Below are 576,716 nucleotides of genomic sequence, written 5' to 3'. Positions count from 1 at the left end.
TTTATAACTGAATTTACTTTGAAGCCTATTTGGCCTGAATGCTATAAACTTAATGGAGATCAGTGGGGTTTGTCTAGTGACAAGATGTATACGGTGGTAGTGGTGAATTGCTACTTGTCCTCAATTTCACGACCATGATTACAGCTGCAGTGACTTCCATCATTTTATTGATGGGCTCCAAAAACTGTTGCTTAGTTATTCTCATTCCTATTGACAAAGTTTCTTTCAATTCCTATGGTTCTGTCTGTGATAAGTGATTTTTTCATTCTTGGAAAACTGTGACCTTTTTGGTGCCCACAGCATGCGGCAGCACAGAGAAGATTTTGCAGGCACCTCAGTTGCCTGTATATGTGATGTGGCCAATTTTCTTTCAGTGTCTTACAGCCTTGATTGAATTTGCCTAGTAAAGTGGGGAAAGGATTTCTCCTCTGAGAGTTCATAAACTTAAAAAAACAAAACAAAACAGCTTTTATTGAGGTATAATTGACATATAAAATTAGATATTTAAAGTATACATTATGGTGAGTTAACACACATATATTTTGTGAAAGGATTCACACTCGCATGACTGACCTTCCTACATATTGTGCCCCAGCCCCAGCTAATGATTGTTCTGACCTTTAGATCAGAACATCTTCACCTGGATAGCATATCAAAGGGGCAGTGAGAGGCCTTCGCCTCTGCCAGTTTCCCTGGTAACTGATGAGCAAACCTGACTCCAATTAATTCTCCCTATAACTGCTAACCTCCCACGCCTCCCGGGATGTGAAGCCTCCCGCCATGTCTTGCTCACCGTTTGCTGCACAGAGTAGGGTGTTGCTCCAGAACCTCACTTCAGACAGGTAAGCGCCCCCGTCCATTAAACCATTGATGTCTCTGTTGCTGACTCAGGGCTCTTTCTTCAGTCTTGAAGCTGGGCACGTACGGGGCTTGCAGGCCTGCGGGGTGCAGCCAAACAACTGTCAGAACAGCCAGGAGACGGAGGAAACTCCCGTGAGCTCCAAGATGTCGGGAAATAAGGATGGGAGTGGAAAGTTGTGGGAGCCGTCCACTAACATGTGAAAGTTATGGGTGTAATCCTGGGGTGGCGGTCCACTAAAGTGGAGCCCAAAAGTTGTGGGAGTAATCCTGAAAGCTGTGGGAGAAATCCCCGGGTGGCCGTCCACTCATATCTGGGGCCCTGTGGTGGCTGTTCTTGATGAATGGGGGCCTCCAAGAGAGTACGGGGAACTCATAGACACCCCTAAGGCTGTTGCCGAAATATTGGCCACTGTTACAATGGGGGAAAAGAAGCTACACAATAAGGCAGTAGCCGCAGCTGCGGACTGGTTGTTGCTTTTTGTATTAAGAAAGGCCACAGAGGCTGAGCTAACAGCTGAGGCGAGGTTAACTTGAATGCTGATTCCTGTTCCTCTGAAAGTGAGGCATGTGACTGTGAGTGGATGATATGTGTTATTGTCTATTACTGTTATTTGTTTAAACTGAATTTGCTATTTAGAAACTGAGAAAAATATTTCCTGAAAATGGCCAAAATTGGTATCTTTTGACATTATAAAACTGTTTTTGCATATGCCCTTAGAGGAAGTTAGCTTTCTAAAAGGAATTGTTATCTCTCTTCTTGTGCCTTTAAGATGTAAATGATCGATCTGGGCTCTCAGGAACTTTAATCCCTAAGAGTGAAGAGGAAAAAAAGGCCTTAAACTTTAGGAGGAAAACTGTGTCTATATAGACATATGCATGTCTATGTGTAATTTATAAATATGAGGTGTGTCTATATAGACATATGCATGTCTATGTGTAATTTATAAATATGAGGTGTCTCTACCTCCAAATGGCATTGTCAAGATTGGTTTGTGGATGAGCTCTGTTTAACTTGGCTTAAAAGAAATTATGTGCTTATATGAATTCTCAGAAATATAAAAGAATGAATTTCAGGTTAATGTGATTTGGGAAATATTTAGTACTGAATCAATATCTGGTATTGTAGCTACTTAAGCTCCTTGGTTTGATTAATATAGACATGTGTTTAGAGTCATCAATATTAAGTATAATACTTTTGTTGTACCTAGGTTTACTAGAAATCAAATTAGACATTATTATATCTGTTGCAAATTTGTCGCAGGGAAAATAACTTGACATGATGAAACTAAGTAAATGTAAATGAGATAAGACCTTTTAGGTAAACTCTATAGGAATAATTATGTTTTGGGAATGTCTGTCTAAAATAGTCTCTCCAGATTTTGGTAACTTGAAACTAAACTAAGTTAAATGAAGAGAATTCATTGATTATCTGGGTCATTTCAAATAGGATAAAATATTGGAACATTAATTGCTGGGCAGGTCTAAGTTTACCCACCTTTGTCTTCTTAGGAGAGGAAGACTAAAGCATAAATTCCAATCAAGAAATGCTGATATGACAAACAGTTCACAATAATTTGCTTCTTGGTTTTTGCCAGAGATTAAGGTTTTTAAGCCTTAAGATTATAATCGGTCATAATTCTGGTTATTGTAACCAAGTTTCTTTATCAATTACATTGTGATCAGGTGTCTAACCATGACTGTTTAAGTTATTGTGCTCTGATGCTTTTGCAAAAGTGCTTCACCTTCAAGAAGATTCATAGGAAGGACCTTTAGACAAATACAGGTGTCTGATAAATTTCAGATCATACACTAGCCATTCAGTATGAAGATAGTTGTACGATTTTGTAAATGTCCTTTATAAAGTTGAAGAAATTTCCCTGTATTCCTAGTTTGAGAGTTTTTACCATGAATAGATGTTGGATATTTTTCAAATGATTTTCTGCATCATTTGAGATGATATATTTTTATTTATCCTGTTGATGTGGCATACATTGATATTTCAAATGTTAAACCAACCTGAGGATCTGATATTAATTGTCCTTGGTTGTGATGTATAACTCTTTTATACATTGTTGGATTCAATTTGCTATTATTTTTGGGGGATATTTCATTGATGGTAATAAGATATATTAGGTCTGCAGCTTTCCTGTAATGTTGGATTCAATTTGCTATTATTTTAGGGAATATTTCATTGATGGTAATAAGATATATAAGTCTGTAGCTTTCCTCTCTTGTATTTTTTTCTGTTTTAGTATTAAGATAATTCTGGTGTTATTGAATTATTTAGGAAATATTCTCTCTGCTTCTATTTTCTGGAAGAGATTGTAGATAATTAGCATCATTTCTTAAATATTTGGGAAAATGACCAGTAAAACCATTAGACTGCATTATGTTTTTAGAATTTTGTTAATTATTAATACAGTGTTCCAGTAGATAGAGCCATTCAGATTATCTACTACTCCTGTGTGAGTCTTCGTAGTTTGTGTCTTTCAAGTTACTGGTTTATTTCATCAAAGTGCTCAAATTTGTGGGCATATAGTTTTCATAGCATTTCTTTATTATCCTTCCCTTCGAATATTCATGGGATCAGTAGTGATGTCCCTCTTTCATTTCAGAAAGAGGAAATATTGGTAATATGTGTCTTTTCTCCATTTCTTGGTTAGCCTTGGTTATTTAGTTTTAATAATATTTTTGAAAGACCAGTTTTTGGTTTCATTAATATTCAACATTGTTTTCTCAATCTTTATTGATTTCTGCTGAAATTGCTTCTTTTCTTCAGCTTTCTTTTTGCTTAAATTTTCTTTCTCTAGTTTCTTAAGATGGAAGCTTAGGACACTTAGTTAATATTTCCCTTCTATTCTAATGTATGCTTTATAAACTTCCCTCTAAACATTGCTTTCACTGCATCTAATTTTGATAGACTATATTTCTAAATTTGTTTACCTCAAAGTATTTGTAAATTTCTCTTGAGACTTTTTCTTTGGTTCATATGCTATTTAGAAGTGTTCTTTCTGCAAATATTTAGGAATTTTCTATCTTTCTTCCTGGTTTTGATTTCAGTTTAATTACCTTATAGTCTGAGAACATATATAGTATTTCTATTATTTTAAATTTATTAAAGTGTGTTTTGACCTAAAAATGTGATATCTTTTGCTAACTATTCTATATAAACTTGAGAAGAATGTGCATTCTCTTGTGGGGTGAAGTATTCCACAAATGTCAATTAGATCAAGTTGAATGCTATTCATGTCAAATATATCCTTACTGATTTTCTGCTTTCTAGATAATTACTGACAGACGGGTGTTGAGGTCTCCACTTATAATAGTGGATTTGTTTATTTCTCCATTAAGTTTTATTAGTTTTGCCTCATGTATTTTGACTCTCTGTTGTTAGCTGCATATATATATATATATATAATATTTTCTTAGATAATTGATCCCTTTGTCATTATGTAATGCTCCTTTTTATTTAATTTTAACAATAAAGTCTGTGTTAGCTACATTGACTATTTTTAGAATAAAGACTGATATTTTCTTTCAGTATTATTAGCATTTTAAATACATTAAATTAATGTAAGCAAGCTAGGCTAATTATATTATTCATTATTTCAACATCATTTTTTTCTCCAAAGAATTTTATGACTCAATATCATAGTTATTTCACTCCCATCTTTACTTAAATTCCAGTTGTAGGCATCCTCAAAAAAAAAAAATACTGGATGTTTCTCATTTTCCATGCCTTTCTAAAATAAGTTTTTATAGAAATAAAACCTCTAAATACGCAGCTTTCTAACAATGCATATTCTAACAGTTAGAACATAGCCTTAGAAGTGGGCTAATATTCCAATTTACATTAATTTCCCTAATTAGGGAGTCCAGAGACCCCTAATATCTCAACAGTTAGTATGAAAAAGGCTGACAATGGATAGGTAACAAGACACACTGATTATTTGTGAGTACTGATGTGTGATGCCTCCAGCTATCTTATTCTTGCACAAGATTACTTTGACAACTCGGGGTGTTTTTTAATTCCATATGAATTTTAGGATTTTTTACTATTTCTGTGAAATATGACATTGGAATTTTGATAGATGACTTTGGGTAGTATGAACATTTTAATAGTATTCCATTCTATGAACACAGAATATACTTCCATTAATTTACATCTTCAATTTTTTTCATCAATGTTGTATAGTTTTCAGTGTATAGATTTTTCACCTCCTTGGTTAAATTTATTCCTAAGTGTTTTATTCTTTTTAATGTTATTGCAAGTGAGATTGTTCTCTTAAATTTTGGGGGGGATCATCCATCGGTAGTATATAAAAATGCAACTGATTTTTCTATGTTGATTTTGATCCTACAACTTTAATACATTTATTTTAAGTTTTCTAGTGGAGTCTTTAGTATTTTCTATGTATAAGATATTGTCATCTGCAAACAGACAATTTTATTTCTTCTTTATTTGGATGTCTTTTATTTTTCTTGCATAATTGCTCTGGCTAGAGCTTCCAGTGCTATATTGGATTTTATTTCAAATCATAGTTATTCATACAGTTTAATTATATGCCCTGTCCACCCTTTCATATCCACTCCGCACTAAGCTCAACCCTGCTTTGACTGATGAGCAAACTCCATGGTCTGAATTATCCAGATTTCTGTTTCTCTCCGCTTTCAATTCTGTTGGCCTTCTCAGAAAAATTTTAAAAGTACTTAGTTTTTTAAAAACATTCTATATATATTTCAACTTGAAGAAGTTAGTTAAATATGTTTGAGCATTTAACGTGTTCCTGAAATATGCTTTAAATAAATTTAAGTTATGCAGTTGGCAATTTGGGGGGTTAACTTGTATCCTATTGCAGATGTGAGTTGACTTCTCATTATTTATTCATTCAAAATATTATTGACCATGTACTGTGTGCCAGGTGAGGTTCTAGTCAAGAGTATAAAAGTATCCCTCAATAATATAAAATATAATTGTATGAGGTTCTCTTTTTATGAAACACCAAAAAACATTAATATTTCAGAAGTGAAGCCTCAAGTCAATGGCTATAAGATAGCTGGCATCACAGAACTAGTTAAACAATAAACAGTAGTGGGAAACTTTCCCAAAGACAAGCTAAATATCCATTCTACTAGTGATATCTGAATTTCTCTGAAGAATAAATTTATGTCAGTTTATAATTCTGTACTTCCAGTTCCCTGAAGAAATGACTTTTTTTAATTTTAACAGTATTATTACCTCTGCTTTATTTTTGGAGTGGAGAAACTTTAAATATATTGTCTTAGAGGACATTAGTATCTTTTGTAAGACATAGATTGAAGGCTTCTTTTTCCTTTTCTGACATGTCTCATATATTGGCCAAGTAATTATTTGTATAGTTTAGTTTCAAAGATTTGTTTTCTTTATCTGTGAATTTTACCCTTTCTTTTAAATTAAACTATAAATTGCATCACTTCTCCCACACCCAGGGGATATCAAGAGCTTAGAGATGAATTTAAAGTTAAATATAATAGGATTCATTAGCTACTCTTGTTTACTTATGTTTTTAATCTTTTAAATAAAATTTGTTTTATTGCTTATGATTATTTGCAAGTGTTAAGGAACACTTGACAGCTTTTCTTGTGTAAATATATTTATTGTCACGTATCAAGTTTGAAAAAAAACATGGATTGGTATTAGAATAAATGATATTTATAAAATTATTAATTCTGTGCATCTAGGATACCAGTTCTAGTATTTGAAAAATTGGGACAAAATCAACATAAACGAGAAAAATATAGTTGAGGCTTAGGGACCTGCTAATAGTTAAAAATAAGATGCTGAAATCTCTGTTCACTTTTTACTCCTAATAGTGGTATCTTCTGCTATATTCACTTACTCTACATTAGGGTATAGAGTAAGCTTTTAATACCTTTCATAGAAATACCACATACAAAAAAAAAAAACGGTGAACAGAGTTTAACCATTCTAGCTTAAGAATAAAAGTGAAAGTTAACTACAAGTTGTTACATGTTTAAATAAAGTTTCCAATTTTTCCTCCAAAGAGGCAAAAGTCTGAGACATTTATTAGACTTCTTCATATTAAACTAACAACATAAATAGGAATGATTGATATCTGCTTTTCCTACCAAAGAGCTGTGGACCTAAATTATGACATTGCATCTGTTATAAGGAAATTTCCAAGGGATTTTGAGATTCAAGACAGTCTAAAGAGCAGTAAAATATTTCATAAATGTACTGAAGTAGGTTCCATACTGCCACTAAACCAATGAAAACATTCAAGAACACAAGACTTTATGCTCACATAATTTTAAAGTTGAAATAGATCTTATAAATCACAGTCGAGTTGTAATGTACATGTCATTTTGGTCCCTTCTTCCCTCTACAAAGAACAGTCTAATCTTGCACAATCCTTTTATGAAACTATTCTTATATTTTCTGGATGCTAACTGAAGCATATGGCCACCACTTCTTTCCCTTCTTCAGGGGAAGACATATGAATCAGATCTGATTAACCAATACTGTGCCTATCCCTTGGCTAATTGGAATATATATATATTCTAAGATATTATAGATCATTATAAAATATATACATTCCAATATATTTTATAAATATATATACACATATACACACATTCCAATATATTATATGTTTATAAAACATTAAAATGTGTTTATATATGTATGTGTATATATGTGTGTATATATATATATATGTGTGTGTGTATATATATATATATATATGAAATCAATGGTAGAGAAGTCCTTTGGTATACATAGGTTAATGATAACTTCCTGGTATTGTAAAATTTTGGAAATGTTTGTAGTTTATCTGCAGTATGAGATAATAAGGTGGACACCAAATGAATCAAGTGATTAGGTAGACCAACCTGATGATAATACCTAAGTCTTTGGATCAGTTTGTTTCACATTGGGTCGTCTTAGTTATACAAACAATACATTTGTTTTGCCCAAGCCAATTGGACTTCAAGTTCACTAACTTTTGGTTAAATAAACAAATTTTTCTTCTGATTATTTTAAGCAGTAGAGTCCCTACACTTTTTCTGTTCTAAAAATATGTTACCCAGGACTCGTTCACCATTCATTTATTTCATTCTTACAGGACAGGAGTCTTTCAGGTAACTTGGCAAAGTCCCATCTAAGTTTGGATATTGGGTGCTTAAACATTATTTGTTCATTTTAAAATAAAGTGACATCTAAGTCAATTTTTATTTCTGCCTAGGACCTGGGAAGAATTTTCTGGTTAGAGGGAATAATGAGGGTAAGTGTTCTGAAACAGGATGTTTGACTAAGAGCTAGGTGGCCCATGACGCTTTTGTGGAGGAAGGAAGGAGAGGGTGGTAAAAGTTGAGGCAAGTTTTGAGGGCCCTGAATTTGGTTCTTACTCTATGTGAGCTGGGAATCCAACCCAGGTTTTTGATCAGAGTCCTAACATATTCTGACTTATATTTTGAAAGGACCACCCTGATAGTTTCAGCAAATATAAAGTGTGGAAAATAATACCATTAATAACTAAAACATGTGCTTACTATGTGCCAGGTACTATCTAAGTGGTTCTATTTGTTAGTTCACATAATCCTCACAATATAACTATCAAGTAGATGGCTTGCCATTATCTCATTTTACAGATGAGGAAACTAAGGCATAGAGAGGTTAAATAACTTCCCTAGAGTTGCACAGCTAATAGCTGGTAGGCAATATAGCTGCCAAGCCATGTCTTACCAACTATAATATGTTGTTGAGCATATAATATTTATTGAACAGTCTGTAGGGTTGTTCGGGGGAATGCCTGAGATAACCCACATACAAGACTGGAAGAAAGTTTTGGCACATAGAACTCAAGAAATGTTAGCTATTATCTCCTTTGTTCCATCTGGTCATTCTCACTTTATCTTCTGTATGTAAGCCATATAGTACTTACTGCAGTTGCTTTAGTATTTATGCTTTCCCTCATTCTTAGGTCTTTGCAAACAATATTCCATCTTTAACTTCCTTTTTACCTAGGTAAATTTTAGTATTCCTTGGTAAATGTTCTAAGATATGAAACTCCCAAACCTAATCAAAGAACATATAATTCTGTACATGTCAACTTAGGTCCATATACTTGGTTTATCATAATATTTATCACAGTTTATTTAAATATCTTTTAAAATTGTATGAATTCTGCACTAGTGGTAAGTTACCCTTTGAAACAAAAGCAGTGCCTGTAAGTCATTTTGAATATTTTAGACATCTAATGAGAATGGAATTTGATCAGTTCTTCTTGAAATAACAAATGAGTTTGTGATAAAATTACTTACCTATTAAGAAGTTAGTATTAGGAACTTCCCTAGCAGTCAGTGGTTAGGACTCCATGCTTCCATTGCAGAGGACCTGGGTTCGAGCCCTGGTCGGGGAACTAAGATCCCACAAGCTGCACGGTGTGGCCAAAAAAAAAAAAGTATTAAGTTCAGATTTACTTGTCTATACATTTATTTATTTACATATGTGGTTTCCCTAAAAATTAAAATGAGAAATTGTGCAAAAATATTAAAGTATGAGACAACATTTTTAAAACATCAAAATTAACAATTTTTCTTCAGTTTCCCATAAACTAAATTAGACTAAGAAAATCAGCATGATGCAACAAATATATAACTCAATTTTAAGTCAATCATTTGAGATTTACATTATCACACTACCACTTATCTTCAGAAGTCACTTAATTATCCTATGCTGAGGTTTTATTCAAGTGAACCTATCTCTTTTGAACATGACCTATATCAGCTACTTCATAATATTTGTAAAAATCAAATAGTGCAATGTGATTTAAAGTGCCTTGAGCATTTAGGCAAATGTAAATTCTCATTTAGACTAAAGAGCTGATGCATATTTGCATGTCTCACCATTCAATTATTGTTGCCATTATAACCAAAGAGACAAACATATATACATACAATATGCAAATTGAAAAAATATGAAATACATCACATTTATGTACAAGAAACATTTTTATTTCCTCTAGAGTGATAATTTATGAAAGCAGGGATTATCACTAGCATTAACTTACTTTAAGTTAGACCTCCTTATTTACATTTTCATTTTATACTATTTGCCCCAGTTTAACACTCATCAATTTAATATGTGTCTTCCTGGCTGTACTGTAAGGTCTATTTGGGAGGTCAGTGCTATTTAACATAGTATCCTAGCACTAAACAGAGGGCCTGGCTCATAGCAGATCCTTCATAAATGCATTGAGTAAGTGTACAAATGAAAATATATACCATTGTTACGACATGAACTGTGGCCCCCTCAAATTCATATTTTGCAGTCCTAACCCTTAATGTGACTGTATTTGGCGATAGGACCTTTATGTAGGTAATAAAGATTAAAACAGGTCATAAGGGTGGGGCGTAATCCAATAGGGCATGTATCCTTATAGGAAGAGAAAGAGATACCAGGTCTCTCTCCCTCTGCCTCTCCTTCCTCTCTGTGAATGCACAGAGAAAAAAATCATGTGACAACACAGTGAGGTGGCAATATACAAACCAGGAAGAGAGGGCTCACCAGAAGACAACTCTGATCTTGATCTTGGACTTCTAGCCTCCAGAACAGTGAGAAAATAGATAAATAAATATCTGTTGTTCAAGCCACGCAGTCTGTGGTATTTTTTATGAAGAATAATACAGCCATCATCAACATATAATACATATCTTTTTTAACCCTTAGGAATCATATTATTCCTAGTGTATAAGGTTAAGGACATCATAATTTTTTAAATTAAAAAATATATACATATATATAGATATGTATTAGGTATGTTCACATTTGCCTAGAATGTATAAACAAAATTGCTATAAAAACAATATGAATGACAATAACACTTCTCCAAATACTTTGAATACTCATTAAACCGTTCTCAAAAAAGTCCTAAAAATTCCTAAGCAGTACTATTTAATAAGAACTTTGGTTACTTGAATCTGGTGTAATAGACAATGACCCAGGCTATAAAGAAAAACAAAAACAATAGTTAATCTTTTTATTTTGTGTTGCTTGTAACTTCTAGTTTTATTTTCTTTCTGAACTGCAATGGACCATAAACTAAAAGGGAGTAATATTTTCTAAAAATGGACTGCAATATGATATAGCAAGTTTATGCTAAAATCCCAAGAGACCTACAGATAAAGGTAACGATTTTCATATAATAAAATGGAATTTATATGAAACAATCACCAAACCTATTGTATTTTTAAAAAATGTATTTCACATTTGAATAACAAAACCCTCAGTAACCATGACAGTTAAAAAGCAAAATGTTGCTCTCGAACAATGAAGTAATTCTCAGAATGAGTTTAGGCCCAGAGCATGTGAGTAAAGTTTATTGCTCTGGGGATACAAAAAGAATATTATTTTATTCCACTTCTATAGAAAGGCCATTTTCTCTTGAAATATTTGCCATGGCTGTTAGAGCTAGAAAATCTTAGTTATTTGTATTTTTTCCCTAAAAGAAAAAAAAAATCGACAGCCCCCCTTTTTTTTTTTTTTTTTTTGCGTTACGCGGGCATCTCACTGCTGTGGCCCCTCCCGCTGCGGAGCACAGGCTCTGGACGTGCAGGTTCAGCAGCCATGGCTCACGGGCCCAGCCTCTCCGCGGCACGCGCTACCCTCCCAGACCAGGGCACGAACCGGTGTCTCCTGCATCGGCAGGCGGACCCCCAGCCACTGCGCCACCAGGGAAGCCCTCATGGCCCATTTTATGTTTACTAAGTAGATCACCAAAAATCGACTTTAAACTTTTATGGCCATTGGATGTAAGGGTATATATTTCACCTGGATGATTTTCACTCTAGTGCTGCTAAGCCTGGTGCCTCTTGAAATGAAACCAAGTTTAGAATGTGTGTGTGCCTGTGTGTGGGTGTTTAAGATCCTTTCTATTCAATAAAGAAATCTCTTCATTATGTAACCATAAAATCCTTATTGGTTATAGAAATGATATTCTTCAATTTTGAGTGAGTCACGTTTAACCAATAAAGTGTCTTTCTATTTTACATACGTTATGATTCTGCTACCTACCATATACCATCTGAACCAGTTTACACGTCTCAAATCTCTACCAAAAATGCACAGGGTAGGAGTTATCCTCATTGCACATACAAGGCCACTGGGGTAATATACTCAGGCTGGAAACCTGTTTAGCTGTTGAACTGAGATTAGACCTATGTGTATACCATATCATAGTAATATCACAAGATGGTAAACATTAATATGTTACCTCACATTTCAAGTTGAAGATTTATCATCATGATCAGTAGGTAAACCTGCAATTTCGGGCTTCCCTGGTGGCGCAGTGGTTGAGAGTCCGCTTGCCGATGCAAGGCACACGGTTCGTGCCCCGGTCTGGGAAGATCCCACATGCCGCGGAGCGGCTGGGCCCGTGAGCCATGGCCGCTGAGCCTGCGCGTGCGGAGCCTGTGCTCCGCGACGGGAGAGGCCACAACAGTGAGAGGCCCGCGTGCCGCAAAAGAAAAAACAAAACCCTACATTTTCTTCAAAATTAAATAAATTATTTTATATATTTTAAAAATAAGCACAAACGTCTCAAACTACTCCTATTCTACATGCACATTTTGATTTTTTTTTCCTGTCTTGAATTTCCTTCTTCTTATGGCAAATACAAGGGTAAGTGCTCTACCTCCTTTTAATTTTCATATGTATTCTTTGTTATTTTACTACATATACCCATGCATGTTTGTGTGCATTTATCATTTATAATTGAGTATAAATTCAGTAAAAAAAATTTCACATTTATAGGACATTAGTCAAAAAAATGAGTTGTGTAAAATATAATAAGCTGGTTGTATTGCTAAGCAGAACTAAGATTTTTCTTTCACTTGAACTATTCCCCCAGGCTGCTTTGACATTATTAAACACTACTTAGATCCTGGAAAGATGTGAGGTATTTAAATATTGTAACAGATGAGAACATATTTTGGGAACTTAGTTTGTATTAATAATTTCTTCCATTTAAAAATCTATGTTATTTTGCTCCTCTGGTTTCTTAATAGATTGCCTGGAATTTAGAAAAGGCTTTGCTTTTGTAATGATGCTTCAAAATGAAAAACTTCCTTGTTAACAGTGCAATCACACCATGTGGGCATGCCTTTTTGCCATTTTCATTTCCTGTCTATAGGGTAACCACATTTGAATATAGGCATTTTGAAGGATTTATTTAATGTCTCTATGGTTTTTAAAAAAACATACTTTAAAAGTCCAGTTGGAAATATAATTGCATTGATCCATAACTTTCTATGTCTGACTTATAAATTATAGCATCCTTGAAAATACATTAAAAACCTAACATCCCCAAATATTTTTATCAATTTAAAATATTTTAGTCTAGAGGTATTATAGCAGTGCAAATCATAGTTATCTAAAATAGCTGTTTCCACCAGAAGCTGAACTTGTTCCTAATGCCATAAGAGTATTAGGCGTCTTAGATATCTGTTCCCTAGATGACAACCTGTGACATCCAGTGAATCATTTTGATGTCTTTAATTTCGAATTTAAATTTGGATTTTTATTTTTTCCTCCTGATGATGGCTATGTATTTCCTGGACATCATCCAGGAGAGGCTACAGAATATTAGTCTCTAGCTTCTTTGTCATCTGGCACAGAACCAACTTAGCCCAGTGGTTTTTTTTGTTTGTTTTTTGTTTTTTTTTATAAGATAGAAGTTTTACTATCTAAGAACATTCAGAAAATGAAAGACTTCAATAATACTGAAACCTCATTCTACAACAAAAGCCTTTCATTAAGCAAATATTCATTGATGCCTACTCTACCAAAAAGCCTGGGCTCTAGAGAGAAAATAATGAAAATAAACATTCACGAACCCTGCTTCCATTGAGTTTATGATATACTGAGAAAAATAGACATTAATCAATTAATAAAAAATGTATCAAAACTTAAGTGCTTTGAAATGATTTACTAACTTCTAAACTTTAGTATAATTGGAGAGATTAAGAGCATATAATAAATAGCAAACCACAGATTGACTAAATAGTGAAGATATTTCTTCTACAAATATGTATTTTCTTCTTTTAAAGAAAGCTGATCTGATTTTACTAAGTTCACACACCATGAAATTCTGTATCTATGTAATATATAGCCAAATTTTTTTTTTCATGAAACCACCTTATTTTTGACATGGACATGTGCTTTTGTGTGTGTGCACACATGTGCATTCTTAGATCCACATAATTTTGAAGACAATACTTTGTGTTGGTTACTTTAATTTTATGATTTTATCCAACTTGTTTTAAAAGTCCCTAGTTTGTTAGTAGTAATATTCATAAAAAATGTGCTTTAGAGAATCACCTAATGAAATTATAGAGAAATCTTAAAGTTTCTTACTTTGAATGTTCAATTTTTGAATGGTTAGCAACTTGCATAAGTAATAAAGTGATTCATATTGATTAGCAAGAGAATTGCCAAGGAAGAAGTCATCTTAAGTAAATGTCTTAGAAAAGGCATAAAGCAATTGTTTTGCCTCTCCTCTCATTTGGTCATTTTATCAAAGTGAATGCACTTACCATGGTAAAAGACATCTGTTTGCACAATCTGACAACTATGGTGCTCAATTCATATCATTGTCAACAATAGTTTTACACAAAAAACGTTTATTTTGTTATGGGGCTAATAATACAAACTAATATAGGTTGTATCAGTTTTTTGTGACAGCTGAAATTAAAGACAACAAATGTAGTGACTTAAAAAACACAAATTTACTACAGTTCAGGAGGTCAGCAATCTGAAATAGGTCTCAATCAGGTTGGGCTAAAATCAGGTCGGTGTCAGGGCTGCATTCCTTCTGCAGGTTCTAACAGAGACTCCAATTCCTGTCCCCTTTCAGCTTGCAGTCCACTCACATGCTCTAATGGCAGCATTCCTCAATCCAATCAGCTTCCTCCAACTGGTTGCACTCGCATTGAATCATTGTGACTCTAACTCTTCCATCTACCACCTTCTTCCACTTTTAAGGACCATTGTGATTACACTGGGTCCACCTGGGTAACTCAAGGTAATTTCCCTATTTTAAGGTCTGCTGATAAGCAGCCTTGATTTACTCTGCCTTAATTCCCCTTTGCCATATAGCCTAACATATTCACAGATCCAGAGGATTAAGAGGTGGACATCTTTGAGGATATTTATTGTTCCTACCAAATAGAGTAGCTGTTAAATCCTGAATGAATTATTCATATTAATTCAGTGTATTGATCAATTAATTGTTTATTGGTCTAATTATGTGTCTAGTTATATGATAGATAATAAAGCAAATTAAGAGTTTGATAACCTACCTATTGATATTTAGGTGTGTTCCACATGGTAAAAGAAATTGAGAGTTCTGATTTTGTAGGATTTGTGGCCCAAATAAAGCCATTTTCAAAATGCACACATAAAATCCATAGCACATTTTTAGAGGACTTTTCAAGATTTTCAAGTTATTTTAACATTCTTCTGTTGATCTAGTTCTTGAAAAATGTAAAATGGACTAGCAAGAGAAAGTATCACTATCTCATATTATAGATAAGGAAAAGAAGCAAAGTTTAAAGAACTGACAGTATTATAGAGGTAAGATTTAATCTTCCAGACCTTCAACAAAACTCATTCTGTTAAAACCTAGGTCTGGTAAATACTTGGCTGGTCTTACTGTCACTTTAATCTCTTAGAAGTCAGAGAGAATGATGAGAGGAATTGCTATTCTGTACTTAATTCCAACCAATAAGAAGTAACTGACTGGCACAGAAGTTGAAGTGACAGAAAATCTGGAAGAGATTCAGTTTGAACTCTTAGAATTTATTATTGTCAAGGCTGGTTACTTGAGTCTAGTCAAATATACACCCTTCAAAACGGAAAGTTTTTTTTTTTAATTATAAGAAAACGATAAAAACATTGAAGTTTTAGCATTTACAGGGTAATATAATATAGGATTCATTAACAGGAAACATAATAATGGATTGCTTTCAGAAATAAATTCTGAAGATACAGTTACAAATGATCTAAAAGAGGAGAAATTAGTAAGGGTATCTGAAGAGTTCAGTTATTGAAATTAAATCTATAAAATAGAGAATAAGACAATGTAATTATAACAAATTAACATGAACTTGTAAAGATAGATTTTTAAAGCAAAATTAGTATGAAATGATCCTTGTGAGAAAATATTAAGTGGTCATAAAATGATCTTTTATATTTACTATGAAACAAAAAATACTGAAAAGAAAGCCCAGGTTACTTTAAGATAATGGTTTATTGCTAATGTATGAGTAAAAACTTCAGTTTTTTAGCATTTTCTGGCCAGATGGATGGCCACCCAGACAATAAAAGGCAGACTCTACATTGGTAAAAGTAATATGAAGCCTAAGATAGAAGAGAAGTTTTTAAAAAGGATATTTTTAGAGAACACTTAGTTGCTCTATAAAAATGCAAATCTATTGGCCTGGATGACATCCATTCAAAAATGGTGAGAAAGAAATTGAAGATGAAATCTCTGAATAGCTGTCACTTTTCTTGGAAATATTAAGAAGATAAAGAGAAGGGCTGGGAGACAGGATAAAATGATGCCACAACTTTCAAACAGAAATAAGGTGACTTTTCCTAAATTATAGAATGTGATGTAGGTTAGTGTAACATACTAAAGTATTAATTATTTAAATTTGAATTTTTAATCATTTAGAAAACCACATTTCTTTGAAAGACAAACTTTGAATTAGTGAAAGAAAATAAAGATGAACTACATATTCTTTAGGAGTAATCCATTCAAAATAAAATAATGCAGAAGTGTGGGGAAAGAGATGGTAATAAATATACCATGAAAAAATCTAACACAAAACACATTGGTGTACCAACATGACTACTGGGTAAAACAGAGTATAAGTCAGAATGTATTCCATGGGAAAAAGTGGTATAAAAAGCACAATTCAAATACATGTCTTTAATTTTTTATTCTATATGCCTCTAGTTGAACTGTGCTACTTACCATTTATTCATGTTTAGTTATTTAAAATAAAGGAAAAAGAATCACAGTAAAATATTTAATAAAATACAACGATTAATTCTGTATTATTCTGGCAAGAGAAAAGGCAAACAAATAATTACAAAATTGCAAATAATGGAATGTGCCATATTAATATAAGAATGTCATTTGAAATCAGTGGAGATATTGTGATTATTCAAAAAATAGTGTTTGAAATACTGGTTATGTATTTAGAAAAAAGTACTTAGCTACTTCTCAAATACCACACTAAAATCACATTCTAGATTTGTTAAGATGTTAATGTACATTGAATGAATAAATATTAGTTGCAAAATAAAATACACATGAATATTTTTATTAAGTTAGAATAGGGGAGATTTTTCAAAAATGACAGTAAAAGTAGAAGTAGCAATTGTATCTATAGAAAATAAGTTTTGCTGTGTTCCCATGATTAATTGTCTGGGCAACCTCAGAGGTGCTCCCGCTTTCGGCTTTTATGTATACCTGGGGTGTTTTGCACTCCAGAGGGTACCTTTGGTCTCATGTCCCTTCTCTGTGCTATGGGCATCTAAGAGGTCAGGAGACGGGCAAGGAAAAATTCAAGACTATAGCCAAGGGGTGGGATAGGGGGATTACAAGGAAGAGGAGAGGCTCCCCCTCACATCCACCTGCACAGGTGGCAACTGCCCAGAGCTTTCCAGAGGACAGTCTCAGAGACCTCTGGGACAACATTAAATACACCAAAATTCTAATGATAGGGGTCCCAGAAGAAGAGAAAGAGAAAGGGACTGAGAAAATATTTGAAGAGATTATAGTTGAAAACTTCCCTAATACGGGAAAGAAAATAGTCAATCAAGTCCAGGAAGCACAGAGGGTCCCATACAGGATAAATCCAAGGAGAAACACTCTAAGACACATATTAATCAAACTATCAAAAATTAAATACAAAGAAAAAATATTAAAAGCAGCAAGGGAAAAGCAACAAATAACATACAAGGGAATCCCCATAAGGTTAACAGCTGATCTTTCAGCAGAAACTGCAAGCCAGAAGGGAGTGGCAGGACATATTTAAAGTGATGAAAAGGAAAAACATACAACCAAGATTACTCTACCCAGCAAAGAGCTCATTCAGATTGATGGAGAAACTAAAACCTTTACAGACAAGCAAAAGCTAAGAGAATTCGGCACCACCAAACCAGCTTTCAACAAATGCTAAAGGAACTTCTCTGGGCAGGAAACGCAAGAGAAGGAAAAGACATACAATAACAAACCCCAAACAATTAAGAAAATGGGAATAGGAACATACATATCAATAATTACCTTAAATGTAAATGGATTAAATGCTCCAACCAAAAGACATAGACTGGTTGAATGGATACAAAAACAAGACCTGTATATATTTTGTCTACAAGAGACCCACTTCAGACCTCAGGACACATACAGACTGAAAGTGAGGGAATGGAAAAAGATACTCCATGCAAATGGAAATCAAAAGAAAGCTGGAGTAGCAATTCTCATATCAGACAAAATAGACTTTAAAAGTCTATTACAAGAGACAAAGAAGAACACTACATAATGATCAAGGGATCAATCTAAGAAGAAGATGTAACAGTTGTAAATATTTATGAACCCAACATAGGAGCACTTCAATACATAAGCAAATGCTAAGAGCCATAAAAGGGGAAATTGACAGTAACACAATAATACGGGACCTTAACACCCCACTTTCACCAATGAACAGTCATCCAAAATGAAAATAATGAGGAAACAAGCTTTAAATGATACATTAAACAAGATGGACTTAATTGATATTTATAGGACATTCCATCCAAAAACAACACAATACATTTTCTTTTCAAGTGCTCATGGAATATTCTCCAGGATAAATCATATCTTGGGTCACAAATCAAGCCTTGATAAATTTAAGAAAATTGAGATATCAAGTATCTCTTCTGACCACAATGCTATGAGACTAGATATCAATTACAGGAAAAATACCGTAACAAATACAAACACATGGAGGCTAAACAATACATTACTAAATAATCAAGGGATCACTGAAGAAATCAAAGAGGAAATCAAAAAATACCTAGAAACAAATGATAGTGAAAACACAATGACCGAAATCCTATGGGATGCAGCAAAAGCAGTTCTAAGAAGGAAGTTTATAGCAGTACAATCCTACCTCAAGAAACAAGAAAATTTCAAATAAACAACCTAACCTTACACCTAAAGCAATTAGAGAAAGAAGAATAAAAAATCCTCAAAGTTAGCAGAAGGAAAGAAATCATAAAGATCAGATCAGAAATAAATGAAAAAGAAATGAAGGAAACAATAGCAAAGATCAGTAAAACTAAAAGCTGGTTCTTTGAGAAGATAAACAAAATTGATAAACCATTAGCCAGACTCATCAAGAAAAAAAGGGAGAAGACTCAAATCAATAGAATTAGAAATGAAAAAGGAGAAGTAACAACTGACAATGCAAAAATACAAAGGATCATGAGAGATTACTACAAGAAACTATGTCCCAATAAAATGGACAACCTGGAAGAAGTGGACACATTTTAAGAAAAGCACAACCTTTTGAGACTGAGCCAGGAAGAAATAGAAAATATAAACAGACCAATCACAAGCACTGAAATTGAGACTGTGATTAAAAATCTTTCAACAAACAAAAGCCCAGCACCAGATGGCTTCACAAGGGAATTCTATCCAACATTTAGAGAAGAGCTAACACCTATCCTCAAACTCTTCCAAAATATAGCAGAGGGAGGAACACTCCCAAACTCATTCTACAAGGCCACCATCACCTTGATACCAAAACCAGACAATGATGTCACAAAGAAAACTGCAGGCCAATATCACTGATGAACATAGATGCAAAAATCCTCAGCAAGATACTAGCAAACAGAATCCGACAGCACATTTAAAGGGTCATACACCATGATCAAATGGGGTTTATCCCAGGAATGCAAAGATTCTTCAATATACACAAATCAATCAATGTGATACACCATATTAACAAACTGACGGATAAAAATCATATGATCATCTAAATAGATGCAGGAAAAACTTTTGACAAAATTAAACACTGATTTATATAGTGCAGGAGTGTTCCTTTTTCTCCACACCCTCTCCAGCATTATTATTTGTAGACATTTTGATCATGGCCATTTTGACTGGTGTGTAGTGATACCTCATTGTAGCTTTGATTTGCATTTCTCTAAGAATTAGCAATGTTGAACACCTTTGCATGTGCCTTTTGGCCATCTATACATCTTCTCTGAGAAATGTCTTTTTAGATTTTCTAAAAAGAAATGTCTTTTTAGATCATTTTTTGATTTGTTTGTTTTTTTGATATTGAGCTTCATGAGCTGTTTGTATATTTTGGAGATTCATCTCTCACTGGTTGTTTAATTTGCAAATATTTTCTCCCATTCTGTGGGTTGTCTTTTCATTCTGTCTCTAGTTTCCTTTGCTCTGCAAAAGCTTTTAAGTTTAATTAGTTCCCATTTGTTTATTTTTGTTTTTAATTTCTATTATTCTAGGAGATGGTTTCAAAGATATTGCTGTGATTTATGTCAAAGAGTGTTCTGTCTGCCTATGTTTTCCTCTAGGTGTTTTATAGTATTCTGTTTTATATTTAGGTCTTTAATCCATTGGGGGTTTATTTTTGTGTATGATGTAAGAGAACGTTCTAATTTCATTCTTTTTTTTTTTTTTTGCGGTAGGCGGGCCTCTCACTGTTGTGGCCTCTCCAATTGCGGGGCACAGGCTACGGACGTGCAGGCTCAGCAGCCATGGCTCACAGGCCTAGCTGCTCCGCGGCACATGGGATCTTCCCAGACCGGGGCACGAACCCATGTCCCCTGCATCGGCAGGCAGACTCTCAACCACTGCACCACCAGGGAAGCCCCTAATTTCATTCTTTTACATATAGCTTTCCAGTTTTCCCAGCACCACTTATTGAAGAGACTGTCTTTTCTCCATTGTATATTCTTGCCTCCTTTTTCATAGGCTAATTGTACATAGGTGTGTGGGTTTATTTCCGGGCTGCCTATTCTGTTTCATTGATCTATATATCTGTTTTTGTTCCAGTACCATACTGTCTTGATTACTGTAGCTTTGTAGTATAGTCTGAAGTCAGGGAACCTGATTCCTCCAGCTCCGTTTTTCTTTCTCAGGATTGCTTTGGCTATTTGGGGTCTTTTATGTTTCCATACAAACTTAAAAATTTTTTGTTCAAGTTCTGTGTAAAATGCCATTGGTAATTTGATAGGGATTGCATTGAATCTGTAGATTGCCTGGGGTAGTACAGTCACTTTGACGATGTTGATTCTTCCAATCCAAGAACACAGTATATCTTTCTGTCTGTTTGTGTCCTCTTTGATTTCTTTCATCAGCATCTTATAGGTTTTGGTGTACAGTTTTTTGCCTCCTTAGTTTTATTCTTAGGTATTTTATTATTTTTTATGCAATCATAGATGGGATTTTTTCCTTTATTTCTCTTTCTGATCTTTCATTGTTAGTTTATAGAAATGCAACAGATTTCTGTGTATTAATTTCTTTTTTTAATTTATTTTTGGCTGTGTTGGGTCTTCGTTACTGTGCATGGGCTTTCTCTGTTTGTGGCAAGCAGGGGCTACTCTTTGTTGCAGTGCCTGGGCTTCTCATTTTGGTGGCTTCTCTTCATTGCAGGGCTCTAGGCACGTGGCCTTCAGTTGTTGTGGTGCACAGGCTTAGTTGTTTCATGGCATGTGGGATCTTCCTCCTGGACCAAGGCTTGAACCCATGTCCCCTGCATTGGCAGGCAGATTCTTAACTACTGCACCACCAGGGAAGTCCTGTGTATTAATTTTTTATCCTGCAACTGTACTGAATTCATTTAGTTCTAGTAGTTTTCTGTTAGGGTCTTTAGGATTTTCTATGTATAGTATCTGTCACCTGCAAACAGTGACACCTTTGCTTCTTCTTTTCCCATTTGGATTCCTTTTAGTTCTTTTTCTTCTCTGATTGCTGTGCCTAGGACTTCCAAAACTGTGTTGAATAAAAGTGGTGAGAGTGGACATCCTTGTCTTGTGCTTGATCTTAGAGGAAATACTTTCAGCCAATCACCATTGAGTATGATGTTAGCTGTGGGTTTGTCATACATGGCCTTTATTATGTTGAGACAAGTTCCCTCTATGACCACTTTCTGGAGAGTTTTTTATCATAAATGGATGCTGAATTTTGTCAAAAGCTTTTTCTGCATCTATTGAGATGATCATAGGTTTTTATTCTTCAGTTTGTTGATGTGGCATATCACAATGATTGATTTGTGGATATTGTAAAAAATCCTTGCATCCCTGGGATAAATTCCAGTTGATCATGGTGTATCATCCCTTTAAAGTATTGTTAGATTTGATTTGCTAGTAATTGGTTGAGATATTTTTGCATCTATGTTCATCAGTGGTATTGGCCTGTAATTTTCTTTTTTTGTGGTATCATTTTCAGGTTTTGGTATCAGAGTGGTGATGATGGCCTCATAGAATAAGTTTCAAAGTGTTCCTACCTCTACAATTTTTTGGAATAGTTTCAGAAGGACAGGTGTTAACTCTTCTCTAAATGTCTGGTAGAATTCACATGTGAAGCCATCTGGTCCTGGACTTTTGTCCAGCACTGGAGACTATAGGCTGTTGGGTGGGGCCAAGTCTTGGTGCCAAGGACCCAAGCAAGATGTCTGCTTCAGCCAGATTTCAAGTAGATGGACACTCCCCGATATTTCCACCACCAATTTTTATAACCCCAGAGAGAGACAACATAGCTGGCCCCTGCCTCCGCAGGAGACCCCCTAAGACCAGCAAGTAAGTCCGGCCCAGGTTCATATGAAGTCACTGCTTTTGCCCTGGGTCCCAGTGTGCATGAGACCTTTTGTGCACCCTCCAAGAGTGGAATCTCTGTTTCCCCCATTTCTGTGGGGCTCATGCAATCAAGCCCCACTGGCCTTCAAAGCCAAATGCTCTGAGGGATCCTCCTCCTGATGCCAGAACCCCCCAAGGCTAGGGGCCTGACATGGGGCTCAGAACTCTCCCTCCTGTGGGAGAACTTGTGTGATATAATTATTCTCCAGTTTGTGGGTCACTCCACAAATTGGAGAGTATTTGGTTTTGGTTATATCGTGAGTGCACCCCTGCTACCTTCTGGCTGGGTTTCTTCTTTATGTCTTTAGTTGTAGAATATTTCTTGATAGGTTCCAGTCTTTTTTATCAATGGTTGTTCAGCAGTTAGTTGTGATTTTGGTGTTCTTGTGAGAGGAGGTGAGCTCAGGGTCCTTCTACTCTGCCACCTTGTCTCCCATCAGATATTTACTTTAAAACATGAGATTTTTCAACCTGCTCTTTTGCTTAATGTTTACATCATCTTTTACTTTCCTTAATATGTTAACTTTTAAAAATAACAACAAAGCTTAAGATTGAAAATAACTATTTTCTGCCTTTCCTAACACCAAAAATCCCTCTTCCCAGGCACAAGCACTTTTATCTCCTCAACTATTGTAGTAGTTAATTCCATTTATCTAGCAGCATCATTATATATCCCTTAATTACATTTCATTTTTATATAGTATTGTTCAACTTCCCATATTGTACATAAAGCTATGTAACTCAGATACCTCCCCTGTATACACATTCTCTCTCTCTCTCACAGTTTATATTCCATAACTTTCTTCCCAATTATGACAATATAAATATTTTGTGAAGCTGCACCAGAAAGTAAACTGCCTTCATTTTTTTTTTTTTAAAATTTAAATTGAAACCTTCATTGATACAACTGTATGTTACATGCAGCTATCAGAAATAATACAAAGACATCTCATATAAACTTTGCCCAGTTTTCCCCAATGGTAACATTTCGCAAATCTATAGTATCTTACCATAAACTGTAAATTGATCTGGGTATAATCCACCCAGCTTATTCAGGTTTCCCCAGTGTGTAATTCTTAGTGTATAGTTCTTGAGCCAGTCAGCTCACTTCTTGCTTGCTCCCTATCCTGTGATAAAATAAATCAGTTAGTACTTGTTCACATGCTTTATAACTTGTAACATTTTAATAAAGGTCTTGTTTGTGTGTTTTGGTCTGATGAATTGACACCATTCTTGATCCTTTACAATTAATGTAGGATGTTACAAGGAGTAGAGAGATATGTGTACATTCAATTCTGTGTAACCAGAAGTTACCTGCTATTTTTGTAGAATCCGCATTGTACATTGAGAATTATAAATCATCTTTTGTTATAAAATATAGACTTTCATGCCCTATTTCATGTATCTTGATCTTGGTTACTGCATGGTGCCACTACCTGCTAGGTAACATTTAAGTTTCAGTTTTAATATCAAGATTCCAAAGATATTTCCAGTACTTGAAGTTAAGGGTATCTGGTTTGTTTTGTTTTTTATTTACTTATTTTAAGTCATTTGAGAAAAAGCTTAGAACAAGAAGCAGCCAATATGATATTCTACAATTGCTAGCAAGTCACACTTCAGATTGACAGATTTAAGGAAAAGCATGTTTTCATAATGCTAAGATCTATTTGAAAAATGTGTGGACAAGGCAAAACTCTAGAGACAGTAAAAAGATCAGCGGTTACCAGGGGATGGGATGAGAGGGGAGGAATGAGTCCGCAGAGCACAGAGGATTTTTAGAGCAGTGAAAATACTCTGTATGATATTATAATGATGGATACGTTTGTCCAAACCCATAGAATGTACAACACTAAGAGGAATCACTTGGTAAACTATGGATTCTGGGTGATTTTGATGTATCAATGTAACTTCATCAATTGTAACAAATGTACCACTCTGATGGGGAATGTTGATAGTGGGGGAGACTGTGCATGTGGGGGAGCATGGAGCATAAGGGAAATCTCTGTAACTTCCTCTTAATTTTACTGTGAACCTAAAACTACTCTAAAAATATTCTTTTAAATGTATGGACAGTGAACCAAAAGGGCAGATTAATAATATGTCCCTAGTTTTCTTCCTGCTCAAACTTCTAAAAATAACAAAAAGGATATAGAATTAAAGATTAAATCCATAACAGTATTAGATATCCAGAACAGATGATATTAGAAGGCCAGACATTTGGAAAATTTCTGAAATATTAAAAAATGATTAAATTGAAGAGTTAGAGGAAGCCAGAGACCAAACCTAGCCCAGAAGAGAATTTCCATTGAGTTAGAGCATAGGGAGCCAATTATGAGAGTGCTGAAAACCTAAAGTAATGATCAACAGGAGATCAACAGGTCAACCTCTCCCTTTGCTATTTTGAGCAGCCAAATCATACAAAATCCTGGCTGGCTTAGAGAACATGAGGAGTGATAGAATCCTGCCTCCTCTGAACTTTAGGAGACAAATTGCTGAGACTACATGCCTGGCAACACATCCTGTTTCTCTTCTGTGGGAGTCACATGCTATAATATGAATCGCATTCCAGATACACACCAACCAAATACGATTCTGAACAACCAACACACCAGTGTAAAGATTTAGCATCTAGAATATTAAAGTAACTTTTATGAATCTTTTAGAAAACTAAAAAAAGGAAGAAGAAAGGATTAACATAGGCAAAAGTCTGGAAAAGGTGTTTCAAAAAAGAGAAAGCCAGAATGACCATAGATATAAGATGTTTCACTTTATTAGTTATCAGAAATATAAAGTAATATCTATCATCTGTAAGTTGAAGAAAATTTAAAAGTTTGACAGTCTTAAGCATAAGAATGGATTTGCAGAAAAGAGGAATTTCATATACAAATGGTGAGAAAGTAAACTGTTACAATCACTCTTTTTTTAAAAGAGAATTTAATTTTTATTAGACCAGTAAATAAATAAATGCTGAATTTCTTTAATACAGGCTGCCCTCCCACAAAATTCTATAAATTAGATTTTCATTTTCTTGTTTTCATTCTGATTATGAAGTCAGATTAAATCTATTGAGTGAGACCCTGTTTTACCTGTATAAATCAAACTAGAAATTTGATTCCTCGGGAACTTGATATAATTTAGTGACAGTACCATATCAGCTCAAGTATTAAGGAATGAAACATCAGAACATACTGGCAGCATTTATGAGAAACACCCATGCTTTTTACAATCACTCTTGAGAGCTATGCAACACCTAATAAACCAGTAGATGTACATACGGTGCAATATAGCAATTCTATTAAGGACATGCCCTAGAGGAACTCTTACACCTGTGAACATGAATACAAGCTTCAGGATGTCCTCTGTAGGATTGTTTTTTCATAGCAAACCTATTGAGAACAACTTTTTTTTTCTTTTCTCTGCGGTACGTGGGCCTCTCACTGTTGTGGCCTCTCCCATTGTGGAGCACAGGCTCCGGACGCGCAAGGCTCAGTGACCATGGCTCACGGGCCTAGCTGCTCCACGGCATGTGGGATCTTCCCGGACCAGGGCACGAACCCGTGTTCCCTGCATCGGCAGGCGGACTTTCAACCACTGCGCCATCAGGGAAGCCCGAGAACAACTTTTAATTATTAATTACATGTAGTAATGATCAACATACAGATACTGAAAACATAGTGATGAGTTGAAAAAGCAAGTTACACTTGGCTCTGTAGAATAACTTTTAAAAACATATAAAAATATGCAATATTATCAATGCTCACATATATGAAAATGTATAAACCCTTGAGCAGGAATGATGGTGATATCTAGGAAAAGAAGGGCAATGGTATTAGGATAGGATAAAAATAGTATTTCAACTATTTCTATGACATTTATTTCTTTAAAATTCCTTTTCTGAAAAAAATGTGGCAAATACTAACATTTATCCAATAAGCATGGTGGCTACATGGGTGTTTAAAATTATTTTCTGTTCTCTATATTTGATATATTTCCTAGTAAAATTACATTAGAAATTTAAAAGATGTCCACACAGAAACCTTCACAAGGACATTTATAGCAGCTTTATGCATAATTGCCAGAACTTGGAAGCAACCAAGATATCCTTCAGTAGGTGAGTGCATAGTAAATTGTGGTATATCCAGACAATGGAAATTTGTTTGGTGTTAAAAAAAAAAAAAAGTGCTATCATGGCACAAAAAGATATGGAGGAAAGTTAAATGCTTATTACCAAGTGAAAGACCCCAGTCTAGAAAATCTACATACTGTATGATTCTAATTGTATGACGCTCTGGAAAAGGCAGAAGTATAAAGACAGTAGAAAGATCAGTGGTTATCAGGGGTTGGTGTGGGGTCAGAAGGAAGAATAAGCTGAACACAGAAGATTTTTAGGGCAGTGAAAATACTCTGTGTGGTATTATAATGATGGATACATTTCACTATATGTTTGTCCAAACCCATAGAATGTACACCAGCGAGAGTGAACCTTAAGGTAAACTATTTCTACGGTGATTATGATGTGTCAGTGTTACTTCATCAGTTGTAGCAAATGTACAACTCTGGTGGGGAATGTTGATAATGGGGAAGGCTATGCATGTGTGGCAGTAAAGGGTGACATATGCATAGCCCCCCTCTTTTTTTTTTTTGCTGTGAACCTAAAGCTGCTCTAAAAAAAAACATTTTAAAAAACACCCCTCCCCATCATATTAAAAACACTGTGACATTAAAAACAAAATTTTCAAAATTGCTCTTGAAAAAGAGCAAAGATGAAAGTCATAAATGAGGACACTGGGAGCACTATGACAAATCATGTTGGATATAGCCAAAGAGACGTGCAGAAGAAAATGTATTGCCTTAAAAGGACTCTTTATAAAATGAGAAATTATATTTGTAAGTGAAATAAACATTTAGCTCTAAAAGTTAGAATTACGCATAATAATGGAAATCCAAACTTAATACAAAGGAAACAGCTTCCTGAATCAGGCTACCTTGATTTTGAGTTCAGTTTCTTCCACCCACCAGCTGTAAAACATTGGGAAAGTTACTTAACTCACTTTTCCTCAGTTTCCCCATCTTTTAAATGGAATTATAATAGTATCTTCATAGAACTAATTTCAGAATTAAATGTGTTTATCTTGTGAAAGCACTTAAAACATTGGCGCATAGAGCCAGTGCTATACAAGGACAATGTAATGCTATGTAAGTTTGATTAATAAAAATTTTAAAAAGGATTTAATAGAGAAGAAAATAGAAGTTAACTAAGTGAAATCAAAATACATACTGAGTTGACTGAATAAATAAAACCAAATGCTGAAATTTGATAAGATAATGAACGTTTGGCAAGTTCAATTGAAAACAAAAAAGATAGCTAAGAAAGATAAAATTAAGGAGGCTGATATAACTTTAATATTGAAAGAATGAGACAAGGAGTGGCTATAGATATATATTGGCAGCTCAATGAACATTTGGTGGATTCTCTTATTATGGTTTTTTGAAACAAAGCAAATGCAGAACTAATCAGGTAGTACACTATCAGGTAGTACACTATTTGCCTTTTAAAACTTTAGTGATGATTGGGTGAAATAAATTTAAAATTTTTCTATGCAACTAAAGAAAAATTAATGGGAAAACATAATAAAAAGACATCTTATTTAATATAATTTTAAGGGTCTCATTTCCTCATCACCGAACAAGACACCCAACTTGTTCAGAGCTGTGATCCCCGTTCCATGTGTTCTGTAGCAAGTTTCTTTTTGCAAAAATTATGGCCTTGAAAATGCAATGGAACAAAGTTAGGATCTCTCCCAAAATGAATAATTGTTTCTGTTCATATCATGAAGCATAGGAGTGGTACAGTTTTTGATGCATATGAGAGTCAATTTCAGTGTATGCACTGAGCAGGCAAATTGAGTTTTTAGAGATAATTCCATCTGAGGAAACAATAAAATCAATTCCTGCGTTACATTCCACATGGCCCAGCAGAGAAAGAGCCATTTGCTGATGGTCACATGCAATGAACATAAGTAGTGTTTGGGATATTGACTTTCAGAATTCATTTATAAAGACACACTAATTTGAAAAGTTATTAGACTACTAAAACAAGAGCCATTGGTTTATGGCTAATAGTAGAAAATGAAATGATGGGAGTAGACATATGAAATTACATAAGGAAAAATAACTAAAAGTAAGAAGATCGAGAACAAACTTGGAATCGACCAAGTTTAAACAGAAGATATAGGAAATAAATATGGTGATGGAGACTGAGTGAAATTGAGTCCTATCAAAGAGGGAGGGAAGATTGGTATTTGGAAAGAGACCATAAGTAGTGGGTGGGGTGAAGAGATTCATATAATTGAATAACTATTATGTTACAGACACTGCGATAAGGAAGAGAAAATCAAGAGGGGGATTACCAGTAATGTCAAAGGCAACAGAGAAGTCTAATAGGGGAAATGAAAGGGCCTTAAGGGCATTTAAGAGGTGTGTTTATTCATAACGAGAATAATATCATCCACCAACACTTACACTAAGTGTTGTTTTATATACTGCCATCTTGTCCTCCAGAGATTCAGTCTTACTTGGAGACTGGAATGACTTTGATGAGTAAATATAATAATAGGATATGACTTTGATGAGTAAATATAATAATAGGAACTGTGGAAACTTGGACACAGAAAATCAGGAGACTATTTCTCACAGATTAGAAAGATTTATGAGTGTACTTGATTTGTCCTACTATGCCCCTCATCCATAATGATCACCGTTTATGTCCATTTTGGTCACCTAAATATATTTGGTATTTGTTCTCTCATTTCCACACTGAATCTGTCATCACTTCTTACCTGTATTACTACAGTGGCCTCCAAACCCCAGTATGTCTGCTTCAGTTTTACCTCATTGTCATCTAATCTTCAAGAACTGCCAGAATGTTCTTTCCATAATAAGGCTGAATGTAAAATACCCTTAATTAAAACCATAGACTTCAAACTAATTACCGTAATACAAAAAAGCCTTTAATTACCTTGTCTTCATCTATGAAATCAAGAAAATCTGAGCAGCTATCATAACACTTGTTGCACTCTTCTGACTTTTCTATCTACTTTAGTTAGATAGTTAGATGTTGTTCTGTTCTAGCTCCTTTGGGTTTAAAACAGTGCCTGGCATATATAACCATGCATTTAAAAAATTCCCCAAACTGTATATTTCATCCCTATAGCTCGTTTATTTTGTAACTGGAAGTTTGTACATCTTAATAGTTTTTGATGGATTGAATATATAGGTACATAAAAACTAGTAGGAATGTTACTTTTGTCTACCTGTCCATACACTATTTAAATAAAATTATAAAATTTATTGAGCAAACACTGAAAAAGTTAAATGCTTTATAAAATTTCCATTGTACATCATTTTTCATAGCCTATATCCCTCCACAAAATTTTGAATGATAAGTATACACATTACTTATTTTTTACTTAATACTTACAGCAGAAAAATAAATGGAAGGCAGTATCCCTTTTAAATCATATTCCTCCTGGAACATGGGCTTTAGAGACACACATTCTTATCCAGATTTTAGTCAGCGGATTAATTTAGCTGAAGCCTCCCAGAGGACTCTGGTGTGCAACTCTGTCCCTGGAGAGAATTTTGGAACCACAATAGCAACTCTAAGTAAAAAGAAGGTACTTTCTCAGATCTTTATATCCACAGTGCCACAACTTCCAAATAATTAAGGAACAGGGCAACTCTGAACTGTTTATCCTAGAATGTACATGCACTGCTTTCTCTTCATCCTCTAAAGTCACAGTGTTCTTTAAGATTTCTAAGCAGATAGTTTGGAAGGCAAAAGATCACACTCAGCCCCATCTGCTTCCCTCTTTCCCATTCAAATAAAGACAAATTAATTCTATTTACTATGTTACATCAATAGTTATTTAGCCAGACATAAATAAATTATAGAAAAATAAAAGATTTAGGTAATTTCCACTGATTATATCAGTAGCTGCAGACCTAAGATAAGCAACTGTATTAGTTCTTATAACTTTCCCAGTTAACTTTCTTAGACAGATGTCTCATAGTAGGGTTTGGTATATTACCAGAAACTAGCCATTTCTGGGTATGATCACTCAGAATGCTTATGGAATTTCTCCTAAGATTTTTAAGAGTTAAGAAATAAAACCACAAATATATACAAATGCAATAAATTAAATACAATTTTTAAATGTATAATGTATACATAATGTTGCAACCACTATGGAAAAATTTTAGTAGTTCAAAAATTAGAATTGCCATATACCTAGCAATCTCACTTCTGGGTATACATTCAAAAGAATTGAAAGCAGGGTCTAGAAGAGATATTTGTACATCCATATTCATAGTAGCTTTATTTACAATAGCCAGAAGGTAGAAGCAAACCAATGTCCATCATCAGGTAAACAGATAAAAGAATGTGGTATACACATATAATGGAATATTATTCAGCTTTAAAAAGGAAGGTAATCCTATCACATTCTGCAACATGGATGAACACTGAGGACATTATGCTAAGTTAAATAAACCAACCACAAAAAGACAAATGCTGTATGATTCCACTTATATGACATATCTATAGTAGTCAAATTCGTAGAAATGGCAAGCAGAATGTTGATACCCAGAGACTTAAGGGAAGGAGGAAATGGGGAGATGTTGTTTAATCGGTATAGAGTTCAGTTTTGCAAGATGTGTCTGGAGATCTGTTACACAGCAGTGTGAATATACTTATTACTGAACTGCATGCTTAAAAATGTTTAAGAATGTAAATTTTACATTATGTACTTTTTACTATATTAGTGAAAAAATTAGATACCAAAATGAGATTTCTTGAGTTGGTATAAAGCTCTTTGTATCTCACTAAAATGGCAGTTCCTTCTTTTAGGTAATTTTTATATTTACACTAAATAAGCAGTACGTAACTTTCTATTTTAAATAGTTTTTTTTTCCTAACATATTAAATATATTTTATTTAATTCTTTGCTTCTGAAGTAAAAATATTTGTAAAATATCTCTACTTATTTTTCTACCCTTTCTGTGTAATGTGAAGAGCGGTTATTTTTGCCAAAGCAATTTTGCAGAAGAATTCATTGCCTTTTTAGACATAAGTTTGTTCTTAGTTAATTATTTCTACCCCTTTAGCATAACTCATAAGAAAACGAGCTTCATCATGTCAGGTGTTTACCTAGTGAAGCTCATTTCCCTCACTCTTCCCTAACTGCAGCAGAGATAATTCAGCACCAGGAGTTTGAAATTTGTACTGCACGGAAAAGATAGAGGAAAAAATCTCCCTCTTATGAAAGAAGGTATCACTACAAATTACAAAAGCAAGAGGCCTATAGAACTTGATTTGGTTTGGATTTACAACAGCTGCTGTAGTTAACAATAACAAGTCCTTGACCCAAGGCTAAATGGGAGATTAAGTAATATAAACCCCTAGGATTTTATGATTTATTTCTAAGATTTTTTAGATACGTAGATTTAATTTTAAGATTACGAACAAGTATTATTCATATCGTGCAATCTCTCTTTTAGACTACTCACTTGATATCCTCTTCTCCTCAATTAGTTTGTCAAGTCATAAATGGGAAGCACTGTAGACTCCAGGAAGTAGGAATGTTTGGATAAGTGAATGGATATCTGTAGAAGATGGTACTTCCTTTTCTTCTTGCCTTAAATTTCAAAGACCTTTTAAATTACATTTCTCAATAGAATGTTATATATGATTAAGCTATTTTCCCTCAACAAGAATTTTCTCTTCCTGCCTTCTTCATTCCTTTTCTCATTAACAGAATATGAAAAGACAGTGTAGAAATAGATGCTTTTGTTCCTGAGAAAGTTGTACATATCACTGAAGATCCATACAGATAGAATTAATGCCAGACTTAGATGGAGACAAGGCCTTTGAATTTGGACTACTCTTAGGGAACCAAAGGGAGTAGGAAGCTTTATTAGTATTAAATATGGTCATTAACAAGTTAGTACTTATTAAAGCAGCATGGCCCTGTTAGGAAACAGTTGAAATTTTATAATCAAATGTAATTGAAATTTAGCTGCAATTTTATGAAAAAATACCTATAGAGTTATGGTGTTGGCTTTGAACATTTAATTAGAAACCTGATTTGTACTTTAATGGGGAAATTCCACAAAAGTTAACATCTTTTTTCATAGGTCCAAGCAGGCAGTGGAAAGGTTGGGTTAGTAGAGGGTGACCTGAGATAAAAATAAGTGCTAGAGCAGGGAGAGGAGAAAAAATGATCACAAAATAATGAAATTGTATAATTTTTCAATGAGTGTCTCCAAATTCTTGTCACCATTTTTTTCAATGTCCAAACAAAAATTATCTCAGAATCTATATATGTTAACTTCTTTGTTCCTCAGAACAAGGGCATTAGCTTTAATTATTCTCTAAAGCTTACCTCTCAAGCTTAACTTAATATAAAAATATGGTTTTTATGGCTCTCAGTGATAATCACAGGTACCATTCACAGGTATTTCCCAACTGTATGTCTCTCCCCAAGGAAATCAGTCTTCCTTTATGGTTTGGGAAAACATTTTTTTTCTTTACAGTTGCGAGTCTGCTTTTCGTTTCCTTCTTTCATCAAGTTCAGGGTCTCAACCATGGTCTTTATTCCACTACTAGTGAAAAAAAAATGTATTTTCAAAATATAATAATCATTTTAGAATTGCATGCTGCCCTCAGTGGTGACAGAGCTTATTACATGATTAAACATATTAATTAACAAACATTTAAGTATGTATGGTAGGATTATTCCCCAAGTTCAGGATTTGACAAAGGTTAATGAGTAGATCCTAGCCTTATATTTACAAGACTAAAATGGTTCATAGGTGTATAGATGTGGCCTCTCTTGTCAAAGCAAATTTAAGCTTCCACTATAGAATATACAAAATTTATAAATATACATAGGCATAATTATTCTCATTGCTATCCCTGAGAAGCAGGATAAAAATATTTCACAGATTATTCCAAAGAAGTGAACATGTTAAAAAAATATTTAGGAAAGTAGTAAGTTCAAAAGAGCATAATATAATCACTCATAAAGCATGATCTCTAAATCAACAGGTTCTGTGATGATTTGATTAAAAATTCATTGAAGTCATCTGAAAAATAACAAAATTATTTAAAAACCAAAGAAACAGAAAGCTTAGACTTTTGGGAAAGACAACATGTGTTCGAAATTTCTGTACCTATGTCTTATTGAAATGGGTAACAATGATTACTCTTTTTTCAACATCATGTGAAGTGATTCAGTTTGCTTCTCTTTATTTATTGCAAAAACTTTGTCAGGTACTTTTTTAAATGTGAGAAAGAGACTTAGTCTCCAGTGTGCGGCTTTGAGCTTATTCATTCTTGCAGGGACCTACTTCAGGGAAGTCTGGGTTTGACCAGAAGCCACTAGTCCCAAGGTCAGGAGTAGCAGCAGCAGGAACAGGGGCAATAATAGGTAGGCTCTGGACTTAGACCATGCCTGGAGACATTTGGACTTAGTCTCTGATGCAAAGACACCTCTCTTCTGCTCTATTGGTTTTTGTTCCCTGAGTCCTTTGACTTAAACTGCACTCATTCCCACTTGACTCCCCTTTCTGGAGTGCTCATTCCAATGTTCATGCTCTTCCTGTTCAATTACTTGTTTTTCCCAGTCCTGGGAACACTACAAACAGCTTGTTTGGCGTAAATATAAAAAATACCTAAAAGAAAGAACTGCCATCTTAGTGAGATACAAAGAGATCTACACCAATTCAAGAAATCTCATTTTGTTGAAAGGATAAAGGAAACCACTCTAGTGGTTAGGGAATTGAGAATGAAATACTAGGGACTCAAGTTTTAAAAGACGGTTGGAAAAACAGAAACCCTGGAAGAAATGAAGATAGTACGTGTTTCTATTATTCTATCTCTAGATTGAGATTCGATCTCAATATTACAAGAGAATGGTGTATGAATTCACTGGAATTAAATATTCTGTAAGACAAAAGTGATTTTTTTAAAAAGGCATTTGAAATGTGGTTATAAAAATCCAAGGTCATGGTTAATTATTGAAAGGGTGAGCGAATCTGAGGTAAGCTAAAACACTGAATGCCATTTTAAGAATACTTCCTCTAGCTGAGTCTTAATTTTATTTAAAACTCAGGAAGGAAAACAGGAACTAATACAAAGTGGTGATTCTTTGAAGAAAACCAATTAAAAATAAACATTAAAATAAAATTAGAAATAAACCTATAAAACTCTAACAGGTTTACATAATGTGCTAGCATATTGATAAATAACTGACTTCCCATCTTCCTTCTTCAGGTGATAACAACCCTTTTGTACTTTTTTTTAAAAATATTTTATAAAGTAATTTGACTCATAGTGATGTCTGTGATGAATATAAGAGCTAATGAAGAGAAGGGGTATATGAACTCCCTTGCTTAAATCTAGCTTAATTGAAAACAATTAATAGTCAAAACAAGAAAATTAAGTAAAAATGACTGTGAGATGAGAGCATGAGGATTGTTGAAAGGGCAGAGGGAGAAGAAGAAGGATCAATAGTTGCAGAAATGTTCAAGCTATATTCATATTAATCTATAGAGCTGCACTTCTGAGATCACTATTTGTAAAATAGTGCTATGTGTGAATAATTCCAGTTCCTTAACTTGAGCTACTCTTGTTGGACACAATTTTGGACATACTTTTTACAAAATTGAGGATAAATTTTAATTTTTTAAAAGTTTCATGTCTGTTTTTACAAATACCTTCTAAAATGCATACCCCATTAAGAAATGTGAACAGTTGGGGATTGTACTCTCTTCATTCCCCTCCTCACGTAGGTGCATTTTCCCAAGGCAGCAACTCACATCAACTACTATTACAATGTATTTCATAAAATAAGACTCACTTGGGGTAGTTTTTCTCTTTCACTCAGAAAGCACTGACAGGTGCTCACCATGTGCCGGATACTAAGAATGCAGAGATGAAAGAGCAAGATCTAAAGGCATATGAGACTGTGACTATATGAATTGCAATAAAGTGGTTGTAAACCGATATAATCGTAGCGTCAGTATGGACCTCTGATTTACCTTCCTCTGGAAAATGGTTATGAGTATTATTGTTTCAAATTCAACTCTCCATTCTTTTAAGGGATCAAATTTTAATTGGGTAATGTACTAAAAATCAAATATATAACAATATGGTCTATGGGTTTTTCAGTACCCTTGTAGAAAAGCTGTGAAGCTGTGCTGAGACTGCTGATAACTGATTCTAAGAGCAGTATGTAGGCTGTGACTAGGATTCTTAGGAATCTCTTTAGATAGATAGATGATAGATGTTAGATACATAATAGACACAAATCTTATGTGTGGGAAATTTTTTCACCTACCTATTGCTTATAAGAGACACATTTAAAACATTAAAAACAGAAAATATTGAGTATAAAATTATGGAAAAGTTTATACAAAGCAAATATTAATCAATAAAACCTAGTGGCTACATCAGTATCAGAAGAAATAGACTTTAGGAAAAACTAAATGTGAAAAATCAATCAACATATAACAAGATCTTAGTAATTAGAGAAATGCAAACTAAAACCACAGTGAAATTTGTACTCAACATCACCCCTCGCACACACACATCACCCAACATTAAGGTAGCAAAGTAATAAAGTCTGATAACACCACATATTTGTGAAGATGCAGAGCAGCCGAGTTGTAGCAGGAAAAGAAATTGATACCATACCACTTCAGAAAATAACTGGGAATTCTTAAGTAAAGTAGAAAATGAACATACCCATGTCTCATCAATTCTATTTATTCTAGAGAACTCCTTGTACTTGTGCAATACTAGACATGTAAATACCATATCCTGTGTTGTTCATAATAGCACCAGCTCTTAAACCCCCAAATACCCAAATGTCCATTTGACAGAGTAGATAAATACACTGTAACTTTTTTTTGCTTGTACTATACGGGATATCCTGCAGCAGTGAAAATAAAGGTGAGGTACAGGTATCCCTCTGGAGGAGCAGGAATTTAATTATTAATATAAAAGCAAACTGTCAAAAATACAAAGTTACTCCCTACAGGTATGTTAAAAAAATTAAATACTGTATATGTGAAAGTATAATAAAATTTTGAGTAAAGGAAAGGAATAATAAACAAAAAGTTTATATTGGTTACTTTTGGAGAGGAGGGAGGATGGGGGTGAAAATGGAAACTAACACACGGTAACTATGGTAAATTGATATAATAATATTTACAATGTTCACTTTCCCATGTGAAATGTTGAATAGAAATACATTAGTTTTCTTATTCTTAAATCATTCATATATGTATAGGCTCCTTTATATGTTCAATATATTCCATAATAAATATTCTACAAAGAGTTAATAAATATATAGATGCTGAATAACTAAAAGAGAGTCTGACCAGTTAGAGTGTTGTTGGAAGGATGTGTTTCAAACTCTGTCCTCAAGAAAGTTAACACTATTTCTCCAGACTAGGCTCTGGGAAGAAAATTATGACTTAAAATCCTTTCCTAATTTGTATATCCTGGCTTTGATAGTATGTCTCTCGCATACAAATGTCTATTCTTAATACAGTATTGAAATCAATTTTACTCTTGTAGAATGTTGGTGGTGATGCCTCTTTTTCCTACCGCCAGACCACTGTCTCCATGCTGACTATCATGTATCCAGTCTTGAAAAGTCCCAGTGAAATCTGACAGATTAAAACCAACATTAACAAAAGCAAAGTAATAGCAAAGTTGAAAATAGTTATAACTTTTCAATATCTGTGACAGAAATAAACATGTTAAAAATATGTAGTTTTATAAAATCTCCTTAGAAAAATAAATTGCTTTTGGCAATTCAAACAAGCAATGATCTTGCAAAATAAAATTTTATAGTGACATTTGAAAGGGGTTCTCCACATAGAACTTCTCTTTTACAAGTGGCTAATTGTAGTTTTGGATGGACAGTTTGGCATTTAAAATTGAAGGTAAAATAGTTCATGAAAACAATTACACCCACAATTTTTTTTAATGTACAGTTTTACTCTAGTAAGTGATTTAGAGGATATAAAGAGCTTATAAACAACAAATATATATAAAAATTCTAATAAAGCAAGATTCCTGTGGGCGCAAGAGTATTGTGGGCCTCCCATGTCTGTCATACATAGCTACTGCTAAAAAAATGCAAGGACACAGTGAGATGTTTTTCTCTTTTTTCCACTTTGATGTTATACTTAAATATACAGTGATTTCTTAATCTCTACCGCAATTTTCAAATTTAACTATATTGATACAAAATAAGTTACTATGTTGAGAAACTAGATGTAACTTTTTATTGACCTGGTAGCCAAACTTCAATACTTAAATTGAAGAAAATGGACAATTTTGAGGATTTTTAGATGGAATAGTTCCTTAAGAATGCTATCATATATTCATTCATCTCCATATAACTCTGGGAACTAACATTGTTCCCTTCCTTCTGGTAAGTACTTAATAAAGATTTATTAGATTACTTTAAATTGAAAAATTAAATCATTTACACGCTTTCCCATGATACGGTTATTTTACATAAATTCACTTTACTCTGACTAGAACATCAATACAAACATAAAATTAAAATCATAATTTACTTAATTCAAATAAGTGAAGAGTTGGAGGAGAGGGGTTCAGAGAACGGAAACCCATTACTGTTTTGGCATGAACCAAAATACCTGTTTCCTTTAACATTTACTTGTTAAGAACTTACTGCATTAGGTGTCAAGAAAATTACAGAGATAGATAATATAAAGTCCTTGGCCTTAATGCGTTTACTATTTAGAGAGAGAGATAAAATGAGAATAAGTAAATACATGTAAATATATATAAAATACGTACAATGAACTGTATCAACATCTCCACACTTTAAATCATGGTGAAACTAAGCTAAATTCTTTTTCTTGGGCTTCCATTCACTGAGGCTTTTGCAGAGGTGGTTCCATCTGTTTATGAGGGCCTCATCCTCTTACACAATCACCTGGTAAACAGCTCCCCATCCAATCAAAGTCCTCTGGAGAAGACTCCATTTACTTCCTAGATAGTCTTATATGCTCTGCATGTTCCCACTGCACTTTGCATATCCTTCCCTTATTGCAGTTGTTTCTATTCCTGTATGATGATTGCAAACATGGATTGAGTGTGTATACTTTTTATATCATCCAACAATTAATGGGCATTTAAAAACAATGTGAATAACTTAGTCAATTGTATAAAGACCTAAATTTCTAATAAAATAACCTCTGCTGGATTTTAAATTAAGAAATAAAATTAAGTCACAGAAATAAAATTAAATACCTGTTTGGATAAAGGGGATTTCTGCAAGTTTAAGAGTTGAGGCAGATTTGACCTTACAGAATTTAATAAAAAGCAGCCTATAATAACAGACAAAATCCTTGGATTCAAAAGAAAAACTGGATTCAAGGTTAAAATTCACACATTACTCCCTGTCTGATCCTGGACAATGTTTTAATCTAAGTGTTCATTTCCTAAACGGTAAAAAGGAATAGATTTCTGACCTACTTATGATAGGCTTATTGTGATAAAAGAGAAATATAGTGCAGTCACTGGGCAAATAAAGAGAATTATACAAATGCAGAGTATTAATAAATTATGAAAATGGGAATTTAATATAGTATGGATATATCAAACAAAGAAATGGCCTGGTGTCTCAGATTTCTTAAGAAAAAATTTGGAAAATATAAATGGAATGCATGAAGATAGGGAAGAATGGATGCATTTTTAACTACATAGCAGTAAAATGGAATTTTCCTAAGCATTAAATTTGGAGTTACAATGAATGTTTTATAAGTCATTTTGTGAAATTTTTGCTTTGCATAAATATTAGAAAAACATTTCTAGGTGTATCAACTATTTTTAAAACCAGAAAATCCTCTCCCAGTAGCTAGCACCCAGCACCTAGTGGAAAACATAGATCTCTTACATAACTATAATTCTTATTTGTTAAAAGTCACTTGGGTTCTTCAGAATAGCAAGTTGCCTCAATAGATAATAGTCTTACCAAGGAACAACCAGGCCTCCATAAATATTTATTTTTTAAAACTTAGTTATTATACGTTGTACACAACACTGCCGTGGCCTCTCCCGTTGCGGAGCACAGGCTCCAGACGCGCAGGCTCAGCGGCCATGGCTCACGGGCCCAGCCGCTCCGCGGCATGTGGGATCCTCCCAGACCGGGGCACGAACCCGTGTCCCCTGCATCGGCAGGTGGACTCTCAACCACTGCGCCACCAGGGAAGCCCATGTACACAAACTTTTAATAAACACCTTCACTGCAACCAATTTGAAATAATTTAGGACCACATATAAGTGAATAAAGATATAAAAGAATCAGGAACATAATGGAATATCCACATATTGTAAGTAAGTATGACACTAAAATTTAGCTAGCAGTCATCAAAATCTTTTATTTACTGTTTAGTCTCTAGAATCTGATATTTTACAAATGTTTTTATTTTGAAGTCAGAAAACATAAATTGATTATTTAAAAATAAAATTTGATTTTAATGATAAATGAATCAAATACCAATGGTAATATTTGTCATAGGAACACATTTTAACATGCTGTCTAGCTGACAACAATAAGTATAACTTGTTATCTACAAATTATTTTAGTAATTTTGCCTTTCCCTTTTGCAACCAAAGTGAAAAGATTAGTTATGCTTACTTTTGGCAGGGTTAGGGAGATGAAATAAGTACGATTTAAGCATCAAATTATCATTAAAAATTCCATGTACCTATGTACCATTAACAAATTATACCAACTAAATTGATGATGCACTATGATATCTACCTGGCACCTAATACACATATTCAGAAGACCTGGGCTTGAGTTTCTGCTGAACCAATATTGTGATTTGGGGTAAAAGCTTTGATGTTTCTAGACCAGAAATTTCTCACCTAAAAGGGAGGTAAAATACACACCTTAAAGAGTTATATTAAAACAGGTAATGCATGCGTGCGTGCACACATGCACACATACACACACACAACCCCCAAGACGAAATTAACTTAGAGCGTGTTTTAGTAACTTAGAAAAATGCTTTTGTTATTAAGAATTTTTAAAACTATTTCTGGTTGATGCTTTTTAAGACAGTGATGCCATATTTGATGCCTTAAAGTTATCCCGAACTTTTCCAGGCATCATCTGGAAAAATGAATAGAATTGCTTTAGAAGTTATTTTCTTGACTGCTTTTCCTGGTTATGCATTATCAGCTTTTATTTCTATATTCACATTCAGCATCTCCCCACTGTGTTTTGTTCAATTAATCATTAATTAGGATTTACTGTGTGCCAGGAAATATTCTAGGTCCTGGAGAATATTGAGAAAGTGAAAGACAAAGAAAACAGGGCTTCCCTGGTGGCGCAGTGGTTGAGAGTCCGCCTGCCGATGCAGGGGACACGGCTGCGTGCCCTGGTCCGGGAAGATCCCACATGCCACGGAGCGGCTGGGCCCGTGAGCCATGGCCGCTGAGCCTGCGCGTCCGGAGCCTGTGCTCCGCAACGGGAAATGCCACAAGAGTGAGAGGCCCGCGTACCGCAAAAAAAAAAAAAAAAAAAGAAAACATAATGCCTAACCTCCTAAAAATTATAGAACCGTGAACCGTGAGGGAGACAACCATTAATTACGGAAACAAACAAATGTTGAATTGCAACTATAATCACTATATGGCTATAACTATTAAATAAAATCTTATTTCTAATGACTCTTACCTGGTTAGAAAGATTAGAGAATTCCAGAGGATAGACTATTAGAGCTGAGATTTAAATGATGTACAGCAATCACATAGGTGAAAAGGAATGGATGGTAAAGAGTATTCCAAATAGAAAGAACAGCACATGCAGGCTTCCTCAGCCTGGGAAAGCTGTGTGTTTGATGAACTGAAAGATCACTGTGGCAGGGGTGTGACAAGCAAAGGGAAGAATACTACAAAGGGAGAATGTTTTATTCTATTACAGTCCTTTATACTATTCCAACTCAATACCTCTAATTTCTAGGCCACTAAGTTCTGCCTGTCATTCACTTTTCATCCTTGCTTGGCTTCGTTTCCTGGCACAGTGGTTCAATCATGTTTGATTTATGCCATATTCCAGTCACAGCCCAATATTAGACCTTCTATATTGGGTGCCTTCTCTAAATTTTGGATCAAGAAGGGAAAAAAGTTTCTTCTCCCATCCACTATCCCAACACATGCCAGTGCACATACTCCCTGTAGGATTTCCTTAGCCTTACATCATGATAGTACCAGTACGTTTTTACCAGACAAACTCATTTCTTAAAATGCAGTAACGTTTATCTGCCTGTCTCTTAAAGGAACAGATGACAAAGATGGCAAACTTGTCTCTCCAAGAAAAGAATGCACACTTTTTCTTACACTCACATCAGGTGATCAAAGAGCACCCTTTGTCTCTATATAGACATGGTCTACACACCTATCTGAAAAGGTCTTATGTCCTACAGACTTCTATTTTTAGTAAATTTGATTAGATCCTAGGAACCCACTAGTTCTCAGTGAAGGCCAGTAGGTATCCGTTATCCATGGAAGTAATGTTCTCTTTCTCACTATAGGAATAGACTAAGAGAGGATAGTTTTACACTTGTATACTTGCATATTAACTTCATCTGCTGGAAGAGTATGACAATGATTCTAAGAGTTCTAGTAGGTTTGTGAGGTCTTGCTAATTGGAAAACAGCCAACTGTGTCATCCTTGACGATTTTCCATTGAAGTCCATTCTCTGTTTTCCTGGTTATGACTCGGCATACTTTTAAGTTACACTTTATTTAACTTCAAACCCGGACAGGAATGGCATTCCAAATTAGATCTGTACCTGGAACAGAATTTATTTTAGACAAAATGGTAAAGTACAAAAAGTTCTTCTTCGGTGACCCTATAATCCAACATCTGCAGAATTTAGATTTTTGATGGTAATCTCTTTCTTTCTCAGAAGCCCTAGCATGGATTCTGTTCCTTATTAAAACTCTTCTCATGAGGTGACTTTTGAATTCCATCATTTTTTCTAGATTTATTGGTTGAGTATCTTCTGTAAGGAAAAGCTTTCTCTTGATTAATTTGTTTCAGAATGGTCTTACTGATTCTTATTTTAGTCAATGAGTTATAATTTTTCACTAGTATTATTTCGATGCTCAGATTGCACCAAATTTGGCCAGGGGAGTCCCTTTAAATTGCTTCTGTGTTCGTTGACATGCCTTCATTAATCTCTAAGTGCTACCTTGCTTTCTGTCACTACAAAGATATTCCAGGCATATCTTTTACTTTTCCTGCCCTTGGTCTAAAATCATTTGGTTCTCATAATAATTGATTTAGGCAATAGTCACTAATGAATGTTAAACCTAGTGCTGAATGTTTGAAGAGTAATCAAATATTTACGTAGTCTCAAAGTTCCTCCCACAGCATCCTACCACAAGATGCTTTTAATTACAATGAGAAAAATAATCATTTTACAATGAAGAAAACTAGCAAACACCACCTTGATCAAGTGATCAAAGGTGGACCATCACCAGTAAGTGATAAAACAAAATCATATTCCTCCTGATATGATGCACATAAAAGGAAACAGCACTGGGGATGTGGTACTTTTCAAAAATATATGTAAGCATAATCTAAACATCAAACCCTGCCTAAGGGATACTCTGCAGAAGTATCCCTACTCTTTGAGAAGTCAGTCTCATGACACACAAAAAAAGAGAAACTGTTGTAGATTAAAGAGGCTAAAAAGACATGACAACTGAATTTAATTCATAGTCTGGGATTTTCTTTTCTATAAAAATATTATTGAGACATTTATCAAACTGTCAAATCTCATTAAATACTGAAGATGATATATTATCTTCAATGTTAATTTTGATTATGATAACTGGTCTGAATTTATCTTAAAGTGTGTCTTGGTTTTAGAAAATATACAACAAAGCATTTAGGAATAAATAGGCACTTTGCCTGCAACTTCCTTTCAAATGATTCAGAAAAAAAAACTATCTTAAGAGTAAATATAAAACTATGAACATTTGAGAAATCTGGGTAAAGAGATACAGAAATTCTTTGTACTACTCTTGTAACTTTTTGTAAGTCTGAAGTTGAATATTGTGCTACTATAATCAAAGAAAAATACAAAGGAAACTAATGTCAACATCTTGAAATTTACAAAGTCTCAAAATTCCTCCCACAGCATACTACCATCTTGAAAGAGTGTGATTGCTACTTGGAATGACATGTACTGTGGTGCCGGGCATCCCAGAAGTGATCTTTGTTTTTCCCTTCCTTTAAATAAGTAAAAATCCCCAAAGGTAGCTAATCATTAATTTATTTAATATTAAAAAATTCTATTGATCATAGTAACTCATTTAAATTTTATGTTTTAATTGGAACAATATTGAAATATCAGAGAGATTTTAAAAAAGAGAAGTTTCACGAACTCAGAAAAAATAATTGGACTAGGTGACGAATTAAAAATGAAGAAAACAGGAAATCACTGCCTCCTAACTGATTCTAGCATCTTACTGACATTAGCAGAAAGAAGAACTCAGAAGGACTTTTTCTATTAATTATTCACAGCCCAAGACTGCAAAGCTTTAAAAAAGGAACTTAAGATCAACTTAAATCAGGTCATATTTCTCATTAGGCTTTCTTCCTCCACTAATGCTGGGGTGTATTTGTTTTTCTACTTACCTTCTATCTCTACATTTGTTGGGACCTAAGGGTCCCTGATGATTTTCTCCAGAGTAATCTGGCAAAAAAAAAAAAAAAAAAAAAAAAAATTGCTGAACTTTAACAAATGATTTACTACATTTTTTTAACATAGAAAAATATCTAACTCATTTATGTATTTTCCTTTGTTTTTGAATATTTCTATAAGCATTGCCAGTCATGAAATAAACACACCCTAGTATTTTGTACTTTGATATATAATTAGAGGATTTTTCCACATACCATTTGGTATAGCAAAATATGAGAGGTTTTTTTTAATTCTTAGAAAATTTATGGAATTAAAAAAAAATCAGCCAATATGGTTCCAAAGTAATTATATAATAGCACATCTATTACTAAAATTAAATTTGAAAATATTATATACTACCTATAATGGCCCAAAATAGGCTTATTTCCTCTGGTGGCTATGTGAGCGATAAATATTAATATATTCTCTGTTTATTTAACTAGTTACTGTTCCTTGGCTATTTTTCTCCTGTACAAATTTAAATATTAACTAATTCTAATCTCTTTAGAATACAACTGATAAGTATGTTCTGAAGTTATACTACCATGACTTTTCCTAAGATTTATGTAAATTGAAACCACTTTCCAGCACCTTGGCTCCATTTATTTTTGCGGTACGCGGGCCTCTCGCTGCTGTGGCCTCTCCCGTTGCGGAGCACAGGCTCCGGACGCGCAGGCTCAGCAGCCATGGCTCACGGGCCCAGCCGCTCCGCGGCATGTGGGATCCTCCCGGACTGGGGCACGAACCCGTGTCCCCTGCATCGGCAGGCAGACTCTCAACCACTGCACCACCAGGGAAGCCCTAGCTTTATACATTTTTTTAAAATTTTGTTTTAATTTTTAAACAGATGTCAGTTTGGGATATAATTAAAAACACACTACATCCTTATGGAATTTAGTGTTCAAATTCAAATATGTTCCTATGCATTTTGTATTCTACCCTACAAATTCAATGGAATGAAATTTTGGTCAGGTGCTTTTAAGTTATTTCCTAGTTCCCTTCTAATTTGGCCAAGTTGGGCCAAACTGTTTCATAGTACACCCCATGAGGAAATGCTCTGTTTTTCCCAGTATTCTTTGTCTTCACCATACTGTTTGGCACAATTTCATCTCCCTTCCGTCTTCATAATCACACTTTTTTTTTTTTTAGGTTTTAGTTGTCTGGGGATCCTATAGTTATCCAGCCAACCTATAAGAATTGTTTTATAGTGTCAATCAAGCCAATGTTAGCTTATGACACAGAACATACTCTTGCCTCCTCAGTTAGATTAGGGCTTACTGATAGAACTGCTCTGTAAATAATAGCAAAAGATGGATCATGGAACTCTAGCTGGACAGAGAAGGACATAAGCTAGAATGGGCAGAGTAAAAAATATAAATCAGTGGAGTCGATATTGGCTGTTTCCAAAAGGTCTACATATTGTTAAAGTAAGGATATTAAAGAGAGTAAGTTACAGGGAAAGAGACTGGAAAATGAAGTTGGAAAATTGGGACTTCAGAAGTGGTACAGCAAGTTCTAGTAGCAGTATTTTTCAGGGTTCGGCCATGGGAGAAGGTAACTGACAGTGGTAAACAAGCTTTTGAAAAATGCAGTAGTCATATACAACAAGTTTAAGATGTTCTACAGGTCATGGGAATCTAATGTTCTTGAGTCTTAAGAGCAAGCAACACTGAAAGAATAACTGGGAGTCAGGAAAAAGATGATTGGCTTGTTGAGGTTTTATGATATTTCAGCATAATAAGAGTTTCTTCCAACTTCCCCAGATGGTGTGATTAAGATGCGAGGGGCTGCTTCCCAAGTCTGCTGTTCCAAGGTGTAGGGAGGAAGCTGCTGCCTCAGTTTTGCTGCAGAAGTTCCTTCTTGCTCTGACCTATGTCTACTAGTTGGGCTAAAGCAGGTACCCAGGATGTACTTCCTTGCCTGGAATTAAGCATAGGGCTTACAGTGGATTCCCGCTGTTGTACTCTGCTCACTCCCTTTGTTTGAATCTCTAGGATCTAATCCACAAGAAGTTGCTATATATAGATACTTTTCTGTTTTCTTTGTCCAGCTGATGTTGGAAACCACAGAAATAAATGACCATGTTACAGTTTGCTCTTTAAAATATAACTTTATACAGTAGAGATCTCACACAGTTTAAATTTGTGAGAATAATTGAGAAAGGCTTGGCCTTCAAACACTTAACATGACTTTTATAGGTGTATTTCCACCATTCATCTAAATGCCGTAAGGGAAACCGTTGCTGCTTTATGGTTGGTTCAGCTTTTAACAGCTTTGGATTTTGTTTTGGAAATGAGTGCTAGGGAAATCACTTGTTACCTACTGCATATGTAACAATATTGATTTTCACAGTGGAGACACAATAGGTAAAAACAGTGCTTGTTGGTCTAGCTGCTTCCAGAGCATTATTATAAATTCCTTCTCTCATTAGCTTGAATTAATGCTTGGTATCCACACGTGACATTTCCTGGAAATTTAAATGTTTTCTTCTTATTAGATGTAGTCAGATACCACAAAATCATTTACTAATAAAATTAAGTAGATAGATTTTTCCACTAGCTGAGGATAAGATTAAGGAGCAATTGTTCAATAACAGGAAATAGAACTAACGTGAGTCATCACCTTTTTATTTTTATTTTCCTAAATAGAACAAGTCCCTGGTAGACACTAGATTGAGAGGGAGCTTAATATAATTATGTACCTGTGAAATTATTACCAGCTTTGACAGAAATGCCTCTGAGAAATTTAATAACTCAATGTCAAGGGATCTTATATGCCTTTTATAAGCAGAGAAAAATCCAGGAAAGAAAATCTGTGCACATTAATATCTTTGCATTTGATATAAATATGCGCAACAAACATATAATAGATGCTTATTGTTACTAGTATTAGGGAAATACAAATCAAAACCATAGTGAGATACCATTTCATACCCATTCGGTTAGCTATTATTGAGATAATAGAAAATAACAAGTGATGGTGAGGATGTGGAGAAAGTGGAACCCTTGTGCAACTCCTGGTGGGAATGTCAAATGGTGCAGCCCCTGTGGAAAACAGTATGGTGGTTTCTCAAAGAATTAAAAATACAGTTACCATATGGTACAGCAATTCCACTTCTGGGTTTATGCAAAAAAAAAAAACCTGAAAGCAGGGACTCTAATAGACATTTGTACATCCATGCTCATAGCAGTTTTTTTTTTTTTTTTTTTTTTTTCGGTACGCGGGCCTCTCACTGCTGTGGCCTCTCCTTTTGCGGAGCACAGGCTCCAGACGCGCAGGCCCAGCGACCATGGCTGATGGGACCAGCCACTCTGCGGCATGTGGGATCTTCCCGGACCGGGGCACGAACCCGTGTCCCCTGCATCGGCAGGCGGACTCTCAACCACTGCGCCACCAGGGAAGCCCAGCAGTATTTTTCACAATAGGCAGAAGACAGACTTAACCTGAGTATTGATCACTGGATGAAGGGATAAACAAATGTGGTCTATCTACACAGTGCAGTGTTATTCAGACTTAAAAAGGAAGGAAATTCTTTCACATGCTACAACATGGACGAATCTTCAAGACACTGTGCTAAGTGAAATAAGTCAGTTCCAAAAAGACAAATACTATATGATTCCTCTTAAATCAGGTACCTAGAGTAGGCCACTTCATAGAGACAGAAACTAAATTGTGGTTATCAGAGGTTGGGGGAGTGAAAACTGGGGAGTTATTGTTTAATAAGTACAGAGTTTCAGTCTGGGATGATGAAAACGTTCTGGAGATGGATAGTGGTGATGATTGCACAACAGTGTGAACTTAATTGTACTGAATTGTACACTTAAAAATAGTTAAAATGGTAAACTTTGTGATGTATATTTTATCACAATTAAAAAAAAGAATGGCAAAAAAATAAAATAAAATTACTAACATATTAATGTTTCTCCTAAAGCCATGATAGGATACACACACACACACACGTGTGTGTGTGTATATATATGTACATACATATGTACAGAGAATATGAATAAAGCATAGATTTTAAAAGAACTATTTGTGGAAATTTAAAGAACATGATTGGTTAAGACAGTGAAATCAAAGAGCAATTGACTGTCTCCCAAAAAGTTACATCTATTTCCTGGGTGAAGTTTGTATGGACCAGAGTTTGGACATGACCGTTAAAGTTTCAGAAGTGTGACTGTCTCAGCTCTTTGAGAGTTGATGCAGTTTTCAAAGATGGACGTGACTTAACCAATGCAAGATACTGATGTGGATGACTAGAACAACATTTAAAAAATAGCACAAAATATGGACAGTAATCCTTATAAGAATATGGTCAAAAATGTTCTACCTAACATAGTGAAGTTGTATGGATAACAGTTTATAATACAAAATCACAATTTATATGGTTAAATTAACAAATTTAACTGTTACCAGAACCAGGATATCTGTGTATGTATGATGAATGTATATTCTTCCTATGGTTTGTAATCTCCCATGGGAAGCCAATTCACAATCTAAATGTAGATTGAGGACTGAGAAATCAGAACAATGGGAGTGTTAGATAAACTACACATGCCCAGGATAACACAGCTGATTGACTCCCTCTCTCTAGAGAGGTGGCCTTACTAGTAGGAGGTAAGTCTACTGAGAAAGGCCCCCTCCCTTCTGGACCTTTGTGGTAGTCATTGTCAACACTGGTTTTGAAGATCTCTCATTTCTACAGGCCTGAGACTCACCACCCCTCCTCTTGAGGGACATAGTCTCTCTTTTGATAGACATTGATTATGGTTGGAGTTTAATCTTAAGAACGTTGAAGTTATTTTAGCCTCTTATTGACTTTCTGTATATTAAACCAAGGTTTTTCAGACTCAGTACTACTGACATATGGGGCTGGATTATTCTTTGTTGTGAGAGATTCTGTGCATTGTGGGATGTTTAGCAGCCTCCCTGGACCCTACTAGATGCCTGTAGCACCCCCTCCCCACTTGTGACATCAAAACTGCCTCTCGACATTGTCAGATGTCCCATGGTGGGGCCAATGCATCTCTGGTTGAGGACTGCTTATTTAGTCTAATGTATTATATGTTTGTTTCTAAGTTTAGAAAGCAAAAAGAAACCCAATTTCCAATTTTTTTTGACTTACAGTTATCTTATAGTTGCCATATACTAACAGCACATGTGTGAAAGCCTTTTCTAAACTCTGTGGTTTTGTTTTAGCACAAAAGTTGCTCTATACTTCTATGAAAGAGAAATTTGTGGCATCTAGTTGTTAAGATGACTTCTTTAAAAAGCCATTTCCTACACTGATTACCAGAAAGACACTTTAAAATAAGCTATTAATTTCCCCTTAATGTTTTTTTTCTCTTGTCCCTACTCCCCCCTCCAGCTACTGGCCCATTCCTCTACCAGCTCTTAATGTAAAATTGCTTCAGGCACTTTTCCTTATTTGCTGTCTTCAGTTTCTTTCCTCCCAGTTTCTGGCCAGGCTTTTGCTCATATTATTTCACTAAAAATGCTCTAAATCATCAGTCATCTCCAATGTCAGTTTTTCTATTCTCAACTCACTTGACTCGTCAGCAGTGTAGAACACACATAAATTCTCTCATTCATAAAACAATCTCTTTGTTTTCCTGGATACTTACTTGGTTTTCCTTCCTCACAGCCCTCTTCTTACTTTCCTTTGCCTCTTCCTCCAAATTCCCCAGACCGCTTTTCCTGCACGCAAAGTCTCAGTCCACGGACATCTCTCTCTCTTTTTTTAATCCACGCTCCTTTGTTAATTATCCCTTTTATTATCCTCACATCAAAATAAAATTGACTCTCAAACATATATATTTAGCCACACATCTCTTCTAAACTTCAAACATGGAATTTAAATGCTTAATGCATTTAAATGCTTAACTTCACTTGGATATCTAAAATATATTTCAAACTTCACCTAGCCAAAGTTAAATTCCTGAAGAGCTCCCCACCACACACCAACCATCCTCTGTCTCTCTCTCTCTTCAAATCAGTAGATAAGAACTCTAGGCATCCACTGACTCAGGAGGAAAAAAAAAGGGAATTAATTTTGATTCTTCTCTTTTTCTCACACCTCACTTCTAAGGTGTTGGCAGATTCTGTCATTTTTAATTCCAAAATATATTAAGGTTATATCCATTTACCAAAATCTGCACTGCTCTCAGTTTGCTGCAATTTACCCTAATCTCTTCTGGAATATTGGAATAGCTTCCCATTATGTTTCTTTGCTTTAGCCTCTGAGTCTGTGCAGTCTAGTTTCAACACAGAAGTCAGAGTGATCCTGTTAAGTATAGATCACAGCATTTTACTCATTTAAAAAATAATTTTTTCCTTGGACCTGTAAGACCTAAAAGATTTGACCTCCAATTAACCTTCTGACCTAAGCCCTCAAACACTCATTCTCCCCGAGTTCTCTCAAGCAAAAACACTTCCTCACTGTTTCTCAAACTCCCTGAACATGCCTCTGCTTCAGGCTTGTGGCATTTTGCTGTTCTCTCTACCTTGAATGAAATTTCCCTGATAAATTGGTATATTTACAGGGCCCGTTCTCTCATTTCCTTGAGGTCAATCCTTAAATATCATCTTTTCAATGAATCCTATCAGGCCACTTTATCTGAAATTTCAACAGCCTCCTACCCACTCACCAGCACATCATACCTCTTCTCTGCTTTGTTTTACTTCTTTGCACTATTTAACATACAAAATGTTATACATATTAATCATGTTTATTGACTGTATTCTTCACTAGAATATAAAATCCACGAGGTCAGGAATTTTGTATCTCTTGTTTACTGCTAGGAAAACTGTACTTAAGATAATAATCTTTGGCACATAGTTGACCCTTGGACAACACAAGCTTTGAACTGTGCAGGTCCACTTACACATAGATTTTTTCATTAGTAAATACTACAGTACTGCATGATCTGCATGTGGTTGGTTGAATGCAGGGATATGGAACCGGTTATACAGAGGGCCAACTATAATTTATGCTCAGATTTTTGACTATGCAAAGGGTTGGTGCCCCTAATCCTTGAGTTGTCATGGGTCAACTGTATATGATTTAATGAGTGAACAGATGGAGACTACATTAATGATTGAATGACTAAATGAATTTTCAAACTTAGTGTTAGAAAATTGTTCCAGTCTTATTTTTAATTCTCTTAGTACCTGTAGTTACTTTCATGTTACATATCTTTTCCTATTTTTTTTCTAGCCTAGAATTTCCAGATATATTTTATTTTGTAGGTCTTTTGAAATATTTTGTTTGTGCATCACCTTGTATGACCGGAAGCTTGTTGATATTTGTGTTAGTTTGCAGAGAAGCAGACACCAAAACCAGGTTAGCAGTGCAAGAGATTATAAAGCCTGTGTAGGGAAATGGGAGGAAGTCAGGAGTCTGGGAGAACCATCAGACCATGATGCAGTTTTAATCCCAAGTGAAGGAGAAAATGAGAGGAAGGTTGGGTGGAAGTATCTTAGACTGCAATGCAATTCTAAGGAAAGTACTGCAAGATTATCAGAGTTCTTGAGCCAAAGTCACCCCTCAGAGGAGTGCCACCTCCCTCAGGAAGAGGCCTTAGGATCCCTGGTCACACTGGGGCATTGGTTAGGAGCAGCTCCTGTAAAGTGTAGCTTCAGACTGAACACAGTTAGGGATTTCAAAGAGCAGCAATTCAGCCATTGGGAATTACACTCCTGGCAGGCATTCAGAAATCATTAAGGCACGTTTTCATGACCACAATGTATTGGTTTTCTATTACAGTGTATTTTGCTTTTTAAACATCAATAGATTTCTTCAAATTTCCTTAAATTTATTTTGTTGTTATTTTCCTATGTATTTGAGTTAACATCTTAGAATTGAAGGGGAAGAGTTGTCACATCACATTACTGTAGGTCTCTGAAAGGCTCCTCTTTTGAATAAAAAATAAGCTAAGACAGGTTGCTCAACTGCCACCCCAAACAGCTCTACACTGCTTTCCTGGCTCTTTGCCCCTTCTCCGTATCCTGTCGAGTCTCGAGGTCCCAGTTAGAACTCTGTGTCTGCTGTGTGCTGGTGGATGTCTAGCCTGCGCAGTGTAGCCTCCACTTTCTGACCACAAAACCCCACTGCCATCTGGATGACTCAGCTCCTGTACTGTCCCTTTTCCCAGCTCACACTGGCATGGCACTGCCAGTAGCTGCTGAAGCCACCAAGTTACTCCCCAGTTCATTGCTGCTTTCTGTCTAGGGACAGCAATTTAACCTTTGAGCCTATTGTGAGAGTCTTTCCTCAGTCCCTACCATGGGAGGCAGTGTGATGTCGTGGAACCAGCACTGACTTTGAAGCCAGATGAGCTTCTATTCTACTGTGTCTTAGCAAATGCTTTAACCTCTCTATTCAACTTCCTCACATGGAGATTCAGACTAAAATCTTCAGTACTTACCTCACAGCGTTGCTGAGAGGATCAAATGAGATAATCTAGGAGAAAGAACTTTATAAACAAAGCTAAATATTCTTAATATGTGCATAACATTATGTTAAGGGATCTGACCCATGGAAAATTATAATATGATCTCTTATGATGTTTATTATATAATCTCATTGGGGAACAGAGCAATGCACATGAAATAACAGAAGGTTGATAAGGAAGAGCCTGTTCGCTGTCTATCCAAAGCCATCTCCTTGCTTTCCTGCTAACAGCGGCCCTATATTTACTAGTACACACAGACATCTCTTGATCTCAGAGAGCAATGCTAGCCCAAGGAGAATATGTTTCAGATTTATACGTTTTTTGGTCAAGATCTGACTCCAGCTTTAATTGCTGCATTTCTAACTCAACAACATACTAGGGTTTATCAAAGGTTCAGGAATAAAAAGTAGAAAAAAAAAATCATCATACGATATTTACATATACTGATAACCCCACTGTCTTTAGATATTGGAAATATTCATTAATGTATTAGGGTTCCCCAGAGAAACAGAACCAACAGTTTGTTGTTATGGAAATTTATTATAGTCATTGGCTCATGGGATTATGGAGGCCCACAATCTGCTGCCTGCAAGCTGGAGGATCAGGAAAGCCAGTGGTGTAATTTAGTCCAAGTCCAAAGGCCCAGGAGTGGGGGTGAAGGGGGGTGGGTATTGGTTTAAGTCCTGGTTCGATTAGAAAGACCCAAGAACCATGGGTGCTGATTTCCAAGGGCAGAAGAAGATGAACGCCCCAGCTCAAGCAGACAGCAGATTTGACCTTTTTCTACTATTTGTTCTATTTAGGCCCTCAAAGGATTGGGCGACGCCCACTCGTATTGATGAGGGTGATCTTCTTTATTCAGTCTTTAAATTCAAATTATAATCTCTTCTGTAAACACCCTCACAGACACACTCAGAAATAATGTTTTATCAGTTATCTGGGCATCCCTTAGCCCAGCCAAGTTGACATATAAAATTAACCATCACCATCAACAATATCACTTTAACTAATTTTTCAGGAAAATGCATCAGAGTCACTATACAGTAAAAATTGATGATTTGCTAGATTTTCTGGGTCAGGATCATATCCATCTATATACACTAGAAAACCAAGTTCACATGTTGTTGTCTACCTTTTAATAAATTCATTGAAGGCTGTATTTTTTTCTCTGTTTACTGTTTCCTCTGTTTACTAATATTTGGATGCAACTACTCTCAGTTTTTATCTTTTTCACATAATGTAATGTTCTTTTATTTCCTTTATAGTAAAATAACTATTTAAACATATGTATTACAATTTCCAAATTAAGTTTTTTTAATGGAGGTAGGAGAGTTAACAATTTTGTTTGTAACTTTTATTTTACTGCATTATTATCAGATAATATGGATACTATGATTGCTACTTTATAGAAAGTAATATATTGTTGTGGCATATTACACTGGCAATTTATGTGAAAATTCCATGCATTTTTGGAGACAATATTGTTTCCAATGTTCATTGGACATGCAGTTTAAAATACGTGAGGTGGATATGAATCTCAGGCTGTAAAAGTCAAGTGTGCAAGAAATGTCATTTTATTTATTAACTGTGACAGCTGGATTTTGGATTTAAGCTCCTGTTCTGTCAGGCTAGAGTAGAAATATCAATCTCTATTTTGGTGTTTTTCTCCCCCATTTCTAGGTCTTGGGAACTTAGCTACTACCAAGACATTGGCAGTATAGAGTGGGGACGATGGTCCTTTGTTCACTGGTTGTTAATATAAACAGAGGGGGTGCCTATCATTCATTTCAGGACTGTGCTCCCCACCCCCTTTCATGTCACACATAGGAAGTAAGAATGTGAGGTGATGATGCTCCAGTGTAGCCATTTCTCTGGCAACATGTTGGTTCAGTCTCCTCTACCTCAAGACCCAAAGATGTGTCCTACTTCTCCTCCATTCCTGCATCCCTTCATCCTGTGTAATACTCCGAACTGTCTGCGTGAAGAAATTTACCATCTGCTAGAGCAGGGGATGGAGGAGAATAAGAACATATAAGGGAAAAAATGTAAAGATTAACACCTCACAATATTATGTCACATAACCCCTACTAAGTTCATATTCCTGCCAAAAAAAAATTTACATGTTTTCCAGATGCAGCTAACCACCAAAATATCTTATGCAATGTATCAGCCTTCTTATACTCTCCATCAAAGATAAGACACAAAATTGGCCTCATAGAAATTTGACTAAGATGAAATCTAAAAAGAGTTTTGGGGGAAGGAAAAGTTACTTGGTTTAAAGACAGCTAGATGGAGTCAATTACTGTAGTAAACATAGTCTGATTACCTCCTCATTGTTCTAACCCCTATTTAGATAGTCTTTAGTCCTCACAGTTCAGATGGCTGCCCCTGAACAAATGTGGCCATGCTAGGTGATAGATCAGTAGAATGGTCACTAGACTGTATTGGTGACCAGCCGTCACACTCCATCTTGTGTTTGCAGCTGGCATGTGAAAAGAAATGGAAGCCTATGAACTATTGTGGGTCCATAAGCACTTCACTCCTTGTTGCTCTCTGATTCGACAAGACTCTTTAAATGTGGCCTAACCTGTGCATTTACAATCTGTAGATTTTTTCCCAGTGGTTTTAGTCCATCATGACATTTTCATTTTTCACAGAAGCATGGCAAAAAGAGAACATGTGATTTTCAAAATTCCTAATGGGGAAGAACTGTTTCATTCTGTTGAAGGCAATCCACTTTCCAGAGTTGCTGTAAAGTTGGGTTTCTTTTTCTAAGAGCCAGTTTCTCTTTTTGGACCTAAGAATGGCATATGGGAGACATACGAGGGGAGTGAGTGGTGACTGGTTGGCATTTTGGAGTTCCTTCAATTTCAGATCTGATTCTCGAAGCCATTTGGCTCCCCTGAAGTCTGCAAAGTTTTGGTCAGGATTTCTAATTCCTGAAACAAATCTCTGTCTGTCTCAGCCATTGCTGCTGCAATACCTCCATCTGTTCCTAGCTTCTCTTGTTAATGGAGTTAAGAAATCAACCCAACTTTATTCCTTTCTTTACTCAGTCACTGAGAAAAATCTGTGTGGGTTGTGCTTGTTTAGGTTAAGCTCAAAGCAGAGCTTGCCAAAGCCTGTTCTGAATCGTTCAGATCCAGGCATCATGAGTCAAAAGCTCCTCAGATAAGTGTCCTTGCCACTCCAGAAAAGCATTTAGTTCTTTTGGAAATCATTGAGAAACCGACCTTAAAATTCACCTTCTACATCAGTGTCTTTCCAGATATTCTGCCAGGAATGAAAAAAACTAGCTTAGCTACTCCAGCAGGGCTGTGATTTTTTTTTCCCCCTCTTCTTTTCATTTTTGCCAAATCCTGCTTCACCTGCTCAGGAGGTTTAAAATATTTACTAGTATTCATTCACAGTCATCCTCATAACAATCCCCTAGGTTCATCGAAAGTAGCAGTGACTTAAAGATTTGACCTCGGAGCTGGGTTTTTTAAATTTTCTTTTTCTCTTCTCCAGTAATCTCTTTTATTATTATTATTATTTTTTAGTAGGAGAATTCATCTCATTCACATTTGATGCAACCATTAATTAAATTGATTTTATTCATATTATCCTCTTGTATGTTTACTTATTTTATATATTTTTCTTTTCCCTTCTATTAGCTTGTTTGGTCAATGTGTTAGTCATCCCCTTTTGCTTTCTTTTCTTTCTTTTCCTCTTTTTTTTTTTAAGTTGGAAGTTCTACTGTACTTTCCCATTCCTCCACTGATACCATCTTAAAAGATGAAAACTTTGAAGTATTTTTACTTTCCCATTCTCACTGCACACTAACAAATACCAGTGAAGCATTTAAATATCCCTTATGAATCATTTTTATCTCTTCAATTACACTTTCTCTTCCATGCTAACATAATCCACTTAAAGTAAACTATAAATAGTTATAAATTTTGTTTCCTTTCCTTTGTGTCAGTTTAGTCAGATTCATTCTCAAGTCTCTTTCTCAGAAAGGAAATGAGAGAAATATATTTTTAGAATCTTCATATTTACCCACAGAACTTTTTTTCATCTGGATGGAAGAATAATAGCTTAGCTGGGTATGAGATCCCTGCATTGCTATAGTATTCTCTCTAATCTATAGATTTTTCCCCATCTCATCACTTAACTTTCAATTTAGAAATAAAGTATCTAATGCTGGTCTGATTCTTTTATTTAAGTAACATGTTATGAAATCCTAAATGGTTGTGAAAAAAAGAAACCCACTCTTTTTGTTCTTCGAATTTATGAATTACACCATTATATACATATATCATATCCAGGTATGAGCATATATACCTTTAAGTTGGTGAACATTTACTTTCTATTAATTTAAATCTTTTTTTGAGTGCAGAAAAATTTCTTCTAGTATAATATATTTTATTCTTTATTTAATTAGCAACTTGATTAGCATGACTTACTTATCTCAATGTGTTATTTCCTTTTTTGAAACTACTGTTACTGTTGTCCTAGATCTGTTTTTAAATGCACATATGTTTGCCCTTGCACTATATTTTAAGTAATTTTATTTTGTCTTCTAGTTCGCTAATTCAAGTTAACTATAACCTTCCTCCATGTCGGCCAAAATGCTAAATACTAAATTTTTATAGATCATAAATAGTTCGAGCTCCAGAAAGTCTTTGCTTGTGTGTGTACATTATTGCAGTCTCTTAAATTCTCATATTATATCTGGTCAAGGTATCATTGTCTAATGATAGCAGTTTATTTCTTATTAACCAGCTCTTCTGTGTGGTCAGTTTGATCTTTCTGTCTGTGGCTGATGAATCCCAAAGATGAATTTTGTTTTCCTTAATTCCGCCTCCCTGGGACCAGATTTTGCTGCTAAAAGTACCTTATGTCTGAGCAGTTTGGGAAACACAGCGTCTGTGCCTATATAGGTCAACAGTGCTCCAGATGGTAAGATGTGGTCCACCATCTAAGCATTTGTACTTCTTCACTAAAAATGCTTCAAAGTCTATATATCAGGCAGCATCCAATCAGTAAAACAGAATTCATACTGGCTATTTCAAAATAAGGGATTTAATGCATCAAAGTTATTGACTGGTAATAGAAGGCTGAAAGACCCACAAGACAGTGGGATAGTTCAGGGTGGGGACTTTGGAGATGGAGCTGCTATGGCTGGGATGGCTGAGTAGGGGTTTTTCTTACAGCAGAACATGGGGAGCTAAATGGTACTGAATCCTTAGATGTCTGTTACTAATGTGAAAAGGAATTGCAAATAAGAATAGAGTAACTCTCCTCTTCTTCAAACTTCTAATATCTGACCAGTGCCTTACAATGGCTAAACACACCTGAAAGCAAGCTGGCAAGGGAGTCTATAGTTAGCAATTTGCCAGTTTCAATACTTTAAGCCAGTGTAGAAAAGTAGGCTTGGTACTAAGAGATAAGAAATTAATTGTGTGTACTTATCTTTCCCACTCTTCATCTAAGATAACCAAGGAAGTAAAAAGGATTTTTTGGTGTCTTACTCTTAGACAAATATGAAGAATGGTGATAAGTCCTTTTCTAACATGCATATCTGGAAGCTCTTTTAATTTGTAAGAATGGTTTGTACTGGAGTTTATGAAAAATCTCAAGATAACTGACAACTGCTATTTGCTTTTGCTGTTTGCTGATCACTTACATGTCATTTTTATAGTTTGTATAGTTCAGCAATAGTTCTAATACTATATTTTAAAATTATTTTATATATGAATTATTAGTGTAAACCAATATCTGGTTCTCCTCAGGGGGAATGGATGAATGAATAGATGAACAGATTAAAAAAAATACATGCTAGAGCAACTTAAGTGCATTTTTCAGGTAGCTAAAATTCTAGGGAAATTTAAAAACTAAAAGGGCATCGCAGCCTAAAAAGACTTCTTAACAATCTGAGTATTTAAACTTGACCTCTTTTAAAACCTATTTTAGTATAATTCAGCTTAAAATATTAGTCTAAAATTTGATCAGAAACTGCTGATTAAAAAGAACTACTTTAATCATTTGTATTAAGCAAACCACTTTAATCATTGTATTAAGCAAACAATACATATTCATTGAAGTTACCTATTTTGTGAATATAAAGGCAACACCTACTTTCACAAAAAATTAACCATTATAATGTGCTAAGATAAAGATTTTTAAAATTCCCTATTTCACAACCCTGAGCTAAACATTGCTTTCAATTCGGCAAACATGTCTATACATTTCCGTATGCAAACTTGTATGTGTATTGCAATATTTATATTATGTATCGATGATATATGAACTCCTGATATACATGTATCAAATATTTATTTCATCCTGTTTATATGCCATGGCTTTCTGTACCTGTTAAGGGATATAGATTATTTTCTAATGTCTGTACAGTGCTCTATTGTGTATATTTTATCATGATTTTAATAAGTATTCCCATATTCAGATAATCACTTTGCGGTGTTTAGCAATATTATATGCAATGCTGTGATGAACAAATCTACACACAATTTTTAAGTTCTTGTTCAATTATATACTTATAATAATTTCTAGAAGTAAAACTAGAAAATCAGGCCATCATCAAAAAATCTACAAACAATAAATGCTGGAGGGGGTGTGGAGAAAAGGGAACCCTCTTACACTGTTGGGAATGTAAACTGATACAGCCACTATGGAGAACAGTACGGAGGTTCCTTAAAAAACTAAAAATAGAACTACCATATGACCCAGTAATCCCACTACTAGGCATATACCCTGAGAAAACCATAATTCATAAAGACTGATGTACTACAGTATTCATTGCAGCACTATTTACAATAGCCAGGACATGGAAGCAACCTAAGTGTCCATCAACAGATGAATGGATAAAGAAGATGTGGCACGTGTATACAATGGAATATTACTAAAAAGAAGTATTATTAAAAAGAAATGAAATTGAGTTATCTGTAGTGAGGTGGATAGACTTAGAGTCTGTCACACAGAGTGACGTCAGAAAGAAAAACGAATACTGTATGTTAACACATATATATAGAATCTAAAAAAAAAAAAAAGTTCCGAAGAACCTAGTGGCAGGACAGGAATAAACACTCAGACGCAGAGAATGAACTTGAGGACACGGGGAGGGGGAAGGGTAAACTGAGGCGAGGTGAGAGAGTGGCATTGACATATATCCACTACCAAATGTAAAATAGATAGCTAGTGGGAAGCAGCCGCATAGCATAGGGAGATCAGCTCAGTGCTTTGTGACCACCTAGAGGGGTGGGATAGGGAGGGTAGGAGGGAGGCACGCAAGAGGGAGGGGATATGGGGATATAAGTATACATATAGCTGATTCAGTTTGTTATACAGCAGCAACTAACACAGCAATGTAAAGCAATTATACTCCAATAAAGATGGTTTTTTTAAAAAAAAAAAATCAGGTATATATACAACTATTGATAGCTTCAGAAAATGGTATATGGAATGCTCATTTCACTCAACCCTCAATAACATTCACTATGGTTAATTCTTAAGACCAGGTTTCCTCAATCTGGACACTATTGATATTTTAGACCAGATAATTCTTTATTATAACTTGGAGAAAAGCATGCAAATATTTTAAACTTGTCTGTGGTAACTTTTATCAGTTTTTCTTACTTTTCTATGGTTATCTTTTCATATACATATATAAATACACACATATATAGCTCAAAATTATAAAAATATCATGTATTTTATAATATTTATCGGTTTTACTTGTTTCAGTAGCACTGACATATTTGGATTTTTCTTTTTGGTAAGGACAATATTTAAGTATCCCAATAAACTTTACTGACACACCAAAACTCTAGTCAATTGAACCAGTATTTATTGAAGAAGTATTATTCTCAATCATGATTGAAAATGGAAATACAATCACATTCCATATATTTAGGACTATATTTTAACTACATACTTGTATTCATTAAATTGTTTGCCTATTCTGGCAGAACTACTGAAGCTTTTCATTTATTAAAAATTTAACACTTTACTGATAGATTTATATGTTTTATTATCTATTTTGAGATTTTGCATACTGGAAGATAATTTATTCAACTCGTATTGGTTTAACCCCCATTCTTATAGAGAAAAGAGGATTATTTCCATTTTCCATATCTGTGGGTGTATACGGTTTTTGTTTTGTTTTTTTTGCGGTACGCGGGCCTCTCACTGTTGTGGCCTCTCCCGTTGCAGAGCACAGGCTCCGGATGCGCAGGCTCAGCGGCCATGGCTCACCGGCCCAGCCGCCCTGGGGCATGTGGGATCTTCCTGGACTGGGGCACGAACCCGCATCCCCTGTATCGGTAGGCGGACTCTCAGCCACTGTGCCACCAGGGAAGCCCAGTTTTGATTACATTATATGTTGATGTTGGAAAGAGTTTACTTATTGTTACAGAAAGATAATTGCGAAATATCAAGAGTTTAAATAGTATTTTATTTTGCTGTGTATTCAAGAAAGAACACTATTAATATAGCAGTCTGAAAAAAGAAAACAAAAGTAGAAAGACAATAAATTTTCTTCACACTAGTCTAATAATTTTGGTGAAAGGTCAGAAACAAGAATATCATCTACCCAAGGGAAAAAGTACCTGGATAAACCAAAAGAGGAAGACAAGAAGAGAAGTCTGGTTTAAATGTAATTTTGGAGGAAGAATTTTGGAGACAGTTTTCAGAATTTATAAAGTAATTGAATAGCTTAGGGACCGAAGATAGTAGTACTGAAATTTAATTATCACAAATTAAGAAATTATAAAATAATGATGATATGGATGCAAAATAATTCATAATTTGATATGCTTAGTACCCTGTCATCAGGCATTTGCAGATTTGAGAATGTATATTTTGCCAGGAATCACTGATTTATTTAATTAGAATCGATGCCCTCCTCATGAGGGAAAATGTTTATAATCACACAACTTTTTCAGTTTCTAAGTAGTCAAATTGATGAATGATAAAAAGCTGTCAGCATGAATACTTTTTAAAGTTTTAAAACTTTTAAAAGATACAGATACTTCTATCTATATTCTAATTGCACCGAAACATATATGTATATATATAATTTTAAATAATTATGATATATTGTTAATAGAGAAAAACTGAACTTGATTAACATGACTAGCATACTCATTATTCCCACATATTTACATATCTTAAGCACTTATTTTCCAGAACTGTTTCTTCTTCAGGAAAATCTATACACTAAAAATACAAACTATAATCTCAAAATTTACTTGTTCTATATTTAACTTTTTTTTTTTTTTTTTTTTGCGGTACATGGGCCTCTCACTGTTGTGGCCTCTCCTGTCGCGGAGCACAGGCTCCAGACGCGTAGGCCCAGCAGCCATGGCTCACGGGCCCAGCCGCTCTGCAGCATGTGGGGTCTTCCCGGACCGGGACACGAACCCGTGTCTCCTGCATCGGCAGGCGGACTCTCAACCACTGCGCCACCAGGGAAGCCCTAGATTTAACTTTTTATGTATATATCTGTACCAGCATATTTGCCTTTTACTTTCACCAAAATATATCTATATTTGTATCTATGATGCTTGTATATCAATTAACAAAACCTATATATTTTTTAACATCTTTATTGGAGTATAATTGCTTTACGATAGTGTGTTAGTTTCTGTTTACAACAAACTGAATCAGCTATACATATACATATATCCCCATATCTCCTCCCTTTGGCGTCTTCCTCCCACCCTCCCTACCCCACCCTTCTAGGTGGTCACGAAGCACTGAGCTGATCTCCCTGTGCTATGCGGCTGCTTCCCACTAGCTATCTATTTTACATTTGGTAGTATATATAAGTCCCTGCCACTCTCTCACTTTGTCCCAGCTTACCCTTCCCCCTCACCGTGTCCTCAAGTCCATTCTCTACATCTGCATCTTTATCAGAACATATATTTTGATAATGTGAAAAATGTTCCTCAATATTAAATTTAGGACTGTGGCTCTCTTTTGAGGATTCTTCTCTTTATCTTTGGTTTTGAGCATATTATATGCCTAAGGGTGTGTGTGTGTGTGTGTGTGTGTGTGTGTGTGTGTGTGTGTGTGTGTGTGTGTGTATGTGTGTGTGTATGTGTGTATGTGCGAGTATGTGTGTATGTTTTGATCTTTATTCTGCTAGATATGCTCTGAGTTTCCTAAATCTGAGATTTGGTAACTGTCATTAACTATAGAAAGTCCTCAACCATTATTACTTCAATTATTTCTTCTGCTCCATTAAATCTTTCTTTTCCTGCTAATATTCCATTTACACATGAGACCTTTTTATATTGTCCCACATTTCTCAAAAATGCTGTTTCATTATTTTTTATTCTTTTTAGACTTTGCATTTCATTTTGGGAAGCTTTTATTGACCTACCTTCAAGTTCACTCTTAATGTTCCTTGGCTGTGTTGAATCTACATGAGCTCACCAGATAGTCTTTCTTTCCGTTACTTTGTTTTTCACTTCTAGCATTTCCTTTTTATATTCTTTTAGTGTTTCTGTCTCCCGCTTATATTACCCATCTGTTCTCCTGTGTTGTCTACTGTTTCCATTAGATCCCTTAACATATTAATCATAGTTATTTTAAATGACCTGTCTGATAATTCTAGCATTTGTGTCATATCTAATTCTGGTTCCAATGATTGTTTTGTCTCTTCAGAGTGTGTTTTTCCTTGTCTTCTGACATGCTTTACAACTTTTTTGTTGCAAGCCAGACATGTATTGGGTAATATATACTGAATTAAATAGACCTTAGTGTGAAGATTGATATTAATCTGGCTAGGAATTGGGCTGTGTGTAATGTTTGTTGTAGCTATAGGTTTCAGAGACTTCTACTTCCTTTTGTGTCCTTGCTTGTCTGTGCTTGACTTTAAACCCCCCTATTGATACCCCTTAGAGAGATTCTGTGTCTTGCAGCTCTGTCATCTAAAATGCACTGCTATTGTATTAGTTCCCTGTTGGTATGGTGGTAAAGTGTAGGAAAGGGTGAGCATTTTATAATCTTCTGGTTAAATGACAGTCTTTTAATAGGTCTGCATCTCAGGGCTGTGACCTTCTTAAGTGTTTCTCCAGTGGCATAGCTTATTTTCCCTTGACCTCTACTGGTTCCAAATTCCTAATATGCTTCCTTGAAGGTCTGCTCCTGTTGACTGCTTCACAACCACATTACGTAAGACAGGAAGAAAAGATGGGAATGGACTGGGGAGGAATTCCCTTTCCCCAGCTGGCAAAAGTTTCAGAATTTAGCTCTGGAAAAGTCCTTTTCCCTGAAATATAGACCTTTTTTAATGGAGAAGGCTCTGGCCTATGTCACTATAATATTCCTCTGCCTAGCCAGAGCCACAGAGAATTTTTCTCAGAGCCACATTGTGAGAACATGGTAGAGCTGATGAGGGAAAAGCCCATGAAAGTGTTGGGGTTCCCACTAAGATTGCAGCCCCTGGTAGTTTTTCTCTCACACACTAGTATGCACTCAGACTCCAGCAATTCATAGGGGTTACCATTTAAATGTTCATACCCTTTCATGGCCTCAGTGGCTTCTGCTCCAGGTAAGCAGATCTTAGCTGTAACTCTGCATTTCTAGTCTCTCTGGGTTTAGGTTGTATACAATTTGCCCTACAACCTCATTTCTCTGATGGGTCCGAGAAAAGTTATGGATTTTCATAGCTTTTTCTTATTGTTAGTATAGAAGTAATGACTCCCAAGCTCTTTACACCTGAAAGCTGAAAATGTGGACCTCTTTTTGAGGCCTTTGACTCTTTTGATAATTTTATAAATTAAAGTAGTCTTTACTCTTGGGCAAAAATGCCCATATGATAAATTTTTCTGTAAACCTGAAACTGCTCTAAAAATTTATTAAACTGAAAACAATAAAATTGCAAATATATATCACATGTTTCCAATAAGAATTAAAATATTACTTTCATACAGATTACTGAATAGAGTTTATTAGCAAAATAAAACATTTTGCATGTAATGCAACTAAGGTATGTAGGTAATATAGGGCATTTTAGATACTCATTTCTGACAAACACACAGCTAACATCACACTTAAGAGTGAAAAGCTGAAAAACTTTCCTCTAAATTCAGGAACAAGACAATGATGCCCACTCTTGCCACTTCTATTAACACAGTATTGGAAATCTTAGCTACAGCAATCAGACAAGAAAAATAAATAAAAGGCATCAAAATTGTAAGGGAAGAAGTAAAACTGTCACTGTTTCCAGATGACATGATACTATATATAGAAAACCCTAAAGTCCCCACCAAAAAACCTATTAAAACTAATAAATGAATTCAGTAAAGTTGTAGGATACAAGATTAATATGCAGAAATCTGTTGCATTTCTTAGACTAATAATGAACTATCACAGAAAGCAAAAAAAAAAAAAACTAATTTAAAGTCACATCAAAAAGAATAAAATACCTAGGAATAAACTTAATCAAGGAGGTGAAAGATCTATATTCTGAAAATTATAGAACATTGAAGGAAATTGAAGAATGTACAAAGAAATAGAATGATGTACTGTGCTCTTGCACTGGAAGAATTAATATTGTTAAAATGACCATACTACAGTCTTAATGAAATCCCTATCAAAAAAAACCCATGACATTTTTCACAGACCTAGAACAAATCCTAAAATTCATATGGAACCACAGAAGACCCCGAATAGCTAATACAGTGTTGAGAGAAAAGAATGAAGCTGGAGATACCACACTCCCTGGTTTCAGACAATACTACAAAGATACAGTAATCAAAACAGCATGGTACTGCCACAAAAACAGATGCATAGATAAATGGAAAAGAATAAAGAGCCCAGAAAGAAACCCACACACCTGTGATAAATTAGTTTATGAGAAAGGAGGTGAGAATATACAATGGAGAAAAGACTTCAATAAATCGTTATGGGAAAACCAGACAGCTGCACATAAAAGAAAGGGATTAGAACATTTCTTTACACCATATACAAAAATAAACTCAAAATGGATTAAGAGCCTAAATTTAAGACCTGAAACTAAAAAACTCCTAGAAGAGAACATAGGCAGAACACTCTTTGACATAAACTGTAGCACTGTTTTTTTGGGTCTGTCTCCTTTGACAAAAGAAATAAAAGTAAAAATAAATAAAGTGGGCCTAATTAAACTTAAAATCTTTTGCACTGCAAAGGAAACAATTGGCAAAATTAAATGACAACCTTCTGAATGGGAGAAAATATTTGCCAATGATATGGCTGACAAGGGGTTAATATCTAAAATATATAAATAGCTCATACAACTCAATATCAAAAAAACAAAACCAATCAAAAAATGGGCAGAAGATCTGAATAGACATTTTTCCAAAGAATATATACAGATGGCTAACAGGCACATGAAAATGTGCTCTACATCTCTCTGATTATTAGAGAAATGCAAATCAAAACTATAATAAGGTATCATTACATACCAGTCAGAGTAGCTACCCTCAAAAAGTCTATAAATAATAAATGCTGGAGCAGGTGTGGAGAAAGGGGAAACTTCACACACTATTGGTGGGGATTAAACTGGTGCAACCACTCTGGAACATAGTAAGAAGATTCCTTAAAAAAATAAAAATAGAGCTACCATATGATCCAGTAATCCCACTCCTGGGCCTATACCTGGAAAAGATGAAAACTCTAATTCAAAAAGATACATGCACCCCAATGTTCATAGCAGCATTAGTAACAATAGCAAAGACATGGAAACAACCCAAGCGCCCATCAACAGACAATTGGTTTATAGAAGAAGTAATATATATATACAACATGGAATATTACTCAGCCATAAAAAAGAATGAAATCAACAGACAAATTGATAAAGAAGTTGTAATATATAATATATATAAATTATATATATAATTTGTAATATATATAATATGTATAATATATTATGCAATATTATTAATATGCAATATGCATATTAATATGTAATATGTATAATATGTAACATATTATATATATACTATATATGTAATATGTGTATATATATAGTATAATGGAATATTTCTCAGCCATAACAAAGAGTGAAATGCTGCCATTTGCAGCAATATGGATGGACCTAAAGAATATTATGCTTAGTGAAATAAGTTGGACAGAGAAGGACAAACCCTCTATGATATCACTTATTTGTGTAATCTAAGAAAATAAAAGAATTTATATAGCAAAACAAACAGACTCACAGATATAGAAAACAAAATAGCTGTTACCAATGGGGAAAGGGAAGTGGGGAGTGGCAAGACAGGGCTATGTGATTAAGAGATACAAATGCCTTTAGTTTTTTTATATACTATTCAATTGGTATGCAAAGTTTATTTAACTATTTTTATTATTGTGAATGTATGAATTATTTTTGTCATAAATAATTTGAATTTTTTAATATATAATATTTATATATACATATATACATAATGTATACATAATGTATGTATATCATATATACAAAATCAAGGAAGTTAATTATAATTATATATGTGTATATACATATATATAAATTTTTACATGCATTAATTTTATTCTATTCACATTGACAATTGTCATACAACCTACAAAATGTACAAAAGCCTAATCCATTTTTCAATATCAGGTCAGAGCCAAGTTGCAGAAAGGAACTGTACAGGAAATTACAAGAAGAGTTTGGGTGTTCTGTACAAATCATACTGCCTGTCACATGATGTATTTAAAGCTGAAATACTGCCACAGGAAAATCTCATGTCTTTGCAATGGCCACACAGTTCCTGACAATGAGGTCTCCTTAGATAGATGTGTCTTTTCTTTTGAGGACAGGAGCAACTAGACTTTGAACAGATCTGGCGTTGGATTGCTTCTACTCAATAAGGGTTAAAAGTCTTTGGCATTTGCAACAGTGTTGTTTGAAATAAACCTTATTAGTTCCAAAAATGCACCACGCATAATCACTCTCCCATCTGCTCTTTTTATATATATATATATATGTATATATACATATATATATATGTAAAATTATTTACGTGGTACAGAGTCTCCAAGTGAGAATATTAAAGCAAATGGAACATATATTTTGCTATATTCTCAAATTACTTCCTGAAGTTTCTTTCTATTTATAATGCTACATGCAACATATGTCAATTTTAGATAAAATATATATGCATAAAAATTAGCATATTAAAATGTTTCAAATTTGATGAGTAACAGGTAGGATATAGTGTGTATACCCACACACCCTCCCCTCAAGGGGGACAATTAAAAGTCTCATCCACTAAGTAAATCCTGCTCAAAGCCAAGGTTGCCTGTGTAAATTTGCCTGGGCAAAGTTGGATCAGGCTTCTCAACGTTGAGAGACCTAAAAGGAAAACGATGAATATTTTGTTCTCCTGCTTTTCCCACGCTCCCTTTCTGACACATACATAACCAATGGAAATAGAAACACAGTGAATGTCCTTCCTGTCCAGAAATATAAACATTCACTCTAATTTTTTCCCTATCTTCACAGTAAGTTTTTTAAAAAATAGTATTAAAAAAGAAAAGTCATTTTTTTAACTCATAAAATTTAATGGACAGAGTTCATCTCACTGGACCACAGGATCTTTTGAGGCTGTGGGCTACATTTTGAAGCTCTCTTATTTCTCAGCATGGGAGAGAGTATTTTGTCCTGATTCTCCTACTTCTCTGAGACTACAGCTTAGTCATCATGGTGCATTCTTCTTTCAATATCAGCCAGTGGGTTTTCCAGGATTTTGTTCTCATTTCTCTTTTCTTCACATTCAAAGATTTTTCTGGCTCAAACTACAATCTATATGCTAATGTTTCTCAAATCTGTAACTTCAGATCTCCTGTGTACAATGGATTATTGGACATAGCTACTTGAAAATCACAATAGTAGCTCAAAATGGAACATGATTAAAATTTTAAAACTGCACCAGTGTCTTTTAAGCTGTTTCTTATCCTGTCATCCTTTCCATATCCCCAGCCCCACTCCTCGTCACCATCTGCTCTACCTGCTTATTCTTCTACATTCCCAGCATGGTAAACGACTTAACAATTCACCTTGTTTATCAATTCAGAGACTTGGAAGTCAGTCTCAATGATCATTTTCCCCTATATGACTATATTCAGTTAGGTATATTTTTTTATCATTTCTATTTCCTACATATCTCTTGTTCTGCTCTGACCAGCACCCATAGCTAAAATTTAGGTGTTAGATTTCTCTTGGCTAATTGTCACAGTACCTTAAGCTGTCTTTTTGTCTACATTTTTATTCTCTTTCCCACCCATCCTAATTCTACATGGGCAAGTCTAAAAAATTCCAACTTAATCAGGCTATATTTTGTCTGCCTGAAATTCTTTAATATATTCAAGCACGTAGGTCATATATAACTTACTTTTCTCTGACCCTTTTATCTTTTTCTCTAAATATATCTTTATTCCAGATACATCCTGCAAAATGCCCAACTCCTGGACCATTCAAAATCTTTTTCTGGATTTTTGCACATGGTTTATTCTGTTTAAAATGTCCAATCTGATCCCATCCATCTCATTAATTCCCATTCTTCAAGATACAGTTAATGCATTACTATCCTGCTATCCTGTAAACATTACTCTGAAACCTGTACCCAATTTCCAACTTGCTTTAGCTTCTGTATTAGTCTGTGTGGGGTGGGGGGGGGAAGGAGGGAAAAAAATAGAGAGGTTGATTTAGCTAAAGGAATTGACTCATGTGATTGTGAAGGTGCATGTCCAAAAGTTTCAGGTTACACCAGCAGGCTTGAGACACAGGGAAGAGTCCAAAGAAGTTGGCTGGCAGAGTTCTTTCTCAGGGGACGTCAATCTTTGTTTTATCAAGGCCTTCAATTTATTGGATGAAACCCAACCACATTTTGAAGGGCAGTCAGCTTTAGTCAAAGGCCATTGATTTAAATGTTAATCTCATCCAAAAACACCTTCAAAGAAACATCCAAAATAATGTTTGACCAAATATCTGGGCACCCTAGCCCATCAATGTTGACATATAAAATTATCCATCACAAGTCCCCATTTCTGTGCTTCTATTTTATAATTCTATAACACTCTGGCTAATTTTTAAAAGATAGATGGTTTTATTTAATAAAAGAAATCCACAAGCATAGCATAAAAATCAAATCATACATAGAGGCTTATAATGAAGAGCAAGAGTCTTCCATCCTTTCCTTCCCTTCTTCCTGGTCCAATGCCCTAGAGAAAGCCACTTTTACTCTTTTCTGCTCGTAGTACTTCTCGTAGTAACTTGCATATTCCAAACAGTATTTTGTATAGCTCTTTCTTGTATTGTCAGCTTTAGATATTGTCTCTCTGTTTTCACACTTAGAGCAACCCCAATACAAATTGGCCTGTCTCCAAAGATAATTTTAGATCCTCTTTATCTTTACTTGTAATTAAAACAATATGCTTAGGATTTTATGTATTGGCTTTGTGATTACCTACTTTATAAGATGAGGTTGTTTGTACATTTTCCTTCTCTGTACTATTTCCTTTTTAACATCTCCCCATGTCTATTAAATATCATATTATTGTTGCATTGTAAAAATTTCATAAACTATTCATTTTTTTCTTTAAACGTAAAAAAACCTGTAATGTACTTTCCATATGAGTATATTAAATACTCACTTAGAGAGCCAGGCAGAAGTTATATTTGTGATTTAGTTGCAGAGGTTATATATTGGGTTTGCCAAAAGGTTCGTTCATTTTTTTCTGTAAGATGGCTCTAGTAGCACTTAGCTGTCTTTAACTTCATTCGAAACCATTTTGTTGGATTGTACGTGACAGCTGTGATATCAGCGTGCATTTAAAAAAAAAGACACCAAAATTAGTGAATTTTTGTGTAGTCATTTTAATATTGAAGATTAAAAAAAGCAACATTTTTGGCATATTATGCTTTACTATTTCAAGGAAGGTAAAAACGCAACTGAAACGCAAAAAAAAAAAAGATTTGTGCAGTGTATGGAGAAGGTGCCGTGACTGATCAAACGTATCAAAAGTGGGGCTTCCCTGGTGGTGCAGTGGTTGAGAGTCTGCCTGCCGATGCAGGGGATACGGGTTCGTGCCCCAGTCCGGGAGGATCCCACATGCCGCGGAGCTGCTGGGCTCGTGAGTCATGGCCGCTGGGCCTGCGCGTCCGGAGCCTGTGCTCTGCAACGGGAGAGGCCACAGCAGTGAGAGGCCCGGGTACCGCAAAAAAAAAAAAAAAAAAGTGTCAAAAGTGGTTTGAGAAGTTTCGTGCTGGAGATTTCTTGCTGGACGATGCTCCACGGTCAGGTAGACCAGTTGAAGTTGATAGTGATCAAATCAAGACATTAACTGAGAACAGTCAGTGTTAAACCACGAGGGAGATAGCCAACATACTCAAAATATCCAAATCAAGCGTTGAAAATCATTTGCACCAGCTTGGTTATGTGAATTGCTTTGATGTTTGGGTTCCACATAAGTTAAGCAAAAAAAACCTTCCTGACCATATTTCCGCATGCCATCCTCTACTGAGACATAATGAAAATGTTCATTTTTAAAACAAATTGTGACAAGCAATGAAAAGTGGATACTGTACAATAATGTGGAATGGAAGAGATTGTGGGGCAAGCAAAATGAACCACCAAAGACTGGTCTTCATCCAAAGAAGGTGATGTTGTGTATATGGTGGGATTGGAAGGGAGTCCACTATTATGAGCTCCTTCTGGGAAAACAATTCCAACAAGTACTGCTCCCAGTTAGACTAAGTGAAAGCAGCACTCGACGAAAAGCATCCAGAATTAGTCAACAGAGAACGCACAATCTTCCATCAGGATAATGCAAAACTGCATGTTTCTTTGATGACCAGGCAAAAACTGTCACAGCTTGGCTGGGAAGTTCTGATTCATCTTCCATATTCACCAGACATTGCACCTTCAGATTTCCATTTATTTAGGTCTTTACAAAATTCTCTTAATGGAAAAAATTTCAATTCCCTGGAAGACTGTAGAAGGCACCTGGAACAGTTCTTTGCTCAAAAAGATAAAAAGTTTTGGGAAGATGGAATTATGAAGTTGCCTGAAAAATAGCAGAAAGTAGTGGAACAAAAGGGTGAATATGTTGTTCAATAAATATCTTGATGAAAATGAAGAATGTCTTTTATTTTTACTTAAAAATTGAAGGCACTTTTTGGCCAACCCAATAGCATTAGTTCTGCCATGTTCTATTCATAAATAGTGGATCATTAGGCCTAACCCACATTCAAGGAAAGGGAAAATATTCATCACCTTTTGAAGGGGGAATATCAAATAATTACAGGCATATTTTAAAATTATTCTGCTTTCCTTACAATATTACAAGAGTTTTATTCTATTGTAGTATTTAATTCATATCACAGTAATGAATCTTAATTTGTTTCTAATTGCATTTTATTATTTCCCCTATGGTAGACTTAATATATGAGGCAGATTCATTGCTAATGGCTATTCACACACTATTCTCCCAAGCCTTCTTTCTTACATTTTTCAAGTTTGGTCCTTCCAATCTCCTGAGCAACCAGCAAAGACTTCTGGCACTGTCTTTGAGTTCACACATATCCTTTTTTGAGTCATTCTCTCTCCACAGAGAGTTGATAACCAGGTACACTACCTACAGCTGCAATCATTGGAGAAATATTTCTTCTCACCATTGTATTTTAGGGTCAATACTGTGTCTCTACTGCAGGAGTAGTTCATTTTCAGCTTTTGCTTACATAGCAAATTGACACATTCATGATGTGTTTCATTTCCTATTAACTAGTTCTAGGAAACCACTCATAAGGCCTTTTGTGTTACTAGATTTAAAGACTTAAGCGTAACAGTGATAGTGACATGTGGTTTGTGTCAATGGTTAGTATAGCTTCTCTATGCCTTCTAGATATCCTTGTGTCCAATGCTGAATGTGACACCTACATTTTAGGATGGATTGTGGTTGGGTCCCTTTTACCTGGGTCTGGCAGTATCCAGTTCCTGATGTTCCTGGTCAGAAGCTCAGTATTTACTGGGACCCTTTATATGCTAAAAGCTGCTTTGCAAATGGTATAAAGTTCTTTGCTGCAGGGATCATGGCTTTGCTACTGAATGTTAGGAGTCTGCACTTCAGCTTTCCTATTGGAGCTTGCCAGAGATTCCACATCTTTCTCTCCCACAGATACCTCTATTAACTTGGGATCTGTTGAGTCATATGCTGTAGAGTTTTTTGTACCTTAACCTGGACCTGCTGGAATACACCTCCTTGAAGCTGTCTCCAAATTAATGGATCACAGTATAACCTCTAAGAGCAGAATATGCAGCCATCAAAACCCAAAAGGTGTTATGTTTCTTTCTTTTCTTCTCTAGGATGTGAGAGTGTAATAAATTGTCTTGTACTTTGTGGGGAGTTTTCTACATGTCTCAGACCACTAGAACTTCAAAATGTCACCAGTGGGGGAGTCTCTGAATCTCTTCAGGGTAATCTCCCACCAACTGGAGTACATTTGTCTTACCAAGTTGTCAAGAACACTTGCCACGTGTCGTTTTGTGCTTACAAGGCCCTATTAACAAGTCATCAATATAGTGGAACTGTAAGATGTTCTGCATAATGCCCTTTGCTCTTCTGGGATTTTATCATCTGCATTGTTACTGGGAAGTCAGTTCCATACCTGGATAACCTACAGTCAACCCCAGCCTATAAATGGCAGCCCTTATTGAGATTCTTAGTGAGGATTGTGTACTACTCTTCCTCAGTCCCCTAACCCTATCAGACTATACCTTATTATCCAGCTAAACAAAGTGTCCTCTAGACTGCTCAGAAGAGGCAGTTGCTCTGTTTCCTTGCTTTATGTGGTAAATCAATTTTATCACACTGAACTCTCAGTCTATTTAGCAGTTTTGGCTTCTCTACTTAATCTGTTGTGGGCTATTGCTTTTCCAAGCTTACTAGGGCCTTCCCAGAAGCATATCAGGACTGACTGAGGGCTCTTACCTCATGTCAATGAGAGAGTCCTCGTAGCAATAAACTCTCCTATATCCAGTTTTGTAATAGTTTAAGATGAGTGCAGAAATAATGGAAGATAAAAATACACATTTAATAAATAAAGGATAAAACTCTGTAAGGTCTTATATATTAGGGAAAGTAATAAATTAGATGGTTGTTTGAAGAGAGATTACCTAAATTCAAAAAGTGTACATTTTTAGTTCTCTTAATGATATACATTTTTAGCTTATGACACATAGACCTTTTACTCTAGTTTTTAGGCCACTTTTTATTATCTGCAGTATTTAGTATATTCATAATTAAATAAAATTGATATTGTATCTTCCATTTCTTACTCAACTAATGGTTATTCTGGCTTTATTAGAAAAAAGGTAATTCTGCAACCCAATAAAAAGAGGAGTGCTTATTGAAATGGTCAGTATCACCTAATTGTAGATATTATACATAATCAGGATGCATCCTTTCCTGATAATGTAATTTAAGTTATATATTCATAATGAAAGACTCCATGGTGCAGATTGTTTTTATTTGATTTGATAAGGCCTTTAATGTTGGGTCTCTTGTTTAATTTGCAAAGATCCATTCACTAACGCATGGCTGGGGAATGGCTCAGATAATAAGGATAATACGATGTATGTGTAACCAAGATTATGCTTATCCTCCTGATGTTTAATTATGGCAGGATAGCAATTTCTTCAATTATATTGTCATACTAACAACCAGGTACTTAGGTAGCCATCATTAACTATTTAATAGTTTACTGTTGTCTCAGGAAGTTAGGAAATAGAGTAAAGAGTGGGTGGCTGGAGGCCAAATAAAGAAATGGAAATAAATCAGAAGAAGGGTGAAACTGCCAGAATCAAGCATATGGGTGTAAGTACTTAAGTAATAGATATCAATTAACCTAAGTCTTAATCTTTTCCTTCTTTACCTTTATACAACATCTATTTTTTTTACTGAAGTATAGTTGATTTAAATATTATATTAGTTTCAAGTGTACAGCATAGTGGTTTTTAATTTTATAGATTATATTCCTTTAAAAGTTATTACAAAATAATAGCTACAGTTCCTTATGCTCTACAGTATGTCCTTGCTGTCTATTTTGTACATAGTAGTTTGTATCTCTTAATCACATAGCCCTGTCTTGCCCCTCCCCACTTCCCTTTCCCCACTGCAAACCATCAGTTTGTTTTCCATATCTGTGAGTCTCTTTTTGTTTTGCTATATACATTTATTTGTTTTATTTTCTTAGATTCCACAAATAAGTGATATCATAGAGTATTTGTCTTACTTATTTAACTAAGCATAATATTCTCTAGGTCCATCCACATTGCTGCAAATTGCAGCATTTCACTCTTTGTTATGGCTGAGTAATATCCCATTCTATATATTATATATATTTGTAATATATAATCACATCTTCTTTATCCATTTGCCTGTTGATTTCATTCTTTTTTATGGCTGAGTAATATTCCATGTTATATATATATATATATATATATATATATATATATATATACCAATTGTCCATTAATGGGCACTTGGGTTGTTTTCATGTCTTTGCTATTGTAGATAGTGCTGCTGTGAACATTGGGGCGCATGTATCTTTTTGAATTAGAGTTTTTGTGTTTTTTGGATATACACCCAGGAGTAGAATTGCTGGATCATATGGCAGTCTTAGTTTTAGGTTTTTGAGAAACCTCTATGCTGTTTTCCACAATGGCTGCACCAATTTACATTCCCACCAACAGTATACGAGGGTTCCCTTTTCTCCACATCTTCACCAACATTTGTTATTTGTGTTCTTTTTGATGATACCCATTCTGACAGGTGTGAAGTGAGATCTCATTGAGGTTTTGATTGCATTTCCAATAAATACTAATTAACTGGATCAAAGGAAGGATGATAATTTTTTTTGCTCATCTTGGGAAAAGATATAACATGAATTATAAAACAACTTTTTTTTTTTTTTTTTTTTTGCGGTACGTGGGCCTCTCACTGTTGTGGCCTCTCCCGTTGTGGAGCACAGGCTTCGGACGTGCAGGCTCAGCGGCCATGGCTCACGGGCCCAGCCGCTCCACGGCATGTGGGATCTTCCCGGACCGGGGCACGAATCCATGTCCCCTGCATCGGCAGGCAGACTCTCAACCACTGCACCACCAGGGAAGCCCTAAAACAACATTTTATGATATTAAATTCTCCTTTCAAAGTTCTTAGATGAACTGAAAACATCATAACCACTATTACAATAGAGTTAATTTAATTATGATTATATACTATATTTAAAATGTTTGCTTTTTAGTTATAAGGAAATCATACTCCATTGAAGATATATTTGGTCATTTAAATACTCTGAAGTTTGCAGCAATTTTATTAGAAATGACTTGAAATTCAGTCTTTGTTACAGACTTAGTAAATACTTATGCAAATTAAACATTCAACCTTATTTAAAATTTTCTTTACCAATAACATCATTCCCTACTTTAATGAAAGATGAAAAGTGAAATGAATAAATTTCTGGCCACCTGGATTTCTGGTTTTACAATTGCTTACTGCATAAATAAATTTTCTGCAACTTATATATACATTTTCATTTAATTACCGATAATCTGATATTAATCTTCTAGATCTTTAAACTTTATTACCAGAAAAATTAAAGTGCTTAGATCATCCTTAGCAATTCATAGGAAATAGTAAACATATAACATCACAATGTCATCCATATCAAAAATTAGAAACTGTAGAGCATGGTGGCTATACTTAATAATACTGTATTGCAAATTTGAAATACGTTAAGAGAGTAAGTATTAAAAGTCATCATTACAAGGAAAAATTTTTTTAACCATGTATGATGACGAATGTTAACCAGACTTACCGTGGTGATCATTTTGAAATATGTACAAATGTCAAATCATTATGTTCTACACTGGAAACTAATATAATGTTTTATGTCAACTATTCCTCAATAAAAAAAAAATTAGAAACAAACAAAAAAAGAGAATGTAATTTGGTACAGACATCTGGAGAAAATTTGGCAATAACTACTAAATTTGAAAATGTTTATACTCTAAGACAGAGTTTACTGCTAAGCACATTTCCTAGAGTTCTTGTATGTGCACTTAATATTATTACAATAGAGCTACATTTTACAATAAAAATAAATATCAAAATATTTGAGTGCAAACTGAGTTGAAAAAATACATGTTTACTATTGTGTTATTTATGAAATTGTAGAGAAATTATGCAATGATATTTACATATATCTATAAATATATACAGTGATGTTTAAACATTTTAATGAATAATTAATAGTTACTTTAAGTGGTAACTAAACTCTAGGAAAAAAGTTCTAGTAAAGAATCCATCATCTTCTACAATGATCCTACACCTTACCCCCATGATGCCTCTCCTGAATTTATCCTATAAATGACACTTTCTTAACTTAGCTGCCCAAGCCAGAGATCGGGGTATCATCTCAGATCACTGTTTCTCCTTTAAAGCACATATCTTGTCAATCCCTATATTCTGTTGATCCTGCCTCATAAATAGTTCTCATTTTAGGCTCCCATCTCTATTACCATGGGCACCTGTATAGTTCATGACCTTGCCCATTTGTCATTATATATTTGAAACATATATGGAAAAATGCTAAGCTATACTGATCATTGAAGCATTAAGAATGTCTCTTTTTAAAATTAATTTTCCCTTTTGGTATATTTCACAAACCGTATAAACAAAGTAATGTAACATTGCATGTATTTAAATATAGTAAAAAGGACACAACTAGGGACATCTAATTTTCATACTTTGGCATGTTTCTATGTGGTCTACTTCTGTGTGATGTGTGAAATTCAAATTAAATTTACTAAGAGTATCTTTGATATTTCCCTCTTTTTGATATAAAGCTACACCAGAAATATTAACAAGTGTAGGATATACAGGCAGTGACTCAGATATTAAAGGTGCTTCTTTTCCTTGCATGTAAGGACATGTGATCACGTTTTGCTCTTTGATATTGAGTAGCTACATTAATTGGACTTAGTGTTGGAAAACTAATAAAGTGCATGCTATTTGGCCTGGATTCCCAACAGTTTCCACTGTACTTAGAACAGTGCCTGGCATACAGCAAGGGTCTGAATATATAAATTAATATCTTGATGTCATCTCAGAGCTGCTACAAATCACATATTTAGAGATCTTCACTGCCAAAAAGCATCTATTTCTGTTCTTTAATAAAGAAAAGTTTGAGAGATCAACAGCCAAAATATTCATGCAAGTTATTACAGAGTAAAAGGGGGCAACTGCAGATTAGTGGTGAAAAGGGAGAAACTGTGCAGCAATCTGATTTATTATCCAGCTTATGACATGTGATTTAATGCAGGGTATAAACAAAGGAAAGAGAGATAACTGGATAAATAGAAAATAGAAGTAGTTACTCAGGAATGACAGGATATGTTTTATGTTTCTGCCATGTTTAGTTTCATATGGTGTCCCATTTCATGGGAAAAAATTACAGTGTGTCAGTTTCCCAAACGATACCATCATATGCCTGATATATTTGCAGCACTTGATGTCTATATGAGTCACTGTATAAATGGTTTTAACCTTTACTTATTATAAGATATGGTTATTTTGGGTTGCATATATTAACTTTTTATCTTTTTTGGGACATAGTAACATAGAAAAGGAGACAGTGACTTATATGCTTTAAAAATAAGTACACGAAAAAATAGATAGGGAGACAATCAGAACATACTGAGATTTTACCAGAGTGAATTGCAGTTGAACATTTTTAAACTGGAGCATAACCTCAAGTTAAATTTCATGACCATCATCTGGCATTCATTTCTCTTAAGGAAAGATTATATAATTAATGATTTCTATTTGTCTTTTTATATTTTATTTTATTGCTACTGATAATTTATTGAAAAGACAACACAGCACATTTGGCCTTTTAAGCTATTTTAGTACAAAATTGAAGAGTAGGTCTTCAATCTAATGCCCCTATTCTAGTTAGTAACTTTCACTAACATGCTACTGTTCTCCACATGTATATTTGTGTGCAATTGTGTGTGTGTGTGTGTGTGTGTGTGTGTGTGAGAGAGAGAGAGAGAGAGTGAGTGTTTGGATACAGCTGGGGAAGGGAGAAATCCACTTTTGACAAGAAAGAAACAGCAGCTACATTTGCTAAGTTCTGTTTCTATAAAAAGAATACCTGCTAGCCTGCTGACATGATGCAGACTAAACTGCAGTGTTGAATGATTAAGGCCAGCTGGTGTTTTTCCAGTTGATTTGCATTTCTGGAGTTCAAGGTGATCCCCCTTTATTTTCACTGATGTTCATGACTCAGAAAGTTGGCACCTTATGAGGATAGTAAAGTGACTTCTGTTAAAGACATAAGAAGTGAAGGCTGAAAAACACAAATAGAAATGATTAACATCAAAATGGCTAATTTGCAATAATTTCTATATGAATGTTTACCTTGATTAAATCTAACTATTCATAAATGGCCTAAGTGTAATCTGTATTGTGAAGTTGTGTGGGAAGGGTGCAGGAATGTAGAGAAAAAAATTATGTCCCTGTGTTGGAAGGAAACTTTCCAATTAAATACAAATGAAATTTGCAATAAAAATTGGATTGGATTCAAGGAAGAACTAGCTCTGCAAATCTATTAGGCAAAACATTATCTTAATGTCATATCTTATATACAATAAAGACAATTATTTCCCGCTCCCTTCACATTTACCCACCTCCCCGTTACCACCACCACCACTTTTAGGCCTTAACTCCTCTTTTAATTTTCCCAGATCTTATTTAACTAAGAGTAATGTATTCTGAGAGATGGGTATGATTTCTCAATATCATACCCATGAATATTTCTCAATATTCATGTATTTATAGAGGCTATTTGTTGTATGGCTGACCTGTACTTAACCGTATTTTCTTACTGTATGTTGTTATTATCTAGTGACATAAAGTGAACATTTGTAAAGTTTTAATTACATTTATTTTACTCAAGTATGAGTCTTATAACTTCTTCATATAAAATCTATAAAGCATTAAAAACATTTCAATCTTAAGCTGTGGATTGCAAAACTCAAATTAGATCAATATTAACAATTTACACATAAAATAAAAACTGCTTAAAAGGATTTTTAAAGAAAAACAATTTCTGTAAGTAGTGTAAAGAATCTTATCTTAAACATCAAAAGCATAGACCTGGGATAACATTAAATAAATTGATTTAATCCTTACTTTATTGGGGTAATGTACCTAGCTACCAAAATTATGCTTACCTAATATTCTGTGATTCCTAGTTAGGAAAACATAGAATGAATTTTCTATTTACTGTGAACATGTTTAATTAAATAATTTAAAAATGGAAAATATGTTAGTGGCAATTTTACTATAGAAACCAGGTAGAAAAAGACATCAGTTCCATTTTATTTCTTCCCATTATACATTTCATAATTTGGTTTTGTCAAGTAATACTTTTGTGCCTAATATTTTAAGTACTTAAAAGCAAAGTGAGGCACAGGAGAATTAGTCTTGAACCACAACTTAGTGTTGGACTATCAAAACATATTGTTTGTGCAGAGGATATTTTTTGCTTGCAACTGGGGAATTTACTTTTCCCATCTGTTTGTCAGGTGTCTTATCTATGCATGGGGTGCTTTTGTCTGTTAGATGCAAAATCTTATGAAGTCATTAAATTCCATGATTCCAACAAACGTATGACATACTTTCTTATATAAATTGTGCCTTGGAAATAAAGCCAGCACATTGAAAATGCTATAAACATATTTTGCCAGCCACCTATCCCGATGAACACAGGTACCTTCAAGTTGTAAATTATTTTTAGGCTGAAAGACTGAAGAAACATTGGCAAGGCACATAAAAGGAACTTATTTAAAAAATTTGATGTGAAATATATTTATGATGGATGAAATACTTTAAAAATAATTGTAAATGGAATAATACTCTAAAAAATTTGCTGAACAGATAAGCATGGCTTTATCTTTGAAAGCAGTGTTTCAAGTACAACAGATTTATAAATTCAAGAAATGATAACTACCTACTATGTGCTTAGCTCCATAGATACAATAAAGGATAAAACTGGCAGCTCTTCTTAAAATTCATGGTTTTATATGATTTAAGGTCACTTTAAGGAATAGTGGTTAAAACAACTTAACAATAACACAGCAAACTTAATGTCAGACACTGGAATAATTACTTTATTTAGTTTGGAGATTGTGTCTTGCTAGATTAAATCTGTATTCACTTGTTTCAAGAATATTAAATTAAAAAGTGAAAAAAATTTCTTGATTCTAGTAATTATTTAGTCTACGTAGGAACTTTCATTCCATACATGTAATGTCTGTTAGATATCTATATACTGATAAACTGAATGTCATCTCAAAAAAATGCTAGAATTAATTAAATTAATTTATGATAAAAGTGAAGATGGAACAGATGAATTTATCCAGAAATGTTTTGTAATTTAGCTTTGAATAATCATATATTTTTGTGGATTCACAAAAATTATATCTGAAATATTAATAAGGTGCTTGAAGTCTTCTTAAAAGTAGCCTTGTGATAATCTCAAAATAAAATTATCTGAAGATCTGGGACTATTTACTCTGAAGGAAAGCAACTTTGAAATACAACATTGAGTCTATAATGTTCCTTAGTTATAATTGGAAATTCATTATGCACATAATAAAACCATGACTTTCTGCAGTATAAAATTTAGCCAAGTAATCATGTGAGTATTTTATGTACTAATGAACTATTTAAAATTGAATATATGTAAATATGTATTAAGGGATGCATAAAAGTGAAAAGATTGCTGAGAAAAGAGACTTTAATTGCTATTAAGAAACCATTTTTGTTTATTAGGTAAATATAGATTTTAAAAATACCATTAATGTATACTGGTAAAAAGATGAAAATGAGAATATTTTGTAGCACTCTGGTGTAATGGAAACATGGGCAAGATAGTTGACTTAGTTTTGAATTTAAGTTCCTCAAATTGCCAACTATAAGCCTAGAGACATTACACATTCCTGAGTTACAATTTTGTGGTCTACAATATGGAATAATAGTATCTTCTCATAAAGTTGTGAGTATAAAATGAGATGAAATTTAAAAGTGCTTACCTCACTGTTAGCAAAATAGTAGATGCTTAATAAATATTAGTTCCTAAACTAGTTAACAACATTACTTTTAATGTGGGCATTACTAAGAGTAGACAATGAACATTTATGATAGACTAACAGATAGACAGGTGGATAGATAGTGCTGTGTAAATCTCCTTTGTCTTGCTACATCATCATACCAAAATCAGTTACAAGGTAAAATCAGAACGAAAACAAATAGATAACTGTTAAGGATAAAAATTTATCAGAATATTCTTTTAATCTAACATGGTTGTTATTAGATCCTGATAATCTGAGAGTGGCAAAGGGGATGCTGATAACAGTAACATAATAGAAAGTTTTGACAACATTACAATATGTTTTATCTTTGAATTCATGTTATCAAATTTTTAGAGAAGAGGATTTTCAACTTGAAACTGAAGAGTAGTTGTACCTTAGGCTTCAAAACTGGGAGGTGTGACATTGATATTTATTTAGTGGCAGATTTATGCTACCACAAATACAAGCTATAAATAAATACCCAGAGCTTAAAAATCCTCACCATTCCTTTTAAAATTATGTGACTATATATTCCCCTTTGAAGGTCTGAGAAAATTCCTGTGCTTGCCTCTTAACATTTTTTTTTAACTCAGGCAAAATTTGCAAAACATTAAAATGCACAGATCTTAAGTGTAAAATTTGATAAGTTTGGAAATGTATAGACTTATATAAACAACACTCTATCCATAGTACAGAACACTTCATCACTCCAGACAGTTCCCTCATGGGTCCTTCCAGCAAATCCCCATCTGCCATAGGTGAATCCTATACTGATATCTTTCATAACATATTCCATTTGTCTCGACCAATCTGCATATAAATTAAATCAAAGAATATGTACCTAATTGATATTTATAGAACTCTCTACAAAAGAACATTAAAGTAAGTAAGTAAAATAAACATTCCTTACAATTTAGCATGAAGATAGACCATAATCCTGTCTGTACATCAAACCTTAAGTAATTTAGAAGAGTAGGAACTATATAAACTATGTCCTTGGACCATAATAGAATTAAATTGGAAATCAATAACTAAAGACATTGGAAAATCCCAAATATTTGGATATGACAGAACATACATTAAAATAACCTGTAGGTAAAAGTTGAAGTTTTAAGAAAAAATAAAAACAATATTTTGAAATTAATTAGATTTAAATTATAGAAAAATTTATGAGATATCACTAAAATACAGCTTACAGGGAAATATGTAGCATTAAATATTTATATTAGAAAATAATAAAGGTCTCAATATTATAACCTAAACTTCTGTATTATAAAAATAAAGCAATAAATTGAGAAAGAAAAACAAAATAGACACAAAGCACACAGAAGTAAAGAAATAATAGAGTGGAAATCAATGAATTTGAAAACAAAAATATGGAAAGTCAATCAAACCAAAAGCTGATTTGTTTAAAAATTATAAAAAAGTTAAGACAAATTTACCAATACTAGGAATGAAAGAGGAGATATCACTATGGATCTAAGGGACGTTAAAAGAGTAATAAGGGAATACTACAAAGAATTCTTGCCCATAAAATCTACAACTTAGAACAAATGGGCCAACAATTCCTTGAAAAATATAATCAAAGTTCACTCAAGAAAAAGTAGATAATCAGATTAGTCCTATATCTATTAAAAAAGTGATTTTTAGGTCCATCTACCTCTCTACAAATGACACAATTTCATTCCTTTTTATGGCTGAGTAATATTCTATTGTATATAGGTACCACATCTTCTTTATCCATTCCTCTGTCGATGGACATTTAGATTGCTTCCATGACATGGCTATTGTAAATAGTGCTGCAATGAATATTGGGGTGAGTGACTCTTTTTGAACTATGGTTTTCTCAGGTTATATGCCCAGTAGTGGGATTGCTGAGTCATATGGTTGTTCTATTTTTAGATTTTTAAGGAACTGTCATACAGAGTGAAGTAAGTCAGAAAGAGAAAAGCAAATATCGTATATTAATGCACATATGTAGAATCTAGAAAAATGGTATAGATGATCTTATTTGCAAAGCAGAAATAGAGACACAGACATAGAGAACAAATGTATGGATACCAAGGGAGAAAGGGTGGTGATGGGAGGAATTGGGAGATTGGGATTGACATATATACACTATTGATGCTATGTATAAAATGGACAACTGATAAGAACATACTGTATAGCACAGGGAACTCTACTTAATGCACTGTGGTGACCTAAATGGGAAGGAAATCCAAAAAAGGGGGTCTATATGTTTATGTATAGCTGATTCATTTTGCTGTACAGTAGAAAGTAACACAACATTGTAAAGCAACTATACTCCAATAAAAATTAATAAACATTTTCTTAAAAAAATGATTTTTAAATCAAAAGTATCCCAAGAAATAAACTTCCAGTCCCATTTGTTTTCACTGGAAAATTTTTACCAATGTTATGCAAAATCCTCAGCAACTATCATTGAATAATATTCAAAACATATAAAAAGAATAATACATTATGACAAGTGGGGTTCACTTTAGAAATGGAAGGATTGTTCAACATTCAAGAATCAATCAATGCAATTCACCATATTAACTAGAATAAAAAGCACAATGATTATTTTAATAAATTCATAAAGATATTTTGACAAAATTCAACACCCATTGATGATTTAAGAAAAGAAGTGGAAAATAATCTCTGCACTCTAAGGATAGAAGTGTCCTAACCTGACAAAGGATATCTAAAGCAAATAATACAACTACAGCTAACATGATATTTAATGTTGGCTGACCAAATATTTCTCCCTTTAAGATTGGGAATAATATAATGAAATACTGTCCACTCCCACCACCCCTATGCAACATGGTACTGGAAAACCTAGCCAGTGCAATAATATAAGAAAAAGAAGTAAAAGGCTTAAGATTGGAGCATAAAAAATGCAACTATTTATGTAGATGATATGACTTTCTACTTAGAAAACTCAAAGGACTCTACATAAAAGATACAGAAATAATTTTCATGGATGTATATATTTGTTAGTGCTTATCACATTTACACTTTACGTACATCATTATACATAAATTACAGCTCAATAAAGTAAAAATACAAATACCACAAACTATCAAACTACAGTTAGAAATAACAGAAAAATCAGCCAAGGAGATTGACATACAGTTCTCAATAAAACAAAATGGCTCTGAAGTATATAAAAATAATATTGTCTTACTAAGTTAATGGAATTCATTATACTATATGATTTTCATGTTAATAGACATTTTTGAAATATAGCATACTAAGGAAAAGAAAAAGAATTGTAACTGGGACTTCGATGCATCATCAAGTAAAACAACCCCATTTTACTACCAGTCCAACGTTACCAGTCTCCTGAAAGTGCCCATTTGCCCTCTACCAAACTAACCCCTTCAGACCTTCCCAAAGGTAATGATCGTGCTGTCTTATAAAACTGTAACAGGTTTTTTCTGCTTTTGAATATTACATACATGAATTACATAAAGGAATACTATGTATCCTTCTGTGTCTAGCTTATTTCACATATCATTATATTTGTGAGACTTACACCATTGATAGAAAAAAATGACAGTATTTATAAAATTTCCAAGTGCATAAACCCTTAGTCTCAGTAATTATACTGTGACAAATTTATCCTACAGATATCCATGCATGTATGTAAAATGATATTTTTGAAGAGTATTAGTTTTCATTGTAATGACAAAATGAAAATAGCAACAAAAAAATCTATCAATACAGAACTGATGCAATATTTAACGTCAGGTACATAAAGTCTAATATTATGGAGCCATTTGAAAGAGTGAGCCCATTCATTTTTTTGAGATTTAAAAAATTTTTTTATTTTATATTGAAATATAGTTGATTTACAATGTTGTGTTAGTTTTAGGTGTACAGCAAAGTGATTCAGTTATACATATACATATATCTCTTCTTTTCCAAATTCTTTTCCCATTTAGGTTATAACAGAATATTGAGTAGAATTCCCTGTGCTATACAGTAGGTCCTTGTTGGTTATCTATTTTAAATATAGCAGTGCATATATGTTAATCCCAACCTCCCAATTTATCCCTCCCCCCACCTTTCCCCTTTGGTATCTGTAAGTTTGTTTTTGAAGTCTATGAGTCTGTTTCTGTTTTGTAAATAAGTTCATTTGTATTATTGTCTTTTTAGACTCTGTATATAATAAATATGATATTTGTCTTTCTCTGTATGACTTACTTCACTTAGTATGATAATCTCTATGTCCATCCATGTTGCTGCACATGGCATTATTTCATTCTTTTTAATGGATAAGTAATATTCCATTGTATATAGTACCACATCTTCTTTATCCATTCATCCATCAATGGACATTTAGTTTGCTTCCATGTCTTAGCTATTGTAAACAGCACTTCAGTGAAGGATACATTTTTTGAAAGGATACACTGGGTGCATATATCCTTTTGAACCATGATTTTCTCCAGATATATGCCCAGGAGTTGGATTGCTGGATCATATGGTAGCTCTATTTTTAGTTTTTTAAGGAACCTTCATACTGTTCTCCATAGTGACTGTACCAATTTACATTCCCACCAACAGTGTAGGAGGATTCCCTTTTCTCCACACCCTCTCCAGGATTTATTATTTGTAGACTTTTTGTTGATGGCCATTCTGACTGGTGTATGATGATTCCTCATTGTAATTTTGATTTGCTTTTCTCTAATAATTAATGATGTTGAGCATCTTTTCATGTGCCTCTTGGCCATCTGTATGTCTTCTTCGGGGAAAAGTTTATTTAGATCTTCTGCCCATTTTTTGATTGGGTTGTTTGTTTTTTTAATATTGAGCTCCACAAGCTGTAAATTTTGGAGATTAATCCCTTATCAGTCATATTGTTGCAAATATTTTCTCCCATTCTGTGTGTTGTCTTTTCATTTTGTTTATGGTTTACTTTGCTGTGCAAAAGCTTTTAAGTTTAATTAGGTCCCATTTGTTTATTTTGGTTTTATTTCCATTACTTTAGGAGACAGATCGAAAAACATATTGCTACAATTTATGTCAAAGAGTGTTTTGCCTATGTTTTCCTCTAGGAATTTTATAGCACTTAGCCTTACGTTTAGGTCTTTAATCCATTTTGAGTTTATTTTTGTGTATGGTGTTTAAGAATGTTCTAATTTCAGTATTTTACATGGAGCTGTCCAGTTTTCCCAGAACCACTTATTGAAGAGACTATATTTTCTCCATTGTATATTCTTGCCTCATTTGCCATAGACCAATTGACGAGAGTTGCATGGGTTTATTTCTGAGCTTTCTATTCTGTTCCATTGATCTATGTTTCTGTTTATGTGCCAGTACCATACTGTTTGATTACTGTAGCTTTGTAGTATAGTCTGAAGCCAGGGAGTCTGATTCCACCACCTCTGTTTTTCTTACTGAGGATTTCTTTAGCTATTCAGAGTCTTTTGTGTTTCCAAACAAATTTTAAAACTTTTTGTTCTAATTCTGTGAAAAAGGCCACTGTTAATTTGATGGAGATTGCATTGAATCTGTAGATTGTCTGGGAAGGTATAGTCATTTTAGAAAAATTTATTTATTTTGCTGTGCTGCGTCTTAGTTGTGGCATGTGGGATCTTTAGTTGTGACATGTGGGATCTTTAGTTGTGACATGGGATCTTTAGTTGTGACATGTGGGATCTTTAGTTGTGGCATGCAGGATCTTTTAGTTGAGGCATGCAGGCTCTTAGTTGCGGCATGCGAGATCTAGTTCCCCAACCAGGGATTGAACTCGGGTCCCCTGCATTGGGAACACAGAGTCTTAACCACTGGACCAGAAGGGAAGTCCCAGTATAGTTATTTTGATGATATTGATTCTTCTTATCCAAGAACGTGATATATCTTTCCACCTGTTTGTGTCATCTTTGATATCTTTCATCAGCTCTTATAGTTTTTGGAGTACAGGTTTTTGCCTCCTTAGTTAGGTTTATCCCTTGGTATTTTATAGCCAGTTCTTTTAAAAGCCACAATTAAAATATACATGTGTTTATATATGTGTAAATTATCTCTGGAATAATTTTTTTAAAGTTGTCTCTAGTTGAGGAAAATGCTTCGGAGGAAGTTGTCTCTTTAATTTTTCTTTAGTTCGTTTATATCTTTAATTAAATGAAATAGCTTAAAAATCACTTTTAAAACTTAGGGTATCTGTGTCTAAGAGTCCTAAGGAACACTGAGAAGTAAAATGTTAAATTGATTGCAATCTGGAAAATAGTTGCAAGTGAACAGTAGGATTTTATTTATTGTATCTAAGTAAAATGTGTATTTCACAACAATTTCTATAGCTTAACTTATTTTCTTAATAGCTCTTGTTAACCATTTTATTCTTCTAGATATGCCAAAAATATAAATAATTTTAAAAATTAAAAAAGTTACATTTGGAAAAATCTTAAGTTACTCAACAAACACTGGTATTTTGAAAACAAGGGAATATTTAAATGCTGTGTGGACACACTTCTGTTTGAATCTGAAAATGTAGATATAACAGTAGTGAAATTCATATTTGATCCATTTTGTCAAGTCTATTTTGAGCACATAGTACATTCTGGTACCAATTTTGAGAGGCTATTGCTTTTTACATTCTGCACAATTGTTTAAAATATCAGGGAAATAATTTGATAGCTGATATTATAGAAACAAGCTGAGGATCACTTTTCCAGGTTCGTTACTCATTTATTATTTATTTGAGTCTTATTTCTAATTGGTCACATTGAATAAGAGGAAGAATTCCTCAGTCATTTACAATGTGACGTAGAGGAGAGACGTGGATGGATTCAAGTTATTTCCTTCTTAATAAATATAGGGGGCCCTTTGAAGCCCTTGTATTTTTGTCATTGCAGATACTTATTTAGTGATGTGGATAATCTCTCTTCATGAATCATTTTAGTACCTAAGAAGTGAAAGATGAAAAGATCTAATAACATATACAGTGTCCTATCAAAATCTTCCCTTATCGGAACATCTCTTACTACTCTCCCTTTGTGAGAATTTCCTTTTTCCTGAAAGTACTAGAATGGGTATGTGGGTTTCTTTGATATGGTTAAATTTCACCCTCCTAAAAGACAACAATTCAGTCTATTATTGCCATCAATGATCTAATAACTTACATACAGATGTATTATTATTTTGCTCTCATTTTCACTTTGCTTCATAGTAAAGACACTACCAGTTTGTAGTAAAGATACTACCACTTTGTAGTGAGAAGACAATTCACAGTCCCATGAAGTTGTTCTCACCAGTGGAATCTGAACAGAACCGTTGTGGTATTCTATTTGCAGGTCAAGACTTTTAGGGAGTGTGTCCATTCTGCAGTTAGAAACAGATGATAAAGAGGTCCCAGTGGATGGTAAAACCATGCTAGAAGGGACCCTTGTCCTTATGACTTTTGTATAAGCGAAAGCCACACACCAACCATAAAAACAGTGTTGGTCCATTATTTGAATGAAAATGTGTTTCTACTATAGAAAGCCACTGAAATGATGGTGGCAGCATTATACTACCTATAGAATCAATCAGTCAATGTATAGATATATTGTATTAAAATAGACAAGATTTCTTGGCTGATGTCAGCATTAGAAGGAACTTTTACTGAATGTGAAAAGGAAGTTCAAATCACTTTCACAATTTAAGGAAGTGTGATTAAATAAAAATAAAACTATTTACTTCTGGTTGTAACCTGAATAGAGTTGTTAATTCGTATGCAATCAAATTATGAAAAGAGCAAACGGATTATAAACAACTTAATGCAGATGTTCAGCTAAGAATATAGCAAGGATTTAAGCTTCAATAATGTCTCAAAATATAACCTATATTTAGAATTTTGAAATAACAACCTAATTTTGTGAAGATAATTCCAGATTTCCAAGTTATATGATAAAATATGTATAGTGCTTGCCTCAGTCTCTTCAGAATTTTATTGAAATACTCAAGGGGATACAGAAGAGAATTCTGGTAAAGCATTGGAAATTAGGGAATTATATTAGAAAGAGCCCTCAAGAAAAGTATGAGATATATGTTGCCACTGAACCTGACTGAAGGAGATGATGAAAGCCAACTTATAACTTCCTTTCCCCTATAAAACTATGTGACCTGTAAAGATGTTTATGGAATCCTAGAGGATTTCAGGAGTGAAGACAGGAGGTGGAAGTAAGCACTAAGCACACCACTTGGAATTTTTTTTTACATCATTGATAAGTAGAATTATACAGCAGTGGCACTCATGTATATGAGAGGGGTTTTACTGTAACTAAACAAGCAGATAGTCATTAGGTGTGAAAGGCTTGCCCTTGATGGAAAATAAGTGTAAAAGATCTTGTGGAACTTGACTTTGTGAAAAAACAAATCTGGGATGCTGGCAATCACAGTCAATGTCAGTGGAAGACCCAAATAGCCAAATTAAGGTTACAGCAACAAAATACAGAAAAGCCTTAAAAAAGACAGAAAATAGGGGCAAGGAGCCCTGGATGATACCCTGCACCCACATTGCTTTGATTTCATTGTACCATAGCTAGTTAGGAGCATATGAATGTACTAGCATTGATGATGCCCCAGGATACAGACCCTGGCTAAAATAAGAAAAGCTCAAAGAGATCAGTGGCATCAAGAGGGACACCAGTCCCTGCTGTAACACTGGCATGGATAGTGGACCAAATGGAAAGTCATATTTGAAAGTTGACAGAGGGTCTACACCAGTCATCGATAAAGAAATGGCACAGTAAGGAAGTCTGAATACTGGGAGTTTCACAGTTACAGAATTCCTAGGTTAGTGATGACTGACCTAGAGGTATAAGTTTCACAAGTTGAGCTTTTGGCTTAAGTTCTCAGAAGAGAAACAAAAACAAGAAGTTGGATAGTGAGGATAAGTAAGGAGAATTTACACAACTTTGAGAAAACTACTAGCTAGGACTCAGTCAAATATGAATAAACAAAAACATTCACAAGCCCAAACACGCACACACATGAGCACGTCTGTACACACAACATGTAGCCTTACACAGTTGCAGTATTAAAAAACAGGGAACATAATACTCAAAGCAAAGGAAAATGTGAAATATTAAAAACAGAAAATGTTATGGAATAAATCTATTTTCCGTTTTATTAAGATTCAATAAAACCTGAAGGTCTCTACTTTGAAAAAAAGATTAAAAAATGAGATTGAAATTTCAAGCGGAAATAAAATGGGAAGCTGAATGGAATATAACCTACAAAGCCAAAATAATTTAGTTTTGAAATAATTAAAAGGAAAGTGAGCACTGCTGAAAGTTTAAACAGAAATGGGAAGAAAAACAAAATAGCTGTATTTAGGATGAGATAAGGAGAGTCAAAGATTATAAAATGATCAGTTACCCTCCTGAAGCGATCAACAGCTATTTTGTTTTCAAAGAAACAGCTAGTAAAAGAGAACAATGATGGTCAGTTGTTTTATTTACTTTTTAATTTGATCTCATATAATTAATTACATAGTATTAGAGATTTTCTTCCACACTATATAAATAGTACATATTAATTTCAGTAACAATATAGAGCAAAATCCAAAACTCTTCTGCTTTTACTGTTTCATCACCATTCCACCCATATAAAATAGTCATCACATATGAATGTGACACAGATAAACACAAAGATAGACAGCATTTATTATTTATAATTTACAAATATTAAATCAAATCATATTCATTAGTTAATACATAACTTGCTTTTTGACTAAAGCATTACAGATGTTCTCCAGGTCAAAAGTTTATTCAAATGTTCACAAACTTGGCTGCATGTTAAAAACATGAGGACTTTAAAAAATCTCTGTGTCCTTTCCAGACCCAAATCAATTAAATCAGAATCTCTGGTGGTGGCATCCAAGGCTTCAATGCTTTTAAGTTTTTTCCCAGATGATTCCAATGAGTAGACAAGGTTGAGAAAACTTGGTATAGAGCAAACGCATTAGTTTTAAAAGCAGTAAAAAAGGTCATTCACTATGATTCATCTATTGATGAATATACTACCTTTCCATTAGGCAGCTGACTTGGTAGCATTCTCTGGTCTTTCCCTTCATTATGCTGGCACTTTGGGTTCAGATTTTGTAACAGCTTACCTATTTTTTTTTATTGTTTCTTTATATTTATACCTATATTAATAATCTTTTTTTGAATTATTGTATTTTGAGCGTCTCATCTGTTTTCTATACAAACCCTGAAGTATATACTATGGATGAATTTCCTTTTCTGCTGCAGGAGGCCAACCTTCTACTTGTACATTAGCTCCCATACCTTCTTGCCTTCCTAAGGCTATCGAGCCAACAATTGTCCCTTCTATCTGTTGCATCATCATTTTTTGCCTCCCTATTTGATATTTATTGGAGCTATGGGAACATCTATATGTAAACAGCAATAATTGCTCTGTTTTAAAGAAAATCCTTCCCTTGATGTCATATCTCCTTTAGTTATTTTCTTATTCCTTTGCTTTCCTACACAGCAACCCCCTCAAAACAGCAGTCTCTGTTCATTCGCTCTGATCCTCTTACATATGCTCCTTAACCCCTCCTAACCCCAAAGGGCTCTTGGGAGAGCCACCAATGACTTCCACATTACCAAATCACATACTCCGTGTACAGACTTCATCTTACTTAAACCATCAAAATAACATCTTAACTGTTTCCTCCCTGAAACACTCTTCCTGGTTGGCATTTTAGGATAACTGTGTCTTTTGCTATTTCTCCCCCATTACTCTTTCTTAATCTCCTTTACTAATATCTTCACTCACTGACTTCTAAAAGTCAGAGTATCCCTGACCTCAGAACTCTATAGTTACACTTCCAGGTTATTCAAATAATTTTCATGTATTTTAATGTCACCTGTATATGACTCTGCTCAAAACCCTCCAATGGCTTTTCATCTCACAGTCAAAAGCAAAGCCTTACAGAGGTGCACAAAACACTACAAGATCTGGGCCCAGCTACCTCCCTGACATCACCTACAATTTCTACTCCAAATGCCCATTGTTCTCCTGCCACACTGGACAAACGATCACAGTCATGTCTCAGGATCTTTACACATCTTGTTTCTTATGCTTTCTGCCAGCTATCTACATGATTCATCCCCTCACTTATTTCAGATCCCTGATTAATATATCCTTGTTAATCTGGCCTTATCTATATAAAATAGTGTTCCCCAGCTCTGCCCTCTCTGTTCCTATCACCCTACTTAATTTTATTTCAAGACACTAATGTCTAAAACATGATACATTCAATTGTTTATTTATTTATTGTCTGCTCTTCAACCCCTCTCAGACTTGGTGAATTCAAGTGCTTTCTCTCTCTCTGCTTCCCCTCTCCCCATTTTTTTAAATCACTGCTTTCATAGCTCCTAGAATAAACAGTATCTGCTACAGAGTAAGCGCTTGAGAATTTTGGTAATTGAATAACTAAATGAACGTTCATTTGTATTTTCTCTTCTGTGAATTACTTGTGTGTGTTTTTAAAATTATATTTTATAATTTCTTTGTATAAAGGGGATTTTAACATTTTTTCCTTGACAAATATTTTACCTTGGTTTATCATTTGCCTTTTAGTTTAGTTTATGGTGTCCTTTGCCATATTACAAGCCTTTGATTTTTAATATGGATTAAATTGCCCATTACAAAATAATTATAGGATACAAGTAAAATGTGTCAGAATAAATACATTTTTATTCAGTTTCTTTCTCTCAACACATAGAATATGAACACCTTTCCAAAATGAAAACAAAAACAAAAAAGAACTTTAATTAAAAAAGAAAATATCTACAACCCCAAATTAACATGTCTAGGATAAGATAGCATGCTGAGAAGTAACAGATACTGCCTCAGGTCTCACAGAATAAAACTTTCCTCAAAAGTTAATGACAGGGGCTTCCCTGGTGGCGCAAGGTTGAGAGTCCGCCTGCCAATGCAGGGGACGCGGGTTCGTACCCCGGTCCGGGAAGATCCCACATGCCGCGGAGCGGCTGGGCCCGTGAGCCATGGCCGCTGAGCCTGCGCGTCCGAAGCCTGTGCCTCACAACGGGAGAGGCCGCAACAGTGAGAGGCCCGCGTACCGCAAAAAAAAAAAAAAAAAAAAAAAAAAAAGTTAATGACACTTATTGAGCAAAATTTTGTCAAACATTTATTATATGTAAGGGAGAAGGTAAGTAATAGAGATAATATTAAGAAATACTGCGTGTGAGACCTTTTGTGATTAAAAATAAAAAAGGGAATGAATTCTTGATGTGCAACAAGAGACTATAAAGGCAAATAGCAGCAAAATAAAAGAATATATATATTCATATATATATATATATACACACATACATATACCTATAGGTGTGTATGTGTGTGTATATTTCAGCACCCAAACTTTGATGCTCACTTAGACTTCATCTCCCTCCTTTATGCTCCATCAAATCTTCAAATGCTAACGTGTTTCCTAAAAATGAGCCTCATGCTTTTCATGATGGATAACGTAAGGTATATATAACAAGCTGAGCTAGAATCGAAGTTGTCTGCTGCCTTATCATATTGATTTTTCATGGGTAAAACTGTTTCTTTATAAAAGGTTAGTCTGGTCTAGTCCTTAAGAGATCCAATTCAAATCAGTGGTGTGAAAAATTAATGTCTTCAGTTTTTTGTAGACTAAAATGTCAAAGGCAAATGATATTTCAGTAGCCCAATAGTAATGTTCTTTGTGGTACTTGCGGCTTTACTTGAGGTTTTTTTTTTAATTTAATTTTTGTTTTATACTGGAGTATAGTTGATTTACAATGTTGTATTAGTTTCAGGTGTACAGCAAAGTGATTCAGTTATACATATACATATATCCATTCTTTTTCAGATTCTTTACCCATATAGGTTATTACAGAATACTGAGTGGAGTTCCCTGTGCTATACAGTAGGTCCTTGTTGATTATTTTATATATAGTAATGTTTATATGTTAATCCCAAACTCCTAATTTATCCCTCCCACCCCCCACCTTTCCCCTCTGGTAGCCATAAGTTTGTTTTCAAAGTCTGTGAGTCTTTCTGTTTTATAAATAAGTTCATTTGTACCATTCTTTAGATTAGATTCCATATATGAGTGATATGATATTTGTCTTTGTCTGACTTACTTCACTTAGTATGATAATCTCTAGGTCCATCCATGTTGCTGCAAATGGCATTATTTCCTTTTTTATGGCCAAGTAATATTCCATTGTATATATGTACCACATCTTCTTTATCCATTCCTCTGTACATGAACATGTAGGTTGCTTCCATGTCTTGGCTATTGTAAACAGTGTTGCAATGAACATTGGTATGCATGTATCTTTTAGATTTATGGTTTTCTCCAGATATATGCCCAGGAGTGAGATTGTTGGATCATATGGTAGCTCCCTACTACCATAGTGGCTCCACTGTGAACCGTTCTCCACTGTTCTCCATGGTGGCTTCACCATTTATGTTCCCACCAACAGTGTAGGAGGGTTCCTTTTTCTCCACACCCTCTCCAGCATTTATTATTTGTAGGCTTTTTGATGATGGCCATTCTGACTGGTATAGGGTGATAGCTCAGTATAGTTTTGATTTGCATTTCTCTAATAATTAGCGATGTTGAGCATCTTTTCATATCAGAATACTCTTTGACATAAATCTCAGCAATATCTTTTTGGATCCATCTCCTAGAGAAATGAAAATAAAAACAAAAATAAACAAATGGGACCTAATTAAACTTAAAAACTTTTGCACAGCAAAGGAAACCACAAACATAATGAAGAGGCAGCCCACAGAATGGGAGAAAATATTTGCCAACGATGCAACTGACAAGGGATTAATTTCCAAAATATAGAAACAGCTCATGCAGCTCAATATCAAAAAGAAACCCAATCAAAAAATGGGAAGAAGATCTAAATAGACATTTCTCCAAAAGAGACATACAAATGGCCTAAAAGCACATGAAACTGATTTACTTGTCTTAATGGTAAAGTTACTTATAAATTTCTGGGGGATTTTCCAAACTTTTCAATTAGGTTTCTGAATTTCATATGCAAACTTACACTATAACACATAAGAATAATTTTTAATGACTTACATTAGGCCTTTAAAATATAATGTAACCTTAAAAAATTTACTTTCTCATGTTTACATTTTGGTTAAGAGATAAATATTTTTGCAGGGCAGTTTGAAGGACATGCGATTCAATTCTATTCTAAATTTTATTCATGACTCCCCTGACAGAGGTGTACATATTGAAATTTATTTTGGTGTCATGTCCCAACTTATATAAAGGATTGCAACAAAAGCCTGCCATTGAAAAGATATTCGAAGATATTTTTCTATGTTTTAGAATCCCAGAATCAATTCCTGACAATGTTTTTTTTTTTAAACATTAAGATAAAGGCTTCTTTCCTTTGTGATCTGATAATTCCTCCTATCAGGCAACAAGAATCAAGTGTCTTATTATTTTTTTTCCCTCTTTCTGAAAGAAGGTCAGAGCCAAATTTATAGTCATAATGTTGGAATCCTGATAGTAATAATATTCATATATGTTTAGGTTTAATAATTCTAATCATCTAATTAAATGTATATTATTTTAAAATATGTTATTATGGAACTTAATACAAGTTTGAAATTATAATACTATTTTTAATATTTAAATATTTTAATTGTTAAGATACCCCATGATTTTCAAATAATATACGATTAATGATTACATTTTTATTTTCATATTTTCATTTTATTTTATAATTCATGAGTATTTAATGAACTATTATAAGTTTTTTAAAGTTTTTGTTGGAGAAACATATCTCTAGTATTTTTATAGAATTGCCACAGTACATCGATATCTGTATAATCTATGGGCCTTTCAAAAGAATGTTTCACATTTTTCAAAAATGAGCTTAGGCTTAAAAAAAATAATCTTGGATTACCTATAACTGGCAGACATACTAAGTATTTAAGAAGGTTAAGAAGTTCGTACAACTACAAAATAAAAGGGAAAATGTCAGTTTTGTAAGCATACTGAAGAAACTTTTGTAGTGGTAGAAATATAATTCCCTCAGAGAAAAAAATTGTTCTACTTCCCATGAATCTCTTATGGTTTAATGGTTTAAAATGAAAACTATTTGCCTTAAGCCATTTCTGATTTAAAAAAAGAAGACCGAATTTTAACTTTTTGCAACAATCTTCTCAAAGGACTAATTAAAATAAAACCTCCAATTAGTTTAATTTTTAAAAATTCCTCTTGAAGCCTTGAGTCTCTTATCTACTGGCTGACATGCCAAACTTGTATAAATACATCTTTTTCTTCTTCCCAAAGTACACATTTTCTATATCCTGGAAAGATGTTGATAGCATATTTCTAAGTCAGGGTCTGGAAATTTGAAAAGTTATATAAAACTCATAAAGAATAAAAGAATATTTATTACTTTACTAAAATCTACAAGAGCCTCTCAAAAGTGATTTGCTAAAACTATTATTTATTACAGACAGTGCTAATTTTAAGACACATTGCTCCAGAAAAATAGTATATAATGTTACCTGCATACGCATTACAGCTACATACGTAGAAATAAATGTGGTCCTGCTACTGACAGTGACCATTATATGTGGCTAATTAGTTGCTTGCAGCCATGCTAGTATAATTTCATAACAAGGACAGTACTCAAAGAAAGTTGATTGATTGATTGATTGAGGCCAAACTTTTCTGTGCAAATTAAAATATGCAACACCCAAATTAAAATGCTTGACATCTTATAAACATCTTATTCCTAAGACATCTATTGTTTGCTTCATGAGAGTGTGGCCTATTTTGTTGTGGCATATACTGGAATTCATCTGCTGGGTTACTGACAAAATGCATAAGTAAGTTTCTTCTAATATGCATCCTGTTTGCATTAAGCACTGTCATAAAAAGTTTAAACTTCCACCGGGAGCCCAGACTTTAACTTTCTTGGTACTTGAAAGAAAATGATATATGACTCAATGTAATCATATTGCGGAAATGCTAGTCCAGCTAATTTGTATTAAACAGACTCTATTATCAGACTTCCTGGTTGGAAATCCAGCTATACCACTTCCAACTACATGACCTCAGAAAGTGATCATAACATCGTTAAGCTTCTGTTGTCCTTAAAAGTAAATGATAATAATATTATCTAGTACGTGAAGTTTTTATGAGCCTCACAGGATAATTTGTGAAGAGTGCTAGACTGCAGTGCAGCTCTAAGGAAGGTTTGGTAAGTGAGTTCTTGATCTAAAATGCCTGTCGGAGGAGTCCCTTACCTCCCAACAACACACTTGCCTCAGTGCCCTGCTATACTCAGTCATTGGCTGGGAGCAGCCTGTGGGAAGTCTGGGAAGCAAAGCAATGGATTTCATAGTCAGCTGGCGCTCTTGATCATTCGAGAGCCATTTGCATTCCCTGGAGTCACAGGTCTGAGAGGCACATTCTCATGGCCACCCAGGTCCATCCTTTGAGTCACAGATCTATTTCTCCACACAGGGTTGGGAGACAACTTCTTTATGATTCCCACAGATCCCCTCTTCCTGGGAAGACACTTAGAAGAGGAAAGGAAGTACATGGATGACTCTAAGCTCCTTACTGCAGCTGTTCTCAGAGCTGCAACTGATACTCAGCTTTCTTTCCACTATGCACTCTGTGTCTGAGGGCCACCACAGATGTGGCTGTAATGCAGCCATTATTGCTTTACAGTTTGCACCCACATACTTAGTGACCCCATCTGTAAACCATAGGCAGACTTTCTCCTGCTCTTTCAGCTGGTCATACAAGGCCCCTCATATGACGACAGGTGTAAGTTAGGGGAGAGAGAAACTGAAAACTAATATATCTTTTTGGTAATCTGGGTATTTTTCTCAATTCAGGGAGGATTTACACATTCAATGTGTGCCTTTCTATTACTGAAATGTTTACATTGGTTGCTGAGTCAAGTTCAACTTTAGCATGGATATAACCTCATCTAAATAAAGGAAGCAGAGTTGGTAGCCAGGTGATCTGATTATCACTGCTGTGTAATAAATAACCCCGAAGCTTTGTGGCTTGAAAGAATAATTTTCTTTTGCTCACAATTTTGTGGGTGGGAAGAGAATTCTGGAATGACTTGGCTGAGCAATTCTTGCTTGGGGTCTCTTCTGCTAATTCCATCCAAAGATACTCAATCACATGGTTGTCAGTTGATGTTGGTTGTCAGCTGGGAACTCAGCCAAGGCTGTCACCTGGAAGGCCTACACTGGTGCCTTCAGCATGGCAGTTTTAAGGTGGTTGTACCTCCTACCCACTAAATATCCCAAGCTGAGCTCCTGGGAAAGGGCATTCCAAGAAACCCAGAAGGAAACTGCATGCTCTACTGTGATCATGGTTAGGAAGTTATTTTCTTAGCATTTAGTACTCAAGACAGTCACATGCCTGCCAGACTTAAGAAAAGGGGACATAGGCTTCACTTCTCAATAGGAAGAGTGTCAAAGATTTCGAAACCATTATTGTTATTATTTTTTTTTAAATTAAAGGTACTTTAATTAATTAATTTATTTATTTTTGGCTGTGTTGGGTCTTCGTTTCTGTGCGAGGGCTTTCTCTACTTGTGGCAAGCGGGGGCCTCTCACTATCGTGGCCTCTCTTGTTGTGGAGCACAGGCTCCAGACGCGCAGGCTCAGTAGTTGTGGCTCATGGGCCTAGTTTCTCCATGGCATGTGGGATCTTCCCAGACAAGGGCTCCAACCCATGTCCCCTGCATTAGCAGACAGATTCTCAACCACTGTGCCACCAGGGAAGCCCCTCGATACCATTTTTAAAAACCACTACATCAGGTTTCTTGAACAGTATATTTGCCTTTAGCTTTCCTAAAATCAGGAAAAAAATCATTAAAATAAATTAAACAGCTGTGTTAATAAATCCCATACCACTGAGTTTTATATCCCCAACTAGTTTGTATCCTGCGTCTCTCTGAATATTTTCATTTGTGAAAGTTTTGAATAACCAGATGGCAGGGTGAAGAGTAAAAATGATCCTTAGGTAAATTACAAATGAAATAATCAGCATTAATCAGTAAGTTTAGTATCTGTATTTTAAATAACTGTTCATGGTATTTCATGGAGCAGACATAATCATAATGTTATGATACTGTAAATTCATATTAGTTTTACCTTCTAAGCTTTTGGCAGAGGGCAATGGTTACTGTAGGATTTCACACAGCCGCATGGCTTCATTTTAAATGGGCTCACTGACCTATATATTATTTATTTCTATTATCAATCAAGGAGATCACAGTGATACTTTCTGTACCAATATGAGATTGAAAGTCATAGCTCATTTCAAGTGACTCAACTACAACAGGAAGAGCAACACTTCATAATTTGGTGTCTGACATTATTTGTTTTATTAAAAGATTTAAATTCAGAACTTTATGAAAATGCCTTTACTTAAAAGCATGAGTGAACATTTGAAAACTAAGGTCATCCTACATACAACTAATTTTTATATTTATAATAAATGGATCATAACTTCTTTAATTCTTTGAAACTACTGTACCTGTCACTTTTAAGGTCTAAATTTTAAGGTATGCAATGTCACTTTACACATAAGGATATTCTGTATATCTAACACATAATTGTAATATTGTAGATATTTTTAAGGGTGATGAAGTAAATTCAAAGTATAAACAATGTATAGTCTTATTTTTGCTAAAGGTCATACATGGAATTCCACAGAGAAGAAAACCTTCAGTGAAATGTATTAAACTATTTGCATTTATATGATTTTTTTCTTTTTTTATTCCACAAAAAGTATCTTTTAACCTGTTTTAAACTTTCCATAGGGAATAGGTTCAACATTTAATATTAGCTTTTAGTAATATTCATGTTATAATGAATAAATTTGCATATGTTTCATGTGACAGCATTTTACATATTGGATTCTCTCATACCATATTTTATATATATATATATATTTTCTTCCTTTTCTCATTCAAAAAATGTCTGCTTCTACATAATTTTCCTTTATCTTACATGCAAAGAGAAATCCCAGAGTCATATAGATTAAATAAGAAAGACATTCCATAATTATCACATACTTTATACTAGTTATCTTAGTCCTGAAGTTAGTCCAATTTCTAGCTCCATTTCATGGCAGAAGTTAAGAAATCAAAATAGTAGTGATGATGATGATGATGATAAACAGAGGAGTTCCTGATTAACCCTTCAGGATTGATGCAGTCTATGGAAGCAGTAGATAATCATCTCATTTCTAGAAGAGTTAGGCCATGTTCATACTGAAATAGGTATAGGCTTCTCTTAGGGTGGCTGGAGGAGTCATTATATTGGGTTAATAGATCTTTTAGCTTTCTTCCTGGAGTATTTTGTGTACCATATAATGTGTGGTAGGGTCAGAGATTCTAGGACCACTCCTCAATAAGGCAACCATACATCTGATTGCCCTTGAAAAAAGTAAAATAGGTCCAAATATAGTAAGCCTCACTTTAGCCAGTGGTGACAATGTAACATATTTTAGATATTTGATGTTTTATGATGGCATTCTTTTATCAGATTTGTATTTCTTTAGGAATTATTTTCCCCTCAAATTAAATGATTTACTTTTTTACCTATAAACAAGACTCAGAATCTGGAACCTCCTAATATGTGAAAACTAGTCAAAACTCAGATATTGTTATTAAAATATAAATTAGTTGAAGTTGAACAAAACAAGAAATAGTAATATCTACCTTTTAGAATTATTCTGGAAATGAGATGATTGAAAGAGTAACTGCTTACTAGATCATGAAAATTATAAGTTGTGAAATTTATATTTCACTCAATAAAGTAATTTGGTACTGTCAAATCCTTTATAATTAGTTAGAAAAATAATGTTTTTAAAAAAGCACTGGTGGAATGATTCTACTTTATCTTATGATTAATTGGGGTATCATTTAAAATAAATTATTAAAATTAAAAAATATTAATTAACTCCATTTTTAATATTTAACTTCTAAATATGGCATATGCTAGAATTTTTTAATGGTTTGAGAATTTTGAGCAGATGGTTAAAGTCCAGGAGGCTGAGAAACAATTAAAAAAAATAACCTGCCTATAACTGGATACTAATGACCCATGTTACCTCTGAAGAAGTTTCATGGCCATTCTTAGAATGACATATAAGTAACATCAAGGTGTCCCAAAGTCCTGTGGAGATCAGAATACCTTTGGAATCATTTGGTTTTTCTAAGGTCTCAATTTTGGTAAGGGTGGGCTTAAACCTGGCTGTCTTATTAAACATTCAACAAGTTGAAATAGGCACAGTTTTTTTTTTTCCCCACACCAGTTTTGTTCAAGCACAATTTTGAAAAACTTATAACAAGGTATCAACCTGACTAGTCAGAATGATGCATCAAATTAATGCTATCAGAATAGAAAGAACTCTGTAGTCTGACACTCCTTACCGCTGATACTTTCTTGATAAGAAACCTATCTAATTTTGTTATTAAGGGATATTAGAAAAAGATATTTTTCTCAGCAAAAATATGGATCCTTTATGTTAGAATTACACAACAAAATGCATGCTATTTGCAGTATGAGAACATACATCTAGTCTATCCATGACCACAGCTGTCTTCAATAATGGAAGAAGAGAGCCTCCCAGTGATATTGGAAACACTGGTTATCTGGGCACTGACTCACTCCATGACAGGAAAACACAATGAAGAAAAGGACTGTAATGTGCACAGCCTGACTAGAAATAAGTAAGGATGCTATTAAGAAAGATAGCCAAAGTTAAAACTGGTATTTGCATAACCCAAGAATACTGTAGTTCACACATGAAACCAAAGGATCTAAAGAAAAATTAGGATCAGAAAAGGAAGATTATAAGAAGACACTAAGTCTTTAAACTTGTAGTATTGGTGATCTAAGCAGTGAGAATGACTGTAATGGTCTATTAAATTATGTTAACTCTGTGTAGATTGCTGACTTCTGGAAATTACAGGAAGAACAAAGTTTATGAGTAAGGCTATCAGAGGATTCTGCAAAAAAAAAATTGAATTGATCAACCTGTCCAATGATTGCATACTGGAAAACAGAACTTTATTATGGAGAAAGCACATAGTTTTGTGGAGAATTTCCTAAAGAGATAACAATTAAACTGACCCGTACTGTGTTAACTGTTTTTAAGACCTTAGTACTTTAATCTCATCACCAGGGCAGGGTTAAAATGGCATCAGTATCTGTAAAGCTGCTTCAGTATGATTCTAGAAAAGCTGGAAGCACCTTGAGTGGGGACATTTTTACAGGAAGTTTGGGAGCCTTTGATGTCAGATGCTACCTACATTTGCATTTGCAGAGATCACACTGAAAGGCAAATTTAGGGAACTGGGGTTTATTTTAGTCTAACTAATGTTTAGGAAGAACTGGGTTTATAATTGAAGCAAATCTATTCTAAAGATTTAGTGTTCAGATGAACCTGATAGGGCATAGGTCCACTGAGCTCTCTGAACCAAGACATTACCTAAGACACAGACATTGCTCACCCTCCCTTGGGTTACCTTGTCAGAGTAACAGCATGGCTGCTGACATAATGTTGCCCTGGGGGATGACCACTGGGTTCTTAGTTTTGTAGAATTAATTTATCCACATGTCGGCTTGTCATACTTTTAACCTCTAGTTTTCGCTTGAATATTTTTTTTTTTTTTTGGTGCTTGCACTTAGGTCTGAAATGGACGTAAGAAAAGGCAGTTATATTTTGGATTGTCATGTGATCTTGTTCAGATGAAGTCTATAATATGAAACAAGGATTATTTCATTTGTTTTTAATTTCTAAGAGTTTTACTTATTTTTACTTTGATTTCTTTTTAGGGATTTAATAATAGGAGATTTTTTTTAGTGATTAAATATGAGGCAAAATATTTTTAACTTGTATTATTAAGATTAATGTTATAGGGTCATTTGAATCATTATATAACCCCTACTGAGTCATAACTAACCTGGTTCCTGGGAAAAATAATTAAGATATGAACAGAAAAATGGACAGTTTGGATCTAGGAAACAATATGGCTTTGGATTTGTATAACAGATATATCTGTCTAACCTATTTCAAGTATATTTGTGGGCAAAAATTAAACAAGTAAACACTGCTCCTAGAATTGAATCAGAAAATGGTAATAAAACTACTATGCTAAACTGATATTCACCTTCCCTAAAGAGTATGGCCACCGTGCTGGGGATCGTGGATTTTTTTCTTTTTTGTTATACTAAGTAGTTAAGAAAAAAACAAAAAAATAGGGGAATGTATAGAACAAACAATTTTTTTTATTCCCTATGTTTCTGGTAATAAAATAAGACTTCCTTCTAACATGACTACACACCTAGAAAAATTACTAGGTAAGAAACCTCTATGTTCTACCCCAGTGGAGGCATGAGGCTTTGTTTAAACAGTGGAGATGTGCTATGATCACCACACAGAAACAAGCTGGACCCCTCACAGAAAATTTAGTTTGGATTTCAAGACTGATGATGCTACTACCCCCACGTACCAGTAAGTGATGAAATTGTTTATCATTCACATGAGCCTTTCTTGGAAGAGCAGGGCAGGCCCCAAGCAGGACTCAAAAATGGCTTGGGAGGGTATAGGAAGTTGACTGGCTTGCATTTTTTTTGTGAAGTAGGGGTAGACTGGGATGTGGGTTCCCACATGTGTGCGGGGACTCCCCTGGTTTGAACTTCTGGCTCCCAGAGGAAGGAGCACCTGGGTTTTCTTATCAGCTTGCCCAAACGTAGGACAGAAGAGGAAGAGGGAGTGGTAGAACTTGAAAGCTCTCAGCAGTCAAACAGAATGTCAGAATCTTTATTATAAGGTGGAAGTTAATTGTATAGGAGAAAAATTTCCTTTGAAAGAGAAAAAGGGTGAGCATATGCCATAGCAAGAAAAGCAGGTGTCTGAAAGATTTGAGGTGCAATGTATCAACTATTTAAGCAAATAGTTTTGAAAGACAAAATGAAAATTCTGTTTCAAAAAGATAGAGTGATAAAAATTTGAGTACCTGAAATATGAGATTGTGAGGAAAAGAAATTGAATTCTTTAATTAAATTGGTATAGGAAAAGCTTAAGCAATAGGGAAAATATTATAAAATATTATATTTTCTTTTCAGTTATTTTTCCTTTTCTCTTCTCAGCTTTACCATTTCAATGCAATTTTCTCAATACATTGGCTTGTTTTAATCCTCCTTTCAATCTTTTTCTTTTTTCATTTTCTTTTGGATGTATGTTGATATGTTAAAAAAAGAAACAAAACCCCACAACAGATTGTAAGCATATAGTTTACTGTTTGTGATATTTAAAGTTAATTCAGTTCCATAAAAGCCTTCATAAACAGTTTTTTCTTTTAAAATTATTAAATAATTATCTTTATTTTCTCTTTACTCTTCTACCTTAGTTTTGATAAAGAACTATACCTCTACAAATTCTCTGAGGCACACAATTTAGTGAAATGACACCATTATCCAAACTCTCCCTAGAGAAATCCCAACTTAGAGCTGTAGATTAGATTTTATATTCACAAGACTTGGTGCAAAAAAATATATTATTTTTGAAATACTACAAAGAAAAATGTCTTATAAGGATGTTACTGAAAATTTAAAGCTTGTTTCATTAAAACCCAGGGAGGAAATAAGTAAATGGATAAGTAAATGTAATTAGCACTGCATTTTTATGGGCTTGGGAATTCATACTTCAAATAATAAAGTTTTATTAGCAAATGAAATAAATGTACTCTTTTGGTAAATTATTTTTCTTTTTTCACATCTGTTATTTGTAAAAAGACACCTCTGTTATTTAAATTGAAAATATCTTTAGAAAGCCTACAGTCCACCTGTCTCATTTAATACGTCTGCAAACTGAAATGTGGTTAGAGAGCATGACTGGCCAATGTTTAACAAGTCTGATGGGAAAATGCCTTCCTGAGTGTGGAGTCTGAGTAACTGAAAAAAAGATACACAGATCATCTTAAACCAATAGTACTGAGAACTTGAAATGCCTACATAATATAAATGGTATGAGACAAGAATGTGATTGTTAGAAATAGCTATTTATATTTTTAGGCTCTTGTAAATGTTGTGGGAAGAAAAATCCAAGAGGTGGCTTCATAATTCCCCTTGGGAGGGAGGATGTCTTTGGTTGACAAAAAACTGTGTGAGTCATTTTAATTAGAAAGATTATTCTCAGGGTAGCACTCGAATAAATCAGAGAACAAACCTCTCTGAGGAAAAAAAAAGAATAATTTAGGGGTTAGATACATACGACCGAGAAGACAGGGATTTGAAGAAGGTAGAGGCAGCTCAGTCATATAACAGGAGGCTTGGGTCAGATCAGAAGTGACGACGACTGGAAATTCCCTAATGGAAAAGAAAGATACTTGATTTACTTCTGAGAAAAAGAAGGTCTAAATATGTCTAAATTTAATTTTGCATTATATGCTGGGCTGTAATGACTTATAGTTTTCAGTATCTCTTTTTTAAAACCAAGGTCATTGTGTGATACCTTGGGACACTAAAGAAAATAAGACCATTTTTCTTTCACATTTGGGTTGCAAATAAAGAAATGATTATAGAAAGAAGGGCATAAGAAAGTTCTAGAAGATAGGAGAAACCACAAAGATGCCTCAGAGGTAACCAACTGAAATAGAAGGCCCCTAAAATCTTTGGCAGGTATTTGAAAGGATTCAAGGCTTTTAACCATACGTAGGATAGAGTTGGAGCCAATTATCTTCAATAGAAAAATATATATAACTAGATGTCAGCTCTAGTTATCCTTTATTATAATTTCAATGAACTCTGTACTGTAATTGCAGGTTTCAAATCAGTATATGAGGTTGCAGTAACTACATATTAAAGAACAGAGATAAATGTTATGGTTTATATAAAACCATTAGTTTTGGACACTAAATATTTTTATTTAAATACGTTTGCTGCATTAATAGTGCTATGTTTATGGCAGACAAATATGAAATACAATTAAAATATAGAAGAGAGACTTCCCTGGTGGCACAGTGGATAAGAATCCGCCTGCCAATGCAGGGGACATGGGTTCGAGCCCTGGTCTGGGAAGATCCCACATGCCGCAGAGGAACTAAGCCCACGCGCCACAACTACTGACTGAGCCTGCACTCTAGAGCCCATGAGCCACAACTACTGAGCCCACATGCCACAACTACTGAAGCCCGGGTGCCTAGAGCCCGTGCTCCACAACAAGGGAAGCCACCACAATGAGAAGCCCGCCCACCGCAATGAGAAGCCCACGTCACTGCAACGAAGAGTAACCCCCACTTGCCTCAACTAGAGAAGGCCCATGTGTAGCAACGAAGACCCAATACAGCCAAAAATAAATAAATAAATTTATTTAAAAAAATAGAAGAAGAATAAACTATATGAAAGTTTACACCCTAATGAACATGATTATCATTATATGGTTTAGGTATATAATTTCATAAAAATAATATTAAATGATATATTACTATATATTCTTCCTAATACATTATAAGCTTTACCTTATAGTAAACAATTTTAAGAATTCTTTTCTTTACATAAATAGTATCACAATTTACATACTCTTGCTCTTTCACTTATATTAGATCATAAAATGATTTTATATCAGTATATGCAGATCCTATTTTATATATATATGTGATTCATAAATTTGATTTAAAATATCCAATGATAAAAAGTTTATAAAAATGCAAAAAAAAATCAGTCTGTGTTTCTTGTTCCATTTCTACTTATCCCATTATTCCCGCCAGACAGATTATTTATTACGTGACTATGGACAAATGGGTTTACCTCTCTAAGGCTTAGTCTTCCTGTCTGTAAAAAATTCTATGGTACCAACCAAATAGAGTTGTTCTGAGAATTAAATGAGACAATATGTTTATAGCTCTGCACGGTGTCTGGCAGACATTTGTGCTCCGTACATGTTAGCCATTACTAAATGCCTTCATCAGGACTAAATGTCAATTGTTATAAAACCTGCATTTTAGCATTTGTAAAGATAATAAAGTGGCTTTTCTTCTTTAACTTATTGATATGAATCATGTTAATTCTCATCCTAGTAAATACTCATTGGGTATTTATTAATTTATCTATGTAGATAATAGTAATTTGCAAATTAGTTAACTCTATTTATGAATTTATTTCTTTTGTCTTCATTTTATTTTTCTGCATTGAGAGAGAGAAAAATAATAAATATCATTGATAGTATCATTGAAACTTGAGGCAAATATATATAATGCTCTAATAAAATTGTTTTGAAATGGATAATTTTATTTAGAGCAAATTACTAAAATTGACAATAAAAATAGAAGCCTAAACTGACACACAATTTTTCAAAAGGGTAATCTCTAAGAAATACACTGAACCAACATGTTTATACAGTCATGACAGTCCAAAACATATACACTGCAATATATTATTAGCTAACATAGAATTTGGCTAATTTACAAAACATGCTCTAAATGAAGTAGGTAGCCAGCAAGGAGATACAAAGCTATAGGAATTTATTGCTCTATTTATATAACAGCTCTAGCTGTCATACATCATCCTAGTTTTAGTAAAATGGTCAGCAGATATTTAATTTGTGTCCAGTAGTTAAACTGAGCTTACTCTGATATCCTTTTCTTCGATAATTCTATACCAGGCTTACTCTCATGTTCTGTTTTTCATAAATCTTTATCAGTGCCTCAGTTGTCCCTGCCAGTGTAATTAAGCAAATATGATTAGTCACATCTCATATCCTTTAACATGCCTTAGATTAAGTTTAGTTTCTCAGTATATATATGTTTTACTAATGTGTGTATGTTTATATATATACACAAATATATATATATCTATATATACATATCAATATATATACAAAGTATATTTTAAATTAATGCCTTATTATCTTCTTCCTCTTGTTCTTTTTTCCTAGAGCTTTCATTATTATTTTAAAAAATAAAATTAATGCCCTTAATGTTATGGACTTGGCTTTAATTTCTACTTTGGCTGCATCTCATACTTTGTGATATGGAATGCTATCAACACCATTATTTTCTAAACATTGTCACTCCAGTTTTACTTGATCTCTTCAAGAATAATTAGTAGAGTGTTTCTTTCAAATTGTGTTAATTGATTAATTAACTAATTATCAAGTAACTTGTTTTTATTTGTGTATAGTTTTCTGAAAATTTCTGTAATATTTATATATTAGTGAGGTGTTTTCCTTATTTTTTCATCTTGTGTTCATTATTTTTTTGAGCCTGAGTCTGTCATTAAACTTTTTTTAAAATATAAATTTATTTATTTATTTTTGGCTTCGTTGTTGCGTGTGGCTTTCTCTAGTTGAGGTGAGCAGGGGATACTCTTCGTTGTGGTGTGCAGGCTTCTCATTGCAGTGGCTTCTCTTTTTGTGGAGCGTGGGCTCTAGGCACATGGGCTCAGTAGTTGTGACTGGCAGGCTCTAGAGCGCAGGCTCAGTCATTGTGCACGGGCTTAGTTGCTCCTCAGCATGTGGGATCTTCCCGGACCAGGGCTCGAACCCGTGTCCCCTGCATTGGCAGGCAGATTCTTAACCACTGCACCACCAGGGAAGTCCCTTTATGTTCATTTCTATCTGTTTTTAGATCTAATATGTAATTATTTTTAACATGTTTCCTAAACACTTAAAGACTATTTGATGCTTCATCTAATGTCAAGGTGGAGGATTCATTACTAGCTTGGTTAAAGAATTTATGGTTGACTGAATAGACTTGTGTAGAGGCTAAAACATGAATAAACCAAGAAGGGAAATATGGATTTTTCTCTTGTTGGGAAAGCGGTTTTGGCGAAATATTGTGCCAGACTAGGTTCAGTTGGCCTTCTTTTCTGACACTGAAACAGCTTTTCCTTTTCCATCTAACTTCACCAGACTGCCAACTACACTGTGAGAACAAATATACTCTAAATGCCTCGTGCCAATTGGTGGTCCATTCTTTGGTTTATCAAATTTTACCTAATTGAGCCTAGAATTAATCTACTACCTCAGGAAGCCTTTTCTCTCAAGCAAAAGTGGCAAACTGATGGTCTAAGGTAAGGGTGATCATAAAATTAATTTGTTGTCTAAGCTGGGACACAGTCAACAGTGAAAGGGGTTCTATTAATGCTTATTCTGGGACAATTGCCTTGGGCAAATCATGAATTATGGTCTTCATAACCATGATCTAAATGTAGCCTTAGATATGTTGATGGGAAGAATATTTAAATTAGTAACAGTTAAAAATCAGGAGAGTTCACATAAGAATTCACATTGCCAGTTGTGTTTTTGTTTTTGTTTGTTTTTAATTACCATGAGGTACTATCACAGGATGTCGCAAGTTTGTTTCTCTGAAAAGCAGACTCTAAGATTAAGTTTAGTTGGTAGAATATTATTTAGGGAGTGCACTTATGATCAACATCTGTGGAAGGGAAGGAACCAAGGCAGGTTATCAGAGAGAGGCAAGCCCAATGACACTCTTGGCTGATCCCAAGGGACACTCTAGCGATAAAATGGCCCAACACAGTTCCATATATATACTCTGCCTCAAACAGGCATTGCATATGTACCAACTGAATTGAGATTACTTTGAGGAGGCAGCTGTCTGTAATTGAGGCAGTCTTTGAAGAGGTGGGCCACCAAGATCTTCCTTGAAGTGCTATTTTGGTGGTGCATCAACATGTTCACCAAAATGAATGATCACACTTGAGAACAACAATCAACTAGAGATGTATGGTTGTCTCCATGTCATAGGGCAGCATTCCCAAGGTCTTCTAATTGCCCAGGTCACATCTTCCTATTACCCCCTTCGCCTCTGTGTGCATTTGAGCCAGTGACATCTAATCTAGAGCAGTATCTCCTGCTTTTGCTGTTGGCACTACAGAGCATACATTTTGTTCTTTAGACTTTTCTGGGCTCCTGCCTTTGCCAACATTGATGTCTTTTAGTTCTGCAGAACAGTGACAAAAGCAGTGGCTCACACGCAGACACACAAAATGCCCCAATTTTTAAGCGAATATTTTATGATTCCCCTTGACTATCCTGAATTAAATTCAGAATTATGACTACATACATTTCAAAAAGCCAATACTGTGCCCTAAATGTAATATAAAAGTGAATAAAAGGAATATAATTTATAATGAAATAACATATTAATACGTAAAAACTTGGAGATGACTGTATCAGTAAAAATACTGAAGGAATCAGATGCTTGTATCTGAATGTAGAATCATAGTGAATGCAGTGGCCACAAATGTAGACTGAAACAATTATATGGCATAGGCCATTCAAATATCACAAGAAACAATTTTCCAAAATGAGGAACGACTCATTCCCTCCCCTGAAAGTTATGATCTTTTCCTGATCTACACAGTAATGGTACTACTGAGAAATTCACTGAGTATCAAAACTATGCGATAATACTTTACATTTATATGTAAAAATGAAGTTAAAGTTCCAGTCTCAGCTATTAATAATCCAGTTTTACCCACATGAATAATCAATGACACATTCAAAGTATGAGGGATGCAGGATATGGGGCAGATCTTTGTTATGCAGGACTATTGTCAGCACTGCCAGATTTCTAGCATCTCTGGCGCAAAACCAAACTGTCAAATGGATCTTTCAATAAATATTACCCCCACACTGGAACACTCATGTTGAAAACCACTGTAACAAAGGAACTTTAATTAAATTTACCAATCCACTTGTCAGTGCTTGCCCCATTTTACCTAATGCCCAGTGGTCCATCATTTCCATTACTTTCCCATTAAACCATACTAATACAAGAAGATGATTTATCAATCTGTCTAACCTCTGTCTATCAAAAATTCCTTCTTCATAGTTTGTGGCATTTAGAAAATCTACCCTAGTTTCCAGGGATGATACAGGGAACTCCCTTATCACATTTCCTCATTTCTTAGGATATTTCTTTTAAACTGGAAAGGAAATATTCAAACACGTGAACTCACGCCAACATTTCTGGGAAGCTCTAAATATTTAATTCTGCAAATGGAAGCATTCATTCTGTAAAGATCTTGTTATCCTAATTTAATATTATTTCCTTCAGGAGAAAGCATTCTCTGGGCATCTATGAAAGATAATTTTGACTTCTATTTTTCCAATACGATTACATAAACTTTGTTAAAAATGATTGGGAACTTTGGTATTATATTTAGAGTACAGCCTTAATGTCCACAATATATAAGGTCCACAGTATTTAATCAATTGAACAGGCTGAGGGTGGCAGCATGATAATAAAGCACTGGCAAAAGGCTTGCATTTCAGTTTCACTTTTGTCCGTAACTAGTTATGTGAACTTAGGTGAAATATTTAATTTCTCTTGGCTCTGTTTTTGCATCTGTGAAATTATTGAGTTGGAAAACCTGATCTCTAAGGGCCCCTTCAGCTCAAAAATCCACTGACTCTGTTTTCATGATTACCTTTTCTACATTTTTCAGATGTCAAATTGGCAAGAAATTAGGCTTTGAGATTTTTTTTGGAAAGCTTTCAGCTCTGTTTTGCAAATGCAGATGTTTGGTTACATATAGAATTTCCCTGATGCCTAATGATATATGACCTCAGCTGCCTTCAAGGAGATTATCCATCTGCTATCTCATGTTGACTCTGAAAAGATAATTTTAAAATGTCTTCAGGAGAGTAGTTCCATGGAATATGACATATCTTGAGATACAGCCAGGCATGACCCATTTTAGCATAGCTGGAAGGGATCTGGAACCTAATCTACATAGTGGTGTGGAGAAAACACCAAGGTGGCTGACCTATCTAGAGCTGTTTTCCTGGGGAAAATCTACACTGGCACACAGAACATTATATCCAGAGAGTACACAATAGATGATTGGTAGTAATTAAAGTCATGCCATTGGTTTCAAAGAACTAATGTAAAATAATAGATCATATAAATCAATGTTGACTGAATTTAATATTAAAATATATTTTTATTCATTGTCTAAGTACTTATTGAGTGTCTACTATGTGCTCATGAATAAAAAGTGTTTTAAAAAGCAGAATTCATACGCAGATATTCAGTATAATGTAAATCTTTTAGTGTGAAACAGGGTTTTAGGAACAATACTCTGGGACCCAAGTAAGGAAAAATAAGTAAAACACAAACAAATGCCCACTTTATAAAACTGAAATATTAGGCCAGGCCATTGATAAATTCAGTCAGGAGTGAGAAACAATAGAAATCCAATTAGAGAAACTAGAATTCAGTGGAGGATTTATATCAGGAGCAATATAAAAGTCCAATTTGCTTTAAGCCATCAATTAAAGGCTGCACTAGAAGCCAGAACTCATAACATTTACTCCTAAATATATTTTGAACTTTATTTCTAAGTGTCTTCATAGGCACTCTGGCTTTTAAAGACAGCATTCCATAAATCAACTACATATATATCCCACATTAAATTTAGATTTTACTCAAAAAATTAAAATGATCTTTTCATTTTTTCCATGTTTTTTATAATTTATGATGGACTATGATTTATCTGCAACCATCTTTCATACACGTTGTTTTCAAATGTAATGACATTCTTAATGATAAATTTAATAATTAATGAAATGCAAACTTACCTTTTAAGTCACTTCATTATACTTTGTTGATTTTGACTTTACAAATTTCCTCTCCTACTTTTATATTGTTTCAAATCATAAACATTTAGTAGCCCTTTGAAGTGGGTATTGGCCATATGTTTGTGCATAAGGTATCTGTTGCATAAGACAGACCTTTCTAGGGACATAATGTAAATGGGTAAAGGCAGCCAGATGTAAAGTAGTTGACAATGGTAGAAGCATATGGAGAGCATATGACCTCTACAAGGACAGTCACTGAAAACCAAATTTCCCTACATTCAAGTTTCTGAAATTTGTATAAAGCCAAAGACTGTGAGGAAACTAAGACTATCTATCAGTGATGGCCCAAACTATGTGAAGAGGAAAATAGGAACTACAACCAGGCAAACACTGGCATGTCAGTTGTCTTATGAATTTATCCAGGACACATTAATACACTCAAAATATATTCAATGAGATTTAATATGTGCTCAATTTCCAGTAGGCTTGTCAGATATAATACAAGACACCCAGTTAATTTCAGATAAATAATTTTAATAATATTTTTGGTATAGGTGTGCCCTGTGCAACATTGAGGCCATGAGGACATTTTATACTAAAAAAACAAAGAACAATAAAAAAAACTATTCATTGTTCATTTGAAATCAAAATTTAACTGGGCATCCGGTAATTTTATTTTTTCCTTTTTTTTTTTTTTTTTTTTTTTTTGCGGTACGCGGGCCTCTCACTGTTGTGGCTTCTCCCGTTGCAGAGCACAGGCTCTGGACGCTCAGGCTCAGTGGCCATGGCTCACGGGCACAGCCGCCCCGCGGCATGTGGGATCTTCCCGGACCGGGGCACGAACCTATGTCCCCTGCATCGGCAGGTGGACTCCCAACCACTGCGCCACCAGGGAAGCCCTGTAATTTTATTTTTTACATCTGGCAACCCTAATATCTAGACATGGGGGAAAAACAGCAAAACCATACATAATCTCTGTTCTAGTGGAAGAAGCAATGAGATTGGGAAAGAAAAACATTGATTAAATAACTATACAAACCAATGTAAATTGCTCCTGTAGCAAGTACTATGAAGGAGAAAGAGATGATGTTTTGCAACTCTATGATAGGGGGTTTTGACCTGATTGAGAGGTTCGAGTGGCCTTTTCGCCATCTGAAGGAACAGGAGGAAATAACTAGGCTAAGGACTGGGGAGGGAGGTGGTCAATAAAGAGCGTTTTAAAGAACAAAAGACAGGAAGATTTTGTACATAAAGATATCTTGGGTAGGGAAACAGAATGCTGGAGTAGCTCCAATGAGTGAGAAGGAATTTAAAGGAGAGGCCATGTGTGTCATATTAAAGAGGAGGTCCTGAGAGTGTTCAGGAAGGTAAGCAAGGTGATTGGATTGGTGTTACAGAAAGTGATTGCAGAGATCCCAGGGCATATGCCTTAAACCGATAACTGTATGCCTAGTCTTCTATCTCTCTCTTCCAAAGAAATCTGTATCATCACAATCACAATTATCTCCTTGATTTGATCATATTATTTCTCTATTTATAAAATCACTCTTACCCACAGGTAATAGATTAATTTTGATGGCCCAGACAGTGGGATTGTATTTCTCCTCTGGCCCATTTGTGATTCAACCCTCTTGTTTGTATTTCTTAAAGGCCCATCCATTACATCAGAACTATAGGTTAAGATCATGTAAGATAAGTTAATAATTTTCTGTAATTTCCCTGGTGGGTAATAAAATTTATGTAAACTGATCTTCAGAAAGAACACAGCACCAGAAGTTTTCAGGGTAAGACAGAAGCCAGTTATAAGAAAGATGGTTCTTCTTATTTGTTTATTCCTTCAAGTATAGAATCTCATCACATAAATTTTGTGTCACTAGGCAGCTTGTTATGCTTTTTTAAACTTAAATAATCATGGGAAAACAAACAAAAAAGAAAACTGATCTAAAGAAATTTGTCCATTTAATTTCCTAAAGTTTTAACATGGATTTAAATGATCAGTTTGGGCCATTTCTTGAGGCATCTAAAGTGAGAGTGATAACATTTATAGTTCTCTTTACATAGCACCTTATTCTTACTGTGCCAATTCCAGCAATGTCTGTTAGCATTTTTCACTAAGTCTGAAAATGTGCAATTTTCTGAATACCACAAACAGTTGGGGTTAAGACAATTCCTCATCATATAAACAAAAAAAAACTTAAACATTTTTTAGAATCATATATTTCAGTATCAGAGTTTCTGAACATAAATTCACATTCAAAATGAATGGGATATCAGATGATTCATTAATACTCTCAAAAAACATTTGTTGGATGACTCCTATGTGGGCTCACTTATCCATGAATGAGCTGTGACAACACATCAGTGCATTTATAGTTTAAAAGGTCAGGGAGAGGTAAACATTTAAATATAATGTACTATTGTAACAAGATCAGATATATTCACTTACAGTGCTTACTATAAAGGGAAGGTTCAGGGAAGGTTTTACAGCTGAGATGGTATGTAAAATCAATCCTGAAACAAGGGAGAAGAGAGAGGGAGGGAAGGAGGGAGGGAGGGAGAGAGAGGGAGGGAGGGAGGGGGAGGGGGAGGGGGAGGGAACAGATTCCAGGCAGCATGGACAGAGAATGGAAATGAATGGCTGCTGTGATAGAGAAACCGAGAGGAGCCCCATTTCTGTGGAGCAATGTTTGAGTGAAGATGTTAGATTATTAGTTTGGAAACATGTAACAGATGTCTATCTATGAGTGATGCTAAAGATTTGGGAGTGGGATGCAAAGTTGATAGGCAGTTTTTCAAAGGTTGTGTAGTGATTTTGCTTGTTGTTTTTGAGGGAGAACCCTCAAAAAAATGAGGTAAGGCCCAATGAAATCAATGATTACTTGCAAGATTGGTTCAAGGTAATTTGCTAATAAACTGCACAGGTGAGAAGAATGGGTAAAAAATGGTGTAGGTATTTAGTAGCCGATAAAGTCATCTACAGATGGTAATCGACCTAACACATTTAAAATAATATTTCCTATTTATTCCATGCCTGCTCTAAAATGTCAAATTGTTGAGATACTTCACATTTATTTTTCTCACTTAATTTTTCAAATTTGTCTACAAAAAATGTGAGAGCTACAATAATTCTCACTTTAAAGATGATGAAACTAAGATGAGAGGTTAAGTGGCTTGCCTGAGCTTATATAAATATCACTGGAGAAACCAGGTTTTTCTAATTAAGAACCATTTTTTTTTGATTCAATGTGGCTGTTGAGACATCGTTTAGGACCTGAGAAAGATTTTAGAATAATGGTTGGAGAAAAGACAGAGAACAGGATGTTAATATTAAATAATACAGGGTAATAAAGTGAGGAAGACACGTGGTTGAATGATTTGAGAACTTTGGTTTTGAAGTGAACATATTTTTAAGATAAAAATGTTGAGGTCATGTTATATGATTAAAGGACATAAACATGTGAAAAGTTGTCAATCTAAAATGGAACTGGAGGATATGAAACAATCTCAGGCATGCACCCTCAGAAGAAGAAAACCTAAGGACTGAGAGACTGGTTTCCCAAAAATGCCTGATTTACAAAAGACTGAGACTTACCTTCTGACCAATGAACATCTGCCAATAATCTCTCGCCAACCTCAAGCCAGTAATTTACTACTTAAACTCTGGCTGGACTTCCCCCTATTTCCACTCCTTGCCCATAAATACGGCTCGCCCCAAACCCTCAACAGTCTCCTGTAACTTGCTACGCATGCGTTTCACCGAATTGCAATTCCTCCGCTGTTTCTGAATGAACTCAATTTCTGGTAATTCGAATTTGCTTCAGTTTACCTGTTTATTTAGGTTGACAAGTGAAAAGGAGAAAATAATGAAAAAAATAATGCATTGCTGGACCTGGTATAGTTTGGAAGCTCAATCATGGGATGTCAGAGGATCAAAGCCAAGAAGTGGAGGCTTTAACCTTGAATAGTAGAAGTGGAAAAAGAGTTTGAGGTCAAGTCTTTCTTTGAATCTTGGGAAAAGGAAGTAAAAAGGATTTAAATGATAAGCTTTGTTTGTAAGAGCAAAGAAGCAGATTATTTCCCAAAGCTTTGTTTTAAGGGATTTTGTTTGCTTTGTTTCCAAATCTAAAATTCTCCCTTTTTTTCTTCCTATAGTTGATACGTTCCCGAAATTAAAGTTAACGGAAGTGTGTGATAAGGTGGCTTCTAGCTAATCAAGCCTTTTTTCTGTGTTGTTTGCTCACTGACAGATTAATTGCCTGAATTACCTTTTTATTTTTAAGTAGTTCTGAGAAGGAAATTTAGCAATTAAAATGATTTAGACTGCAGCTTATGTAGCAGTTCAAATGACATTTGAAAGATAGTGGGAGAAATTAATAAATGATTGTACAAAATTATAGCAGAAATATGTTTGTTGCTACAATTAAAAGTGAATAACTTAGTGATCCAGGTCAATTTTTACAAAGAATCAATCAGTTGGGCTTTACAAATGGGTTTAAAAATTGTATCTAATCAGTCATATTTCAATGTCAGACATCGGTTTGAATATTTAATTAACTGATTTTGAAGTAATGTGTTATGCACTTTATGTAGTTGATAAGTAATTTCTTCTAGAGATATAGTGAATACTCATAAAAGTTTAAGTAGAGCCTTCAAATCAGTATATTAAGAACAGGTTTTTATGTTTTTAATTATTAAAGAAAATGTGCAAATACAGGTTTTTAATACTTCATTTTAAGCATTGCTCTATATATTCACTGTAGAAAAATAAGTATAACACAGGAAACAAAATCTTTAAAACATTTAAGTATCAGAAATTATATCAACAAATAAGAATACTGTTAAAATTCAGAAGCATACACTTCTAGATTTGCCTGTATGAAACTGCAGGTGAATAAATAATGCACAGTTTTGTATGTATGTAATTTCACAAAATGGGACCATTATAATCCATGCAACTGTATTTTTTCTTTTAATATATGTTGAATATATTTCCAAGCCAATAAATATCAATTTGCATAGATATGCATTTAGCTGTATAGTTATATATATATATAATTAGTTACATATATATTTAGTTACATTTAGTTACATTTAGTTAAATTTAGTTATATATATAATTAGTTACATATATATATTTTTCTCATTTTTTTCCCCTTGGGAAAATAACCTAAAAGTAGAATTTAAGCATTAAAAAAAAAGTAAATAAAATTTTTGATACTTGGGTATCAAGTATCTTTTCTGTCTAGCAAGGCTATACATCTAATAGCATGTGTTTGCTGTGTTTAACTGTTGTGCCGGTAAGCATCAGGGGTGTTAAATTGTCATAACATGTTCTGTGAATGACTTCTTTGAGATACATGGCATGACACTTGTTTATCCACATCAATAAAACAAAGGTAGAAATGTACTTTTTTGTTTAAGGACCAAGATAATACAAGGAAAGCAAGGACACAGTTAAATGCCCTAGTATAGCTTCCTCTGGCTAGCATTTCATCAACAGCTTAGTAATTAAAGATTGGTTGTTTAAATATTAACACCACACTTGAGTAATTTCTATTTATTATTTGTAATTTTTTGATCATCTTCTGTGCATATAAATGTTTACATATGAAAATATATATTTTTTCAAAATTCCAGATTACATTAAACAGATGGTTTCTGGAAACAGAAAAAGATGATATGATTATATGGAATTTGCATGAGTGAATCAAGTATGACTTATACCAAGAACTTCTGTCTTATTAAAATTTATTGAATATCAATTTTAGATTAATTTAGATCTAAAGAATGGGTTCAAACATACTCTTTCCTTCACCAAGGCCTGTGAGAACGTTTCATTATTGACTGGCATGCGTGAGAAACTTTACACGGATGCTGATATAATTAAGAAAATATGATGACTGTCAAAAAATGTTTCTATGCATTTTTGTTAGAAGTGTGATACTGAACTCTTTCCTTAGTTCCCTCCAATTAAAATTAAACTTTTGAATCGATTATGTAAATGAAACAAGTGATACTAAAAAAATTTCTTTTGATAATAAGCATGACACAAACACTGATCGATCGGAGCAGATGGGATTTAAAGACCAGGATGATTGTGCTAGATTTACCACTAAATATGAGCTTAGAAACATAGTTTTAGAAGGCATCCTTACTTAAATAATGAGTTGTATACAATTGTAAGAGAGCTAGAAAGCTATTGTATGAGTTAGCAAAATCAGGATTCTAAAGAATGAATCCCTGTTAATACTATTGATGATCTAGATCCATGTAGCAATCCATGCTGCTTGATATTAATAATGATAAATGTGAAGTTCTTTAGGTATACTTAAACAGCTGCAAGTTAAAAGAATATGGGAGGCTTAACAACTGTTAATAGGAAGTGAAACTAAAAAAAGCAAATGATTATGCTGTATATAATTTTTTTAAATGTAGTATGCTTGTAGGAAAACATCTAGTTTAATAAAAAGTAGAATTATCAGAAAAATAATGTTCAGATCTAAATACTCATTAGTTGCACTGTACTCTATGCATGGCCCAACTAAATGTGAAATGTCTCATTTACATTTCCTTGCCATCATTTTAAAGAATGGTCCATATTTATAAACTATAGTCTGTAAAAACATAAGATTGGCCTTGAGAATGAAAGGCCTTGAAGCTGTATGATATGAGGAAAAATTGAGAAATGATGATATGCTTCAACTATGTACAGCAAGACTTAAGGAATACACAGGTACATTCAAATATTTGAAATTCTGTGATAGGAAGTAGGGACTAGAGTCAATTGTATTGCTTCAGATAACATAAGCAATTTCCATCGATGGTAATTATTCAGATGTATATTTCCATTCAAAACAAGGTAGTGTGCTTGTATAACAGTGAGAGTTCCAACAAGGGAATGGACTGTCTCTCAGAGGGCTGAATGTCTGTCACTAGAAGTATCCTAGCTAACCTTGGATGAACACTAGTCGTGGATAGCATGGAATGTGTTCCCTTCTTCGAAGGAAGATACAATTAACTGACCTTTAAGCTTCTTTCCACCTCTCATATTCTCATTTTATGATCACTCTGACACATTTCAATGTTACAAGTTGTCATTTCAATCTCGAAACTGAGGCTGATGCCATGTGAACCAGTAAATAAGTGACAGTGTTTCATTATGCATGTTCCCTTAGACACTAGGAGGTAATGTATTTCTTTACATAGTGTTTTCACTTTTATTTTTCTATCAAAAATTTGTTATAGCCAGAAAATGTGTAGATATATATGTAGACAAATAGTTATCAATAAAAGCATTATATAACATAAAAAAACTTTAGTTTTAATTTGTTCTTTTTTTTCTCAACTAAGTATTATGTTTTAAAGATTCTATTCCATTCTAGTTTTAAATGACCATAACAGCCTGTTTCCCTGAGCTGGTGGATGAGATTTTTTTTAATGGAGAACCCAAACATTCCAAGGAACTGGATTTATATAGAGGCCTGTTTCCTCTATGTATCTCATATACTCCAAAGACCATGTTTAACATGTCCATGTAGGGATTTAAATTCTCCATGTAGGGATTTAAATTCTAACTTCCAGTCCACAGAGACAATATGTTTGCTTCTTCCACCTCCTAATACCTGTGGCACTTAGATGGTTTTAACTTGTTTGGGTTTTACATGGCTTGATTTTGAAATTTTCACTTTTTGCCTGTGATGAATTGACTTCTTTTTGTTCAGCTCACCTATGCATTTTATTGATATATTTAATCCCATAGGGGAAGAGTGTGTCCAAGTGAATCTGTCGTACATTTAATGATCTAGCCAATTTTATCCCCTTCATTCAGAAATTTGAAGAACCCTCATTCTCTATTTTTGAAGTTATCTCACTGTTATTCTTATATTTTCAGTGGGCTTATGCTAATATTTCCCTTCTCCACTTCTTTTCCTGCATATTGAATGGGGGGGGGGAGGTACAAAACAGATATGTACTCAATCTACCACAATATCTCCTTTTTGTCAAGCAGTATTTTTTTATTTTTTTTACATATACATATAGCCATCCTTTTTCAGATTCTTTTCCCATGTAGTTTATTACAGATTATTGAGTTCCCTATGCTATATATTAGGTCCTTGTTGATTACTTATCTTATAGATAGTGGTGTGTATACGTTAATCCAAAACTCCTAATTTATCCCTCACCCCACCTTTCCCCTTTGGTAACCATAAGTTTGTTTTTGAAGTCTGTCAGTCTGTTTCTGTTTTGTAAATAAATTCATTTGTATCATTTTCTTAGATTCCACGTAAGTGATATCATATGATATTTGTCTTTCTCTGTCAGACTTACTTCACTTAGTATGATAATCTCTAGGTCCATCCATGTTGCTGCAAGTGGCATTACTTCATTCCTCTTTATGGCTGAGTAATATTCCATTGTATATATGCACCACATCTCCTTTATCCATTCCTCTGTTGATGGACATTTAGGTTGCTTCCATGTCCTGTCTATTGTAAATAGTGCTGCAATGAACACTGGGGTACATCTGTCTTTTCAAATTATGGTTTTCTCTGGATATATGCCTAGCAGTGGGATTGCTTGATCATATGGTAGTTCTATTTTTAGCTTTTGGAGGAACCTCCATACTGTTCTCCATAGTGGTTGTACCAAATTACATTCCCACCAACAGTGTAGGAGCGTTCCCTTTTCTCCACACCATCTCCAGCATTTATTGTTTGTAGACTTTTTGATGATGGCCATTCTGAGTGGTGTGAGGTGATACCACTTTATAGTTTGATTTTCATTTCTCTGATAATTACTAATGTCGAGCATCTTTTCATGTGCTTTTTGGCCATCTGTATGTCTTATTTGGAGAAATTTCTATTTGGGTCTTCTGCCCATTTTTTGATTGGGTTGTTTGGTTTTTTTTTTTGATAGATATTGAGCTGTATGAGCTGTTGTATACTTTAAAGATTAATCCCTTGTTGATCACTTTGTTTGCAAATATTTTCTCCCATTCTGTGGGTTATATTTTTGTTTCGTTTATGGATCCCTCTACTGTGTAAAAAGCTTTCAAGTTTAATTAGGTCCCACTTGTTTATTTTTGTTTTTATTTTCATTACTCGAAGAGGTGGATCCAAAAAGATATTACTGTGATTTATGTCAAAGAGTGTTCTGCCTATGTTTTCCTCTAAGAGTTGTATAGTATCCAGTCTTAAATTTAGGTCTTTAATCCATTTTGAGTTTATTTTTGTGTATGGTGTTAGAGAATATTCTAGTTTCATTCTTTTATATGTAATTGTCCAGTTTTCCCAGCACCACTTATTGAAGAGACTGTCTTTTCTCCATTGTATATTCTTGCGTAGTTGAATATAGTAGTTCATAGACTGATTGACCATAGGTGTGTGGGTTTATTTCTGCGCTTTCTATCCTGTTCCATTGATCTGTATTTCTGCACTTGCCCCAGTACCATACTATTTTGGTGACTGTAGCTTTGTAGTATAGTCTGAAGTCAGGGAGCCTGATTCCTCCAGTTTGGTTTTTCTTTCTCAGGATTGCTTTGGCTCTTCAGGGGCTTTTGGGTTTCCATACAAATTAAAAAATTTTTGGTTTTAGTTCTTTGAAAAATGCCATTGGTAGTTTGATAGGGACTGCATCGAATCAGTAGATTGCCTTGGGTAGTGTAGTCATTTTGAAAGTATTGATTCTTCCAATCCAAGAACATGGTATTTCTATCTGTGTTATCATCTATTTCTTTCATCAGTTTCTTATAGTTTTTGGAGTACAGGTCCTTTGCCTCCTTAGATAAGTTCATTCCTATGTATTTTATTCTTTTTGATGCAGTGGTAAATGGGATTGTTTTCTTAATTTCTCTTTCTGATCTTTCATTGTCAGTGTGTAGTAATGCAACAGATTTCTGTGTATTAATTTTGTATCCAGCAACTTTACTGAACTCATTGATGAGTTCTAGTAGTTTACTGGTAACATCTTTAGGATTTTCTATACATAGTATCATGTAATCTGCAAACAGTGACAATTTTACTTTTTCTTTTCCAATTTGGATTCCTTTTATTTCTTTTTCTTCTCTGCTTGCCATGGCTAGGACTTCTAAAACTAAAGTGAATAAAAGTGGCAAGAGTGGGCATCCTTGTCTTGTTCCTGATCTTAGAGGAAATGCTTTCAGCTTTTCATCATTGAATATGATGTTAGCTTCAATTGTCATATATAGCATTTATTATGTTGAGGTAGATTCCCTCAGTGCCCACTTTCTGGAGAGTTTTTATCATAAATCAGTGTCAATTTTGTCAAAAGCTTTTTCTGCTTCTATTGAGATGATCATATGGTTTTATTCTTCAATATGTTGATGTGGTGTATCACACTGCTTGATTTGTGATATTGATATATCCTTGCATCCCTGGGACAAATCCCAGGTGATCATGGTGTATGATCCTTTTTATAGATTGTTGGGGCCAGTTTGCTAGTACTCTGTTGAGGATTTTTACGTAAATGTTCATCAGTGATATTGGTCTGTAATTTTTGTTTTTGTGGTACCTTAGTTTGGTTTTGATATCAGCATGATAGTGGCCTCATAGAATGAGTTGGGGAGTGTTCCTTACTCTGCAAATTTTTGTAAGAGTTTGAGAAGGATAGGTGTTAACTGTTCTCTAAATGTTTGATAGAATTTGCCTGTGAAACCATCTGGACCTGGACTTTTGTTTGTTGGAAGTTTTTTAATCACAGTTTCAATTTCAGTACTTGTGATTAGTCTGTTCATATTTTCTATTTCTTCCTTGTTCAGTCTTGGAAGGTTGTACCTTTCTAAGAATTTGTCAATTTCTTCTAGGTTGTCCACTTATTGGCATATAGTTGCTTGTAGTAGTCTCTTATGATCCTCTGTATTTCTGTAGTGTCAGTTGTTACTTCTCCTTATTCATTTCTAAATTTGTTGAATTTTGCCCTCTCCCTTTTTTTCTGGATGAGTCTGGCTAAAAGTTTATGGATTTTGTTTATCTTTCAAAGAACCACCTTTTAGTTTCATTGATCTTTTCTATTGTTTTCTTTGTCTCTGATCTTTATGATTTATTTCCTTTGACTAACTTTGGGTTTTGTTTGTTCTTCTTTCTCTAGTTGCTTTAGGTGTAAGATTAGGTTGTTTATTTGAGATTTTTCTTATATCCTGAGTAAGATTATTGCTATAAACTTCCCTCTTAGAACTGTAGAACTTTTTTTTGCTGCATCCCATAGGTTATGGATCATTGTGTTTTTATTTTCATTTCTCTCTAGGTATTTTTTGATTTCCTCTTTGATTTCTTCAGTGATCTCTTGGTTATTTAGTAGCGTATTGTTTAGCCTCCATGTGTTTGTGTTTTTTTATGTTTTTTCCCTGTAATTTATTTCTAATCTCATAGCTTTGTGGTCGGAATAGATGCTTGATATGATTTCAATTTTCTTAAATTTACTGAGGCTTGCTTTGTGGCCCAGCATGTAATATATCCTGGAGAATGTTTCATGTGCACTTGAGAAGAATGTGTATTCTGCTGCTTCTGGATGGAATGTTCTATAAGTATCAATTAAGTCCATCTAGTCTAATGTGTCATTTAAGGTCTGTGTTTTCTTACTGATTTTCTGTCTGGATGATCTGTCCATTGGTGTAAGTGGGGTGTTAAAGTTCCCTACTATTCTTGTGTTACTGTTGATTTCCCCTTTCATGGTTGTTAGCATTTGCCTTATATATTGAGGTGTTCCTATGCTGGGTACATATATATTTACAGTTGTTATATTTTCTTCTTGGATTGATCCCTTGACCATTATAGTGTCCCTCTTTGTCTTTTGTAACAGTCTTTAATATAAAGTCTTTTTTGTCTGTCACAAGTATTGCTACCCCAGCTTTCTTTTGATTTCCATTTGCATGGAATACCTTTTTTCATCCCCTCACTTTCATTCTGTATGTGTCCCTAGATCCAAATTGGGTCTCTTGTAGATAGCATATATACGGATCTTGTTTTTGTATCCATTCAGCCAGTCTATGTCTTTTGGTTGGAGCATTTAATCCATTTACATTTAAGGTAATTATTGATATGTATATTTTTATTGCCATCTTGTTAATTGTTTTGGATTTGTTTTTATAGGTTTTTTTTCTTCGCTTCCTCTTTTGTTCTCTTGTGATTTGATGACTATCTTTATTGTTGTGTTTGGATTGCGTTTTCTTTTGTGTGTGTGTATCTTTTGTAGATTTTTGCTTTGTGGTCTCCATGAGGTTTTGATATAGCAGCCCACATATGTTTTAAGTTGCTGGTCTCTTAATTTCCAATATCCCGATTTTGTACTCTCCTCACAGTTGCTGGGTTCGATGTCATATTTTTGTGTGGATGATTTACTAACTTTTCTGTATGTTTGCCTTTAGTGGTGAGCTTTCCCATTTGCAATTTTCTTGTTCCTAGTTGTGGTCTTTTCTTTTCCGTCTAGAGCAGTTCCTTCAGCATTTGTTGTAAAGCTGCGCTGGTGGTGCTGAATTCTCTTAGCTTTTGCTTGAGAAGAAAGCAAGTTTCTCTAAAACTTTTGATTTCACTGTCAAATCTGAACAAGAGCCTTGCTGGGTAGAGTATTCATAGTTGTAGTTTTATCCCTTTCATCATTTTAAATATATTGTGCCACTCCCTTCTGGCCTGCAGAGTTTCTGCTGAAAAATCTGCTGATACCCTTATGCGGATTCCCTTGTATGTTATTTGTTGCTTTTCCCTTGCTGTTTTTAATATTTTCTCTTTGTCTTTAATTTTTTTCAGTTTGATTAATATGTGTCTTGGCATATTCCTCCTTGACTTAATACTGTATGGGACTCTCTGTGCCTCTAGGACTTGTGTGACTGTTTCCTTTCCCATGTTAGGGAAGTTTTCGCCTATAATCTCTTCAAATATTTTCTCAGGCCCTTTCTCTCTTCTTCTTCTGGGACCCCTATAGTGCAAATGTTGGCATGTTTAATGTCGCAGAGGTCGCTTAGACTGTCCTCATTTCTTTACATTCTTCTTTCTTTATTCTTTATTCTGTTGTGCAGCAGAGATTTCCACTAATCTGTCTTCCAGCTCACTTATTCATTCTTCTGCTTCATTTATTCTGCTATTTATTCCTTCTAATGTATTTTACATTTCAGTTGTTATATTGTTCATCTGTTTGTTTGTTCTTTAAAGCTTCTTCTAGATCTTTACTAATTATTTCTTTTATCCTCTCAATCCATGCCTCCATTCTTTTTTGGAGATCTTGGATCATCTTTACTATCATTACTTTGAATTATTTTTCAGGTAGATTGCCTATCTCCACTTCACTTTGTTGTTCTTCTGGGGTTTTATCTCGTTCCTCATCTGGAACATATTTCTCTGCCATCTCATTTTTCTAACTTTCTGTGTTTGTACTCTCTGTTCCTCAGGCTGCAGGATTGTAATTCTTCTTGGTTCTGGTGTCTTCCCCCAGTGGGTGAGGTTGGTCGAGGGGCTTGTGCAGCCTTCCTGGTGGAAGAGACCGGTGCCTCCTCACTGGTGGGTGGGGCTGTGTCTTATCCCTCTGGCGGGCAGGGCTATGTCAAGTGGTGTGTTTATAGGCAGGTGCTGGCTCAAGATCACTTTAGACAGCCTCCCTGCTGATGGTTGGGGCTGTGTTCCCACCCTTTTGGTTGTTTGGCCTGAGGTGTCCCAGCACTGGAGGCTGCAGGCTGTTGGGTGGGGCCAGGTCTCAGATTCCAAAATGGTGACCTCTGGGAGATCTCATGCCTATGTGTATTCCCTGGGGCATCTGTCACCAATGACCTTGCCCCAACAGTGAGCCACAGCCAAGCCCTGCCTCCCCAGGAGACCCTCCAAGACCCACAGGTAGATCTGGCCCAGGCTCTTATGGAGTCACTGCTTTGCCCTGGGTCCCAGTGCATATGAAACGTTGTGTTTGCCCTCTAAGAGTGTAGTCCCTGTTTCCCTCAGTCCTGTGGAGCTCTTGCACTCAAGCCCCACTGGCTTCCAAAGTCAAATGCTCTGGGCTCCTCCTCCCATTGCCAGACCCAGAGGCTGGGGCAATTAACGTGGGGCTCAGAACTCTCACTCCTATGGGAGAACCTCTGATATAATTATTTTCCATTTTGTGGGTTGCTCACCCAGCATATGGGATTTAATCATAATGTGAAAGCATCCCTCCTGCCATCTCGTTGTGGCTTTTTCTTTGTCTTTGGGTGTAGAGTATCTTTTTCAGTAGGTTTGCATCTTTTTTGTTGATGGTTGTTCAGCAGTTAGTTGTGATTTTGATGTTTTCATGAGAGCACATGAGCTCAAGTCCTTCTACTCTGCCATCTTGTATATTAAAATTTTATCAATCAATACTAATGAAAGAAGGTGCCTAGTGACAAATATAGAAACAGCTGGCCCAATAAACCAATGTGGTATCTCAGGTAATGGCAAACACTAGGGTATTACCTATATTAACTAAAAAGTAACTGTTTCAATTTTGAAAATAAATTTAACAATTTGTTTGATTGAGGTTACCTCCTTAACCTTCTACTTAAGGAAGTAACAGAGATGAAAGAATACTAACTTCTGTTTGTGTCTCAAAGCCTGTGATTCCACTTCCAAATATGTCTACATGGCATGAAAATTCAATCATTTTTTAAAATTTTATTCTTTGCCAAAGATTTTTGGATCGTAGTCAGAATTTGTCAAAAAATGTTTTAATGTTTTGGAAAACTGTTTTGAATAAAATCTATTGATTGAACCAGCTTGGTCATTTTAACAAATATAATCAAATCTAGTCTAATTATTTTGATGAATAAGATCACAGTGACAGTCATATTGAAAAAAACTGATTTTACTATTGCTTAATCAAATAAAGTTATTCATTCATATTATTACTAGAGGTCCTTGTTCTCAAAAGGAACCCAAGTGCTCTAACATAAATAATGTTTTCCTTTTTCAAAGGATTTAATGGAAGTACCAAATTAAGGCAGTTGTTTTTAAGGAAGGAAGCTAACATATGAAGATAAGCTATACCATATCTATCTGGAGTGGCATAATTGACATCTAAAAGCTGTGATCCTACAACCACCTTTATTAGGAATCCTTCCTACTTTGTGATATTCCCCTACCACCAGAGGGGCTAAGGGAGAACGTGTCTCTCTGTGTTCCTAATAAGATAAAAGTAAGTTGCAAATAGATTTCAGTATTTATAGTTCAGAAGTGTTCTTATTCGTAAAAATTCTCAACTTCCATCCAAGGCTGACAAGAGTGCTGATAATACATAAATATTGTTTAGCATTGCTTTAATAAAGAAATAAAGACACAGACAATTTGATTTGTCTTTGCCAAAGTTTCTTTTTCCAGTGTTTTAAAAAAAATGTATAATTTACTCCAGGGAGAAGTGGCAGCCTTACTTTTGGTAGACCCAGCATAAACACAAACATGAAAATAAGCAAACAATTCAACATTTTTCTGTTAACGTTGCTCCACATTTAAAGAAAGGTGTTTGAAGTCCATGTATAGTAGAATATTTAGCGAAACATTAATGGAATCACATACATGAGAACACCTCACAGAGTGCCTGGTTTAATTAGTGAACCAACCAGTTAAATTTGATTTAACTTCTCAAATATTTTTCCCCCAGTCAGTATCATCAGCGAAATCTAAAACAAGAAAAGAGAGGCAGACTTAAATTTAGAGTTGAAAAGCTAAATGTAATGCTCCTTGCATAAAATATGATAAATAGAGAAAATGATAATACACATCAGGAATTAACACTTAAGAGTCTAAGTGTCCCATTTTTGTCACAATTTATAAATAGCTTCTTAAAATAAGGGTTTAAAAGAAAAAAAATTATCAGGGCATCTGGTATTTTCATGTTTCTCATCAGAGTTTCAGAGAGGTTGAAAGAGGCCCAGGACATTTTATTTTTGAGATTCCCAATATATTTTAAATGATGAAATAGCAAAATGAGTTTGCCAAAATTGAGTAAGACTTTAAATTATCACAGTTAGCCAACTGATATTTTAACACATTAAAAATATGTTCACTTCATGAATAATCCTAGTTGGAGATTAATATCTAAAATCTCAGATATTCATGACAGTGAGACCCAGGGCCCTTCATATGGCAGGTCCCTGTTTCACAAAATTTCCAGATAATAGAGATCACCCTATAAATAACAGACTGATATTTTCTTTAATTTTAATTACTAAAAGAGGAACCTTAAAGATTGTATTTTTTTCCTAAAAGACTAACTTAATGTTATAAAACGTCAAAAAAACCATTAAGCATTACTATTTACCTTTTTTTTTTTTTTTTTTTTGTGGTATGTGGACCTCTCACTGCTGTGGCCTCTCCCACCGCGGAGCGCGCAGGCCCAGCGACCATGGCTCATGGGCCCAGCCGCTCCGCGGCATGTGGGATCCTCCCAGACCGGGGCAAAAACCCGTGTCCCCTGCATCGGCAGGCAGACTCTCAACCACTGTGCCACCAGGGAAGCCCTATTTACCATTTTTAATGACAGCATATGACCATATGTTCATTAAACATGAATGAAATAATTCTGTCCCTTTAGAATATGATCCTATCTATCTCATAATAAGTCAGACATTCAATATTTATTCAGTGCCTGTCATTTGTCAAGCACTATTACAGGCTCTGAAGAAACGTCAATGAAGAGATTACACACAAAATAATGCCTGTTCTATGGAGCAGTCAAGGCAGGGGTGAAAAGAAGAATAGACAAAGTCATAATGATTTCTTTTATTGAAATTAAAAAATTAACAAAGTAATATATGCTCTGTATGTGTATGTAATAGATCTGTATATTTATAGCCTTTTTTCTCTGTGTGTATATATATATATATATATATATCTTTCTTTCTATGTGTAAATATATAATCATATATATATATATCATGTATATAATCTTACTGTGAAAGTTAGATGTAGAGGAATGAAGAAAATAAAAATATTTCTGTTCTCTAGATTGGCAGAACAACCCATTTTAATCCTTTTTTGGAATAATTCTTCTTTGTTTTTTCATGACTCTAGGAGGTTTACGGGATATATAGAAAATGGGAAGAGTCTTTAAATGTCTACATGCCCACTGTTTAACACACTTATTGTTGTGCAGGTCTGCATGATCTTTTAAATATTTTACCATATGTCATGAAATATTTTTCAAACATTATTTACACTACTTACATGGTATTTCTTATTTATCTACCATTTTTTCAACTGTTTCTTTTGTGTTGAATATTAGTTACTCCCAATTTTTTAAATGTTACAAATGATGCCATAAAGGAATCATCCATTAATTCTTGTGTTCAGTGTTAAATCTAAGACCTCTTTTCTAGTTAGTTATGACATCAATGGATTTCCCCTAATAACACAGAGCATGAAATATGTTATAGTTATAACTGGTCTTATTCTTGCTTGGTCCTTCTTACCAAAGGAGTAGACTGTGTAAACCATACAGACACTTCAACTTCACAGAAGCCATGAAGTCTCCATAACCTCAGAGCCTGTGCATTGTTGATATACTGAGTCACTCTTCTGCTGCGAATATCATAGTACTACTAACTCTTTCCCCTTATACACACTGAAGCAGCAAAGTCATTCCACTCATAATAAGTTTGCCTATAATACTACTCTGAACCATAGATAATTTATGAATTGATTCTGCTGCTATCTTGAATAAATTCTTAGACTCACACATTAGCAATCCATGTCTATTGCTTTGGAATTAGTATGTTTTACTTCTGAAGCACAATCATCTCTCTAACAGTTACAGATACTCCTCTTTTCATAATTCAAATAACCCTGGTCACTGTATACACCCACCTCTTCTCATTTTATCATATTTATAAGGATAAAATTTAAAACTAGATTATCCGTGATCCTAATATCATAAATGTTATGTAAACAAAAGAGTTAAGTTGTAGCAGGATGAACTAAGACTTCCAGTATAATGTTGAGTAGGAATGGTGAGATAGGACATCCTTGCCTTCTTCATGTTCTTAGCAGGAAAACATCTAGTTTGTCATCATTAAGTATGATGTTAGCTATAGGTTTTTTGTGGATATTCTTTATTAAATTGTTGAAGTTAACTCTAGTTTGCTGAGAGTATCCGGAATCGATGCTGGATTTTGTCAAATGCATTTTATGCATCTATTGATTTTTTCATATAAGTTTTTTTCTTCTTTAACCTCTTGATCTAATGGATTACATTAATTTGTTTTTGAAAGTTGAAACAGCCTTCCACACCTGGATCATGGTATATGATTCCACACCACTAAGTCCTGGTATATAATTCTCCTTATAAATTGTTGGATTTGACTTGGTAAAATTTGGTTGAGGATTTGCACTTATGGTTGTACTTTTCCTTTCTTGTAACATAATGTCTTTCTGTCCTTTTTATATTAGGGTAATGCTGGCCTAATACAATGAGTTAGGAAGTGTTCCTTCTACTTCTGTTATCTGAAAGAGACTGTAGAAAAATGGTACAATTTCCTCTTTAAATATTTGATAAAATTTACTAGTGAACTCATCTGGGCCTGGAGCTTTCTGTTTTGGAAGGTTATTAATTAATGATTCAATGTTTTTAATAGATATAGGCCTATTCATAATGTCTATTTTTTCTTTTGTAAAATTTGGTGAATTTGGTAGATTCTATTTGTTCAAGGAATTTTAATTTAATTACATTAATTTAACATTTAATCTGTGTTTAACATTTAATCTGTGTTACCAAATTTATGGACATAGGATTGTTTATAATATCCTTTTTAGTATCTATATGATCAGTTATGATGGCCCCTCTTTCATTTCTAATATTAGTTATTTTTGCCTGCCTTATCCCTTTTTATTTTTGATAGCCTCATTAGAGGTTTCTCAATTTTTTTGATCATTTAAAAGAACAAGCTTTTGGTTTCATTTATTTTTTCTATGGATTTCCTGTTTTAAATTTTACTGATTTCTGCTCTAATTATTATTATCTTTTCTTTTGTCTACTTTGGATTCAATTTGCTTTTCTAGTTTTTTAAGGAGAAAGCTTAGATTATTGATTACAGGTCTCTCTTTCCTAACATACACAATAGATGCTATAAATTTTCGTCCAATCACTTGCTTTACCTGCATCCCACATATTTTCACCAGTGGTATTTTTATTATCATCTAGTTCAAAATATGTTTAAATTTTTTCTTGAGACTTATTATTTGACCTATGTGTTAGTTAGGAGTTTGTTGTTTAATCTCAAAGTATATTGAGATAATCCAGCTCTCTTTCTGCTATTGATTTGAGTTAATTTCATTGTGGTCTAAGAGGACACTGTGTATGAATTATATTGTTATTCCTGTTAAGGTGTGTTTTGTAGCCCAGAATGTTGTGTATCTTGTCATTATGGGTTGAATTGTGTATTCCTAAATTTCATGTTAAAGTCCTCACCACAGTACTAAGTAATGTTACCTCATTTGGAAATAGGGTTGTTGTAGATATAATTAATTAAGCTTAGAGGAGGTTATTTGGGTGACTTCTGATACAATATGAAAAAGGGGAAATTTAGAGACAGACATAGACATGGGAGTCTTTTTGGAAAACTGACCTCTTTTTATTATGTAATGTTTTTTCTTATCCTTCATTATTTCCCTTGTTCTGAAATCAGCTTTGTATGAAATTAATATAGCATGGTATATCTTTCTCCACCCCTTTACTTTTAATTTAGCTGTGTCTTTATATGCCAAGAGAGTTTCTTGTAGACAGTATAGTATTGGGTCTTATTTTTTATAATTTACTCTGAGAATCTCTTTCTTTTAATTGTTGTATTTCAATCATTGATGTTTAAAGTGATCATTGATATAATATCTACCATATTTGTAATTGTTTTCTATCCATTGCCTTTGTTCTTTATTTCATTTTTGTTTGTTTTTGTTTTGTTTTTCACTTGTTTTCTGCCTTCTCTGGTTTTAATGGAGTATTATACATAAAATCATCTTCTCTCTTAGTATAGCAATAGTTTTACATATGCATATACAGATACATACACACATATACACACAAAGAAACACATCAGGCCTGTGATACATTTTGAGTTAATTTTTGTGTAATTTAAGAGGTAAATCTAGATTCATGTTTTGCACAAGGAAGTCTAATTGCTTTAGCCCTATTTGTTGAAAATACTATCCCTCCTCCATTAAATTGCCTTCGTGCCTTTGTTAAAAATCACTTGACTATATTGGTGTGAGTCTATTTCAAGCCCCTCTATTCTATTCCCTTGATTTATGTGCCTATTATTTTGCTAATATTGAACTCTCTTTATTACTGTAGCTTTATAGTAATTCTAGAAAGTGGGTATTATGAGTCTCTGAACTTTTTTCTTCTCCAGTATTGTTTTGCTATTTTAGTTCTTTTGTTTTTTCATAAATTTTAGAATCAGCTTGTCAACATCTACAAAATAGCTAGTTGGGATTTTGACTAGTATTGTGTTGAATCTATTGTGCAGGTTGGGAAGAATTGACATTTTAATAATATTGAGTCTTCCAATTCGTAACAGAATATATTCCCCGTTTATTTTGTTTTTCTGTGATCTCTTTCATCACTGTTTTGCAGTTTTTTACATATAGATCCAATACATATTTTAGTAAATTTATATCTAAGTATTTCATTTCTCCAACTGCTTCTTGATGAAGGTGCAAAAATAATTCAGTGGAGGAAGAATAACCTTTTCAACAAATGGTGCTGGAGTAATTGAACATTCATTGGCTAAAAAGTGATCCTCAATCTAAACCTAACATCTTACACAAAAACTAGCTCAAATGGATCACAGACTTAACTGAAAAGTGTAAAACTACAAAACTTTTAGAGGCAACAAGGGATAGAACCTTTAGAATTTACACCTAGGCAAGGAATTCTTAGGCTTAACACAAAAAATATGGCCCATAAAAGACTAAAATTGTTAAGTTGGACTTCATCAACATTAGAAACATTTGCTCTATGAATGACCCTCTTAAAAGGATGAACAAACAAGCTATATATTGGGAGAATATATTTGCAAATCATATATCCAAGAAAGGACTAGCATGTAGCCTATATACTCAAGCAATCCAACTGGGCAAATGTAATATTGTGATTTATAAGAAATATATATTTGGTCATTCAGATGACCAAAATATATTTCTCATATATATTTGGTCTTTGTCTATGGTTGCTGGCTTACAACTCCCCAAATGTTTAGAATTTCCTAAGTTTAGAATTTCCTGAGTGGTAAGAGTATAATGGGAGCATCAGTTGTAATAATATTTGGATTTCCTGTCTTCAGTTCCTGAAGTTGCTTTGGAGCCATAAAAGTGAAATAAGTATTTTGTCATTCATAACAAGCCCCTTTCCACAACTAGGTTTATGTTAAAGAGGTGACTTTTGGAAAGCACCTAAAGATGGAGGCTGGTTGCCAGGGTAACCAACCATGAGTAGAGGGGTGGAACTTTCAGTTCCACCCTGTGATATCTGGGGTGGGTAGAGGAGCTGGAGGTTGCATCAGTCACCAATGGGCAATGTTTTGATCAATTGTGACTATGTAATAAAATCTCCATAAAACCCTAAAAGGACAGGGTTCGGAGAGCTTCCTGGTTGGCGAACACCTGGAGGTGCTGGGAAAGGGGCATACTCAGCATGAAATCTCTGCACCCTTTCCCCATACCTTGCTCTATGCATCTCTTCTATCTGGCTATTGCTGAGTTATGTCCTTTGATAGTAAACTGGTAATCTAGTAAGTAAAATGTTTCCCCGAGTTCTGTGAGCTGCTCTAGCAAATTAATCAAACACAAAGAGGGAGTCATTGGAATCTATGATCTATGGCCAGCTGGGTAGAATCACAGATGACTACTGACCTGGGCTTGTAATTGATGCATCTGAAGTGGGGAGGGGCAGTCATGTGGGCCTAAGCCCTTAGCCTGTGGGATCTGATGCTATCTCCTGGTATATAGTGTTAGAATTGCTTTCCATGCTGGTATCTGAGAATTGCTTCGTTCTGTGGGAATTCCCCCCGCATGCCTGCCACTTCAAAATTGTATGATCAGTACAGTTTTAACAAAAGACATGAATATAATCTTCACTGAAGAGGATATGTCAATGGCAAATAAGCACATGAAAAGATATTCAACAGCACAGCTATTAGGGAAACACAATTAAAACTGATGAGATTCAGCCATAAAAAGAAACAAAATTGAGTTATTTGTAGTGAGGTGGATGGACCTAGAGTCTGTCATACAGATTGAAGTAAGTCAGAAAGAAAAACAAATATCGTATGCTAACCCATATGTATGGAATTTTTAAAAAAAAAAAAAGGTCACAAAGAACCTAGGGGCAAGACAGGAATAAAGATGCAGACCTACTAGAGAATGACTCTTGAGGACATGGGGAGGGGGAAGGGTAAGCTGGGACAAAGTGAGAGAGTGGCATGGACATATATACACTACCAAATGTAAAATAGATAGCTAGTGGGAACAGGGAGATCACCTCGGTGCTTTGTGACCCCCTAGAGGGGTGGGATAGGGAGGGACATGCAAGAGGGAAGAGATATGGGGATATATGTATATGTATAGCTGATTCACTTTGTTATAAAGCAGAAACTAACACACCATTGTAAAGCAATTATACTCCAATAAAGATGTTAAAAAATGAACTGATGAGATATTACTAAATACATGTAAAATGGTTAAAATTAAATTTTAAAAAGTATTGACAATAGCAAATAATTGTGGATTCAGAGAAAGTAGATGACTCATATACATTGCTGATGGGAATATAAAATAGTACAACTTCTCTGGAAAAGAGTTTGGCAGTTAGATTTTTTATATAACTAAACATGCCATTAGTAATTTTTTCCTGGTAATTTTCCCAGAGAGATAAAAGCATATGATTATACAAATACCTATACATGAATGTTTTAGGAGCTTTATTAATTACAGACAAAACTTGGAAATGACTCAAATGTTCTTCAGTGGTTAAACAGTTAAACTGTGTACATACATCCCATGGTATACTATTCAGTAATAAAAATGGATAGACTTGATGCACACAATAATTTTGGATAAATTGTCAGAGAATTATGCTCAGTGAAAAAAGCTAATACCCAAAATGTTATAAAATGTGTAATTCCATTTATATAATATTCTTGAAATAACAAAATCATTGAAATCTTCAGTTATGTAATCTTAGGAGAAATAGACATGTAAAAATTGGTATTCCCCTCTGACAATGGAAAAGGGAATATCAAGTGCACATGCACACACACACATCACACAGTTTCACAAATACACATACATACACATTTGTCTAGCTAACTCAGAGGCCAGTCACTCAGATATTATCCACTCAGTCACTATTGGCATTTTGGTGTATTTATAAAGTTCTTTCTTGAATTGTATATGGATAGATAGACAGATATTAAGAGAAGTTCTCTTTAGGTGATAAAATTATGGATGGCTTATTTTCACTTTTTTATTTTCGAAAAATTTCACTATGAGCTTTAGTTACACTTAAATAGATTTAAATTTATTTTTGTAAATGTTATTTTCCCTTTTATGAATGGAATGCTATACACTCAGATTGTGTCCCCCCATATTTATGTGATGTAGCCTTAACCCTCAATGTGATGGTATTTGGAGATTGGGCCTTTGGGAGATAATTAGGTTTAGATAAATTCATGAGGGTAGGACCCTCATGATGGAATTAGTGCCCTTATAAGAAGAGACACCAGAGAGCTTGATCTCTCTCTCTCTCCCCTACCAGGAGAAGGCCACCACCTACAAGCCAGTAAGAGAGTCCTCACCAGAAATCAACCATGCAAGAACCTTGTCCTTGGACTTCTAACCTCCAGAACTGTGAGAAAATTAATTTCTATTGTTAAGTCACCAAGTCTATGATCTTTTGCTATGGTAGCTGAGTTAAGACACTTCGTTTATAGTCTCTTTACCGTTAAAGCAAGAATGTTGCATTATTTAAAGTTTCATAACACATCTGAGAAATTGCTGATATCTTTTAGGGAGTACTCTATGTCTTTTAGAGAATATAAATACTAATTTTAGAAGCCATAGTAAGATATATTTTAAAAGAACAAAGCTTTTCACGAAAGTTCTATTTGCAGTTAGTTTATTCTACCATTAACTTTTTGAGTTAACTTGGATGCTTTTTTTTTTTTATTTCCCCTCATCTTTAAAATTAGAAAACTTTCTGATTATTAAGAATCACCTCACAGATAAAAGAAAACTGCTCCAATTATCTTTTGGGAATGAGTTTTCATACTACCTGCACATCAATTCTTCTCAAGAGGAGACATACCTATTTCAAGACTTCTTCTAAAATTACAATTTAAGCAGCTCTTATTTGTGTCAAAATTGTTTAGTCTGCCTGAATTGCCCCAAGAAAAAATATGCTAGAGACTTTATAAAAGGAAAACTTCTTGTTATTCAACTCATATGTTCCTCCTGAGATTTTTTTTAAACACATCTATTTTAAGAAACTGGGGGAAAATTTACATTTTATTCAGAGTTGCAAACAACAAATATAAAAAAGATTCAAATAAAGTTGCTGAAGCAGGAGTGTGTTGAATTACTCCAGTAAATTTTTCGGTGTCTATTTATACATGTTTCTAATATTTCCCTCTGAAACATTTATGAGGAAAAGAAATAGAATGTTAGAAGCAAAGCTCTAGTGGTACATTTATGCAATATGTTCCCACAGATAAACTAATGTAAGGTAAATAGGAATAGAAATATATCTAAATACTATAGACCTGCAGCTGCACTTATAGAAAATGGTTAAATAATACATTAATTAGCAAATCACTCTCATAATATATATGCATTTAAAAACTAAGTCCCAGTCCGTGGTAGATATTAATCAGTGGGGTTTTTTAAGTTTTGTAAAACATTTTATTATTACTATAGATTTTTTCACACTAAATTTTCTGATAATGGGAAGGAAAGATGCTCCAAAATATGAAAATAATAGTATTTCAATGTAACATACTATTAACAGTTGCCAAACTCCATAAACTTATACAATGTTCCTTTAAAAATCAAAATTGTTTCTTAACATTTTAAGTAAGTTGCTTACTTAAGTTACTTTCCAGTCAGTTCATTTTATTTATGATCTTAATCTGATAATCAGTAAGATTATGAGAATGACCATGTTATATATATATGTGTAACCTCATAAATATTAGTTTAATAGGCTTAGCAATAAGAATTTACTCTTCTTCAAAAATACCACAAAATTAATCTTTTCCAACATGAGCCATAATGATAAAGCTACATTTTATAGCATTACCAAATATGCCTGCCTCTGTTTACACAAGATTATTCAACTGATCTAGGTTAAGGATATATGTATAGACATGTGCTACCACTGGTATCAACTGGGCCCTTTGGGATGATGTCTGGTACTTCTGTTGGATAGCACAGGAGTGCTTGCAGACCCACTGGGGCCTGGGTTAAGGGGAATGTGTTTGGGACTTCCAGTTTCGAGTGGCGGGCCTATATTTCTGTGGTTTTCAGGAACATCTGTGTATAGTTAGTCATTGCTACTCTTCACGATCTAAGAATGGGTTACAGTAATACCCCTACCCTTCACTTTTTAATTAAATTTTTATTTTTTACGTGAATATAATTGATTTACAATGTTGTGTTAGTTATGGGTATAAGCTAAGTGATTCAGTTATACACATATCCATTCATTTTCAGGTTCTTTTTCCATATAGGTTATTACAGAATATTGAGTAGGGTTCTCTGTGCTATACAGTAGGTTCTTGTTGATTATCTATTTTCTTTTTTTTTTTTTTTTTTGCTGTACGCGGGCCTCTCACCGTTGTGGCCTCTCCCGTTGCGGAGCACAGGCTCCGGACGCGCAAGCTCAGCGGCCATGGCTCACGAGCCCAGCCGCTCCGCGGGCATGTGGGATCCTCCCAGACTGGGGCACGAACCCGCGTCCCCTGCATCAGCAGGCGGACTCCCAACCACTGCGCCACCAGGGAAACCCTGATTATCTGTTTTAAATGTGTACATGTCAATGCCAAACTCCAAGTTGATCCCTCCCACCCTCCCTTCCCACCTGGTAACCGTAAGTTAATTCTCTAAGTCTGTGAGTCTGTTTCTGTTTTTTTTTTTTTTTTTTTTTTGCAGTACACAGGCCTCTCACTGTCGTGGCTTCTCCCGTTGTGGAGCGCTCCGGACGCGCAGGCTCAGTGGCCACGGCTCAGGGGCCCAGCCGCTCCGCGGCACGTGGGATCTTCCCGGACCGGGGCACAAACCCACGTCCCCTGCATCGGCAGGTGGACTCTCAACCACTGTGCCACCAGGGAAGCCCTCTTTCTGTTTAGCAAATAAGATCATTTGTATAATTTTTTTTTGGATTTCGCATGTAAGTGATATCATTGGATATTTGTCTTTCTCTGTCTGAATTACTTCACTTAGTATGATAATCTCCAGGTCAATCCATGTTGCTGCAGATGGCATTACTTCATTCTTTTTAGTATTCCATTTTATATATATACCACATCTTCTTTATCTGTTCATCTGTTGATAGACATTAAGGTTGTTTCCGTGTCTTGGCTATTGTAAACAGTGCTTCAGTGAACATTGTGGTACATGACTCTTTTCGAATTATGGTTTTCTCTGGGTATATGCCTAAAAGTGGAATAGCTGGATCACACTGTAGTCCTATTTTTAGTTTTTTAAGGAACCTCCATACTGTTCTCCATAACTTATATTCCCACCAACAGTGTAGGAGGGTTCCTTTTTCTCCACACCCTCTCCAGCATTTATTCTTTGTAGACATTCTGATGATGGCCATTCAGACCAGTGTGAGGTGATATCTCATTGTAATTTTGATTTGCATTTCTCGGATAAGTAGTGATGTTGAGCATCTTTTCATGTGCTTTTTGGCCATCTGCATGTCTTTTTTGGAGAAATGTCTATTTAGGTCTTCTGCCCATTTTCTGATTGGGTTTTTTGGTATTTAGCTGCATGAGCTGTTTGTATAATTTGGAGATTTATCCCTTGTTGGTCACTTCGTTTGCAAATATTTTCTCCCATTCTGTGGGTTTTTTCATTTTGTTTATGGTTTCCTTTGCTGTGCAAACTTTTAAGTTTAATTAGGTCCCATTTGTTTATTTTTGTTTCTATTTTCATTACTCTAGGAGGTGGATTGAAAACGATAATGCTGCAACTTATGTCAAAGAGTGTTCTGCCTATGTTTTCCTCTAGGAGTTTTATAGTGTCCAGTCTCATATTTAGGTCTTTAATTGATTTTGAGCTTATTTTTGTGTATGGTGTTAAAGCATGTTCTAATTTCATTGTTTTGTATGCAGCTGTCCAGTTTTCCCAGCACCACTTACTAAAGAGACTATCTTTTTTCCATTGTATATTCTTGTCTCCTTTGTTGTGGACTAATTGACCATAGGTGCATGGGTTTATTTCTGGGCTTTGTATTCTGTTGCATTGATCTATATTTCTGTTTTTGTGCCAGTACCATACTGTTTTGATTACTGTAGCTTTGTAGTATACTCCGAAGTCATGGAGTCTGATTCCTCCAGCTCAGTTTTCCTTACTGAGGATTTCTTTAGCTATTCGGAGTCTTTTGTGTATCCATACAAATTAAAATTTATTTTGTTCTAGTTCTGTGAAAAATGCCACTGGTAATTTGATAGGGATTGCATTGAATCTGTAGATTACTTTGGGTCATATAATCATTTTGACAATATTGATTCTTCCAATCCAAGAACATGGTATTTCTTTCCATCTGTTTGTGTCATCTTCTATTTCTTTCATCAATTTCTTATAGTTTTTGGAGTACAGGTCTTTTGCCTCCTTAGGCAAGTTTATTCTTATGTATTTTATTCTTTTTGATGAAATGGTAAATGGGGTTGTTTCCTTAATTTCTCCTCCTGATATTTTGTTGTTAGTGTATAGAAATGCAACAGATTTCTGTGTATTTAATTTCGTGTCCTGCAACCTTACTGAATTCATTGATGAGATCTAGTAGTTTTCTGATAGCATGTGTAAGATTTTCCATTTATAGTATCATGTCATCTGCAAACAATGACAGTTTTACCTTTTCTTTTCCAATTTGGATTCCTTTTATTTCTTTTTCTTCTCTGATTGCTGTGGCTAGGGCTTCCAAAACTATGTTGAATAAAAGTGGAGAGGGTGGACACACTTGTCTTGTTCCTGATCTTAGAGGAAATGCTTTCAGCTTTTCACCATTGAATATGATGTTAGCTATGGGTTTGTCATATATGGTCTTTAATATAATGTCTATTTTTTCTGCCATGAGTATTGCTACTCCTCCAGCTTTCTTTTGACTTTCATTTGCCTGGAATACCTTTTTCCATCCCCTCACTTTCAGTCTGTATGTGTCCCTAGAACTGAAGTGGGTCTCTTGTAGACAGCATATATATGAGTCTTATTTTTGTATCCATTCAGTCAGTCTATGTCTTTTGGTTGGAGCATTTAATCCATTTACATTTAAGGTAATTATCAATATGTATGTTCTTATTGCCATTTCTTAATTGTTTTGGATGTGTTTTTGTAGGTCTTTTTTCTTCCCTTCCTCTTTTGTTCTCTGTTGTGATTTGGTGATTATCTTTAGTGTTGTGCTTGGATTGCTTTTTCTTTTTTGTGTGTGTATCTATTGTAAATTTTTGGTTTGCAGTTACCATGAGGTTTTGATATAGCAGTATACATATATACACACACATGAGACTGTTTTAAGTTGCTGGTCTCAATTTTTAATATCGTGCATTTGTACCCTCCTCTTCCCACGATTGCTGGTTTTGATATCATATTTGTGTGTGGATGATTTCCTACTTGTATGTTATGTTTGCTTTTACTGGTGAGCTTTCCCATTTGTAATTTTCTTGTTTCTAGTGGCCTTTTCTTTTCCCCCTAGAGAAATTCCTTTAGGATTTGTTTCAAAGCTGGTTTGGTGGTGATAAATTCTCTTAGCTTTTGCTTGTCTGTAAAGCTTTTGATTTCTCTGTCGAATCTGAATGAGAGCCTTGCCTGGTAGAGCATTTTTGTTTGTAGGTTTATCCCTTTCCTCACTTTAAATATATCATGCCGCTCCGCTCTGGCCTGCAGAGTTTCTGCTGAAACCTTATGGGGATAATCTTGTATGTTATTTGTTCCTTTTCCCTTATTGCTTTTAATATTTTTTCTCTGTTTTTAATTTTATCTGTTTGATTAATATGTGTCTTGGTGTATTCTTCCTTAGGTTTATCTTGTATTAGACTGTCTGCACTTCCATGACTTGAGTGTTCCCTTCTCATGTTAGGGATGTTTTTGGCTATAATCTCTTCAGATATTTTCATAGGCCCTTTATCTCTCTCTTCTCCTTCTGGGACCCTATAATGTGAATTTTGGTCCTTTTAATGTTGTCCTAGAAGTCTCTTAGACTGTCCTCATTTCTTTTCATTATTTTTTCTTTATTCTATTCCATTGCAGTGATTTCCACCAATTTGTCTTCCAGCTCACTTACTTGTTCTTCTGCCTCATTTATTCTGCTGTTGATTCCTTCTAGCATATTTTCATTTTGATTAGTATATTGTGCTCTGTTTGTTCTTTAAATCTTCTAGCACTTTGTTAATCATTTTTTGTATCTTCTTGAGCTGTGTCTCCATTCTTTCTCTGAGACCTTGGATTATCTTCAGTATCATTACTCTGAATTCTTTTTCAGGTAGATTGCATATCTCCACTTCACTTAGTTGTTTTTCTAGGGTTTTATCTTGTTCCTTCATCTGAAACATATTTCTTTGCAGTCTGATTTTGTCTAACTTTTTGTGTTTGTTCTGTCCTTTCTGCAGGCTGCAGGATCATAGTTCCTCTTGCTTCTGGAGTCTGCGTCTTATGGGGTTAGGTTGGTCCAGGGGCTTGTTTAGGCTTCCTGGTTGGAGGGACTGGTGCCTGCCTACTGGTGGATGGGGTTAGGTTTTTACCCTCTGGTGGGAAGGGCCATGTCAAGGGTGCGTTTAGAGGTGGCTTTGAGCTCAGTACAACTTTAGGCAGCCTGTCTGCTGATGGGTGGCATTGTGTTCACCCTGCTGGTTTTTGGCGTGAGGTGTCCCAGCACTGGAACCTGCAGGCTGTTGAGTGTGGCCAGGTCTCAGTGCCAAAATGGTTAACTCTGGGAGAGCTCATGGCAATCAATATTCCCTGGAGCCTCCACTACCAGTGTCCTTGCCCCCATAGTGAGCCACAGCTCTGTCCCACCTCCCTCAGAGACCCTCCATGACCTACAGCTACTTCTAGCCCAGGATCCCATGGAATCACTGCTTTCTGCTGGGTCCCAGTGCATGTGAAATCTTGTGTGTGCCTTCCAAGAATGGAATCTCTGTTTTCCCCAGTCCTGTGAAGCTCCTCCACTCAAGTCTCACTGGCCTTCAAAGCCAAATGCTGTAGGGGCTCCTCTTCCTTTTGCCAGACCCTCAGGCTGGGGAGCCTAATCTGGGGCTCAGAACTCTCCTATGTGAGAACCTTTGAGATACAGTTATTTTCCAGTTTGTGTGTCACCCATCCAGCGGTTATGGAATTTGATTATGTCATGAAAGTTCCCCTCCTACCATGTCTTTGGGGCTGCTTCTTTGTTTTTAAATGTAGCATATATTTTTTGGTAGGTTCCAATCTTTTTTGTCAATGGGTGTTCAGTAGTTAGTTGTGATTTTAGTGTTTTCATGAGAGGAGGTGAGCTCAAGTCTTTCTACTGCAGCTTCTTGTCTGGAATCAAGGGGCTGTTTTAATTTGGATGCTTTTTGCCTGTTTCCTCAGTGTGTGCTGGCTGTTATCCACTTAATATGGGGTGTGTAGGTTTTGTGGCCCGTGCACACTCTCAGTATGTTGAGGTAGCAATTGGCGCCCACCCACATGTTCTCAGTGGTGATAGTAGTCTATCACCCCTGGAACAGCAGGGGCTGCACTTGGCATCTTCTTGTGGGCCCCTTAGCTGTGGCCCACACATGCCTGGGACAGCAGGGACAGTGATTGCTGCCTGCTAGCAGATCCCCTAGCTGTGGTGGCAGCCCGTGACCTCCTCTGGAGCCCATGATGTCAGCAGTGGCTTGCACCCACCCCCAGAGCTCATGTAGGTTGTGTCCTGTTGTTTGAGAGCCTATGCACAGGGAAAGAAACTCCAACGGCAGTCCCGTCCCTCTCCTCAGGTGCCCCCCCAAAAATGGCACCTTGCCTTTCTGGTGGGCTCAGGCTCCTTCCAAGTGCACCCTCAGTTGTCACACTCCAGCCTTTTTAGGCTGTCTCCCCACAATCAACCCCAGGCTTCTACCTGGGTCTGACCTCTGAAGCCTGAGCTTCAGCACCCAGCCCCTGCCCTCAGCAGTGGATGAGTGTCTCAGGTTGGGGAGTTCAGGGCAGCAGTAGCAACTGTCTGTGCAGGTCACTCTCCATTTTGCCCTCTACAAATCGTTTGCTGTGCTTTCCTCTGAGGCTCCGAAGCTCCCCCTCCATCCAGGCTGATCTTCCCACCACTGAGGGGGCTTCCCAGGGTTGGGAAGTTTTCATCCTTCACAGCTGCCTCCGTGGGGCACAGGTCCCATCCGGATTCCTTTCTTTTTAATTTTTTTCCTTTTTTCTTTTTTCCTATCTGGTTATGTGGAGGAATTTTTGCCCTTTCGGAGGTCTTAGGTCTTCTGCCAGTATTCAGTAGATGTTCTGTGTGACTCCTTCCACTTGTAGATGTGTTTCTGATGTATTTGTGGAGGAGGTAAGCTCCACATCCTATTCCTCCATCATTTTGATTCCTCCCCCTGTATACTGTTAATTAAAGGAATGAAGGTAGGTAAAAAATGGAGTCTAAGCAGTACCTAAGTAGTATACATATACACACACATTCATATATATATTCATATAATGTACATATACTCATGTATAATGTATACATTATATGTAACACTACTTATGTACTTAGTACATAAGCACTAAGTATATGAGTACATCATATATATATATACATTCATGCACATATATGTGTATATACATATCTCTAGCATATATATATATATAAAATCATGATATTTATACAATGATATCTTTGATAGAAACACTTTCTGCTTACTCTTTACACAAGAACATGGGTATTCATTTCTCTTCCAATTAAATAGAATTAATAAAACTGATTCTCCTATCTTGGCAAAGTTGGACATTAGGCATTGAGATGGTGTGGTAGCATCTAAAGAACAAGGAAACTGGGATCCCTGCATGACTGGATGTAAAAGAAAGAGTCATAATCAACCCACACCAGTATATTTGGTGGCCAAGTGTGGGGGTTCTATCAGACCACTTAGTGCTTGAGTAATATACTCAATGATATTGTTCTGTAAATGATCCATGACTTATTTATTATTGCAATCAAATTGAGTATGAGCATATACTTGTGTTTGGACATAAAACATGTTTTTAATAATAGTTGTTTATGTAGACACAGCTTAACATTAACTTTCTTTTAAAATGATATAATCAAATGATATTGGCACTGAATATCCATGTATTTTGAACTAGATTAAGATCAACATCTCATTTGATTTAGGCCATATGTACCCTGAGAAGAAAAGATATGACTAGACAGTCTTGAACTGTAGTAGGTGTTTACCTATACTGAGAGAAAAGACATCATCCTGATGCTCTGGTTGTAATAAATTGTGATCCTGAAGTTAGTTAGCCTATTAGGAAGTACCTCTTGGAGATTAAGGAGATTACCGTGCTAGAGATGCAATTTTTGTTTTTAAATAGTGAATACTCAAAGGTCTGTAAACAATGTTTGTGTTTACTACTAACAAGTGAATCCAATTACATTATCCAAACTGGAAAAGAAGAAGTAAGACTGTCACTGTTTGCAGATGACATGACTAAAGATGCTGTCAGAAAACTACTAAAGCTAATCAATGAATTTGGTAAATTAGCAGGATACAAAATTAATGCACAGAAATCTCTTGCATTCATATACACTAATGATGAAAAATCTGAAAGAATAAGGAAACACTCCCATTTACCATTGCAACAAAAACAATAAAATACCTAGGAATAAACCTACCTAAGGAGACAAAAGACTTGAATGCAGAAAACTAGAAGACACTGATGAAAGAAATTAAAGAAAGATGATACAAACAGATGGAGAGATATACCATGTTCTTGGGTTGGAAGAATCAACATTGTGAAAATGACTATACTACCCAAAGCAATATACAGATTCAATGCAATCCCTATCAAACTACCAATGGCATTTTTCACAGAACTAGAACAAAAAATTTCACAATGTGTATGGAAACAGAAAAGACCCCAAATAACCAAAGCAATCTTGAGAAAGAAAAACGGAGCTGGAGAAATCAGGCTCCCTGACTTCAGACTATACTACAAAGCTACAGTAATCAAGACAGTATGGTACTGGCACAAAAACAAATATAGATCAATGGAACAGGATAGAAAGCCCAGAGATAAACCCACGTATATGGTCAACTTATTTTTGATAAAGGAGGCAAGAAAATACAATGGAGAAAAGACAGCCTCTTCAATAAATGGTGCTGGGAAAACTGGACAGCTACATGTAAAAGAATGAAATTAGAACACTCCCTAACACTATACACAAAAATAAACTCAAAATGGATTAAAGACCTAAATGTAAGGCCAGACACTATCAAAGTCTTAGAGGAAAACATAGGCAGAACACTCTATGACATAAATCACAGCAAGATCCTTTTTGATCCACCTCCTAGAGAAGTGGAAATAAAAGCAAAAATAAACAAATGGGACCTAATGAAATTTTAAAGCTTTTTGCACAGCAAAGGAAACCATAAATAAGATGAAAAGACAACCCTCAGAATGGGAGAAAATATTTCCAAACGAAGCAACAAAGGATTAATCTCCAAAATATATAAGCAGCTCATGCAGCTCAATATGAAAAAAACAACCCAATCCAAAAATGGGCAGAAGACCTAAATAGGCATTTCTCCAAAGATATATAGATTGCCAGAAAACACATGAAAAGATGCTCAACATCACTAATCATTAGAGAAATGCAAATCAAAACTACAGTGAGGCATAATCTCACACCAGTCAGAATGGCCATCATCAAAAAATCTACAAACAATAAATGCTGGAGAGGGTGTGAAGAAAAGGGAACCCTTTTGCACTTTTGGTGGGAATGTAAATTGATACAGCTACTATGGAGAACAGTATGGAGGTTCCTTAAAAAACTAAAAGTAGAACTACCCTATGACCCAGCAATCCCGCTACTGGGCATATACCCTGAGAAAACCGTAATTCAAAGAGAGTCATGTACCACAATGTTCATTGCAGCACAGTTTACAACAGCCAGGACATGGAAGCAACCTAAGTGTCCATTGAGAGATGAATGGATAAAGAAGATGTGACACATATATACAGTGGAATATTACTCAGTCATAAAAAGAAACAAAATTGAGTTATTTGTAGTGAAGTGGATGGACCTAGTGTCTGTCATACAGAGTGAAGTAAGTCAGAAAGAGAAAAACAAATACTGTATGTTAACACATATATATGGAATCTAAAAAAATAGTTCTGATGAACCTAGGGGCAGGACAGGAATAAAGACATAGATGTAGAGAATGGACTTGAGGACACAGGGAGGGGGAAGAGTACGCTGGGATGAAGTGAGAGAGTAGCATTGACATATATCCACTACCAACCAAATATAAAATAGATAGCTAGTGGGAAGCAGCTGCATAGCACAGGGAGATCATCTCGGTGCTTTGTGACCACATAGAGGGGTGGGATAGGGACGGTGGGAGGCAGACACAAGAGGGAGGAGATATGGGGATATATGTATATGTATAACTGATTCACTTTGTTATACAACAGAAACTAACAACATTGCAAAGCAATTATACTCCAATAAAGATGTTAAAAAACAAAACAAATTAATTGCATTTTACTTTCCCTCACAGGAGGTACTAAACAAATATCATTAAAAGTATAGTCTCTAAGAGTTAAAAAGAAACAAAGATTCTTTATCAAAGCACGAAATGAACAAATTAATAGACCTAAGAACTATTCTAATATTCTAATCATAACTACCCAGAGCTATCCACACCATTCATTGCTAAATATATGTATTCGCCAGTCTCCCTCAAAGTTGTCCTCAGTGCCTCCCTTCCTGTATTCAGACATCCATTTTCTCATAATTCAAAACCTTACAGAAAGATTATATAGAGAAAGAAACTAAGATATCCTGCTTTTGAAACTTTAAGTAATATTTCAAAATTATAACAGTGACAATTATTTGAAAGCCAAATCTTTTGCTTATAAGAGTTGGACATTTTAAGAAAATAAAATGATCTTAAGATTAAAAGGCCAAAATCTAGAAGGAAACAAGATAGAATATATGCAAGAAACAGTAGATGGGGAAAAGTCTAGAGGGGGATACGGATCATCTCACCCATCAGTCTCCACTGTGGTTGCAAGAGCTGTAGGGGAGAAAGAGGGTTCCCCTCCGAAAGACTAAGTGGGGTTCACCTCACAGGATAAAGGTATGCAGATAAAAGTGTGCAGAGTTGGCATCCAGTGGTTGGTCAGCTTATGGCAAAACATACTCTTTTTAATGTTCCAACGAGACTGCATGACATGCTCCCACTCCCTATAGTCCACATAGCCTGTGAGATGGAGATATACTAGCACACCTTCTCACTGTCGTATGTGGAAGAGTTCTCCTCAACCAGGACCTTATCGTCCTCCATGTTTACTTAAAGAGTTGATACACTTTGCTCAGCTATACCTAACTACCAACAGACAAACCCTCCTTTGCAATGGCCTGGAACTCTCATATTTCACAGAGTATTCCTCAAACTTTACTGTGCAAATGCATCACCTGGGGATCTAGTTAAAACACAAATTCTAACTCAGTAGATCTAGAGTGCAGTCTGAGATTCTGTCTTTCTAACAAGCTGCTAGATGATGGCAGTGCATTAGCCTGAAGGCCATACTTTGTGGTGGGAGGTCATTCAAGTCTCAACCGTGAATGCATATCAGCCTCACGTGGTAATAAGTTTAAAACAGCATTGCCCAAGCCTCAAAAACCTCTTTCCAAAAAGATTTTGTTGTAACAGGTCTGAGGTGATAACAATATCCCAGTATTTTTTAAAAGCTCACTGGTGATTTCTACTATGCACTGGTACTACTAAGTACTTAGCACGACTAAGCACACTGGAGTAAGGAGTTAAAGAAGGGAAAACCTCCAGCACCTGCTTGGGTGGGACTGACAAGAAACCAGTGAATGTAAAACTCTTTTGCCAAACCAGTAGTTGTCAATATAAAATCCAGCCCTGTTTTGTAAGTAAATATTTACACACACATCGTAAACTTTCTACATTTTGATTCACAGGAAATGAGTCAGATTTGCTCTTTTTATTATAGCATGATTAATTTTACTTGTATATAAAATGTCAGTAATCAGTTTTTGACATTAAAAAGTATTAGTAAATGCTAAAGTCTCTTTGAAAATAAACTGTCCTGGGATTAACATGCAGATTTCCCTAAATCTCTCATATTTATAAACCAAATAAAAAATGATCAGATGACCAGCAATGCTTTATTAAATAGGTGTGTGTGTGTGCGCTGCTTCACACTGACATCTAAGTGATAATGTAACTCTAAAGCAAGATTTTATAATGGAAATTTCAATTATGACTTTTATCCTAATGCTTTGGTCCAGTGAGAAAACAGTTGACGTAAAGTAATATTTTTAAGGGCATGGACTATAAATAACAATCTGGAGGAGTCTTACCTTTGCTTATATCAAAGGAACTTAAGTATCAAATCCTTTCATTAACAATAATTTTAGAATTATTACAAAACTTATGTATTATAAAAATTATCATATATTTTGGAGGTGGATCTTTGAATATAGAACTTCAAGACATTTAAGAGGTTCTCTATTTTATATTCCTGAACTAAATAAAACTACTCTTGCCAGATGAGAATTTAATCTACCTTAAACTACCACTAGAGAAATCAATTCACAATCTTCCCACACAATAATCAATTGCATTTATTAATTGTCTAGAATTGCATCTTTCTGTGTATTCCAAATATGTTTTAGTTAAGCTAGTTTGGCCTTAACCAAAGAGGGAAAAAATGACACTTCTCAGTGTTAAAACTAATCACATATATTAACAATGCTGTGTGGTTGTCTTTTAAGAATTTGTTTCACTGTAGAATGATTTTAGATCCCAAATGAAATGTATACATTTTTATTCCCATTTGGTTGCCTAGGATCTGCCTCTAGCTCTGAACCACATAACAGTTTCCTGTTAAGGTATTATTTCCCCCACTGTATATACTCTAGGTGAAACAATCCGCTGTACTGCTCTCCTCTAGCCAAGTTTGGAACACTACTCAAGTTCTATGTAAGTCAACAATCCCCAGGATTTTTGTTTTCAGTTGCTCAGTTCCTTTGGTCCCTTTTTAAGGCTTACCTGGTATGGTATTTTCTCCTATTGTAAACCTCATTCTTGATGATAGTGCCAAAACAATGGGACCTCCCTAAAGAATTACCTTTACTACAAAAGTTTTTCACAAGCCAACTCATGTTTCTGAACTTTTAAGTTTATTTTGCATTGAAATTTTATCCATCATTCCATCTCTCTCACTAGATAGATAGATGCTCATTTTGATCCATCATTCCATCTCTCTCACTAGATAGATAGATGCTCATTTAAAAAGACACATAGATTTACTTAAGCAAGTGTCTGTTATTGAAATTTTACTGTAATTACAAATACTGCATAGAAACTCATTTTCAGGATTTCTATAATCAGAGACCAATGAGCATACTAAAATTACAAGTGCATGGAGGCATCACTGTAGTCATGTTGTTTCTTCCCAGTTAAAATAGCCTAAAATTTGTCAATTCTGTAAAACTAACAGAATCAAATTAACTCTGATATGGTAATTGATTACAATGATCTGTTTTTGTATGTGATTTTAAATAAAACATTTTTTAAAATCTTTTAGTACTTTTTGTAAGTGCTCTCCTGATAGTACCATGATGTGCCATTGCACCCATTAAACTCTATCATTTAAACTGGTGAAATTTCTTGATATCTTTGAATCTCAGATTTCTTCCTATAAAATGTAAATAATTTCTAGATTATTAAGTGGGGAAGTTGTTTTTCCTTCAAATGTTTCAATATTTAAGAGGAAAATATCATAATGATTTTCCCAATCTATATGATTCTAACAGAACATCTGGGTTTTCTGCAATAGCATTAGCTAAATTTCTGAAATAATTGTGTATCACAATAGAGGCAAATTAAAGACCTCAAATTCTAAGATAGTAAATATGTATTAAGTGCCTTTGAGTTCTAGGTAGAAAATAACATAAGAATAACTTTTTTGAAAAAATAAAACATTAGAAAAATAGGCTATTTAAAAATATTTTAATAAAACACCTACCAAAACCTTAATTTTTTTTATAAATCATTCTAATTATAAAATTTAATTAGAGTCTCAAGATGTAACTAGATTCAAGATTTCAAGTTTGTGCAATCCTGTGGTTTCAAGCAAAATGTGACTATTCGTCAGTGCAAACAATCCAAATTGTTTTTAATATTTAATTATAAAAATTTTCAAACATACAGCCAAGTTTATCACCATTAATATTTTAATTTGCTTAATATTCGTTTTGTCATATATTGATCTATCTCCCTATTTATCTATCAATCATTTGGGTTCTGACATTATCTACATGGAGTTAGTATTGAGTTAAGGACTCAGTCCCTTAAGACTGCCCCTCTCCCGACTTTAGACACCAATAGCAAGTCTAGGTTATCAGCTGTTCTTCTGACTGGTAATAAATTGGAGGGTCCCATGACTTCCTCCTCAGATTCAATAATTTTCTAGAATAACTATCAGAGCCCAGGAAAACAGTTTACTTACTAGATTACCATTTTATTATAAAAGAGACAACTCAGGAATAGCAAGGTGGAAGAGATGCATAGGGCAAGTATGTGGGAAGGGTCAAGAAGTTTCCATGCTCTCTCTGGGCACATCATTCTCCTGGCACCTCCATGTGATCCCCAACAAGGAATTTTTCTGAACCCCTTCAGTTAGGATTTTTATGGAGGCTTCATTATGTAGGCGAAATTGATCAAATTCTGGGTTGTTAGGGATCAAATCAATCTCCAACCTCTCTCCTACCCTCAGCAGTCTGGGGATTGGGTCTGAAAGTTCCAACCCTCTAATCACAGGGTTGGTTCCTCTGGCAGTCAGTCCTCATCCTTAGGCAGTTTCCAAAGGTCACCTCATTAACATAAAGTCAGGTATGGTTGACAAGAATTTGTTATAAAGATAACTTTATCACTCTTGTCAATCAGGAAATTCCCCAGATTCTAGGAGCTCTGTGCCAGGAATGAGGACAAAGACCAAATATATATTTTTTATTATAAATCACAATATCACACTGGGTCATAGAGTAGATGAATGACTAGTTTTATAAGAAACTGTCAACACTTTTTTCCCAAAAAGTGTGCACCACATTACATCCCCACAAAGTATGTCTGAGAGTTCAGATTTCTCTGCATCCTTGGCAACAGCAGATGTTATAGGTCTTTTTAAATTTTAGTCATTTTTGTGGGTGTGTAGTTGTGTTTCATTGTGGTTTTAAGTTGCAATTCCTGAGGACTTTGTATATTGAGAATTTTTTTCAAATTCTTATTAGTCATGCATTTCTGAAGTGTCTATTCACATATTTTCCTCTTTTTTTTTCAAGTTTTAGATTAAGTTATGGAAGTTCGTTATATGTCCTGGATACTGGTATTTGCTCAGATATGTATTTTACAAATATTTCCTCCCAGACTGTGCCCTACATATTCATTTTCTTCATGATGTATTTTAATGAGAAGAATTATTACTTTTAATGAATTCTAGTTTATCAGTTTTTTATGCTTATTTCTTTCTGTGACCTGTTTTCAAATTGTTTGTATATGCCAAGTCACAAAAATAGTCTCCTATAGAAATGCAAATCAAACTACAATGAGGTACCACCTCACACCAGTCAAAATGACCATCATTAAAAAGTGTAAAATAAATTCTGGACAGTGTGTGGAGAAAAGGGAACTCTCTTACACTGTTGGTGGGAATGTAAACTGGTGCAGCCACTGTGAAAAAAAAGTATAGAGGTTCCTCAAAAAACTAAAAATAGAGTTGCCATATATCTGGAGAAAACTATAATTCAAAAAGATATATGTACCCCTATATTCATAGCAACACTGTTTACAATAGTTAAGACATGGAAACAATCTAAATGTCCATCAACAGATGAATGGATAAAGAAGATGTGGTGTATGTGTGTGTGTGTGTGTGTGTATATATATATATATATATACACTCACACACACACACAAATGAAATATTACTCAGCCATTAAAAAGAGTGAAATGATGCCATTTGCAGCAACATGGATGGACCTAAAGATTATCATACTAAGCAAAGTAAGTCAGAAAGAGGAAGACATATACCATACAATATCACTTATATGTGGAATCTAAAATATGACACAAATGAACATATCTACAAAACAGAAACAGACTCATTGACATAGAGAACAGACTTATGGTTGCTAAGGGGAATGGGGGTGGGAGAGGGAACGATTGGGAATTTGAGATTAGCAGACACAAACTAGTATAGTATATAGGATAGATAAACAACAAGGTCCTACTGTATAGCATAGGGAACTATATTCAATATCCTGTGATAAACCAGAATGGAAAAGAATATGAAAAAGAATATATATATATAAACTGAGTGACTTTGCTGTACAGCAGAAATTAAACACATTGTAAATCAAATATACTTCAATAAAATCTTAAAAAAATCTATATTTTCCTGTGTTTTAGCATTTTACTTTATATTTATGTCTATGGCTTAACATGAATTATTTTTATATATGTATATATACAGTAGGAGGTCTCCTACATGGTTAGCCCATGAATCATGTATACAGGAGATATATGACATGATTAGATATTTTTAAGAAGGAAATGTGCTTCTCCACTCTTTTCCTTCCTAATCATCTTGATGCAGATGCACATTATATTAGAAGACACTCTAAATATGGTGGAGTCACTGTATATAATGAAACTGAGTTCCTAAATCATCCCTTAGAAGAAATCAATTGCCAGTCTGAAATTTCTCTGAATGAGAAATAGATTTATATCATCGCTGAACCATTATATGTTTGGGTTTGTTCCTTATAACAACAAGGATTAATCTAATATACCCCAAGTCTGTTTCAGTTCCTTACCCCAAGGGTTAGAATTGATGATTGGGTATAGCTCACAGATAGATTTTTGGATATGTCTTTCACAAACTAGTCGGTAATCTAATACATAAATAGAAGTAAGCTGAATGGTTTGAATTTTTTTAATGGTTGATTCTATATGTCCCATAATACAACATCCATGTCAAAGGAGGCATCAAAGTTATTACTAGCATAGGAGAACTAAATTGAAATAGTATCATCTGAAAGGCCTTGTCACAACTTTATGTAAATTCACAAGGAAAATTCTAATGATGTCTCATGGAAAGTTGAGGTAGGGGACTTTCAGGTTGGCCACATGTCAAGAGTTTAGCTAATCCACTCCATAGTATTGCTTCCTTGGCAACCATTTTGTTTGGCCAAGTGGCTAGCAGTGACCTTAAACTGACACTGGCCCCTCATGCAAGTGCATAACCTAGATAGCAGTCCATAGGGTCACAAGTAAACATAAATTCCTGATATGGACTTCCCCAACAGCCTTGTGATCAACAATCTCCCTGCCTCTAACACCCTCCCCTTATGTGTCCCTTAGATAAGAACTCTAAGGGGCTTAGTAAAATCCTGCTCTTTTATAGTTGACCAATCTGGCCTTATCCCTGGAACCCCAAAGCACTTCACCCATGGACCCTAGTAAAGGCATGTGCTCTAGGTCCTAATGCTCTCTCTCTGCACTCAACCTTGACCCCACCCCCCACAACCCTATGTGGTCCCTCGAGGCATGCCAGGTCCTCCCTTCAGGACTTGTGAGTAATAACCCTCTCTATTTCAATTTCTCTTGTGGTCTGTTATTGAACCATAGCTCACCATCTGGCACCCTGTGCTCCACTTAACAAGTCTTAATTTGACAAATTCATAGTACCACAGCTATAGTGACATTGGTTACCCACTTTCCCTGGTGGGAGAAATATTATGGCATAGGAAAAAATATAATATGTTGCCTTTTGATCTATAGGCTAGAATGACAATAGTATGCAAATTGTACTTTGCTGTTAAAAACTATTATCATAATGTGAAATTAAACATTCTATACCAAATAATCTCTGCATATCAAATACATTGCACATACTATTATTACATGAATTCTAAAAAAGCGTATGTTCTGAGGTTATCACTTCTATAGGATACTAAAAGTTATGTGAGAAAAAATTAAAGTTTTCCTTCTTAAATTTAGGAAAGGCTGATTTAAGCAAGTTGATGCTTTCCAATTATACTTCCTCTGGCCATGCTTAAAATTATTCCCAGAGGCAGGGAACACAAGGAAAATGAAAGAGTAATCAAGGAAACATATGGTCCAGGTCACATCTTTCATGCCCAACTGTTGTCAGCTCAAATGTCACATTTTCATCAATGTGTTCTTCTGTCTCAAAATGCTAATATTCCTTCCTTACTTTTCAATATGTTTCCTTTTCTTAAAAGTTATTTGCTACAATTTAAAATTACTTGCTTATTCACTTTCTTCCATCAAGATAATAAAATTTACCTTAGAATAAAAACATTATCTATCATATACACAACTTTATGTCTACACTTGGCTATCATCCCCTTCTCTCTTCTCATTATCTCCATAACTGACTCCAATTGATCTCCATCCTGACTCCCTTCCTGAAATAAGTCTTAGCAAGAATAGTGATGACTTAATAGTGATGTTGAGAATTGGACATCCACATGCAAAAGAATGAAAATAGAACCTTATCTTGTGCCATACATAGTAATTAACTTTAAATGGATTAAAGACAAATGTAAGACTTGAAGCCATCAAACTCCTAGAATAAAACATAGGGTAAAAGTCCCTTGACATTGGTATTGGCAATGGTTTGGGGATATAACACCAAAGTACAGGGAACAAAAGCAAATATAAACAAGTGGTATTATATCCAACTAAGAAGCTTTTGTTTAGCAAAGGAAATCATCAATAAAATGAAAGGGCAATCAATAGAATGGGAAAAAAGTGTTTACAAACCATATATCTGATAATGGGTTAATAATTTTAAAAAGATAAGGAACCCATATGACTCAATAGAAAAAATAAAATGAAAACAGTAACAGTTCTGAGACTGCACCTCGTTTAAGAAAGATATTTTCTTTACAGATTATTCAGTGATGTTTTGCTAACTACTTCCGAAAAGCCACCATTTAAGACTCCAAGAAAGATATGAGACATTGAGAATTGCCAAAGAATGTTTAGAAAAGAGACTAATTGAAGAGCAGAAACAGATACACCAGCATCAAAGACTGACGAGAGCTCAGTCTTACCATGGATCCGAAGAGGAAAGAAAAAAGAGGAAGATTTTAGCTCAAAAGAAGTCAAAATGTTTTGCTGTTGAAAATAGTGAAGAGCATTCAGCAAAATACAGCAACTCCAATAATTGAACAGGATCTGGGGGCCGCTCACTTCTTACATCCCCACCTCCACCCTCCACAACAGACAAAGAAATTGAGGCTCTAGTGTTATTAAAGGTCACACAACTGGGAGATACTAGAGCCAGGATTCAAATTTGGTTTGTCTTTGCTCATCTACCTGATTTTTCCTGAGTTCCTGCTCTCTCGGGTGCATTGAAGGGCCTATGCTGCTAAACACTGTGTTCGGCTATTTTGAAAAGAGCCCTGAAAGAAGAGTTAGAAATCCCAGGCTTGTGTCATAGCTCCACTATTTTCTGAGTGACCTTGGACAAGTAATTTCGATTTGATGAAGCTGTCTTTTAAAACAATTCCTGAAGGGAGAAAAGATGGTGGAGTAGAAGGACTTGAGCTCACCCCCTCTCATGAAAACACCAAAATCACAACTAACTGCTGAACAACCATTGACAAAAAAAGACTGTAAAGTATCAAAAAAATTATTCTATATCCAAAGTCAAAAAGAAGCCACAATGAGGTGATAGGAGGGATGCTTCTGTGACATAATCAAATTGCATACTCACCAGGTGGGTAACCCACAAGCTGGAAACATTATATTGTAGAGTTTCTCCCACAGAAGTGAGAGTTCTGAGCCCCACATCAGGCTCCCCAGCCTGGGGGTCTGGCATCATGAGAAGGAGCCCCCAGAGCATTTGGCTTTGAAGACCAGTGAGGATTGAGTGCAGGAGTTCCACAGGACTGGGGCAAACAGAGAATCCACTCTTGGAGGGTGCACACAAGGTTTCCCATGAACTGGGACACAGGGCAAATCAGTGACTCCACAGGATCCTGGGCCAGAACTACCTGAGGGTCTTGGAGGGTCTCCTGCAGAGGTGGGGGTTGGCTGTAGCCCACTGTGGGTGCAAGGACACTTGTGGCAAGACCCCAGGGAGTATTCCTCAGCATGAGCTCTCCTGGAGGTGGCCATTTTGGCACTGAGACCTGGCCTCACACAACAGCCTGCAGGCTCTGGTGCTGAGATACCCCAGGCTAAACAAACAGGGTGGGAACACAGTCCCAGCCATCAACAGACAGACTGCCTAAAGTTTTCCTGAGCCCACAGCCACTTCTAGACCCACCTATCTAGAAACGGCCCTGCCCACCAGAGGGACAAGACCACATTCCAATGACCAGTGGGCAGGCACCAGTCCCTCCCACAAGGAGGCCTTCACAAGCCCCTGGACCAACCTCATCCAGCAGAGGGCAGATACCAGAACTACAATCCTGTAGCCTGCCAGAATGGAGACCACAAACACAGTAAGACAAGATGAGATGGCAGAGAAATATGTTCCAGAAGAAGGAACAAAATAAAACCTCAGAAGAAATACTAAGTGAAGTGGAGATAGGCAATCTGCTTGAAAAATAATTCAGAATAATGATAGTAAAGATGATAAAAGATCTTGGAAAAAGAATGGAGGTGCAGACTGAGAAGAGACAAGAAGTATTTAACAAAGAGCTAGAAGATTTAAAGAACAAGTAAACAGATGAACAATAAAAAACTGAAATGAAAAATACACTAGAAGGAATCCATAGCAGAATAAATGAGGCAGCAGAATGGATAACTGAGCTGGAAGACAGATTGGTGGAAATCACTGCCATGAAACAGTATAAAGAAAAAAGAATGAAAATAAATGAGGACAGTCTAAGAGACCTCTGGGACAACATTAAGTGCAGTTACATTACCATTATAGGAGTCCCAAGAGGAGAAGAGAGAGAGAAAGGGCCTGAGAAAATATTTGGAGAGGTAATAAACAAAAATTTCTATTATCAAGGGAAAGTAAACACTCCAGGAAGCACAGAGAGACCCATACAGGCTAATCTCAAGCAGGAACATGCCAAGAAACATATTAATCAAATGGAAAAAAGTTAAAGACACAGAGAAAATATTAAAAGCAACAAGAGAAAAGCAACAGGTAACATACAAGGAATCCCCATAAAATTATCAGCTGATTTTTCAGCAAAAAGTCTGCAGGTCAGAAGGGATAAAAATGAAATATTTAAATTGATGAAAGGGGAAAACCTACAACGAAGAATACTCTACCCAGCAAGGCTCTCATTCAGACTTGGCAGAGAAATCAAAAGCTTTACAGACAAGCAAAAGCTGAGAGAATTTAGCACCACCAAACCAACTTTACAACAAATGCTAAAGGAACTTCTCTAGGGGGAAAAGAAAAAGCCACAACTAGAAACAAGAAAATTACAAATGAGAAAGATCATCAGTAAAGGGAATCATAAGGTAAAGGTAGGAAATCATCTACACACAAATATGATATCAAAACCAGCAATCGTGAGAAGAGGAGAGTACAAATGCATGATATTGGAAATGCATTGGAAATTAAAAGACCAGCAACTTAATACAATCTTGTGTGTGTGTGTGTGGGGGGGGGGGTATATATATATATTGCTAGATCAAAACCTCATGGTAACTGCAAACCAAAAATTTACAATAGATACACACACAAAAAAGAAAAAGCAATTCAAGCACAACACTAAAGATAATCATCAAATCACAAGAGAGAAGAATAAAAGAGGAAGGGAAGAAAAAAGACCTACAAAAACACATCCAAAACAATTAAGAAAAGGCAATAAGAACATACATATTGATAATTACCTTAAATGTAAATGGATTAAATGCTCCAACCAAAAGACATAGACTGACTGAATGGATACAAAAACAAGACTCATAGATATGCTGTCTACAAGAGACCCACTTCAGACCTAGGGACACATACAGACTGAAAGTGAGGGGATGGAAAAAGATATTCCATGCAAATGGAAATCAAAAAAAGCTGGAGGAGCAATTCTCAGACAAAATAGACTTTAAAATAAAGAATGTTACAAGAGACAAGGAAGTAACACTATATAATGATGAAGGGATCAATCCAAGAAGAAGATATAACAATTGTAAATATTTATGCACTCAACATAAGAGCACCTCAATACATAAGGCAAATGCTAACAGCCATAAAAGGCAAAATCGACAGTAACACAATAATATTTGTGGATGTTAACACTCCAATTACATCAATGGACAGATTATCCAGAAGAAAGTCAACAAGGAAACACAGGCCTTAAGTGACACATTAAACCAGATGGACTTAACTGATATTTACTGAGCATTCCATCCAAAAGTATCAGGATACACATTCTTCTCAAGTGCACATGGAACATTCTCCAGGATAGATCACATGCTGGGTCACAAAGCAAGGCTAGGTAAATTTAAGAAACTTGAAATTATGTCAAGCTTCTTTTCAGACCAAAACTCTGAGATTAGAAATTACAAGAAAAAAAAAAACTAAAAAACACAAACACATGTAGGCTAAACAATATGTCAATAAACAACCAATGAATCACTGAATAAATCAAAGAGGAAATAAAAAAAATACCTGGAGACAAATGACAACAAAAACATGAAGATCCAAAACCTGTGGGATGCAGCAAAAGCAGTTCTAAGAGTGAAGTTGATAGCAGTACAATCTTACCTCAGGAAATGAGAAAAGTCTCAAACAACCTAACTGCACCTAAAGCAACTAGAGAAAGAAGAACAAATAAAACCCAAAGTTAGTAGAAAGAAAGAAATCATAAAGATCAGAGTTGAAAAAAATGAAATAAAGACAAATAAAGCAATATAAAAGATCAATGAAACAAAATCTGATGCTTTGAAAAGATAAACACAATTGATAAACCTTTAGCCAGACTCATCAAGACAAAAAGGGAGAGGACTCAAATCAATAAAATTAGAAATGAAAAAGGAGAAGTTACAACTGACACCACAAAAATACAAAGGATCATAAGAGACTACTACAAGCAACTATATGGACAACCTAGAATAAATGGACAAATTCTTAGAAATGTACAACCTACACAGACTGAACCAGGAAGAAATAGAGAATATGACCAGAACAATCACAAGTACTGAAATTGAAACTGTGATTTAAAAATTCCCAACAGACAAAAGTCCAGGACCAGACGACTTCACAGGGAAATTCTATCAAACACTTAGAGAAGAATTAACACCTGTTCTTCTGAAACTGTTCCAAAAAATTGCATAGCAAAGAACATTTCCAAACTCATTCTATGAGGCCACCATCACTCTGATACCAAAATCTGACAATGATACCACAAAAAAAGAAAATTACAGACCAATATCACTGATGAACATAGATATAAATATCCTCAAACAAGTGTTAGCAAACTGAATCCAACAATACATTAAAAGGATCATACACCATGATTAAGTGGGGTTTATCCCAGTGATGTAAGGAGTTTTCAATATGTGTAAATCAGTCAGTATAACACACCATATTAACAAATTGAAGAATAAAAACCATATAATCATCTCAATAAATGCAGAAAAAGATTTTGACAAAATCCAACACCCATTTATGATTAAAAAAAAAAAAAATCTCCAGAAAGTGGGCATAGAGGAACCTACATCAACATAGTAAAGGCCACATACGACAAACCCACAGGTAACATTCATACTCAATGGTGAAAAGCTGAAAGCATTTCCTCTAAGATCAGGAACAAGAGATGATGAAAGAAATCGAAGATGACACAAACAGAAATATATACTGTGTTCTTGGTTTGGAAGAATTAATATTCTGAAAAGGATCATATTATTCAAGGCAATCTACAGATTCAATACAATCTCTATCAAATTGCCAGTGGCATTTTTCACAGAACTAGACCAAAAATTTTAAAGTTTGTATGGAAACACAAAAGATCCCAAATAGCCAAAACAATGCTGAGAAAGTAAAACAGAGCTGGAGGAATGAGGCTCCTTGACTTCAAACTATACTACAATGCTACCATCACCAAAACAGTATGGTACCAGCACAAAAACAGAAATACAGATCAATGGAATAGGATAGAAAGCCCAGAAATAAACCCACATACCACACCTATGGTCATTTAATCTATGACAAAGGAGGGAAGACTATATAATGGAGAAAAGACAGTCTCTTCAGTAAGTGGTGCTGGGAAAACTGGACAGCTACATGTAAAATAATGAAATTAGAACATTCTTTAACACCATACACAAAAATAAACTCAAAATGGATTAAAGACCTAAATGTAAGACTGGACAGTATAAAATTCTTAGAGGAAAACATAGGAAGAACACTTTGACTTAAATCACAGCAAGATCTTTTTCGATCCACCTCCTAGAGTAATGAATATTAAAACAAAAATAAACAAATGGGACCTAATTAACCTTAAAACCTTTGCACAGCAAAGAAAACCATAAACAAAATGAAAAAAACCCACAGAATGGAAGAAAATATTTGCAAATGATGTAATCGACAAGGGATAAATCTCCAAAATATACAGACAGCTCATGCAGCTAAATACCAAAAAAACAAACAACCCAATCAGAAAATGGGCAGAAGTCCTAAATGGACATTTCTCCAAAGAGGACATACAGATGGCCAAGCAGCACATGAAAAGGTGCTCAACATTGCTAATTATTAAAGAAATGAAAATGAAAACTAATACGAGGTATCACCTCACACTGGTCAGAATGGTCATCATCAGAAAGTCTACAAAGAATAAATGCTGGAGATGGTGTGGAGAAAAAGGAACCCTCCTACACTGTTGGTGGGAATATAAGGTATGGAGAACAGTATGGAGGTTCCTTAAAAAACTAAAAACAGAACTACCGTATGATCCAGCAATCCCTCTCCTGGACATATATCTGGAGAAAACCATAATTCAAAAATATACATGCACCCCAATGTTCACTGTGGCATATTTTCTTGCCTTACAATAGGCAAGATATGGAAACAACATAAAAGTCCATTGACAGAGGAATGAATAAAGAATATGTGGTGTATATATACAATGGAATATTACTCAGCCATAAAAAAGAATGAAATAATGCCATTTGCAGCAACATGGGTGGACCTAGAGATTATCATACTAAGTGAAGTAAATCAGACAAAGACAAATATCATATGATATCACTTATGTGCGGAATCTAAAAAATGATACAAATGAACTTATTTACAAAACAGAAACAGACCCACAGACTTGGAAAACAAACTTATGGTTACCAAAGGGGCAAGATGATAGGGAGGTATAATTTAGGAGTTTGGGATTAACATATACACACTACTATATATAAAATAGATAATCAATAGGGAGCTACAGTATAGCACAGGGAAACCTACTTGATATTTTGTAATAACCTATATAGGAAAATAATCTGAAAAAGAATGGATGCATGTATATGTATAACTCAACCATTTTCCCATATGCCTGGAAATAACACAACATTGTAAATCAACTATACTCCAATATAAAATAAAATTTTAAAAAGTTAGAATAGAAACAGAAACCCAATTTAAAAATCAGCAAAGGATGGGAATAGATATTTTTTCAAAAAGGCACAGAAGTAACTCAACATCACTAATCATCAGGAAAATGAAACTCAAAACCACAATGAACCAGAGTCACGTTTTGAAATAGAGGAGGGTTTGGAGAAGTTTAGACAGAACATTTTCATAAGTGGCAGATAAAGAGGACTGTAAAAGTGAGAGACTGAAACTTAAAGGGAGAATCGACTGTACAGTGTCCCAGATGAGACATGAGATAATGGATTCTATCAATTTATACAGGTTACTTTTGAGTTATTTACAGGGAAAAAAACTAAAGTTTTTAATACCCCTTGTTATTGAGAAATGCAGATATGGAAGTAGAATAAGGATTTCCTAGTACCTGTCTCTTCAATTTAAGAGAATTTTTAACCCCACAATTTAAAAATCCAATTTAGATGTAAATACATGCAGATTTATACATATGACATATAATTCACATGGATAGATTATAAATGTGTTACATTGACTCATGAATTAAGCTTACTCTGAGATATCAGTATCAATTAGAACAGGGGTCCCCAACCCCCAGGCCACAGGGGTTGGGGCCTCACAGGAACTGGGTCACACAGCAGGAGGTGAGCGGTGGGCGAGGGAGTGAAGCTTCATCTGACACTCCCCATTGCTCGCCATCTCACATTACCGCCTGAACCATCTCCCCATCCCCCACCTCCCTGTCCGTGGAAAAACTGTCTTCCATGAAACGGTCCCTGATGTCAAAAATGTTAGGGACTGCTGAATTAAAAGATTATTTTTCAGGGGTAAAAAATGTGTGGACCAATAGAGGGTACAAAGTCCATTTAAAAAATATAACAAAGTTTTGATTAGGAAAAAAATGAGGACAGGTTCTGTTAAACACAATAAGCATAAAATACTTTATACTGGGCTTCCCTGGTGGTGCAGTGGTTGAGAGTCCGCCTGCCGATGCAGGGGACACGGGTTTGTGCCCTGGTCCGGGAAGATCCCACGTGCCGCGGAGCAGCTGGGCCCGTGAGCCATGGCCGCTGAGCCTGCGCGTCCGGAGCCTGTGCTCCACAGCGGGAGAGGCCACAACAGTGAGAGGCCCGCGTACCGCAAAAAAACAAAAAACAAAAACAAAAAAAACTTTATACTGAAAAATTTAATCTACAAGGAGAATATGCACCGCTAGTTGATTAAAATATTCTCTGTTCTTCTTTCTTCTAAAATCACAATGCTTTGTATGGCTAAGGGAGAGAGGTTACTGAAATTTCATGGACAATTCCCTCTTAGCATCTGAGTATAGTTTCCCTCTTAGCATCTGAGTACAGTCCCTTGGAATGACTTATACTGTAGATGAGAAGAACAAAGTATAATACTATTGTTGAGTGTGCTAAAGTTATTGAAACCACACTTGTTTGAAAAGAGGAGTGTGTGTAATGGTACTTTAAAGTTTTGTACTATTCTTTGTATATTAACAGATATTTTTGTCAAATTCAATATCCTTTCCTTATTACCCTCAAAAAAGAAATGTTATTTTAATGATTCCAGTGTAATCTGAATTTCACACCTGCAGGATAACATATGCATTCAAATATAATTTTTCATAATTATTTTATTGGTCATTTGATGTTTTTAAATCTTGTTTTAAATGTATTATAGTTCCCAAAATAAGATGTCTTTCTACTGATAGGTCTTTAATTAAAATTTCCTCCAATTATTACGTTTGGTGTTGTAATATTATTGATTTAGTGGCTCCACTCTATTTCCTCATACTCTAGCTGACCTTTATTAAAAGTTTAATACAAAGAATACTTTAATAGAAAGGATATTTTCCTTAATTTGATTCCAATTTTGCTTTTTTATTTTGCTGAAGATTTTTGTTATTGTACTATTCTTAAGACAAAGAAAGATATTGTATCATAATCATAAAACTTAATTGAAACTTCTATGTGTATAATAAAAATAAAATGTAATACATCATCCATTTTATTAATATGAAAATAAATATTGTAATTTACCACAACCAAGCAGGGGTCTTGTCAGCAATGATCATATCATTTATATTTTCTATCTCATGTAGAAATTACTGACTCTTGATACCATTATTTGTGTTCCAAAATAAATGGTCTTTATTAAAGGTTTTGGATTGGGGGGGGGATGGTTCTTAAAAAAATTTTCTGTTTGTGCAGAAATATATTATTAAAAATATTTTCTTCTTACATGTGTTTTTTTTGACATGATGAAATAGTCTCTAAAATCAGTATGTTTAAAGTATTTTTTAATAGAAAAGCTTATAAGAATGAGTATTGATATTAAGCAACATATGACTATGATCAGTTAGCTGTCTAATCTTAACCTCCAGTATTTGACACAGTTTACTTGCTCCCCCTTCACATACTTTTGTCACTGTTCTCTCAAAAACCTCAGAATCTACTGACTGATCTTTTTCTCTTACTCTACACATCCAGTCTATCAACAAATTCCGTTGGAATGCTTTCATATTATATTCAATTTCTGACTACATCTTATTCCTTCCACTGGTCTTAGCCTCTAATATCTCACACCTGAATTATTTCAAGCATATTCAAACAAGTTTCTCTTACTCTTTACCTACCTCCAAGCCCATCCACGTGTAGTTTAGTTTCAATAGAGTAATCAAGAGTAACCCTTTTAAATTTAAGTTGATCATGCCACCATTGTGCTCATTACCCTGAAGTCACTCCCTATTTTTTTCACAGTAAAAAGCTAATGTCCTTTAAATGCCCTGTCATACTCTTCACAATATGGTTGCCCATTAATTTGCTATTGTATCTACATTAGACTCTGCTCTCCCTGTTCCAGACATGATAGCCTCCTTGTATCTCAAACAAACCAAACACAATCTGAACGTATTTCCTCTTTTATTTAGGAGTGTTCTTCCCTTAGATATTGTCTGGCTATTGTCTGAATCAATTTCTGTTGCTATGACAAAAATACCATAGATTGAATGGCTTATCAATAACAGAAATGTCTTTCTCACAGTTCTGGAAGCTATGAAGTCAGAGATCAAGGTGCCAGCAGATTTGGTATCTAGTGAGAGCCAGCTTTCTAGCTGACAGACAGCCATGTTCTTGCTGCATCCTCAGAAGGAGGAAAGGGGCTGGTTAGCCCTCTGGGGACTCTTTCATAAGGGACCACTATATAGGAAGTAATCAGTATATAGGAAGGAATCACTAATTCCATTCATGAAGACTCCACCCTTGTGACTAACTCTCAAAGACCCTACCTCCAAATATCATCCTATTGGGGATTAATATTTGAACATATGAATTTTGGGGGGGGCACAAACATTCAATCTATATCATTTATATAGAGCATAAACATATTTGGCACCAAGATGAACAAAGAAATGCCTTAACCTAAGGATTTTAGCTTAATCCATTCCAGAGCATGGATTTTTTTTAAGTGCAAGAAGTTTTATACCACTGAAAGCTTTTGAAATACCAAGGAATATTGAAATAAGAGAGAGTGAGCTCTTAAAAGCAATTGATATTTTGACATTTAAAAATCATAAATGTAGCAGAGGAAGGAAATAAAGACATCACTCCAAGAAAGGTCAAAACAGAGATACCTCGAAGAGTAAATTTAGATAAATATATTCTCGGTAAAGAATGTTAAATTTCGGTGAGCTGTAGGAATGTCTATAATCTATCTATATCTTTAGTATAAATGTATATAGAGAGACATATGTGTATAAATGTGTATTTGCAATTATATATGTTTATATATTAATAGCTCAGAAGGAGAAATGAATAAAATCTGCAATATAGATTCTGAAGAGCTAAGGGAAAACAATATCCATCTGAGAAGGTGTCTTTATAAAATAAAAAGGCTGGTTCTTTCATTAATATTAACATTATTATTTCATATTATAATAAATTATAAGTTATAATATATAATTATATAAAATTATATAAGGAAGCCTCACACCCAAAACTATTACTATGTTTAAAGACACAATAATATAATATCCAATATAGTCAGGAAACTGAAACCCCATCCACTATCACTACTACCTTATACTATTAATCTGAAAACATCTGGCTTTTTCCTATCTTCCAAATTTTATATAAGTTAACTCTTCCCTTTTTAAATTATGTTCCATGTGCAGTGGATTTTTAAATCCTCAGACAAGTTCTGTCCTATATCAAGTTTGTACTTCTTTCTCAAATCTTAGATCTCAGATGGTCTACTTGACATATTCCTGTATGCCTGTTATTAACTATCCCATCACTCTGTTAATTTCTTTCATAGTATAAGAATTGCTTATTATTTATTTATTTATCACTAACATTTATTCTGAGTCACCCCAAATTAAAACATGCATATTCAGGCAAATATTTAGTCATTGTTTGACTTCTCTCTACACATTTCCTCCCTCGATCAAGAGAGTCTACTCTATTTTGATTCCAGCTTGCTTCCATTGCACTCAGATGCACTTGCCATGTGGAAGTTATGAGAAAAAGGGTCCCTTCTTGCATGATTCTCTCTAAGTTATATATGTAAGGTTCCACATTCTTAATTCTAATTGCCCATCACTGTGTCCCCGAGTACTAGTGCCCACAAAGACTGGTCTTTTAACCAAGCTTGTCCAACTGATGATGGCCTGGTGGTTAACTCTCTCTGCTTCTGAAACTGGCTCTATTGTGTTGTCACATTTTATGATATCCTGTACATGAAAACTGGTTAAATAAATTGAAGCTGATGCACTTAGTAAAATATTAGATTTTTAGAAGGAGGAGGAGCAGATGAAGAAAAAGAAAGACGAGTTTGAAGATAGGAAGTGGGAAAGGAGAAGAAGAAAATGGAGGAAAAGAAGGAGAATATTCTCATATTTTAACTTGACTCATCTCCACTATATACTAAGTTAAAATTTAAAGTATAGAATTGTGTACAAACACAAAGCTGGTTCTTTGAGAAAACAAACAAAATTGATAAACCTTTAGCCAGAATCATCAAGAAGAAAAGGGAGAGGGCCAAAATCAGTAAAATCAGAAATGAATAAAAAGTTATAACTGACCCCACAAAAATATAAAGGAGTATAAGAGACTACTGTGAGCAGCTATACACCAAATGGACAACTTAGAAGAAGTGGACAAATTCTTAGAAAGGTACACTCTCCCAAGACTGAACCAGGAAGAAATAGAAAATATGAACAGGCCAACTACCAGTACTGAAATTGAATCAGTAATTTAAAAACTCCCAGCAAACAAAAGTCTAGGATCAGATGGCTTCGCAGGTAAATTCTATCAAATATTTAGAAAAGAGTTAACAACTATCCTTCTGAAACCATTCTAAAAAATTTAACAGGAAGGAACACTTCTGAACTCATTCTATGAGGCCACCATTACCCTGATACCAAAATCAAAGATACCATAGAAAAAGAAAATTACAGGCCAATATCACTGATGAACATGGATGCAAAAACCCTCAACAAAATACTAGCAAACCAAATCTAACAATACATTAAAAAGGATCACACACCATGATCAAGTGGGATTTATCCCAGGGATGCAAGGATTTTTCAATATCCAGAAGTGAACCAATATGATGCATTACACTAACAAATTGAAGAATAAAAACGTTATGATCATATCAATAGATGCAGAAAAATCTTTTGATAAAATTCAACATCCATTTATGATAAAAAAAAAAAAACTCCAGAAAGTGGGCATAGAGGGAACCTACTTCAGCATAATAAAGGCCATATATGCAAAACCCTCAGTTAACATCATATTCAACAGTGAAAACTTGAAAGCATACTTGAAAACATTCTTGAAAGGAAAAGACAAGGATGCTCACTCTCACCACTTTTATTCAACACAGTTTTGGAAGTCCTATCCATAGCAATCAGAGAAGGAAAAGAACTAAATGGAATCCAAGTTGGAAAGGAAGAAGTAAAACTGTCACTGTTTGCTGATGACATGATACTATACATAGAAAATGCTAAAGACACCACCAGTAAACTACTAGAGTTCATGAATGAATTTGGTAAAGTTTCAGGATACAAAATTAATATACAGAAATCTATTGCATTTCTATACAGTAACAATAAAATAGCAGAAAGAGAAATTAAAGAAACAATCCCATTTACCATCACATCAAAAAGAATAAAATACCTTGGAAATAAACCTACCTAAGGAGGCAAAAGACCTGTACTCTGAATACTATAAAATGCTGATGAGAGAAATTGAAATCAACACAAACAGATGCAAAGATATAGCATGTTGTTGGATTAAAAGAATCAATATTGTTAAAATGACAATACTACCCAAGGAAATCTACAGATTCAATGCAATCCCTATCAAATTACCAATGGCATTTTTCACAGAACTAGAACAAAAAGTTTTTAAATGTGTATGGAAACACAAAAGACCTCAAACAGCCAAAACAACCTTGAGAAAGAGGAATGGAACTGGAGGAATTATGCTCCCTGACTTCAGACTAAATTACAAAGCTACAGTAATCAAAAGAGTATGATACTGGTCAAAAATAGACACATAGATCGATGGAACGTAATAGAGAGCCCAGAAATAAACCCACACACTTATGGTCAATTAATCTATGACAAAGAAGACAAGGATATACAATGTAGAAAAGACAGTCTTTTCAATAAATGATGCTGAGAAAACTGGACAGTTACATGTACAAGAATGAAATTAGGACATTCTCTAAAACCATATACAAAAAAACTCATAATGGATTAAATATCTAAATGTAAGACCAGATACTATAAAACTCCTAGAGGAAAACATAGGCAGAACACTTTGACTTAAGTTGCAGCAATATTTTTTTGGATCTGCCTCCTAGAGTTATGGAAACAAAAGCAAAAATAAACAAGTGGGACCTAATTAAACTTAAAACCTTTTGCACAGCAAAGGAAGCCATAAGCAAAATGAAAAGACAAGCTACAGAATGGGAGAAAGTATTTGTAAATGATGCAACAGACAAGGGATTAATCTCTGAAATAAACTTATAGCTCATATAATTCAATATCAGAAAAAAAACAAAAACAAACCAAACAAGCCAATCAAAAAATGGGCAGAAGACCTAAATAGATATTTCTCCAAAGAAAACATACCAATGGCCAACAGACACATGAAGAGATACTCAACATTGTTAATTATTAGAGAAATGCAAATCAAAACTACAGTGAGGCATCACCTCACACTGGTCAGAATGGCCATCATCAAAAAGTCTACAAATAATAATGCTGGAGAGGGTGTGGAGAAAAAGGAACCCTCCCACACTGTTGGTGGGTGTATAAATTGGTGCAGCCACTGTGGAGAACAGTATGGAGGTTCCTTAAAAAACTAAAAATAGAGCTACCATATGATCCTGCAATCCCACTCCTGGGCATATATCTGGAAAAAACCATAATTCAAAAAGATACATGCACCCCTATGTTCATAGCAGCACTATTCACAATAGCCAAGACATGGAAGCAACCTAAATGTCCATCAACAGATGATTGGATAAAGAAAATGTGGTATATACATACACACTGGAATACTACTCAACCATTATAAAGAATGAAATAATGCCGTTTGCAGAAACATGGATGGCCTTAGAGATTATCATACTAAGTGAAGTAAGTCAGACAGAGAGAGACAAATATCGTGATATTACTTACATGTGGAATCAAATAAAAGGACACAAATGAACTTATTTACAAAACAGAAATAGACTCACAGACATAGAAAACAAACTTATGGTTACCAAAGGGGAGAGTGAAAGTTGGGGGAAGGGAGGTAAATTAGGAATTTGGAATTAACATATACACACTACTATATACAAAATAGATAAACAACAAGGACCTATTGTATAGCACAGGGAACTATATTCAATATATTGTAATAACCTATAATGGAAAAGAATCTGAAAAACGATTATATATATATATATATATATATATATATATATAAAATTGAATCACCTTGCTGTATACCTGAAACTAGCACAGCATTGTAAATCAACAATACTTCAATAAAAAATAAATTAAATAAAATGGCTTTATTTGTACAATATCTATATCATTCGAAACATTTTAACATGTAGGAAACAAGAGATATAATTTTTGCTTTTAAAAATATTTCCCAGTAATGTATGTGTAATCCACAAAATATATGGTCACTTCAAGTAAGTGTTCAAAGAGATGTACATAGCTAATACGAGATAATATTGTTTAGCATGCTAATAATTCTCAGCAATTTATTATAAAATACATATTTTGTTCTATTTTGGGCTTAAAAGTCATTAAGATTAAATTTTAAAAGACAATGTAAATTGATCAAAAAACAAAGATTTATAATTTTCTCATGAAATAATTCATTGAGGATATCAATGACTTGAAAATTGGTCAAATTATAAAACTTTTATAAAACAAAGTATTGGTAAAAATTATTTTCCTTGAGAATTTTATCTTTATTATTTCAAAAAGAGGTTTTTTTAAAGAGTAACAATATAAAGGTAAATTTTATAGCTACAGTAAAAGCCTGTTTAAAAATGATAACACAATTAAATGAAATTCAAGATATTTTAATTAGTGATATAAAATTATGGTCAGGGGTGGGCTTCAAGATGGCGGAAGAGTAAGATGCAGAGATCACCTACCTCCCCACAGATACATCAGAAATACATCGACATGTGGAACAACCCCTACAGAACAACTACTGAACGCTGGCAGAAGACCTTAGACCTCCCAAAAGGCAAGAAACTCCCCACGTACCTGGGTAGGGCAAAAAAACAAACAAACAAAAAAGACAAAAGAATAGGGACGGGACCTGCAACAGTGGGAGGGAGCTGTGAAGGAGGGAAGGTTTCCACACAGTAGGAAGCCCCTTCGAGGGTAGAGACTGCGGGCGGCGGAGGGGGGAAGCTTCAGAGCCACGGAGGAGAGTGCAGCAACAGGGGTGCGGAGGGCAAAGCCGACAGATTCCCGCACAGAGGATTGGTGCCGACCAGCACTCACCAGCCCAAGAGGCTTGTCTGCTCACCCGCCAGGATGGTTGGGGGCCAGGAGCTGAGGCTCGGGCTTCGGAGATCAGATCCCAGGGAGAGGACTGGGGTTGGGTGCGTGAACACAGCCTGAAGGGGGCTAGTGCATCACAGCTAGCCGGGAGGGAGTCCAGGAAAAAGTCTGGTGCTGCCAAAGAGACAAGAGATTTTTTCTTGCTTCTTTGTTTCCTGGTGCGGGGGGAGAGGAGATTAACAGCACCACTTAAAGGAGCTCCAGAGACAGGCGTGAGCTGCGGCTATCAGCACAGACCCCAGAGACGGGCATGAGATGCTAAGGCTGCTGCTGCACCCACCAAGAAGTCTGTAAGCAAGCACAGGTCACTATCCACACCGCCCCTCCTGGGAACCTGTGCAGCCCACCACTGCCAGGGTTCTGTGATCCAGGAACAGGTTCCCCGGGAGAATGCACGATGCGCCTCAGTCTTGTGCAACATCATGGTGGCCTCTGCTACCACAGGATCACCCCACATCCATACCCATCCCTCCCCCCAGCCTGAGTGAGCCAGAACCCCTGAATCAGCTGCTCCTTTAACCCTGTCCTGTCTGAGTGAAGAACACATGCCCTCAGGTGACCTACACGCAGAGGCAGGTCCAAATCCAAAGCTGAACCCTAGGAGCTGTGCAAACAAAGAAGAGAAAGGGAAATTTCTTCCAGCAGCCTCAGGAGCAGTGAATTAAATCTCCACAATCAACTTGATGTACCCTGCATCTGTGGAATACCTGAATAGACAACGAATCATCCCAAATTGAGGAGGTGGATTTTGGGAGCAAAGACATATATATTTTTTTCCCTTTTTCTCTTTTTGTGAGTGTGTATGTGTATGATTCTGTGTGTGATTTTGTCTGTATAGCTTTGCTTTTACCATTTGTCCTAGGGTTCTATCTGTCCGTTTTTTTTTTTAATTACTTAAAAAAAATTTTTTTCTTAATAATTTTTTATTTCAATAAATTTATTTATTTATTTTATTTTATTTTATCTTCTTCTTTCATTCTTTTTCTCCCTTTTATTCTGAGCTGTGAGGAGGACAGGCTCTTGATGCTCCAGCCAGGAATCACAGCTGTGCCACTGATGTGGGAGAGCCAAGTTCAGGACACTGGTCCACAAGAGACGTCCCAGCTCCATGTAATATCAAATGGCTAAAATCTCCCAGAGATCTCCATCTCAATGCCAAGGCCCAGCTCCACTCAATGATCAGCAAGCTACAGTGCAGGATACCCTATGCCAAACAACCAGCAAGACAAGAACACAACCCCATCCATTAGTACAGAGGCTACCTAAAATCAAAATAAGGCGATAGACACCCCAAAACACACCACCAGACGTGGACCTGCCCACCAGACAGACAAGGTCCAGCCTCATCCACCAGAAAACAGGCACTAGTCCCCTCCACCAGGAAGCCTACACAACCCACTGAACCAACCTTAGCCACTGGGGACAGACATCAAAAACAATGGAAATAACGAACCTGCAGCCTGTGAAAAGGAGATCCCAAACACAGTAAGTTAAGCAATATGAGAAGACAGAGAAACACACAGCAAATGAAGGAACAAGGCAAAAACCCACCAGACCTAACAAATGAAGAGGAAATAGGCACTCTACCTGAAAAAGAATTCAGAAAAATGATAGTAAAGATGATCCAAAATCTTGGAAATAGAATGGAGAAAATACAAGAAACGTTTAACAAGGACATACAAGAACTAAAGAGAAAACAAACAATGATGAACAACACAATAAATGAAATTAAATATTCTCTAGAACGGATCAATAGCAGAATAACTGAGGCAGAAGAATGGAAAAGTGACCTGGAAGACAAATAGTGGAAATATCTATTGCAGAGAAGAATAAAGAAAAAAGAATGAAAGGAATTGAGGACAGTCTCAGAGACCTCTGGGACAACATTAAATGCACCAAAATTCTAATGATAGGGGTCCCAGAAGAAGAACAGGAAAAGAAAGGGACTGAGAAAATATTTGAAGAGATTATACTTGAAAACTTCCCTAATATGGGAAAGGAAATAGTTAATCGAGTCCAGGAAGCACAGAGAGTCCCATACAGGATAAATCCAAGGAGAAACACGCCAAGATGCATATTAATCAAAATAACAAAAATTAAATACAAACAACAAATATTAAAAGATAAAATAGTGGGAAAAGCAACAAATAACACACAAGGGAATCCCCATAAGGTTAACAGCTGATCTTTCAGCAGAAACTCTGCAAGCCAGAAGGGAGTAGTAGCACATATTTAAAGTGATGAAGGAGAAAAATCTACAACCAAGATTACTCTACCCAGCAAGGATCTCCTTCAGATTTGATGGAGAAATTAAAATCTTTACAGACAAGTAAAACTTAGAGAATTCACCACCACCAAACCAGCTTTACAACAAATGCTAAAGGAACTTCTCTAGGCAGGAAACACAAGAGAAGGAAAAGACCTACAATAATAAACCCAAAACAATTAAGAAAATGGTAATAGAAACATACATATCAATAATTACCTTAAATGTAAATGGATTAAATGCTCCAACCAAAAGACACAGACTGGCTGAATGGATACAAAAACAAGACCCGTATATATGCTGTCTACCAGAGACCCACTTCAGACCTAGGGACACATACAGACTGAAAGTGAGGGGATGGAAAAAGATATTCCATGCATATGGAAAACAAAAGAAAGCTGGAGTAGCAATTCTCATATCAGACAAATAGACTTTAAAACAAAGACTATTACAAGAGACAAAGAAGGACAGTAGATAATTATCAAGGGATCGAACTAAGAAGAATATATAACAATTGTAAATATTTATGCACCCAACATAGGAGCACATTAATACATAAGGCAAATAGTAACAGCCATAAAAGGGGAAATCGATAGTAACACAATCATAGTAGGGGATTTTAACACCCCACTTTCACCAATGGACAGATCATCCAAAATGAAAATAAATAAGGAACCACAATCTTTAAATGATACATTAAAGAAGATGGACTTAATTGATATTTACAGGACATTCCATCCTAAAATAACATAATACACATTCTTCTCAAGTACTCATGGAATATTCTCCAGGATAGATCATATCTTGGGTCACAAATCAAGCCTTGGTAAATTTAAGAAAATTGAAATTTCATTATCTTTTCCAACCACAACGCTATGAGACTACATATCAATTACAGAAAAAAATCTGTAAGAAATACAAACACATGGAGGCTAAACAGCACACTGCTTAATAACCAAGAGATCGCTGAAGAAAGCAAAAAATACCTAGAAACAAATGACAATGAAAATACAATGACCCCAAACCTATGGGATGCAGCAAAAGCTATTCTAAGAGGGAAGTTTATGGCAATACAATCCTACCTTAAGAAACAAGAAACATCTCAAATAAACAACCTAACCTTACACCTAAAGCAATTAGAGAAAGAAGAACAAAAAACCCCCAAAGTTAGCAGAAGGAAAGAAATCATAAAGATCAGAGCAGAAATAAATGAAAAATAAATGAAGGAAATGATAGCAAAGATCATTAAAATTAAAAGCTAGTTCTTTGAGATGATAAATAAAATTGATAAGCCATTAGCCAGACTCATCAAGAAAAAAAGGGAGAAGACTCAATCAATAGAATTAGAAATGAAAGAGGAGAAGTAACAACTGACAGTGCAGAAATACAACTGATCATGAGAGATTACTACAAGCAGCTATATGCCAATAAAATGGACAACCTGGAGGAAATGAACAAATTCTTAGAAATGCACAATCTTCTGAGACTGAACCAGGAAGAAATACAAAATATGAACAGACCAATCACAAGCACTGAAATTGAAAATGTCATTAAAAATCTTCCAACAAACAAAAGCCCAGGACCAGATGGCTTCACAGGTGTATTCTTTCAAACATTTAGAGAAGAGCTAACACCTGTTGTTCACAAACTCTTCCAAAATATAGCAGAGGGAGGAACACTCCCAAACTCATTTTACAAGGCCACAATCACCCTGATCCCAAAACCAGATAAAAATGTCACAAAGAAAGAAAACTACAGGCCAATATCACTAATTAACATAGATGCAAAAATCCTCAACAAAATACTAGCAAACAGAATCCAACAGCACATTAAAAGGATCATACACCATGATCAAGTGGGGTTTATCCCAGGAATGCAAGGATTCTTCAATATATGCAAATCAATCAATGTGATACACCATATTAACAAATTGAAGGAGAAAAACCATATGATCATCTCAATAGATGCAGAAAAAGCTTTTGACAAAATTCAACACCCGTTTATGATAAAAACCCTCCAGAAAGTAGGCATAGAGGGAACATTTCTCAACATAATAAAGGGCATATATGACAAACCCACAGCAAACATCGTTCTCAATGGTGAAAAACTAAAACCATTTCCACTAAGATCAGGAACAAGACAAGGTTGCCTATTCTCACCAGTATTAGTCAACATAGTTTTGGAAGTTTTAGCCACAGCAATCAGAGAAGAGAAAGAAATAAAAGGAATCCAAATTGGAAAAGAAGAAGTGAAGCGGTCACTGTTTGCAGATGACATGATACTATACATAGAGTATCCTAAAGATGCTACCAGAAAACTATTAGAGCTAATCAATGAATTTGGTAAATTAGCAGGATACAAAATTAATGAACAGAAATCTCTGGCATTCCTATACACTAATGATGAAAAATCTGAAAGTGAAATTAAGAAAACACTCCCATTTACCACTGCAACATAAAGAATAAAATATCTAGGAATAAACCTACTTAAGGAGACAAAAGACCTGTATGCAAAAAATTATAAGACACTGATGAAAGAAATTAAAGATGATACAAATAGATGGAGAGATATACCATGTTCTTGGATTAGAAGAATCAACATTGTGAAAATGACTATACAACCCAAAGCAATCCACAGATTCAATGCAATCCCTATAAAACTACCACTGGCATTTTTCACAGAACTAGAACAAAAAATTTCACAAATTGTACAGAAACTCAGAAGACCCCGAATAGCCAAAGCAATCTTGAGAAAGAAAAACGGAGCTGGAGGAATCAGGCTCCCTGTCTTCACACTATACTACAAAGCTACAGTAAACAAGACAGTATGGCACTGGCACAAAAACAGAAATATAGATCAATGGAACAGGATAGAAAGCCCAGAGATAAACACAAGCACATATGGTCAACTAATCTTTGATAAAGGAGGCAAGAATATACAGTGGAGAAAAGACAGCCTCTTCAATAAGTGGTGCTGGGAAAACTGGACAGCTACATGTAAAATAATGAAATTAGGACACTTCCTAACACCATACACAAAAATAAACTCAAAATGGATTAAAGACCTAAATGTAAGGCTAGACACAATCAAACTCTTAGAGGAAAACCTAGGTATATGTGGCCCATATATACAATGGAATATTACTCAGCCATAAAATGGAATGAAACTGAGTTATTTTTAGTGAGGTGGATGGACCTAGAGACTGTCATACAGAGTGAAGTAAGTCAGAAAGAGAAAAACAAATACCGTATGCTAACACATATATATGGAATCTAAAAAAAAAAACAAAAGAAAGAAAATGGTCAGAACCTAGGGGCAAGACGGGAATAAAAATGCAGACTTACTAGAGAATGGATTTGAGGATATGGGGAGGGGGAAGGTTAAGCTGGGAGAAAGTGAGAGAGTGGCATGGACATATATACACTACCAAATGTGAAATAGATAGCTAGTGGGAAGCAGCCGCATAGTACAGAGAGATCAGCTTGGTGCTTTGTGACCACCTAGAGGGGTGGGATAGGGAGGGTGGGAGGGAGGGAGATGCAAGAGGGAAGAGATATAGGGACATATGTATATGTATAAGTGATTCACTTTGTTATAAAGCAGAAACTAACACACCATTGTAAAGCAATTATATTCCAATAAAGATGTTAAAAAATAAAATAAAATTATGGTTAGTATCACTGCCTGACTTGAAACACAACTAAAGTTATTTTATTTTTTTATAATTTAAACTAACTGAGTTCTTCTCAGGAAAACATTACTGGCAATCAAGGAGTGCAGTTAATAGTTGTTAGTTTTAATTACATACTCATATTAAAAATCAGAAAATCATGTGAATAAAATGTAGCATTCTTCCATATTTCACTGCCTATCTTTGAACGTCCAGCATTTTATTAATGTACTTTCTTTCAATAAGTTTTTCTTTCAATATGAGATAAAGGTCAGAAGAATCCCCAAAAAGAAATCTAGATTGACTTCCATAGATACACTTGAGATTTCCTGTTTTTCTTTAAAAAAAATAAAGTGTGATCACTTTATGCCTATTTATATGTGGTTTTGCTGAAAAGCAATTGGACACTGTTAGTTGACATATAACAGAAATAAACCTATATTAATAATTTTCAAATCAATTCCTTTGTATCTAATAGTAATACCACATCTATAAGAAATAGGGAATAGTTCATGGATATCACCAAATCCTTGAGCACCCATGCAATCTTTGAATGTGAGAGAATTTCAGTAAAGCACACAGATGTACTGTTTGTGTCAAGCTGAGAGAAACTTTAAAGGCTCCTTGGTCTCAGTTATTTGACTACTGATTGTTTTGTTGGGTAAAAGCACAGCTGAAAAGAAAATATATATAATATATAAACATAATTAAAATAGCAACAACAAAAAATGATCAAATATTTAACATGAGGATAGTTATCCACAGCTAGGTGCCCTTAATGTTAGAGTGTAAAGCAACCATGATTGTTTTTGTGTGGAGAGAACCTGGTTGTACCTTTTTTTTTAAATTGAGATAAAATTGACATAACGTTATGCAAGTTTAAGGTATACAACATGTTGATTTGATACATATATGTTGCAATATGATTACTACCATAACATTAGCTAACCCCTCTATCACATCACATAACTATCATTTCTTTTTTTGTGGTGGGAATAATTAAGATCTCATCTCCAAGCAACTTTTAATTTTATAGTAGTACAGTATTGTTGTCTATAATCACTATGCTGTGCATTAGATCTCCAAGACTTAATTTTTTACTGGTTGCTAGTTTGTACCCTTTAACAACAACTCCCCTATTCCCCCATCCTCAGCCTCTGGTAACCACCATTCTACTTTCTGTTTTTATGAGTGTGGCTTTTTTTATATTCTACATATAAGTGATAACATAAAACATTTATCTTTCTCTATCTGACTTATCTCATGGATGTGCATATATATCTCTGATGCCCTGTTTTCATTTCCTTTGAATATATACCCAGAATTGCTAGATCATATGGTAGTTCTATTTTTAATTTTTTGAGGAATCTCCATACTGTTTTCCACAGTGGCTGAAACAATTTGCTTTCCTACTAACAGTGTATAAGGGTTCCCTCTTCTCCACGTCCACAGGAACACTTGTTATTTCTTGATTTCTTAATGATATCCAGTCTAAAAGATGTGAGGTGATAGCTCATTGTGGTTTTGATGTACATTTCCCTGATGATTGGTGATGGTGAGTAATTTTCATGTACTTGTTGGCCATCTGGATGCCTTCTCTGGAAAAGTCTATTTAGTGTTCATTTATAGGAAGAATTAATATTGTTAAATTGTCCACACTACCCAAAGTCATCTATAGATTTAACATAATCCATATCAAAATTCCAATGGCATTTTTCACAGAAATAGGAAAACAATCCTAAAATTTGTATGGAACCACAAGAGCCTGAATAGCCAAAGCAATCCTGAGAAAGAACAAAGCTAGAGGCGTTGCACTTCTTTTTTTTTTTTTTTTTTTTTGCGGTACGTGGGCCTCTCACTGTTGTGGCCTCTCCAGTTGCTGAGCACAGGCTCCGGATGCGCAGGCTCAGTGGCCATGGCTCACGGGCCTAGCCGCTCCGTGGCATGTGGGATCTTCCCAGACCGGGGCACGAACCCGTGTCCCCTGCATTGGCAGGCGGACTCTCAACCACTGCACCACCAAGGAAGCCCCTGCACCACCAGGGAAGCATCACACTTCTTGATTTCAAACTACATTACAAAGCTAAAGTAACAAAAGCAGTATTATACTGGCATAAAAATAGACACATAGACCAATGGAACATAATAGCTCAGAATTAATATTTGACAAGGAAGTGAAGAACACCCAATGGAGAAAGCATAGTGTCTTCAACAAATGGGAAAACTGGCAGAAAACTGGCAGATTACTTCCTTTTTCTGCCACATGCAGAAAAATGAAATTGGACCCCTACCTTACATCACTTAAAAAATAACTCAAGATAGATTAAAGGATTAAGTGTAAGACCTGATACCATAAAACTCCCAGAAGAAAACAGTAAAGAAGCTCCTTGACATTGGCCTTGGCAATGATTTTTTATATATGACACCTAAAGCACAAGCAACAAAAGCAAAAATCAACAAATGGGACTATATCAAACTAAAAAGCCTACTCACGGAAAAGGAAACATCAAAAATAAATAAATAAAATGCAACTTATGGAATGGGAGAAAATATTTGCAAACCATATATCGGACAAGTGGTTGATATTCAAAGTATAAAAAGAACTCATACAACTCAATAACAACAACAAAACAAACAATCCAATTATAAAATGGACCAAGTTTCTATTTATTGTTTAATCAATAGACTTATATGTTTCTAAATTAACTAGACTATTAGTTAAATGTCCTTTCAGGGTCTCTGACTTTTTTTTTTTTTTGGCCATACCATGCACAGCATGCAGGATCTTAGTTTCCTGATGAAGCATCAAACCTGCACCCTGTGCAGTGGAAGCATGGAGTCTTATCCATTGGACTGCCAGGGAAGTCCCTGATCTTTCTAATTAAGTCCTGCTACTATGGTTCCCAGGAATGACATTCACAATGTTTCCTCAATTTTTATAAGCATTTATTTAGATATGAAAAATTTATTTCAAATTTGAATAAGTCTTTTGAGGATCTATACTTCAAAGTTAAACAATAAAAGCTAAGTACTTCCTTCGGTTTCTGACAGATTCTCATATGAATAGAAAACACGTTGTTTTATTTTTTCTTGCTTTAAACAAATTTCAGTTGACTCATACCTTGTTCCTTTTCCTACATTTTAAACCTTCGTTCCTAGCAAAGCAAAGAATAATGGAAATAGCTGAAAAATTAAAGGTTTGTATTCAGATTCAAATGTCAATTCAACCCGAAGGACTCTGAAAGATGCATCTGCTTTGAGAGATAAGGAATTAAATGATACCTTATGCTATCAAAACTATGAATAAAATTTATAAGTCCAAATCCTGTAACATTCAAAACTGTCTATCATCAAAAACTTATAGTAAATGTAATATTTTTAAAACTCATGAACCATATGAATATATATTTCACATTTTCTGTGATGCATTTCAGTCTACAAATCTCTATTTCAAGTTGCATTCTATATTTCAACTATTTTTCAAAAAATTTGATTAGCATAAAACAAAGGATAAAAATTACATGATAATCTCAGATGCAGAAAAATTATTTGACAAAATTCAACATCTATTCATGATAAAATCTCTCAACGATATTTTAAAAAACTGAGTAAAATCTCCCTCTAAATCACATAAAGCCAGAGCTGTGCTAGTAACTGGGAGTGGATTGTCCACATCCCAATTTGTTCTGTTTTCTTCTGTGACAGTCCCATCCATGGAAGCATTCAGAACATACAGTTGGTAAACCAGTGATGTATATCACAGTCACACTTGATGGCCTGTTGACATAATAATAACCCTAATGCAATAATAACTAACAATAATTCACAGAATTCTACCATAGATCCATACACAAAAGACCTCTACCTTGGCATCCTTAGAAAGCCTTAAAAATTGCACATGTACAAAAAATAAATTTATTAAAGAATATACAAACATCTTTGTTGCTTCCAATCTGGTACACAGAACTAGCACACTACCTGTAATTCTAAACATTCTTTATGTGACTGATACCCTTCAATTTCTAAGGTGCTCCTTTCCATGTCTCCTATACCCTTGGAAATCACATGACTGGGTTCTATTGCTGGGATCAGTTATGGATTATGTCTTTGCTGATGTTAAAGCAGAAAATACTTAGAAGTGTAGGGAGAGAGAATTTGAGCAGCAGTATTGAGTAAATAAGAGGACAAATTAACTCGTCAAATCCTTCTCAGCTAGAATGCAGTAGTTTCTTGTGCAACAAAGTATTATTTCTCAAAGGTAGACATAATCTTTTTGTTTCTTTCTGTTCAAGACTCAATTTGTAGCTCTAAAAATAGTCACAAATTCGCATGGCACATGGTGACTGAGGAAGATTTTGAAATATCAATCAATTTGAATCACTCTTATATTTGAATAAATGAAGGCCTAGACATAACATGTAAGAAAAGTAGTAATAGTTTACTATATTAACAAGTCAATGGACAATATTGGATGCTAGATAATATTTGATACACTTACTAACATTTATTTAATTTTCCCAATTAAAATTCCAGCTTTATTTAAATGCTTGATTTAAATTTTAACATTTTTTACTTAAAAATTTTGTTTTGCTTTTTAATTTTAGTATGTAATATTTATAAGTAATAGATATTTTAGAATACAATAAAAATAGCTTTTGAAAGATATATAAATTATTTTTTCAATGCTTTCCATTATCTTCAATTTTGCTTTTGATAAAAATATATCATACATATTTTAAATACAATGAAATTTTCTTTTTCTACAAATCTTTTAATAACTGAGAATGAGTAAAAGTCAAGAATGTAATAGAAACAGAGAACAGAAAAGCACACAGTTTAGGGAAGAAAAATAAAGCAACAAAAGACTTTTTTTGGTTACAAAACCATATAAGCCAACATCAAAAGGTTCAAACATTCAATTATAAGATGAATAAGTTCCAGATCGAATGTACGTGGTGACAATACCTAATAATACTGCATTGTGTACTTGAAATTTGCTGAGAGTAGATCTTAAGTGTTCTTACCCACCCCCCCACACACGAATGGTAACTATGTAAGATGAGGTATATGTTAATTAGTTTGATTGTGGTAATCATTTTACAATGTGTACATATATCAAAACATCATTTTGTTTGCCTTAAATATATACAATTTTTATTTGTCAATTACACCTCATTAAACCTGGGGGGAAGAATATAAGCCAATAAAAAATACAGAATATATTTAATAGCTCTTTTAGCTTGATTTATGATTTTTAAATATCGAGATATATGGTAAATGGGCTTCACTGATACTCTTATCCTCGACACTATACATTTTACGGGTGACCCTGAATACCTACATTTTTACATAACTCTTATTTTATGAAAATTACATGTTCTGTTCTGGATTTTCCTTTAAAAGATAGGAAGACCATTTTTTAAATATTGCTTTTCTGGGCATAGTTTCTGGGTGTAATCAAGCCAAGGGAGAGACTCTATCAAGGAGGAGGGAGGATCAACCATGACAAATGATTCCCAAAGGGCCAAATAAAATGGCTATTAAATTTAGCAGCATGGAGATTATTGCTAGCACTTAACAACAATATTTTGCTGGAGTAGGAGTTAGAGGCTGGTAGTGTGGGCTTAACAGAGAATGGATATAAAGAACTGTGAATCTGAATGAGTTTTGCTTCAAACGGGGAAGAAATAAATGGGACAGTAACTTGCCAAGTAATAGGAGTAACGATGAGAAAAAAAGTAGCATGGTATACAACCTATGAAAATGACCCAGGAGAGCAGAAGAAATTGGGGCTGTAGAAGAGAGAATATAGGACTGCTATTGCAGAGTCCTAGTCACATGTGAAAGGATTTGGCTTTTATAGGAGTGTGGATAGTTACTCTGTGGAAACTGGTAGGAAAGATGAGCATGTAGATATGAAAACTGGTGGGCAGGTTGATATCTACTGTCTTTTTCTGATTACTTCGGTGCAATAGGAAGCAAGCTATTCATCTAAGAGGAATAATAATGATTCTAATATTTCCTAGGGTTGTTGAGATGAATAAATGAATTGGTCCACGTAACAAACTTAGAACATTACGCGGCATCACCTAACATGCGGTAACTACTGTCATAGACATTAACCCCTCCTTGTAAATATGTCTGCTATTAATTTCACCAAACTCTTTTAAAATAGTCCAATTTTCCAAATTATTCCTTAAGGACATTATTTTTAAAAACATTAAAAAATGAGAAGCATTGTTTTTGAGATTGCTGCTGTAATGTGAATAATACATATATTTTTTTCCTTTTTTGTATATCTCCTCCTACTCATTTCCACACTTGCTATTTGTTTTGTTTTCCAGACTTCCATTACCTCATTTTCCTGTAACCAGTTCCCTTCCTCTTCTCATTGCAATCTTGCCTCTTCCTTAGATGCCAGTATATGGCCTAAGTATAAAGCATGTACTCTGCAAGTTTAAAACACCTAACAGAGTCATCTTATAATTAAAACCTATGTATTCTGGCATTCCAACATACAATTGGTTTCTTGAGACTTTTTAAGGTAATAGAAACATGAAGCAATCTTGATGCCCTCCTTTGCTCTTATATATTGTCACACTGAAAAGAACTTTGTTCATCTAAATTTTGCTGGCATTAATAAAGATGGAAATTGTGCCACACTTAATCTAAAAGAATTTTATAAACAGGATCTTCCTGGTGATGGGATGAAGTAACTAGTGTGTTACCAACATTAGCTGCTCTACTTTTCCCCTCATAGGAGGTGATGATTACAGTGGCCGTGATCATGAAGCATTCTAGCAGGACCCCATAGGTTGAATAAAAAGCCCTTGCCAGGTGTGTAATCAGCATTTTGCTTCCATGCTTCACTATCTCAGTGGGAAGACTATCAAGTGAGTGAATTTGTCATTAATCATGACTGGTGCAGAGGTGCTGACTCTGAGTTTAATGTACACATTTTTTCAATTTGAGAGTTAATTTTAAATAAAATAAGAAATTAAGATTCTTCAAGAATATTTTCTATTCCATTATTTTACATATGATTTCAGTATCCTCCTTTATGGGACTGTATTGAAGACAAGCCTCCTAGATGTTTTGATAATTATCTCTGAACTCTCATCTACAAATGATTTTATTTGACAGGATAGAAAATACAGATGTTTCCTCTCACATGAGTTAAATTATTTAGAATAACTTTACATAATAATATGAATACATTTATTGAGTTATACTTCTGGCAATTAATAAACATATACCTTCTACTTTCTAGATGATTACAAATATCTTGGGTTTTGATTTATTTCATATGCTTAAAATTTGATCATGTTAAAATTCTTATAAGATTTTACTTATCTTCCTATGCTACTTCCAATTTAAAGTCTGCTCACTCAAACTTCTCCTGACACTTGAGACCACTTAAAAATCCACCTCTTTCCTGAACTTGTGGCTTTGTTGGATTCAAGAGGTATCAAGGCTAAGTGAGAGTCTGAATATATTACCAGCTGCTGGCCTGAATCATTCTAATTTTTCTGCTTAGGTCATCATTGCCTAAGGACAGAGAGGCTGACACAGCAGCTTCTTTCAGATTTTACTCCCTGCACGTTTTTGTTACACTAAATGAAAATCTTAAGAAAAGGAGGTAGAGATACTGCTGATAAGGTTCCCACAAGGTTTTGTTCTGCAATCAGAGATAAACATGTCTTTAGTGTTTATTCCTTTTGTAAATTCATATCTCTAATTATTTTGCTCTATGTGGAGTCAACAGTGTTGATTCTTGCTTCTTTGTCTCCATTTAATGTGCTACATATGCTTTTTAACTTAGAAACAGTAATTATCTTACTCTTGTACTAACTTGAAACCATCTTGCTCCAAAGGAAAATTCCACTAAACCAGTTTGTAATTTTATCATCTAATGAATAGTCTAGATGCAATTAAAAGGTTCTAATTGTCTAGGAAAAAAACCCAAAATACTTTTGATATAAGATTCAGTTACAGTTTGAAATATTAAAAAAACTCACAGCTAAAATGAAATTACATCTATATTGTCTGATGAAGACATTTTTAGTACGAATAATAGATGTTCTGTAGTATTTTTAAAATATTTCTTTCTCTTACTGCTTGTATTAAATTTCTTATGTGTTAATCTCTATCTCTAGGTAATCTCAGATTTAGGACATCCATAACAGAGGAATACTTTTGCAAGTAGAGACACCTTATTAGTCTGCTAGGGCTGCCATGACAAAATACAATACACTAGGTTGCTTAAACAACAGAAATTTATGTTTCCATAGCTCTGGAAGTTAGAAGTCCAAGATCAAAGTGCTAGAAAATTTAGTTTCTCCTGAGGCTTCTCTTCTTGGCTTGCAAGATGGCCTTTTTTCTATGTACACAAACTGCTGGTGTCTCCTCCTCTTCTTATAAGGACACTAATCTATTGGATTAGCACCTCACTCCTATGTCCTCCTTTAACTTTAATAACCTCCCTAAAGGCCTGTCTCCAAATACAATCACACTGAGGGTTAGGATGATCTAGACTGAGACATTATACAGACAAAATAACTGAAGATCAGATAGGGTGTGTGAGTTATCTAAGGCCACACTCTAAGCAGTTAGTGACACACTGGGTGTAACAGTAGTGAGTATGCTAAAGCAATTAAATTGTAGGCACTTGAAGAAAGCAATAAAGATATAAAAAACATAGTGATAAATCATTATGGATGTTTTGTGTGTGATACAAAGTCAAGTTCTTATTTCTGGATTCATCTTAAGCAGTCTTACATCACCAAATTCTGCCAGAAGTTTAGTTGGCTACTGAGAGAACACACAAGAGAACAAGTGACAAGGCACTATCAGATCATGACCAAAACACAATCATTTTCTATAAATGGTGGTCAGCCATATTTCCATGATCTGCAACCATGTCTTTTGTTCATGTGGTATGCTTAATAGGTCTCTGATGACAAAGAATAGCTTTGTTACCTGTCCATAAAATATCTTTGAAATCAAGATAATGAGAAATGTATAAGCCAACAAACTTCTAGAGACAAGGTTTTTAACAGTTTTATTTCAGTGAGTCCTAATACTTTCCATATATGTTATTCGATATGAAAATGAATGACATATCTTGAAAAATAGGTCTGTTTTATTACTAGTCATATTACTTGCACCATAAAACAATTATTTATCTTGAGGTATAGTAGAATGCATTTAATACAAGGTTAGTTTAGTGAAATAGGATTGTAAAGCAAGTATTTTATATATTCAAAATTAATATTATAATTCTCTTAAATATGAAGTCACGTTATAGTCTTCAGTATAAAGCCTTATAAAGTAGTTCTTGTGCACATTAAGATTTGAGGGTTAATTAGCAAAGTTAAGAAGTAACAGAAGAAAAATCAATATTCAAGTGTATTAGTTTGCTAGGGCCCCCATAACAAAATACCAAATGTTGGGCTGCTTAAACAACAGTTTATTTTTTCCAATTCTGGAGACTAGAAATTCAAGATCAAGGCATTAGCAGGATTGGTTTCTTTGGCTTTTCTCCATGGCTTGCAGATAATTTCCTACTTCCTGTGTCTCCATATGCTCTTTCCTCTGTGCTTGTGCATCCCTAATGTCTCTGTGTCCAAGTTTGTTCTTTCTTATAAGGGCACTTGTCAGATTGGATTAGGGCCCACCCTAACTGCCTCAGTTTTTACCTCTTTAAGGACCCTATCTCTAAATATAGTCACATTCTGAAGTACTGGGGTTTAGGACCTCAATATATGAGTTTTGGGTGGACAACATTTAGCCCATAACAGCAAGTGTCCAAACATTCAAAATATTCTGCCTTTAATATAACTGTCAAAATCTGAGTGGCAAATGTGTGTGTACATGTCTTGGTGGGAAGGATATGAAGTGCTTGGGAAATAGAGAATTCTAAAATTTTCCTGCTTGCCTGCAGGATTTAATCCATTCTCTTTTAACAGTAAGTCTCTATAACTTCAGTACCTGTTAACTGATGTATTTGTTGTAGAAATTAAGAGAAGTAATATATGTGAAACACATTGCAGAGTCTGGCAGACAACAAGTGCTGAATAAGTGTTCACTGAATCTGAATCAATCTAAACCTTGCTTCATCAGGCTCACACACACTGTCTCTTTGATAATACTAAAGAACTTTGCTACCTGTTTGCTCTTTGATGCTTAAAAACATTTTTATTTTGAAATAAGTAGAGATCCTCACAAAGTTGCAAAAGTAGTAGAGAAGCCCCATGTATCTATCACCCAGTTTCCCTCAATGATAATATCTTACATAACTATAGTACATTATCAAGGCTAGGAAATTAAAATTAGTATAAGTCACAGATCTTTTTCAGCCTTATACATGTACTCATTTGTATATGTCTGTGTGTTATTATGAGTATTCCATGCAACTTATCACATACCTATATTTGTATAACCACCACCATAATCAAGACACAGAACTATTCCATCACCAGAAATATCCTTCTTGCTACTCTTCTCCCAATACTTTACCCAACTGATATCTATACAATCTTTAAGATGCAATTTAATTACTATTATTTTGGAAACCGTCCTGGAGGCCCCCAGGTGTTAATTTTGCTTGTGTTCTCAGAGTAAATAAAGTTTTACTACATTGCATTCTGGTTACCGTTAAAACATGTATTCTACCTCCTAGACTGACTGCAAACTCTTTGAAGCCAGAAGAGTGTCTTTTTAAATAATGTATATTGAATGGATGCCTACTAGGATAATAAAATTTTCCAAAGATGCCTATGATAATCATATTGGTTTAAATAGTAATATACTGAACTTACAATTTAAAAAATACTATTTCTTCATCTCAATAGACACAGAAAAGGCTTTTGATAAAACTCAACACCCACTTAGAGGGAACTTACCTCAACATAACAGAGGCCATATATGACAAACCCACAGCAAACATCATTCCCAGTGATGAGCTGAAAACATTCCCTGTAAGATCAGAAATAAGATAAGGATATCCACTGTCATCACTTTTATTCAACATGGCAATGTTGAATAAAAGTCCTAGCCATGGCAATCAGAGCAGAAAAAGAAATAAAAGGAATCCAAATTTGAAAAGAAGTAAAACTGTCACTGTTTGCAGATGACATGATACTCTACATAGAAAATAGTAAAGATGCTGCCAGAAAACTACTAGAGTTCATCAATGAATTCAGTAAAGCTGCAGGATACAAAATTAATATACAGAAATCTATTGCATTCCTATACACTAATAATGAAAGATCAGAAAGAAATTAAGGAAACAATACCATTTACCATTGCATCAAAAAGAATAAAATATCTAGAAATAAACCTAACTAAGGAGACAAAAGACCTGTACTCTGAAAACTGTAAGACGCTGATGAAAGAAATTGAAGATGACACAAATAGATGGAAAGATATACCATGTTCTTGGATTGGAAGAATCAATATTTTCAAAATGACTATACTACCCAAGGGAATTTGAAGATTCAATGCAATACCTATCAAATTACAATGGTATTTTTCAAAGAACTAGAACAAAACATTTAAAAATTTGTATAGAAACACAAAAGTCCCTGAATAGCCAAAGAAATCCTGAGAAAGAAAAATGGAGCTGGAGGAATCAGGCTCGCTGACTTCAGACTATACTACAAGGCTACTGTCAATAAAACAGTATGGCACTGGTGCAAGGACAGAAATATAGATCAGTGGAACAGGACAGAAAGCCCAGAAATAACTCCATGCACCTATGTTCAAAGAGTCTATGACAAAGGAGGCAAGAATATACAATGGAGAAAAGATAGTCTCTTCAATAAGTAGTGCTGGGAAAACTGGACAGCTGCATGTAAAAGAGTGAAATTAGAACATTCTTTAACACCATGCCCAAAAATAAGCTCAAAATGGATTAAAGACCTAAATGTAAGGCTGAACACTACAAAACTCCTAGACGAAAACATAGGCAGAACACTCTTTGACATAAATTGCAGCAATATCTTCTTTGATCCACCTCTTAGAGTAATAAAAATACAAACAAAAATAAACAAATGGGACCTAACTAAACCTAAAAGCTTCCACACAGCAAAGAAAACCATAAACAAAATGAAAAGACAACCCAGAGAATGGGAGAAAATATTTGCAAGCAATATGACCGATAACGGATTAATCTCCAAAATATACAAGCAACTCATGCAACTCTATATCAAAAAAAAAAAACCCCAATCAGAAAATGGGCAGAAGATCAAAATAGATGTTTCTCCAAAGAAGACATACAGATGGTCCAAAAACACATGAACAGATGCTCAACATCACTAATTATCAGAGAAATGTCAATCAAAACTACAATGAGGTGTCACCTCACACCAGTCTGAATGGCCATCATCAAAAGGTCTACAAATGGGCTTCCCTGGTGGCGCAGTGGTAGAGAGTCCACCTGCCGATGCAGGGGCCATGGGTTCGTGCCCTGGTCCAGGAGGATCCCACATGCCGCAGAGCGGCTGGGCCCGTGAGCCATGGCCGCTGAGCCTGTGCATCCAGAGCCTGTGCTCCATAACGGGAGAGGCCACAGCAGTGAGAGGCCCGCATACTGCAAAAAAAAGAGAAGGTCTACAAACAATAAATGCTGGAGAGGGTGTTGAGAAAAAGGAACCCTCTTACATGGTTGGTGGGTATGTAAATTGGTACAACTGCTATGGAGAACAGTATGGAGGTTCCTTAAAAAACTAAAGATGGAACTAACATATGATCCAACAATCCCACTCCTGGGCATATATCTGGAGAAAACTATAATTCAAAAAGATACATGCACCCCAATGTTCATGGCAGCAGTCTTTACAATAGCCAAGACATGGAAGCAACCTAAATGTCCATCAAGAGAGGAATGGATAAAGAAGATTTGGTACATGTATACAATGGAATATTACTCACCCATAAAAAGGAATGAAATAATGCCATTCAGTAATGCCATAATGGCACTGATGGCACAATAATGCCATCAATGCAGCAGGTTGGATGGACTTAGAGATTATCATACTAAGTGAAGTAAGTCAGAGAAAGACAAATATCATGATATCACTCATATGTGGAATCTAATTTAAAAAATGATATAAATGAACTTATTTACAAAACAGAAACAGACTTACAGATATCAAAAACAAACTTATGGTTACCAAAGGGGAAATGTGGGAAGGAGGTATAAATCAAGAATTTGGGATTAACATTCACACACTGCTATATATAAGATAGATAACCAAGAAGGACCTACTGTATAGCACAGGGAACTTTACTCAATATTCTATGATAACCTATATGAGAAAAGAATCTGGAAAAGAATGAATATATATATATATCTATATATCTATAATTGAATCACTTTGCTGTACACCTGAAACTAACACAACATTGTAAATCACCTATACTCCAATAAAATAAAATAAAATAAAATAAAAATACTATTTCTGTGCTACAGGTAGTTTGACTAATGTACACATTCTTTGGCCCCAATTTTCACACACATTTATTATGTGAGCTAGTACAAATAACAAACAAGTGATTAAAAATATAACTGATAATGGTTTAGTTTTGCTGCTGAAGATGCCATAATCATCTGAATTACTATCCAGAGAGTCATTTTTCAATAAAGAGAACTACAAATTGCTTAAGTGGCTATGGTGTCCATCAGCTGGTAAACCTGGCAGGTGGGTGACTATTCCAAAATTCCTAGTAGTAAAGAAATCTCTAATTAGAAATTACAAATTCCTAGTAGTGTTTTCACAGCAATCCAGCATAAACTGAATTGCAACACCACTGCCCCAGATATCTCCAAACAACCTACAAACTTCACACGTATTTTATTTTACCAACAAAGAAGATGCACAAAAGGAAATCAAATTCTGTCATTATTATTTAAATTTCTTTGTGAATATAGATGCTTTATCACCTGATTTCAGTGTGTTGAATAATTTCCCATCTTTCTGAAAACAAAGAATGCATTTACATAGTTTAGTTTACATTATTACATTTACTGAGTATTTTGTAGGTAATTTTACTTAAAACACCAAGTATAAACAAATGACCAATACCAGAAATTGAGTGATACATTTAGTTTTTGAAATAATGATTTAAAATGGAATTAATTTCTTCGTTTCAAGTTACCACAACATCTCAGAGTACTGTACTCCTGGAAAAATATACTTTGCACATGCTCTGTGATTTTTCTCTAACACACATATTTTAGATACTGAAAATTATTTTGCAGTATTAAACATTGTAAGAAATAGAAAATATCAATCTAAAAGACAATTTTAAAACATAGAAAACAAACATGTTAAGCATATTTTTAAATTTTTGTACAGTATATATCAACATACATTAGTTAAAATTATTTAGGGCATGAATCAATTAAGTGAAAACTCAAAAAGATAATTGCTAAGGAAGAATTTTATCTTTGTAGACAATTTATTACTTAAATCACTCTTTTTTATTGCCCATTTCATGGCTTTTAGTAAATCTACATTTCAATTCTTCAATATTTTAGTACAGAGCACTAACTTTGTAATGTGAAAATAAGTAAAGATGTTTTGAGGAAAGAAAAAAATTATATTTCATTGCACCCTCTAATTTTAATTCTTCACTCAACAAATATTTAAGAATATATGAAAAAAAAAACACCTTCTATTAGGTGCAGGAGTTACATGATTAAAAACATACTCTTTTTCCCCCAAGTAGCTCACTCCCTACTGTTGTGCACTAATGGAGTCCTCTGCAGAAACAATTTCAAGACAATGTGTATACAACTAATTTGGATACTTGTACAATGTGCAATGTTGTAATAAATTTTACTTGTACAAACATTATAAGCATTCAAATACATGGGTACAATGTTCACTTTAAATTATTATCTCTCTAAAAAAAAATAGTGAAAAGTGTCTTTTAGATTTATCCACAGATTTACTGTTTCTAGTGTCTTTTTCTTGGATAGCTACAATTTTCCACATGTTGTCATTTTTTTTCTGACTAAAGAACACCCTTTAATATTTCTTATAGTGCAGGTTTGCCCATAAATTCAGTACAAAGAGGAAAATTAGTAAAAAGAATGAAGTATTAATCTATAAGCAATCATTTTAACTGCATTTTTTAACTGTAAAAAAATTATAAAAAATATCATGAGATCTACCTTTAACAAATTTTTAAGTGTTCAGTATTGTTAAGCACAATGATGTACAGATTTCTAGAATTTTTTCATCTTTCATGACTGAAACTCTATACTTATTGAACATTAACTTCAAATTTCCCTCTCCTCCCAGCAACCACCATTCTACTCTGTTTCTATGAGTTATTTTGGATACAACTTATAAGTAGAATCATTCAGTGGTTATCCTTCTGTGACTGGCGTATTTCACTTAACATAATGTCCTCAAGGTTCATCCATGTTGTAGTATATGACAGCTTTTCCTTCTTTTTATGGCTGAAAAATATTCCAGTGTGTGTGTGTGTGTGTGTGTGTGTGTGTGTAATCCGGAGGGACATTTAACTGTTGCCACCTCTTGGCTATTGTGAATAACAATAAACATGGAAGTGCAGATATCTCTTGGCTATCCTGATTTCAATTCTTTTGAGTAAATACCCATAAGTGGGGTTTTTGGATCACATGGTAATTCTATTTTTAATTTTAACAGCAGAAACTTCATACTGTTTTCCATAATGACTTTATAATTTTGCACTCCCACCAACAGTATACAAGGGTTCCAATTTTTCCACATCCTATGATACTTATTTTCTGTTTTGTTGTTGTTGTTAATGGCCATCCTAACAGGTGTGAGGTGACACATCATCATGGTTTTGATATGCATTTCCCTGATGATTAGTGCTGTTGAGTACATTTTCATATACCCGTTGTCCATTTGTATATCTTCTTTGGAGAAATGTCTATTTAAGTCCTTTGACCATTTTTTAATTGGGTTATTTGGGGTTTTTTTGCTATTGAGTTGTAGGAGTTCCTTATATATGTTGGATACTAACACCTTTACAGATATACGGTTTGCAAATAATAAGAGATTTTTAAAGTATGGTTAAAAAGAAACAAACCGAAAAACTTGGATTTAGTTTGTGACATCAGATAAGAATTTTGAGATTTTAACTTTTCATATTTTCCCCTTCAGAAGTAAACATTCAATTTAAGTGTTTTGGGTCATGATTCATACTACCATCCCAGCTCCATTATCAATGTCATATGGTTTCAGGTGACCATAGGCAAAAACTTAACTATCCGGCTTGCTTCTGTATACCCTGTACTGATAATATTTCACCATAGAAGAAAAAGAAAAACAGAGTACCTTAACTTTGTCATCTTAGGACAATGAACAATTCTATATAACACCCTGAGGGTTATATAGTTTCCTAAGGGTCTGTGGTCTAAAGCCATTATGCTGTACTGTTGTATCAATTAAGAATCCTTGAGTCCAAGTAAACAAAGTAAACACCTAGCAAAAGCTTTTTATTGGAATCACCTGAAAGAACACGGTGCTGTTCATAAATCAAAATAGAAGCTTAGCAGGGGCTTCACTGGTGGCGCAGTGGTTGCAAGTCCGCCTGCTGATGCAAGGGACACGGGTTTGTGCCCTGGTCCGGGAAGATCCCACGTGCCGCGGAGCGGCTGGGCCCGTGATCCAGGGCCGCTGAGCCTTCGCGTCAGGAGCCTGTGCTCCACAACGGGAGAGGCCACAACAGTGAGTAGGCCCACGTACCGCAAAAAAAAAAAAAAAAAAAAAGAGAAGCTTAGCAGTCAGGCCCTAGGAAAAACAGGAGACAACTTCTGAATATCTGTATTATCTTAGAAAATACTCCATAATGTAGAGTTTATTCAATAGAGTACTTTATTAGTTGATAATTGGAAATTGATAAAAGATTTTCTTTTTAAGGTAATATGTTGTGGTCATCTTGAAACACAAAATGAATAAAGGAATGAATCAGCTGTACCTAATCTAGATTCTTGTCCCAAGAGGCAAATTGTTAAGGAGACAGTCTGATTGTTTTAGGTTGTTTCATGTCTCACTCTTCACTGACTGCCCAAGAAGGCTGTATACAAAGAAAGAGATAATTCCCCAAAGGAAACACTTGACCTTTAGAAAATTAGTAGATATTACTGGTAGGGGGAAAATGCCTCTATGGTCAACAATTTTAAAACACAGTGGTTTAGGCAAACATGTTTTTTTAATAGCATTTCAGGACATTTATGTATATTTATTAATACATTCATATAATTGGCTGCTCTGATTGTCCATTGGAGCACATTTTGAGAAAGACTCCATTAGGAAAAAAAGGAAAAAAAGAGGAAAGAAAAGGATCCCTTTCATAGAGCCCTTCTACTTTTACTATGTGAAACGATTTTAACTGAAACTTGGATAAGAGAAAGAGGTTAGTCACAGTCATTTAGAGAATATTTCAGTGTGCATTAGAATCACCTGGACAGCTGGTTAAGGCACAGATTGCTGGACACCATTCACAGAGTTTCTGATTCAGGAAAACTGGTGGGGTGACACAAGAATTTACAACTCTAAGAGAAATAAACCAGACAGTACAACTCTAAGAGAAACAAACCAGACAAAGACTTACACTTAGACTACACTTAGCATGTAGAATATTAAAAAATAATAATCAACCTCATAGAAAGAGAGAGTAGAAAAGTGGTTGTCAGGGGCTGAGGGTGGAGGGGAAAGTAAGGAAAAATGGATAAAAAGGTACAAATTTTCAGCTATAATATGATTTTTTAAAAAAATATTTGCATCTCTAACGAGTTCCTAGGTGATGTTGATAATGCTGGTCCAGGAATCACTTTAGAAAACCTCTGCTCTAATAATTTCAGGAATCAGAAAGTGAACCTAATTATTTAAATCTTTCAATGTTTTGTGTAACACAGATCAGCCTGTTGGAGATTATGGTTTAACAGAGAGTTCATTGTGTAAGTCCTTTAAATTCCGTTTTTAGAAAACTGAATTACCTGGCAATGTAAAACAGTCTGAAGGCAGGGTGGACTCATGCACTCTCAGTTTGCTATGCTTGCTTTAGGTCTAAAATTAACCTATTTTAGGGATACCTTATAAAATTTTTCATAATGATGCAAGCCATCCCTGGAATGGGCCTTAACTCAACCTAGTTTCCTGGTAAAAACTACTGGGTGCTTCAGGAATCAGTAAAGTCCTGGAAGGATTGAAAGAAGAGAAAAAATAAATGCACTTAAAGAAAAGAAAAAATAAATTAATACACTTAAACAAAATGTCACATTACTCCATGAAATGAAGAAAAGATTTAAAAAATCCATTCTCCATAAGTACAGGAAATGATAAATAGGCACTAGAAAAAGTGATACATTTCAGAAAATTGCCCACCGTGATACCTTATATGTTAAGCTCTTTAAAGGATCACACTATGATATATAAGCAAGCATGTTATTTCCTTGGGACATATTGCGTTTATTGACAATTAAACTGGCATTTCACATTTTTCAAGGATTGATATAGTATTTCAGCATGTCAATTTAATTACATGAAAAAAGCTATCTGGTGCTTATAAACTGGTCAGGTAAAATTCACCACTCTAATAGAAATAAATAACTAAATTAGACCCACAAAAAGTCACTTTGTTATGAACTGAATTGTGTCCCCTCAAAATTTATAGTTTGAAACACTAATCCCCAATGTGATGGTATTTGGAGATAGGGTGTTTAAGGACGTAATTAAGGTTAAAAGAGGATATAAGGGTAGGGCTCTAATCCAACTGGACTGATGTCCTTACAAGAAGAAGAAGAGACCCCAGAAGTGCACACACACAGAGAAAAAGGCCATGCAGGGGCACAAAGAAAAGGAGTCATCTGTAAGCCAAGGAAAGAGGCTTCAGGAAAAACCACCTTTTTGGCACCTTGATCTTGTACTTCACAGCCTCCAGACTGTGAGAAAATAAACTTCTGTTGTTTAAGCCACCTAGTCTGTTGTATTCTGTTAGCAGCTCTACACAGCTAACACGTTCTTCTTAGTCCTATTGAAAACGTCATATCAGATTTGTCAAACACACACATACACACACTGCAAAGGATTTGACAGTCAAATGAATTTGTGAAACCCTAGGTTAAATAGAGTCAAACAATTCTCTTTACTGCAAGATTTCCCATACCTATAGTATTCTAATATGTATTATGAATCTGAAGTGAGGACTAGTCAATGCAACATTTTCCAATTTACTAGACCCTGAAACTATTTTTTTTCTTTTTTGCCTTTTTTATTGTCTTTTGTTTATTCATTTGAGGACTATATTGTGGGAATACTATTGACAAATATTACCCTGTGTAATTTAAATTAATTAATGACATTTCATTGTTTTGACTAGTGTTTATCCTTTTTATTGACTCAAATAATATTTAATCTCTTCATTTTTGTATTAGAATTTCACATCACTATTTGGGTTATTATTCTGGGTCCTTGTATTAGACAGGGTTCTCCAGAGAAACAGAACTAATAGGATGTGTGTACACAGATGCACATACTCAGAGGTGGGGAAAGACAGAGACAGAGAGAGATTTATTTTAAGGAATTGGTTCACAAGATTGTGAGAACTGACAAGTCCAGAATTTGCAGGGCAGGCCCTAGGCTTGAGATCCAGGAAAAAGTTAATGTTGCATTCTGCAGTTCAAAGGCTGTCTGGAGGTTAAGGCCTTCAACTGATTGGAGGTTAAGGTTAAGGCCTTCAACTATAATGGCTCACCCACATTATAAAAGGTAATCTGCTATATTTAAAGCCAATCGATTAAAATGTTAATTACATCTAAAAAAATCTACAGGAACTTCCCTGGTGGTCTAGTGGTTAAGACTCTCATTTTCACTGATGGGGGCACGGGTTCGACCCCTGGTCGGGAAACTAAGTTCTCACATGACGCGCAGCGTGGCCTAAAAATAAATAACTAAGTATGTAAATAAAATCTACATAGCAACACCTAGACTGGTCTTGTACCAGGAAACTGGGTGCCATGGCCCAGCCAAGTTGACACATTAAAATAACCGTCATACTCCCCCAAACATCTAACCTCTGACTAGCTTTCACCACATTTTACCTCTTTTAAAATCACAGTCTTCATCTTCCATCTCTTTCCTGATACTTGAGTGGCAGACATCACAAATATCTTGGCAGAGCTTGTTAAACTCTGTGTCAAAAAGCTGTGTGCAGCTGATGTGGGTTTCCTTATTATGTTGCTATCAGCAAGTGACAGTGGGAGAGAGAAACTGCTACTGCTTTCCTGGTTTATAGCCTTCTTCAATTATAGACTCTGAGATAGCTGTAGGGCCACATAACTAATTTTGTGTTCCTCTAACATTTCAGAAATCTGTTTATCTCTCACTTATTGTCCTTTTCTGTAACTACTATTCTTTACTTTCTGGTTCTCAGAAATGAGCAGGATCATGAAATTTTTTAATCTACATCTTCTTATGAGTCTCTTCTAAGCAGAACCCCAGAATCTCTCATTTTAAATGTGTTTTTCCCAAAAAAAAGATATAATGCAATTTGCTTACTGATCACCTTAACTTTTTGGTTTGTTTACTCCATTATTTTATTTATAAAATGTATTATCACTTACTATAGTAAGTGGTCACATTTAATCTATAAACGTTTCTATACTTATGTTCATTTTTCATGGTTGCACATAATTATTAACTATTTTGAAACCTACTTCTTTCCTGTTCTAAGTGCAAGAATAATTTCACTTGGTAATTCAAAGACATCAAGCCATTCACATGAGGTACCTTTTCTATCTCCATCTCCTTGTCTTTATATCTGTCCTCCCATTTTTATGTATCGTCTTAAGGAAAAATATACTGCTGTCCTGTGAAACTAAACTACTTGGTATTCAATAAACATTTACTGGTTGGATAAATGGATTTTTCTGATTTTTTATAACATACTATCTCATATGAAATATTTCTATTCCATTCTATTCTATCCATTCATCTATCTTTTTTTTTTTTTTTTTTTTTCTTTTTTTTCTCTGCGGCACGCGGGCCTCTCACTGTTGTGGCCTCTCCCGTTGCGGAGCACAGGCTCCGGACATGCAGGCCCAGCGGCCATGGCTCACGGGCCCAGCAGCTCCGCGGCATGTGGGATCCTCCCGGACCGGGGCACGAACCCGTGTGCCCCGCATCGGCAGGCGGACTCTCAACCACTGCGCCACCAGGGAAGCCCTCATCTATCTTTTTTAATAAAACATTTTTTTCTGGTAAAATATACATAACAAAATTTCCCATTTTAACCATTTTAAAATGTACAGTTTATTGATATTAAATGCACTCATATTGTTATGCACCCATCGCCCCTCTCCATATCTAGAAATCTTTTCAGGTTACAAAACTGAAACTCTATACTTTTAAAAACGAACTTCCCATTCTTCCCTCTCCTTTACACCTGGAACTATCATTCTACTTCCTGTGTCTATGAATTTGACTACTTTAGGAGAGATATAAGTGGAATCAGTATTTGTCTTTTTGTGACTGGATTGTCTCACTTAGTATTATGTCCTCAGAATTCAATCTATTCATTTCTTTGGCAAAGTTCTTTCTCTTCTATCGCCTACATATTTCTCAAATTTCTTTTCTCTTCTTTATGCCCTCAACTTATGCCTTTGTTAAATTCTCTGCATCTTTTTTCCTGACTCAATGAAATAGCCTCCAGATAAGCTTCCCATAATATCCCGGCCATGCCTAATCCATTATCCACTCCTGTCATAATAGGTTATCATTATTACTATTAAAATAATTATTATTATATTTCAGATTACAAATCTAACCAAATTACTCTTTGCTTAAATATTATACTCTATCCTAATGGTCTAAAATTCTCTTAAAGTTTAGGTATATGGGATTCAAATTTTGACACATTTTCAAAAATTAAAAATCATGTTCTCCTGAGTTTCATTTCTTGATATACAAAACTTTTGATCACAAGGAACATGGACTTCATCCTTCATTGCATTCTTGAAAAAAACTCAGCGTTCCGAAACTTGCATCATATTGAAGAGGAATAATTCAAACTTGTCATCATTTTCATTAAAAGATCATTTATTTTATGAGTTTAAAACAAACACAGACTAACAAATGTATGAATATTGTTGACCATTTGTGAAGAAGCATAGTGGTTTCGGAATATGCCACCTGATACTTAGGAAAATACCATTTATGTCTATTGTGGAAGGAACCCAAGAATGAAACACTAAATGCTGCACCTCAAGTATGGTCCTGGACACATGTTATACTTTCTAAAGTTTATTTTAAATTAAATCTTCATTATTTTACCCAAGATACAGACCAGAAAGATGTTAAAAATCTGTGGTCTTTTATGGCTATGCTTTCAGTGAATTACTATAAAAAAATATTGTGTATTCTAAATGTTATAAATAAAAATTGACAGTTTTCTGTCAAGTTAGTAATTTAATTCCAACTATATATACATCCATTGCTTCCATTAAAAAAGACACTATGAAGAAATTACCTCCATTGGATAAGACCACTTGGTCATTATGTATTATCTATTGTATCTACTACAAGAATATCTTTTTCTGACATTGTGTTAAGAAATTCTGAGATTATGTCATGACTATATTTTCTCCCATTTTGTATTTTATAATGTCTTTGGTTTTCATAACATTGGTCTCATTAAACTAGTTGTGAGATAGTTTCCCATCCTCATTTTTTTGGGAAGAATGTTGTATACTTCCTGTTATTTGCTCCTTAAACTTTTGGTAGAATTCATTAGGAAAAACATCTTTGCCTGGGATATTTTTAATGGGAAAAATTTTAACACAGATTAATAGAGGGCTACTCAGGTATTATATTTCCTTTTAAGACAACTCTGATAGTTTGTGTCTCACAAAAATATGTCCATTTCAACAAAAATTTATAACTTTTGAATCTCTTTATTGATATCCCTATATGTTCAACACCAGTCTCCTGATTGTCTTTAGTTATTCGTCCTTCAGTGTTTTGAGCATACTTAAGGCAGGGAATTTAATCTCTTTTTGTAGTAAGTCCAATTTTTGGGCTTCTTTTATCTTTTTTTCTCATCAATGGGCCATGCTTTCCTGTTTCTCTGAATGCTTTGTAATTTTTTTTAAAAAACTTTATATTTTTGGTATTGTAATATAACACTTGAAATAAGATTCTCCCTCCTCCCCAGAGTATGCTGTTATTGCTTATTGAGGGCTGCAGTCATCTACGTGTTTAGTGACTTTTTGAACTATTTAGAAAGGACTATATTCCTTGCCATATGCTCCACTGTGTCTGCATTCAGTTAGTGACCTGACAAAGATTTCTTTGAATGCCTGGACCCAATAAGAAAAGAAAAGTATTTTGTTGCTTTAAATTCTTTCAACAGCATCTTCCCAGGAAGCTGTTTCAACCGCATCAGGTTGAAATAGCTAGCCTCTGCTGATCTCAGTGAACTGCCAGTCAGACCAAAACACACAACCCAGCTTTTGTAAGACTGGGTTCTTATTGCCCACTCTGGCATCAGCAAGTTGTACTAGGAATGTGGGCCACATTTTCTATAGCTAACTGCCATGGAGCCAGGGGCAGGGTGTTGTAGATGCTATGTGAAATGTCAAAATTCATTGAAATATACCTGCTTCTTTTTTTAATCAAGCACTCTGATGGACAGAGCAAGTGCTGAACTAGACTCCATAGTCCTAAAATAACCAAATCTAGGAGTTCTTGCCAGTTCAATGGAGCGATTGATTCCTGGAATTTCCTACTATACCATCTTCCATGACATCACTTGGTGATTTTTTTAAAAGTATAAATTACGTTGGGAAATATTCATTATGTTTCTGATGAAATTCTAAAGAATTATGCATTCATTTATGTTTTCTAAAATCAAACTAATTCCTTTTCTCACCCATCCAGCTTTCTGAAACTCACATATATCCCGCGGCTTACTTGTTTTCGTCTCTTATTTTCATCACAAAAATGAAACTAAACTAATTTGAAACTAGAAATGTCATTTTATCACTTTTTTCCACTCTTGTTATATTTGATATATTTTTAGATTTCTTTTTTAGCTACTAATTTCTGTTACCATTGAATGACACAAAGATGATAAAATTTAAAAAAATAACTGCTGGATAAATGAATGAAAAAGTAAATAAATAAGAAGAGTCATTTAGGGACCTAAGGATAGATAGAAGAACCAATTTTTAATTCCTGATGTAAAACAACAGTAATTAAACCACTTAAATTAATCACCTTAAAAATGCTTTATAAAAGAGTAGTGAAAATAAATGTATATATGAACATCTTAGCATAAAATTATTTATGTCTATGATTCTTCTTACAAAGTAGTACAGAGCAGCTCAGTACTGAAATGCTGCCAAATCAGTTTCTTGATAGTTTTACAAAGAGATCAGAAGCTATGCTACTAAAGCAAAACAAAACAAACAACAATAAAATTGGAGTGTTTGCAAAAACAGCAATGATGCCTTTGTTTATAACATTGATATACACTAAGAAACTGCAGACAAAGAGTTCAGTAAGATTTAGAAAAGGATACTGATGAAACAACCAGTGATGCAGATGTAGAACTGAGAGGTGATGATGTCTACCAAGGTACTGAGGGCAATTTAAGTGACTGTGTTTGGGCGAGCTCTCCTGCACTAGTAGTGCTGATCTGCAGCTGAGTGAACAAATAGTTTGGCATAGAACAAATGAAGGTTACCACACTGTTCTCTCTTTTACATAAGAGACAAAGTATTTCCTATGTACTATTAAGCATTTTATAACTCGAGTGTGAAAAAGAGTAATCAGAGCCAGAAGCAGTATCAGTTCTTATAGTACATGAAACAAAAAGAAAAGATCTATAGAAAATGCATACAGTGCTATGTAAATCATAAAAAAATAGCCATCCTACTCAAACTTGGTAATACAGCTAGGGATCTCATATTGGAACAAAAGGTATATTGCCCATTTTCAGCTTCCTGCCAAGTTATAAATTTATCTCTTGGGTTACTAGAATTGTTAGAAAACTAACTTTTTCTATACTTTCATTTTTCTATACTATGGGTCTATAGGAGAATATTTCTTCTTGAAGTGAGTAATTACATGTCTTTCATGATTAGATTATTTGTCAGTATAATAAGTTAAGCTCAAAAGCAGCAATTTCAGAGCAAATATTTAAAAGAAATTAGTTTTGCTAGTGAAGAGAAACATAGGAACTGTAATAAAGAAATGCTGGTGGGTATACAGAAATGACAATCTTATCTTGTTTGGATCATTATTTTGATCTTATTTTTAAAATCCACAAAGTATAATCTGTAATTTAAAACCAAATTCAAGAGTAAGAGTATGAAATTGGCCAATTTACAATTTTTACCATGCGACAATGCATTACTGTTAGCATATTCAATTGAAAATATTCCTCAATTATATATATATCTACATATCTTATTTACTCTACAGTATATGAGCTATGACCAAGAAAGAAAATGATAATTTCATATAACATAATTTCGAATTAACCATTTGACAAGTGTTTTGGAGCATCCACAATTGTTAGTGTTGGACTAGACCCTTGAGTTATTGTGTGATTTGTTAATAACTCACCACACGAAAAGTTCTTTTGAGAAATCTTCATAGCAAGAACCAGTTTTCAGAAATCTATTTGATTTCCCACCCAGCACATTTAGCATACTGATATTTAACCATCTTATTGTACATCGGAGACTCTCAAGTGTCCTCAGATTATCAGAAGAAAGAAGTGAGTGAAAAGAACACTACCAACATTATATATTTATCATTAGTAAAACTATGTATTAGGTTTATTGGATTATTAATAGGATTATTCAAAATTCCATAAAACAGCATGGGACTTATCTTGTTCTGTCTTATAATTATTTCCGTTAAAGAGGAAATGTGAAACTCAGCACAACCTAGTGTGGTGTATGTTGGAATACTCTGATTTCAGATCATATGGTGAGAGGTAGAAGAGTAGTCTCTTTGCACCTTCATACTCCTCCTGGTTAAATAATGTATGTTCACGAGAGATACTTAATTTAGAGGAAGACAGAATTAATACTAAAATTGACTCTTTTTTTTTTACTTCCTGTAACAGTATTGGCTAACAGATTATTTTAAAAGGTCACTGGGATAACTTTTGAATATCATAGTTTTAAAAACATACCGAATAAAACCTGCAGATAAATCTGGTTAATCCAATTATACTATAAAAAGTTATTCCTAAATGGCCAATTATCATATAAGTACATCTTTTTAGATGTTTAATTATATATTAATTCTGGACCAATTAATTTGTATTATTATATACTCTTTTCATTAAATTAATAAGAATTATTTAGTTATGATGTCTAATTACTTATGCTTTTTACATTTTTTTTTTTTTTTTTTGCGGTACATGGGCCTCTCACTGTTGTGGCCTCTCCTGCTGTGGAGCACAGGCTCCAGACGTGCAGGCTCAGCGGCCATGGCTCACGGGCCTAGCCACTCCGTGGCATGTGGGATCCTCCCGGACTGGGGCACGAACCCGTGTCCCCTGTATCGGCAGGCGGACTCTCAACCACTGCGCCACCAGGGAAGCCCACTTTTTACATTTTTAAATTAGTCAATTATTAATAAAAATCACATGCCAGAGCCAGGTATATATACACAGCTTTATTAAAGAATACTTTGTCCTCTATCATACCCCTAATTATGAAAATAATAGCTTTAGCTACTCATGTTTATTATTATAAATTATAAGAAGTAGCATTATTTTATGTTTCCATAAGCTATAAAATGAATAAATTAATTACACCATATATATTCCTAAACTTGACTTATATTACTAATATATCATAAAATATACTCTATATTTTTTCTCAGTGTTTTCTACAGTAGTCCACAAGACACATAATAAGACACTTATTTGAACTGAAAAATGAAGTTGTACTTATATTGGGAGGAAAAATCTGAGTGATCTTTTCTTAGTCTATTGGATTGAAGGAGATTGAAAAATGTTGTAACAGATGATAGCCTCCCCTTGCACTTCATGTTGGTTTTCTGAAGTGAAACCTACTACTTTCCCCCTGAAACTTATTCCCAGTTGGCTGAGTCTGGGATCCTGGGGTATGCTAAGGTCCATGCTGCAGGGTGGCCTCAAGATGCTGCTTATAATTCAATGATGTTGTCTATAATGAAATACTTTATGAGAAAAAGTAAATGGTTTTGGTCCTGTCCTTTGCTGGTGATATTAATCAGAATGGTCAGCAAAGTTACATACCCATATGAAGATCTGAGTTTGGCCAAAAACGTGTCAGCTGAATAATGGGTTATTATACAAGGAGCAAGCTTTTTTCCACTTACTGTAAAAGCAGTAAAATTCCTCAAGCTCAGTGTTCCTCTCTTGCAATGCAGTTTACTGCATGGGCAAGTTTTCATCTCAGCTCACTTGTGTCATTGTCCTACTCACTCTCTGTAGGTCTTGGAAGGCACAGGAAACTGCTCCAGTTACTGCGTTTTTCCATAAATAATAAAGTCCTTTACCTCTAACCCAGGAATCTTTTTTTTTTTTAACATCTTTATTGGAGTATAATTGCTTTACAATGGTGTGTTAGTTTCTGCTTTATAACAAAGTGAATCAGTTATACATATACGTACGTCCCCATATCTCTTCCCCCTTGTGTCTCCCTCCCTCCCACCCTCCCTATCCCACCCCTCTAGGTTGACCCAGGAATCTTGTATCTTCTATGACTATCTATGAAACAGTAGTAGGTAACTTGTTAGATTGGCATGTGGTAAAATCCCAGGTCTTTCACAGTTCTTGACAGTTTCCTGATATAATGGAGTATCTTCCAGTTCAGCCTGAATAATGGCCACAAGGGGTGAACGTGAACTAAAACTTCCTGCATTAAGATGCATTAAACTTCCAGTTTAACAACCAGGACTAAGAAACAAGACCACCTACATTAGCATGACGACTATTTGCTCCAGAAAATTTTTACTCAGATAACCTATGTAATCCAGTAAATAATTTCATTGTGTGTGCCAACAATTTTCCAAAATTGACTGCTTATATTAGCCTGCCTCTCAGGGCACTAGTTCCCTCAAATGAGCAAAGTATTTTCTTATTAAACAACTCTTTACTTATCCAAATTTGCTTCAAGATCCTCCAACCTGAAACTTATACAGTTTGCCCAATGGAGTTCAGATTTTCCACAGTGAAATACCCACCATAAACTACTCAAATCTAGACCCCAAGTCTCCATAAAATTCTCAGCCTTCTCTTGTTGAGACACTATTAAGACTCTATTGAGTTGGTCCTCTTCCTTCATGCAGGAGGTAGTAAACTTGGATCTGTATGATTCATCGGGTTATTATAGAGTGTCTCTGTGTGTGTGTGTGTGTGTGTGTGTGTGTGTGTGTGTGTGTGTGTGTGTAGGAGTTCTGGGGTTAACAGTACTAATGGTTACTTTCAGATATCTTTACTTCTACTAAGCTTCAAAACAACTCTATTAGGTTCCACTTTTTTAATCTTTTGGGTTTTCTTTATCTACTTCACTAAATAATTAGCATCCATATTTTTAATTTCTTGCAATATTGCCAAATGATATTAAATTTCTCTGAATTATCTTCAGTGTGTTACATGAAAATGCACATTAAACACAAGCTAAACAATGTGAAAAAATGATGGATTGCTAGTACAGTGTCAATGAAGCGCTTGTGTCAAATGATTATTTGGCATCATATAAAATAAATGTATAAATTAATTCACGGAATGATTTGTTTTTTCCATTAAACTAATATTATACAATTATGAAATTTTAAAAATCACTGAATAAACTACTTTCAGAAAAAATTATTTGTCCACCAAGAGCTTAGTTTGTTTCATTTGTATCCAATATTATCTACAGAATTCAAGGAGAATGTATCTGCAGGATTCTGGCTTTCCTCCACTTCATATTTGGCAATATGAAAAAGCTGTAAAAGCCAGCAATGAAGAACTACATAATTTAATATTATATATTTTGAATTACCAAGTCTTAATTTTTTCAGAGTTGTCATATTATATAAAATCTACCTGGTAATTTATCTTTTTTTTGAAGTCAGTGGTTGTAGGAGGATGATTTCATTATTTTTACCAATGTGCAATCAAATGCATAGTCTCTCCATATAAATTCTCTAGACCAGATTTTTCTTTACAATAGTCCAGCTTGCTTTAACAGAAATAATGTGGTTATAGCTCTTTCTCTAAGTATGCTAAGCTTTGATTATAGGCTGCAGCAGAAATGTCTTTTACTACTACAGAAAAATGTGTAAATACAATTTGGAAGGTCAATAACTTGAAACAGGGAATATATCTGCTACCTTTCAGCTAAGTAGACTTAAGAAGACATTCAAATAAGTTAGATTAAATTAAAATTTGTTCATCCCCAATTTTAATGTATATTTAATAATGAATAAAGATGACATTTTTTGTTGTTGCTGGGAGGGAAAAAAGGCAGTAAAAAGCCCTTCAATAATCTTTCCACTTTGTAAAACAATACCAATTCTGTCATCCCAGACCTAAGCTTATTTAGTAATAATTATGTAGCAAAAAATAAAATTCCACTTAGCCTCAGTGTCAAAGAAATGAAAATAAATTAACCGTAAAATACAAAATTATCAACATCACTAATTGAATAAAATTTTAAAAAGGATTTTCCTTAACATATCTATATTTATATCTATATAGAAATGTACTCTTTTTAGTCAAGAGGAAAAATGGTATGTTCTAGTGGTAAATATTTCAACCCAGTTTTATGTATTATAAATTACTATTTGAAATTCTAAATCATGTATGGGTAATGAATGTTGACCAAATCAGGTAATATTGGAAGAAGCAAGCCCAATAATCTGATGAAACGAGCAAACCTATAGATATTGATGATACAGACAATGTTTGATATCTTATCAGATAAGTGTGCTGGAATGACACAAATCCAAATAAAAAGCCTGTTCAAAGTCAAGGAGTTAGTAGAGTTAGATAGAATCACACAGACCCATTCTAAGTACTCAGATCAAGTAAATATCTAGGACAGCAGCATAAGCTTGAAAGGTCAGGCAGATAGTGGCTTTCCATGTAAGCATGCTAGGTAGAAGATCAGAAAGTCAGGGGTGAAGAGATTACATAAAAGTATAGTTTATAGCTTATATCTAGCAACAGAAAGAAGCAAGTATCTAAGAACAGAGAGATTTGCTTACAAGGTTTGGTAATTCAGTGTTGTTCTTTTTACTCTAGGATTATACAGAAATACAGTAAGTATGCATGAAGTATAATGTTTATTATAATTATTGAACGCATGTTTCCTCTTAAAAAAATCTATGTAGAAAGAATGAGCAATGTGAATTAAGAAACAAAAAGAGAGGAGGGAATGGGTAATGAGAAACTCATCCCACAGATCCAGATATCAGGCATAGGGAACAGTAGCAAGAACTATTTTTCAAAATGGGTCAGTGTTTTTTGAAGCAAGAGAACATTATATTCTCTTCAAGGATTCCAGAACCATGGTTAGAGTATGGGTGAGAATAATTATGGGCAAATGGGCATGCCTTCCAGGTAGAGTACTGCAGAGTGAAAGTTGGGTTTGCCAGTGCATTATTTGCTAATGTTCAGAGTAGTTTATTGATTTCTGCTTAGAAGCAAAACTAATTTTTAGGTTTTCAAATACCATTTTTGTAAAATGTAAGTAATTGGAATATCTAAGTTCTGCTCATAATTCTAAGGAGAGCTCAGTAGAAGTATCTCCTATAATGGGGTAAAATACAGGTTATCATCCCAAGGACTAGGGGAATTACCTCCAGGGTGGTAGAAATCAGAGGAACTGAAAGAAAATTCTAAATTGCAAATCATTAGGAACGTAAGTTATGTGTGGTAAAATAAACTTAAAAGTCAGGACTGTGAGGTTGGCAAAACTGACATTAAAAAATAAATCAAGAAAACAAAAGCTCAGAATGTGGGGAACAAATCAGGATGAACAGTATAAAAGAGGTTCAGGCAAGTGATTTCATGAGTAAGCACAAGAAAAATATTAGAGGTCCATTTTTAGATTTGTCAGCTACATGGTGTAGGAGTATGCTGGATAGATCAAAGGAATCATGCATAACTGGATAGAATGTGTGGCAATATGTCAAACTTTATTCACACAAAAGTGTAACATGTTGGAGTCTCACTTTTATACCTCTTCCCTGGAGGCCAAGGTATAACATATCTTAGATCTGAAAATTCTAATAATTATGGTACTACAAAATTGAACTCCAGGTTTTGAGTTCCAAAACTATTAGGAAAAGCATTTGATAAAATTCATCATCCATTTATGAAAAAAACTGTCAACAAAGTGGGTATAGAGGGAATGTACTTCAACATAATAAGAAAGACCCATATTTAACAAACTCACAGATAACATACTTAACAGTGAAAAGCTGAAAGCTTTTCCTCTAAGAGCAAGAACAAGACAAGGATGCCCATTCTAAACATTTTTGTTCAGCCTAGTATTGGAAGTCCTAACCACAGTAATTAGGCAAGAAAAATAAATTAATAAAAGTTATACAAAATATGGAAAGGAAGAAGTAAAACTGTCGCTATTTGCAAATGACCTGATACTATATACAGAAAATCCTAAAGATGCCACCAAATACTGTTAGAACTAATAAAACAGATTCAGTAAAGTCTCAGGATACCAAATCAATATATATAAATTCAGTGGTTTTTCTATACACTAATAATGAACTATCAGGAAAGGAAATGAAGACAGCAATCCAATTTACAATTGTATCAAAAAGAATTAAATACTTAGGAATAAATTTAACCAAGGAGATGAAAGACCTCTGCCCTGAAAACTAAGAAACTGATGAAAGTAACTGAAAACAACACAAATAAATGGAAAGCTATTTGGTGTTCATGGACGGGAAGAATTAATATTGTTAAAATGTCCATACTACCAAAGCAATCTACATATTTAATACAATCCCTACCAAAATTCCAATGGCATATTTCACAGAACTAGAGCAAATAATTCTAAAATCTGTATGCAACCACAAGAAATCTCAGATAGCTAAAACAATCTTGAGGAAGAAGAATAAACCTGGAGGTATCATGCTCCCTGATTTCAAACTATACTACAAAGCTATAGTATGGTACTGGCACAAAAACAGACACACAGATCAATGGAACAGAATTGAGAGCCCAGAAATAAACCTATACATATATGGACAGTGAATGTATGACACAGGAGCAAAGAACATACAATGAAGAAAGGATAGTCTTTTTCTTTGGAAAGAGTGTTGGGAAAACTGGACAGCCACATGGGAAAAAAAATGAAAATAGGCCACTATCTTATACCATACAGTAAAATTAATTCAAAACTGCTTAAAGACTTGAATGTAAGACCTGAAACCATAAAATTTTTATGAAAAAAACAGGCAATAACCTCATTGACAGCAGGTTTAGCAATGTTTTTGTGGATGTGACTCTAAAGAGATGGAAACAAAAGCGAAAGTAAACAAATGGGACTACAACAAACTAAAAAGCTTCGGCAAGTCACAGGAAACCATCATCAAAGATAAAAGGCAACCTTCTGAATGGGAGAAAATATGTGCAAATTATATATTCAGTAAGGGGTTAATATCCAAATTACATGAAGAATTTGTACAACCCAACAACAAAAAATGATACAATTGAAAAATGGGCAAAGGATCTGAATAGACATTTTTCCAAAGAAGACAAACTGATGGCCAACAGGTACATGAAAAGATGTTCAACATCACTAATTATCTCAGAAATGCAAATCAAAACCACAATGAGATATCACACCTGTTAGAATGGCTATCATCAATAAGATAAGAAATAACAAATATTAGAGAGGATGTGGAGAAAAGGGAACCCTCATACACTATTGGTCAGAATGTAAATTGGTGCAGCCACTATGGAAAACAGTATGGAGATTTCTTTAAAAATTAATAATAGAACTACCAAATGATCCAGCTATTCCACTTCTGGGTATTTATACAAAGAATATAAAAACACTAATTCGCAAAGATACATGCACCCTTACATTCACTGCAGCATTATTTACAATAGCCAAGATATGGAAACAACCTAAGTGTCCATCAGTGGATCAATGGATAAAGAAGATGTGGTGTATATGTACAATGGAAGATTAGTCATAAAAAAATGAAATCCTACCATTTGTCACAACAAGGATGACACTGAAGATATTACACTAAGTGAAATAAGTCAGATGGAGAAAGACAAATACCATATGATTTCACTCATATGTAGAATATAAAAAAGAAAAACAAAGAAACAAACAAAATAAAATAAAACAAACTCATAGATACACAGATCAGATTAGTGGTTACCAGAGGAGAAGGGAATTGGTGAGTATGCAAAATGGGTGAAGGAGGTCAACTGTATGGTGATGGATGGTAACTAGACTTGTGGTGGTGATCACTTTGTAGCATATACAGATGTTGAATTATAATGCTACACACCTGAAACTTATATAATTTTTAAGTCATTATATATTATATGTGAATATAATTAATGTGTGCTTATTTTAAGTAAATAATTGTGTGCAGAATATTATGTGCATTTTTTTCTTTTAATGCTTAAAAATTTGGGTGTGAATATCATTATCATCCTCATTTTAAAGCTGAAGAAACTCATCATTAGAAAAATTTTAAACATCTGACAATGTCAAAGAGCTAATAAGTGGCATGTGGCACAGGATTCTATTCCAGGACTATTAGACTGAGCTCTTAACTTCTCTTTAGTATTATAATTTTACATTAAAATTTTATTGTATTTTTATCTATAATTCTTTGGGCTAAGAAAGATAAATCAAGGGAAGTAATAATCACAGTAAGAAGTAACCTTTGTGTTTCAGCCAATGAAATATTTGTTCTCATTAAAAAATGTCAGGGTTGATGTCACATTAAATTATCTGTATACTGGAATTAACATAAAAATCATCATTTAAAGTAACTTCATGTATTATTTTTAGTTTTTTTTTTTTCAAAAAGATTGGCTGAGCCAATTTTCTATTACTGCTATAAAAAGAAGTAAAAAATCTATTCAGTAAATATGAAACCATACCAAGAAAACCATAAACATACATTTTGGGGTTCAGAGAGATGCTCAAATTCATTAACTTAGCATCAAGGATATTGTCTTTCTGAGCTTTCCAGACACAATATAAATAATTAAATACATTTTAAATAATTAAAACTACAGAAGATACTTTTTATATTCAAAATGTTATTCTCTCTCCTAAAGTATACAAAGACTTAAAAATGAGGAATTAGACAAATAAACCTCTGAGTCCTTTGTCAGATTTTTGTTTTAAGAAGATATGTAAAAGGGACCTTAGAATACATTTATGTATCTCAAAGGATTACAAAGAACAAATTTATGCACATGAAGGGATCAGCTAGATTTAGCTTGTGTTAAGCATCACTTCTGGTGTTATGATGGATAAAATATTTGGGTTATTAAGGTGTGGAGGATGTGTAAATTAGATTTCCATCATTTTTTACAGTCTACTAAGCAATGTGGTGGGGAAAAAAGTATACCCACAAAATCAATAAATATATTACACATACAGATATTGCAATATCTTAGAGCATTTTTCCCCAGTTCTAAGACCTCTAATACTTTAAATTATTTTAGTATTGCTTTAGTTATTATTTGTTTGGTACTTACTATGTGCTATACGCTTTTCATATCATATCTTATTTAATACTAATCAAAATCCTATGAGGTCTACTATTAATTTTTTGTTTTATACCACACTTTTATTTTTAATTTTGGAAAGCATTTTATATGTTTAGAAAGAGTGGTTTCACATTTCTAAAGGAAGCTAATTCTAGCTTAAAAAATCAAAGGTTACAGTAAGTGCAGGAATGGAAAGTAATTTTCAACAGCTCTTAGAGAAGAAATGAGTAAGCAGGCGATTCCATCGGCTGGGAAAATAGATGGTTTCTACATATTTGCATAATAGTGCCTCATCCTGAAAAACAACAACCTCAGAGCATGGTATTATCTTACTTTCCTAAATGTAAATATCATCTCTCTACTTACATGTGTGTATGTTCCATAGACAAACCAATGTTATACAAACTTCATTGAATCTATCATCATTTGTGTGTTTATGTTTTTTTTCTTTAATTGGTTATTATTCCTGTTCTCTGAATTTAATGTTGTGTCAAAATTTCATATTTGATTAAACATATTCATATCTTCAAAGTATTTAAATAATTATAACCAGCTTATAAATTATGGTTCCCTCAGGAAAATGTAAGAGCTGTTCCAAATGTGAGTACTATTACAAATAATTATAGATGTACAAGGTATATTTTTATCTAAATGGACTTTTGTGTGCTAAGTAGGCCTACACAACATGTATCTATCTTAAAGGACATATTTGTCAAACTTGTCCAGATATTCTGGATTCAAATTATAGCTAAAATTGTTAGCTTTTTTTTACTGCATATTTAGGATGATATGATATTGTATAATATATATTAAGTTGTGAAAATTGATACAAACTTTTATTAATCTTGAAAGCAGTCACTAAAATTCTCAGTACAAAATTTAATTCTTACCTTATCTTATTTGTGACATGTATAAAAAAAGAAAAGAAGAAGAATTCTAGTTAATATTCTGGACAGAAGTGAACAGAACTTAAGTATAACCAATTAATATTTTCCTGCTCTTTTTATTCTCATTTCAAGGATGTCATGTCATTATATTAAATAAAACCATTTAAACATTTTAGTTGAAAAGAATATCATAGCTTATTCCTTACCAACATATTCTATTTGGATATTTAGATACTTTGAAAGAAAAAGACAAAAGGAAAATAAGAGAATCAGAAAGAAAATTAAAGGTGAAAATAGAAGCTCTGTAAAGCTTGAATTCCAGTCCCAACTAAACCAATGAGTATTTAAATTCTCTATCATACAATAGATAAAAATTGTGTAAATCCTAAGCTATTCTATGACCCAGATGGATGTTTTTACAAAGCTCAAAATTCTTTACATTTCTATCAACATTGTGACAAAATTGGCCAAACTTCTGCCTGCTAAGCTATGTCAAAATTCTCTATAACCTCTGTACTTTAATCCTGACAAACCCATTGACATCTTTTTTTTTCTTCTCTTTTCAGAGGGAGGAAATTTAGACCTGGAGAGATTCTGACTTGAGTGTTAGCTGCAGAACTATTCCTAAAAATTGGGCTTCCTGAGTTCTAATCCATCCTTTCTACTATGATATGCTTACATTTAGGGGTTCACAAAACCCACTATATGGAGCAAAAATGTTAGATTCTAAATATAATATAATAATAATTATGAAAATAGAATAAGCATTAATGTAAAGAGCAGGGCATATACATTTAGAAATAAACTAATAATGTATCTTGGTTTTGCTTTGATATTTCATGTTTCACAGGATACATTCTAGGTCTATTCCAAAGAATAACAGTGAAATAAACTTCAATTTAAATACAAACATTAATGAAGAAAATAGATAAGAATTATTTGCAAGATGTCTCTCCTCTGTGCTCCCACAGCACACTTTATACAACTAATAAAACACTCATTATTTTTATTGTAATTATGCTTACAGTATCCCTCTAGATAACAAGCCTCTAGAGGACAAGTACTATATTTTATTCATTTCTGTGTCACAAGTTTCTGGTACAGTGCCATTATACAATTAGGCACTAAATAAATATTGTTCAATACATACATGGAGGACACTATGTTCAAAAGCATATGGGTGTATCTTTTTCACAAACGTGTGTGATCTGCAACGTGAATTCCTAAAATATGGCAAAAATAACTTTTCTAGCTAAGCTTATGCTGCTTAGATGAGTGAAATAGCACACTTTGAAGGTTCTTTTGCATTCTGGAAATAAATTATTGTATTCCTACTGAATTTAAACTTGAATCTTTTAAAGATGGTAGTTGAAAGCCCAAATACCAATTATAGTTTTAAAACAGGTAAATGAATTCCTGGAGATCTCACCAAGACCCTTAAGGACCCTTGTTAAGTGCATGGCAAACTTCCTTCTTGGAAAAACAAAAGGCAGTTCTAGTGTTTTCCTTGTGAATACCCAAGTAACAGGCTCAATAGATGGATGATCCAAGCAGTTGGCACAGCTGCTATGGCTAATCTAACTAGAATTGATTTATAATCTAGAGTTTATTTATAGTAACTGATTGATTCAACAAGTGTTTCCTACATGCTGTTTCCTGAGCTGGAGCCCAGGAGATCAAATTTAGTAACTTGCAGTTTATGTCCTGAATGAGCTGTCATATTGGAACAAGAATGATAGCTCAGTTATTATTTGTATCATTAAAATACATCATTTCAGGGTGGTAAGAATGCCATTGGTGTTTTCATATTTCAAAGTGGTCAACATACTTTTGAAAATCAATAATTTATTTTATACATTTATTACTTCTCCAGTGATAGCTACTTAGGAGATTTTTTTTTTTTTGCGGTACGCGGGCCTCCCACTGCCGTGGCCTCTCCCGCCGCGGAGTACAGGCTCCGGACGCGCAGGCTCAGCGGCCATGGCTCACGGCCCCAGCCGCTTCGTGGCACGCGGGATCTTCCCGGACCGGGGCACGAACCCACGTCCCCCGCATCGGCAGGCGGACTCTCAACCACTGTGCCACCAGGGAAGGCCAGGAGATTATTTTTGATCATTTTTTAAAAAGTTTTTCCCATAATCCATCATATAAAGTAACACCTAGGAAGAGTCATAGATTTTTCTCATTTCTCTAAAATGATATTTTAAATCTATTTGTAGTTTCTCAGTAGGGCCATTTTATTAGTAATATGTGTCCTCATTTCCCTCAAAACTCAGCCTGAGGCAAGGGCTATGCTATTGGGTTGGCCAAAGATTTCGTTTGGTTAGTGAATAAATTGTTCAATGAAAATGAAAAATGTCTTTTATTTTCGGGCCAACCAACTTTTTGGCCAACCCAATATTTTGGGAAATGATCTTGTGGAACAGTAGTGGGTTTGTGGGAAGACTGAAACAGGAAGGAAGAAAAAGCCTATCCAAGGGTAACTTTTCAAGTTGACCACTATGGTAGGAAAACTAGCCTCATTCCCACTGGCGAAACTCTGAGGATCTCTATACAAATAATCTCAGAATTATCTGTCCCAAAGACAAAAGGGATATCCTTTAGATTTCAACACCTATTACTCAAAGGTTACACCATGAGGTAAAATCCCAGAGCAAGAAGCTAGAGATACATGATTCATCTAAGCAAATTGCAATTAGGTTATATTTGCTGGTTTCCATAGCCATTCCTAGAGTAAAAAGGTGAGCTGAGAGGACATGATTTAGGGCATAAGTGGTATCTGATATGGTCACTGAAGTTTTCACTTTATATTTGAGAATACTTCCAAACATAGGTGGCTCTGCTTACATATGTTGCTGCATGAGCAGAATGTTGATTTCTGATGATGGACAGGTTCATTTCCAGAAAATATAATAGTACTGGTTCTCTTTCTAATAATGGAATGTCCAATTACTGGGTTCATAAATATTGGATTTTATCATTTTTCCAGCTGTGTACATGCATTCCTGTTCCCAAATGCTTTGCGAATAAAAAAGCAGGAAAAATATGTACATATTTTTATTATTCAATAGCTCTGTTCATACATACTCATGTGCCAGATGCAGAACACTGAAGTAATGTAAGTAAGTAAATCTATGCAGTTCTGTCTTGAGTACTTCTGTTGACTGTGCCAACCTTACACAGACAGAACTACTACTTATGTAAGCCCAACAATATTCAAGGGCTTGTGAGAGGCCCCATCCTCCAGGGAGAATGGCAATGAGACTGTGGAATCACTTTGCTGAAAAGAACTTTTGTACAATTTTGCTTGAGTTGTTAGAATTTCAACTTTACCTTTATAATAAGAAGCATTTTTTAGAACTTATATAAAAACATTCTCTATCTCCAGTCCCCGTATGATAAGATGTCAGGGACAACTATTCCCTTCTCAAAATGTCTTCTTGGTAGTGTCTGTGAAATGACAGATTTCCTAATAAGCACTTAGGGGGATTTGAGAAAAACTTATCACATTGGTCATAAATTCTAATGTTGTGAAAACTACATCAGTTCTGGCAGGCACCAATAACTCAAATTGAGAATTTTACTCACATTCAGCTTGGTTCAATATGTGTATAACCTGGAAATATCTACCATAATGACACAAGCCTTGCTGGTACCCAGGCACTAATTTATAGAAATTATCTGAGAAAAGAGTAATATTGAGAAGCATGATTATTTTTTAATTCCAAGAGTATGTTTGTGCCTGGAAAGTTAAGGTATAAATCTCCCTTTCTTATGTTCCATTACCTGGTTGCCCTCCACTTTCACTAGCTAAAGATTTGGGGAAATTTTTACATTAAATATATCATCTCTGCAATAATAATTGGTTATTCGTCTTCATACCCTCTGAAAGCTACTATCCTTTACCTTCTGGAATCCAACGGCCACTAGAGGGCTACCATTAGACATACTCTGTTGCTTGTTGAAGGCCCTTACCTTACCAGAAATGCTACAATAATTTAAAGATGCATTATGTTGAAAGGAGGCAGAGAGAAATATGAAAATTGATCTTTATTTTGATCTTTCATAGCCACCATAATTTTTCCTCTGAGAGTGTATTATATAAACAAGAATGTCACTTGCAAACTATCAAAGATACATTTTCTCTCAGACTTAACCAGTGATTGCCTTCTAGACTGAAATTTCCAAGTGCCATTATAGGTTGTGAATAGCTGGTATATATATAAGTGGACTCTAAATAAGTAAACAAATTATCAATCTGCTAAAAACTCAAGAGTCCCTATATACAGTACATGATATATGCTATAGGGGAACCAAAAGAAATTATGTAGTCTCTATTTTGATGTAGCCATCAATCTAATGAAATATTGTGAAAGGGGGAACAAATAAGTAATACAAATTGGTACTGATTATAACTGCAATGGGGGTTGCAAAAAAAAAGCAAAAGAACAGTGAATGTAAGAAGTAGTACATGAAGAAGTTAGATATTAATCTGGGACACAGAGAATGAAGTTCCAATTAAAGTAAGAAAACACCTAAAGTCTTAAAAATTAAAAATGCAAACAGCCCGTGAATGGGGAAAATGTATCAATATATACTGAGAAAAAGAGGTGTGTTGCTGAGTAATCTTTCCAAATAGGGCAGTTCCAATGCAGTATAGAATAAAAGTGAATAAATACCAAGTAATAAATTTATAAAGTCTTAAAAGCCAGACAACAAAACTCATACATCTTCATCCAGGAAGTGATAGGTTAAAGCTTGTTTAGAAAAAAATATTTTACTAGTGGTTTCAGATAAATTGTCCTAAGAAAATTCTATCAGGGAGCCTGTAGAATAACCATAGGATGGAGTTATGAAAATGAGAACTAGGACAGTGAAGAGAGAATAGACAGGTAAAGTACACTTCCAAGGATGCTGAAAGGAAAAACACTATTTCAATTTTATCTAAAAGTATTACATGAAAGGAAAGAAAGAAAATGATGGAAAGATCTCTAATTTTTAATAATCAGGAAGGAAGAAGTGTGCACCAATGAATTATGTAGGGATAACTAAAGAATAAAACTAACTGGGGCAGGAAATACATTAGTTCAACTTTGGAATATGATCATCTTGGGCTGAGAGCAAGACATATAATTAGAAATGTCCTCAAGGCTTTTGGAACAAACAGAATAAAAAAGTAAATACCAGAGAAGAACAGGAGTTGTAAGTTTGCACTACATCAGCACCATTGGGAGAGTAATTGAGTGTTTCCAACTACTAGGAAAGGATTTAGTATAGAGCAAAAATTTGCTAAGAATAAAATCTTGAAAAACAGTCACAGAAAAAGACAGAAGAAGAATGGTCAGAAACAGATAGGAAAAATAGAAGAATTCGTAGCAAAAGAAGAAAAGATTTTAAAAAGTAAGGATTTTAAAAAGGCAATCAGCCTTAATGAAACATACTTCCTTTCACATTATGCTTGAGAGTTTAAAAGTCACAGCTATTTGCCATGTGAGCTTTTATCATAACAGCATTGAAAAAGGTGAAAGTGGACTGCCTCTTGATTTTAAACAACTGGCAAACCCAAAAGCAGAAGTTCCAGTCAACTCTTGAACATCTGTACCCTTAGAAAATGAAAAGAAAATGTTTAACTAAGTTATGCCCACACCCGCTTCCCAGTCCCCACCTTAAATTAGATACCAATTTACTGTATCAAGCAATGAATGAGGATTTGGTACTTGCTTGAAACTGCTGTGTAGAGTATGTAGGGTAATTATTGAGTCTAATTCTGAATTATATTGTATACTGTATATCTTATAAACCCCACCTGCCCCAATAATTAAACAAAGAATCAAAGAAAAATAAAACAATTATGGAATTGCTGTAGGAGGAATATCTGGACTATAAGCAACTGAGCAAGTCTCATTAAAGCCATGGCAAACGACCAGATAGAGTTTTAAAGACTGGCAAGGAAGACTGTGTTCTTTACATTCACATTTACTGGATTTGGCTCACCAGAGTTTTAATCTCAGGCAAACAGCTTGCTGCATCTTTGCTTAATACCTTCTAGGTGGAAACTAATTTTACTGTTGACTAGGTAGGAACATATTTGAGCTTGTACTACTATTTAAAGGGACAGAATCCAACTTTTTTGTTCTTTACCAATCATTTAATACTCAGATATATAATTACATTTATATAGATATTATATATGTATAATTATATTATAAAAATATATGTATATTATATCTATCTATAAAATGGTCCTTTCAAAGAAAATCCAGTCATAGATAGTCATAAATATCTATTTACTTTGATGGGAATAAAAGAAAGAAAGAAGATCCCTGAAATTTTATTTTTGGAATGACACAGTATCAAAATTCAACACCCCCCCCCCACACACACATACACATTTATTATCTTTTTGTAGACTGTCAAAACACAAAACTTTTCTCAAGTAAACAGATCTGGTGCTTCTCTTTTCTTTCCTATGCTTTGCTTTCTTTTCCTCCTTCTAACCTAAATTGCTCTGACAGTTATGGGCCAGTTACATGGCAAGTGTTCAACTTCACAGTGTGCTAGGTATCGATACAATGCATATTCTCAGTGTAAGTTGTTTTTTGTTTGTTTACTGTTTATTAAAGGCAAAATTCTGAATGTTTATAAAAGAACCAGAAAAGAAAGAAATGTCACACCATGTACAGTCCCCAGATGAAAATGAAGTGACACCACCAAATTCATTTTTATATCATCACATCTCTATGATCAAAAGAAAAAAGAAAGAAAAAAAGAAAGGAGGGTGGTGGTGGTGGTGTGATGAATTGGGAGATTGGGATTGACATGTATACACTAATATGTATAAAATAGATAACTAATAAGAACCTGCTGTATAAAAAAATAAATAAAATAAAGTTCAAAATAAAAAAAAAGAAAGGAAGGAAGGAAGGGAGAAAGGGAGGGAGGAAGAAAGAAGGAAAGAAAGAAAGAAAGGAAGAAAAACTCTGCCAGCTGACAATGAAAGAAAAATTTATATTTGTCAAATCCTTCTTATTATAATCTCTCTAATTTTTACACTTACCTATAATCTCAAAAATATAATAAACTCTTTTACTATAAAGACTCTTAAATGCTTTTTATAGTTCAGCATGCAAACCGAACTTCTGGTAACATACAATATGCTAACCATACAGTTTTGGATTTATTTTGACTTAAATTTGAAAATTTATAATGTTTAAAAAAGAGATACAACCTAGTGTTTATAATCAAAGTTTAATAAATGTTAGTTGAAAAACTGACTGAATAAATAAATGAATAAAGCTTTGGGAATTTTACTTTGATAATTATCAGTTTATTCAAATTAGGCTTTTATAGAACTACTTTGTAAATATCTAAACTGAAGTCATCAGTAAATAAACAGCTTTACATCTTTAGAGAAAACCACTAAGTTACTCAACTAATTAAATCAACTCATAAAGTAAAACAACTATTTCTCTATTCTATTTACTTTGATGCAAATGTTTCAAAGGTCCTCTAGGGCAGGAAAAATTTAATGTCTCTGTAACCCTAATCCTTACCACATAGTAGGGGTTTGCTAGTGAAGATTATAATGACATATCTGTATAATATATTGTTTATTCCCAGGTCCCCTTAAACTTGACAGGAGTGTTACTAACACCACCCTTTCCCCTTTTGGTTTCAAGTGTAGAAGGTTTAATCGGCCTCTTCAGTTCATGTCGCATTATCATCATTCACAAAAGGCTCTTCTCTTGTTTGAATTAGTTGTTATCTTTCCCTTTAACCCCATATGCAGTCCCGTTTCTCTTTGCCCTTTCCATAGAAAGATATTCTGATGGGTATTATATGTGTCATTTTGCATGTGTTTTTACAAATTTGGAGTTATGTTTTCATGCATATAATTTAAAAAGTACACATATCTCATTATGTTTCTTACTTTTATCTCTAATCACTCTTGTTTTTTTCCCCTGTTGAATCTTCCTATTTTATTTTTAATTGTGGGAAAACATACATAACCATTTTTAAGTGTACAGTTCTGTGGCATTTTGTACATTCACAGTGCGCAGCCATCACCAACATCTACCCCCAGAACGTTTTCATCTCCCCACACTGAAGTCCTGTCCCTGTTAAACACTAACTACCCACCCCCGACCAACCTCCAGCCCTTGGCAACCACTGTTCAACTTTCTGTCTCTACAAATTTGACTACTCTAATACCTCAGAAGTGGAACCATACAATATTTGTCCTTTTGTAATTGGTATATTTCATTTAGTACAATGTCCTCAATGTTCATCAATGTTGTAGTATATGTCAAAATGTTCTTCTTTTAAAGGCTGATAATATTTCATTGTGTGTATATACCACAATTTGTTTATCCATTCATCTGCCCATGGGCACTTGAGTTGCTTCCTACTTTTGCCCATTGTGAATAATGCTGCTGTGAACATGAGTATACAAATATCTGTTCAAGTTCCTGCATCCACACCTTTTTGGGTATATACCTACAAGTGGAATTTCTGGATCATATGGTAAATCTATGTGTAATTTTTTGAAGAACCATCATACATTTTTTCACAGAGCTGCATCATTTTACATTCCCATAAGCATTGCACAAGGGTTCCAATTTCCAAAGCACTGCTTTTACATAAACATTTTTAAATTGAAGTGCAGTATACCTTTATAAAAGTACATGCAACATAAGTGGAAAACCTGATGAATTTTGTCAAAATGAACACACTATTTTAACCAGCATGCAGATGAAGAAAGAGGACATTGCAACTCTCCAGAAGCCCACTTCAAATTTCCCAGTTATGGGCCCTTCCCAAAGGTAAACTTTACTGTAATAACTAACTGCATGTATTATTTATTCTTGTTTTACAGTAAATATTCATTTGTGTCTGAACTCATTTACTAAAATTCTTGTTTGTGGTATATATTTTGTTAAATATAGTAATAGTGTATTCATTTTCATTGTAATATATACACAAACATAATATAAAATTATGCATATATACTATATATGTGTATATGTATGTTTACACACACATACAAAATTTTATGGCTATACCAAATATGTTTACCCAGTCTAACATTTATAGAAATTTGGGTTATTTCCACTTTATTACGAACATTCTTTCTTTGGAATTCTTTCTTTTGGAATATATATATACTTTTTTTCTGTTTGTTATATGTATAGGGGTAGAATTGCTAGTTCACAGATAGGCAAATGTGAAGTTTATAGATACTTTGAAAAAGTTTCCTGAAATAGTTGCTCCAATTTCATGCTTAATAGACAATTTAAGTATCTGTTACTCTAGATCATTGATAACATTTTGTACTGTCTTTGTAATTTTTTGCTTAAAAATTATATTTCTCAGATGAAAATTGTAGTCTGGCATCTTTTAATGCATTTATTGGCTAACTGGATGTTCTCGTTTTTTGAGTGCATATTCAAGTCTCTTGATCATTAATAAGTGTGTCTGTCTTTTTCTTAGGAACTTTTTTCTGGATATGAATCATTTGTCAGATATGTATATGACAAATGTCTTCTCCAGTTTCTAAGATTTGAATTTTTCCACTCTTAACTGTGTCTTTTGAATAACATGTGTTCTTAATTTTAGTGTAGTACAATATATGAATTTGCTCCATTATTATTAGGGAATTTTCTGTCCTATTTAAGAAGTTTTTTCTCATCAAAATTCACATGGTAGATTCCTACCTTTTCTTCTAGGAAAAAATAGTATGTGTGTGTATGTGCTTTTCATTCTCTATTTTTCAGTCTATGAATCCTTGAAATAATATGATAATTAACTTTTATTAAATCTTAACATCTAGAGAGTATGTCTTCAAAATTATTCTTATAATTACACATTATCTTACCTATTGTTGACCCTTGTCAATAATTTACAATATAATTTTTTAAATCAGCTCATAAATTTTCACAAAAGAACAATAAATTAAAACTTGTGGACTTTAAGTGAAATTGTGTTTAATCTATAGATCAATTAACATTTTTATTGTTTCCAATCCATGAATATGGTATATACCTGAATCTATTTATCTCAGTAATTTTTTTTTGTTTGGTTCCTGTTTAAAGGTCATTACATAATCTGTTCGATTTTTAGATTTTCATGCATTTTACACTATCATAAAACATCATGATACTTCAAAACCAACCCATATAACTATATGTACCTCCATTCCAATACTTCTAAGTACAACAAAATATTTTATGTATATATCCACCATGTTTTGCTTATATACTATTCCAGTTTGGTAAGGTAGTCTTCAAAACAGAGCCACATTTAATTGTACTCCAATAAATATTCTTGTATATATCTTTAAAAATCCAAATAATAATTTTCTTAATATCTCTACCTCAGTATGAGATTACCATAACAGGATAGTATACCCTTAATTTTCCTAAAAGTTTCAAGATTGTACCCGCATACAAGTGTGTAAGAAAAATATGTAGTTTTAAGACCTTTCCTCTTCTTTGCCAGGACCTGAAATTAGTCATAGTCTATTTTTAAATTAATATCAGTAAAGTGATATTGATGGTTTATTTAGAATTTCCTTGAAAACTATTGTTACAAATATCCATTAATTTTCTTGTTAGTGTTTTATATTCCTTCTTCTTTAAACTACATGTTTATAATTTTGACCAATATTTTAATTGCTCTCTTTTTGGCATTATTTGTAAGAGTTTCTTGTATAGTGTACATATTTCTATTCAGAATTAAATGTTGGAAATATTCTTTTCAGTATATGCTACCTATGAAACTTACCTACAATATTTATCAGTAGTTAATTAATCTCTTCCAGGTTCTTTGATAACCTAAAATTCATAAAAATCTTGGTAAGGAAGATTGGGCATGTGAAGAGAAGTGAGTCTTGTAAATTAAGTACATTCAGGGAATTGATTTTTGGATATAAAATAAATTGCAAAATGTAACTACTCTTATTTGAAAAAGAATGGATATATATATATATATATATACACACATGTGTGTATAACTGATTCACTTTGCTGTACACCTGAAAGTAACAAATTTTAAATCAATTTTTAATGTAATCCAATAAAAATTTTTAAAAATTTAAAAAATGCAACTACTCTCAGAATATGTTTGCAGTGAAGAGAAATCTTACTGGGTATTTGAGGAAGAATTATGAAGACCAAGAGAACAGATTCCAACAGATCCTCAGAAATTTTTTCTTCAAGCTCCAGAGTGATTGGGGTGACATGAGTCTATCAACCATCAGCACAAAAAATAATTGTCATTTAAAAACAGGAAATTTGTCAGCTACTTCACTAAAACAAAGAATCAGAAGATTAACTACAGATGTAAGAACCCTGAAAGATGAGATTACTCATAGTCAAAAGAAAGGAGGCCATGTTCTTGCCCCCTCTCCCCCGCCAAAGTACACAAAATTGGTGGACTGATAAAATTGAATAGATAACAGTTGGCCAATGTGCGTCCTATAGTAGTTGCTCAAAACAGTAGTCAAAATGATGAAAAAGCTGGTGAAAAAACTGAGACTGGACTTCAGAAAAACACGGGCATCAGATAAACAGGGACAAGATCTAAGTGTTAGATATTTTTATTGTATTTTTATTGAATGCAACCATTGTGTCCACTGTCTGTGGTTTAAAGCAAGGTCAGCATAATGTATGATAAGCTTTACAAGCAAAGCTTATCACAATTGTGTAAATGACACAATTTTCCCACTGAGAAAATAAAAAAGTGTTGAGTTTTCCCACAGAAGAGTTAGAACAAGTTTAACAGCCTTGTGTGCCCAGCAAAAGACACTGCTATTTGGAATCTTATAGTGGATAATAAAGGCTCAGGTAAAAATGCGGTAGCTGCCTATTCCCTGAGTACATGATTTTGTAACAATGAGTAAAAGTGCTGTCAATAGTTGCATTTAGTTTAAATTTTTTTATATTACTAATGTTTTAGATTTTATATTAACTCTGAGAAGAAACATAAAATTGGTTTGCCTACACCTGGCAACCCATACTATCAATATATTATCAATCAGTTGGACCAACACTATCACAGTATGAAGGAGTGGTAAATAGGCAGGTATTTTGTTACAATGATGACTTTTTGACAATTGGTAATGTTGTATTGCATGCCACCAATCATACCTAAGAATGGATTAGCACTGAATGACAGAAAAACAAAAACAAATTCCATAACATTCAAGTAATAATTTTATTGCAAATTGGCTACATGCCAAAAATATTTCACAAATAAACAGCTGGTCCTAGAGACAAAAGACTAACAAAAAGGGTCTCAACATTTTATTGGCCTTTTTGGTTATTTTAGGGAGAACATACAGTACTTGGGAATTTTGCAGTAGGCACTGTAATCAATAACTTTGGAGATGGCCATCATTGACATGAGAGCCCCTGCAGCAAGAAGAGTTAAGAGAAGTCCAGATACTTCAGTACCTTCTCTCCTTCATGTGCCAAGAAACTACAGATGTGTATGCAAAAACTCACAAGTGATCAAGAATACTGGATAAAGACTTCACAGGAGTTCATTTGTCTTTGGACTTATGAATTTGAAGACTTCTGCTGGAAGCTGATGCTAAACAATTGCTAGATCCTAATGAAGATTGATTGCTTCACTAAAAAAGAAGTCATGACCTCCAACCTGGCATCTTATTCTAAAATGGTGCCTTTTTTTACTTAAAATCTTATGACATGGAGAGTTTCCTGGGGAGATGGCAGCATAGGAAGCACTGGGAATCTGTCTCACCATCTAGACAACACCTGCACTGGCAAAATCTGTCTGATTTAACTCTTTTGGAACTGTCAAATCTATTAAAGATTTACAACTTCCAGGGAAAGACTTGGATGGTAAATTGTCATTAATTTTGGTCAATTTTAGTTCCTAGTACAGTAACTGCTACCCATCTTCCACCCACCAGCCCTATGGCAGGCAGTCATACACATGTTCCTGGAGCAGCCTGCATATAGCTTGCAGGAGCCCCTGTAGGCAATATGGACCCAGTCCTCCAAATTCAAGAAACTGTGCTCTGATTGCTGATTGCTGCTTTTGATCTCAAAGGTACAGACAAAGATACAGGTGGCCATTGTTTTTGCATCTCCTCCCATGTTGCAAGCCCCTCCTCCTCTGGCTGAAGTGACTTCCAGGGAATTAAAAGGTTCAGCTACCTTTTGCTCCACTCACTTCATTCTTTTTCCCCCTTTTGTGAGACAGACATTAAAGACTAGGACGTTCAAAAGCAACTACATAAACAGGGAAAATTAGAAATTCACTGTGCATGCCCGGGGAAAGGTAGGTCTCAAAAAAAGACCTGAGAAACACTTTAATTTGCATCTTATACTGATTCACAGTCCAGAGAGAGCCTACAATGACAATACACACATACATATATACATGCATACAAAAACAAAAAATAGCAGATTCTGGTGAAGAGTGAGAATCTGATTTTCAGAGGTACCACATTATTAGATTCAAATGTCAAATGTTCAACAAATATCATGAGGCACACACAGAAACAGAAAAATATTTAAAGAAAAAAATAAATCAACTGAAACTCTTCCTGAAAACAGCTGGTGGCAGATCTACTGCAAAAAGACTTTTAAGACAAGTGTCTCAAAGATGTTCAAAGTACAAAAGGAGGATGTGGAAAAAGTCAAGAAAATGATGTATGAACAAAATAAAGAGATGGATAACATAAAAAGAATCCAAAATGAATTCTAGAGCCCAAAATAACAGAAATGAAAAAATCACTAGAGGGATTCAAAGGCAGATTTGAGCAAGCAGAAAAGAATCAGTGATATTGAAGATAGGATGATGGGTATTATCATGTCTGGAAGAAAGAAATAAGATTAAAGAAAAGTTAATAAGCCTAAGGGACCTGTATGACACCACCAAGATCAATGTATACCTCATGGAAATTCCAGAAGAAGAAGAAAGAGAGAAGGGACAGAGGGAATATTTGAAGAAATAATGGTTGAGAACTTCCCAAATTTGATGAAAGTTATGAATACAAACATCCAAGAAGCTCAACAAACTCAATGTAAGATGAACTCAAAAATACCTGCACCAAGACACATTATAATCAATCAGACTTTTGAAAGCTGAGGACAAAACGATTTTGAAAACAGCAAGAGAGAAGTGATTGTCACATACAAGGGATCCTCAATAAGTTGATCCACATATTTCTAATTAGAAACTTTGAATATATTGGCCCAATCTTCTAGTCTTTCAAGTGCTAAAAACAAAACAAAACAAAACAAAAACCCTTATCACCCAAGAACCGTATATCCAGCAAAACTATCCTTCAAAACTGAGGGAATGCAGTGAAAGCAGTGCTCAGGGGAAAATTCATAGCTATAAATGCTTATATTAAAAAACAACAAAGATCTCAAATCAACAACTTAACTTTACAACTTAAGGAACCGGGAAAAGAGAAATAAACTAAAAGGAAATAATAAAGATTAGAGCAGAGATAAGTGAAATACAGAATAGTAAAACAATATAGAAAATCAATAAAACCAAAATTTGGCTCTTTGAAAAGAACAACAAAATTGACAGAAAATCAAAGATATTAGGGAGTACTATGAACAATCAGGTGCCAACAAACTGGATAACCTAGATTAAACGGACAAGTTCCTAGAACCACAATACTTACCAAGACTAAATCATGAAGAAATAGATAATTTGAATACACTTATAACTAATAAGGAGATTGAATAAATAATCAAAAATCTCCCAACAAAGAAAAGCCCTGGATCTGCTGGCTTCATTGGTGAAAACCACCAAACATTTAAAGAAGAACCAATACCAATTCTTCTCAGTCCTTTTCAAAAACTTGAAGGGGAGCACTTCCTAACTCATTCTTTGAGGCCAGCATTACCCTAATATTAAAGCAAGAAAAAGACACTACAAGGAAAAGAACTATAGACCAATATACTTTATGAACACTGATACAAAAACTACTCAACAAATACTAGAAAATCAAACTCAGTAGTGTGCTAAAAGGATTCTACATCATGACCAATAAGATTTATTCCTGAAATGCAAAGATAGTTCAACATATACAAATCAATGAATGCAATACACCACATTAACAGAATGAGGGGAAAAAACCCACATGATCATTCCAATTTATGTAGAAAAACCATGTGACAAAATTTAACACTCTTTCTTGAAAAAAAATAAACACGTAATAAACTAGGAATAGAAGGAAACTACCTCAACACAATGAAAACTCTATATGAAAAACCCACAGCAAACATTGTACTCAATGGTGGAAAAACTGAAAGCTTTTCCTCTAAAATCAGAAGGAAGACACAATGATGCCCGCTTTCACCATTTCTATTTAACATAGTACTGAAAGTTGTAGCCAGAGAAATTAGTCAAGGAAAAGAAATAAGAAGCATCCAAATTAGAAAGGAAGAAGTAAAATGATCCCTGTTCACAGATGATATGATCTTATATGTACAAAATCCTAAGGATTCCACAAAAGAGACTGTTGGAGCTAATACATGAATTCAGTAAAGTAGCAGGATACAAAGTCAACAAACAAAAAATAGTTACATTTCTATACACTAAAAATGAACAATTCAAAAAGGAAATTCAGAAAGTTCATGTACTATAATATCAAAAAGAATAGAATAAAATACTTAGGAATTAACCAAGAAAGTGAAAGACTTGTACACTGAAAACTAGAAAATGTTGCTGAAAGAATAATTAAAGAAGGTATAAATAAATGAAAACATTCCATGTTCATGGACTGAAAGACTTAATATTGTTAAGGTGTCAGTACTACCCAAAGTGATCTACAGGTTCCATGTAATCCCTATCAAAGTCCCAGTGACTCTTTTTACAGAAATAGAAAATCCTTTCCTAAAATTCATATGGAATCTAAAGGCACCCTGGACAGCTGAAGCAATCTTGAGAAAGAATACAGCTGGAAGACTAACACTTGCTGATTTCAAAACTTACTACAATTTACAGTAATCAAAACAGGGTGGTGCTGGCATAAAGACAGATGTATAGACCAGCAGAATAAAATAAAGAGCTCAGGAATAAACCCTCACATATGTGGTCAAATGATTTTTGATAAATGTGCCAAAACCATTCAATGGGGAAAGGGCACTCTTTCAATAAATGTTTCTGGGAAAAGTGGATATCCACATACAAAAGAATAAAGTTGGACCATTTGAATATTACCTAACACCATATATCAAAATTAACTCAAAATGAATCAAAGACCTAAATGTGAAACCTAAAAGTATAAAACTCTTCGAAGAAAACCTAAGTCAAAATCTTCACAACAATGGATTTAGCACTGATTTCTTGGATATGACACTAAAGGCATTGGTAACAAATGGAAAAATAGACAAACTGAATTCATGAATTCATGAAAATTTTTTTTAATTGTATGTCCAAAGACACTATCAACAGAATAATAAGGTAACACACAGAATGGAAGAATATTTGTAAATCATATATCTAATAAGGGATTATTATCCAGAATATGTAGACTTTCTAAAATTCAACAAAAATAAACAATCTGATTTGAAAATGGAAAACGGACTTGAATAGATATTTCTCCAAAGAAGATATATAAATGCCCAATAAACACATGAAAAGAAGCTCAATATCACTAGTCATTAGGGAAATGCAAATCAAAACTACAATGAGATATCACCTTATACCCATTAGGATGGCTACTACTGAAAAATGAAAAAGAGAAAGAGTTGATTAGGATGTGGAGAAATTGAAACCCTTGTGAACCTTTGGTGGGAATGTAAAATGGTACTGTAGCTGTGGAAAACTGTGTGGTGGTTCCTCAAATCATTAAAAATAGAACTACCATACAATCTAGTCCAAAGGAAGTGAAGCAGTGTCTTGAAGAGATATTGTACACTCATGTTCATAGCAGCATTATTCACAATAGCCAAAATGTGTAAGGAACCCAGGGATCCATAAACAGAAAAATGGATAAGTAAAAATGTGAAAAATACATACAATGGAAGGGGAAAGGTGGTGGGGGGAGGGATACATTGGGAGTTTGGGATTAACATATACGCTCTACTATATATAAAACAGATAATCAACAAGGACCTACTGTATAGCACATGGAACTCTACTCAATATTCTGTAATAACCTAAGTGGGAAAAAAATATGAAAAAGAATATATATATGTACCTGTATAACTGGACCACTTTGCTGTACACCTGAAACTAACACAACATTGTAAATCAACTATACTCCAATACAAAATAAAAATTTGACAAAATACATACAATGGAACATAATTAAGCCTTGAAAAGTAAAGACATCCTAACATATGCTACAACATGGATGAACCATGAGAACATTATGCTAAGTGAATAGGTCAGTCACAAAAGGCAATGTATGATTCCAGTAATGCAAAGATGTTAGTCAAAATCAGAGACAGACAGTAGAATGATAGTTGCCAGGGGCTGTGGATAGGGGAAAATGGGAAGTTATTATTTAATGAGTATAGAGTTGCAGTTTTACAAAATAAAAAGAGTTCTGGAGATGAAAGGTGATGATTGTAACACAGTATGGATATATTTAAGACCATTGAACTGTACAATTAGAAATGGTTAAGATGGAAAATTTAATTTCTATGTATATTACCACAATAAAAAATGGAAAACAATCTTAGAGGCATTATGGCTCAATAAACTCACAGAAAAATAAAAATGGCACCTCTAATTAAATCTTAACCTAGGTCCCCAAAACAATACTTTAGCCAGTTTTAAATGTTCACCTATTAGACAAAGAGAAAGTCTTATCTAATTCTTTACCACCAATAACGGCCCATTGAGGGCCTTACCCACACAACTTGACACCTATAGTTTACTGATGAATCAGTTTGCTTCCAGGGTGGACAAATCCAATGGAATGTTTCATTCATAACGATGATAATGCATTACTGATAAAACAGCATTTGGACACTCAGTGTGGGTGGCACTGGAAGCACAGTAACAATAAAATATACCTTTACACAGACTCATGACCCAGCACTAAATATGTCTTAACTGCATGTTTTAACTGTAGGCCTTTGGACTACCCATGAATGGATTATAAATATGCATCCATGTAGGGTACCTCCATATAGAAAAGATTCTAAAACTGGTTCAATCATTTAAACGTTGTGTTGCTATGCACACACCCATAAGAATCAAGCACATCTTAAGGGAAACATTGGACTAATAATATTAATAAAGTCTAGGCAGATATCATTTACATTATAGCCTACTGTATTCAAGTTTAATGTCTCTATGGTAATCACAAGAATCACAAGAAAGAATTGGGCTTCCCAATGAAAATCCTATTTTTCATGCATATAAAGTCTACTACTAACCTAAAAAACGAAATTCAAAAAATTCAAAAATAAAAAAGATTACCTGACTATACACACCTCTACCCAGGCTGAGGTTCTAGATACTTACCCAAGGTCACAGAGTTGGAAAATTATAAGAAATCTTTTTCTTCCTTTTTTTCAAAGAGTAACTGTATATTGGTCTACTATCTTTCCTGCCTGCCTTGGTATCATGAATGAATAAACAGTTCATATACTGCCCGCTTTGACTGCAGTTTATTTATGGACAGTTTATAGGACCTCAGCAGATGGACGAATGTATTGTTCAGAAGAGGACACATGGAGAAAGATGAACTTAGGTATGGATATTCCACCCTTTTCTGCCAGACATTTTGGTTATAATTACAAAATGGTAATCCTAGGGTCTTTTTGGAGCTCATCACTCTGGACAAAGAACAAATACCCTGACTTGTGTTCAATGAGCCAGCCACTAGGATCCCAGGTTCCAAGCCAAGGATGTGGGTGGGGTCAGGGGTATTGTGTTATGGACAGATCCTGCAGGAGACTTTTCAGCTATCCTGGGAAGGGGCTCATAATACAAACTCCTCACAATTGGACATGTATCTTTCCAAATGACCCAGTTGAGTGAAATCTTACTGATGCCCCATTTCCAGGTGTGGAGTCAATCAGAAATAATGGAGTTACTTCTGTTTAGTGAAAGAGAAATAAGGATGGCTCTAGAGGTTCATTCACTACAATCACCACCCCTCCTTTCAGTAGGTAAACAAAAATATAGCTCAGATTTTCTGATGATGCCCATTCTAACTGGTGTGAGGTGATACCTCATTGAGTTTTGATTTGCATTTCTCTAATAATTGGTGATGTTGAGCAGCTTTTAATGTGCTTCTTGGTCATCTGTGTGTCTTCTTTGGAGAAATTTCTATTTAGGTCTTCTGCCCATTTTTGGATTGGATATTTTGATTTTTAATATTGAGCTACATGAGCTGTTTATATATTTTGGAGATTAATCCTTTGTCCATTGATTCGTTTGCAAATATCTTCTCCCATTGTGAGAGTTGTCTTTTTGTCTTGTTTGTAGTTTCCTTTGCTTTGCAAAAGCTTTTAAGTTTCATTAGGTCCCATTTGTTTATTTTTGTTTTTATTTCCATTTCTCTAGGAGGTGGATCAAAAAAGAGCTTCCTGTGATTTATGTCAGAGAGTGTTCTTCCTGTTTTCCTCTATGAGTTTTATAGTGTCCGGTCTTACATTTAGGTCTTTAATCCATTTTGAGTTTATTTTTGTGTATGGTGTTAGGGAGTCTTCTAATTTCATTCTTTTACATGTAGCTGTCCAGTTTTCCCAGCACCACTTACTGAAGAGACTGTCTTTTCTCCATTGTATATCCTTGCCTGCTTTGTCATAGAGTAGTTGACCATAGGTGCATGGGTTTATCTCTGGGCTTTCTATCATGTTCTATTGATCTATATTTCTGTTTTTGTGCCAGTACCATATTGTCTTGATTACTGTAGCTTTGTAGTATAGTCTGAAGTCAGGGAGTCTGATTCTTCCAGCTCCGTTTTCTTCCTCTCAAGACTGCTTTGGCTATTCTGGGTCTTTTGTGTCTCCATACAAATTATAAGATTTTTGTGTTCTAGTTCTGTAAAAAGCTACAAACAGCAAATGCTGGAGAGGGTGTGGAGAAAAGGGAACCCTCTTGCACTGTTGGTGGGAATGTAAATTGATACAGCCACTATGGAGAACAGTATGCAGGTTCCTTAAAAAACTAAAAATAGAATTACCATATGACCCAGCAATCCCACTACTGGGCATATACCCAGAGAAAACCATAATTCAAAAAGACACATGCACCCCAATATTCATTGCAGCACTATTTACAATAGCCAGGTCATGGAAGCAACCTAAATGCCCATCAACAGACGAATGTATAAAGAAAATGTGGTACATATATACAATGGAATATTACTCAGCCATAAAAAGGAACGAAATTGGGTCATTTGTAGAGACATGGATGGATATAGAGACTGTCATACAGAGTGAAGTAAGTCAAAAAGAGAGAAACAAATATCGTATATTAACGCATATATGTGGAACCTAGAGAAATAGTACAGATGAACTGGTTTGCAGGGCAGAAATAGAAACACAGATGTAGAGAACGTATGGACACCAAGGGGGGAAGTGGCAGGGGGTGGTGGTGGTGTGTTGAATTGGGAGATTGGGATTGACATATATACACTAATATGTATAAAATGGATAACTAATAAGAACCTGCTGTATAAAAAAATAAAAATTATATATATATATATATAGCTCAGTAGGTCATAGTTGTTTATCGGAACAAGCTGATACCAGCCATGGGACTCTGGAAGATCCTACTTCTAATAAGGTCACCTTTCCAATCAAGGAACCTCTACATAGTCACAAAAGATGTTTCCTACTCACCTCTTTCTGTTAAACCTATAAGTTTAGAATATCATGGGTGAGGGTTCCTCTTTTCTGAAATATTGACCATATTGCACGCATTTGTCCATTTCCAGCATGAGCAGAGAGATAACAGAAGTTTAGAGGATTATAGTACATTAAATATCTCTAAAATATGTATTATATTATTATATCTATGATATAATATCTATTATCTCCATTATAGAGACTCTATAATGTATAAGGTTTTCCCCCAATACATCCTATTTTTATCTATTTTGCATGGTTTTTGTGGCTTGTATCCATGACTTCTTTGCACAGAAGTGTCCTCATTGGTAAAAAAAAAACATACTGCAGGTATACACACAATAATTTAAGATGTGGTCATGATTTGACTATTCATATTGGGAAAGAAATAAGATAGCATATAAGATTAAAGATTGCAGTTGGGTAGAATATCTTCTATTTGCTCCTTGAGATTTATGATCCCTCCTTCTCCACATTACTCTCTGTCCCAAGGCCAATCTGTATGGATTACATGAACAGGGTTTCAGTGTCCTCTGATTTCTAACCAGGTTCAGTTAAAAATGAGACTCATTTAATTCTCACTAACACCAATTTGGTTCTATCACCCCATTTTTACATAAAAGGAAATTGAGATTAGGGTGATTTAGGTATCTTACTTGCTTTATATTGTCTGGAACTCATAAGAACTCTTGGCTAATTTTATATTATTATTAGTGTGGATTGTTCCTATTGTTGTTGCTGTTCCTCTTTTGACTATACCTTAAATTAGCCTTTAGGAATCCACCGATCTATGTTTGAGGCAAAAAAGAGAACAGAACACTTTGTTTCCAATGTCAATTCTCTCTTTTTTTAAAAAGATCTTTTCTTGTAATTATGAAATAAATTACGGTTTGGAAAAGTGCAAAAAAAAAATGACACATACAAAGTAGAATGAAATGTCCATGATATTTTTCAACTCATTAATTAAAGTGAAAACCAATACGAAAGTCCTATAGGGTAATACAATATAGGTTATATTTTCTAACAGATAGAAATAATTTGATCTATACCAGACAAAAAAAGTCTGCAACCTAACATTCAGGTTCACAGTCTCAGCCTGAAATGTATAACAAAGAGTAAGGTCAAACACTGCTCTATGCTTGTAGAGAAATAAATAATTCTTTAGAGGGCTTGTTAAATAATACACCAATATGATACTGAAAAGACCTGCCGTCCTTCTCTTGCTATATTTCTAAGTTTTGGATAATTTTTCCCAAGAAGCTAAGAGGAAGATCAGGAAGATGATTGAAAGAGTGAAGAAAGACTAAAGAGAGAGTGAATTCAGGGTGTTTATTGTGTTCCTTTTCTGTGATGTCGTCGTGAGCTGACTTTGTCTTCAACAGAATGATTTGGTTGCACCTTTGTAAATAAAGGATCATCTAATAACTCTCATCTAATTCTTAGTGTGCTGTTTTCTGTTGGGACCTTGACTGATACATGTATCAATCTTCCTGGGAAGACAAGGAAGAAATATTACATAATTATGTGGCAATAATAATGTGCTTAATAGTAGCAGAGATGTTGACAAAATGTTATTTAATTTGTACTGCTAATAAAGCAAAAATAAGCTAATGAAGCTAATTGAAACAAAATGGAAAAACAAGTTAAAATAAAAATATATTTTGTTTGAGTAAGACAGTGCTGACAAAGGAACTAAGAGTATATGGAAACAAAACCTGTTTAAAAGGGAATGTATGAATTCAGAAACGTGGTCACCCTTTATGAAGGAAACCATCAGCTTCTCTCTTAAACTGCCTTGCTTAATTGATTTATTAGGCAAAGATTAAATGTCCAATTTGCATCACATATTTGCTACATGCTGTTATTCCCTCACCTTCCATACCTGTTTACTCCCACAAGTTTCTGACACCAAAAGATAAGAGACCTTGAATATGCTATGTAACTTATTTTTATCTATGCTTGAGTTCACTTTAATGTTGGTAAAACATTATTTTCAGATAATTACATAAAATCATAAAAAATATCTATTGAAAACTAATGAATAAGTGATGGTTCACACACTATAACTTGTCAAGTACTTAAAAATTATGTTACAGTAAACCCACTTGGTGTCGTTTTATTATTCTTCCTTCCTATCTCATGGCTTTTGTTTCCCAGCACTATAAAATAAATCAGTGTAATTCCTAGCGATTGGATTTCATATATTTAAAGTGTTCTCAAGATTATCTTAACCTAAATACACCAGAGATTTGTTTTGTTGTTTATTTTATGTTTTTAACTCTTCAAATATATATGTACCTATTTTAATGAAAGCAAATATTTTAAATATGTGGGAAAACTCTGTACTCTATAATAACTACAGACCACAGTTGAGAAAACATTGATCTAGTAGAGTTTTAGAAAATATTTTCTGTTTCCTCTCTGTGTACCCTGATGGAAGTAGTTACACTGTTTTCTTTTCTTGAGCAATCTCTGAAAAAAGTGTAAGGGCTGCTTTTCCAAGAAATGCTTTGTTCTGTCAATTATTAAGCCATTTAATCCAACATGCCAGAGATCCAATTCAAGAATGCTCCCCAGGGGCTTCCCTGGTGGTGCAGTGGTTGAGAATCTGCCTGCCAATGCAGGGGACACGGGTTCGAGCCCTGGTCTGGGAAGATCCCACATGCCGCGGAGCAACTAGACCCGTGAGCCACAACTACTGAGCCTGCACATCTGGAGCCTGTGCTCCGCAACAAGAGAGGCCGCGATAGTGAGAGGCCCGCGCATCGTGATGAAGAGTGGCCCCCGCTTGCCGCAACTAGAGAAAGCCCTCGCATAGAAACGAAGACCCAACACAGCCAAAAATAAATAAATTAATTAATTAATTAAAAAAAAAAAAGAATGCTCCCCAAACTTAAGTATTCATTTGTCTTTATCTTTCCCACAAGCCAGGACCCTAGGATTAGGCCCCATGGGGCCTAAATATGTCCGTTAGATGGAACGTCCCAGCCAACAGGAATAGGGAATTGAGTGAAATGTACTTATTCCCTGAGGACTGGCAGATGATCTCACACAGATGTGGTTTTGCTTGGATTTTGCCTAAATCAGTGGTCAGTCATGCAATCCAGTCTCTCAGCTGCACAATCCTTTATGGGATATAAATTCCCCATAAAGTAATTTTCTCTGTGGCTTAAGAGCATCTGCAAGACAGAGATAATTCTAAAAATATTTTTCATGTCTCTTGGTGAGTACAAAGCTCTCCAATAGCCTTGTGTGGTAGGATTATTGTAACTTTGTCTTAACTAGTATGCACTTCTGAGATAAACTGTGGTACATGCACACTTAAAAATGCCCCACACTAATATGTATAAAATGGATAACTAATAAGAACCTGCTGTATAAAAAAATTAATTAAATTAAATTTTTTTAAAAAGCCCCACTCCTCTGTAACTACTCAGAAAGGCAAAATATTTATATATAAAAAAGTTAACTATTAGAAATAACTGTTTCTATTGATCAAACAATAGCTCACAGCTTAAAGAATATGAATATTAAATGTCTTCTAAGTGATTCTTATAATACAAGAAACCTACTGCAAATTTCATTCCTTCGTTTTTCACGTTTAGTATAACATGCCCTATCTTGAATTAGAAATTGAGGAATTATTTATATTAATTTTCTCACCCAATTGCAATACTTTTATCCTCCACTCACAGCCAACACCCCCCTCCCAAGTTCTAAACCTCTAAAAAAAAAAAAAAGTTGTTGCCTTTTCAATGCAGTATTCTTATAATACTCATAATAAATAAAATCTTGTAAAATTTACCAATTTCTAAAATCTGGAAAGTGATGTTACATTATCCCACTGCTTTTCTTTGATAAGAAAAGAAAGTTGTATTTAGTCTATAAAGATTTTTAAAAGAACAAAAATGAATATTCCATAGTAATAGTCTTCTACCTTTTCTGATTCTCTTTCAGGTCAGAACAATAATACAATTGATGTACAGTCTTCTGTTTATCTGTCTTTAGTGGTCTGAGAAGAGCAAAGTGTAATGTAACAGGTTTGTTCATGCTCTTTCCACTACTTGAAAGGACCTGGGTTTTCTTTGAAAATATAAATAAAAGTCTACTGGTCTCAGATACCATCCAGGGTTATTTAACAGGAAGCTTAAAAGAAAAAAAATTGATTTAAGTGAACAGGAAACACATGACAGGGACAAGATTTCAAATGAGATGCACAATTGACCACATGGCCCCTGAGGGAAACAATTTGAGTATTTTCTTCCTTCCTATACATATCTCAGTTACAGTTTTGAGATCCAGCTAGTCTCTGTTTTCTATTCCATGCTATCTATGGTGTTTTCACTTTATTTTATTTTGTACGCTTTTAATACAACCCAATTTACTGGGCCAACATAGATGGATAAACAAAGTTCTTCCTCCTGAGGATTAAAGCTCTTTTTCAGTCAACTGGAGGATCAGAGAGAGCAAGCAGTTTCGATAAACATGCAACCCAGATCCCATGTCCTCTACCACCCTTGCACCAGAACCTCTCTCTCATCTCACAGCCGTGGACGTGAGCAGGAGAACACATATGACCGAATGAGAGGAGAGGAAAACTCAGCCTTGTTCACAGAGAGGTTGAGTCTGTCTGTGAGTACAAGCCAAAAACTGATGATAGCAGCCCTGTATCCCTACTCAGTCTGACTTTGAAAAAGGGTAATGAAGAAAAATTCTCCTAATGAACAGAGCTTGAAGCATTTTGTGAGGTGATCCACCTTGAATGGAAAGAGAAATGCTTAGAACATGTACACAATTACGGATAGGAACAATTGGCTTGGTCAGAAAACTGGAAGAAAAAAGATTGCCAGATTAGAGGTAAGGAAATCTGAGGTAATTATATGTGAGTGGTCACAGGGGAACTGGTACAGAGTATGAAAATTTTGAAGCACTTGTTAATGCCAACCAGAAAGCATCCACCTCAGAAGATCTATAGAATGTTTAACATAGGGACCTACATAACATTGAATAAGACATGAAACCCACTTACACATCACGTATGGTGCCATAAGTGGCCTTATAAAGTTACAGAATAGACGGTTGAAGGGAGTTAACAAGACGGAGTATACAATTTAAAGACTTTTATATATTGGTGTGTCCCCAGTAGGTAGAAAGCAGGAATCAAATAGTGAAATCAAGAGTAGCTCTGCTTACCAACACAACCAGTGACCTACTTGGAGATTTAATGTTTCTGTTCATGCAACTCGAGGCTCTGAAGATTTAGAGACTGGCTGCTATAGCAAAAACACTTCCACTAGGAGAACTATGATGTGTCCTATTAAACTGTAAGCTACCCGAGTACTTTAGACTCCTCATGCCAAAAGACCAGCAGGCAAGAAGGGAAAGAACCATCTTGGCAGGGATAACTGCCCCTAAGTAGGAGGTAAGACTATTATTACTTATGAGGGTAGGGAAGAATCTGTTTTGCACCCTGTTGATCTGTAGGAACATACTGGTACTCCTTCTTTCCAGTTTTCACTGTATATGGACAATGGCAGCAACCTCGACCTGATTAGAGTCTGGTATGGTTCAGAATTTCAGGAAAGAGAATCTGGGTTATGCTTCTGGGTAACACTGAGATGAGCAGAGTACTAGCTAAGGGTGAAGGAAACTTAGAAAGGCTAGAAGGGGAGAGAGAGTTTTATTTGCTTCCCTGAGACCAGCTTTAGTGGTAAGGGCTGTTGTTGGACCCACTAAGGTTACTCTTTAAAGTTTCTCCCTGGAAATGATGCTCACTAGAAGCCTGAAGTTGCTGCTTGCATAACCTATCTAAAGCAGTGGGTCTGAACCACACAAAATGTGGACTGGGGTGATGTCAGTCAGATTCTCCTTCAGAAATAATGACATTGCCTCAGGTGTTGGAAGTTCTTCCAGAATATTGCTCTCAGCTGTCAGTCCTCTTCAGATATTGCCCTAACTAAAGATGTCTGCCTTGCCTAATGTCACTTTTCTTTCCAGGAGCAGTCCATAGCTAATGAATAATAACAAATGGGTATAAAGGTCTGATTCCCTTATGCCAATTTAGCACAACACTAAGGGGATATCCAAGTTCCAGAGCCCATTGTTAGGTAGACAGGAACCTCCCTCTTTAAGACAACATCACAGGTCAGATTTTACTTCTGCATGCCCTTCTTAATGCTCTGCTCTTGGAGGAAGCATGGTCTTGAGTGAGGAAACTCTCTTCAGGTGAGAAAAAGTACCAGTGAGGGACTTAGCTGAAAGACATCAACTGCCAACATAGCAGAAAAACATCAACTGCCAACACTTCCAGTAGCTGGGGAAATGAGAGCTTCTATCCCAGCAGGGACATCAGGGTGAAACAGTATAGCATCCACTACACTACCTAGAGAGACAAAAGGAGTCAGAAGAGAAACTTATGAGGTAGGCAAATGTAAAAATGAAGGATGAAAAACTGCAGATGAACAAAAACTCTGGCAATGTATATAATGTATAAAATGTATACAGTATATAAATATACAAAGTAAGTAAGTTAGCTCATGTGATCTCCATATAGGCCTATGTATTGTTATGTCATTATAATCAATGCATGTTTAAAGCTATGTGTGAATACTATAAATCATAAGGAATTTGAAGCACAATTGGTTACACGATTTATCAAATGTCACTTATGTAGTAATTTACCTAGCCATGATTTGAAACCTATTCCAGCTTCCTTAATCATACACTGTACCAGGAAAGAGTGTGTGTGTGTGTATGTGTGTTTGTGTTGTGTAGATGATATTCATTCAGGAATAGAGAAGTAGATGCATAGATTAAAATAGAATCTAGCAATATATCTTATTATGTACAGAAAGTTAATCTATGACAATAATGGTCATATTTTGCTAAACCTTATAAAGTTGAACCTTAAATTATATATGTTTAAATAAACAAAATAATACAATAATACATTTATACACTATACATTTTAGAAGAATGTATAAATAATATACTGTGGATACCTATAGCAAAGTATACACATGTATACAGTAAAATGGATACAAGAATATACTTTAGAAGAACAATAAAATAATATATCTTAGGTGTCTGGAGAGTATTAATGCAAATAAGGAAACCCAAAACTATAGGGGCAAAGATAACACATTCTTAAAGAATAGTGAAAAAATAAGCAAAGGAAAGAAAAAATATTTTCAGCACAAATAACAGAGCAAAATTATATTTGTAATATTCAAATATCTCTTTCAAAGATTAAAAGACAAAGAACATATTAGAAAAAGTGAAAAATCCTATAGTAGGCAATTTAAAGAAACAGAAATCCAACAGCCCAAAGCATAATAAAAGATGCTTAATTTCACACAAGTTAAAGATGTGGTATCATTTCTTACAAAAAAAAAAAGAAAGAAAACAGCAGCCACTGTTAGATGATATTCAGGGAAAGTGATATTCTTGTTACATTGCTGGTAAAAATATGCTTTTTTGAAATAATTTTTTGAAAGTCAATCTAGTAATACCTATTAAAACTGAAATTAAATGGGACAATATTCCTACTGGGTAAATATCTTATAGAAACATTCACATGTGAAGAAAGGAGAGATTAAATAAAAATGTTTTCCTATAATGATCACTTGAATAAATATTAATAAATTTATACAATAGATTATCATGCAGCCAAAAAAAGACATTTATGCCAGTTGAAAAGGAGTGATTTCTAAAACTCATTTTCAAGTCCTCCCCCACCAAGAAAACATGATAAAGCAGGATAACAGAGAAGGATATATATTATACTGATCCTATGTTTATAAAACAAATAATAAAAATCCAAAAATGAATAATTTATATACAATCACATTATCATTGAAAACAATGTAAAGAGATCCACAACAAATTCACAGTGTAGGTTACCTGTTGGAGGTCAAGGATTGAGAATAGAAAATGTGGGAGAATAGGAAAGGATTGATAAAAGATGCCCACAGTAAGAAACAACATGTATTCTTGGTTCCATTATAGAGGGGTGTGTGTGCTCATTTGTGTATAACAGAGAGTATACATGTGTATATACATTTGCAGGTATATAAACATAGTGAGATATATGAGAGTATAAGTAAAATGTTGCTGATAATCATCAAGATGTGGAATTTTAGGTGATTTAATTTTTTTGCTACATTGTAAAAATTTTTAAATATGCATTTGTTTTGATGTAAACAGGAAATATATGCATGATGCTAATTCCACAAAGCAAGACTTCTGAAAAATAATACTACAGTTGACCTCACTTCTTTCTCCATGGTTCTAATATCTTAATTCCTGTATTACCTTCCTTTTTAATATTCTACCAGTTGCTAACAATCATGCTGCATTACAGTTTGCTATATTTGGAGAACATAATTTTCTGTATATATCCTACACCTATGTTGTTTGTTTCCTTGCCTTTTCTACATTTTCTATTCTAGATTTTTATAATCTTAATAGATAACTATTAAAATGTCAGTATCATGATACTGAATAAAATATAAGTATTTTATTCAAATTATATTTTTTCTAGAAAAATCGTGACTAGATTGGGGATCTGGAATGGGGTGGGGTTATACTTCAGCTTGAAGCATACATTTGGCATTTTCAAAACCAAATTTTAGACTACATTTTAGTTTTGCATTAAGTCAACCTTACTTGTAGATATAACTTCAAGGGTAGGCTCATTTGGGAATAAATAAAACAAGAAAAACTCTCAGAAAAAAATAGGATTTTCTTTTCTAAAAATAAATTAAAAGGCAGGATTCAGTGAATTCTGAAATGTACACCTATCTCAGACTAAATACTTTCTTAGATTATATGGAAATTGGAGTTAAAGAATTTACTTTTCTAGTGTAATTTTGCTTCCTTAATAGATACTGTATAGTCACCATTATTTTCCCACAGTTTAATACATTGCCTGCCTAGACCATTTTATATTCCAATAAATGTTCCATTCCATTCTATATGCCAAAGCACTAATTTGGATTTAGCTTCTACCTCATTTTCACTTAAGATTGATTATTCTTTGATGCTTTGCATTTCTGGCCAAGTTCTTAAGTATTTATATATATATATACATATATATATTTATTTTTGGCTGCGTTGGGTCTTCGTTGCTGCATGTGGGCTTTCTCTAGTTGTGGCGATCCAGGGCTATTCTTTGTGGTGCACAATGTTAAGTATTTTTTAAAGTCCTTTTGTTTTTCTGGGTCTTAGTGTAGAGACAAATTTCCTGATAGTCTCCAAATCACTCTTAGACTTAAAGTAACCCCAAATTTGAAAACATTTATACTGTTATAGGCAATCCTTTTTGGCATGACTGGGATGACCATATCCTCAAACTAAATTTCGTAAATCAAACTTGTCAGATTAGTTGGAATCCCAAGATGTCATATCCCAAGAAACATTAATATTAGTACTTCATTAAACTGAATTAAACTAGAAATAGTGCCTTTCCTTGTAAACAGACATCATAGTCCATCAGAAAACATGAAAAGTTCAACAACTTGGCCATTATCACATGTGAAGAATAACTGAAGCCATGGAAATTGCCTATGGAGTGTGTGTGTGTGTGTGTGTGTGTGTGCGCGCACATGCACACGTGTGTGCGTGCACATACGCATGCCAGTATGTCTACACATGCTTTGGTGGTCAGTTGTTTCTGTAGTTGAAATATCATGGCAACAAAAAGTGCCACAGACAATTAACAATTATAATAGTAAGTCATATGACCAAAGTTGTGTTGGTAGATAGACGGGTATAGACTCAGTAGAAGCAGAAGCTGCCCATTGTTGTTTTTTATGGCAAGTCTGTCCATATAATGAATGACCTTGCATTTTACTGTTCTAAATTCCTACCAGTTTCACTAGTGCCAAGCTTTGTTTGTGCTTTTTTTTCTTGATTTGTTTTTTTTCAACTCCTTATAAAGAAAAAAAATAACTAAGATAAATTGGATAACATGAAGCATTGACATTGATGACTTTCTAGATGACTGTGTGCTATTTTGTGATAGATATAAGTGAAGTTAATGTGTTTCAATATGTTTTATTTGAAAATTGTAAATGTCATACTTATTAGCTTCTTGTGAACTGATTTTAGATCAGTATTTAAAGCAAGATTAAAATTAAGCACATATCATCAATTGATCTGGAGACTGAATCTAAACTTTTCTGCACAGAATTACAGATGCAATCTGTAATGTTGCCTGGACTAAATAGTTGCTCAGTGAAATCCAGACACTAAATAATTCAATTTTCTATTAATGTTATAGAAAATTCTTAATTAAAATTATAACAAAAGTATCTATATAAAGCAAAACTGGAATGTTGGTTATGAGTATTACAATAATCAGTGGCTAAAGGGGAGCTTTGGGAAATCATTGTACTAAAATCAAATACTCAGATAGGAGTATCTTTCCTAAAATTGCACCAGTTCTAAAGATTTGTGAGTTGACTTTGATTCAAAATGTGAAGAATGTACAAATAACACCATAACCAGTAAATCAGAGAACTTCTCTGGGAATATTCTGTTATAAACATTCTGTGATCGAAATAATAATAGCTAACATTCAGGGCTTTCTTTGTGTCCAATACTTCTCCTAGTTCTTTCTAAAATATTATGGTGAAAATAAAGCACAACAAATTTCAATCACTGACTAAGGTCATGAAACTTGTAAGAAATAAAGTTGGAATTTGGAAGCAAACAATCTGCCACTAGCACATGCTTAACCACTTAACACTTCCTTGAGCCAATATAAAGTATTACCCAACTGCTGAATTCTTATTCTGAGCTGCGCAGCATTATTTCTTTATCTGTAAAAATAGAAACACAGTGTTTCCCACCAAGGAAATCATGGAATGTGTGTTAGTTAAGTGTTTATTTTAAACGAATGGATGTTTATATTTTATATAAATATTAAGCACGCATTCCAAATTTGTCTCTCATTAAAAATAAACTTATTCTCCAGGTCCTTGGTGTTCTGTACAATGGTCTAATCTCTCTCTCGCACACCCAAGTACAATGAAGCAAAAAGTGATTATATCCAATTTAATTGTACTAATCTTATTATTGAATCTTATAGCCAAAAGCAGGAATCTGTCTCATTAAGTAAGAGAAGATAAAATATTTAGGATATAATATTTTTAAAAGTTGACATTTTTAGGCTAAGCAAAGGAAATATTGATATAATAAAAATATTTATTTTAGCACTATTATATTATACCTTAAAGATAATCTTTGTCAATTACATAGATTTGATACAGAACAGACTAATATATGGGCAGAATAGGTCATTATCAAAATATTTAATATGATGGAGTGTTCGAAAGGCTCGCTCATATGGCCACTGATTAGCATTTATTAACATTTATTAATAACTCCTATGTTTCAGGAACAATCTCAGGAAATACAGATTTAAAAATTAATAAACAAGGATGGTGGCCAAAATAGTGGAATAGGAAGACACTGAATTCACCTTCTCTCATGGGCAAACCAAAATTACAACTTACAGAGAAACTATCTATGAGAACAATCTGAAGACTAGCAGAAAATATTCTAAACAACTAACAATATAAAGAAGTAACCACAACGAGATGAGTAGTAGGGGTGGAAACAGGGAATACTCAGAACCCACATCCTCAGGTCAGCAACCTACAAATATGAGTAATATTACGAAGGTCCTCCTCAAAGAGTGAGAGGTATGAGCTCCATATTGGGCTCCCCACCCCAGCCCAGGTGACTTGCACCAGAAAAGCAAGCCCCCAAAACATCTGGCTTTGAAAACCAGTGAGAATTACATTTGTGAGAGCTGGCAAGCTACAGGAAACAGAGACTTGCTCATATAGGATACATGCAAAATTTCACACACTCCGAGTCCCAGCATAGTGGAAGTAGTTTGAAAGGAGTCTTGCTGATCTTGCAGAGCCTCCCAGAAAGGAAGGAAGCAACTGGGAATCCCCCTGGAGACAAAGACACTGGCAGTAGCCATTTTGGGGAGCTCATTCTACCATTATGATACCAGTGCTGGAAATTGCCATTTGGGAATCCTCCCACAAACCTATTAGCACCCAGGACCTACCCACCCACCAATGAGCTGGCAGCAGCCTCACGTCCCCCAGGCTGCACAGCCAGCCATGAGGGGACCCAGCCCCACATACCAGTGGACTGGCAGGAGCCCCAATCCCCCCTGGAATACACAGTCAACCATGCAGGAAGACTATCTTGCCCTTCAGCAGGTGAGAGTCACTAAAATAGACAGGACCTTGCAGCCAACTCCACCGGGGCCAGCCTCACCTCCCAGTGCCCTCACAGTGGTCAGTCCTGCCACAACAGAAGGGGGCACAGAGCCCACATAAGGGGCACTCCTAGAGCATATAGCTCTGGTGACCAGAAGGGAATGTACAGCTGGGCCCCATAAGATATCTTCTACATAAGGTCACTTCTCCAATATCAGAAAATGTAACCAATCTACATAATGCATAGAAATAAAAACAGGAGTTAGGCTAGGCAAAATGAAGAGTCAGAGGAGTACATTCCAAATGAAGGAACAAGACAAAACCTAAGAAAAAATACTAAGCAAAGTAGAGATAAGCAATCTACCTGAAAATGAGTTCAAGGTAATCATAATTAGGATGCTCATTGAACTTGGGAGAAGAATGGATGAACACAGTGAGAATTTCAACAGAGTTAGGAAATTTAAAGAAGTACAAAACAGAGGTGAAGAATACAATCAATGAGATAACAAATACACTAGAAGAAATCAAAATAAGTTTAGATGATATAGAAGACTGGATCAGTAATTTGATAGACAAAGTAGTGGAAATCACCCAAGCTGAATAAAAAAAAATAAAACAGAATTTAAAAAAATGAGGATGGCTTAAGACTCCTCATGGACAACATCAAGATAACAGTCACATTATAGGGGTCCTAGAAGGAGAATAGAGAGAAAGAAATAGCCAGAGAACTTATTTGAAGAAATAATAGCTGAAAACTTTCCTAATCTGGATAAGGAAGTAGACATTCAGGTCCAAGAAGCACAGACAGTCCCAAATAAGAAGAACCCAAAGAGATGCACACCAAGACACACTGTAATTAAAATGTCAAAAGTTAAAGTTAAAGAGAGAAATTCAAAAGCAGGAAGAGTAAAGTAACTAGTTATGTACAGGGAACTCCCATAAGACTGTCACCTTACTTTTCAGCAGAAACTTTGCAGACTAAAAGTAATGTCACAATATATTCAAAGTGATGAAAATTAAAAAATGACAACCAATAATACTCTACCTGGCAAGGTTATCATTCGGATTTGAAAAAGAGATACAGGAAGAGTTTTACAGACAAGCAAAAGCTAAGAGTTCAGCACCACTAAACTGATTTTTCAAGAACTGTTAAAGGGACTTCTCTAAGCAGAAAAGACAAGACCACAAGTAGGATATGAAGATTACAAAATGAAAAATCTTACTGGTAAAGGCAAACACACAATAAATTTAGTAGATCAACCATGTATAAAGATATTTGGAATGTTAAAAAACAGAAGTAGTAAAATCATTTAATTTACAATAAATAGCTAGAGGATACCAAAGAAAGATGTAAAAATATGACATCAAAACATTAAACTTTGGTGGGGGGGTTATTAGAATGCATTTGAACTTAGGAGACCATCAACATATGTCTACAAGAGACTCACTTCAGATCTAAAGACACACACAGACTGAAAGTGAGGGATGGAAAATGGTATTCCATGCAAATGGAAATGTAAAGAAAGCTGGGGTAGCAATACTTATATCAGACAAAATAGACCTTAAAACAAAGACTGTAACAAGAGACAAAGGAGGACATTATACAATAATAAAGGGATCAATAAAACAAGAATATAAATATATATGAACCCAACATAGGAGCACCTAAATATATAAAGCAGATATTAACATACATAAAGAGAGAAATTGCCAATGATATGATAATAGTAGGGGACTTTAAAACTCAACTTAGATCAATGGACAGATAATCCAGACAGAAGCTCAATAAGCAAACACTGGCCTTATATGATACATTGGATCAGATTGTTTTAATAGATATATACAGAGCATTCCATTTGCAAACAGCAGAATACACATTGATTGCAAGTGCCCATGGAATATTCTTCAGAATAAATCCATTCTAGGCCACAAAACAAGTCTTGGTAAATTTAAGAATATTGAAATCATATCAAGATCTTTTCCAACCACAATAGTGTGAGACTAAAAATCAACTACAAGAAAAAACTACAAAAAACACAAACACACTGAGTCTAAATAATGCTACTAAACAACAAAAGAGTCACTTAATAAATCAAAGAACAAATTAAAAATTACTTTGAAACAAATGAAAATGGAAACACAATGACCCAAAATCTACAGCAAAAGCAATTCTAAGGGAGAAGTTTATAGTTATTAAGCCTACTTCAGCAAACAAGAAAAATCCCAAATAAATAATCTAAACTTACACCTGAAGGAACTAGCAAAAGAAGAAAAAACAAAACCCAAAGTTAGTAAAAGGAAAGAAATAGAGGTCAAAGTGAAAGTAAATGAAATAGAAACTAAAAAATAATGGGAAAGATCAAAGAAATAAGAATTGGTATTTTGAAAATATAAACAAAATTTATAAACCTATAGCCAGACTCATCAAGAAGAAAAGAGGGCTTAAATAAATAAAATCAGAAATGAGAGAGAAGTTACAACTATCACCACAGAAATACATGGGATCATAAGAAATTACGAAAAACTGTATGCCAAAAAAGTGGACGACATAGAAGCAATGATTAAACTCCTAGAAACATACAATCTCCCAAGATTGAATTAGAAGCAATACAAAATATGAACAGGTTGATTACCAGTAATGAAATTAATCAGTAATCAAAACCTCCAACAAACAAAGTTAAGGATCAGAGGGCATCAAAAGAAAATTCTATCAAACATTTAAAGAAGAGTTAACAACTATCCTTCTCAAACTATTCCAAAAAATTGAAGAGGAAGGAACATTTTCAAACTCATTCTATGAAATCAGTATTATCCTGATACCAAAGCCAGACAAAAACACAAGAATAAAGGAAAATTACATGCCAATATCACTGATGAAGATAGATGCAAAAATCCTCAACAAAATATTAGCAAACATAACACATATATATGGACTCTAAAAAGAAAAAATGGTTCTGAAGAACCTAGGGGCAGGACAGGAATAAAGACACAGATGTAGAGAATGGACTTGAGGACACAGGGAGTGGGAAGGGTAAGCTGGGACGAAGTGAGAGAGTGGCATGGACATATATACACTACCAAAATGTAAAATAGATAGCTAGTGGGAAGCAGCCAAATAGCACAGGGAGATCAGCTCAGTGCTTTGTGACCACCTAGAGGAGTGGGATAGGGAGCGTGGGAGGGAGACGCAAGAGAGAGGAGTTATAGGGATATGTGTATATATAGCTGATTCACTTTGTTATACAGCAGAAACTAACACACCATTGTAAAGCAATTATACTCCAATAAAGATGTTAAAAAATATATTAGCAAACAAAATTTAACAACACAGTAAAATGATCATCCACCACGATCAAGTGGGAGTTAGCCCAGGGATGCACAGAAGGTTCAGTATTCACAAATCAATCAAGGTGGTATACCACATTAAAAAGTGAAGTGTAAAAAACTTATGATCACCTCAATAGATGCCAGAAAACTTGTGAAAACTTCAACATCCATTTACAATAAAAATTCTCAAAAAATGGGCATGGAGGGAATATACTTCAATGTAATAAAAGTTATATATGCCAAACCTACTCCAATGTTATACCCAATTGTGACAAGGTGAAAGCATTTCCTCTAAGATAAGGAACAAGACAAGGATGCCCACTCTCACCATTTCTATTCAACACAGTATTAGAAGTCCTAGCCACAGCAATCAGACAGGAAGAAGAAATAAAACAAATCCAAACTGGAAAGGAAATAAGTTAATATTCACTGTTTGCAGATGACATGATACTATATATAGAAAATCCTAAACCAACAAAAATTTATTAGAACTAATAAATAAATTCAGTAAAGTTGCAGGATACAAAATTAATATACAGAAATTTGTTGTGTTTGTATATGCAAAAAATGAACTATCAGAGAAGAAACTAAGAAAATAATCCCATTCACAAATTGCATAAGAAAGAATAAAATACCTAGAAATAAATTTAACCCAGTATGTAAAAGACTTATACTCTGAAAACTACAAGACACTGATGAAAAAAACTGAAGAAGACACAAACAAATGGAAATATATGCCATGCTTATGTACTGGAAGAATATAGTTTAAAAGGCCATACTACAAGGCCAATGCAATCTACAGATTCAATGCAATCCCTATCAAAATACCCATGGCATTTTTCACAGAACTAGAACAAAGAACTCAAAAATTTGTATGGACACACAAAAGACCCTGAACAGCCAAAGCCATCTTGAGAAGGAAAAACAAAGCTAGAAGTGTCATATTCCCTGATCTCAGACTATCCTACAAAGCTCAGTAATCAAAACAGTCTAGTTCTAGCATAAAGACAGATACATAGATCAACAGAACAGAATAGAGAGGCCCAGAAATAATCCCACACATATACGGTCAGTTAATCTATGACAAAGGAGGCAAGAATATTCAATGGGGAAAAGACAGTCTGTTTAATAAATGGTGTTGGGAAAAACTAAATATTTTCTACATGCAAAAGAATGAAGCTGGAAGAAAACATAAGCAGTACATTCTTTGACATTGGTCTTAGCAATATGTTTTTGGGTATGTCTTTTCAGGCAAGGGAAACAAAAGCAAAAATAAACCAATGAGACTACATCAAAGTTAAAAGTTTTTGCACAGCAAAAGTCACTATTAACAAAATGAAAGTACATTCTACTGAATGGAAAATGTATTTGCAAACAATATATCTGATAAGGGGTTAATATCCAAAACATACAAAGAACTCATATATCTCAACATCAAAAAAACAAACAACCTAATTAAAAAATGGGTGGAGGATCTGAATAGACATTTTTCCAAAGAAGAAGACATACAGATGGCCAACAGACTCATGAAAAGATGTTCAACGTTACTAATCATCAGGGAAAAGCAAATGAAAACCACATTGAGGGACTTCCCTGGTGGCGCAGTAGTTAGGAATCTGCCTGCAAATGCAGGGTACATGGGTTCGAGCTCTGATCCAGGAAGATCCCACATGCTGTGGAGCAACTAAGCCTGTGCACCTCAAATGCTGAGCCTGCGAGCCACACCTAATGAGCCCATGTGCTGCAACTACTGAAGCCTGCGTGCCTAGAGCCTGCGTTGTGCACAGCAACAAAGACCCAATGCAGCCATAAATAAATAAATATTTTTTTAAAAACGTAATGTTGCCATATATAATGTAAGCCTAATTAAAAAAAAAACACATTATCACCTCACACCTGTCAAAATGGCTATCATCAAAAAGACAGGTAACAAGTATTGATGAGGAAAAGGAAACACTCTTGCACTATTGGTAGAATTGTAAATTATTGTAGCCACTATGAAAAACTGTATGGAGGTTACCCCAAAATTAAAAATAAAATTATCATATGGTTGAGCAATTTCACTTCTGAGTATTAGATCAAAGAAAACAAAAGCACTGATTTGAAAAGGTATATGCACTCCAATGTTCACTGTAGCATTATTTACAATAGTCAAGATATGGAAGCAAACTAAGCACCCACTGACAGATGAATGGATGAAGAAATGTGGTATATACATACAATGGGATATCACTTAGCCATAAAAAAAGAAATCTTGTCGTTTGTGAAACATGGGTGTTTCTAGACGGTATTATGCTAAGTGACATAAATCAGACAGAGAAAGACAAACACCATATGACATCACTTATATGTGGAATCTAAAAAACAAAAAAGAAGCAAGATGAAAACAGATTCATAGATCCAGAGAACAAACTAGTGGTTGCTGGGGTGGTGGTCGGGGGGGGGGGGGAATAAGTGAAAGGGATTAAGAGGTACAAACCTCCAGTTATAAAATAAATAAGCCATGGGATAAAATATGCATCATAAAGACTATGGTCAATAATACTGTAATAACTTTGTATGGGGACAGATAGTTTCTAGACTTATCATGGTGATCATTTCATAATATATGCAAATGTCAAATCAAAAAGAAACATTAATAAAAATTAATAACTGAGTAGTCATAAGATAATGTAGGTTTAACAAAATAGTACTGGAACATATTAGAAGGAGGCAAAGTGGCAAGATTTAATCTGGGCCATGAAGAAAGGATAGAAGTTTGCTTAACTGAAAAGCAGAGGAAGAAAACTCCAGGAAAAGTTAACAGTATAAACCGACACAGAGGTAAGAAAGTATGGATCATTGGCAGAGAATCCAGGAGAAGGAATAATATTCAAGAAAGTCACAGTATCAGAAAAAACAAAGCATTCATAAAAAATTTACAATAAGAAACTGACTTACCAAATACTTTTTTAAATACACTAGCTGTTTAAAGGACAAGAAACACAATATCATCAATATTGCAGTCTATAGCTTGCCAGTTCATGGGTGGACACAGGAATTTTCTCACATGATTATTATACACATGAAGATCATTATCTCTCTTTAGATATTAACATTATTAATATTTTCCCTGAAAAGTCAGGGATACATGTGTTTTGTTAGCAACCCATGGAAATGCCAAGGTGTCATTTCTTTTGGAGTGAGAGTAAGACACAATGACTGATTTTTTGTTGTTGTAGTTTTTGTTCGTTTCAGGGAACAAAGTGCAATATCTTCCTAACTGTGGGGTATGATGTGTATGCTCACCCTTAATAGCAACAGGGCAAGATGTCAGTTTTGTTTCTGTAAGAGCACTGGTTATTGTTGAATTAATTAAATGAATAACCAATGATCAGATTGGAGAGTTATGTTGATACCAGATTGTGAAAAAAATTCTCAACTCCAGATTCCCACTCTCTGAAGGCCTTACAATTTTCTATTATTAGAATCAGAATCCATAGACACTTTGGCTTTACAAAATTGCCCTCAGGTTTCTATACTCCTTATACAGCAGGTTGCAATTATTAGTTTCTCACTTTAGTGACACAACATCCTGGTGACTGAATATAGTGTATAGAAAAATGAACATAGCTCCAGTGAACCCTGAACTGAGTACCACGGGATGGTTTAGGCTGAAAAGAGCTACCCAACAGATAACATGCTGCTTCCAGGGTCCACTAGGGGAAACAGCCAAAATGAAATTAATGGAGTCTTATTTATCTTACATTTCAATTTTTTGGTTGAGAATATATTTCCTATAAAACAAATGTCTAATTACACATTGCCTTTTGAAACTACTCAGTCAAACCTTTGGATAAAGTTTAAGAGCCTAATATATGAGAAAGAATGTGTTCTATTTATTTTTTTTAAAGTTTGCAAACAGATATTTTGTCTCGAGTGTTTTACTAATGTAACGTTTTTAATTCTCTACCTACAAGCCTTAGGCCAGCTATTCTTGTAGATTAGCTCCTGATCCACAGGAAATAAATCCAAGTACTGGGCTAGAGTAGGCCTTTGCCTCACTTATCAAGGCTTTTCTTGTTAATGGTGAGTGCTTGTTTTCTCCTGCTGCTTTCCTTGCTCCTTTATTGCTGACAGATCTTCAGGTTTCTCTTTGCCTGAATACTTGACAAAGACGTTTGCTCTACTTGCAGGATTTTCCAACACATGGTTCTTATGCACTTGCATGATCTGTGACCTTCTGCCTAACCTGAACCTTCCTTTGTGTAGTTTGTTACCAGCTTATCTACCTAACACTGAGCTGTCTTCCTCCCCTGATCCCCATACTTTATCCATTAATTTTTTTTTTTTCCTTTTCCAGACTGTGCTTCTGACCTTTTCTCACCACTGTGATGCCATGAGCCCAGGTTCTAATGCAAGCTATTAGACCTGAGTAAGTGTAAAATAGAACACCACCACTACCACTCAGGAATTAACATAAATGTTTCTAATGAATGTTGTTTAAAAGACAGAGAAAAGAATGAACCACTTGGGACAAGATAAAGGAATAGTTATTAATACTCTATGGATTTACGTAATTATTTTGCTACTTGGGCTATTTTCCTTTTCATGTTTCTTACTAGGCTTGCTACCCAAAGCTGCATGTTTTCCCTTCTTTGCAATCTTCAACTCCCAAAGGGCTCTAGTGTCACATTTGCCACCTCTGTGGAAAAGCACTAATTAGGTAATTCCCAACTCCCTTTCATTAGAAACTCATCTGTTATTCTGTCTTGAGCTTCCCTGCCTCTGAAGAAATAGTTTCAAATCTCTCTTTACCGTGTGTGCTGTGGCCCCCTTAACTGATCTCTACATGACTGATTCCATGGAAATTATAGATATTAGGGAGGAAAATAGTGCCAGTGTAGCAAGGAGAATAATTCTTCTCATAACCAGCAAATATCCTTCTTGGTATTGTACCCTTGCCTTGAGTTTGCTGCCCTCACTGCAAAGGAAAAGGGTTAAATTCCCCTTTCACTAATTTCACAATTACCTATATTCTCTAAAGAGACTAAATATCTTTGTTTTCACCCTCTCAACTTTAATGCATTTTTTAATTCAAAACAACAGGATCCTTTTTTTATGACTTTTTTACGTAGTGTTTTTTGTCGGACTCTTCAGGTTATTCACATTTTTCTTTCAATGTAATTCATTGACATAATTGAGGGTCCAAAATAAATCGAACAAAATCTATGCCATATACATTGAACTGAAAAGAAGATTTCATTAGTGTTCAATATATAGTCCTTGTTAAACAGTAGGAAACAATTCCTATCAAAATAATGGACCGTGAACTCTAGCAGGAAACTTTTGAAACTAGTCATTCATTGCTCAGTCAACAATGAGTCTCCTCCCTGTGGATGCAAGTCAGTACACAACAGTCTCCCATTGTGGCTAAGAATGGAGCCTCTAGGATCAGATTCTCTGGGTTTGAACTTTGGCCCTGCCTCCTACTCTGTGACCCTGAGCAAATTACTTAACTTCTCTGTGTCTGTTTCCTCCACTTCACAATAAGCTCCTAATGTGACTATGTGGAACAGATGATGAAAAGCACTTGGAAGAATACCTACCATATAGTGCATTTTTGATGAGTGTTAATAATGAATCTTTTTGACCAAGGTGCTAGTGGAAGTCAGGTATATGTAGTTTTCCTAATAAAACCAGGGATTCTCGGTTTCCTTTTGCTGTCATAACTGAATTTTCACCCAGCTAATCCTTAGGAGCAGATGACCCCAATTACTTTGCTTTGTGTTATGGTTTGAAATATGTCCCTCCAAAAGTTGCATCTTGAAGTCCTACCCTCTAGTACCTCAGAATGTGACCGTGTTTGGAAACAGGGTTTTTATAGAGGTAATCAATTTAAAATGAGGTCATCGGGTAGGCCCTAACAAAATGACTGCTGTCTTTGTGAAAAGAAGAAATTTGGAGACAGACACACACATGCATCTACAAACCAAGGAACACCTGGCAAACCATCAGAAACAAGGAGAGGCATGGAACAGACACTTCCTCACAGCTTTCAGAAGAAATCATCCCTGCCAACAGTTTGATCTTGGACCTCCAGCCTCCAGAATTATGAGACAATTTTGAAACAGGAGGCGAGAGGGCAGGTCACAACCTTTAAAAGAATGATATAGCCATAGGACATGACAAAGACTGTTTAGAACCAACTAGGTCCAAGACGGCAGAAGATTCGACTTCCGGTAGGCCTTGAGACTCATTATATGCCCATTGTAATACATTAGCATGCTAAGTGACACACCCACCAGTGCCATAAAGGGCCAAAAAGTGGGTGGTGGCCTAATTCCTGGAAATCCCCACCCCTTCCCCAAAATAGTTGGAATCATCCTCCCACTCATTAGCCTGTGAAATTACCCAGCCCATAGAAACTAACCACACCATATTTCATGGTCTCTCGCCTTCTAAGCTGGCCCTCAGTCTGTCTGTGGAGTATATCTCTCTCTTAATAAATCCATTTCTTACCTATCACTTTGTCTCCGAATTCTTTCACGACGAAGTAAGAACTTAAATTCACTGGGAATAATTTCTGTTAAGTCATCTAGTCTGTGCTACATTTTTATGGCAGCCACAGCAAACCAATATACCTGTTACCCCATTTCTCTTAGTGTTCATTTTCTAGAGTCTGCTCCAGGTACCCTGAGACAGAGGCTGCCCAGTTGCACATTTTTATTTTGGGAGAAGGGGCAAAGCCTGGGACTGAAAAATAGAGAGCTCAGTCAGAATGGTAATATGCAAGTTTTCCCCTAAATAACACAGTGTGTTAAATATGGACCACAGCTGGGTCCAGCTAAGTGTATAGATTAAGTATGAGATTAATAATGCTAAAAGTTCACTCTATACCAGATGGTTTCCATGGCCCTTAGTGATGCCTGAGTTTATACTCATTAAAATAATTTGTTTGGCTTAAGTTTGAAAGGTATTGGATTCTACTACTACAAGAAGGTGTAACAGTCTCTAGCTGGAATACTTTATATGTAGGAATTTTATAATTAACCTGAAAATAGGGCTTGGAGCAGGAGAAGCATGATAAAGTCTCAGTTTCCTGGAGGGAGGAAATAAAAAGATCACTTAGATAAGAGAAGGGAAAGGGAAAGGGAAAGGAAGTTGTATTAAGGACAAAATTAAGCATTTCACTGTCAACTGACACTGTCGAATATAGAATTTGTAAACATAGATGAACTTGCTATATAAAACAAAAAGAAAAAACTTAGAATAATGTAACCAACAGTGTTACAGTAGGTTTTCTGAAATGACTAATGATAAGTTGGTTTTATTTTCATGTTGTTTTTGTCTTTGTGTTTTTGTATTTAATGACTTTGATTCTCTACAAAGAACACACATCTTCTCCCTTTGGGCTTTGAAAATTGTAATTGCTAGTTGGGTACACAGGGAAAGAATCAAGTTAAACTAACTGGGTCATAAACCACATACAGGTTTCCAAACCAAGAGAGCCAACAGTTTAAAATTGCACTCCAAGGAGATGACTAAATCACAGGTAAAGTTGTGTAAATGGTTTTAAGAAATATTCAGATTTAGTGGTTATTACCACACAAAGTATTCATTTGCTACTCTTATACTGAGCCACCCACTGATGTCTGGTAGTGATAGAGAAGGGAAAATGAACATTAATAACTTGATCCTAAGGGTCAATTTGTCTCAATTAAAAGTATTATTTGCCTAAAGTGCGCTTTTATTTCAAGACTGTACTTCGGCTTTAGAGGTATTCTTGTTTGCATGGCAACCATTAAAGGTATATAGGTTCCAGGCCTCCAGAGCCCTGAAGTAGATGAACTTTATAATTTCAGGCATCAAAATTTCTCAAAACTTTTGTAAAATATTCTAAATCATTGCTTTGCTCTTCAGCACTGTTCCTCAACCCATTATATCACCTGAATTAATTTTAAAAATCTCAATGCCCAGGGCTTGCCATAGACCAATTACAGAAGAAATTTTAGAGATGTAACATCAGCACCCATGAGCCAGCCCATTAGGGTCTGAGATGCAATGCTCACATTGACTACAGGCTAGAAATGCCCTCAGGCCAGCAACACTGGGATCATCTGAGAACTTGTTAGGAATATAGGCTCTCGGGTCCCACTCCAGACCTACTAAATTGGACTCTGCTCTTTAACATGGTCCCTAGGTGGTCTGTATGCACATTAAAGTTAGAGAGATCCAATCTAGATTAAAGGACCTTGTAACAACGTTATCGGAAAACTTCCCTAGAGTAATCAGAATGCCCTGGAAAAGCAATTAATTTAAGGGATTATTTTTTCCAGTTTGTACTGCTCAGTCCTTTAGACAACTTGCTAGAAATCCAGACATTTGAAGGATATTTTCAGATATAAAAGGTCAAATACCCTCTAGTATGAAAATCCATATACTACAAGGGATTTCATCTAAACTTCAAAATGAGTTGACATTGACTAATTCTCTGCCAGGGACACTTGGCAGAATATTGAGCTTACCTGTACCCCAGTGGCTATTTATAAAACACTAAAGCTCTGTATTTTAAACACAAATTTTCTTCTCATATACCAAGTCCAATATATTCCTTATATTCTACTTACCTATGTGGGGCATATTCTCATCAGTATTTATAAAAATATATGAGTGATAAAGCTATTAACCACAAGATGAAACAGGTGACTGACTTACTGATCAGAAATAGTTGGCAATGTGAAAGATTGCTTAAATAAAGGTGTGTTTTTATGGTAGACCCATTTACTTTGAGCTAAGAGTTAAAAAGTTGCTGGAGGAATAAAAATGCATTAGGATTTGAATTATATTACTAGAAAAATTATTGTATAATGAGCTTCTGTAAATAATGTGTTAAGTCAAAAAGCAATAGAATGGACAAAAGCAATTTATTTTTCATAAAGAACATCAAAGTTGTGAGTAATTAACATAAGTTCCATGACAACTCTAAATGATTCCTGCTGTAATAAATTAGCCCATACGCAGCTAGCAGAAGGTATTCAGAAGGTTCAGTTAGCATAATTAATAATTTCTAAGAAGTGAACTAATTGTTTTGACAGGTAAATAAAATGATAATTTGTTGATTATTTCTTCAAAACACTTAATTTTCCTATAATTAAGCGGTCATAGAAAATTTAATGAGTAAAAAAAAACCTGTTGATACTCTACTTGTAACAATACATTAAATTCTAATGAAGTAAAATGTTAAAAGAAAATGTTAAGATCTGTTATTACAAGATTAAAAAAAATACTGGCCACAGTTCTTCACTCAGTAGGACTCTTAAGAAACCCATACATCCCTTAATGTGTTCTCTGTCACGTCTTTCCCTGTGTCAGGGCACGCCTCTGTGTCTAACATCTCTGACACTACATGGCCAAAACTGTGACTTTTGCTTCAGACACTGGCATTACTTCTTGGTTAAGGATGAATGACCTCTCTCTTAGTATAACATGCAGGAAAAGCATGTCCCATGACAAAACCGGCCAAGTTTGCCGCTATTACAATTCTCTAGATTTAATCATGTAGTCTGAGTCTCTGTTACCACAGAGGAGACTTTTAAAATGAACCTCCTCAGGAAGCGGTGGGTTGGTGGGATGAATTGGGAGATTGGGATTGACATATATACACTACTATGTGTAAAACAGATGAGAAACTAATGAGAAACTACTGTATAGCACAGGGAACTCTACTCAATGCTCTGTGGTGACCGAAGTCAGGAGAAAATCTAAAAAAGATTGGATACAGGTATACGTATAACTCAGGGGTCCCCAACCTGCTGGCCATGGACCACTACTGGTCCATGGCCTGTTAGGAACCGGGCCATGCAGCAGGAGGTGAGTGGGGGGTGAGCGAGCGAAGCTTCATCTGCCACTCCCCATCACTCACATTACCACCTGAACAGTCCGCCATGCTCCCGTCCATGGAAAAATTATCTTCCACGAAACCAGTCCCTGGTGCCAAAAGGTTGGGGACCGCTAGTATAACTGATTCACTTTGCTGCACAGCAGAAACTAATAGAACATTGTAAAGCAACTAAACTCCAAGAAGAATTAATAAAAAATGAATGAATAAACCAATAAAATGAACCCCCTCAAAAGATGTTCACATCCCAATCTTGTGAAAGTTATTTCATATGGCAAAAGAGATTTTGCAAATATAGTTAAGGTACAGACCTTGAGACGGGGAGAGTGTCCTGATGTATCCAGGTGGACTCAATGTAATCACAAGTTTCCTTATAAGAGAGAGGCAGGAGATGAGTGAGTAGTAAGAGATGTGACTACAGAAGCAGGAGATTGAAGTATTGATAACAGGGAGCCACAAGCTATGGAATTCAGGTAACATTCAGAAGCCCAAAAAGTTTTGTAAATAGATTATCTCCCAGCACATCCAGAAATTGATACCTTGACTTAAGCCCTATGAGACTCATTCTGGACTTCCAACCTCCAGAAATGTAAAGGAGTAAATTTGTATTGTTTTATGCCACAAAGTCTGTAAGTAATTTGCTACAGCAGCAATGGGAAACTAACACAGAGACCCAGTAAGTGGAAATTGCAAGGTAATCAAAATCAACAGGTGATATTATGTTATTTCAGAGTTGTTTGCTTGTTTTTTTCAAAGCATTTGAAGCAAGGAGAAATAAATTCTAGAGTTATCTATAAGTAAGTCATGGGAGAAAATACAGTGAGCCCTTGAACAACACGGGTTTGAACTACATGGGTCCACTTATACTTGGATTTTTTTTTTCACTTAGATACATGCTACAGTAATACATGATCCATGGTTGTTTAAATCTGTGGATGCAGAGCTGTGGATACAAAAGGCCACCTGTAAAGTTATACACAGATATTCAAATGCATGGAGGGTTGGCATTCCAATCCCTGCATTGTTCAAGGGTCAACTGTATTTGCAAAAGACATCTGATAAAAGACTACTATTCAGGGCTTCCCTGGTGGCGCAGTGGTTAAGAGTCCGCCTGCCAATGCAGGGGACATGGGTTTGTGCCCCGGTCCGGGAAGATCCCACATGCCACGGAGCAGCTAGGCCCGTGAGCCATGGCCGCTGAGCCTGCGCGTCTGGAGCCTGTGCTCCGCAATGGGAGAGGCCACAACAGTGAGAGGCCCGTGTACCGCAAAAAAAAAAAAAAAAAAAAAAAAGATTACTATTCAAAATATACGAAAAACTCTTAAAATTCAACAATAAGGAAACAAAAAACCTAAAGAAATGAGCCAAAGACCTTAACAGACACCTCACCTAAGAATATATACAGATGGCAAATAATCATTTGATAATATGCTCCACATCATATGTCATCAGATTAAAACAATAAGATACCACTACACACCTGAATGGACAAAATCCACAACACTGACAATACCACATGCTGGTTAGGGTGTGGGGCAACGGGGACTCTCATTTATTTTGGTGGGACTGCAAAATGATACAGCTACTTTGGAAGATATTTTGGCAGTTTCTTACAAAGCTAAACATACTATTACAATACCATCCAGTGGTCACGCTCCTTGGTATTTACCCAAAGCAGCTGAAAACTTACATCCACACAAAAGCTTGCACACATGTGTATAGTAGTTGTATTCATAGTTGCCAAAACTTGGAAACAGCTGAGATGTCATTCAGTGAGTGAATGAATAAATGAATTGTGGTACATACAGACAATGGAACACTATTCAGCACTAAAAAGAAATGAACTATCAAGCCATGAAAAGTAGTGGAGGAAACTTAAATGCACATTACTAAGTGAAAATGCCAATCTGAAAAGGCTACATATTGTATGATTCCAACTATATGACATTCTGGAAAAAGCAAAACTGTAGAAACAGTAAAAGATCAGTGGTTGCCATGAGTTGGGGAGTGAGGGTAGAGAGGGAAAAATAGGCAGAGCACAGAAGATGTTTAGGCCCTGAAAATACTCATTATGATACTATAATGGTGGATACACATCACATATGTTTGTGTAAACCTGTGGAATGTACAACACCAAGAGTGAATTCCATTGTAAAGTGGAGTGGTGATGATGTGTTAATGCAGGTTCATTGATTGTAACAGATGTATCACTCTAGTGGTAATGGGGTGTCTATGCACATATGGGAGCAGTGGGTCATATGGAAACTCTGGTTTTTCTACTCAATTTTACTGTGAACTTAAAACTGCTCTAAAAGATGAAGTCTATTAAAAATAAATATGTAAATACCTCTAAAAGAGGAGTCAGACTTAGATTCATCAGCTTCACTACTTATTAGGTATATAAATTTGGGCACACTACTTAACTTCTAATATTTAAAATGAGAAAAATAAAAATTATATCACAGGATTTTGAAGGTGACATTTTTGAAACCCCATGCAATTATATATCTATTATGCAGAGTATATCTAGTTTTACAGCATTTATCTATGTGCCTTTCTCTGTTTTAAGAAGGTACTTTTTAAAAACATGTATTATTTTCAAAACACATCTGTTACTTGTGGAAGTCACTGATCTCAAATTGTTCTCTTGTTTGTCTTTTACATTCTATAAAATGATTCAATGACACAAGCAGTAGGCTTCAAAACACTGGATTCTTTTAAGATTCACATTTGCTAGAGGACTTCTTTACTCCTCCCATGATTGTCTAATGAATTGAGGAGAAAGCTATAAGAATAAATATGAAAATTAATTAGATGTTTCAAAGTTCTCTAATTTATTCAAAACCCATTATAAATATATGAAGTAATTTTCTAAAATTTTAGTTTAAATTTGTAACCTTTTGATACTATTTATTTCAGTTACTTAATTTTGTTTCATTCACAAGAATATAATGTATAGGAAATCAAGCAACAAATAATGTTTTATACTAAAGCTTTATATCATTCTAACAGTTTAGAGAAAATGCCTTTTTATTATATTGTACAGCTGATTTTCTATTCAATTTTGTATTAAGATAGTTACTTATGTAAACATGATTAAAATATATTTAAGAGTGAAAAGGGATGTCTAACATAATAGATTCAAAAGTTTAATTAATTCTGCTTATTTAGTATCAACCTGTTTTTAATCACCTGAAGAAAGTTATATTTTTTTACATTTTATTAAATTTTCTTTACATTGACTAATTAGTTGTGAAGAACCATAAAAACTGATTCCACTTGATACTCTATCTCCTCTATATAAACTTATTGATTACAATTTTGAAGTTCTCAAATATACATATTGTATACTGTTTCTGTCTCATAGTTAACTGAACTCTTCCTTGTAGCCTAACTCCATAATTCTTATTCTTGCCATCAGAAAAAAAAGATAATTCATATACACAAAGGCATTACTAAATCATGTATCAAAAGAAAAAATAAATAAAAAGAGAGGCATTTTCTGAGATCTTTAACCTGGAGTAATTCTCCCTGCTGGACTTAATAGACCTTTTCCTGCTAGTTGAGGGTTTCTTAACTCTATTTGTCTCTGACTCTGTAATAATAATTTACTTATTTTAATCTTTTCTGGCTTAACACAATGTTAAATTTACTTTCTATTCTTTTACTGTTGTATTTATTTGAGTTCTATTAACCAAATCAGTAGGTATCAAACCAGGGGACATAACAGAATCAACTAGAAGCTTTAAAAGAAAAAATTGATGTTTATTCCAAGACAAATTAAATTCTGGATAATTTGAGTGTGACCCAGGCATCTGCATCTCATAAAAGTACTTCTAGTGATTCTATGATCACATAGGGATTAGAAGAAGTGCTTGTGACATCAGGTACAATTATTCATTTTGAAATATTATTTTTCACACCACAACTTTTTAATTATATGTAGAGTTATCTGAAAAAAAGCACTTTGATAACCACAGTTTAGTAAAAAAAAAAAAAAAAGTTTGGGGAAGAAACGTAGAAAAAATTAGCTACATAAGAGAAACATAAAGTATATACTATGTGGAGTTATTTTCCATTGAAGTTTAGTTGTGAGTCAAAGCTGTTAAAAAAGTAACCTGTTTGGATCATTTTTCTGCCATAATTTATTAAGACAAATATTTATACTTTCTACAAATATGTTGTTTTTCTTTACTTCATATTTTGAACCAAATTTTAGTGTGTGATCTCATTTACCAATATCTCTATACCACAAGAAATTAACATGAGAGCAATAATCAGAAACCTCAGAATTATACACATATGAATAATAATTGATAAGATTCTAGATCTATTTGAAATGCAATTGTAAATACTTAATAGGCAAGCTTCAATATGTGAGGTAATATTAGTCTCTCTGTTTTTGCCTCAATCAAAATTGTCATTAATCTTCAAACATCTATTTTCTCATATAAATTCAATAATTGTGGACCTGGGACTTTCCATATCCACAAAAAGGACAAAGAATAATCTGATTTTTTAAATGGGTGCTGCTCTTGCTACCTCCTGAACTTTCTTACCTGCATGGCTATATGTCTTTCCTGCTCCAGTTAATTCTAACTGAGCACACTGTGATTGACATCTAGTTTTTAACCAATTTAAATGTATACATATTTGAATGTATACATCATTCTGAAATCTCTCATTTATATCTCTTTTATTGTCATCCATGTCCAAGCTTCAATTGCCTGAAAACTGGTTTAATTTAGATTTTACAATTAAGTATTTAGTGAATACTGTATGCTGTGCCTTGTACTGGGTGTGGGAAGGCATTATTAATACCTACCTAAATAACACTATGACTTTGAAAGCAAGATGCTGTGACACTAGATTTTATTTACTTCAACTATTCTTTAAAGTGTTTTTCTTACTTGACTAAAATTTCTAGATTTCACAGGCTTAATAATAAAAAACTGCATTTATTTTAAACTTGCAAAGCTATATTACCACCTTGTCACAGCCTTGTGACATCTGACAAGATAATTATGATCAATGCATCAGCAAAGAGAAAACAAAGTTTTAATAGACTGCTTCCTTAATCAAAATCAAAAGTTACTTCTATTGACTTGATTTTCAAAAAAAAATGGATTATAGGAAGATGTAAATTAAATTGAACATAACACTCTTAATTGGGAAATAGAATGTAAAAGGAGTTTGAAACATATTTAATTTTTTGAAAACTGGTAATTTATATTATACCACTTATATCACTAGTAATACTAGTACCGGACACTGAGGCGATAATGAACATGATATCGAACATTTATTGAGAGCTTATTATGTGCCAGGTTTTTGCTCGGGACTTCACTTATTTAAACACTATAAAACATTATGCATGGATGTTATTCTATGCCTACTTTAGAAAGAAGTGTTTTGAGGTTTAGAAGGAAAGGTTGAATAAATTTACTAAAGTCAGTAGGTTGTAAATTGAGGATTTAATTTTAAGCAATATAATTCTAAAGCCAATATCAATCATTATCAGTACTTCCTTCATCATTCTTAACTGATATTTATTTACTTTGATATTTTCTCAGTAAGTCAAGAAACGTTGTTTAGCTGAAAATCTATTCTTTTATTTTAGGGGAAAAAGTAAAATCAGAAGATGAGAAAAACATATTACGTAGAAAGCTTGCTTCAACAACTTTCTCCTTTATCAGGTATCAAGTTAATCCTGACATGGTGTCTGATTTTCTAGGGAGCCTGAAAAGAGGATTTTCCTTTCATATCTAGGGCCATTGACCTGCTTTGTTGCTTTGCTTTTTTCCTCCCCAGCAGCTTTGTAGTCAAGCGGAGAGAAAGTCATACTAAAGATTAGTATTACATTCCCAAGCCTGACCTTAGTTCCAAAATAAGAGATGGCCTTAAGTTAGGAAAAAAATAGAGTGACAGTGACTTTATAAGTTTGGGAGCTCCTCCATTAAATTCTATGAAGAAACTGTGTCGATGAAAAGAGGAGAAAAATATAGATTATAAATACAAATGGATAAATATATATGTAGCAGGGGGCTCCTTCCTGAGAAGAGTAGGCCCTCAGAACTGTATAGCCTTGATAAATGTAAGATAAGAAAACTATTAATTTTAAATTGTATATAGTATTTATTTCCCATAAAATCCATCTACCTTATATACCTGACAAAACCACTGTACTATATTCTTTAACAACACAAAAATTAAAATTTATCAATATGTGTTAAATGGGAAAAAAGATGAGTCAAAGTTTAAAAGAAGGGAAATGTTCAGAATAAATGTCCAAAGGTCTGTTTTAGTAGAGCTATATAATACCACAACTAGTTATTTCTCTAGAAAAATGTGGACTGGAGACTTGATGACCTATATAAAGTGCTATTTAAAGCCAAATTGTCTCTGGCAATAAAAGACTAGCTTGTATCAGACCAACCATCCTGGAGTGAACAACAATAAAGTCTCAACAAAATACAAAACTAACCAACCAACCAAAAAAAAAAAAGTGGTTTGAAAGTGTCTGGGTAAAACAATATAGCCAGAAATGGATAGGCTAAAATCCTGGATAGAAGGGAAACATATTAAAGTGAACATTTACTTCTTATATCCCCTCAGGATGTATTCCAATACACTATGCTGGGGACTGAGGCCAATCAAAAAGAGTGCTTAGGGTTTGCTGGGCTGAAGAGACAGAGTTTAGAGCACACAGATGTGTCTGGAATAACCAACATACTCTACAGAAAGAGATCGCAGGAGCTCAACCCAGTATTCTACCTGCAATCATTTGTTAAGGTGACTTCCCTTCTCAAGCATTCTGTGAACTGAGAAAAACTAAGAATGGAGCTGGCAATGTGCTAAAGGTCTGAGCAGAAAGTCCTATAGTCTACAAATGCATAAGAGCTAGAGATTGAAGTTCAGAGCGTGAATAAGTAGAGAGTCCTATGAAGCAGCCCAGTCTTTCAGTTGAGACCCCTTCAGGGATATGCCTCAGGAGTAAGTGCAAACCAGAGAAAGAATACCCCTCACAAAGTCTGAAATCCAGCCTTGATTGTACAAAGATGACCTGCCAGTATTCTAGCTTTATGAGAAAATTAAATTCTTTGTGAAGGGATATACCATATTTAGAGTCTTAGTTTCTCATACAGAATGTTTGAAATTCAAAAACATATTTCACTACTCATGGAAAACAGGATTAAGTGGCCAAAATACGAGGAATAAGTAAAAAAAAGAAATAAAATCATAGGAGATGCACATACTGGAGTTATCAGATTCCAATGGTTGAAAATGACCATGGATGATATGTTCAAGAAAACAGAAAGATCGAAAATTTAATTATATAACTGGAATGTATAGAAGTGAATCAAATAGATTTTCTCCAACTGAAAAGTATGAGATAACAATAAAATACAATATAAACAGAATAGACACAGGAAAAGACAGAATTAGGGAACTGGAAGAGGACTAAAAAAATTACCAGCTTGAAGTACAGAAAGAAGATATAAAAAGATGGAAAACATAAAAAGGGCACAAGTGACATATGAAATAAGGTGAAATGCTCTAACATACATGTAAATTTAGAGCCACAGACTGAAAATGAAAGAAGGATGCAGCAATTTTGTTGAAACAGTAGATTAGATTTTTCAAAATAGTTAAGAAACATTACATATTTCAAGCAGTGTAAATTCAAAGAAATAAGCATTTGAAGTATCACACAGTGAAACTGCTAAAAACTAAAGACAAAAAGAAAATATTAAAAATAACCAGAGTTAATCAATGGCATTTTTCACAGAACTAGAACAAAAAATTTCACAATTTGTATGGAAACACAAAAGACCCCGAATAGACAAAGCAATCTTGAGAAAGAAAAACAGAGCTGGAGGAATCAGGCTCCCTGACTTCAGACTATACTACAAAGCTACAGTAATCAAGACAGTATGGTACTTGCACAACAACAGAAATATAGATCAATGGAATAGGACAGAAAGCCCAGAGATAAACCCATGCACATATGGTCACCTTATTTTTGAAAAAGGAGGCAAGAATATACAATGGAGAAAAGACAGCCTCTTCAATAAGTGGTGCTGGGAAAACAGGACAGCTACATGTAAAAGAATGAAATTAGAACACTCCCTAACACCCTACACAAAAATAAACTCAAAATGGATTAAAGACCTAAATGTAAGGCTACACACTATAAAACTCTTAGAGGAAAACATAGGCAGAACTCTATGACATAAATCACAGCAAGATCCTTTTTGACCCACCTCCTAGAGAAATGGAAATAAAAACAAAAACAAACAAATGGGACCTAATGAAACTCCAAAGCTTTTGCACAGCAAAGGAAACCATAAACAAGATGAAAAGACTACCCTCAGAATGGGAGAAAATATTTGCAAATGAATCAAGGGACAAAGGATTAATCTCCAAAATATATAAGCAGCTCATGCACCTCCATATTAAAAAAACAAACAACCCAATCCAAAAATGGGCAGAAGACCTAAATAGACATTTCTCCAAAGAATATATACAGATTGCCAACAAACACATGAAAGGATGCTCAGCGTCACTAATCATTAGAGAAATGTAAATCAAAACCATAATGAGGTATCACCTTACACCAGTCAGAATGGCCATCATCAAAAATCTACAAAAAATAAATGCTTTAGAGGGTGTGGAGAAAAGGGAACCCTCTTGCACTGTTGCTGGGAATGTAAGTTAATACAGCCACTATGGTGAACAGTATGGAGGTTCCTTAAAAACTAAAAATAGAACTACCATACGACCCAGCAATCCCACTACTGGGCATATACCCTAAGAAAACCATAATTCAAAAAGAGTCACGTACCACAGTGTTCACTGCAGCTCTATTTATAATAGCCAGGACATGGAAGCAACCTAAGTGTCCAGTGACAGATGAATGGATAAAGAAGATGTGGCACATATATACAATGGAATATTACTCAGCCATAAAATGAAATGTAATTGAGTTATTTGTAGTGAGTTGGATGGACTTAGACTCTGTCATACACAGTGAAGTAAGTCAGAAGGAGTAAAACAAATACCGTATGCTAACACATATATATATGGAATCTTAAAAAAAAAAAAAAGAGGGTTCTGAAGAACCTAGGGTCAGGACAGGAATAAAGACACAGATGTAGAGAATGGACTTGAGGACACGGGGAGGGGGAAGGGTAACCTGGGACTGGGATGAAGTGAGAGAGTGGCATGGACATATATACACTACCAAGTATAAAACAGATAGCTAGTGGGAAGCAGCTACATAGCACAGGGAGATCATCTCAGTGCTTTGTGAGCACCTAGAGAGGTGGGATAGGGAGGGTGCCAGGGAGACGCAAGAGGGAGGAGATTTGGGGATATATGTATATGTATATATGATTCACGTTGTTATACAGCAGAAACTAACACACCATTGTAAAGCAATTATACTCCAATAAAGATGTTTAAAAAAAAATGAAAATGCAAGCCATAGATTGGGAGAAAACAGATGTAAGATATGTTTTTGACAAATGACTGTTATTCAGAACATATAAATAAGTCTTAAAATTCAGCAATAAGACAAACAACCCAAATAAAATATGGCCAAAATTTTAACAGACGCTTCACTAAAGAAAACAAATGAATGGCAAGTAAGTGCATGAGAAGATGTTCAACAACACTAATCATCAAGGAAATGCAATTTAAAGCCACAAGAAGATACAACTATATACCCAATACAATAGCTAAAGTTTAAAAAGACTGACAATACCTAGTGTTGGTAAAGAGTAACTGGAATTTGCATACAGTGTTGGAGGAAATGTAAAAAACCACTTCACTTTGGAGAACTGTTTAGAAATTTCTTATAAAAGTAAACATACACTTGATCATATAACTCAGTCATTCTGTACCTAAGCATTCACTGGAAAAATAAAAACAAATGTTCCCAAAATAAAAAAATAAAATAAATAAAAATAGCCAGAGTTAAAAGGCAAATTACTTTCAAAAGAGGAAAATAAGAACAAAAGCTGACTTTTTATAAAAATTAGGGAAACCAAAAGGCCATCTTGAATTGCTGAAAGAAAATGAATAACCCACTAATAATCTTAGCCCCAGGGAGAATGTTTTTTACCAAAAAGAAGCAGAATAAAGAGGTTTTCAGAAAAAGAAAGAGAAAATATACTACCAATAAACCAGTTGTAAAAACAATATGAAATGAATTTTTTCAGAATATAGGAAAATAACCTTGGTTGCAAGAAAGAAAATAATAACTAAAAGGGTATTAGGGTAAATGTAAATGAATATGTCTATTTAAAGCATTAAAAATAACTTCTTGTGGCTATCAAACATATGTAGAATTAAAATACGGTGAACCCTTGAACAACACAGGGGTTAGGGACTCTTCTTGGCGTTGAAAATCTGCATATAATTTATAGTTGGCCTTCCACATATTCAGCTTCTTCACAATCATGGTTCCACAACCCAGGTTGCACCAACCACAGATCTTGCAGTATTTATACTGGGAAAAAATCCATAGATAACTGTTTATCCCATGCAGTTCAAACCCATATTGTTCAAGGATCAATTCTACTTCTCACACTCATACCCACACAAAGCATAGAAGCCAATAGGGTGGTAAGTGGACCTAAACTATTGTAAGATCCTAGGATTGATCAGGAAGTGGTAAAAATATTTATTTATAGACTCTGATAAATAGTAAATATTGTAAGTAACCTCAGCAATAATATTAAAAAGTGTATAACTAGTAATAAAAACAATATTTGATTAATTCTCGTTCTGATACAGTCTAAGTTAGTAGTATTCTCTGTACCAGGTATCTTGCTCATTATCATCCAATCTTCCATAAACTAATGTTAAATGTCATAGTCTCGTCTCTGTTTTTGTTGTCAGGCTTAAAAGAAGAGGTAAGAGTGACTGAAGTAGCAATGGGGCATCCCCTCTCTGACATTAGTGTGGTAGTAGCAGCCAACTGTACCCAGAAGTAGAATAAGTTCTGTCCAATAGAAAAGCAATCTAATGTTCAGTAACAGTAGTTAGCCAAGCAGAATATATAGAATTTTTTTTCCTTGCGACAACACCTGGAGGGTTCTCAGAAATAACAGAAGGTCTCTTTGAGAAGCCCTTCTCATAATTCATTCAGCCATTTATTTCTTCATTCAACAAATATTTATTTGAATGCTTATTATGTAAGAGGTGCTGTTCTGTGATCTATAGGTTTTGCAACGAATAAAGCCTCAGGCAGAAGGTAGGGATCAAAAATAAAAGGATAATCAAATAAATATGTAAATGTCTGTTGGCCATAACTGTCAGAAGAACAATAAAACAGGGTGAGGAAACAGCATGCTGAAGCAGCCTGGGGAGAGTTGTTTTAGGTGAGGTAGTTGAGAAGGCCTCTCTGATAAGGTGGCACTACTGCAGAGGCCTGAGCCAAGTGAGATTTCTAGTTATGGGGATGTCTGAGGACACAGCATCCCAGGCAGAATGGAAACATTGAGGACTTGATAAAGTTACAGTTCGTGTGTTTGTGGAGACAGCATGTGGCAATAATGGCTGAACCCAGTTTGTTTGTGGGGAGGAGGGTTGGGTAAGATAAGTGGGGAAGAAGGAGCCAGAACCAGCTGGGGTTTATATTCTAAATGAGATGGTCAGCCATTGGAGGGTTTATACACATTTGTATAGCTGTTGTTTGAACAATGGATTGTGGAGGGAGTAACAGTGGGGAATGAAAGCCATTTTAGAAATTATTACAGTCCAGGCAAGAGACAGAGTGGTAGCTGTAAAGACAGTAAGAAATGGTTAGATTCTAGATAGAGTTTAAAGATGCAATCCACAAAATAGGCAGAAAGATTAGAAGTGAGTGGGAAAGAAATACGTAAGAATCAAACCTAGATTTTTGTCTTCAGGAATAGTAAGAGTGATTTGGGAGCAGACTGAAGGGAAAATTACAAATTCTTTTTGGATATACTAAGTTTGAGACAAGGATTAAATATTATACATTTATTCAGTACTTAAGTACTGAGTGCCTTTCCCATGACAAATACTTTTCTGCGTGTTGGGAGTAGAGCAAATTATAGGAGAGGTAAGGTCTCTGCTTTATCAAACCTTTTAGGCAGAGAGACCTATACAAATATAAGTAAATAGCACATAAGTAAACAGGACAAAGACTTGCAGTTGATATGAAGGACATCTATAATGTGACTAACTCACGTTAGTGAGAATGAGTTACCATTTAATTTACCTTTTACTATTGGTTGTTAACATTTTCTAGTATTTTGACAATGATCATGTAAAAAAAAAAAGCCTGCAATTTGAAAAACTAATTCTGTAGATTCATTTCAATAATTATATTTTATGTGCTTACCTCTTTCTTCTCAATGAATTATCATTATCTTTAATACTTTTATGATTTTTATTTCAACCTTTTAATTTTTTTAGTTTTTTATTAACCACTTTGATCCAAAGTTTAGAAGACAATTTATAATACATACATAAGCAAAAAGCTATAGTTCTATCACATTCATAGAGATTTCTGATCTTGATGAGATAAAGACATACAAATTTAGTTAAAGGAAGTTCACTAAGTAAAAGTAAAACCATACCAAACAAAAATACTTACCATATTCTGGGCAGACTTCCCTATTATTATATGTAAAATGTAGACACCATGTCATTCTGTTTATAAATATAGAAATTTTGGTTTTTGGGGAAAAATAAACTGTTATTTGAGACATATGACATGTTCTAGAAAATATTTCTTCAGCAGTCAGCATAGTTTCTAACTGATGCAGCAATATTTTTCTCCTCAGTGGTAAGCACTGTCGTTCAGCTTTCTTCCCTCTTTTGAAAATTTTGTGATGATTCATAAATACATACATTTGACCTGTGTATGTTATAGTTTTAACCATGTCTTTTTTAAACTTTCAACATTATATAACTCACACTTATTATGGGGCTTAAAGTGATAACAGGATAAGGTCTGAGTATTACTCTTTGCTTGAGTAAATAGAAAGGCAACAGGATACATCAGGATTCACTGATGTAGTCGCTGTTGTAATTTAAGATTATAAATTGGAAAGGAGGTTTTCAGATGGAAAACCTACTTATTTTTACTTCTCTCTTTCAACATCTCAAAAGAATAAATGTCTTAGCATATAATGCCTCTTATCTTACACCCACCTAGACTTGTTTTCACCAAGGTAAACTGGGGCCCTCAGGTATGCCAGAATTTAACAATAAATTTGAATTTAAAATTAACACTTCCTTTCTCCTGCATAAGTGATGGTGTATGCCATGAATGGGACGGGACAGGGTTAGAGGAGATGAAAGGAAACAAGGGGTCATCATGAGGCTGTTCTTTCTTTTCTCATCTCTCAATGCTACCCAGACCTGCCTTTAGACCCACAAACAGAATGCTTTTAGAAACTAAGTAAACAAATATGTAGTCATCATGCAGAAGAAGCCACATATACAGAGCACTTGCATTAAAAAAAAAAGAGAAAACTAGAGATTATGAAACAATTCTGACAGTTATCAAACTAAGGCCCTTCATGTTTAATAATAACTTCTCTAAAACAAGAAAGTGGCAACCCAGTTTGCATGAAAGAAGCATTGGGTTACTCATTGAAAAGAATCCAGGGACTTCCCTGGTGGTCCAATGGCTAAGACTCCATGCTCCCAATGCAGGGGGCTCAGGTTTGATCCCTGGTCAGGGAACTAGATCCCACACGCCGCAACTAAGAGTTCACATGCAGCAACTAAAGATCCCGCATGCCACAACTAAAAGATCCCGCATGCTGCAATGAAGAACCTGCACACGGCAACAAAGATCCCACGTGCTGCAACTAAGACACGGTGCAGCCAAATAAATAAATATTAATGTATAACTTAAAAAAAAATAAAAAATAATCCGGTGTCAGCAAAGATTTCCTGCAGTAAGAGTATCTATCATTCCTTACTGAAAAAGAAGGGAGATTGCCATGATAATTCATGCATTTATTTTATAGGTCACTGTATACAACTATATCTATAATATCATATCTATAATTCTTACTTTCAATATGTAGTTTCAGTCATTCTCAAACTTTATTTTGTCTAATCTATAAAGTATCAAGGAACCTTTCAGAAATTATTATAAATGTATAAAATTGATTAAAAATACATGACTGTTATTATAAATATTGTGGAATCTGTTGTAAAGCAGATATTATAGAGTTCATGGCCAAAGAGGAGGAAAAAGTGACTCCCTTCTTGACAGGTTCTGAATTAATTAACTGGTTCTTTTCATAAGGCATTGAGCCAATGACTCATAAATTCATGAGAAAACATTAGTCAGATGCTTTCTACTTAATGTTAATATTTATTTTATGCATTGAGTTTTAATCCTTTTTAAATAGATTTCATTCCTATTCCTGTGGCCACCTATATAAATTTTCTTTGAGGATTGTTACTCTGGTAATACCAGTTATGCTTCAGCATTAAGTATAGGGAATGATGGGCAGTACTTTTCAAAGGTGTGCTGGCATACCTGGTAAAAAGTATCCATTATAGAACACTGCCTTTATGAAGCATATTCCTTCATTGATTCCAGCATTAGCCTACTCTTTATAATCATTTTAATTGTAAACTTTCCATGTGCCATTATGATTATACATAGTCATGACTCATTCTTTTTTATTAAATTATTTTTCATGCACCCATTTAGCATTAGCATTCTGCATCATTACAAACTAATCAATTTGACTGATTTTCCATAAGTTTCCTCAGAAAATAAATACTACAAGCTCTGTTTGTCTCTAAATACTGTATCTTTATGGATTCAGTAATTACTGTAAAACACCATGGGAGGTACTTCTGTACCCAAGTTCAATAAAGCCATAATTTACAGTTCCTTTCTTAGAAGAGGTCCTTCTAGATAATGAAGTGATAAATTTGATACTGTAGGACAAATGACACCAGGTCAATTATAGTGATTTCCCCAGAATAAACTGTTTCATATTTTGGCATATAAGATATATATATGTGTGGGTATATATATATATACATATATAATATATATTTTAAAACAAATTTCCTATAAAGGCAAATAAAATTATGTTAGAGTTTTCCTCTTTCTTGTTTTTTGTTTTATAATTACTTTATCCCTTCTAATTTTATTTTCTGTTAAGGCTACTAAAGTGAAATTTTAATCTAGTCAAAATCAAAACATTTATAGTCAAAATCAAAATTTTAATATAGTCAAAATCAAAATTAATAAGGATATTAATATTTTTTATTTCCTTTTTTCCTCAAAAGTAACAACTCTACCACTATATGTTTTTCTACTAAATAAGTTTTTTTCTGGAAGTCCCTGACCTGATCATTAAAGAGTGGGTTTTGCAGAGGAGTTACTTCTTTTCTGGAGCAACTGACCATAAATGAAAGTCTTTAAGCTAATATCACATATCTTCTTCATATTTCTTGTAAGTACCTATAAAAATGAAAATATTTGTACATGAACATCACTATTGAAAATGAAATCTAAATACTTTGTATCGAGGAAATATTTAAATTGAAAAGAAGCATTATAGCCTTAATATATGATAAAAAGTAAAATTTCAGATTTAATATAACCTTATATATATATATATATATATATATATATTTACCTTAAATGTATTCTTCTTTCCACTAAAATTTCTCTTGCTAATAAGATTTCTCCAAATTTTTTAATGTCTTCACTGGTTTTCACCTTTGTGCCCTTTTCACTACATTTGGAATAACTTCTACAAGCTTCTAAAAGCCAATTTGTTCTCTTCCCTTAATAATCTCCTATAAATTTTTACTTCAGTTTTCTGATTAATTGTATCCCTATTCTCTAAATATTGAGGCTCATACTCCTTCTTCATCCTTCTTCTCCTAGTCTGTATTTTTTTTAATAACTATACTCTTTAATTTTACTACCCTCATTGAACCTTATTTCTTTAACTTGTCTTTTTTAATTTCAATGAAAGTAAATGGGTCATAAATACATATTAAGCATTTTCTCTATGATCATTTTCAGTCACACTTCTTATTTTATGATGTTTACCTTCAGTCTACTTTCTTTCTAGTCATAGTCTAAGCAATTATCTTTTTATTTACTGAAGTTTACACTTCCGGCTAAGGTGACCATATAATTTCTCTCTCGAGTTGGCACACTTTTGAGAGTGAAGAAAGGGACTATTAATAATTATATAAGGATAGCTGGATTTAACCAGATCTGTCCCAGGCAAATGAGAACATATATTCATAGTATTGGTTTGGCCAAAAAGTTCATTCAGGTTTTCTGTACCATCTTACAGAAAAATCCGAAAGAACTTATTGGCCAACCCAGTACGTACGAAAGACTATAAAGAGTCAAGAGTTAAGCCTTGCTTTATCTCATCTGTGTTCACTTACCAACAGCTGTAAAAATTGTCACTTCTGATTTACGTGGGGGAGAAAAGACCATACACACACAACCTCTTAGCCCGAAAAAAAAAGATACAGCTTTTCCTTTCTTTTCTTCACATCAACAAGTTTACAACCAGAAATTTGCTGGGCAGAGAATAGGAAAATTAAGGAAGAGCTAGATGAAAAGATCATGATGTCATAGAAAGCTAGAGGAAAGCTTCCCTTATTCTGAAAAGTAGGGAATCACAGCAAACAGATGTAGTGTAATGGAACTCTTGAACCAGGTATGGTCATAGATCTGTCGATAGAACAGATGGTTCTAAGCATGAGAGAACTATAGTGATATATGTCTTGTTGGGGTAAGAAGCTTGGTTGAACTTCAGGCAATGTCTAATTTTAAAAATGGCAGGTTTGCATAAATAGAGCAATAATGCATCAATTAGGGTAAGAAAATAGGAAATAAGAAAGTGGTTTGATTGCTTAAACTGAAGCAAAAGGCAGCAATGTGGTCCCAGGATCACCTGATCATTAAATAATGAAAAATACCCATTAGTATTATGGACTTAATAGCAAGCTACAGAAATATTTACTTGAAATCATCCTAACTCAGAACAAAAATTGTGCATAGGCTAGAATGGGTCTGAGTCTGCAAGTAGTGACTGAATCATGGAAAATATCTACAAGGGCTTAGAACCAGGCATAGCTTTACAATGAAGCTTGGCCACCAGAAGGTACTAATTTCCTGTCATAATTGGAATTCATGGCAGTTTAGAAGGCTATATTTTTAAAAGATTTTATTTATTTAGAGCAGTTCTAGGTTTACAACAAAATTGAGAGGAAGGTACAGATATTTCCAATACACTCCCTGCTCCAAAATTTGCATAGCCTCCCTCAGTATAAACATCACTCACCAGAATGGTACTTTTTTTTTTTTTTTAACTAAGATGAACCTACACTGACACATCATAATCACCCAAAGTCCACAGTTTACCTAGTATTTCACTCTTGGTGTTGTACATTCTGTGGGTTTAGATAAAAGTATAGTGACATACATTCATCATTATAATACCATACGGAGTATTTTTACCATCTTAAAAAATCTCCGTGCTCTGCCTATTCATCTCTCCCCTGACTCTCACTCCTAGAAACCACTGATCTTTTTATTGTCTTCATAGTTTTGCCTTTTCCTTAATGTCATATACTTGAAATAATATAGTATGATTTCTGACTGGCTTTTTCATGTAGGTATATTCGTTTAAGTTTCCTCCACGTCTTTTCACAGCTTAATAGTTCATTTCTCTTTAGTGCTAAATAACATTCCACTGTCTGGGTGTACCACACTTATTCATTCACCTACTAAAAGCCATCTTGGTTGCTTCCAAGTTTGGGCAATTGTGAATAAAGCCTCTATAAACATCTGTGTGCAGGTTTTTGTGTGGACGTAAGTTTTCAACTCTTTTGAGTAAATACCAAGGGGTATGATTGCTGGATGCTATGATAAAAGTGTGTTAATTTTTTAAGAAACTGCCAAACTATCTTCCAAAATGGTTGTATCATTTTGCAGTCCCACCAGCAATGAATGACAGTACCTGTTGCTTCACATTCTCATCAGCATTTGGTATTTCAGGATTCTGGATTTGGGCCATTCTAATAGTTATGTAGTGATATCTCATTGTTGCTTTAACTTACATTTCCCTGTTTATATATGATAGGGAGCATCTTTTCATATGCTTATTTGTCATCTGTATATATTCTTTGGTGAGATGTCTCTTTAGGTCTTTGGCCCAGTTTTTAATTGGGATTTTTTTTTCTTATTGTTGAGTTTTAAGAGTTCATTGTATATTTTAGATAATATCAGAGGTGTCTTTTGCAAATATTTTCTCCCAGTCTATGGCTTGTTTTCTAATTCTCTTGGTATTGTCTTTCACAGAAGAGAAGTTTTTAATTTTAATGAAGTCCACATTAACAATTGATTTCTTTCATAAATTATGTCTTTGGTATTTTATCTAAAAGGGCATCACCATATTCAAGGTCATCTATGTATTTTCCTATGTTATCTTCTAGGAGTTTTAAAGTTTTATGTTTCATATTTCAGTCTATTAGCTATTTGAGTTAATTTTTGTGAAAGTTGTAAGTCTGTGTCTAGACTTATTTTTCGCATGTGGATGTCCAGTTGTTCCAGCACCATTCGTTGACATGACTGTCTTTACTCCAATGTATTGCCTCTGCTCCTTTATAAAATATAAGTTGACTATATTTATGGGGGTCTATTTCTGTGCTAGTTATTGTTTGATCTTTTTATCTATTCTTTCACCAAAACGTCACTGTCTTGATTACTGTAGCTTTAAAGTAAGTGTTGAAGTTCGGGTAGTGTCAGTCCTCCAACTTTGTTATTCTCCTCCAATGCTGTGTTGGCTGTTCTGTGTCTTTTGCCTCTCCATTTAAACTTTAGAAACAGTTTGTCAATATCCATAAAATAACTTGCTGGGATTTTGATTGGTATTGCATTGAATCTATAGATCAAGTTGGGAAGAGCTGACTTCTTGACAATATTGAGACTTCCCATGTATGAACATGGAATATCTCTCCATTTATTTAATGTTAAAATTTCATTTATCAGAGTTTTATATTTTTTAATATAGATCTCTTACATATTTTGTTAGATTTATATTGAAGTATTTCATTTTGGGGGGTGCTACAATAAATGATATTGTATATTTAATCTCAAATTCCACATGTTCATTGTTGATATATAGGGGAAAAAAAGGCTATTTTTAAATTATCTTTTTGAATAGCTATTTATACCCAGGTCAAAATTTGTAAATTATTTTTCTCATTAAGCTTCTTCCTACTGAATTTTATAGAAGGCTATTATGCCTTTGCACAACATTTTTGCTCATCTTTATTATTATGAATCCAGAAAAGCTAAAAGTTCTATGCTACACAAAGAAGAATTTCTATATATGCAGAGGTTCTCATATATGTATTTTTATGTAAATATATTTAATATAGAGCTTATATATTTAATATATGTAATTTACACTTATTTCCTATCTCACAAAAAATGAAAGATAGATTATTTTGTAGCTCTTCCTAACACTTTAGACCTATTTGAATGTTTTAAAGATGGTTTGCTCTTCTGCCTGCTAACAAAGTCTGTGGAGTTATATTGTTTTAAGACAAAATACAAAGCAGAATATAATACTATGAATTTTCCTTAATCATTACTATTAAGTGTTGATAGATACTTAAACAAAGTATCTAATAACAAAGGTGTAATGATTTGGTGCAAAAATAGTGAAAATCTGTTTTCTACAAATTGAGCAATCAGTTACAAAATATTTTGAGGGACATAGATTGTCCTAACATTTAGGACACATTAGTGTCCTAACATTTTCCACTGGAAAAGGAGAGGTATTCAATAGTCCAAAAGATTTATAAATCTTTACAAAATATGTTCTGAACATAATGTATTGGGAGGCAATCAGAAATAAATACTACAAAAATCTGAATAGGTAAAACTATAAATTACATTTCACATGTGGAACAGCCATCTTTTATTGGTATCCAAACATTTATTTCTAGAGCTACTAATGTCAATTATTTACGTGTTGTGAAAGAAAACAATGTGCCCTATTTGCACATGAGCACCAGGAACAAAGGCAGTACTTTGTTTTAGCCTAAGGCCATAGTTGGTTTAAAAAAATGATCTTTGAAACATCATGTACTGAAGTATGACAATGATACAAACATTATATAGTAATTACAATAGCAATTATTTATTTAATGCTTGCTATTTACAAACACAGATAGGTTCTTTCTGACATTATATTTTATAATTCTTAGAGCAACCCTATGAGGTAGGTAATGTTATTATCCTCACTTTCAAGATGAGGAAACCAGAGAGTTGGGATAGGGAGGGTGGGAGGGAGGCTCAAGAGGGAGGGGATATGTGGATATATGTATGCATTTGGCTGATTCACTTTGTTTACAATAGAAACTAACAAGTATTGTGAAGCAATTATACTCCAATAAAGATCTATTAAAAGAAAAAGAAAGTTTAGTGATTTTGCCAGTATATAGATAGTAATTGACTAAGGCAGAAATCAAACCCTTATCTATCTTAACTGAACATCAGAGTACTTCTAGAGTACCATTTTTTTCTCAGCTGAATGAACTGTTTAAGAGACTTGTTTTGAGGAAGGGGTGTTACATGCGTGATATAATTGGTTGAGAAATAAGAAGAAAATAAATAGGAGAACACATAATAAAGAAAGATTACCTAAAGACCAAGTGAATAGCAATTAATGAGAAAAAAACCCTGTTAAATCAAGATAGTGAATCAATATTGATGTTTATCTCTTCAACTTTATTAAGAATAATTTTCTTTACCAAGAGTCATGAACAACCTGTATTAATTAAAACTGCTTATGGCTTAGATCAGTATTATTTGTAGTTCAGTAACTAAGTTGTTGTGTGGAAGAAAAAAGGGTAAAGAGATTATTTTGTTTCAAAAAATATATGGCTCCTCATAGTTTTCATATTTTACATGATAACCTTCTATTTTCAAATACATTTTGCCAGGTTGATTGATAGTGCTAGAAGTGGCTGCACAATAATATGTTTTATCTATCAGTTCTAGAACATAAATATGTCTGCTTATTTGTTGCTGTTTTCAAATATCCTTATGGCCATAAAATTTATGTTTGTATAAAACATGTTCAAGTTTGAAAATTACATTGGAAGCTCATTACAAACACCTTTGAATACTCATCTTTATAGATGAATAATCAAACACTGTTGGGAGAAAATTACATTCAGTGACTGTTTCTCACTCTGGTTAGACAGACATGTGTGGCACTATTTCATACTGCCATATGGAAAAACAGATATTTCAACTTCATCTCTCTCAGACATTGTATTTTCCTAAATCATTAAGTTACTGGGTTTGGTTTTCTGTATTTAACAGATTCACAAAATAATCAACAACTCTCTACTTCATTTTATAGATACAGTTAATGTTGTCTATATATGTCCTAACATTTTCCACTGGAAAACAAGACCCAAAAAATAGCATTTTCTACATCTGTTTGTATGTGTGTGCATGTGTGTCTGTTTGAGTATGTTAATGTGTGTATGTGGGTGCATAATTTTTGAAGCTTAGTGTGGGGCACTAAGTTTATTTTACTCTGAGACTATAGAAGGTAACAGATTATGCCATGGTAAATTGGTAATTGGAAATTGCCTGTAATATCTCTGACAGACTGAGCTGTTTCCTATCACACTTTACATTTTCATGAGAGAGAAATGGTGAAAGGCATATTTTAAAGTTCCCTAAGGAGTCTGAAAGAGCTAAAATGCATCAAATTGGATTTTTGTGTGTGTTACACACCTTCCTCATATACCGCAAATAGATCCCTTTTTAACAAACCTTTGGTAGGAATACCAATATCTTTATAATTATATTCTGTCTATTTCAATCACTTCACATGATTTAAACATTTAAAAAATCTAGTATATTTTTTGATGTTGCCCTAAATTATTCAGGAGTAAAGGAAGGACAACGCCATTCAATCAATAAGTAAAATCAATCTTAAATTAAAAGTTTTGTGTACTATCCCCTGCTGATATAGCCAGCAACATGATTGATATGTCCCTGCCTGCATCAAGATCACAAAGCTACTTGTAAAACTTCAATCACCTTAACTCTATTCCAGGTCCAAGTAGTTTTGTAGATTTTCAATAATTCCAGTCACCTTTTGCAGACTCTGTTAATCACTTTAGTTTTGTCTTATTTGAGCATTTCTAACTGCTGAAAATGTCACCTCATTAAACATGACTATCCTTTTCATATTTCTAGTGTCTTTAGTGGTAAAGGGTGAGGAAGTGAACCAACATTTATTGAATCCCTAATATATAGTTAGTGAATCAAATAAATTCTCTCAGTAATTGCTATCATAGTTCCAGAAGGTAAATACTACTATTCACATTTTATAGGTTAGGGAACTAAGATGTAATAAGATTCAATAGATTGCCAAAAAACAATAGCTATTATGTATCAGAGCTATGGCTTATTTCCAGGTGTCTCTTGTCCCAATCAGCCTATACTACACTCTTTTAAAATAATTTTGAGTAATTGTATTAATTTTGATTTTACTTGCACTGTAAAAATGGATCCCATTTAACTGAACATATGAGAGCCAGTTTTATTCATTTCATTGTTCACATGCTTAGCCCAAACCAGCATCTGATGGAACATTACTCTTCTCCTTTGAGAAGTTTAAATGGTGTCACAAAAACAATTAGGTTAGTTTAATATAACTTCAAATTGTAATTATCAACAAAACAATTTTATATCAATCTTAACTGTAAAAAACTTGGCTGCAGAATTCTCTCACAGTTTCACAAAGTATGGTATGGTACTTTAAAAGATCAGACAAACCACTCCAGGGAGCCCACTCTCAATACAATTTTTTAAAAAATAAAGCTGACTTAGCCTGCTCATTCTAGACAAGTTTTGATCACTGGACAAATTGAATATTTTTAGTTAGCTCACTTTTACATTATTTATCTAAGAACTGACATTTCTCTGATCTACTTCCACTTTTCCTTCCATAATCAGACACACATTCCTTTCTATTTCTTTTCCCCAGTGTTGTACTAACTCAGGGCAAAGCTGAGACCAACACCAATATGTCTTAATTTTCTTTTTTGTTTCAAAATCTTTTTATAATTAATCTCCCTGGGCCATACCTACTCTAAAATTGTATGGTTTTTAAATTTTTTGTATTTTTACTTGAAACTCACGAAAAAGTTTTTCAAATATCACCACACAGAGTATTTCCTTATATTTATAAATGGCAGCATAAAGTCAAGAATTTGCATTCATTTCTATATCAATTAGATAATGGAGACCCTCAGTATTCTCTCCCAAAGATGAGATGATATGGAGGCTAGCACTTTTGAATACTAAGATCTTCTAAATCTAGTTTTTTATTGTTTATCAAATTACAGTTCTTTTATTGACCCATACATCCTTCAGTTGTCTCAGTGATTGAACCCAATGGTGATTTTTTATGTCACTTCAAATAATTAACTCTTTGAACCTACCCACAAAATTATTCTTTGCTGTGGTTGCTTGAAAGATCAGTAGGAACAACAGAAAACTCCTGCAAAATGCAAAGGCTAAAATTTCTTTCAAACCACCTCTAGTATTGCCAAGTGTCACTTCCTTTATAATTCAACCCATTAGTTCATTGCTAACATATACTGTAATAGTATATGGCCATTACTGGATAGCTCATGAGGACATGAACTTCAGCTGTTGTCAGAAACAATCATTTCTGTGGAAATTAAACAAAGATTGGCAAAAAATTGAAGAGGATTCTCTCTTGAAAAACTGCAACAGCACTGGGCAAGAGTGATTTTATGTACTTCTTGCTTGGGCCTACTTCCAATTTCCCCCATTCCCAACTCTCTCTGTGAATAAATTCCTCCATGTTTATATACAGTTGAGTTGAGAGAGGACAAAAGCCTTAGAAGTATGATACTATAAACTGAGTGTGCCCCTCCTAAGTTCATAGGTTGAAGCCATAATCCCCAATGTGAGGGTATTTGGAGGTGGGACCTTTCAGAGGTAATTAAGTTTAGATGAGGCCGTGAGGGTGGAGCTCCCATAATGGGATTAGTGCTATTATAAGAAGAGGAGCGGAACAGAGTGCTCACTCGCGCTCTCTCTCTCTCTCTCTCTCTCTCTCTCTCCCACGTGAGGAAGTAAAAAGGCTTCCAGCCTCCAGAACTGTAAGAAATAAATTTCTGTTATTTAAGCCATACATCTATGCTATTTGTTATAGCAGCTCAAGCTAAGACAGATGAGACACCTTATCAAAATCTTTCCAGGGCTTCCCTGGTGGTGCAGTGGTTGAGAGTCCGCCTGCCGATGCAGGGGTCACTGGTTCATGCCCTGGTCTGGGAAGGTCCCACATGCCGTGGAGCGGCTAGGACCATAAGCCATGGCTGCTGAGCCTGCACGTCCAGAGCCTGTGCTCTGCAACGGGAGAGGCCACAACAGTGAGAGGCCCGTGTACCGCAAAAAAAAAAAAAAAAAAAAATCTTTCCAAACCACTGGTTCACCACTAAACATACAGACACAACTGTCACCCTCTGAGAAATAGTACTAAAAATAAAAATAAAAGCATTAAAAAAAATTGAGCAATCAGTTACAAAATATTTTGAGGGACATAGATTGTACAGTTTAAGTCAGGCAAGGAGACAACTTCTCTCAGAAAAATAAAACAGCTGCTGTAATATATTATCTAAAATGACCAACTGTCAACCCAAAATTATTAAACATGCAAAAAACCCCAAAAAGCATATACACATTTTCTCTCATTTCTTAATTTTCTTTAAAACAACAGATGATTGTTTAAAGCAAAAATTATAGCACCACACAGTTGGGTTTTTAACATATTTAGATGAAATATATACAACAATAACAGCACAAAGAAATAAGGACAAAATAGATCTATACTGAACATAGTTGCTATAATTTATCAGAATTAAGATTGTATTAACCTAAAATGAACTATAAGTAAATAAAAAACATATATTGCAATCCTTGGATCAACTACTAAAATTACTTGAAAATATAGTAAACATTCAAGAGAAAATGAAATGGTATACTAAAAATATTTAACACAAAAGAAAGCAGTAAAAGGAGTTTAAAAAATAGAAATAAAAAGGATGTGAACCATATAGAAAACAATAAAAATTGGCAAACCTTATTACAAAAAATATAATTATCTTGACTGTAAATGTACTAAATACTGCAAATAAAAGACAGAGATTCCCAGATTGAACAAAATTAAATATAAAACTATAGGCTATCTAACAGAGAAGCAATTTAATTTCAGAATCACAAATAGGTTGAAAATCGAGGCAAAGAAAAGAAATATAATGCAATCAATAAATAACCATAAGAACTGGGGTGGATGTATTAATAACAGATAATCTAGACTTTAAAACAAGGGATATTTCTACATACAAAGAGAGATATTTCATAAGGACAACAAGACAACAGAGCCCTCAAATAATTCAGTGAATATGACAGAATTTTAAGATAGGAACCAGTAAGAATATGGGAAATTTAAACTTTATTAACTAAGTTGACTGAATTGATTTATATTATAAACTCCAAATAATACCATAGAATATACACTTTTTTCAAGTGCACTTATAACATTCTTGTGTATGGATCATATGATAAACTTGCACAAAAACTTTCAGTAAATTTTTAAAGAGTTAAAATTAAACAAAGTGTGTTCTCTGAGCACAATGGAGTTAGGTTAGAAATCAGCAACTGCCCAATATGGAAATCAGAAATGTGAAAATTAAGCAGGATACTTCTAAGTATCCATGTGTCAAAGAAGAAATTATAAGGGGAATTTTAAAAGAAGCTTAGAAGCTTATATGCAACTCTAAATACATGGTATACAGCCAAAGCAACATTTACAGGGAAAGTTATAGCTTAATGCTTATACTAAGAAAGAAAGAAAAGACTAAAATCAGTAATCTATGTTAAATGTAAGAAATTATAAAAAGAATAAACATAAAAAGTGGAAAGTGGTAAATAATATAGAAATTCAATGAAAGTAAACCAAAAAAATCACAAAAGCTGGTATTTTTTACAAATTGATAAACATTTAGTCAAAGAAGTAAATTATAAAATAATCAGAAATAAAAGAGGGGATGTCATTACTGATTCTACATTAATTAAAAGAACCATAAAGGAAAATTATGAACAGTTTTATGCCAACAAATATAATAACTTATATTAAATGAACAGCCTATTAGATACAACAATAACAAACCCAAAACTGACTCAAGATAAATGCGAAATGTAAATAGACATTTATCATCTGGCAGAATTAAGTGAATTTCTATATCTTACTACAAGTCAAGTCCTGGCACTTAAGACTTCACTGGTGATATCTATCAAACACTTAAGGAAGAAATTATACTATCCATACACATAATTGTTTTTTCAGAAAATAGAGAAGTAGAGAAAACTGCCCAACTCCTTCTATGGAGGCAGTATTACTCAAATACCAAAGCCTGATAAACTATTACAAGAAAAGAAAACTGAAGAACAAATTTTCTCATAAATATAGATATAAAAACCCTAAACAAAATACTAGACAGCAAAATTCAGCTATATATAAGAGGGATTACACATTACAAATAAGTGAGATATATCACAGGAATGGAATTTAGATTAACATTGATAAATAAGTGAATATAATACTTCACATTAAAGGATAAAGACAGAAACCATATGATAATCCTGACAGAGGCAGAAAAAGCATTTTACAAAAACTAACATTTATTCATGATAATAGCTCTCAGCACTAAGTAATAAAAACAAACTTTCTCTACCTGATAAAGCTCAATAAAAAAATCAATAGCTAATATTATAGGTAGTGGTAAAAAATATGTTTTAAGATTGGAATAATGCAGAGATATCTGCTTTCACCACTTTTATCATAATTAATGACCACAGTTCATGCAATAGGTAAGAAAAAAAATAAAGGAACAAAAATTGGAAAGGAAGAATTAAAGCAATCATTATTAGTAGATGACGAGATCTTGTAAGTGGATAATCCTAAGGGATCCATAAAAAAAAAAAATGACTAGAACTACAAAGCAAATTTAGCCATATGTCTGGATACAGAGGCAATATACTCTTGTAAATTATACTCTGTACTCTAAAATAAGCAATCTGAAAATAAAATTTTAAAAAACTTTCATTTACAGTAGTACAAAAAAGAAAGAAATACTTAGGAACATACTATACAAAATAACTGTAAGACCTATACACTTATAACAACAAAATATTGTCAGATAAAATAAAAAAGACTTCAGTAGAGAGATGTGCTATGTTAATGATTTGGAAGTCTAAATACTGCTAAAATGACAATTGTCTCTAAATTGACTTATAGATTCAAGGCAATATTTATCAGAGGCCTAGCAGCTTTTTAATAGATATTAAAATGATTCTCTAAGATTTATATGGAAATGCAAAGGATCTATAATAAACAAACAAAAACAATTATAAAGAAGAACAAAGCTAGAAGATTAACATTACTTGATTTCAAACATTAAAATCTAAATAAATCAGGACAGTATAGTATTGTTATAAGTATAGACATAAAGATCAACAGAACAGAGTAGAAATTTCATTAACAGACCCTCATTTATGGTCAACTGATTTTTCACAAAGGAATAATGATAATTCAATAGGGAAAGCATAGTCTTTCTACAAGTGAATGGAAACAATTAGATATCTATAGGCAAAAATATTCACCCTTCCCTCCACTATAAACAACAATTAACTAAACATGGAACAAATCTAAATGTAGTTGCTAAAACTGAAAAACATAGAAGAAAATGTAGGAGAAAACCTTTGTGAAAATATGTAGAGATTTATTCAATATGACACCAAAACATGACTAACAAAAGAAATATTTGAAAAATACAACTTCATCTAAATTAAAAACCTCTGCTCTTCAAAGACATTGTTATGAGAATAAAAAGAGAAGCTCCAGGTTAAGGGCGGGAAGTAGAGAGGAGGGGAGGGGAGGGAAGAGAAGGGAAGATATAGATACATAGACTTTTATACAGAATATACAAAAATCGTTACAATTGAAAAAGAAGTTGACAAACAACTTAATAAAAATAAGTGGTCATTAACCAATAAATGGGTAAATGAGTTGATACATCATGAAATAAGATACATGGATGGCAAATATGCACATGAAAAGATGTTTAGTATCACTAGTTATTAGGGTAATGCAAATTAGAACCACATTGAGATAACACTATACATCGCCTAGAATAGATAATATAAAACAGATTGACAGTGTGGAGTATTGGTGAGGATCTGGAACAAGTGTAATCTTCATACATGTCTGGTAGGAATTTAAAATAGTACAGCCATTTTGTAAAACACTTTGGAATATTTTGAGTTAAACATAAGGTTTACCATACTCCTCAACAATTTCACTCCCAGATATTTACCCAATACAAATGAATTCATATATCTACAAAAACCTTGTACACAATGTTCACAGAAGCAGTATCCAGAATAGCCCCCAAATAGAAATAACCCAAATATTCATCCAATGTCAAATAGGTAAAATATGACCTGGAAAATGACAAAATATGGAATACTACTTAGCATAAAGAACAAACTATTGATACATGCACCAATATGAATGACTCAAAAAATTATGCTAACTGAAAAAAGCAAGAGACAACTATATATTGTATGATTCCATTTATATGTAATTTCTAAGAAAAGAAACGGCAGATCAGCAATTTTATTTGGAGTTTGTCGTGGGAACAGAGACTAACTGTAAAGGGTTGGAAGGATGCTTTTTCGGGGGGGTGATTTAACTATTCTGAAGCTGGGTTGTGATAATAGTTGCATAACCTTATGAATTTACTGAAACTCATTGGATTGTAAACTTAAAATTGGTGATTTCTTTTAGCTGAATGTAAATTATACTTCGTTCACCTTGTAAAAAAAAAAGTTGAGGGGATATAAAACAGTTATTGTTAGGCTATTTACATACACTATTTGAAACAATCATCTCATTTTACCATCTTTCATGTAAGTAGAAATAAAACTAGTAAAAGTGATGATATTTGGATGGGTTAATTTAGAGTCTCTCTTACCTCATATGTGCACTTATGTTGACAGAAAAGATCAGCTCAATTAACTAAAATTACTTTGCATATAAAATAGATTCAGAAGCTTAGTCATTAATGCTTCCAATTTACACTTCTTTCTATGCTTCTTTTTTCCCATTACAGCTGCATTTCAAACTAAAAATAGAGCCTGAGCTGAATTCTTTTCTCTAAAGACTTCTTTGGTTATTGCATCTGCCTCCAGTAAAAAAAAATTAATATGAATCATACACCAAGAACAAATATTGTGGAGTGCCTGAAAGAAAAATAAAGACATTTTCCTAGAATCTATATCTTTTTTAAAATGAAGACTTAAAACATTGTTTGTGGGAACAGAATTAAACCAAAAGCTGAACCTCCCAAAATGGAAGTTATTTTTAATAAGAAAAAGAATGACTACTAAATAAAAATTCTCATCATCAAAGATTGCTTCTTTACCCTCATTCCAAAAAACAAATTTAAGGTACATGTTCATGCAATATAAGTATATAAATTCCTGGTCAGTTTTTTCTATGAAAAGTAAATGTGTTTAAACCCAGCTTAATATAATCTTATTTACCAAAGTTAGATCATTTATGTTTTTGTATCTGGAAACTATTGTGCCATTTGCAGGTATGTTCTAAGACCTTGTTCTCTAGTTTACTAAAAAGAAAACTGTCACCTTAATATGTGAAATTAGTATTTTTCTGATGCCTATATTTAGCAAATAATATAACAGCCACAAAACTACATCTACAAAAACAAAAGTATTCAATATTTATGACATAAGCCCTATATACGTTACTACATTTAATTCTCACATCAATTCTGTGAGGCAAGTGATAGGAACTCCATGGTGAGTTTTCCTAGTGGAATCAAGGAATAATCTCCAGAGCAGAGGTAGTGGAAGATAAATGAAGATGATTTTCTTTTGGCAAATAATTAATAAAAGAAAAGTAAATCATCTGAGTTATTTCTCCACATTTATAGCAACTGTGATATTTGCACCCTAAATCAAGCACTACATATTGTATCATTCCATTTATATGAAATTTCCAGAAGAAGTAACAGCAGATCAGTGCTTTTATTTGGAACTGGTGGTGGGAGTGGAGATTCACTGTAAAGAGTTGGGATGACGCTTTTTTGGGGGGTGATTTAACTATTCAAAAACTAGTTTGTGATTATAGTTGCACAGCCTTCTGAATTTACCAAAACACATTGGATTGTAAACCTAAAACTGGTGATATATATATATGACAAGAGGACAAAAACAAAAAAACCTGCCAAATGTGCATTGGATCAAATAAAAAGGTCACGTCCTTGCCAACTTAGAGCTCACCTGAAAGATGTGGACCCTCTCACCATATCCAGAAAGCAAACTGGTTGGTTAGGACATTGTACATCCTGACAGCATGTAGCTCACCCAGTATTAATTCCTGCCAAGAAACGTCACTACCCTTCTCCACACTCCCACAACCCCGCCCACAGCCTTACACAATTTTTAGAGGCAGAGCTCCTCTAAACAAAACTGACATTCACTGGAAGAGAAAAGAGATTCTTACTTTGGCTAGGGAAATACAATACAAGTACAGGTAGTCTTTCATCTGAGTACTTCAAAAAGAAACACTAACAGAAAATCAAAGATAGATCATATTTAAGAGAATCCAACCACTGAAGAAGGGCACCAAACCTACCTGAAGACAAATACTGAAGCACAAATAAAACACACTGAAGAACACTGAAAACAATATAGAAGACATATCTACAGAGATTACTTTTCTCCCAAAATGCTGTTGTACAAAAAGAAAATAATCAGAGGTGTCGGAAATTAAATATAATTGCCAAAATTTAAGAAAAGAAAGATGTCCAAATAATAATGGAAAACATGCCTCTAAGATTAAGTTAGCACAAGGGTCTGGCTGAGGAATCTTCCCAGAAATCAGTGCATATAAACAAAGACACAGAAATCATTAAAGCATTTACTAGGAAATTGAAAGTTAGATTTATGTGCTCCAATATCTAGCAGCAATTCTAGAGAGAAGAGAAGGAAGGAGGAACAGGTTTGAAAATATGTGGTTTATAAAAATTACTCCCAAAGAAGACAATTCGCCCAAGAATGAAGGCAGTACATATATGACCCACAATCAAAAGCCTGTGATGTTCAAATACATACATACATACATACATACATGTGCGTGCACACACACACACTTTCATATGTTATAATTCTCTAGACTTATTATGATCATTCTGTACTGTAAAGAAATATTGAGTCACTATGTTGTGCACCAGGAACTAACATAGCATTGTAGGTAAATTATACTTCAAAAAACAAACAAATACATAGAAAAAGAGATCAGATAAGTTGTTACCAGAGACCTGGGTGAAGAGGGTTAGCTGGATAAAGGTGGTCAAAAGGTACAAACTTCAGTTTAAGTAAGGGATGTAATGTACAACATGTTTACTATAAAGAACACTGTTGGATGTTACATAGGAAAGTTGTTATGAGAATAAATCCTAAGAGTTCTCATCACAAGGAAAAATTATTTTCTTTTGCATCTATATGAGATGATGGATGTTCACTAAATTTATTGTTCTAATCATTTCATCACGTATGTAAATCAAATCATTATTCTCTACACCTTAAACATATACAGTGCTGTATGTCACATATCTAAGTAAAACTGGATGAAAAAAAAACACTTTAACATAATTTTTCCTAACCTGTGGCTGAAACTTTCTGTGCCCTAATGTAAAACCTCCATTTTCTACTCACTAAAGAGTTGCTCCTGCCATCTCTACTACTTCAGCTGGTGTTCTGGGTGTTGGAGAGCTTGAAAGGTCAGCATACCTAAATCTATGTAATTGCTAAGGTCGGAGCCTCTTCTAGGCTAAGTGATAATTAGGTGCCTCTTGTTAACTGGTTCAACGCTCATTGAGAGTAGTTGAGGAAAAACTGATTCTCTAACGTTAAAATAGGAATAAAACTTTTATACTTAAAATACAGGATATTTAGCCTGGATTTGCCATCTGAAGTTTTAAGAACTATATAATTTCTTAGAAAACATATTAAAACATTATCTTTTAAATATTTTAATTAAAATGATGGTACCATCTTCCATTCCCACCAAAATAGGACTTCAGTTGCTTTGCCAAAACTTTGTATTGTCTGTTTTCTAAATATTGTTTTTTAAAAATTTAGTCATTCTAGTAGGTTTTAGTCATATTTTATTATGATATTAATTTGAATTTTACAAATGGTTAATGATGAGCATCTTTTCATGTACTTATATACCATTAGTATGTATTATTTGCTCACTTATCTGTGTGAATCTTTTGCCTACTTTTAAAATTTTTATTTATTTATTTATCTATTTATCTATTTACTTATTTATTTATTTTTGCGGTATGCGAGCCTCTCACTGTTGTGGCCTCTCCCGTTGCAGAGCACAGGCTCTGGACGCGCAGGCTCAGCGGCCATGGCTCACGGGCCCAGCCGCTCCACGGCATGTGGGATCTTCCTGGACCGGGGCACGAACCCGTGTCCTCTGCATTGGCAGGAGGACTCTCAACCACTGCACCACCAGGGAAGCCCTGACTACTTCTAATTAGTATTAGTTTGTTTGCTGTCTATTGAGTTTTGAGAGTTCCTTATACATTCTTGACACAAATCCTTTACAGAAATAGGATTTTAAATATTTCTCTCAACCTGTGGCTTTACATTTCTTTCTGTTAACAACATCTTTTGAAAAGCAGAAGTTCCTAATTTTGATGAAGTTACAATTTATAGTATTTAATCGATCATGCTTTGGTGCTATGTCTAAGGAATCTTTGCCTAACAAAGATCACAAAGATTTTTCTCCTATGTTTTCTTCTAGAAGTTTTAAAGATTTAGACATTACATTTTGTTTTGTAATGTATTTTTTTACAGTTTGCATTGATGCAATGTAAAACATTAATATTTTGATAAAAAGTTAACCTTTTCCCATTAAATAACATTATTTTATACACTGTCAATTTTATTACTTTGACTGACAGTGACGGTCAGTTGTAGGAGACTTTTAAGTGATTGATGACTGCACAGATGCAGAATATAGCGGCACTTTACAGCTTGCACTGGTATATGGCAAAGCACTGTCTAGAGATAAGTAGTCAATAACTAAGACTGCTTTCTTATTTTTATTTTGAAGAGTTGTCTATCATTGAAAGAATGGCCGAACATTTAACTTTTTTTTAGTGTAAGACATAAGAAGTACTGAATATAAAACTGAATGATGAATTAGGAAAAAAATTAAGATTGATCATTCTCAGAGGTAAATTTAGTACCACAGCAATAACTGTGGCATTTAAAGATTTTTTCCAATATCTCCAACTATGATACATTCTTAGATAGATTTAATACTAGTAATTTGAAGATACTTTACTGAAAAGAAGAGAGATAATCTTTAGGAAACAATATTCCCACCTCTGCAACTTGTTTTGTCAGTTGGATTAGTTTATTGGCTTATACAATGAGCAAATCTTTGTTTAAACTTAACAAATTAAATTAAATTACAAGTTACATTAAAAATGTAATCATTTGTTGATTACAAATGTAATCAACGTCTTTGCATTACAATAAACTATTTCTAATTATTGCTTTTGTACCAACACTTAATCATGAGATAACTGAAAGCTAGGGAAGAAAAAGTGTTCCAATGGATGCTTTATTTCTCAGACCTGCAAGTGTAAGTCAGAGATGAAATATCTGAATAAAAACTTCCCCAATACTTTGTAACTTATGTGATTTATTTTCTAATCAACCTTGTGCAACATGGAAGAAAAAACCATTGTGTATCATTTGCTTGACTGTTATAAGTCTAGACATTTTTTAATATTGAAAGCATATGCCTAAAGGGGGAAGGTAAAGAATATAATATGTTGCATTTGTCTGATTCTTTTGATGAGTTTTTTCCACTGAAATCACTTTTTTCCAGATTTTTATATATTTGCTATGTTTAATATGTTTCTATTCAAAACTCCTCTGTTTCAAAACTAATTTAATTTCTATACAAACACGAACCATTGTATAACTTGGATATAAAGTTTATGACTTACTGTCTTAATTTTTACAACATTTTTTCTTTTTTCTCTGAAATTAGACATTTCATACTCTCATTTCTCTCCTTTCTCTGTTTTTTTCAATTGTTGTTCTATGACGTTGTACATACACACACACACATGCTCACACCTCTTCTTCACTTGGCTTCACAACCAAATGTTAAGTAAAACAACTGAGTCAGCATATGAAATCCAAAACTTCCCCCCTTCCCCAAGGTTAGTAGGTTTACTTATTTATGTAGACATTTGAGCTTCTTTACACTAGATCCATGATTTAGGTATGCTAACCCACATAGTCCCTGACAACATCATTATTGCCTCCCCCACAGAGCAGATGGCTTTAAAACTTCTGGCAATGTTGACTTTATCCCACAAGGAAGGGACTGGGATCAACATAGACGGACTTTTTGTCTTTTCTTCTAAACTTACCATTAGAATAAGTGTTTCCTGCTCCTCATAGAGGATTGAAAGAGAGAAAGGAGAGATGCCAGAATTTTTGCACTAATGGACTAACTTCACGTTGAGGGAAATAATAGATATGGGAGAGAAGGTTCACAGATTTCCCACATAAACAACGGGAAATATAAACAAGCAGAAAATATTTGACATTAGGGTGTTATTCAGAAGACAGCCAAACCACAGTCAAAAAGTGGGGGTTAATAATAAGAATCTTGCCTTTCAGATACATGTTTCATGGATAACCTGTAGAGATTTTCATTAGTCATCGAGATAATGCAAGTTAAACAGCCAGGGCTAGGAAGAGGTGAGGCACTAGTCCAGAGGAAAATTTAAGGGAGTGATAAAAAACCACATTGATCAAGATAAATGATATTTTGATGTAACCTTTAAAAAAAAAGAGAATAACAAACTTATATCAAAAGTTTAAATAAAAGATAGGACCAGTTGTCTGGGCCACAATGAGATATCTATTGAAATGTATAAAAATTTAAAAGACCAGCAATACCAAGTGTTATCAAGGATATAAAGCAACTAGAACTTTCATGAGTTGCTGGTAGGAATTTTAACATTTACAACCATTTTGGAAAACTTTAAATACTGTACACTTACCCTATGACGCAGCTAACCCAGACTCATCCTGGTATATCCTAAGAGAAATGGAAACATATTTTTACAAAAAGACTTATGCAAGATGCTCATAGCAGCTATATTATTAAGCTACAGATTGAAAACAACTCGAATGTTTATTAGCAGAAGAAAGGATAACCAAATCATGCCATATTCATAACATGTAATCTTCACAAAAACCATGCAGAAATAAAAGGAACAAAAGATTATATATTGTACAATTCTATTTATATAAGACTCAAGAAGAGGCAAGAATAATCTATCATGAGAGAAATTAAACTTAAAAATACAAATATTCATATGCTTCTGTGAGGGTATCACTTGGAAATGGACTGACATGATGGAATTTTTTTTTTTTTTTTTTTTGCTTTAGGTGTGTGCATCTGCAAAACCCATTCAACTCCATAATTAAGATCAATACATTGGATTACATAAAATATGTACCTTCATTTCAAAAGAAAGGGGGAAAAAATGGAAGGGGGATTAGAGCAGTGTTTCTCTTTTTATTCATTATTCCTTCCTTAAGTAGCTTTTTCTGAACCTTTTTCCTAATCACACCTGCATATATGAAATTTCAATACCACAGATATATCTATTTATATATATTCATATAGTTGTGCTTCATACATAATATACTAAAGTTTTTTGCTCTCTCCCCAGTAACTCATTTTCACTTTCCTGGGGACAATATTACTCCCACTGAGAATGCATGGACTACAGTTAAGTGGGTTACATAGTAGGTTGTCAGAACCATCAAAGTGAAATTTAAAAATTATTCATAACTCCTTTATTCCCCAAATGAGAAACTGGGTCAATAAATAAAGTAGTTAGTGAGAATATAATTAATTTCCTTGCAAAGATCAGGTAAGGAAACTGATTTTTAAAATGTTAGGACAGCAGAAGCAAGAACTACAATCCTGCAGCCTGTGAATGAAAACTACATTCACAGAAAGATAGACAAAATGAAAAGGCAGAGGACTATGTACCAGATGAAGGAACAAGATAAAACACTAGAAAAAGAACTAAATGAAGTGAAGATAGGCAACCTTCCAGAAAAAGAATTCAGAATAATGATAGTGAAGATGATCCAGGACCTTGGAAAAAGAATGGAGGCAAAGATCAAGAAGATGCAAGAAATATTTAACAAGGAACTAGAATAATTAAAGAACAGTGACGAACAATACAATAACTGAAATGAAAAATACACTAGAAGGAATCAATAGCAGAATAAACTAGGCAGAAGAATGGATAAGTGACCTGGAAGACAGAATGGTGGAAATCACTACCATGGAAGAGAATAAAATAAAAAGAATGAGAAGAAATGAAGACAGCCTAAGAGATCTCTGGAACAACATTAAACGCACCAACATCTTATTATAGGGGTCCCAGAAGGAGAAGAGAGAGAGAAAGGACCTGAGAAAATATCTGAAGAGATTATAGTTGAAAACTTCCCTAACATGGGAAAGGAAATAGCCACCCAAGTCCAGGAAGCACTGAGAATCCCAGGCAGGATAAACACAAGGAGAAACACAGCGAGACACACAGTGATCAAACTGACAAAAATAAGAGACAAAGAAAAACTATTAAAAGCAACAATAAGTACTAGGGATATAATGCACAGTAGGATAAATGTAATTAACACTGCTTTATGTTATATATATGAAAGTTATTGAGAGAGTAAATCCTAAGAGTTCTCTTCATAGAGAAATATTTTTTCTTTTTCTTTTATTTTGTATCTATATGAGGTGATGGATGTTCACTAAACTTGTGGTAATAATTTCACAATGTACGTAAGTCAAATCATTATGCTCTACACTTTAAACTTATACAGTGTTTTACGACAATTATATCTCAATAAAATCAGAAGAAAAAAAGGGAAAAATGACAAATAACATACAAGGGTACTCCTATAAGATTAACAGCTGATTTCTCAGCAGAAACTCTACAAGCCAGAAGGGAGTGGCACAATATATTTAAAGTGATGAAAGGGAAGAACATGCACCAAGATTACTCTACACAGCAATGATCTCATTCAGATTTGATGGAGAAAGCAAAAGTTTTACAGACAAGCAATAGCTAAGAGAATTCAGCACCACCAAACCAGCACTACAACAAATGCTAAATGAACTTCTCTAAGTGGGAAACACAAGACAAGAAAAGGACCTACAAAAGCAAACACAAAATAATTAGGAAAATGGTAATAGGAACACACATATCGATAATTACCTTAAATGTGAATTGATTGAATGCTCAAACCAAAAGACACAGGCTCGCTGAATGGATACAAAAACAAGACCTGTATATATGCTGTCTACAAGAGACCCACTTCAGACCTAGGGACACATAAAGACTGAAAGTGAGGGGATGGCAAAAAGATATTCCATGCAAATGGAAATCAAAAGAAAGCTTGGGTAGCAATACTCATATCAGATAAAATAGACTTTAAAATAAAGAATGTTACAAGAGACAAGGAAGGACACTACACAATGATCAATGGAACAATCCAAGAAGAATATATAACAATTATAAATATTTATGCAACTGAAATAGGAGCACCTCAATACATAAGGCAAATGCTAACAGCTATAAAAGAGGAAATCGACAGTAGCACATTAATAGTGGGGACTTTAACACTTACACCAATGGACAGATAACCTAGACAGAAAATTAAAAAGGAAACACAAGTTTTAAGTGACACAACAGACCGGATGGATTTAATTCATATTTATAGGACATTCCATCTGAAAACAGCACATTATACTTTCTTCTCAAGCGCCCACAGAAAATTCTCCAGGATAGATCACATCTTGAGTCACAAATCAAGCTTCAGTAAATTTAAGAAAACTGAAACTACATCAAGCATCTTTTCTGACCACAATGCTATGAGATTAGAAATAAATTACAGGGAACAAAATGTAAAAAACACAAACACATGGATGCTAAACAATACCTTATTAAATAACCAAGAAATCACTGAAGAAATCAAAGAGGAAATCAAAAAAACCTAGAGACAAATGACAACGAAAACACAATGATCCAAAACCTATGGGATACAGCAAAAACAGTTCTAAGAGGGACATTTATAGCAATACAATCCTAACTCAAGAAACAAGAAAAATCTCAAATAAACAATCCAAACTTACACCTAAAGGAATTAGAGAAAAATAACAAACAAAACCTAAAGTTAGTAGGAAGAAAGAAATCATAAAGATCAGAGCAAAAAAAAAAAAAAAAAAAAAAAGAAAGAAATAAGAAAACAATAGCAAAGATCAATAAAACTAAAAGCTGGTTCTTTGAGAAGATAAACAAAATTGATAAACCTTTAGCCAAACTCATCAAAAAAGAGGGAGAGGACTCAGATCAATAAAATTAGAAATGAAAATGGAGAAATTACAACAGACATCGCAGAAATACAAAGCATCATAAGAGACTACTACAAGCAACTCTATGCCAATAAAATGGACAACCTGGAAGAAATGGACAAAGTCTAAAAAAGGTATAACCTTCCAAGACTGAACCAGGAAGAAATAGAAAATATGAACACATCAATCACAAGCATTGAAATTGAAACTGTGATTAAAAATCTTCCAACAAACAAAAGTCCATGACCAGATGGCTTCACAGGTGAATTCTATCATTCATTTAGAGAAGAGCTAACACCCATCCTTCTCAAACTCTTCCAAAAAATTGCAGAGGAAGGAGCACTCCCAAACTCATTCTATGAGGCCACCATCACCCTGATACCAAAAGCAGACAAAGATACTACAAAAGAAAGAAAATTACAGACCAATATCACTGATGAATATAGATGCAATATCCTCAACAAAATACTAGCAAACAGAACCCAACAACACATTAAAAGGGTCATACACCATGATCAAGTGGGATTTATCCCAGGGATGCAAGTATTCTTCAATATATGCAAATCAATCAATGTGTCAATTTGTTAATCAACACCATATTAACAAATTGAAGAATAAAAACCATATGATCATCTCAACAGATGCAGAAAAAGCTTTTGACAAAATTCAGCACCAGCAAGTGAGCATAGAGGGACATACCTCAACGTAATAAGGCCATATATGACAAACCCACAGCAAACAGCATTCTCAGTGGTTCACCACTGAAGTGAAAGCATTTCCTCTAAGATCAGGAACAAGACAAGGATGCCCACTCTCACCACTATTGTTCAACATAGTTTTGGAAGTCCTATCCACAGAAATCAGAGAAGAAAAAGAAATTAAAGGAATCCAAATTGGAAAAGAATAAGTAAAATTGTCACTGTTTCCAGATGACATGATACTCTACATAGATAATCCTAAAGAAGCCACCAGAAAACTACTAGAGCTAATCAATGAATTTGGTACAGTTGTAGGATACAGAATTAATGCATAGAAATCTCTTGCATTCTTATACACTAACAATGAAAGATCAGAAAGAGAAATTAAGGAAACGATCCCACTGACCATTGCAACAAAAAGAATAAAATACTTAGGAATAAACCTACCTAAGGAGGTAAAAGACCTGTACTCAGAAAACTATAGGACATTGATGAAAGAAATCAAAGACGACACAAACAGATGGAGAGATACACCATGAATTGGAAGAATCAATATTGTGAAAATGACTATACTACCTAATGCAATCTACAGATTCAGGGCAAGCCCTCTCAAATTACCAATGGTATTTTTTACAGAACTAGAACAAAAAAACCTTAAAATTTGTATGGAGACACAAAAGACCTTGAATAGCCAAAGCAATCTTGAGGGAAAAAAATGGAGCTGGAGGAATCAGACACCCTGACTTCAGACTATACTACAAAGCTACAGTAATCAAGACAATATGGTACTGGCACAGAAACAGAAATATAGATCAATGGAACAGGATAGAAAGCCCAGAGATAAATTCACACACCTATGGTCGATTAATCTATGACAGAGGAGGCAAGAATACACAATGGAGAAAAGACAGTCTCTTCAATAAGTGGTGCTGGGAAAACTGGACAGGTACATGTAAAAGAATGAAATTAGAACACTCCCTAACACCATACACAAAAATAAACTCAAAATGGATTAAAGACCTAAATGTAAGACCGACACTATAGAACTCTTAGAGGAAAACATAGGAAGAACACTCTTTGACATAAACCACAGCAAGATCTTTTTCGATCCACCTCCTAGAGAAATGGAAATAAAAACAAAAATAAACAAATGGGACCTAATGAAACTCCAAAGCTTTTGCACAGCAAAGGAAACCATAAACAAGACGAAAAGACAACCCTCAGAATGGGAGAAAATATTTGCAAATGAATCAAGGGACAAAGGATTAATCCCCAAAATATATAAGCAGCTCATGCACCTCCATATTAAAAAAACAAACAACCCAATCCAAAAATGGGCAGAAGACCTAAATAGACATTTCTCCAAAGAAGATATACAGATGGCCAAGAGGCAGGTGAAAAGCTGCTCAACATCACTAATTATTAGAGAAATACAAATCAAAACTACAATGAGGTATTACCTCACACCAGTTAGAATGGGCATCATCAGAAAATCTACAAGCAACAAATGCTGGAGAGGGTGTGGAGAAAAGGGAACCCTCTTGCACTGTTGGTGGGAATGTAAATTGATACAGCCACTATGGAGAACAGTATGGAGGTTCCTTAAAAAACTAAAAATAGAATTACTATATGACTCAGCAACCCCACTACTGGGCTTATACCAAGAGAAAACCATAATTCCAAAAGACACATGCACCCCAATGTTCACTGCAGCACTATTTACAACAGCCAAGTCATGGAAGCAACCTAAATGCCCATCGACAGATGAATGGACAAAGAATACGTGATATATATATACAAAGGAATATTAGCCTTTAAAAGGAATGAAACTGGGTCACTTGTAGAGACGTGGATGGACCTAGAGACTGTCATACAGAGTGAAGTAAGTCCAAAAGAGAAAAACAAATATCGTATATTAACGCATATATGTGGAATCTAGAAAAATGGTACAGATGAACTGGTTTGCAAGGCAGAAATAGAGACAGAAATGTAGAGAACAAACGTACGGACACTAAGGGGAAAAAGTGGGGGTGGGGGATTGGTTGTGGGATGAATTGGGAGATCGGGATTGACATGTATACACTAATATGTATAAAATGGATAACTAATAAGAACTTGCTGTATAAAAAATAAATAAATAAAATGAAATTCAAATAAAAAAGAAAATGTTAGCACAAGTGTTACATATAAAATAATGCGTACAATTTTTATAGACAAAAAAGATAATTGATTTTATCCATTAACAGCCATCTGTATTAAACATTTTGAATATTTTTAAACTGATAGTTTATTCTGCCTCAGAAAAAATGCCTCAAGCAAAGTGGGTACAGAATTTTATAATCTTGAAATACAGAGAACTCTTTCATAAATTTACTTCAACAGGTATCTATGTACCCTTAATTTTTTTCCCCTTTCTCTATTGTAAGTCTTCCTTGAAAAAAAATTTAAATGATAAAGCTCTTTACATTGCTTAGAGCTGGATATATTCCAGCAATAAAAATGTTTTCCTTTTACCATTTGTTTACAATAAATAGCTTTAGCAACTCAGTGGTCATCAGAGTTATAACCAAATATTTATTCCATATTTCTTTTTTATTTTTTAAATTTTACATCACTGGCAAAGCTATACTTTAAAGTTGTAAGCTTTATTATGCTGGTATATCAGGCAAATGAGTGTTTGATGGGGTGTGCTAATGTGAGCTAAAAATAAAATTCCATCTGTTCACCTTTCAAACTACACCGCATCAGTACCCTGCATATTGGGTACTACGTAATTTAACGAAATACAAATAAAAATTTGCTTATTTTAATCTGTCTTTAACAGTAAAAGCAGGCTACTTTTAAGAGGAAACAATTCATGTATGGTTTTCTGGAATGCAACAAATTTGTATATTTGTCAAGATAAGCCAAATATAAATAAAAGTAAACAATGCAGTGACTGTTTTAGGTTCAAGAAAAATAAAATACTTAAGAGTGTGTACCATTAAAGTTTCATCAACTCACCAAGTGCTTGAATAACATATAGTACATTTTAAAGTAAATACATACCAAATATCTTTCACATATAGAATAATTTATCAATTGGAAAATACATATCCTTGCTTATGAGTTACTATGTTACCTGGCTAAGTAAAATAAGCCCTATTGCTTCATTTATTTTACTTTTATAATCAGTCTTCATATCCCTTTATGCATGAAACCTGTTCCTTAATATTTTCTATGCCATAAATGTTCTTGTTGGGCTTTAGTGAGTAAACAGCCTGATGATAAACAGAAAAAAATATTCTTGCAAATCCATTGTGTTGTTTGATGTAATTCCACAATGTACTTTTGTTAAAAGCATTTTAAAATTAACATTTAACATTTGCTATGGATATTTTACTATCCTATGACTAGGAGACACATTTAAACTCAAATAGACATAGTCCTTTCACCTATTTATCATAACCAGTTCTGATAGCTTTCATTGAACTACTAAGACCACAACCATTATTTCAAGTATTCCACTTTGAGGTATAACACCACTCAGAGTATGCATAGGATGGTAATTCTATTTTATACCCAATGTACTACTTGATAGAAATTTATATACATATTTTTCTTTTGAGGCATAATTATTTTTTCATTGATGATTGTATTTCTATCAAGGATAGATATAAACATGCTCTCTAGATCTTTTCCCTTCCATTTGCCTATTCACTCACACACAGATATTTTAGTCAAAACGAAAATAACCTGAGATGCAATTTCACAGAACACTGCTGGAAATACCTGCTCTCTAGTAATAGAAAGATGCTGAATCATTTTTTTTTTTTTTTTTTTGCGGTACACGGGCCTCTCACTGACGTGGCCCCTCCTGCCGCAGAGCACAGGCTCCGGACGCGAAGGCCCAGGGCCACGGCTCACGGGCCCAGCCACTCCGCGGCATATGGGATCCTCCCGGACCAGGGCACAAACCCGTGTCCTCTGTATCGGCAGGCAGACTCCCAACCACTGCGCCATCAGGGAAGCCCCTGAATCATCATCTTTTAGCCTATCTTTCTGCCTGAGATTTCCTGGTTTCTCACACCATATTGTTTTGACTATGTAACTTGGTTTCTATTTTCTTACCTAACCCACTTGTCTGATGGGTCGGTTTGACCATTATATTTGGTTTGACAGAGTGTGTGTATTAATTTATTACCTCAACAAGGACATTTTAAAGCATGAAATGGAGCCCTAGTATTAAAAAAACTGGCAAAAGAAGCATAAGTCAGGTCTGTCCTGGGAAAAATTGGCTGAGTGGTCAAATTAAGGTCTGATCATACTCGGACAGGATTTCTGGTATCTCCTTCATCCCCATACATTTATGCCATTTGAAACCCAGTACTTCTCACTTGACCAAAGGATGGATGGAATAGTCCACATTTAATTTTCTGTGCCCATCAGGAGGGATGGATATGATGTTTCTCAAATAATCACTTTTATGCTCTGCCTTACAAGATCTTCAGGTCAATTTCTCCTCTAAATAGCTCATGTCGCCTGCTCTGATTTAGCCTTTTCTGCAAGCTCTCTGCTATGTTCGAAACTCTAGAATTGACCTCTTCACCTTTGGAAGTTTTGAGAAAATGGTAGATAAGTCCCTATAGATGCTATACTTTAATGTGCAGATTCTTAATGTATGGTGGAAAAGAAGGAAAGTTTTCCTTTTTCCAAGAAAAGTTTTATAATTTTATATTAAAAATATATTTACATAAGGGACATCATTAATTGAAAAACGTTATCTATTTTATATGACTATCATGGGATTTATATTTTTTAAGTTTTTAAGTAAAATATAATCAAACTGTATACAAACCAAGAGGGAATTGATAGATGCCTGGATGGAGACTCTCAGTGCAGTTCTTGGCAAGGGTAGATAAGTATTTAGAAATAAGATTCTTACTGTTGTGGTACACCAGCAATACTTCAAGGCAATAAATCTTGAAATTAAAACCATAAAAGTGAATAATTTTGAGTCTAATGTTTTATGAAACAATACAAACAGTTAAGTCTTTGTAATCAAAGAAGAGGGGGGATTTAGACTAAGATTTCTGACTAGCTGGACTACACTATTACATAGTTATAGCACTCAGCTATAGTCAAATAAACAATAATATTTTAGTGGATAATCTACAGGGTTTTTTTGATATTAGCACTAAACTGAGAAGTGTGACAGTGAAGGAAAGAACAGATTATTTTAAAAGGACTGTAACATAATACAATTTAGCATTAGATGTACAAGTTAGTGTTTTTTAAAGTACAGAGCACAGCACAAACTTCTTTTTAAAAATGTATATTACTTACTAACTTTGAAGTGGATGTACATTACATATTTACAGTTTGTGTGTAAGACTTTTAAACATACGGCCCCTTTTTAATTTTAAATATGTGTCCTGTTTTGCTCCTGAGATAGCTAAACACATATCTAAACACAGAGCCACACACTGACTATTTAATAAGTGGTGCTTACTGCCAGGCCAAATGCCAACTGCCTGTGCCATCTTGTGATAGTATCTATCAAAGTATGAGAGTTGAATAACCTGTACTTTGTTTTCTTTTTACTAAAATTTCAGAAGCTTTTTTTCAAAAGTAAAAGAATATGACCTCAGGTCATATTCTACTGAGGTTATTTGAGATGCTGTTCTTTAAAGTGAACCTACCTCCTTATCACCATTTTATTGGGCTCAGCCCTTCTTCCATCTTACTGAGTGTATCTTGTCTTATTTCCTTATATCTTCTTTCAAATTTCTGTACCTTTTATCTTCAACTTATCAACTGTCTACTATCTTGCACAATCCGATTTATTGTAATTTGAGAAAAATGTTACCTTGTATAATTTTCTTTCTTTATTTTGACAAGAACAATTAAAACTGATAGCCAGATGATTCTCTAAAGAGCTGTTTAAAAGCACTTTCTGTTTTACCTGACTCTCATTGTATAGAAAAGGATATGCTTTTCTACCTAACTCTCACTGTGTAGAAAAGAATATGTAGCGAAAAGAATATTACTTACATATGATGTAAGTAATTAAAATGAGTACTTACATCATTTATAGCATTTCAATCAGTGCAGTGGATAAAATCACGTTGGAGACTACTCATTAACTAAACAGGATCTGACAGTAATAACTGGACAGTTCATTTACCACATGGGAATTATTTTCCATTGAATAATACACTTAAGAGGAAAAGTTTTCAGTGAAAAAAATATATATGGGGAAAACCTTCCTGTCTTAAAATATAATTTAATTAAGAAACCAATACATGTATATATACATTCTCATCTCATCCAATTAAAAAAAATAGAACTTATACCAGTAAAGTTTTTATGTTTTGTTTGCTTCTTCTCTGATCCCTTGAATTACTACTTTCTATCTTAATAAATGTAGTGGGTAGTAGTAAAAATCAAAGTTAAATGATATGTGTTTATTTTGCAGTTGGACAACCTGCTATTAATTGGTGTTATGGCTTACTATCCAACATGGAGTGATGGATTACTAGAATAGAATTGAAATAATGCTGGATGTGAGTTCTAGCATACTTACTAGTACAAAAAACTGGGTATTTTGTATGTTTAAATTGAAGGGAAACAACCTTTATGTCATCAAGAGCCAATTGGCCTTTTAGTAAAACTATTTGGGACATTGTTTAGCAAAATGTTTGCCGGTGAATAATACCACAGATTATTGCATATTATTTTTACATTCCTGAATGTTTAGTCCAAATGTATGTGTTGTACATTTAACATGACTATAAACATATAAATACTCTTGGACAGGTATGCAACATGTGTTTTTGTGTATGTATGTATATGAGGGGTGTGTGTGTGTATGTGAGAGTATACACGGATTTGCTAAAGCTATATTTTATCATCCTGGCACAGACCTTACTATCAGATAGAAGGGTCCATATTTGACCTGTTATAATCTGTTTAATAATACTTTTTCTGTGTTCAGTGTATTATAGTGGATATAATGTTGCCTTGGGAAGCAGAGATCTGAACTCTTTATTCAGTTTTCAGAACTTACTACATGGCTTTTAATGAGTCATTTAACTACTCTGTGCCTTACTTTACAGACCATAAAATAAGTTTATAGTTAAGTGTATAGAAAGATGATTTCCCCAGTTTTGAATTTTTATGATTTTCTATAGCAAAAAGAAATTCCTTTTCAACTTTTCCACTGTAATTTAATTTCTTCCAGGGTTGGATTAGAAAATAATCCTCTGTAGTCATTAGCACAGAAACTAAAATTAGAAATTTCCATGAGGGAACACAGAAAAGAACGGATATTAAAATAAAAAAGTTTACCAGCTTTATTATTTCTCTGGCTTGACCAAAAATTTTGCTGAACATTTCTAATTTTATGGTACCACAATATGTCAGCGGGAGGAAAAGCATTAAAAAAAAAATTCCAGTGCCCTTCATTTTTTAGATGTAAATTAAATTTATATTCTGAGTTGTATTTAAGTATATATTTTTTAAAAAAGCAGGGATAATGACAGATAACATTCACTGAGTGTGTACTATGTGACAGTTACTGTGCCAGGAATGTAACAAGGTCAATTTCATTTAATTCTCAAAACAGCCCTATGAAATTGATTATATTATATTAATTTGGAAACAGACTTTAACTCTGAAAAAGTGGTAATCCTAGTACAAAAGTATTTTTTTAATCTCATAAAATCATAGACCTACAAAGTCTTCATCCATTTTCCTGCCTCTAGGCTTGACTCCACATAAAACATCCCAGAAAAATTAAAATGTACCATTTTTAAAAAAAACCTTCAGGGAAAGCAATTAGCTTTCCTCCCTTGGAACTTAAGTAAGTTTTAGGATCAGCAAATTACTTTTCTATCTGGTCTTGATCCTTTTTTACCCTATTCTAAAACTATAGCTTTTCTAAATTTCATGGATTTATAAAATATCCATTAACATATTTCACATAATAGTCATATACATGAAGACAATTCTTAAATACTGGTGCAGAGAGTTAATTGTGATAATTGGCAACACTGCCTTTATTTGAGCTAGTGGCAAAAATAGCCCAGTAATGAGAGTTAGATCAGAGAATTTAAGATCCTGATAACAAGTTATAGATAAGCTAATTGGCTGTAGTATTGAAAACGAGAAGGTAATAATCATGGCACATGGTTCTGCAAATAAATGACCTGAATAGAAGAGAAGGGGGAGAAGGAAGCCTAAGGGAGAAGTTCAAGTCCACAGACAACCTTGGAAACTCGGAATATGAAATCCAATGTGATGGATCTCCCACAGGGCAACATTTTAATCTCCTTTCTTCCCACTCCCTCCCTGCCTCATTGCCTCAGATCTGTTGTTTTGTTGGATTTTTTTTTTTTATTTGTTTGTTTTTTCTTTTTGGCTGTTTGTAAGAACAATTACTACCCAAGCCTTTATTTTCCATTTTTGTCCCTTTTCTTCCTTGTTTTACCATTTCTGAAAAGAAACTAGTTTCTATAGCTGGGCTTAAGCAGTAGGCAAAGAAAATTGTGGTTACAAGAAAAAAGGTGGTTATTTTTTGTTTGTTTTACTGCATGAGTCTATACCTAAACAAGCCATTCCCTTTAATATTCTTAAAATGTATTCTGGTTCAATTATGAGAATGTGTTGTTGATAAATATTGCTTTATTTCTAATAAAAAATTTAGTATCTTTAAAAATTTCCCTTACAGGTTTTACCCAAAGTGAGAATTAAGTAATATTATATATGTAGACAGATACATATACACATATATCAGTTAATCTTTTACTAATAGATTTTATAATAATTACTTTATTGATAACTAAGCCATAGTTTCCCAATAGAACTAAAAGTAAACAAGAGGAAAATTATAAAAATAAATAAAACCTGAAAATTAAAAGAGAATTTTAAAAGTGATCCCTATTTTAAGGTGGAAAAAGAACTCTAAAATTTCAAAGCAAAAATGAATTAACACAAAGAAGAGACTATTCAATGTCAAAACCTAATGCTGTAACAATAAAATTTATCTGGGTAACATTTTACTGAGTTGCTTTTAATATCTACAACAGAAAGAATGAAAATGATTAACCTAAGTATTAAACTTAACCTAGAAGAGGAATACAATAAGTCAAAAAGAAAATAGGATGGAGTTATTAAAGTTGAAACTAACAAAATACAAGAAAAAAAGAATAAAAATGTAAAATTTGACCCCATAAAAAATGAATAGCATGCATAAACCCTTTGAAATTGTAATTTAGACAGAGAGAAAAGAAATTAAAAAAAAAATACACCACCAAGAACAAGAAATCAAATATAAGCATTGCCAGAGAAGACATGAAAAGTGCTACATAGACAATAAATGTTAAAATCTAAAGGAAATAAATATTTTCTAGTAGAATATAAATTGCCAAAATTGACAAAAGAAGAGGTTGGTATCATGAATTATAGAATTTAGCCAATACTCACCGATGAAAACCAGCAAATCACTAATGACTTTTAACTGGCATGACAGGGCTTTTTCAAAGGGGTTATCTCAGCAACTTTGATCATTTCAAAGTGGTTTATCTACCCCATGCCAAAACAGAATTTACTAAATAAGATTAACAATAGAATTTCATTTCTGTATTAACATATTTACTGGCTAAGTCCCGTATCAGCAACCTCTACTAGAAAGGAAATAATTTGATCAAGATTCCGTGAAACATTTTTCAGATAATCAAGCAATCAATTTTTTTTTTTTTTTTTTTTGCAGTATGCGGGCCTCTCACTGTTGTGGCCTCTCCCTTTGCGGAGCACAGGCTCCGGACGCGCAAGCTCAGCAGCCATGGCTCACGGGCCTAGCTGCTCTGTGGCATGTGGGATCTTCCCGGACCGGGGCACAAACCGGTGCCCCTGCATCGGCAGGCGGACTCTCAACCACTGCGCCACCAGGGAAGCCCCAAGCAATCAACTTTTAATGAGCATCCACTGGGCATGCAGCCTCTATCCTGCATTTTCTTGGCTCTAAATCTTGCCCTCTTGCCAATACTTTTTCACCTGTTATGGAAAGACACGCTATCAATAGATTTCACATTTCTGTTGCAGGAGTAACTCCCTATACACCAACAAAACTATTCTGTATGCTCACACTTTTCATGATCTCATGGTTGGTGGTGTAGGCAAGGGTGGTTTATGCATCTGAGTTTGGTTGTAGCCACTGCCCCCAAATTATCTGTCCAAGCTGCTGTCCTTTGTAATTCAGTTCAATATGCATTTCTGTCTACTAATTTCCAGTCATTGTGCTCAGCACATGGGGCCTAAAAGTTTAATAAGACAACATAATTTCCCTTAAACTATTTATACTCCAAATATAAACAATAATAATAATTCACTACAGTAAATTCTGATGAATGGACACATGGATGATTGACTCGTGGTTTTACCATTACTCATTGTGCGAACATCAGTAAGTTTCTCATTAAAAAAAAAAAGTATTATACTGGGTTTTATGAAGATAATCCTACACAAGAAAAAACTTACATCCATAATTGTATTTATAAAAAAAGAATAATAAAATAAATCCCCATGTGCAAAATTCCAGATTAAAGCACAGAATATTACCAATGATTTTGTACCTCCTGCTGTCTCCTCCTTGAATGTATCACTTTTTCTACTCACTCAAATTAAAAGAACTTTCAAATTTTATTTTTCATTGTATTTTATTATGTATATGTTTATTTGTAAACAGTATATAGTTGATTTAGTTTTATCTGATTTTGAAATTTATAAATGGTATCTTAACTACATAACTTTTTTTGAAAGTTGGAAGTTCTCATGGTGATGACAGAAATGCAAGAAGGCAAGTCAACTTCATAAACATGAAGTCTTTCATGTATGGAGGCTTTGCTCACTTCCTGCCTATTAGCATTCCATAGCTAAGTCCAACGTAATAGCTCAGGGAAAAATATACCTCTTTATTGGAAGGAACTGCAAAACAACATGGCAAAGGGCTTAAATAGGAAGAGGTACAAATACTTAAGATCATTAACGTTAACGCTGTCTCCACATTGAGTTTCTTTTGTAACTTCTTTAAGAAAACTTCTCATGTATTGTTAATGTTTTTACATTGTATTTTAAAATCTTACAAAGTTAGGAGAGATCATGTGAAATCAGTGAATGAGTTCAAATTTTTATCCTCTTTCTAGTCGTCTTATTTTACATTAACTCAGAAGATGGAAGTCTTGCCAATACAACATAATATTTCACATTGCTCTGATGGTATAAGGGATACACAATATTTACTGTAATAAACACTAAAATAGTAAGAAAATTTGAAATATTGTCAATTCTAGGTATGAAAGTTAAAGAAGTTGGACTGATATTTATTTAGGAAACTAAAATAATGTTCATTGCTAATCCCCAGATGAATTACCCAAAACTAGGTAGAATAAAAGCAGATATTCAGCAAACTAAAAGCAATTCATTACCTTAATTGTGGTTATGGCTTCATTATACATTTTAGAAATATATGGTTTATTGTATTATATTTCAATAAAGCTGTTTTTAAAGGTGCTTTATCAAACTATATGAGTCATTAGCCCATGTTAAATTGAACAGATATGGACTAAAAGGCAGTGTTCAAGTGGAGTTCCTAGAAACATCCTCAGGAAAAGTAAAATAACTTAAAATACATCATGTATGGGTATATTAGAAAGCCTTCCAGTGTCCTGGGTGGTATTTGTAATTGGCTACTCTCTGTGTAGGTTTTAAATATAAATGGGTTTCCCAGAGTGAGGACATGAAAGAACTTCTGTGAGATCTCTCTGGCTGTTTAAGTATATAATAATAACAAATAACACCTAGAAAACACCTAGACAAGATGGGGAAAGAGCTAAAATCTACCAGAACTTTCCCAAAGAGAAGACACTACACTCTGCTGTTTATTAGAAAATAACCCCCATCCTTTTCTTTGTTGGGAAGTGTGTAAAGTTCTGCTATCTTTAAGAAAGCTTTATAATGTACAAATCATTCTTTGAAAGTCCTCTAGAAGGGAGAAGAGACACATGAAGGTAGGAATAGATAATGCTTAGGATTTCTTTCTCTTCTGCATTCTAAATGAGAAGAAAAATTGAAGCCATGAGTTCAGAATAAATCTTGAAAGACCATGTGGATTTAACTTAAGAATACTGATTAGATTTCAGATATCCTCTCAAAAATTAAAAAAAAAAAAGTGAAGTGTATTTTGCTCTCCTTCCACAACCATGGATGGATTGCTGTTTATCCTATTTTGGATGCATATGGATTAGACACATGAATTCTTAAAAACAAAATGAGGATACAATTTACATTCTTAGCTTTGCCTATTATTATTATCCTATACTTAGTTATACACAGCAAAGTAAAAATAAATCAAATGTATATGATCAATTTAAGACTGCTTGTTCTTGAGAGGAAATAAATCTACATCTCACGTTTTCTTTTATTTGGTGGGTGGGGGAGGGGAGATAACTTTCAATATGAAGAGTAACGGGAGTAGTTCTAATCCAAATGAGAATTTACAAGATGTTTCGAAGAAGTCCAAAGGTGTTATAATAGAGGATGAATTCTCTCAATTACACCCTTCAGTACTACAAAAGCTATAAAGTTCCTAACATTTTTTAATGCCAAAAATCATCCTTCCAATGGTTTTCAAAGCAAGTGTTTCATGTTATGGCAGAGAACATGTTTAATCTGCACGGACTAAGAAAGAAAAGCACATTGTGCTCTTTTCCTTATGACCTCATAAAAAGCATGCAAAAGCTGTAGATTTAAATCCTAACTAACTTATATAAACATAAAAAAATGAAGATTAGATAATAAATGTGAGAAAAATAAGAGACAGTGTTTTGTGTCAGGCCCTTTCTTACAGGAACTTTTCATGTCTATCTAAAACCAAAAGGTTGAGATATATTCTACTTTGATCACAAAATAGAGATGAATTTGTTTTCCTTTTTATTTTAATTGTTACTCTTTGTGTAGGTACCTTGTAAAAAAAAGTTACACTTTAAACAGAATAATCAATGAATATCACATAGTTACATATACAACCCATCTATGTAATTTGACTCCTATAACCAGTTTGACTTAAAAATAGTGTCTTATATTTCCACTTTAAAATAGAATTATAGAAGCATTTTAAGTTTCACCACTTTCTATTGTCTTAATTTGGGATAGGAAATGGTCTTTAATATACATACCAATCACAAAACAATTTGCCATGGCCTGTTGCATTCATTGAGGATTTGCAGCCCAAATAATGGACCTTGGGAAATATTGTCCAGAACAATTAGCAAAGTCAGCCAGGTGAGCCAGTGTAGAGGATGCTACTGGATCCCACCCAGATCCTCTTTACCAGCTGGGACACCCATTTCTCAAATGCTGTATATTTTAGCATCTAAAAACTCACTTTGCTCCCCTCTCAGAAAAATTGCCCTCTGCCAGATAGAAGAAACTTCATGCTCCCTCCCTGAGAAGTCCGTCAATGGACTGATGGTACAAAATGCTGGCTACTTGACTCCAAGGGGAACTAACATTCTGGTGTTATTTGGCCTCTAATACATTTTCCATGGGATCATACTGAAGATTGTCTCCAGCTGAGACTAGGTTCTTACTGAGCTTTTTTTCTCCTACCCTGTCTTGCTTCCCTCATTTCTTTTCTCCTGAAAGATTACTGTATTCTAGTTTATGATGTTTCCATGGGTGTGAGCTAACAGTTATACATGTATATTGGAATTGAACAATTACATAAATTAATAGCAGTCTGTGGGAACCAAGTTCTCACTGTTTGAGTGAGAGGTTACATACAAGCAAGGGAAGAAGTCTAGAATGATCCTAGTGGTAACGTATTAGACTTGGAGACATCAGTATTAGCTAATGTTTAGGATAATATGGATACAGTGATTATATATAGAAATAACAATAGATATGTGTACAGACACAGTCTAGTATGCACACATATATTTCCTTGCAGTGTCAGGTCAGGGGGCCTAGAAGCAGCAACACCCCTGTAGCGACAAACACACTTAGCACCCAGATCTTGGTTTTATTTATTTATTTATTTATTTATTTATTTATTATTTTTTTTCAGATCTTGGTTTTTAATACTATTCTCCAGTGAAAGGAATCAGGACTACTTGAAGAAATGGCTGATTCTACTACTGTGGCAGGAAATACAAGATGCTCCTGGAGAACGTATTAGCACCACAGTGTAAGGAACTGCTCAAGCATACATATGCACAAATACATGCACGCACACACACAATAACAACAGCATCAAAAGAGCACAGAAGCCAACTGAAAGAGCTAATGATGGTCAAAGCTGGAGCAACAAAATAGATTTGGATTATAACCTAATATATAAGGTAAATATTCATGAGTCCATACTGATACAAATAAATGATTGAATAAATTAATAAATGAGGAAGAACAGACAAAACTCCCATGTAGAGGATTTCTCAATAGTTTAATGTATCCCACCCTCAAAAAGGTGGAATAGAACTCCCACTCCTTAAGTGGGCTATGCACAGTGACTTCCAAAGAATACAATATGGAAAGGGGGAAAATGTAAGGCTACAGTAGAGAAACCTGACAAACGCCACCTTAGCCAGGTGATCAAGATTAGCATTAACAGTGCTAAGTGATGTTGACAGTATAGCTGACACTTGAATAACATGGGCTTGAACTGCTCTGGTCCACTTATATGAAAGTATTTTTCAGTAATAAGTACCACAGTACTGAATGATCCGTGGCTGGTTGAATTCCTGGATGCAGAACTGCTATAAGGAGGAACGGCGGTTACAGGATGACTATAAATCATAAGTAGATTTTTGACTGCTGGGAGGGTCAGCACCCCTAACCATCATGTTATTCAAGGGTCAACTGTATATACCCTTGATAAGATATGACAGCCACTTTCCCTCTCTGGTATTTCTATCCAACACCCATACCCCCAGTCTAATCATGAGAAAAACATTAGAAAACACTAACAGAGGTACAGTATACAAAACATCTAATCAATAGTTCTCAGCCCTGTCAAGATAATCAAGAACAAGGAAAGCCTGAGAAACTGTCACAACCAAGAGGAACCTAAGGAGACATGACAATTAAATATGTGGTATCTTAAATGGGATCTTAGAGGAGAAAAGGAACATCAGGTAAAAACTAAGGAAATATGAATAAAGAATGGACTTTAGTTATTAATATGCATCAATGTTTGTTCATTAATTGACATATGTACCATCTTTGCAATTTTTCTGTCAATCTGAAACTATTCTAAAATTTAAAACATTTTTAAAAATACTACTTTGAAAGGAACCATTGTTGCCATTTATATATATGTATATATGTATATATCCCTTTTCGTGTGTGGAGGTTTTAAGTACTGTACAAGCAAATTAGTATCACAAAACAGAAAGCATTTAAAGTTTAAGATTATATCTGAACAGAAAGTTCACTTTCTTTGGTAATTAGTTTGCTTCTGCTTATCTTTATTTCCAAAATATTCTGCATTGTTTTATTATTTTATAATATCATCTACGTAAATTTTATAAAATTTTACTTATTGTTTTGTAATATTGTTTTCTGTTTTCTACAATCTTATCTTTTGGATTTGTGAACACAAGAACTAATAAAAATATTCTAGATGAATATGATTACATATACAGAAGAATTTCTTTTCAAAACAAAACCAGACCATCTTTAATTTTTAACTCTTTTCAGTTTTAGGCTGATATTTCAGTAACTTCCAGACCTCTTTTTCCTTCCTGTCTACAATGCTGTAAGCTCTGTCTGATCAGAAATACCTATCATAGTCATCGACTAGCTGAGTTCAACATTTGATCTATTTGTTGCACAAGCCAATGTACAGGCCCAGCATGTACAACTTCTGTCTTACTCCTGACATTCAAGAAAGAGAAATACTTTAATCTCAAAAAGAAGTAAAATGAAATATCTGAATATGCTTGCTAAATTCATGTGATATTTAAAAACAATCTTAAAACTAGTATTAGGGCAAAACTCCATATATGATAAACCCAGAGTTAAGACATGAAGTCAATTTTAGACTTAAAATTTATAATGCATAATAGATTTTTATCATGTATATGTGTGTATGCTCTATCTTCTTACAAAATTTAATGTTAAATAGCATATATCTACATCTGGATATAACCTACGTAAGTAAATGTCATGTCTAACAAAAAAAACATATTAAAAGGGAAAACTTCTTTCTCTTAGCAAATATGATCTAACTGGATTCTAATTACAACTGCCTATTAGTAAATAAAACATGCTGGGCTTCCCTGGTGGTGCAGTGGTTCAGAGTCCGCCTGCCGATGCAGGGGATGCAGGTTCGTGCCCCGGTCTGGGAAGATCCCATATGCCGCGGAGCGGCTGGGCCCGTGAGCCATGGCCGCTGAGCCTGCACGTCCGGAGCCTGTGCTCCGCAAAGGGAGAGGCCACAACAGTGAGAGGCCCGCGTACCAGAAAAAAATAAAATAAAATAAAAAAATAAAAAATAAAAAAATAAATAAAACATGCTTACATTTCATAAGCATGTCTGAATTTCACTAAGTCCACGTATCATGCCTGGGTGTTAATGCAAACAACACATATATAAGTTTAAGTTTTTCCAAGAGAAAAAAAATTTCTTGGAAAAGACACATCATGTTTTTTGAGGTACTTGTTTTAATTTCTTAATTAAAGTATTTAAAATGCTTCAATATCTAATTTATATTACTTTTCTAAATAACAATTTAATTCACTACGTGCTTTCCTTTAGTAAATGATAAATATATAAACACACAAATGCATGCTTTCACAAATGTCTGAGTGTGCGTGTGCATTATATACTATATCTGTACTCATATGCAAGATTAGGAAGTAAAGCATACATGCACAAATTTCATTTGATAAACAATCAACTTTGTTTTCATTAAATTATGCAAAAGTGCCCTATTTTCTATTTATCAGAACTGTTCCAAAATATCAAAGAACAGTAACCTATATGTTTACCATATTTATTCTACATATGGCTTATTTGAAAATGTTAATCATTGTAAGTTTTGAAACTTTTAATTGGAAGCAGTTGCTATAGAAATGTGAAGTGTATTAATTTTACATCCACATAATATGTACATTTTATTTAGAAGCTAAGGATGAGAAAAGGAGTGAGAATATATAGTATCCTTAAATAAACTTAGTATATTAAAAATATCTAATACTTTGATTTAGCTATTGAATTACCAAAAGTAGTACTCGTATTCTATATTTATCCAAATATCTAGTCCTATTTTCTTACTTAAAAAAAATTAAAACAGCAATGAAAAAATAGTAGGTTCTCCAGAACTCTCTTTCTTCTAAAAAGTTTACCTGAATAAAACTCTAGTATTTAGTGTGGATGATTTAGGGTGAAGGTTTTAATCTTTAAAGTGAGCAGTTTAGAATCTATTCATGTGATTACTCATAGACCATGATGTTCAAATAGTAATTACTGTCATTTCCTTTCACCATTGTATCAAAAAATAAAGAAATTTTGGGGTCAAATACTTTAAAATACATGTAGGTGATACCCATATACTTCTATGACTTTGATCTCCTACAATAATATAAAAATTCTGTTACATAATTCTCAAATCACAAGATAATTATAAGAGATAGGTGGGAGATATTAAATATACTTTACTTGTATTTAGTATTTTATGAATTAAATATTCATGTCCCATTCACTAAAACTAGTAAAATTAATTTATGGAGAGCATTACACACTCAAGAAGTGTATTTAACAATTACAAAAGCATAAGAAAAAAATGTATAAACTTGTACTACTGCAAAACCTGAAAGTGACCCTATAGAAAGAAGAGTCAAATCAAGGAAAACACTTTAATGGCTGGATATTTTCTTGCATATCAAAATAGTTTGCAGGCATAAAAACCAAATACAAAAACACATTAGTGTGTTTACAAATTACATTTAACGTTTACAAATTTAAGACCACAGACAAACAGAGCTGAAGATTGTTTTACCATAGTTCGCATTTTTCACATTTTCTTCTACCCTCCTAGTCCAATTGATAATACAGATCACCAACATAAAGAAGCTTTTACAAGATTTAAAAACATATGTATATCTTCTAAATGGATAACACATGAAATTTATTTAATATTATGCAGTAGTATTTACAAAATTTTCAGGTAAAACACAGATTGTGATTATAGCACATTTTCAGAAAACCTAGAAGAGTAACCAAATTGGTTTCTAAAATCTCACAAACTTCTAGGTTGATGCTTTTCAATATATTAATTTTTTAATATGGAAATAATTATTTTTTTAAAGAGAAAGCTACAACTACATTGAAATTTTAAATGTTTAAAACTAGACAGTTCTCAAGGTTCTTTATAAATTTAGTTCCTAAAATAAATAATCCAAAAACCTCAAATACAACAAATAATTCCATCCAAATTTTAAAATGTTGACATGAAGATCCCTAAAAAAACTTAAGCAGACCCCTCCCAAAGGAAAGAGAAGTGAGACTTATTTACACAAGGAGAATGTGATCTCCATAAGTCAGGCTTCTGAATACTCTGAAGTTAAGTTCATTGCTAGAGAGACCAGATCAAGATTCTTAGGGATCACAAATTTTTATAGCAAATCAAAATGATTCTTCAAGGCCATAGGGTCACATTTGACTAACAATGTGAGCCACATATGTAATTTAAGTTTTCCTAGAAACATAAATTATAAAGGCAAAAATAAGCAGGTTAAATTTTAATATTTGAAATAAACACATTAATGTAGAATCAACATAAAAATTGTTGATGAAAATGTATTTCACATTTTTTTGCTAAGTTTTGAAATCTAGCATGTATTTTACATGTATCCATATCTAAATCTTGACTGGGTAGTACAGCACTATGATGTGTTAGAGGAACTTCAGTACCAGGAAGTTAAATAACACAGAAATTTGAAATTCTCTGATCTGGGAGAATACTGGTCTCTGCTGCTTTGACTGACCTGTTGCTTTTTTAACACTTTAGAATCATGCTCTCTATTTGAAGGCCACTGTTTCCAACAAACTAGCCAATTTTTGTCCTTCACAGCTTCAGAGAGCCCAGAGGAGCCATCAATAACTCAGATCTAGTTTAATTTCCTTATTAACTTGATTCTGCATGCTCTTCACAAGCAGTCTGGAAACTCGTTTTCCAAGTTGATTTCCCAAAGTCTCAGAACCATTGTTAAAGTCTCCAAACATCAGAAAAACTGAGTCACAGCCAACACTTTTCTGTCTTGAAAAACTGCTACTTTCGAAGGGAGTTTTTCCTAAGAGATGAAAGCAAAGCAAAAAAAAAAAAAAAAAAAAAAAAAAGAAGTAGAAAAAAAGAAAAAAAAATGGCTACTACAATATTTGAGTAGAAAAGTTCTAAATATTTTACTCTGAAAATAATTATTTAAGATTGAAAATCATGAATTTTGGAAGAAAGACTTCAGCTAGATCACAAACAGAAGACAGAATCTGAATATTAAAATGAATGTAATATATATAATAGGTATATATTCTATATGCCTAGCAATAGAGATTCCATTTGTCAATGTTGAATTTGACTGGCTAAAATTTCCCATTTATCCTTCACATCAAAATATTGTCCTGTAATTAAAATTCCATTGTGTTGATCCTAAACTGTTAGAGTGCATTCTAAATTTGTTTCAGTGCTACTGGAACATAAGATGTCATGACAGTCCATCACAATCTTTTGAATACAATTTCTATTTAATATGTTTTATTCACTGTAGCAGTTCTTAAACATTACAGATAATAAAAAGAGGTCAAAAAATATGCCCTTCCATTTGTCACTGTTTGGCTTTGGATTATGAAAAGTGTGTTTAACCTTTTATTTCCTAGAGCAGAAATTATATAAAGGTATGTGAGTTGTGTAATAACCAAACTATGAGTGTGCTCTTTAAGCCTCCAGGAAAGCACTCTGACATTCACTATTTAATGCTTTAAATTTGTGCTCTTGTAAAGGTCAGATAAAAAAGAAAAATTTCAAGGCACTAAGTATAGTAAATGTGGGGAAAAACTTTGTGATTTGTTGAATGACTGTTTTAAAAGAAATCTAATATTTTCTAGATGAGTTGAACTATTAAGAATGTACGTGCTTTGCTATCATAATAAAAATGTCTTTCAAAAAGAGTTGATCCATAAGGAATCTATGTGACATATAAACCTACAATCAAAATTTTAATTACAGAGAAAACATTAGGCATCTGTTTAAAAGCCTGTACCACCATTTCTGGGATCATGATGTCAATTCCCAAACACATCTGAAGGATTTAATGTATTTTCCACTATTAATCTGGTGCTTGCTCACGATGAAGCAAAAGCCAATATGCCAGACAACTTCTATGAGTATTTTCCAAAACCATTTCCTCTTAGTAATTACAATGTATTTTAGGCTTCCAAAAAAATTAAAAAATAAACCACTGAGAAAAAAATAGAAAAATATTTTCAGACTAATTGTTTATGAACATATGTGCTGGTACTTCAGGGAAAAACTCTATTAAAGAGTTGTACTTTTTTTAAAGCATGCTGTTAGATGAATTACATGGAAACTATTTCTTATTCTTATAATAAGGAAAAGTATATTATATGACTAATAAAAAATAAAAACCAGACAACTTTTCATTTTTAGTAGTGACATTTGCCTGGACAATTCAAATTGTCACAAAAGAATTTTTCGGTAAGAAATATATACACATTGGAAACTCCATATTAGCCCATGAAAGAATGTAGCTCTCCTGTTTTAAGGCTAATCTCTTTCTTTCTATCCCCTGGTCTCCAAAGGCATACACAAACATAATTTTCAGTAAATGTAGAATAAAATTATTTTAAAACAATAGCAGGTTTGAGTGGCACCATCAATCATAAACCATGATGTGACTTCTACTTTTCCTCTAAATTTTATCATTTATCCAGATTTTCATGAAGAATAACTGATTGTTTCAACATAGAGTTTCTAATCATTTTTTTCCTCTCTTACCATTGACAGATAGTTGATAAACTCACCACCCCATTATATTTTCCTCCCTCTACCTCTTCACTCCAGTAGTTTCTCTAGTACATAATTCCCAATTAAACTTACTAAAATATGACTTTTCTTATTATCTTTCCCCACCCAGTCCCTATAATGGTAAAATTCTTTGATGGCACCCCAGTAGCCAAAAAATATAGTAAGTAAGTAACACTGGCGTTAAAGATCATTCATGCTCTGATAATCAACTACTCTCTACATTTTGGCTTGTACAATACTACTCCCTCCATTAATCACTCATCCAGTCTACTTAGTCACTTTATTTTCTCTGAAACCTCCACCTCTGCAACTTCGCTCCTCTTACTCCTTATGCTGAGAATTCTCTTCTACTCATTTTCAATTATCTAGTTCCACACTTCCCTCCAAGGCACAGTTCTGCTAAGTCCCAACATGTAATATATAACACTATCCCTCTTTTGAACAGTTTATATGCTGTCCTTATTCACATTTAAAAAAAATGTATACACTTTTATTTCTATATAGGTTTGCAATTTCCCTGAGGACAGGCAACATCTCTTATTCACCTCTTAAGCCCTAGGATTCCAGCATAAGACTTGGATATACTTAGAGTCAAGTAACAATAAACAAAAGCAATATCTTGATACTGCTGACAATATTTCATGTTAAACTATTTACCTTTGAGGTTGAAAAACACTTCAGCTTTCTGGCTACTAACAATCTTCTCAGTTCTACCTAAATAGACTACTAATAATAGCCATATGCTAGTAGATTTCATTTCTTCCCCAAAACAATAAAAACTGAGCAATTAACCAGTGGTTTCTGGTTTACCTTCCGTATTATCCACTGAACGTTAATTCTGTAGAAAACAAAATTATTCTATCACAGAATATGCATTTTAATCATAAAATGCACACTGACAAATTACTAAATGGTACTCAATATCATTAGTCATCTGAGAAATTCCAGTTAAATCATAATGACAGGAGAGACCTTCAAGATGGTGGAAGAGTAAGACGAGGAGATCACCTTCCTCCCCACAAATACATCAGAAATACATCTACATGTGCAACAACTCCTACAGAACACCTACTGAACGCTGGCAGAAGACCTCAGACTTCCCAAAAGGCAAGAAACTCCCCCACGTACCTGGGTAGGGCAAAAGAAAAAAGATGAAACAGAGACAAAAGAATAGGGATGGGACCTGCACCTCTGGGAGGGAGCTGTGAAGGAGGAGAAGTTTCCGAAAACTAGGAAGCCCCTTCACTAGTGGAGACGGAGGGTGGGAGGGGGGAAGCTTTGGAGCCACGGAGGAGAGAGCAGCAACAGGGCTGCAAAGGGCAAAGTGGAGAGATTCCCACACAGAGGAACAGTGCCAGCCAGCACTCACCAGCCCGAGAGGGTTGTCTGCTCACCCGCCAGGATGGGTGGGGGCTGGGAGCTGAGGCTCAGGCTTCCGTCGGATCCCAGGGAGAGGACTGAGGTTAGCTGCGTGAACACAGCCTGAAGGGGGCTAGTGTGCCACAGCTAGCCAGGACGGAGTCCGGGAAAAAGTCTGGAATTGCCTAAGAGGCAAGAGACCATTGTTTCGCGGTGCACGAGGAGAGGGGATTCAGAGCACCACTTAACCGAGCTCCAGAGATGGGCGCGAGCTGCGGCTATCAGTGCGGACCCCAGAGACGGGCATGAAATGCTAAGGCTGCTGCTGCAGCCACCAAGAAGCCTGTGTGTAAGCACAGGCCACTATCCACACCTCCCCACCCAGGAGCCTGTGCAGCACGCCACTTCCAGGGTCCTGTGATCCAGGGACAACTTCCGCGGAGGAACACATGGTGCACCTCAGGCTGGTGCAACGTCTCGTCGGCCTCTGCCACCACAGGCTCGCCCTGCATTCCATACCCTTCGCTCCCCACGGCCTGAGTGAGCCAGATGCCCCTAATCAGCTGCTACTTTAACCCAGTCCTGTCTGAGGGAAGAACAGACGCCCTCAGGAGACCTACACGCAGAGGCAGGGCCAAATCCAAAGCTGAACCCCAGGAGCTGTGCGAACAAAGAAGAGAAAGGGAAATCTCTTCCAGCAGACTCAGGAGCAGCGGATTAAATCTCCACAATCAACTTGATGTACCCTGCATCTGTGGAATACCTAAATAGACAACGAATCATCCCAATATTGAGGCCGTGGACTTTGGGGGCAATGATATATATTTTTTTTCCTTTTACTCTTTTTGTGAGTATATATGTGTATGCTTCTTTGTGTGATTTTGTCTGTATAGCTTTGCTTTTACCATTTCTCCTAGGGTTCTGTCTGTCCGTATTTTTTGTTTTGTTTTTATTTTTTTTTAGTAAACTTTTTAGCACTTGATATCATTGGTAGATTTTTTTTTGGTCTGGTTGCTCTCTTCTTTCTTTTTCTTTAGTTTTTTTTTTATTTGTAATAATAATTTTTTATTTCAATAAATTTATTTTATTTTATATCATTTTTCTCTTTCCTTCCTTTGTTTTTTCTCCCTTTTTGTCTGAGCCATGTTGCTGACAGGGTCTTGGTGCTCCGGCCGGGTATCAGGCCTGTGCCTCTGAGGTGGGAGAGCTGAGTTTAGGACATTGGTCCACCAGAGACCTCCCAGCTCCACGTAATATCAAATGGTGAAAGCTCTCCCACAGATCTCCATCTCAACGCTAAGACCCAACTGCACTCAACAACCAGCAAGCTACAGTGCTGGACACCCTATGCGAAACAACTAGCAAGACAGGAACACAACCCCATCCATTAGCAGAGAGGATGCCTAAAATCATAATAAGGTCACAAACACCCAAAAAATACAACCAGATGTGGTCCTGCTCACTAGAAAGACAAGATCCAGGATCATCCACCACAACACAGGCACTAGTCCCCTCCACCAGGAAGCCTACACAACCCACTAAACCAACCTCAGCCACTGGGGGCAGACATCAAAAACAACGGGAACTATGAACCTGCAGCCTGCGAAAACGAGACCCCAAACATGGTAACTTAAGCAAAATGAGAAGACAGAGGAACACACAGCAGATGAAGGAGCAAAGTAAAAACCTATGAGACCAAACAAATGAAGAGAAAATAGGCAGTATCATGAAAAAGAATTCAGAGTAATGATAGCAAAGATGATACAAAATCTTGGAAATAGAGTGGAGAAAATACAAGAAACGTTTAACAACGACCTAGAAGAACTAAAGAGAAAACAAACAATGATGAACAGCACAATAAATTAAATTAAAAATTCTCTAGAAGGAATCAATAGCAGAATAACTGAGGCAGAAGAACGGAGGAGTAACCTGGAAGGTAAAATAGTGGAAATAATTACTGCAGAGCAGGATAAAGAAAAAACAATGAAAAGAATTGAGGATAGTCTCAGAGACCTCTGGGACAACATTAAAGGCAGTCCCAGAAGAAGAAGAGAAAAACAAAGGGACTGAGAAACTATTTGAAGAGATTGTAGTTGAAAACTTCCCTAATATGGGAAAGGAAATAGGTAATCAAGTCCAGGAAGCACAGAGTCCCATACAGGATAAATCCAAGGAGAAAGACGCCAAGACACACATTAATCAAATTATCAAAAATTAAATACAAAGAAAAAATATTAAAAGCAGCAAGGGAAAAATAACAAATAACATACAAGTGAATCCCCATAAGTTTACAATTTCTCTTGATATTTCAGCAGAAATTCTGCAAGCCAGAAGGGAGTGGCAGGACATATTTAAAGTGATGAAAGGGAAAAACCTACTACCAAGATTATTCTAACCAACAAGGATCTCATTCAGATTTCATGGAGAAATTAAAAGCTTTACAGACAAGCAAAAGCTAAGAGAATTCAGCACCACCAAACCAGCTTTACAACAAAGGCTAAAGAAGCTTCTCTAGACAGGAAACACAAGAGAATGAAAAGACCTACAATAAGAAACCCAAAACAATTAAGAAAATGGTAATAGGAACATATATATCAATAACTACCTTAAATATAAATGGACTGATTGCTCCAACCAAAAGACACAGACTGGCTGAATGCATACAAAAACAAGATCCATATATATGCTGACTACAAGAAACACACTTCAGACCTAGGGACACATACAGACTGAAAGTGAGCAGATGGAAAAAGATATTCCATGCAAATGGAAATCAAAAGAAAGCTGGAGTAGCAATTCTCATATCAGACAAAATAGACTAAAATAAAGACTATTAGAAGAGACAAAGAAGGACACTACATAATGATCAAGGGATCAATCAAAGAACAAGATATAACAATTCTAAATATTTATGCACCCAACAATGGAGTACCTCAATACATAAGGCAAGTATTAACAGCCATAAAAGGAGAAATCGACAGTAACACAATCATAGTAGGGAACTTTAACACCCCACTTTCAGCAATGGACAGATCATCCAAAAAGAAAATAACTAAGGAAACACAAGCTTTAAATGATACATTAAACAAGATGGACTTAATTGCTATTTATAGAACATTCCATCCAAAAATAACAGAATACACTTGCTTCTCAATTGCTCATGGAACATTCTCCAGGATAGATCATATCTTGGGCAACAAATCAAGCCTTGGAAAATTTAAGAAAATTGAAATCATAGCAAGTATCTTTTCCGACCACAAGGCTATGAGACTAGATATCAACTACAGGAAAAATCTGTAAAACATACAAACATATGGCAGTTAAATAATACACTACTTAATAACCAAGAGATCATGGAAGAAATCAAAACAGAAATCAAAAGATACCTAGAAACAAATGACAATGACAACATGATGACCCAAAATCTATGGGATGCAGCAAAAGCATTTCTAAGAGGGAAGTTTATAGCAATAAAATCCTACCTCTAGAAACAGGAAACATCTCAAATAAACAACCTAACCTTACACCTAAAGCAATTAGAGAAAGAAGAACAAAAAAACAACAAAGTGAGAAGAAGGAAACAAATCATAAAATAAATGAAAAAGAAATGAAGGAAACAATAGCAAAGATCAATAAAACTAAAAGCTGGTCCTTTGAGAAGATAAATAAAATTGATAAACCATTAGCCAGACTCATCAAGAAAACAAGGGAGAAAACTCAATTCAATAGAACTAGAACTGAAAAAGGAGAAGTAACAACTGACAATGAAGAAATAAAAAGGATAATGAGAGATTACTACAAGCAGCTATATGCCAAAAAAATGGACAACCTAGAAGAAATGGACACATTCATAGAAAAGCAAAACCATCAGAGACTGAACCAGGAAGAAATAGAAAATATAAACAGACCAATCACAAGCACTGAAATAGAGACTGTGATTAAAAATCTTCCAACAACCAAACGCCCAGGACCAGATGGCTTCAAAGGCAAATTCTATCAAACATTTAGAGAAGAGCTAACACCTATCCTTCTCAAACTCTTCCAAAATATAGCAGAGGGAAGAATACTCCCAAACTCATTCTATGAGGCCACCATCACCCTGATAAGCAAAACCAGAAAAAGATGTCACAAAGAAAGAAAACTACAGGCCAATATCACTGATGAACACAGATGCAAAAATCCTCAACAAAACACTAGCAAACAGAATCCAACAGCACATTAAAAGGATAATACACCACGATCAAGTGGGGTTTATCCCAGGAATGCAAGGATTCTTCAACATACATAAATCAATCAATGTGATACACCATATTAATAAATTGATGGATAAAAACCATATGATCTTCTCAATAGACGCAGAAAAACCTTTCAACAAAATTCAACACTCATTTATGATAAAAACCCTCCAGAAAATAGGCATAGAGGGAATGAACCTCAACATAATAAAGGCCATATATGACAAACCCACAGCCAACATTGTTCTCAATGGCAAAAAACTGAAACCATTTCCACTAAGATCAGAAACAAGACAAGGTTTCCCACTCTCACCACTATTATTCAACATAGTTTTAGAAGTTTTAGCCACAGCAATCAGAGAAGAAAAAGAAATAAAAGGAACCCAAGTTGGAAAAGAAGAAGTAAAGCTGTCACTGTTTGCAGATGACATGATACTATACATAGAGAATCCCAAAGATGCCACCAGAAAACTATTAGAGCTAATCAATGAATTTGGTAAAGTAGCAGGATACAAAATTAATGCACATAAATCTCTTGCATTCCTATACACTAATGATGAAGAATCTGTAAGGGGAATTAAGGAAACACTCCCATTTAGCATTGCAACACAAGGAATAAAATAACTAGGAATAATCCTACATAAGGAGACAAAGACCTGTATGCAGAAAACTAGAAGACACTGATGAAAGAAATGAAAGATGATACAAATAGATGGAGAGATATACCGTGTTCTTGGATTGGAAGAATCAACATTGTGAAAATGACTCTACTAACCCAAAGCAATCTACAGATTCAGTGCATTCTCTATCAAACTACCATTGGCATTTTTCACAGAACTATAACAAAAAATTTCACAATCTGTATGGAAACACAAAAGACCCCGAATAGCCAAAGCAATCTTTTGAAACAAAAATGGAACTGGAGAAATCGGGCTCCCTGACTTCAGACTATACTACAAAGCTACAGTAATCAAGACAGTATGGTACTGGCACAAAAACAGAAATATAGATCAATGGAACAGCATAGAAAGCCCAGAGATAAACCCACGCCAATATGGTCACCTTATTTGTGATAAAGGAGGCAAGAATATACAATGGAGAAAAGACAGCCACTTCAATAAGTGGTGTTGGGAAAACTGGACAGCTACATGTAAAAGAATGAAATTAGAACAATCCCTAACACTATACAGAAAAATAAACTCAAAATGGATTAAAGACCTAAATTTAAGGCCAGACACTATCAAACTCTTAGAGGAAAACATAGGCAGAACACTCTTTGACATAAATCACAGCAAGATCCTTTTTGACCCACCTCCTAGAGAAATGGAAATAAAAATAAACAAATGGGCCCGAATGAACCTTAAAAGCTTTTGCACAGTAAAGGCAACCATAAACAAGACAAAAAGACAACCCTCAGAATGGGAGAAAATATTTTCAAATGAAGCAACTGACAAAGAATTAACCTCCAAAACATACAAGCATCTCATGCAGCTCCATATCAAAAAAACAAACAACCCAATCCAAAAATGGGCAGAAGACCTAAACAGACATTTCTCCACAGAAGATATACAGATTGCCAACAAACACATGAAAGAATGCTCAACATCACTAATCATTAGAGAAATACAAATCAAAACTACAGTGAGGTGTCACCTCATACCAGTCAGAATGGCCATCATCAAAAAATCTACAAACAATAAATGCTGGAGAGGGTGTGGAGAAAAGGGAACCCTCTTGCACTGTTGTGGGAATATAAATTGATACAGCTACTATGGAGAGCAGTATGGAGGTTCCTTTAAAAACTAAAAATAGAACTGCCATATGACCCAGCAATCCCACTACTGGACATATACCCTGAGAAAACCATAATTCAAAAAGAGTCATGTACCACCATGTTCATTGCAGCTCTATTTATAATAGCCAGAACATGGAAGCAACCTAAGTGTCCATCGACACATGAATGGATAAAGAAGACGTGCCACATATATACAATGGAATATTACTCAGCCGTAACTAGAAACGAAATTGAGTTATTTGTAGTGAGTTGGATGGACCTAGTGTCTGTCATACAGAGTGAAGTAAGTCAGAAAGAGAAAAACAAATAACATGTGCTAACACATATATATGGAATCACAAATATATATATATATATATATATATATGGTTCTGAAGTACCTAGGGGCAGGACAGGAATAAAGACGCAGACATAGATAATGGACTTGAGGACACGAGGAGGGGGAAGGGTAAGCTAGGACAAAGTGAGAGAGTGGCATGGACTTATATATACTACCTAATGTAAAACAGATAGCTAGTGGGAACGAGCCGCATAGCACAGGGAGATTAGCTCGGTGTTCTGTGACCACCTAGAGGAGTGGGATACGGAGGGTGGGAGGGAGACAAAAGAGGTAGGAGATATGGGGATATATGTATATATATAGCTGATTCACTTTCTTATAAAGCAGAAACTAACACACCATTGTAACACCCTTATACTCCAATAAAGATGTTAAAATAAAACATAATCACATACCAATACACACTCACTGTATTGGCTAAATTTTATTAGTCTGAAAGCAACAAACATTGATGGGAATCTAGAGTAATAGTGACTCTCATGCCACACTGGTGATGGTTTAAATGATCACATTTTGGCAAACGATTTGTCATTATTCAGTAATGTTAGCTAAAGGCATAGCCTGTAAGTCAGCAATTTCACTCCTACATATAAAACTCATAGAAATGTATGCATTTCTACATCAGGATACATGTAAGGGAATGCTAGTCACATTGTGATAGACAGTAGTCCAAACTAAGAGCAACTGAAATATATACCTCCTCTAAATAACATAAGTTATGCTATATCAATCCAATGAAATAGTATATGACAATGATAATGAGTCAAATATTGCAATAAGATTGTAGAGAGTAAGATGTATGGAGTATAGAGTACAAGGTGTTATAGAGTATTTGAAAGCTACAGAGTTAAATTTTTAAAAATAAATATACATATATATTTTTAAAAGGCAAAATATTAGATTGTTCTCAGACTTCTCTAGAACAGAGCTCAAATATGAAAAAGAGTGGAGATTCTTTCAGAGTTTAGAAAAATAAAATGAACCTAATGACTATAGTTACTACATTTATAAAGAAAATATCTATGCCTAAGAAAGAAATAATACAACATTGAATAGTACATTTTTTTAAAAAATATGATTTGATCATAAATTAAATAATGTAAGATCGAAGTGACTGAAAAAGAGCGATGATGAAAATTGAATAAATACAATTGTAAAATGAAAAGTTAAGGGAACTACTGATACAGATTAAATTGTACACTTTGTTATATGCATCCAGATAAGCTAAGTAGTACTGTAGTTATACACATTCAATGTCTCAGTGGCTTAGCACAACAAATATCTTTGAATTCTACCATATACCATAACAGATACAGGTAAGAAGTGGGGTTCTACCAATGGTGGTAACTCAGAGAACCAGACTAAGGAAAGGCTTCATCTCAAAGGAAGCTTCCACTCTCACTCTAGCAGTGAAAATGGAAGCTGGCAAATCATACAGGGGTTTTTAAAGTTTCCACTGACATATTTTCGGCCAGAGAAGTCATAAGTTTACGTTAAATTTGAATGGGGATTTCTAAAGACTGAATTATGTACCCCCTCCAAATTCATATGCCAAAGCCCTTAACTCCCAATGTGATGTATTTGGAGCTAGAGCTTTTAGAGGTAATTAAGACTAAATGAGGTCATAAGGTTTAGGATTTGTGGCCTTATCAGAAGAGAAAGAGAGAGAGTATCTGTCTCTCTCCAGTGCACACATCAAGGAAAGGTCATGTAAGGACATAGTGAGAGGGGAGCTGTGTGCAAGCCAGAAAAAGGGCTTTCACAGAACCTGACAAGACTGGCATCCTGATCTCAGAATTCCATCCTCCAGAACTGTGAGAAAATAAATTTCTGTTGTTCAAGCCACCAGTTTATGATGTTTTGTTATGGCAGCCCTAACAGACTAATACAGGGATATAGAAAGTATAATTCCACCATATGCTTGGAAAGGAGAGAGCCAGAAATATTTATGAACAACACTAATGTATACCATAATTATAAATATTTAACATGTAAAATTAAAAATATGAATAACAAAATTTGGCTGAAAAACAGGGAGATGGAAGTAAAGCAAAAGTATGTGGTTAATTTGCTCATTTTTCATAGCAGAAAAAGAGTAGATATTATAAAATTGGAAAAATGTAGTTAAAAACAAAAACAACTCCAAAACTAATAATTTTTCATAATCTCTTTTTACATTCAGAACTCTGTTAGAATATCTCTTGTGAAGAAATATAATTATAACTTCAACAATTTTGTTTCATATCAGTTTTTTTCTAATGAAAGTATAACATTTAATATTTATTTTGATAAAATGTTTTGTGATTTCACTTTTGTTTTATTTCTATTTCTTTTTCCCTCTCAATCTTTAATTTATCCTAAGTATATATCATATTGAATGCCTCAAGTGATTTTAAAAAATTACCACAAAATCCAAATGTAGATTATAAGGAATTAAATATGTTCAATTAAAATTATATCACCAATACAACGAATGTTATATAACATTTTACCCTTTTGATTACTTAAAAAATATATGTTCTTTAAACTCTTTAAAGAAGTTCACCAACCCTGTTTTTTATACATTGGGAGGGCTAGCTCTCAAATTAGCCATGACTTCTTCAACTTATTTTCCTCTTACTGACTTTTCTCCTAATTGTTATAATATTTGCAACCTTCCTCTAAATTATAAGACAACTAAAATGATGTAGCGTTGTAACTGTTGATGCAGTGCTACACATTTTCTCTAATCAAAAAAAAAAAATCATGCAATGCTGCAAACATGAGTCAATTTTACACTCCCAACTCTATTGTCTGCTGTCTGGCAATGGCTTTCCTGTTTGGTAAATCCTGTGCACAATGTAGACAATGACAAAGCCTGAAATCACACACACACAAAAGGTCTTTGTTTTAATCTCCTTATAGTTTTTTTATTATAATTAATTTTTATTACCAAATGTGTTTCTTGGTATTTCTCTGCATTACCAGAAGTACCAGAGACATTTTGATAATTTTAGCACCAGTTTTAGTTAGTATTTGCACAAATATTTTATTACATAAAGAAAAAACTTTACTCACATTTAGAAGGATTAAGAAAAAATAAAGAACAATGCTATAATTAAGTGATATTTTCAGGAAAATAATCTTCAAGGTCAGAAACAGAGAAGTAAAATATAGTAAGAAGAAGATACATTACATTACATTACATTGAAGATACCAGGTCTAAGATTCTATCTTTGTTTATTTGCTGCAGTTTTAGAAATTAACAAAGACAATCACATCCTTTGTGTATTTTTCCTCAAAAATGAGTTCTCAGACCTTTAAGACTGAGGAACAAGAAAAATTAGAATGAAATGTGTTTCCTTTAAATAATTTATAATTAAAAGTAGAGTGAGAATTAATTATAATTAAGATCACTTATCAGACTTAAATGAGTGTATCTCTTTATTTTGAATGAAGCACTGTCTTTTGAGCTTATTATTAAAACTCTCTTTTTAAAAAAGAGATGAAAGAAAAAAGAAAGAAGATCAATAGAGGGACATAGATTTAAATTATCTTCCCTCTGTAGGAGATACTTTTATATGTCAACTTTGTTATCAACTTTGATGCAACATTTAAGTTCATGCAGCATATCATAATAATTTGAAATATATGAATTAGATATGTACATATGTGTTCTAGAACACTATAATATATTGATACAAGTTTGACCTTTACTGGTTTTTTTTGACCTTTACTTTTGATATAGGATACACTCATTCAGGAAAAGATTGTATTTTGTTTTAAAAAGCCTGTATGAAGTTGACTATATAACATGAAATGTCTTGTTTAACTTTTTCAGTCCTTAATATTGACCTTTATGTCATAAATTTATCCTTTTTGACTTTCTGTAAGTTTGAGGATTTTAATTAATATTATAAAAAGTGATATTTTACAACTATATGGCAATAATTAAAATATATTTTATTATTATGCTTTCTTAGTGTAGATATGAGTATACTGATAAAAACTATTTAGGTACAGTTAATTAATCTATATGTCAATAAAAATATATTGCTCAAAAAGTAATTTATAGTTTAAGGGGCATTATTAGGCTTGAAAACCATTTTCTGAAAAATCATAATTGACAGTAATAATACTTTTCCAAACCTGTATAATATTAATCACACAACAAAAAAACTAATCAAACAAGTTTAAAATTTAAGAAAGAATATGAATTCAAAAAGTTTCAGAAATTTCTCAATATTTCAAAAATGTTCATCCTTTGACATTCATGCTCCACCCCATCACAAAGTATATAATTTTATAGAACCTATTGTTCTGTCCTAAACATTATTCTGAATAACAGAATATTCAACATATATATTTGCATGTATATGTATATATACATATAACTGTCATGTGTATGCATTTATATTACCTCCTGAGCTATAAGAGCCATTACAGTAAAGACTATAATGATAGGACCACTGTCTTTTTGTGATTGCTTGCATGTCGACTTATATACTTGATTAGTACTTAATAAATAATTATCAATAAATGCCTTCTAAACACTCATGAGGAAACAGAAAGACTGATATTCCATGAGGTCCATGTTCATTCAAAACAATGTGCTATTTCTTTTCTGATCTTGAGACTCTTTCCCTACATGAAACAAAATACAGTGAAGAAATGCATAGGTTATTTTGAGAAGGATGTGTAAGATGTATGATTTCCCGATGTGTTCAAAGTCTCCTGGTTTAAAAAATTCAAAGGGGATAAATCTCTTGCTACCATGCATAATTCTGAAATAGAAGAATATCTTGAGGTGGGCAAAAAAGCCACATATCTTAAATCAAGAAATACAAACATGGTAGGAATCAAGGGAAAAAAAACACGAACAAAGATAAAGCTCTGAAAGTAAAGGATATGGTAAATGAAATCTTATTTGTTCAATTTAGTATCACCCCATTAGTAACAACTTAAGTATAACCTAAATTCAGTGAGCATGGGAATTTTACAGAGAAAATGTTCTCCAAGTTAGTTTAAATTTCTAGGTGCTGCTTTAGTTTAGCAAGATGTTTTCTTGAGCTCTGCTGACATGTTGTTTCACCTCTCTCTAAACCCCATTCCTTGGCACATACATCAATTTGGACCATAAAAAAGTCTATTCAGCTTCAAGGTTTATAGTAAAATCCATCTTTGCAATTGTACTCTCATTTGCACATTGACCTCTATTCCCGTGAGTATAGAATGCCCAATCACATGGGAGAACAAATGGAGACAAAGGCCAGAAGGTAGAATCTAGCCAGTGTCTGCATGCCTGTTGCCTAAAATATTCAAGTTTTGTCCAAAGTGTATATGTTCTTAGGTGTTAGGAGGCTTGTTTAATAGTATTTATTCTATTCTTGGCCGTCTATTAGATGGAATATATATTATCAACTTCCAGTCATCTTAACCTATAAGGATGCCCTAGAAAGCAAAAAGGTATTAAAAACCTTTTAATAATTTGGACTTTTGGGGTAACTAACAACACAAAGAAAATTTCTAAAATCTAAAATGACAAGTGCCATTAAAATCTAGCCACTGAAGGACAAAAAGATTTTAAGTAATCTAACTGGATGGAAAGTAACACAGCATTTCAATCTTTAATATTGGCGTACGGTAATACTTTTTGGAGGATCAGACTACGAAATGTCCTTAGCAGCAAGACTGCCTTATAATTCATTTCAGAGCCCTGCTAAATCCATTCACAGCTGCTCCATTTAAGAGGGTGAATGCTCAGCTTTGTCAAATGTTATGGAGTCATCCCACTTTGTAGCCTGAACTATGGCTCTTCATCAGATTTCTGGTCTTTTAAAAACAAGGTCTCAGTCTTTGTTCATTAGTTTTGGTGGATCATTGATGCTCTATCTCCCACTCCATCTTATCCTAACCCTGACATACCACCAGATCTCACATGGTGAGCTGTGCAATAGTGGTTTTAATAGTGCTAAGAGTTAAACTTTATTTTAAAGGAATCATCAGTAACTATATGCCATAGAAGTAAAGAGAACAGATTTTTTTAAGGTCCCAATGTAATTTATGAAACTTCTTCAGGTTACAAGGAATAACTGAGTGAACAAAATTGTTAATGTTTAATAATAAACATTATTAAATGTTTAATAAATTATGAGATAAACTATAATATGCATAATAAAAAATAAAATCATTTTAGCCTATGGGATAGCCAGAATTGGAAGAGAATATTCCCTTCCTTCTATCTTCTATACATATTTATGATATTTTAAAATTAATTTTTATTTATTTATTTTTTTGGCTGTGTTGGGTCTTTGTTGTGGGCTTTCTCTAGTTGCGGCGAGGGGGGCTACTCTCCGTTGCGGTGAGTGGGCTTCTCATTGTCATGGCTTCTCTTGTTTGGAGCACTGGCTCTAGGCATGCAGGATTCAGTAGCTGCAGCACACGGGCTCAGTAGTTATGGCTTTCATGCCCTAGAGCACGCACGCTCAGTAGTTGTGGCTCACGGGATCTAGAGCGCAGGCTCAGTAGTTGTGGTGCATGTGCTTAGTTGCTCTGTGGCATGTGGGATCTTCCCGGATCAGGGATGGAACCCATGTCCCTTGCACTGGCAGGCGGATTCTTAACCACTGCGCCAGCAGGGAAGTCCCACAAGATATTTTTGACACACTTTTACATGTTGGTTAAAAAAGGAGAAAAGAATGTTCCATGAGGTCAGTTAATCTATTCTTCCAGCATTTTGCTGCTGCTTTTGGCAAATAGTTGTCTGAAATTATATGACCTCAATCCTCATTACTCACTCAGATACATCATAGAGGGTCTGTTTTAGAAATGTTACTATAAGTGATGGTGTAATGAGAAAAATTTTAAGTATTAATGTGGCAAGATAAATAAAAGAAGAATGCAATGAGAAGGCCATAGTTTCTCACTAAAATTGCTTAAGATATGTATTAATATAAAATGACATTCTATGATTATCAATTATACTGCTCCCTATCACTGCACTGCTCCAAGTTTTTTAATTAATGTACTTATAAATAAATGTTGAAATTTTTTATCCTAACTGACTCTCTCAATAAAAGACATCAAACCATCTTTAAATTATTTAAGAAGAATTAATGATATTTACCATGAATGTTTGGTTGGTGAAGCAGCCTTATCCTATAAGTGAATATTGCATTTTCCTGAACATAACAATTGTCTAAACTTTACCATGACATTTCCTGCACAGCTTTCAAATAAATTACACAAAGTACATTTTTTGTTCTCTTCATAAACTGTTGACCTTTTAGACTAAAAAAAATTTTTCTTAAAATTCTCTCTTAGATACTGAAAATAGGGAGAGCTTACAGTGAAAATGCCACCAAATAAGTGGTTGAACTTTGACAACACATATATTTATCAATGGAACAAAAGCATATGAAATAGTTTGCAAAGTAAAAGCATTAGGTGAAATCACATCACTAAATGAAAGAACAAAGTCATTTTAGTAAGTATACAAAAATTGTTGAAATAATGTATAATAGAATTTTTTCTTTTTTAAAATCTAACATTAACCTTGAAAACATGCAAATGGTATAGTTTACTATACCATTTTCTCTCATAGCTAGAGAAAATAATTAATAGGAGTAATGTTTTCTGAAACCAGTCAAACTAGACAAGTCCAGAAACAGCTTTTAGAAGTAAGAGAGGTTTTTTAATGAACAACTATGGGTAAGGGCAGGTAAAAGATGAATTTCAATTTTGCACAATGCAAAATGAATGCAATGTTAATGCAACATAGACATTTCAGTCATTACTAATGAGACATTAAATATCTTTTGGAGAAGATTATGCTTTATGTCCACGAAGACAAGGCATGCTAGTTAACAAAATACATAGAATCAACTAGATGCATAAATCTACCTTTAAAAAACCAACTTATTATTATTAAAAGCATTTTTTAATCCAAAAGAACATTCAAGGAAAACTGTATCATCTAATTTTAAAGAGCTTAATTTTTGGAGCAGATAGATCATTTGTATCCCAGTTCTAAAGGATAACTTGCAGTGTCACCTTAAAAAATTTAAATAACTTCTCTGAATCTTGCTTTCTTTACTTGAAATATAGGTAATATGATTATTGGAAGGAGCTTAGAACAGGTTTTCACATTTAAGAAGCAATCAATAGATGGTGAATACTATTATCATCATCTTTATAATTAAAGAAGTAAAACATGATTTTATTCTCTTACATTAGGATAATTTTTAATACTTAATGAAGGTAGTTATAAATAAATTATATAAAATATCATTTATATGAATATTATACTAAATCTTTAATTTTACCATTTGAATTTTTAAATGTAATAAAACCTAATTTCAGGTTAATAGAGAATTTTAACAGTCTTTCATAATATTAATTTTTTTGTAATTCTATGTTAAATAGTTTAGGAAAAGACCAAAGTTCAATCTATCCAATCACTTAACAAAGTCTTATTCATTTTGTTTCAAAACCCAGCCTCTTCTATGATCTGCACATCTGCTGATTTAATCTAAGGCTTCATTACTTCTTTTCTGGGCCACCACAATTGTCTCCTAATTGCCCTTTCTATACCCAGCTCACCTCCACTATAGGCCATCTTCTGAATAGCTAATAAAATTGTGCTGCTAAAACAATTATCATCCTTACCTATTTTATAACATTTTGTTATTTTCTTAGCATTCTAGTTATAAATTGAACTGTGAATTCCTCAAAATCTAGTCCCAATCTATATTTTCAACAACAAATTCAGCACTCCATCCCAGAATCCCTCATTCCAGCCACTAATAAATATCCACCATTCCCCCAGGGGCCACAGCCTGTAAGGTGTTTGTATGTATTTATCCTCTGCTTGAAAAGCATTCTCCCACCTACCTACTTTATTTCCTTTTAAAGACTATTTCAAAATTCACCTTCTCTCTAGCCTTCTCCAGTTCCTCCACAGGAAAATGTATATTCTTCCTCTACACAACTACAAAACTGTGTCCAAAAAGCTACTAAATTTCTTAATGTACAAAACTGACATTTGTTCATGTTTCTCTTCTTTATTGATATCCTTTTATTGACTTATCTCCCAATTGTTATAGGATTTCCAACCTTCCTCTAACTTATAAGACAACTGAAAAGATATAGTGTTGTAATTGTTAATGCAGTACAATATATTTTCTCTAATTTTTAAAAACATCATGCAGTGCTGAAAACATGATTTAATGTTACATTTCCAACTCTATTGTCTGCTGTCTGGTAATGTTTTTTCTTATTGGTAAATCCATACACATGGTAGATAAAGACCTGAAATCACAAATAAATGTATTTTTTAAAAAAAACTCCCTGTTGTTTTTTATAATTAATTTTGTTTACCAAAGGTGTTTTAATAAATTACATTTAAGAAATTAAAAAATGTCTTCCTTATTGTACTAGATGATTTTTAAAAGTAGGAGCTGTGTCCTATTCATTTTATACTATTACATATTATAGTGTCTAGCATATAATAGAGACATTCAATGAATGCTTATGGAAATAAGGAAGGAAAGGAGGGAGAGAGGGTAGAAGAAAAGTAAGGAGGAAGAAAAGAGAGAGAAAGAGAGACTTGTTTTGATCCATTATGCCTAATCTATATTTCAAAAGCTATTTCCTATCTCCATTTCTGTGTTCTCATTGTTACATATCAGGCCTCTGTAATTCTGGCAAAATTGCATTTATCCCCAAATCATATATGCTCGCAGGCTATACACCTTATCATCAAATTGGTATTTTGGACATTCAGTATAAATGATAAGCATAGAGACAGGAGATGGGTTAGAGTTGCACTAATTATAATCTACTCTCCTCACTCTTCCTCCCACCTTCCTCTTGCATCTTACTGTCTGATGTTACAGAGTATAAGATATAAAGAGCAGAAGGTCAAATTATCTACACATTAAAATGCAGAGATTATAGAGAATAAAATGTATAGAGTACAGAAAATAAGGTATTGTAGAGTAGTTGAAAGCTCCTGGAATTGACATTTTGGGTTACATTATGGCTTCACCATTTAATAGCTTAGTGGCCTTGGGAAAAATACTTAATCTCTCAGTCTCAGTTTCCTTTACAAATGATTATACTAACATTAACTAGCACATGGGATTGCTGTGATGATAAAAATAGAACTCATGTAAAGCACTTAGAACAATGCCTGGCACATAGTAAATTTTCATCAAACATTAGATGCTCTTTTTATTATGTGGAGAGTATTTTAATTTTGACTTTAGTAGTAGTCTTACTATGTATTCTCATATTGTGCTTCTCCATTTTAGGGATGCCATTCTTCACTTCATCATCCTACCAGTCTTTGTGCTTAGATTTTTAAAGCAGACTTTGAGTAACATATGATTAACAGATATTTTCACATTTTATTCAGACATTTTGCTACTTTTTAAAAACTATCTCTGTTAAAATTGGCAAAGTTAAATGCTAACATTAGGCAGTATTATAATTCAGACAATGAACAAACAGACATAAGAGAGGATACAAATTTGTACTTTTATGCTCTTATCAATTGGCAGAGATATTGAGGAAGAAATTTAACCTGGGTGTTAAAGAAATTAACCTGGAATATAAAGATTCTTTAAATTCTGGAATTGTCTTTTAATTTCCGTTATGCTGAAAATATGAATTTAACATTTTTTCATAAATACCTTTTACTTTATGTTCACTTCAAATTTAACTCAACTAGTCGACTAAACACAATTTTCCCTTTTTGACTCTATCATTTGTAGGTATTTGGAAATATTTATAATGTTTAACCCATGAGGAATGTTAAGTTAAATAGGTAAATAAGGTGGCTGAAACAATTTTCATGGTACTATATATGTATATGTCAATATTTTTAACTAATTTGAATTATGTTTAAAGTTTCTAGAAATAATCCAATATAGCTGTATTTCTTTTGAAATTTTATATAAATTTATAAACTTATTCTCATGAAGTATTTAAATATTTGTGACCTTGTAGTCAACTCTGAGTTCAACATATATGTGCTATTGAAATTTTATAATCAGGTGTAATGGTTGGCCTTCTGAATTTAGATAGGTTAATATACCAAAAGAGCTAATCCAATACTTTAAACATTTATATGTTTATTAACATTTACCAATCAAACCTATAAACCTTATAAAATATTACTGTATATAACAAAACATTTAAAAATATTTTACTAATTAATAATTATGACCTATTGATAATGAGAAGAATTTTACTGGAATTTGGATTGTACATTATCAGAGACAATGACAGCACCTTAAACTTCTGAGAAATATAATGGAGAGAATTTTTGCGTTCATAGAAAAGTTAAATAGTTTATACTCTAAGTTTCCTGTAAATTCTGTCATTTTAAACATTACTAATTCTTCTTCTGCTATAAACACAATTCATGCTAATAGTTTAGAAGCTTTATGGTCGCCTTATCTCCCTTTTATACATTATTGAGGCAGTGCATAGGTTAGATAGACCCAAAGAAAGAAACCCTCTGAGATTTCAGTTTTGAGGAAGCCAAGTGAAATTACTACTTGCAACATAATTATTATCTACTCATCCTTACACTTTGTGATTCTGAAGTTGTTAATATACTATATACAACAAAAACAAAAAAGAGAAAATAGTATAAATTTACTTTAATTTTTAAATAAAATTAAATAATTTATAAGTATCATTTGTGGGGACTTTAATGTTCAGATGCAAACTAGTTATGTATAATAGAGTCATATCTAGATAAAAAACTGATAGTTTAATGACTGCTTTTAAAATACTTTAAGAGGTTCTAAATATTTCTCAATGTTTTAGACAACCTACTAACAAAGCATGGGTTTTTACAGTAAGAAATAACTTTAGACAATATCTTATCCTTTAATTATAATTGAAAAAAATAGGTACTTTAAATAAAAAATTATTTATTTTGAAAAGCTAAATTGCTTCTGATATTTGGAAATCATTTCATAGACAAAAATAATTTATTTTGAAAACTGTTTTCTTTATAATCTGATTCTAGTTAGCCATGAAAACTCCTCAAATGAAAATGTGCTATTTCTCTAGGATCTAAAAAGTTAAAAGATCTACCATCACCCTGTAGGCATTTACCCAAATGAGTTGACAACTTATATCCACACAAAAACCTGCACTGAAATGCTTATAGCAACTTTATTCATAATTCCCAAAACTTAGAAGCATCTAAAACGTCCATCAATGGGAAAACAAACTATGATATCCATATAAGAGTATTATTTAGCCATAAAATGAAATGAAAATATGTGGAGGAAACTTAAATGCATATTGCTAAGTGAAAGAAGCCAACCTGAAAGGGCTATATGCTGTATTATTTCACTTATATAACATTATAGAAAAGGCAAAATTACAGAAAGAGTACAAAGAACAGTGGTTGTCAGGGGATGGGGAGAGGAAGGGAAATGTATGAACAAGTGAACACAGGGTATTTTTAGGGCAGTGAAACTGTTTTGTATGATACTGTCATGGTGGATTCATGTGCATTTGGTAAAATTCATAAACTTGTACAACACAAAATCTTCCTGACTGCAAATTATATTACAAAGCCATGGTAATTAAAACAGTGTATTATTGGCATAAAACAGAAATGTTGATCAATGGAAAAGAATAGAGAGCCCAGAAATAAACCTATGCATATATGATCAGTTAATTTATGACAAAGGAGCCTAGAATATAACTGGGAAAGGACAGCCTACTCAACAAATGGTGTTGGAAAAACTGAACAGCCACATGCAAAAGAATGAAACTCAACCATTATCTTTCACCATACACAAGAATTAACTCAAAATGGATTAAAATCTTTAATGTAAGACCTGAGACCATAAAATTTCTAGAAAAAAATATAGGCAGTAAGCTCCTTGACAAATGTCTTGGCAATGATTTTTTGAATCCAACACCAAAAGAAAAAGCAACAGATATTGAACTAAAAAGCTTTTGCACAGCAAAGAAAACCATCAACAAAATGAAAAGGAAGAAAATCTTTGCAAATTATATATCTGATAAGAGGTTAATAGCCAAAATATATAAAGAACTCATACAACTCAAAACCAAAAAAAAAAAAAAAAGTAAACAAAACAAAACAAATCCCAAACATTCCAATTAAAAAATGGGCAGCATATCTGAACAGACATTTTTCCATAGAAGATATATAGATGGCCAAGAGCTACATGAAAAGTTGCTCAACATCACTAATCAAGGAAATACAAATCCAAACCACAGTGAGTTACTACCTCACACCTGTTAGAATGTCTGTCATCAAAAAGAAAAAAGCATTCCCGATGATGTGAGGAAAAGGGAAGTCTCCTGCACTGTTGGTGGGAATGTAAATTAGTGCTGCCACTATGGAAAATAGTATGGAGGTTCCTCAAAATATTAAAAATATTATAGAACTACTGTATAACACAGGGAACTATACTCAATATCTTGTAATAACCTATAATAGAAGAGAATGTAAAAAGAATATATACATTTATCTATATATATATGTATAACTGAATCAATTTACTGTATACCTGAAACTAACATAACACTGTAAATAAACTATATTTCAATAAAAACTTTTAAAAATTCTAGGAAAAAAATAGAACTACCATATGATCCAGCCATTCCACTTCTGGGTATTTATCTGAAGAAAATAAAAAGACTAAGTCAAAAAATTTTATGTGCCCCTAAGTCCATTGAAGCATTATTTACAATAGTCAAGATATGAAAACAACCTAAGTGTCCATCTATGGATGAATGGATAAAGAAAAGTGGTATATATATATAATGGAATATAGTATGTTATTCAGTCATAAAAAGGAATGAAAACTTGTCATGGCAACAACATGGATGGACCTCTATGTTATTACACTAAGTGCAATAAGTCAGAGTAAGACAAATATCATATGATCTCTCCTATATGAGGAATCTAAATAAATAAACAAACAAACAAAACAACAAAAACCCCACCAAACTCACAAACACAGAGAACAGATTAGTGTTTGATGGAGGCAGGGTCTCAGGAAATGGGAGAAATAGGGGAAGATATAAAAAATAAAGATGAGGTAAGTCCTAAGACTGATAAAAAGAAAGGGAACTTCAATATAAAGTGTTTAGTCAAATAATGTATCAGTACTGGTTTACCAGTTGTAACAAATGTTCCTTAACAGTGCAAAATGTTAGTATGTGAAATTGTGAGGGGGGAAAATATGGTTCATTTTGTACTTTCTGTTCAAATTTTTCATAAGTTGAAAACTACTGTAAGAAATAAGTCTATTAATTTAAAAACAAAAATCAATGTGCAAGTTTGTGCTAAAGAGAGCTTGAGTTTTTAAGGGTTGGGAAACAACACTGCTACTTGTTTCTCTGAAATAAATCTGCATTCTTCTCAAGTTTAAAGACAAGGTAATTCAGATTATTGAGCCAGGTTTTGTTTTAAAAGAATCAATTTAATTTACTACTTACTAAAATATATCCATTTTCACACAGCTAGATATACAGACACATGTATGAAAGACAAGTATGAATGTTAGCCAACTTTATGCAATTAAAATGGAAGAGTAATTTTTATACTGCTTTATAATTGCTACTTGAATGGTCAGACATTTTTATTGCTATATAAGGAATTTTGTTTGGATATTCTATAATTTTCCTCTTTAAGCACTAACTACAGGAATAAAAAAGAGTGAGAAGATTTTCATAGGTTACAAATGTTCATTTTTTTATCCAAAAGTCACATTTTTTTATCCAAGTCACATTTTTTTATCCAAAAAATGTGACTTGTTTTATAATATTCACATAGTTCTGCAGACTAATTGCCATCTCTATTACATTATATTCTGTACCTTAAGTAACATTCCCCTTGAACTTGTAAGGTATACTGTAAGAGGCTAACAGAAGGAACCTTTCCATAACTTTCTCTCATTTAATCTTTCTTGGTTTTATAAGAGCATAGTGCACACCTGGTGAGATAGCTTTTATAAATCACAAAAGAAAGCTTAAAATGTGATTCATATTTTAAAAACATTTCATCACTGAGTGCTTTTCTTCCTACCTGGAAAGAGTATCAGCACCTTTACAAGTATATTATCTCTCGATTTTCTAATCAAAACAATCCAGGTTGAGAGACAGTATGAGCTACTTAAAACAATGAATATCACTGTAATGCATTTTAGCTGAATCGTTTTCTAGATGCAGAAAACAAAAAAGCTCATTTCGGTGAAATCTGAACTCATTTAATAGACATGCATCTTTATATTCCACACACTTTGTTAATCACTGACTGAACAACGTCGTGCCTGGAGCCAACTGATGGGAATTTTAACCTGATTAAGTGCCCCAGTATTCCTTAATACCTTTAAATGGAATTTTTATGGCCCGTTCTGCACACGTATTATTAATATAGTGCCATCAAGAAAACCACAGACACTTATAATAGCTCATCAATTTGTAACTAAGCACTTTTGACCTTGAAAAATCAGCTGCCTTTCAGATTAATGTAGTTACATTTTAGGCAGAAAAAGAAGCCATAAAATTATCATGCTTATTTTTGTAACATGTCAGGATGAGAATTAGGAATAAGGGCCATGCTGATGGCTTCTTATTGATATGGCTGCCAAACTCTGACATCTGAATTAGAAACTCTGAGACCTCATCCTTATAAAAACCCACTTAAAAATTAAAATTTCAGCTAAAGGGATGCACATAACATATTGCTATTAAGTTGAAGGGGGTAGAGCATAAACTATTATCTCCACTGATGTCCACCTTTCTTAGAAAAATAAAAGAAAAAGTCCCCAGCTTTTTCTCTCTCATACACACTCATATAATAATAAAAATAATAGAAGAAAAGCTACCATGAACATAGCAAGGTTATATCAGTCAATGATCAAAAACGAATAAGAAATGAAAAAAGGATGCCTAATGGACATAGAAGCAAATTGAAAAATATTGGAAAATTATCTTTTATGCAAGAAAAAGATAATTTTGAAGATCAATATACAGTATTAAGTGGATTTGGTGATTTTTCTAAGAGCAACTTTTACAGTTAATGCCAATTTAATCATTTCAGAAAGAGGGATTGAAACAGTAAAATGAAATTATATGCCCTACTATCTATGGACTCTCAAACCATAAAGATACTATTTGTTTTATCATTAAATCAATGATTAGACATCAAAAAAGATTAAAGTTTTACAAGATGTTACCCAGAGTGGAAAGAATTCTTAGAACCATACAATGCCAGAGCTGGAATAGACCATCTCCCTTGTATAATCCACCTCATCAGAGGTACCAGCTCCTTAGACAAAATCCTGAGCTATCTGTTGATTTACAGTCAGTTTCTACCTTCTGTGTTCTTGATATCATTAGCACAATTTTATCCTTTAAAATATTTTAACTTATAAGTCAGTTCAAGTGTTTTGCTTTATTTCTTGTTTTTGAAAGTAGTTAATTAATAAATTATTTTACTTTCAAGAAATATGAGACCATCCTTAGTACAATGAGGAGGAATTATATACAGCTAGAATCCGATTGCTATCATGAAAACAACATAACAGGATATTTAAAGACTAAAAAGAAACAAGACGGTTCTCAAAGTTTGATTTCCATCAGTCCTCTATCAATACCTCTCTAAAAATAAACTAACCATTATAAAAATTCTCTAACTCATGGAAACTACATAAGGATCACACTCTTTCTGAAAATAGAACATCCAACCATGTCCTGAATAGTGACGAATATGAGGAAATTAGAATAAAGGTAAGTAGAGAGTTTCTTTCCTACAATGTCACTCACATTTCTTTGATTGTGCAAAGATGGCAGAAGTGGACTACAGAGATTCACCAGAGGGCAGACAGGAGAAGCAAGAGGAACTACAATCCTGTGGCCTGTGGAACAAAAACAACATTCACAGAAATATAAACAAGATGAAAATGCAGAGGGCTATGTACCAGATGAAGGAACAAGATAAAACCCCAGAAAAACAACTAAATGAAGTGGAGATAGGCAACAATCCAGAAAAAGAATTCAGAATAATGATAGTGAAGATGATCCAGGACCTCAGAAAAAGAATAGAGGCAAAGATCGAGAAGGTGCAAGAAATGTTTAACAAAACATTTGTTAAACAAATGTTTAACAAAGAATTAAAGAACAAACAAACAGAGATGAACAATACAATAACTGAAATGAAAACTACACTAGAAGGAATCAATAGCAGAATAACTAAGGCAGAAGAATGGATAAGTGACCTGGAAGACAGAATGGTGGAATTCACTGCTGTAGAACAGACTAAAGAAAAAAAGAATGAAAAGAAATGAAGAAGCCTAAGAGACCTCTGGGACAACATTAAACGCAAAAACATTTGCATTATAGGGATCCCAGAAGGAGAAGAGAGAGAGAAAGGATGAGAGAAAATATTTGAAGAGATTATACTTGAAAGCTTCCCTAACATGGGAAAGGAAATAGCCACCCAAGTCCAGGAAGTGCAGAGAGTCACATACAGGATAAACCCAAGGAGAAACATACCGAGACACATAGTAATCAAACTGGCAAAAATTAAAGACAAAGAAAAATTATTGAAAGCAGCCAGGGAAAAATGACAACATACGAGGGAACTCCCATAAGTTTAACAGCTGATTTCTCAGTAGAAACTCTACAAGCCAGAAGGGAGAGGCATGATATACTTAAAGTGATGAAAGGGAAGAACCTACAACCAAGATTACTCTACCCAGCAAGGATCTCATTCAGATTCGATGGAGAAATCAGAACCTTTACAGACAAGCAAAAGCTAAGAGAATTCAGCACCACCAAACCAGCTCTACAACAAATGCTAAAGGAACTTCTGTAAGTGGGAAACACAAGAGAAGAAAAGGACCTACAAAAACAAACCCAAAACAATTAAGAAAATGGTCGTAGGAACATACATATCTATAATTACCTTAAACGTGAATGGATTAAATGCTCCAACCAAAAGACACAGGCTTGCTGAATGGATACAAAAACAAGACCCATCTATATGATGTCTACAACAGACCCACTTCAGACCTAGGGACACATACAGACAGAAAGTGAGGGGATGGAAAAAGACAGTCCATGCGAAGGGAAATCAAAAGAAAGCTGGAGTAGCAATACTCATATCAGATAAAATAGACTTTAAAGTAAAGAATGTTACAAGAGACAAGAAAGGATGCTACATAATGATCAAGGGATCAATCCAAGAAGAAGATATAACAATTATAAATATATATATGCACCCAACCTAGAAGCACAACAATACATAAGGCAACTGCTAAGAGGTATAAAAGAGGAAATTGAAAGCAACACAGTAATAGTGGGGGACGTCAAAACTCACTTACACCAATGGACAGATCATCCAAAATGAAAATAAATAAGGAAACAGAAGCTTTGAATGCCACAACAGACCAGATACATTTAATTGATATTTATAGGACATTCCATCCAAAAACAGCAGATTAACCTTTCTTCTCAAGTGCGCACAGAACATTCTCCAGGATACATAACATCTTGGGGCACAAATCAAGCTTCAGTAAATTTAAGAAAATTGAAATCATATCAAGCATCTTTTCTGACCACAACGCTATGAGATTAGAAATCAATTACAGGGAAAAAAACGTAAAAAACACAAACACATGGAGGCTAAACAATACATTAATAAATAACCAAGAGATCTCTGAAGAAATCAAAGAGGAAATCAAAAAATACCTAGAGACAAATGACAATGAAAACACGACAATCCAAAACCTATGAGATGCAGCAAAAGCAGTTGAAAGAGGGAAGTTTTTAGCTATACAAGCCTACATCAAGAAACAAGAAAAATAAACAATCTAACCTTACACCTAAAGGAATTAGAGAAAGAAGAACAAACAAAACCCAAAGTTAGCAGAAGGAAAGAAATCATAAAGATCAGAGCAAAAATAAATGAAATAGAAACAAAGAAAACAATAGCAAAGATCAATAAAACTAAAAGCTGGTTCTTTGAGAAGATAAACAAAACTGCGAAACCATTAGCCAGACTCATCAAGAAAAAGAGGGAGAGGACTCAAATCAATAAAATTAGAAATGAAAAAGGAGAAATTACAACAGACACCGCAGAAATACAAAGCATCCTAAAAGACTACTACAAGCAACTCTATGCCAATAAAATGGACAACCTGGAAGAAATCAACAAATTCTTAGAAATGTATAACCTTCAAAGACTGAACCAGGAAGAAATAGAAAATATGAACAGACCAATCACAAGTAATGAAATTGAAACTGTGATTAAAAATCTTCCAACAAACGAAAGTCCAGGACCAGATGGCTTCACAGGTGAATTCTATCAAACATTTAGAGAAAAGCTAGCACCCATCCTTCTCAAACTGTTCCAAAAAATTGCGGAGGAAGGAACACTCCCAAACTCATTCTATGAGGCCACCATCACCCTGATACCAAACCAGACAAAGATACTACAAAACCCGAAAATTACAGATCAATATCACTGATGAATAAAGATGCAAAAATCCTCAACAAAATACTAGCAAACAGAATCCAACAACACATTAGAAGGATCATACACCACTATCAAGTGGGATTTATCCCAGGAATGCAAGGATTCTTCAATATACACAAATCAATCAATGTGATAAACCATATTAACAAATTGAAAAATAAAAACCGTATGATCATCTCAATAGATGCAGAAAAAGCTTTTGACAAAATTCAACACCCATTTATGATAAGAACTGTCCAGAAAGTGGGCACAGAGGAAACCTACCTCAATATAATAAAGGCCATATATGACAAACGCACAGCAAACATCATTCTCAATGGTGAAAAACTGAAAGCCTTTACTCTAAAATCAGGAACAAGATAAGGATGTCCACTCTCACCACTATTATTCAACACAGTTTTGGAAGTCCTAGCCATGGCAATCAGAGAAGAAAAAGAAATAAAAGGAATACAAATTGGAAAAGAAGAAGTAAAATTGTCACTGTTTGCAGATGACATGATACTCTACATAGACAATCCTAAAGAAGCCACCAGAAAACTACTAGAGCTAATCAATGAATTTGGTAAAACTGCAGGATACAAAATTAATGCACAGAAATCTCTTGCATTCCTATACACTAATGATGAAAAATGTGAAAGAGAAATTAAGGAAACACTCCCATTTACTATTGCAACCAAAAGAATAAAATACCTAGGAATAAACCTACCTAGGGAGACAAAAGACCTGTATGCAGAAAACTATAAGCACTGATGAAAGATATTAAAGATGATACCAACAGCTGGAGAGATATACCATGCTCTTGGATTGGAAGAATCAATATTGTGAAAATGACTATACTACCCAAAGCAATCTACAGATTCAATGCAATCCCTATCAAATTACCAATGGTATTTTTTACAGAACTAGAACAAAAAATCTTAAAATTTGTATGGAGACACAAAAGACCCCAAATAGCCAAAGCGGTCTTGAGGGAAAAAAACGAAGCTGGAGGAATCAGACTCCCTGACTTCAGACTATACTACAAAGCTACAGTAATCAAGAAAATATGGTACTGGCACAAAAACAGAAACATAGATCAATGGAACAAGATAGAAAGCCCAGAGATAAACCCACGTACCTATGGTCAACTAATCTATGACAAGGTGGCAAGGATATACAATGGAGAAAAGAGAGTCTCTTCAATAAGTGGTGCTAGGAAAACGGGACAGCTACATGTAAAAGAATGAAATTAGAACACTCCCTAACACCATACACAAAATAAACTCAAAATGGATTCGAGACCTAAATGTAAGACTGGACACTATGAAACTCTTAGGAAGAACACCCTCTGATATAAATCACAGCAAGATCTTTTTTGATCCACCTCCTAGAGTAATGGAAATAAAAACAAAAATAAACAAATGGTACCTAATGAAACTTCAAAGCTTTTGCGCAGCAAAGGAAACCATAAACAAGACAAAAAGACAACCCTCAGAATGGGAGAAAATATTTGCAAACGAATCAATTGACAAAGGATTAATCTCTAAAATATATAAACAGCTCATGCAGCTCAAAATTAAACAAACAAACAACCCAATCCAAAAATGGGCAGAAGACCTAAACAGACATTTCTCCAAAGAAAACATACAGATGGCCAAGAGGCACATGACAACCTGCTCAAAATCACTAATTATTAGACAAATGCAAATAAAAACTACAGTGAGGTATCACCTCACACCGGTTAGAATGGGCATCATCAGAAAATCTGCAAACAACAAATGCTGGAGAGGGTGTAGAGAAAAGGAAACCCTCTTGCACTGTTGGTGGGAATATAAATTGATACAGCCACTATGGAGAACAGTATGGAGGTTCCTTTAAAAACTAAAAATAGAACTACCATATGACCAGCAATCCCACTACTGGGCATATACCTTGAGAAAACCATAATTCAAAAAGAGTCATGTACAAAAATGTTCATTGCAGCTCTATTTACAATAGTCAGGACATGGAAGCAACCTAAGTGTCCATCATTGGATGAATGGATGAAGAAGATGTGGCACATATGTACAACGGAATATTACTCAGCCATGAAAAGAAACGAAATTGAGATATTTGTAGTGAGGTGGATGGACCTAGAGACTGTCATACAGAGTGAAGTAAGTCAGAAAGAGAAAAACAAATACCATATGCTAACACATACATATGGAATCTAAGAAAAAAAAAAAAGGTCATGAAGAACCTAGGGGTAAGACAGGAATAAAAACACAGACCTACTAGAGAACGGACTTGAGGATATGGGGAGGGGGAAGGGTAAGCTGTGACAAAGTTAGAGAGTGTCATGGACATATATACACTACCAAACTTAAAATAGATAGCTACTGGGAAGCAGCCGCATAGTACAGGGAGATCAGCTTGGTGGTTTTTGACCACCTAGAGGGGTGGGATAGGGAGGGTGGGAGGGAGGGAGATGCAAGAGGGAACAGAAATGGGAACATATTTATATGTATAACTGATTCACTTTGTTATAAAGCAGAAAGTAACACACCATTGTAAAGCAATTATACTGCAATAAAGATATTTAAAAAAAAGATAAACAAAATGTGATACATAAAAAAAAAGGAAACTAAAAATAGAATTACCATATGATCCAGCAATCCCACTACTGGGCATATACCCAGAGAAAACCATAAGCCAGAAAGACACATGCACCCCAATGTTCACTGCAGCACTATTTACAATAGCCAGGTCATGGAAGCAAACTAAATGCCCATCGACAGATGAATGGATAAAGGAGATGTGGTACATATGTACAATGGAATATTACTCAGCCACATAAAGGAATGCAGTTGGGTCATTTGTAGAGATGTGGATGGATCTAGAGACTGTCATACAGAGTGAAGTAAGTCAGAAAGAGGAAAACAAATATTGTATATTAATGCATATATGTGGAACCTAGAAAAATGGTACAGATGAACTAGTTTGCAGGGCAGAAATTGAAACACAGATGTAGAGAACAAAAGTATGGACAGCAAGGGGGGAAAGTGGTGGGGGGTGGGGGTGTGCTGAATTGGGAGATTGGGATTGACGTGTATACACTGATGTGCATAAAACTGATGACTAATAATGGCCTGCTTCATAAAAAAATAAATAAAATAAAATTCAAAAAAAAATTGCACTACGAAACAAGGGAGACTGAAGCAAAGAAGGGTCTGATAGTGCTGATCACAAATATCAGGTTTAGGATTATGTTCGAGATGATTACTTTGGAGCTGTACATTAAGGATATAGGCTCAAGAAGATACCAACCACCTGAAATTATACTTAACTACAGGAGAAACTGTAAAAACTTTTAGAGAACTACCTGATCCTTCTCACGAAGGTGGGTTGGACACAGACGGTTTAGTGAAAAAATGTTTTAAAAAAATGAGGTCCGTGAAATACATAAGAGAAGAAAAAAGAAAACACGAAATATTTTACCAATCTATAATAAATCTCATAACCAAATCTGACAAAGCCAAAAATCCTAAAAGTTATAGAAGCATATTGGATTTAGCAATATAGTAAAAAACCAATGTGTCATGATTATGTAGACTTTATTTTGGAATGTAATAATGGATTAATATGAAATTGACTAATAAGCAATTTATATTAATTAAATTACAGGTTAAAGGAAACAGTCACAGTCTCAATATTTACCAAAAAGTCATTTTACAAATGTCTATATTTCTGCTCTAAAGTTTGCTCATTTTGTAAACAAGGATTACAAAGACATGTACTTAATATAACAAGAGGGAACACTGAGTCAAAAAAACCTGAAAAAAACTGTGTTATAGGCATGATACTGGGCAATGACATCAACTACAAATTTTAATAAGAGAAAAAAATGAGATATACATATGTGAAAAGAAGAAAAATAATTGTAAACATTTACAAATACGATTAAATCTGAACTCCCCCCCAAATAATATAAAGACCTAATGTACTGCATTATTAAATTCTGTCATTGTTTCTCAGATGTATGTATCTTTATTGTATGTATGTATATATCCAGTGTTTGGATTTTGAAAAAATATGCAATTCTAAATAGCAAAAATAAATATTCATTGAAGGGCAGTAAGCTTAAAAATATAATTATTGTATACCCAAAAAGAAGAAAATATTTTATTGAGGGGCATACATGAACTTCTGAATAAATTATCAAAAAATTTAAACCTCTAAAGAGTGGAATTTTTTGTTATATTCAACTGATATAATAGTTATATATAATGTAATTAGAAAACAATATACTTAAATAAAACAGAGCAATTATAAAGGATTTCTTGTAAAAGATAGTAAAACATAAGCTACAATAATTAAAACACTGGTACTAATATAAAAACAGATGGGCAATAAATGGAGTAGAGTATAGATGTAGATATTATTATACAAACTAGCTAAAAAGTTAAAATAAAATACAATTATATGCCTATCCCATATCTTAAACTCAAATATCAGTGTTAATAAAGGCTTACATGTTAAAAAATGAAAAGTGAAAAGGAAAACATAGATTTTTTTTTTTTTTTTTTTTTTGTTGTTGTTGTTGTATACGGGCCTTTCACCGTTGTGGCGTCTCCCGTTGCGGAGCACAGGCTCCGGACGCGCAGGCTCAGCCGCCATGGCTCACGGGCTCAGCCTCTCCGCGGCATGTGGGATCTTCCCAGACCGGGGCACGAACCCGTGTCCCCTGCATTGGCAGGCAGACTCTCAACCACTGCGCCACCAGGGAAGCCCGAAAACATAGATTTTTAAAAAATAATGATCTTGGAGTGAAAGATGTTTTCCTAACACCTGAAGTTCTTAATTCCTTCTATATTGTTTATTTTGGGAATTGATATCCTCTAACATATCTCTAATGTCAAATAATAAATATTTCAAAAATGTTTTGTACTTTAGTGCCACTATTTCTGCAGCCTAGTTTTGCTATTTCATAGTGTTGGTTTACTTCAAAAACTGGTGATTTTTGCTGATTATAGGAAGACAGATTCAGCAGCATTGGTAACTTGGATAAGCTTCCCTAATACGTGTGAAATTTACTGTGCCAAAAGCCTTAAATGTAGATAACGATTTAAGGATCTGGCCTGTTGTAAATCCCAGCCAGATTTCCTTGTTAATTCTTTCCTACTGGAAAGGGATTTCCATTCTTAATTCAGGGCCACTTTGTCTCTCTTTAAGGTTGGACATTACATGGAGATCACCCTTTTGTATCTGTGTCCCCAGTACTCACTCTAATGCTCTTACTGCAGATGCTCCAGTTTATTGAGAGAACACTCCTTCAGATATGAAAATTTATGCTTAAGCACAGGAGCAACTGTTCTAAGAACATTTGAGGAATTATTTTATTCACCTCCCAAACTTACATTTGCTTCTGCTCTCTACTCTCTAATCTCAGCATTACCCCGACTTTCACTAGGAGACTCTCTGATGGGAGATGGGAGATCTTTCTTTAGTTTTTATTTTGTTGGAGTGCCTCATCTCTGTTTAATCTCATATTAATCTGATCTCATTAGCTTGATATTTTCAAGAAATTCTTCAATATTCTAGGAGGTAGCTTATGCTTTTCTTGATTTTAGAATTTTGAGATATGTTTGTTCTTATTTTTATTCTGTTGGCATTTTAAATAAATTTTTAAAGAAAGATCACATAACACATACATGTCCCAACATCAATCAGTCTTGAACAGAAAACCAGGAAGCAGAGGTATTTCTAGACATCACAGCAAAACCAGAAATTGTTTTAAAAACATACTGACACTTGACCACACAAAAAAATTTAAAAATTCTTTATAACCAAAATAAGTAATAAAAACATTATGCATGTCTTAAACAAAGGTAAGACAAATGACTAGAAAATAAAATTTATGGAGAAGCAAAAGATCAATGACTTAATGCCCTTAATATATAAATGAAATTCAAAATAATGAAGAGAAAAACAAAGTTACAGTTAAAAAGTAGGTAAAGTATAATTACTAATGAAGAAATGCACTGACCCATAAACAAGTGAAAGATGTTCAGCATAAGTAGTAAGCAAAGCAATGCAAATTAAGATAACGGGGGTTCTCCCCTTTCTTTTGCTTAGAGGCATAGGAAATGGAAAAGAAGATTTTAAAAGAAATACAAATACTCTGAAACAAAAAAGGTAGCAGAAATTTACATTCTCCTACACTAGCAGTGAGGGTGAAATTGGTGGGAACTTCTTAAGGTTAACTCAAAATATACATGAAAATAATTGTTAAGGGCTTCCCTGCTGGCGCAGTGGTTGAGAGTCTGCCTGCCAATGCAGGGGACACAGGTTCATGCCCTAGTCCGGGAAGATCCCACATGCCGCGGAGCGGCTGGGCCCGTGAGCCATGGCCGCTGAGCCTGCGCGTCTGGAGCCTGTGCTCCGCAACGGGAGAGGCCACAACAGTGAGAGACCCGCATACCGCAAAAAAAAAAAAAAATTATTGTTGAAACCACAGAAACAAATATGGCCACTTTTAGAAATCCATTCTGAGGAAAAATATATGGAATCAATGAAGATATAAATACAAGGATATTTATTGTAGCATTGATACAAATAACATTAATAGCAAATATAGGAAAAGATTATAAAGAAATAAAAGATAACTCTTGAGAATGGATACATATATTAGAACACATATATATGACCAAATGAAAAGATCTTTGCCTTCTTATTGATAGTCTGATGTATTAAATTGAAAAGTGTGTTACAGAACAGTACTGTCAGTGTGATTATCTTGATGTACAAATCACACATACACACACACATTACACACATAGATGTCTGTATGCATATGCACATAGAAAAACTTTGTGGCTATTTACAAACCAAAACATTAATAATGGTTACCGCTTGGAATCAGATTATATATTATATTGTTTGTATATTTCACTTCATTTTTGGATGTTGTTGCAATAACCAACTATATTAATTTTATAATTCTACAATTACTCTTATTACGTAAAGTGGGGAAATAGAAAAGTCATTCAGTTATAAAGAAAATTATTTCCATTAGAAAAATAACAACGTAGATGAATGGCACAGCATTGAAAGCTGTTTTTCTGTTTTAGGCTAAAGTAGACTTCTTCTTTTCATCTCATGTTCTTATTAAAAGTATTTGTTTATTTGTGTGTGTGTGTGTGTTTTTAAATTCCATTACATAAAAGTTCCTCTTTCTGACCCCTCTCAACCAGCCCTAGAAATATGGTAGTGATTCTGAATTATAATAAAACTACTAGATTTTTAGAAAATATTTTTCAGTGCAACTGAATAGTCAGATATAATTGAGGCAGTATGACATACAACTTGGTTTTGGAAAGCTTAGCTGCTATAATCAATAGGCACATTATATTTTATTAGGTACCCTTTATTTGATATGCTCAATGAGCTTGCTTAACTTTTTCATAGTGGTGATCCAGATTAAAGTTGCCTTCAAGGGCCAGATTTCTCACTAACTGAAAAACATAATTGACAAAACAGCAATTTTAGCTTTGCTAATACATTCTGATACCATAAAACAAATGAAATACATGTTCTAGCAAATTAAGAAAATGAATTATAGTAATAATATTGACGTTTTTGTACAAATTACATTTGTAAATTATCCTTTTTCTTCAGATGCCAGAAATGATGGCTCAATTCTGATTCTCAGTGACTTCATTAGATTTTATGTTTCCTCCGAGGGCACCTTGTCCTCAATGACTGGTTGATACAAGGGTATGAATCCTGTTTCCCTTCCTTTAATTCCAGATAACTTAGGAAGTCCATGCAAGCTTAAGAACACCCAGTACCATTATAGTATCTTTGGATCAGCTAAGGCCTTTGCACAACTGCATTACAGCTGGCTTCTTCTTTTACCCATTTTGCTGCCTCTGTTTCCTTCTATGGTTTGTTGCAGATAACATACCCCAACAAACTTCCTACAAGCACATCTTAGGGTTTGTTGCCTGGAGAACTCCAGCTAGAATAGTCTATGATTTTTTAAAAAATATTTTTAAGGAAATACTTAACTTATATTTGCCCCCTAATAGCATATGTTTAAGTCTCTTTATATTGGGTAAAATAAAAAAACTGCCTTGAGTTTTCTGTTGTGAAGGAACTACCTATTTCACACTAAGATAATTGAGGAAGAGAGTTGTGTGGAGCCCCGTGAGTGACTGAATATAGCATGTACCTACTCATCTTAATGGGTATCACCAAATGGATCCATTCCATTGCTGATAAAATGGAAAGAATGGCCTATGTACATCTATCCCTATTATCATATGTGCAGCCAGATGAGCTATGATTCTATTATTTCCCAGAACTCATTAGGGCCAAGTCAGGTTACCATTCAGGAAGAAAATATAATGGAAAATCATGCTGCTACAGCAGTATTAATGATTCATTAGGTGACATTCTACCCTCTGGATGTTCTTGAAATGATCTAAATCCAAAGTGTCATAGCAGCTACACCAAAGCCATGACACAATAAAACAGAAGGTATGTTATGCTAAGCCATAGTAGTGGACGATTCAGCCTAATATACTATGTATTTTTGTTCTGTTGGTGGTAGTGAAGATGAATATAATTTTTGACAATTGAAAATTATATTTACTAGTATGTGATGAATCTGGCTGTCATAAATTAACCTACAATTTTTCGTTTGATTTATAATTGCAGTTTATAGTTATAAAGCACCATATACTGACTATACTTTTTATAAGAAACTACTTCATTTTACCCAACCTCAAGGTCCTCCTTCCAACTACAATGGTTTCACATTTCTGCATATATATCTGGTATTCATCCTAATAGGAATAACTATTTGGTAACAGTTATAATAATAGTAAATTTTTATATAGAGTGTAAAATGTGCCAGACACTATTCTAAGTTTTTTTTTTTTTTTTTTTTTTTGCGGTGTGCAGGCCTCTCACTGTTGTGGCCTTTCCCGTTGCAGAGCACAGGCTCCAGACACGCAGGCTCAGCGGCCATGGCTCACGGGCCCAGCCGCTCTGTGGCATGTGGGATCTTCCTGGACCGGGTCACAAACCTGTGTCCCCTGCATCGGCAGGCGGACTCTCAACCACTGCGCCACCAGGGAAGCCCCTAAGTTCTTTACTTATCTGAACTCATACTATTATTATCCCAACTTTTATATACATGGAAACAGCTAAGAGAGCTTAGGAAACCTTACTAAAGTTACACAGCTAATAACTGTCAGAGATAGGATTTTAAAATAGACATTCTGACTTTAGACTTTGTATTACCAATTCTATGCTTTATACTAAAATAAGCCTGCAGTGATAGATATAAAGAAAGAAAAGTTAGGGGCTGAAAATATTCTAGGCTAAGAGCTATACAAATCAACAGTTATACAGTTCATGCTGCAGAGTTATATTATTAGATGCTGAGACATGTTTGGGGTCAGGGAAGCTGGGAGAAGATGAGTTTTGATCTTAATATTAAAAGAAAATATGAGGTAAAAGGTGAAGTTGGAAGGGTATATCATACAGACAAATCTTTTATGCAAAGTTATAGATGCATACGAACATATGGCATTTGGGGATTTGGGGAAATAGAAGTAGTTCGATATGGCTAGAATGAAGGGTTTTGGGTTGCAGTGTGGTAGGTCAGAATGGGGGTTAGGAACAATTATCAAATTCTTCCATGTCATGTGGTAAGCTGTGGCCAGATCAATGCCATGGAAAGTCTATGACTTTTGGAAGCCCTAGGTATACAGTTGTAAATCCCTAGGATTGTAGCATAGGGAGAAATTCTGTATTTGAACAGTGTTGTCTTACTTGGTCTCTATATTACCTTGGAGTCCTACTGAGAACAGATGGTGAAGCAGGACCTATTGTTTCAATCCAGGAGGCAGGTCACTGGTTCTACCAAAGCAGAGGAATGAGGCCTCCATGATTTGTATCTTTCCATTTTTCTCTCTCAGTTTCAGGGGAAGAGATAAGCTGCCCACACATTTCTCCCTTTCAGCTTCCTGAGCCTCCCTCTTGGAAGCAGAATAGCCAGAAAGAACAGACATGTAGGGTCAATGTCAACATCCTCTCTTAGTTTCAAGAGACACCTGCAGAGGTCTTCAGTTCCTTTCACTTGGGTTTAAAACACTAGTTATGAGGGAACAATGTAACCTAAAGAAGAGAACCCAAATTCTCACTAGTCCCCAGATGTAAAGAGGTCTCAGCAGCTGTTTTGCTCTGAAGAGGCTGACAGTTTGTAACTGATGCTGAAAGAAAAGAGAGCCATGTTCCAGTCACTGTGGACCCTTTTTTGCTTATCTTGTGTATTTATCTTATCAACAAAGAGAATATCTGATTATTTGTTCATCTGTTACTGACGCTATTTCCCAATATGTATTTATTTTCTTAAACATAATTATTCATAAGTAAAATATATTTTCCTTCATGCCTATAATTAAGTACTGATAAAGAATAATGATGTATGTATACTATGTTATATAAACTTTTTGACCTTACTATTCTAAAAAAGGGAGAGAGAACATCAGTTCAAATAGTTATACCTCAGTTTCTTTATCGCAAAACAGAGTTAGTATCTCCTATCTTGTAGAGTTATGGAGTGTGTTGGAAATGATGACTATAAAGCAGGAAGGTGATGAATACCAAGCATTATCTGGCTCAGAGTTGGCGGTTAACAAATGTTGATTCTTATTTACCATTATTAATATTAGCATATATCATGAAATGAGAGAATTCCGATTCTACATATTCATAGCCATGGTGAAAGTAAGAGTATAAGGTTTAATTGTTTCTCAAATATTATTGAGTAATGACTATTGTGTCACATTCAGTGAAGATAAAAGTAAGCAATACAGGATTTTTTCCCCAAGAATTTGATCTTTATGTTGACAGATATTGATTTCTAATTTAGAAGCATCCAAATTATTGCTTCAGAATAATAATAACTAACACTCTTATGGAGTTTATTATGTGCAAGATACAGTTCTAATCACTATATGTGTGTGTGTCTTTCTCTCTTTGTATATGTATATAGCAATCTTTAATAATAAGTACTATTATTACTTCTACTTTACAAGTGAACAAACTGAGCACAAAAATATTATCACTTACACAAGATCCACAGCTGAATGACAGCAAATCTGGGTTTTGAACTTAGATATCTGACTCTACAGGTATTAGCCTTAACCATTTTATACAGCTTTGTCAAAACAGAAGGCACACACACACACACACACACACTTTAACAGATGCAGAAACTAAGTCTCAGAGAGTTAAATGAATTACCATACATGATCCAGTTAGTTAAAAAGTCAGGCAATTCATTGGTTATGGTTGTTTAAGCCATTCAATACCCGACCCACCGTGTTTTCGGTGCTGATCTAATTTAGTTGAACACTCTCTTCATAGCCCTGGCCACAGTGCAATGCAGGAATTTCTTTAGGTGAACATTCTGGCATCATAACTAATCCTTGAGGTTCAAGATATCAGACTATCCACTTGTTATTATTACCACAAGTGAGAGCTGCTTTTTGTTTTGTTTTCTGTTTTTGCACTGAAAATACTTCTAATAGGGTCCCTAGAGAATTTACCTTAAAGACAGGGTAGTATCCATTTCTAAAGAATGCTAATATAAAGTTGTAGTGCTAAATAATGATGCAATTACCAATGTTCAATTAACATGTTAGAGATATATTCACAAGCCTCTGCTTAGCAATAAATGTTCAATGAAGTTAACTGTCCTTCTGGTGGGGTGCTAATACAGAGAGCCGTTGCATTAAAACATGCCATTGCTAACTGTGTGTAAAATAAATGAAATTCAGTAAAATTTTATAATGTAACTTCCTTTTTAAAAAGGGGTACTAGTGAAACTTAAGCTGCAGTAGAGTGTTTCTGTAAATTATCTGCTTAATATTAGACTCTACTTTTCAGATTTAAAAAAAAGTTTACAAACACAAACAGGTTACTATCCAAATACAGTTACTTACAAATACAAACAGCTAAATAAAGAGTTTCTACCACATCTATTCCCTATAACAATTACAATTATTTTATGTAATGTGGATAGGTGTGTGTGTGTGTGTGTGTGTGTGTGTGTGTGTGTGTGTGTGTGAATGAAAAAAATACATGGGAAGAATGTGGAGATTTCCAAATATCCCAACACAGGATAATTGCATATATCCTCCTCAGGAGCGATATTTCAGATGTGTAGGGCAGTTGGAAGTCGGTCTATACCTGGTTTAATATCCTTTACAAGATCTGACATTCACTAAAAGATCAAAACACTAAGGGAAATGTCCTTCTCCATTGTAGATCCAATATCTGCAACTCCCTCCAGGTTGAGAATTGAATAGAGGACTGCTTAGCCTAATATTCTCTCTCCCCTCTTTAGAATAGTAACAATATGAAGTTTATTATGCTCTTGAGTCAGGAATTTCAAATGAAATCAGCCATTTCTGATACCAGATCAAGGACAAGAGGCCACAAAGAAGCTTAATTGTTGGTGTGGGCCCAGATGTGCTGCCTTTCATAAATAAAGATGATAGTACTCATACACCAGACAGGTGACAAACGAAATCATTCAGGGACCCAAATTCCTTCTACACTCTTGTCCCACTGTCTCTGAGGGTGTGACAGGTGACACAAATCTGGTGACAGATTTGTACTAATGCACTCACACTACCTTGCCAGGACCCTCTTTTGACCAGTAATATTCCATTTGTCAGACTCCTAGCGGGGCAGATTGCAGCCTGTGTATGTGAATCAGAGCAGAGCCAAGAGCCCCCATGTGGGAAGTCAGCCCTGACTCAATACAAGGCACTAATTAGCCCAGCTCACCAGCTACAGAGAGTCATATGTTATCTAATCAGACAACTGGACAAAAGGGGACAGGTCTGCTTAGAGCAATTTCAGAAAATTTGTGTCAGAGAAGTGTTAATCTGCTGCTCTAGACTGCTGGAAAATATAAAACTTAAAATGAAATCATCATCAAAATTTGAAGTGAGCCATATGGACATCAGTATATCAAAAATCACCCTATATGATTAAAGAAAATCCATTTATGTTATTGACTGGTAGGGAAGTAAAGAAAAATCCTAAAATAACACCAGTTAACTAAAAGAAAACAATTTATTGTTAACTAATAGAGTGTATGCTTCTACTGAATTCCTCTAGCATTTTAAGAAAATAATATTGTGATGCCATGTCCTTCCTTTTTGCATGAATATATTTATATACATCTATCTAGAGACCATTCCAAACATATAAGGGTAGTTATGAGGAGGTTATAAGTATACTATGATAAGAGAAGACCATTTAGAGGAATTCTGAATCCCTTAATATAAGTTTAACTTCAAGCTCTGCTCCTTCCACTTTTTATTCTTTTCCTTGTTTAAATATTTGTTACTTATTTAATAATAATAGTGATCACTTCAACAGAAGTTACTATTTTCTAGGTACTGTTCTAACAAGACTGTGAGGCCGTATTATTATCACTATTTTTCTGATATAGAAGCTGAGGCATAAAGAAGTTAATTAACCTGTCCGTGCTCACTAAGCTAGTTAATTGGTGAAGTTGAGATTTGAACCAAAACCGTTTGCTTTTATAGCTATGTTTATAACACTCATCTATGATTTATCCTTTAAAAATTGTGTTAAATAATTTATTTAATGCCTAAAGGAGACCACAGTGTGTTTTTTACTGAGTCAAAATGAGAACTGCATTTCCTGACATTGCTATCTCACACCCCTGCTTTTCTGCTTTAATAGCAACCATTTCTTACAAGTCTCTCTCATGGCTTTTGCTACATGGTGTCAACATCAGTGTTGGTGTGTGTCTCCCCTATTAGACACTAATCCCTTTAATGGCACAACACTGGAACCAAATCTTGACATTTCTTTATAATAGCACCATACCAGGTGCAGAATAGGGAGATAATATATATATTTGTGGAATGAATGAGTAGATTATTCACTTTCTGCTTAAATGTGTAGTTTAGTATAATTACACCATGATTTTCATTGTATTTCATGGCTAGAGAACACTAAGTTTTCTTTTGAAAGTTTTAACTCCATACTTACTTTCAGATGGGTAAAGCTATTACAACCACAGAAAGATGGGTAAAGATGATGGATAACGTTCACTCTCTGATTTGAAAGTCTTAAAAATCAAGAGTTCAATTTTAGGCATGTTAAATTTGAGAACATAAATATGAAAGCAGTTGGGTATGTGGTCCTAGGAAAGAGAAGTAGAAATATACAAACAAACAAAAGATATCCAAATGCAACATTTTAAAAGATACTTTTCTAAGTAATTATGGGATCAAAGGAAGTCTAATAATGATGAAAAGGACAAGAAAACAGATTATCCCCTAGAACCTCCAGAAAGGAACTCAGTCCTGCCAAAATCTTGATTTTTAGCCCACTGAGAGTTGTATCAGTTTTTTAACCTACAGAACTGTAAGATAATAAATTTGTCACTTAAGTCAGTACATTTGTGGTAATTTGTATGGCAGTAATATAAAACTAAACAAACACTAAATATAATTTATCCTTATACATAGTACAATGCACAACAATACATAAACCATTTCCATAAATGAAAAGTTAATAATATATTTGGGAATAGCAAATAGTAAAACTCATTAGATTATAGGCTCAAAGAAAAAATTACGTAAAATCGTTAGATGAGACACTGAAAATGACTGATACTAATAAACATGCTTAACTTGTTAAAGTCTGAAAAAATTAATAGAATGCTATGTTAACAGAAAAATTATCTGAAAACAACAAACTTATAATTCTTACTAGTGAAACAGAAATATTATTATCAAAATGAAAATAAAACAGGGATAATCAATTTAATTATGTGTCAGTATAGCAAATGCAGGTGGATAAGTAAGTAATATTTTAAAATAAAAATTTTAGAGAGAAAAGATTTTCAATATTTGTAAATTATTCATTTGTATACCTGGGACACAAGTCAAACAAATGAATAAAAACTTAGGATAATGAAAGATAAATAAAAATCAATAGCTTTCTTATATACAAAGTATATATGCAAATAAAGTACTAAGAAAAAATTAGAAATTTTGGATTGATGATGACAAAAACAATACAGTAGCAGCTTAAAATGTATCAAATTCACATAAAGATAATTTTTTTATTGGAGTATAGTTGCTTTACAATGTTGTGTTAGTTTCTGTTGTACAACAAAGTGAATCAACTATGTGTATACATATATCCCCTTCCTCTTAGACCTCCCTCCCACCCACCCCCCATCCCACCCATCTAGGTCATCACAGAGCACCAAGCTGAGCTCCCCGTGCTATACAGCAGGTTCCCACTAGCTATCTATTTTACACATGGTAGTGTATTTATGTCAATCCTAATCTTCCAATTCGTCACACTCTCCCCTTCCCCACCTCTGTCCTCATGTCTGTTCTCTATATCTGCGTCTCTTTTCCTGCCCTGCAAATAGGTATCACCTCACACTGGTCAGAATGGCCATCATCAAAATATCTACAAATAATAAATGCTGGAGAGGGTGTAGAGAAAAAGAACCCTCCTGCACTGCTGGTGGGAATGTAAATTGATAGAGCCACTATGGAGAACAGTATGGAGGTTCCTTAAAAAACTAAAATAGAATTACCATATGACACAGCTATCCCACTACTGGGCATATACCCTGAGAAAACCATAAATCAAAAAGACACATGCACCCCAATGTTCACTGCAGCACTATTTACAACCTGAAAAATAATTTTTAATATCACTGTTGCATTGGGTGAGAAATTAAAATATTATAATTTTCTATTTTCTACTTTAATCAATTTTTGTTATAAAATTATATTTTTCTGGCATAAAATTTGAAAAATTTACTACTATTTAAGTAATATAAAGGTACTATATAACAAATTTACTACCATAATTATTTCTCCATTATTTGGTAGAATTCACTTGTAACACTTTGGACCTCGTGTTTTATTTTTCTGCAAAGGAGGGAATCTTTGACTAACGTGCGAAAATTTTTACTACATATTTGCCTGTTCAAATTTTTATTTCCTTTGGCTGAAACTGGCATTACCTTTTCAAATAAATTAATTGATTTTATTCGTACTTTTAGTCTTGCTAATCCTTTTTTTGGTTTCTGTTATTTTTGTACTTAAATCTCTTTTTTAATCTGTATTTTGTAATTTGTGCCTTCTCTTTTAGTCTTTATCAGCCTTATCATATTTCTAGTTTTCTTATTAAAAATTCAAAGTTTCATTTTCTGTCATCTCTGAAATGGTTTAATATCTGTTCATTATTTTTTGCCCTTATGACCATCATTACTACCTTTCTTGAATCTTTATTCTTGCCCATTTGTCTATTTCTCAAATTTTTGTAGTGTTTAACTCATTTAATTTTACATTTTATGCTTCCAAATACATATATTTGGAGCTATAAATTACACTCTACGCATTGTTTTAGCTGTACCACAAATTTTGTCATGTAGTATTTTTTTATTATTTAGATTTAAGTATAATTTTCATTATGATTGAATTGTAAACATGTTTTTAATTAATTAATTTTACTTTCAAATATATGTAATTTTTTAAGCTACGCATTCAGAAATATTTCCTTAAGAATTCTTTACACAGACTCATTTGGGGACATACTCATTATTTGTTTTGGTCGGGAACTGGCATAAACCAGTATATCCGTCACTTAAGCAGATAGGCAAAATGTGGTAAATTGAAACCATAGCATATTATGTTACATCTAGAATCAACAGCTCTGATGTACATATATCAACATAAAATGATCTTCAAAACAAAATGCTTAATAAAACATTATGGAAACAAAGTAATATTTCATATGCTAGGAATATATATATACACACACACACACATACATATTTGATGTGATATCCTTTTCATAACAACACATAAAAATAGAAAAATGGGCCATGGTGGCCCATGGCAAGATGGAAAGAAGTGGGGTAGAAGGATAAAGAGAAATTAATTACTTAATTAACTAAACTAGAGTACATTATAGACCAGTGCTCAAAAACTGAAATGAGCTAAAAGGTACCATTAATTCAACCATCAACAGATAAGAATAACAACATTAATAACAACAATAACTATAGTAGAATTTTTAAATGCCAACACTAGAAAGAAGAAAAAATTTTTAATTCTTAATTTTATTATGCAGACACTGTTAATCTTTTTTTATAATAAAAAGCATCACATTTTAAAATGTAGACATAGTATTTTAATAAAACACAAAAATGCTCATAATAAAGGACACTATTAATGATGTTAACTGCCTTAAAATTAAGAATTTCTGTTCTTAACACTAATAAAACACTAATAAAAGTATAAAATTTAACCCACCGAATAGGTGAATTTATTTTTAATACAAATATATGCAAATACAAATAACACAGTTTTTATCTCCAGAATATGTATTATACAGTTAAAAAAAAAAAGGGCAAGGATTATAAGAGAGACTTGACAAGAGAATACAGATACACATGAAAGGATGCTCATTGCCATTAGTCATCAAAGAGATGCAAATATAAGCTACAATGATATAGAAAAATATATCACCAGAAGAATTAAAATAAAAAAGTAAACAATCAAAAAAACAAGAAATAACAAAAACAAGGAAAATGGAACAGATTTCATAAAGTAGAATCTCATCCTCTACTGGTGGAAATACAAATTAATATAAACACTTGTTTTGCAAGATCTGCTGACATTCACAATATACATACTATTTGGTTCAGCAATTTCGTTCCTAGGTATATATTCAACAGTATATGTATTTATATTCATGAAATACATGCATAAAAATGTTCATAGTACCTTTATTAATAGTAGCCCCAAATTGGAAACAACCAAAATGTCCATCAAGAGTAGAATGGATAAAAGATTTATATATATATGTAGATGTATGTGATTAATAAGTGATATTATTAATATATTAGTCCTTTTAATGTTATTTAAAATATATGTAGCATTTTATATATACTTATACTGTTATTCTTTCTTTTGTGTTTTTTTTTCATTCTGTCCTATGGATCTATGCTTCTGTCTGGGATCTTTTTTCTTCATCATGAAAGATTTCTTTAGTGTTTCTTGTAACATGGGTCTACTGATGAATTCTGTCAACCTTCAGTTTTTAGAAACTTAAATTTTTTTTCTTTTTTTTTTAAGATTTATTTTTACTGTGTATAAAAATTCTAGGTAAACTTTCTTTTTATTCTTTATATTTTTAAGGTTATTCTATTTTTTCCCAACTTTCATCATTTCTGTCATTCATCCTTGTTATTTTTGTTCTTTTGAATGTAATGTCTTTGTTGTCTCTCTGCTTTAAAATTTTTCTCTCTTATTTAGTTTTCAGCATTACATCTATAATGTAACAAGTTACGATTTTCTTTATGTTTATTTTCTTAAGGTTTCTGAATTTCTTCAACTATGGGAAATTCTCCAACATTACCTCTTTAGACATCTCTCATGTCCTTTTCTCTTTCTCAACTTTCAGAATTTCAGTTTATAATTGTTAAAATGTTTGATATTATCCTCAATTTCTTAGCTGTTCTGTTCTGTTATCTTTGCTATTCCCCCCCACAACTCAGTTTCTCATCTGGGTAGCATCTATTACTTGTCTTCGTATTCATTATTTCTTCCTTCTGCTCTGTGGTTAAACTTTAAATCTAATTTCTGATATTGCATTTTCCAGTTCCAGAATGTTATTTTGAATCTTTATTAGAACTTCCATTTATCTGTTGAAATCCTTGTATTTTTAATCTATTTTATACATTTTCTATTGTATACATTTTCTATTTTATAATAGTCATTTTAAAGTATTTTTGTTAATTCTAACATCTGTATTATTATAGGTCTGCTTCTATTGGCTATTTTTCTCTTGATTATGGGTCTAATTTTAATTACTCTTTGCACATCTGATTTTTTAAAAAAATTGTGCTGAATCATTTTGTTTAAGAAACCAAGAGACTCAAATAAATATTATTTTTTCAGAAAATAAAAATCCTTTCCCTTCATTCATCAAATCTAAGTTCTGCTGAATTAGGACTTTGTTACAATTAAATTATTTAAGTTTACCTCTGTTTTAAGTGGTCTTGAGGGCAAATTTTATATTGTGTATACTATAGAACACTCCTTATTGCATCTAAGCATTGAAATCGATCATCTCCCCCCAACTTCTCACCCTGCTCTCTCTCTGCCTGCCTGCCTGCCAGCTTGCCTGCCCCCCTCCCTCCCTCCTTTTCAGAACAGACCCCCAGTCTGTCAAATTACCAACACTATATTTAGCAAAAGTCAAATGGAAAGTCTTGGCAGGAAGATAAAGTAGCTCTCCTTTGGACATACAAAACCCCAACCCATCATGTCAACCCAAATGGTTTTAAGACCTCTGATGGTTTCTCTTTATCCCTATAGAGTCCCCTTTTCTATGGCAGATGCAACCCTCTAGTCACCTATCCCATAACTCAGCAAAAGTATCTAGTAGTCATCAATCAGACTCACCTAGGAAGGGCTCATTCTTAACTGAAATTTATTTCCTTCAAACACCTTTTTACATAAAAATTTTGTTTTTAAAATACGTATGTAATGTTTTACTTTGTCAATTATTTTCCAGTTGTTACCTGGAAACAACTGCTCTGAGCTTCTATATCCTAAAAAATAAATAAATAAAAAGTAAAACTTCAAGTTATGAATTTCTAAACAGCATTGAAGTCTATTTTATTTCTCGTTTGGACATATCAACTCTCAGCATTCATTTTTGTCTGGCTCCAATTTTCATATTTTTTTAAGTGTATTGTTTCAACATAGTAATTTCTTGTTTTTTTATATTTTGTTCTTTTTAGTGAGTTTTGAGGGAAAAATGCTTATATTCTAACATCTTTTCCTGGAAATATGAACAACTATATTTATAGGATTTTTACTACTTTCTTTCATTGCTTCACTTGTATTTGTTTTTTGGCTCTTAATAAGTTACAATCCCTATTAGTATGAGTTATTTTTTAATAATGAAAATTACCTCTGGCAGCCCCAGACTATCTAAAATTGTGTTTCACCTAAAACAGGACTAATAAAACTTTCCTTAGTAATGGAAATGTCTATATCCATACTGAAAATTATGGTAGCCAAAGCCATAAGATACTACTGGCAACATGAGAATGTCTAGTGTGGTTGAGGAAGTAGATTTTAATTTTAATTAATTTAAACTTAATATAAATAGCTACATGTAACTAGTGGCTATCATACTGGACAGTGCAGATCTAACAGTTCTCTCTAGAAAGTGTATTAGGATATACATATGTATTGATTTGCAAATCTATTATATTGCTTGCCACCTGTGTTCATACCAAGCCTGTCCATATTTCATGTGTTGAGGTTGTCTATTTTACCTGTCAACTGGTCTAATTTTCTCATATCTAACATGTTGACTTCTTGGAGCTTGAATACTACATTGAACATCAATCCAGTGACCTGGAAAAATTCCACTCGAATTCGTTCCTTTTATACAATTTCACTGGTGGTTAGCTTCTACTTTATAGATCTTTAGCCTCTTGCTGAAGTGCTACTGGGATTTACTTCCTGGCCCAGGGTCATGGTATTACACTTAACCTGTTACCAAAACCCTGGTGCCTTCTACCTGAAGGAACTTATAAATATTGATTGTTTTGCCACATTCCTTTAGATAGAGCATAAGGATTATAAATTGTCCTGGCTAATCATCACTTAAAATTGTCCTTGCTAGTCATCACTTACTGTCCCGAGGCAATCCTAACATTATTTTTCTCATTCCAACTATCCCCACTAAACTCACTTCTCATCATGATTCTCTGTGATTTCCTTTTAAGTAATGAGACTAGGCACTTGGCTAGAATTCAGTGCAGTAACTTTGGCTGGTTGATAGATGTGAAATCAGAGAGAACAAAGGGTAAGGTAAAAATTCATGTACCAAAGAATGTTGATAAATGAACTGGGTTACCTTTAATACAAAGAGGAAGAGATACTGAGTTCCCAATATTGAACTGGGAAAAGGAAACGTTTATTTCGCTTACAATTTCTTCTCAATTTTCTTACTTCAGGTTTGAATATTTAATGTCTTTTATTCCCTCTTTTATCAAGAAATCACTAATTTAGAACTTGACAGGAGCTGTCTCTACTTACGACTCTGGCTGCATAAAACTGCCTTTTCAAGAGTGCAATTCCACTACTGAAGTAGCCCATGATATTAAAGTATCTATTCAGTTAATATTAATTAAGCATATCTTGAAATTTTGCTAGAAAAAGGATTGTTTTATAGACATTCTGGACTCAGTTCATTAAAAAAAATGAATTGCCCTATTAATGGTTTGGGGTTATTCTCCTGTGTGCGTGAATAAAATTAGAACTGAATTATTTATTAAAAAAGAATGATTCATGGAGTTTTAAGGACACATAATTTTAAGGGATTCCATTTTTCAGTCTTTGAAAGATATACCATTCTGGTTCAACATTTAAGATCTGCAATTTTGACACTACAAACACAGAGAACTTTATTATTAATCTCAAACATAGACATCAGTTATATAGTAGTATTCCATCAGGCCAAAGTAATGTATATATCATAAAAGCATTTTTATAATTTTTACACAGAATTAAAAAGAACTACTTTATTTACAAATGTCTCATGAAAGATAGAGTGAATTTTTGAACCTAATTTTACTCACATACTTGCAGCCACTTTATACATAGTTTTCTAATGCCACTAAGCTGAAACAGCATATGGATTATATTTTTAGGCAACCTAAAAATTTGAGTAAAAAAATTCTGTAAATCTAAGTGGAAAGCATAAGTAATATTTTCTATCAATACAGAAGATGTTACTCTATCTTAATAATGTTACTCTATCTTAATAATCATAGTAAAGAATGTAATGAGACAAAATAAATTCAAAGGAAAACGGAAATATTCTGTACAGGGAGTGTACATTTGGATAAATAATTCCTGTTCACTTACAAGATATCAACTTTCATACTTTGAGATTTTCATAAGATTTTCCTATTTACATGAAAGTAAAGTAAACCTTTTATAGTCACCTAGATAATTTTAATTTAAAACCTCATTACTTCAGTCCTAAACACATATTTTTTAGTTACTGGTTTGGATATCCAATTTAAAATCCCCACTTAATATGTGTAAGCACAGAAAGAAAAAAGCAATAAGTTTATTCAGTGTTAGTGGGTGATTTTAGAATGAACATCTAGCTGAGAGAAAAGCGCAACCCTGAAATCCTTGTGAGTATACTCATTTCAGTGATTAAAAAAAAATTAGTGTTAATATCTGAAGGAACACATGTAAAACAGAAACAGATCTCAAAACCACAACTTAGGACTTCCCTGCTGGCACAGTGGTTAAGAATCCGCCTGCCAATGCAGGGGACACAGGTTCAAGCCCTGGTCCGGAGAGATACCACATGCCACGGAGCAGCTAAGCACCTGCGCCAAAACTACTGAGCCTGCACTCTAGAGCCCATGCGCCACAACTACTGAGCCCACACCCGGCAACTACTGAAGCCCGCGCGCCTAGAGCCCGTGTTCTGCAGCAAGAGAAGACACCGCAATGAGAAGCCCCCGCTCACCGCAACTAGAGAAAGCCTGCTTGCAGCAATGAAGACCTAATGCAGCTAAAAATAAACTAAACAAATAAATAAATTTATTAAAAAACACAACTTAACGATAATAAAATGTAGTTGGCAGCAGACATATTTAGTCTTTTAGAACACTCATTCTATTATGAGGGAAAAAGTGAACCATCTACAAAGATATGGATTTGAGAAATATAGTTTTTATCCGTAAAAAGAGTAAATGAATACTATATATATTATATGAAGATACAAAGATGTGTATGCTCTTTTTCAAAAACTTCTTAATACTCAATTTCTTTAAAATTTATAAAAATTTTCTTAGAAGTAAATATTATATATAAAATGTTACTAAAATAAGTACTACCAAAGACTTCACAAATACAGGACGAGGCTCAAATTATTTTTAGCATACCACATTCATTTATTTAAGTATCAGAATTCAGTGTCTGCTACAAGCAAATTACTTGACTAAGTGCTATGGGTTCTTCCAGATAAATACACCTTGATGCTGACCTTAAGTAATTTGCAATGGGGAAGAAAACTATGACTAGTAAGAGAATGGAGGAAGAAAAAAATAAAAAGCCAAAGTGTGATAGGAAGCAAAGTTAAAGAAGAAAAATGTTAGAGTAAGGAAAACATGGGACTAATTGAAATATGGCTTGAGGAATGTGGGTAGACTTTTGAAAGATAGAAATAAATCTGTAACAAAATCATGGAGGGTGAGCATATTAAGGAGAGACTTTATAAAACAGAGTAGGACAACAGTCAGTAAATTTCTTGCATAGAGTTTCAAAATACTATTTTGTCAGTTTATATAAATCGGTCATATTCCAATATTATCATTTTCAATAATATCAACTTTCAAATAAGTCCATACCTGATGAAGGAACTCAAAGTAATTTTTTTCCCTCTTTGTAGTAAGTGTACATTTAACAAAGATTGTGTAGATAATCATACCTCACAAACAACAGGCATAAGAAAGTATCAACCTCTGTAAATACCTAAGGGCTTCATGATCCTACTGACTCAAATATTCTGGCCAATTGATTTTGAGGTCCTTGCATTGTCATATATGATCAGAGATAAATAAAATTGTTTCTGTAGAGAACCATACCGTGATTTGAAAATATTTCATTCATTTAGACTATCTTCTAAGGCTCTGAATTATACGTAGAGTGATAAGCTTCAAATACAGGTTATTCTATTCATAATTATGGGTAGTTTTATACATATAAATATCTGTAAGTATGAATTTTTTTAAAAGATGTAGTTTATAATGAAAACTTGGTAAGAATAAGAAAAATGTATTTGTGTAAATTAAATGAATAAAAGTACATTTTAGTATACTCTGGAGTAACCAACATCATTATATGATACAAATGGAAAAAATATTATATAATGGATATGAAGAAATGAAAGTTCATTTCCCATAATTCTATTCAATGATTTAATCAATGTTGATGCATTATATGGATTCATATGAAGTTTACAATTCATAAACAGTAAATTAAAATTCAACAAATGCTTTTAAAATTGAATTTAATACGTAAAGATACCGTCAAATCAATTATCATTAGTGATAGCCAGCTAGCTAAGTATTATTTCACAGACCCTCCAATTTAATATAAACTGAGCCAAATAAATAATGTATCACATTCTATATAAGGAACATTTAATCAAATACAGCTGCCACAAATTATTTTGAGGGGATCCAGGTATGTGAGCTTAGTATTTTAAAGTAAATTTAAAAATTTATAAATTTAAATTAAAGAGACTGATAGGATTATTAATGTTTTAAGAATAATAAAAACAAGACAGCCTGGTAAAAATTAATGCATCATCATTCCTCTGGAAGATATATGAGACTTTGTCTTCCACAAAGTCTAGTTTTTGGATCACCTGCATAGCACAAAAGATTAGGAGCTGTGAGTGAACTACTTTCAAATTGCCTGGAATACATTTTCTGAGTTGACATGTAATCAGCAGTTGGGTTGTGGTGACAAAGAGAACCGCTTAGTTGTAATTTATAGGAAAGGGGAAACATTACAGAATATATGGAATTATAATGTTGTCTTTGTTGCCACCACTCTTTTGCTCTACCATAAAGCTAGGGTGATTCAGCTGTCAAGCAATTGTAACAATTTTTTCATAATCTATAAACAGAATAATTGGGGAAAAAAAGGTAGGTAGGTAGGTAGATAGATGGATGTACATCAAGTGACTGATCTATCTCATAGTCAAGAAACCCAGACAGTAAATCTCAGATGGGTGACAAATGGTAGAATATTTTAGAGAAATATTCTATTTCTATGTACAGGGCTGCTTTGTGATATTAGGTAAGTTGCTCTTTTCCTTTCTCTAAGTATGGCTTCTTATTTTCTTTTAGGTAAAAAGATCATTAAATTGCATAACCATTTGGAATGCTGGATGTTATTTTGAATGCCTAGATAATACTCTCTAAATAAAACCAACTACCCAAAACATAATAACAAAGATATTGAAAAAAATATGAAAGGTAAACATCTCCGTGATGTTTGAATTTAAAATCTGATTCAAATACTTCATTTGAGTTATTAATTAAAAATACTCTGAAGGAGTAAATGCATTATTAGATATTAATTTGTATAAATAAATATTATACACCTGTTTTAAGTGCTTAATCTGTGCAGTGACAGAAGTAAAATAACAATTATCTTAAATATTTTTTAAACGCTATATACATTATATCAGAAACTAAATTTCAAGTTTGGGAATACAATTTTTTACCAAGTTGAGCATATAAAAAAAAGGTAGGTATTACTTATTGGATGATATCACAAAATATAATCAATTACAGGTTCCATGGCTAGATCCTCCTTCTCTGTTCAATTTTCCATGTTAAATACAGAGTTCTGACTGCTTTAAATAATTACTTAATTAGAATTTCTAAGAAATAGCCCAATGCTTTAAATAGAACAAGGTTGAGAAACAGTATATTAATAATCTCATGGCTTTAAAATCCACATACATTCATTCTTTCAACAGAGATTTATGAAACGTCCACTAAGTGCCAGGCACTCTTCTGGGCACTAAGAATATGGCAGTGAACAAAACAAACAAAATTGCTTTCCTCATGAAAGTAATATTATAGTTTAGAGGCTCAAGAGGGAGGGGATATGGGAACATATGTTTGCATATGGTTGATTCACTTTGTTGCACAACAGAAACTAACAGCATTGTGAAGCACTTATACTCCAATAAAGATGTATAAAAATAAGTAAATAGGGGCTTCCCGGGTGGCACAGTGGTTGAGAGTTCGCCTGCTGAGGCAAGGGACACTGGTTCGTGCTCCGGTCCGGGAAGATCCCACATGCCGTGGAGCGGCTAGGCCCGTGAGCCTGCATGTCCAGAACCTGTGCTCCACAACGGGAGAGGCCGCGACAGTGAGAGGCCCACGTACCGCAAAAAAAAAAAAAAAAAAAAAATCCTAATTCAAGTAGACTCCAACTCTACTTTTGCCATTCTTATTTTCTTTCTGTTCCTCTACACATGAGAATTATTTTCATTTGAGAGCCTTTAACACTTGTGTTCCTTCTGTCTGGAATGCTCTACTCAAGACTGTGTAATAGACCAATTTATTTTTATTATTCAGACATCAACTCAAATATCACCTTCTTAGAGATGCCTTCTTTGACCATTAAAATCAAAAGTAGTCTTCCCCATTCTCTCTTTTCATTGGCTATTTAATTGATTGGTTGTTTGATTGATTTAGGAATAGTTAACCTTACCTGAAATTTTCATTTACTTATTTTCTATCTCTTCATTCTAGAATGTATACTCCACAGACCCATCCTATTTACCTTTTTATCTTCAGTTTCTAGTTCAGTACCTGATATATGGTTAGTCCTAATAAATATTTGCTGAATAAATGAACAAACTACTAGTTCAACTTCCAGCAATGTAAAAGTGACTTTGTGCAGGTGGAAGAGTACATAATCCAGGATTTGGGGAGCACGGATTCTATTTTAAGTTCTTTGTTTTATGGACATTATACTTTATTTCTCTGGATTTCAGTTTTCTCATCTAAAAGTAAGAAACTTAAAATGAATTTTTGACAAATGCTTCCTCCTGACCTAAAACTCAATCACTATAAATTATAAATGATTTTGACTGGATTTCAAAATAAGACATTTGAATGACCTAGAAATTCATCCTAAGTTCAAATGTGGGGAAAAAAAGTTATCTTACCATTTCGTTTACCACCATTATAAATTTGCAATGCCAGTGAGGCTCACGGATGGGCCCTCAAATCTGTATGTGGCTGCTTGACAAATCTGGCAAATCAGCGTTTAGTTGGAAGCACATATGGAGCAAACTTATGCCAGCCTGTGTTTTGCCAACAGACATAACAGTTCTGGGTCATTATATTGCCAACTACGTTGACACATTTTTGCCTACATAGGGCCATGGCTAAGACCTGAACATAACTGAAAGCCCCAAGATATTGGCTCCTCTCACTGCTGATACTTCGGCAAAGAGCAATGGAAGACTCCAGGCCAAGGCTATGATCCATGATGAGAAAACAAGTATTATTGCTGGTATGTGTTTTCCATTATCCTGGTTGAGGTTCATTTTTCATGTCAGAATAAATGTGCCAGTTGTTCGTCTAAAGCTTTTGGGTTGCCTAGTGCTGTTTGAGGAAATGTACATGTTTTACTACACTAGGATTTTTATGCTAATTTTTTGGCTCTGAATAACTAAGCAGAGGGTACTTTTTTTTTTTTTTTTTTTGCGGTACACGGGCCTCTCACTGTTGTGGCCTCTCCCGTTGCGGAGCACAGGCTCCGGACGCGCAGGCTCAGCGGCCATGGCTCACGGGTCTAGCTGCTCCGTGGCGTGTGGGATCTTCCCGGACCGGGGCACAAACCCGTGTCCCCTGCATTGGCAGGCAGACTCTCAACCACTGCGACACCAGGGAAGCCCAGCAGAGGGTACTTATTTAAATAACAACTCTACCCTTCTTATCTCTTTTGGATAGATAATATTACAAGCTGGCCAGACAAAGCTTATACAGCCCATCCAGCATTGACAAGGACCGGGCATTTTACTGAGGCCTGTCTTACTGGCTATAGTATCCAGAAGGTCCTAGAACATTAGCCTGCACTTCTTAATTGGGCATCACTGGCAAGCTGTCCTTAAAAAGACCTCCAGTGAGGATGCTTCTGAACAGAAGTTTAGTCTAGCAGCAATTCTGTTAGAAAAAAATAACTTGAACTGGTCTAGCTACTGCACTCGATTGTTATTTTCATAAACACTGACAGGTTATTCAAAAAACAAAAGTATTTTTCACCCACTTCAATGAATTTTGTTTTACATCATGTTATGCTTTAGGAAATACTTATAAAGTAGATACACATGTTACCTAAGATACTTAGAGCAGAACAAAATACTTAAAGTGAAACAGAATTGTTTTAATAGCCAAGAACATAAAAACCACCCTCATTTTTTTTCTACTATCTCTGCATGAAATAATGTCCAAAGGGGAGAAAGAGTAAATAAATAAATAAAAAGCTTAGACAAGCCAATGGATCACAGAAGAAGGAAATTTACAAGATATCATCATCACATTGTTCCAGTTGTTAGGTTTTCCTTCTAAGGTTGTCTATGTTCAGTTACTTAAATAAGTTGGTCCATTTAAAACTGTGAGGCATAAAATGTAGCTGCTTTAAATGGGTCACACGCACAATATAACAAAATTTTCTGCTTTTAGATAGGCATTATTTTGATTTTATTTTTTAAGAAGGGAGTTTTATATACAGGGTTGAGTACTTTCAATTTAAAAGAAAATGGAGGAAATGAGCCTAAATTATGTCTTAGGAATCTGGGATATTTTAGTTACATATAGAAGTGTCAAGTCTGCTATGTTAGAGAAATTATAAACTCTAACTTAACTTGGATATGTTAATGAGAATTAAAACATATTCATTGATTGATTATACATATTCTCTGCTTTTATCTAAAGTTGAAAAGATGTAAAACATTTATGAGATGTATGTCTTAATAGTTCCATGTACATAAATGTGAGATTTCATTCAAAATAGAATTCTTGAGCAACTCTCTTCACGGGAACAAGTAGAGCACATCTGGACATTCCTATGAGTGTTGATGAAAGCGGCACACGTAATACAATTATGGACCCGTATAGATTCACCAAACAACTTCCCAGTATGTAAATTATCTTATAAACTTCAGTTAAGTTTTTCAGAATGAATAATTTGATTCCTGTATTATTTCTATTATATAGAATATCATCTCTCTAAAAGTGAGGAATATAAGAATAACCAAATCATAACCTTCCTAATATTTTTCTTCTCTCCATTGCATCAAAATAATCCAAGACAAATTTTTAGAGGTTAAGACAAAATAACAATAATAAATGCTTGCCTCCTGTAGACTATCTTAAATTATAATTGAAGAAAAGTAAACATTTCAATTTGAAAGAAGACAAAAATGAACACATAATGCTATATTGTATATACCAGCGAAAGAAATATAAATATATAAAAAGACCTTTCAAAGAACAGATCTCCCAGATAAATTTGATATTCCCCCAAAATAATGGAAAAAAGGTAAAAAGAAAACAAAGGAAGAAAATGAAGGAAGGAAGGAAAGAAGGAAGGAGAGAAGGAAGGAAGGAAACAAATTTCAAATGATCTTTGTTATTTTCTTGTTTTTAATTAAAATGACTGCTTTTAATCATACTCCAAAATACAATCAACTTTAAAATGGCTGAAGTAAGTTTAAAAGTTAACTTCTTTAAATAAGAACTAGATTTCACCATATATTATTTTGACACTGGAATAATAATGCAAGAATATTGCTGATACCACACTTTTGCTATCAACTATCATATCACTATCCTATCACTATATGACTAACATCAAAGCATTACTTAGCATATGAACAATCTTACATTTAAATTACTAATAAGATAAATCCTAATAGGGCAATTGACTTTGCATAAATTTAGTGTCCACTTCGTGTCACTTCAACCTTAAAAGGCCATAGCAAATATTAAAAATACAGTGCTATCTGTGTGTCTCAGAACACAGTTAAAAATAACTACATTTAATTTTGAAATTGCTTTGGTAAGTAGTCTACTTTCTGAAAAAGTATTTGTCCTTATAGCTGCGCCTCTCTCTACAATACCATCACTTCTTAACTTATTCTAATTTATTCTAACATGCAGCTTTTGATACTTTGCACTTTTAATCTTGCATCTTCTTGCATAGATTTTAGAAAGAGGTATGTCTTCATTTTAAAGTCATTAGTAATGGAGCAAGGTTAGAAATGATACCTTTTAGTACATTCTTAGTATAATTATCATTACATAAATGTGCTTTGTGTTAGGTTTATTTTAACCTAGGCTTTACATATTAATAAACTGTTATGTAGAAGGTAAACCAAATTAGAAAGGCTGCTAATATTGTAGTAGGAAGATTTTAAAAGAAACACCAGGAATTAAGGTATTTACTTTGAAATAGTGAACTGAGGTTTTATAATGCATATTTATCAAAAGGGTTAATATTTATATAAGTAGGTCAACAGTATTAAAAAAAGAAACAATTTTCATATAAATATCAATGACATAATTTTACTGTATCATCTATTAAAATTTACCATAATGATATGGTCTGTATTTAATAATGGAGAAAGAGTATTTGGAAAAGAAAAATGAGTGGATTAATGATTTGGCCACTTTTATTATATCCAAAGGATTTCATTGAAAATGAATGTTCTTATACCATTGTATATTCTTATACATTCATGTTTTTATACCATTGAGTAAAATAATAATCTGTTATATAAAATTCCACAAAGGAATTCAGGGTCATTTAAAGTATGGTGGAAGAAAGAAATAGGTGAGGGACATAAGCAGTACAAACTTCCAGTTGCAAAATAAATAAATCATAGCTATGAAATGTACAGTGTGGGGAATACAGTCAATGACTCTGTTATATCTTTGTATGGTGACAAAACTAGACTTATCATGGTGATCATTTTGACACATATAGAAACACCAAATCACTATGTTGTGTAACAGGAACTAACACAGAGTTTTAGGTCAATTATAGTTCAAAACCAAAATCATGGAAAAAGAGATCAGATTTGTAGTTACCAGAGGTAGGGGGCAATGAGAGAAGGGGGAATTGGATGAAGGCAGCCAAAAGGTAGATACTTCCAGTTTTAAAATAAATAAGTACTAGGGATTTAATGTACAACACGATAAATATAATAAACACTGCTGTGTGTTACATATAAAAGTTGTTGAGGGTAATCTTAAGAGTTCTCATCATAAGGAAAATCCTTTTTTTCTATTTCTTTAACTTTTTATCTATATGAAATGATGTTCACTAAACTTATTGTGATAATTTCATGATGTATATAAGTCAAATCATTATGCTATACACTTTAAACTTACACAGTACTGTACATCCATTATATCTCAGTTAAAACTAGAAGAATAAAATAAAAATAAATAAAAAATAAAGTATGGTGCATACATTTCAAGGTAGGTGCTAAGAATTTAAATCTGAATGTTCAAGTTGGTTTGACTCCATCACCATATTCTAAACTAAGCACAAGAGAGACTCATGTTATAGACACTGATAAATTATAAATCATTTGGTGCCTCAGTTTCTACTTGCAGATGTGTGGGTTACTACAAGTTTGCCAATTTAATGGTTTTTATAATAAATCATAATTTACTGACATTTCTCATGTCCTTGAAAAAAGTACTTTAACCCTATAGCCCATCTCTTTGCCCTTTATTATTATTATTATTACTTTTTACAGAAAGATCTCTTGAAAGAGTAGCCCATGCTAAGTTTTCAACGCTTCTCCCATTTGGTCTCAAAATCTCACCATTTAGGCTTTCAACCCTCATTGTTCCTCTAAAACTACTCTTGTCATGGGCATCAATGGCATCTGGGTAGGAAATCCAAAGACCCATTTTCACTTTCATTTTTACTCAGCCTCACGGCAGCATTTTCCGTAATTCACACTCCTCATCACCAATAGCTTTCTTGTCTTGGCTTCCAAGATAACATACTTTCTACTTTGCCTCATACTTCCCTGACACCTTTCAGTCTCCTCTGCTGGTTGCTTCTGTTTTCTACTTCCTTATGCTCAAGTGCACCAGAGCTAATTCTTCACTTCTCTTTCTTCATTAACCCCTCTAGTCATCTCATTCAATCGGATGGCTTTGAAGTGTGCAATCACTGCAGAGGCACAGGTTCCTGCTCAGGGTTTAATGCTCTGAAATGTCTATATTGAAACTGTTAATAATTTTACCTTTGAATGTGCTTCGAAAGTGAAGTCTAATGAAAAAAATGGAGCATGCGCCAAGTAGCAGAAGCCACAGTTCGGGTACATTCCCTCCTTACACCACCTATCCAGTCTCCTTAGGATGAGTTCCTTGCCTTCTGCTCTACTGCTCCCACCCAGCAACCACTGCCACCTTTCGCACCCTGTGAGGGACCTGGGTGCAGGATCAAGGAGCGTTGAGTTTGGGTGCCTGTGCCCTGTATGCCAAGTTGTAAGGTGGGACCCCAGGCATCTGTGATGATTTGCAGTCAATTCATAAAAATCTCATGCTGGAGAAAGGGCAACATTAAATAGCATATAAAAAACACCATGATAGGTTGAAAGAGAGACTGTAGAAGAAAGGAAAATCCTTTTTCCTGCTTTTTGAATAGGCTAACATACATTTTTTTGCCCTGGTCCCTACAAATTATCTAGTTGGCCCTGCTTTCAAAGGTGGTCTACATTCCTTCAACTTCCAAATATCAGTCTCTAGCTCAGACCTATCTCCAGAACTCAAGACTTCTTTAGCGGACTGACTTTTCAGCATCCCCATTTAGCTATATAATATAAAATTCTCAAAATCAAATTGTCAAAACTTAATTGATATTTTCATGGAGACTTATTCCTCCATTAACTTTTCCCATCTCAAATGATGTCAATTCCATACATTCAAATAATCAGGCCAAAACTTATACTTTATTACTCTCTCATATAAGAAGAGATTCACATAGTAAATTCTTGCAAGCAATAAGCAATGGCATCAGCACACCACTGGATGAACGTGTGTGTGTGTGTGTGTGTGTATATATATATATATATTCTCTCTTTGCACACATAGTTCTCACTCTGCATAGCTATAGGACTGTTAATAAAAATCAACATGCAACTTAAAGCCATGTAAGCAATCTCAATAATTAATGAGAAATGGTGCAACCACTATGGAAAACAGTATGGCAATTCTTCAAAAAATTAAAAAATAGAACCTCCCAAATCAGAGACTCAGGGCATGGGTGGAGGGGCTAGCAAGCCATGTTTTAAGGAGTTCCCCTGGCAATTTTAATACACCTCAAAATTGTGAACAGAGCTTTTATTAGGGATATATGGGCCCTGAGTCTGCATGCATTCTAACAGCCTCCATCTGTACTGGCCTGTGGGGATTTATGATCCACCAATTTCATTTCTGGGTATTTATCCAAAAGAATTGAAATCAGGGTCTTGAAGAGGTGTTAGCATTCCAGTGCTCATTGCAGCACTATTCACAATGCTAAAATGTGGAAGAAACCTAAATGTCCATCTATGAATAAATGGACAAACAAATGGATAAACAAAATGTGGTAATTGTGTACAATCAAATATAATTCAGCCTTAAAGAGGAAGGAAAACCTTTAGGATACTATGCTAAGTAAAATAAGCCAGTCACAAAAAGCAATACTATATGATTCCATGTATGAGATATTTAAAGTAGTCAAATTCATAAAAACAGAAAGTAGAATTTGGTTATCAGGGGCTGGGGAGAGGTAAAAATGGGGAGTTGTAAAATGAGCATAGAGTTTCAGTTTTGCAAGATGAAAAAGTTTTGGAGATGTTAACACAAGAATGTGAATATACTTAACACTATTGAACTATACATTTAAAAATGGTTAAGATGATAAATTTTGTATTGTTTTTAATCACAATTAAAAAATAATTAATGTAAAACTTTACAATTTTTCATGACCTTTAAAAAATTTTATCAAGACATTAAAAACTCTCTTATTTCAATTATAAATGTATAGAAAAATGAAAATGCTAATAAAACCATTTAGTACACCATAGTATAAAGCATTATGTACATTAAGAATTGAGTTGTTTGTTTCTTTGTAAAAAGAAAAACCTATTGAGAGTAGTTTGAATAGTTTTTGCCTCCTACTCATCATATAACTTACAATACAGAGTGAGAATCTTTTCTATGTCATGGAAAATTGTCATGTTCTTTTCTAAGTGTGGGTCATTTTACAGTATTTTACCCTTTGCAATTTCAGTGTCAGGAAATATGTAAGAGTTCCTTTAATGTAAAGTAGTTTTGCCAGCATCATTTCCCCTGGGACATCTTGGTCATTTTTGTCATAACAATTTTTGTCAATAAGTTTATATCATTTATATGAATAAGGTTATCCTCACTAAAGTACCTCTGGTACTGTTTATCCTAAAATAGTTTATGGTAAATGCCTGTTTTTGCTCAAGGCATCAGGGTAGGGTGGGCAGAAGGTGAAGTTGCTAGAGTATGAGTAACTGAGCCAGCCATGCAGGCACTGACTGCCTATGTGATGGATCCCCAGTAAAAATTCTGGATACCAAGGCTTGTGTGGACTTCCCAAGTTGGCAACACCTCACACAGACTGTCATACAGTACTGCTGGGAGAATTAAGCACATCTGTGTATGATTCCATTGGGACAGGACAACTGGAAACTTGCTTCTGGTTTCTCCTGGACTTCACCCCATGAATCTTTTCCCTTTGCTGTTTTGATCTGTATTCTTTCATTCTGATAAACCATAACCATGGATACAGCAGTTTCTGAGTCCTGGGTATATTTCTCATAAGTCATGAAGCCTGAGTGTGGTCATAACATACCATGTTATAAGGTAGTGTATGAAAAATGATCATACAATGCTTGGAATCCAGTTAGTGTTACAAAAACATTAGATCCTGCCTCCATGTATTTATATTCTAATGGAAAAAGAATATTGAATGCAAGGGAGGGAGCCCCAAGACCAGTCTTTTTCATCATTATGTGATTGACCTCACATATGTTGTGTGTTAATTACATATAAATAATATACACTGAGCTCTTTGAAAGAAATGTACTGTATGCACAATATAGTATTATTACTGACCTTTTAAATAGAGTGACCTGAAAAGAACTTCCTTAAAGATGCTGCTTCAATATATTGACATTGAGATAGCAGAGAATGTTTTTAAGAGAAAGTGTTAACTAAAATTAAAAGAAAGTTAAATTGTTTTAAAACCTACTTTACGTTTTTTAAATGTCTGTAAGTATCTAAAAAACTAGAATATCAAATTGTAATTTTTCTTAATTATCTTATGTTTTAAAACTAACACCTTTGTGGTACAATTATAACAAGATTATTATTAGAGGTGGGAGACTAGATCACAAAAAATATGCTAGGTCACAGTAATTCACAACAATGTTTAGCTTCACAATTCCAGTGTGAGTATCCACCATGATCTGTGTCTTTAGACCTCAGCATTAAATGTGTGGAGATTTATTATGCTCAGCATAGACACTCTGGAAACAAGTTTTTTTCTCATTACAGAGGAATACATTTTACTTTAGTGAGGAAAATTCTTTAAAAAATTATCCTTATGCCTAGCACCCATATATAGATTTTTTAAGTACCAGATGTGCATATTGTTTTAAAATTTTCTTTTTATTTTAACAAGTATAGTACAAATATCTCATGTGATTCAGCATCAAAACAGAGTCTTTCAATTATGTACTTAAAATAGATCATTGTGCTACTGCTTGCCTTTCTTGCGCCACTGAAAATGTAAATCTGGCTCAACATCTAAATCCATGGTGAATTCCCTCACCAATCTATATTTATTCCCTATTTTTCTTTATAAGAAGTACATATTGATACCAAAGTGGATAATTCTACTGGTAATCATGCCTTCATTAAGAGATGTAAGTTAATAGTTATTATATTTACCCACCTTTTTGAGAATTCTCAAAATTGGGAGAAGATAAAAATAAAAAATGGTTATATATTGTTTAACATGGTTATATCTATATTCTGAAGGGACTGAGAATTTACTTGCAAAGTTATCATGTTAGCCTGCTGCTCCATATTTCACAGAGGCTAGTAGAGACACAAGATCCTTGGGTCAGAGACAAAAGTTTATTACTCAGAGCAATAGCTATAGCCTGTAATAAATGGAATATTTATCAATGGAATATTTCCTGCCATATCAGTAAACAAAGGATGCCACAGACATCAACGATTGCAGCGCTCCAACGTGAGCCGGTGAGCCCAGGAAACTCAGGGCTGAAAAGAATACCGGCCATCTAGCAGCCATCAGACTGAAGCCATTCCCTGCGGTGAGCCCTGAGGAAACTCAGGGTGTGAAAATACAGGCCCCAGATAGCTAAGGTGCATATCAAAGGAATGATTTCAGTAAGCCCAGACGCTTACCTCTTCCCATACACAGAAAAGCGCTAAATTCCTAAACTTGAGATATCTGGTTTTCTTTATTTAACAATAATCTTTTGACATTCCCAATTACCTGCTCATTGTTGCAAAACTCCTGTATCTCCCGGCTCCTCCCCTCACCACCTCAGAGCAGTTTCTCAGAGTTAGCTGAAACGCTGTCTCCCGGGCTACAGTCCTCATTGCTCCCCAAATAAAACCTAGCTCACAACTCTCCCGTTGTGCACATATTTTTTTTAAGTCAACACCTGTGTATCATTATTTTCTTGCACTGGTCCTCTTTTCCCCGATTCAAACAGGGTAACACAAAGAAGACAGTGTGTTGAATTACAGAAGAACTTCCTGGAATGGCAGTTTTACATAAAACAAGTGTTTCATTTAAAGTTTTCTCTGGAGTGAGTCATTATTATACTGAACCATAAGCATGTTTACTTTGTTCTGGAAGTAAGTACTATCTTTGTCTTCCAAGGCTGTAAACAAAATGGCTTTGCTCCAGATATAGACAATATATCTCCCAAGGTCCTGCACTCTTCAAATATACCCTTGAAAAGATAATCCAAAACAAAGGGTAATCAGTGCCTCACTGGTGAAACTTGCAGAAATAAGTTATACATGAAAAAAAAAGTCTCCCAATTATTAAACGCTATTATATTTTCTTTCTATTTTAAAAACATGTTGCTCTATAGTAATATTTATATTTTGAATTCCAGTGAACTTAGTTCAAATGTGTAGTCACTTATTTCCTCACGAATTGTATTTTTTTCCAATAGTTTCCTTTCCTGCAGCTTCTTTCCTTTCTTATCTAGCAGAGAGAACTCTGTCATGAAAGTCACTGTAATTCTGATAATATCTGCACTCATTTACAATTACACCAGTCTTTTCACCCTCAGATCGGAAGAAAGAGCTTTTTTTCTTTTTCTTCTAGACATCAAACATTAAGCCTTAACTCAACTTGCATTCATTAATTCATTCATTAGTTAAGTGTACATACAATGACTATCAATATGCCTAACACAGAGAAGGTACTCAACAAACTGTAGGTAGAATTACTATATTCTAGGAATTGTAGTAAGTGTGAGAACACAAATTATTATTATTTTTTTTTTTGAGAACACAAATTATTCAACATCATTAACACTGAAATGCTTCACAGTCAAGTTATAAAGAAGGACACTGAAAATGCAAATACTCATAGAATATATTACAAACCCAATTCTTACTTAGGAGAACAGCCCAAATATAAGAGACCAGAGTTTTGTTAATTATGATTTTTTTCACATTCTTACTAAGGATATTAGCTATAACAATATTTTCCATTTGGGAAGTAGGCTCAAACATGGTGATGTATGCTGATCAAGGTGGAAGAAAAAACACTAGGGAGCAAACATGGTCAGAATCATATTCATACCTTGAAGCCCTTCTATTAGAAAAATCACACAGAATTGAGAGAAAAGGTAGTATATTCTCAGGAATCACATAGCAGTGTCCTCCTTTGTAATTCGGGTCAGAAAATAAAATAAAATATTTTTCGACTAGAAATGTCGGCGTAATTCCAAAATTAGTGTCACTCTATAAAGAAACTATTTCAAAATGATAGTAAAGGATGATAGAGAGCTAGCTAAGTGATGGATCAGGAGTTATAAATGACTAGCAGAATGTTCCTTCTTTTTAAATTTTAATTCCAGGGCATTTATGTATGTGTTCTCCACCTTTGCGTGGTAGCCATCACTCCCTATTATTTTTACCTGGCTACCTTTTTTATACATTCATGCAATGTCTCTTGCCCATGAAAGAGTGTATGAACCTGAGAATAATGTTAGTTATTTGAAATTTATAACACATCATCAATACAGCTCATTACATGTATCATACGGCAGTTGCGCAGTTCAGATACCATGAAACTTATACTTGAGAAAGAGTTCAATTCAAATATAGATGTATTTTTTTTCAAGAAGCATTCAGTCTATAGAGTCCCAGTAACAGAGATAACAGACACAAGCATAGTAGCATTTCACATTCATGACCAGGTTGGGAATAAAGAAAATTTAGCTTTTTTAAAGTTAGAGTAATTACTTCCACCTATTCCCCTAAGTATTATAATAACTTAAAAACATATAGCATTTAAAGCTATCCTTGTGGCTTTCTTAAACAGTTGCTAAAGTTTCTGAAATTTTTGTCTAGTAAGAATTAAAAGCATAAAGTTTAGAAATTAACTCTAGCTGGTGAAAGGCAATACTGTTGTGCTGCTGATAAGCACATACTATTTTTAAGAACATGGAACTATTTCCATAAACACTAGTACTTACAAGGGAGAAAATAAATAACCACTTTGTAATACTGAGTTTCAGTAATAAATCATCAGCAAAATTTGACAGAATTAATATTAGTTACAAACGAGGCAGGAGATAGCTGGACCCCAGGCTGAGCAACTAGAACTTGTCTCCTATTGACTCTTTGAGATAAAGATAATGGCAGGAGCAGAGCTCTGCTTGAGTAAAAGATAAGGAGATCACATTTTTGTGATCTTGGGATCAAGGAGACCTCCCAGACCACACATGCACAGAAAAGATCCTCAGGGGTCAGGGAAGGGAGGGGGTTCCAGCCCATAATATGTCCTGCCAACCTCCCAGAAACCCTCACACTGGAATCCATCTTGGCTAAAAGATGCATACACACATCTGAGAGGGCACTGAGTCAGATAAAATATGGGCACAGACCAAGAGATTGGCCAGGGGGAACCTGGAAAACTGCCCCCATGTAAGCAATTTAAGCCACCCCAAAAGTGTGTGACTCACTCAGAGCCTGCCCATGTGTTCTTCCACATATACTTTGCTTCTAATAAAGGCTTTACCCACTTTATTACCTCCGTCTCTTTGCTGAATTCTTTCTTCAAAGAAGACAAAGACTGAGGTCCTGCTACAAGCCCACTGGCCCTTGTGGTCTAGAGGTTAGGATTTGGCACTCTCACCACCGTGGCCTGGGATCGATTCCTGGTGAGGAAACTAAGATCTCACTACAAGTCACTGCACCCCGGGGCCTCCCAAGATCACAGATATTTTATAATTTAGAATTATTTCACATAATTTCCACATCTGTATACATGTAGACATATAGATTGATCCATGTACACTGATATTTGAGAATTTCATTCTTCAATTAATAAGGAATTATGCAAAAATGTAATGTATAGCTAAATTAACTGGGCTCTGGGTATCTTAGATGAAAATACTGTCTTCCCTTGAAAACTCTTTAAATCCTTGAAAAGTGCCACCTATAGCAAAAGACACCAGAAATACACTTCTGGCTTTAGAAAAAGAAAAATCCGTGAATTCATCAACGTTGATATTCACAATATGATTATTTCCACTTGATTTTCAAGTGGAGATCTAATGCTGCTCAATGTTAGAGCAATTTCACAAAAGGTTTGATGATCCACTGTAAGTTGGGGGGGGTGAACATTTTCTGCCCCTTCTTTGCCTACTTTGTATATCAGGTTACCAACTTAAAAGTGAAGAGTAAGAAGGTAGTAAGAGACAGTGGGGCTGGAATAGAATGATGAAGCCAATTTGGTTATCTCCAAAACAAAGCATTAAATAACCAGTACCCCACTTAATACAAGCTTTTGTTTACCATTAAATGAATCAAGAATTTTCACTCAGAAATTTTCTGATAACAATAACTCAGCTATTTCATATCAGGAAAAGAGATGTTGTATGGAAAAAATATTTTCTTGTTTTTCTATTCAAACATTCTGTGAGGATTCATGTAAAAAAACAAACACGCAAGAAAAAAAGTTTTGCTAAGTCAAACAAATGTCTGAATAACTACGTAATAAGGAATTACCATATATTCTATTTCATATTTAAGACCCACTGGAGGCATCTAGCACATACATGACTCAGTACACTTAGCCAAGTAACTCTGGAGAAATGTAGACCTTTCATTTTCCCACCATCTATTCCTATCAATGTCTCCAAAATCTAGAGTCAAGTTCTGGTACCTTCAAAAATAAGAAAAAGAAAACAATTCTTTTCCTGTCCTTTAACAAAGGTTGGACTGTCACAGAAAACCGTAAGTAATTAGGCCTTGTATCTATGGGATAACTGCATTGTATACACTTTTCTAAAACTAGGAAACATAGGAAAGTTTTCCATTCCCTGAAACTGGTTAATTTCATTTTAACATGAGAAAGTATTTAGCTCATTATTCCTCCTTAGTAAGCCTAGGGATTTTTCCCAAAAAGAAAAAAAAGTCTCTTATTACACAAGATTTTTGCCAATGGATCATTTCCAACTCCCTGCCAGACAGAGGGTCCATTTTCACAGAAGTATGAGCTCATAGGATTAGCTCCATGAGAGTATAGACCTTGTTTGCCTGGTTCACTGCTGTAATCCTGGTTTCTAGAATGGTGTCTGGCACAGAGGAAGTTCTTAGTATTTATGAGGGAGCAAATAAATTAATCTACATTTCCTAGGTACTGCAGTCATTTCCAAATTATGGTGAGATTCTTCAAAAATAATTAGCCTCATTACTTGCTTGTATCAGGGTGAGGTTCATTTTTTTCAACCCAGGCTGAGTTTCTCTCGTCCTTCTGAAAAATGCTAAAGAAGTCATGATAATGATAAATGATAAGTGACAATGATAAAGGGGTACTGATGTATAAGGTCAGATCACTGGAGCAAACCTCAAAACACCACCATTTTTGGGCATTCATTGCCCAAGAGTAAGCTTCTCCCACCCCTGAAATGTCCATCTCCCCATGCATTCATCCTTTTATTACCTTTGATTCCTTATCTCTACCATTGACCTACTCACATACTGTTTCTCCTACTTTTCCCCATGACCAAATCCTAGCTCTTTTCTGATAGATTGCTTTCCCACCGACTTTGTCAACTGAACTTCAGCTCATTCCCCTGTACCCCATGAAGTTCTTGTTTGAGGTGGGCTTAGTGTGTTTATGACTCTACAGTACCACTTCCAGACCACTGATGCTCCTCCAAAACTGGAAAATATCCTCCTTTGAAACTAGGTCAGCCCAGAAAATGAAACTCTCTCCTTCATTATCATTTGAATTTGTCCATTTCCTGGCTTCTCATTCTTGAACTACTTCTTTTCTAACAAATCTTGCCACCATTATAGTGGCCTGTGATGATGCAGAATACACATCCAAATTACCAACTACTTATTCCCTTCACCTTTGTAACACCAATAACATCAGCCATCTCCCCAAAGTAATTATAAAATCTTGATATTAACATCCATTCTTCCAACTCTCACGTACGTTATCTACAGTATTTGTTGCTTAACTGTATTGAAATCTTCAGCTCCTCTACCTTTTACATTTTCCCCATTAATTCCATTCCCTAAACAGCTCAGACCTCATTGCTCATTGTTTCAACCAACCATTCTTTTCTAATACTCACAAATCCTTTGCCTCATTCTCATCTGCCGCCTAGCTAGGTAAAATCCCTGCTCTGAGGACACCCATTCTGTACTTCAAAAATTTATATGTTCCATTGATATGTTCAGAACTTGATGTGCTTTTGGCTGTATTATCTACCTCAATAAAAAGCACCAAGTGCTCAGTTACAGAAAAATAAATATCATTCTTGACTACCTTTCTTTAATGCTATATCCAATCAATTACAAAGTCTTTTTAGTTCTAAATGTATTGATATCTATGGTAGATGTCTTCTTGGATTACAAGACATAAAAATGTACACTTTGGGTGATGAAACAAAGAGCCCCTTTGACATAGTATGGAAGGAGGAGGTATATATTGGAGGAAAAATATCCCTACCATTCTATCAGTAGTAAGTGGATGGCAGTTTCCATTTTTCTCCTATTAACCTGCAGCCAAGAGAAGAAAGCCACAGGTTGAATAAGGGAAGATATGAGAAAAAAATTTTGAAGAAGAAAACAGGGCTTAGGAATAGGAACTAGCTGTGGGCCTTGGGAGGTTCATATCTTGTATAAGATTCTCTATATTGAGAAAAGACCAATTGTCTTTTTGAATATTCTCTAACATTTAGTTGAGAGTTGTTTTTTTTCCTTTAATCACTCTCTCTTATTTTCAAACATTTAGTAAAAATCTGTTCTGAAGCATGGCCTTCCTTTGGAGTAGTATTGCTACCACATTACATAAAATAACTTTTATATTCTTAGCTAGTACCTGAAACTTAAAAGTGATACAATCTGAGTTCAAGAGAAGGTGGCTAAAATCTCACTGAGAGGGAAGAATCAAGATGGTGGAATAGAAAGACATGGAGCTCAACTCCTCCCACAAATAAATCAAAATTACAACTACATGAGGAACAATTCTCACAGAATACCCACTAAACACTGACAAAATATCTCAGACACCCAAAATCACAAGAAATATCTTCACGTAACTGGGTAGAACAAAAGAAAAAAAAAAAAAAAAAGGAATCAGGATAGAACCTACGCCCCCGGGCCGCCGGGAGGCAGCTGTGAAAGAGGAAAGGTTCCCTCACCCTGGGAAGCTCCTTCATCAGTGGGGAGATTAGCCGGAACAGAAAGGGAACCTTACAGGCTCGGAGGAGAGCAGAGCAGCCTGTCTGCGGTAGGCAGAAGAGAGAGAGACTTATACAGATGGTCTGTGCCACCACTCTGTGCACCCCAGCCTGAGACGCATATGTGCTGGTGGGTGTGTGGACTGGGTGATGAAACTTGGGCTTCAGAGGACCGACCTGGGAAGAGGACTGGGGTTGGCTAAGCAGAGACAGCCTGAAGGGGCTGGAGCATTGTACCGGCTGAAAACCAGTGGGGGTGGGGTGTGTGTACGAAGAAGAAAGCATGGACCTGCCATAGAAGTGAAGCACTATTGTGAAGTGGTGCTCAAAGGGAGGGGTGGGGCCTGCCATAGAAGCCTCTTTCTCAGCACACTCTCAGCCAACATTACATGAGTTCTGGGGACCCACAAGTACCAGCAGGTTGCCCACACGTGGAAGTGGGGCTGAAATCAGAGCTGAGTCCCAGGGGCCATGCGACTCAGAAAGCAGGACTGAAATCTGAGCCCTCTCCCTGTGGTAGTGCGACCCCCAGATTTATGCCACCAGCTTTATAAACTCAGCACCTGTGGGACATCTGAGTGAACAACAGGTGCTCCTGTGGCTGGGAAGGGTCTGGTTTTAGCAGCTGTGGCCTTAAAAGCTGGGGTCTGAGCTGCTTCCATAGTTCTCATGGCAGGTCCAAGTGCACAACTACTGCAGTCCTGGTACATGACTTCAGTGGACCTACGCTTATGGATCTGTGCTGGTAGGTTTGTGAACACAGTGTGGAAGGAACACCAGGGCTGATTGCCTGGATTTCCAAGGGTGAGGCAGGGCTGAGGGTAGTGTGAAAAACAGTATACTGTGTGAGCCCACAAAATGGGTGACAGGTAACAACACAGAGTGCACTCAGGTGCAAAGCTCTGGCAGAGGAATACTCAGTGGCTCCTCTCCCAGCAGGAGTGCTCCAATCCCACCTACCTCACACCACAGCTCAGAAACTGATCTGGAAGCTTCTACTCAAACAACTAAAAAGCAGATCCTGCCCCTGACAGGGCGGTGACAACCATGGAACAAAGAGGAGGTCCCACTCAATAGCCAGTGCAGGCTCTGGTCATCACACCACCAATCACATCCCCACCAAGGGAACAAAGACCAGCACACACTGAGGAAAGAAGCAGCAGGCATCCCTACTAAAAACAGCCCTTACACCAAAAATATTAGACTCATGCAGACTACACAGGGATGCTCCCACATAAAAGCAGCCCTTCAAGACAACATTAGATATCTTTCTCTCCTAAAGTCAGAGAAACTCTTTCTCCTTAAAGTCAGAGAAATATAAGTAAAGTGAAAAAGCAGAGGAACCACTCCCAATTAAAAGATCAAGAGAATACCCCTTAAAGAATAAAGAATGAAACAGACCTCTTCAGTCTAATAGACACTGAGTTCAAAAAGGAAATAATGAAAATACTGAAGGAAATAAGAAAGACTATTGATAGAAATGAAGATTACTGTAAAAAGGAATTAGAAACTATAAAGAGGAACCAAAAAATTTAGACAACTCATTTTCCCGGGTAAAAGCTGAGCTAAAGGCAATGAATAGAAGATTGAATAATGCAGAGCAACAAATAAGTGATCTGGAAGATACAATAATGGAAATCAACCAATCAGAACAGTAGAAAGAAAGACAAATGAAAAAAATGAAACCAATATAAGAGATATATGGGATAATATAAAGTATGCCAATCTATGCACAATAGGGATCCCAGTAGGAGAAGAAAGAGAAAAGGGGATCAAAAATGTATCTGAAGAAATTATGGCTGAAAACTCCCCAAATCAAAAGAAGGAAACAAATATCCAGGTACAGGAGGCACAAAGGGTCCAAAACAAGATGAACCCAAATAGACCTAAACTAAGACATATTACAATTAAAGTGGCAAAAGTTAAAGAAAGAGGATTCTAAAGGCAGTAAGAGAAAAACAAAGAGTTAATTACAAGGGACCCCCATTAGGCTACTGGCTGATTTCTCTACAGAAATGTTGCAGGCCAGAAGGGAGTGGCGAGATATATTCAAAGGCCTGAAAGGGAAAAATATGCAACCTAGGATACTCTACACAGCGACATTATTATTTAGAATAGAAGGAGAGATAAAGAATTCCTCACACAAGCAAAAACTAAAAGAATACAACAATATTAAACCTATCCTAAAAGAAATATTGAAAGTTCTGCTCTAAATAGAAAAGAAGCAAGCATCTATAGGAAAGAGAAAATCATATTGGAAAGTAAATCACTTAAGTAAGCCAATATACAGATTAAAAAAATCAAAACATTTTTGTGAAAGCAATGATAACTACAATAAACAGCAAAAGGATAAATATGAAGATTAAAAGAGGACATTAAAATCATAAAACATGGGGAGTAGAGTAAGAAAAAGTAGTTTTTTCTGTTTTTTTAGAATGTGTTTGAGCCTATATGACTACCAGTCTAAAGCGAGTAGATACAGAAAGGGGTTAACATACTTGAGAAACAGGGTAACCACAAATCAAAAACATAAAATAGATTCACAAAACCAAAATGAAGAGAACACAAGCATAATACAAAAGAAAACCATGAAACCACAATAGGAAAAACAAAAAGAAAAAGAAAGGAACAAAGAAGAAATACAAAGTCAACTGGATTTAAAATGGCAATAAATACATATGCATCAATAATTACCTTAAATGTCAATGGACTAAATGCTCCAATCAAAAGACACAGAGTGGCAGACTGGATTAAAAAAAAACAAGCAAACAAAAAAATAAGAGCCTACAATATGCTGCCTACAAGAGACCCACTTTAGGGCAAAGGACACACTTAGCTTTCAAGTGAGCAGATGGAAAAAGATATTTCATGCAAGTGGAAATGACAAGAAAATGGGGGTAGCAATAGTTATATCAGACAAAATAGACTTTAAAACAAAGGCCATAAAGAAAGATAAAGAAGGACACTATATAAAGAAGAGGATATTATACTCTCGTTAATGTAAAGGAGCACCTAAATACATAAAGCAAATACTAACATATATCAAGGGAGGAACTGACGGGAATACAATAATATTAGGAGACTTTAGTACCTCAACCACATCAATGGACAGATTTTCCAGACCGAAAATCAATAAGGCAACAGAGATGCTAAATGATAAAATAGAACAGTCAGACTTAATTGATATTTTCAGAACATTACATCCAAAAAAAACCAGAATACACATTCTTTCCAGGTGCACATGGAAAATTCTCTAGGACTGACCACATACTAGGGCACAAAGCAAGCCTCAACAAATTTAAGAGGGTAGAAATTATTTCAAGCATCTTTTCTGACCACAGAAAAGATGAAACTAGAAATCAACCACAGAAAAAGAAATGAGAAAAAAACGGTAACATGGAGACTAAACATGCTGCTAAAAAAACCCAATGAGTCAACAATGAAATCAAAGAGGAAATTTAAAAACACCTTGAGGCAAATAACAATGAAAACACAATCATACAAAATCTATGAGATGCAGCAAAAGCAGTTCTTAGAGGGAAGTTCATAGCGATACAGGCCTTCCTCAAAAAACAAGAAAAATCTCAAATAAACAACCTAACCTATCACTTAAAAGAATTCCAAAAAAAAAAAAAAAAAGAACAAACAAAACCTAAAGTCAGCAGAAGGAAGAAAATAATAAAGATCATCGAGGAAATAAAGTAGAAATTAAAAGAAAATAGAAAAAAATCAATGAAACTGAGTTGGTTCTTTGAAAGGGTAAAGAAAACTGACAAATATCTGGCCAGGCTCACCAAGAAGAAAAGAGAGAGAACCTAAATAAACAAAATAAGAAATGAAAGAGGAGAAATGCCACAAATTACCACAGAAATACAAAAAAAAAATAAGAGAATACCATGAACAATTATATACCAACAAATTGGGCAACCTAGAAGAAATGGACAAGTTTCTAGAAACATACAGCCCACCAAAACTGAATCAAGAAGAAACAGACAATTTGAACAGACTAATCACTTGAAGTGAAATAGAATCTGTAATTAAAAAAAAAAAAAAAACTCCCTGCAAACAAAAGTCCAGGACCGGATGGGGTCACTGGGGAATTCTACCAAGCATACAGGGAAGAATTTATACCAATCCTTCTCAAACTCTTCCAAAAGACTGAAGAGCAGGGAACACTCCCAAAGTCATTCTATGAAACCACCATCACCCTGATACCAAAACCAGACAAAGACACTACCAAAAAAGAAAATTACAGGCCAATATCTTTGATGAATATAGATGCAAAAATTCTCAAGAAAATAATAGCCAACCCAATCCAACAACACATAAAAAAGATCATACACCATGACCAAGTTGGATTCATCCCAGGGTCATGAGGATGGTTCAACATATGCAAATCAATCAATGTGATACACCACATCAACAAAAGAAAAGACAAAAAACACATGATCCTCTCAATAGATGCAGAAAAATCATTTGATAAGATTCAACATCCATTCATGATAAAAACTAATACCAAAGTGGGTAGAGAGGGAACACATCTTAACATAATAAAAGCTATTTATGACAAACCCACAGCCAACATAATAATAGTGAACAGCTGAAAGACTTCCCACTAAAATATGCAAGCAGACAAGGATGCCCACACTCGCCACTTCTATTCAATATAGTATTGGAAGTCCTAGCCATAGCAATCAGAGAAGAAAAAGAAATAAAACATATCCACATTGGAAGGGAAGAGGTAAAATTGTCATTATATGCAGATGACATGATACTATATATAGAAAACCCTAAAGACTCCATATAAAAACTACTAGAACTGATAAACAAATTCATCAAGGTAGCAGGATACAAGATTAATATACAGAAACTGGTTGCATTTCTTTACACTAACAATGAAGTATCAGAAAGGAAAAGTAAAAAACAATCCCTCTTAAAATCACATCAAAAAAAAACAACAACTTAGGAATAAACCTGACTAAGGAGGTGAAAGACTTATATGTTGAGAACTATAAAACATTGATAAAGCAAAGTAAAGATGATTTAAAGAAATGGAAAAATATCCCATGCTCTTAGATTGGAAGAACTAATATTGTTAAATATTAATGAAACACCACCTAAAGCAAACTACAGATTTAATGTAATTCCTATCAAATTATCCATGACATCTGTCACAGAATTAGAACAAAAAATCCTAAAATTTATATGTTATCATAAAAGACCCAGAATTGTCAAAGCAATCCTGAGGAAAAAGAACGAAACAGGAGGCATAACCCTCCCAGACTTCAGACAATACTATGCTACAGCAATCAAAACAGTGTGGTATTAGCACAAAAACAGACATATGGATCAATGGAACAGAATAGAGAGCCCAGAAACAAATCTACACATCTATGGACAATTAATCTTCAACAAAGGAGGCAAGAATATAAAATGGGAAAAAGGCAGTCTTTTCAGCAAGGGGTGCTGGGAAAGTTGGACAGCTGCATGTAAATCAATGAAGTTAGAACACGCCCTCGCACCATACACAAAAATAAACTTGAAATGAATTAAAGACTTAAAATAAAGCATGACACCATAAAACTCCTAGAAGATAACATAGCCAAGACATTTTCTTACATAAATTGCACCAATGTTTTCTTAGGTCAGTCTCCCAAGGCAACAGAAATAAAAGCAAAAATGAACAAATGGGGCCTAATCAAACTTATAAGGTTTTGCACAGCAAAGGAAACCATAAACAACATGAAAAGACAACCTATAGACCAGGAGAAAATACTTGCAAATGATGTGACCAACGAGGGCTTAATTTCCAAAATATACAAACAGCTCATACAACTCAATTACAAAGAAACAAACAACACAATCAATAAATGGGCAGAAGACCTAAATAGACATTTCTCCAAAGAAGACATACAGATGGCCAATAGGCATGTGAAAAGATGCTCAACATCGTTAATTATTAGACAAATGCAAATCAAATCTACAATGTGTGTGTGTACCACCTCACATCAGTCAGAATGGCCATCACTAAGAATGTCCACATATAACACATGCTGAAGAGGGTGTGGAGAAAAGGGAACCCTCCTACACTGTTGGTGAGAATGTAAATTGGTGCAGCCACTATGGAAAATAGTATGGAACTTCCTCAAAAACTAAAAATAGAGGGCTTCCCTGGTGGCGCAGTGGTTGAGAGTCTGCCTGCCGATGCAGGGGACACGGGTTCGTGCCCCGGTCTGGGAAGATCCCACATGCCATGGAGCGGCTGGGCCCGTGGACCACGGCCGCTGAGCCTGCACGTTCAGAGACTGTGCTCTGCAACGGGAGAGGCTGCGACAGTGAGAGGCCCGTGTACAGCAAAAATAAAAATAAAAAAATAAAAATAGAGTTGCCATATGACTCATTAATCCCACTCCTGGGCATATATATGGGTGCCACTATAATTCGAAAAGATACATGCACCCATGTTCAAAGCAGCACTATTTACAACAGCCAAGACATGGAAACAACCTAAATGTCCATCACTGGATGAATGGATAAATAGATGAATGGATAAAGATGTGGTGTATATATACAATGGAATATAACTCAGCCATAAAAAAAGAATAAAATAATGGCATTTACAGCAATATGGATGGACCTAGAGATGATACCAAGCGAAGTATGTCAGAAACAGAAAGACAAATACCATATGATATCACTTATATGTGGAACCTAAAATATGACACAAATGAACTTATCTATGAAACAGAAACAGACGCACATAGAGAACAGCCTTGTGGTTGCCAAGCTGGAGGGGGAGCAGGGAAGGGTTGGATTGGGAGTTTGGGACTAGCAGATGCAAACTACTATTTATAGAGTGGATAAACAACAAGGTCCTATTGTATAGCAAAGGGAACTATATTAAGTATCCTGAAATAAACCATAATGGAAAAGAAAAAAGTATCTCGTTGAAAGTGGATTTAGTTAAAATAGTGAAGCACAGAATGAACAGTAACCACAGAGAACTATATCATACTTTCATCTCTCAAGCCATAGAACTAACTTTAAATCCATTTAAAATTTTCAGTGATGATACTGGAAAAAAGAATTCTCTACAAATATAAAATGTCATGTTAGGAAAGATCACAAACTTGACTCTCCAATCAAATAGATTAAGAGTGAAATAAGCAAACAAAATATAAGTGTAAAGAATTGTGTCATTTGCTTTGTCTCATAAGAGAGTCAATACTTTAAATGAGCATAAACGTCAGTGTCACTGTGTTCAATATCCTGACAGCTACATAACAGTTTAGGCCTGAGGATTGTATTCCTGAGGCAATCATTCACCCATTACACACAGAAAAAGGTTATTTAAGAAGAAAGAGTATTAACTATCTTTTTACCTCCCTAATAGTTATTAATGAAATAATGTTTAAAAACTATTTGGCAAGAATGTTATTCTGTTCAATATTTCTCTCTTTGGAAATTATCCAAGCAAACACAAAGAGAGAACAATCAACAGTAAAATTTTGAACAATTCAATCTTAATACAGATAATAAAAAGATGCCTACCTACCAGTGATAGGTACTTGGGACCCTAGGGTAACAGAGAGTCTGACTTACAGAATCACAGGAAAGTTTACTCATATCAAGATAATGTTCACCATATCACAGGAGAGGGCAGTGAAATATTTTCAGCCCAGATCATAGGATAAACAATCACGAGTTTTCCTATTATCTTCTAGAGCAACACACAGATGTAGCTGGGCATATTTCTCATCTTGTCCCCATGAATCTGCTCAACTCCAGCAGCTAATGAAGATTTAAAAGAAAAAATTAAATCTCAAAATATAACCACATAATATACTTATATTAAAAATGAAAATAAACATTTATATTAGGAATTATGAACATTAAAAAATGATATTTGGATATGAAAAATTATCAAAGAATAACTTGGGGGAGTCTTTATATTTTATTTAATTTTTTTTATTCCCAATATGAACATTAGCTAAAATATGGACTGCAGAAATACTCCCAGAATATGTTCTTACAGAGCATGATCTAATAAATAGATAGGAATTATTTGCAAATAGTTTATTCAACTAATTTTAATAATTAGTTGTGCTTATAAATTCTTGGAAAATTTGCATTCTTGAACAATTTTAACTCCAACAAAATTAGACACATTTTATAGGCACTCTATAAATGTGATTAAAGAAAACAAGCACACATGATTAATAAATAACTGCCAGTAAAAATAAATAAATACTTTAGATATTCTGAAATATTTACACTCTGGATAGTACAGAGTAATTTTCCATAGATCTTAATTATTCTGTATTCCAATCTAGAGAGTTTTGATTAATGAGATTTTTGCACATCAAACTATCAGTCAGCAGCAATAACAGATGATGCCTGTTCTGGAATTCGTCAGAGGCATGGTTATCAAGTAAGTGCCCACTCCTCCTCACTCCAGCAAAACAAGCAAGAAGTTTACCAAAATATCACTTTGAAACACACTCAGAACTGTCCTAAGATGAATTCTGATCAATTTTTTATAACTGAGCGATGTTAGACTAACCAGACAAATAACCACCCAGCCTGCTTCTTAAACCAGCTCAGATGGGAGATGATAATACAGGTTTAGCACAAATTCAGACAGTTCCAGGCATAAATAGAGAATTAGCACATATGTCTTCATGGTGGCCAAGAATTTAAAAGCATTTGGTAGATTTAATACTTATTTCTCTCAATTTATCAAAATATTCTCCATACTAAGAAGTACAGTCTAGCTGACTATTAGTATAATAGTTCTTTTGATTTCTCATTTGTGTTCTGTCCTAAATGAATTATAGTAGGGTAGTGGTTCAAAGGGCATTTGTGCATAAGAGCTTGAAATGCTGAGGTGGAGAAAATTATATATATTTCCTGGATGCCCTCTTTGATGACTGTGTTTCATTAGTTATAGGAAGAAGCCCCAGAATATGTATTTTTAAATTTTCCTAGGTGATTTTGTGGAAGTCAGATTTTAGAACCTCTGTTTTAGAATCTTCAAAATCTTTACAGTCATATAAGATTGTTTTGTGAAAGTCCTGGTCCCTTGACTTTTTTTTTTGCTACCTAATACCATACATGCAAAGTTGAAGTTTTTGAGGTGAGTAAAGAGAGATAAACATTGTATACTATAACTTCTGTATTGACTCCTGAACCTGTTATAGAAGAATCTTTCCTGTCAAGTTAAAAAATTGGTTTTCCACTGTCCAGGTGATTAGGGTCTGAACATGTCTAAGGCTTTAAGAGCATTACTGAAAAGAGTGATATTTCTATGTCATAGATAATCCTTTCCCCGCAATAATGTATACTGGTCAGTAGATGAAAAGTACAGGAATGTAATTGGTTGTCTATCTACTCATGGATGTTTTAAAGCAACTTTTTACTTGCAACTTTGGATTGCTTGTATAATTGTTTTCATAAATTTCACATTATTTGTCAAGAAAATACTTGACTACTAAGAAAATTCCAAAACAGTGAGATAAGTGAACACTTTAACACTAATGAAAAAGAGGAACAGTAATGGACTCAGAAAAGGCACTTAAGGTCCTCTTCTTCATTTTACATAAATTTTATTCTTAGATAGATTTGGTAAGGGGCGTGGAATGCTAAAGAAAGAAATCAGAGGACTCGTAATTTATAGAAGAAAGCTTACAGGAAAAAATAATATTTTTCTCCAGTATTTCACCATTTTGAACTAGAAAATAAACACATTAAAACTATATTAGCAACCAAAGTATTGTGTTTTCTTTATTATAGATCATCTCTTTACTTATTATTCATTCAACAAGGCTTTCTATATACCATGGGCTAATATTGGATTTGAATATGAATGACATACAGTGGCTGTCCTCCAGATGCTCAATTTAATTACTCAACATAGCAGTTATCTAAGTTTTGACCACAATCCAAGCATTCAAATTCTTCAGCATAAGCTTACATGTATATTCTGTGGTCTAGGGTGTACTGGCAGATGGGGACTATGAAAGGAATTACAGAGGATAAGTATACTTATAGCTTGTAATGAAAAGCATGGGTTTCCAATACCAGCTTCACTACCTGATTGTGGTATATCCATGGACAAGGTATTCATCCACACTAGGTCTTAATTTTCCTGGGAATACAAAAGTGCTTTCCTCACAGGGTGATTCTGAAGATTAAATGAGGAAATTCATGTAAAGGATTTAGTATAATTTTAGAATATTAGAAGCATTAAGTAAATCTTGGTTTTTAACATGAGTAGAATTTTCAGAAAGGCCAAGTTAAGACAGAAGAATCCATATGGTGGAAATGGTAAAGAGAAAATGAAAGGGCTTGATTGTTTCAACAATAAAATTTGGCAGATATCACAATTTCAGGAAAAAGTAGTGAACATGAATTTGGAATGTCGGGTTAGGATCAAATAGTTAAAAATCTTATGAAGCCTTCCAAGGTTATACTGATGTGGGAACAAACCTGAATTATTAGATCTGTGTTTTAAGTACAATGGAGAGGGTTAATTTTACTGAAGAGATGAAGATCTGTAAGGAGGCTCTTGAAAGTGTCCAATGATGAATGGCAATGTGTGAAAAGTAGAAATGATAGACTTTGATGACCAATTGAATATGAGGAATAAGAATCGGTACTGCTTTGCTTCTAAAAGTGTGTTTAGGCAACTTTGCAGATTAATTTAAGTGAAATGGGGAGATAGAAAATGAAAGAAATTTAGTAGTGGTGATGGACAGGGAGAGACAAAGAGAGAGATGGGGTGGGGGAGGTAGAATCTTGTATTAGATGCACGTGGAAATGAGCAATAGGCTCCTGAAAATGCAGAACTGGAACTCAGATGCAACATGAGACCTGATAACACAGAACTGGAAAGATAGGTAGTAACTGAAATTGTGGGAGTGAAATTATACAGGGAGAGAGACTAAAAAGAAGGCTTAGGATGGAGGGCAGAACTCAAGGACATTGAAATGTTAACAAAGTAAGTCATGAAAGAAATAAAGAGGCAGGAGGAGAGCCAGAAGAGTAACTCAGATGAGATAGTTGAGAATCCAGTACAGTTTGAAACCTAGAGCAGTGAAGTAGCACTGCATTTGAAAAAAGGCTAATAAATATGGCAATTGTCTGGCTTTTAGCAATATATTTAGCTTTGAGAGCAGGGAACAAATGACAAATGTAATGGTTCAAGGATAAAGAAGAAGTAAGGATGTGAGAGAGGGGCCTCCTAGGTTAGAATGCTGAGCTGACTCCTTACTATCTTCATGACCTTGGAATATTGACGGAACCTCTCCAAATATTGGTTTCAGGGTTAAAATAACTCTTCATTTAAAGAGTTGTTTGGGAACTGGAGAGATAATGTGGCCTGGAATACAACAGGTGCTTAATAATGTTAATTATTTTTAGTTATTATTATTATCTTTTCAATAAAATATCCCCAAGTCATATTGCAATTTTGTAAGCAGACGGGATAGGGGGTCCCCAGAGAAAGAAAACCAGGTATGGCTTTCTTGACATAACAGAAGCCATTTTGACCTAAGCCATTTTGTGATCTAAGCCTTGCCCTTGAACAGGTCTCAGTAATTAACCTTAAGGGAAGTGAGGGAATGCAGGAACAATGGAAAAGCAGTCAATGAACGACAGTATGGGGATAAAACTGTCCTAGCTCCTTCTCAACGGATATACATAACAATGTGATACATATCTTTGAGTTCTGCATGACCAAAGCCCCCACCCGGATGGAGAATGTTAACTACATGCTGAGACCCCAGACTAGTCGGAACCTAAGGAATGATGTTGGTGTTGACCTTTCCTGACCCTCATGACTTCAATCAACTAAGGCTTGGACTTTGTTGACCTTTGCCCCAATTCTATGCTGAATTCTCCTCTGCTCAAGCCCCTGCATGAATAGGCATGTACCCTTAGCTTAAAACTTCCCCAGTTTTGCTGTTCAGGGAGACACTGCTTTGAGGAAGATCCCTGGTGTTCTTCTCACTTGCTGCAAGTAATAATAAATCCTTCCTTCTCTCAGTCCTTACCTCGGCTGTGTCTTTTGGCTAGACACCCTCCAAGAGGCAAAGCCAGTTTTCAGGTAACAACATTAGGACCAAAGTATTTGGATGAGTGTTTGATTCTTTTCCCTTCTCAACTCATTTCGAGTCTGACCTCTGGTTTATGTGTCTATTTCAATACTTATTCATTTATTCACTCATTTTTTATTCACCTATTATTTATTGAGTGCCTATCATGAAGCTGAACTTTATGATATGATAAAGAAGAGATAAGATTTAAAATAAAATATATCCTTGCTATTGTTATGAAGAAAAAGTAATTGTACACTATGTCCCAGGACACTTAAGAAACAGACTCCATGTTTAAATGGAGAAAGAGAATCAGGCCCTGACATTCAGGCTCTGACCTCACATCAGAGCCAGGTCTTGGTGATCCCTTGTTGAACATAAAAAAAATTTCACAGAACATCAACATCAGACAAGGGCACTGTGTGACCACTTTATTATTACTCCTGAACATAAGACATGAGCATTGTCCAAGACACAAAATCTCAAACATCCCCACTCCAGGCTAATATGAGTACTGCTGCCTATTTATCAACTAAGGCTTTAGCTTTGCTCTAGTCTCCTCAATCTATAGATAAGATTTAATGAGCTATCCTATTGCTAGGCAGTAAGTTAGCCATGAGCAACAAGAGGCAGCCCCGTTGGCTTAATGTCCAATAGCTGCCTAAGCTATTTGCCAACCCCACCCCAAACACGCCCCCATCATTACTCCAAAATGGTCAGTGGACCAGAAATATCCCCCACTGACTGACTGGAGGGACTTTCCCCACTCTGGCACAAGCGCACACCTCACGCTATCATGTCCTTAGATAATCTTTGGTGGTCACTGGGCTCATTAAATGTTCATAAATATTCTATGAATACATACATCTAATTATAATAGACTGAATTATGGGAAGGACATGCACAGCAGCGCATCTTGTTATATAACCTGCAGCTCTCAATTAAGACTGTCAATCAGCGGCCTCCTGGATTATGCAAAAACCTTGCCTTAAACACTCTACACCTCAGCCCTCTGGAGCCGTTGCCTTCCTTGGCCTGGCCCACCTCTCTCCTGAGGTGTTCTCTCTGTTCTTTCCTTATCTTCAATAGATTCTCTTGCAACGGGTAAGACCTCCTTCTTTGCACCCTTACCAAGAACCGAGGCCCACGGAAGGAGGGGTCTCCAGACCCTCTTCCACTAACACTATCATCAAAATTTCCCCTGCTTTCTGAATGCTCCCATTTCAGAGTGGGCCCCTACTCCATTAGACTGTCCCCCCAAACACCCTCTCAGAGCCTAAATTCTGTAAGTCCTTTTTAACATCCCCTTACTGAAATGTCCCATGATTATCCCCGGAGTTCCATTCTCACTAACTTCAATGAGTAATAAACCCAACCTGTTTAACTGTAGGTGTGTTTCTGGTAGTCTTTAGCTAGAGAACATTGACAACAAATATAAAATGATGCATGCGGTATAATGTTTCAGCCCCGTAAAGCTTTTGGATAGAACATGCTGTCCAGGCTAGCTATTTTAAATCAGATGGTTATTTTTAAACATGTGAGACATATATTAGGGTATATTTATACTATTGGATGTGCTAATATTGTTAATATTTGGTATTAGGCCTTATTGGTTTGACTCTATAGACTATGTTAGTATTTTATTCTCAATAAACACCTAATAACTTTGTGTTGAATTGCAACAATGAGTTTTCTATGTACTGTCAACCAAGAAAAATGTCCCAGTGAAAAAGCCAAACTATTCTAAGGTTTAGGGGATGTTAACTCAATAGGAGTGGGTTTAAACTTTAGGGTAGTAGCCACAGGATTTCTGAGTTCAGTATACTGATTGAGAATATTCAGCTCTGAACCCTAGTCTACAAAGTCTAAAGAATGAAGGATAAAACAAAGGGTAGAAGATGTGAATTAAAAAAAAAAAAAAAAAGGAAAAAAGACCTTGGAATAGGAAAGAAGCTAAAACAGCAAACCACATTTTTTTTTTTTCCTGGATCTCCTCTTCACTTTAAATGTAAGGCTTCCACTTCCTTCTCTTATCTCCACTCTTTTTTTCTTGCCCCCTTTTCTTTTTCAAACAATATGGAGCTTTAAATATTATGATCCAAACCAACTTCCTAGTCCCTGCTAATAAATCTGGTCTTCTATCATGCCATATTTTTAACAGGCATCCAAAGGAAAGTTCCATATTTTAAGATATAAATGGAATAAAAATTCTAAGGTGATATTAATGATTATACAGGCAAACTATATACTTGGAAAGAATATTGAAAGCTATAAAATGTGATTATATTTTTTGTTTTATTCTCAAAGAAAAATTGTTAGAACTAAAATTATGAAATACTAAAATTATGAATTATATGTAATACTTCCCCTATTTTCCAAATATTGGCTTAGAAATAAATTTTTTCCAGCTTGGTGAAAATAAATGAAACATTAATTATTGTCTCTGATGCCTGAAATAATTTAGCTACTTTATCAATATGACTTTTGGGCAAATCACCCCAGCGATTCTGGGATTATCATAAATGCTGCACATAGGCAATTTTTGCCTGAAATTGAAGATTATGTTATTAATTCCACATAGATTCTTCATCCTAAAATCAACCTATCCTTGTTTTCTCATCTCTAACCAAGTATTCAAAATTAATCAACTCTCTGAAGCATCATGTTTAGTGACGTGACAGTAATATGTCTGCTATAACCAATCAGGTGAAACATCATTGTAAGGCAGGTATTTCAAACATAAGACTTTAAAAATTAATGAGCAAAGGGAGTAAAACATGTACATTTTCAACCTTTCTTTTCTTTGAAGGATCTAAAAAGGAGATATGAAAACTCAGTTTTCTACAAAGGCAGTTATTTAAATTTCAAATGAACTGCTTTATATTGCTAAATTTTAGATAAAATTAAGTATCATGTAGTCATGTATCAATGTCTTTAAAAGTAAAAAATATTCCTTCTGTAATCTTTTTTTTTTTTTTTTTTTTTTTTTTTTGCGGTATGTGGGCCTCTCACTGCTGCAGCCTCTCCTATTGAGGAGCACAGGCTCCGGACGCACAGGCTCAGTGGCCATGGCTCACGGGCCTAGCTGCTCCGCGGCACGTGGGATCCTCCCGGACCGGGGCACGAACCCGTGTCCTCTGCATCGGCAGGCGGACTCTCAACCACTGCCCCACCAGGGAAGCCCTGCAATCTATTTTTTATCTTAGCTCCCTCTAACCCTCTATATACTATTTTTCTCACATTCAATACACTCTTCATCCTATTAACGTCCCCAAATTTGTTATCCCTCAAAGACTTTATATCATTAGAGGCACATGAATATATACTAGTATAGCCACAAAAATATATTTTAATTATTTTAACATGCTAGACTGTTTTCTATCTTTCTATTATTAACCTAGTTGTATATTTATATTTGAAATTCATTTTTTGTAAGCTGCATATAGTTGCAGAGTACTTGCTTATCCAATCTGACAAGCTCTACGTTCTGTTTTCCATATTTAGACCATTTACATTTAGCTTGATTATTGATATGGCTAGATATATATTTAATAACTTGCTATGTTTTCTATTTGTCCTATTTTTTTCTGTCTCATCCATTTTTCCTTTTTATCTAGTTTGTCTTGTATTAACTCTCTTTTTTGTTGTTTTTATTTAACTCTAACGTTGGCATACTAACTAAAATTGTGTGTGTGTGTGTTATTTTATGGTTGCTTTAGAGGCAATACTACACATGTTTAATGTATCACAATCCATCTTCAAGTGCTATTACACCACTTCATGATAAGAATATTAAAATTGTATACTTTATACTATTTCTCCATTATATAGTTTCTACATTTCCACTTTGTGTCCTATTGTTGTCATACTTTTTACTTTTGTTATAAACCCCATTTCCATTATTATTATTTTTTGAACTTCTGATTATCTTTTAATGAGATTTAAATGACAAGAAAAAACTATATATCCATCCATAAAATCACCATATCTGACAATCTTCATTTTTTGTATAGATCTGTACTTCGGTGTGACATCATTTTCCTTCTTCCTGAAGAAATTCATTAAATATTTTTGTATGTCCAAAGGAATATTTTACCTTCTTTTACAAAAGACATTAGTGCTTGGTATAAAATTCTTTGTAGACAGTATGTCTTAATACTTTAAACATGTTGATCTTTGGTCTTTCCTATTGCATTTTTTGGTCTGAAAGCAGATGTCTTTCTTGTCTTTGTTCCTTAGTTCATAATATGTCTTTTACTCTGGCTGTTTTGAAGACTCCTTTTTTAAATGACTGGGATTAAGCAATTTAATTAAGATGGCTTGGTGTAAGTTTTTTCATGTTTCATCAAATTTGGAAATTTTCAGTCACTGTTTCTTCAAATATATTTTTCTGTCCCTCCTTCTCTTTTTTTTCTTTCAGATAATCCATTTAAATATAAATTAAGCTGCTTGAGTTTCATCTACTGCTCACTGATCCTCCATACTGTTTATTGTTATTTCCCCGAGTTTTATTGTAGATAATTTCTACTACTGTGACTTCAAGTTCAATAATATTTTCTTCTTCAATGTCTAATCAGACTTTAATTCCAAGCAGTATATTTTTCATCATACACTTGAAGATTTTTTATCTCTGAAATTTTGATATGATATTCCTGTATATCTTATTTATCTCAACATGTCTTTTTGAATATTTGGAATGCAATCATAATAATGGTTTTAATGTCCTTTCCTGCTAATTCTGAAATAGGTATCAGTTCTAGGTATGTTTTGATTGCCTTTTCTCTCCGTTATGGAGCATATTTTTCCTGCTTCCTCATGTGCCTTGCAATTATGATCAGATGTTAGACATTGTAAATTTTATCTTGTTATATACTGTTTTTTTTTCAATATTATTGAATGTTATTCTGGGACACAATTAAGTTATATAGAAACAGTTTGTTTACTGTGTGTCTTGCTTTTAGCTTTATTAGGTGGGAGTGAAACAATGTTCGGTCTAGAGCTAATAATTTCCCACCACTGAGGCAAGACACTTTTGTATACTCTACCCAGATCCTCATGAAACTTGAAATTTTTCAGTCTGGTTGGTGTGAAGAGGCACCATTCTCAGTCCTGGGAGAGTGCTGAGCAAAGTTACTTCTAATGCTTTCAGGTGGTTCTTTCCCCTAAGTCAGGTAGTTTTCTCACACAAATACACTGATCAGTCCTGAGCTGAGTACTCAAAGGGACCATCTGCAGAATTCCAGAATTCTCTTTTAGTGTACCTCTCTCCTCTCTGATAGTCTGGCCTGTGAACTCTAGTTACCTTGCTCTTCAAACTCTCAGCTCCATAGCCTGAACTCAGGGAATCCAAGGATTTCCACCTGTGTTCCCCTCCCTATGTCATTGCCTGGAAAACTTTTCAAGGCTGTAACGTGGGACAACCTTAGGGCTGCCCAAATTAGTTTCCTCTCTTCAGATTCACTGTTCTTCATTGTCTGATAGCCATTGTCTTTCAAACTGCTGTTTCACAGATTTTGTTCATTTTTTTGGTTGTTGCATGTGGCAGAATAAAACTGTTCTATTATTCTCTGTGCTTCTCTGGAAATGAAAGTCCTAGCAATATTTTATGCAGATACTGATAAACTTATTTAAAAGTTATATAGAAACTCAAAGGGTGTAAGATAGCCAAAGCCTTCAGAAAATAAACAAATAAACATGCTAAGAGGGCTTACACTACCTTTTTAAAAGATTTTTAAACTACCTGAGTAAAGACTATTTATTATTTGCATGAAGAAAGACAAGTAAATAGTGAAACAAAATAGATTATCCAGATATAGACCCACACACACATGGTCAATTGATTTTTGACAAAGGTGCCAAGGTAATTTAATCAGGAAATACTGTGTTTCAACAAATGATTCTAGAATAACTTGATATCCATATGAAAAAAAAAATTGAACTTCAACCATTACTTCACACCAAACACAAAAACACAAAAATTGTCTCAAAAGATATTATAGACTAGCCATAAATGATAAAAACTATAAAACTTCCAGGAAAAAACTAACCAATAGAAGTAATATTTGCAATCTTGTGATAAGCAAATTTTTCTTAGGACTCAAAGAATAAAATTAGTAAATTAAAAAATTGACAAATTAAACTCTTTTAAAATTAAAAAAAAAATCTATTCTTCAAAAGACACCATTAAGAAAATGAAAAGTAAACAGCAGCCTGAGGGAAAATATTCACAATGCATGTGTTTGACCAAGTAGTTGCACCAAGAATATATAAATATCTTTTACTAGTCATCAGAGAAAATCAAATTAAAATCACAATGATATACCACTTTATAGCCGCTAAGTATTTAAATTGATATGCCACGGTTTAGAAAGAATATGGAGCAACTGGAACACACACATTTTCCTGCTGGAGGTATAAAATGACATAACCAATTTGGAAAATTATTTGGCATTTTCTTGTAACTCAATACACTATTATTTATTTAGCCAAGAGAAATGAAAACATATGTCCATGGGAGACTTGTACAAAAGTGTTAATAGCAGTTTATTCATAATAGAAAAAATTGGAAAAATTCGTTTACTCATCAACATGTATGTTGACAAGTAAGGATACTTTTATGCACGTTAATATTACTTCACAATACGAATAAACTATTGATATAAGAAAAAGCTAGATTAATGTCAAAAGTAGTCTATAACCGAAAAGAAGCAAAACACAAAAATGCACATACATATATGAAGTTTCTAAGCTATAATCTTAGAAACGAATGGTTTCCTGGGGTGGAGAATTAACTAAGTATGCATGAAGAAACTTTCTAGCGTAATGTCAATATTCCATATACTGATTTGGGTGATAGTTACATGAGTGTTTATATTTGTCAAAATTTCTCAGTCTATATACTTAAAACTTGAGCACGTTATTTAATCTAAATTATACCTCAATAGAGTTGATTGAAAATATTTAGCTAAACAAACAAAAAAAAGAAAACATTTTGCTCCAAAGTTTTCACTGTAAATTTGGAGCTGCTTTAGTGGCCATTATTGTTGTTGATATTTGTTAGAAATATGGCTTTTAATCCATTTTTATCTTTAAAACATATTAAGAACTAACATAGCTTTTTAAAGGGCTAGAAATAGTATCTTAAAAACTCTTATCTGCCATATATTGTAGGTAAATATCAATAGCAGGGCATTTTCAATTGTATTTTATCTATGAGATAAAATAAAGTTCCAACTAAATAAAAATGACATACCAAAAAAATCACCATTCAAAGGCATTATTTCCAAGGATTTTTATTTATAATCCATATTTGACTCCTTGATCCCTATCGTCACTTTTCTTAGATCCACTCTCTTTCAAATACTGTGTTAGTAGCAAAATTTTACATTTCCCATATTTTGAGGTTTGTCCTCAGTGCACCCAAGGCTGTGTAGGTTTCTCACACTCTTGAGAAAAATGTGTTCTTTTGCAGAAACAGCTAAAATTGGTGCTAATTTTACGTGAATATGTTTCCCTTTGAGATGAAACATTTGGTACATTATGTACTGTTTACTCTTAATGTGAGAACAAAAAATGAAATGTTATTTATTTTTGAGACTAGCAATGAAACCTAGATGCTTACCTCAGTTTTTGGAGACTGGACTGATAAGGACTATCACTGAGATTCCTGGCACCCTATGGTATAACCTGCATTTTTGCTTAGAGGTCAGTTTACCCCTCTTCTTTGTATAATGATGATGGACACTTCCTCCCTGATCCACAAGTAGAGAGAAGGAAATAGAGGGTGGGGGAGGGAAGGAGGAGGGAGGAAAGAAAGGAGTCATATTTCTAGATTTATCTTGAAAAGATTCTTACAGTGCTAGCCTAAAAAGCTAAAAAATTAGGAACAGATTCTGAACCACTCTAAAAATATTTAACCTAATTTCAGGGTCATTAGCTCTTTATAGTAAAAATTTTTATGCCTATGTTTGACTTTTCTTCTCTGGGTTTAATTGATCACCTGGTAGTTTTGAATTCTCCTTTTTCCCTCATAATGTCTATTGCAAAATTACAGTCAAGCTGAAATTCAGGTCAACTATTAACCAACCTGTAAAATATCCGTGGCTTATGCAAATAGTCAATAACAAGTTTTTGAATTTTAAAACCACTATAAACAATAAACATGAGCTCATTTGTTACAGAAACCATTATCTATTCCATTTTTTAAATTCTCCTGAGCTTCTGGTGTATACTTCACAGACTCTCTTTTAATGCTTTCTGACTTAAGCTTTTATACATATATTGCAAAATTGGTCCCAAATTTTCACCCTTGTCTGCATCCTTTCCCACTGCTATGTCACTTTGTAGTACCCTGCCATTCCGATTCTAGGCCTCACTATATGAACTTCTTTAGACAGTGGGATGTTAGTAAATGTCCAGGCAGAGGCTTGCAAAATGCTTACATATTTGCACTTGCCTTCTTATGCTCCTGTGTGCTTGCCACACTTTTTGTGAATATGCTAGAAATAGCCAAAACAAGTGTTGGCTTATCGCAAAAGAAAATAAATTAGAAAGTGAAGCTGACCATTCTAGTCATCCCAGCCAGAGGCACACTTAGATCAGCCAATAGCCAGCCAACTCTAGAATTTTGCTCAAATCCAGCCTTTATCAGCAGAAGCATCTCACCAATCCCCAGCTGACTCCAAATGTGCAAGCAATCAATGCTTATTGTTCTAAGCTGATGAGGTTTTGTAGTGGCTTGTTACTTAGTATTATTATGGCAATCGAATACTCATACAGTTGTGAAGGCATTCAGGTGTATTTTTTCTTTTGATACAGACAGATAAAAAAAGTGAGAGGCTTTCTGATGGCAAATATAAAAACTGTTTCATATTTTGAAAGGCATTTAAAAGATAGATTTAACTTAATGTGTATATATTAATCTACATTTAGAGTTATTTCCTGGGGTGTCAACAACATAGTGGGGGGCCTGCAAATATTTCAGATAGAACTGATTGAAGAGAAAAAGAACAGTAATCTAGCAAAGGAAAAATCCAGGAGGATAGCCAGTAGGTATACAGTTTTCCAGAAAAAGACTTCTGTAGAAAACCAGTGTGTGTGTGTGTGTGTGTGTGTGTGTGTGTGTGTGTGTGTGTGTGTGTGTGTGTGTGTGTGTGTGTGTGTGTGTGTGTTTCCTCTGTTGCTCCATATGGGCAAACCCATGTAGGTGTGTATCATAGGGAGATAGATATCAGATGATACAAGGACTAAATATTTTGAGCTCTAACAATAAAATGTTCTCAGAAATTGAGTATACTAGGTACTTGACAAAATCAAGAATAGCTTTGGCATCCAAGCCCAATTTTGTTTTTTTTTGATAAACAATGAGGTAGAAATCTGAGGATACAGAGAGGCTAAGAGGGAAGTCAGCTGCTATACTCAAAATACCATTATACAAAATTCAAATATTATCACACTAGTATCAACTATAGATGACCAGGTAGATTCAGGTTTTGCTTCAAATCAAACATCTGCTTCAAAGAGGAGAGAGTTGTTTTGTTCTTTCAAATTTTCTCCCCTGGGGAAGAAATGATTGGCAGTGATGATGTCCAATTCCAATTCCATTATCTCTTTCAAAGCTAATAAATAGCAAACATAAAGATCTAGCTAGCACAATATTTGAACAGTTTTTTCCAGGAATTTGTAATATTTGTAAAGTTCCATTTATTATAATAATAGGAAGTATAGCTTTCTGAGAAAAGTGCACACAGGTGATGATGTTATTTACTGGATAACTGAAATAGTGGTCATATTTTCTTTAATATTTTCCTTGAGAGTAAAAAATATATATATATTATGTTTTAAGAGACTATATGACTATAAAAGGGAATTTTACCAGAGGTATCTGAGAACCATGATTAATAATGTTAGGAATATTTTAAAAACAAATTTCTTATTCAGGTTAGAAGTGAAACTTAGAGAATTTCCAGTAGTCTACTTTTTTAAATTTAAAAATATGTTAGAACCAAATTCATGAGCATTATATTTTATTTACTAAGAAATACAAAATAGAGGACTGTGTACTTCTTTGATCTATCTACCATGGGAAAAAACTGCAAATTTGAATCTCTCCTAGATGTACAAATGAGAATAATCATGACGGAGACACATGATGCTTTCTTTGTAAGCAGGGCTTAGTCATGGAGATCTGGTTGTAATGGAAGGCATCTTAAAGATTTACTTGTGTGGGTGACAGGAAAAGGAACTAATGAGGATTGGGATGTGGCTGTAGGGAGAGAAGAAGAAGAAATCTGTACTTAAACTATTGTTGGCAGGTCTAATTCTTAGGAAACAAACATTTTGAGGAAAAGCTTCTAGTAATGGCAAAGTTAATGTACTGAAAATTTCGACTTAGCAGTATTTTAATACATCCATGATAAATAAGGATATTCAGCTTACCTCCTACACCATACTTACTTTGCTTTCAAGTTTTCTAATTATTAGTTACCATATTAAATATCTCTTTCTTTCCCCAAACATGATTCTAGATCTCAAAAAGGATGGGAGAGAGCCTCACCTATCTGTCTTCATTTCTGCTCTGGAATAAGACCACTGTATGAGATGTTAGAAACAGATAGGTCTGCTTGATATCCTCAAATACCCTGCATGAAGGAAAACTTCAGTAAACCATCCCTTGTACCACTTGAAGAGAACAGGAGGTATTGATGGCAAGCCAGTGACTCCCAAATGGATTGGAAAATCATGTTAAGGAAACACAGCTGAGCATCACCAAGAGTGTAAGATGAATGATGGATTTACTGACAAGAGTCAGTGGGAAGAAATGTCAATGACTAAAGTCCATAGTGGGGTAATTTTATTCCTTACAAGATGTCACCACGGAATGAGTATGGATGTATATATTCCTTCATGAAGTATCACAACACCAAGAACCACAGAATGAGTGTGGATATATATATTCCTTCATGAAGTATCACAACACCAAGAACCATGGAATGAGTGTGGATATATATAGTCCTTCGTGAAGTATCACAACACCAAGAAAGCCACAAGAAAACTGCCTCTACAACAGAAAAAAAAAGGTGAAGGGGAAAAAGCCTGAACTAACTAATCTTACCTCTAAAATAAACTGTTTTATCAATGAATTTCCTTGGAAGTGAATTTTCTTGCAAGAGATTAGAAAGATTTCTGCCAATAAGTGGAATGGGGCCCAACATAGAGATTAAGCTTGGTTTTCAGAAAAACTTAAAGAGCAATATGTTTTTTGCATTACTGTTTGTGAGCTGTAAAAGTGTTCAAATACTTTTTTTAATGCTGTATTTTTTACTTAAAGTTCTGGGAAATGATACAGCCATTTCTAGAAGATAATATGTATTTAGCATGACATGCACTTAGCATATTGGTCAGTGATATGAAAAATAATAAAAATTCATTACTATCTAGTTCTTGATTTCTATAATGTTCCTCAGAGTCTACACTATCAAATATAATTGAAGTAGAGTGCTACAATTACCCAAAATCCCTCCTTTCAATTTATTATCCTTTTAATTTTTAGTGGCTTTCGTCTTCTCCCCTTGCAGTAGGGAAAAAAAGAAATAAAAATGAAATGATTAAAGTTTAAAAAGGAAGAAGTTTAAGAGGAAAAAATTTAAACAAAATGGATGCTCCAATCATGAGTGAATGAATAGGGTTAGAGAAATTAAAGATTTTATCCGTAGGATAAAAAATGTTGGACGCTTCGCTGTATCTGAAGGCCTGAATCAAAACATCTTACAACAATCAGGTAATTTTTTATTTCACAAAACAGTAAGCACTAAGGTAAAGCAGCTCTAGGGATGGTTTATGGGACAATAATGTCATCAAGGATGCAGGTTATTTCTTTCTCCCTGTCACCCTCAGTATTTTGACTTAATTATCTTAGAACTGGAAGATGGTCACTGAAATTCAGTGGGTTGAGTGGATAACTTGTGTGGATAACTCGAGTGTATAACTCAAGAAGAATGTCAATTATAATTCTATTGACATTTTTGTCACCTGAAAAACAGTATTTGATTTTAAAAACAACAACCAAAAACTCAGTTATACCATGAAAATAATATACGACATACTTAACCTAAAAAAAAAATCCCCTTACTTAATATTTTTTACCATGATTCCCTGGTAGGAGCTAATTGCATTTAAAGTGAATTAGCCAAGGTTATGTTGTACACTCCAGTGCAGCATTTCTGAGTAAGCATGCATGAGATAAAATTCCAGAGGCTCTTAAACAGCAGGAAAATAAGTTTGTGTGGTAGAGAATCTCAGTTAAATTAAGCTATAATTATGAAATATGTTACAATATTTTTATTTGCCTGCAAGTGGGAAAAATGTTTTCATTGGAAATTGTTTAAGCTAATAAATCTGTTAGAATACAGAAACAAGCTCCTTTATAAGAGGGGCCAGGAGGAGTAGACATAAATAGACACAGATAGGAGCTTCAACTGTTAAGGAGACACATTCCTTTGAAAATTTCCTATTATTATTATGTTTCTATTAGGTGAGACTAGAAGGAAAAAAACCTACAATTCTAAATACAAATTCACTCTTTATCCCAAGGAAGATAAATGGGAGAGGCAACTTTTAAAAATATGAAGTAGAGTTATGGAAAGAGATTTCCAGGGGATGTTGATTTTTTTTTTTTAATTACAAATTCTGAAAGTACATGCATGTGATCAAGAACTACAACAAAGGACTAGCATGGATTTATAAAAATAATAAGTATCAAGAAAGCTAAACACTAAATTTTTATTTGCCAACAAAATAACATAAAATGTCAAAGAGAAAAATTTATTTTTCATTATTTGAATATCTAAAAAGAACAAGAATGTTCTGGACTGGGTAACTGATGAAAGAGCATTATAAGAAAGCAAAGAAGGGTTTCCCTGGTGGCGCAGTGGTTGAGAGTCCGCCTGCTGATGCAGGAGACACGGGTTCGTGCCCCGGTCCGGGAAGATCCTACATGCCGCGGAGCGGCTGGGCTCGTGAGCCATGGCCGCTGAGCCTATGCGTCCGGAGCCTGTGCTCCGCAATGGTAGAGGCCACAACAGTGAGAGGTCCACATACCGCAAAAAAAAAAAAAAAAAAGAAAGAAAGCAAAGAAAAGGCACAACTCCTCACTGTTGTTAGAAAGAAGATGCCAACAGCTGAGTTTGTAAGTTATGACAACCAGAGACATCTCGAGATTGAATTGGGGGTCTTAGAGATTAGTGACTTCACTGTCAACAAAAGTGCTCAGCTATAGATGGTATCAAGCAAAATGTGAATTGTTAAGCTAGAGGGATTTTGAATTTCCTTCCAATGCTGAGAATCTTTGACTCTAGAATGATTGTTGACTTGGTTTTTGGAAATAATAGGAGAGTTAACAATCTGCAAAAAAGAGCACAGTTTCCAAACTCCACAGGTAATTGTTCATTCTTAAATTAGGAAATTATCAAAATTAAAGATGTTCCCTAAAGTACTTTAAGATCCTTAAAGCCTTGTTTACTAAACACTGGCAAGCAAAATATACACTGATCACTAAGAGTTACATATTTTGCAAGAATAACAAAACTGTAAAACACAAATATGCTTGAAATATATAAGATAGAGGGGCTGAAGCTACCTATTTCTTCTGAATGATGAGTGGCCTATGTGCTGGTTCACATTCTCTTATAGATTAGAACTTGTTATTTTAGGAATGCTGTTCATTTCAAGTGGAAGGAGAATATTCACAAAATTTTCAAGTGGCTCTATCATCCTCTATTGAAGGAACTGTGGTAATATCACCAACTACAGCATAGATGTGCCGACAGACTTACTTTTCCTATAGGAATAGGGGTAGACTTTTAAAAACTGATACAAGAATAGGAATAGGCAGAATCTATAAAAAGTTTCTGAAATAACATTTTCCCAGTAATTTCTGGTAGTTTTTTTCAAACCAATAAACAAGAGTGCCTACAATCTGCAGAGCACAAAATCACACCAGTCTGTTTCTACAGAATTCCCGGACTCCAGATCCAAAAAAAGCACTGGCATATCAGATCTACTTTAACCTATATTCAAAAGCAGAACAGTATTTGGATTTTTGAGACACATAACTACTGCCAGCTGTTATTTACACTTTCCCCTATTTACACTTTTCCCTACGTAGAGTAGCTGTTTTATTTAAATTAGAATCCTCTGCAAACTTTCCATTTCTGTTCTATAGATAAATCTGCCAAACACTATCAGCAGGGCCACACCTGGATAATTATTGCAAACATACAAGATCTTTGCAGTCATAATTTCATTTCACATATTCATGCTTTGCAAAAACACATTATTTGCTGGTCTGCCATCATCCTGCTCTCCCTCACCAATCCCATTTTTCTATTCCTATTATGGAAACTATTATGTTTCTTCATGATATTCATGGTTTCCAGAGGTGTAATTGGAAAAAAACTATGTCTCCTATTTTTAAGTTTAGCAGCAAGTTAGAGAATCTATAGTTTACCCTTGCTTACACTCATTTTCTTTTGTTGTTTTTGTTGTTATTGTTATTTTCAGCCTAACTGTAATGTTGATGAGGGCAGGAAGTAGATTTTGTGCATCACTGCATGTCAGAAATTATCATAGTCCCTGGCAAATGGTAGGTCATCAATGCATCTATGTTGACTGAAAGGGACAGATAGATGAACAGCCAAATGAATAGGCTGAATACTAAATAATCATTCAAAATGAATATAATGTAAGTGGATAATCAATACTACTTTATAGGGGACTTCCCTGGCAGTCCAGTGGTTAAGACTTTGTCTTCCAATGCAGGGGGTGCGGGTTCTATCCCTGGTCAGGGAACGGAGATCCCACAGGGCTCCCGGCCAAAAAACCAAAACATAAAACAGAAGCAATATTGCAACAAATTCAATAAAGACTTTAAAAATGGTCCACATCAAAAAAAAAATCATAAAAAAATACTACTTTATAACATTTCTCATTTCTTGAACAATCTGAGCATCCCCTGTTTCTATATAAAGCTGTGACTGTTTTAAAAGGAATTTCCATCTTGTTATATCTTAGCATTCCCAGGAAATAACAAAACCCACAGTGTCTGAACTTTTTATTTGGTCAAATGTTATCAAAATATTTAGACAGATCAGTCTCTACTCAACACAGAAATTATAGTTTAGTTTTCCCTTTTTAAATGTTTGCATTGTATCACTTAACAAATTATAAGGACAGGAAATACAGCATAATAAAATCACTCTTCTTGACACATCACAGCCAATGTCATTTTAGAAAACATTTATTGGATGCCTACTCTGTGTAGGCATTATTCTGGGAGATAACATCGCCTTTAGTCCCTAGAACAACAGTTCTCAAAATCCTTCAAATGAGGTCTCAGGACCCCTTTACACTCAATAATTGTTGAGTATCCTAACAACTTTTGTTTATGAGTATTGTATCTATCAATATTTGCAACTTCAAAACTTAAAACAGAAATGTTTGAAATATAAATTCATTTAAAATAAACTCATTACAAGTTAACAATACATAATTTAATGAAAATGACTGTATTTTTAAAAAACAGTAATAACAATGATATTGGTTTACATTTTTACAAACATCTTTAATTCTGGCTAAATAGAAGATAGCTGGGTTCTCTTATTTCCTTCTACATTCAGTCTGTTCTGATATCACATGTCACATAGCCACTGGAGAATGCACTCTACATTTTGAGAGAATGGAAGTGAAAAGGGCAAATTATGCCTTAGTATTGTTATGAAAATAGTTTTACCTCATAGACCTTGTGAAAGTATTTCTGAGATCTGCTAAGGTCCCCAAACCATGCTTTGAGAATCCTTGACTTGGAACAACCTTTTGAGTTGATATTATTATCACATTTAACCTTAAAGAAACTGAACCTCAGTGAGATTAAATGACTTGCCAAAGATGACAGAGGAAGTAAGTGATGGATGCAGAATAAAACTCAAATCTCTTAATTCCAGAGGCAGTGTTAATCCCAGTTACCACAGACAGCCTCCCAACACTTTTAATCACAACTTTCATTTCTATTTATAACAGATCATCTATTGATCAGGGGAGCAGAATTTCAAGGGTTAACTTCAAACAGCTCTAGGGAACACTGGTATCCAGAAAATTACATACATTGGAAAAAAGTGAAAACCCACAAGTGTGAAAATAAATGAAGGGAAGCCTTATCTGAATAGAGTCAGGAAGGCCTGAAGGCCTCTCACACAAGTACCACTAGTTGCAGCCTGTATAAAACAGCAGGAAGAAGGAAAATATGAATTATGTTAACACGGTCTGTTTGTATAGAATTCTCTGTAAAAATTATTTCTGGGTCTCAACTTCTTATCCGTTATAATAAAAATGTTACTTTTCTTCCAGTAAGAGGGAGGACATTTTTCACATGGAAATTTCATCTTCTGCTTTTAAGAAAAGAAAGACAGCTCCCTGCCCCAGCAGGAATGCACTAACCACCTCTTGAAACCAGTAAGAAACCACCACAACCTCAAACTCGTTCTTCTCCAATGAACTTTCGTTCAAAACAACCCTCCCCAATTTCCTAAAACCTGATAAAAGCCTATGATTCACTACAGCTTGCTTGTCCCAAATTGTTATTCTCTGCCATTTCCAAATAAACATTTTGCTGGTAAAATAACTGGTTGTTTTATTTCTAAGGCCAACACAAGCAAATGCTTTTGGAGGTGCCACACAAAAGGAAGTCTGACACCTGCCTGGAGAAAAGCTCTTCAGATGATGACAGTAAAGAGAGAGAGACCACGACACCAAGGCATAAACAGGAAAACATGGCCAAAACATGAAGAAAAAAAATATTTCTCTTCTGAAAGAAACTGACAAAAATGTATCCACTTGAATCTTGGATTTTCAAGTGGCCAGGTGAGGCTACTGGGCTACTTTGAAGTAAAAGATTGATTCCAGAAGGGCAGAAAAGGCTTGCTCTATATTTAGTCACTGATAAGGAAAAGAGAGCTCCCCCGGAGATGAGAAACTCCGCTGTAAAATGTAAAACTGAGGGTTCTCAGTGTCATTTGACAACCACTAAATTAATGATATTTTATGTTAATTAATGTATTAATATAAATCTGTGGTAAGAGAACCTGTCTCTGAGCTATATTTATTCTCAAAAGTGCTGTACAGGATGGCTATATGCAAACTCAGCAATATTCCTTGAAACTAATCACCCAGGGAAATTTTTCTAAGAATGCAGTGACAGAGATAGATGTTATATAATTGGATGTACCAAAATTTCCTTCAAAATTTTGAAGCTGAACAATTTGAATGAAAGATTACCTATTTTTTAAAGCCGTTTTTCTATAAATAATAATATCTAAAATGTATGATCATTCCGTGTTGGTGTGTGGTAATAACATTAAATACTGAGAAATTGGCATATGCTAGACATTTGCTACAACCTTTACAGGGATTGGTTTATTCAGTTCTCACAATATATCCATGATGGTGATACTCTGGTTATCCCTATTTTACAGATGAGGAGTAAGAAGTTCAGAAAATTTAATCAATTTGCCTGATATCCCCCTAAAGTAATAAATGATAAGGCTGAGATCTATACCCACAAAAGTTTATATTTTTAACTACCATGCTTTACTTATTTGATGACATTTAAGCAGAAGAATCAGCTATGATTTGATGAAATTGGAGTTGCCTCTTTGTCTACTATTTAGATCTCAGGACCTGTGTTGACCATACACTTTCTGCTTGGAGCCATCATTCTTTCTTGGTAGAAACTTCTTTCTGACCTTTTATTTTCAGATTTTGATATATTGCTTTTTCTAGGTGGTTTAGATGTTTTGGAAAATCTAAAGATCAAGGTTTGTTCAGAACTCTAGGTGGGCATGTGTGTATGTGTTTTGTCGCTTTAAAGGCAAAAATGGGACAAGAACATAGAGAAAATAAAGTATACTTTTGATGTTTGGCAACAAAAAAAGTAAAAGTTTGAATCTAAGCCCCAACAAGGCTAGTTTCTCCTCCTCCTCCTATTTCTCTTCAACAGAAACCTGGTTACCTAATCTAGATGTTTGACCTTTGGCAAGTCACACTCCTGGCTCACTTGTAAAATAGTTTAGTTAAACTAGAGAATAATAATAGTAATGATTATGATAATAATGATGTTGATAATAAAGCTAATCGTTCTAGAGTGTGTAACAAGCACCAGTTACACACTATATTTTTCTAAGTGTTCACATATAACAACATTCAATTAGCATATTGGTCCTATGGAATAGGTACCATTATGATACACGAATTACAGATGAGAAAACTAGGGCACAGAGAAGTTAAGAAATTTGTCCAACACCAAACAGTAAGTGGCTGAGTCAGGGTTGGAATCCACGTGCTGATTCCAGAGTTCATGATTTTAACCACTATGCACTATTGATTTAACCCAACTCTCTGTTCCAGCTACAAAATAAAAATTTGGGCTATAGCTTTGTTAGGATATGTTTTTCCCTTCTTAAATATTCTCTAATTTTTCCATTCAAGAAAATGAGTAAAGAGTAGAAAAATGTGTCTTAAGCATTGAAATTTCAACATATTACAATAATGGCATACTTTTTAATTTTACTGAGATACTTAACATTTTGAATTTGAGAAAGAACAAATGACTACATGGTAAAGCCACAGTAAATAAGTATAGTAAAAGATAATAAAGAGGGAACATATAAATGGCAATGTCTAGAAAACCAACACTTTTGTTGCAAATTTTCATTGGAATGAAAATGTCAGGTTTGGTGGGATAACATGAATCAACACTAATGCTCTATTACTGCTTCTTAGACACATTTGGCAACTGATCCTAGGAGACTGGAATTCACTCTTTATTGATCTCTGAGTAGAGTGTATCTTTAAGAATGGGTACAGTTAAAAAAAACAAAAAAAGTATTCATCCTCTACAAGAATGCCAGTAACGAAACAATCATAAGTATAAATTAGGAGAGGGGAGAAAATAACCATGAAGGAAAATAAGTGTAATATACGGAGCAGAGCCCAGAATCAGTAATAAAAAGGCACTTGATTTAGTTTGTCTTTACCATATTCTTCCTGTTACAATTACATAAAAATTCCACCAGATGGCGCAATAAAATAGACCCCCACCCCCACCCCCACCCCCGCGCAACTTCTCTATTTGCACTTTTTGACTACCATAACATTTAAACTTTATAGAATTACAAAATCTAGCTCTGAATGATCCATGACCAGTTTTAATTTGCTTTGTTATTTGCTTACTTGTTTGTCTTTGATTTGTTTAGGTATTCTAAGTCATACTTCTATGCCTAGCAGTTTTCTCTCTACAACATTTATGAAGTTTAATTATATTATAGTTAAGGGTCCAAAGGTTACTTCAAACAAAAACATGAGCTAAATTTTGATTAGGGGTTTTATTCTGCTTTATAAATATATTGATATATTATTATAAATATAAAATAGATCTAAAAGAATTCAAAATTTCTGTGCACCTACTGCCAATAATTTATCTTTTCTATGACTTTGGTATTAATTCAGAAATATATTTCTTTGGTAGCACATTAACATATTTATCAGAACCAAGGTTTATTATAGATCATTACATACAGTTCTCCCCTTTACCTCTAATATATAGAAACCTGTACATTAATTACAAATTGACTAGTTTACAAAAACATCACTAGCTTAGCATAAAGTTTTACAGTTGGTTCCCATTTCATAGCAGGTCTCTATTGCAATTTAAATATAATTTGATATGTTTTCAAAGTTATTTAACTGTAATATTTCAGAGTCATATTTACTTGCTAAAATGAGACACAGCTGTTTTGGGATTGTGATTTTAAAAAGATGTTTTTAGTGCATTATACTTCCTTATAAAGATAATACATATATTTTTCAGAAAAAGAAGAGAAAAATGGAGAAAAAAATAAATTACACCAAATCCTATCTGCCTACAGATAATAATTCTTATTGTTAATTTCCAATTCATAGTGAAAATGTTGGTTTTCATTTCTAGACCCTTAACATTATTATAGCCATCACATTTTAAAGCAATGTCTTGTTATCACCCCATATTTACTTAGTAAAAATACCCTTATTATGATAAACTTTTATGACTCTTTCAAATTTAAGGTACTAAGATCATTGAGTTCTACTTTGGCTTATATTGTATTTTGATTGCTTATAATAGCAGCAAAAAATGGTAAAAGAGTTTTTCAGAGGTTAAGGGAGGCCCAGAGCACTTGCAATTTTTATGCTTCTGTGATGTCAAACAAATTAAGAGCCATATTTGTAGATAATATCCAAAGCATAAATTTAGACTCCTTCATAAATATCAGGTCAATCTGTAGCCCTCTGTTCACAAATGGAGCAAATGTGGCTGTTACCATACTATAAGCATTAGTCCTCAATGTTAAATTTGACTGCCTGTACTTCATATTCACTGCTTTCACTGACTGCTGTTAGGAACATATTCAGTGGCCATGCAACAAACTACATCCTAATTAACCTTATGGTCTTACTTCTGCTGTCCCTGCCAATTTGTTTTAAACAATTCAGGCAAAACATGCCTGAATTGAGTAGATTTTCATAAACTGAAACAATTTAAAGGTCCACACAGACAAGCATGAACCAGATGTACTATATGTAATGTATATAGTAACAAGATTATGACCCTGCTCTGTGACACCAACAAATACACAATAAAATGTGTATCTATGAACCACTTTCACTTTCCTCATAAAATAAAACATAAGGAGATTGTAGAACCAAAATTGCGAGATCATTCAAAGATATTGTTGTTTTTGTTAGTAGCTCTTGATATCATATAAAGAGTGGCCACAAATAGCTGGCCACATCATCGTCACTACTGGAAAAAAAATCAACATTGATAATGGATTAGTAGGGTGATGTCACTCAGAAAATGTACTTTCTTTGTGTCTATTTTTTCCTAAACTACATGTGCTTGGGATAGACAACAAGAAAAAACAAAGAAAAAAGTACCTAATGTATGCAAAAGTGCTGCTTTCTTCAAGATCTTGTTATACATTTACATAATTTCACAGTTATATTTAATACAAACTCTATATATACACACACATATTATTTTGAGCAATTTTTACTCCTTACTGGTAATAACAACAGTACCTTGTATTCTTCTGTATTTTGAGTAGATTACATTAAATAACACTGAAAATTATGTTAAGTTGTGAATAACATATGTATGCATATTTTTATTTCATACATGTGTACATATATATGTACATATGTGTCTATGCATAGATGAAATGTATATGAAATAAAGATATGCATACATATATATTTATTTCCAGGTTTTTAAAATGAGGAATATTTAGATTGCATGCAGATTATTGCTATAATAAAAAATATTGAAATGAATATCCTTATAAAAATCATTTTGTGAATAATAGTTTTGTACTTATAAAAATATGGTATCTGAAAGATACCATACTAGAAATTATGGAAGGATACAATCCAATTAAAATTAATAATGGTATGTATTTTTGCTTTTTTTTCATAATTTGAAGTTGTCTTCTAAGAGGCCACACTCTGTGAGGGTAATTCTTTATCCCATGCAACCTATGAGGCTTGGATTTCAAAACCCACAGAAGAGGTATGAGGCTATTTTCCTGGGAGAACTTTTGTAATCTTTCTTCTTTAATAACAGATTTATTATATCTAATTGAATGATGCATGTTATTTAAACCTGACATTTTTGTCATGGCCATGGTTACAAATTTGATTCGTCCAGTTATAACTTGTTGAGAAAGAGGACAGATTCTTATTGAATGTATGCAAAAAGCCACATTTCCATGAAAAATGAAGTGACTCAACAAAGGCACTTTGTATAATATTTGCCTTAATCTAGCTTCTCCCAAAAAACGTAGAGCCTGAGACACAGACTTGCAGGTCTATATTGTCAAGCTGTGTAGAGCTGGCTCTCAATAATGTTTTACTTAGTCTTGTGAAAAACATTGTATACTCAAAGATCAATTTTTTCTGAACTATTGTCCTCTTTACAGTTTATAAGCTTTGATTTGTAGCTTAAATATTCTATATATGTATATTTAGACATTCACATATAATTAAATGAATAAATTTAAAGTATTTAAAATATATTAACATTAGCTTATAAAACAATGCCTATTCTATAGGGAATTAATCATTAAATTTCTAACATTTCACTTAAAAAAGAGACAAAGCATAGCCATTATTTTGCTACTAGTGAACCTAGTATGCTTTTAGCCCTAGGATGCTACTACCCCCAGACCCCTGCACTAGGCCTTAGGACACCCCCCTCCTCTCCATTTTGAGGGGCCCGCCTCCCTCTGCTGACCCAGAAGAGGTCAGCAGTGCTGTTCAGGCAAGACAACTCAAGGTCAGATCTGGGATCTAGCCTCAGTTTTTCCCCTTCAGAGCACTCCCCAACCCACTTCTCCACGCACAGATTCCAGATCCCTAGAATGTGATTCTATGGGGTTACTGCCGAACCCTGTGGCCGTGCCCTAGCAGTAGACTCCCTGCTGCAGACCAGTGCAGCATTTCTTTCACAGAACTAAGCAAGATTGAATCACTAGAATGGTGCTGACAATGATGGTAATGGGGGTTGGGATGACTTACTCACATGGGACATAAGACAAGTTCAGAGCCCTGGGAGACATATAGTCAAACCTTGAGTCAAGCCACATGCATGGGTTTACTTGTCAGTGTTCCCACTATGTTACCATCTCTTGTCTGTAGCATCCGAGGGCAGAGAGGTGACAGTAGGTGTCATTTACCCTGTGTGTCCACTCCTCCCCATGTTTCACTTCCATCCCCTCCACAGGGTCCTCACCACGTGTCAGGGAGTCCTCCAGGGGTGGTCGCGCCCATTTCCTTCTAGGACTTAAGGACGTTTGAGGTTGTTGTTTTGCAATTCCATGAGCTCTTCCCATTGATGCCCACTCTTGTCTTTATTCAAGTGGCAATGCTGTGCTTTCTGACATTGGTCTTAAGCCAAACCTGTGTAGGAATAATCAATCCTTGCATGGATGGTACTACGCTTCTTATTCCACCCAAGGCTCGTTGCCTAACTCTCTCACTGTGGTAGTGTGCAGAAGTAGGGGTGGGAAGGGGGCAGTCAACATTGAAAAAGTCCATATTCCGATAATGCAGAGATTACAGCCTAAAAAGTTCAAGAGAAATCATGATTGGATGATGTGCTATTTGAGATTTACACTATAAAATTCTGAATAATAAATTTACCATGACTAGAAAATAAAATATATCCACATTTTACTGCATACTCTGGGCAAGTATTGTATTGTGGTCATTATTAATGAAGCACAAAGACAACCATAGAGAGAGTAATTGGAAGCCAATTCACAGGAGCGTAATGGATGATGAATGATCCAGCATTGTGTGTAATGATGTAACCGGCTTTAAATAAATGGTATTGGAGAACTGCAAAGCCAAGATCTATGTTATTTCCATACAAACAGTTTCCCAAGAGCCATTGTCTTGTAAGTCATAACAGTACTGCTACCTTTTTCATGTGGTATGAGATAGGAAATTAGTTATGAATGCACAATTGATAGTAAAGAACATGAAGAGATAATTCCTGGACCTGAAGAAGAAGAGATGGTGCCTGAACAATATGTAGAATCTTCACATCCACTCCTCTGACAATCAGCAAATCAGTGCATTTTCTCTATTACTCTAAGTCTTGGTTGATGAATTACCATATATTATACTTCACTGAGGCCTGCAAACTGTGAAATTCATTTTTTAAATTAAATTGTACAGTTAGGATCCTCACAAAAACATGTATGTGCAGGGCCTACACACCCTAGAGGTGACCTTGCCACATGAGCAAACTTTAACATCATTTTTATGTTTCTTAAAGTGAGAAAAATCAATTTATACACGAACACTACAGTATTATTTATCTATTGCTGTGTGACAAATTACCCCAAAATTCAGCAGCTTGAAACAAACAACTTAATTATTATGTCACATAATTTCTGAAGATCAACAATAATAGCTGAATATTTCTGGCTCAGGGCATCTAAAGAAAACATAGTCAAGTTGTCACCATATGGGCCCCTCCATAGGGCTGCTCACATAATATGTTAGCTGGCTTCCTCCAGAGTAAATGGTCCCAGAAAAGTGAGTATGTTCAAGACAGAGCCACAGCTTTACATATCCTATCAGAGGTGACATCCCATCATTTTTGCCAAACCCTATTCTTTAGAAGTGAGTCACTAAGTTCAGCTTATATTCAAGGGGAAGCAAATAAACATCTACTTCTTGAGGGGAAGAGTGTCACAGCATGTATGTACGCATTTTTCCCAGTCTTACTGAGGTATAACTGACAAATAAAATTTTACATATTTAAAGTGTATATGTGATGATTTGATATGCATATATATTATGAAAGGGTTACTACAATCAAGTAAATTAACACACCCATGTGTTTTGGGGCATGTGTGTGTGTGTGTGTGTGTGTGTGTGTGTGTGTATGGTAAGAATGCTTCAAAAATGTGGTGTATATGTGTATGTATATATATATGCATATATATATATATATATCTTTCCAATGTGTACATATTTTTAAAAATGCCACAATGACCTATGCATTCTTTACAATTTATTAGGTAATGATAATTTAATAGTATATAAAAATAAGAAAAAATAAGAAGCAAGAATACATGTAGCTTGGCAACCTAGTGTTGTTTTGTAGTCTCTATAATTTTAAATTGAAACCTATTTGGAAACTTTGCAGGCAGACAAATTTTATACATTAATAAAGTAAAGTTTCATTCTACAGTTTATATTGGTTAAGCATCTTGGAAATTTTAAGCTTAAATTAATGTTTATAATATAAAATCATATTTATCATTGATATAATTTTGTTTGTAAGGTAACATTTTGTATTTTATCCATACATTAAGTGAAACAAATGTTTTACAGAATTTTCTGTTCTAAAAACAATATAAACTTAGTTGAACACTTTTTTAATAATTGTGTTATTTAAAATACTTTTGGAAATTATTATAATTTAATATAATAATATAACCAGTGTAAGAAATTAGTAAGTTCAAGTTAATTAGGATTTTTATGAAAAATTACCCAAACTTTATACAAATTATATACACAAACATAGTTTTGGACTATGATAAAATCAGGATGAATCAAAATTAGCTAATCAGATTAATGTGCTCAAGTATTCACGTTGATTACAAATATTATAAATAATTTTTTAATCCTTAAATTTTGTTACTGAAGTTCTCAATTTTTTCTTCTATCAACTAGACATCAATTTTAATTTCTTTGCTTCTTATGCTGTAGCCTGGCAATCAGTCTTTATCCACAACTTGATCATTTCTCTGAGCTAATTTTTTTTTTAATTTAAAGAGCCAGCATTTTTAAGTCATTTGGACATGTTTTCTGTATCTGGGATTAATGAGTTTTTTGATTATTTTGATTTGGTTTAATTAGCTTTGAGTTATGTGAGTGCTTATTAGTCCCTATAAGTCAATCAGAAGAGGAGCCCCAAGAGGCTTTATAATCTAATTTATTAAATTCCCCAGAGTTAAGCAAAGGGATATCAATCCATATGTTCATAACTTTTTTTTTTTTTTTTTTTTTTTGCGGTACGTGGACCTCTCACTGTTGTGGCCTCTCCCGTTGCGGAGCACAGGCTCCGGACGCGCAGGCTCAGTGGCCATGGCTCACGGGCCCGGCCGCCCCACGGCATGTGGGATCTTCCCGGACCGGGGCACAAACCTGTGTCCCCTGTATTGGCAGGCGGACTCTCAACCACTGCGCCACCAGGGAAGCCCCGTAAAACATTTTATACACACAATAGAAGTCTCTTATCAAATTCTCAGAGAGTTAGGGGAATTTGGGGGTGGCTGCTTTCTGCAGGATGTAAGTGATTTACCATTGGGTTGAGAGCCCTAGGTAGGGATCATAGTAGGTACAGAGGCAGTACACCAGGAAATGCCGGGATAAAGATTTTTATATGCAGTGGGTCTTGCTCCATTGTTTTCTCTAGTTTTTGTCCAAACAGACTGTGGATTGAGATATGGGCTTAACTTTAATGCTTAATGTTTACTACACATCTATTTACTAATAATTAATGTTGATTAATAAATTAACTAAAGTTAAGCAATGTTTATTAGACATTTATCATTAACACATTTTGTTGTTAGCAAATATTTTATTCACATATTCATTTGTCTCATTTATGTACTTTCATAGATTTCTCTAGTTCTTTCAATAGAGAGAAAAACTATCTTACACTTAAGCTAAAATCTCTGGACCAGTCAGCAATAATCCTTCATATTTTATCTATACTGCAATTATAACACACAGTCAGATACATTCATATAATTGTTATTAAAGCTATCTAAAGGTATCATATAAATCACAGAGCTTTGATCTCTACACCACACACATATGACTATGGCATGCAAAAATCATAGAATTTTTAAGACCAGCTAGTACCCAGAAGTCCCAAAATAAGAGAGAGAATGTGCCAGCCACTGACCCAAAAAAAACCCCAAAACCAAAACAAAAAACTACAATTATAAAAAGAATATAAAAATATTCTTTTGTAAGAAGAGAAAAAAGTCTTTTAAAAAATATCTACGTATATATAGATATACAAAAAACTGTCAGATTTGGTTTTACAAATTTAACCGTGGGTAAGCACAGCACACAACTAACTTTTTCAACAAAAGCTCACCTGTTGGTTGCTTCAACCATGTAATAGAAAGGTCTGGGAAACACAAAGAGTATCTAAAGTGCATTCGTCATGACTCACTTGCAGTGGCTGCTCTTCACTCCAATGGCCACAAAGCTTTGTTTCTGTGTCAGTACTTGTTCCCTTTAAATGATTTACGTTTTTAATAGTACACAAACAATCAAACATTAGAGACAAAATATCCCCTATACTGAAGACAAAAATGGACACCGGAAACTTTTCAAACTCAAAATTGATACAGCCTAATGGTCCTACTAATCTATGTCCTGTAATGTCTTGTAACCTGGTAGCAAAGATACAGGCATTCCAAAAGAGAGGTGATACAATCATCAAGACCAAGATTAATGTAAATGACATATAAAGATAAACCCACCGTTTCTGTCATTTGTTACCTGACAAAGACCTGTTAACCAGATCCTATAATTAAAACTAGGTTCCCAAAGTTTTATCACTAACGGAAGTCATAAATAGGTAGCCAGGTACAAAAGTAAGCCAGACTTCACTGAGAACCAAACTCCAGAAACAGAAACTGAAACAGTAACAGAGTCATCAAGAGAGAAACTTCCATCTCTGAATAGAAAGATTTATCCCTGGATATAAAAAAGGCTGACCTGGGTGTGGGGACACATGAGCTATACCACTAGGACAATATTTGTCTACGCAGCACCAGTGGTTAAATCTATCTGAACATTTTGGTGGGACCTCTATTTTGGAAGAAAACCCATAGATAAAAGCATTAAGAAGAAAACATTTTACTTTTATCTGCAAATGGTTTGAGAGTCCAGAGTTCAGAAGAACTGGCTCCCTGATGAAAGTATACAAACAGATATTTAAAAAATAAAACCATGATTACTGTCATTCAGTTATCATATCTCTTATCTGTAAGGATAGTCACATATCTGTAGATGTCAGTGTTGCAAAAGTCAGAGATAAAGTTGTTTATCTTAAGAAGTTAGCAACTTACAGGAAAGGGCTTAAGTCTGCATTTATTTAGAGGCTAGCTCTACACAGGATGTTACATATTTTAGTTTATCTAAGGATGTGAAATCTTTTTTTTTTCCTTACTATGGACCATGATGTGCTTAGTTATAGTGGTGTCAAGGCAAAGTTCGGTTTTATTGTCTTGAATCAAATGCATACCTTTAGTAATAAACCATACTGGCTATGTGAGAAAGAAATGTCACAGGTTAGTCTTTCAAATCTGTTCTATTTTGACCCTAGTACAGAATCCTGGGTTTAAAAGCCTTAGATATAACCTAGGCTACCTCTTCTGTTTTCTTCAACCAAATTTTATCATCAGGGTGGAGGTTATTAGACATTATTGTCCAACAAATGCTATCATAAACTGTGGTATATCATCTACACTTTATTTTCTCTTTTCTGTGGGAAAACAAGTGAGAAAGACTACTGGAGTTTATGGTAAGGGGCAAGTAAGTATTTGAGTTTTGTGAAGTAGGTATGTCCTGTAGAGCAAGAGTAGGAACTATAGCTCAAAAAAATCTCAGTTTTTGTTTTTTGACAAAGTTTTTTTTTTTTCCATTAAGATATCTTTAATGTCTATGCAATCACTCCTATAAGATTTTCACATTTTGTCTTTTAGGCAACATTAAATTCTCAAAACTCATTTTCTGAATCAACATTATAATGAAGCCATATAACTTCAGACATGATGAAGGTTGCTTTATTTTTACTATACATTATTTTCAGCCTGAAAAATTACTGTTTGATATTACCAACTTTGGTATATAAATTAAGTCAAAAATATTGTGAAATTATATCTTAAAGACAAGATTTTCCTTTTAACATTCTAGAGTACTTTTGTACAATACAGCCAATAAAAATTTGCTGAGTCCCTTCTAGGAAGTATTAGTAGTTTACGCAAAGAGTAAACCAATGAGTAATTCTATTTTTAAGACCACCACTAATTAATCTGGTATCTTATGTGCCTCATCTGTTATGAAAAATGTTTTTAAAATCTCTCACCCAATAAGTCTTTTTGATAATAATAAGCCACATGTGCTTTCTGTGGTTTATTTCATAAAAATTCTATTTGTGCTTATTTTTTATTTTGAGATATATTTTTAAATACTCTCTGATTATTTCCCCCAATTATCTCATAACACTACTTAATTAGAGCTCTATATTTTTGCTTAAGTTTTTTGAAAAGTTAAAAATGTGGGACAAAATTAAGAAATATACAAAAGCAATTGGACTTTGTTCTTCACTAGCCAAAAGAGAAAAAAGAAAAGAAAAGAAAAAACCCTACGGCTATTAAATGCTATTAACAGAGAAATGTTTTATTCAAAGTGTTTCAATCAACTTAAAAAAAAAAAACACAACCTAATTTTTGAAAGAAAATCCAAAACACTCTTTTGCTTCAAGAAAAAGTTTGTTGAATAAGCATGTGCAAACTCTTTGTAACATACTATTCTATAAACCAATATATATGTCCAGAAATAGAAAAACATTAAATGTCCCCCAAATAGGACAGCTTTCAAATCATACCTATATTGCCAGCTTCATAACCTGTGAAAAAATGTCACAAATAAGACTAGACTCCTTTTCAACCAAGATACAATATTAGCTCTATAATCATTTTCTGTCAGACACATATATCCAATCCTGTCTTCTCTGAAAAAAAGACCACTTTACCTGTGATTATCTGCACTAGGCTGAAACATATGCTTTTCCCACTCCAGCCAGATCTTGCTGTTCAACACTTCTACTCATTCAATTCCATCAAATACTTCTACTCCACTTCTCAGCACTATTAGCTACTCATTTCTGCAACAGGACTTATTTCCTGTGACTCAGAAATTGGAGGAATGGAGGAAGATTTATCCCTTCAGATGTTATAAAAACTCACTTCAGAATTACACTCTGTCTAACCACACCATGTGTAGACTTACTAGTAAACCTAAAACAAACACCGTAAGTTCATTAGATTTTTACATGGAGAAACAGGGCAGGAAATTAGAATAAAATTAAAGTAAAAAAAAATGGTGCATAACAAACAAGGAACAAATAGGAGCCCCACTGTTAGAAGTGAAGTACAAATTCAGAGCAGAACCAAGAAAAAATTTTAACAATACTGAGATGGCTGAGTTAGTTGTCCATCTTATTGAATTGAAAGAACCATTTATAAGACATAGTTACTTGCAAAAAGATTCGCTTTTTCAAGCTGTGAAAGTCTATTGATTTTTTCAAAGAGCACTGTATTTCACTGAAGCAGAGTCTTGTCATTTTAAATATAACCCAAATCTTGAATTTTTGTTCCTCCATTTTTTCCCATAGGCTGAGATCAAAGTATAATTTTATTAAATCTGAAAATAGCATATTATTTAGTATATAAATATGCATGTATTAATCAGAAAACTTCCAGTTTAAAGAACATCTTTAATTATAATAAATTTAATATTTGAGCATTTTAAGTGTAATTATTTAAATTTATGTTATGAATATCAGTATAGCCAAGATGCCCTAAACATTTCCTTAAAAATTGTTGTTTACCAAAAAAGTGGTGTTTACAATAAAATGAGAAAGACACTATGAGAAAAATAGAAAATCCTATGTAAAAAATGTTGTTTACTATAATAAATAGCTCTATTCCAAGGTTTACCCTCTTTAAAATGTCAATGAAGTGCTCACACACTGTTTTACTCAACAGTGCTTTTAACAACTGTGCAAATACATTAGGAAAGAGTACTTTTATATCTTTATAATGTAATGAGTCTCCATAGATTCCTCAGAGCTTATACAAGTAAGGGGTAAATAAACGTCCTTGGGGTGTGTGTATGTGAGAGAGAGTACTAAACTCTAGTGATAATTTTCCTAAAAATTACTGGTTCCTTTTCTCATGGTAAAAAATTTAGAGGCTTTATCATCACCACACAAAATCTGTTTCTGCCTTTTCTTCCTCAGCCATTTAAACAAACATTTAATCAATACCAAGTAATATAAGCACTTATCTCTGTGTAAGGTAAAGACAATTTAGGAAGGACCTTTTCCTAAAGCTCCTAAACATTTTTAATCTGTGTAAAGAAGTATAACCTGTATATACTCTTCCCTCTGAAACTCAGGCAGATCTTTAGCAGCTGAGGTTGAGGATGATTTGAAATTTAGCAGCCCTAAAATGTCCCTTCTGCTTTTTCAAGTCACAGTTTCTGCATTTAAATAATAAACCCTATCTATAGTCTAGGTGCAAAAAAGGGTTCTGGGGAACCTGGTTATTTCAAGTATCTAGAGAATAATGCCTGTTTATCAGGAAAGCATCAGTACTTCTAATATCCCTTGGTCCCAAGTGAATTAATGGTATGGGAACACTGTGCACATTATAATTCTAAATTAATTTAGATGTATTCCACAATTACAGCTAAATAATTTTTTAATTAGAATTACACAAACCATAAAAATATAAACATAACACACAGAGAAATGAATTCTATGAAAGCAATATGAAGTCTGGGCCTTAGTAAAGACAAGCAAAGAATGGGAACTAAAATAATTAAATTACTGATTCAAGCCCCTTAAATTGAAACAAAGAGTCTCTGTCCTTTGTGAGTTCTCACAAATAATGTTTCATTTTTTAAAAAAAAGTATAACTAAATAGAGAACCTTAAATTGAATCTATGTATTTGAAATAATTTCTAAAACTGATTTTTTATTTATCTTTAAGGTTGTGACTATAGAACTCAAAGTGAATATTTGGCTACGTTATTTACTGTTCGTTGAAGTTATTTAAGATTACAAAGCCAGAACAAGCATTTACTTGCATTATCTTCATTTGTGCTAAACTGTAAACCCTCCAAAGATTAGGGATTATACCTACTTGTTTTTTAGGGGTAGACACACAAAATTTCAAGCTCTAATAGAGAACCAATCCATGATTTTGGATGAGAGAACGTTATGAAAGAAGTTGGGCTGGGAATCAGAAAAAGTATCTTAAAGACTAAATTACTGATCTATCCTACATAACCAAGTATACTTCTACTATTATTTATTCCAGTGAATAGCAGTGCAAATCTCTAATTCTGCAAAAAAACAAAAACAAAACTAAGATACATTTTTAGCACTTCCTTCTTATGCAGTTCCTATTATATTCTATCCATGATTCCCACTTCATGTTCTTAAATATCTTTTGGATTAATTCATTTTCTCCTTCTGCAGCATTAACATAACATCAGAATTTAGAACTACTTTAGTCATACAAATGTCTCTCCTCACCAAAAAACACAAACATGAACATCACATACATGCCCTACAGGAAAAAATGCCATAATTCCACTTACCTCTCTGACACACTCACATGATGCACCTACTTTCTCTTTGCTAGTCAGATGTTATTTAGTTTCTCATTTCTTCCAAACTACCTCCACCCACAGTGCCCTTGCTAGGGGGTCGAGATAACTCCTCTTTGATGCCAGTCCTTGTAATGAACCATCCTTTGATGACTTTGCTAAAACTTACCCCTAGTTTTGTAAATAGCTCTTATATTACTTAGAGTGTTTCATCTTATTCTTCCAGGACCCTAACTGAAACATTCACCATTGGGTCACTAAACATCTAGGACACTGTATGCCTATAGTAAGTACTCATTAAGTGCATGTGTGCTTACATTTAATAATAAATAATAAATAAATGTCTCCCCAAATAAGTTTCAAGCTCCTCCGTGACAGGGACTCATGGTTTGCAGCTTATACATCTTTTTTCCTTTTTTCAACCTCTCACAGTACCTAACACCAAAGCACAGTGGTTTGACTGATTCCTAATGTTTTCAAATAGTTTCAGAGAATAAGAACATTAGCAGAATGAAAACAATTATGTATCAAAAATTGCTCACAGGGCTTCCCTGGTGGCGCAGTGGTTGAGAGTCCGCCTGCCGATGCAGGGGACACGGGTCCGTGCGCCGGTCCGGGAAGATCCCACATGCCACGGAGCGACTAGGCCCGTGAGCCATGGCCGCTGAGCCTGCGTGTCCGGAGCCTGTGCTCCGCAACGGGAGAGGCCACACAGTGAGAGGTCCGCGTACCACAAAAAAAAAAAAAAAAAAAAAAAAAAAATTGCTCAGAACTCTCAAATGTTTTAAAAATGTTGCTGCAAGATAAATTCGCCAATATTTACCTCAATATTTTGTCAATTTCTGAACAGTTAATGGAACTCAAGTGAGATAAAGAAACAATATTTTTAATAGGTTTACAGATTTGTTTTCTTTCTGACTGGATAAAATGATCAGAAATTTCATTAGAGAATTTAAATTACTCATATTAATTAAAAAAAATTTCTAAGCCCTACAATGAACTATGTTCTAAAGTTATACTGCTCACTTTCAGTTTATTCTTTGCATTATATGATTTTTTTTCTTCACTGGGATTTAAATAAAAATAATCTCTTAGGGATCTCAAGCATGGAATCAAACAAATTATAAGCATGTTGTCTTTTGAGAGTTATAACTTTATTTGGCCTCATATGCCTTTTTAAAGGTATGGGAAAGTCAACGTACACTTCAGCATACAGTTTGCTCTCTTTTATTTCTCCACATTCTTAACAGGAAATAAGTTGGTCCCTTGTAACTGTGTAGATGATTTTATGAATATAATGGGAAACTTTGCAAAGGCTGGTTGAGGTTATATTTTTATTCCTCCAACATTAACATTGCCAGGACTCCAAGGGAAATTATGGGAAGTGGAATAGTGGGCAGACCTTGGGACTCATACAATTCAGACAAAACAAGAGTAGTGATGTTATCCATGTAGGAAAAGATAGGAAAGGTTCTTTAGTCCTGAGAAATTTTAATAGCACGTGTTGCTTTGTGGAACATGTTTCTAGCCTCTACTCAATTTAGAAATACAGTTGAGAATGTAGTTTGCTTCATCACAGTGCTTCTTTGTGAGGACGCATTTCCTGCAACCCAGTGGCAGGAAGTTTGACTTTTTCTAGGCAAGTGGCTTGTTTTTAACTATAGCTTTGAAAGGGATCATGTTTCTCTTTGTTGCTTACAAGCTTAGAGCCAAGTTTGCTGCCTACCCCTAGAAGAGAAAAGGAGAGCATGCCACGTATTTTGTGAATTAACCCCATAAGCATTTTTCATCCAACCGGAACCCCTCATCCCTACCAGTTGTATCACTCATTTCCTTGATGTATTAGATGCATCTTACTTCAGATATCTTGAACCACTTGTCCAACCTGATCTATAACCACAAGGGACAAACTTGGTTTATTGACCCATTGCAATGGGGGAGACTACATACCAACAGAACTCAAACAAAGGAAAAGATAGAATTTTATAAGATTGAAGGGAAAGGTGGAGTTTCAGAGAAATTTAAAGAAAGCAGAATTTTAACAGGCATAAAGCAAGGCTGTGTGAAGGCTTATGGCCTGCAAAGTGGATTCCAAATCCTCTTTTCCTGGAAACCATAAAGCCAAGATAAACCTAGAATGTCATGTACAAAAACCCTGTTATTGAGCTTCTTTTCTCTATGTCAAAGTGACTTTGCTACTCCAGGCAAGAATGGTGTAATTAATTCCTGATGTGATTTCAAACGGGAAACTTACTCATTGTCTATGATTTCAGAGAACAAGATTTATCTATGAGTAAAAAAGCAGTAAGAAATCAAATAAGGGGGTCATTCTGACACTTGCTAGCTGCAGTGTATACTTGGAAGAAATATTGTTTCCTGTTAAATCTGTTAACTCTGTGTCTGTTATTGCAATGAATAGCTGGGTGGACTTTTACTTTCCTAGCCCAAGTTAAATTTACTTTCTCATATGTTTAAATGTAACAATATATAATTTAAAAATATATAATCAATTAATGAAATGCTGAACTTCATGAAAAGTCAAAACACTAAGCTAAAGCATGCAAAATTTCAGAACAGAATTATCTGTTTTAGGTTTCAGCAATTATACCACATGCGTTAAAAAAAGTTTTTATTTTTCCAACAAAGTTTCAATTAAATTAATGTGTTATCACTATTGTTATGTTTTTGGTCTCTCTCCTCCTTGTACTATATCACGTATCACTGATTTAATATGACAGAATTTGGGGGATTTATCATCTGTGTCATTAATTTTTATGGGCAAGGAAAATAAGTGTTAACTCTTTTTTTAATTTTATTTATTTTTCCCTGTGTTGGGTCTTCGTTGCTATGCACAGGCTTTCTCTAATTGCGGCAAGCAGGGGCTACTCTTTGTTGCAGTGTTTAGGCTTCTCATTGAGGTGACCTCGCTTGTTGTGGCTCACGGGCTCTAGGCACTCGGGCTTCAGTAGTTGTGGCGCACGGGCTTAGTTGCTCCGCGGCACGTGGGATCTTCCCAAACCAGTGCTCAAACCCGTGTCCCCTGCATTGACAGGTTGATTCTTAACCACTGAGCCACCAGGGAAGCCCAAGTGTCAACTCTTGTTAAAGTTAGACCAAGCCTGAAAATTCCAGCTTCCTATACTTCAGTCTAGTGTTTATTCAGCATGCGATTCAGAATATTATGTCTGCAAGAAAAAAAAAATCTTAAGGATATTTACAGATAAACTATTTAAAAAATGTTCTTAAAATTACTAAAGGAACTTCAACAGGTTGATTACACACACACACACACACACACACACACACACACTTACCTATCAGGGCAGAAGGGAGATGTGTGTTTAAACTGTACTATAGGCAGAAGGGCAGTGGAAAATCTAACTTTGGTGGTTGGAGCGAATGTAATTAAAATTTGTCTTTATTACTCAGAGGCAGTCTCAGTGACAGAGTGTATGTTCCTGGATCCCTGCAGCTCTATAACAACAACAACAACATGTTTCCCTGACCATTATGGGGAGGCCTAAAATCTAGAAATCTAATTGATTGTGTACTGAACATTGGTTTCAACATACCACCAGGCCATTCTTCAGTGATTTTCAGATAATGAAAAGTATTGAGTTCCACTGTCATCTGAACAACAGTAGTTTTTCCCCAAATGCCAGTGTTTCAGGAATCAAGCAATGCTGGGGACCTCTCTCTTTTTCTTTCTTCTTGATTTCTATGTGTTCCTGGTCAGTAATTGCCTTAGAATAATGAGCCCTCACAAGGTCAGGAGAGAGGTAATGTAGCTTCAGGCTCTGCATTTGGACTATTTGGGTTCAAAGTCTGGCTCCATCAATACACATGTGTAGCTTTAGGAAAAAGTCTTTATAATTTATAATTTGAAACATTAAACATGGCAATTCACTTGTTTATGAAATAGGGATGATGACAGTATCATTGTAAGGAATTAAATAAGAGTATGTGTGCCAAAATTTTATACAGTGCCTATAATATAGTATGCACTTGATAATGTTTTTTATTTTGAAAACAAATATAAATAGAAGTTTTCCTCCAAAACCATGGAATGCCTTTCTGAATACAACAGTCATTTTGAAGATACTAAAAATGTTTAAATTTCATGAAAAACCCTTGCCTGTAGGAATAATGTATGAGTAAAACACTTATTTCTGGCAAAGAAGCATTAAATAAACATTTAATTTAAATGATGAAATATATATGTAATAGTTTATTTAAGTCAGAGGAAACATAGATGAACCAAATACGGTTTACCTCTACTTTCAAAAATGTATTAGGTTTTCTCTAAAACTAAATATACTCTTACCATATGATCCAGCAATTGTGCTGTTTGACATTTACACAAAGGAGCTGAAAATTTATGTTCACACAAAAATGTACACACAAATATTTATAGTGACTTATTCATAATTGCCAAAAATTGGATGGAACCCAGATGCCCTTCAGTAGGTGAATGGATAAATAAACTGTGGTACATATAGACAATGGAATATTATTCAGATAAAATGAGCCATGGAGGAAGCTTAAATGAATACTACTAAATCAAAGAAATCAACTTGAAAAGGCTACATGCTATATGATTCCAATGATATGACATTCTGGAAAAGACAAAACTATGGAGACAATAAAAAGATCAGTGGTTGCCAGGGGTAAGGGGGGGAGAGAGATGAAGAGGCAGAGCACAGAGTATTTTTATGGCAGTGAAAATATAATTTATAACATATATACTGTATGTAAGCATACTGTTTTATTCTGGGCATGAAAGATGAGATTGTCAAAGTATCTGCCTTCAAGGAGATCATGACATTGTGGTAAGGCAAGTGGATGGTAATGTGTACTCTACTGGAGGCTGGAAAAGTGAGGGCAAGTTGGCACTCATGGCCATGTGGATTATGTTCTACACATTCACAATGACAATGCACCCCTGGAATTGTGCAGAGTATACATGAAGGATATAAGCTTAGCCTTTAAAGAAGTGCTCTTATTTGACCCCAGTGTTGAAGAATGAAGAATATTTTATAAAGGGAAATAATTAATACAATTCATTTCAACAAGATTTAGCATCTATATGCCAATACTCTAATAAGAGCTAATATTACTATTTGAGAAATTTTGAGATAATGTAAATAAATTTCAATATGCTGGGGGCAATGAGTACAGATAAGAATTATTTTTGATCAAAAAACTAAATGAACAAAAGTAAATCATAAAAATATTTAAAGAACAAATGGAAGAATTCCCATATAACCTTAGACTAGGGAAGGCCTTTCTAAAAATGACTCAAACTCGACATAAAAGAAAATTAATAAATTTAACTACATAAAAGCATTTTAAAATGTCTGAATGGGCAAAATCACAATCATAAGATAATTACTGAGTTGGGAAAAATAGTTGCCAATCATATTACTGATAAAGAGTTCATGTCCCTAAAATATTATAGTTCCTAGAAATCAAGATCAACATTCTAATGTAAGGAAGTTCACAGAAGAGACCATACAGATTACCCTTAAACAATGGTAAAATGCTTATTCACTCTCCTAAGAGAAATACAAATAAAAATACACAGAGGTAGCATTTTCTTTCACACATTCAGTCTGGAAAAATTCAAAAGTTGCACAATACTTAATGTTTAATATAAATTTGTATGATTCTCCTAGAGGGTGATTTGACAATATAAATAAAGCATATACCCTTTGTCCATTAATTTCACTTCTAGGAATTTATCCCAAAGATGGCCTTTCATGAGTGCAAAATGACCTATGTATAAAAGTACTCACCGTGGCACTGATTCTAATAGCAAAAGATTGGAAACAACTCAAAAGATCACCAATAGGGCACTGGCTAATAACATAACAGTACATCCCTGCAATGGGCTACTATGCAGATATAAATTTATAAAAGAAAAAGGCCTTCTATATTACAGAAATGTTAAAGTCTCCAAGATACAGTAAGTGAAAAAAGAAAGATGAAGAAAAGTTTGTGTTATATGCTATGTGTGTGAAGGAAAGGGAGAAAATAAAACTATGTATTTATTTGTATTTATATTTGCATAAAACAACTTTAGAAGGATATATATAAAACTAGTAAAAATCATTAACCATGAGAGTGCGTGATGGAAACTGTATATATGAGTAAGAGGTGAGGTACTAGACTCCTACTGTATAGCTTTGAAATATTATTTATTTATTTATTTATTTATTTATTTATGTGTAGTTACTTTTTAAAAAAAATTTTATTGGAGTATAGTTGATTTACAATGTTGTGTTAGTTTCAGGTGAATTCAGAGCAAAGTGAATCAGTTATACATATACATATTTATATCCACTCTTTTTTCTTTTTTAGATTCTTTTCCCATATAGGCCATTACAGAGTATTAAGTAGAGTTCCCTCTGCTATACAACAGGTTCTTATTAGTTATCTATTTTATATATAGTAGTGTGTATATGTCAATCCCAATCTCCCAGTTTATCTCTTCCCTCTCCCAATCCCCTGGTAACCATAAGTTTGTTTTCCACATCTGTGACTCTACTTCTGTTTTGTAAATAAGTTCCCTTATTTGTACCCTTTTTTTGTTTTAAGATCTACATATAAGCGATATCATATGATATTTGTCTTTCCGTGTCTGACTTGCTTCACTCAGTATGACAATCTCTAGGTCCATCCATGTTGCTGCAAATGGCATTATTTTGTTCTTTTTCATGGCTGAGTAATATTCCATTGTATATATGTACCATATCTTCTTTATCCATTCCTCTGTTGATGGACATTTAGGTTGCTTCCATGTCCTGGCTATTGTAAATAGTGGTGCAATGAACATTGAGGTGCATGTATTTTTCGAATTATGGTTTTCCCTAGGTATATGCCCAGGAGTGAGATAGCTGGATCATATGGTAGCTCTATTTTTAGTTTTTTAAGGAACCTCCATACTGTTCTCGATAGTGGCTATACCAATAAATCATTTATATTATATATAATTTAAAGGTTAATAAAAACTTTAAAAGATAACACCCACAGTTTACAGGTCAAATAATTCAGTCTCAGAAATATTAAGTAACATATCTAGGTTTGTCCAATTAATAATAACAATAGCAGCTAACCCTTAGATAAACTTACCATGTATCAGGTACTATTCTAAGCACTTAACATATATTAGTTTAATCCTCAAACAATCATCTGAGGTAGCTGCTAATACTTTTCCTGTTTCAAATAGAGGAAACAGAAGCACAGTAAATTGATGTGCCCGAGGTCCCAATCCAGATAAATAGCAAACTAAGCGTTCAACCCTTGGGAATCTGTTTCTACAGTCCATATTCTTAACCACTTTGCTATTATCTAGGCACTTCTACCAGTAAATCCCAGTCTTTTCCACTGTGGCATGCTTTATTTATATGCTGAAATGTGAACATTGAAAAATTACCTTCAGCAGTATTCAAAAAATTTTGTAAAAACTCTGAAATCATGAGTCACACAGACACAGAAATGTTGCTGTCCCCAGTCAGCTGAAACAAACAACAAAGTTGTTTTTAAAATAACAGTGGTTCTTCTCAGATGCAGTGTGCTACGAGTTGGTGAGGAATTGGACTAGGGATTAGACGGTTGGCTCTTAAAGCAATTTTGTCACAATGTGGTAGGCTGATGTTCCTCTTGCTTCCTCAAATGTAGATGAGTGCTCTCTAAAGTCTGTCCCTATTTGACATTCCACATTTCCAAAATTCTGCAAGAGTAACCACTTTTACCAAAAGCTGACAGCACAGAAGAACCTTTTCCAACACATTTTTATAGAATGTCCCCAAAAGGGTCTTTTGTGAACTCCTACTAAGTCTGCAGCACCTTTAGAAAGGCAAGTTCCTGAAGGCATGAAGTCATAGAGCACCTGGCTCCTTAAACTGCTAACAGCAAATTTTTACTCCCTTCTCGTAAGACTGATTTCTAACAGACTGAACAGTGTCAAAGGTCAAAGCTGAGACAGGCTGCAGCAAAGGACTGAGCTGTAACTCTGTATCTAGGTGGGAGAGAGAGCTGTGAATTAGTTCTACTGAGCTCTGCATTTTGTACTCTGCTGAATAACCTTACTAAAGAAAGTTGTCAGCCATTTAAGAGCCCAGACTTAGAGTTTTAAAGCCCATATAAACTTCTGATAATTTTTACAATATAAAAATATATTTAAATTTAGAACAGGATAGGAAACCTACCAACAATTTGGATGCTTGCGATTATTTATCTCTAAATGTATATTTACAAACCATGAAATCCAGGGTTCCATTTCATTTTAGAGTACTTTAATTAAATCTACAGCTCTAAAGATTTAAATGTTTGTTCCAGCCTGCTGCCAAGTCATAACTGACACATCTAGAGACAAGAGTTTAAAATGGGATTGCATGGTCACAGCCAAAGCGTAATGCCTGCTGCTGAGCAGGATGCAGAATGGTGAATACTGCCATCTCAGCAGACTATAGCTAAACTGCCAAAGCCTGACAGAAAGACTGATTTTCTTTAAAGGCAGCAAAATGTTTTAAAGGGATTGTACTGGATTGAATTTGTAAAATGTCTACAGCATCTTTTCATTTGAATTATAAAGGTTTATATGAGAACTTCATCTTAAATACATTCCAAAGGAGGACTTTAGGATTCAGTCTAAAGCACTATTGCAAGGAATTTTTGGAAGTGTCTAAATCTGATCTCACCATTTAAAATTACAGAATTATTTACCCTAACTCAAGTATGTGGGTGACCTTGTTTTATGTATTTTAGACCATTAAATTACAGGAGTAGAAAGGACAAAAAGCTGTCTTGGAAGTATTTCAGAAATAATTTTAGGAGTGGATTTGGATATTCAGTTAGACTCGGCCCTTTTACTTATCAATAGTTAAAATCTGCACAAAAATATAAATAGGAACAATTATTTCAGTCCTTGGAGACAGCAAGATATTAGCTATTAGACCTTTTATAAAGAGAACGGGAAAAGAGAGGAGTGAATATGAGAAATCATGCCCAATGTCATCTGTTTAAATCCTGTTTTTAATATCTGCGTGACCTTAGAAAATATAGTTACCTCTTATCCGAAATAGTTGTTCAACCATACCTACATCTCCGAACTATGATAGTTAAAATAAATGTGAAAGCAATATGCATGGTGTCTGGATGTACTCAGATGACAATCAACAGACAGCGGCTGAATCTTCTTGACACACTTTGTACTCACCACATACTCTTATTACAGCATTAATGCATAGGAAGTTTCTTTTTCATAAGTGATCATAACTAACTTCCAAAGTTTTAAATAAAAGTACTGTTGACAAACATCCACAAGAATAATGAAATTCATATTAAAATCAAATGTCAATTATTGTTCCCTGTGGACGCTGGGGGACAGCCAGCATTTCACTTATTTATGTTTTCGGGAAGTAACATATTTGGACTCTTGCCCTAGCCCTCCTTCACTCTTTCTTCTGACAGTTCTCAATTATGAACTAACCATATTCCTGTTTTTAAGCATTTAGAGATTTACTGTCTTTGTTTCTCTTTCCATCTGCTGGATTAATGTGATGGAGAAATCCCAGACCCAAACTTTTGTTTTAGGTGGCCCATCATAAGACCTAAACTGACAATAAGACTGTTAGCTACATACTTTAAACCATGTACTTCTTCAATCCTAGAAGTAAGCTTTATTAACAATGAAGTTGACATATTGATGGCCATCTGGCTGACTCTCATGTGCTTCTGAATCAGTAGAGATAGATGCTATTTATTGATTCTATAAAAGCTCAATGATGAAGGGCAAATCTCAAGTTCAAGGGCAGCTGTAAAAGCCTACTGAAAAACATTCATTCAACATGTAGGCAGATGAATGATGTCATCTACCAGTGTGTGAAAAGCAATGAGGAAGGGGTCTCCAGGGAAGAGAAATCCCACATAGTACTCTGCATATCTCTCCCTTCTCACATAAAATAGACATTGTTGGTATATATTCATCTGTCTCTTCCATTATGCCATAATATCTTAGAGGGCCAGAGGAGAGTAGTAGCATAGTCCTTGGGTCAGAATTTTGGCAAGTGTATAAGAGCCACATACAGAAGGGTTTTAGCTCAAGACGGAAAATATAAGATTCAGAGCTATAAACATTTTTTAAATTAAATTATTACACAATGAATGGAGAGTTCCCTGTAATGGAAGAGCAGAGAGTGGGCACTCATTTCATAGGACTGAGATAAAAGAGTCAAACACCAGATGGGTGGCTGTCTTTTAAGCTTCTTTCCAAGGATGATATAATTGTAATTGTTTAATGATCACTACCTTTCTCTTTCTAGATTAATGACTATCTGATCTTAACTTCTTTATTTCTCTTTAAATTAATTTAGTCATTCAATTCTAATATTTCGGGAAAGGTAGAGATTTGCTCGTTAATTCTGACATGAAACTCAAATACCAGCAAGTACAGTGTACAAAGCAGAATTGAATCTCCTTAAGAAAGCTGATGAGTGGACCTACCAACAGCATTATGAGTTTGTGAAGAAAAATGAAAACCAGACGTCATCAAAGTGACAAGGATTCTTAGAGCAGCACTCAAAATAATTGGTTAAATGCATTTTTTCTACAGTTCAGAGTTTTTTACTTATTAATATACAGTCAGCCCTCTGTATCTGTGGGTTCCAAATCCATGGATTCAACCAAATATAGATCAAAAATATTTGGGAGAAAAATTCCACAAAGTTCCAAAAAGCAAACCTTGAATTTGCCTCATGCTGGCAACTACTTACACAGCTTTTACATTGTATTCACAACATTGTATTTACATTGTATTAGGTATTATAAGTAATCTACAGATGATTTAAAGTAAATGGAAGGATGGGTGCAGGTTATATGAAAATACTATCCCATTTTATATGAGAGACTTGGGCATCCAACGATCTTGGTATTCACAGGGGGTCCTGGAACCAATCCCCCTTGGATGCCTAGGATTGACTATATACATTCCAAAGTGAAGGCACAAATGCTTACATCTGCAGACTTCTGCCTTCCTGAAGGTAACTATTTAAAATTGGAATAAATCTGATCAGTTCATCTGACAGCAGTAATTAACCTACAGAAGGATACGGAGTTACTGGTATGATGCCTCTAGACCACCATATGTATTGTTTGTAGCCTCTTTAAAAATTGAGTAAAGTCAATGTTGCATGCAGCTGACTTACCAGAATCTTTCCAGGTCTTCCCTGGTGGCGCAGTGGTTGAGAATCTGCCTGCCAATGCAGGGGACACGGGTTCGAGCCCTGGTCTGGGAAGATCCCACATGCCACAGAGCTACTAGGCCCGTGAGCCACAACTACTGAGCCTGCGCGTCTGGAGCCTGTGCTCCTCAACAAGAGAGGCTGTGATAGTGAGAGGCCCGCGCATCGCGATGAAGAGTGGCCCCCACTTGCAGAAACTAGAGAAATCCCTCACAAAGAAACGAAGACCCAACACAGCCAAAAATAAAAATAAAATAAATTTAAAAAAAGAAAGAATCTTTCCAGGTATTTGAATCAAAGTTAATATAGCAGTGTAGCCCCCTTTTGAAAGACTCAAATTTGAGTTTACAACTGCTTATTCTTCTTGGTTTCCCTCTCCCTTTCTGTCTCTCTGTTAGGACACTTTTCTGGTTTTCCTCAGTAAAGTATAAAAATGTGCACAGAGAAAACTGAAAATACAATTCCATGATTGTGTCAAAGAACTTTTATAATATTTTACATTAAATGAGCTTAGGAGAGTTAAAATATCTCATATTTTTCTTGTTTGAATATAGACTCAACTGATTACCAGAAGCCTTAAAACTCACTATTATGGCTTGATTGGGAACACTCCATGGTACTAAGATAAAAATCTAAAGTCTTAGAAAAAATTGTAAGTAATGTTATTATGTTCATAATTATTGAAAAGTAGAGAATGAACAAGTTGTATTAGGTTACATAGCTAAATAGTGGAGTGGAATAACTAGATTATTGTTCTCATAATACATCTAAGTATGTGCAGAAATATTAAAGATATAGCTTTTATACTTAATCATTAAAGTAAAAACTAATTAACTCAAAAGTTTGAAAATGGGGGAGGGGTCCTTGCAATCTGTGTTTTATTTTTTTCTAGCTTTATTGAAAAATAATTGACAAAATTATATGTATTTAAAATGTACAACTTGATGATTTAATATACATATACATAATGAAATAATTATCAAGATCTAGTTAATTAACACATCCATCACGTCACATAGCTAATTTTTTTGGAAGGGGGGGCATCAGAATGCTTAAAATTTATTTCAGCAAATTTTAAGTATATAATATCATATTACTAGGTATAGTTACTATGCTGTACATTAGATTCTCAGAACTTATTCATCTTAGAAACAAAAGTCTGTACCCTTTGATCAATACCTCCCCATTTCCCCCATCCCTCAGCCTCTGACAACCACCATTCTACTCTGTTTTTCTAAGAAAAGTTTGGTATTTTTTGTTTTTTATTTTTTAACAGAAAAGGGATACCATACAGTAGCTGTCTTTGTCTGGCTTATTTCACTTAGCATAATGCCCTCCAGGTTCATCCATGGCCTCACAAATGGCAGGATTTTCTTTTTTATATGGCTAAATAATATTCCATTGTCTACACATACCACATTTTTTTATCCATTCATCCACTGACAGACACTTCGGTTGTTTCCATATCTTGGCCACTGGAAACAATGCTGCAATAAACATGGGGGTGTAGATATCTCTTGGAGATACTGATTTTGTTTCCTCTGGTAGTGGGATTGCTGAATCATATGGTAGTTCTATTTTTAATTATTTAGGAACTTTGATACTGTTTTCCATAATGACTACAGCCAATTTATATTCTCACCAACAGTGTGTATAAGAGTTCCCTTTTCTCCACATTCTCACCAACTTTTATATGGTATCTTTTTGATAATAGACATCTCATTGTGGTTTTGATTTGCATTTCCCTGACAATCATGCTGAATACCTTTTCATGTACCTACTGGACATGTGTATATCTTCTTTGGAAAAACATCTATTCAGGTTTATTGCCCATTTTGTAATCATGTTATGTGTTTTTTTCCCTACTGAGTTGTGTTTCTTATATATTTTGAATATTAACCCCTCATCAGTTATATACTTTGCAATATTTTCTCCCATTTAAATTTACAGTGATAAATACCTACATTAAGAAACCAAGAAAGATTCCAAATAAACAACCTTACCTTACAGCTCAAGGAGGTAGAAAAAGAATAATAAACCAGCCAAAGTTAGCAAAGGGAAGACAATAATAAGGATTAGAGCAGAAATAATTGAAATAGAAACATGAAAGAATAGAAATGATGAACAAATATAAGAGTTTGTTTCTTGAAGATAAACAAAACTGATAAAATTTTAGCCAGGCTACAGAAATAGAGACACAGATGTACAGAACAAATGTATGGACACTAAGGGGAGAAAGTGGAAGGTGGGGGTGGGGGTGGGATGAATTGGGAGATTGGACTGACATGTATACACTGATGTGTATAAAATAGATAACTAATAAGAACCTGCTGTATAAAAAAATAAAATTAAAAAAAAAAACTTTAGCCAAGCTAAGAAAAAAAGGGAAAGTCATATTTATTTGTGACTCAAATAAATAAAATTATAAATTAAAGAATAGACATTACAACTGATACAATGGGATATAAAGGAACATAAGAGATTACTATTAACAATTGCATGCCAACAAATTGGACAACCTAGAAGAAAAGATAAATTCTGAGAAACATACAACCTGCTAAGACTGAATCATGAAGAAATAAAAATCTGAATAGACCAACAGTGAGTAAGAAGATTAAATCAGTAATCAAAAATATAATCACCTATAAAAGCCCAGGACCAGATGGCTTTACAGGTGAATTTTATCAAACATTTAAAGAAGAATTAATACCAATCTTTCTCAAGCAATTCCAATAAGAGAAGAGGAAGGAACACTTCCAGACTCATTTCCCAAGACCAGCATTACCCTGATACCAAAGCTAGACAAGGACACCACTAGAAAAAAAATTATAGGACAATATCCCTGATGAATATAGATGTAAAAATTCTAAGTAAAATACTAGCAAACTGAATTCAAGAGCACATTAAAAGGATCATACTCCATGATACTAGAAAAAAATATGTTAATAATTGAGAAATAAGATATACCAGCATGCGTCAAAATACAGTTAATGTTTATTTCTTAAATAAGCAATATGGTCCAGTCATGTGATCTAATCCATGTGAGTGGACTTCATTATTCTGAGAATATGTGCCATCATCGACCTTATAGTTTAGCTGAGAGTAAAAGTAATTACTACAGTTCATATAGGTGCAATGAGACCTTGGTTCCTAGATATCTAACCAAGTAAAGTAAACAAGAGAATTCCCAGAGAAGGTAGCATAGAAGCTGAGTCCTGAAAGATGAGTGAGTGTTAACGTGGTAAGAGGAGGAAGGATGAAGAGGAAAAAGAGTAAGCTCATCAATAAAAATTAAATCTACAAGGACCTAGGAAAGAAAAAACAAATGCAAAAAAACCCTCACAGTAGACAGAAGCACAGTGTGCTTATAAGCTGAGGCAAGATGATACAGAATGGGGTAAGATAGTTTGTACTTTAAACGTAATGGAGAGCCACTGAAGTTCTTCAAGTGGAAACATGGCCGACTAATTTATTTTTGCAGGAAATGTTTTATTGGGGATCTACTTTATGTCAGGCACTATAAATTAAATATTCATGGTTTCTGCCCTTAGGAAATTTACAATCCAGTGGTCAGATGACTGTTTTCAGAAAAATCATTCTGGTTTTAGAATGGAGAACAGACTAAGTTTAGCATTAATGTAGAGAGAATCTTAGGCACTTCTGCAATAGCCCATCTGAATGGGATGTTGGTTGCCTGACTCAGATTATTGGCAGAGAAATAATTCAAAACACCTAAATTTCAGTGAAGAGTTTGGATAAATACCGTCATATTTATTCAGCTATTATGTTATATTTAGATGAATTTCTATTTACATGAAGTTATTCATAATATATTATAGATGCAAAAAGTAGTTTTAAATAATATTTTATGATCTAATATTTAAAAAAAATATTTGAAGTATTTATTGTTGTGTAACAAATTATTCCCAAACCTTAGTTGCTTTAAACAATTTCCATTTAGTATATTTGATAATTTTGTGGGTCAAGAAATAAGGCATTGCTCAACTGGGCAATTTTTTTGCTCTCTGTAGCATTAACATAGGTCACTTGGTTTTGTTTAGCTGCAGGTGGTCTGGTTTGGAGTATCCAAAATGGCTTAACTCAAATGTTGATGCCTTGACAGGGATGTCCAGGAAGGTGGGTTCAGCTGTGATTGTTGACCTGAGCAACTAGAGAAGGCCTCTCTAACCCAGCAGTCTCAAAGTAGTTGGACTTCTCACATGGCAGTTTATAGATCCTAAAGCATGGATATGTCTCAGAAGACATGAAGTGGAGACTGCCACTCCCATAAGGCACAGCATCACCATCTCCACCTTACACACTCTTAGTCAAAGCAATTGCTAAGCTCACCTAGACTGAAGGAGAAGAAATGTGGATCCCACAATTCAATGAAAGAAATATTTTAAAAAAATATTGACACCATCTGTAATCAATCAGCCATAGTCTGCCCACTATCCACAAATTATTTACATTTTTTCCTCCCTGCCAAATGTGTTCATTCCTCCCTATGGCCCCCAGGGTCTTCTCCCATTATAGCATATGTTCAAATTCCTGGATCTTATCACCTAAATCACATCCAGGGTGAGATGAGCCTCCTCAGGTTTGGTTCCTCAGATAAAGTATCTCTCATTCTGAAGATGTGTGGACTAAAGAGGCAAATTAGCTATCCTCCACACATATAACCTATTATACAATGGTGAGACACAGGTAAGATAACAACTATAGAAAACCCCAATCAAAAAACTTGGAAATGGGAGGCACATAGCAGTTACTAGTCCATGCCATTTCTGCAATCTACTCAGTCACACGCCTCCCATTCCTTACTTAAGACCCAATAGTAATCTCTGGAATAATTCTCGGCAGCACCTCTGAGCTCTTGGTTCTCCTCTTTGACTCATCTATCTTTTCCATTAGAAATGCTGTATTTGTAAATCTGTAGGCTTCTCAGCCTGTTTTCTCATTGGAGAAATTTGGGAATTCAAAGGCCTCTTTTCATTTTGTACTTTTTATTCTCCTTCAACCTAAGCTGATATAATTTCTTTAAAACTGTGGGGGTTCCATGTGTATCAAATTACAGTTTCACTCTATTAAGCAAAAGCAACACCTATTTTCTTTCAGAGGTAAACTTGTCTCTACCTTGAGCTAATGGTTCAAATGCTATGGGAAAATGCCATTAAGATCCTTGGAAGTCATTAGCTGGTTGAAACATTCTAGGAGCAATGTCCTGATATTCTTAGAGGACCTCTCCTCCAGCAGCATATCTGAGGGGAAGGCTCTGAGAATTTTGGAAGTTCCACCATGCAAGGCCTTAAATTCTTCTGAGGTTTCAACAAAAGTTCCCTCAGTCACAGTTTTGTGATCGCTAACCTTAGGCCATGTTTACTGACAACTGTTCTACATGTCACCTTTGCCCAGAGGCCATGTATAAGTGAGAGCCTTTTGCTGGGAGAAACTGAGGATGAGTTTTATTTTCAAACCCAAAAAGCCCTGTTATATATTTTCCCTAAATTCTGCTTGAAAACTGAACAGTTCCTTCTGTGGTTCATACCATTCTTATTGTCTTTTATCATAGACAAAAAGAAGTCAGAGTCCTGCCTCACCCAGATCATTAAGCGACCATTTTATTTCCCATTTTACTGCTGGAGACAGTTCTGAACTTTCTGCCAGTACATAAATCAGGTACCCGTTTTCCAGTCTCCACTAGCATTTCCTCACTCTTTTGTATGCTTCACTAAGTATTCTGGAGGCCTTTCCAGATTCTATTCACCACTCAGTCACAAAGACAAGTTTTAGGCAGCATCCCACCTCTAGGTAATACTAAATCCCATTCTGGCTTTGTACTACTGCACACAGAATACCCAAACATTTAATAGATTAAAACATTTAATCATATTATGTAGTTCAGGAATTTGGACAGAGAAATTACTTTACTCTCCATGGCACTGAATGGGTCCCTCAGCAGAATTCAACTGCAGATAGTCTGATCTGGAGAATCTAAGAAGGCCCCCTTCCATACCTAGCACCTTGGCAAGAAATGTTGGAAGGCTCAGCTCACTTTGGACTGTCAACTAGAGTGGCTATATGTTGCCTTCCCAGCTTTGTTACCACAGACTAGGGAGACTTCTTTCATAGTAGCACAGAGTTTGAACATGTCAGGTACTATCTCTTAAGGTTTGGGGCTAGAAACCACATACCACCATGTCTACTATATTCTGGGCAAAGTACTCATGAGTCTGCCCAGATGCAAGGAGAGGGATACAGGATCCTCTTTCATATGGAGAATGTCAAATAATTTGCAGCTATCTTTAATATGCCACATTAATATACAAAAATAATATCATTATGGATGTCAAAAATATTTTCCTGTGTAGTTTATTCATACTTCTTCTTTTTCTACTATGAGCATTTTCTTTTTTGGAAAAAAGAAGAACATTTTATTTTCATTTCCAATGAAAGTGAAGAAAAACTGGAGGCCACAAACAAGTGTCTACTACCATGCAATAGAAGCTGTAAAAGCCTGCTAAATTCTTGCTACTTAATCCAATAGATAGGATAAATCTGCAGGCCCTGCTCTCTCTTCTTCCTGACACACCAATTACTTGTGAAGGCTCTGAAATCATGTGCTTGCTCACAAATACTTAATGGCTGAAACTTCCAATAAAATTGCTCTAAGATGAAGACTCATTTTGTCTCAAACCTCTTTTTTGTCTTATCTAGTCATCCCATTCCTAATGAAAATGAATGGCCTCAAAAAAGCCCAATTTTTAGTTTTCGTTATTAAGTGAAAAAACCATTAAATAAAGTAAGGCCCACTCATTTACTTTTATTTCCTTTTTCCTAACCTTAGAAACAACTATTTCCACATGTTCAGTCATTTGTGTTCTACTTTTCTAGTTCATTAGACTATGCTTGAGAAATTGTTTCCCACTAAAATTTTTTAACCATCCCATTCATGCAATCCATAAGATCCATAACAAAAATATTTATTTTGAAGTTATTTTCTTAGTTATAAACTCAACTTACTAAAGTCAGAACAACCTTTTTTTCCTCAAGCAGCCTCCATTTTTCCTCTGTCCTTTCATTTATTTATTCATATAACAAGTATTTGGTGAACATATATTGTGTTTTGGCACTCTCATAGGCATTGGGGAAACAATGAAAAGTAGAAACATATGAATTTCCTCAACTCTTAGAAAAGTAGAGACAAATGATTAATAAGCAATTATAATCAATTGTGCCATAAGAAGAAGAAGGTGACATAGAAAAAAGACTCAATGGAGAGCATAGTAGGCACATCCAAATGAGTCTACATAGTAAGAGAAGGTTTTACAGTAGAACTAAAGTCCTAGCTGAGACTAAGGATGTTAATCAGGCAAGGACCAGAAAGAGAGAAAGGGCATATCTGTAAAGGTCCAGAGACAAGAGAGAGCATGGAAATACTTAAGGAACTTGGAAAGTTTTGAGAAGGGAAAGAAGAGATGCTAGAAATAGGGAAGTATTAGATCAGAAGTGGTCCTATAAAACATGGTACAGAATTTGGACTTTACAGTAAAAAATCTTAGTCCACTGAAGAGATTTAAGCCAGGCAAATGTCATCATCAGAACTGTGCTAATAAAATCATTCTAGCTGCAAAGTAGTGAATTATTTGGAAGAAGAAAGTACTGGATATAGGGATTCCACTTTTGGAGCTACTGCAGGAATCCATCCACTAAAGGAGCAAGCATCAATAGTGATAACAGTGGATGGACTATGGAGCTATTTGGGAGGTAATACTCAGGTAATACTGAGGGTTGATGGAGCTAATAGAATAATTACAGTAAAAGTACCAACAGTTAACACTATAACAATCACAATGTGTTACACACTATTTTAAGATGGATAACTTAGGACTATAATTGGATGGGGGAGGGAGAGTCTTATTAAATCTGATTTTAAAATATCTAGAGACAAAATAATCAGATATAAGGTATGGCCTTTTATTTAATCAAACCAACACTAGAGGACACTTTAGCAAATGGGGAAATATGAATATAGACTGGGTAGTCTAAGAAAATTTACTGACATATTAACAGTGGGGATCATTATCTGAAAAGGGTAGGCTTTATAGGAAAAAAAAACATAAATATTTGTATAAATCCACAGATAAAGGTCTAGAATATAACTTCAAATGCTAACAGAGGTCATCTTTGGGTTGTGATACGATATTTTCATTTTATTTTATGATCTTATCTGTATTTTCTAAGTTTCTATAGTATACTAAAATTTATTTTATAATCTTAAAATATTTTTAAATAAAAATATGATAACGAGCAAGACTATAATTTTCAAAGAAAACATGTGGGCTCAGGGCTAATTATTATGTTAATTATACTCTATATCAACACTTCCATAGAGGTACCAAAAGGAGACATGTGCCCAGGAAAATCATCAGTACAGTGATGTATCATTTTATTATGATCTGTGGCTCTGACTTAATGCCCCCAAGGCAAAACTCTAGTATGCTGTTGCAGGTTTGGATTCCTAAAAAGCAGACTCTGAGACACACTTTACATCCAAGAGATTTGCTAGGAAGTCTTCTCAGGATTAAATCCAGGGGAGGTGACAAAAAGGAAAGGGAAGGGAAAGGAAAAGGAAGGAAAGAAGTAGGTTAGGGCAGAAAAAAAGTTGACTGTGATTCATTCTCAGGGTAAGACAACCAACCATATGGAGAATTCTAAAGATGGAGTGACCTTTCAAAGCTGTCCTAAGTGAAGACAGCCAAGTCATTATAACCCTATGCTGATAATTTACTGAATATGGTACATCCCAGGAAATGAGCATGATATTGAGCAAGGTAGCTGTCTTCAGCCGAGGCATTTACACAAGGGGGCGAATAGCTACAGGCTGTCTGCCAGCAACAGTCCCAGGAGATGGAGCAATAACTCCTTGATTCCTAAAGGAAGATACGGGCAGTCCATCACAATATCCATGCAAGAGGATGCTTGGAGCACTACTCTCACCTAAATTCCCTCCTACATGATAATTTCAAACCTGAAAGTGAGAATATACAAGTATATAGCTTGAAAGCAATATCCAAAGTGCCAAAGGACAGCATGATGAACGACAGAGTGCATTCTCCCTAACGCCTAGTTCATGACACAAGAGAGAAAGAGTCCACCTTGGCACAAAAAAGGAGATACAGAATCAATTTATGACTCTTGCTGCTTATATGGGAGACAGAGATGAGAGATGATGCCCAAATGCATTTTAAACTCTATCCCCTTTGAAAGTTTCATTTCCAAAAAAATGTAAGCTCAGTCTACCTGTATTTGCACTTGACCATAACTCATTCATGAAAGTATAAGAAAGCTCTGTGTGGGTTGTGAAGAAGAGGAGATCTTCATTACCTTTTAAAGTCAATGGTTAAATTCTACAAGACTTTGTAATTGATTGGATAAAGGGGTGAGGAAAAGAAGAATCTCAAGGATAATGTCAATATTTTTAACTGAATGGGTGCAAATCAGAGGACCTGACAGATTATTCAACCAATGGTATGAGAATAATTGGCTGTCTCTTCTAAACAATATTAAATCAAATCCTTATCTGTATCATACACACAAATGAATTTCATGTAGAGTAAATAAACATTAAAAATGAATATACACCTTAAATTTTTTGAGTAATCACATCACATTCACAAACACACATACACATAAACATGCACACACCCACTCTCCCTGCCACAAGCATGCTCTGAATGGCTAGAAATGACAGAAGAAAAAGTAAAGCAAAACAGATGCATAAATATGCTGGAAATGAGAAGAAAGATGCTCAGGTAAACAAACAAAAAAATATGAGTAGAGTTGCCAGATAAAATATAGGATGCCCAGTTAAATTTGAATTCCAAATAAACAACAAATGTCTTTTAAGTATAAGCAGGCTCCATGGAATATTTAGGACATTCCTATACTAAAGAATTACTTTTTATATTTAATATTTAGAATATTCGGTAATTTAGTGTATTATTTGCCTTTAGAGTATACTTGCTAAATCTGACCATCAAAATGAGGAATTCTTCAATGAAAAAAGTAAAGAAGATTGGATAAAAGAAGAAAACTATTTACAAAATTTCATAGGGGGCAGGGAGGGGGGACTCATACAGGAAGTAGTGTCTATACCACCAAGTTGTGTTCTGCTCCAGAGATGGCATATACCAGGGACAGGTAAGTCACCCAGAAGTAACTTCCTGGGGACTGCTGGGGTATAGCAACAAGAGTATACAGATGGTTGACTTTTATCACATCCCCTCTCCCCTAGGACTTTGTCAAGGAAGTTGACTGTATGCCTTCAGAAAACAGCAGTGGAGACGGGAGCTTGGGTAACAGAGGTAAAGCTACACAAAACTTCTGCATACATTCCATTCTCATTTAGGAAACAGAGCACTATAAGCCATTGAAGTCCACCTCATTTATCCCCACAAACAACACTGGGAAAAGAAATGGGGTGACAATCTAATAAGAAATCTTAAATACATACATAGCCCAAAATCAAGAATCAGCATGTATCTGCAGAACTTCAGGGCCATTGGGGAAAAAAACAATTCAACAAGCAGGACTGACACTTGAGAGGCAAAAGATTTATATGGGAGATGGAACAAAATGTTAGATAATTGTATTTATTTTTCTCAGAGGGATATTAAAAATGTTGACTTTGAAAGTGTGAACCAAGTAGAAATCATAATATTAAAGACATTAATCACTAAAATTAAAAAAAAACACACTAACAACCCTCAGTAGATGGACTGAACAGAAGCATGACTGAAGCTGAAGAGAGGAACAAAGCCAAATAACTGAGAATAAAAAAAATAAAAAACAGGGCAGAAACATGGAAGGTATGAAAGGAGAGTTAAGAACTATGAAACATATATCTGAAAGTTCCTAAAGATATCTAAGATAAAGTCCAAAGGAGAAAATAGGGAGAATAAAGACAGTAATAAAAAATAATAATTAAAAAAATTCCTAAAACTGAAAGAAAACATAAGTGCTCAGTCTGAGAGTTTATTCTAAGAGCCAACACATAGACATACACACACGCACAGATATGACTGTGGGTACACACTACTGAAGAAAAATATCTTTCAGCCCAGAATTTTATACTTAATCAAAATGGTATTCAAAGGGCAGAGCAAATTAAGACATGTTATATATTCAAACGCTTACTCTTCACAGATCCCTTCTGAAAAAAATACTATAAGACATAACCTATTAAATAAAAAATCAATCAAGAGAAAGTATAAAATGCACACGTAATCAAATAAATTAGTAAAATATAAGCACAAAGTTTGATTGTAAATTGTTAATATCAATCTGCAAACACAATTTCAGGTGATAACAAACATGGGACCAAAAAAAGCTCTTTTCTCATATTTGCAGAAGATAAATATGAATTCTTGTTAATTCTAAGTGTTGAAGAAAAACTGTAAGTTAAGCATGTTAACCATATGAGTGCAAACAGTAAAAAAAATAGATTAAAAATACGTAACTTCAAAACATCTGTAGAGAAAGGTAGAATGCATAACTTCCAACACAGGGGGGAAATGAAAAGAAATATCAATCTGATAAAGGACAGGAAAGGAAAGCAGTAAATATGTATGGGCAAAATTCACTTATTTAAAAAGTGAAAATAAAATAAAATCTGGTTATATGGTATATATTAGAAGTATATTTTAAAAATAAATGACACATTATAGAAGATGCTATTTTTCCCACTACCGCTCATTTCAATCCACCTCTAAATCCTCCTAAGCTGAAGTGGACAGTTCCCATATCTGACTGAATCTTTCCCATATCAAGTGACTGGATCTTTCTTCTCTGTCCCTAAGGTTTTCTCCAGCACCCCTGGAGCTTGCTCAGACTGTCCAGGGAATCCCCAAAGGGCTGAGGATTTTACGTTTCCCAGGGCAACCCTCAAAAACGTGGGACTGGATTTAGTGCATAAACACCCACAATTTCCCATTCTCTTGTGGGATGATTCTGAGGCTTCTCCCAGGATTCCCAGCAGGACTGGTCTCCAGTTGCACACAGTGGTAACCTACTTCTTGATACACCCTTTATTGGATTTTTCTCTTTCCTTGTATGACTTAGCTCACACCCTCCTTAGGCTTCCTGGGATCACCTCCTAAATAAACTTATCGCCACTAAATCTTTGTCTCAGGGTCTGCTTTTAGAGGAACCCAAACTAGGACAGTTTGTTATCAGAATTGGGTGACAATAACCTCTCAGGTGCACTACATTGTAATTACTGAGACTTTCACTGGTGGTGGATTGGGGTGAGGTACAGGTGGGCAGAGAAGCACTGGCTTAAAAATATGGGAACAAAGGTGATTATAAAGATTGTAGAGTTGGACAGTTTTGGGTAGTTGCTTCAGAGGTCTTGAAGAAGAGAATAACAGACTCAGCTTAGTCAACAAATTCAGGGCAAGAAAACCCTAATGGCAATATTTAAAGAACCCTTACTTCATACAATAAGAGGGCAGCCTTGCTGAAAATAGACACAGAATTTGTTACCAAGGGTGGTAGAACTACAAAAGTGACTGAATACACAGCTCAGCAACTCTCCTCTACAAAATCCATAGCTCTGATAGGAAAGATGTTAGAACCTGAGATCTGGAATTGTGATATTTGGGTACATATGCCTGAGGCAACTAAATCTTCAGATTCCCCTGAAAACTCCAGGCTAGCAAAAGCAGCTTGCCCCCCTTTCTATAGTACTGTGTGTACTGTTGCAAAGAGATCAGAAAACACCAAACCTCAGGCAAATGTATCATGAAATAATGTTCATCCTCCTTAATACATTCACTGTTCTAGATCAATAGAGACATGGCTCAAGCATACCTTAGTCAGTTAGCATAGCTCAGAACAGCAGAACCCTGATTTTTTAAAAAAGGATCATTCACAAAAATAGAGTTACAGGAACTGTCTAATATGTTTCAGCAGGGCTTGGAAGAACACATATGGGATCTTGAAGGTTAGAACAGAGGGAAAGGATACGCAATAGGAGTTTGTTGACAGGCAGGCTCTCTCCTGTGACTCAGAATATAATGTCCTGATAAGGTCACATGGAGCCAGCTTTAGTATGTTCAAGATGGCTGTTTCAAGCGTAGACACATAGATATCCCTCAGCAAATTAGGAGGTAATGCCCCAACTGCTTTGGCAGAGTACTGATAAAGGGTCAGAAGGCCCAGGAACGTAGGCATGTTAAAATGGATTTACTATGTGAGACCAGAGAACCGAATGTAATGAAAGAAAGCAGAAACAAGAAGGCAAGACAGCAAGTAAATAAACAAGTGGACAGGGAAGGAGAAAAGTTAAGCAGAACAGTGACCAGAACATAGTAGATGCTTAATAAATATTTGGTAACAAACCGATTAAAAGAATAACTTAAAAGCCAGTGTGTCAGTAGAAAAAAATAATATGCCTTGAATGTCATAATTAACAAGCTTGATATTTATTATATGAAATTGTAATAGGTAAAAACAAACCTGACTCCATATTGGATCTGTTTCTTTTACTTTAACCTTTATATTCTATTGCTTTTGCTACAAGTTAATCACCCAAGAAATGTTGCCTATAGCTTAAAGTATAAGTAATGGCCAACCTCAGTGAACCCTGCCTCCTGTGCCTGAGCAGTAAGCTAAAATACCTTTGTTTAGATCACAGGCAACATCCTGACCAGGCTAACCTGTGAATGGCTGCAGGAAAGAAGAAATTAACACATCCCCTCAGGAGCCTGGCTGGAACCAGAAAATATTTGCAACAATTTAATGCCTTTTTTACTTTACCTCCTCACCTCCCCCTCTTTGTTCTATAAAAGAAACTAGCAACCAAACCCAGCCAAGATGGTTCTTTGGGACACTAGTCCACTATCTTCTTGGTCTGCTGGCTTTCCAAATAAAGTCACTATTCCTTGCCCCAATGTCTCACTTCTTGATTGATTGGCCTGTCATGTGGCAAGCAGTATGAGCTTGCACTCAGTAACAAAATCATGTGCTTGTTTTTTCTAATAAGTTTCCTTATAATATGCATGGCATACTAACAATATTGACCATATATTAGGTTACAGAAGAAATCTCAACAAATTCTAAGCAGCCCAAATCATATTGGCCTCATTCACTGATTGTGATGCAATAAAATTAGAAAACGAAAACCAAAACAAAGTACATTTGACCTCAGAATTTTATACCTAGAAATCAACTGTATACTACTCAATAACTTTGGCAATAATGAAGACATAAAAAGAGAATTACAGAGAATTTAGAACTGAATAAACTGTATGAAATTCTACCTAAGACTTCAGAATACAATCTTGTGGTCTTGAATATATTTATGAAAGAGGAAATAAAATATGTTTTTAAATACACATAAAGAAAAAGAACAGGCCCAAAGGAAACAGAAGAAAACACATGGTAACATAAATAACTAACTCAACAGAGTAGAAAAGGAAAAATAAATTAAATAAAAGCTATCTTTTTTGGAAGGGGCATAGAAAGCCTATATAACAGCTAAAACCTTGGCAAGTACTTCCAAGGTGTTAAAAAAAGAAATAACATGCCCCAAATGGTCCCAGGACAGCAAACCAAAACTTAATTGCAATGTTCGGCCCTTCCCAGGAATGTGACCTTTAAACAGTCAATCTGAAATTTACTCAGTTGCACTAGTGAAGTAATCTACAGGATAAAACGTGCCAGTTCTCTTTTCTCCAAAAGAAGATGTCCTGGCCCCACATAACCTTTTTTTTTTTTTTTTCAATCTTTTGCTAATACCTTCTTACCCCATCTTCCTTGTTATAAAAATCTTCCATTTTGTACAACCTCTCAGAGTGTCCTGTAGCTGCTAGATGGAATGTTGCCTGATTTATGAATACCTAAAGAATCACCTAATCACCAATTAGATCTGCAAATTTACTTGGTTGAATTTTGTTTCTTAACAAAGGAGAAAAAAATGAGAGAATGCACAATTATAAATGTTAGTAAAATTGTGTGAAATTAATATGGTTAAAAATAATATACAGGGATTTAAAAAATACTGTTTTTAACTCTAGAAGTCTCTGATATGATTCCTAATCTGGGATCTCTCAACCTCCCTCTTCCTTCCCACAGGTGCCCTCACTCACTTAGGGCAAGGGGCATTTAGTTCCCTTGCGCCACGTAGACTTCTCTTTCAAGTATTAAGTACTATTGGGTAAAGCAAAGGAAAACAGATGGCCCTCCATTCCCTTCCCACATCCAGGGGGTAATATACAATTCTGAGAACATCCAGATTTACTAACAACCATCTCCATTTAACTCTGTCCTTGTCTTACATAGGTCTCCTTTGAAAATTTTCTCCACAAGGCAATAAAATCAACATTACCCCTTAACATAGTTCCTATGACAACTAAGTCTGGAACCAATGGCAAGGAGCTTAGAAGCATACCTGAGCAAAGGTTATGTTGTCACGTGCATTTTCTTATTTCCTCAGTGTTTGCTCATGATTAATAATAATAGCTACTTAGAAGTACATTTTCATGTGAGCAAGATGAATAGCTTTTGGTAAAAGTGGTCTGAAACTAATACATTTGGAAACTGATCAAGAAATTCTGCTAACTTTTCTTATTAACCACCTTAAAATTCTCCTAGAGTCTACCATTCTTTCAGTCTGAGTTTTTTCAAGGATGTCTTTTGACCAGTGTAGAACATAATCCATGTTATAACTATGTGCTTTCTTTAAAAGCATTCAGGAAAATAGGTCCTGGCCCAGGGTCAAGTTCACTTAAGTCTAAGAACACTGTTGTTAATTCTAAGACTATTACCTTACCTCTTCTCTCGTTACTTTCTTTCTGTTTTGTTTATAAGTGAATATAAATGGTTAATAACACCCTACGGTGTTCTTCATTGATGCAATTGCTGTGACTATTTAAGGAGTCTGCTTACAGTGGTTTATAACATCTTTTTTTTTTTTTTTTTGCAGTATGCGGACCTCTCACTGTTGTGGCCTCTCCCGTTGCGGAGCACAGGCCCCGGACGTGTAAGCCCAGTGGCCATGGCTCACAGGCCTAGCCGCTCTGCGACACGTGGGATCTTCCCAGACCGGGGCACGAACCCGTGTCCCCTGCATCAGCAGGCGGACTCTCAACCACTGCGCCACCAAGGAAGCCCTATAACATCTTTGGTGTTGCTTCAAAGAATGTAGTCACTGAATTTTAAAATTCACAAAATTTTTCTCAAGAATTCAATTCAATATCAGGATAAATTTTTGATCAAAACGTTTTAAATAAACTATAATTTATAAAAAGCAGAATACCAAAGTCTAAAAGCAACATTTATTATATACTACATATTACCCACTGTCTAACAATGCTTCTCTAGTTGGATGCCTTATGAGTGACTCTAAACTTTGTCTTTATATGTTAATATATTGCCAGTTTTCTATATGAATATGTATTATTCATATTTTTAGAATATTATTTAGAAAAGTGATTTAAAATATGTAAAATTGTAAGAGTTTCTTGCTATACTTTTAAGAATCTTATACTGAAACCACAGGTATTCACAATTATAGCTTAAGTCAGAAAATGTAAATAGGGTACACCATCAAGATGGCAGAGGAGTAAGACATGGAGATCTCCTTCCTCCCCATAAATACATCAGAAATACATCTACATGTGGAACAACTCCTACAGAACACCTACTGAACGCTGGCAGAAGACCTCAGACTTTCCAAAGGACAAGAAACTCCCACATACCTGGGTAGGGCAAAAGAAAAAATAGAAAACAGAAACAAAAGAATAGGGATGGGACCTGCACCTTGGGGATGGAGCTGTGAAAGTGGAAAAGTTTCCACACATTAGGAAGCCTCTTCACTGGTGAGGACAGGGGGTGGCAGGGGAAGCATCAGAGCCCTGGAGGAGAGCGCACCAATAGGGGTGCAGAGGGCAAAGCAGAGAGATTCCCGCACAGAGGATCGGTACTGGCCACCACTCACCAGCCCAAGCTGCTTGTCTGCTCTCCTGCCGGGACAGGTGGGTACTGGAAGCTGAGGCTCAGGCTTCCGTCGGATCTCAGGGAGAGGACTGGGGTTGGCTGCGTGAACACAGCCTGAAGGGGGCTAGTGCGCCATAGCTAGCCAGGACGTAGTCCGCAAAAAAGTCTGGACCTGCCTAAGAGGCAAGAGACCATTGTTTTCGGGTGCACGAGGAGAGGGGATTTAGAGCACCGCCTAAATGAGCTCCAGAAACGGGTGCGAGCCACGGCTATCAGCGCGGACAACAGAGATAGGCATGAGACGTTAAGGCTGCTGCTCCAGCCACCAAGAAGCCCGCGAGCACAGGTTACTATCCACACCTCCCCTCCCGGGAGCCTGTGCAGCCCACCACTGCCAGGGCCCTGTGATCCAGGGACAACTTCCCCGGGAGAACGCATGGCATGCCTCAGGCTGTTGGAACATCATGCTGGCCTCTGCAGCTGCAGGCTCGCCCTGCATTCTTACCCCTCCCTCCCCTCGGCCTGAGTGAGCCAGAGCCCCCTAATCAGCTGCTCCTTTAACCCTGTCCTGTCTGGGTAGGAACAGATGTCCTCAGGCAACCTACATGCAGGGGGGTGGGGGGCAATCCAAAGGTGAACCCTAGGAGCTGTGCGAACAAGAAGAGAAAGGGGAGTTTCTCCCAGCAGCCTCAGGAACAGCGGATTAAATCTGCACAATCAACCAGATGTACCCTGCATCCATGGAATACCTGAATAGACAACGAATCATACCAAAATTGAGGCGGTGGACTTGGGGAGCAACTGTAGCCTTTGGGGTTTGCTGGATGTGACTGTTTTCTGGTTTTATGTTTATCTTAGTTTAGTATTTAGAGTTTGATTTCAATGGTAGATTTGTTTATTGATTCGGTTGCTCTCTTCCTTGTTTTATATATATAGAGATATATTTATATTTTTCCTTTTTCTCTTTTTATGAGTGTGTATGTGTATGCTTCTTTGTGTGATTTTGTCTGTATAGCTTCACTTTTACCATTTGTCTTAGGGTTCTGTCTATCAGTTTTTTGGGTTTTTTTTTTTTTTTTCGGTACGCCGGCCTCTCACTGTTGTGGCCTCTCCCGTTGCGGAGCACAGTCTCCAGATGCGCAGGCTCAGCGGCCATGGCTGACGGGCCCATCCACTCCGCGGCATGTGGGATCTTCCTGGACTGGGGCACGAACCCGTGTCCCCTGCATCGGCAGGCGGACTCTCAACCACTACGCCACCAGGGAAGCCCTTTGGGGTTTTTTAGTATAGTTTTTAGCACTTGCTTTCATTGGTGGATTTGTTTTTTGGTCTGGTTGCTCACTTCTTTTTTCTTTTTTTAAATTACCTTTTAATTTTTTTTATTTTTAATAAATTAAATTATTTTTATTTTAATAACATAATTTCTTTTTATCTGCTTTATTCCTTTCTTCCTTTATTTCTTTCTCTTTTTCTCCCTTTTGATCTGAGCCATGTGGCTAACAAGGTCTTGGTGCTCTAGCCAGGTTTCAGGCCTGTGCCTCTGAGGTGGGAGTGCCGAGTTCAGGAAATTGGTCTTCCAAAGACCTCCCGGCTCCACATAATATAAAACAGCAAAAGCTCTCCCAGAGATCTCCATCTCAACGCTAACACCTAGCTCCACTCAACAACCAGCAAGCTACATGCTGGACAACCTATGCCAAACAACTAGCAAGACAGGAACGAAACCCCACCTATTAGCAGAGAAGCTGCCTAAAATCATAATAAGGATACAGACACCCCAAAACACACCACTGGATGTGGTCCTGCCACCAGAAAGAAAAGATCCAGCCTCATCCACCTGAACAGGCACTGGTCTCTTCCACCAGGAAGCCTACACAACCCATTGAACCAACCTTAGTCACTGGGGGCAGACACCAAAAAAAAAAAAAAAAAAAAAAACGGGAACTACAAACCAGCAGCCTGTGAAAAGGAGACCCCAAACACAGTAAGCTGAGCAAAATGAGCAGACAGGGAAACACACAACAGATGAAGGAACAAGGTAAAATCCCACCAGACCAAACCAATGAGGAAATAGGCAGTCTACCTGAAAAAGAATTCAGAGTAATGACAGTAAAGATGATCCAAAATCTTGGAAGTAGAATGGAGAAAATACAAGAAACATTTAACAAGGACCTAGAAGAACTAAAGAGCAAACAAACAATGATGAACAACATAATAAATGAAATTAAAAATTCTCTAGAAGGAATCAATAGCAGAAAAATTGAGGAAGAAGAACGGATAAGTGACCTGGAAGATAAAACAGTGGAAATAACTACTGCACAGCAGAATAAAGAAAAAAGAATGAACAGAATTGAGGACACTCTTAGAGACATCTAGAACAACATTAAATGAACCAACATTTGAATTATAGGGGTCCCAGAAGAAGAAGAGAAAAAGAAAGGGACTGAGAAAATATTTGAAGAGATTATAGTTGAAAACTTCCCTAATATGGGAAAGGAAACAGTTAATCAAGTCCAGGAAGCACAGAGAGTCCCATATAGGATAAACTCAAGGAGAAACATGCCAAACACAAATAAATGAAACTATCAAAAATTAAATACAAAGAAAATATATTAAAAGTAGCAACAGAAAAACAACAAATAACATACAAGGGAATCCCCATAAGGTTAACAGCTGATCTTTCAGCAGGAACTCTGCAAGTCAGAAGGGAGTGGCAAGACATATTTAAAGTGATGAAAGGTAAAAACCTACAACCAAGACTACTCTACCCAGCAAGGATCTCATTCAGATTAGATGGAGAAATTAAAACCTTTACAGACAAGCAAAATTTAAGAGAATTCAGCACCACCAAAACAGCTTTACAACAAATGCTAATGGAACTTCTCTAGGCAGGAAACACAAGAGAAGGAAAAGACCTACAACAACAAACCGAAAACAATTAAGAAAATGGTAATAGGAATATATATACCAATAATTACCTTAAATGAAAATGGATTAAATGCTCCATACAAAAGACAGAGACTGGCTGAATGGACACAAAAACAAGACCCATATATACGCTGTCTACAAGAGACCTACTTGAGACATAGGGAGACATACAGACTGAAAGTGAGGGGACGGAAAAAGATATTCCATGCAAATGGAAATCAAAAGAAATCTGGAGAAGCAATTCTCATATCAGACAAAATGGACTTCAAATAAAGACGATTACAAGAGACAAAGAAGGACACTACATAATGATGATCAAGGGATCAATCCAAGAAGAAGATATAACAATTGTAAATATTTATGCACCCAACATAGGAGCACTTGAATACATAAGGCAAATGCTAACAGCCATAAAAGGGGAAACTGACAGTAACACAATCATAGTAGGGGACTTTAACACCCCAGTTTCACCAATGGACGGATCATCAAAAATGAAAATAAATAAGGAAACATGAGCTTTAAATGACACATTAAACAAGATGGGCTTAACTGATATTTATAGGACATTCCAACCAAAAACAACAGAATACACTTTCTTCTCATGTGCTCATGGAACATTCTCCAGGATAGATCATATCTTGGGACACAAATCAAGCCTTGGTAAATTTAAGAAAATTGAAATCATATCAAGTATATTTTACGAACACAATGCAATGAGACTAGATATCAATTACAGGAAGAAATCTGTAAAAAATACAAACACATGGAGGCTAAGCAATACATTACTAAATAACCAAGAGATCACTGAAGAAATCAAAGTACCTAGAAAATACCTAGAAGCAAATGACAATGAAAACACAATGACCCAAAACCTATGGGATGCAGCAAAAGCATTTCTAAGAGGCAAGTTTATAGCAATACAATCCTACCTCAAGAAACAAGAAACAGCTCAAATAAACAGCCTAATCTTACACCTAAAGCAATCAGAGAAAGAAAAACAAAAAAGCCCCGAAGTGAGCAGAAGGAAAGAAATCATAAAGATCAGATCAGAAATAAATGAAAAAGAAATGAAGGAAACTACAGAAAAGATCAATAAAACTAAAAGCTGGTTCTTTGAGAAGATAAAATTGATAAACCATTAGCCAGACTCATCAAGCAAACAATGGAGAAGACACAAATCAATAGAATTAGAAATGAACAAGGAGAAGTAACAAGTGACACTGCAGAGATAAAAATGATCATGAGAGCTTACTATAAGCAGCTATATGTCAATAAAATGGACAACCTGGAAGAAATGGACAAATTCTTAGCAGTGCACAACTATCCGAGACTGAACCAGGAAAAAACAGAAAATATAAACAGACCAATCATAACCACTGAAATTGAGAGTGGGATTAAAATTTTTCTAGCAAACAAAAGCCTAGGACCAGATGGCTTCATAGGCAAATTCTATCAAACATTTAGAGAAGAGCTAACACCTATCCTTCTAAAACTCTTCCAAAATATAGCAGAGGGAGGAACACTCTCAAACTCATTCTACGAGGCCACCGTCACCCTGATACCAAAACCAGACAAAGATGTCACAAAGAAAGAAAACTACAGGCCAATATCACTGATGAACATTGATGCAAAAATCCTCAATAAAATACTAGCAAACAGAATCCAACAGCACATTAAAAGGATCATACATGATGATCAAGTGGGGTTTATACCAGGAATGCAAGGATTCTTTAAAATATGCAAATCAATCAATGTGATAAACCATATTAACAAATTGAAGGAGAAAAACCATATGATCATCTCAATAGATGCAGAAAAAGCTTTCAACAACATTCAACACCGATTTATGATAAAAGCCCTTCAGAAAGTAGGCATAGAGGGAACTTACCTCAACATAATAAAGGCCATAGATGACAAACCCACAGCAAACATCATTCTCAATGGTGAAAAACTGAAACCATTTCCTCTAAAATCAGGAACAAACAAGGCTGTCCTCTCTCACCACTATTATTCAACATAGTTTTGGAAGTTTTAGCCACAGCAATCAGAGAAGAAAAAGAAATAAAAGGAATCCAAATCGGAAAAGAAGAAGTAAAGCTGTTATGGATTGCAGGTGACATGATATGATACTACACATAGAGAATCCAAAAGATGCTACCAGAAAACTACTAGAGCTAATCAATGAATTTGGTAAAGTAGCAGGATACAAAATTAATACACAGAAATGTCTTGCATTCCTATACACTAATGATGAAAAATCTGAAAGAGAATTTAAGGAAACACTCCCATTAACCACTGTAACAAAAAGAATAAAATAACTAGGAATAAACCTACCTAAGGAGATGAAACACCTGTATGCAGAAAACTATAAGACACTGATGAAAGAAATGAAAGATGATACAAACAAATGGAGAGATATACCATGTTCTTGGATTGGAAGAATCAACATTTTGAAAATGACTATCCTACCCAAAGCAGTCTACAGATTCAATGCAATCCCTATCAAACTACCAATGGCATTTTTCACAGAACTAGAACAAAAATTTCACAATGTGTATGGAAACACAAAAGATCATGAGTAGCCAAAGCAATCTTGAGAAAGAAAAAACGGAGGTGGAGGAATCAGGCTCTGTTATTGAGACTATACTGCAAAGCTACAATAATCAAGACAGTATGGTACTGGCACAAAAACAGAAAAATAGATCAATGGAACAGGATAGAAAGTCCAGAGATAAACCAATGCACATGTGGTCATGTGATTTTTTTATAAGAAGTTAAGAACATACAATGGAGAAAAGACAGCCTCTTCAATAAGTGGTGCTGGGAAAACTGGACAGCTACATGTAAAAGAATGAAACTAGAACATTCCATAATCACCATACATAAAAATAAACTCAAAATGGATTAAAGACCTAAATGTAAGGCCAGACCCTATAAATCTCTTAGAGGAAAACATAGGCAGAACATTCTATGTCATAAATCACAGCAAAATCTTTTTTGATCCACCTCCTAAAGAAATGGAAATAAAAACAAAAATAAACTAATGGGACCTGATGAAACTTAAAAGCTTTTCACACAGCAAAGGAATGTATAAACAAGACGAAAAGACAAGCCTCAGAAGAGGCTTGAAGAAACTGACAAAGGATTAATATCCAAAATTTACAAGCAGCTCATGCAGCTCCATATCAAAAAATCAAACAACCCAATCCAAAGATGGGCAGAAGACCTAAATAGACATTTCTCCAAAGAAGATATACAGATTGCCAACAAACACATGAAAGGATGTTCAACATCACTAATCATTAGAGAAAGGCAAGTCAAAACTACAGTGAGGTATCACCTCACACCAATCAGAATGGCCATCATCAAAATATCTACAAACAATAAATGCTGGAGAGGGTGTGGGAAAAAGAACCCTTTGCACTGTTGGTGGGAATGTAAATTGATACTGCCACTATGGAGAACAGTATGGAGGTTCCTTAAAAAACTAAAAATAGAACTGACATACATCCCTGCAATCCCACCACTGGGCATATACCCTGAGAAAACCATAATTCAAGAAGAGTCATGTACCTCAATGTTCACTGCAGCTCTATTTATAATAGCCAGGACATGGAAGCAACCTAAGTGTCCATCGACAGATGAATGGATAAAGAAGATGTGGCACATATATACAATGGAATATTACTCAGCCATAAAAAGAAACAAAATTGAGTTATTTGTAGTGAGGTGGATGGACCTAGAGTCTGTCATACAGAGTGAAGTAAGTCAGAAAGAGAAAAACAAATACCATATGATAACATATATGTAAGGAATGTAAAAAAATAAAAATAAAAATTTTGAAGAAACTAGGGGTGGGAATAATGATGCAGACATAGAGAATGTAGCTGAGGACATGCGGAAGGGGAAGAGTAAAGCTGGGACGAAGTGAGTGATTGGCATGGACTTATATATACTACCAAAGGCAAAATAGATAGCTAGTGGGAAGCAGCCGCATAGCACAGGGAGATCAGCTCGGTGCTTTGTGACCACCTAGAGGGGTGAGATAGGGAGGGTGGGAGGGAGATGCAAGAGGGAGAAGATATGGGGATATATGTATATGTATAGCTGATTCACTTTGGTATAAAGCAGAAACTAACGCACCATTGTAAAGCAATTATACTCCAATAAAGATGTTAAAAAAAAAAGAAAATGTAAACAGACAATAATTACATTAAAAATATAGAATTTTCAGAAACAAAAGAAACCATGGAAGTTATTTTTCTTTTATCTTCCAGCTGACAAAAGTAAGAATCAGAAAGTTTATTGACTCATTTCATGTTACATCTCTAGTTAGCAGGACATTTGTGAACCTAGTCTCCTGAGTCTCATATAAGGTTCTGTCCATTATCCTCAAGAATGCTTTATGTTTCCTACTTGTTTTTGTCTCATCATCCCCACCAGATGAGTTTTTAAAGAACCAAGTCTTCTCCTAGTTTTATTACAATTCCCTACTCAGCAGTAACCTGAACACTAAAAATCCAAATGCATATCAATTTACTAAATATCTGTGCTCCTGCAGAAAACAAAATGGTTTTTTAAGGGGTAGAGTGTATAAAGACAAGAGTGGTGGTAGTAGGACAGTTCAGAGTTGACTGCAAGCAACTGAATATAAAACAATTTTATGGAAGTAATTCTTAGGTATTAAAAACAATTACTTAAAAGTAAAACTTTCCCATAAATCATTAAGTGTGGAGATAGAAAAAGATAAATTGACACAAGTCAAAAATGGTCTCCATAATGTGGATCCTGATGGACATTAGGGATTTCTTGTTTTCCAAATCCATTGTTTCTATGTAAACTCGCGTCTAGAAAGGTTAGTGTACCCCACAAGATCTAGATAGGATTTATTTGCCTCCTCATCTCATACCTGTTTACATTCAATGCTCTGCCTAAGGTGTATGTAAATGCCCCCAAATTTATATTACCAATGAATTAAACACAACCAGAAATGAGGTCAGTCCAGTAACCTGTTTTGAGGCAAGGCTTTGAAAAATTACCCCTGACGGTACTAAGATCTTTCCCTTAGCTATATCACATTACATAGCATAAATAGAGATTTGCCAAAGCATTTTTTTCTGTCTCAAGCATGAAATTTGAGAGCTGGGAATTAACAGATTCTATCCAACTTGGCCAGCAGGTAGTAGTGAACTGTGGCTGCATAACTGAGGAATGTGCTTTACAGCTTGGAAATTTTAATTACAAACATGGAGTTTCTTGATTTTTTCTTTTGATTACCTTTATTTTTCAAAAAAACATTTGCATATTTCTTGCAAGTTAGAGGCACTAGGGTTAAAATAAGTGTTGCAAAATGACTAAACAGAGTCCTGGGCTAAGAGAAATCTAGTATGGTAAGAATCCTCCTGATACATATTCAACTATAGCAGCTTAAGTAAATATCAATAACGAAACCCCAAAAATCCTCCTAATGACTTCCAGACGATCCAAATTTCTAATTAAATTACTGAAGGGTTTTATGTTATATTTTTGATACACTGACCTCTGCCCCCAAAATAGTAACCAATTATAAACAGATTGGCCAATCAGACAATGAGCTTTCTGAGAAAAACACATCGCTGTTTCATGCTTTAAAAAAATAGATTTCAAAGATGGTAGACTCAGAAAAATAAATATTTAAAAAACAAAATGTCACCTTCAGGTGAATTGTTTTAACTTAGCTAGATTTTAATCACACAAAATTAAAAATTTCATATTTAATGGTCAATGTGATCATATTAAAGTATTATATGGAACTGCCATATTTGGTTAATGATATTTATTTATCTTGTTTCATCCTTCTTATGATGTCACAATAGAAACAGATAGTTTGAGCACCATCTTGCAACACCACTATCAGAACTATTGGGTTGATAATATTGTCTTTACCTAATTAGGTTATTTTAGGTGAAATCTAGAATGTGGCAAAGCAGATATAGGGATTTGACACACGGCAGAAATGGGCTTCTACTCCCAAAGCTAAGGCAAGTCTTGGGGATGATTTTTCGATTCTAACCCATTCTCCTGGGCCTAATAAAAGTCCTTCTCATGAATCTAACACTCCTCACCAAACATGATGGATTCTTCCTCCTTGACACAGTATAAGAGAATCAGAACTAGATTAATTAACAAGTATTAAGGCTTGTACTGCACTTCTCTCTCATTAAATTTCTTTTTTTCATTTCTTTACTTTCAACTTAGAAAAACATAGGTTTTATCTGAGGTAAAAATGAATTCTAGTTCTATATCTTTCAAGCTAAGAGCTCCGAAGACAGCATAAATTTATTAGCAACCTCACTAAATCTGATTATGTTTTTAACATTCTTCAGGATGATCAATTTGAAGTGACAGTAATCATTATTTTTTAAAGTGTAGAATTAATATGTGTTTATTATGGAAAACTCAAAAATGTATAGTACAGAGAAAAGCACACATGTAAATAAACAACAAAATATATTCCAAATCCCAAAACCCAGCAAAAGATAGCTACTGCAAATATTGTCAGCCTGCTTTTCTAAGTCCTTCTAAGCACTTATAATTCCAATGAGACAAATTCATAGACCAGCTATCGTATTTCATCACTTCTGACATTTCCGCTTTTTACCTATGTGAAGTTTATAGGGAACATTGTATTTCTCCCATTGTATACTTGGATTAATTTGCATTTCCCAAAGAAATTTCATGTCTCTTTTTTTTACTTTCTCTTTTTCTTTTTCAATTCTTCCAATTTTATTGAGATATAATTGCCATATAGCACTGTGTACATTTATTGTGTACAGCATAATGATTTAAATTACATACCTCATGAGATGACTAGCACAATAAGTTTAGTGGATATCATGTCATATAGACACAAAATTAAAGAAATAGAAAAAAAGTTTTCTTCTGATGAGACCTCTTGTGATTTCCTCTCTTAACAACTTTCATGTATAACATACAGTAATGTTAATTATATTTATCATGCTGTATTCAAGTGTCTATTTTTATCTAAATCTTTCAAAAAGATTGATAATTATTAGATCGTGTGTGTGTGTAATTTAATTCATAGTCAACAAAGCCTCTAATGCAGCTCCTAGGAAGAGAACACTAAGGAGTGAAGCTTCCTCTGGATTGCTTTATGCACCACCTCATTCATCTACTTCTACAAGAGAGCTACTAATGGATTAGGGACACAGAATGGCCCATCAGCCCATGTCAGCAATTCAGTCCTGCTTCTGAGAGCTTTCTGCACAACTCTGAGCTCCTGAAGAAAGCATCCAGCAGGTTCTATCTTTACAACCAACTACCTAACAGAGGTTTGGAAAGGTTTATGTCTCATGAAACTGTACACAAGATAGCATCCAGATCACTCAATTGGTACAAATCAAGGTATATGCGCTATACAGGTAAGGAAGGAAAATGTTGTTTGGCTTATTGTCTATAACATAAAATACAACTCATTCTCCACAAAATATCATCATGATCGTTTAAAGCACAGCGTTTAATAGCTTAATGGTATATCAATACAAATGAGCTGTACTGTTTTGGCTTAACATAGAATCACTCTTACTGGGCTCTACTGCAGTGTCTCATCATGAATCAATCCAAAGAAACATTAGTTTTTAAAGTCAAATTAAATGCATTATTGTATTTATTATAAGGCTTCAACTGAGTATATTATCTACTGTATCACAGAGTGTCCTTTCATAGCACACACTGTCCAGTGGATTTCATAGAAGAAATTTATTTCAAGTTTCAGTTCCAGATATGCCTGTCTTCTCATTGAGAATAGGCTTGAATTTATCCTGCTAACATAATGAAATTCTATAGGATCATGATTTACACTTGTATTTGGCTTTAAGTAAATTAGAGCTAAATATGTAGCCCACCTCTAATAGCTGTATGGGACCTATGATGTGCATTTCTGACTGTTTTATGAATCCCTGCTTTTGTTATCTTCCTATCATTTTTTAAATTTACTTAATTTATCTGCTGCTTATTTTAACCATTTTCATGGTACCCATGATTTTAAGCAGCTTCAACTCCTTTGTGAAACAGATATAAATTAATAATGTTTACTTTATCAGGCCTGATTGTTTTAAAGAAAATTTTGTTATTATTTTATCTATTTTTATCTAAATCCTTTAATGATATATGTGTATGTGCATGTATGAATTTTAATACTCATTGAGTTTGTACAGGAATAAAGACACACTTAAAATCGGTTTAATAACATTTTCCTAATCTGCAATATCTATTGACTTAGAAAAGAAGAAAAAATGTTTAAAATCCTTTTATTTTTCTTTTAGCTCAAATACTCATAAGGATTTTCAAGCAAATGTAAGAAATAAATAAAAATATTTCTAAAGGGGACACAAATTAATAAACCATAAGCAACTTTATTAATCCAGTATAGAAAATTAGTTCTTAAGAAATCTCTTGGGGGCTTCCCTGGTGGCGCAGTGGTTAAGAATCTGCCTGCCAATGCAGGGGACACGGGTTCGTGCCCCAGTCGGAGAAGATCCCACATGCCACGGAGCAGCTAGGCCCCGTGAGCCATGGCCGCTGAGCCTGCGTGTCCGGAGCCTGTGCTCCGCAACAGGAGAGGCCGCAATAGTGAGAGGCCTGCATACCGCAAAAAAAAAAAAAAAAAAAAAAAAAAGAAATCTCTTGGTAATCCACTTTCAAACCTCTCCAGTTCAATAACAATATAAGTTTGTAGTGGTCCCAGAGTTAAGACCCCTCTCTGTACCATGGTTTCAGGGTTTAACTTATAATTAAGCACTTGAAATGCTTGAGAATATAATTTTCAGGGCATCAACACATTGCATAATAATTTTTAACTCTCCCCCTCCGATAAATATTATGAATGTGTCAGCATGAGTCATAGAGTTATACAATGCATTATGCATAGTGAGTTAGCATTATCATCACTCTGTTCTATTTAGGAGACAAAGTTGAGATTATGTAAATTAAAATACTTTATCATTTTTTGATTCCCTTACCTGATTTTATATGCTTAAGAATGTAGTTACCTCTTCAAAAGTAAAATCAAGGACAGATTTTGCTCTATGGATACTACAAGCATTCATAAAAATATAAAGGTAATATTCTATTTAGGGGAGCATGATATTTAAGGTGAAACTAATGCAAGCAATACGGCAGAGCTTATAATATTTTAAAGAGAGAGGCATCTTTAAAAGTAAGTTAATTTGGCCCCCTTATCTTGTAAGTGATGCTGTTAGCCAGGAAGCTGAGTAATTTTCCCCACAATTACAAAGCATTAAAATTAGGTTAGAACTCAGGCCCTAGATGGCCCAAATCTGCAGGTAAATTATCAACCCCTCTTTGAGAAAAATGCTTTTATCATCTTCCAGAATAAGTGTTAATCATGGAAAATATTTGTTATATAATCACATTTATATATTTTCTTAAAAAAAATTTACTATTCTAAATACACATCATCCTGTAGCCATGAAGAAAATAATTTTACAACTTCTTGAGATAGTAGTTTGTATATGAACAATTTTTCATAACTAATTAGTGGCCCTCCTGAACTTTCCATTCTTATTAGAAACTTCAGCAACTTAAATTACACTGGGGGGGATGGGAGGAGAATGGGAATAACAGAAAAAGCATTCAAAGAAATAATCAACTTTGTAGGGAATTTGTTTTCTTCCTAGGTGTCTGCACATTTACTTTTTATTATAGGTGTATGCTTTCCAAAGTTTTTCTAGATACTAATATGAGCTACATAAATATAGATACTAACGTTAATCAGGAAATCATTAGCAAGTGACAGAAAAAACAACCAAAATTAATTGACCGAAACTGTGAATTTCTTGACTCATGTACCTTGAAAGACAGGGGATATTTTCAGGCATGTCTGGGTACAGAGAATAAAACAATGTAAAAAGGACTCTCTTTTTTTGGCCATTACATTCTCTGTATTGCTATGCCTTGGTAAAATTCTCAACTTCCCTCCACATGTTGAAAAGATGGCTGCCTATACTTTTCAGCTTACACATCATCCTAAGGGCAACTCCAGTGGGGGGAAACTTTACTTCCAATAGTTCCAGCAAAAGTCCTAGAATATAGTCTCCAGGACTCTGACCGTATCACCTGCGGCACCCCTGAATTAAACATTGGGATATGATGCTTTGGTTGCTCAAGCCTGGGTCGCATGGCCATAGGGTTTGAATAAACCTCACTCAAACCACAGAGACTATGAATGGGGAAAGACCGGTTTTGCCAGAAGACATGAAAATGAGTACTGGGCATGTCAAAAATGACAGATGCCCTCTGCAGTGCACTTGTTAAACAGAGAGAGAAGTTTGCAGACTTTTTCCTTTCTGAATCTTCCTCTTTATCCCCCATAAGAAGTTGTTATGGATTATTTTCTAGTAAGCTGCCAGGAGTACATTCAAATAGTGGGTAGACTTACAATGTGGTACCAGATTTTACATGGACAAGGTTCTCTTCTAATTCTGCTTACAAAGTAGAGGAAGACCTAGATTTCTCAGGCTTTCTGTCAGTGTCTCTCTATTCCATTTTTCCTGTGCTACCTTAAATCATAGTGGTAAGAGCCAAGCAAAGGTTCTGATGTTGTGGAGTGGACATGTGGGAAAAAAGAAGAGTGCAGTCTTTATTATAGAATTAGTACTGAAGCTTTTTAGACCTAACTAGCTTAAGAAAAGAGAGTGTCTCACATGATCCAGCCACTTCTTGGATTACTGCTCTCAGCTCTCCACTCTCTCCCTTCCTCACTTGGGGTAGAGTGTGTTCCCCTGTCACTCCAGCTTAGGTCTAGCTATATGATTTGCTTTGACCAGTGCTATGTAAGTGAGTATAACATGTGCCACATCTAATCAGAGGCTTTAAACTGGCTTGTGTGGTTTGGCTTGTGGTTTGTGCTTCTGCCATCTGTGATCTTGCCAAGGTCTCAGAATGAAAGACATGTGGAACAGACATGAAACTGACTTGCAGACTGACAAACAGCCACCACAGCCAACTCCCAGACCTGTGATCATTGTAAGGCTCTCATTATAAGTCACTGGGATTGCTGGGCTGTTTATTAGGCAGATTTATCACCCCAAACTGACTAAAACAACATATTACACAAGTTGTCTGCATTGTGATTTATGACCAGAGACAAATCTAAGAAAAATGTTCTTTTAAAACGTTAGAGCCATGACTCAAATGGTGTCTCTTCAGAGTACTATTATGGTATTAAAAAAAAATCTTTTTTAAGTCTGAAAGCCAAAGTATGATCAAATTAACTCAAGATCTTTATTTGCATATCTCCAACAGTTTGAGGTTGAAACAGCAATCAATGCAGGATTTTTAATAATGCCTTCTCTTCTTTTCCCCTCATATCATACAGCTGGCCTTACACTTCTCACACCAAATATTACTCCCTGAAAACCCACACACCTCACCCTAAGCTAATGCCTTTAATCTTTATCCTACACTCTGTTTCTTTTCTTACTTAACTGACAGAGTAGCAAATAACTTTTTTTGGCAAGCAAGGATTTCCCTGGAGGACTAGGTGGGAGATACTAAGCCAAACCGGAATTCTCTGTCTTTCGCAGGGAGAGAAAACTGCCACACTTTTCCATATGCTTTGCTTGGAAACTGCATGGGAAGAAGTGATTAGTCAAAGCCGGTATTTGGGTATCTTTGCTCCCCCGATCCTGTTTGTGTCAGTTGCCAAATGTCATCTTAATAAGAAAAATTTCAAGTTATTCTCATTTTGTCTGTGTGTCCCTGTATTTTATTGAATTTTTATTATGAAAGAAATGTAGTTTGATTTCAAGAAATTAAACAGTGCAAATTTACAAAACGAAAATGTTAATAATCTTAACTTCCCACCTCCAATCCCACTATGTCTGAAGTAATCAGTGCCCAATGGTAAGTGTATGTTCCTTGAAATATTTATCTATACAAACATCCCATGATTTTCTATTTTTTATAAAAATGAACTCTATTACACACTTTCATCTGAGCAGTGATTTCTTTTACCCATATAATAAATGAATGACATCTTTTCAGTAAAAAAATCTAACTCATTTTTATTCAAAAATAGTAGCATAATACTCCCTGTTACACATTATCAAAAATTCTTCAATTTTTCTAAATTAATATTTAGGTTATTTCTAGTTTTTTGTTTGTTTTACCATTATATGGCAGAGCACAGTCAATGGGTGAGGATGTGTAATCTTAGAGGCAAGAGAGAATAAATTACTTGAGTCAACTATACAATTTGCCATATGGTCTTTTTATTTTTTTCTTTTTAACATATTTATTGGCGTATAATTGCTTTACAGTGGTGTGTTAGTTTCTGCTTTATAACAAAGTGAATCAGTTATACATCTACATATATTCCCATATCTCTTCCCTACTGCCTCTCCCTCCCACCCTCCCTATCCCATCCCTCTAGGTGGTCACAAAGCACTGAGCTGATCTCCATGTGCTATGCAGCTACTTCCCACTAGCTATCTATTTTAGGTTTGGTGGTATATATATGTCCATGCCACTCTCTCACTTTGTCACAGCTTACCCTTCCCCCTCCCCGTATCCTCAAGTCCATTCTCTAGTAGGTCTGCGTCTTTATTCCCGTCATGCCCCTAGGTTCTTCATGACCTTTTTTTTTTTTTTTGATTCCATATATATGTGTTAGTATACAGTATTTGTTTTTCTCTTTCTGACTTACTTCACTCCGTATGACAGACTCTAGGTCCATCCACCTCACTACAGATAACTCAATTTCATTTCTAGTTATGGCTGAGTAATATTCCATTGTATATATGTGCCACATCTTCTTTATCCATTCAACTGTCAATGGACACTTAGGTTGCTTCCATGTCCTGGCTATTATAAATAGAGCTGCAGTGAACATTCTGGTACATGACTCTTTTTGAATTATGGTTTTCTCAGGGTATATGACCAGTAGTGGTATGGCTGGTAGTTCTATTGTTAGTTAATTAAGGAACCTCCATACTGTTCTCCATAGTGGCTGTATCAATTTACATTCCCACCAACAGTGCAAGTGTGTTCCCTTTTCTCCACACCCTCTCCAGCATTTATTGTTTGTAGATATTTTGATGATGGCCATTCTGACCAGTGTGAGATATCTCACTGTAGTTTTGATTTGCATTTCTCTAATGATTAATGATGTTGAGCATTCTTTCACGTGTTTGTTGGCAATCTGTATATCCTCTATAGAGAAATGTCTATTTAGGTCTTCTGCCCATTTTTGGATTGGGTTGTTTGTTTTTTTGATATTGAGCTGCATGAGCTGCTTGTAAATTTTGGAGATTAATCCTTTGTCAGTTGCTTCATTTGCAAATAGTTTCTCCCATTCTGAAGGTTATCTTTTCATCTTGTTTATGGTTTCCTTTGCTGTGCAAAAGCTTTTAAGTCTCATTAGGTCCCATTTGTTTATTTTTGTTTTTATTTCCATTTCTCTAGGAGGTGGGTCAAAAAGGATCTTGCTGTGATTTATGTCATAGAGTGTTCTGCCTATGTTTTCCTCTAAGAGTTTGATGGTGTCTGGCCTTACATTTAGGTCTTCAATCCATTTTGAGTTTATTTTTCTGTATGGTGTTAGGGAGTGTTCTAATTTCATTCTTTTACATTTAGCTGTTGAGTTTTCCCAGCACCACTTATTGAAGAGGCTGTCTTTTCTCCACTGCATATTCTTGCCTCCTTTATCAAAGATAAGGTGACCATATGTGCCTGGGTTTATCTCTGGGCTTTCTATCCTATTCCATTGATCTATATTTCTGTTTTTGTGCCAGTACCATACTGTCTTGATTACTGTTGCTTTGTAGTATAGTCTGAAGTCAGGAAGCCTAATTCCTCCAGCTCCGTTTTTCTTTCTCAAGATTGCTTTGGCTATTTGGGGTGTTTTGTGTTTCCATACAAATTTTGAAATTTTTTGTTCTTGTTCTGTGAAAAATTGCCAGTGGTAGTTTGATAGGGATTGCATTGAATCTGTAGATTGCTTTGCATAAGATAGTTATTTACACAATGTTGATTCCTACAATCAAAGAAAATGGTGTATCTCTCCATCTATTTGTATCATCTTTAATTTCCTTCATCAGTGTCTTATAATTTTCTGCATACAGGTCTTTTGCCTCCTTAGGTAGGTTTATTCCTAGATATTTTATTCTTTTTGTTGCAATGGTAAATGGGAGTGTTTTCTTAATTTCACTTTCAGATTTTTCATCATTAGTGTATAGGAATGCAAGACATTCTGTGCATTAATTTTGCATCCTGCTACTTTACCAAATTCATTGATTAGCTCTAGTAGTTTTCTGGTAGCATCTTTAGGATTCTCTATGTATCATGTCATCTGTAAAGAGTGACAGCTTTACTTCATCTTTTCTGATTTGGATTCCTATTATTTCTTTTTCTTCTCTGATTGCTGTGGCTAAAACTTCCAAAACAATGTTGAATAACAGTAGTGAGAGTGGGCAACGTTGCCTTGTTCCTGATCTTAGTGGAAATGGTTTCAATTTTTCACCATTGAGGATTATGTTGGCTCTGCGTTTGTCATATATGGCCTTCAGTATGTTGAGGAAAGTTCCCTCTATGCCTACTTTCTGCAGGGTTTTTATCATAAATGGGTGTTGAATTTTGTCGAAAGCTTTCTCTGCCTAGATTGAGATGATCATATGGTTTTTGCCTTCAATTTGTTAATATGGTGTCTCACATTGATTGATTTGCGTATATTGAAGAATGCCTGCATTCCTGGGAAAAACCCCACTTGATCATTGTGTGTGATCCTTTTAATGTGCTGTTGGATTCTGTTTGCGAGCGTTTTCATTGAGGAATTTTGCATCTCTGCTCATCAGTGATATTGGCCTGTAGTTTTCTTTCTTTGTGACATCTTTGTCTTGTTTTGGTATCTGGGTAATGGTGGCCTTGTAGAATTAGTTTGGGACTGTTCCTTCCTCTCCTATATTTTGGAAGAGTTTGAGAAGGATAGGTGTTAGCTCTTCTCTAAATGTTTGATAGAAGTCGCCTTTGAAGCCATCTGGTCCTAGGCATTTGTTTGTTGGAAGATTTTTTAATCACAGTCTCAGTTTCAGTGCTTGTGATTGGTGTGTTCATATTTTCTATTTCTTCCTGGTTCAGTCTCGGACGGTTGAGCATTTCTAAGAATTTGTCCATTTCTTCCAGGTTGTCCATTTTATTGTCATACAGTTACTTGTAGTAATCTCTCATGATCCTCTGTATTTCTGCAGTGTCAGTTGTTACTTCTCCTTTATCATTTCTAATTCTATTGATTTGAGTCTTCTCCCTTTTTCTCTTGATGAGTCTGGTTAATGGTTTATCAATTTTGTTTATCTTCTCGAAGAACCAGCTTTTAGTTTTATTGATTTTTGCTATCGTTTCCTTCATTTCCTTTTCATTTATTTCTGATCTGATCTTTATGATTTCTTTCCTTCTGCTAATTTTGGGGTTTTTTTGTTCTTCTTTCTCTAAGTGCTTTATGTGTAAGGTTAGGTTGTTTATTTGAGATGTTTCTTGTTTCTTGAGGTAGGACTGTATTGCTATAACCTTCCCTCTTAGAACTGCCTTTCTGCATCCCATAGGTTTTGAGTCATTGTGTTTTCATTGTCATTTGTTTCTAGGTGTTTCTGATTTCCTCTTTGATTTCTTCAGTGATCTCTTGGTTATTAAGTAGTGTATTGTTTAGCCTCCATGTCTTTCTGGTTGTTTTTTTCTTTTTTGCAGTATGTGGGTCTCTCACTGTTGTGGCCTCTTCCATTGCGGAGCACAGACTCTGGATGCGAAGGCTCAGCGGCCATGGCTTATGGGCCTAGCAGCTCCGCGGCATGTGGGATCTTCCTAGACCGGGGCACGAACCCGTGTCCCCTGCATCGGCAGGTGGACTCTCAATCACTGTGCCACCAGGGAAGCCCTGTTTCTGTTTTTTACAGTTTTTTTTTTTTCCTGTAATTGATATCTAGTCTCATAGTATTGTGGTTGGAAAGGATACATGATACGATTTCAATTTTCTTGAATTTACCAAGGCTTGTTTTATGTCCCAAGATATGAAGTATCCTGGAGAATGTTCCATGAGCACTTGAGAAGAAAGTGTATTCTGTTGTTTTTGGATGGAATGTCCTATAAATATCAATTAAATCCATCTTTTTTAATGTATCATTTAAAGCTTGTGTTTCCTTATTTATTTTCATTTCAGGTGATCTGTCCATTGGAGAAAGTGGGGTGTTAAAGTCCCCTACTATGATTGTGTTACTGTAGATTTCCCCTATTATACCTGTTAGCATTTGCCTTATGTATTGAGGTGCTCCTATGTTGGGTACATATACATTTGCAATTATAATATTTTCTTCTTGGATCAGTCCCTTGATCATTATGTAGTGTGCTTGTTTGTCTCCTGTAATAGTCTTTATTTTAAAGTCTGTTTTGTCTGATATGAGAATTGCTACCCCAGCTTTCTTTCGATTTCCTTTTGCATGGAATGGCTTAGAATAAAAGGGAGAAAAAATAGAAAGAAGGAAAGAAGGAAAGAAAGAAAGAAAGAAAGAAGATAAAATAGTTATTAAAATAAACAATAATTATTAAGAAAAACTTTTTTTAAAGTAAAAAAAACACAAAAAAGTGGACAGACAGAACCCTAGGACAAATGGTAAAAGCAAAGCTATACAGACAAAATCACACACAGAAGCATATACATACACAGTCACAAAAAGAGAAAAAGGGATAAAAAATATATATATCTTTGTTCCCAAAGTCCACCTCCTCAATTTGGAATTCGTGGTCTATTCAGGTATTCCACAGATGCAGGGTACATCAAATTGACTGTGGAGATTTAATCCTCTGCTCCTGAGGCTGCTAGGAGAAATTTTTCTGTCTCTTCTTTGTTCGCACAGCTCTTGTGGTTCAGTTTTCGATTTGGCCCTGCCTCTGCGTGTAGGTCGCCTGAGGGCATCTGTTCTTTGCTCAGACAGTTCGGGGTTAAAGGAGCATCTGATACGGGGGTTCTGGCTCACTCAGGCTGGTGGAAGGGAGGGGTACAGATGTGGAGTGAGAATGCGGCGGCAGAGTCCTGCATGACGTTGCACCAGCCTGAGGTGCTCCGTGAGTTCTCCCAGGGAAGTTGTCCCTGGATCACGGGACCCTGGCAGTGGCAGGCTGCACAGCTCCCGGGAGGGGAGGTGTGGATAGTGACCTGTGGTTGCACACAGGCTTCTTGGTGGCTGCAGCAGCAGCCTTAGCGTCTCATGCCCGTCTCTGGGGTCTGCGCTGATACACGCAGCTCGAGCCTGTCTCTGGAGCTCCTTTAAGTGGGGCTGTTAATCTTCTCTCCTTGCGCACCAGGAAACAAAGAGGCAAGAAAAAGTCTGCCTCTTCAGCAGTTCCAGACTTTTTCCCAGACTCCCTCCCGGCTAGCCATGGCGCACTAGCCCCTTTCAGGCTCTGTTCATGAAGCCAACCCCAGTCCTCTCCCTGGGATCCGACCTCCGAAGCTGGAGCCTCAACTCCCAGCCCACGCCTGCCCTGGTGGGCAAGCAGACAAGCCTCTCGGGCTGGTGAGTGCTGGTCGGCACCGATCCTCCATGCGGGAATCTCTCCGCTGTGCCCTCTGAATCCCTGTTGCTGCGCTCTCCTCCGTGGCTCCGAAGCTTCCCCCCTCCGCCACCGGCAGTCTCCACCCAAGAAGGGGCTTCCTAGTGTGTGGAAACCTTTCCTCCTTCACGGCTCCCTCCCACTGGTGCAGGTCCCATTCCTATTCTTCTGTCTCTGTTTTTCCTTTTTCTTTTGCCTTACACAGGTATATGGGGAGTTTCTTGCCTTTTGGGAGGTCTGAGGTCTTCTGCCAGCATTCAGTAGGTGTTGTTCCACATGTAGATGTATTTCTGATGTATTTGTGGAGAGGAAGGAAATCTCTGCATCTTACTCTTCCGCCATCTTGAAGCTCCCAATCTGCCATATGGTCTTTTATAATGTGTGTGTGTGTGTTTCTGTTGTGATCTTTGATCTTTGATGCTTTTCCTCTATTGTTTCTGAACTTCCTGATTCCCTGACAAATCACTGAGACAAAATGAATGCATGCTGTACACAGGCCAGAAATATTGATCAGAATAGGTAACTACTTTGTGGTATGAATTCATGGAATTTATAAAGACTCGATAATCACCTCAAATCCCTCTTAAATTGCTTGCTGACATTTCTTTCTCTTAAAGTAATTGTAAATATCACTGAGAGAGCTAACACACTGTCTCATCAGAATTTTACGTATTATATTTTAATACTTTTGTCAAGTCCTGTATGAGAGTAAGTTTTTATGTAGAAAAAGCAAATGAGTTAAAGAGAATTTTAAAATATACATTAAACTAACTAAAATCTAAAAAAAATGCATCAAGGAAGATTAAGGCAAATTCATCTAAATTAACATTTTATAGAAAGGAAGACCTAAACAGATGATTTTGTCTCAAAAATATTTTGGAAATCAAATACAGTTCAATATGTTGTGTCAGTCAAGGGCCTAAGGTAATTGAAATATTCAAATTGGGTTTTATCCTTCTGCTTGATAATAGATGGCAGAAGAAACCAAAATAAAGCACATTTTGATGTTTCAGATGAATTCAAATTTCATGGTTGGCAGAGCCAAATTTTCTGAGTTTTTTTTTCCCAGATGCAGGACTCTGGGGATCACCACTTTCCTTTCCAAGAGTAAGAAAATAGTGAAGTGTAGCAAAAAGCAGAACATCTGAGTTCCTGTTAGACTTTAGGGAAATTTCACAGCAACCATTCTCTGTCTGGTGGTTATGAAACAGATCCCAGTAATGAATGTAAAATCATTCTTTCCATCATAATGTACTTGACAAATATAAGAGGTTATCAACCAACCTAAGAACATTCCTATTTTTTAATCAAACAAAAAGTTTTTAAATGTGAAGAGACCCTGATTCTACACACACACACACACACACACACACAAAATCCTTGGAGAACTAACTCCTTAGCGTATCTTAAGCAAAAATATTAGCTTTACGGATTTTTATTTTCTCTACGACCAGTTCCCCAGGGCCTGAAGTGCCACTGCAGAAAGACCTAAGCGGAACTAACTAAATAACACTTTCCTTCCACATCCAGGCAGAAACCATTATAATTGCACACTTTTCTTTCTGAATTGAACTTTACTTTATCAGAGACATTTCCTTAATCATAAGAAATTATCTCTTAAAGTCATAGGGCACTACTGTGGCAACTGATGCTGTGAAATCTATCAACAGAGGGAAAGCCTAACATTTGACATGCTCCAAGATTTTATATAAACTTACAGAAAGATTACTCTCCAAAAGTAAAATAAAATGAATAAAACACAACTAAAAAGGGAAAATTAAAAAGATACTTTCTAATAGTTCACGTAGGATTATCAAAGTTAAGAAAATATAATATTATAATTATACAAGGTATTCATTAAAATGGGATATATTTGGCATTAAAACAGAGCCTGTAAAAGGGAGGTTCGATGATGGATTAACTTGAAAAGACTAATTAGGAAGTCATCATTAAATAGAATAGGGCAGATTTAAAAATATTTAAAAAATAATAACTATATTATTGAATGAACTGAAATCAATAATATTCAAAAATAACAACTTGATCCTTTTTTATGACCATCCTTTAAACTAGTTCCACTAAATTATTTTTCTGGTAGTAAAAATCCATTCTGATCTAATATCAAAGCTTTAGTTTTTCATTTATACTTCTATGCTCCTTTGCTCTCTCTGCCTGGGCCCGTCTTAGGCTGAGAACTCTTTAGTCTGAGATAGGTCATAATTGGATTTTCACTGTTTCACCGCTTTGTTCTTCTCCCCCTTCTCCCTGATTCATTTTCCTGACTTTTGGGTTAGAGTCAGGAAAAGAAGAGCAATAGTAAATTTACTAACACTTCTGGTCCCTTCATTTCATTATGTGTGAAATAAAAGAAATCAAATAGGTTACCTATATTTGATCACCTAAATAAATTCTCATTTTCCCCTCACTTATCCAAATAAAAATGAGGACAGAAAAGAAAGTGAAAAGCCAAATGCCAATTTCACTTATCTGGCATTTTTTCTAGGGCTCTTGTCGTGACAGCAGCCTTCAAACCACTGAATGCCACATGTGTGCCATACATTCTGGCCTTACATACAGTCTCCTGTTCAGCAAACTGATTTTAATAAAGATGCATAATTAGGACTTTACAGGTCAGCTGAGATAAATGTGAAAGAAGTCATGAATAGCTAGAACTTTTGTTTCTGTCATCAAGTACTGCCTATATGTATCAGGCTCAAATCTAGTTCACTATTATGTGAACAAGACAGACCAAGACTCCTGACCTCACAAAACTTATGTTCTGTTGAGTCATAACAGACAATAAATACTAAATGTAAATTGTTACATATTGCAGAGTATGTTCAAAGTTGTGAGATGTAATAGAGAAAAAGGAAAACAAAAATCAGGCCAAGGGGATATGGAATGTGCAGGTGGTGGGGGAGGGGTTGGTTAGCATGTGGCAGTTTTAAACAGGATGGTTAAGGTAGCCTCATTGAGAAAGTAATATCTAAGAAAAGACTGGAAGCAGGTGAGGGAGGTAGCCAGAAGGAAGAGGCAACAGTCAATGCAAAATTCCTAAAGCTGGAGCTCATTCAAGGAAGAGCAAGAGTGCCTGATTGCTTGATGCTTAGTGACTGAGAGGGGAGTATGAAATACTGTGTTCATAACGCTAGGGTGGGAGTGAGGTGTCATATCAGGCAGGGTCTCTTCAGTCATTGGAAGACTTTGACATTTTACTCATGTGAAATGGGGGAGCATTTCAGAGTTTAAATGAGATAAATTGCATAATCTGATTTACAATTCTAAATAGTCCACCCTGCCTACTGTGTTGAGAAAAGACTGGGTATAGAGAGGGATCATGAATCAGTGTAGTATACTACACTATACTACACTACAGTGGTAGTATCCAACACTAAAACTTCAGAGGGTTAGAAAGCAAAGAAAAATGAAGTTTCTTTCTTACATCACATAGCCATTGTGGGTCAGCTGTGGCTCTGCTCCAACATTGCCTTCTCTCTGGGATCAGACTGATAGAACAGTTGCTATCTGGGACAGTTCCAGTCTCATGGCAAAGGGAAAAAAGAGACAGGCTAGACCAAGAGCTGGCTCTCAAAGCTCCTGCTCAAAAGTGCTCTCTCTGGATTATGTCCAATCACATCTCATTGACCACTCCAAGTCATGGGGTCAAGTCTGATATCAAAAGACCAGAAATCTATAATCTTCCCACTGGGAGGAGAAAAACCTCAAGAAAGTCATGCAAGTACTTTGAATAACAATACAATTCTCCAAAGCAGGGGAGAGAAAAAAAGGGAGATTATCTAGAAGGTTATTATAATGCTTTAGGTGAGAGATGAAAAGGACTAGCTCTATCTTGGTTACATCTCAAACAATGGAATCTTGAGATTTCCAAGGGTATTGAATAGAAAGGATCTGGAGATGTGGCAAAGACTAGAGGTTCATACAAGAATCAAAGAAAAGAGGCATAGAGGCCTGTAACAGGAAAAACATAAGATCAAGAGAGGTATGGAGGAAACTCAGTAAAAACTGGTAAAAAAAAAAAAAAAAAAAAAAAACCAAACACCACAAATCATAGAAATAATATAAATATTAACTTATTACATCTAAAATATGTATATTTTAAAATACCTAATGTGTATATTTTCATGAGTATTTATAGTTAAAATTCTCCAGGAAAGATTCCAAATAAACTTATTTCTAGTGAAGAGAATGTGATGACCTATGCATTGCTTTTCATAGATTTAGCTGACATTGTAATTCAGAAGGAACAGTTTTGCTAATAGCATGCCAATTTTGCCTCCTTTATTCAATTTGATCTGTTATCTTAACTTGACAGCAGGATCACTCTGTTAAATCAAGTATTTCATTATCCCTGATTCCACTACATGTTGTTGAGTAAGTGTAGAAAGGTGACAAAATTCAATTTATATTTCCTATTCCTACTCCTACATCTTTCCTTTGTAGACTCTTCAGGACAATAGTGAATCCCAAATGTAATTATTAATTAATGTAATTATGTCCTTTATTTTTTCTACCACAATTGGTTTATTTCATTTCTGTTTCATTTCTGTTTATTCCTGACATGTATCAGGAAACATGCTAGATAATACAGATACTAACATACAAAGAACTACTTCTGTGCATGAGGTTCTTATATTCAAGGGATAAAGATAAACTGGGTTTACTGAGGTAAATGCTATTTTGGAGGAATATGTGATGTGCAAAGATAACAGAGAAAGGAAAGTCAAACTCCACATAAGGAGGCTTCAGAAAGAAGAGATGCTTTGGATGAGTCTGCATGAAGACAGGAGGGGTGGATTTTTTTTTTAATGCAATAAAAGGAATTTCAAGCAGAAGAAAAAGCATATAAAAAGATGTGATAAAGTAAAAACAATATTTGAGTAACAGAAACAAATGGATGAAAAACAATATGTAAAAGGGCACTGCAGGAAGATGCAACTGAACAGATGAAAAGAGATGAGATCACAAACAAGCGCTTGTGTCAAGATTAAACACTAACCAGGGAGCTATTGAAGAGATTCAAGGAAGGAAGTAACATGATTTCATGTTCATGACAGTTATTGATTGCTTTAAATAAATGATCATTATTTTTTCCCTATTACTGTTTGTGAAACACAGGAAAGTATCTTTGCAGGGAAGAGTCAGTCATGGAAATCTGTGATGCCATTCAAATATCAAACCAGATCTAGAGGCCCAGCAGCACTCTGGTCTTTGCAATTTCAGAACTCAGATTTTTCTCTGTTGCCTTCCACTCTCTCAGGATTTCATGGCACACCTTTCAGAGTCTTTATCTTAATTTCACAGCTCTACAGCAATAGTTCTTGAATATTTTGGTCTCAGGATTTTATGATCTTAAAAGTCAGCAAGAGGGAATTCCCTGGCAGTCCAGTTGTTAGGACTCTGTGCTTTCACTGCTGAGGGCTTGGGTTCAATCCCTGGTCGGGGAACTAAGATCCCACAAGCCACACAGCAGGGCCAAAAAAAAAAAAAAAAAAAAGTCACTGAAGACTCCGAACTTTTATTTGTATAGGTTATATTTATCAATATTTACTATATTTGAAAATAAAACAGGGGCTTCCCTGGTGGTGCAGTGCTTAAGAATCCACCTGCCAATGTGGAGGACATGGGTTTGAGCCCTCGTCTGGGAAGAACCCATATGCCATGGAGCAACTAAGCCCGTGTGCCACAACTTCTGGACCTGCACAACACAACTACTGAAACCCGCGTGCATAGAGCCCATGCTCTACCACAAGAGAAGCCACCGCAATGAGAAGCCCTTGCACCGCAGCGAAGAGTAGCCCCTGCTCGCCGCAACTAGAGAAAGCCCGCGTGCAGCAACGAAGACCCAACACAGCCAAAAAAATAAAATAAAATTATAAAAAAAAGGAAAAGAGAAAAAAATTAATATTTGTTTATTAATCTATTTAAAATATCAATAATAATGCCATTACAACTAGTTAGAAGGGGTGGTTTTATTTTATTTATGTATTTTTTTAGTGTATTCTTAGTTCCCTGACCAGGGATTCAACCTGGGCCCTCAGCAGTGAGAATGTGGAGTTCTAACCACTGGACCACTAGGGAATTCCCAGGGGTGGTTTTATATATTTGTAAGTTTCCTTAATGTCTTGCTTAATGAGCAGATTCTCATCTGCATCTGCATTCAATCAGTTGCAATATATTGTTTTGGTTGAAGTTCATGAAGATAATCTGTCCTCACACAGATATGTAACTAGGAAATGAAAAACCCTTTTCAGATAATTGTGAATATTCTTTCATAATAATATGCCCAAATTCATTCAGTGGTAGTTTCACAAACTTTGTTGCAATGTGCAATCTGAAACAATATCATTGCAGTTTTTGGACTCTGTGGCATTAAAGTCTCTTGATTTACCTTTCATTTTAATGATTTTACCCTTGCAAGATTTTGTTACCACATGCATTGATCATTTGTAAAGTATTTGTTCACTGAGTTATGCAGATTTTACAAATTTGGGCACATATATTATACAATATTAAAAACCACACATTTGTCAATACCTCATCAGAAATCTCTTAAGTACTGTTAAGTTTTCAAAGCTTACAGTGGCAGATGCAAATTTTCCAAAATTTTAATTTTTCTTGAACGTTTACATTTTACGATTAATAACAAATACTTTCATTTGTTTCAAGAAAATGTATACCAAATATCCAAATTAGAATAACTATAGTTTGTCAGCCATTTCTCAAATGAAAATGGTGTTTCACGAAAAAAAAATTGGCTAGTTCAGCTCAGAACCCAATCACACCAGGGCTTTTCCTTGAGATAACCAGCATACTTCAACGTACAGCAGAAGTGCTTCATGCATACTTCCTATTTCATCTTATACACTATTAAAACCCTTTTCTATTCAACTGTCTATCTTTTTTTAATGATTTGTATGAGCAATTTATATTTTCTTCATTGGATAAAAATATTTTGTTCATTGGATCTATGTATTGCAAATACCTTCTTTTACTCTCTGGCTTGCTTTTCCACTATCTAAATAGTATCTTTTAATAAGCATAAGTTTTGAATTTTCATGTAGTTTAATTTATGATTTTTTTCCTCCATGGTTACTGATTTTCTGTCCCATTTAAGAAATCTCTTTTTATGCCATGATCATAAAGATACTTTCTCATGTTTACTTCTCAAAAATGTTTTGTAATTTTCAGTTTAGGGGTATTATATATGTTTAATTGGTTTTATTTTTAGGTATTTTACATATTTTTATGCATGGCAAAGGATACTTTATTTTCTCACTTTCTATACTTTATTGCTTCTATGTAAGAACACAATTGATTTTTATATATCTCTGTATCCAGCAACTTGATTCATTAACTTAATAATTCCAATAGTTTTGCTGTAGTCTTCTGAAATTTTTCTGTATACAATCATGTCACATGCAGACAATGACAGTTTTACTTCATTTTCTCCAAATTATAAACTTTTTATTCTTCTGTCATGTCTCATTTTACTGAATGGAAATTCTAGGACAGTATTTAATGGAAGAAATGATAACAGCATTGTTTCAAGATTTTTTTCTTAATTAAAAAAATACATTTTTATTCATAGTTTTAATATAAATTTCTGGTTTTACTGGAATCATAATCAGAGATTATGGCCTATAAGATCTCTTATGTAAGACTAAACATGTAATGTAGATAATGGACAAAAGACTACAAAAAGAAAGAACAAGTCATCTGAAATTAAGTCCGTTATTTACAAGGGAAATCACTGGTATTCATTACTTGGGCTGGGTAACAAGTCTTAAAAATCTTAGAGCTGTGCTAGGTAAAGCAGAAAGGTCATACTAGAAGATATCACCATCCCCTGAAAACAAAACAAACAAACAAAAGAGCTACGTGTGTGGCTTGAAAGAGACGTCTTATTAAACTATAAAACTTTAGGGCCGAGGATACCTTCAAGATGGCAGAGGAGTAAGACGTGGAGATCACCTTTCTCCCAACAAATAATCAGAAATACATCTGCATGTGGAACAACTCCTACAGAATACTTGGTGAACACTGGCAGAAGACCTTAGACTTCCCAAAAGACAAGAAACTACCCACGGACCTGGGTAAGGCAAAAGAAAAAACAGACAAAAGAATAGGGATGGGACCTACAACTCTGGGAGGGAGCTGTGAAGGAGGAAAAGTTTCCACACACTAGGAAGCCCCTTCACTGGGATAGACGATGGGGGTTGATGTGGGGGGAAGCTTCGGAGCCACAGAGGAGACCGCAGCAACAGGGGTGCAGAGGGCAAAGTGGAGAGATTCCCGCACAGAAGTTCGGGGCCAACCAGCACTCACTGGCCTGAGAGGCTTGTCTGCTCACCCACCTGGGTGGGTGGGAGCTGGGAGCTGGGAGCTGAGGCTCTGGCTTTGGAGGTCAGATCCCAGGGAGAGGACTGGGGTTGGCTGCGTGAACACAGCCTGAAGGGGGCAAGTGTGCCACAGCTAGCCGGGAGGGAGTCCGGGAAAAAGGCTGGAACTGCCTAAGAGGCAAGAGATCATTGTTTCGGGGTGTGCTAGGAGGGCGGATTCAGAGCACCACCTAAATGAACTCCAGAGATAGGCATGAGCTGAGGCTATCAGCACAGACACCAGAGATGGGCATGAGACACTAAGGCTGCTGCTGCAGCCACCAAGAAGCCTGTGTGCAAGCACAGGTCACTATCCACAAATTCCCTCTGGGAGCCTGTGCAGCCCGCCACTGCCAGGGTCCTGTGATTCAGGGACAACTTCACTGGGAAAACACACGGTGTGCCTCAGGCTGTTGCAGCATCACGCCGGCCTCTGCCACTGCAGACTTGTCCCATATTCTGTACCCCTCCCTCCCCCCGGCCTGAGTGAGCCAGAGCACCCTAATCAGCTGCTACTTTAACTCTGTCCCGTCTGAGCGAAGAACAGATGCCCTCAGGCAACCTACATGCAGAGGTGGGGCCAAATCCAAAGCTGAACCCCAGGAGCTGTGCAAACAAAAAAGAGAAAGGGAAATCTCTCCCAGCAGCCTCAGGAGCAGCAGATTAAATCTCCACAGTCAACTTGATGTACCCTGCATCTCTGGAATACCTGAATAGACAACGAGTCATCCCAAAATTGAGGAGGTGGACTTTCGGAGCAACGATATAAACATATATTTTTTCCTTTTTCTCTTTCTGTGAGTGTGTATGTGTACGCTTCTTTGTGTCATTTTCTCTCTATAGCTTTGCTTTTACCACTTGTCCTAGGGGTCTGTCTGTCCGTTTTTTTTTTTTTTTTTTTTTTAGTATAGTTGTTAGCACTTGTTAACATTGGAGGCTTTGTTTTTTGGTTTGGGTGCTCTCTTCTTTCTATCTTTCCTTTTTCTTTTTTTATAACTTTTTAATTTTATGTTTAATAATTATTTTTCATTTTAATAATATTATTTTATTCTATTTTATCTTCTTCCTTTCTTTCTCTCTTTTCGTTCCTTCCCTCCTTCCCTCCTTCCCTCCTTGCTTCCTTCCTTCCTTCCTTTCTTTCTTTCTCCCTTTTCTTCAGAGTTGTGTGGCTGACTGGGTCTTGGTGCTCCAGCCAGGTGTCAGGCCTGTGCCTCTGAAGTGGGACAGCCAAGTTCAGGACATTGGTCCACCAGAGACCTCCCAGCTCCACGTAACATCAAATGGCAAAAGCTCTCCCAGAGATCTCCATCTCAACGCTAAGACCCAGCTCCACTCAAAGACCAGCAAGGTACAGTGCTAGATACCCTAGGCCAAGCAACTAGCAAGACAGGAACACAACCCCACCCATTAGCAGAGAGGATGCCTAAAAACATAATAAGGTCACAGATACCCCAAAACACACCACTGGATGTTGTCCTGCCCACCAGAAAGACAGGATACAGCCTCATCCACCAGAACACAGGCACCAGTCCCCTCCACCAGGAAGCCTACAAAACCCACTGAATCAACCTTAGCCACGGGGGTAACACACCAAAAACAACAGGAACTATGAACCTGCAGCCTGCGAAAAAGAGACTCCAAACATAGTAAGTTAAGCAAAATGAGAAGACAGAACAACACAAAGCAGATGAAGGAGCAAGGTAAAAACCCACGAGACCAAACAAATGAAGAGGAAATTAGCAGTCTACATGAAAAGAACTCAGAGTAATGATAGTAAAGATGATCCAAAATCTTGAAAATAGAATGGAGAAAATACAACAAACGTTTAACAAGGACCTAGAAGAACTAAAGAGCAAACAAGCAATGATGAACAACACAATAAATGAAATTAAAAATTCTCTAGAAGGAATCAATAGCAGAATAATTGAGGAAGAAGAACGGATAAGTGACCTGGGAGATAAAATAGTGGAAATAACTACTGTAGAACAGAATAAAGAAAAAAGAATGAAAAGAATTGAGGACAGTCTTAGAGACTTCTAGGACAAAATTAAATGCATGAACCTTCGAAATATAGGGGTCCCAGAAAAAGAAGAGAAAAAGAAATGGACTGAGAAAATATTTGAAAAGATTATAGTTGATAACTTCCCAAATATGAGAAAGGAAATAGTCAATCAAGTTCAGGAAGAAAAGAGAGTCCCATACAGGATAATTCCAGGGAGAAATATGCCAAGACACATATTAATCAAACTATCAAAAATTAAATACAAAGAAAAAATATTAAAAGCACCAAGGGAAAAACAACAAATAACATACAAAGGAATCCCCATAGGGTTAACAGCTGTGCTTTCAGCAGAAACTCTGCAAGCCATAAGGGAGTGGTAGGACATATTTAAAGTGATGAAAGGGAAAAACTTACAACCAAGATTAGTCAACCCAGCAAAGACCTCATTCAGATTCAGTGGAGAAATTAAAATCTTTACAGACAAGCAAAAGCTAAGAGAATTCAGCACCACCAAACCAGCTTTACAACAAAGGCTAAAGGAACTTCTCTAAGTAAGAAATACAAGAGAAGGAAAAGACCTACAATAAGAAACCCAAAACAATTAAGAAAAGGATAATAGGAAGATATATATCAATAACTACCTTAAATGTAAATGGAATAAATGCTCCAACCAAAAGACATAGACTGGCTGAATGGATACAAAAACAAAACCCATATATATGCTGTCTACAAGAGATCCACTTCAGAACTAGGGACACATACAGACTGAAAGTGAGGGGATGGAAAAAGATATTCCATGTAAATGGAAATCAAAAGAAATCTGGAATAGCAATTCTCATATCAGACAAAATGGACTTTAAAATAAAGACTACTGGGCTTCCCTGGTGGTGCACTGGTTGGGAGTCCGCCTGCCGATGCAGGGGACACGGGTTCGTGCCCCAGTCTGGGAAGATCCCACATGCCATGGAGCAGCTGGGCCCGTGAGCCATGGCCACTGAGCCTGCACGTCCGGAGACTGTGCTCCACAACGGGAGAGGCCACAGCAGTGAGAGGCCCGCGTACTGCCAAAAAAAAATAAATAAATAAAAATAAAGACTATTACAAAAGACAAAGAGGGACACTACATAATGATGATCAAGGGATCAATCCAAGAAGAAGATATAACAATTGTAAATATATATGCACCAAACATAGGAGCATCTCAATACATAAGGCAAATGCTAACAGCCATAAAAAGGGAAATTGACAGTAGCACAATCATAGTAGGGGACTTAACACCCCACTTTCACCAATAGTCAGATCATCCAAAATGAAAATAAATACGGAAACACAAGCTTTAAATGATACATTAAACAGGATGGACTTAATTGATATTTATAGGACATTCCATCCAAAAACAACAGAATACACTTTCTTCTCAAGTGCTCATGGAACATTCTCCAGGATACATCATATCTTGGGTCACAATTCAAGGCTTGGTAAATTCAAGAAAACTGAAATAGTATCAAGTATCTTTTCTGACCACAACCCTATGAGACTAGATATCTATTACAGGAAAAAATCTGTAAAAAATACAAACACATGGAGGCTATACAATACACTACTTAATAACCAAAGGAACACTGAAGAAATCAAAGAGGAAATCAAAAAATACATAGAAAGAAATGACAATGAAAACACCACAACCCAAAACCTATGGGATGTAGCAAAAGCAGTTCTAAGAAGAAAGTATACAGCAATACAATCCCACCTCAAAAAACAAGAAACATCACAAATAAGCAACCTAACCTTACACCTAAAGCACTTAGAGTAAGAAGAACAAAAACACCCCAAAGTTAGCAGAAGGAAAGAAATCATAAAGATCAGATCAGAAATAATTGAAAAAGAAATGAAGGAAACAGTGGCAAAAATCAATAAAACTAAAAGCTGGTTCTTTGAGAAAAATTAAAAAAAAATGATAAACCATTAGGCAGATTCATTAAGAAAAAAAGGGAGAAGACTCAAATCAATAGATTTAGAAATGAAAATGAAGAAGTAACAACTGACACTGCAGAAATACAAAGGATCATGAGAGATTACTACAAGCAGCTATATGCCAATAAAATGGACAACTGGAAGAAATGGACAAATTCTTAGAAAAGCACAACCTTCTGAGACTGAACCAGGAAGAAAGAAAAAATATAAACACACCAATCACAAGCACTGAAATTGAGACTGGGATTAAAAATCTTCCAACAAACAAAAGACCAGGACCAGATGGCTTCAAAGGCGAATTCTATCAAACATTTAGAGAAGAGCTAACACCTATCCTTCTCAAACTCTTTCAAAATATAGCAGAGGGAGGAACACTCCCAAACTCATTATACAAGGCCACCATCACCCTGATACCAAAACCAGACAAAGATGTCACAAAGAAAAAAAACTACAGGCCAATATCACTCATGACATAGATGCAAAATTCCTCAACAAAATACTTGCAAACAGAACCCAACAGCACATTAAAAGGATCATACACGATGATCAACTGGGGTTTACCCCAGGAATGCAAGGATTCTTCAATATACGCAAATCAGTCCATGTGATAAATCATATTAACAAACTGAAGGAGTAAAACCATATGATCATCTCAATAGATGAAGAAAAAGCTTTCGACAAAATTCAACACCCATTTATGATAAAAACCCTCCAGAAAGTAAGCATAGAGGGAATGTACCTCAGCATAATAAAGGCCATATATGACAAACCCACAGCAAACATCGTTCTCAACGGTGAAAAACTGAAACCATTTCCTCTAAAATCAGGAACAATAGAAGGATGCCCACTCTCACTACTATTAGATAACATAGTTTTGGAAGTTTTAGCAACAGCAATCAGAGAAGAAAAAGAAATAAATGGAATCCAAATCGGAAGTAAAGCTGTCACTGTTTGCAGATGCCATGATACTACACATAGAAAATCCAAAAGATGCTACCAGAAAACTACTAGAGCTAATCAATGAATTTGGTAAAGTAGCAGGATACAAAATTAATGCACAGAAATCTCTTGTATTCCTATACACTAATGATGAAAAATCTGAAAGAGAAATTAAGGAAACTCTCCCATTAACCATGGCAACAAAAAGAATAAAATATCTAGGAATAAACCTACCTAAGGAGACAAAAGACGTGTATGCAGAGAACTATAAGACACTGATGAAAGAAATTAAAGATAATACAAACAGACGGAGAGATATACCATGTTCTTGGATTGGAAAAATCAACACTGTGAAAATGACTATACTACCCAAAGCAATCTACAGCTTTAATGCAGTCCCTATCAAACTACCAATGGCATTTTTCACAGAGCTAGAACAAAGAATTTCACAACCTGTATGGAAACGCAGAAGACTCGAAATAACCAAAGCAATCTTGAGAAAGAAAAAGAGAGCTGGAGGAATCAGGCTCCCTGACTTCGGACTATACTACAAAGCAACAGTAATCAAGACAGTATGGTACTGGCACAATAACAGAAATATAGATCAATGGAACAGGATAGAAAGCCCAGAGATAAACCCATCCACCTATGGTCACCTTATTTTTGATAATGGAGGCAAGAATATACAAGGGAGAAAAGACAGCCTCTTCAATAAGTGGTGCTGGCAAAACTGGACAGCTAAGTGTAAAAGAATGAAATTAGAACACTCCCTAACACCTTACACAAAAATAAGCTCAAAATGGATTAAAGACCTAAATGTAAGGCCAGACACCATCAAACTCTTAGAGGAAAACATAAGCAGAACACTCTATGACATAAATCACAGCAAGATCCTTTTTGACCCACCTCCTAGAGAAATGGAAATAAAAAAAAATAAACAAATGGGATCTAATGAAACTTAAGTGCTTTTGCACAGCAAAGGAAACTATAAACAAGACGAAAAGACAACCCTCAGAATGGGAGAAAATATTTGCAAATGAAGCAAGTGACAAAGGATTAATCTTCAAAATTTGCAAGCAGCTCATGCAGCTCCATATCAAAAAAAACCAAACAACCCAATCCAAAAATGGGCAGAAGACCTAAACAGACATTTCTCCAAAGAAGATATAAAGTTTGCCAACAAACACATGAAAGGATGCTCAACATTACTAATCATTAGAGAAATGGAAATCATTACTACAATGATGTATTACCTCACACCGGTCAGAATGGCCATCATCAAAAAGTCTACAAACAATAAATGCTGGAGAGGGTGTGGAGAAAAGGGAACCCTCTTGCACTGTTGGTGGGAATGTAAATTGATCATCCACTATGGAGAACCGTATGGAGTTTTCTTTAAAAACTAAAAATAGAACTACCATATGACCTGACAATCCCACCACTGTGCGTACACCCTGAGAAAGCCATAAAGAGTCATGGGGCTTCCCTGGTGGCTCAGTGGTTGAGAGTCCGCCTGCTGATGCAGGGGGACACGGGTTCATGCCCCGGTACGGGAAGATCCCACATGCCTCGAAGCGGCTGGGCCCGTGAGACATGGCTGCTGAGCCTGCGCGTCTGGTGCCTGTGCTCCGCAACGGGAGAGGCCACAACAGTGAGAGGCCCGTGTACCACAAAAAAAAAAATTAAAAAAAAATTAAAAAAAAAAAAAGAGTCATGTACTACAATGTTCATTGCAGCTCTATTTACAAAGCCAGGACATGGAAGCAACCTAAGTGTCCATCATTGGATGAATGGAAATAGAAGATATGGCACATATTTACAATGGAATATTACTCAGCCATAAAGTGAAACAAAACTGAGTTATTTGTAGTGAGGTGGATGGACCTAGAGTCTGTCATACGGAGTGAAGTAAGTCAGAAAGAGAAAAACAAATACTGTATGCTAACACATATATATATATATGGAATCTAAAAAAAAAAAAAAAGGTTCTGTAGAACCTGGGGCATGATAGGAATAAAGTTACAGACATAGAGAATGGACTTTTGGACACGTGGAGGGGGAAGGGTATGTTGGGACGAAGTGAGAGATCGGCATGGACATATATACACTACCAAATGTAAAACAGATAGCTAATGGGAAGCAGCCACATAGCACAGGGAGATCAGCTCAGTGCTTTGTGACCACCTAGAGGGGTGGGATAGGGAGGGTGGGAGGGAGGGAGATGCAAGAGGGAGGAGATATGGGAACATATGTGTATGTATAACAGATTCACTTTGTTATAAAGCAGAAACTAACACACCACTGTAAAGCAATTATACTCCAATAAAGATGTTTAAAAAAAAAAACAAAAAAACTTTAGGGCCAAATAAATCCCTGCCTAGAATCTCCATCTGCATCCTTAGACCCAACCCTTTTCTAACACTACCAACAGATCATCACTACAACGTCTGAAAACTATTTTTAGCTGGAAAGAATCAGCAGACATCAAGAAAATAGCAAATACAGCCATGTACACAACTTTATATACTGATAAATCTGTAGATGCAATTTCTCAAATTTTGGTCAAAGAATATGAAATTTAAAAAGTAATAAATATCACCAAATTGTCTTCCCAAAAGATTACAGCATTTTATTCTGACTGACAATAGACCACTTTTTCTTATGTCCTTCAGTATGTATGTCTTCAAATATTTTAAATTTTCTAATCTTACAGATAAAATAATGTTATCTCATTTTTGTTTTAATTTGCATTTCTCTGAGAACTAATGAGGTTGATCATGTTTTTATATATTTATTTCTCACATGCTTTTTCTCTTCTGTGAATTATTTATTTATATTTCTTTTCTATGTTTATATTGAAGCATATGCACCTTTAACAATAAATTTATATAACTTCTTTGTTTATTGAAGACATTAACCTTTTGCCATTTGGCTTTCTTTTGTCTACAGACTTTGTCAAGTCTTTGCTGTTTTTTTTTTAAATAAGTAATCAAATAAGGACATCACTTGTATGTCTTCTGAGTGTACATTCTTAGGAAGATCTTCCCACTCTTAAAGTTCCAAAACGCTCTCATTACTTTTCTTTGACTATTTTATTTGTAGTCTTTACATCAAAATCCTTAATACATCAGTTTTCCATTTTTGTCCATGACGTGGGTAGGGGATAAATGTTGCAGTCACTTTACAACTGAGAAGTCTAGGACTTAGAGGTTATGTAAAGAGGGCATATAAAACAAAAGCAAAAACATAAAACGATTGATGGTGGGGGAAAAACCGCATTGAAGGATTTATTGTGTTTATCTTACTGTGCTAGGCAGTTTAATTTTTTTTCTTAAATTTAGTCAGCAGTTTTTCCAGGCCTAAAAACTTGCCTATGTGAGAGTTTGTAGCATTTATGTATAGCAAATACATGCATGTTCTACCTACAATTTATTTGCATATTAAATATCATATTCCACTGGTAAGAACTGGGAGAAATGTTTGAGGATGTGAGAAAGGTTAGAAAAGGTCAGGAGCATCACTGGTGGTAGCCTCTTCTCTCTCAGTCATTTGAAAAATGTAATCATAAAACTGAATGCCATATAAACAAGAGCTCTCCTGAGCTTTAGTTTAATGAACATGAGGAAATGTTTGACAGCTTAAATAACAGAAAAAAATGTAATATGAACACCTTTACTAGATGTTAAAAAACCATTTTAAAAAAAATCACTGCAGGGAAACATATAATAAAATGCTAATGTAAAATAGGCCCACTGAGGCATACAGCTATATTTAGTCTATTCAATTAATGAGGGATATATAGGGAGTAAAAAGAGCAAAATTACCAAAAAATTAATTGCTTACAATACCCAGTGGTAGCCAAGTAAAACTTAGAAATATTAATTCAGAAAATGATTTTAAGACTTAGGAAAAAACTTCTTTCTCAATATATATGCTTGCAACAGAAAACCTCCATATCTGGTTAGATAATTCATCATTAGATTCAAAGGATGAAAACAAAACAAAACAAAACTGTATTAGTTTTCCGTTGCTGCATAACAAACTATCACAAACTTAATGGATTTAAACAACACACACTTATTACCTCACAGTTTCTGTGGGTCAAGAGACCAGGTAGAGCTTAAATGGGTCTTCCGCTTAAGGTTTACAAGCCTGCAATTAAGGTTCCTGTCAGGGCTGGATTCTCATCAGAAGCTTGACTGGGGAGGAATCTACTTTCAAACTTCCTCAGATTATTGGCAGAATTCATTTCCTTGCAGTGGTACAGCAAGTTGATTTTTCAAAACCAGCAACAGAGAGAAACTCCAGCAATATAGGCACCACAATCTTATGTAATCATCTATCCATAATCAGTGCATGCTATTGGTTACAATCACAGGTGCCACTCACACTCAAGGGGAGGTAATGAACAAAAGTATGAATACTAGGGGCTGGGATTATGGGGGCCAACTTAAAGTCTGATCACCACAAAAACAAAATTCATGGTATTTGAAATTCTCTTGGGTATGATTTGCCATGTTTATTTTTTTAAGTCTATATTTTTCTAAAAGCAAAAATAAATTGCTTTAATGGGTATTTCCCAGGCGATCCAGTGGTAAAGAATCCCTCTTGCGATGCAGGGGACGCCAGTTCGATCTCTGGTAGGGGAACTGAGATCTCACATGCTGTGGGGCAACTAAGCCTGCGTGCTGCAACTACAGAGCCCACACGCCACAACTAGAAGAAGCCTCTGCATCGCAACGAAACATCTTGCGTGCTGCAACTAAGACCCGAAGCAGCCAATAAACAAACAAATAAATAAATAACTATTTTTAAAAATAAAATAAGTTGCTTTAATGATTTCATAATACTTAAATCCATCACTAAAAAAGTCTTAAGGCAAACTCATAATTTATGTAACATAGCAGTCAATCAAATACAACCAACTACATGACATTATGGAGAAAACCATGAAAGTAGGAGCCAAATTTGAATTCTGGCTCAGTCACTTACTAAATATGTTTACTTGAGATATCTTCACGAACTTCTAGGGGCTCTGATGTCTTTATCTATAAAATGGAATGAATTTATACTTACCTAACATGGGTTTTTTGTCAATTAGAGAAAATATGTTTAAGTTCATTGAATAGGTCTGGTGCATAAGAGTTGTTCAGCAAAACACAAAAGTCAGTAGTATAATCACAGCACTTAAAGCCCACTGTGTATGTAACACATTTCATGACATTATGAGATATTTTTTAAGAGTTTAAGTAATATCCTCTATTTCTAAGGAAATATAATTTATAAGGGGAAATGGGGCAAGTAAACTGACTCAGCATGCACCAAAACGAGCAGTCAAAATGTATACATGCAGACATATATTGGTACATAAGAAATAATATGTTCATGTTCCTTTGAACACTTCATGTACATTAAACTTCAAGTTGTTTCTTTTGTTTTTGAGTCTCATTTCTTCCAATAGATACCAAGCAGCCTTGAGTGTATCTCTCAACTTAGAGTACTTGCAGTGACATTAACTATGGAGATTCCCAGACAGTAATCTCTGAAGATGGAACAGAGTCTACATTTTAAATAAGGCCTCTTATATGGAGGACTGGATTTTTATGTAGAACAAATGTTGAAGAACCACTGTCTTACTGTTAAACCAAAGGAATGAAAGTAGACACTCGTCTTCAAGATCTAGGGAGTTAGGACATAAATATTGCTGATCCTGACTCTGATTCCACTTCTGATCACCGACTAATGATTCTGACACCCAACTTCAAAGTGTGTGTGAGTGGGTAGGGGGTGGGAGGTGGTTTCTCACACCAATTCTGACACTATCTACCTGGAAATATCACCAGATTCCACAGGTTAAGGCTCAGTCCCACAAAACTGCCCTCACACTCTCACTTCAGATGTCAATCACAAGTCGAGGTTTTCCCCCCTACTTCTGACCAATTAGCTATAGATCGGAGTTTCCAAATTGGGCGATTACTTTGCTAGAGTGACTCAGAGAACTCAGAAGCATTTTACTTACCAGATTACTAGTTTATCATAAAAGGTTATAACTCAGGATCAGCCAGATGGAGGAGATGCATAGGGCAATATGGGGAATGAAAGAGGAGCTTCCATGCCCTCTTCAAGCACAGGCCACTCTCCCAGAATCTCCATGTGTGCACCAATCCAGAAGCCCTCCAAACCCTGTCTTCTTGGAGTTTTTACAGGGGCTTCGTTAGTAGGAATGATTCAGTAAATCATGCCCACTGGTAACTGAACTCAACTGAACTCCCTCTCCTCTCCCTGGAGGTATGAGGGTGAGACTGAAAGTTCATACTCTGATCACATGGATGGCTCTACTGGCAACCAGCCCCCATGCTTAGATTGGTCCCAAAATTCACCTAATTAACATAACAAAAGACACCTTTATCACTCTCCTCACTGGATATTTCAGTGATTTTAGGAGCTCTGTACCGGAAACAGGAACTAAGACCAAATAATACAATAAATAAATCACAATATGCTTACAGTATTATAAATATGTAAGTCCCTTTTCATTGGCTCATTTCCCTCTTTCTGTTTTCAGGGGCATTTAAAATAAAATATCAATTAATATGCAGATATGTATGAGTGAAAACTAGGAAACATAACAAGTAAAATTAAGAGAACTAGAGCTGAAAGGGAACTTAAAATCATTTAGAGAAGATGGCTGGTTTCATTATGCTTCAAAGGGGGAAAGTGTTTGAATACTACTTAAAGAACGAAAGACTATAAGTAAAGGTTTATATGAAAGAAAATATAAGGTTGCAGATGAAGGTTGGGCAGACTGCAATGGATCTGTATTTAGAAAAATAATGAGTAATGACCTATAGGTTGTAGAATGGGTCCAATAGATAAATAATGCTTTTGATAATGAAAGAGTTCTATTTTGAAAATTGTTTTGTTCCTAATGGCTTGAAAGACCACTTAGCCCTAGCCAAGTATTCATATACAATCTGATCCTAATGAAGTTGTTTGCAAGAGCAACATAAATATAATCCTTGAGACTAAAGGCCAACCTGAAAGGAATCAAAGTTTCTTATTGGATAGAAGCATTTTAGGAATCAGCTCATAGCTTTGAAGAGAGGGAACAAAGCTGCAGAGGAAGTTATTATAGCAATCTGGCACAAAAATATATAATGTATATAATAGGATGACCAAAAACAAAGATCTGTAATGTCATTGTTACATTTGTAGTAACAGATTACAAGGGTTAGGACGAAACTTGTGGCTGCCAAGACAGGAGACAATGGCTAGATCAGGGTGATATAATGAAGGCAATAGCTACATCAATTCGCACAGAGTTAACATGTAAAGGGAGTGGAAGCTTTAATAATTTATTCAACTTTTAAAATATTCTTTATTTGCATATTATTTACTCAACAAATACAAGTCACCTAATATAAGTCAGAGGAAAAACTGGAAACCACAATCAAGCCAGCACAGCACTGATCTCTGAGCCAAAATGAAGCAGAAGTTTGAAAAGCTATTCTCATATTAATCCATTTGTATTTTCACACCTTCCTGTAATACCTTTTTTTTTCCTGTTTGTAAAATAAAATATAATTCTGACCAAAGTAGAGGTTGCAATTGAGTTCTAGAGATTGTCTTTGTCTTCTAATATCACTTTTCTGCAAAAGTCATATGTTTTGAAGATCAAGAAGATATGGATATTTTTACTATGTTGGGTATCAGGGAATCTTCCAGGTAACAACAGTATAACCCAATGCCTTTACCTTGATTCTTAGTGCACAGACTTTTTATTATACTAAATCAACCACTTATAGTCTTGAGTAAATGAAGTAATAGTAATTACTTTACTATCGATAATTACCATTATTGATTGCTAAGATCACTATGACTTAGAATTAGCTGACCCACCAGCATTACACAGAAATTATCAAGATCGCAATTACTAAAAGCAGTTTGATTCTTGATTAGTTGCTTGATAATACTTTGTAACAAAACAAAGAAAAATGAATTTGAATAAAACTCACACCACTTTTTGGCAACTACTAATGAATTCATTGTGCTCTTTGTATGTATTTGAATCCTGTTTTTTGACTACTCTCTATAAACATCAGGGGTAATAAGTTCTTACTTCTTTCTCAGCCTTATTTATGACAAGAAATGACCTTGTGTGGCAATTATTTCTTGTTACACTTGATTTTAAGGGTATGTAATTACAGGCTGCATGCTGATTCCCATAGAAGTGCGTGGGATAAAGTGTTAGAATAAGCATATAATTTCAAATGTTTCCTTCTTTAAAAACTCTTCTATTTTTCATCCTCTTCATTAATTTTATTATGATGATATATACATGGTAAAAACTTATAAATATCATTGAAAATTTAGTAAATAGAAAATATTGTATTTTAATCTTGTCATATCTATAGACATATTCAATCAAATGCTGAGTAATGCTCAAATTAGAATTACCATTCAGCCAGTATATGACTATTGAAGTTGTTTTAGTTCCAATATAGTTCCATTAATTTAGTTCCAATGTATGTTTTTCATAAAATTTTCATATATTTTAGGAGTATACTGATATATTCTGACTTACTATGTCAATCCTAAAAGTGTTTAAACCTTCAAAAACAATTCTCCATTAATGAGAATATCACAAATATACCGCTTAGATAAAAAATGATTATCATCAAATAGTAATGGTTTCTTCTTTTGCAGTTCCCAAGGCTTAGATGAGACCTTGAGATGAGAATGCATGTCTACCATTTCTAGAGCTAGGTAGGCTGCTAATTAGCAGAGGCTTAGGAATTAAAAGCATAAATTAATTTTTATTTTAATTAAGCAAGTAAAGTTAATGTAAAAAAAACCTTGCCAGAGAAGGTCATAATAGGTTCGCTTGTGTAGACATTCCTGACAACATCCTGCTGAGAACAGAATCAGCCTTGAAAGAGTGTCAACCTAAATAAGATCATTCTGGGAAAATCACTGGGGTTTTCAGAGATGGACAAGAGTCAGATCAACACCACAGTAGGTATCTGTGCAAGCAAAAGAGATTTCAAAGGGAGACATTGCTTGGAAACATGCTCTAATACTGTCTACTTGATTAAACCATCTAGCACTTTCATTGTGCCTTAAGGCTTAAATATAATTGCATGCCATTATTGAAACATCACAGTGGTATTTGATATTTGGAATGTTGTTCAAAAAGATTGCAACGGATAAGATCAGAAAAAAAGACTCTTGCATTCTCTTATGAAATGCTTTCTAATCGATGTCATTTTATAGCTAGATTTCATAATGTAAATAAAACTATTCCCCTAATGGGGTACCATATACAATTATAAATGTTTATGTATACACATAGATATAACGGCTGCTTATTTTGGCTTTGCTTTGGTTATTCTCTATTTTATTTGGCATTATTGCCATAGAATCTTGGTCCTTTCTGTGTTCCCACTGTTCCATTCAACTTCACTGACAGTTATTTTTTCCCTTGAGAGCAATCACTGTTTACCATACCTGGCTACACCTTGTGTCTTCACTGATAAACAATGACTTAAACACCAATGTCACGCAATGTCATTCAACACATCTGTTTCCTTAATGCAAATTGTGATGACAATCTGAACCCTCCTCTCTGATTTCTTGTTGCATAACTACAGCAGAAGCAAAGCAAGGGGACCATATCAGGAGCATATAAATGATGTGCCCCTACTGCAACATCAGGGAACACAGAACATCTTTTAAAAGTTTCCTCATTATTGAGCTATTTAACTTGAGTAGTGACTAATTAATAATACTGTACTGCATATTTGAAAGTTGCTTAAAAAAGTGTCCCCAGGTAAAAACAATATGGAGTTTTATTTTAAAAACAATAAAATACTATATTTTTATAATCTATAGATTCTAAGATTATGAAAAATATGTAATTTTCCATGTAAGTCACTTCTAATATCAAATATTTATTTGATTTTGATAAAGTCTAATGTTCTGATCTGCTTTTGGTGGTTGGAATTTGGAAAAGCAGCCCCTAAAATTCAACTGGGTATCAGGAAATGTGAATCTGAGGGTTTTTTTAACACATGGATAAATCACTTTAAAGTCCAAGAGTGAAGAACAAGATGAAATTGAAAACACAGAACAATTTTTCATAGCTTTCTCCAGCTTTCACCATTATTCTTCACCTCTTTCAGATTTAATTCCCTGTGTGAGGAAATACAGTTGACAGAGTTTGGTAGCACAATGTACCTGAAATCATTCATTTCTTTGTGCCTGAGAAATTCTCTATGTTATAGGGTGTTTTGTTTTGGGTATTTACATTCAGTATTCAGCTGGGGCTGTTTGGGGGTACATATATAACAAGAAGAATCATTTTAAGCCCGAAGTTTAAACTGGAGATTAGAATAATTTCCCAATTGAAAAATAGTCTCTGCTCTTTGTCACTGTTCTTATAACCATATAATGGTCAATGACCATATAAATGTGGGATGTTTTCCTGATTGTCTTAAAAGTTTTCAAGCATTTTATTTGACTATTAGCCAACAATGTCATTTATGAGACAATGAATCTAGTCATAACATAGTCTTTAAGCCTAATGAGAGCACGATATTAACGTTTACCGGTATGTATTATTTGGGGCACAATGTCCCGTTTAATTATAGGGAAAATGTTTTGGATAGTTTCATTTTCCAATCATTTTTCAGCACTGTGCATGCCATTATCATTGAGCATTAACGATATATTAATGTTAAAGGGCATGGCCCCCATAGTCAGCATTCAGGTGAAAGCTAGGCTGCCAGAGCATTTTTAGTGCACGCAAGAGGAATACATCATGTCCTCAAACACCGTCTCAATAAGACTTCTGGCAATGAGGTGAGCACAAGAACAGCAACTTTCCAACTCGTTTTTTATGTCTTTTCTAAAGGAGGAATTCTTATCTTAAAAATCATCCACATGATCTCTCTTGATGTAGGTTAAAAAGGAAAGGGAAGAGTTTAGTAAAGATCAACTGAAAAGTGACCTTGTGTTTTTCTTCAAGTTTCAGATTTTCATGGTGAGCCCAAATTGATGGCAGTATTGTCCTGAAGTTAGTAGTTGCTAGGAAAGTCATGTATTTCACAGATAGATATACAGATGTATGTATTACAAGAAATTGCCAACAGGGCTCTCTAGTTCAAATGCACTGCTTTTATGCAACCTTATATTACTTTTACAGAGAAGTATTTCTATTCATGTATTCACTTTTGAAACAGCAAAAACAAATCGAGTAATATCAAAGTCTTGTTCTGTACCTTTTTAAGGAGTTGTGACTGGAAAAGAGCCATCGCCCAACATTCCAAAATTCCTCTGTGCTTAACTCAAGGGGCAGGGAATCCTGATACCTTCTGACAATCAGATAAAAACTGATACATGTTGCAATTTCCTCTGTGAGCCTGAAATAGTTTTTCTTGTATGCCACTTTATCAATTTATCAAGTGAATAGATCTGACACCAAAAGTAGGTTTTAATCTGGTGTCAGTTTTAAAGTATATGAGACCGTCATGTTTTAAAGAAAAAGCTTAGGGACAGTTTCATCTAAAATGGGGAGGAGGAGATCCTTCCGGTTTCCTATAGTCTTCTAGTCTCAATCTCTCTCTCTCTCTCCTTCTCTCTCTCCTCTCCCCCACATCACACACACACACACACACACACACACACACACACAATCTGTGCATGTGTGTCTATCTGTCTCTGTCAATCTTCCTCAAGGCAGCTTCTTAGAGAATAATAATAAACATATTTTTAAAGTCTCTTCCTTCTATCTCAATCCATAAGGTCAATGGGACTCTAGAGCATCTGTAACACTTATGCCATGTATTGGGAGGAAGGAAAACCGATTATTTTCTATGGAGTCAAAATAGTCATTCTAAGAACTGATCATAGTAAATACAAGGGGGAGGCTAACTTTAATACAGTCTAACAGTCTAGTCCCATGTGTTTTAATTAAATAGGTAGAAAAACAGATGAGGCAGATGTGTATGGGTAAATAGATCAACCATTCTTTTATATTTTATAACACTGTAATAACTAGATAATAAGTATATATATATATAAGAATAAGCAATTAGAATCATCAGTCTATATAAGAATCAAGTAAGAATAACTTAGAACACTCCTTAGGTATCGACACTAAACCTTAAATAATTAAATCAACTAAAGGCAAAAGATCTGGGAGATTAGGGAAGTTGATTTTTAAAATATTGGAGCCATTGGAGCTAAACTTGAAATGGGAACAATATTTCCAGTTAAAAATCCCTAACTAATTACAATAAATTTTATCATACACAATCGATGATTATAAAACAATCAATGTAATAAAGTCTTAGAGATTATTAATTGCAGATCCCTTGGAAACATGAGGGTGTGAAGTGGTTAAATCTATAGCAACATCTGCTCTTAGGAACCAGACTGGTATTCTCCTAGGCCGGATATTATTTCATAATTTCCATTCCTTTTTCAGTTTATGCAAAATGGGCAAATAACCAAATTATTCTTTTTTGTTAATTAGCTTTCAAAATGGTTAAAGGACATCTCTTGTATATTATTCTTTCCGGAAAAGTGAAAGTGATTATATATTTTGTAGCCTGACTTATAGAATGTGTGATCACCTAAGTAGTTTTTCTTTTTTTAATTGGCATATCAAAATCCAAGGGAAAAGGAGATAAAAAAATAAGCTATCTCTACTACACAACTCTGTCAGTTTTCTAAAAGGTCTGTAAAATTGACGTCATTGCTTTCCTTAAATGTGTGCGACAGTATGGCAGGTTGTAGAAAAGACTCCCTCATGGCATGGTTATTTTGGTACCATGGTTATTTTTCCTCTGCTGGAGGTGGAGTAACCGGTCTGATAAAGCCAAAGGCTGTGCTATCATGGACTTTAGAACTCAGAGGACACCCAACACTGGCAAACATATTGCTTTGCTTTTTATTTACAATTTGCACTTCCCTTAGGACCAAAAAAGGTGTTTGGGGTGAGCAAATATAGACTGTAATAATAAACCAACTTGGCTATGAGATCTGTCTATTATGAATCTAATCTAATAGGGTCTTGAGTTGAGGCAAAAATACATGGCCCTTCCCACATTGCCCAATGAACTTTATCCTCAAATCAAGGTAACATAAAATTCCAGGTTTCCATTCAATGGACATAATAAAAACAAGAATATAACTGAAATTCCGTTCTTAGAACATGTCCTAAAATTTCTGAACATATGTGTTGAGGATGATCTTCATATATTATTATTTTATGGCTTTTAGTGATACAAAGACTTGTGGTGCCTAACTTCTATAAAACTGGACACTTTAAGAAACTGAGACATTTCATTTTTTTAAGCCACTAATGTCTTACTTAATGACTTGTTGCCTGAGCAACCTGATGTAATTTAACTTTCCAACATTTATACAATTATGAGTGAACTGTCCAAGCTAGCATAATTCAGGAGACATTAATTGAATTACATGACCATGTTCTGTAAAGTTTTCTAGAAATTTTCCTCTAACTATCTTCCAATAATCTTGGCAGAGGGCCTTCCATGTTAAGAATATGGATTTAGGAAGATATACACGCCAGCTTCAATCAATGTCAATTCTCCATATGCTTGTAATTAACTTATGGGTAGGCAGTCATTTTGAAAGACTCACTTATCAACAAAAATAAAAGAATCCTTCTATCCCCAGGTAAGAAGCATGCTGAAAGATAGACTGTGATGTTTGTGCAGGTATATTTGCCAGTTGTCTGTAACTACCTTAAATGTGAGGTAGATGGATCTTCCTTGGAACATAGGTTCTCAGAGAATAACGATTTTACACAGTACTCAAACTGTGAAGCTACTGAATAAATGTAAATTGCTGGTGATTATAAAGATGGTAGAATAAGTGTGTTGACATTTTGAAAAGATTAGCTTCCAATTTGAAATGGTACATAAGCAACTGCCTTGACACAGAAACAGGAATGTAGTTCCTGCTTAGGAATCTGCCATCAGAACTTTGTGGATTCACATAGACATTGGGAGTGAGGTATCTGAGTGACATCTCTTTGGAATGGCCTAACTGTAAAATGTGCCAGTGATGAGGGCTATTTATCCTGCCAGACAGTACAGCAGCATGCTGCTCCAGTATGTTTGCACCCAAGAAAAAAATAATAGTTTTAGGATTATTTCTTTAATATTCTGCCTTTAAGAAATTGACCAGGTATTCCTTTAAATGGTTGGTTCCGTTCATTTATTTTTAACTTCATTCAAAATATTTATTGAGTATCTATCACGGTTCAGACACTGCTCCTGGTGCTGGATATACAAGAGTTTGATTACAAATAGTGAGAATATTGGCCCAGATTCTACCATGGTGCCTGACAGAGCAGATGTTCAAAAGTATTAACTGAATGAATGATATGAATTCAAGTTAAATTTTGATAACAAAAGGTTCTTGAAGACAATAGAGGGCAAACTGATCCTTTACTTCCTGTGCTGCTGTTCAATATAGAAAATATGGCAAAATCCTTTTACAAGCGGAAAAAGCACTTTAAATTCTTTAATCCAAATATTATCATCATCCCTATTTTATTTTTCTCAAAATTTCATTTTGGATCCATATTTCCTTGCTTTTACTATACCATATCTTAACAGAAAATTATACTGACAAAAGAGTCTTAAGAAGTCATGCTTTCCACTTCTTGCAAACCTTTTACTTATTGAGTACATTTTAATTCAGTGAACTTCTAAAGACCTCTAAGACATATCATTATCCACTGTTTCACCTCTGACTCACTTCTGCCCACATCCAAAAGCTTAATTTTCTTTTCTTTTTAATAAACATCTGTGACTAAAAATGATAGATAAGTAGCAGACAAGAACTCACTCGGAGAAGTTTGAATTTTGCCTTTGCTACACAAAATAGAAATGAGATGCTATACAACTTTTAATCCTTTTGAATTACAAGAAAACAGTAAGAGGTAGGTGCAGGCCTTGTTTTTTGCCCCATTAATGTATGAAGCTCTAGATCAGGGGCTCTCAATGTGCAGTTTCCCAAACCATTAATACAAGCATGACCTGGCAACTTGATAGAAATCAATTTGGGGGAACAGCAATCTGTATTTTAACAAATCCTCCTAGTGATTCTGATTCACTGAAAATTTTGATAATCACTGTTCTACATTTTTGCAGTTATCTGTCTCCCTGACCCTGCTGCATCATTTGTTCTTTTAGTTTAAGAAACTGTCACATATAAATGTTAAAAAAAGAGCCATTACCCTCAATTAATAATCTGTATTTAAAGGCATTTTTCAATCACTCAGCAAAAGTCTGGACACAAGGTCATTGGGACGATTAGATTTGGTCTGTGCAGAACAAGTCCTGAGAAGGAGATTACTGAAGAGTCTGGAAGGGTGCTGTGTAGTTTCTGAAGCAAAGAAGCCCATTAGTGGATATCACTGAATCCAACAATAAAAAGTTATAAATCCTTAGTTAGGAGATTTCAAGTGCACAGTCAATCAGTGTGTAAAACACAGCTTCAGATTCAGAGTGTTTTTCTCATAATAATCCAAGGCCCTAACATGAGTTCAGAATGAACAAACAGAACACAGGAAAAACCATTTCATTTCAGAAATTGAGAGTCACATATGACTGAAATTGATGAAAGTGCCCTGCTGGTTAATACAGGAATACAGAAGTCACAAATTCAGCCTCTCTTTTTCTGTGGAACATAAACCTCCAATGTTTGATGATATTTTTGAGAGAATTACACCCTGCTTTCCCCATCAATTCAGAGAACTGACAACAAGTATCTCAACAAAGAAACACCTGAATGCAAGACTGATACACCAAATTTCTAGTCTGTTTTCCAAAAATTTGTGTCAGCCTAGTGTGATATAGTAGCAATGCAGTATAGTGGTTAAGGACAGAGTCTGTAGCCAAGCTGACAGGCTTTGATTCCTGGATCTACTACTCACTAGGTGTATGATCTTAGGTAATTATTTCCCCTCTTTGTCCCTCAGTTTCCTCAACTGAATTAAGACTTACTGCCTCTTACAGTTGCTATTTTGATTAAAAGAGTTAATGTTTGTATTTTAACAAATATTTTTAAAGATTTATAAAGGCTAGTATCTAGAACATCGTAGGAATTATGAAAATGTTCATTAACAAATAAATGTCCTGTTGATATTCTATTACAGGTTCAAGGCAATATGTGTGTGAGAAAATTCTTACAGTTAAAAATAAAACTATACATACAATTAAGACATGAGTTAGATATAAAATTTTACATACAGCATTGCTTTTATTGGTTAATCGTACTGACAATATTTTCCAGGTAGCTTCTGTTGAGACAACAGTAATTTGCTCAAAACATTATCTCCTTTGCAAAATGTTACACACTGACTATGAAAAAGGCAAAGAATGAAGGTGTACTTATATTAATTAACAACTAATAGAAGACAGGTCCAAGTGACTACTGTTCCATAGACATGAAAATGAATTTATTACTAGCAGGCCTTGGATTGCTGGCATATAGTACTACAGTGTCAATAGAAAAAAATTCGCATTAAATATATAAGTAATTGAATGAGGTATATTGTCTGTATAAATTTTTGAGGTTTATTCTTTCTGACTGCAATAACCGATTTTCATACTTAAGAATCACTAAATGAGAAAAATTTTGAAGGAAAGTGTATTTTTAGAAGCATCTAGAAAAACTTATATTTGATTACAATTTTTTTCAGTGCTCATACTGTCCAAAGGAAATATAAGAAATGTCATGATGTTAAAGAAGTGGTGTAAGCACAGACTAGTATCAAGTGAAACCCAACCTATATCCACTCAAGGAAATGCGATTAATTTATTAATATTGAACAAGTTTACCATTCAACCTTCAAATTAACTTCCATTTCCCAATTAAAAGAAAATCCTGTTCAGCTTTACAAATTTTCACATGTCCATTTTACTTACTTTATGTGTAACAGCCAGAACTAGTCTTCTTTCTGCATGAGAATCAACAACTTATAATGACACATCCTGTCAAGTAATTTGCTGATCCAGCTAGAGCAGCAATAGGAAAGTCATACCTTTTGTCTTCCTTGCTGATAATTTGGGTTCCTCCTTGAAAGACCATCATCAATCATGTCTATAGTGAGTCTCTAGTTATTCATTTGCTACAGTTAAAGCATCATCCTTATAAAATGGCCCTCTCCCTCTAGGGAGTCTAAAGCAGTATTATTGCCAGAAAAATCCAGAATCAAAAAAAAAAATTTCCACTAAAGTAATACTGATGACAAAGAGAGAAGAGAATGCTTTCTACTCACTGTGAGCTCCTCTCTTGGTCTCTGAATCTTCTTTCTCCTACTTTGTTTCTGAAAAATAAAAAACATTAAAATCTTAAAATGAAGAAAACATAGTTGAAAAAATATTTTACATGATATGCATATGCAGACTATTTTATTATAAATATGAAATGATTAAACAGTAAAACTTAGTGTTGCTGAAACACAGGGAGTACAAAGACAGCCAGGGTTCTCCAACATGAGAGAATTAACTTTAAGAACAGGTACTGGCTAAAAGTTACCCTTTCTGTCCAAAAGAAAAGTCTAACAGGGAACCACTGCAGAGGGAACATAGCACTGAGGAAACTGGCAAAGAGGAAACATTCAAAAAATGATCAGAAAAAAGAGATAAGTAGCTAAACGGCTGGGCTGTAATTTGGAAAGAATTCATTGATAAATAACATTAGGCATTAGGCATTTTGAGAAAGCATTATTAGAAGAAGTAACCCTAAGCCTTAATAGAATTAAGACTTTGTCGTATAGAAGTCTGAACATTGAGCATGCACTGATACAGAGATTAAGAGTGCTGTGCAATTGAGAAAATGATCAAGTTGCTGATGATAATACTAATGATACAACATTTACAATACATCAGATGTGGTAGGTAATTCACAGACACTATTTCATTCAGTCCTCAAACATTTAAGCCAATACTATTGTCCATTCTTGCAGAAACCAAGGCTTACAATGGGTGGATAACTTGTCCAAGATCACCAAACTTGTGAGTGGTAGAGTCAGTGCTAGGAAAATGAACACCAAAGCCAGTGCTCTTAAATTACTAAACAACAAAGGCACTGTTTCACCATGGAGTACGATAGGCTACAAAAAAATTTATCACCCAAAACCTGAATGATGAGGGAAATGCAGATTGACAAGAGGAGAAGAAAGACCATGTTTTTATCCATATCTGCTATTAGGTATATCAGCATGTATAAAGTAAGAAGAAATTGGAAATCAACATAAGAATGTCATGTATACCATTTATAATTTGTCAGACAAATAATTATATGAATGGCATACTATTCTCATCCCATACAGTTGATTTAGTCATGTCATTAATCCTTTTGTTAACTTGAAATGTCTTGAATTAAACGTGTGATTTTTTGGAGCTATCTGACCTGAAGACCACCAATTTACTCTGACCTTCAAAATTATGATACAGAGTAGACAAATAAGTACCAGTGGTTTCTGAATGCTGTCTTATCAGGTTTGTAAAACATGCTTATATTTACCATTACAAAAGATGCTTATGTAATAATTACCAGTACAGAGTATGTATTTTCTATTTTTTGAATTTTATTAAATTTTAACTTCTTGAGGATAATCTATGTGCACTTAAAGAAACTTCCCCAAAGATATTAAATGCTGTCTAGACATAATTCCATCTGGGATGGTCTTAGCAATGCAACTGCCCCCTCTACTTCCCCTTTTCCTTTAAACTTGGACAGAAGAAAATAAGCCCTGGACAGTGCTTATAGTAGCAATCACCTTTACGAGGCAGTCAAGTAATAAAACAAGGTTTTTCTATATCCCTTGTACAACTTAAATTCCAGAGGAAAGTAGCAAAATAAGTAATAAGGAGCTACAGCAGAATTATCAGAATTATCTGGACATTGCCTTATATTCTCTTCAGAGCATCATGAAATGCACTGTCAACTGATATCACATGAAACTATAGCAACATATTTATGCTGGCCCTTAAATGGTTTGAGACACTTATTCAAATAGACAATTTTCTCTATTCTGACACTAGTGATTTCTCCCTAAGTGCCTACATCTTCTCGTAAGCAAGGGACTTTTTATATCTCTTTGACTAGCTAGAGTGAGTCGAAGTAGCCTCTACTCCCCTAAAATAAATAAATAAATAAGTAAATAAATAAAAGTATATATATATATTTTTTAAACATCTTTATTGGAGCATAATTGCTTTACAATGGTATGTTAGTTTCAGCTTCACAACAAAATGAATCAGTTATATATATACATATGTTCCCATATCTCTTCCTGCTTGCGTCACCCTCCCTCCCACCCTCCCTATCCCATCCCTCCAGGCGGTCACAAAGCACCGAGCTGATCTCCCTGTGCTATGCGGCTGCTTCCCACTAGGTATCTACCTTACGTTTGGTAGTGTATTTTTATGTTGTACATTTTAAATTTCAATTTATATTATGAGTTTTGTCAGTGAGATAAAAGTATAATAAAATAACCACCTATCTCCACTTTCATGCAAAATCAGATGAAGGCTTCTCTCACTTGCACCAAATACTGGAGTAACTGATTAGCTATTCCTATCATAATATTGAAAAAGATTTGTTGACTGCTTACCATGTATCAGGGATTGTGCTTTATCAGTTCTTAAAGTAACTGTAAGAGGCACCAACCGGGCTTCCCTGGTGGCGCAGTGGTTGAGAGTCCGCCTACCGATGCAGCGGACACGGGTTCATGCCCCTGTCCGGGAGGATCTCACATGCCGCGGAGCGGCTGGGCCCGTGAGCCATGGCCGCTGGGCCTGCGCGACCGGAGCCTGTGCTCCGCCATGGGAGAGACCACAACAGTGAGAGGCCCACGTACCGCAAAAAAAAATAAATAATAAGAGGCACCGACCTCTTATTATTCTAGTTTTACAGCTGAGGGAAATGAGACTCAGATAAAATCACTGTCCATGACATTGTGCCCAAGCTAACACTGTTAAAGGATTGTAATTGGAGCCAGGTCTTGAATCCCGGCAGTTTGTCACTAGGGCTCATGTTCTCATCAACTCTGCTTCCTGACTCTCATCTGAAACTCTCTTTTCCACTGATTCCCAGGACAAAGCTTGCTCATGGATCTCACCATCCCTTTATGAAGCAAATTCCCAACCACTGGTTCCACTTTGTGTACCTGTCTATTAAAAGATACAATTACACTTCTTATTATTTCTCTGCTCTATATTCTAATTGATCACACATACATCTACCAATAATCATCTATATTTCATTGACTTCCAAATCTAGACACCACCCTCACATGTACCTTCAGTTACAAGATAAAATCCCTGTCTTCCTATGTATCTGTTTTATTTCATATTGACCTGTCAAATTAAGAATATCCAAATCTGAACTCATTTCACCCCCCTCACTGTTTCTTGGATTTCTTACATCATTTATGGGATACTAACACCCGCCACTCTATAGCATGGCACAATTACACCTGTCTAGAAACCTAGAATCATCTTACTTAGACTTTGCCCTCTAGTTCACACTTGTACTCCACTTTTTTTTCTACCCATTTCATGACCAAACTCTGTTAATACTACCTCCCCAAATCTCTTTATCCCATCTCTTTCTGTGAATTAAGACTGCTTTCATAGAAGTCCTCATTATGTCTCACTTGGGTGTCTAAAAGTCTGTCCTATTTTCTCCTTTATCTTCTCTGTCCTCTTTAATACATATTAAACTTTCAGAGTTATCTCAAACTCAAATCTTAGCCATTTAACTACTATAAAACACGTAATCTCCTTAATTACTACAAGATAAATATAAATTTCTAGGTTTGACAAACAGAACATTTCTGGACCTCACTCATTATTATTTAGAGTAATCCCCTGCCTGCCACTACTGGCCTTGAACCTGATTCTTCTGTCACATTTGACTGCTTGAAATTCTCTATGCTTTCTCATATTTCAATGTCCTTGCACCCACCACTGCATATATCTAGAGTCCTTTTTGCCCTTTCCTTTACCTAGGAATCATTCATTCAAGTAGCCATAATCACAAATGGTCATTCTATATTGTTATTTCTTCCTCTGTGACCATTACACATATTATGGTAATGTTGTTTCTTAAAATAAATTGTAATGATGTTTTTGTTTACATTACTGGATATAAGTTCCTTCAGATCATGGACTGAAATTCATCTTCATTTAAGCAGTGCCTGTGAATGCCATAATAGGTACACAATAAATATTTACTGAATAAATAAAGAAATGGATGACTAGATGAATGAGAAGTGTCATATGTTCTGGACTTCAATATACAGGCAGGAAGAAATTGAATCTGTGTCAGCTCCCTTGTCATAAAACACTATAAATGTATTTTGTTTCCTACTCTTTAAAGTAAAATAATACTTGCCTTTAATAACAAGAGTTTTCTTTTAGTTTTACTGTATGTTCCTTAAATTTTGAGGTGAAAAAACACTGGATATTTTCATTTAAATATAATTAACATATTTAAATTATAGTTAAATTAAGCAATCTACATAAATTTAACACATATTCTAGCACATAGTAAGCTCTCAAAAAAATGTAATCAAGTGATATCAATTACCTAAAAGAATACATTGGAAAATTTAATTTCTTAAAGCAGCAACTGAATTCAAGCATATATCTTTTTAAGTAAAATGTGAACATAGAGCTTACTTTAAAAATTCTAAAACAAACAGGAAATATAAAAGAAAGCATTTATCTTCAAGTAGCCACTCCCTAAATTACCCACATATAATATCTTTAATACAGCACACGAAATAATTCTAATAACCCAATGTCTCGTCCTCTAACTACTGAATCACACTGAGTATGGAGAGTTCAGGTCACTAAGTAGACATATATTCTGCCATTAAATGTCATTCTTAAATATAATTTGATGAATTATACCAAGAGGCACATGAACTGTTTGCATAAAATATTCCAGGAAGGTATTCTTTACCTCTGTTGAAATAACAAAATAGTAGGTTCAAGTGTTTGTTGTCTAATGGATACTGAAGAAAATACTGTCAAACTCTTCTAGAGTGAAGCAATGTCTGTATTGATGGAACACAAAAGTATAATAAATGAATATTCAGTAGCTTTACAAAAAATGATTGGATTTTCAATTGCATTTAAAATAACTATTCAAATCAATAACCTATTATTTCAGAGGACATAGTCTATTTCATAAATATGGAGCATAATAATTAAAAGTGCTCTTGTCAATAGACTAAAGGTTAATTGCAAAGGCAACCAGAAGGCCAGTGTTCTCTGGACAATATTCAAAATTAACAGTCAAGTGTAATGAACATTTGTGCATTTGCAAGAAATGTTTCAAAATCAATCTTGCATTGAATCAAAAGCTATTGTAAATGTTTTGCACAAAAAATGTGGACAAATATTAAAATGATATTGGGAAGTTACCAGAAGCTAATCACTCAAAAGCTAAAAATAAAAAAACGCAGCTTACTTTTAAGTATGGGTATGTAAATTTTCAATATTTCCCAGTGCACTCTATTGTTCAGTAACATGGTCTTCTGCAGATTCATTGTTATTCTTAACAATTCATATAATTCATATAAATTGATATATAAATTGGCTAATTTGTGGTTTATAAGAAATTAACTTAGAAACTCATATTTATAAAAGCCAAAGAAAGGGAACTACGAAAATAAAAGAAGGAATGTAATCTCATAATTTGATTTTACTTATAGAATTTTTATGTTTATAATGAGGTTCTTAGGTTTATACTTGTTTTATTGACACTTGAGCTACCAAAATAATGCATTTAGATCAAATAATGCAGTGGCACATAAAGAAAAAAATAATTTCCCTCCCCTCTGCTTCAATTCCATATCCTCTCAAATGTAACATTTAACACTTAATTTGGTATATATTATTCCACATATTTCTTTCTATACATGTAAACACCTGAAAATATATGCTTATATTTTTATTTGCCTACAAACACTGGTAAAAATATACACAAAGTTCTGCCACTTGTTGCTTTATCATATAAAATGCACATGACTCGAAATGAAAAAGCACAGATCTAATCAGTTTTAATGACTGTATATTATTTCATATTATGGCTACATCATAGTTTATTCAACTGTTCCCATATTTATGGACACTTAAATACTCTCAGTGGGTCTTTTGGCATTAAAAATAATACAGAAATAAACACACCTGAATATATGACCCTAAGTGCTAGTATACTTATTTAAATCTCCAAGAAAGATTTTCAAAGGTGAAATGACTGGGTCAAAGATATACATGTTTAAAAAATTATTGTTAAATATTGTCAAATATTTTCCAAAAGTATGTAAAAATTCATATTTTACCAATAATAATATTTGCTATTCAAATATTATTCAACATATTAGGTAGACTTTAGCTAATATTATAACAAGATAGGGTAACAAAACAGTAAAAATGTATAAAAAGAAGGGTAAATATATTTAAAACTACTCTGCAATATTTAATATTATCATATCATTTTGTATATCTAGTAACTCCAAGAGATTCTATTAAAAACATTAGAGGGCTTCCCTGGTGGCGCAGTGGTTGAGAGTCCTCCTGCTGATGCAGGGGACACGGGTTCGTGCCCCGGTCTGGGAAGATCCCACATGCCGCAGAGCGGCTGGGCCCGTGAGCCATGGCCGCTGAGCCTGCACGTCCGGAGCCTGTGCTCCGCAACGGGACAGGCCACAGCAGTGAGAGGCCCGCGTACCATAAAAAATGAAAAAAAACATTAGAATTAATAATTGAATTGGTAATGTGTTTGTATATAAAGTAAATATGCAAAGGTAAGCTGTCTTTCAGCAAAAGTCAGTTGAAAATTGTATTGAAAAATAACCCATTTGTAATAAAACTTAAAAATATGAAAATATCTAAGAATAAATTTAACACGTAACATATAAAACTTATATGAAGAAAAAAGAAAATGAAATTAACATAAATATGTTGAACACATAAAAGCTAAATAAATGAAAAGAGAGACCATGTTCTTATATGGAACACATATATATATATCACTTTTTCTTCAAATAATACTCATTTAAGGCAATTTTTATCTGAACCCAATATGTTTAAATTGTACAAAATGATTGAAAATGTTATAAAATAATAGATGTGGAAAAACTGTCAAATTTTTGGAAATAAGAAAAGATAGCTACTACACCTTACCAGCTATTAAAAGCTATTACAAGGCACTGGGGGAGTGAAGTTGTTATAGCTTTTCAACTAGGATCAGATCCACATCCATGCCAAGCAAAATGATTTAGAACAACGGATAGAATTCAAGCAACTACAGCAACAGGAAAATGAGGAAGGACATCTTAGAAAAGAGATTTGGAGTGGAAGTCCAAAATTCTATGTGTAACTCTATCCAAATTTCTGAGTAACCCCTGATCTCGCATGTATGAGGCAGAAACCAGGCAGCCCAGCTAAAATTAAATGAACTAAACAGACTTCTTCTGCGGCCATGTTCAGGAGAGGCACTTAATAAAGCAAAATATCATTTATGTTAATCACTTAATAAAGCAAAATATCAGTACTCTTCAGAAACAGAACCCTGAGTCTCTAAAATACATCACAATATTCAGGAGACAGTTCAATATCACTAGGCTTATGGAAAAAAAGAAGAAATTTAGAAAAAGGACTGACCCTGAGATGACTAAGATGTTGAAATAGGCACACACCGTAACTATGTTCAAAGACTAAAGCAATATATGCTCATAATGAACACATAGAAAACCTCAGCTGAGAAATAGAAATTATAAAAATGAGCCACATAGGACTTCCCTGGTGGCACAGTGGTTAAGAATCCGCCTGCTAATGGAGGGGACACCGGTTCCATCCCTGGTCTGGGAAGATCCCACATGCCATGGAGCAACTAAGCCCGTGCACCACAACTACTGAGCCTGCGCTCTAGAGCCCATGTGCCACAACTACTGAAGCCTGTGTGCCTACAGCCCAAGCTCCGCAACAAGAGAAGCCACCACACTGAGAAGCCTGCGCACTGTAACGAAGGGTAGCCCCCACTCACAACTAGAGAAAGCCCACACGCAGCAGTGAAGACCCAATGCAGACCAAAAAAAAAAAAAGAGCCATGTGAAATTATGAAACAAATACACAATAATGATTTTTAAAAATCAGAGAATGATCATGATAACAGAGTGGAGATTATTTTTTAAAGGCATGCAAACTTGCACATAGATCAATAGGAATTATGCAGTAGGGAAAATAGAGTAAAAATATATTGTCTTAAAATAAAAAGATTTTATTTTTTTAAAGTCTAACAAAAAAGTAATTAGAGTTCCAGAAAGAGAAGAGAGAAAGGAGTAGAGAAAAAAATTTCTTTTGAAGAAACAATGTTTGATAAAACCTGAATTTTGGTGAGAGACATAAATATACAGACTCAGGAAGTTCAATAAACCTCAATTATGACAAAGGCAAATACAAAGAAAAGGACACCTAGACATATTATAGTCAAATTGGTGAAATCCAAACATAAAGAGAGAAATCTTGAAATCAGCTAGAGAAAAGCAACACATTACCTATGGGGGAAGATGACAGGTAGTGGAATGACACATTTAAAGTACTGGAAGAAAATGTCCTTCAAGAATGATGGTGAAATAAAGGAAAACATGAAATAAAGGTAACAGAAAATGAAAATACTTGTCACCAGCACACATGCTGTACAAGAAATGCAAAATGAATTCTTCAGAGTGAAGTGAAATTATATCAGATGGGAATATGCATTTGAAGGAAGAAATAAATATAACCAGATATTGTAATTCTGAAAACAATTATTAAAAATATTTTACTCAATAAATGTATTTAAAATACATACAACTATTTAAAGCCAAAATTATAACATCATAGCATGGGGTTTATAATGTCTATAGATGTAACATACATGACAAAAATAATATAAAGAACAGAGGTGGATAAATATGGTTGCAAGCTTCTTATATTTTATGAAAAGTGATACAATATTAATTTCAAGTAGGGCAGGGAAAAATTTAAGGATGTATATTATAATCCCTAAAGCAAACCTAAGAAAATAATTCAAAGAAATATATCTAAAAAGTCAATAGATTAAAGAAAAGTCCTAAAATATTTGATTAACTCAAAATCTTTGGCAGAAATAAGGAACAGAGAAACAAAAAATAGAGGCACAAATGATAACAAACAGTAAAATGGCAGACTGAAGCCACGTCATAACAACAGTTACATTAAATTTTACATGGTCTAATCACTCCAACTGAAAAGCAATGATTATCAGAATGAAAAAATAGCAGGATTCAACTCTATGTTATCTGTAAGAGACCAAATTTAAATATAAAGACAAAGGTAGAAGGAAATTGATAGAAAAAATATACATGCAAATAGAATGCATAAGACCACTGGAGTGGTTATATTAATATCAGATAAAATAGGTTTCCAGACAAAGAATATATGAGTTAAAATATATTGTAGTAAAAGGTTAACTCATCAAATACATGAAAATCATACATGTTTATGTAACTAATAACAAATCTTCGAAAAACAAACGTTGACAGACTAAATGAGAGAACTAGATAATTCCATAAAATAGTAGTGTTAACATCCCTCTCTCAGCAACTGATAGAATGACTAGACAAATATATAAATCAGGAAAGACAGATAAAATGAACACTATCAACCACCTTGGACTAATTAATATTTACAAAATATTACAGATAGCAATTGCAGAATGCACATGCTTATAAGTATACATAACATTCATCTAGACAGACCATATGCTAAGCCATAAACCAGGCTCCAATATATTTAACAGAATTAAAATCATACAGAATAATTTCTCTCACCAAATAGATCAAATAGATTTGGAAATTAAAGCACGTTTATAAATAACTCCTGGATCAAATTAGAAATCACAATGGAAATTTTTAAATGTCTGAAACAAAATTATAATGAAAATACAAAATAACAAAATTCATGGGATCAGATAAATCAGTGTTTCTGAGGGATTTATAGCTGCAAATCCCCCTAATAAAAATGAAGATTATTATAAGATCTCTGTCTTCACTACACTACACCATTACAAGTGCACACACAAACGCACTCACACACACACACACACACATACACACACAGAGCTTATGACCATAAGAAAACACAAATAGCTGGCACAGACTAGCAATCAGAAATAGTGGGAAGGATAAGGGAATATATCCTTTGATATAGGGAAAGGAGGGTCATAATTTTAAAATAAATTTTTATTTTATTGGGAAAGGATAGTTTATATAAATAGCTAAAATTAGCTAGAGATTAGGAATAATATTATGTTCCTATCATATGAGTGAATATTTAAATTTAATAATAATAATTTAAAAGAATATTTGTATTACATTGCTATTTATTCTTAAACAAAATAGAAAAATCAGAATCCATAAAGCAAAATATTGATATTATAGATCCCATAAATTTTAAATTATTCATTGACAAAATATATCATAAACAATGTTAGAAGAAACAGATTATGAGAAGATGTATGCAGCATATCTCAGACAGAATACAGGTTTCTTTGATATATAGACAGAGTTTAAAAATTAATTTTAGAATATGAATAAAATAATGCAATTCAGGGCTTCCTTGGTGGCGCAGTGGTTGAGAATCCGCCTGCCGATGCAGGGGACACGGGTTCGTGCCCCGGTCCGGGAGGATCCCACATGCCGCGGAGCGGCTGGGCCCGTGAGCCATGGCCTTTGAGCCTGCGCGTTCAGAGCCTGTGCTCTACAACGGGAGAGGCCACAGCAGTGAGAGGCCCGTGTACCGCAAAATAAATAAATAAATAAATAATGCAATTCAAAAAAGTAATACTGGAAAATAAATAAGCAAGTTGTTTAGCTTTACTGTTAATCAAGTAAATGCCATTTAAAACAGTGATGTATCTTTTTTTGGTCCAAAATATTGGCAACAAATTTTTAAAATTGTAAAATCATGTTAGCATAATTAGATTTTTTTCATCAACCATATCTATCTGGAAAGTTAAAGTTCTAAAATGATATCTGAAGCAAAATTAACTTGGGAGCAAGAGCAGGAAGAGCTAGATTATGAGCACTTGGAAAACAAAAGTCAGTGATTCACAAGCCTGGACAGTCAACAATAAAGGCAGCCACAGAAAAGATGGAGAAGCTGAGAAACAATCATATCAGGAGTAGGTCAAACTTGACCTCAACAGCAGCTGTTTAAAAATAATAATAAAATGTAGGGACCTATCATGCAGAAGAAAATTGCTTCAACTTCCCCAGCAGGGCACTATAACTACTAGTTGCAGGGCAAAAGAATCTCATGGTATCCTGAGCCCACAATTCACTTCCCCCATAGGGACCCTGCCACTAAACATTTTCTGCTCCTTAGAAAAAGTGAAGTGTAGTTGAATCTGTCTGGCTCTGTGGCCAGACGGACTGCATTAGAATGCCTGCTTTCTACAAAGCCTCACTTTCTTCATCTAAAAAATGTAGGTATTGGGCTTCCCTGGTGGCGCAGTGGTTGAGAGTCCGCCTGCCGATGCAGGGGACGTGGGTTCGTGCCCCGGTCCGGGAGGATCCCACATGCCGCGGGGCGGCTGGGCCCGTGGGCCATGGCCGCTGAGCCTGCGCGTCCGGAGCCTGTGCTCCACAACGGGAGAGGCCGCAACGGTGAGGGGCCCACGTACCGCAAAAAAAAAAAAAAAAATGTAGGTATTATCTACACTGTGAGGATTAAATAAAACAGCACTGAAAGTTAATGGCACAGTCTCTGGAACAGAGGAAATGTGTACCAAAAGTTAATTCTCCTTCTTTTCCTATTGCCTGTACAGATCAAATTAAGCATCAGGGATGCTTTGTACATATGGCTATGTAGTTGAGTAAGCCAATTAGTAATCCTTTGACTTCATGTCAATTGACAGAATCATTTGATAAAATACCAGACATGAAAGAGTTTCTTGAGTTGAATTTGTCTGAGGGAAAAAAAAATACTTTTTAGCACTTACACTTTAATCTTACTTTTACCTAAATGACTCCTTTCAGGTTTATTCTCCTTATTTCATTCTTAGGTACAGTGGCAAAAACATTGGAATTAGAGTTTGAAAAACTTCATTCAAGACCCAACTGTTTTTTAGACTAATCAGCTAACATCTCTTACCCGTGAACTTTTTAATAAGAAAGAGGTAATAATAAGAGCTACCTCACCATGGTATTTCAAAAATCAAAAAAATATTGTCTATAAGAATCCTTCTTTTGGCCAAATATAAAAGTCCTTCTCTTAGTTTGGTCCCCCCCAAAACAAACACTGAGATAAAGATTCTTAAGACGGTCATTTTGGGGTGATGCAAATGAAAACAAAAACAGCAGCAAATACTAGGAGATGAGAGAAGTGAGAGAGAGAAGGGGAGAAGATAGAGTGATAGATTAAAGATGGACACATATTTTAAGATCCCTATTATTGAAAGAAAGGATCTATCTCCCTGCTCCTTCATTCTGGTGGGAGGAGAAGGGGTCATGACTTCCTTGACTGAGTATGGCAGAGGAATGGGGGTGTCAATATCCAAGATGAAGCCTTAAGAGACCCACGGCTTCCAATTTCTGTCTCTTGAAATACTTGGTTTTAGGATGCTAAGCTGCTATGTATGAAGGCTAACGATCAGGAAGAGAGATCAGGTAGAAAGGCTGATAATTCATGGAAAGAGGGAGAGACCCAGCTGGGTTAAGTTTTTCAGCTATCCCTGTTGAGGCAATAGGCATGTGAGCAAAATCATTTTGGATGCTTCATGCCAGTACAGCAACTAGCTGAACACCACTGAGAGTCCCCACTTAATGCTGTACGAATCAGAAATATGTAGCTGGGCACTACCCAAATTCATGATTCATAAACTTGTGAAACAGTAAAATGCTTGTTGTTTTAAGCCACTAATATTTAGAGTAGTTTGTTAGACAGCAGTAAATACTCCAAATAGCCAAAATGAGCACGTCATCAAGCCTGCTACCACTGTGAGCAAATGAAGCTTAATCTAGGAAAATTCTAGGAAACAGTGTCAAACACATCTTAGAGTTATCCCACTGGAAGGATGAGAGAGCTGGAGTAGTTATACATCCACTGTCGGTTGAATGCCAATTCTCTCTGGCTACCAGTGAAATCTACAGTAGTACATCCTAAAGTGGTGAGTCCCAAGAGATAAAGGCACAGCTGACAGCATCTTCCACTCTCCTCTAAAATATAAAGTGTTTTAGCAGGTTTTCCTTTGTTTTCTTACTGATATCAAAATTCTACTTTGTCTGATCCTGATTCTGGTATTTTTTTTTCGATGAAGACTTCCTTGGTATTTACTTTTTTATTTTTTGAAGAACCCAAAGGAAGAAATTTCTGAATTTTTATTTATGTAAATCCATTCTTCCTTTTTTATGTCTTTCTAGTATTGTTCTAATAGGTTTTTTTTAAATCAGCTTTTATAAATCCTAAAACAAAATACTACTGTCCTCACCGAGACAGAAAAAGCCATAAATTTTTGCATTTACAAATTTTAGTTCCCAATGTTACTACCTTGAATTTAAGAACAGTTAAAAGCCAAATGAACCTGTGTATGAAGCAGAAATAGAATCAGGGACATAGAGAATAGACTGGTGGTTGCCAAGGGGGTGGGGGGTGGCAGAGGGTTGGATTGGGAGTTTGGAATCAGCAGATGCAAACTGGTATGTATAGAATGGATAAACAACAAGGTCCTACTGAATAGCACAGGGAACAATATTCAATATCCTGTGATAAACCATAATGGAAAAGAATATGAAAAAGAATGTGTGTGTATATATATATATATGTGTGTGTGTGTGTGTGTGTGTGTGTCTGTATAACTGAGTCACTTTGCTGTACTGCAGTAATTAACACACTGTAATTCAACTATATTTCAATAAAAAATAAATTTTTAAAAATGTTAAAAATAAAACAGCATTTAACTACTACAGAAATTTTGAAAAATGCCAAAAAAAAAAAGGACAATTAAAAGCCAATGGTCAAATATATAAATAACTACCAATTAAAAATGTTTTAAACTTTTGGTTGTCTATCCCATTTGGGGCTGCTTATTTGAGTTTGTTTTTATAGGCAAATGGTTATGGCACAGGGACTACAGTCAGACTTCCTGAATTTTAATCTCTGCTCAGCCACTTACTAATTCTGTGCTCTTGGGAAACTTAATATTTCTGTGGCTTCAGAATATTTCATTATTGGTTCAAAGGGGGGGAAATAATAGTATTGTACTTATAGGAATGATATGCGTATTGAATAAATTATTAAATATAAAGTACTTGCAATAGTGTCTGGCATATTAATATAGGACCTTAATAAATTATGTTAAAAATCATAATACAAAATGTAGAGATGACATAAAGATCTAAATTTGTCAAAAGACTATCAAGAGGTCCAAATAAATTATAATTCCTTGTAATGTCTTTGCACCAACGTAACTGAAAAAGGTTATAGAATCATAACTTTCACAGAGCAGAATATTCTCTAATATTTTTAGGCTATCACTTCAACAGAACGGTCATGTGCAAGAAGCACTGCATAGATCAAGAAGCAGAGATGATAAAAAGCCTTAGTGCAGGCATTTAGCGTACATTTTAATGCCATCCACAGACTTTCTACGTTCTGGGAACCAAGTGCTCAAATTTCACTCAGTAATCTTACTCATTTTTCTTACTGCAAGATCTGCCTTTTAGACCTTCAGATTGAAAATTGGAGAAGATATCAGCATACAAGCAGTTTTATAGTTTAATGAGCTTAAGCAAAATCTTTTTATAACTCAGATTCTCTAATACAATTCAAAATTGCAATTCAAGCTTGGGAAAAAAAACCTACCTCTGGGATAAGCTAGAGAGGGGAAAATGTATGGAAATGACATTCTTTTACTGTTCTTCTCTCTTTCATATGATATTCTGTAATTAATGACTGTTGTTCTCTGAGTTCCCACTGAAATTACTGCTTTACTCTCTTCCCTGCTGGTAACTTTCACAATGATTTGTATCGAAGGTCAGAGGCAAAAAATACTACTATGAATTAGGCTACCAAATTCTAAAAGACTAATTGACAATTTTTTCCACAATATATAGCACCATGCCTAAAATCCTAGTCAGTCTCTAGTCTTTTCTTGATCTTACCTCTTTACCTGTGCTCAAGACCAGTCCTGAAAATGGGTCAAATTTTCTCTACTGCCTGTGACTCTCATTAGGCCAATTAGAACCGATCATGAGGCCAAGGCTTGATGTTACTCTTTCTGCTAAAAACAGCTGCCAGGTGCCCCACTTCTCTGCTCTCTCCTCCTCTTGACACAATTCTCATAATGAATGAAGCTGGGTCATGTCCTCCTGATGGTTCATTTTATTACTTCTCTAGTGAAGGTTGGAAATTTTCCATAATAAGGTAAAAAAATGATAAAGAGATTATTACTCATCTTTATATTTTACCAGAAACTTTATTTAAACATGTTCCTGCCAAAAACTGTTAAAGAATTTTGACAACTTATCAATACAGGAAGTTTTTAAGCAGTACACCATTGCAGTTAATCTGTCTATTCACCCCCTTCTCCTCCGTTGGCTAGAAAACAAACATCGGATGAAAAGGATCATAAGGCAAAACATATATATATATTCTTAAATGTGAACTTTTATTAAGCAATAGTGAACTTTTTAATTGGACTGTCATGACTTAAGTATTTCTCAATGAATTCATTGTTAGATGTCTTCCTACCACTCTGGAACATGATAAAAGAAAGCTCACGCCAAGCCTCTCTGCTGTGAGTTAGCAATACTTAATAAAAATGTGTCTAAATTCAGTAAAGCAAAATCTAATGATTTTTCCCCATACTTTTACTTCCACTCCTTTCCTTCTCCATGCTTTCTTTTAACAGGAACTCAGAAAACTTAAATAACTTTAGAAATAGTGGAGTCATATTTCACATAGGACTGAGGTTTTGCTAGTAATTCATAAGGTAGAGTTAAAATTACCCTTGTTAACTTCTTAACATTTCACCTTCAGTTTAACTGAGAATACAACCCTGCTTAGTACTGTCTTTAAATATGCCAAGTAAACATTACAGTATATTTTATCACATAAAAGAGAAAGAGAGGGAGTGGAAAAGATAGAAGAACGGTAAGACAAAATGCTCAGGATCTGTAATATTGCCTGGATTGCCCATATCCTTGCTTCCCTCTAGTTTAAATTTTTTAGTCACACACACACACACACACACACACCTAACAAAGCTCCTCTCTTTCTCTGTCTCTCATCTTCTACCTCTCTTCTTCCCTTCTTTTCTCCTTCCTTCCTTCATTATTGGTGTACATGAAGAAGGAAAGAAGGAGTGGAGAGACAGGAATACTTGAATCAGTGTAAGTTAGTCTATGACACAGCATTACTACATTATTTTTATTCCTTTTAGTTGAACAATAAAATATCTTTTAAGAAGTTCAAGACAGTCCCTCCAATCAGGAAACTTACACAAGCCTCTTCGATAGCCTCATCCACCAGAGGGCAGACAGCAGAAGCAAGAACTACAATCCTGCAGCCTGTAGAACAAAAACCACATTCACAGATAGACAGACAAGATGAAAAGGCAGAGGGCGATGTACCAGATGAAGGAACAAGATAAAACCCCAGAAAAACAAATAAATGAAGTGGAGATAGGCAACCTTCCAGAAAAAGAATTCAGAATACTGATAGTGAAGATGATCCAGGACCTCGGAAAAAGAATGGAGGCAAAGATCGAGAAGATGCAAGAAATGTTTAACAAAGACCTAGAAGAATTAAAGAACAAAAAACCGAGATGAACAATACAATAACTGAAAACTACACTAGAAGGAATCAATAGCAGAATAACTGAGGCAGAAGAAAGGATAAGTGACCTGGAAGACAGAATGCTGGAATTCACTGCTGTGGAACAGAATAAAGAAAAAAGAATGAAAAGAAATGAAGACAGCCTAAGAGACCTCTGCGACAACATTAAACGCAACAAAATTCACCTTATAGGGGTCCCAGAAGGAGAAGAGAGAGAGAAAGGACCAGAGAAAATATTTGAAGAGATTATAGTTGAAAACTTCCTTAACATGGGAAAGGAAATAGCCACCCAAGTCCAGGAAGTGCAGAGAGTCACATACAGGATAAACCCAAGGAGAAACATGCCAAGACACATAGTAATCAAACTGGCAAAAATTAAAGACAGAAAAATTATTGAAAGCAGCAAGGGAAAAACGACAAATAACATACAAGGGAACTCCCATAAGGTTAACAGCTGATTTCTCAGCAGAAACTCTACAAGCCACAAGGGAGTGGTATGATATCCTTAAAGTTATGAAAGGGAAGAAATTACAACCAAGATTACTCTATCTGGCAAGGATCTCATTCAGATTCGATGGAGAAATCAAAACCTTTATAGACAAGCAAAAGCTAAGAGAATTCAGCACCATCAAACCAGCTGTACAACAAATGTTAAAGGAACTTCTCTAAGTGGGAAGCACAAGAGAAGAAAATGATCTACAAAAACAAACCCAAAACAATTAAGAAAATGGTCATAGGAACATACATATCAATAATACCTTAAGTGTGAATGGATTAAATGCTCCAACCAAAAGACACAGGCTTGCTGAATGGATACAAAAACAAGAACCATATATATGCTGTCTACAAGAGACCCACTTCAGCCTTAGGGACACATACAGACTGAAAGTGAGGGGATGGAAAAAGATATTCCATGCAAATGGAAATCAAAAGAAAGCTGGAGTAGCTATACTCATATCAGATAAAATAAACATTAAAATAAAGAATGTTACAATGGACAAGGAAGGACAGTACATAATGATCAAGGGATCAATCCAAGAAAAAATATAACAATTATAAATATATATGCACCCAACGTAGGAGCACCTCAATACATGAGGCAACTGCTAACAGCTATAAAAGAGGAAATCGACAGTAACACAATAATAGTGGGGGACTTTAACCCCTCACTTACACCAATGGACCGATCATCCAAAATGAAAATAGATAAGGAAACACAAGCTTTAAATGACACAATAGACCAGAGAGATATAATTGATATTTATAGGACATTCCATCCAAAAACAGCAGATTACACTTTCTTCTCAAATGCACACAGAACATTCTCCAGGATACATCACATCTTGGGGCACAAATCAAGCCTCAGTAAATTTAAGAAAATTGAAATCATATCAAGCATCTTTTCTGACCACAACACTATGAGATTAGAAATGAATTACAGGGAAAAAACGTAAAAAACACAAACACATGGAGGTTAAATCATACAGCACTAAATAACCAAGGGATCACTGAATAAATCAAAGAAGAAATTAAAAAATACCTAAAGACAAATGACAATGAAAACACGACGATCCAAAACCTATGGGATGCAGCAAAAGCAGTTCTAAGAGGGAAGTTTATAGCTATACAAGCCTACCTCAAGAAATAAGAAAAATCTCAAGTAAACAATCTAAACTTACACCTAAAGGAACCAGAGAAAGAAGAACAAACAAAACCCAAAGTTAGCAGAAGGAAAGAAATCATAAAGATCAGAGCAAAAATAAATGATATAGAAACAAAGAAAACAATAGCAAAGATCAATAAAACTAAAAGCTGGTTCTTGGAGAAGATAAACAAAGTTGATAAACCATTAGCCAGACTCACCAAGAAAAAGAGGGAGAGGACTCAAATCAGTGAAATTAGAAATGAAAAAGAAGTTATGACAGACACCGCAGAAATACAAAGCATCCTAAGAGACTACTATAAGCAACTCTATGCCAATAAAATGGACAACCTGGAAGAAATCAACAAATTCTTAGAAAGGAATAACCTTCCAAGACTGAACCAGGAAGAAATAGAAAATATGAACAGACCAATCACAAGTAATGAAATTGGAACTGTGATTAAAAACCTTCCAACAAACAAAAGTCCAGGACCAGATGGCTTCACAGGTGAATTATATCAAACATTTAGAAAAGACTTAGCACCCATCCTTCTCAAACCCTTCCAAAAAATTGCAAAGGAAAGAACACTCCCAAACTCATTCTATGAGACCACCATCACCCTGATACCAAAACCAGACAAAGATACTACAAAAAAAGAAAATTACAGACCAATATCACTGATGAATATAGATGCAAAAATCCTCAACAAAATACTAGCAAACAGAATCCAACAGCACATTAAAAGGATCATACACCATGATCAAGTGGGATTTATTCCAGGGATGCAAGGATTCTTCAATATATGCAAATCAATCAATGTGATACACCATATTAACAAATTGAAGAAGAAAAACCATATTATCATCTCAATAGATGCAGAAAAAGCTTTTGACAAAATTCAACACCCATCTATGATAAAAACTCTCCAGAAAGTGGGCATAGAGGGAACCTACCTCAACATAACAAAGGCCATATTCGACAAACCCACAGCAAACATCATTCTCAATGGTGAAAAACTGAAAGCCTTCCTCTAAGATGAGGAACGAGACAAGGATGTCCACTCTCACCACTATTATTCAAAATAGCTTTGGAAGTCCTAGCCTTGGCAATCAGAGAAGAGATAAAAATAAATTAAATTTGAAAAGAATTTCCAATTAAATTGGAAAAGAAGAAGTAAAACTGTCACTGTTTGCTGATGACATGATACTATACATAGAGAATCCTAAAAATGTCACCAGAAAACTACTAGAGCTAATCAATGAATTGGGTAAAGTTGCAGGATACAAAATTAATGCACAGAAATCTCTTGCATTCCTATACACTAGTGATGAAAAATCTGAAAGAGTAATTATGGAAACACTCTCATTTACCTTTGCAACAAAAGGAATAAAATACCTAGGAATAAACCTACCTACGGAGACAAAAGACCTGTATGGAGAAAACTTTAAGACACTGATGAAAGAAATTAAAGATAATTCCAACAGATGGAGAGATATACCATGTTCTTGGATTGGAAGAATAAAAAAAAAAAAAAAAGAAGTTCGAGACTATGCATCCTCCTCTCTTGTCACAATGCCAAGCACACTGGGGTCACGAATCAAGAACTCATCAGTGCTTTCCCTGACCAGGTCTATGACACGATCATTCTTAATTTCTCAAACATAGGAGAGACTCTTAATGTTCTAGATTTTTTTAATTTTTAAGTTATCGAAGTAAGTACTCCTACTCTTGGAAAATGAATACGTTGTGTACAAATGACAGAGGCTTAATCAGCTTAAGCAATACGGAGAAATATACTGGTTCTCTTCATTGGGAAAGAACTAACAGTAACTTACAAAATCCCTAGAACAAAAAATTCTACAATTTTTATGGAAACACAAAAGACCCCGAATAGGCAAATCAATCTTGAGAAAGAAAAACAGAGCTGGAGGAATCAGGCTCCCCATCTTCAAACTATACTACAAAGCTACAGTAATCAAGACATATGGTACTGCCACAAAAACAGAAATACAGATCAGTGGAACAGGATAGAAAGCCCAGATATAAACCCACACACATATGGTCACCTAATCTATGACAAAGGAGTCAAGAATATATAATGGAGAACAGACAGCCTCTTCAATAAATGGTGCTGGGAAAACTGGACAGCTCCATGTAAAAGAATGAAATTAGAACACTCCCTAACACCATACATAAAAATAAATTCAAAATGGAACAAAGACCTAAATGTAAGGCCAGACACTATAAATCTCTTAGAAGAAAACATAGGCAGAACACTCTTTGACAGAAATCACAGCAAGATCTTTTTTGACCCACCTCCTAGAGTAATGAAAATAAAAACAAAAATAAACAAATGGGACCTAATGAAACTTAAAAGCTTTTGCACAGCAAAGGAAACCATAAATGAGATGAAAAGACAACCCTCAGGATGGGAGAAAATATTTGCAAATGAAGCAACATACAAAGGATTAATCTCCAAAATATATAAACAGCTCATGCAGCTCAATATCAAAAAACAAACAACCCAATCAAAAAATGGGCAGAAGGCCTAAATAGACATTTCTCTACAGAATATATACAGATAGCCAAGAGGCACATGAAAAGATGCTCAACATCACTAATCATTAGAGAAATGCAAATCAAAACTACAATGAGGTATCACCTCACACCAGTCAGAAAGGCCATCATCAAAATATCTACAAACAATAAATGCTGGAAAGGGGTGGAGAAAAGGAAACCTTCTTTCACTGTTGGTGGGAATGTAAACTGATACAATCACTATGGAAAACAGTATGGAGGTTCCTTAAAAAACTAAAATTAGAATTACCATATGACCCAGGAATCCCACTCCTGGGCATATACCCAGAGAAAACCGTAATTCAAAAAGACACATGCACCCCAATGTTCACTGCAGCACTATTTACAATAACCAGGACATGGAAGCAACCTAAATGTCCACCAACAGAAGAATGGATGAAGAAGATGTGGTACATATATACAATGGAATATTACTCAGTCATATAAAGGAACGAAATTGGGTCATTTGTAGAGATGTGGATGGACTTAGAGACTGTCATACAGAATGAAGTAAGTCAGAAAGAAAAAAAAAATGTATGTTAACGCATACATGTGGAATCTCAGAAACTGGTATAGATGATCTTATTTGCAAAGGAAAAATAGAGACACAGAAGTACAGAACAAATGTATGGATTCCAACGGGGAAAGTGGGGGTGGGGGGTGGGATGAATTGGGAGATGGGGATTGACATATACATACTATTGATATTATGTATAAAATAGATAACTAATGAGAACCTACTGTATAGCACAGGGAACTCTACTCAGTGCTTGTGGTGACGTAAATGGGAAGGAAGTCCAAAAAAGAGGGGATGTATGTATACGTGTAGTTGATTCACTTTGGTGCACAGTAGAAACTAACACAACATTGCAAAGCCACTATAGTCCAATAAAAATTAAAAATAAAATAAAATATCTCATGTACCCTTGAAGAAACTGCAGCTCAGGTAAGAGAAAGGTCTTTGTGTCCACAAAAGGTTTTTTAAAAAATTGTAATGATATCTTCATATTTTTAGACTATCAGGGTGCCATAATATTTTAACAATTAATCTAAACAGAAATCTAAAAAAAAAAAGTAGGAAAAATAATAGGTCTCATCTGAAACAATGTATAGGAATTAACCTTAGACAATTGAGAGAAATCTTCCAAAGTGTGTGTGTGTGTGTGTGTGTGTGTGTGTGTGTGTGTATGGTGCTAGAAAATAAATAAAGAAAGAAGTGCTGCAAGTTCCAGGGCCTCAAAGATTTGAACTAGGATCTAGTCAGTTGCCAAAGGTTTGGGACACACTTTCCTCAGCAAGGCAATCCAAGGAGAAATAAAGCTTCCTTTTCCAATGTCTTCATAGTAATCTCAGAAGCTTGTGTCTGAGGCTTACCTCTAAAATATTTATTATTCCCTAGAAAATTTGTTACTGTCATTGGCCAAACCTAGAAGACACATCTATACCTATAATCCAAGGGTTGGATATCTTCTCAGAAGAAAGAAAATGAGAGAAAAAAATACACTTGACAGTCAAATACAATAGCTACTTTGTGTCCCTTGGGACATTCATTAGGATATGAAATCAGCTTTATTATACCAAATGCCTTTTTTTTTTTTTTTTTTTTTGCGGTACGTGGGCCTCTCACTGTTGTGGCCTCTTTCACCGCAGAGCACAGGCTCCGGACGCGCAGGCCCAGCGGCCGTGGCTCACGGGCCCAGCCGCTCCGCGGCATGTGGGATCCTCCCAGACCGGGGCACGAACCCGCGTCCCCTGCATCGGCAGGCGGACTCTCAACCACTGCGCCACCAGGGAACACCCCAAATGCTTTTTTTGTAATTCTCTATAATGTGTATTATGAACACATCCGCACATCAGTCCCTAAATAGTCCAGAGATTTGCATTCTTAGAAAAATATCATTTCCATTTAAAATTCTACATTTCACTTTCAATGCTAATATGATGAGCTAGATATGTTTAGATAGATAATTGGGACTGCACACAACTGGAATTTTAAAGCATTGTACTGGGAAAGGAAAGGGCAAGCTTTGAGGGTCTAATGCATTGCAAAAATAGGAGAATAAAAGATATCTGTACCAGGGAGTGAAAAATTAACAAAGATAAAAAGAATTCTGACCAAAGATTTAATTCAATCTCAATATATTTTCTTAAAACATCTTTGTCACTTAAAGAAACTATGTCAGAAAAATGGGTTAAGGTAAAATGGACTAATTGATAAAGAAACTTAAAAGAACACAAATCAATAGTCTAGTTCCTTTCTAAAATCTGAAGCCACAAAACTGAATTCCATCTCATTTTTGTCAATAGTTGTTTAAGAATACTTTGAAAAACTATAGAGGATTGCTATCAGAGAGGTGAAGAAATGGCCTAAAATCCAGAATAATCAATAGCATCTTTTTTTCTTAGATTTATAAATATGTTTTGGATATATTCTGTAAGATCAGAGAATAATGAGATATGATAACATATTTAACTGATTATTCACAATCTGAAGAAAAAGTAATCAATCTTTAAATTCTTGAAATAAAGTCATTTCATGAAAATTCATAAGCTATATATACTTGTGTTAGGCCAAATATGAGTGCATAAAATATTAAGCTCCTTAAATTTAACATGACGTGCTTATACTGCTCTTTGGTTTATTTAGTTTCCAGTCTCACATAGAAATGCCGAAGCTTCACCTTTTCCTCTCTAAACAAAGTGTACAGTGAAAACCCAGATAATTTTTAGAGTGTCTATGGATATATCTATCATAGTCTTAGCAAGTTTGTTAAGATTTCTATTGAAAAAAATAAGGTTGATTATTTTCATATGGTCTAAGAAATGGTAACAAATTGTTGGGCAGCTACTATTTGCCAGTCATTTTTAAGGCAATTTAAAACATAAATGCTTTATAATAGAGCATTTATCACAGATATTAACATATTTTATCAATATGAAATCTAAGGCTTGGAGACACTCTACCTCAACAGAGCCAGACAGAAATCAAACAGGTTCAACTCCAAAGCCAATACTACTGTATTTACTACAGTAAACTGTCTCCTAATTATAGACTTAAACTGATGGGGAAAATAATTGTTCTCAACTATTTTTTTCATTTCCTCTAAGAGGATTAGATGGCTCTATCCATTGCCATGTGACCTACAGCAGCTCCGTGGAGACAAAATATATTCCCTCCTAAGTATCAGGCTTATCCATGTTACTCACCTTGATCCATGGACCATGAACACGTGTGATGTATGTTATGTCTGAGCAAAAGCTTTAAGAGACACTGAACGTTTCTACCACTTTCTCTTTCTCTCTGCTTTGAGAACAGCATGTGACAAATACAGTTTTCTCCTCTTGCCTAATTCCCAGAATGAAAAAGATATGTGCAGCAGATAAACAGCCAACAGCCACCAACATTTAATATCAAGGAGAAATAAATGTTTGTTGGTGTAAACCCTTGAGAACTGGTGCTACATGTTATTGCAAACAGCTGATAAGTACAAGAAGTACTGTGAATACTGATGAACAGAATATTATCACTCTAACAGGAGTGAAATAAATGTAGCCTTATTAGAATGTTATGCTTTTCCATTATTAAGACAAAACTTCAAGTGGGGAATGCTGCTTTTTGCATTCAGTATTTGCTATTGGTAAGTAATTCTGATGCCTAGGAGTGCACCTTAGGAGCACGAGGACAAAATCAAAATATTTAGAAGGAAAAAAACAGAAGGAATCTGGACACCCCCTGGCAATGTTGATTTACCACTCCATGCCTAGAATGCAACCTCCAGACTCCTTCTAGTGGGAGAAAAATAAACACTGTATGTGTCTAATTGTTAAGTTCATATCACTTATGGCCAAATGAAATCTTAATTATAACAAGATGTCTTTGCAACTGCCTAAAAGTCCTTCATGTATGTCTTTGGAGTGAGATGGGGAAGAAAGGCATGAAGCTAGAAAGTGGGGAGGGAAGGAGAAGAGAGGCAGAATTAGGAAATTCTTTACTGGATAAGAGGTATGAGCTCAGTTATGACAGACTTAGTTCTCCTCCAAACATCTATTTAAGAATTTACTCAGAATAAAAAGATAAACCATAAAATTACATCCTTCTGCAAAAGCATTAATTATATTTGTGAAATACTTCCTGGAAATATTTGTGTGGTCCCTTGTGGAGTAAAAAGGGACCACATGTTGACAGAATTTCTCATATTATTCTTTTATTCATGATGTAAATCTTGCTCAGTCATAGTATTATTCTTTGAGTAAACTGTTACATTCTATTTGCTAATGGTTAATGTGATAAGCTTGATCTATACTTATGTGATATTGATTTACAGTCCCTTTTTTACTACCAATACCAATTTTTATAGAATTATAATTTCTTTGTCAAGTAGAGGAATTTTCATATTTTTCTATGTCTTTACCTATTTTAAATAGCATTTACATTACCAATTCAAAGGTTAACTAACATTAATAAATGTAGCATCTATGGTTGTTGGTGTATCTGAATGTTCCACTTATTCTACTGTCAACTTTAGACATTCATATTGACCATTTTGTCAACTCAGGTTATTTGGCCACAAAATTTGCCCTTCCTCTCTAGGTCTGCAAGTTTTTAAATTAATAGATTACTTTTAGAACAGTTTTTGGTTTACAGAAAAACTGACTTGAAAGTACAGAGTTCCCATATATCCGCTCTCTCCTTCCCAACACTCCCCCACAGGTTCCCTTATTATTGATATCTTGAATCAGTATAGTATGTTTGTTATAATTGATGAGACAATATTGATAATTATTAACTAAAATCCATAGTTTACCTTAGGGTTTATGCTTTGTGTTGTACAGTCTATAGGTTTAGACAAATGTATAACAACATTTAATCACCATTAGAGTATCATACAGAATAGTTTCACTGCCCTAAAAATTCCCTATGCTCCACCTATTCATACTTTCCTCCCTCCCCTTAACTCCTGACAACCCCTGATCTTTTTACTGTCTTCATAGTTTTACCTTTTTCAGAATGTCATAGAGTTGGAAGCCTTTTCAGATTGGCTTCTTTCACCTAGCAATATCAATTTCTTTTGATGTCTTTTTGACAGGAGGCCTCAAGCAGCCCAGTGTAAAGATGCTAATGAAGAGAAACTGAGACTTCATGACAAAAGTCAACAGCAACTTGTTGGCCATTGTGAGAGAGCCACCTTGGAAGCAAATCCTCTAGTTCCAGTCAAGCCTTCAGATAACTTCAACCCTGGCTGATGTGTAACAGCAACCTCATGAGAGAGACACGAAGCCAAACCTTGTACCCAAGCCCTGTCTTACTCACAGAAATTAGGAGAGATAATTTTTTAAGAAGGTAAGTTGGTGGGATAATTTTATATATAGCAATAGGTAATTAATCCATATACATTTTCCTCTAAGAATAAATTTTGCTGTGTCTCATATGTTTTGGTAGGAACTGATATCATTGCACTGTTTTCTAAAGAATTTCTATTCTCTCTTCTCATTTTTCTGTGCTATGCAGATTACCTGAAAGTATTTTTTGCCTTAATTTTCAAGAGCTGTCTTTGATTTCTTACACAGCTCTATTTCCCTTTAACTGGTGAATGACTTCTCCCCTAGTTAAATAATTCTCAAGTTGCAGTCATTTTCTTTCACCAGTTTATAAACAATAACAGCCTTCTGCCTTCTACTTCTGTGGGTGCAAAGTTCAATAATGGTCTGAATTTTTTCCCTGTTTATACATAGGCTTTTCCTTGTTTTAATTTTCTGAACACTTGTAAGATTTCTTCTCTTGCTCGTTTACCAGGATATGCCTGTGAGTATCATTGTTTGTTTTTTCTTCAATACACCCTATAACTTAGGTGAACATTTTATAACTGCAAATTCAGGCCCTTCTTCAGCTAAAGAAAATTTTCTGGTATTGTTTGCTTGCTCTCCCTCCTGTTCCTTTTTCTCCATCAGTAAAACCTATTATTCACATTCAGTCTCTCAGATCTGTTCTATAGGTCTTTCCATTTTTACTTATTTTACTTGTCTGTGCTTTGAGGTATTTCTTGCATCTGATCTTCTAAGGTATTAATTCAGTTTTCAATCCTGATTATGCTCTCCTTTAGTTCATAAACTCGGTTTTCTGGCTTTGACTAGTGTATTTTTATGCTCCAGGAGGACTTTATAATGTTGCCATTAGAACTTTAAGGGCTATGATTCTTTTGTTGTTGTCTTTTGTCCCTGTAATTCAAGATTCCGTCATTTTTTCCCTAGTAATTCTGCATTACCAGGTACACATTTGATTATTCAACCTGATTCTTTTCTGTGTATGGAGGCTATCAGAAGAGAAGTTATTTAGTTATTGGTTTTATTTGGGATCATGTCTAAATGTGGAACATCATTAAGATGTAAGCAGCAAAGGTATTACAGATACTGTGAGTCTGTGGATTAAGGGCAAAGTGCTAGCCCCTGCTTAAGGCCCTTGAAGTAAAAATTTCCCCTTATGGGTCTTTCCCAATTTCTGTATAGAGGAGACCCAACCTGCTTTCCCTCCCCCCCCCCCACCCCCAATCTCACCCTTTTCTCTCAGTATTTTGGGAAGATCCAGCTTGTTCTTTTCGTTCCTTTCTGGCATTTTGACACTCTCACTAAAGGCTGTGGCATTCCTCCCAGATCTTAGTAATCCCCCCCACAAAAAGCTTCTCCTAGAAACCTCTTTATTCCACTAAATCTTTGCACTTTCTGGCCACATTCAAGACAATTTCCAATCCCCTACATCAGTCTTTAAAAGGATGCCCATAATCTTGTGCCCTCAGACCCTCCCAATAGCCTGTAAGTGTCAGCAACCACTTGGCTCAGGGGAGGCAAAGAACCTAGATTTGTCTGGGGAGGGTAGGGGAGGAGAACCATGTTCAGGCTCTGCATTCCCAGAATTCCCTTTATTGTGTTGACAGGAAAAGATTTAGCACATGTATTAATTTTCTATTGTTGCCCTAACAAATTACCACAAACCAAACAGGTCAAAACAACATAATTTTTTTTACTCACAGTGTCTGTAGGTCAAAAGTGTGAGCTGCAGAAATCAAGGCTTTGGCAGGGTTCCGTTCCCTGCTGGAGGCTCTAGAGAAATATCTGCTTCCTAGCAGTTCAGGGTGTTGGCTGAATTTTGTTCCCTGCAAATGTAGGATTGAGGGTCTCATTTCCCTATGACTGTCAGCTGGGAACCAGCTTTGCTCCTAGAGGCTGCCCATATTCCTTCTTATGTTTTCCATTTGGTCCCTCCAGGTCTGGTAGGTCAAGTCTGTCTCATGCCTCTAAACTCTCCATCATTCTCTCCTGCAATATCTCTTTGAAAGTTCACTGCTTTTAAGGATTCATGTGATTACATTGAACCCATCAGATAAACCATAATAACCCTATTTTAAGGTTCATAACCTTACTTACATCTGAAAAATCAATTCTTTCATGTCATGTAACACAGTCACAAAGTCTAGGCATCAGGGCATGGATGTCTTGGAGAGCCATCTTGCCTAACATGGCATATTTAAATACTGTTGGGAGAAATCCATTCTATATAGAGTGGCTAAGTATAAAGAAGAAAGGTGATTATGGTTTCAAAAATAATAAGAATGGGGTGGGATAGGGAGGGTGGGAGGGAGGAAGATGCAAGAGGGAAGAGATATGGGAACATATGTATATGTATAACTGATTCACTTTGTTATAAAGCAGAAACTAACACACCATTGTAAAGCAATTATACCGCAATAAAGATGTTAAAAATAATAATAATAAGAAGAATGAATAGTATCCTAATTACAGATTATTTGATTGACATTAGAATGGAGAATGAATAGTTTCTATAAAGTTAGAGGAGGGAAAGATTGGCTGGTAAAAGTGTATCCAAAGAAATTAAGGGATAAGAGAAGTTCAAGATGGAGAAAGTGGGTCACAGAGCCTAAAGCTTTAATGAGAATGAATAAAACAAAAAAAACAAAAAGTTTTACTTAATTTGGTAAGTAGATTTCCTTGAATACTTCTTAAGGAAAAGTTTCTAGGAAGTGTTTGAGGTAGGGGAAGCAGTAGAAAACAGACTGCAGTGGATCAAGGAACTAATGAAAAAGTAACGTTGGATATATGTAATACACTTTGAATAGACTTGGATTGAACATGCAAGGAAAAAAAGTATAACTGCAGCTAAATTGTCATGTAGTTATAAAGCACCCATGTTTGAAGGGAGTTAAGAATCTTAAGAATATTTGCATGTTTGGAGATGGAGTGAGCGGGAAAAATAGGTGTCAAGAATGACTGTCAGATTTCTGTTGTTCATTGGCCAGATGGCGCTACAAACAGCCCACAGGAAACAGTGGAAAAGAACTCAACTGGAAGAGAAAAAGGATCAATTTACTGTTATGCTTTGTTGCACAGATTATTACTCTTCCAATTCCCATGCATTCCTTTACTTTTACAGCACCGTAATTATGTGCAGATGAGCAATGTGCTTGGCTAGAAGACATTATTTTCCAGCTTATTTGGCAGCTAGGGATGGCCAAGAGAGGGAAGTGGCCATCATTTTGTTGGGCTTCCTAGATGGCTCCTTAAACAGGACTAATGCAACTAGGAAGTAAAACTTCCTGCTGCCTTTCCCAACCTTCTTCCTTCTTATGTGAAATGTGTGAATATCTGTAGCTCCAAGAGCTTTCTTAGATCATGAGGTAATCTTGAATAGGGAGTGACCTCAGTTTGGACATTGAAAAAAAAAACTAATATTGAATCTCTTAAAGTTCAGAACCAAGAATTGTGAGGGCAATGAGAAAGGAGTTCCTTCAGAAAGCAAAATAAAGATTGGCTAGATAGACTAATTAAGAAACTTACTTCACTCTCAGAGCAGATGATCTTTATTATTTCTGGTAATAGGATATGACAATTGCTCTGTGCCAGTAAACCCATGTGTTTCTTAATGTTCTTTCCCAAATGGGATTTTTTATGGTGGTGAAACTATTACTTCACTCTCATGCACTGACTGTGTTAAGGAAGAAATGTGCTTTTGAGTTTACGGTTTGATAAACCAGAAATAGCCGAATCCATGCCCAAAGGATAGGACAATAAACACAGAAATTTTAATCTTTCAGTTAGATTTCATACTCTTATGGAATTTTGGGTTTGTCCCCCTAAAGAAAGGGATTAGTTTATCCCTTTCATGGAACGAAGGTTGTTCATGAGCAGCTGAGTGACCTTAGAGCCAAAATATGGCAGAACTGTCTTTTAATATCCATGCTTCTATTCTTTCTCATGTATCAACCCAAAGTGATAAAAGAAAGAAAAAATGACATCAAACTAATGAAAATATCTATTAATGGCAGAACACTGATTGAAACAAAGTAAAATAATTTTGTAATTTCTTCTTATGTTAATGAGGAATATTTTAGAGGCAACCTAATAATATCAATATTATGCTTGATTCCATTTTGGCCCTTACTTTCACATCAATTGCTTTCTTTCAAAGGTATAAAAATATTCTGTCAAGTTTTAGAGCTCCTAACAGCTTGTGTTTTCACAACAACTTACTTAACAACTTCAACTAACACCTTTAATTTCTAATTACTTTCATTGATATTGGTTCAGAAGGTGCAGAAACCCAAAACATTTATTCACTATTATGTATAATAATATCTTCCTGTGATTTTTATCAGGATTATCCATAATTGCCCAATTTTAACACTACAGTGTTCAAATATTAAAAGAAATCGAATAAGAAAAATGATAGTATTTGGTGTACTATCATTTTTCTTATTCAATAAGAGCAGGAACCCTCACTTTCCAAAAAAAACAACAAAAAAAGGAAAATGATAGTATAATGGTCAAATTACTAAGAACTATGTAACTTATTCAAGTCTTTTTCTTGTAACAATTTAGAATTAGAGCTTTGTAATAATTATTTGGTTAAGTTCTGAATCACTCAACTTTTAATTTTTTCTTAATGGCTTATTTATTTATTTATATAATATAGACAATTCATTAACTTTCTGTAATTTTCATAACAAAACAAATGAAAACTTAAAAAGTGAGCATATCATTATTTTTAATTGTGACATAACTAAAGTTTTGGGGCATCAAACATATAAGAACAATTATAAATTACTACAAGATATTTGTTTAAATTTACATTAATGTATAAATTTAGTTCTATTGATATTAAGTATAATTTAAAAAATAAATTTTTGCAATTGGGCAGTAGTCTATTTTAAGTATTCAAGTCTTTGAAAGTGTTTATCTTTTAGAATCCCTGGCCAGCAGTTTTTATCACAATAGTAGGTAAAATATTTTGATTTCTTCACATCCTAATAGCCATATTTTCCTTGCACCTCTTTATAAAATTTGCTATCTTTTTTTCCAAATTCCTAAAAAATCTTGGATATACCTTTTTAACATCCATACTGGAAAGTGCATTTTTCTTCAATCTATTAATTGAGGTTCATGGAAGAATAGGAGGTAGATAAGGTGATATAAACAAGGTGGGAGACAAGGATTCAGTAACTTGCAAATGATGACATATTCTTCATCCTTTTGGGAGACAACTTTCCATGAGTTTCATTTCTACATGTTTTGTAAGTGAGGCACTAATTGTCTTTTTTTTCTGTGCAGTTTCTGTACTGGAAGATAGAAATAGTGTCTCCCTCCAGAACAAATGCAGGAATGCTCACTGCCTATTATAATATAAAAGATTTCAGCTCCCAAGCTCAGGGTTCCCTATAGTGTAACCCACTGTATGTGTAGATATCCATCTGAGTCCACTTATATCACCTCCATGGGATTGGGCAAAAGGGAAATGGACACAAGTATACTGATGCTCACGCTGTTTGTTGAGCCATTAATAATAAACCCTTCATCTCTGATCCAGGGTTCTCATGTTTCCTGCCAACTTCCATGAATACTGTGGCAGTCTAACATGTTAGCTTAGAAGTATGGTAAAATCTCAGACCCTTTACAGTTTTTTGGCAAACGCTTATAACCACATTAGTATTACTTAGCATGTTTTTCCTTTTATCTCTTCTCAGCTGAATACTGAGTAAAGGCACATAGGTTTGATCAAATCAAATCTAAATTTAGAATATAATGCCAGGCAAATTGTATAAGCATAAGCCCAGACAAGATCCTGGCCATGTCCAGAGTCAGAGTTTATATCCCATATAATTTGGAGTTCTGTCAAAATACCACTCAATAAAACCAGAATGAAAAGAGTCAGGGTGGTGGATTTAAGTCATTATTTTCCAATGTACGAAAGAACACTAAATATCCCATAAAGTTTACAATGAAAAATAAACAATTGTTTAGTATCTACAGATGTCCGATAGGCACAAGATGTTCAACATCGCTAATTATTAGAGAAATGCAAATCAAAACTACAACGAGGACCACCTCACACTGGCCAGACTGGCCGTCATTAAAAAGTCTCAAATATCAAATGCTGGAGAGGGTGTGGAGAGGAGGGAACGTAAATTGGGAATGTAAATTGGTGCAGCCACTATGGAAAACAGTATGGAGGTTCTTCAAAAAACTAAAAATAGAGTTGCCATATGATCCAGTAATCCCGCTTCTGGGCATACATCCAGACAAAACTATAATTCAAAAAGGTGCATGCACCTCCCTATGTTCATAGCAGCACTATTCACAATAGCCAAGACATGGAAACAACCTAAATGTTCATAACAGATGAATGGATAAAGAAGATGTGGTACATATATGCAATAGAATACTATTCAGCCATAAAAAAGAATGAAATAATGCCATTTGTAGCAACACAAATGGACCTAGAGATTATCATACTAAGTAAGATGAGTCAGAAACAGAAAGACAAATGCCACATGATATCACTTATATATGGAATCTAAAATATGACATAAGTGAACTTATCTACGAAACAGAAACAGATTCACAGACAGAGAACAGACTTGTGGTTGCCAAGGGGGATGAGGGGTAGGGGAGGGATGGAGTTTGGGGTTAGCAGATGCAAACTACTATGTATAGAATGGATAAACAACAAGGTCCTACTGTATAGCACAGGGGACTATATTCAATATCCTGTGATAAACCATAATGGAAAAAGTATGAAAAAGAATGTGTATATATATATATATATATATATATGTATATACATACATTCATATATATATCTGAATCACTTTGCTGTACAGCAGAAATTAATACAAGATTGTAAATCAACTATGCTTCAGTAAAATAAATTTTTTAAAATGATTAGTGTCTGTTAAAATAGCAACTACTGAACCAAGCTCTGTTTTTCAAGTATTTGACTGGGACATAAATCAGAAAAATTCCAAATTATTAGCTCTGTTCTTCACATGACTCCCCTACCTTCAGAGTCCTGACTGTGAATAATGAACTCTGTAGTCAAGGGCTCACCTTAGCTTTCACAGTCCAGCTAACCATGAGAAGGCTCTTAATAAAGGGAAAGCCAACCATGAAGCAGACTTGTGAAGGTGAGGTTGGGAGGCGTGCAGCAAACACTAAGTGACATTATATTAGTTATTCTATTTTCCACACAACAAAGACCTTTTAATATGTAAACAGTTTCATTGATTTGTAGCAATTTACTATTTTTCAATAATCTAATACAACTATTATTATTTTTTAATATAGCTAATTTGATAACTGGTAAGCCATTCCCAGAAAATAAATATTTGATTAAAGGTCTCAGAGCCAGACATCTCTATTTTTATGACAATGACATCTTCACTACATCCTCATTATTATATTCATATACAGCTTGTAGATGGTCATTAAATTAGCAAGAATTACCTACATTATGGTTGCTCTTTGAAAAGAATCCCCTTAAGGAACCTCAGCTTACTTTTTAGGAAAGGTGCCAGGACAGCTTCACAGCTATTAGATGATGATGTATATTAGATGCTACATCTGATAGACCTGACCTCCAAACTTCAACCATCTTCTAGTTTTTGGACTAACTATTAAGAGGATATCTTGAGTTTCAGATTGGAAGTACCTATCTTATAATATAAAATGGAAATTTGATGTGAAGCTACAAAGCTTCTAAAAACTCAGCAACCTTATTTTCTTATTATTATATTAGTAAAATTTTCTAATTAATATATGACATTTTAAAAATTGTTCTCTTTTATTTCTATAAATCTATTTTACCTTTGTGATCAATAAAATTACTATTCCTTATTCTCTCATGATTTGCTGGGCCAATAACCTTGATGCTTTACAGCATGTACTTCAGAAATGTTTAACTCATTACCATCCTATACATTATTGCACGTATTGATTTCATAGATCATAATTAACTCCAAACTTCTGAAGTAGTTAAAACAATAAAGGGATTTAATATTTTACTCTTACATTTCTTTAACCACTTACTTAATTAAATTAATTTATTTAAATTATGGTATGGTTTATAGGATAAGAATTCAATGCTTCCAGAAGCCCTGCTCTGTAATTTAGACATATTAATATAAAAGTAAATAATTAAACAGTGTGGGTATAAGTATATATCATGCTAAACCAAAAAAATGTATTTGTAATATCAAACAAAACAAGTTGCTAAGGGAGATGGAGTAATCATTTAACTGCAAAATCAAACCAATTCTTTCTAAGAATAAAAAAAGTTTCATTGAGCTTCTGAAGATTATCAAGGAAATATGTTTTATGTTTAACAACAGACATTAATATTTACAAACAGGCTATGTCACAATAACATAATACAGGCAAGAGTTTTATTGATTAAATGAATATTTACTTATTCAATTTTGAATTTTAATTCAATTTACTGATAGCTTTTAAAAATACATCAGATTTTTGTTAGCTTTTAAAAATACATCAGATTTTCGCTTTAAAAGGATAATTTATGTATGAGAAACTGTAAGGATTCAGACATTCAGGGATTATAAATGTGAAAAAGAATTACTTATCTTTTTGGCAGTATATATACTTTAGGACCTTCCCAGAGTCATATTTTCCATTTTTAGTGAGAAGAATATTCTGAAGAAATTAATAATAAAAGTTTATCAGGGTACTTCAAAGGGATGTTGTTAGTAATGAATATGTTTCTTATCACTGACTTTAATACAGAATATAAAATAGTAAGTATATTAACCTAAACATGTTATATGTACATGCTATTAACATCTTTAATGTAGTTACTCTCAAGCCCCAATTCTCATCTAGCTTTTTAAATATTTTATAAATACATGCAAATAGGTAGTAGAAATATATTTCTGGAGCTCAAGAAAGCTAACTGAGCCTAAGTAAGAATTCAGACTTTCAAGTGTGCTGTTCATAACTGAAAAAAATTTCAGCCAAAGAAAATGAGACTGTGTTAATAATAGCTAGAATAATAAAAGAAAAAGAGAAAATCAAGAAAAGAATCCTGGTGTATTTCAGCATTTAGAGGATGTATGAGCTAGAATATATAAACGGGAAGGAAGGGATACAGAAGACGCTGGTTGGAGAATGTAACTAGAATAAACTTTATAAATTTTCAAGATACTAGTTTAGTATGCATTTATCTTTAAATAATAACTTTCAAGACTTTATGCCTTATTCACAGAAGAACACAATAGTGTCATTTTGGGCACTATTGCAAGTCTAATAGGAAAGACAAATAAATGGAGGAAGGAGTAACTTTCAACATCATTCAATGTATATTATCTGGGCAATGATAGATCCCACTTTCCTCATCAAGCGCTTCAAATAAAAAAGATAATCTATAGGAAGGTTCTTTGTGGCATGAAAATCATTCTATGAATTTAATTTATCATATCTGCATCTAGAAAGGGATACATAGCAAAACAAACTTGAAGTCCCTTTGGAGGTGTACAGAGGGTTAGAAAATGACTTATATTTTATATTCAGCTCAAGCTTGTTTTGTGTCTGTATATTAGAAGTGTTTGGGGAGTTTTATTCCCTTCTATCATTTTTTAAAAAATTCTATTCAGATAAACATATAGGGTTTACATTAAAAATGAACATCATCTTTTCCCAAATCCTTAATGGATTAAGTTGAGTTTGGAGTATTGATCAGCAGAAGAATCTTAAGGGAAGGTCATCAGAATTAGCTAGGTGGAAATAAAAAGCATCAGCGCTTTGGACAAACTTGGGCAGAAAAACACAGAGAAAGAGAACCAATATAAAGAAAAAAATCTATAATAAACATGATGTCAAAAAAAAAAAATGGAGAATAGTAAGGGTTGACCAAGAAACAAATTGTTCTCTGATCAGAGTTAAATGTGTCTCTGTTGCTCTTGCAAAAGATTTCCACCTACAGTATTAGAGTTATAATGAGAAAATACACATCAGATGGGTCTGGTTAGCTCCACATTATGGGAAATTTGGAGAGGTGTTAAGGGAAGTGATGGTGCCTCAGGTAAAGGAACTTTGAGTCTGCAGTGCTCCAGAACAGTCTACTCCCAAGTGTGGAGTAGACTCAACTCATACATCAACAGTATGGTCATCACTCAAGAGATTGTTAGACCTGCAGAATTTCAGCCTGACCCCCAATCCCAGACCTACTGAATCAGAATCTACAATTTAACATGATTTCAAGGGGATTTGTGTGTACATTAAAGTCTGAGAAGCATTGCTCTAGAGAGCATCTGAACTGCTGACTAGTGGCTACTGATACTGGTCAATTCAGCACAGGCAATAAATCGTGTAGTTACTTATCTCTGTTGTCTCACCTGTTCTCAGCATTGATGCATAGGAGTCAACTAAGACCAGAATGAGACAGAAGCCCCCTAGGCTTGTGCCCTGAGGACTGGCTGGTTCCCAGCAATCTAAGCACCTGCTGTATACAAGTGACTCTCCCTGATCTTTTTTGTCGTTGTTGTTGTTTTGCGGTACGAGGGCCTCTCACTGTTGTGGCCTCTCCCGTTGCGGAGCACAGGCTCCGGACACGCAGGCTCAGCGGCCATGGCTCACGGGCCTAGCCGCTCCGCGGCATGTGGGATCTTCCCGGACCGGGTAATGAACCCGTGTCCCCTGCATCAGCAGGCGGACTCCCAACAACTGCACCACCAGGGAAGCCCTCTCCCTGCTCTTTATATCACCATGAGGGGGTGTTGCAATGCGGCCTCAACATAATATACATCTTGACCTTAAGGTGGCAGTACTAAAATATTTTAAAAAACATTTCTTAAAAAAAATACTATAAGCTTACACAAATTGAAATGCTTCACTTTTTGTAGAAAATAATGGATAATAGAGTGTTCTCTTTAGAGATCAAGAAAAATGTTATTAATACATTTATATGAATCACATGAATAAATATGTTAGTATATTAATTAGATACTGCTTCTTGGTTCTAAATAGAAATATTATCCTATTAATGTTTAATGCTCTATGAAAGAAAATAATTCACAAGTTAGCTATTTAATTTCTCATTTTCTGCTTGCAAGTCTTAAGTAGGTTTTTACACATTATAATAAAAGATCTTGTCAGACATTCTTATTTCCTGGGGATTTGGCAAAAGATAATAATTGTACTCTCCAAAAAGTTTCAAACTCAAGTAATCATCTTTAATAAATTATGTTTTAGCTCCCTCTTAGTCCATCTACTATATTCATTAGACAGAAGCTTCCATATTGAGAGCCCAGAAATCAATCTAAATACATTCTCCTAATGAATTGCCCCCAATGGGGTAATCTTCAGATAGCAAACACTTACACAGATTGTATGATAATGGCATTGGGGCTCATTATTAAATAACTTTTCCTCTTTGGGAAAGATATTGGTCTGGAAATTTTCCAATAGAGAGATTTCCAGAATGATCCATTTTCATTGAGGGGAATTCTGTGATTTATGTAAAGCTAGAAATGAAAAAATATAAATTATTTTCTACTTACTTACAGGAATGGAGGTTGTATTAAACTTAAACAGTTACTCTAGAGATGAAAATGCTTTATGCTACCTATAGAATGAAGAGAATTCTGAAAAATAAAACAAACAGGTTTTATTCACTTGAGCAGACACCACTTTTAAAAGTCTGAAGGTAGTTATTAGCTGATTCAGAAATTACAGTAAGATTTCATATATTAAAAATTAAGGGGCTTCCCTGGTGGCACAGTGGTTGAGAGTTCGCCTGCTGATGCAGCGGACACGGGTTCGTGCCCCGGTCTGGGAAGATCCCACATGCCGCAGAGCGGCTGGGCCCGTGAGCCATGGCCGCTGAGCCTGCGCGTCCGGAGCCTGTGCTCCGCAACGGGAGAGGCCACAACAGTGAGAGGCCCGCATACCACAAAAAAAAAAAAAAAAAAAAAAAATTAAGAAATATGTTATTAGTTACTAAAAAACAAGTGTTTGATATTAAAATTTTTTAATGTGTCTACATCAATAAATTAATATATCAGAGGAAACTTAAAGGATTAATGTAGTTCTTTGAGGATAATTTAAATCAGTGCCACATTTAGGCATAATAAACATGATATACACATTATCTAAAATTTTAAAAATTATATTTATAATAAAATAGTTTATGATTCTTAGAATATATTTCTCTTTATTGTAATAACAAATTAGTATTTTTGAAGAATGGAAATGATGAAAATATATTAAAAATTGCATATGCTAACCAGAAGTTCTCTAATGACCTTCCAGTGTTACAGTTGCTGAATTTCTTCATTCAAGCTCCAACAAAAATGATTAATAAAATAATGTTTCCTAATTATTCTACATAAACTGAATATTTCTAGAAAGCTCTGAGTACATAGTACAACCACTGAGCTTCATATTTTCAGATAATAAATAACTAACGAGGAAAATGTGAGAGCTTCTTGATTGAAAATTTCCGAGATTAGCTTGGACATAACTCCTACGAAGGGCTTCCCTGGTGGCGCAGTGGTTAAGAATCCGCCTGCCAATGCAGGGGACACGGGGTCAAGCCCTGGTCCGGGAAGATCTCACATGCCACGGAGCGACTAAGCCTGTGCACCACAACTACTGAGCCTGCACTCTAGATCCCGTGAGCCACAACTACTGAGCCTGTGTGCCACAACTCCTGAAGCCCACGCACCTAGAACCCATGCTCCACAACAAGAGAAGCCACCACAATGGGAAGCCTGCGCACCACAACGAAGAGTAGGCCCTGATCACCGCAACCAGAGAAAAGCCCACGCACAGCAACGAAGACTCAATGTAACCAAAAATAAAATAAATTAAATTAAATAAATGTATAAAAAAAACTCCTATGAAATGCTGAAGTATGAAACATAAACAGCCCTCTGTAACACTCAGCAGAACAGATTAGTTACAATTGCAATAGTGCTGAATATAAATATTTTCAAAAAAGAATAAAAATTTAATTAAAATCTTAAAAATTAAATAAAAAATGTTAAAAATTAATGCTAGAACATTAACATTAGTGGAAATAATCCAGACAATTCAATGAGGTCATACGAAGAGTAGGAGATTTAAGATCTTTATCTTAAATTTATATAAGTTTCTCAGCAACAATGTGATAGACTCCAAGATGGAAGCAGGAAGAGCAATGATAAGGTTGTAATCGCCTGAACTAGAAAAAGTGGGCCTCTGCTCCTCCTTCATTCCTAAGCTTCAGTCTCTATAGTGACTAGGAAAACTCTAAATCCAATATAGTTCACCTCTGACCCAGTCTCTAAGACTACTGATAACTTTAAGCACAAAGACATTAAGAAATTCTAGCCCAAAGTGATGGGACACATGATCAACTTACTCTTGCTACTAATCTTACTAACTGGTCTGTTTGGATAACTGGGCTTCTGATTCGTTAATGGATTTTGTCTATCCTGACCCCGATTCTTATCATTGAAATCTAACTTTGTTCCCTGTACCTAAAACTCTGAATCTCTGCATTGAAAATGATTTTCCAGACTCTAGGATTGAAGCCCTGTCCTACCTTTACTCAACCTGTTAACTTCCCAGGGACTGGACCCTGTCCTTGAATCTTAGTCCAGCAGAAGAGAGTCTACTACCTGATGTTTCCCTTAACCCATACACACTTCCTACTCCTGAATCCCCCATTTCTGTGGTCTGTCTGACTTGTGGATTGCTGGCATGGTCTATTTATGAAGATAACCACCACTTAGGTATTTTTATGCCCTTAGAATATCATGCCAAGCTGAATTATGTCCTTAAAGTTGGCTATTTTCTTCAGTAAATATATGAGTTTGATGATAGGTTTTCATACTATATCTTCTAAGTTATGTCTTTAGATACAGGAAGCTTTGCCATGTTTTGAATTCTATTCCATAGGAGTGGAAAAATACTTGAGAAATTCTAGAAATGTCCTAGGAGATTAAAAAGATTATCTCTAACAAACAAAATGTCATGTGCTAGCCATGAAAAAGTGCTGCAGAGAGCACGTTTTTACTTCAGGGAGCATGACTGACTACTACCAATGAGTGTACCCCATCTTTGTGCTGAAGCCATGCTTCTCATGAGATGATCCCAGCCAGTAACTGAGTATGGCAGGGGTACTAAGGCAAGTCCATTCCTGTGAGCAACTTTGGCTTTGAGTACTCCCCAGCAGCCTCACAAAACCTTTCTTAGAATTGCACTACAATCAAGATTCTTCTTCCCAACCCTCCTTCCTAACCTATTTCCTTCACAGGTGTCTGTCCTACATTGCCGTCTATATGTTTCTCCTCCTCTAACTCTCCTCATTTTTCTTCCAAGAAATTTTCTGCAATGCATCCCTTGTACATTGAATCCTGTTGAAGGATGATAGAATATGCCACTCTAAAATAGGCCTCTTTGGCTCAAGGATGATTGGCACTTGAAAAACAGCAAATGCAGGGAAAGGCTTTCTCTGAATTCCCCTTATCTGCCTAAAGATATCTTCCAAAAGGAACTCATTTGTCATAATTCCCCTAACCAGGAGTTTCATCAATCAGGGAAGATTGTCTCTTATCACAGGAGAGGAGACTAGAAGTCAACACCATACTCAGACGAACTTTGTCACAAACTATCATATCTCCCATCTATTCTTATAAGGCCCATTTATCTTTCCTAAAAATCATTTACTTCCTTTTAAGTCCCTTTCCCCTATTCAGATGGTATATAAGATCTCAAATCTCACTGCTTTTCTGAATATTCATTTTTTTTCCTGTGGTGCCCCATATTGTAATATTAAAAATAAATGAATTTATATAAATTCTCCCTTGTTAATCTACTTCTTCACAGCTGTTCACAGACCCAGGTATGGAACCTAGGATGGTACAGGGAAAACCTTTCCTTCCTTACACTGTCTTGGTATCTGCTGCTCAGAGGACTCAAAGTAAAAAAGACTTAACAATGATAACAATGATGGCGTTTAGACAACACATTATGTGATGTTTATATATCATTATTAAATTAAAAAATTATTATCTGTAATAATATGAATCTCTAAACAAAATAAGAGATTTGATATTTGGTTCTCTATTTTCAATCTTGAGAAATTTTGGTTTTGGTGACAAAGAATTACTCATTAATTTCTACTAAAGAAATTATCTGGTTGCTATATGTATATTTATAGCTGATTCACTTTGTTATAAAGCAGAAACTAACATACCACTGTAAAGCAATTATACTCCAATAAAGATGTTAAAAAAAAAAAGAACTTATCTGGTTGGATTCTAATGGGAATATAGATTAGAAACCAATCAAAGAAATCCATCAATTTTCATAAAATTATTCTCTGCTTTAAATCACCTGACCTTTTAAAGCAATGAAATGAAGATTACATTTAAAATATGGCTATTCACCATAAAAAGAATGAAATAATGTCATTTGTAGCAACATGGATGCAACTAGAGATTATCATACTAAGTGAAATAAGTCAGATGGAGAAAGACAAATACCACATGATATCACTTATATATGGAATCTAAAATATGACATAAGTGAACTTATCTACGAAACAGAAACTGACTCGCAGACATAGAGAACAGACTGTGGTTGCCAAGGAGGAGGAGGGGTGGGGGAGGAATTGATTGGGAGTTTGGGGTTAGCAGATGCAAACTATTATATGTAGAATGGATAAACAACAAGATCCTACTGTATAGCACAGGGAACTATTTTCAATATCCTTGATAAACCATAATGGAAAAAACATAAGAATGTATATGTATGTATAAATGAATCACTTTGCTGTACAGCAGAAAGTAACACAACATTGTAAATCAACTATACTTCAATAAAAAATAAAATATGGCTATTCAAAAAGCAAAGTTCTAGTATATATCACAACAATAAATAAAGGTCCTAAAATTAAAGGAGAGTCCCTAAAGATAAAATACAAACTCATCTTTAAGGATATTTTAGAATACATAGGTGAAATATTTCTTTTAAAAGGTGTTAGTTAAGAATAATTAATGACAGTTACTTCTTTATCATGATTCAGAGGTTAATATCCCAACTACAGAGAAGAATCAGAAAAACATTCAAATTGTTCAAATATGACATGCAATTGAATTTACTAGCATAAAAAATTAAAGCAAGAAAAATGCTAAAATTTCTCTGAGCTACGGAATTAAGAAGTATTTAAAATGTATAGTGTTTGAAAATACTCCCTGATGGTATATTAATTACACTGCAAGTTAAGTGAAAGTAATGGAATTGCAGTTGGAAATAGTCAATGGAAATCAGCTGCAAAATTATGTTTACATTTTCTAAATATTTGAGAAAGAATATAAATAGTAACATAATACTTTACTCTTTGACACTATGCTTAAGTGTCCATATCATAAATTAGGCAGCAGAAAATACTATATTATAATGCACAGTGTTAATGATGGTGTTATTACTTCCATTTTACAGCTGAGGAAATCAGACAGTATATGCTATGTGTGCTTTTGTCACAAATTTAATCTTCAATCCGAGGAGAGAACATTAAAATTTAAATTTGATTCAGAACAGTTTTGTAACAATCAATCTTTTATAAAGCCAACTCAGAAATACGTATCACTTATCATTCTCCAACATCAAAGAATCAAAGTTATTGTCTATTCCTAGATAAATTGTAAACAACATTTTTGGCTTTTCTTCTTCCCTTCTCCTTATACATGACTCACATAGAAGCTCATATCTAGGATACAAATGTTTTCCTGAGTGAAATTATCTGCTTTCAACTCTCCCCTGCAAAACTAAAACACTTTGTTTTTGCTCTACTCTTACTCTTGTGTAAGATGCTTTCATATATGGCTTGTTTGGACCATATCTTGGATTTTCTACTGCCTATTTCTGAGTACCTCATACAGTGTCTATTATGCAGCAAACATTCATAATATACTTTTCATCAACAGTGTGCATAATAATTAACAGTAAGACTGATAGATGAGTTTTTTATTAATATTTGTCAATGTAATAAATTGTCAGGCAGAATCTACATCTTAAAGTGATAGTCATTTAAGTCATATCCCAGAAAACACGGAAATCCCCATCTTTTCAAAATATTCTAATCATATTAATCAAAATGGTACAACAGTCTTTAGTGAAAAGCAGGATGAAATTAAAAGCGAAAAAGCTAATGGCATTGACAATGTGTTAAAAAGAGTAATGTAAAGAAATTAATCTTTCACAAACTGGTGCTCCCTTAATTACTGAGATCCAGAGTGTTGTAATCAATTCTACATCTTTGTGCTATAACAAAATGACAACTTGTTTCTAAGTCATTACTCAGGAGTTTACAAATTAAAAATGCTCTTTACTGTCATCTTAATGAGATGTAAAATTTAACTTTCCTGTCCTCTCAAGTAGTGAACTTAGAATAATAGTTAACTTTAGCCACATCAGACACTACATACTCTATGCAGAGCTTACTGAGTAGGTGGCCCCAGATTTATGAATCCTAGAGAAGTGAAGCAAGGGGAGCAGAGAACAACTTGATCTGTGCCACCTGGAATTTGAAGGACACAATCTAACGCCCACATTTTTCCTGAAAATTATAATAAAATCACGAGGCTGACCAGATTCTCAAAACCAAGAGAGACACCTATGTTGGGAGAAGCCCTCGCTCAAGTGACTTAATCCAGCAAGTTCTGTGAGTACCAAGGAAAGTAGTTGAGCTTGAAACAACTTTAGAAGAACAGGCCCAAGGGATCTACATGTGAAGGCAAAATGATCCCAATAGCAACAGGCTATAAGGGGTGTATCATAAGAACTGAGGAAAGCCTCTTCAGTTATCATTTGAGAGTGGGAAGAGGGAAAGGAAAAAGATAACTAAAACTCCCCCACATTCGTAAATAACATTATAATTCCATTGTTAATACTAGATTTCTCTTCCTCCTTATCAGTTTATATGTGCTACTGTTGAAAATTATCGCCTTGTGGGGTAGGAGTGTATGTGATGTGAACATGTCTGATATAACAGTCATGTGCTGGATAAGGGGAAAACAGAGACATATCTATCACTCCCATAGGTGATAAAATGTTGAAGGATGGGTGACACTAGTAGAGCTCATGACCACCCCTGGATAGTTCCACTGGACTCAGACTGTCAAAGAATACCATGGAATGACTATGGAGTTTATCATTCTAAAGTGACTAAGTTATTTTGAGGAAAATTTCCTTTGGGGTTGGAGGAGATAGAGGTTCATCCATTTGATCAACAAATATGTACTGAGGACCTATTATGTACAAAATAAAACTAAAGTAGAGATCACTACACTCATAAGGTTACATTCTACTTGTAGAGATATATCTTCATATCTATGCTATCAAGAAAAAAGGACAGGGAGAAAGGATATGGAAAAGGATATTTTCAGAGTGAGGGTAGATGCTATTTTATACAGGATGAATGGAGAAGGCCTCTGGAAGAGAGGAAAATGTTTTTCTTAATGCTCTTATGGTCCCTGGATGGGTCTGAAAAGTAAACTGACAAAGAGAGATTAACAGGAGAAAGGCACAGAGATTTATTTAACGTAAGTTTTATGTGACACGGGAGCCTTCAAGAGGAAATGAAGACACAAAACAGGGGTTGGACATGAGTATATTTATGCTAGGTTTGATGAAGAATGGACAGTCATGGAGATATATGATAAGTTAGAGTATGAGGTAGGTGAAGTAAACTGGGAAAACTCAGCAAGACCTCTTCAGAGTCTTCTCAGTGTCCCCTTGTTTTCAGAGATAAGGATGTGCCTTTTCTTCTGGTATAGGGAGGGCAACTCTCACATGAGGGTTTTATGATCTGTTTCAGGGGAAATGAGAGGGGGAAGGTCAGATCTTCCTGCTTCTGCTATTTTTCTGAAACTCCTTCAGCTTAAATTATTCATTATGCCAAGGCCCCATATTTTGGGGTAGCATGTCTTGAACCTCCCAGGTAACAAGTAAGCAGTAACAATATTCAAATATTTAACAACCGCTAAGACAAGATCATTTCCCAATTAGAAAGATCCCTGATTACTCATGGAGATAAGACTGCTGCATGGTACTAAGCAGGCTTTACTGGTAATAACTCATTGAATTCCATCCCTGTATAAAAAATAGCTTAAATAATGGGAGAGTGATCCCTGTGAATATCTGGGGCATGAGTCAAACAGGCATAGGGAACAGTAAATGCATAGACCCTGGGGCTGTTGAATGCTTGGTAAGTGTGAGGAACAGCAAGAACCTGAATGAGAGGGGGTAAAAAGAAAAGAAGAGATAGCTGGGGGCGGGGGGCAGATCATAAAGAACTGATAAACCATGTATATAACACATTTAGATTTTTTTTTCTGAATGTGGTAAGAAAATACATCTTTTTTTTTTTTTTTAAGAATCACTTTGGAAAAGTGTAGCAAAATAAAAAATAGCAAGAGGACAAGTTAGAAAGTTATCATGAGTTACTGAGTTGAGAGACATGATGGTAGTGCACAGTAGGATATAAGGAGAGGACTTAGAAGTGGTCAGAAGCTTTCAGGTACAATTTGAGGCCACTCTCAGGCTCAATGATTTGCTAGAAGGACTCATAAAATCTGTTATGCTCATGGTTACTGCTTATTACAGATAAAGATACAAATCAGAAAAGGGAAAAGGTGCATGGGGCAAAGCCCAGGAGAAACCAGATGTGAGCTTCCAGGTGTTCCCTCCCAGCAGAGTCACACAGATGCACTTATGCATTTAATTTCCCCAGTAATGATGAATGACAACACATGCGAAGTACTGTCAACCAGGGAAGATCACCCAAGCCCAGGTGTCCAGGATTTTTATTGGGATGAGACATGTAGGCATGTAGCACATGTGCCAGCTGACTCTAATTACTCAGACTTCAGTTCCCCAAAGCAAAAACTTTAATACCATTAATCACACTGTTAGTATCAACTATCTGATTAAACTGGAACCACATGGCCTCAAATCTCAGGCCTACAAAAACACACTTATCAGGCAGAATATTCCCAGGTCACAGAGCTCATCTCCAGGGTATCGTCAAGGGCCAGCTCTGAGGATAAGCTTTTCTTGGGAATACACAGGGGTGGAGCAACCCAGGCCTGCTGAGTTAGCCCTTTCCAGCACAGTAGTCAACAATAAAATAAGGCCCATTAACATGGGTCTAGCACAAAAGCCAAAAAACAAAGCAGGCTAAAGACCCATGAAAAGAACTAGGGGTATAAAAATTGGTACTCAGCAAATGTCAACAGTCTAGAAAACTATGAAATATTTGAGGGAATTGCTTTGATAAAGAAACAAAAGGAAGGAAGAAAGGTAGGAAGGAAGAAATGTAGGAAGGAAGGAAAGGAGGGAGGATGAAGGGAGGGAGGAAGGAGCGAGCCTATTTGGCAAAAAACACATAATTTTCTGATCACTAAACTAGTCCCCATAGAAGGTATACTTTCCAATAACCTTTCATGATGACTGACTCATGACATAGACTGTGTAAGAAAAATAAATGTAATTGTACCATACGTCATTGTTGCGTTGGTCTCCTTAGTGTGGCAGCTTAACTTTCGTTCTAAATAATACAATTCTAAAAATAAATCTATGAAAGTTTTCCATATGAAATAAAATTAGAGCTTACAGCAAGATATTAAGGGAAGCTAAATAAATCATGAAATGTCTCATGTTTATGTGTAGAAAGATTAATATGTTAAAGATGTCATTTTTCTTCAAATTGATCCATAAATACATTTTATTATTTTTTAAAATATCTTTATTGGAGTATAATTGTTTTACAATGTTTAGTTTCTGCTGTACAGCAAAGTGAATCAGCTATACATAAACATATATCCCCATATTTCCTCCCTCTTGAGGCTCCCTCCCTCCCTCACTATCCCACCCCTCTAGGTCGTCACAAAGCACAGAGCTGATCTCCCTGGGCTGTGCAGCTGCTTCCCACCAGCCATCCATTTTACATGGGTAGTGTATATATGTCAGTGCTACTCTCTCACTTGGCCCCAGCTTCCCCCTTCCCCCCCGCATCCTCAAGTCTGTTCTCTACATCTGTGTCTTTATTCCTGCACTGCACTAGGTTCATCAGTAGTTTTTTAGATTCCATATATGTATGTTAGCATACGGTATTTGTTTTTCTCTTCCTGACTTACTTCACTTTGTATGAGACTCTAGGTCCATCCAGCTCATTATAAATAACTCAATTTCATTCCTTTTTATGGCGAGTAATATTCCATTGTATATATGTGCCACATCATCTGTATCCATTCATCTATCGATGGATATTTAGATTGCTTCCAAGTCCCAGCTATTGTAAATAGTGCTGCAATGAACACTGTGGTACACATGTCTTTTTGAATTATGGTTTTCTCAGGGTATATGTCCAGTAGTGGGATTGCTAGGTCATATGGTAGTTCTATTTTTAGTTTTCTTAAGGAACTTCCATACTGTTCTCCATAGTGATTGTATCAATTTACATTCCCACCAACAGTGCAGGAGGGTTCCCTTTCTCTCCACACCCTCTCCAGCATTTGTTTCTAGATTTTTTTGATGTTGGCCATTCTGACCAGTGTTAGGTGATACCTCTTTGTGGTTTTGATTTGCATTTCTCTAATGATTAATGATGTTGAGCATCTTTTCATGTGTTTGTTGGCAATCTGTATATCTTCTTTGGAGAAATGTCTGTTTAGGTCTTCTGCCCATTTTTGGATTGGGTTGTTTGTCTGATATTGAGCTGCATGAACTGCTTGTATATTTTAGAGATTAATCCTTTGTCAGTTGCTTCGTTTGCAAATATTTTCTCCCATTCTGAGGGTTGTCTTTTTGTCTTGTTTATGGTTTGCTTGGCTGTGCAAAAGCTTTTAAGTTTCATTAGGTCCCATTTGTTTATTTTTGTTTTATTTCCATTGAGGTGGCTCAAAAAGGATCTTGCTGTGATTTATGTCATAGAGTGTTCTGCCTATGTTTTCCTCTAAGATTCATAGTGTCTGGCCTTACATTTAGGTCTTTAATCCATTTTGAGTTTATTTTTTGTGTATGGTATTAGGGAGTGTTCTAATTTCATTCTTTTACATGTAACTGTCCAGTTTTCCCAGCACCACTTATTAAAGAGGCTGTCTTTTCTCCACTGTATATTCTTGCCTCCTTTGTCAAAGATAAGGTGACCATACGTGTGTGGGTTTATCTCTGGGCTTTCTATCCTGTTCCATTGATCTATATTTCTGTTTTTGTGCCAATATCATACTATTTTGATTACTGTAGCTTTGTAATATAGTCTGAAGTCAGGGAGCCTGATTTCTCCAGCTCCATTTTTCTTTCTCAAGTTTGCTTTGGTTATTTGGGATCTTTTGTGTTTCCATACAAATTGTGAATTTTTTTGTTCTAATTCTGTGGAAAATACCAGTGGTAGTTTGATAGGGATTGCATTGAATCTGTAGATTGCTTTGGGTAGTATAGTCATTTTCACAATGTTGATTCCTCCAAGAACATGGTATATCTCCGCATCTGTTTGTATCATCTTTAATTTCTTTTATCAATGTCATATAGTTTCCTGCATACAGGTCTTTTGCCTCCTTAGGTAGGTTTATTCCTAGGTATTTTATTCTTTTTGTTGCAATAGTAAATGGGAGTGTTTCCTTAATTTCACTTTCAGATTTTTCATTATTAGTGTATAGGAATGCAAGAGATTTCTGTGTGTTAATTTTGTATCCTGCTACTTGACCAAATTCATTGATTAGCTCTAGTAGTTTTCTGGTGGCATCTTCAGGATTTTCTATGTATAGTATTATGCCATCTGCAAAAAATGACAGTTTTACTTCTTCTTTTCCAGTTTGGATTCCTTTTATTTCTTTTTCTTCTCTGATTGCCGTGGCTAAAACTTCCAAAACTATATTGAATAATAGTGGTGAGAGTGGGCACCCTTGCCTTGTTCCTGTTCTTAGAGGAAATGCTTTCAGTTTTTTCACCATTGAGAATAACGTTTCCTGTGGGTTTGTCATATATGGCTTTTATTATGTTGAGGTAGGTTCTCTTTATGCCCACTTTCTGTAGAGTTTATAAATACATTTTAACTCCAAACTACTAACAAAAATTTAATAGCATTAGTGAGATATAACTGACATGTGAAAACTGCATATATTTAAAGTATTCAATTTGGTATTTGAGAGATGTATTACATATCGATGAAACCACCACCACAATCATGATGACAAACATTTCCATCACACTCAAAAGTTTTCTCATGCCCCTTTGTAATTTATTTCTTCTCAATCCCTCTCCTCGCCAGCAAAATGCTGATCTGCTTTTTGACACTATAAATCAGTATGCACTTTTTAGAATTTTATACAATTAGAATCATACTGTATGAACTTTCCTTTTCTGGCTTCTTTCATTTATAATTATTTCAAGATTCATTCATATTTTTCATATATTCATTGTTCTTTTTTATCAATGGGTAATCCAAATATAAATCAACTCACAAGTTTTAATATGTTGTTTTAAACATTTTTAATAAAAAATATTTTCGTTATTTCCTTTGTGATTTTTTTGATCCATAGGTTATTTAGACATATGTGTGGTTTTGTTTTGTATTTTAGCTTGCAAATATTTGGAGATTTTCAGATATCTTGCTATTATTGATTTCTAATTTAATTCCATTATGGTCATTGTATTATTGATAAATGATACTTTGCATGACTTGAATACTTCTGAAATACACTGAAACCTTTCTTATGGTCCAGAATATTGTCTCTTATGAGAAATATTATTTATGTAGTATAATTATTTTTGAAAATAATTTATGTTTTTCTGTTGTTACTTGCAATGTTCTAAATATGTCTTTAAGTCATTGGTTAATTTATTCTTACTGCTTTTCTACCTACTACATGTTATTTCAATTCGAAGAGTAGTAATGAAATATCTCACTGTAATTATAGATTTGTCTATTTCTCTTTGAACTTCTAACAGTTTTTGCTTTATATATTTTGAAACTTTGTTACTATATTTATAAACATTTAGGATTGCTAAGCCCTCTGGATGAATGTATACATTTATCATTAGTAAAAGACCTTCTTTATCCCAGGTACCATTTCTTTCCTGCTGATAGAAGTGCCCATGGATCGAGTGCTCTGAGCCCTTATTACAAGTCTGTCAGTGTAGGGGTGGATTTCAGCAGAGTCCTAAGATTACATCTAGAGATACTTGAGGTCCATTTGCTATCTTACCAAAGGCAATATTTTTGTTGGAAGTAGACTAAGGAGCCTGAAGGAAATTCAATTCACATAGGTAGGTTGTAGGGCTTTCAAGATGGTAAGTGGAGATTTTCACAGCTGAGATTAGAAGATGCAACCATTAGACATTAGACAGAAGAGAGCAGCTGTAGGGTTTGGAATAGGTTATACCTTTGAGGGGACAATCCTATGAAGTGTTCAACCCTTTGATCTCTAAGCTATTCTATATTTTGTCAGTAATTTAAGATTAATACATTTTATGTGTTATAATCTCATTTGTTTTTTCCCTCAAACCTACAGAAAATAACTTTATTATATGGAGGTTTTGTGGCATAAAGTGATGGTTGAAACCAAAAGGAAAGTTATTTCTTCACCAAAGTAAACAGCCACACCTACCCCATGTGCCTTGTTGCCATTCATGCAGCCCATGTTTTCCAGGCTGCACAATGGTGAAGTGACAGGTATTTCTGAAAAACTTACATTTAAGCAGAAATGGGAGACATGAGTTATACTTAGCTTAGTCTTTTTAATCTCTCATTACATATATGCAAGAGATTATATATGTGTGCATATGTATACACACAAATATATATAATACACATGTGTACATATATATACAAATATATACATATGACATACACATAATACATATGCATATATTCACAGCATATACATACATGAGAGATATAGCATATGTATAATAAATGATTTTAAATGAATAAATGCAGACAACAAGAAGATAATAGGCTTCCGAATATAAAATTACAAGTATTTTTCACAATAGAAAGGACTATGGCTGAATTAATGGTAACTAGTTCATAACATTTAAAAAGTTAACAATGCAGAAATTACTGAGAATGATTCTTTAGTTATTCTTGCTTTAATACATTTTTGAATGCTGCATGTAAAAACATAAAATAATTCACTACAGAAAGAGTTGAATGCTTTATGAATTAATAACTCAGCACCTGAGGCCAGTCTTTGTGATTCACCTGACATTTAACTTGGTAAACAGCATACTTTGCAATCCACAGTTGTAAACAAAAAACTATACAAAGTAAAGTAAAAGGTATTATATGCTACTAAATGTTTATATGATGTTATTACTAAATTTTCAAAATTTTGAGTATGAAAGGGTATTATAAATCAAGAAAAACAGTTTTTACTAGTAAGTTATAAATAGCCTACAATTAGAATGAAGTCCTCAGTGGTATTTCTTTATCTCTCTACTAGCCTAGAATGACTATTCAGATAAGGCCAATGCTAATAATAATGATGGTGATGATAATCAAGATCTCTCTTATGCTAATAAAACCCTCGGGTAAAAAAGTCAGACGTTTAAATTAGACTGTACAATGATCCAGTTGAGGGAGATTTTTTTTTTTTTTTTTTTTTTTGCGGTACGCGGGCCTCCCACCGCTGTGGCCTCTCCCGTTGCGGAGCACAGGCTCCGGACGCGCAGGCCCAGTGGCCACGGCCCACGGGCCCAGCCGCTCCACGGCACGTGGGATCCTCCCGGACCAGGGCATGAACCCGCGTCCCCTGAATCAACAGGCGGACCCTCAACCACTGCACCACCAGGGAAGCCCCGAGGGAGATTTTAAAATACCCTTTGTAATAAGTATTTTTGCAGTCTTGACTCATTTTGAAGTCAACAGTTTGCTTCTGAAAAATATCTCCTGAAAGATGTTCTAAGAATATTAAAACCTAAGGCTTTATTTCCGTGACATTTTCCCCTATGTGAAACTTTTGTATACAAGAAGGTTTTTGCTCTAAGGTTCATAACTAGTTAAGACAGCACTTGCAGTGAACCAGGTACAGTTCTAAGTGGTGTGCCATGAGATACGTATAATTATTTTCCCATTTTATAGAAAGGAAACTGGAGCAAGAAAAGTTTATTACTTCCCTAAAATCACAAAAGTAAGAAGAGATAGAGTCCAGATTGAAAAGTCTTCCACTAAAGCCCTTGAATTTATCTTAAAACATTTTCTCATGCTCTAGTGTTCACTTCTCAGAAGTTTTAATATTTGCTTTCAAATCATTTTATTTACTTCCAATTTCCTCCTACAATAATTTTAGAAATCCTCAAGGTCAAAATATAAATAATAAATTTTAAATTATCTACAACTAATATCAGAGTCAAGAGACTACTTTCTTTGAAATATGGTTATTACAAATCAATAAGTGCAATGCCAAAAATTAATAGAGACAAAAAAATAAATAGGATTTGCTTGAGCAATTAATGCTTTAGGAAGATCCATTTACCAAAATATACTGCAAAACAAAATTCTGGTTAAATATCTTAGGAAAAAAATGATTTGGCTTAAAGTAAAATAAAGGTAAGGAAGTTACTTAAATCAAGATGACTGTTAGACCTACATAGAGTATAAGAGAAATGCAATTGCCAGCTAAAAATTGTCACTTGCCATCTGCCTTTACAATGGTTAGGTTACTAGCCACTGCAGTCCCTGACCTTCAACACACCCTGAAAGGAGTTCAGGGTGGAGATCAGGAATGAGGCACTCTGTGCTCTGGGAAAAACTGTTAGAGCAGGCCTCCAGATAGATATTTGTAGGAGATTTTATGAGTCCAATTTCTTGCACCTTCTCATATCTAGAAAGCACTAAAATCATTAATGGAGACATCCGCTCCTCATGACTAGCAGCAACATTCTTGTAACTAGCAGTGACCTTCTGCCAAAATGTGTGCTTGATTGTACACAGCCCCCTTCACCAGAATCACATATATACTGAGTTCCCCTCTTCCCTCTTTGGAGCAGTTCCTCAAAGCTATCTGAGAGGCTGTCTCCTGGGCTATAGTCCTCATTTTACCACAAATATAGTCCTCATTTTACTCTCATGTTGTGCTTTTTTTTTTTTTTTCAGTCAATAGAATCAAGATAATAAACACAATCTTTTTTTTTTTTCATTTAATTGATCAACTTACACTTTGCTCAGTTTTCTAGATATTTAAAGTAGGAGGGCAAATTCAGTCTGTCTTATTCCTTTATAGCCAAGAGTGGAAGTTTCTAATGGCTTCTATTGATGGACAGCATGAGAAGTAAATGGAAATAAATTGTTATCAAGTTCTTTCATTGTTTATAAAATGGTAAAACTACTAATTTAAGGTAACTCTTCAGGCTGAAAGAACATCATCCAAGATGGAATGACTATAGAGACTAACACAGACAAAAATTAATTTGAAATAGATGATAAATCTAAATATGAAAAATACAGTTTGTAGAAATAAATATATATCTCTATGATCTTGGATTAGACAAAGTTTTAAAAAACAGGACACAAGGGCTTCCCTGGTGGCGCAGTGGTTGAGAGTCCGCCTGCCGATGCAGGGGACACGGGTTCGTGCCCGGGTCCGGGAAGATCCCACATGCTGTGGAGCGGCTGGGCCCGTGAGCCATGGCCGCTGAGCCTGCGCGTCTGGAGTCTGTGCTCCGTAACGGGAGAGGCCACAACAGTGAAAGGCCCGTGTACCACAAAAAAAAAAAAACAGAACACAAAAACATGAATGTAAAAGAAAAAAAAACAAACTGGACTTTATTTAATTTAGAAATTTTTATCCATTAATCTACACCATTAGAAATTCCACGCTGGTCCATGATGGAGTAAGCAACACTCTCTCACTTTAAACAACTGGAAAACCAGACAAAATATTTGAAGCAATCAGTTTTTAGACATTGGACAATGGCAGCAAAGCAATCTCGGAGAGAAGAGAAAAAAAATGAGGTGAGATCTACAATTAACTCAGCTTACGGCCTGGAGAGAACTTCCAGGCACAGCACAGAGAAGAGAAAGTAGACTTTGTAAATCATAAAGGCAAAGTTTGGAGTTCTGAGAGGGCAAGTTGGCTAGAATTTGAGAGACAAAATATTCAAGAGGAGGGAGCTACAGAGAGACAGACAGACAGACAGACAAACTCCAGGATCTACAGAAGGGTTCCCCTTTGACTGAGTACTATTTGGTGCATGTATGTGAAAAAAAATGACCCAAAGCCAGACAAAGAACAACCATAAACAGTGAGCAGTATAAATACTGGAACTGTGCATGTTTGAGAACAGTTCATGATCCTCCCAGCTAGAGTAAAATACCCACCTAATAGAGAAGATGTCATTGAGTAAGTGCTCAGAATAGTTTTCTCTTAATAGTGAAAAAAGAAGTAGCACTAGACTAAAGACTAATATGGACTCATTCTAACAAAGATTGAAAACAAATCTTGAAAAAATCACACTGATCACAATATTTTATAGGAAAAAGATAAAAGCTAAAATCTAACAAGGTAAAACTAATAATTAGTAAATCATAACAAGCATTCACAGAAACAAGAAAATGTGCCCCATACTAAGGAAAAACTCAGTCAATAGGTTCTGACTGAGAGATGACACATTATAGAATTAGCAGGCAAGGAAGTAAAATCGGCTATTACAAATATCAACTATATGTCAAGAAGATAGAGGAACACATGGATAATGATAAAATGGAAGATATAAACTAAACTTAAACTTCTAGAGATAAAAAAATACATATGAGAGGGAAAATAAACTAGATATGATTGACAACATGTTAGGCATTGCAGAAAAAATGGTTGGTAAACTTGAAGACATTCAAAGTGAAATGCAGAGAAAAATTTTAGTGAAAATTTCAGATCATTTTTGGATGTATACCCTTTTGACTTTCCTGATATCTACCAATGTGTCCATCTTTTTGTGGGACCAAGAAATTAAAAAACAAAACTAGGTTAAATGGTCAATTGATATGTTCCTTAAAAGAATTCAAAGGTTAAGAAGACTTTAAGTTGATATTTGTTGATAGTTTAAAAAGAAGGGTCACTGGAAAATTAATTATCTATAAATTCCATCTTGCTAAAAGCCAAAATTCAAAGAAAACAATAGAATAATTAAACTATAATTTCAATAACTGCCTTGTTTACTAAATTTCAAGATGAGAAGAAAAGCAGAACACTCAGAGGTTTTGAAATGATCTTAAATGTCTTTAAATTATGGTATATCAATAAAGGCATTGACAAGTTATATTAGAAAGAAGTATGTGCAAAATTCTTGCCAAATAAGATAATTATGTGTAAAGATGTTCAACATCATTAGCCTTTAGGGAAATACAGATGAATAATAAGATATTATACAAATCTATCAGAATTGCTAAAATTAAAAAAAAATAGTGCTAGAAACAAATGCTGGTATGGATTTGGAAAAATTGTTAAATGTAACTGGTAAATGTAAAGTCATACAGATACTCTGGAAAACAAATTAACAGTTTCTTCCAAAACTTGTGCTTACTATATTACTCAGCCATTGTACTCTTGGGTGTTTATACTAGAAAAAAAAAATTATGTTCATACAAATATGTTCATACAAACACGTGAATGTTTATACAAACACATGAATTATCATTGTGCCTTTATAGTGATAGCCAAAACCTGGGAAAAACCCAAATGTCTTCAATGGATGAATGGTTAAACAATTTTTAGTATATACACACCATGGAAACTTCCCAGTAATAGAAAGGAACAAACTGTTGATATATGCAATAACTAGGATGGATATCAAGGGAATCATGCTGAGTGAGGAAAGAAGTGTTACATACTACATAATTATATAGTTGGCAGGGGTTATGGGGGAAGGTAGGAAAGAAGGTGACTGTGACTATAAAATGGTAGCACAAGGGATTTTTTTTTAATAGTACTTTTCTGTGTTTCAGCTGTGATGGTGGTAATACAAATCTATACATTTGATAAAATTACATAGAAATAAATATACACACATGCACAAAAGAGTGGGTGGGAAACTGGTGAAACCTGAATAAAGTCAGTGGATTGTATCAATGTCAGTTTCCTGGTTTTGATACTGTACTATGGTTATATGTTACCACTGGGGAAAATTGAAGCATATTCAGGATCTCTCTATAATCTTTCTTACAATTGCATGTGTATCTATAATTATCTCAGAATAAAAAGTTATAAATAAATCAAAAAGGAAATTCAGTCATCTTAAGTGAATTATGTGTAACTAAAATATGCTAATACAAATACGTTTCAAGGAGTGTATACGTTTCATGTTAACAAAATATCTAAACACAAAGGCTGACTTTGTCTCTAAGTTTTTAGGTTTAACTCATTTTTTTTCTGTTAGGATCAATATCAATACACTTTATGGGATAAATAAATACTCTGGAGATCTGCCAACATCCTCATTATTTTACTCTCCGTCAAATATCACTACCCATTTCTGCAACTGCCTGAACACAGCAATTCTCCTTTCCATTTCTCAGGAAGGAAAAACTATAACCTCCTTTAGGAAATAATATATGCCTCATACTACACTCTTGAATACTACCTTGGACAATTCTGATTTGATAATTTTCTGCTAATGGTTCACACTTAACAACAGACACTAAAAATTCCAACCTTATTGTGCTATCATGTGTTTAAATTCACTCTCTTCCCAAATAGCTGAACTAATTATCCTCAGTCAAGCATAAGCTAAAAATGAGTATGAGATGGATTGAGGAGATATACATTTACTTGGAACTATTATTTTTCAATTTTGAAAAGCCTTGCCTTTTTATCCAATACTTTATTGACCATCAATTTTCTTCTATCTTCCTGTGCGCTTAGGAATTTCATCCCTATTCCTAGACTCTTCTCTACTGAAAGTTCAAAGGGTAAAGGACTCCTACAACATACAAAATGAATCTCTAGAACATACAAGCTAGCATTTACAATGTTTCTTACAATGTTTTTTACAATGCGGGTTTGATCATCTAGGCCCCTGTGTTCATGACCTATTATAAAGACCAATAATCATCTTATTTCTGATATTTGCCTGTATTATAGTTTGCTGATACATCCTGTTCAGAGTTTAAATCAATCTTCATAGTTATTGTCACATCAGATGATTCAACAATTCACAATGAAACAAAAAGAGCAGGCGATAGTAACTCTAGTCCAATCACAAATAATATTTTCTAAACAACCTCCTAGTCGATAGAATTTTGGCAATGGTGCAGTTCTGAACACCACAGATTAATATCATGGAGCCTGACTTTAACTACCTTTGGCCAAGATGGTGAACTGATAAATAACGAAATAGCCCTGTTAGCTGACAACTGGTAGCTGGCCTGGTAAATAACAGCAGTCCATGGTGCTCCCTGCTGAATATAAATAATTTAATAAATTATCAACATCTGATGCCATTACTCCCTGACAGTAATGAAACAAAACAGAATACAAAGACACCACACAATCACAGAAATAACTAAATATCCCTGTCTCCTGGTCAAATAACTGACCACTGCTTCTTTTATTATGACAATCTTAACCCTATTTTTTTCATTTTACCTCCTAGACTAGAAATTATTAAAGTATGCGTTACTAAGTTGACATCATTTCTTGACAAATCTGAATCCAGAACAGATTCCTCTTTCCTTAACCTTCTAAAAAATCACCTAGGATAAGATAAACCCATGCTATCCTTTACTGAGACAACGTACTATTCCCCTTTGTGCAGTCACCTTATGACAACAAGTTAGTAAATACACTTTGACTCTAGGTGTGTCCCTGGTAATCTTTAGACATTAGACTTTATCAAACACACAAAACAGGAGGGCTTATTTAGAAATACTGACTATTCCAAATATTGGTTAGACTGTAGAGTAAATGGTTCTTTCATGGCTTGTTAACATGACTGTAAGCTGATACAACCACTTTGGAAAATTCTTTGTCTGTATCTACTTAAGCTAAGTCTACACCTGTCCTGTGCCCCAACACTTCCATCCTAGGTTTATATCCAAGAAATAAGAGAATACATATCCACTAAAAGATAAGCATGGAATGTTCATAGCGGCTTTACTCATCATACACCAAACTAGAAGCAAGCCAAAAGTCCATCACCCCACCCCTCCAATAAAAAGATAAAGTACCTGAATGAAATACTACTCAGCAATGAGAATGAACGAATTACAATTACAATTAACTATATGTATTAATCTCATAAACAATGTTGAGCAAAGAAACCAGACGCTAAAGTGGTCTACATGCTGAATAAAATCCCTTTATATAAAGTTCAGAAAGAGTTGAGAAGAATTCATGCTGTTCGAAGTCAGGATATTGGTTACACTTGAGAGGGTAGTACCCAGAAGAAGCACAAAGGGGGATTTGGGGATCTGGTAATCTTCTGCTCCCTGATCTGGGTGCTGACTACATGAGTATATAAAGCCTGCAGAAATTCACAAAGCTGAACATGTGTATATGTGCACTTTCTTCAATTTGTCAAAAATTTTGTATTTACTTGCTTTTTCAAAAATGTAGAAGGCATGGGAAAATTGAGCTCTCAATCCTGCACATTAAAGATTGGATTCAATAAAAGTACGTTGAGTAGAGTAACTGTACCACTCACAGTGCTACCATGAAACAGATGGCACACTGGAAAGGTTAGTTGAAAGAAGTTTTAGGAAGAAACAATTTACAGAGGTCTAAGCAGACTTAACTGAACCAGTACGTGATGGTGATGCATCTGGGAACTAGCAAGAGTGGCAAGTTCTTACCATCCCTAGGTCTAGGTAGGAAAAGGCAAGGAGTGATCAGACACCAGCAAAGATGGTAGCTGTAGCTGTTGCGCACCTCAAAAGGAGCAACCAGTGCACAAACCTGTCTGGCAAGGAAAAGGAAGAAGAAAGAAATTACTTTGATCTCTCTTCCCTCCCACAATCAGCTCTCCTGTTGCCTAATCCAACCAGAACCAGTGGAAAAGGGATTTCAGCAGGCACAATTTATGGAAGGCAGTTTCCCAGAGCACAGAGCAGAGCAGAAAAGGGTAGAGAAAGGATCTTCAGGGTTAAACGAAGAAAAATTGGCAGTTTTAGAGTTTATGAAGTAAATATTTACAATGGACTTATTTCTATGAACTGGGTAATATCTGCCTCCTTTAGTAAGAAAACATGTGCTTTCCATTTTGTCACAATCTCCTTCATTTATTTTCATCTTCCTTACTCTGGACTAATTGCCATCTGAATTCATTGTTATATTTTCACTGTTTCATTTTTTAAAAGATAAATATCGCTTTGTTTTTAGATTTTGGTCAAAATAAAATAGTAAGGTGAGTCAGGAGGGCAGAATGTTTCTTCCCAAAATGGCAGAAAATATGTATTTTTGTGGATTCAAGAATATCTTTCCCTGTTTAATTAGCGTCACAAAACTTGTCCATCTAGGCATTTTGATTTTCAACCCATAATCTAGACAAGTTATAAGCAAATACTTAGTTCAAACCTGTCACTGGTCAGAATAAGGGTAAAATAAAAGATAACTGAATATTCACTTGAAGCCATTTATTCTTTGACTTTAAAAAAACCCAGTCTTATACCCAAAACTCAGTTTGCATTTTAGGTTGCCTTTGGTGAATATGTACTTTACTTGTAATTTCCCTCCCCTAAAGAAGAGCATTTTGTAATTAAGCAAGAATTAACAGGGTTTTTATTTTCCCCATCAGCTAAAAAGAATAGTATACAACCAGAAGATTATTGTGTTTGTATAATGAGTAAAAAAAAAAAAAAAAAATCCTGAAATTTGTTTTCGACATGGATATAAGTAAAGCTCAATATGTATACACGACTAGAGTTTATCACCTCATGAGATATTTTTACTTTTTAATTCATCATTTTTATGTCCTTAAAAATCTCTGATCATTGGCATAATCATAAAATAGAGCTTTTTAGAAAGCCTAAATGATTATCACTAGTTACTTAAATATGGCTTTTTAAAACTTGCAAAATAAGAACAGATTAAAAATGTGATCATCCTAATCTAAATTCTAATCAACTATCTGTAAAGGGAATTCAATACTTTAAAACTATCTTCTGAATGTGTAAATCAAAGTTATGCTTATAAGTACTAATTAGATTAAGTCTAATTAAATCTCAGTTATTCATAATAGAAATTTTAAATATCATTAAAATTATATTCCAGAAGTAATCACTGGAAAAAATATCTAGTTTTGCAAAAATCCCATGCAAACATAACTTTTATATCAGACTCCATAGTTTCACTTTACATAGTGTGTCTGAAATGGGTAAATTTGGGAACTACCATATTACAAAATAAATTTTTTCTCTCAATACAACAATAACAAAAAAAATACTTCAATTCATTCACAGGGTGGGTTGAAGGCAAAGCATGGAGAGTAAGACATTCATAAGGATGTTGTCCTCACACCCCTATTCCCCCCAACAGCTAGTAACAAGAATGGAAACGAAAAAGTCTCACAGTAAATGCTCACATAAAGTAACATCAACAATTGCAGGACAGAGCTACTATCTTAAAATGTAAATCTTTGATCTTGTTTTGTTAAAAAAAAAATCTATGTATCCAAAGTAGTGAAGGCATTGTATAGGTATTAGATACAAGCTATTTTCTATTTAAAAGCATGTATTTTTCCCCAGTGGATCCTATACATTAACATACAATGAAGTATTTGTTTTTAAATGCTTACCTTCTCTCAGAAGGGTAAGCATGCATTGCCATCCCAATATTTAATAGTAACTTATTTTTATCTTAATATGTCAGTGATGAAGAACCAACCTCCTATTGATGACTGTTGGTACCATTACAGAATGAACAATCCTCATTGCTGAGCTAATACAAAGGATCATATCATCACATAAGACTCACACAAATCAGAATTCTTACCCATATCAAGCTCTGCTAGTAATTTCAAAGATACAGTGAAGGAAGAGGCAGACAAAGCATAGAGAAACTTGGACATCTCATGTGGTTCCCGAGGTTTTTCCTCCTCACATGGGGATGTGCTCTCTAGTCTAGATTAATAGGTGAGGCTGGGGTAAAACTGAGTGAAGAGTGAATTGAATACATAACCCCCACGACAAAGAAAAAGGCAACATGCTTCCTGCATGTATAATAACCATCCAAATTATGCACTTAGAAAAAAGTGACGTAACCATCAGATGATCTGTCTGGTCAAATTTTCTAATTCATAATGTCACCCTTATCTTGAACGCCTCCAACATAGTGTTTCCTACTCTCCCACTTTCACATCCAGGTCTTTCAGAGCACCGTCTCTATCCCCCACAGAGATTACTAAACATCAAAGTTGCTCAACTTCAGCATTATAAACATTTTCAGCTGGATAATTCTTTGTTGTGGGGGACTGTTCTGTACATTGTAGGATATTTAGCAGTATCCCTGGCCTCTACTCAACAGCTGTCAGTAGGAACCACTCTGTTGTGATATGTCTCCAGACAGTGCCAAATGAATGGTTCTGAAATGCCAAATTGCTCTAGGTTGAGAACCACTGCTATTTATTGAGCACCCTTATTTGGCAATCCTAAGAAATTTTATATACCAGACCCCAGATCACTGCAAAAGGCCCAAGGTCTCTC

General features: G+C 34.7%; 1 long non-coding RNA gene across 1 annotated transcript; it reads right to left on the bottom strand.

The window, feature by feature from the left end:
- Positions 1–129,485: 129,485 nt before the first annotated feature.
- On the bottom strand, positions 129,486–514,952 carry LOC125965053 (uncharacterized). The gene is made up of 4 exons (XR_007478531.1): positions 514,919–514,952; positions 296,176–296,213; positions 261,168–261,226; positions 129,486–129,511 (listed from the first exon to the last, which is right to left on the bottom strand). It is a non-coding gene; the product is annotated as an uncharacterized LOC125965053 (long non-coding RNA).
- Positions 514,953–576,716: the final 61,764 nt, after the last annotated feature.

The sequence above is a fragment of the Orcinus orca genome, chromosome 7 (assembly GCF_937001465.1).
Source record: "Orcinus orca chromosome 7, mOrcOrc1.1, whole genome shotgun sequence".
In the NCBI taxonomy this organism is placed as follows: Eukaryota; Metazoa; Chordata; class Mammalia; order Artiodactyla; family Delphinidae; genus Orcinus; species Orcinus orca.
This window is presented reverse-complemented; position numbering and strand designations above follow the sequence as displayed.